Source organism: Schistocerca serialis, chromosome 2 (genome assembly GCF_023864345.2).
Source record: "Schistocerca serialis cubense isolate TAMUIC-IGC-003099 chromosome 2, iqSchSeri2.2, whole genome shotgun sequence".
Taxonomy (NCBI): Eukaryota; Metazoa; Arthropoda; class Insecta; order Orthoptera; family Acrididae; genus Schistocerca; species Schistocerca serialis.
Genome location: NC_064639.1, coordinates 997,503,144 through 998,079,859, shown reverse-complemented (window position 1 = coordinate 998,079,859; position 576,716 = coordinate 997,503,144). Strand labels below are relative to the sequence as shown.

Sequence of the window (576,716 nt, the reverse complement as noted above, 5' to 3'; positions counted from 1 at the left end):
CATCTTCGGAAATGCCATTTTCTGCTATGTTATGATGATCTGAAAATGGGTCTCGGTCCGAAACTAGTCGTCGAATGAATAAAAAGTAAAAATTTGCAACTTGGACTGGTTTTTCGTTCTACTACATTTAATCAGTTGAGTGGGCGATGAATCTGATGATGCCTTGGTATTTAATTTTTTATTTATGCCATAACTATACATTACACTTAACAAAACAATGTCAGGTTACCTTCCACTCAGAAAACTGTTGCGACTGTTATATTGACTTGTAAATTATAGATTGCAGTGGTCAGTCGTCCTTTTTAAATTTTATTGTTCAGATCTAGATTTCGGCTAGAAGCTAGCCGTTCTCAATGCACTATTATTTTCGCTCAATGCATGTACTGCCTATTGGTCGGGCTTCACCCACAATTCAATGAATTTTCAAGACTTAACAATTAATTTACAAGACTTAACAATTAATTTACAAGACTTAACAATTAATTTACAAGACTTAACAATTAATTTACAAGACTTAACAATTAACTTACAAGACTTAACAATTAATTTACAAGACTTAACAATGTGCTAAAGTTGGCCAAAAATAAAAATAAAAGTTTTAGTAACTTGACTCAGCCTCAGGAGAACAACGGCGTCGAACCTCTTTGAGTTTTAGGTTCCTATTTCTCTTCAAATTCAAAAAATGGCTCTGAGCACTATGAGACTTAACTGCTGAGCTCATCAGTTCCCTAGAACTTAAAACTACTTAAACCAAACTAACCTAAGGACTTCACACTCGTCCATGCCCGAGGCAGGATTCAAACCTGCGACCGTAGCGGTAGCGCGGTTCCAGACTGTAGCGCCTAGAACCGCTCGGCCACCCCGGCCGGCTCTCTTCGAATTCTTTAGTTTTAACATCACATCAGTAAGCGTGAGTCCTGGGACCAAATTGCTGGCTGCTTCCTAATACAGATTTCTAACGGCCACTAGAGTGATAGTTGTAAATCAAGAGCCACAATAATGAGTCTTGTAAAGGTAAAGCATTTACGAGATACGACTAACATTGAAACAGAGCTGCGAAACACAGAGGATACAGATAAGCACTGGAAACTATACTCTCAAACAGAAGTAGCAGAAGAGAATCACTCTGCGGCAGCTCTCGGTGTACGTGTGTAGATGCAGTTGCAGACTATTTGAAACTTAAGACCCATGAAGATGCTGAAACTGAGAGGTTCCGCGAACCCTGCGGCTCCCATGTTCACCACTATTGCGTTTATGCCTGTTGCTTTCCCCTTGCCCTACACTTATCCTTTCATCTCCCATCCCTCCCATGCGACAAGCTGGAGGGGGGGGGGGGGGAGGGGGGGTGCTCCATTCCCAGTGAGACCAACGCCATCGACGCAATTCTCCTGCAGCAAACAGTGACAGATATAATTTAGTCTCAACGGCCGCCTGGGAAATTAGGAGCCGAGCGGTGTTCATTGGTACGAGTCCACGCACCCAATCTGCTCTGTACTCGTTCCTGATCGTATTTGTATTTACTCTTCCACACCATTCCAATACATCACTCCGATGCCGTTGCTTGGATACAGGTGTTTGCTGGAGCAGGAATGATCTGTTCTGCAGTATCTCAATAACAAGCACACCTGGTCGATCTTCTCACATAGCCAGATTTCCAGAATATAATGGAAGAAAAAGGAATAAGACTTACTAATTAATCCGAATACTCGGTAAAGAAACGAGAAAATAGGCTAACAAGTGTCATCTTACACTTAAATAATCTTTCTGTTTAGAGTTTAACGAAAAACAGTGCACATTCTGTGACTGAATGACTGTTCATGAAAAAACTTGGGGGAACGTTCTTCAGTTCCACAACAAGATAAAATGTCAGCTTTGCAACGTGCCACATTTAGGTAAACTTGTTTGCAGAACGTCGCAACATACATGATTTAAGTAGTGATGTGATGAACCTGAAAAACGATGAACACAGTATACATACTCTTTCACAGTAACAAAACATACATCTCATTACAAAACGATCATATTGAGCAGGTAATTCGAAATCGTCAGTACATGTATAGCCTTACTCTCCTTGAACAGCTGACATAGCAGAAGATAAGGTAGTAGATAATGAAGTGAAATTAGAAATAATTCAGTATCCAGCCCCCGAGGACTTACTAATTCGCAAATTCGCCAGACCAATTCCCCTGCGCGCAAGCACGCGGTAGGATACCAGTGCGCTGAGCAACACGAATTAACAAACACAGAAATCTCACCCTGTAAACTGCACTTCAGTACAAAATTTAAAGTGGACTGATCTTACCTCACATCTCTCACACTATTCAGTAACATGGCTCTACACCAAACAGAAGTAACTTCGCCAGAACAGCATGCACCCTCAGAAACAACCGAACCAAAGGCGTCTTAATTCTGCAATGTACTGTACAGCAGAAACACAACGAGAATAATGGCTGACTTCTTTCGAACAAGGCACTCACACTGCTTGCTAGCCACCAAAGAATAATCAAATGTTATGGGCTGATGGCCAACCTACACTCCAAAGACCTACTACCGATGCAGTGGTTTAGCAAACTATTAGCATCGAAACATTGAAAATGGATATTGCAAGATCTCAAAGATATTAGTAAAATAAATATTAAAAATCATGAAAACCAAGTTGAGAGGAAATGAAAGGGCTATCAAGCAGGCACCTTTTAGAATAACACATTGTTTCCAGTACGCCTCTGAGTCACTTCTTTGGGGTACTTGCGAAATTTCTTGTACATCTTTTAAGAATAACGATTTATGTTCGATTCATAGGAAGTTCAGAATATAATGATAGTGTTTTAAGAAGTACATGTTATGTTGTGCATGAACTAGATCTGGTACTGTTGTTACTTGGTGGAATGTTCTCTCCATTTGGTGCATTCTGTTTATGTTCTCACTGCTAGTCCAAGTTCTCGTTGAACCGACTGTTTCATCGATTCTGCCATGTAACCTGCGGTAAGAAAAGACACACTTGTGAACTGGTGCTTTCAGCACCCTGTACCGAAGAACTGGTTTTGAATGCTCACCAGTTGTTACTGCCCAGCACTGAATAGTAAGTGACTTTTTGTGGACAATTATAACACTCGAAGGCCAACTGAGAACCATACTACCAACACCTTTTCTTCCATGAGCGTGCACTTGGTCAGTGGTGCTTTTCCTCAGACTAATGTAACGATGGGACCTTTACACACAGTAGCATGTGAAACGTCTGTACGGCATCAGAAGTAACAAATGGGCACTAGCTAACAGATAATGATCAGTTGCATTGATATCGTGAGAAATTATTGCAGGACCTGTTGAATGGATAGAATAGTCTATTGAGCACTGAATATGGACTGATTGAAGGGAAAAAGGACTAAAGTTCTGAGAAATAACCGACATGAGACTGATAAACTTAACAACCAAACTGAGAACCACACAGCAGAAGAAATAAGAGACCACTGCTACCTTGGAGAAAATAATGCATGACGAACAAGAACGTAAGAAGCAAACTGTAACGGTAGGCAGCTACTTTCACATGCTGCTATGTGATACTTTTTTCATTTTTCTGCCACGGTTTCGTTTTTATTTTATTGATAGTACTAGGCATGTTTACTTGGGGGATGGTTTGCGTTTTCCTTATTGGTAACGTGCGATTTCAGTGTGACCTCTTGTTTCCGTTTGACAACAGAAGGCAATGAATGAGTCACATTAGGAGGTGTAAACATCCCAGGAGAGCTGGGCAGTTTCTCGGAAGTGGGGATGTGGCCTGATTTATGCTTTTGTTTGCTGGAGCAGGCGTCTCAATGAGTGCAAAAACTGCTATACCACCACTGCTGTCCCCAGAGAATAACTGAGGATGACATTTTTGCGATTGCTGTGTGGACGTGAAAGGACAGGTTGCCGCTGCCTGAGCAGCGTGAGAAATCCAGTTGCTTCTGCTACAGTTTTTTGGTGTATACTGTCGAAAGAGTCACCTCTGCCACTGAGCTTGGCACAGTGAGATTGAGCAGTCGCTGGGATACTGCTCCAGGCCAGTACCAACCTCTTGCTTCTTAATGTGCATTTTGTATGTCAAGAGTGAGAAGTTTCTTCTGTGTTCCACGCTTTGTTTTTTCCGTGAAGTAACCAATATTCTTAGTCATCACATTGACAACTGCACTGGATCCGACCCTCCATGTGGCTATTTTTTAGTTAGGAGGTAGGTGTCCCCCATCTGATGCTATATGGCGCACATGAACAGAATTTGAGAAAACGTGAGCTATCCAAGTGTGATAGCGCGATGTATATTCTCAACACTTCACAACTTACTTGTTCTGTCATGCATCTTGTGTGGCCTATTTGATTACAATTGTAGTTTCCGTAAATTTTATGTGGACTGTGTACATCACAAAAAGGGAACAACAATCTATTAGTTCTCACTTAGATTTCAAGATCCCTTAAGTGTTCTACAACGTTTCCATAATCAGGCGACCCACAATTAACTTGGATCATCTGCTTATACCGAAGCTGTTGTTCTCACTGTAACAGTGCTTCCACTGTGTACGGAAGCCAAACACAGCCAACAGCTCTTCAGAGATAAAGAAAGGATCATCAAGTCTGAACTCGAGAAGAGGCCGTGCTTAGCTAAAACAAGTCTGCTAGTATTAAATACAGGCCTTAATTCGAGGAAGTAGTTTCTGAGAGTGTGCGTCTCAAGAACACATCACTACGTGGAAGCGAATCAAGTGCTGTGTGAAAACGGAAGGATAACAGAATCAGGGAGCTTTTAGATGTGGTGCTACAGAAGAATGTCGAAAATTAAGTGAGATGGTAAGAAATGAGGATGTCCTCTTCAGAATCGAGAACAGTAATTTGAGAGAAAGACTAGAAGTTGTAGGATGATACGGCACTTGTTAAGACTACGATAATGTTGGGCAACGATCTGTCATATCCATTAAATACTCAAAAGGACGCTGAGTGTTAGTACTCTGCGATGAAGACGTTGGCACAGGAAAGTAAGTCGTAGTGGGCCAAGTCAAAGCCATCAGAAGGAAGTGGAGAGAGACGAATAAATAAAAGTAAATAGAACAGAGGTTTATAGTAAAATACATTTCTGAAGGTCATTACAGAGTACATTGTAAAACCACAGGCACAAGTATTTCATGCCAAGACAAGCCCGCGACAGTAATCGTAAGTCTCTCCCTGTAGGCGAATCATAGCAATTCTGCCATTACAGGACGTAGACACATTGGGATGTATGGAAGTTTCGGTCCTGAAGGAGTATTCAGATGATCAAGGTGGTTAAGACGGCCGCTCACTTCAAGTGGGAAATTCTGCTTCGAGTATCGTCCGGCACAAATTACGTCACCATTGTAGCTGGCGTCCGATCATATTCACAACTGGGAATAAATTCGTGGTATTTCTTACAGTAGTTGCTTGGAGCAATAGCCTGTTCCTTCAGACGTGCATGCATGCCTGAAGGAATTGCAGAGTACATCATAAAACACTGGAATTGGAATATCTACATCTACATCTACATCTACAATTATACTCCGCAAGCCACCCAACGGTGTGTGGCGGAGGGCACTTTCCGTGCCACTGTCATTACCTCCCTTTCCTGTTCCAGTCGCGTATGGTTCGCGGGAAGAACGACTGTCTGAAAGCCTCTGTGCGCGCTCTAATCTCTCTAATTTTACATTCGTGATCTCCTCGGGAGGTATAAGTAGGGGGAAGCAATATATTCGATACCTCGTCCAGAAACGCACCCTCTCGAAACCTGGCGAGCAAGCTACACCGCGATGCAGAGCGCCTCTCTTGCAGAGTCTGCCACTTGAGTTTGTTCAAACATCTCGGTAACGCTATCACGGTTACCAAATAACCCTGCGACGAAACGCACCGCTCTTCTTTGGATCTTCTCTATCTCCTCCGTCAACCTGATCTGGTACGGATCCCACACTGATGAGCAATACTCAAGTATAGGTCGAAGGAGTGTTTTGTAAGCCACCTCTTTTGTTGATGGACTACATTTTCTAAGGACTCTCCCAATGAATCTCAACCTGGTACCCGCCTTACCAACAATTAATTTTATATGATCATTCCACTTCAAATCGTTCCGCACGCATACTCCCAGATATTTTACAGAAGTAACTGCTACCAGTGTTTGTTCCGCTATCATATAATCATACAATAAAGGATCCTTCTTTCTATGTATTCGCAATACATTACGTTTGTCTATGTTAAGGGTCAGTTGCCACTCCCTGCACCAAGTGCCTATCCGCTGCAGATCTTCCTGCATTTCGCTACAAATTTCTAATGCTGCAACTTCTCTGTATACTACAGCATCATCCGCGAAAAGCCGCATGGGACTTTCGACACTATCTACTAGGTCATTTATATATACCGTGAAAAGCAGTGGTCCCATAACACTCCCCTGTGGCACGCCAGAGGTTACTTTAACGTCTGTAGACGTTTCTCCAATGATAACAACATGCTGTGTTCTGTTTGCTAAAAACTCTTCAATCCAGCCACACAGCTGGTCTGATATTCCGTAGGCTCTTACTTTGTTTATCAGGCGACAGTGCGGAACTGTATCGAACGCCGTCCGGAAGTCAAGAAAAATAGCATCTACCTGGGAGCCTGTATCTAATATTTTCTGCGTCTCATGAACAAATAAAGCGAGTTGGGTCTCACACGGTAGCTGTTTCCGGAATCCATGTTGATTCCCCCATAGTAGATTCTGGGTTTCCAAAAACGACATGATACTCGAGCAAAAAACATGTTCTAAAATTCTACAACAGATCGACGTCAGAGATATAGGTCTATAGTTTTGCGCATCTGCTCGACGACCCTTCTTGAAGACTGGGACTACCTGTGCTCTTTTCCAATCATTTGGAACCTTCCGTTCCTCTAGAGACTTGCGGTACACGGCTGTTAGAAGGGGGGCAAGTTCTTTCGCGTACTCTGTGTAGAATCGAATTGGTATTCCGTCAGGTCCAGTGGACTTTCCTCTGTTGAGTGATTCCAGTTGCTTTTCTATTCCTTGGACACTTATTTCGATGTCAGCCATTTTTTCGTTTGTGCGAGGATTTAGAGAAGGAACTGCAGTGCGGTCTTCCTCTGTGAAACAGCTTTGGAAAAAGGTGTTTAGTATTTCAGCTTTACGCGTGTCATCCTCTGTTTCAATGCCATCATCATCCCGGAGTGTCTGGATGTGCTGTTTCGAGACACTTACTGATTTAACGTAAGACCAGAACTTCCGAGGATTATCTGTCAAGTCGGTACATAGAATTTTACTTTCGAATTCACTGAACGCTTCACGCATAGCCCTCCTTACGCTAACTTCGACATCGTTTAGCTTCAGTTTGTCTCAGAGGTTTTGGTTGCGTTTAAACTTAGAGTGAAGCTCTCTTTGCTTTCGCAGTAGTTTCCTAACTTTGTTGTTGTACCACGGTGGGTTTTTCCCGTCCCTCGCAGTTTTACTCGGCACGTACCTGTCTAAAACGCATTTTACGATTGCCTTGAACTTTTTCCATAAACACTCAACATTGTCAGTGTCGGAATAGAAATTTTCGTTTTGATCTGTTAGGTAGTCTCAAATCTGCCTTCTATTACTCTTGCTAAACAGATAAACCTTCCTCCCCTTTTTTATATTCCTATTAACTTCCATATTCAGGGATGCTGCAACGGCCTTATGATCACTGATTCCCTGTTCTGTACATACAGAGTGGAGAAGTTCGGGTCTGTTTGTTATCAGTAGGTCCAAGATGTTATCTCCACGAGTCGGTTCTCTGTTTAATTGCTCGAGGTAATTTTCGGATACTGCACTCAGTATAATGTCACTCGATGCTCTGTCCCTACAACCCGTCCTAAACATCTGAGTGTCCCAGTCTATATCTGGTAGATTGAAATCTCCACCTAACACTATAACATGCTGAGAAAATTTATGTGAAATGTATTCCAAATTTTCTCTCAGTTGTTCTGCCACTAATGCTGCTGAGTCTGGAGGTCGGTAAAATGCGCCAATTATTAACCTAGCTCGGTTGTTGAGTGTAACCTCTACCCATAATAATTCACAGGAACTATCCATTTCTATTTCACTACAGGATAAACTACTACTAACAGCGACGAACACTCCACCACCGGTTGCATGCAATCTATCCTTTCTAAACACCGTCTGTACCTTTGTAAAAATTTCGGCAGAATTTATCTCTGGCTTCAACCAGCTTTCTGTACCTATAACGATTTCGGCTTCGGTGCTTTCTATCAGCGCTTGAAGTTCCAGTACTTTACCAACGCAGCTTTTGTCAGTTTACAATTACAATACCGATTGCTGCTTGTTCCCCGCATGTTCTGACTTTGCTCTGCCCCCGTTGAGGCTGTTACCCTTACAGTACTTGCTCAAGGCCGTCTAACCTAAAAAACCGCCCACCCCACGCCACACAACCCCTGCTACCCATGTAGCCGCTTTTTGCGTGTAGTGGACTCCTGACCTATCCAGCGGAACCCGAAACCACACCACCCTATGGCGCAAGTCGAGGAATCTGCAGCCCACACGGTCGCAGAACCGTCTCAGCCTCTGATTCAGACCCTCCACTCGGCTCTGTACCAAAGGTCCGCAGTCAGTCCTGTCGACGATCCTGCAGATGGTGAGCTCTGCTTTCATCCCGCTAGTGAGACTGGCAGTCTTCACCTAATCAGATAGCCGCCGGAAGCCAGAGAGGATTTCCTGGGATCCATAGCGACACACATCATTGGTGCCGACATGAGCGACCACCTTCAGATGGGTGCACACTGTACCCTTCATGGCATCCGGAAGGACCCTTTCCACATCTGGAATGACTCCCCCCGGTATGCACACGGAGTGCACATTGGTTTTCTTCCCCTCTTTTGCTGCCATATCCCTAAGGGGCCCCATTACGCGCCTGACGTTGGAGCTCCCAACTACCAGTAAGCCCACGCTCTGCGACCGCCCGGATCTTGCAGACTGAGGGGCAACCTCTGGAACAGGACAAGCAGCCATGTCAGGCCGAAGATCAGTATCAGCCTGAGACAGAGCCTGAAACCGGTTCGTCAGACAAACTGGAGAGGCCTTCCGTTCAGCCCTCCGGAATGTCTTTCGCCCCCTGCCACACCTTGAGACGACCTCCCACTCTACCACAGGTGAGGGATCAGCCTCAATGCGGGCAGTATCCCGGGCAACCACAGTCTAGTCCGATCGGGGGATGCGTGGGACGAGCTGGCCGTCCCCGACAAACCCCCATCCGGAACCCCACAGTGATGCCCATTTGCTACAGCCTCAAGCTGTGTGACCGAAGCCAACACTGCCTGAAGCTGGGAGCGAAGGGATGCCAACTCAGCCTGCATCCGAACACAGCAGTTGCAGTCCCTATCCATGCTAAAAACTGTTGTGCAAAGAACGTCTGAACTAATCTACAGAGAGCGCAAACAAATCAACACAAAATTTAAACGGTTATTAAAATACAAGATTGCCTAGTAAACGCAGTAATGCTGCTACTTGCGCGCTGCTGACACACTGCTCGGCTGCGGAAGGAGACTATGCGATTTTACACAATTCAGGTACTAAAACGCGATGCTACAGCTCTCAAATACTATAATACGCCAGAAATTTATGAATTAGACAGTGCAAGTACCAAAAACACGCAAAGAAATTAAGAATTAAACTATGTAGCAAATGAGTGAGCTAGGAGTATACGACTTGCTGCTGCAGCTGCTTATCCAACGACGGCAGGGAGCACACTCAAAGACTGAATAGTCCAGAACATAAGTTCGAACACTTCACTAAAAAACAGAAGGAGAACCTTGCTATTCAGTACAGCAGTCAAGTAAAACGTGTAACGATAGAAAAATTATAACCTCGGATAAGGAAACTGATCGTATGCGGCTCTGCCGATCTTTCGCGCCTGTTGTCACTGAAGCTAAAATCTCATTACTTTTGACATAAAATCCTACACATGTTCTGTTCAAATAATTTAGTCTTGCTTTAGTCACTAAAATTATTATACTTTTACCTCTGACGTGTTTCGCTATAAATTACTCTCAGATATGTGGTACAAGAAATAAGATAAGAATGGGGTGGAAAACAGACTTTATACATTAACAAGATGTGGCGTAAGACTTGGTGATGCGTTGAGTTAATGAAACTGGTGTACAGGATCTAGTCATAACTGAACATCTTTACTTAAGATCAGAGGTCAAACTGTCTCACGAAGTGAGGCGTATTAGAAAGTATACACACTAACTCACCAAGTGGCGTTAGAGCCAATCGAAATACATCAAATTATGATCTCTGTGGCACGTACATTTTTAATTATGAACGAGTTATATAATTTTCTTAAATATTTCAATAACTTACCAAACTTTATCTAGCATGGCTTGTTCATAATTTCCACAAGTTGTCATAGTACGTTAGCACTGCACAAGGTCAAGGATGCTAGCATAGTTTTCAGCCAACAACTACAGGCTAGAGCCATATTGCAATTACTGATTATTGCCATCATCTTCTTCACGTTAAGTTAGTTACTGTCAAAAAAAAATGGCTCTGAGCACTATGGGACTCAACTGCTGAGGTCATTAGTCCCCTAGAACTTAGAACTAGTTAAACCGAACTAACCTAAGGACATCACAAACATCCATGCCCGAGGCAGGATTCGAACCTGCGACCGTAGCGTTAGTTACTGTAATCATCTTGCGTTCACCTAAATAAAAATTATAATGTGATTCGCATTTTTGTGTAATATATTTAAGGAAGGTTTATACATTGTAATATATTTAAGGTACGTTTATAAATTGTTCATACTTAAAAAATCTGCATGTAATAATTAGTTGTATGACGGTTGCCTCTAACTCGATCTGGTGGCTTAATATATTTACTTATTACCACGATGCGCGTTGTGAACCAGTTCGGCCTCTGACGTTAAGTACACACATGTCCGGGAGAACAGACAGCACACATTCATATAATCCGATAGGCCTAGCTGGGCAATGAATCCACCTTCTTCAGTCCGCATGCACAAATACGTCCGACCTGCTGTGGGAATCTCAGAAGAGCGAATATGGGGGAAATGGTCAGCGGTTGCGGATAGGTGGCGCTCGATGGGAGTGTGGGCCGACCGTGAGGCGAACCGAGATAGTCCGTGCAGTTGCGATTAACACTGTGTCCCGGGTGGTGCAGTGGTTACTGCACCTGCCTGGTAAAAAGGAGATCTGGGTTCCAATCCTGGTCCGATAAACATTTTCGCTCGTCGCCGACGACTCCGAATAATGTCCCACTGCAGCTGACAGCTGTGATCCCTCTCCTTTCCAGGCTCCCCCTCTCTACCTTAAATTTACGTATGAAATCTTATAGGTTCTTAGGCCATGTCATGTTCATCTTCAGATTTCTTCTTAGCCAGACGACGTTTCGACTTCCGTGCTGGTATTTTCTTCAAACTCCGGTTGTTCCCGGTAATTGAACACTATGTTCAGCTTCTGAAGTTACCGTAAGATACAGAAGGAAGTCCTCAAAATGTGTGTGTGAATTCCTAAGGGACCAAACTGTTGAAGTCATCGATCCCTAGACTTAGACACTACTTAAACTAACTTATGGTAAGAACAACACACACATCCATGCCCGAGGGAGGACTCGAACTTCCGGCTGGAGAGGCGGCGCAATCCGTGACAAGGCGCCCTAAACGGCGAGCCCACACCGCGCGGCAAAGAAGTCTTCATCGAAGTGGTCTGAACGTTGTAACACCTCCCTTTTTATCCTAACCTGATCTGATCGAATAGCGGTCCAATATTTATTATTAACATGACCGTGAACCTAATGGGGCTAGTGATCGGAATTGACTGCTACGGAAGTTTTTACTTTCCAGTTCGTCCTGTTCAATACCATAATACTGAATGTATGGTAATAAGGAACACCAACACAGTTTTACTAATTACGAACTTATATTCTTCTCAAAACACAAAAAGGAGACAGCCACTGCCATCGTCATACATATCTAATTACGGATAATCTCAGCACAGGCTTTTTTCATTTGCCATTATCGTCACACGCTAATCCATCACTGCATCCAACACTGCAATCCAAGGTTAGGTCAGCGCGGTAGACGCGAAACTAAATATCTACATCTACATCCATACTCCGCAAGCCACCTGACGGTGTGTAGCGGAGGGTAACTTGAGTACCTCTATCGGTTCTCCCTTCTATTCCAGTCTCGTATTGTTCGTGGAAAGAAGGATTGTCGGTATGCTTCTGTGTGGGCTCTAATCTCACTGATTTTATCCTCATGGTCTCTTCGCGAGATATACACAGGAGGGAGCAATATACTGCTTGACTCTACGGTGAAGATATGATCTCGAAACTTTAACAAAAGCCCGTACCGAGCTACTGAGCGTCTCTCCTGCAGAGTCTTCCACTGAAGTTTATCTATCATCTCCGTAACGCTTTCGCGATTACTAAATGATCCTGTAACGAAGCGCGCTGCTCTCCGTTGAATCTTCTCTATCTATTCTGTCAACCCTATCTGGTACGGATCCCACACTGCTGAGCAGTATTCAAGCAGTGGGCGAACAAGCGTACTGTAACCTGCTTCCTTTGTTTTCGGATTGCATTTCCTTAGGATTCTTCCAATGAATCTCAGTCTGGCATCTGCTTTACCGACGATCAACTTTATATGATCACTCCATTTTAAATCACTCCTAATGCCTACTCCCAGATAATTTATGGGATTAACTGCTTCCACTTGCTGACCTGCTATTTTGTAGCTAAATGATAAGGGATCTATCTTTCTATGTATTCGCAGCACATTACACTTGTCTACATTGAGATTCAATTGCCATTCCCTGCACCATGCGTCAATTCACTGCAGATCCTCCTGCATTTCAGTACAATTTTCCATTGTTACATCCTCTCAATACACCACAGCATCATCTGCAAAAAGCCTCAGTGAACTTCCGATGTCATCCACAAGGTCACTTACTTATATTGTGAATAGCAACGGTCCTCTGACACTCCCCTGCGGCACCCCTGAAATCACTCTTACTTCGGACGAGTTCTCTCCATTGAGAATGACATGCTGCGTTCGGTTATTTAGGAACTCTTCAATCCAATAACACAATTGGTATGATAGACCATATGCTCTTACTTTGTTCATTAAACGACTGTGGGTAACTGTATCAAACGCCTTGCGGAAGTCAAGAAACACGACATGTACTTGGGAACCTGTGTCTATGGCCCTTTCAGCCTCGTGGACGAATAGCGCGAGCTGGGTTTCACACGACTGTCTTTTTCGAAACCCATGCTGATTCCTACAGAGTAGATTTCTAGTCTCCAGAAAAATCATTATACTCGAACACGTGTTCCAAAATTCTACAACTGATCGACGTTAGAGATATAGGTCTATAGTTCTGCACATCTGTTCGACGTCCCTTCTTGAAAACGGGGATGACCTGTGCCCTTTTCCAATCCTTTGGAACGCTACCCTCTTCTAGAGACCTACAGTACACCGCTGCGAGAAGGGGTGTAAAGCCGGAAATGCATATCCTCCTATTTCCATCTATTGTACTATAATTTTTTTTCCTTATTTTGTTACCTGGAAATATGACATTTCTGTGTCTTTATATATTGTAATTGTTCTACTATTTGTATATATATTTATGCATTTATGTAGATGTATAATTGGTTTGTTTTGTAAATATTATTTGTATTTTTACGCTGGGTCTGGCCTAGCTATCGAACGATTACATCGATAGGTCGTGTGGAGAACCAAAGTGTTTAGGATCTTTGGTAGTGTTAACTCTGCCGCATGGAGTGCGGGCAGAGAGGGTCTGGCTGGAGTAGGGCGGTGGAGCAGGTGTGTTGTGTGACGCTCCCGCGATTTGCCGCGCTTTCGGGGTTTGGCAGCATGTAATTGCGCTTGACTTGCTATGATAGTTTCTGATACGGTTTCGCGGGCGGGAAGCATTAGCTGGCGCACGTCAAGAGCCCGTTTCGCCTGGTGACCGTATCGAGAAGAAGGCGTCTCAGCATCCAGCTTCTGCAACAGCGACGACCGACAATGAGTGACCGTCGCCACCTCCTCGATCGACGACTTCAAACCTTCAATCAACCAACAAGGAAGACTGGAAGCACGTAAAGTTTTAGAACTGTATGGCAGACCTCAGCCTTTCAAACTGTTCAATTTACTTCAAAAATTACAGTAACGTAGCATGAACATTTGTTGCTCATTGTCCCAATTGCATTACCAAGCAGGGTCCCTTCCTTTTCCGGAATGAACCCGAGTGTCGTTGAAATTCAAACGCCAGCAGTAAAGTAATATCATTCCATTTCACTGCTTTAATTTCAAAGTTCAGTTAAAGTATTCATAGCTGGCTACAATATTTAGATTACACAAGCACAAATTAAGAGTGCGAGTTTTGTTACCATATTTTAGCTTACCTGTGACTGCAGCTCAGCTTGGTATGTACTAAATTTTACTATTGTTAATTGTTCAGAATCATTTAATTCAAGTTCAAAGTTAAATCTCTTATTTCTAAATTGCGTAGATTCAGGTAGCTTTTGAAATAATTGTTGAGGTAGCCCAAGCCTAACCTTATTTTACTGAATTTCGTAGTGCTTCAGAAACAAAGTTCACTATTAATTTCAGTCACTAAATTAACTTTCAATATTCCGGTTTTATTAATTCTTTTGCTAAATTAAGTCAGAGTGTAGCGAAATTTATTACTTCTGACAAACATTCAGTTTCCACACAACAGGTGTCAACCTTCAGTTGCCACGCTTTTAGTGCATATTATATCTGCAATAACCTTTCTTTTTCAGTTATTATAGTAGTTGTCCATAGGACTGGCGACCGTAATTTTCCCCAAAACTCAAATATCTAATTAACGCCAGTTAACTGTTAACGTAACGACCGCACATTTACTTTATTTATTAACTGTACCCCTTTTCAAAATTAATTTCCACCAGTTTCATTTGCATTTTTCCTTTCGTTTAGATGTAACCCTTTCCTCCCTCTTTACCGACAGATTAATTCGGTGACGATTGCTTTTCCCAAATTTCCATTAGGTACACGCGCTTTAATTTTTCACTGTCATTAACGTCGATAAGAGGGGGGGGGGGGGGAGGGAGGTTACAGGGGGGCAAGTTCCTTCGCGTACTCTGTGTAAAATCGAACTGGTATCCTATCAGGTCCAGCGGCCTTTCCTCTTTTGAGCGATTTGAATTGTTTCTCTATCCCTCTGTCGTCTATTTCGATATCTACCATTTTGTCATCTGTGCGAAAATCTAGAGAAGGAACTACAGTGCAGTTTTCCTCGGTGAAACAGCTTTGGAAAAAGACATTTAGTATTTTGGCCTTTAGTCTGTCATCCTCTGTTTCAGTACCATTTTGGCCACAGAATGTCTGGACATTTTATTTTGATCCACCTACCGCTTTAACATAAGACTAAAATTTCTTAGGATTTTCTGCCAAGTCAGTACATAGGACTTTACTTTCGAATTCATTGATCGCCTCTCGCATAGCCCTCCTCACACTACATTTCGCTTGGCGTAATTTTTGTTTGTCTGCAAGGCTTTGGCTATGTTTATGTTTGCTGTGAAGTTCCCTTTGCTTCCGCAGCGGTTTTCTAACTCAGTTGTTGTAGCACGGTGGCTCTTTCCATCTCTTACGATCTTGCTTGGCACATACTCATCTAACGCATATTGTACGATGGTTTTGAACATTGTCCACTGATCCTCAACACTATCTGTACTTGAGACAAAACTTTTGTGTTGAGCCGTCAGGTACTCCGAAATCTGCTTTTTCTCACTTTTGCTAAACAGAAAAATCTTCCTACCTTTCTTGATATTTCTATTTACGGCTGAAATCAGTAACCGCTTTATGATCGCTGATTCCCTGTTCTGCGTTAACTGTTTCAAATAGTTCAGGTCTGTTTGTCACCGGAAGGTCTAATATGTTATCGCCACGAGTCGGTTCTCTATTTAACTGCTCAAGGTAGTTTTCAGATAAAGCACTTAAAAAATTTTCACTGGATTCTTTGTCCCTGCCATCCGTTATGAACGTTTACGTCTCCCAGTCTATATCCGGCAAATTAAAATCTCCACTCAGAACTATAACATGGAAGGAAAATCTACTCGAAATATTTTACAAATTATCCTTCAGGTGCTCAGCCACAACAGCTGCTGAGCCAGGGGGCCTATTGAGACATCCAATTACCATGTCTGAGACTGCTTTAACCGTGACCTTCACCCAAATCATTTCACATTTCGGATCTCCGTCAATTTCCTTCGATACTATTGCACTTCTTATCGCTGTAAACACGCCTCCACCTTCACTGTCCAGCCTGTCTCTGCGGTATACATTCCAATCTGAGTTTAGGATTTCATTACTGTTTACGTCTGGTTTCAGCCAACTTTCTGTCCCGTGGCCAGACCCTCGCAGTTTCCTTATAGCACTATTTGAGCGTGTCACAACACCCATTTAGTGTACTATTTGAGGCATATTTAATCTTGTTGGAATTTATGTCGCTTCCTCTTTATTTCCTTATACATGTGTTGTGTGTATTAATGAGAGCAGTTCTGGGACCTTCCTATAGACGCTCCTGCAGTTTACTATTAGCACATTAATATTGTTATTCCCTGTTGCATTTTGCCTACTCCTACCTTGCCGCGTCTCAGGAGGCGTCTTGTCGGGCCTAGGGAGGGAATTCTCTAACCTAAAAAACCCACATGTGCACTCCACACGTACTCTGCTACCCTTGTAGCCGCTTCCTGCGTGTAGTGCACGCCCGACCTATTCAGGGGGACCCTACATTTCTCCACCCGATAGCGGAGGTCGAGAAATTTGCACCCCAGATCTCCGCAGAATCGTCTGAGCCTCTGGCTTAAGCCTTCTACTCGGTTCCAAACCTGAGGACCGCGATCGGTTCTGGGAACGATGCTACAAATAGTTGGCTCAGATTTCATCCTGCGAGCGAGGCTTTCCGCCTTCACCAATTCCGCCAACCGCCTGTACGAACTGAGGATGACCTCTGAACCCAGACGGCAGGAGTCGTTGGTGCCGACATGAGCAACAATTTGCATCGGGTGCACCCAGTGCTCTCTATCGCCGCAAGCAGTGCCTCCTCCACATCTCGGATGAGACCCCCCGGCAAGCAGACAGAGTGAACACTGGCCTTCTTCCCCGACCTTTCCTTATTTCCCTAAGGAGCTCCATCACCCGCCTAACGTTGGAACTCCCAATAACTAATACACCCCTCGCCCCCTGTGCCTGCTCGGACCTTGCTGAAGGAGCGGCCACATGTCCACTCACAGGCAGAGCGGGCGATGCCACACGGCCAGCCTCCACATTGACCCTCCGTCTCGTGCGCCGCGAACGCCGCTGAACCCGCCACTCCCCATGGGGAAGTATCTTTTATAAAGATATTTCATCACTTTCCCGGTATTTATTTATTATTTAGGGGTCTAACCACGGCGATGGTGACACCCTTCTCGGTTAAAAACCTTGTATTCCAATAATGGCCTCCAAACACACACCAGTCCCGCCAACCACTCTGGCGCATCTCGACACTCGCTCTCGCAACACGTCACAATCGATTGTTCGCCCTATCGACCTGTGCCGAGTGCAAAGTTATAGTAAGAGCCTACGGACCCCTTACAACGTCGATAGTGTAAGAAGAAATGTGAAGAGGAACATGTCGCTTCCTGACAACTTGGAACGCTTTAATGTAATTTCTATAACTGGAGCGAATATCAGAACAAATTTTTCACAAATAATCTACATCGTACGCAGTTATCTGTCTCAGATTATGATGTCGCCTGCACGGTAAACAGTAACATATAATTAAGATACAGCATTTCCTGAAGAAAGATGAAAATACTGGCCTTTTTTTATGTGTGTGCGACGGTGTCCTAAATTTCCCACAGGCAACATAACTGACGCTGCACTGCCACTGAAATGCGTTAAAACTATTATTTCGTTTGAAATCTGTTCCTTCCTTCTCCTCAGTTTAGATTCAGTGATAAATCATAATATGTGGCTTGTAATGTAATCATTCGACATCATTAGCAGTAACAGTATATAACTTCCTTGTGCGAGACCGGATCCTCACTCACAGACGAAAATCAGTTCAAATCTTTTGTGTGATTTTTCAACATCATTGCTACAGTTGTCAACAAAACTTGTTTCCATTTCAGTTACAATTATTTACCATTAAGAATCATTTGAGAACACAACACATGTATAAGGGAATAAAGAGGAAGCGACATAAATTCCAACAAGATAAAATATGCCTCAAATAGTACACTAAATAGGTGTTGTGACACGCGCAAATAGTGCTATAAGGAAACTGCGAGGGTCTAATCTCAAACATTGGCAGCATAAATTAAGGTACAACAGTAAACACAAATGTAGGTGAAACTCCAAACCACAAATGAGAACGTGTGCTACCAGGAACGCGAGACGTAATTTATACCAGTAATGTACACCAGTTTGGTATTGTTTACAAAATAAAATACTAAAATCGCAGGAACTGCGGAAGTTCTAAATATATAACGGTATAATCTAGTGCTGCGATCACAATCTATAATAAAACCAATATCTCACTGGAAAGCCATGTGTGTAACTTAAACGCATGATTCTCGAGGCCAAACGCGCCATGTGATGTAATACTGTCTATCTAATACTGTCTATCCTAGCAGGCCCAGGATGAAACCATGAAGTAAATTTCAAATATGTTGCATCAGAAAAATACAGCTTGAAAATAGGCATATTCAACTTATCGTGCAAGATGTATGTGAACATAAAGACACGAACAGCGCTACATGAGGAATGTGACCTGTTTGAATAGGTGTAATTGAGAACCGTTTTTAAGGTGTTATGGTACTTTAATTTGAGCTTCACACAATGGCTAACAGAAAGTACGGCCAAATGGGGTTTCCACCGTTGTAAAGTTAGCTTTAATATACCAAATTTTCACAAAACTTGACATTATATTTTTCAAGATTACACGAAACTCCACTAATCCTTCTTTTACATTACATGGTAGAAAATTTAGAAAATTAAATTTAAAATTTAAATCTAACAGCCTTTACACTCGCATGTGTTTATTGTGGGGCAGTCGCACAACATCCTGCAATGTTTGTTAAGCATTCTTTTAACAACAATGCATACTATCCCGCTTAATTCACTTTTATATTCAGTCACTATTTTAGTACAACATTAGTAGCCCTTGTAGTGCGTTCTTGTTGGAACATCATTATTACTATAAGAGGAAATTCAAAATGTTATGAAGTAATTCAGGAGGTGAAAAATGCAGGAAAAAGAAGTAGTGGTCAACGTCGGAAGAGTGAGAACTCTACGATTACACCCTCGAATGAACATATGAATACACACTGTAACCAACTGAAACAACAACGAAAAGAGATTGCAAAGCAGGAATTTTTTTCTTCCATATCTTCATTTTAAAGAGCCTATATATTAATAAAACAAAGCTGAACAGAGGAATTTCTTGCAACGATTAGTGTATGTAAATGAACATTCGCTGGCCGGCAAATATGCACAAGCTGGAAATAATTTTAATCGACGCTGAGTATCCCGAATACAGATTAAACGAGTTCGCCTTCGCCATGGTTTTTGGGCTTGCTAAGCTTTTGGTGGCCGAAAAACTACGATTTTTTTTAATTCTTCAGTTTTTCGCTTATAACACTAGAACAATACAGCGAACAGAAACTTCTGGTAACACTACAACGAAAGGCCATATAGTTTCACGTAGAACGACCCACTTAAGGGCAAAAATCGGGTCAGCAGTCTGGCCGTAATCGATCATCAAGAGTCGGCAATTTTTACCAGATTGTCGGAAAAATGGGTTATACTCACTTTCCAACGCCTGTAACTCAAACACGGCGACCCCATATGAAAAGTGCCTTGAATGAAAGTTGTAGAGCATCAATTTCTGTGTAAAACGAGCTTTTAAATTTTGGAATTCACTCTCTGATTTGCAAAGATACAAATAAAATTGTAAAAGCATTCGTAGAGCTAAAGAAGAAACACGCATGAAAACGTGCATACTTCGAGTTTTGTAAAAATTTTGTAATTTCTAACATTTTTTTCTCAATAAAGGAGGTCAGTGATGAAATTCAAATTTTTCGTTCGTCGTTCCCTATCTACATTGATGACCAGTGTTACATATTTGTAATTTTTTTACTCAACCATATTGAGAACAAGTAAAAGTACTTATCCTACAAAATTCTACTAACGGTATTTGTTGAGTTTTGTTAAGAGGATCCCTAGTTAGTCCCTAGCTAAAAGTATTGCTTAAGAGCTTCAAATATCTCTTTATTCTCTTTTCTTGTTTTATCCCCTGTTTCCACGGGGTCGGCATGTTAATCAGGATTTGGCAGTATTGGTAATAGAGGGTAGCCGGATGTAATTCCTGACGCCACCCATACTCCACAACTGGGACGGAGTTTGTGTACCTCATCTGTCTGCGTCTTGTGTTATCTCACTCATCTCAAGGTTCTTGACCGTTTTGTAATTTTTTGCGAATCGTGTGACTGAGGCAAGACATGGGCATCAGCCGGTATTAAACAGGCCAGATGCGCGAAACCGCCTAAAACCACATCCATGCTGGCCCGTAGAACGGTTATCGTCGTCAATCCACCCGTCGGATTCGACCACGGGCCTGCGTGCCTCCCCGGATCCCGGAAGCAACATGCTAACGCACTTGGCTATCCCGGTTGACTGATCATTTAGAATCACTAAACGAATGTAAAAAGGAACAGATATAATTTCCCTTATCACTGAGGGCAAAGTAATTTAAAAAACGGTCGAGAAACGTCTCGTGCTGCCCACATAATAACTACAGAGGAGAGTGATCTACCTATGAACTAGTGTACCTTGGCTCACATGATATTTTCCTTGGTACTTTAGTACAGTTGACTGACTTTACAGTCACATAAAGGAATGCGCACTAGAAATCGCCATAGGCAGTTTCCGTCATTTTCTACGGTTTTTGTTGTTGTTAGCAATTGTAAACATTTCACATACGACACGTTTAAGTGCTGTACAATCTATTAAAGATATTTTAACATAGCGTTAATTTTTCGGATTCAGAATTTTATGGTGAACAAAATACTATATTAGGTATACAAGTTTCCTTTCACCGTTTTGCAGCAGATGGCAGTAGCGGCAAGTAGGGATGCAGGTGATAGGCTCTAAGTGTCGTTCTATAAGTTTAGCCATTTGTGAACATAACGCCATCAAAATATTACTCGATTTGTGACTGCATCATAAAGCTGTTCTTGATTTATTATGCTGACTTACGAGCCGAATTCTCGTCTTCAGCGGATAGCTTTCATTTTCTGTCTTAACATGAAGAAACCTGCGGCTGCGGCTCAAAAATGTTGAATAACACCTATGGTGAGGCACATATTACAGAAAGAACGTGTAGATAATGGTTCCAATGTTTCCGGAACAGTGATATTAAAATCGAAAGCCGGTATGGCGGTGGAAGACAGGTTTGAGAATCTACCGAAACCGACGGAAGCAGTCACAGGAGCCCATATACGGGATTGGTATGCTGCCCAAGAGATAGAAGAAAGTAGTGGCCAATGATGGCCCACACTTTAAACCGTAAACTTTATGTAAGTTTTTCATAATAAAGCCTCGAGCTTCCAGATAAAACGGAGGAAGTGAAGTTGTATACTTTATACATTTTTAGAAATATTTGTGGAATATGTGCAAAATTAAGCCCTACTTCGAGGGTCGTGCCCCATTTTGTACCTTGAAAGCGAAGAAGTAATTTCACCATAGAACATGTGATATTTGAACCTAAACTGAGTTTTCTTGAAAATGGACATTTGCGTTAATTTCCAATAGCTCATACTTCAAAATGTATTTAATCTATAACTGGTTGTTGATAATATCTCTGCTTAATTTAATTTCACTTACTCATTATTGCTGGTAGCCTAGCAATAATGTTACAGTACTGACAAGATTTTTTATCTATTGCTACGCTTTTAACTTTCAATAGAATATTTTCTCCTGGTTACATGACCATGTTGTACCTTGGAACATATTTTCACATTAGGTGGAGTCTTAATTTTCCTCAATATTTATTTTGAAATGTCGGAAAAATCGCAGCACATAAATAGTGGACGTCATAATTTAAACATGGAATTAGAAAACACATATATTAAGCCTCTATTACATGGCTGGCAGGAGAAGAAATTCTCAGAAGTGAACCAAGGTACAACATTCTTCCCTACTATAAATTATTCTTGATGAAAACTAGGAAGCTATTATATGTTGTATCAGTAAGCTCATTGAAAATATGTTACAGTTTATCTCTAAATGCTCCGTACATTTCGATCTCCCTAGGGTACTCTGCAGGTTTTCAACGAGGAATTTGTAGCGGACTCCACCTTCGATTTGTGACTGCTCGTGCGAAAATGGTTGCTAAAAAAGGATGTATAATTTTCTCTAGTGTTAATATGCTCTTTTTGTAAGAGATGTGCTTTCACCACACCGCATCAGGCACATGAATCGAACAGAAAGGAAACTAAAATGAAGTAGCGATTTCTTCTATAAACACACCCATGCTAGCCCGTAGAATGGTTATCGTCGTCAACCCACCCGTCGGATTCCACGACGGCCCTGCGTGCTCCCCGGATCCCGGAAGCAGCATGCTGACGCAATTGGCTGTTCTGGTTGGCTGATAATTTAGAATCACTAAACGGATGCAATAAGTAACAAATATAATTTCTGTTACCACTTAGGGCAAAGTAATTTAAAAAAACGGTCGAGAAACGTCTCGTGCTGCCCACATAATAACTACATAGGTGAGTGATCTACCTATGAACTAGTGTACCTGGGCAGCATTGAATTCTGACTGCCATAGCTACCGCTCGTCCCAAAGTGCATAGTTAATACACAGCTAGGAGCGACTACACAGATGAATAATTTTCTCTAGTGTTAATATGCTCTTTTTGTAAGAGGTGATACATGCAACGTGTAGGTTACTCCAGGAATTAGGTTAAACGGAGAGTCACGTAATTTTCCACAAGGCGGAACTATTTTCTTTTTTCCAAATGACGCATCCAATTTTGTTAGTTTCATCACTCGATGTCAGTGCTGGCTAAAGGGAGAGAACCTGCGGCTATTGGGATGAAAGGCGCTTGTAGTTCGATTTATGCTCCCAAAGGACCTAGTGACATTTTCAATATGCCGGCAATTTATCATTCGCGGGTTTTTTTTAAACTTGCTACGGCGCGGCGCGCTCATCAATCACTGGTGCCAGTGCCTGCTTGTTCGTCAAAGCCCGCCGACAATGGCCGAAGGATCGTCACAGCGTGAGGCAAGATTGCCAAGAACGCATGAGGCGTTACAGTAGCACAGTAGTCCGGCGTAAACGAAAGGGGGTCTGCGTCTACTGTGCAGCGCGTAGTTATCTATAGCAGAAGCTGAGGCGACAGCGGCGGTGTTGGCGCTTTCCAAGCCGTCCCACTGTTTGTTCGAATGCGTCATTCAGAGCGACGCTTTCTTCGCATCGACCTCTTAGCTGGCGCTAATTCTGACGAACGCCCCGGCAAACAGGCTTTAGGCGCACCCCAGGGATCACAGAACGGGAAGGTCTTTTATCAACGGCGGAGACATTCAGAAGTTCGGCAAGCAAGGCAAAGTTTGGGATGGCTCGTTCACAACTCAAACAGCGGTGGGAGTGTTGAAATACATTTGCGTAGCTGCCGAGACGTCACAAAAGAAGTCAGCGTACGCGTACCGACACACAAAATTTCTCCTTCACCATCTCTAGGCCTACATACGATGTCGTCTTGATGCTCACAGTTATTGAATGCGTATTCCGACTTACATTTAGGACAGCGCACAGGATGAACCAACTAAAGCCATCCTATATGCATCGACAATGACATAAATTTATCTTCTTCTAAATCTACGTCTACATCTGCATGATTACTCTGCAACTCACAATTTTTGTTTCTCAGGGTGATCATCGAATCACCTTCAAGCCATTTCTCTATCCTTCAATTCTCGAACAGCACGCGGGAAAATCGCGCACTTAAATCTTTCTGCTCAGATTTGTCTTATTTTCTTACAAGGATCATTTCTCGCTATGGAATTTCGCGTCTACAGAATATTTTCGCAGTAGGAGGAGAAAGTTGGAAGCTAGAACTTTACGAGAAATCTTGCCGAAACGAGAAAAGTCTTTGTTCTAATGTTCATTTCTCCAATTCACGTATCATGTCCAACGCATTGTCTACTTTATTTCGCGATAATACAAAACGAGCTGAGCTTCTTTGAACTTTTTCAATGTCCTCCGTCAGTCTCATCTGCTGCGAATCCCACACCGCAGAGCAGTATTTCAGAAGAAGGAGGATAGCTGTAGTGCAAGCAGTTTCTTTAGTAGAGCTGTTGCACTTTCTAAACTCTGCCAATATACTGTAGTCTTATCTTTACCCACAACATTATCTATTTGACAGTTCCAATTTAAATTGGAATGGTTTTCGCTAAGTTATAGCGGACAGCGCGGCAAAATTTACACCGTAGTCCAAAGAAACTGGTAGAGGCATGCGTATTCAAATACAGAGATGTGTAAACAGGCAGAATATGACGCTGCGGTCGGAAACGCCTATATAAGACAACAAGTGTCTGGCTCAGTTGTTAGATCGGCTACTGCTGCTAAAATGGCAGGTTATCAAGATTTAAGTGAGTTTGAACGTGATGTTACAGTCGGTGCACGAGCGGTGGGACACAGCATCTGCGAGGTAGCGATGAAGTGGGGATTTTTCAGTATGACCATTTCACGAGTGTACAATGCATATCAGGAATCCGGTAAAACATCAAATCTCAGACATCGCTGCAGCCGGAAAAAGATCCTGCAAGAACAGAACGAACGACGACTGAAGAGAATCGTTCAGTGTGACACAAGTGCAATCCCTCCGCAAACCGCTGCCGATTTCAGTTCTGAGCTATCGACAAGTGTTAGCGTTCGAACCATTCAACGAAACATCGTTGATATGGGATTTCAGAGCCGAAGGCCTACTCGTGTATCCTTGATGACTGCACGACACAAAGCTTTACGCCTTGCCTGGGTGCGTCAACACCGGCATTTGACTGTTGATGACTGGAAACATGTTGTCTGGTCGGACGAGTCTCGCGTCAAATTGTGTCGAGCGGATGGTCGTGTACGGGTAAGGAGCCAACCTCATGAATAAAAAAAAAAAATGGTTCAAATGGCTCTGAGCACTATGGGACCCAACTGCTGTGGTCATAAGTCCCCTAGAACTTAGAACTACTTAAACCTAACTAACCTAAGGACAGCACACAACACCCAGCCATCACGAGGCAGAGAAAATCCCTGACCCCGCCGGGAATCGAACCCGGGAATCCGGGCGTGGGAAGCGAGAACGCTACCGCACGACCACGAGATGCGGGCAACCTCATGAATCCATGGACCCTGGCCGCCCGGTGTGGCCGAGTGGTTCTAGGCGCTTCAGTCTGGAACCGCGCGACGGCTACGGTCGCAGGTTCGAATCCTGCCTCGGGCATGGATGTGTGTGATGTCGTTAGGTTAGTTAGGTTTAAGTCGTTCTAAGTGCTAGGGGACTGATTACCTCAAATGTTAAGTCTCATAGTGCTCAGAGCCATTTGAACCATGGACCATGAATGTCACTAGGCGACTGTTCAAGCTGGTAGAGACTCTGTTATGGTGTGGGGTGTGTGCATTTGGTGTGTTGATGAGGGACCCCTGATACATCTTGATACGACTCTGATAGGTTTCACGTTCGTACGTATTGTGTATGATCACCTGCATCCGTTCATGTCATTGTGCATACCGACGGACTTGGGTAATTCCAGAAGGGCAATGCGACACCCCAAACATCCAGAATTGCTGCAGAGTGGCTCCATGAACACTCTTGTGACTTAAAACACTTCCGCTGACCGTCAAACTCCCCATACATGATCATTATTGAGCATATCTGCGATGCCTTGCGACGTGCTGTTCAGAAGAGATCTCCACCCTCTCGTAGTCACGGATTTATGGACTGCCCTGCTGGATTCATGTTGCAGATTCCCTCCAGCACTTCTTCAGACATAAGGCGAGTCCATTCCATGTCTTGTTGTGGCACTTCTGCGTGCTCGTGGGGCCCTGCACGATATTAGGCAGGTGTACCAGTTTCTTTGGCTCTTCAGTGTATGACGTACACATGTAGCTTTTAGTGTATGTATTTGTCGAATTATGCCACTGACTTCTTTTTAATGAGATTATATTTTGAAAGTAGCCCGTTAAAATTGCCAACTTTCAGTTTACCATACTTTAAGCGTCTGAAATCTTGCGACTAGTCTTTGCTAAAGATATCTGTGCCCTCTAGTCGATATCTGTGTAGTCGCTCCTAGCTCTGTATGAACTATACACTTTGGGGCGTGCGGTAGCTCAGGCAGTGAGAATTCGATGCTGACAGAGGAGAAGACATACATAGCCTCTGTCTTTGAAGAAGAAATCGTTACTCCGTTGTAGTTTCCTTTCTGCTCGATTCACGTGCATGCTGCGGTGTGGTAAAAGCGTGGATGTTCTGACATGTGTTGAGAAGGAAGGAGAACGATGTGTGACTGCAGTTTATATAACGAAAATTGTAAACAACGTTTCTCTTTGGTCAAGCAACAGCAACAAGGTAATATTTGCTTGGCGAGAGCAATTTAAAAAAGGTGTAAGAGTCTGTACTGATCCACTATGAATAGCAAAACAGGACTTTCGGTTAGTGTGGGTTGAGACTGTTCATCCCATTCAGCAGATCATGTAATCTTCTTCACTTTCACTCATGACAGCAATGTCATCAGTGAATCGTATAATTGATATCCTTTCACCTAGAATTTTAATTCCACTTCTGAACATTTATTTTATTTACTGTCGAACGCTTTTGACAGGTCAACAAACCGCATGAACGTGATTGATTTTTATTTTTTTCGTCTCACTTCCATTATCAACCGCAACGTCAGAATTGCCTTTCTGGTGCCATTGCCTTTCCTAAAGCCAAATTGATCGTCATCTAACGCATCCTCAGTTTCCTTTTCCATTCTTCTGTATATTATTCTTGTCAGCAGCTTGAAAGCATGAGCTGTTAAGGTGATTGTGCGATAATTCTCATACTTGTCAGCCCATGCTATTTTGTCCGCAGCTCGTGATCTAGTGGTTAGGGTTGCAGCCTCTGTATCACAGGGGTTCCGTGTTCTATTCCCGGCCGGGTTGGGGATTTTCTCTGCCCTGGGGCATGGTGTTTGTGTTGTCCTCATCATTTCATCATCATCCTCATTATTTTTTGTGTCAGTGGCTAGAGAGGGCTGTGAAAAAACTGGACTGTGAAACAGTTGGAAATTTGTAGGGGCGCTGATGACTGCACAGTTCAGCGCCCCATAAACCAATCATCATCATTATCTTGCAGTCTTCGGAATTGTGTGGATGGTATTTTTCCGAAAGTCAGACGGTATATTGCCAGACTCATTCATTCTACAGACCAACTTGAATAGTAGTTTTCTTATGACTTCCCCTCAATGATTTCAGAGATTCTGATGAATGTTACCTATCCCTTCTGCCTTATTTGATCCTAAGTCCTCCAAAGCTCTCTTAAGCTTTGATTCTAATTTCTTCTATCACATCAGACATATTTTCTCCTTCGTAGAGGTCTGCAGTATACTCTTTCCACCTATCCGCTCTTTCCTCTGCATTTAACAGTGGAATTCCCGTTACACTCTTAATGCTACCAACCTTGCTTTTAATTTCATCAGAGTTTGTTTTGACTTTCTAACATGCGCAGTCTGTCCTTTCAACAATCTCTTTTTTTCGATTTCTTCGCATTTTCCTTGCAGCCATTCTGTCTTAGCTTCCCTGCACTTCCTAGTTATTTCATACCTAAGTGACTTCCATTTCTGTATTCCCTTGTATTTCCCTGAACATTTCTGTACTTACTTTTTTCATTGATAAATTGAAGTATTTCTTCTGTTACCCACGGTTTCTTCGCAGTTACATTCTTTGTACCTATGTTTTCCTTTCGAGCTTCTGTGATGGCCCTTTCTAGAGATGTCCATTCCTCTTCAACTCTACTACCTGCTGAGCTATTCCTCACTGCTGTATCTGCTCTTAGAGAATGTCAACCGTTTTTCGTCATTCCCTAGTACTTCCATATCCCACTTCTTTGCGTATTGATTCTTCCTAACTAATCTCTTAAACTTCAGCCTACTCTTCATGGTCTGAGTCTATATCTGCTCCTGGGTACGCATTACAATCGAGTACTTCCATGATGCAATCTAACTGAAATCGTCCCGTATCACACGGCGTTTTCCAAGTATAGCTCCTCCTCTTGTGATTCTTGAACAGAGTATTCACTATTACTAGCTGTAATTTATTACAGATCTCAAATAGTCTTTCTGCTCCCTCTTTCCTTGTCCCAAGCCCATATTCCACTGTAACTTTTTCTTCTACTCCTTCCTTCCCTTACAACTGCATTCTAGTACCACATGACTATTAGATTTTCAACTCCCTTTACTTCCTGTATTACCCTTTCAGTGACGTCGGCATGTAAACCTGAACTGTCGTTGTCGGTGTTGGTTTGCTGTCGATTCTGATAAGAACAACCCTGTCACTGATCTGTTCGCAGTAACACACACTCTCTCGTACCTTCCCCTTCATAACGAATCCTACACTCGTTATACCTTTTTCTGCTACTGTTTACATTTTCCTATACCCATCTGACCAGAAATCCTTGCCTTCTTGCCATTTCACTACACTGACCCCTACTATATCTAGATTGAGGCTTTGTATTTCCCTTTTCAGATTTTCTTGTTTCACTATCACGTTTGAGCTTCTGACATTCCGCGATCCAATTCGTAGAGCTTTATTCTTTCGCTGATCAGTCAATCTTGGCAGTCTCGTCCCAGAGATCCGAATGAGGACTATTCCGGAATCTTTTGTCAATGGCGAGATCATCATGACACTTTTTCAATTACAGGCCACACGTCCTGTAGACACACGATATGTATCTTCAGTGCTTTGGTTTCCTTTGCCTTCTGCGTCCTCATGGCGTTGATCATTGCTGATTCTTCCGTCTTAAGGGGCAATTTCCCAACCCTAGGACAAGAGAGTGCCCTGCAGTCTGCATGATATCTAGCGCATATGGAACGGAGTCCATGATGTTATGGTGTGCGACGTTCTGCTCACCACGGTCATCTGGAATGGAGACTCGCATTATGCAACTGTCTCGTAACACACTGGCGCAACACATAGCGTCCTTTAGCCTGTTCCAACGCCGAATTCAATACTGAAGCTCACAGCCACTATAATTTTAACTCAAACGTGGTCTAACGAGGGCGGCCTTGCAGTGTAAGTCCTTAACACTCACTGTCAGTAGGAACAGCTTCTACACTCACACCGCACCACTTTGACTCGGGTGTAAACGTCGACTAACTTCCAAGTTGCCACGACTACTGCACGTAACGTCATGGCGCGGACCCGGTTATCGATCACCATTTCTTTTATGGCAGGATGCATGTTCACTCTACTGTCCCACAGACGACACTAATGCGTCCGTACTATTACTTTACTTTCAATTGAAATGCTGCAATCCATCTGAGTGTGGCGTTCTACCCATAGGTATCTCTAATGGTGTGTGTAACGCTCAGATCGAAACAGGACTCATCACCGACAACAATTCTACTCCAGAGCTGAGATTTTCACTCTGCAGCGCAGAGTGCGCTGATGTGAAACTTCCTGTCAGATTAACTGTGTGCCGGACCGATACTCGAACTCGGGAGCTTTGCCTTTCACGGGCAAGTGGTCTGCCATGTGAGCTACTGAAGCACGACTCACGACCCGTCGCAGAAGAGCTTCTGTGAGGTTTGGAAGCTAGGAGACGAGGTACTGGCAGAATTGAAGTTGTGAAGACGGGTCGTGAATCGTGCTTGAGTAGCTGAGGTAGTAGAGCACTTGCCCGCGAAAGGCAAAGGTCCGGCACACAGTTTTAATCTGCCAGGAAGTTTCACATCAGCGCACACTCCGCTGCAGAGTGAAAAATCTTATTCTGGGAACATCCCCCAGGCTGTGGCCAAGCCATGTCTGCGCAATATCCTTTGTTCCAGGAGTGATAGTTCTGCAAGGTTCGCAGAAGGGCTTCTGTGAGGTTTGGAAGGTAGGAGACGAGGTACTGGCAGAATTGAAGCTGTGAAGTCAGGTTGTGAGTCGTGCTTGGGTAGCTCAGATGGCAGAGCAGTTGTTCGCGAGAGGCAAAGGTCCCGAGTTCCAGGCCGGCCGCGGTGGTCTAGCGGTTCTAGGCGCTCAGTCCGGAACCGCACGAGTGCTACGGTCGCAGGTTCGAATTCTGTCTCGGGCATGGATGTGTGTGATGTCCTTAGGTTAGCTAGGTTTAAGTAGTTCTAAGTTCTAGGGGACTGATGACCACAGATGTTAAGTCCCATAGTGCTCAGAGCCATTTGAACCATTTTTGAACCGAGTTCCAGTCTCGGTCTGGTACACAGTTTTAATCTGCCAGGAAGTTCCAGTTCTACTCCAGTCAATGAGATTGCACACCTAAGAAGATGGTACGCAGAAGACTTGTTTGGATACGCCAGGGACAGCGGTGGGGTACCAACCCGCCACACGACCCGACAGCGGGGGCTGACGGTCTGCAGTACCATTTCTTTTCATAGCAGGACCCCCTTGGTTATCATCCGCGGCACCTTTACAGCACAGTGGTACGTCGAAGATTTTATACGACCCGTTTTGCTGCCCTTCACGACAGTCCATCCTGGGATTACATGTAACCAAGGTAACGCCCGCACACGGCGAGATATTTTACTGCTTGTCTTCGTGATTGCCAAAACCTACCTTGCCCAGCAAGATCGCCAGATCATTCCCTCAACTTATAATATTTGGAGTTTTATGGGTAGGGACCTCTTACCAGTTCGGGTTAAACGATCCAAGCACCAATTGGGCTGACTTTGGCATTTGATGAAATGTAGCACTATGTCCCTCAGGACGACATACAACAACGCTACCGGTCACGAATAATTGCTTGTATAAGGGCCAAAGGTGGACCAGTGCGTTATAGACTTGTGAGACCTTAACTTTTCCCGGAGAATTGAATGTTCAAATAGCTTACGGGTTTGCTGCCGGGTGACGTCGTCGACCACCGCCGATATTTCGACAGGAGCACACCCTGCACAGCTGCAAGGAGGAAGCAATGTGCAAGGAAATTTAATACCTCGGTTCAAAGAGTAGAAACAAGGAAGATACTACACACAGAACAAGTAACCGCAGAGTCAACACAAAAACAAAGATAACCAACATCATAAATATCGATACTGACTTAATCAACAGGTGTGGTAGCACTAATCCTGACCCTCTGTTTTTTGATGAGAGACAGAGCTGGATTCCGAGCAGCATTTAAACAAAATCCACCATCTCTGTTTATGAGGTTGCTTGATAGTTTGATTTCAACAGCTTTCTTAATAACACTATCCCAATCGCTGGACGTGCAAGCCAGAATCTCCGTGTTATTGTATTCCATAGGATGACCGGTGTCAAGGCAATGTTCTGCAGAACATTTAATGCAAGATGTCATGCCATATGCAAGTGAAAATCATTTTGGCACGATTTTAATTTTATTGTACTGCAGCACAGCCGTGACAAATGGACTTCCTATCATTGTAGGAGTAATAACAGTAAGACTCCGTGATAGTGGATCCCAGTAGAAGACGAAATTCTCATTTGTACATACACACGCATTTACGAGTTACCAGATGTAGAAATGCAATTTGTCTCCTTAGTTGAGCGAGCGAGCGAGCGAGCTCGGCCTGCCTTCTTTACGTACGCACCGCGTCCTGTCTTTCCTGTAGGCCTCGGGAGACATCAGTGTCACCGACTTTAATTCTCTATTCTGCTCAGCAGTAAGAGTGATGTTGTTTTTAGCTCTGGTTCGTTTTACAACTACTACTGTGCTCATCAGTGAATTTAAAACAACTGCATAGCAACTTGAGACTGCTCAAATTTAGCGATTAAATAAGTTATCAGATCAACATAAAAACCATTTTCACCATATAATTATTTCACGCCAGATATTCTGCACAAAGAAACGTGGGTCTAAACTAGGGGTAGTCAACCTTTCGTACCTCCCAGCTACTTTCGTATTTCTTTTAGTAGCAAAATTTTCTAACTGTTTACCGGCTCCACAGTACTAATGATCTATGAAGTAATGAAGTAATGTTTCTCCATAAAAATTTGAAACAAAGTACAGTAATTAAAGTACGTATATTTACCAAATATTCTATGTCAAATTTGTATAAAAACCTATTGAAAATGATTTGAAAACACCTACCGCCAGCCATGAAAGCTGGAACGCCCAATAGTGGACGGTAGGGACCAGTTGGACAATGATTAGGAGAGACGCAGTCAAGACCTGATTTCTACTTGTTACATTCCGCTTAACAGCTGACAAGAATAGTATACGGAAGAATGGAAAATAAAATTGAGGATGTGTTAGATGACGATCAGCTTGGCTTTAGGAAAGGAAAAGCCAGCAGAGAGGTGCGGTTGGTAATGGAAGCAAGACTAAAGAAAAAACAAGACACGTTCATACGATTTGTTGGCCTGGAAAAAGCTTTCCCCAGTGTAAAATGGTGCAAAATGTTCGAGATTCTGAAAAAATAGGGGCAAGCTACAGGGAGAGTATGGTAATATACAAAATATACAAGAGCCAAGAGGGAATAATAAGCGTGGACGAACAAGATCGAAGAGCAAGGATTAAAAAGGGTGTAAGACAGAGATATAGTCTGTTGCCCCTACTGTTAAATCTGTACATCGAAGAAGCAGTGATGGAAATAACAGACGGGTTCAGGAGTGGAATTAAAATTAAGGGTAAAAGGATATCAATGATACGATTCGCTGGTGACATTGCTATTCTGAGCGGTAGTGAAGTATAATTACACGATCTGCTGAATGGAATGAACAATCTGATGAATATAGAATATGCATTGAGAGTAAACCGAATAAAGACCGCAGATATGAGAACAGCGATAAACGTAACATGGTTAATGGTCACGAAGTAGACGAAGGTAAGGAATTCTGCTACCTACGCAGTAAAATAACCAGCGACGGAGGGAGCAAGGAAGACATAAAAGGCGGAATAGCTTTCACAAAAAAAAGGCATTTCTGGCCAAGGGAATTCCACTAGAGTTGAGGAAGAAATTTCTGAGAATGTACGTATGGAGCACAGCATTGTAGGGTAATGAAACACGGATTTTGGGAAAACGGGAACAGAAGAGAATCGAAGCATTTGAGATGTGGTGCTACAGACGGAAGTTGAAAATTAGGTGGACTGATACGGTAAGGAATGAGGAGGTTCTGCACAGAATCGGAGAGGAAAGGAATGTGTGGAGAACACTGACAAGGAGATGGGACAGGATAATAGGATGTCTTTTAAGGCATTAGGGAATGACATGATGCTAGAGGGAGCTGTAGAGGGCAAAACCTGTAGAGAAAGACGGTGATTGAAACAATGCAGCAAATAATTGAGGAGGTAGGTTGCAAGTGCTACTCTTAGATGTATTCGTGGCGGGCCGCATCAAACCAGTCAGAAGACTGATGACTCAAAAAAAAAAAAAAAAATTCAACTCTCAACGAAGGACGAAGCAACCTCAGTATATTCAGGCAGGTAAGAATCTTGAACAGAACTCGAGTAGACCTGTTTAAAATTTTCGATATCTATTCTTATTTTCGAAAAGAATACTACTGATAGGTGAATAAGTTGCATCTACAGGCGTAATATTTCAGGAAAGATGATCCTCAGCTTACCTGTAACAGAAAAGTAAGCAGCATGTTACGGTATCGACGTAAGAATGACTAGCGAGCTCTTAGGAAGGAGGGTGTAAGACAGGAAATTAGTTTTCACCTGTAATATTTACGTGGAAGAGGCAATGACGGAAATATAAGGAAGATTCAAGCATGGGATTCAAGTTTGCGGTGAAAGGATATGAATGATAAGATACGTTGACGATATTGTTACTTTCAGTGAAAATAAAGAAAAACTCGAGGGCTTGTTGAGCGTAATGGAGTACAGAGTATAAAAATAATTATGAGTAGCAGTATTGATATTAGCTATAAAATTGGCAACACTGGGAACCACGAAGTAGATGATGAAATTCGGCTGCCTTGGATGCAATATAACACATGACGGTCGGAGTGAAGTTGACATAAAAAGCAGATTAGAGCAGGTAAATAAGACTTTCCTGGCCAAAAGAAGTCTACCAGTATCGAACTTCGGCCTTGATCTGAGGAAAAAAATTATTTGAATGTACGTTTGGAGCATATCATTGTGTGGTAATGAATTATTGACTGTGAGAAAACCGGAAAAGAAGAGAATCAAAGCGTTTGACATATAGTTCTACAGAAGGATGTTGCAGATTAGGTGGACTGATAAGATAAGGGATTCGGAGGTTCTCAGGTGACTCGGCAAATAACGGAATAGATGGAAGACTATGACAAGAAGATGGAACAGGATGATGGAATAAGTGTTAAAATATCAGGGAATTACTTCAATCGTATTAGAGGGAACTGTTGAGGATAAAAACTGTGGGGGAAACAGAGACTGTACAAACCCCAACAAATGAATGAGGATGTAGGATGCGACTGCTACTATGAGGGTCTATTGTAACCAGTGAGAACCCTGATGACCCAATAAAGGAATAATAATAAAAAGAGCTGGAAGGAGCTGGAATAGGCATTGTAGTTTTTGTTTGCGATTTTGTTATTGTGGTCTTCAGTCCAAACACTGGTTTGATGCACCTCTCCAAGCTATTCACCCAGGTGCAAGCGTCTTAATGACCATGCCCTTTTGCTAATTGATTGGTTTCCTGTTTTTACAATCTGATGAAGCCTAAAAATGGGAAAAGACGTCATTGACCTTAAATAATTTCGCAACGAAAACTGTTTTTTATTCTGAAATGAAAGCCTGTATTTTGTTAACTACCTCCCACCAGCCCCACCCCCACTCCCAATTCGTGTCTAATATCTGTGGCACACACTTCTCTATTCCGCGATAATACAAAACGAGCTGCCATCTTTGGACTTTTCCGATGGTCTCCTTCAGTCCCATCTGACAACGCACAGCAATACTTCAGAAGAGGGCGAACAAGCGTGCTGCAAGCTATCTCTTTAGTAGACCTGTTACTTTTTCTATGTGTTCTGCCAATAAATCGCAGTCTTTGGTTTGCCTTCACCACAACATTATCTATATGATCATTCCAGTTTAAGTTATTGTTAATTGTAACCACTAACCCCGTTGTTGAATTCACAGCCTTTAGATTCGTGTGATTTAGTAGAAGGCGCCTGGTAGAATTTTGCACAGAGCATAACTTAAACATAGCTAACACTTGGATCAAAAATCATAAAAGAAGGTTGTATACATGGAAGAGGCCTGGAGACACTGGAAGGTTTCAGATAGATTATATAATGGTAAGACAGAGATTCAGGAACCAGGTTTTAAATTGTAAGACATTTCCAGGGGCAGATGTGGACTCTGACCACAATCTATTGGTTATGACTGTAGATTAAAACTGAAGAAATTGCAAAAAGGTGGGAAATTGAGGAGATGGGACCTGGATAAACTGAAAGAACCAGAGGTTGTAGAGAGCTTCAGGGAGAGCATTAGGGAACGATTGACAAGAACTGGGGAAAGAAATACAGTAGAAGAAGAATGGATAGCTTTAAGAGATGAAATAGTGAAGGTAGCAGAGGATCAGGTACGTAAAAAGACGAGGGCTAGTAGAAATCCTTGGGTAACAGAAGAGATATTGAATGTAATTGATGAAAGGGGAAAATTCAAAAATGCAGTAAATGAAGCAGGCAATAAGGAATACAAACGTCTCAAAAATGAGATCGACAGGAAGTGCAAAATGGCTAAGCAGCGATGGCTAGAGGACAAATGTAAGGATGTAGAGGCACATATCACTAAAGGTAAGATAGATACTGCCTACAGAAAAATTGAAGAGAGGTTTGGAGAAAAGAGGACGACTTGCATGAATATCAAGAGCACAGAGGGAAACCCAGTATTAAGCAGAGAATGGAAAGCAGAAAGGTGGAAGGAATATATAGAGGGTCTATACAAGTGCGATGTTCTTGAGGACAATATTATAGAAATGGAAGAGAATGTAGATGGGTTCCCGGGTTCGATTCCCGGCGGGGTCAGGGATTTTCTCTGCCTCGTGATGACTGCGTGCTGTGTGCTGTCCTTAGGTTAGTTAGGTTTAAGTAGTTCTAAGTTCTAGGGGACTGATGACCATAGATAGAAAGAGTAATAGAAGGCAGATTTCAGACTACCTAACAGATCAAAACGAAAATTTCTGTTCCGACACTGACAATGTTGAGTGTTTATGAAAAAAGTTCAAGGCAATCGTAAAATGCGTTTTAGACAGGTACGTGCCAAGTAAAACTGTGAGGGACGGGAAAAACCCACCGTGGTACAACTAGTTAGGAAACTACTGCGAAAGCAAAGAGAGCTTCACTCCCAGTTTCAACGCAGCCAAAACCTCTCAGACAAACAGAAGCTAAACGATGTCAAAGTCAGCGTAAGGAGGGCATTGCGTGCAGTGTTCACTGAATTCGAAAGTAAAATTCTACGTACCGACTTGACAGAAAATCCTAGGATGTTCTGGTCTTACGTTAAATCAGTAAGTGGCTCGAAACAGCAATTCCAGACACTCCGGGATGATGATTGCATTGAAACAGAGGATGACACGCGTAAAGCTGAAATACTAAACACCTTTTTCCAAAGGTGTTTCACAGAGGAAGACCGCACTGCAGTTCCTTCTCTAAATCCTCGCACAAACGAAAAAATGGTTGACATCGAAATAAGTGTCCAAGGAATAGAAAAGCAACTGGAATCACTCAACAGAGGAAAGTCCGCTGGACCTGATGGGATACCAATTCGATTCTACACAGAGTACGCGAAAGAACTTGCCCCCCTTCTAACAGCCGTGTACCGCAAGTCTCTAGTGGAACGGAAGGTTCCAAATGATTGGAAAAGAGCACAGGTAGTCCCAGTCTTCAAGAAGGGTCGTCGAGCAGATGCGCAAAACTATAGACCTATATCTCTGACGTCGATCTGTTGTAGAATTTTAGAACATATTTTTTGCTCGAGTATCATGTCGTTTTTGGAAACCCAGAATCTACTATGTAGGAATCAACATGGATTCCGGAAACAGCGATCGTGTGAGACCCAACTCGCTTTATTTGTTCATGAGACCCAGAAAATATTAGATACAGGCTCCCAGGTAGATGCTATTTTTCTTGACTTCCGGAAGACGTTCGATACAGTTCCGCACTGTCGCCTGATAAACAAAGTAAGAGCCTACGGAATATCAGACCAGCTGTGTGGCTGGATTGAAGAGTTTTTAGCAAACAGAACACAGCATGTTGTTATCAATGGAGAGACGTCTGCAGACGTTAAAGTAACCTCTGGCGTGCCACAGGGGAGTGTTATGGGACCATTGCTTTTCACAATATATATAAATGACCTACTAGATAGTGTCGGAAGTTCCATGCGGCTTTCCGCGGATGATGCTGTAGTATACAGAGAAGTTGCAGCATTAGAAAATTGTAGCGAAATGCAGGAAGATCTGCAGCGGATAGGCACTTGGTTCAGGGAGTGGCAACTGACCCTTAACATAGACAAATGTAATGTATTGCGAATACATAGAAAGAAGGATCCTTAATTATATGATTATATGATAGCGGAACAAACACTGGTAGCAGTTACTTCTGTAAAATATCTGGGAGTATGTGTGCGGTACGATTTGAAGTAGAACGAGCATATAAAATTAAGTGTTGGTAAGGCGGGTACCAGGTTGAAATTCATTGGGAAAGTCCTTAGAAAATGTAGTCCATCAACAAAGGAGGTGGCTTACAAAACACTCGTTCGACCTATACTTGAGTATTGCTCATCAGTGAGGGATCCGTACCAGATCAGGTTGACTAGGAAGATAGAGAAGATCCAAAGAAGAGCGGCGCGTTTCGTCACAGGGTTATTTGGTAACCGTGATAGCGTTAAGGAGATGTTTAACAAACTCAAGTGACAGACTCTGCAAGAGAGGCGCTCTGCATCGCGGTGTAGCTTGCTCGCCAGGTTTCGAGAGGGTGCGTTTCTGGATGAGGTATCGAATATGTTGCTTCCCCCTACTTATACCTCCCGAGGAGATCACGAATGTAAGATTAGAGAGATTAGAGCGCGCACGGAGGCTTTCAGACAGTCGTTCTTCCCGCGAACCATACGCGACTGGAACAGGAAAGGGAGGTAATGACAGTAGCACGTAAAGTGCCCTCCGCCACACGCCGTTGGGTGGCTTGCGGAGTATAAATATAGATGTAGATGTTAAGTCCCATAGTGCTCAGAGCCATTTGAACGTAGATGAACATGAAATGGGAGATTTGAAACTGCGTGAAGAGTTTGACAGAGCACTGAAAGATGTAAGTCGAAACAAGGCCCCGGGAGTAGACAACATCCCATTAGAACTAATGACAGCTTTGAGAGAGCCAGGCCTAACAATACTCTACCTTTTGAGTGAGCAAGATGCATGAGACAGGCGAAATACCCTCAGACTTCAAGAAGAATATAATAATTCCAATCCCAAAGGATGCAGGTGTTGACAGATGTGAAAATTACCGAACTATCGGTTTAATAAGCCACGGCTGCAAAATACTAACACGAATTCTTTACAGGCGAATGGAAAACTGGTAGAAGCCGACCTCGGGGAAGATCAGTTTGGATTCTGCAGAAATGTTGGAACACGTCAGGCAATACTGACCCAACGACTTCTCTTAGAAAATAGATTAAGGAAAGGCAAACCTACGTTTCTAGCATTTGTAGACTTAGAGAAAGCTTTTGACAATGTTGACTGGAATACTCTCTTTCAAATTCTGAAGGTGGCAGGGGTAAAATACAGGGTGCGAAAGGCTATCTACAATTCGTACAGAAACCAGATGGCAGTTATTAGAGTCGAGGGGCATGAAAGGGAAGCAGTGGTTGTAAAGGGAGTGATACAGGGTTGTAGCCTCTCCCCGATGTTATTCAATTTGTATATTGAGCAAGCAGTAAAGGAAACAAAAGTAAAATACGGAGTAGGTATTGAAATCCATGGAGAAGAAATAAAAATTTTGAGGTTCGCCGATGGCATTGTAATTCTGTCAGAGACAGCAAAGGACTTGGAAGAGCAGTTTAACGGAATGGACAATGTCTTGAAAGGAGGATATAAGATGAACATCAACAAAAGCAAAGCGAGGATAATGGAATGTAGTCTAATTAAATCGGGTGATGCTGAGGGAATTAGATTAGGAAATGAGACACTTAAAGTAGTAAAGGAGCTTTGCTATTTGGGGAGCAAAATAACTGATGATGGTCGAAGTGGAGAAGATATAAAATGTAGACTGGCAATGGTAAGGAAAGCGTTTCTGAAGAAGAGAAATTTCCTAATATCGAGTATAGATTTAAGTGTCAGGAAGTCTTCTCTGAAAGTATTTGTGCGAAGTGTAACTATGTATGGAAGTGAAACATGGATGATAAATAGTTTATACAGGAAGAGAACAGAAGCTTCCAAAATATTTTGCTACAGAAGAATGCTGAAGATTAGATGGGTAGATCACATAACTCATGAGGAAGTATTGAATAAAATTAGAGAGAAGAGTAATACGTGGCACAACTTGACTAGAAGAAGGGATCGGTTGGGAGGGCATATTCTGAGGCATCAAGGGATCACGAGATTAGTATTGTAGGTCAGCGTGGAGGGTGAAAATCGTAGAGGGAGACCAAGGGATGAGTACACTAAACAGATTCAGAAGGATGTAGGTTGCAGTTGTTACTGGTCGGATAGCTCTGAGCACTATGGGACTTAACATCTGTGGTCATCAGTCCCCTAGAACTCAGAACTACTTAAACCTAACTAACCTAGGGACATCACACAACACCCAGTCATCACGAGGCAGAGGAAATCCCTGACACCGGGAATCGAACCCGAGAACCCAGGCGCGGGAAGCCAGAACGCTACCGCACAACCACGAGCTGCGGACAGGTACTGGGAGACGAAGAAGCTTGCACAGGATAGAGTAGCATGGAGAGCTGCATCAAACCAGTCTCTCGATTGAAGATCACAACAACAACAACAGTACTCACGTGGATGACTTTACACTTTTCATTATTTAGAGTCAACTGCCACTTTTCGCACAATACGAATGTGTTGTCTAAATCATTTTGCAGTTGATTTTGACTATCTGATTACTTTACAAGAAGGCAAACGACAGCGCTATCGGTAAACAGTCTAAGAGTTGCTCAGTTTGTCTCCTATGTCGATTAGTTATATCAGGAGCAGCAGAGGGCCTATAAGATTTCCTTGGGGAGCGCTAGATATAACGTTTTACAATATGACTTCCCGTCAGTTTCTAAGAACTGTGACCTTTCTGAGAGGAACTCACGATTCCAGTCGCACAGCTTACTCGATACTCCACAGGAAAACAATTTGATTTTAAGTCCGTTGTGAAGGGCGGTATCAAAAGCCTTCTAGACATTTAAAAAGTATGTAATCAGTTTGACATCCCATGTCGATCACACTCATTATATCATGTGAATAAAGAGCCAGTTGTGTTTAAAAGCACAATATTTTCTGAATCCGTGTTGTCTATTTGTCAATCAATTGTTTTCTTCTTGGTAATTCATAATGTTCAGGCATAGTATATGTTTGAAAACCCTGCTACAAATCGACGTTCGTAATATGGATGTGTACTTCAGCGGATTATTCCTATTTCCTTTCATGGGTATCTGTGTGTCCTGTGCAACTTTCCAATCCTTACGTACTGAATTGTAACAGTAAATTGTTTATTTTGTAATGCTATCAATCGCATTATTATTGTTTTTAATACGTTGGCACACGTTTAAACTTCTTTCGCTAATCACCAGCACGCAAAATTGAAACAGAAATTACTGTAATTATTTGAAATTAAATATTTGATAACTCACAAACTAGGTGTAATCTTCATGTAGATGTTTCTAGAGGGGAAATGGGGTGGGGAGAGATTTCGTGGAGGGTAGCTGAAATATTCGGAACACCTTACCTTGACCCCAGTGTAATTGCCTGTGTTGGACCCTTGATAAAGTTTTCACGTCAGTTACTTCGTTACACTGTTAATGATTATCACTGCATGTCTGAGGTTTTCCTTTCGATTTTTGCGTTTCAAACATGGAGGAACAATAAGGAGAGAATGCCCAATGGGCTAACGCTGTACGTTGCTTTAAACCGGCGCCTCCATATATAATGCCCCAAAACGTTAACAGACTACGGTTCAAAATCGTTTCTTGTTCTTAATTTCTGTAGGTGTGCATAAGCGGTTGTTTTAAGTAGTAACTGTTGGACTGCTTTCGTGATTAGAATTGTTGCAGGAAGACATTTTTATTAGTTTCTTGGTCTTAATTGCATATCTGATCCAGTAAAACGACGCATTTGGTCTCCTTGATCTAACTTCCTTTTTGTTATACGTTCCAAATAACGAGGAAGAAAAGAATGTGACGGTAGAAGGCTATTTTCGCGACCCAGCATTTTCCTTGACGTGGACTGACAAAACATTTCTGTCTGTGTCCTTTTGCCAAAAATGCTGAGAACGTAATGTTCTATGTTTGAACGGTTTTCAATCTTTCATTCTCCAAGAGTTTTCCCTGAGACGTTTTCGAGTTGGCCTAAGAGTAAATCTTTAATCAAATGACAGAAATAGAATCACCACCGTAAAAGTAAACAGTACAACAACAACTTCCGTATATCCAAGGAAACATCGTTTGAATGAGTCCACTTGCTAAACAAGTACAATTCATTTACAATTTGCGCTGCAGTCAGGACGATTTGTACACCCATAAATGAGGCAAGCGGCCATTTTTGTCTCAAAACTACCAGAAGTTATCATTTGGGGCAACTCACATGCCAGATATCGGCTTCAAATTTGTGACGCCATAACAAATACCCTTATTATACTTCCGAGCTTCCAAATTTCTGCGTGACAAAGTCCGAAGTAAAACCTCTGCCATGCAAAGAGAATACTACATAAGTAGTGCAACATTCATTTCCTAAAGACACAAAATGCATCCCAACACCATACCAACAGTAGTCGATAACACCATTCCGTCCGTATCCTCCAATCCTCAGCCATCAGCATCAAGATTACATTACACAGTTATCAAATAGTTAATTTCGGATTACTTCGGTACATTGAATTTAAAATAAAAAATGTGACCAGTAAGAGCACAAAACAAATAAATTAAAAGCTAAAATTTTCTGCTCCTCAGTACGTCTTTCTTTGGTTGGTTCTCAACCCACTTATCAACCTTTCTTTTAATTTCTTCATTGTCTCTTTGAATACAGAGTGCACAGTAGAGGAGAAACACTGCACCCCTGCCTTAAATTCTTTTTAATTCTAGTTATTTTCTCGTGGCCTTCCATTACTATTGTCTCATCCTGACTGTTGTACGTAGTAGTTTCATATAGTGGAAAAATATTTTAAGTGGCGATATTTTTACTTATTATTCATCGCAAAACTTGGAAATAAATATGAGTTTCGTATGCGTGAACAGCTTGTAACAACAACTGTACATATAATAATTTTTTTTCTGATTTTCGATAAATTAGTGTAAGCAATGTTTTGATTTCATTTCTTTTTCTTTTCGTGTCATTATGTTAAAGAAACTGTAAGCAACTTTCGAGGTGAATATTAATGTTTATTTCAAATTTCAAGCTATGCTATAACAGAATTGAAGTTTAACACATGTTGAATCTATTGTAACATGTTTAAAATTGTAATTCTGCGCCTGGTCCATACGTAGGCAATGTATTAGGATATGTGGAATGTAAAACCTTTTGTGAATACCCTATCTGTAGGGGAGCGGTAAAGGGTGGATGGCAGGCGAGCGCGGGAAAATGCACACGGACGCGGCACGGCATAACGGGCTCAGCAATACAGTCGGAGTTGGGCATCGGTCTGAGGAACACGTTCCGGATCGAGGAGGCTATCCTGGAAAAAGTGGTTTCATTGAGCCTCGGATGTGCCGTTTCCGACGACTATACAGCATGGCTATATTCTATAGGCACTGAATTGAAAAGGATTGCGACGCTAAGAAGAAGCAAAGTGCCGATACAGCAAGAGCCATAGCTGCGATTGTATGTGTGCTGTGCGCCTCGCCATCTCGCTGCCCGCCAACCGCCGCATCGACTCGAACAGGTTGAATCTTTAGAATTCTATTCGTGTGGACCAGTGTTAATTTTGTTCCTGACTATTCAATAATAACTTAACTTTTACCAGAATTACCCTATCAATTAATTATCCTCATCACTAACCGAGACAGGGTCCTTTCCACATGTTGTGCAATCCGAGTGTCCCGAATTGAAGATGTAAAGTTTATGTTAATAAGAATTACCTGCAGACCTATCTATGCTAGAAAGATGTTTAAGGAGCTTTATTGTTAATGAAAATATAAGCAAAGAACAAAGGTCTGACAAAGTTGGAAGATAATTTTGGAATTGGTTTAGTAATGAAGCTTAAATAATTTGAGACAAAAATAATGGTAGTTGAAAGAGGAAGTAATAAGACTAAATGTGTAGTAACTCATATTTTGTAAATCTTGAGTGCTTAATGTTTCCAATAGTTAATTGTTTCAACACAGTGATCATAACAGTTTCAGGGTCCCCCCCCCCCCCCCTTCCACACTTTTCTTTTCTATTCATTTAAATTCTGGAGTGTACTGAACTGATTTGACCTGCAAAGTTAAAGTCAATATAAAACCTAAATTTATCAGTGTTTACTCTTATTAAAATTGACATTGTATGTGTGTTTCAAAAGTGCTATTTCTAGGGTAATCTATGCCCGATTTCAGTCGGATCAATAGACAAAATTCAGTTAGTAGTAATCATTGTAGTGTAATGTTGTGTATTTACAGCTTGTCCAAATTAGTACAGAAAGGGAAAATATTAGTTCAGTAGATTTTTCTGGTTCTAAAATTTACCATATAATGCAGTATTACTACGTGTTGTTATGCTTGTACGTACATCCACTTGTACAAGGAAAAAACTCACTTAATGCCTAATTAGGCTGGCGACCGTATTATTAACAAATGGTAGCATCTGCTGTGTATGTTTCTTGCCTGTCCCAACGTGTAGTTGCACTCTATACTTGCTTGACGTATTATTGTTGTTACTGAGTAGGTGAAAGCCTGATTTTGCCTCCATTCAGATACACGCGGTCAACATATTTACTAAAATCCTTTATTATAAGGTGAATCCCGTCAACTTATCATAGTACAGGCTTTAAAGAGTTAACGTACGCCAGAGCGGAGACGTTACAAGCTGTCGTAGCTAAAGTATAGTGTGTTCAGTCATGCGCCGAATACATCTCACTTAAAATGGTAAGTATCAGCTAAAACAGTGTTGATTTTTTCCATTAGTATTACAGCCTCATGTGAAATGATAACTGAGTTTAGCGTTGTAATTTAATACAGAGCTAGATTAATAGTACAATGCAAAGAACGCACATCGTGTTACAAACGATAACATCTCGTAAGCGCGAAATACTACCTTTAAATCAGTATGATTGTTACTCTGTATAACTTTGTTTATCTTTCTGTGACGGACAAATTTCGTTAAACTGTTATCATGAAGTAGACGTTAAAATTATGAAAAAGCACAGTGTTTCTGAAAGAGAACACGAATAGTTAAAGAAATTCCAAAATGCGACTCACTTCGCGTTATTAGGAAAATCTGGATAATTGTGGTAATATCCGCAATAGACGCTTATATTTAAGTAATTTTTGTCTGTTATACAACAAATAACGTGGTGTATTGCTCAGGTAAATTTTGAAAATACAGAATGCTAAACATTTGTATAATTCAGTTACAGGAGTATGCAGGTAAGCAATTTGTCATTATAGAATTTTTCCAGATTGTTCACTTTTAAATACGAGGATGTCAGGAATTTTTCATTTCCTCGTTTTGAGCGATTGCCGCATTCCTGCCCCAATATATCCTTTTTTTATTTTTTTAAGCAGATCTTTATTCGGTTCGGCGAGAAGCAGCAGCTAGTTCAACGCGCTGCCGCAACGAGCGCTACATGTCAGTATCTGTTGCAGGATCCATCTACCGGAGGGAAGGCGAACTTTTTATTATGTGCCGCACTTTGCAAATAAAGCTGCGTCCATGCTATAATTTCTCTTTTTTCGGAATAATAACACTGCTATATAAATAAACTTCTCACAATGGTTAATATACACAATACTCTGGCCCAGAGAGAACGTACATCTCTCCTGCGGTGACTGAACATGATGGCCGGAATCGAAAATCATTTATTTCATGCGTCATCGCTTGCTGACCATTTGTTACTGTCAAGGTAATTTATAACGAACGTGGGCACAACTCATTTTACCGATAATTTATAGTACCGCATTTTCCTGGTGACTTTTATTGCCCTATTTTGCCGGTAGAAGGTCAGCGAAACCACAGAAACGAAACAGATTTTGATATGTACAACGCGCTTGCAAAATAAAGCGTAATGGAGCTGTTGGCCACTGGTAGCCTTGCAATCCCGGTCTTGTATCAGTACTTTTTTCGCGAAACGTTATACGTTTATGAACAAAATACACGAAGACGGTAACAGATATGCTAAGATAGTGCATAATTAATTCCTTATGGCAACGTAACATCAGACGCTCCCGAGGAATGCATGATACGACTGCTAACCTCCTCAAGGCGATTAGTACAATGATAAATGCGAAAAACTATTTTTTTAATCTTTGTCTTAAAAATTCTTCGTAGTTTTCTGAGCAATAAAAAAGTTTACTTCGAGGAAATCGTACCCGAAATTAGAGGAATTTAAAAGTGTCTGCACATATGACGACGCCCCCATGTCACGCAGACACTTCAGTTAAAAACGAAATTTTGTTCTCATTTGTTTGTTTTCTATGACATTTTAGGCTCGAATGCCATAGTGACAAGAGTATTAGGGATTTAATCATCGGGTGTACTCAAAACCCAAATGAGAGTGTTAACAATTGTACGTGGGAACGCATACTAAAATCTGTTCCGGTAGGACTAAATGATTTGAAAATAGATGTGCTCTGCTATGTTTCAGTGATGGTGCAGAGTCAAGATTTAAGGTTACGGAATTGGTGGGAGTCCCTGGTGGACTAAATGAATAAAGATCTTTAAATGACATTGGCTGCAGTAGACTCTTCGAAGCGGAGAAAGAAGTGTTGGAACTCACCACAGAAGCAAGAATAAGATTAAGACTGAAAAAGAAAAGGGAGGGAGAACAACACTAGATACAGGATTATCATGGATCTTGGATGCATTAGTGTTATGTAGGGTAGCTTTAATTTGAGTTTCTCGGAAGTTCCCTTTTATGATGTTCTGGTATACAACGGTAAAAACTATTAAACTTAGCTAAAACGAAGACTACTCTTCTGAGTCAAACATGAAAATTAAAGCCATTTTTAAAGAAAAATCATGAGTCAGGACTGAAATTTTTGATAACCATTATTAACAATTTTCTGAGCCTCATTTATGGAAGCAACATTTTCTTAAAAGTTGTTTTAAACATAACAGTGTATAGAACTTCCAGTATAAAAATCAAGCTTTCTAGATATGTGTACCTATGTTGCAAGTAATTAAAATGCTTTATTTCGCTTGCAGTACGAAATACAGGGCGTTACAAAAAGGTATGGCCAAACTTTCAGGAAACATTCCTCACACACAAAGAAAGAAAATATGTTATGTGGACATGTGTCCGGAAACGCTTACTTTCCATGTTAGAGCTCATTTTATTACTTCTCTTCAAATCACGTTAATCATGGAATGGAAACACACAGCAACAGAACGTACCAGCGTGACTTCAAACACTTTCTTACAGGAAATGTTCAAAATGTCCTCCGTCAGCGAGGATACATACATCCACCCTCCGTCGCATGGGATCCCTGATGCGCTGATGCAGCCCTGGAGAATGGCGTATTGTATCACAGCTGTCCACAATACGAGCACGAAGAGTCTCAACAGTACATTTGGTACCGGGGATGCGTAGACAAGAGCTTTCAAATGCCCCCATAAATGAAAGTCAAGACGGTTGAAGTCTGGAGAGCGTGAAGGTCATGGAATTGGTCCGCCTCTACCAATCCATCGGTCACCGAATCTGTTGTTGAGAAGCGTACGAACACTTCGACTGAAATGTGCAGGAGCTCCATCGTGCATGAACCACGTGGTGTGTCGTACTTGTAAAGGCACATGTTCTAGCAGCACAGGTAGAGTATCCCGTATGAAATCATGATAACGTGCTCCATACTGACAAAACTAAAATGAGCTCTAACATGGAAATTAAGCGTTTCCGGACACATGCCCACATAACATCTTTTCTCTATGTGTGTGTGAGGAATGTTTCCTGAAAGTTTGGCCGTACCGTTTTGTAACACCCTGTATAATCCATATAAAAGTGTGAGATCAAAAGCTGTGGTTCATACATCAAATACTTCCCAAAAGATCCGTTGAAAAACAGTAAGCATTACGTGGGCTTGCAACTCTTATTCTTTGAGCAGCACTATTTAGAAAAAGCAAAATTTTAAATGCCCTCTGTTCACAAACCAGTACCCTTAAGGTGTTTGGGGACATTATCTTATTCACTAACTGTGTGCTATGCATGACTGCAAGAAAGGAGGTAGCGTTGCAGTCAGTCGGGGAACACCACAAAACTTGGTTAACCCACAGTAGCAATCATATAACATCAGAAAATCTACCACTTCAACCGAATTTCGGGTAATTAGATTTACAAATTGAAACACAGGTTCCAAAACACTGTCAGATCCTAAAGTTACTCTCTTATCGATAATATGTTTAAGTCAGAAAATTAAGACGAGTATGGCAAGCTGTTCATTTAGCGACAATAGCAGGCACATGAGGCCAACTGAATATGAAGATGAAATACTGTGAGTAGCCAATATCGTATGAATTCGTCTTTTATTTTAGAGAAACGCTTTTGACAGGTGTAATTGTTTTTCTCTGGTCTCCAGAACTAATGAACGTGTTCATCGTGAGTTGGAGCCTAATGCCACGTTGTCATTATGGTGGATAAAATGTATAGCACCTCACACAAATGTTTGTCAGAAACGCAACATTTGCAGTTAAAAAGCAGCTTGTGCTCAAGGCCGTGTCCGTACACTTACTGCTCACTGACGATGATTAATTCTGAAACATCACAAAACACAGTGACGTGCCACCTTTTATCCACCGTAATGACAGAGTGTCGTGAAGCTCCAACTCACAATCAACACCTTTACGCTGTCTTGTTTACTGAATGTTTTTTAACAAGTACAACAGACCGCTCCTTCTGTAACACTTTTGCCACCAAATGATACTGGGTTTTCTCTTTTCATGCTAGTCAATTGTGAGGATGAGCAATACTGCAAAGGGCGTTTGATTCTAAAGCATTATGTCAGGGTGAAAATACTAAATAAATTAATTTTTCTCTCTTAACAACATGTGGGCAGGGTGGGTTCTTTCTTGGCTCTGGTATGAGGTAGAATCAAACAGCATTTTTACATAAGATAACTTTTATTGAAAGTTTTGTAGAACTGTTTTCTTACTGGATGTTCTGGCTCGGAGAGCGGCAGCTGTGTCGTTTGTGAAGCCTTCTGCTGCGGCAGCGGCGGCGTCTGATTACGCGTGGCGGTGTGTATCTCGTGTCGCCGTCTCGCCCAGTTGACTGGAGACGAGCATCGTGCTGTGGCCCGTTTAATTATTGAGAGTGAAGTCGTGCATCGGATGGTGATACCTTGGATGTGGCGTCCCAGTGTTTCTCTTCTCTAATCGGGCCCCCACAATCTGTCGTCTGTGTCAGTGTTGGGCGTCGGCCAGCGGAGCGGCTCGGCGGGGGATGGCCAGTGTCGCGAAATCGAACAACAGACTCCCGCTTGCCAGTCTTCGGCTGTCAGATCTTCATCCCAGCTCACAGGTGACTGCTGTTGTGAGGCCGTCTCCTTGCTGTCCTCACGAGTCACCGGGGTACGTAAAAATCAGTCTGCAAGTACCTTTTACTTCTGTTTTCTAGTGGCGAGGCCGAGACTTGCTATTCCATCACAGCGGCGGACTTGGTGCGTCTGTGTATGATGTAGTCTCTTCTTGCATGACGGTCTTCAGCACCGAAACTGACTGAAAACTACTGCTACTCTTGTCGGGCCCGTTGCGTCTCGCGAATTTATTCACTTCAGTTCAATGGAGGTGAAGGACTTCACGGTCATTGCCTCTTCTGTCACGTTGAAAAGCTTCTCGAAGAATCTTCTTAACTTAGGTCATTGGCTCTTGGAATGTAGGCGAGGGCCTTTGATCACATGTGAGAATTGAGAAACACGTGAGCCGGTCATTGCCTCTTCTGTCACGTTGAAAAGCTTCTCGAAGAATCTTCTTGACGTGAGCCAGTCGGGCGATGCCCTGACGGCTGAATCGACAGCTTCCACTTATGTGGGGAGGGCGATGGCTTCTCCGGAACGTGCTGACTTCACGGTCATTGGCTCTTCTGTCACTGCTGCTCTGCCCGCTGTTTGCCAGTGTGTAATTCTTCTAAACTAAACTAAGTTTTTCATTTATTTTCTAATTTCTACTTCGCTTCACATTGATTTCACTAATTTATCTAACTATCTTAAGTACCACTCAACACTTCTAATTTCGCAGCCGTCCGGTGTGGCCGAGCGGTTCTAGGCGCTTCATTCTGCAACTGCGCCACTGCTACAGTCACAGGTTCGAATCCTGCCTGGGGCATGGATGTGTGGGATGTCCTTAGGTTAGTTAGGTTTAAGTAGTTCTAAGTTTTAGGGGACTGATGATCTCAGCTGTTAAGTCCCATAGTACTCAGAGCCATTTGAATTTCTAATTTCGCAATATGAGAAATTTCAATCTAACGTGAAGTGATTGAATGGTTACAAGACAGGCGCACGCAGAAAATTCGATTGTCCAGCCCCATGCTTTAAGAAAATGCTCGTGAAATCGCCAATTAAAAGGGAATTTATGGGGTGTGTGTGTTCTGATGGCTGACAATGACGTTCTCAGAAGAGAAATAGAATCAATAGTTTCGGTATCTGCGGGGAAACACATAGAGCAAACGAGGAAGATGGCAATGGGTGGGAGCGGGAACTTCAGTCGAAGCTCTCTGATTTGTGTCATCCAAGATATGCGCTTAATATGGATAATCCAGCGTTTTCTACAACTTGATGCTTGAAAAACACTACATATCCAAGGCGGTAAATGCAATAGAGGAAGACGAAGCAAGGAGAGATTGACCGTGGTCACGATGATCTTGTCTTGAAGTTCAGATGGTTCAGAGAAGCTAAAACAATTCGTGATTGGAAAATACATAAATCGACGTTGTTTTAGAAATGTCAGTCTGTTCAATCTGCCGCGCTACTACGGGAATAACAATAAACCTTGGATGATCAAATCTCTGTTACGCAGCTGGCTCTTGAAGGTTCTACTACAAATGGCTGCAAGGAAGAGAAATGTTTTGCTAACTCTGAAACACTGCTCGACAGGTCAGTTCGATGATTTGAGACTTGCGAACACAGTCGTTTGAAACCATGAGCAGTTTTCAGCCAATGGATCAAGGAATAATAGCTTCCATGAAGCGTAAATACAGACGCCGACTGGTTAAGGCAGCCATTAGACAAATCAAAGTAAAAGAGACAATTCTACATTGCAACGTACGGTAGGCTACCTGCATTACATCTCTTGTTTGGGACAAAGTTATATTAGAGACTATACATAACTGTTTTAGGAAGGCCTGGAGAACAACTGATAACGCCGCAGAAAATGAAGAGGAATCCAATGACACAACATCTGAACTTACAAATGTGGATACAGCTGTGCATTGCGATACTGCTCCTTCTACAAGCTTACACCAGTTCGGTGCGCTCTTGTAGCGCCAGAATGGAACGGTGTACGCAGACAGACAGCAACATCTGTGTTGCTATACAACAAGTCATCAGTTCTGCTGATAATGCGGAACAGAATGACAATGCTTTACTGTCATATTCTGAGGAGGAACATGAAGATTGCCACCCCGCGCTGAGTTGCAGCTGCAATTGCCGTTCCTGCGAGGTCTGCTGCCTCTTCTGATGTCTCCATGCCATTTCAGGCTTTTCTGGGTATGGTATCTACAAACAGTGCCATAATATTACTAACAAAAGTCCTAAATACAACAATTAATGACTTTTTCAAATGATAGTATGGAATTAAAATGTGGAAAGGATTAGAATTGCTGTTGACTATGAAGTGTATTCTCATTAAAACTTAGTACTCTTAAGAAGGGTACATCAAAGTGTTCCGTTAGATTATCGTTTGTTGTATTACCTGACGCACTAAGTAAATGGGTACAGTACTGCTCCACAATATGTATGTAACAGTAATCTTTGCCGGCCGCGGTGGCCGAGCGGCTCTAGGCGCTTCAGTCCGGAACCGCGCTGCTGCTACGGTCGCAGGTTCGAATCCTGCCTCGCACATGGATGTGTGTGATGTCCTTAGGTTAGTTAGGTTTAAGTAGTTCTAAGTCTAGGGGATTGATGACCTCAGATGTTAAGTCCCATAGTGCTTTGAGTCATTTGAACCATTTTTGAACAGTACTCTTTGAAAACAAATTATCACAAGCATTTGAACAACATGTACATATCCTATCTCTATTAAACAAATATCAGAAATGCGTTATACATATACAGTGAAGTTATTTTTATTTTTTCTTAGAGGTGATGAAAACAGATCGTCCTCACTGGCTAGTACCCTCAAGAAGAGTAAAAGTGAACTCAGCAGCCTAAATTTTTACCACGAAACCCGTTAATTCAGGCACTTTACAAATTGCTCCATTCCACATAGACCTCCTAAAGGGAAAAATTAACTCTGTTGGAGAACTTTGAAGTAACGAAACACTTTAGATCATCGGGTCACTTAAACCTTAATGACCAATTGGTCAGTAAATATCAAATTCCCTATCATACCATGATCTCCTCATTGCCAAAGTTTGCTTCATTTACTTTCGGATTTATCCCATGCTTGGTTTTGTGCCTCTCATGTACTTGGCTCCCACCACTGTGTTTTGGTGTTCACCTACGTTTGTCCCCTGAATCTAACCAGTTGCTTCCCCGTCCCCCTTTCCACCTACAGAGGATAGGCAAAATAATGTGAATAATGGTAGTAATGGGGTAGTTATGTTTGACAATCAACAACGCAGGTAAGGCACGTGTCGCGCCGGACTGCGAGTGTTCAATACGAACTAGGCAACAGTGCAGGTTGTTTACGAGTAGTGCGCACTTTGTATTTGCATTCAGAGGCCGAGGTCGACGTGCAATGAAAGACCTAACAGAGTTCCAAAGACGACAGATTGTGGGGGCCCGATTAGCTGGAGCATCAGTAACCAAGTCAGCCAAGTTATTGCATGTTCCAAGAGCAACTGTTTTAACAGTCATGACAGCCTACACAAAACATGGAAATACATCATCGTGTAAACGTAACAGTGGGCGTAAATGAAAACTAAATGACAGAGATCGTCGTGCGATAACACGAATTGTGTCAAAACTACACTCAACTTACAGCAGCTAAAGTGACTGCAGAGCTCAATACCCATCTTAGAGACCCCGTATCTATCGACAATGTCCGCCGAGAACTCCATAAAGCGAATGTTCATGTTGTATTATGGACAAATGGAGGTCCATCTCCTTATTAATAAACCACTACCAAGTAAGTGCAGGTGTTCACATCATTTTGCCTATCCCCTGTACCTATGTCATATACCAAATCGTCTTTCCCCTCCCGTCTATACCCTCCTACCTTTCCTATCCTCATCAAACCAGCTTTCGCCTCCCTTCATCCCCTTCTGCTACCACCTTTCCCCTCTCTTCCCACCCTCCCTCCTCCCCTCTCCCCTTCTTTTCTCCATCATTCTTTTTTCACAATTTTCGTTTTCCTGGGTATTTTCCATTCCATTTTATTCCTTTACTCGAAGATTTACGCATTCGATTACTATTTTGTTATTGACCATTGTAATTGTCGTTTTATTCTTGTTTACATCATAGCCATGATTGTTCTCACTCTGACTCACATGTTATAACTCACATTGTTTTTCATTTTTTGCTTATTTATAAGAACTATTGTTATAGGCTAACTACCTAACTTCTCGATTTTATATCACTTACTGATATGCATTTTAGTATTTTAATATCATCAGCCTACATAAGTCATTTAATTCATTTTACGCTCACTACTAGCGCCGCCACTCGGCGCTTCCCATCAACTTCCGCTCTCACCTCGCTTTACCCCGCATCCTCCATGCCTTATTACTCTTTTCATATTCTATAGTACTCGTAGTGAAACATGTGCTTATGTGCCTGTGAACGCGGGCCTAGCAACATCGTTTGCTACAGGTGCTTGCTAAGTGCATTTATTTCCATTATGTTGAATACTCGGCTTCGCGTGTATTTTGTGGTTTGTCGTTCCTGCATGGTCTTCTTTTTTTGTCGTTTCAGAATTTTTATCTTCAGTCTGATGATTTCGTTTTCGCTTCAACTACTTTTTCCACGGTTTCAATAATGACTAAAGTAACTACCACCTTGTTTTTTAATTCTGACTACTGCGGTCTCCGCTGCCTTTTTAAGGTATGTTTTCATCCTCGCACGATTAGATTATTCTGCCATTTAACAGATTAGATAGGTTCGCGTATCAAAACTTTTACGTAATAATGTAATAACTACGTTGTCAGGTTTCTGTTAATCTTATGATGCGCTGTTAATCATAAATTTTGTAACAGAGTCTGTCTTTTATTTGCAACATCGTTAATTGAGACTTCGTTAAGCTGAAATACATTTCTTTCGGTCCCTCGAAATTCGGTCAAACGAGGATCTACTGTGCAATGAACAAAAGAAAGAAATCAGTCCTCTGAGATTGTAAGGTTAATATTAAGCTCGTAAAGCTTGTCACGTTGTTTAGATTTTTGGGAGAAGCTTTTCGAAAACAGCATCAACTGGAACGCATACATTTGGAAAGCGATAGTTGAGTAAAACTGTGTGACAGTTCCGTCATATACCTCGTGTAGCTATGAAATGAATAGGAAATATTGGGAAAAGTACTTACGCGTACCGACAGTAATTTTACAGTAATTTTCCTGCAGTCCCAAATGCGAAGTGAACATGATATGGAGTGGCTAATACACATTGGCGTGTACTGCATGTACATTTATATGTAAATACAGATTTATAACGGGTGATTCAAAATAGCGATTACAAACGGATATGCCACATCGGACATACAGCAAGATAAGCAATCACACAGGGACTGGCGATCGCGTGGGCAATCCTTGGCTACGTGCAATTATTTAATCACGTGCTACAAATGGACGCGCACTACAAGAGAAGCTCAAAGTTTTGTCCGAATGCATAGAGATACGCCTGTCATCATGCAGCATTGAACGACCCACACTTTCAAAGATACGTGATGTATCTCAAAAATATCTTGCTGCCGCAACATCCGTGACCATAAGGTCGTCCTGCGATGTAATAGGTTTTCACAGACAAGGCTTTTTAGATACTGCCACAGGAAGGAACCTATTGGGGACAGGTCGGGTGATGGTGGTGACCATGGGACCTGCCCACTGCAACCAATCCAGTGGCCGGAAAAGCTTACCTGCAGATGTGCCCTCACTTGTCTGGTGAAATGTGCGGGGGCTCCGACGTGCTGAAATCGAATTCGGCCACGAATAAGCATTGGAACATCGTTCAGCATGTCCGGCAGAATTCGACCTTCAGGTCAGTCCTGGAGACTGTCTGGCCCAATTAAACAATCTCCTACAATGCCAGCCTACAAGTGAAGGATACGTTTGTGTTGTGAGGTATACACAGCACGAGGGTTCATATCCGCCCTCGTGTGCAGGTTGCGAACGTTCATCACATCCTCGAGAGAGAACGCAGCCCCGCAGTTGAAGAGGGCACTCGCTGTAAAGCTTCGATCTGCAGCGGATTCCTGGAGAAACCTAGTTGTAATTCCCGGACGCCTTGGAAATGAAACGGCTGCAGTGTTTCGTCACGTAGAGCACGGAGGTCTAGCGAACATTAGTGGCACGGGACAAACCTCGTGACTTGTTGACTGCGTACACGGCATGCTTTCGACAAAGCTTTCTTCCGCCGCAACCGTCCGTGTTGTTCGTTGGCGACCTTCAGCCAGTTTATGCACGTGGAAAGAGGCGGTTTCGTGCAATCGGCGATGCAGGTTGGCGAATAATGTTTGGCACAATACGTTTCTATCGGGATGCTTCGCACGATACAGTCGCACTGGTGCTCGTCCACTGCGGTTTGCCGCGCTATCAGTCAATTGCATCTCAGCCTTTTCGCGGTACTTGTAGATAGCTGTGGTACTCCCGAAACCTCCACGGCGTGAATGGCGACGGTCTCAGCGCGCTCCGCCCGTGCTCGTATAGCAACGCCCTCTCGTGAGGGCGGTTCCTCTGTAATTACTGATCCTTGTTGTATGCCTGATGTGCCATGTCAGTTTGTAAAGATTTTTTGAATCACCCTGTATCTAGACACACAAACGGCATTTCAGGCACTGAAATCATTGGGTCCAAATTCAATAGCCAGAGTAGCTGAGATAGTAAACAGAATTTATGACACACAAATTTGCCCCAAAGGGTTACCGTCTTTACTTAAGAAGTGAAACTCAAAAGAATGCAAAGACTATAATTAGATTTATGAGTGATTTTCTAAAGGCAGGTACGAGAGGCATACTTACGAGAGCTGAAGAGAAAATTGGGAGACAGGTTTGGGAAGACCAGTTCGTGTTCAGAAAGTCTAATGGGACAAGAGATGCTTTAAGTTGTCTCAGGATGACTGTATAAATAATGATAAACATTAGTAAGTAAGTAGGTATATATTAATTTTATCGAATAGGAGAAGGCATTCCAAAGAATCAATTGGAGTACACTGCTGACAGTTTTAAAATATTTTGGTGTAAAATGGCAAGAAGGTTAATAAAGGACGTCTACACTAAGCAGAAAATGACAGAGCAGGGAAGGAGGAGACAGAAGAGATGACCAGTGGAACGGATGTAAGGCAATCTTGCTCACTGACGCCGAAGTTGTTCAACATACACCTGAAGAACTGGTATGTAGGGTAATAAAGGACGCAAGCAGTACTGTGATTTGAGGAGAAATGATAAAGACTGTAAGATTTCTGCAGTAAATAGAAATATTAAAAAAGATAGGAAGATTTTTCTGTTTAGCAAAAGTGGCAAAAAGCAGATTTCAGAGTACCTGAAGGCTCAACACAAAAGTTTTGTCTCAAGTACAGATAGTATTGAGGATCAGTGGACAAAGTTCAAAACCATCGTACAATATGCGTTAGATGCGTATGTACCAAGCAAGATCGTAAGAGATGGAAAAGGGCCCCCGTGGTACAACAACCGAGTTAGAAAACTGCTGCGGAAGCATAGGGAACTTCACAGCAAACGTAAGCATAGCCAAAGCCTTGCAGACAAACAAAAATTACGCGGAGCGAAATGTAGTGTAAGGAGGACTATGCGAGAGGCGTTCAATGAATTCGAAAGTAAAGTTCTATGTACTGATTTGGCAGAAAATGCTAAGAAATTTTGAACTTATGTCAAAGCGGTAGGTGAATCAAAACAAAACGTCCAGACACTATGTGACGAAAATGGTACTGAAACAGAGGATGACAGACTGAAGGCCGAAATACTAAATGTCTTTTTCCAAAGCTGTTTCACAGAGGGAGACTGCACTGTAGTTCCTTCTCTAGATTGTCGCACAGATGACAAAATGCTAGATATCGAAATAGACGACAGAGGGATAAAGAAACAATTAAAATCGCTCAAAAGTGGAAAGGCCGCTGGTCCTGATCGAATACCAGTTTGATTTTACACAGAGTAAGCAAAGGAACTTGCCCCCCTTCTTCCAGCGGTGTACCGTAGGTCTCCAGAAGAGCGTAGCGTTCCAAAGAATTGAAAGGTCATCCACGTTTTCAAGAAGGGACGTCGAACAGATGTGCAGAACTATAGACCTATAACTCTAACGTCGATCAGTTGTAGAATATTGGAACACATATTATGTTGGAGTATAATGACTTTACTGGAGACTAGAAATCTACTCTGTAGGAATCAGCAAGGGTTTCGAAAAAGACGATCGTGTGAAACCCAATCTCGCGCTATTCGTGCACGAGACACAGAGGGCCATAGACACGAGTTCCCAGGTAGATGCCGTGTTTCTTGACTTCCGCAAGGCGTTAGATACAGTTCCCCACAGTCGTTTAATGAACAAAGTAAGAGCATATGAACTATCAGACCAATTGTGGGATTGATTTGAAGAGTTCCGAGATAATAGAACGCAGCATGTCATTCTCAATGGAGAGAAGTCTTCAGAAGTAAGAGTGATTTCAGGTGTGCCGCTGGGGAGTGTCGTAGGACCGTTGCTATTCACAATATACATAAATGACCTTGTGGATGACATCGGAAGTTCACAGAGGCTTTTTGCGGATGATGCTGTGGTATATCGAGAGGTTGTAACAATGGAAAATTGTACTGAAATGCAGGAGGATCTGCAGCGAATTGACGCATGGTGCAGGGAATGGCAATTGAATCTCAATGTACACAAGTGTAATGTGCTGCGAATACATAGAAAGAAAGATCCCTTATCATTTAGCTACAATGTAGCAGGTCAGAAAGTGGAAGCAGTTAATTCCATAAACTATCTGGGAGTACCAATTAGGAGTGATATAATATGGAATAATCATATAAAGTTGATCGTCGGTAAAGCAGATGCCAGACTGAAATTCATTGGAAGAATCCTAAGAAAATGCAATCCGAAAACTAAGGTACGAGTTCAAATGGCTCTGAGCACTATGGGACTTAACTTCTGAGGTCCTCAGTCCTCTAGAACTTAGAACTACTTAAACCTAACTAACCCAAGGACATCACACATATCCATGCCCGAGGCAGGAATCGAACCTGCGACCGTAGCTGTCTCGTGGCTCCAGACTGTAGCGCCTAGAACCGCTCGGCCACTCTGGCCGGCTAGTAGGTTACAGTACGCTTGTTCGCCCACTGCGTGAACACTGCTCAGCAGTGTGGGATCCGTACCAGATAGGATTGATAGAAGAGATAGAGAAGATCCAAAGGAGAGCAGCGCGCTTCGTTACAGGATCATTTAGTAATCCCGAAAGCGTTACGAAGATGATAGAAAACTCCAGTGGAAGACTCTGCAGGAGAGACGCTCAGTGGCTCGGTACGGGCTTTTGTTAAAGTTTCGCTAGCATACCTTCACCGAGGAGTCAAGCAGTATATTGCTCCCTCAAACGTATATCTCGCGAAGAGACCATGAGGATAAAATCAGAGAGATTAGAGCCCACACAGAGGCATACCGACAATCCTTCTTTCCACGAACAATACGAGACTGGAACAGAAGGGAGAACCGATAGAGGTATTCAAGGTACCCTCCGCCACACACCGTCAGGTGTCTCGCGGAGTATGGAGGTAGATGTAGATACACGAATGACCAAGCAGTCGTTCGAATAAGATAGAAGGAAGCAGGAAAAGATTAGTGTTTAACGTCCCGTCAACAACGAGGTCATTAGAGACGTAACACAAGTTCTGATTAGGGAAGGATTGAGAAGCAAAGCGGCCCTGTCCTTTCTAAGGATCCATCGTGGCTTTTGTAGTAAGTGATTTACGGAAATCACAGAAAACCTAAATCTGGATGGCCGAACGCAGATTCGAACCGTTGCCCTCCCAATGCGAGTCTAGTGTGTAAAACACTGCGCTACCCCGCTCGGTAGTAGAAAAAAGCGCCAGTTAATGTAGTCATAGATGGTAAAAAGGTAGAACAAGTGAAATACTTTTTGTACATAGGATGTTTAATGATGTGAAACGGATGCTTCCAGAAGAAATAAGGATGATGACATCTATGGGAAGGAGAACAATTGATAAGGTGAGGCAGCTACTAACATCTAGAAGAATACCAATGGAACTGAGGAAAATATTTGCTTAAGGTTATGTGTAGAGTGTAGTGCTATACGCAGTCGATTTTGGACAGTTAGAAAAGAAGGAAGAAATTTTGAAAATTTTGAAATTTGGGTGTTGAGAAATACGGTTAGGGAGAAGTGGGCCAATAGATGGTAGATGAGTACAATAGGAGAAGATAGAAAATTATTGGAAGTAATTATAAAGAGGGAAAAAATCGTGGCTGGGACGTATACTGCCTAGGCATTGTCTGTAATAAATAATAATAGGGGGAAAATGGAAGTAATGGCAGGAAAAAGTGGGAAGAAAATTACAATCATGGACGGCAATGGAAACCGATGAAAATAAAAACAGCTGAAGGAAGATTCTAGGAACAGGACACATTGGGGGGGGGGGGGGGGCTCCAGTTGAATTCTCTCATTAGATAGTACACTAAGAAAGAAAGAAGAAGACGCAAATGTAGCTGATTTTTTTAATACTCCCACAGCGGTATGAAGAAACCTAACTACGTCTCACATACTGCTAAAGTAACTATCTGGGCTATTTAGCACGACAAACAAAAAGTAGTCTAGGGAATATTATAGCTCATTAGTACAAAATGGTAGTCTATCAAATTTTAGTTACAACCTGAACAAAAATAAAGTTACCTAATTACCTGTTAGTTAGTTTGTTTGTTTGCAGGCACAAAACACGGTAAATGTGTCAGAGTAACGGAGCACGCCGTAGGAGCTAAAGCAGAGTCACACAGCCCACTGGTAAAATGGGAACGAACTGGGTCCTTCTGCTTGGGGCATTCCAACGGCGTGTCTCGGTATTGTGGCGCATTGGTATCAATGCGTACCAGCAGTGCGAGCATGTTCCTGCAATTTAAAAATTATGATTACGTAACTATTTCTTTCATGATGAGCATTAAAACTGTATCTGCCACTCATGTCAGTTGTCCTGCGGATAAAATTCAAATGTATGGAATGGCAGCTATCAGTGCAGCATATCGAAACATGTACCGAGCAGTCACTTTACTGCACAGCGTCTGTCTGACATAAATTATGAGCCCCACTGACAAAAACGAAACCAGAGAGTTATTTACGAGTTGGTAAGAAGGAAGCGACGCGATAAATGTTATTTTATTATTTATTTTCTTCTGGGTGGACCTCAACAGCATCAACACGTTTCCACCAGGCACTGTTTCAAATTAATTTATTTGCACGACTAGCTTTCATGTGCATCTATAGCAGCCGATTTGGACACATCGTCGTTAATTTGATGAAGATTGAAAAAGGACAACGTCTATAACAAGCAGTGCAAATAAATTTGTTTGAAACGCAGACGGTGGAATCATGCAATTTTTCAAATTTAAGAAGAGTGTCGCAAGGAGTCATACAGGGTGACAATTATTGAACTATATGAAAACAATGTAAATTAATTACAAACTACTGCCTTTACACACTTTTTTTAACATGTAAACTTCACTACAGATATTCGGATTTAGGTAATGGACATGTTAGATATGCCTGGCATCATTGACGATGATGTGGCGCAGACGAATAGCGAAATTCTGCATGACTTGCTGAAGTGTTGGAATATCGATGCTGTCGATGAATTCCTCAATTACAGTTTTCAGCTCAGAAATGGATTTGGGATTATTGCTGTACACCTTGTTTTTAATATAGCCCAAAAACAGTAGTCTCATGTGCTCAGATCTGGAGAAAATAGCGTCCAATCGAGGCCCAGGCCAGTGGTCTCTAGTTACCCGAGAGGAAGAACGCGGTCCCCAAAGTGCTCCTCCACGACATCCAACACTCTCCTGCTTCGACGGGGTCGAGCTCCGTCTTGCATGAACCACATCGTTTGGAAATCAGGGTCACTTTGTATAATGGGAATGATATCATCTTCCAATACCTTCACGTGCCGTCACCGTGCCATCAAGGAATATCACACCAATTATTCCGTTACTGGGAATTGCACACCACACAGTCACCTGTTGAGGGTGAAGAGACTTCTCGATCACGAAATGCGGGTTTTCAGTTCCCCAAATGCTCCAATTTTGCTTATTGACGAACCCATCGAAACGAAAGTGGGCTTCGTCGCTAAATCAGACCAAACGCGCATACTAAATCCCATCTGGCCCCGCGGCCAACCGTGAAGTAGGAACGTCCTAACGCAAAACGTTCAAATATTGAGACGGTTTTATTTCATATAGTTTAATAATAGCACCCTGTATGTCTAAAGTCAATATACAGTATAATTTTACAGTTAGAGCGTATACCAAACTGTCTCTAAAATATTCTATGTATTACACAGAATATTCTGCGCTCCGTAAAGTTCGGTACTTTCTCAGACTATATGCGATAAACGATATTCACTCTTAAAGACAGCTGATTCAGGAGAAACGTTCATAAAATAATTACATGCAGATATTGCAGTTAAGAGACATCCAACCTAAAGGTGAAAGCCCCATCTCTTTGTAAGGACCAGTTATAGAGTGAGAGGGAATCCACTAAAAAAGCTCATATTTTCTGGCTGAGACCGAGAGCTTAGTGGTCAGCTCGGCCGTCTGTCATACCAAGAGGCCCGGGTTCGACTTCCGGCTGAGTCGGAGATTTTCTCTGCCCAGGGACTGGGTGTTGTGTTGTCCTCATTATCATTTCATCATCATTAGTGGAAGGCTACGGGAAATCACCACCGGAATCACTTCCCTACACCCTCATGCGGTGGACTTCTCTGACTAGGCTTCCCCCTGAAAAGACCTGTCGTAAGGCAGAACACAAAGAAAGTCTGGCTGAGAATTTACCACTGCCGCATTTGGCCTTTTATATTCAATTGATTTTAATTTTGGTCGTCACTTTTATTTTCAACGTCCACTCTCTTTTATAGTATGTTAATGCCATTGTATAAGGTGCAGAGCCAGTTTAAGACCCAAGCGACACAAGCCCTTTGTGGCCCAATCGCAAAATTTGTGTACAGAGGGCAACTTAATTAGTAGCGAATACTAACACGGCTGGAAGAATATCTTCAGTGAAGGAGAAATAATGATTAAAATGAGATCGCAAACGAGCCGTTTACGACGCAGCTGGGAATGTACTGGTGTGACCCGCCACCTACGTCAACATCAAATGTAGTCCAAGTTAGTATAAAAGACTTTTGATTAAGTTCCCATCTAATTAGGCTCCATTTCACCCAGTGCCTGCGTTAATAAGAGATATAATAACACTTCAACCCACTGCGTGTTGCGGTTTTGGTTTCATTTGTCACCCTCGCAGTACTTTATTAATACACTGGCGTACTAAGCTTCAAGACGAAAGTAACTTTGTTTGACGTTTCACTGCCAAGTAATACAGCTCGATAGAACTTGGACCACACATAGATAACTGAAAAAAGTACGAAATGAGATTTGGCAAATGCTGGGATGGTTCCTTCCAAAGGGCATGGCCGATTTGTTTCACATCCTTGATACAATCCGAGCTTGTGCTCTGTCTCCAATGACCTCGATCTCGATGGGACGTTAAACCCAATCTCTCTTCCATCTTCCTTCTTCCTTTATTGAGAATTAGACTACCAGAAATGACATAAATAACACTGAAGTGTACGCGATCTATGGTGATTCCGTAGAGTACGAAAGGCGGAACATGGTTCTTAATACGTTGTGTAACCATCACGGACAGTAGTGTATGGTCTGCGACGTGCTCCCGTGCGGGCCACAAGATTAGTAAGCCATAGTTCTTGTGCTGTCACGCTGCGTTGCTTCACCAGTGTGGCTGTCAACTGCTGTATGACCGCCATTGCATGTGGAGGTGCTGCAATACGCCTGTCTAACGCATTCCAGAAATGCTCGATGGGATTTAAGTCGGGGAAAAAAGCGGTCAATTCGCCGAATATACTCCTGTTCCAGAACCTCCACCTTAGTTGTTCTACGGTCGCTTATTGTCTTCCATAAAAATGAAGTCAGAGCCAAATGCACCTCTAAAATGACGCACATGGGGAAAGAGTACGTACCATGTTCAAAGACATGGAGATTCGTTACACTCACCATAAAACCAGGGCCACCAATACTTCCATGTTCGACAATTTTCCTGTGTGCATTACTGCATTACATATTCCCACCTCTCACTGTAAAGAGGTACGTCCAGAATCACCAATCACTTAATCTGCTCTCATCCGAACAGAGAACGTTACACCAATCCTCGTTGATCCGGCGCTATACTCTCGGCACCATCGGAAATGTTGACGCCGATGAACGGATGTCACAGGAACACGACGTCACCTTGTTACTGTGGAGCTTGAGATTATGTGCCCCGCAGTCCTATAGAATGTGATTGCAATTGCACCTTCCCTTTGACGTGGGTCCCTTTTCATTTCTACATCTACATCTATGTCCATACTCCGCAAGCCACCTGACGGTGTGTGGCGGAGGGTACCCTGAGTACCTCTATCGCTTCTCCCTTCTATTCCAGTCTCGTTTTGTTCGTGGAAAGAAGGATTGTCGGTATGCTTCTGTGTGGGCTCTAATCCCTCTGATTTTTTCCTCATGGTCTCTTCGTAGAGAGGGAGTAATATACCGCTTGAGTCTTCGGTGAAGGTATGTTCTCGAAACTTTAACAAAAGCCCGTACCGAGCTACTATCATCTCCGTAACGCTTTCGCGATTACGGAATGATCCTGTAACGAAGCGCGCTGCTCTCCTTTGAATCTTCTCTATCTCTCCTATCAACACTATCTGGTACGAATCCCACACTGCTGAGCAGTATTCAAGCAGTGGGCGAATAAGCGTACTGTAACCTACTTCCTTTGTTTTCGGATTGCATTTCCTTAGGATTCTTCCAATGAATCTCAGTCTGGCATCTGCTTTACCGACGATCAACTATATATGATCATTCCATTTTAAATCACTCCTAATGCGTACTCCCAGATAATTTATGGAATTAACTGCTTCCAGTTGCTAACCTGCTATTTTGTAGCTAAATGATAAGGGATCTTTCTTTCTATGTATTCGCAGCACATTATACTTTTCTACATTGAGATTGAATTGCCATTCCCTGCACCATGCGTCAATTAGCTGCAGATCCTCCTGCATTTCAGTACAATATTCCATTGTTACAACCTCTCGATACACCACAGCATCATCTGCAAAAAGCCTCAGTGAACTTCCGATGTTATCCACAAGGTCATTTATGTATATTGTGAATAACAACGGTCCTACGACACTCCCCTGCGGCACACCTGAAATCACTCTTACTTCGGAAGACTTCTCTCCATTGAGAATGACATGCTGCGTTCTGTTATCTAGGAACTCTTCAATTTAATCACACAATTGGTCTGATAGTCCATATGCTCTTACTTTTTTCAGTAAACGACTGTGGGAACTGTATCGAACGCCTTGCGGAAGTCAAGAAACACGGCATCTACCTGGGAACTCGTGTCTATGGCCCTCTGTGTCTCGTGCACGAATAGCGCGAGATTGGGTTTCACACGATCGTCTTTTTCGAAACCCTTGCTGATTCCTACAGAGTAGATTTCTAGTCTCCAGTAAAGTCATTATACTCCAACATAATATGTGTTCCAATATTCTACAACTGATCGACGTTAGAGTTATAGGTCTATAGTTCTGCACATCTGTTCGACGTCCCTTCTTGAAAACGTGGATGACCTTTCAATTATTTGGAACGCTACGCTCTTCTGGAGACCTACGGTACACCGCTGGAAGAAGGGGGGCAAGTTCCTTTGTTTACTCTGTGTAAAATCAAACTGGTATTCGATCAGGACCAGCGGCCTTTCCTCTTTTGAGCGATTTTAATTGTTTCTCTATCCCACTGTCGTCTATTTCGATCTCTGCCATTTTGTCATCTGTGCAACAATCTAGAGAACGAACTACAGTGCAGTCTTCCTCTGTGAAACAGCTTTGGAAAAAGACATATGCTGCTACAGTTTACCAAAGTCGACCACACACCCACCTTCAGGCAGCAATGCCTGTGGTTCGAAACACTACCTATCCACGTGAAACAATGCACTCAGCATTACCAGATTCATGGGCCAGAGTGCGCACACTATAACATGGCCGGTAGATGCGTAACCGGCAGGCCACAACATGGGAAGAGACAAAGTGTGCGAGTTACAGGCAGGCGCTGTAGGGTGAATGCCGAGAGCTGGAGGGGAATTCCGTTCTAAACTGAAGCGTATCCAACACATTTTTGCAAATATTAAGCGGAACCCACCCTCGCCCACACTTCTGCGGCCACCATTCAAACGTCACCTCTGCTTTGGTTAGTATATAAAAAGGATTCCGCTGAAAATGCAACAAAAGCAGCGACACATTTTCGCCTGACTTGTCACCCATTTGTAACATTCAGAGAAATGTCATGAGTGGAGAATTTTGAGTAAAACATACATTTTTCTCGTTGCCATGTGAAAATTGCCTTCTGTTGCCAAAACGCAGCGGAGTTTACACAGTATCACTTCACTGACGTGTTGTGCAGACGCAACTGTGAGAGACTTCTGAAAGAGTTGTTTATCAAGTTTATTACGTGAGGAACTGAGGAAAGTAAGGTCAAAATGGTTCAAATGGCTCTAAGCACTGTGGGACTCAACGTCTGAGGTCTTCAGTCCCCTACACCGTAGAACTACTTAAACCTAACTAACTTAAGGACATCACACACATCCATGCCCGAGGCAGGATTCGAACCTGCGACCGTAGCGGTCGCGCGGTTCCAGTCTGTAACGCCTAGAACTGCTCGGCCGCTCCGGCCGGCAAAAGTAAGGTCAATAGTTCATGAAAAAGCACATCCTCAGTACAAAAATAAGTGTTTAACGTTTTCACTCGTGTTGTTCCAAAACCCATAGCATATCTAATTTAGGCAGCTATCGATTGCCCTTAAAAAATCTATGAAGTCCGTATGTAGTGGAATAATGTGGTAGATAATGAAGTTTTGTGTAACAACCGTGGCGCAAAATTTGTGTGGCATCATTTGCCAAAATGTCATTTCAATATTTCAAACAGTTTTTGAAACATGAGGAATGTTGTGGGTATTTCACTCTGGCTTTATCGCTGGCGCATACGATCACAAATGAGTGTGCTACAACAGATCAATTTTCTCAGACTGGTGACAAATACAGACCTTCACCCTAGCCTAAAGAAAAATTCAATATGTTAACTGTATTTCATTCGCATGTAATAAGCACCAAACGAAAAATCATGGTGACATCTGTTCTTCATTGCAAACTTTTTGAGGTTTCACTCAGTGACTTACTTCAACGTAAATATCACAATAACTATGAGCATTAATGAAATGAGGGGCACATTATCGTGAAACTGACAATTAAAACTATAAGCAAAGTAAAAATGAATTTTATCTACAGAGTAGTTTCTGTAAAATCGTTTCAGAAAGACTGGAGGGTGCACGTCAGGATAGCGTCACGCTCACGTCACGCTAAGTGACGTCCAGCTTTCTGTGCATGATTGCGAGACTTCTGGCAACATGCTACCACTCTTTCATTCATTTCCACCGAGTTGTTAATGTGATACCTTACTTTATCTCGTTCTTAAATTCTGCAGGGCACTGTAGAATACTTACCGTTCATACCAACCATAACTTTTTTCTTTTTCGGTTCTTCTGAAATTTAATAAGTTACTGGTCGTTGCCTTCACATGTAGCATAAAACTTATTCTGTTAAGCAGTGACGTACAGCTAACATGTCAATATAAACTTATGCGATATGTTATGCATTTCTCTCCCGGTTTTTCCAATGGAAAGTGAAAAAACTTGTAAAGTATTGCTAAACTTTTATATTTTCCTCTTAGTTGGATAATGGCCCATTTTTATTGAAGCTAGAATAATACAGTAGATGTAGTTCCTGTTAGATTTGTGGAGAGCACACACTACTCGAAAGACTTCTACGGATGCAGTTATTATAGGGGGCGTGGATTAGGGGGCCTGGATTATGTTAACATAGTACTGGAGTATTTCAGACGTTCCCCAGCGTTGAAACTAGTAGCCTAAAAACTTTATTTAGGCTACTAGTTTCAACTACTGATAGTATATGTTTCTGCAAGAGTAGGACCGGCCGCTGTTCCTCACTTCATATACTTTTATGATAGATTTACCATTAACTAAATCAGGCGCCTTTGCAGATGTTAAGTGATATGATTAGTGAACTCATCACCACCGGCTACAAATGGTTTACATTGTTTGCATACTTTAACGAATTTTAGTAAAGAATGTGACAACTCCTACACAGAACATTCTGAGCGGTTCCTTTTTTACTTGCAAGTTCATGAACGTGTTCTACATGCCTAATAGACACTTGTTCAACAGCAGTTTCCACAGCACTCTATTTTAGGTCTGTTCGATACAAGTCCCCAAACAATACATATAAAATTTCTAATACACTCATTACTCTCATCTTATTTTCAGAGCCTAAGATTTGCGAAACTGAAACATGGTAACACACACTACACATTCATCTGAGGCGAATTACTTTACTCCCAAGAAAATCTACCTAAAATGCACCAAAAAAACTAACATTTGCAGCCTACACACGTTTAAGTAAATTCTGCCTGCTGCTCTTTGGGTCAGTTTTCTGATACGAGTACAGACGTCTAGAAACCAACTCAACTCTAACAAAGCTCAAACGCAACACATTATCCTCATAGAAAAGTTAAACGCATACTGAAAGCATCGAGCCCACAAACACAGCCTATGCTGTTAGGACTTGCCTCCATCCTAGGAGATTTAACTCTCACAGGCTCGGCACCTATTTTGTGACGTCACATACGCTTCGTGGCAGCTGTCGGAGACAACGTGTTGTCTCATTGAATACCCGCTCCCCGTCGTATTTTTGAAGTTAGGTAACGCCTAATGTGCCCGAAATTTCAATAGGTAAACCGCTGGGTACGTCAGGCGCTGTTGGCAGTTTCCCTTTGACGTTCCAGCAAAGGGGAGTTCCTGATTATCAGATTTCACGCCAGTGTCATAGATTAAACACCAAACCTCTCCGCCTTGTTTCGTGAAGTACGTATGCGATACTGTCGACGGGCACCTTCCATCGGAGGGGATATTAAGGTCGGTGGCATCCTTGGTGCTCTTCGAGAGAAGCAGGCTATGTGCCAGCACCAGGTTTCACCCTCTCCCTTTTCTCATCATCATACAACTCAAACAAGACGAAACACTACACATCCGTCCATTACAGTAGTCTACACGTATCAGATACACTTAAAAGACACTCCTTGCACTTAACGAAGTAAAGGTGCCAGTGTGCACCAGGAACAGGAAAAACTGTTCCAATTAAGCAGCTTAACCTGCCCTTCGAGGTCTCCCAGCCTACCGTGACGTAAAATCTTTAAAACTCTTCCCTCCTACTTTCTACAAATGTTCATTACAAGAGGGTTGGAACTTTAATAGTAGCAACTATTTGTTTACAGCTCGTACAAAATAGATAATTGTTTTAAAGTTTTACTGGCCTGCAAGGTAGTTACCATCATTGTGTATAACCCGCTGCCAGCGATGTGGAAGTCGTAGGATACTCTTAGCAGTGCCAGTTGTGTTGACAGTTCGAGCGGTGCGGTGTTATTGTCAGACGAATTGGTATCAGTTCTGAAGCGTGTCAAGTGAAGTGTTTCCTTCAGTTTAGAAATCGAGTTAAACTTACGAAAGCTTAAGTCAGGGGAGTGCAGTAAATGGTACAGCACTTAGGAGCCCCATCAGTCAAACAAATCAGTAACAGCTTTCACTGTACGTGCCTGAGCATTGTCCTGCAAAATGCAAGAAAAGGCACGAACGGGTGAGACATTGTTGAAATGAAAGAGAACATTTTTAACCACTTCAAGAAGAGAGTGCCAACGGAGGCTACAACAGAGGGTACTCTTCGGAAACTGGGAAGAAAGGCCTTTTCAACTAGGTCTCTGCCAGATGTAACAAGCAGTGGAAGACCCGAGACATATGACAATGACACTGAAGTCACTGAAAGCTTAAACGCATCATTGCTTCGTTCGCCAGCTGACGCTGCGATTTAACTGAGGAGATAGACTAAAAAACAGAATTTACAGATTTAGTACATGCCTTAGCCTGTCTTGACTGTGACACACTCTTTGGAATTACGAACTTAGCAGGAGTAAACCACAAGGAATAAAAAGTTATGTGCAGGATGTATAGAAACCATACTGCACTCATAAGTATCGAAGGACATTAAAGGGAATCAGTGGTGGAGAAGAGACTCAGACGTAGCCTGTCCCTATCATTCTGCAAGCTGTAAAGGAGACCAGGAGAAAATTGGCCACGTGATTTAAGTACAGACAGAAGAAGTAACAACTTCAAGGTTTACGGATAACTCGTAATTTTGTCAGAGACGAGAAAGGGCCTGGGAGACGGAATGGATCGTGACTTGAGTAGAAGTTATCTGGTGAACATCAAGAAAACTAACTCAAGAGTAATGGAGAGCAGTAAAATTGTGTTAGGTGATTAAGAGGGAATCACATTAGGAAATGGCGCACTGAAAGTGGTGCACGTGTATTGCCCTTTGAGTAGCAAAATAGACGATGTTCATAGTAAAGAGGATATAAATGACAAGCTGGCAATAAAAAGACACACATTTCTGAGAGACAGAAATATTGTAACATCTGATATAAACGTTAGGAAGTCTTTTCTGAAATTATAGTTATTTATCTTGAGTGTTTTATGGATTGGAACGATAGGTAGAATAAAAGGTTTCGAAATGTGGGGCTACAAAAGATTGCTGAAAATAAGATGAGGCAATTCTGAAGAGGCTGAATTACAGAATTGGGTAAAATCGTTTGACCGAAACGTCCTGAGGCACCAAAGTGCAGTAAATTTGTTTATCGAGGCGAGTGTGGATGATAAAAACAGTGGAAAGACACCACATAGTGACTACAGCAAATAGGTACGAGTTGATTTGGAGATGAAGAGGCTTCTACAGGAAAATTAGCACTGACAACTGCATCGAATAAGTCATCGAGCTGAAGGCCACAACAACAATCGAAGCGATTACACGGGAATTCTCAAAAGGTGGCATTACGTACAGATAAATACATTACATAAAAACCTCTTCTGTTTTCTGGTAATGGGCTCAAGTGTTTACGCAGATCTACTAAAAAAAGACGATCGGAATACTTTGTTTCACGAGCAGCTGCGCGTTCGTAATCCTGATTCAAACTGTGACGTCGCACTGCTGTGGGAGGCACACCGGAACCGTAATTATGCAGCTATGGCGGGGAATAACCTCGAGACTCGTAAACACATGCACACCCACGCACTCAAAAACACGCACACATATAGAGCAGTGTTTGGAGCTTACCGCCCCGCGAGTGCTGCTCAACTTAGAAAAGAGGCTTACCACAGCTTAGGTTGGCAAGTGGGTAACTACTTCTGCAGCGCCCCAGACGCCAACTAGTCCAGACCGTGTAGCACCCCCGCTACCCACCCGCCTCCCGCCCCCTCTGACCAGATTTACCTCCTGCGCGGTGCATTTAACTTGCAGGAGAACAGGTGGGCGTAGCGAGCGCTTTAGCTGCGCTGCAGCAGCAACGCCACCTGGAAAACTCGTAGCGACATGGCCATTCTTTTCTTTTTTTTTTTTTTTTACTTGACTTTGCAAGCAACGAGGTCAGGTGTTTTATTTTCTTGCAAATAAAAATTACATTTTCGCTACGGATGGGAAAGTAAATCAGTTGTGTGTCGCATCTGGGCACACATTTAACAAGAAATATTTGTGTATGTGGTGAATATCTTCCACGGTTTCGCGACCTAAACGTCTGCTTGTGGTATCGAAGCATTCAGCTTAGAAAGTAAGTCATGTATCAACTACTGTCGATGGAGGTTCAACCTCTGACGTATCTCTGTGAACTACCAACGAGTACTGTGGTGTCCCACTAAAGCGCCCCGTCTCCCGCCTTTTAGAATGCTGTCCGCACTGTCTTACTCTCACAAACAGAGGTCCTTAGCAGTGGGATCGACTTTTTGAAATCAGCTATGCGGTGACGTACACTCAAGTGCATAAGATACTGGTACAGGCATGCGTATTCAAATACAGAGATATGTAAACAGGCAGATTGCGGCATTACGGTCAGCATTGCGCATACAAGACAGCAAGTGTCTGGCGCAGTAGTTAAATCGATTACTGCTGCTGAAATGGCAGGTTATAGAGATTTAAGTGAGTTTGAACTTAGTGTTATACGTGGCGCACGAGCAATGGGACACAGCATCTCCGCGGTAGCGATGAAGTGGGGATATTCCCGTGCGACCTTTTCACGAGTATACCGTAAATGTCAGGAATCCTGTAAAACATCAAATCTCCGACATCACTGCGACCGGATAAAGATCCTGCAAGAATGGGACCAACGACGACTGAAGAGAATCGTTAAACGTAAAAGAACTGCATCCCTTCCACAAATTGCTGCAGATCCAATGTTGGGCAACAAGTCTCAGCATGCAGACCATTCAAAGAAACATCATCGATGTGGGCTTTCGGAGCCGAAGGCCCACTCGTGTACCCTCGATGACTGCACGACACAAAGCTTCACTCTTCGCCTGGGCCCATCAACATCGGCACTGGACTGTTGATGCCTTGAAATATGTTGCCTGGTTGGACGAGTCTCGTTTCAAATTGTATCGAGTGGATGGACGTGTACGGCAATGGAATCCATGGACCCTGTATGTCAGCAGAGGAATGTACAGGCAGTTGTAGGCTCTGTAATGGTGTGGGGCGTATGCAGTTGGAGATATATGGGATACCTATTACGTCTAGATACGACATGTACGTAAGCATCCTGTGTGATCACCTGCATCCATTCATGTCCATTGTGCATTAGGACGGACATGGGTGATTCCAGTAGGACAATGCGACATCCCTCACGTCTAGAATTGCTACAGAGGGGCTCCAGGAACACTGTTCTGAGTTGAAACACTTCCGCTGGCCACCAGACTACCCAGACATGAACAATAATGAGCAATCTGAGATATCTTGCGACGTCCTGTTCAGAAGAGACCTCCACTCTCCTGCATTCTTACGGATTTATGGACACGCTGCAGGATCTCATTTCCCTCCAGCACCACTTCAGACATTAGTCTAGACCGTTCCACGTCGTGCTGCGACATTTCTGCGTGCTCGCGGGGGCCCCATATGATTTTAGGCATGTGTACCTCTTTCTTACGCTCTTCAGCATAGATTAAAGTACCAAGTTTCACACCCTCCAGTCATTCGGGCTGCTGGGCTCTCGTTTGCGAGTAATCAAAGAAAAAAATTCTGTAATTTGGGGTTATTCTCTTCAGCTTAGAAAAATGTGCGTTAGATAGTTTACTTGAGCAGCGTAACGGTTCAGGTACAGGCCTCATGTGCCAGAGGTTGAGGTACCCGATCTCATCAAAAGCTCTGGAATTTTTTATTTTTAAATCTTTATCATCATGTAAATTTGCTTATCATTTCTATTCAGTTAATTGAATTAAATGTAATTTTATATGTGATTTGTTTTGCCGGATCGTTTTAAACAGAGTGCTGTCATTTTTCTTCCTATAATTCTACTTCCACTTGGAATATTTGTGTATGTGATTTTAATTATTTTTATGTATAACTTCGATTTAATTTCTTCCGTTTTATCACCCTACATTTTTGCCTACGTTATTCCATCCACTATCACGTCCTTCATTTTGGCTGAATTTCGTTTTATGTATAGCCCCTTCTTTCGTTTAAACCTTTATCTGCGTAACTTTGTCAGTAGTGGAATAAGAATTAATATTTTAAATATTTTTTTGACGTTAAACACCCAAAAAACTATATCTTGTAACGGGAAATGCACAGTTGCACAGGCTTTTGATTTTTAACCTATTAATCGGTAGTTTCAAATGTTTGAATATCATGGTAGATAAATGGAAATAGCTACATGCACATGCACAAGGATCCCAAGTGCAAACTAATGTCTGGAAAAAAAATTAGAGCAGTTGTAAACGTCAATACATCGATGAAAATGATGTGTCAATGCAAAAAAAATTTAAAAAAATACATTTTGCCAATTAATTGAATGGAAATAATGGTCAAAGTCATTTCAGTACAGATTAAAAAATAAAACACTACAAAGCATTTGATGAGATGTTAACCGACAACTTCTTGTACTTGTGGGTTGTGCCTTCACCATCAACACTACGCAACCAGTCTGCTTAACAGTCCTTCTTTTAAAGCTGCAGTGCATCATGCGAAATTCCAAAATTTTTTTCGTCTATTGCTGGTAAACGAGGGCCCATCAGGGAGAATGGCTGCATTGCACGAAACTTGGGAACTTAACTTACATCACCCTATACATGATTTAGAAACCTCGATACCATCGATGGGTACCTCACCTTGTGAGTCGGTGTTCGTCGCCAAGTACATTTGAGTGTCCCTGTAGCTATCCAGTGGCCACTCCGAGCCCCTGTTGTGTGTCGCGCTGTTCACTCTAGCCGTTAGAAGAGGCGCACCCGCTGCACTGCATTTTGAGGAAACTTCCTGTAATCAAAAGGGTCGGGCTGGTGACGGACCGAGGCGAGCTGCGTCTAAGGAACTAGATGTTTGCGACTTAGTCCAATGCACAGCCAGCGGACCGCCGAAGACAATTGACTTGGTGAGAAGCCTAGCTTAAAACATTGTCGTTCGGCCATTCTGTGTCCCACAGCCACTTACTGGTGCATTGGCAGAAGACAAATCTTGTGTAAATTTATTTAAGTTGTAAGGTTGCAGATCACTGCCATTAGGTTTGATATTCGTACATCCATCGTATGTCTTATGTTTTATTTATGCTCTGGATTCCACACTGTTTGTTGCCCGTTCTACGTTTTTCAGAAAGTTAATAGCTTTTATTGAGTAATTACAGACTTTCGTAAATATTTACTTAGAGCACCGAAACTTTTGTCGGCTCGTATGTTCTGTACGTAATCTGAAGTCTGTTCCCACATCGTTATTATTTGTTATTTTTCATCCATCCGGATTGTTTTATGAGAACTGCGTTATAAATTATATAGCTGCCGTGTACGGCAAGTTGCTGCGTGGAATTCTCGCCTGCATTAGGTGGGGTGCACGTCCAGTCCCGGTGACAGTGAATGGCTAATGATTTCACTAAAAACACTGCATAAATTAAAGTAGCGTTTTCGAGTCTATCAGCAACTGAACTGTGCAGTTTTATTTGTTTGTGCAGTACTGGCTTCAAGAAATAAATTTTTTTAATAAATATTTTCCTGATACTGTTAAACCTTTCGGAGTGTAAGGTCGTGGTCCACGAGATTCTTCTGATCCTAACGTTTCGTCCGGAACCGCGCTAAACTTCTTCAGAGGCGTTGCTTCTCCGTTGAGTCGGCAAGACTCAGCGGTGGAGCGACGCCTCTGAAGATGTCCAGCTCAATTCTGGACGAAACATTAGGATCAGAAGAGTCCGCAGACCACGACCCTATAACCCAAATGGCTTACCAGTAGCAACGTCATCCGGTGGCGAAATCCTTCAATCAAAATATCTTCTTGGCCTGGCAACTTCAAAAATGGTTCAAATGGCTCTGAGCACTATGGGACTTAACTGTTGAGGTCATCAGTCCCCTATAACTTAGAACTACTTAAACCTAACTAACCTAAGGACATCACACACATCCATGCCCGAGGCAGGGTTCGAACCTGCGACCGTAGCGGTCGCGCGGTTCCGGACTGTAGCGCCTAGAACCGCTCGGCCAACCCGGCCGGCTGGCAACTTCCATTCTAGCTTCTCGCTCTCAACCTTGCAGAAAGTCTTTTCTTTTTTGTATCCGACTGTGATTCGAATTCCTCACCCAACCCGAGGATCGATACAAAAGACAGGTCAGAGATATTCAGCCAATACCGCAGAAACAAAATAAAGCAGTGAGTGAACTGAAGTCTATTGAATGGAAAAAGGCAGAGGCAAACATTTTATTTTTTTCCTGCCACTATGGATTATAAAGGTATTCAGCTCTTCATCCTGTGCCCTCTCTCCATTTTGCACTTCATTTAGACACTGTTATCTGCAAGGTATTGCATTCCAAGACACTGAAACTCAGAATTTCGCAAGTAGAGGCACGGTCTCTAGTCTTCGCTGTCGCCTCGCGTAATGCGGCTGTCAGACATTTTTAATTAAAGATGCTGCAGTCTTCCACATGAAACCTGGAATTTACCTACATCAATACTGTAAAAGGTATTCTCTGTTACCTCTGAAGCCTAAGAATATCAGAATTGTTCTATACTGGTTTTGCAGAGGAAAATTATGTATGTAAAAATTGGCACTTAATCCTAAACTCAACCAGTTAAAACGACGACCTCCAGTGTACGATAAACGCATCATTGCCCACTTACATGCTTCTCTTCTTACTCAGTTATTCATTACTATTCATTAATTACAGAAGTCACAATAGATAAAAGTACAGTTGAAGATACAGAAAACGCTAAGAGCAAATGTCAGGCTACCAGAAAAGAACTGTTGCGCGTCCACATCTCTATAGCGGATACTTTCCAGTCAGGACGAAGGATAGGAGCTCGGGAGCAGAGTCGATGTTCCCCATTTGTATTTCTGATATACGGTAATCCATCTGCTTCCTGATATGGGCGTTTACACACATTGCAGTTATAGATGAGCGACGTAAACAGATGACGAGTAGCTTAAGAGCTCTGGTTCAAAGCGATAGGATTCTCATCAGGACTGAGAACAAACCAATATACGGAAGCCAGAATCCATAGTTCACACATACATGATGATGTCACACGTAGGAGAGTTAGAGCAAAGGAGTTGAACGACTAATAATTAAGAGGGAACTGGAATTCGTTAGTACGCTGTTTTTCTTTCAAAGCATCAGAATTTCTTTCTTTCGTCTACTACGTGGTCTCCAATTGCTGATTTTCCTCATTTCTGTAGTCTTTCATCAGCTTCTTCTCAGTCCATTTTCTGTGCTCATCAGATCGTTGACTGCATTCAACAGGTCCTGAAATTATTCCTCATTTTCACTGGTAGCATTGTTATCAGTGAATCATGTAGTCCCGGCGGATGTTCGATTCCTCCCTCGGGCATGGGTGTGTGTGTGTTTGTCCTTAGGATAATTTAGGTTAAGTAGTGTGTAAGCTTAAGGACTGATGACCTTAGCAGTTAAGTCCCATAAGACTTCATACATTTGAACATTAGAATCTTATAACTGAGATCCTCTCACATAGACCTTTAATCCCACTCGTAAACCTTTCATTTATGACTATCATTACTTCTTCGATCTGTAGACTGGACGGCGGAGAAAAAGAGACTGGAGTGGTGCCGTAATACCCTTTCAAAATAAAAAATTGTCTGTTTGTTTTTCATTCTTATAATTCTGTGTTCGGTCTTATGCAAAAAATGAACTCTATGTGTCACATTTTTGGCCGGGAGTCCCCTTCCACGGAGACTGGCCACGTGATCAAAGTTTGTTTGCGAGGGGTGTTCAATAACTAAGGCAATACTTTTTTATCGGCATATTTCGGTCGAAAAAATGCGGGATCTGCTGTGGAAAGTCGTGGAATATTCCTGCTCCAGCCCCTATAGCTTCAAAAGTTCCGGTAGGTGGCGGCCCTGTAGGTACCTTTCAAAATGGCTTCTGCAACGGAGGTGCGTGGCAAACAGACATCAGTCCTTGAATTCCAGAGCATGACAGATATTCATAGGCGTTTTCACAGTGTCTGCGGAGACCTAGCAGTGAACAAATGCACGGTGAGTCGTTGGGCGCGGCGCCTTTCATCACCGAAACGAGGTTACACCGACGTGTCAGATCTCACACGTAGGTGGTCAGCCGTAGACAGCTGTGACTCCTGCAGTGTTGGGACTTGCGGACGCTATCATTCAAGTTGCTCGACAGATCGCAATCAAACACCCCAATGCACAACTGTACGTCTCTGTTGGCTTGCGCACCCCAGCGTGGTTCACAAAACTTCGTCGGTCTGTTTTTCTTCATTCACCCTTCGCCTTGGTCTCGCATTGTCGGACTTCCATCTGTTTGGCCCAATGAGTGATGCACTCCACGTGGACGATGGAGAGGTTACTGATGCGGCAAGACGTTGGCTCCGACATCGACCATCAGAGTGGTACCATGCGGGCGTACGGGCCCTCCCAGTAACATGGTGTAAAGCCGTCGCGTGGAAGAGGTTATGTTGAGAAACAGAGTTTTGTAGCCAAAAGAGTGGGGAACAATATGGTAAATCGGAATACTGAATAAAACCAATCAGCTTTCAGAAGGCTTACTGAAGGCCGCTCTTATTTGACGCTGATACGTGATTCCTTAATCGTACCACACTTACACACCATATCTTAAATGCCATAAAAGAGGAAGCGGGATGGAATCGTGGTTGGCAGTCACAATTTATAATTAAGACAATTTATTGACATTACCCTTTTAAAAAATTTGACAATTACAAATTGCGGACGAGCCACTGGATAAAACTTTGCAAATACAGTTAGAAACCCAACGTACTCAGTACTCTAACATACAATTCCAAATTAAGATAACAGGGTTACTGACAAACTCCCAAATATAACTTCCCTCAAAATAGATATAATGAAACAATTAGAAGTAAATGGCGACTTAATAACACTAGAACACTAGTGCCAAGCTAAGATGTCATTACATAACATGATAGAACCACTTAAATCAAGAAACTACAACAGAAACATTGATCTTAGAAACATAAATATTCACGTACTCAGACGTGTTAAAAAATTTATTAGAAAAAGCTGCACAAGGAACTCAGCAGATGTTATGCAGTTTATTGTTTACCCAGTTGCCAGTCCCTAATATTTAAGAAAACAAGTTCATACACAAACAGGTTGCATACAATATATATCTATACGTATACCAGCTGGGGATTTTCTCTGCCTCGGTATGGCTAGGTGTTGTGTGATGTCCTTAGGTTAGTTAGGTTTAAGTAGCTCTAAGTTCTAGCTGTTAAGTCCCATAGTGCTCAGAGCCTTTGGAACCATATATACCAGCTTAACCCGCCTTGACGGAAGGAAGATAAATACTAAACTTAGAAGGGCGATATGTGAACAACTCCGGTAGTGGCCAGGTTCTTAAACACTGCCAGGCCTAGACCTCGGATGACATTTCACTCCCCGCCAAGGCGCTGGCACAATCAAAAGTTTCTGTCCGAATCACAAAGACATTCCAATGACTCTGAAGCATAGTAAAATTCGGGAGAACCTTTGACTCACTTACACAAGGACAACTGTATTAGTAGAATGCAGGCCTTAAAAACGGAAACATAAAATAATTTGATTGCAAGAGATACAAAGCACTAGTAAAACTTCTGAGAAGATTTCAAATAACGTCCACCATTTAACTAGACCAACTGAACTCTTCCACACCGTCTTAAGGTTCAACTAAGAAAGTCTCACCATAATAATAAGTTTAAAATCTCTGAATGCGTCGGTGAACAAACAATTAAGATGACTTACTCCATATCAGGTACACAATACGAGGGAGCGGGTTCCACAGCTTCACCGTTTCCCTTCAAATTTTGTTCCCAGCGAAGTCACAGAACTTTTACCTCCAAGCTGCTCAACGCCCAACCAGTTTCACACCACAACGTGTAACGGCCATCACGCTCGTTCGGCAGCCGTTGACTCTCGTCTCCCCGCAATTGTCACGAGATCTCGAGGGTTACCCGTCGAAGGCTAACAACCAACTCGCTTCGCCTGCCAAGCCACAAGATAAGACACGCGAAAAGCAAAGATAACTTACCTCAACCAAAATCGATCTCAACGACACGTGAACAAAATAAGACTGGAGCCACCTCGCCACGGCTCAGACGTGACTTCGGAGAATTGCGTCCACAATGATGAAAGGACACACACAAACATACACACACACACACACACACACACACACACACACACACACACACGCACGCACACACACACACGAGTCGAGCTTGCGCGCACACATTCCAGAGTGGAGGTAAGTCCTGACTGGGCTGGGAATCGAACCCGGGGTACGGCAAGAAAAAATGAATAAAAGTGAGATAGTGTTAATACTTTCATCCTTCTTTACCTCCTCTGCATTACTGCAGATGACGTGTCACTGAGCACACTTGTACTGTACATGCAGTACACGTGAGGTGCCTAGTTGTTTCCGCTGCCATGTGTGGAATACATAAGTTCTTGTACACTTCACCAACCTGCTGTCTTCATGATGATGATGTCCCCACTGCAGAAAACAGCATGCAGGTCGTGGATTCTTTTTCTTGAAGCTGAAATTGACTTCGCAAGGAACTGCTGCTACGAATAAACTATAACTCATTCGGGATGCCACTCGCGTTTTTATTGATATAGACACGAGAAACTATCCTTGATCACAACATATTGAACATATCTTTCCACAGTCATTATATCTGGCTAAAATAACATGAAATACATCCCGCCACAGACAACATGTCTGTCTACTGGAACCGTCAGAACTGGTGAATAAAATTACATGAATCAAATACTTCTATTACAGACAACATGTCTGTAACTAGCGACGGTCAGAACTGTAGTAAATAAAACTGCATGAAACAAATACTGCTATAATAGACAACATGTCTGTCTACTGGAACGGTCAGAACTGGAGAGCCGGACTGCTCGAGACACATCGCGCGCCAAGCCAGCAAGGCGTGACCCGATCGCCACAGAAGTGCATCGGCAGTAGTATCGTCAGTCTTTTGTTTTAGTAATACTTTGATTTTAATAATTTTGAAATGACTGATTGATAGCTGGCTGTTGAGAGATGTTTATTTTAAAAAATGAAGTAATTTGGATGACAGGTTTAATTAATAATAGCAACTAAAGTTGAACGTTTTGGCGCCCTACCGCCGAACACAGCAGCCAAGCACAGAGCAGCAGTATCATGCAGGCGGTCTTTCTCACGGGAATGGTACCGAATCTAACATCTATCACCGGTACCTCATCCCACATTGCCTCATCTCTATGCTTCTTGCATCTCCACTGCCCTGGGAATAGCTTCCTGGAGCCGAATATGATAGGTCAATAAGCCAGAAATATTACAGGGGTCCTCTGGTGCAGAGTCATCAACGCTAACCCCAAGACCAATAAATGCTGACTGTATTTGTACAAACAATATATCACCCGTATTTCCTTATAATGTACATCTATTTTTCCAAGAATTTCAACACCCCGCGCTATTTTACGTCGTCGAAGTCATTTTCTTGGACGTCACATCCTGTGTGAGTGTCCCGTTTTTCTTCAGACCTGTCCAGTATTATGAAACGTAACGTCATGAGAGCCTCTTTGGTGACTTCACCTTTCTTGAAGCCAGACCGACCGCCATCCAACATATCATGAATTCCCTTTTCCGTTCTTCTGTATACGATTCATGTCAGCAACTTGTTTCGAGCGATCTGAAACAGGGATATAAATATAGTTCCCAAGTGCTACGAAGTAGCTTACCGCCTCTTGCGTATCTCAGAGCCAGAGTGCGCTGTGACCTCCGCACTGCCAGAGCGCAGCAGCTCCTGGGAGGCCTGTTAAGTGCAGAGCGGGCCCGCGCAGCGGCTAACAGCCGCCCCCCCCCCCCCCCCTTACCGCCGCCATGCTCCAACCCCGCTCCAGTTGCTGCGCAGACCGCCACCATCCCTCTCTGGCCAGAGGGCGCAAAGTATGGCAACTAATTGGCGGCGGTGCCGTGTTAGGCTTATCGCACTGCTACTTGTACATTGACTGATACATTGTACGAGACCTTTGTTAGTCCCTGACGCGAACAAAAAATGGTTCAAATGGCTCTGAGCACTATGCGACTTAACTTCTGAGGTCTTCAGTCCCCTAGAACTTAGAACTAATTAAACCTAACTAACCTAAGGACATCACACACATCCATGCCCGAGTGACGCGAACAGAGGGGTGTTACAAGCTTAACGTCTGTATCAGTCTGTCTTTGTGTGGTATCATAGTTCACAGAAGAAAAGTCAGATTTTAATTCTATTTTTTAATATGACAGGTGTTTTAATCGGGATGTCACTTAGCTATGTCCCAAGAAAGTCTGTTCAGCTGTTTAAATTTCATCAGCTAAATTAAGTAACAATGCTTTCCCTTCAGCACGCTGTTTTCTTACGCGCAACGTAATACATAAGAGCTACATCAGGTTACGTAGTAACATACTGTAGAACTCAAAAACGTCCAAATAAAAGCCCAGGACAACATATGTTTATCTTTTACGGCTCGCCAAGAATGATTATTTTTTGCTTTAAAAGTCGCCATTTTATCACCTAAAAAGCAGACGTTTGGATCAAAATACTGTAACCTTCATGTATAAATAAAAATGAAAATAATTAAATTAGGATAATTATATTTTGACCTATTGGAACTGATAAATCTTACATCATGAAAAACTGGAAAATTTTGACGTAAGCAGCGCTACGCCATGGCCCTGTGAAATCAATCGGACTCTGTCCGCCGGCCAGAGTGGCCGTGCGGCTCTAGGCTCTTCAGTTTGGAACCGCGTGACCGCTACGGTCGCAGGCTCGAGTCCTGCCTCGGGCATGGATGTGTGTGATGTCCTTAGGTTGGTTAGGTTTAAGTAGTTCTAAGTTCTAGGGAACTGATGACCTCAGATGTTAAGTACCATAGTGCTCAGAGCCATTTTTTTTTTTTTTTTACTCTGTCCGTGAGAAATAAAATGAAAAATTCTTACCTCGTGATGGTGTCTCCGGATGACGCTGTCTGTACATCTGCTCGTAAATGGCACTGCTTAGTGCAATGCTGGCCGATCTACTAACAGTGGATAACATTTGTCTGACATCTGAATTACAAGAAAAACTGACCCTACTTAGTGACACAGCTGGTCGTCTGATTACCTAAGAGCACATGACTATGGTCTGACAAAATTTCTGGAATATTTTAATTTGGATAAACGACTGGATCGGGACTGGCAATGACTTAGGAGAAATTATACTATTATAGTTGACTGGTAGAAACAATTACATTCTGCAAATTTTTTACTTTATTGATAAAGATCTACAATTCATTACACGGGAAAATTGAATATTTTTACAAATCTGGGTCAATGGTGCTGACGAATGACAAAAGAAAAGATTGAACCAAACTCATATTAACATCTCAAACAAGTGACTTAACTACGCGCATACCAACAAAAATAATAAAATTTACATTACAATAGATTGTTGACTTAATTACACTGTTGATTTTTCATTATATTAACAATTGGTTCACATGGCTCTGAGCACTATGTGACTTAACTTCTGAGGTCATCAGTCGTCTAGAACTTAGAACTAATTAAACCTAACTAACCTAAGGATATCACATACATCCATGCCCGAGACAGGATTCGAACCTGCGACCGTAGCGGTCGCTAAGCTGCAGACTGTAGCGCCTAGAACCGCACGGCCACTCCGGCCGGCTATTAACAATTATCCATTTGTTCATCCTTATCTCATTCCATGGTATCATTTAGCTCTGCGGCTGATCAAAGTTATTATTCAGTTCCATATAATAAAATTTTACAATTTGTTCTTCACTGTGACTTTAACAACTACTAACTGTAAACTGCGCTGTACCAGCTACAGACAACGACTACACTGTAACAGCGAGTGACTACAACTGCCGCATAGACTGCTCTGACCTGCGACTCAATTGCAGCTCACTTTTAACAGGGCAAAGATATTTTGTGTCTGAGGCAGCGCCTGTGAATTGTCGTTCTAGCAAGTGAGCAATACATCGAGATTACATTTGCTCCAGCAGGGTGGTGAACCCTTACAATACTACGACTTATATTAAAGTAAAATGGGCATTACATATTATTTTTTACTTCTTAGAGGGTTTTTGTGTCAGAGCTTTTTTTTAATTTTTAATTTAAGTTTTCTGATTAGAGACGCGAGCTTAGGTGCCTCATGTGGTGCTAACTGAACTATGACTCGATTTCAGCCGATCAAGAACTGCAGATGGCGACAAGCGTTGGGTAAGAAAGTCGTGCGACGTTAATGCTCTGCATTTAATGTGACAAAGGGGCAAACATACGGCTCTGAAGAAAGCTAGGACCGTAAAAATCCTAGGGACGAGCCGTACGACGTTTGTTTACGCCCTGTACCAGTGTTAGTAAAATAATTTACTAAAAGATGATCATGCGGTCGAACAGCTAATAGTAGTTATGCGGATTACAAATTAATGGACACAAACAGAGAAATATTTGAAATAAACGTATAGCAACACTGCAGACTGAAATTTCAAAAACAGATAGCCTACTCAGTACGAAGTAAACTCTTTCTGTTTACGCCCTGTTCCTGTGTTAGTAAAATGATTAACTAAAAGGTGATCATGTGATCGAACAGTTAATGGTAGACAAGTTATGCGAATTATAAATTAATGAACATAAACAGAGAAACATTTCTAATAAACGTAGGCAACACTGCAGACTGAAATTTCAAGAACAGATGACCTATTCAATACGGTGCTAACTCCTGCTGAATGGCGGTCCTACGAGCAGCTGCCGGCCGGAGTGGCCGAGCGGTTCTAGGCGCTACAGTCTGGAACCGCGCGACCGCTACGGTCGCAGGTTCGAATCCTGCCTCGGGCATGGATGTGTGTGATGTCCTTAGGTTAGTTAGGTTTAAGTAGTTCTAAGTTCTAGGGGACTGAAGACCTCCGAAGTTAAGTGCCATAGTGCTCAGAGCCACTTTACGAGCAGCTCTTTTATATGTAAATAAAGCTAATTACTGAAATATATCAACAGTACTGAAATCAAAGTGTGATATTTGATCGATACACAAGTTCCTTCACCCGCATTCTTAGATGCCCGTAACCAAGAACCGATAAGTGATCCGGACTGTCTCTACCTGAATAAAATCCACACCACTCTGCCGTATTCTCCGATGGCAGAAAGCTATTGCCTCTCATTTTCCCTCAGTGTCCTGAACTGCTCTCTTTCCTCTTCCTCCCTCCTGCTGCCAGGAGCACCTTTTTCCCCATCAACATCCACCAACGTCATCACACCTCTGCAGCTCCGTACCAGGTTACACACTTCGTACAACGCTTTGACATACATACAAACTGCACTAATGGTCAGGTTATGTCATGATGTGTCTGCTGACAGCAGTTTTTACCGTTTTTACTTGCAGATTTGTGCTTCTGCCGCACCCTCATTTATACTGTTATGTGCCTGCTAATTATCATTTGTTATCATTTTTAATTGCATATCCCATTAACAATGACATACTTGCACTTTGACCGCACACCTACTTTTATTATGATCAACATTGACTACAGATTAAAAAATCGATTCACTAATAACTGAATACTGCTTCATTTTTTCAGTGTAAGTGTAGAGAACGGTCTGCTTCGATACCCTTATATACAGGGTGTAAATTCTAAGTTGACAAACCAGAATAACTTGAAGAATAAGCTTCTCACGAAAAAATGTGTAGAATCCAAAGTTGATTATTTTTGAGGGGGGACATCTGCTGGTGCTAAAATTAGCCCGCCACCCCAGACCCCTGGGAGTGGGGCGGGAGGCAACTTAAAAATTTCAAATGGGACTCCCATTTTTTATTGCAGAATCAGATTCTACATAATAAACTACGTACATTTTGTCTTAAACATTTGTTTTGATTCTTGGTAGTTGGCTCTGTAATTCAAGAAAATCCATGTTCTCATTGTTGGGTGGAAAATGATTGCGGATAAATAAAAAGTACTTATTTACTTCCTAAATTTTGAATCGCTAAAACTAAAACTCTCCCTCTCTCCCCATAGGGTGAGGTTTGAGAGTGAGGAATTAGGGAGTTACAAACGTTGAAACCAGGGGGCTGGGGTGGCAGTCTAATTTTAGTACCAGCAGACCTCCCCGTCGAAAATAATCAACTTTGGATTCTACACATTTTTTCGTGTGAAGCTTATTCTTCGAGTCATTCTGGTTTGTCAACTTAAAATTTACATCCCGTATGTAAACTCACTATTATATAATTTTTTATATTCGTTGTTTGTACATGGTGATGGCTTCTTTGTATTACAGTTACCGGACATAAGGTTTATTGTGTATCATAAAATCATTTATCACCTAGTGTTTGTAAAGATTTGCGGTGGAATGAATGGTTTGATTGTAAATATTTTCATGACTGCCCTTGGCAATTTTACATACGATGTATTCCATTCGTTTGACTGACTCATTGCTCTATCATTTGCTGTACCGGCCTTCCTGGCTCATTTCAGTTTGTTAAAGTGTCTGCTATGTCTGTCATTAGCCAGCTAATGCTCTCTTGTCCGTGGGCCCTCTCATCACCTGCTCAGCGGAAACCATTTCCAACCTTCTTCTACTCACGCGGACTTAAAATCCACTTAAGTATGTGTTATGTTCCTCTGCAATTCAGGGATTCTCCTAACTCCCATTAAGTTAAGGTCTTCTATTGTAAGCGCTGCCCGGTCGCACTTGCTGGGCGGACAGTATATCTTCACCTCTCAACAGAGATTAACTACTTGTTATGGTCAGTTACATCCTAGGGCTTCTTCCTAGAGTAGGTACTTGATAGTGGGTCGCACTTACTGGGCGGACACTGTATCTTGACCTCTCAACAGAGATTAACTACTTGTCATGGTCAGTTACATTATAGGGCTTCTTCCTAGAGTAGGTACTTGATATTAGCCATACTTCCAGCCAACACACGATCTGCAGAAAGTGAGCTCGCGTGTGGGACAACTCGAAGCTTTCCCCCCATTGTGGTGACATTCGCTGATGCCACTGCTTCGACCTTCACGTAGAAGCGCCGTCTTTAAAGATTTTATGCACATGATGAAAGAAATTTTCTTAGTGCAGATTGTTCTATTGTTTCCGAAAATACACACAACTCAAAATTATGTTGGGTGCATTTCAACAAGTTCTCGAAATAAATGTGTACATTTTTATAGTTGTATTTCAAGAACATGGTCTTGGAAGCATGCAACAGCTCCTCGAAGTGATGAAAACTGCAGCAGATGAATTTTAGTTTTTTGTTTGCAAGAGAAGGGATAGGGGCCGTTAGGTGATTTACTGGATAGATACGGACAATGAGACATTAATCTGACACACGTACATAGAACTTCTCATGCTACAGTAATAAATTATTTAGACCATATGTGTTTAACTTTTTTTCAAAGCATCTTCTGTAATTACAGTAGCAATGTCGTTGTTCTTAAGAATCTTTTTGTCAAGATCGAAAAAAGTTATCGTATTCTAATTTACTATTGTTTATTGGTAAACAATAGTAAATTAGAATACTGTCCTGGTCATTAGTCTTCAGACTGGTTTGATGCGCCCGCCACGAATTCCCCTCCTGTTCCAACCTCTTCATCTCAGAGTAGCATTTGCAACCTACGTCCTCAATTATTTGCTGGATGTATTCCAATCTCTGTTGTATTATATTTAAAAAATTACTTGAAATTTTTTGTTTCCTACGCCATCACTAATGTTCTGCTGCATATATGTGTTCGATTTTAGTACACGGCACTTCCACTGACACTGAATATACTTCCGTTTTCATGTTGTGTAGATTCACTTGCGACTCGTTGTTACATTTTTGATATTGTTGCAACCGAGTCTTTTCTTGTGATTTTGTAGTTGTGGAAGCGTCTGCTACTCCTCTGAGTGTTTGTTTATATTTTTCTATTGGTATGTGTGTGTGTGTGTGTGTGTGTTTTCGTGATACACCAGCCTGGCACCGGATCCGTTTTTCTAAGAAAAGCATTTCCCGCGAAAAACGGCGTTTCATCCAGGTTTTTGTTTGAGCAGAGAGACCGCTCTGTAAAAAAAAAATACTTATTCTGCGCTGGCCAGATGCCTGGCACCGTTAACTGTACTGACTCTTTTCAGACTCTGGGGCCTGACACAGCGTGGTCACGGCTAGTGGGATCTCGACCGCTTGCCGGACAACACAGGGTCATGCAAAGGTCTAACTGCCACTGTCCTGGTCACTCCACCTGCTCCGAGAGGAAGGACTCTTGCCCACTCTCCTTGCCATATGGTTTTCGTGCCTACTCTTCCTGTTACATTGCTGTCGTAGGTACTTTTCGTCGCCGCTCGTCCTGTAGTCATCGCATTGCCGCTTTGCGATCGGTCCTTACGATGTTGCCGTCATCCCAGGCATTCCATTTTTCTCAATGTTCGAAATTTGCAATAAGCTGAACTTGTAACACTTCTGGAGAAGATGTTCTGAGATCCCCATCTGGAAAGTTGCAGTAACTTTACAAAAACCCAACAGCGATCATATTCTCACCCAGTCTTCATACGGAGGAATTGCTTTTTTCTCTTCTGAAATTCAGAATACAAAAGGCTCAAAGTTTTTCCATTACATCCCACTCGAGCATATCTTGGGTAACCTTGGGTCAATTTCAGCCAGTGAAGTATAAAATCTTAACAAGAAATTTTTGTTAAGAAACTGTTTAAGATTTCTGTGTTTTAGTTGAAACTTTTGACAGACAAGACTTTCCATGTCTTAAGGACAATAATGTTGAGTGGTGCTGCGTCTTATATGCGCACTACACATGAATCCTAACTTTTATACCAGTGCAATGCATCTCTACATAATTAGCCGTCATTTATCGGAGACTAGTACTTTGAGACAATACATATGATAGGTAGCTTTTCGTGTTTCTCTCTATTCCTTAACAAGCCATCCACATACATTATAAAAATGGAAGCACATGTATGTATGTATGTTCCACATCTCCTCTTAAACTACTTGTCAGATTTCAAGCTAGCTTGGTATGCATATTACTTACTGTGTGGAAAGAAACGTTGTGGTGGTAAGACCACGTACCTATCAAAGGAGCGCAAGTTGGTGTGGAAGGGCAGTATAGCTCATGACACTCGGATTCGTAGACCTCCTTCATCCAATATTTGAGAATGAGAGAGCTTGGCGACTTGCAACGAACGTTACACATAATATCAGACCATAACAAAACTTTTCCTCGCTGAGAACCGCTACATAATGATGACAAGAAAGAAGGTAATCACTCACTGCGCTTTGCTCGTTCAAGCAGTAAAACTGCAATATTTTTGCTACTAACTGATTGACGACGCATTTTGCAGGCAATATTCACATGTACCCTTAAATGGACCTGCAAAATTTTATCACTGTACGACAAACAGTTCAGGACAAAAACGTTATAAACACTGAGGTGCATGAAAAAAGTTACCGCATTGGGTTTAAATTAATTACTGCATTGATATTAACTCTTCTCACAACAAATTCCTTAAAATGTATCCAAGTATTCCGCTAAATGCTCTACGAAGTTATATCATTGTACGATACATAGTTCAGGAGATATGGGGTCGTAATTAAAGAGACGCGTGAAAAACTGCCACTTCATTCATGATTTTTAAATTTATTACATCTTTACAACTTACTCTGTTCGCATCACATTTCGCAGATAGTATCCAAATATACCACTGAAGGTACCTGCGTAGTTATGTAGTTGTATCACACCGTTTTCCAGAGATATGACGTCTTCAAGATTGAGCTGCGTGCAAACGAAACCGCAGCTCGAAATTAGCTACAGATACCGGTGAAATACGTGCACAAATACGCGTTAAATAAGTTGAACACATGTGACAAATGCGCACCCTGGCAAAGCCGCAGGTAAATAGCTCCTCCTAAACATCTGGGCCTATTTCTTACCAAATTTGGTACACATATTATTTACTATCTGGAATGAAATAATGTGGGTGAAGGAACCAACAGCCTCCTATTATTGTGAGGGTGAGAAGGTGGATAGAGAAGGGGGGAAGAAATAGATGCATACTCAGAGAGAGGGAAGTAAGACATGACACGGATATGAGAGTGGTGGAGATGTTCTGACTGAGAGGGATGGGGGGGAAAGTACAGAATAAAAGGAGGTAGACAGAATAAGAGAAGGAGATGGTCAGAGAGGGGGGAGGTGGGTATGGAAAGGGGAAGGAAAGAGGAGAAGATGGACAGAAGTAGGAGAAAATAGAGAATGTGGAGCAGTGATGGACATAGATAAGGGGAGGAGGACATAAACAGAGAAAGGAAGGAGGAATGGGAGAGGGGGAGGGGACACAAAAAGGAGAGGAGGAAATGGACAGGGGGAGGAGATAAAGGGAGTGAGAAGAAGGTAGAGGGGCAGGAAATGGACATTGAGGACTCAGAGAAGGGTAAGAGGAGATGGGCAGAGATTGCAGGAGTAATTGGACAGGGGAGGAGTAAGTGGACAGAGTGGTGAGTAGCAGATGGACAGAGTAGCAGGAGGAGATTAGGCTGTGTCGGAGATGAACAGAGAAAGAAGAGAAAAGGAAACGGGCAGAGAGGGGGAGTCAGAAAATTAAGATGTGACGGAGATGAACAGAGTGAGGAGGAAAAGAAGATGGACATAGAGGGTGGCAGTGGAGATGGAGATAGAGAGAGGAAGGGGGAGATGGGCCTATAGAACTGGAGTAAAGACTCGCTCGAAAACGTCGGCTACTCTGGTAGTTTATCCAGTAATACAGACGATCCCTAACTGCAATACTTTTTTGTGACTTCTAGTTCTGTTGTCGTTGAAAATGTTATTGGTGCCTATTTTACCCGTTCCTTGAATTTCCTCTAGAATTTTTATCCACACTTCCCTCTATTACTCTCTTCCCTCTGTTACCAAGTTCACGATTCATTCATTAGGATGTGTCATTTTTCTAATCAAGCTTTGCCATAAATTTTTTCTATAGACAATTCGATTCAGTATCTCATTAGTTATTCGATCTACCCATCTAATCTTCGACATTCTACTGTAGAAGCACGTTGAAAAATCTTCTATTCTCTTTATGTCTGAAGAGCATATCGTCCACTTCCATTTCTGTACAACGCCACATCCCTGACAACTCAGAAAACTCACTTGTGCTGTATGTTTCTCACTTCACAACCGCACAAACAACACTTCCTACAGTATTTTCAAAACTTCTGTTAATCGCAACCGATGCAATCCTGGGGAGACCACATCTGTATAACTTAATGTTACGTTAGATCGGAAGAAATACTCATAGTATCCAAAGGTACTCTATGGTTTACTTTTGAAGAACTATGGGAACAAATATTTGTTTCAGTCATGGACAGATACTTCTACAAATAACTTTTTCCTGTAAATATTTTCAATTTTATTTATTTTATGGAAATTAACAACATTTCTACTAGATGCTAGAATTTATTTCATCGACCAGTTTTTAATCACGCCAACTGAATGTTTTAAGGATTATTCTATCTGGCTGACAATAATGCCAAAATTCATTACTCGTACAGAGCGAAATGGCGCAGTGATTGCCACATAGGACTCGAATTCGGGAGGGCGGAGGTTCAATTCACGATCTCTACATCCAGACTTCGGTTTACCACAACTTTTCTAAGTCGTGATCCAAATATCGGGATAGTTTCTTCGGAAAGAGTACGGCCGATTTGCTTCTCTGTTCCTTCGTAACCCGGACTTGTGCTTCGTCCCTAATGACAACACTGTCGATGGGACGTTAAATTCTAATCTTCCTTCATTCCTTTTTATTATGTGTACATAATTCCTATCCTTAAAATAATGAGAAACCACATAACGAATGTTTGTAAAGACAATTTTCTGCAATGAACATTTTAAATAGAATAGCTAGTAAACAGTTTGTAGCCGGGCACATACTTGTATACTTAAGCAAAAATTACGAAATGTATTTGTAGTTACAGAAATAATGGACAATTTTAAGGTAGAGTGTTTTAGTAACGGAATAAAAATTTATAAAACTCTTTGAATGTGAACTTAACGGTCTTATACGTCCATTTATCTCTATTCCGTTTGATCTCTAACAATGGAGGCCTTTAGTTTCTCCGCTCCTGTGACTTTGCATCAGCATCGCCTTCTCGCTCGAATATTTCACATGCAGAAATTTGTCTTTCATATGACGTGCGAAAATTGGAAGTTCAATGAAAACTGGGAACAACGCTATTAAGGAAGAACTGAGCGCAAAGTAAACTGTAGGTGACAGAGGCGGAAATATATGGCCAAGGTATTCAAATTTATTCGAGAGGGGGGGGGGGGGGGGGAAACGATTTGCTGGAAATACTTCTTAGACTTTGCCATTTAAATTGGGAAAACATTATAGCCTTCTCCACTTCCGTGGTAGCTTCCTTCTGCATATTCTCGCTTTAACTTCATAGAAAGGATTTCATTTTGAAGAATTTGCTGCTCTCAAGCAAATATTTGCGGTCGCCCTGTTCCTTCTGCTTTATACGAATACTTATTGCAGTCGTCTGTTGGCATTATACCATCTGTTCCGCGGAACTGATCTTTCTTATCAGGAAGTACTTGAATAAAAGAAAAAAATGGGCAAGAGCGAGTATTACTTAGAATTATTTTTTACACCTGCCAAGGGACCAAAGACCGTAGCTGTGACATAAATTAATAAATTCTACCCGATCCTGAGAAAAAAGGGTCTTTACAGACTGGCAGACAAACAGACCGCCGGATAACCTTTTACATATAAATATATCGTGTGATATAATTATAAATTAACAATTTTCTGATTTATTCCTTTGGTTGTACTTTGGAATCTTGTTTTGTGCCGAATTTCATGATTCTAGATCAACGAGAAGTGCCCGGAGGTTCTGGCGAGTGAGTTTGTCAGAATGAAAATATGTGACGTAAATAGCCGTACCTCAGAAACTTACATTTATTATGCCGTCAAGGGACATAAATTTCAACTTGGTACTTTTACCCGTTCTGTCAGACAGACAAACAGACCAACAGCCAGAAAGACGGACAAGAAGGTGATCGTATAATGGTTCTGTTTTACCGATTCAGGTACAGAACTCTAAGAATGAACTGGTCGTACGGTGTTATTGGCCGGGAAACACCTTCGGAGGTAGTTCGGCTACCTAGTGCATGTCATTTTTTCTGACGATAATTAGCCCCATCCCTTTCAAAAAGTATTCTTGTTTGTTGCCCTCGGCAATCTGAATCCTTCTGCGGCCTACGACATCCTCTGGCCCATAAGTTCTGCCCAGGCTTTATTTCCACTTTTAGTATGTGTTCATTTGCAATATGCTACACGCAATCTTCACTACACAATGGTTTCTAGAAGACGGTTCGTGCCTGCACTCGCGCCATTTTATTTGGGGATGTTTCATTTTGAAACCTATTTTGATCTACTTTCTGATCCTAACTGAAACGCACACTTCACAGGTCATAACAATAAAGTTTTCTTTTACCTTGAAAATCGGCAGCCTGTATTCATTTCACAGTTTCGTGCCGTGGTATATCGTTGTGGACATAGGAAAATTAGTGTCAATCGCCTTATAAATTTATATTTTTGCTGTAATTACTTGCAGTTCATACATTCCAAAGAACTGCGAGACAGTAGGCTGTCCGCATATTGGGAGAGCCGTCGGATGTCATCGCTATAATTCACTAACATCAGAAATGTGACTCTCTGGAACCGTTATAAAATGAACCTGGGTTTCTGATCTACACTATTCTGCGAAACTTATGGGCGAAAGTCAACTTCGCATGTTGTGTCACTGCCAAGTAACGTTGTTTGATGAAATATATCCCATAAATAGATAGAACTACTACAGAGTTGTACAAAAAGTAACTGAAAGAAATACGCGGTGACACGAACAGAAATGACACTTTTATTCAAAGACAATAATTACCATTAAGAAACTTTTCTGGCAGATTAAAACTATGTGCCGGACCGAGATTCGAACTCGGGACCTTTGCCTTTCGCGGGCAAGTGCTCTTCCAACTGAGCTACACAAGCAGGACTCATACCCCGCCCTAACAGCTTTACTTCTGCCAGTATCTTGTCTCCTACCTTCCAAACTACACAGAAGCTCTCCTGCGAACCTTGCAGAACTAGCACTCCTGAAAGAAAGGATATTGCGGAAACATGGCTAAGCCACAGCCTGGGGGATGTTTCCAGGGTGAGATTTTCACTCTGCAGCGGAGTGTGCGCTGATATCAAAGTTTTCTGCCAGATTAAAATTGTATGCCGGACCGGGAATCGAACTCGGGACCTTTGCCTTTCGCGGAAACATCCCGAGTTCGAGTCTCGGTCCGGCACACAGTTTTAATCTGCCAGAAAAGTGTCATATCAGCGCACCATCCGCTGCAGAGTGAAAAACCTCATTCTGGAATTACCATTAAGTCACCGCGATTTTTCATAATCTCTTGGATATTAAAAACGGCGGGACTTGGCTCTTAATAGGTTGTGTGATCACCACACACGGCAGTGCATCCTCTGCAACGTGCTCGTATGCTGTCCACAAAGTTGACACGGAGTTCTTGTGGTAGGGCGTTCCATTACTCCATCGGCGTGGGTGAAAACTGCTATATGGTTGTAGATGCATGGGGACGTTCTGCAATACGTCTCTCCAATGGCTCCCAACTGTGTTCGATGGGATTTAAGACGAGAGGGAGGGTCAGGCTAGTCAAATCGCCGAGTATCTTCTCATTACAATAGCTGCTCCATATGCACAGTTCGATGCGGTGACGAATTGTTATCCACCTGGACCACCAGAGGGATCATGTTCGATAATGTTGGAGGTATCTTGAAATGGCGAGAAGTGCGACCACGTAATGCAACCAGGAGCGTTGTCAAACATATTTGTTCTAATGGTCCTTGTGTTTCGGCGTGAGAACGAATAAGGTTGTATGACCGTACTGACCTCCAAATCTGTGAACACAGTACATCAACCGGTCAACCTTATTGCGACACTGCACGCCTGCTCTATGTATGTCTTTCCAGGGGCGCATCCGCTCCTGACTTGATATTAATGGGTGACAGATAATTCGCGACTACTCTGAACAGCGCAGATGTAGGACCTCTTGAAACGAAAGCATATCCAACGACGGACAAGCCTGCACATTCCTCCATCGTAAATCCCTTCCAGCACAAGTGCGATGCGTTGCGGATACGTGTAGCAGCACATTCACATGCACCAACGACCGCGCTGGCGGAGGAATGGAAAGCACAACTTCAGTGCGGTAGAATGAGTATGATACATAGGCTATAGGTGAAACGAAATCACAAAACACACACACACACAAAACACAACTCACAACGAATCAGCAGACAGTAAGAAACTAATGGTGTATTAATGAGTTACAACAAAGTTACACAAAAGGTGGGAAATTAAGTTAAGAGACACGGGCTCAATGTAGCACACAGAACCAACAACACAATACGGTAGAGACTTGGAAGAAACACAGGCAACGCTAACAAATACAGCCAGTCTGGGATATATCAACTAGCTTGCAACTGCTGTCAATCCGTATACGTAAGTCAAACACGCAGGCATGTTAGAACGAGGTATGCAGAACACCCCAGAGCACTGAAAAGCAATAGCTCAAACTCAACGTTTGCAGATCACCTAATGGCACCGAATCACCACCCAACTAACATTGAAACCGACTTAAAAATCCTTAAACCTAGTATTAAACTTCTTAAAATAGAAGAAAACTATAATGTCCAAAAATCAATAATTCAGAGTAAGGAAATACTAAACACATATACAACACTGTGAAATAAAAACCTCTATAAGAGCTGTATAAGTAACACCCACCTCAAAACTGCACATCATCAACCTCTAAAATTAAATTCCCTCTGCCCCACACTGCACACCATTCACACCACATGCCTATCCACACTTACCTTCTTATATCTGTCTCTCTCTCTCTCTCTCTCTCTCTCTCTCTCTCACTCTCCCTCTGGCTTGGAAACACGCGCGCGCATATATATATATATATATATATATATATATATATATATATATATATATATATATATATATAAAGTTGAAATATGTCTGGGTGAGAACAAAGCTATACAGATGTCTTGCATAAGGCCGAATTCTTCTACAATTGTAACGTATGTATTGTGACGGTGAAGTTAAAATTCCTAGCTTCTTGGTGAAATAATTGCATAACGACTGCAGGTGAACACTACATGTAATTCTTGCTGATCGCTTTTGTGCAATTAATACCTTCTTTATGAGCGGTGAGTTAACCCGAAAAATTGTTCTGTAAGACATTACTGAATGGAAATGTGCAAAATATGTCAGGAGGTTATTTGTATATTTTAAATACTAGCAGTTATAATACAAACCAAAAGTCACAGAACTTAATTGTTTGAGAACCTCAGTAGTACGCTTCTTCCTGTTCAAATTTTCATCAATATATTCACCCAGACATTTACCCTATTTACTGATTTCTGTTCATGTGCGACATCGATTGTTGGTATGACTAAAATTGTGGTTCAGAACTGAATGCAGTAAGATTTATTAAAATGTAGGAATACACCATCTTCAGAGAATCGCTTAGGATTTTTCATTTAGAAAATATCATCAATAATCTCTTCTTTGGCTTTCCCTCTTATGGAATTTGTTATAACACTAGTATAATCTGCAAAAGTATCGACAGTTGAATGTTATTTGGAAGATCATTCACATACACAAGTGGATCGAAAATTGAACCCTATGGGAGTTCCTTTGCGATTTCTCTCTAGTCTAAAATTTTCTACTATTCCCTGTTTGAATTGTTCAGCTTAACGTTTTACGTTCTGTTTGTAAAGTATGGTTCAAGCTAGTTGGGTGCAAAGCTACCAAAACCATTAAACTTAAGTTTTTCTGAGAGCGTATCGTGATTTGCACCAGTGGTCACGAAACTTATAAAGCTTCCGAGCTGTCGTTCCGTTTTTGAATCCTACTCTGAGCCGCCAATAGAAACGACAGAAATAATAACTTAAAAAAATATGTTACAGTGGTTTATTGCCTGTACACTTAGATTTCCAGTACGGTAAACAATGAATAAAATTTAATGAAATCAGATATGAGAAAAATAAATTGAAATCGAATTGTAACTAACAAGAAAACTGAAGTATACTTAGTAATAAATTACAAATGTAAGAATCGATTTTTACAAGATATTAACTTTGATGAGAGGGATGGCAGAAGTCATCAAAACGTTTTCTAACGTTGGGAGACCAGCTAGTGACTGTGCGGATGAAATAAGCAGTTATTGGCGCGGTACGAGTTCAATGGAGCAATCCAGGTTATCTAACGTGACCGTTCATGCGATCTACCGAAAACGACTGAACTGTGCCGTCCATCGCCTTCACAAGATCACAATAAATTCTAGCTGGCGTATTTTATTACTAGCTGTTACTCGCAGCTTTACTCACATGTCAGTAAAATTAAATGCAGTGTGCTTACGACTTTATTGCCCAGGAGACCCCATTTGGGACTTGCTACCGCTTGCTGCAAGTAAGTCCTTTTATTTGACGCCCGTTCGGCGACGCTGTGAAAAATACGAACTACCAGTTTAATAAGTCACGGCTGCAAACTACTTATACGAATTCTTTAGAGACGACTGCAAAAACTGGTAGAAGCCGACCTCGGGGAAGATCAGTTTGGATTCCATAGAAATGTTGGAACACACAATACAGACCCTACGAATTATCTTAGAAGATAGATTAAGGAAAGGCAAACCTACGTTTCTAGTATTTGTAAACTTACAGAAATCTTTTGAGACTGTTGACTGGAATACTCTTTTTCAAATTCTAAAGGCGAAAGGGGTAAAATACAGGGAACGAAAGGCTATTTACAATTTGTACAGAAACCAGATGGCAGTTATAAGATTCGAGGGGCATGAAAGGGACGCAGTAGTTGGGAAGGGAGTGAGACCAGGTTGTAGTCTATCCTCGATGTTATTCAATCTGTACATTGAGCAAGCAGTAAAGGAAACAAAAGAAAAATTTGGAGTAGGAATTAAAATCCATGGAGAAGAAATAAAAACTTTGAAGACTGCTGATGACATTGTAATTATGTCGGAGACAAGAAAGGACGTGGAAGAGCAGTTCTACGGAATGGAAAGTGTCTTGAAAGGAGGATATAATATGAACATCAACGAAAATAAAACAAGGATAATGGAATGTGGTCAAATTGAATCAGTTTTGCTGAGGGAATTAGATTTCGAAATGAGACTTCTCAAGCAATAAATGACTATTGCTATTTGGGAAACTAAATAACTGATGATGGTCGAAGTAGAGAAGATGTAAAATGTAGACTGGCAATGGCAAGGAAAGCGTTTCTGCATAAGAGAAATTTTTTAATATCGAATATAGATTTAAGTGTCAGGAAGTCTTCTCTGAGAGTATTTGTATGGAGTGCAGCCTTGTATGGAAGTGAAACATGGACGATAAATAGTTTAGACAAGACGAGAATAGAAGCTTTCGAAACGAAGTGCTACAGAAGAATGCTGAAGATTAGGTTCGTAGATAACATAATTAATGAGAAGGTACTGAACAGAATTGGAGAGAAGAGGAATTAGCAGCACAACTTGACTAGAAGAAGGGATCGGTAGGTAGGACATGTTCTGAGCGATCAAGGGATCACCGATTTAGTACTGCAGGGCAGCGTGGAGGGTAAAAATCGTAGAGGGAGACGAAAGGATGAATACACTAAGCAGATTCAGAAGGTTGTGGGTTACAGTAGTTTCTGAGAGATGAAGAACCTTCCACAGGATAGAGTAGCATGAAGAGCTACATCAAACCAGTCTATGGATCGAAGACGAGAACAACAACTACCTGAAGCCACGAATTGTTGACTCTTAGCAGTAGTTTTGTTACGATGAGTGATGGTGATGGTACTAAAATAAAATGTGGACTTCCTAAAATTAATAAATAGCTTAAAATGACGAAGAAAGGAAATAAAAAAATTGTAGTTCAATGCAGCGCAAATTTGCTAACATTTGTATGTGCAGTAAGATCACATGCCCTCACGTATCTGCATATCACTCAAGGCTACATATTATCACTTGCATATTGTCTTCAAATGCAGCCTCACTAAAAGCCTCCCTTGATCTACATGTAGAGGTACGACTTCTCTCTGTATCTCGTGCGGCATTTAAAGGACTTAGTTGTTGTTAGTCTTCAAGTGTCTCCGAAGCTATAAGAGACACGTGAAGTTCAGCGGCTAAAATGCGACGTGCTTGTGTCTGAAATTAGAACAGAAGTATGGATTAAACACGTTGAGGCTTGTACAATCGTTGTATTCGTTACGTTGAATCGTTTTCTAAGTAGCGTACAAAACAATAAAATTCGTAAACGTGACGAAGTTCAAAAGTCAAAGTGTAAATAGCTTTTTTCGAAGAGTAATTATTGTTCCATATTTCACGTTATACCCTTCAGATGTATAAATACCTTGTACTACCAACTTTCTAAAGTAGCCTGTGCCCTTCCACAGGGTTGAAGCTATTTGCATTTTGCACACCAAATTTCATCAAAATCGGTTCTGCGGTTTAGCCGTGAAAGCGTAACAGACAGAGTTAATTTCGTATATATGATATCAGTATGGATTCAAGGTTGTAATATTTGGTGAATAAATGTATAATTAGTATTCTCAATCGAGATAACCTCAGGAAATCAAACTGAGACATGCTAAGAAATTCTCCCTACTTAAATGTGTGTGCATTACTTTTTCGAATATTTTCGAAAAAAATGTTAGTATGGAAATAAAACGATGATTAGGTAAGTCCTTTTGATATATATATATATATATATATATATATATATATATATATATATATATATATGTATATGTATATGTATAGAGAGAGAGAGAGAGAGAGAGAGAGAGAAAGTACTATTCACTTCAGTGACGGATCTTAGTGCTCCTTCTAGTTGCATAAAGTTTTGTGGAATGACGTTTTTAATATATTCTCTTCAACTGAACGATATAATCGTATTTCTGCTGCTGTATTTAGAAAGTGATGGTTAAAAGTTCTCGCAGGTTGCGAGCTATCAGTCACAACATTGTCATATTATTTAATTATTATGTTATTTTGTACACTGACTAGTTGTCCTGTCTCAGAATATCCCGTACAATATTAATGTTACTCTGTGCGTCATTAATTTGTATTAGGACGTACATTTTCATCACAATATTTACACTTTCCAACCCTTTATTCGTAGTAATTTTGCTTTAGCGTTTTAAATCAGCTGTTCATTATAGTCGCTTACTTCATTTCATGTTTTTCGTAGTATTTTCATCTCTTTCTGTGTTACACTAACCCTCGTTTCAGTTGCCTCTTTTTACCTCTTTAATATTAACCTGTGTTAAGTTTGGTTAGGGGTGCCCAAAGATTTATTTGTTTACTTGAATTTTAAAAATGAACGGTATCTATTAGATGAATTACTCAAATTTATCTTGTGTTGTGCTGTGGATAAAGAGCCGTTAAGCCCTGAAAATTCATTCCCATGGCGGCAGGGGGGAGGGGGGGTCGCGAAGTTATCTTTGGGATAGCAGAGTTGTTTCTGGCACCCTGTGTTGTGCCGTAAGCCCTCCATTGCGTGCAGTCCAGTGGCTGCTTACGGAAGCGAATGGAGGTGTGGACGAGTGCCGTTAGTTGGTGGAGAACCAAGAACAGAACGCCTTCTCCGAGCTGGGACACCAAGGAGCTGTCTACTGGACCTCTTTAATAGTCAGCGAGGGGCATGGCCGCAGTGTGGACACAAACGACCCAGTGGGGTGGCTGATGTCTTTTCCCGGGCAGAGGACGGCGATTCCAATGGAAACAGAGACAAGGGCTTCCAGATTGCAAGAGTAGTGCTAACTGGGTAGTTCAGTGACCTATAGCAATATTTTAGTCGGCTTAGTGTTGTAACCTAAAGTACTGTGAATACAGGTTGTGCATTAAGGGTATTGGGTGATCGGTATTATTGCACTTGGGAAGTCCGACGGCGCAGTGCGGTGCGTTATGATTGTTGTGGGGTGGCACGCTGTGCGTGCGGATGTTTTCTCTAACAGCAAGAGCCGCATTGATTTTCTTATTTATACACAATGACCATGATTGACATCGTACCTGTCATTGTGCAGAAGGTGATCACATTATTATTATGCTGTCAACGAGACTGATTTTGTTTATGCCATTTTACAGAAAATTATCTTGTTATTTTACCCTGTGAGAGCGATCTGTTCTGTATGTCATATTGTACATGAAACAGCATTGAGAAATTTGCCTAGACAGTCCGATAGAAGCTTGAATGTAGCTTCGCTTCAGTTACTTCTTAGTGACAGGAATGGGCGTAGATCTTTATTTAGCTGAGTTCTAATGTAATTATCCTTAGTAGAGACAGAGAGTTGTCTACTTGTTTCTTGTCTTGCGGTTAATTCCCGAGGCCACGGACCAGAGATATTGTGAAGTATTGTCGGCTCACTGTTAAAAGCTGGGGAAAAGTCGATTTGAATTTGTTTTTATTATGTTAAAGGTTTTTTATGAAGAGTTTTTCTTGTTGAGTCCTGCCCTCAAGAATCTATTGAACTGTGAGTTAAGTTCTGTTTTGTTATCATTTCTTTTTTTGTCGAGAAGAATATTTTCTGTTCAAGAAGTTCTTTGTAAAATTGAGCCCAAGCCTGCACAACCCCCAGCCCAAACCCTGTTCCACCCACATCCTATGTTATTTCGGTGTAGGATAAAGAACTAACAGCTGCTTCGCGTAATCTTCTGCAGCACTTTTACGAATATTAACCCAAACTAACGCTAATTGTAGCATACAAAGTCGATCTGTGGTTAATTTTCTTTTCGGTCTGTTCGGCACCTAAGCAATTACAGTATGTGTTTTACGATGATGCCGTGTACTGTTATAAGTCGTGCCTCCGCTGGGACTTTCACGATGAAATTTAAAAGCCCTCCCTGCTGCTCGGAGACTTTGCAAATCACGGAGGGGTAATTCATGTTCGAGGTGAAAGGGGTGGGGGCTGTGGAGGGGGGGAGGTAGGGAGGAGGCGGGAGGAGGGTGGCAGGAAGAAGACTTTTTCGAAAGTAAACAGCCGTTTTGATATTTATAAAGGGCTGCCCCCGATGCGACGGAGCTGATAAATGGGCGATTTCTCGCTCAGCAAGTTTTTAAATTTCAGCTTCTTAATCGAGTTTCAACCGCAGTTCCGTGTTCCTTGACGGCTTTAATTTCCTGGTGACGCATTACTTAATCTTTGAAACATATTTCTCGATTAAAAAGTTCCTCAAATGGGATGAAATACTGCCAAAAGTCTTATTTAGAGTTACTTGATAATCAGGTACTTAGTGACCTGCAGAGCTGAGCTTTCAGAGATTGTGCTAAATGTGAAGCCTTACTAGACAACATTATTCCGCTTTCGTCTTTAGAAACTACTGACTATTTGTTTTTGTTAAAAATCCTTGCTGATACTCGTAATTTGGTCTCTAGTAGAAGTTGCAGCTACTCGTGCAAACTTACCACATTTCGAACACGCTTATTAACTAAAAACCGGTTCCAGATAAAAAGGATAAAACACGCCTGGTAATTTTTAAAGACAAGTATCTTTGTGTAGAGCCTATCATAAACGCAGAGGATCAGGCTGTAAAAACTGTATAACGTAAGCTGAAATACTATAAACCTTATCCTCGTGTGATGCGTAGTCAAGATTTAAGCATAATACATCATCAAGCAAAACTGTTTCCATTATTTTGCAAGGTATCATACGAAATCTCTTTATCTTGTAACTAGTAGGTCCCGTACACACTGAAACTGAGATGTAAATTCAGGACTAATCTGAAATTTAAGAAATGATATATAGTAATGTGAGTTGAACCTGTCTAAAATCTGATTTTCATATACTGCAACAAGCTGTTTGTCTCGTTTCGTATAAATATCATTTATTTGCTTTGTCATCAGCCTGCTACTTTTTAGTACACTTTTATCATGTGCTTAGGGAAAGGAAGGCCTCGTCGCCTGAACGCGATGCTCTGTCGCGTTGGTGGATGACTCTTTTGTACTTGCGTTTCCATTTGCAGTCTATTTTTCTACCGTATATTGGCGATTTTAGAAGGTCCAAGGAGAAAATTAAACTGCAAATAGAAACCCTTGTATGAAACCGTCATCCATCGAGGCAACAGAGCAACGCATTCGTTGGAGACAAGGCCTTTCTATGCACCAGCCAGCTCCTCCTTCTTCACTGGCAATTGTGATAATCAGAACACAATAACTGAATAACATGCAACATGGCGAGACATTGCACCTACTATCAGTCAGCGTACAAAGTCACGTTTGCTGCCGAAGGGGTCACGTAGTGGCAGACGCCGGCACCTACACTCCTGGAAATTGAAATAAGAACACCGTGAATTCATTTTCCCAGGAAGGGGAAACTTTATTGACACATTCCTGGGGTCAGATACATCACATGATCACACTGACAGAACCACAGGCACATAGACACGGGCAACAGAGCATGCACAATGTCGGCACTAGTACAGTGTATATCCACCTTTCGCAGCAATGCAGGGTGCTATTCTCCCATGGAGACGATCGTAGAGATGCTGGATGTAGTCCTGTGGAACGGCTTGCCATGCCATTTCCACCTGGCGCCTCAGTTGGACCAGCGTTCGTGCTGGACGTGCAGACCGCGTGAGACGACGCTTCATCCAGTCCCAAACATGCTCAATGGGGGACAGATCCGGAGATCTTGCTGGCCAGGGTAGTTGACTTACACCTTCTAGAGCACGTTGGGTGGCACGGGATACATGCGGACGTGCGTTGTCCTGTTGGAACAGCAAGTTCCCTTGCCGGTCTAGGAATGGTAGAACGATGGGTTCGATGACGGTTTGGATGTACCGTGCACTATTCAGTGTCCCCTCGACGATCACTAGTGGTGTACGGCCAGTGTAGGAGATCGCTCCCCACACCATGATGCCGGGTGTTGGCCCTATGTGCCTCGGTCGTATGCAGTCCTGATTGTGGCGCTCACCTGCACGGCGCCAAACACGCATACGACCATCATTGGCACCAAGGCAGAAGCGACTCTCATCGCTGAAGACGACACGTCTCCATTCGTCCCTCCATTCACGCCTGTCGCGACACCACTGGAGGCGGGCTGCACGATGTTGGGGCGTGAGCGGAAGACGGCCTAACGGTGTGCGGGACCGTAGCCCAGCTTCATGGAGACGGTTGCGAATGGTCCTCGCCGATACCCCAGGAGCAACAGTGTCCCTAATTTGCTGGGAAGTGGCGGTGCGGTCCCCTACGGCACTGCGTAGGATCCTACGGTCTTGGCGTGCATCCGTGCGTCGCTGCGGTCCGGTCCCAGGTCGACGGGCACGTGCACCTTCCGCCGACCACTGGCGACAACATCGATGTACTGTGGAGACCTCACGCCCCACGTGTTGAGCAATTCGGCGGTACGTCCACCCGGCCTCCCGCATGCCCACTATACGCCCTCGCTCAAAGTCCGTCAACTGCACATACGGTTCACGTCCACGCTGTCGCGGCATGCTACCAGTGTTAAAGACTGCGATGGAGCTCCGTGACGGCGGCGGTGCACAAATGCTGCGCAGCTAGCGCCATTCGACGGCCAACTCCGCGGTTCCTGGTGTGACCGCTGTGCCGTGCGTGTGATCATTGCTTGTACAGCCCTCTCGCAGTGTCCGGAGCAAGTATGGTGGGTCTGACACACCGGTGTCAATGTGTTCTTTTTTCCATTTCCAGGAGTGTACAACTCTGTATTGTCGTTGGATGACGTTTCCGGACACGGGTTCTTACCCTTGATATCTGCCTCAAGACATCCTCTACAATCCTTCGGACAAGGGCTCCATTTATGGATTTGTTCCTCAAGACATCCTCTACATTCCCACGTAGTCTGTCACAACATTTCTGGGACATCCTGTATATGGACAAAGCTGCTTGACCCTTTTTTTCTGCCGGCTACAAATTTTACACTCTACAGGCCTGTCACTTGATGTAGTCGTGTACAGCATATACTACTGATGATAAGCAATGTGGCGCTATACCAGCTTGGAAAACAAATTCTTTAAAGTGCAACTGATGATGTACCACAAGATGTGCTTTATAAAATTCAATTTTTTGTATTTTCTATGTGTCTTGTATATTTAAGACCGCTTACGAGTACGAGCTTTTTATTTTATTATTTAGAGATCTGAAATAAAACTTCTATTTATTTGTGTGAGATCTAGGTACTAACAAAAACATATGTTCAGTATTATCTTGAAAATTTCCGATACCAAAGCCTTTGACACATGTGTTCCATATTTGACTACTGTAGACAATTCTTTGTTGTTACGTAGAAATATTGGTCAGATTCCACATATTTCAGACATTGAAAGATGGTCCACACCTCTACCGACCCTCGGAAGGAATGAACGTCGTCTCAAATTGTGTTTCCGAGTTCCGTTTGCCTTTTTCCGGTGGGTATGAAGTGTTAAGAATTTCAATGTACAGTGAAGTGCTTTTCCAGTTATTTTATCATCGGCTATCCAGTTTTCTCGATTTCAGGCCATTCACGTCATACCAAAAAAACAAACATAAAGAGTGTAGGTTGACTACATCTATGGTCTCATAAAAGATTATTCGTACATACATTATACACGTATTATGTACATACACTGTGTCCCGTAATTATATAAAAAATACGCTTTCAAAAACTGTTTTACTGCCTATTCTACAGTTGAAACGCTTAGACATTCTAAAAGGTTCTGCTGCCGCATAGTATGCTTTATATATAATATGATGTGTCCTAGCTTTAATTCGTCTTCCTGTTACTATTCCCTTATTCTAGTTCAATGGAGAAAAAGCAGCTTATTTGGTCGGTTGAGCGTTAGTTGCGTATCTAATTAAAGCTGCTGCAACCTCTACTCTACAAATGCTTCAGCGTGAAATGTAGCCCAAATTCACCTCCCAATCTATAAAAAATCTACCTACTACCAAAACTATGTATCCACAAACTGTTATTCAGCTTAAACTCGTATACTAACCTTTGACTACACAGAACGTAATCTGCATTGAACTTTAACTGGTCTGAATACCATTTGTCTTTATATTAAATGCGCAAATGAAGTAAAACAACTATCTGGCTCTAATCAAAATTTCCACTTACCTCGCGTCTTGACAATATTGTTGCAGATTGATCGAAAGCACAACAGAGAACAGCAAGCAGACAGCGCCTAAGTTAGATTTCTATTTTTAAGTAAAATTTCAAGTCAATATTCAAACTGTTGCATGCCGTATGGTGCAATGAGGTAATGCTTAAAGATAAACCAGCTATCAACAGTGAGATGGGGACAGCAAGTATTCCTATGAAAGGATACTCCAAGAAAATTAATTTAGAATGAAGAATGTATTCAAGAAGACAGAGTTAAATTTCGCGTGATCTTCACGCATCACGAAGGTCTGAACGATAATATGCTTGACAAAGTGAACAATGATTTGAAAATGATGCAATGTTAACAGAGAATTTCTTTAAAAACCAAACAGCTTAATGAGTTGGTATCTCAACGCATGATTCAGTGAAGTGGGGTGACCTTTTCTTAGTTCTGAGCAAGTTACCCAGCCGCCAATAACCATTCGACAAAGTAGCTGCCCAATGCTGCAGTATTACCTCAAACTTCAACTCTTCAAAAAATAATAACATTATTTAAAATTTGTATTCTTGTCGCCTGCCTGTTTATAAATCATATTCATCCTTTCTATCCTTCACAATAAAATGTTCTTCATCTAACAGATATAATCACAAGCCAACACAGCACTACTGAAGACGTCCATAACCTACCACTTTTCAACTAAGACTGCACAGAGAATGTGTCTCAACAACACCAAATATTGTTTAACAGTAACAGAACTTGCTCTCTCTCTCTCTCTCTCTCTCTCTCTCTCTCTCTCTCTCTCTCTAACGTGCACATCGGTAACTTACAAAAGTCAAAATGACATGCCCATCTTACACTGTTTCTGGTGACGTGAAGCACTGCGCGTAATGTAACAAGTTTCCAGGATGAGATTTTCACTCTGCAGCGGAGTGTGCGCTGATATGAAACTTCCTGGTAGATTAAAACTGTGTGCCGGACCGGGACTCGAAGTCGGGACCTTTGCCTTACGTTGTCAAGTGCTCTACCATATAAGCTACCCACCCACTACTCACTCCCTGTCCTCAGAGCTTTACTTCTGCCAGTACCTCGTCTCCTACCTTCCAAACTTTACAGAAGTTCTCCTGTGAACCTTCGCAGAGTGAAAATCTCATTCAGGAAACATCCCCCAGGCTGTGGCTAAGCCATGTCTCCACAATATTCCTTCTTTCAGGAGTACTAGTTCTACAGAAGATTGAAACTCTCGTTCAGGAAACATCTACCAGGCTGTGGCTAAGACATGTCTCCACAATATCCTTTCTTTCACGAGTGCTAGTTCTGCAAGGTTCACAGGAGAGCTTCTATGAAGTTTGGAAGGTAAGAGACGAGATACTGGCAGATGTAAAGCTGTCAGGACGGGGCGTGGGTCGTGCTTGGGTAGCTCAGATGGTAGAGCACTTGCCCGCGAAAGGCAAAGGTCCCGAGCTCCGGTGCGGCACACATTTTTAATCTGCCAGGAAGTTTCATGTAACAAGTTGTTGTCCTTCTACAATGTACAATCACATAATGAAAAAGAAATAGGACATTTAGATTTGTCAAGTGCTTATTTTAAGCAAATCATTTCACAACAATATCTAGCAGACGCGGGCAATAACGTCTTAAGGCTTAGGAGATTTTGGAGGTGGATAATAATCGTGTCACTTTGAGAACAGCGTACACAGCATGTAAGACTGTACCGAGTGGTTAGCCGTACGCGTGCCTTTCTCTGTGCAGTGTCGCCGCGAGTGCGGGAGAAGTTCCCCGTACTGGTGTTCATCCACGGCGAGTCGTACGAATGGAACTCGGGCAACCCGTACGACGGCACCACGCTCGCCAGCTTCGGCCGCATCATCGTCATCACTCTCAACTTCCGGCTCGGCATCCTCGGTAAGTACTGTGCAAGTACGCGTGAGTGACTTCCCATACCGCTGCCGCCAAAGAGTGTGTTCATCCTGAACCAGCCCTCACTTCCTTCCCTTCCTGCAAATATTCCTTTACTTAGACGTGCAAAATTACCTCTTCCGCAAAATCATCGATATTGCGCAACTCATAAACAACAGTTTCTCGTGGAATATTACAGTACGTACAAGACAAACGCGGCCCAGTGCAGTAAGCAACCCACTGCGGTTTTACAAACAGTCCTGTTGGAGGAACATCCGCAACTGAGCATTATACCAGAGGTTGAAAATACAGCTACAGTTGTAAAGTTCATTTATTACACACACGGCCGGTTTCGTGTTCTTATACGCCCATCTTCAGGTATCTCATGCTCTGCGCTCGCTGGTAGAGCACCGCATCTTTTAGGCGTCCACCGCGGCGCTCGGGGTCACAGCATCAAGTCACGACACCTGAAGATGGACGTATAAGAACCCGAAACCATTCGTGTGTGTTTCATGAAACAACCTTACAACTGTAGCGGTATTTTCAACCTCTGACACTGTGGTTTTACTTTTTCACACTCACCCGAACTTCCAATTACGTGGCCGGCATGCCATTTGTCGCAGCAACTGTTGTTATTTATTCCTTGACAGCGTTGTGACAGTCTTTACAATAATTTAACTGTCCGGCACAATCACATTTACAACATCTGATCAAAGTATCCATACAATTCTGCGTAATGCGGAATTGACTACTACAGTGGTGTCCTAAATCAAAGCAACAAACAGAAATTTATCAAGTTTGCAATTATTTTGCCACGAAAAGGTATAAACAGGCGACAGTAAAATAGAAACAATGTTAAGAACACATAACGTTCTGGCTGTAGAGAAGCACTATCACACGCGCTTGTTCAGAGAAGCTGTAGAAATACAAAAACACGCGAACAGTTTCAACAAGAAAGAGGAAAGCCTTAAGGTAAACGGGTCCTGGCTTCCCGTACTGCAGCGAACGACCGTCGCAGGTAGCAAGAGGAGAACCGCACCGGAAATGACCGCGGAGAAGCCCTCGGACGTATCCGCGCCAGGTACATATAGTCTGCGGCCGCGAGCTCGGTTCCAGTTCACCACCGGCAATGGAGGGTGAAGCTTTGACAATGCCAGCCACTCGTGCTGGCGAAACGTCAGAAAAATCATTAGATGAACGTCGGCCGAAGAACCCGAGACAGAAGCCAATAGGCAGTTTGTCAACAAGTGGCTACGAAAGCCTTAACAATTTTGTATAACGTAAATAATTGCAACATGCATAACAGTAGACAAAAATGTTTTCCGTTTTTTTTTTTTTTCAACTTAACGGATTTGCACACGCATTCCAACAATTGTTTAATGTGCTCAGTACGTGGTATGGCCACATATGGGAGCAATGCAGGTCTGAGAACAACGGGACATGCTGTGAATAATGTCATCAATCTCAATTTGAGGAAATAACGCCCATTCTCAGTGGAGAGCTATACACCGTCTTGGGGTGTGGTTGGTGGCTCAAACCCGTGTCCCTAGTGCATCTAGGAGGTGCTCTACGGGATTAAAATCGGAAGAGCGTGCAGACCACGACATCAGTTCAGTATCTTCCGTTTCAAACAAAACATGGGTCATCTTTTCTCTATTAGATCCAGCATTATTCTCCATCAGTAGGAAGTCTAGGGCACATGAGCTTCCAAGATCTCGTCACGATACTTGACGGCAGTTAAACCTTGCCGATTCACCGTTACAGTTTCATGAAGAGGTGTTCGTGTGGTCAACATAATCCGTGCGCACACCATTAGGGATCTCCTCGATATTGTTTGCTTTCCACAATGTTTGGATCTAGAAAGGTCCACGTTCCCTCCACATGAGAATCCATCGAGAATAATTCTCCGGACGAAACTGGGACTCATCTGCGAAAAGTACATTGGTTCACTATTCGACCGTCCAAGTAGGATGTTGATGACTCAGTTATAAAGTTTTCTTTTGCGAAGACACATCAGAGGTACACATGCAGCAGGTCTCCAATAATAAAGGCCACTCTGCCGAAGACTACTGTACATCGTTTGCCACGATACAACGCATCCAGTGAATGCTGCGAGGTAAGATGGCAGTAGCCGTGAAGTACTAAGGGCGTACCGTCTTGCCTTTACAGCTATCGTCAAACGTGGTCGGCCCTGCCCTAGTCTTCGCGATACAGTCTCGGTCTCTCTAAACTGTCGCCACACCCGGGAAACAACAGAACGATTCAGATTAAGCCAGAGGTCCACAAAGGGTTTGGGACTGTCCTGCTTCCATTCTTCCTAGATCTTTCACCTCAGAGAATCAGGTATACGTCTTCTCTGTGCCATGCTGCATCGTCTGTGACTGTGTACACAGCGATTGTGGATGTGGGACTACCCGGCAATCACTATCCAGTTTGATAAGCGCCCTAATGTCATCGTGGGCGTGTTTGTCCGTTGCCCGGTTCAAAATGGCTCTAAGCACTATGGGACTTAACTGCTGTGGTCATCAGTCCCCTAGAACTTAGAGCTACTTAAACCCAACTAACCTAAAGACATCACACACATCCATGCCCGAGGCAGGATTTGAACCTGCTACCGTAGCGGTCGCGCGGCTCCAGACTGTAGCGCCTAGAACCGCTCGGCCACTCAGGCTGACAGACAATCATCGTCTCCTAACTGTTCCTCTCCTATACTCAGTATACTATGCCGCAAAATATATTCATATTCTTCCACATTTGACATTTTCTTAAAGGCAATAATGAAGCCATCTTAACCTCTAAAAAACACCCCCCCCCCCCCCCCAATACCGTAACAACATCTATTCTGCACGTAAAGTTCGTCAGGAACTCGTCATACTCGAACCCTTCGATCGGATTGCTACAGGATGCAGCGTGATTCATCACGCCAAACCACTAGTTACCAGACATCTGCCGCGCGGGGTAGCCGCGCAGTCTTAGTCGTCCTGTCACTGTTCGTGCTGCAGCCCCTGTCGGAGGTTCGAGTCCTCCATCGAGCATGGGTGTGTGTGTTGTCCTTAGCGTAAGTTAGTCTAAGTTAGACCAAGTAGCGTGTAAGATTAGGGTCCTACCACAAATTTACAAATTTTTCGGTCATCTACTGTGCAGTGACGTCGTTGTTGAAACCATCTCAAGTATAGCATAGCATTGGCTACAGAAATGTGTGGCTCATGAGGATCTACTCGACCACTGCACCATTCTTTTTAACTCGCTACGCACAGTCATAGTGCCAGCTGGACTGATACAGTACCTTGAAACTCAGGAATGATTTCACGCCATTTTTTACAACCAACCTCCGCACTGTTCGACGGTCCTTGACCATCCGTTCAGTGAGGTCTTCCTGGGCTTGGTTTAACTGTGTATGTTTCTTCTCGTCTAAGTTTTACAAGCACGTCACCAACAGTCATTCTGGGCAGTTTTAGAAGGGTTGAAATGTCTCTGATGGATTGTTTACTCAGGTGATATCCAGTGGCTTGTACACGTTCGAAGTAAGGGAGCTCTCCTGACCAACGCTCTCCGCTCTTACTGCTTCCCTTCTGGCAACACAATACGGCACGCCTGATTTTATAAGGAAGAAAAATTAAGGAATTCAATTAATGAGCGACACAGCACAAATCTGAACTGTTGGCGCAACGACGGTAACAGGAATTGCGGATCTGTCTGAAGGCTGTTGCATATTTTGTGTTTTGTGTTGTACGTTTCGGCGATTACGTATTACAAAGTGTCTTCTGTTGAGAATGTATTTTTGTGCAAACATAGGTAACTGATGTAACAAATCGAGTAAATCATGATTAACATTATTGTTCTCTAACGTTCGTCTGGAGACCAAGGGTTCCTTTTACCACAATACTCAGAAGTATCTCTTAACCTGCTCCGGACATTTGTCTATCGATTTCGGGTTCATTTTACACAACTTACCTAATGGCTTGCATCTATGATTCTCAGCATATCATGTGTAATAACGGCCTAGTTTGTTCCATGGGAGCAGTGCTTTTTGAATCAAAACTGAATGAGAGACAGCAATTATTATCCAGTTAGTGGAAAATAAAACACTGACAACTCTTTTAAAGAGACGATTAATATCGACCGGTAAAAAGTATAAATTAGTTTCAGGACCTGAAGCCTACGAAACGTTCATAAGTATCAACGCTGGTGGAAGAGTCCTCTGGGGCCGCATCGCTTAAGTACTACGTTTACCCTGGGGAGTTTGTTTATTACCTGTCTTTTTCTCTACATTTTTCTCCGAGCTCTCTACACATCCGGTGACCACGGACATACGTAACAGCGTTAAGCCTATCTCACTGACACGCTTTCAGGTGCTCTCCGGTGACGGCTTTGAACGCATGCAGTATTCATCGCGGTGTCAGCGAGTGCAGGAACTGACGGCATGTTCGGCCGCCACGGAATTGGTGGCGCCGCGGCGCGGCGGTCGTGAAAGCGGCGGTGCGCCTTGAAACTCAATCCGCAGCGGTCGGCCGGTCCATTAGTTCCCTACCCCCTCCCCCATCCCCCAAGCCCGGGCCACCCAGGCGTCGATAAACGTGGTTCCCGGGGGTCCAGCGGTCAGCGCCGGCGATCAGAATGACTGCCTGCCTCGTCAGCCACTTGACCGCATCACTCTGCTATTGGATGGGAGTGGGGGTGCGGGTCGGCGAGCTAACGCGATTGGCTTGGCTGGAGCACAATCAGACACCCCACTAATAGATCTGAACCTCCCTCCTCCTCCTCCTTTCCCCAGCCTTTCCACACAACTTGTATAAGTCCCCCGTCTAGGTTTAGAATTTTTTACAATTTGCTCTACAATCAGTTTACCTTTAGTTTAGTCACTATGTTTTATTTCCCACAGCAGATTATCTTTCATTACGTCCACGGAAGACATCGAATGCTGCTGCAGTTTTTATGCGAGGGTGAGTCAAATGAAAACCTTAAATTTGTAAAAACAAATCGAAATTTCGGGCCGTTATCCTATATGTTGGTAAGCGTGCTACAAACAGCTTGCAAAATGGCCTGTAGGTGGCAGCATAGTGCAGATGCACACATGCCATCGCAGTGTCAGTATGAAGATGGCTGCCCCACTTGCGACTTGCACCAGGGAAGAACAGCGTTCTGTTATTCGGTTTTTGCGTAGTGATGCTGTGAAACCTATTGAAATTCATCGACGAATAAAGGTTCAGTACGGTGATGCATGTTTGTCACAGCAGCAAGTCTACGAATGGAGTAGGAAGTTCGCAAATGGTGTGACTTCAGTGGAAGATGCTCCTCGTCCAGGTCAGGCACAATGAGTTGTGACTCCACAGAACATTGCAGCAGTTGAAGCCATAGTGAAGGAAAACCGCCGAGTGACACTGTATGACATTGCAGCATGTTTACAGATTAGTCATGGGTCAGCACACCACACTGTGCATGATGTGCTCCAGTTTCACAAAATGTCTGCAAGATGGGTGCCACGGCAGCTGACTCCTGAAATGAGAGAACGACGTGTTGATGCTTGTGAAGAACTTCTTCGGCACTTTGAACGAGAGGGTGATGGCTTCCTTGCAAGAATCGTTACTGGGGACGAAACCTGTGTTCACTTCCACCAACCGGAAACGAAGAGAGCGAGCAAGGAATGGCGCCAATCCTCATCACCAAAACCAAAGAAGTTTCGAACAGAACCATCAGCAGGGAAGGTTATGATGACTCTTTTTTGGGACGAAGAAGTGGTCATTTTGGAGCATTAAATGCCTAGAGGGACCACTGTCACTAGTGCATCATACACATATCTCCTAAAAAATCATCTGCGGCCTGCAATCAAATCAAAGCGACGTGGTTTGCTGTCAGCAGGTGTCCTTTTGCAACATGACAATGCAAGGCCCCACACTGCCCGTACAACAGTTGCAACAATCACAGACCTGCATTTTGAGTGTCTTCCTCATTCACCATACGCACCAGACCTTGCCCCAAGTGATTTCCATATGTTTGGACCACTCAAAGACGCAATGGGAGGAAACAGGTTCCGTTCTGATGAAGAGGTACGCCACGCGGTGTATAAGTGGTTGCGCAGACTAGGAAAAGAATTTTTTTCTAAAGGAATTTATGCACTTTGTAAGTGCTGGAGGACTTAATGAAATTACAATTCTCCAAATAATCCCTCGACTCCGATAGTGGGCTGCCGCCACAATAATATTCTACAAAAGGTTATTACATCTCACAAACATGGCATTGTCCAAATTACAATTTTTTATCAAGCAGCAATAATCCTCTACAGTCCATATTGAATGAAACACACAACATACAATCAAAAATTATTCCTTGAACACATGACATATGAATTATTATACTACAAATTAGTTGTTACAGGTTTTTACACCCATTCTCAGGTAATCGTTGATGTGAAATATGAAGTTCTAGTTATAATACATCAGAAAACACAATGCAAATAAACATTTCCCTTTTTCAAATGTCTGTTTAACAACTAAATGTTCTAAATATATCTTAGTAGGTTTGTTCAGGTCCTTGTAGCTCTCACTCTTGACCAGACCTCACCTGGAGTGTCATTCAGTTTTCCGGTCCCTCCACCTCTTCCTCTATAATCAGATGAATGATTAAAATGATTCCTTGGGTCATTATTTCCCTCTCGGTTTTGATCATTAGTTTGATTGTGTTCCTGTGATCGAACATATTCCACCTGTTCCAGTATCTCCATCAAGGCCTCCCTATCTTTAATTAGGCTCCCAGATACAGTTTCTTGCATTCTCCGGCTCAAGCTTCTTTTTATCGCAGATATCATTACGTCATCACTCAGGGGTTGTTCTAAGGTCTCGTTCAATTCCTACAAATGTTCGGCAAACTCTCTCAACGTTCCTCTTCATGTACTAAGTGACTTACGGTGTAGTAGGTCCTCAAGTGCTGCACACTGATGACTTTTGGACCAGTATTTCTTCAAGAATTCTCCTAAATTGATCATAACTAGTAGTCCCTTCCTTCTTCTTGACTCCCCAAGTGAAGGCCTCACCTTCCATTGCAACCCTCTGGTTATCCTCTTCTCGTTGCACGGCTATAGCATTTCTCAGATCGACAGCCAATTGGTTTTGCCTATCTCCTATTCCCTTTACCGCATCATTACATTGTTTCTGCATCTGCGTCACCTCGGCGATTCCATGATCGCAATTTGTTTCCACTTCGGTGACCCTTTCTCCCAATTCGGCTTTAGTTTCTCCAACATCGTCTTCTATCTTCCCCACGTCTCCCTGGACTTGGTCTATATTCTTCTGTAGCTTACTCTCTCTCTCGTCGATGTTCATCTTCAGTCGTTCTGGTAACTCCTGCATTTCCTTCTTCAGATTACATTCCATCTCCATGTATGATGTTTTGATCTCTTGTGCTATAGTTTCTTGTAAATCTTCCTTTAGTGATTTGTAGAATATTTCTCTCCTTTCTCTTGTTTCTCGAAAATATTCCTTTAATGATTCTCTAGTTTCTTGAAAACCCTTCTCTAACGATTTGCAGAATTTTTCTTCCCTCTCTCTAGTTTCTTTTAGCAAGGCTGCCAACATCGACCGCATATCTGCATCCTCTGAAACTGGCTTATTTCTCGTCGTTTGTCCCGGTGTCTCGGGATAACTAGTTGAATGTGCTAATGGGCTATCTAATGACAATCCATAACCACTGATTCCTGAATCATCCCTGTCTTCCTCTCCTATCCCTTTCCTTTCAACTACTGCCTCACAAACCTGCTTATCTTCAGTAGACATGTTTGGTTTATTTTTAATGCACAGGCAAGTAACATAAAATAACTTCTAGTAACCCAAAACACTCCTCATTACTACAAAACTAATCAAACAGTACCTGCAGTATTTTCAGTTAATCCCAAACTGATACACTACGTATGAATACCGAACATAACAACTCTCAAAACCTAATAACTTCAAATATCAATTCTCACATACACAGCTTATGTAAAATGTTCTAAACAAGATAAATCACACCACTCATAAAATCTATAAATGTAAAATCCCCAAAAACAATAAGCATATCTGTATAACTACCATTTAGACAACGCAGTATGCATAAATAAGTATGCCATATTTCAGAGTATGTTTCGCAAACTATTCGGAAATTACTGTAATTGGGCACTTTTCCTAATGTGAAATTCCGTTTACAATTGTTTATTTATGGCGAAGACTGCACACTGCAATTTAATGTTATGCCAACCAGTCATCTTCACTCACCAACTGACGTTACCACGAGTCGCGATATTTTGACATTTGAAGTGGGCGTGGCGCCGTACTGCCACTGGAGCTGTGTGAAGTCGCGCTGAAGATCTGTGGCGAGTCGTCGTAGTTCTCCGTCGGCCACTCCGTGGCGCTGCAGATGGGCGTAGTTGTAGTTCGGCCGCTAGATGCCGGGTCGGCGCTCGGTGTCTGGAAGTCGCGCTGCTCGCTGTGGCGGGATGTCGTAGTTCTCAGCTGGCCGCTCCGTGGCGCTGCAGGCGGGCGTAGTTTGTAGTTCGGCCGCTAGATGCCGGGTCGGTGCTCGGTGTCTCGAAGTCACGCTGAAGACCGTCGGTGTAGTGCGTCTGTGCTTGACCTACTCCTTGCACAGGTAGTTGGGATGACGTGTGAAATCACCTCGCGGATCGAAGCTCTTTGGCGCAACTGCTACACAGGTCTGCGTGACGTCACTCAACAATTGCGTCGCCACATAAATTGTCGTCCGCATAACAGTTTATGGGTCCACATGAAGCTGTCCGATTTTCACTATCCAAAAAGCAATTTCAGTCAAAATATTACGACTAAACACTTCTTTAAAAGCTTTCGTGACGAATTCTTAGTTCGTTTTGCTGTTGTAATGTTCACACATGTCTTTCTTTGGTGTTCACTTTTCACAGTTTTTCGCGCGGATTTACGCATTTGCACATTATAACACATTTTATTGACACTATTATTCTTATCTAATATGGCAAGAAAAAACAGTTTAGTCACAATCGTAACATGCTGTTACTTCGAATTGTTCAAAATGCACTGTTTCTTGTCGCGATTTGAAAGTTTATGCTCTGTCTCGATCCAACATTGAAAAATATTTTCTCGCGTTAGGCTAGGTAAAATTCCCTATTATTCTTTACGATTCGTCCGAAAATTGCACTTGTCCTGTCACGGTCGCCAAGGGTGTAACACCTCCGATATTTTATCTATCTCGACCCGATCCGGATCTGAATAGCAGCCCAAATAAATAATTAATTAATGTGACCGTGTACCTAATGGGGCTGGCAATCGGAATGGACTGCTGCGGAGTTGTTACATTCCATTTTGTCCTTCTCAAATATTGTAATAATGATATGTCTGGTGACAAGAAGAACACAAGAAAAAGGAAAGAGACAGCCACTGCCTTCGTCATACATATTTAATTACGGCTAATCTCAGCACAGGCTTCCTCGCTATTCATTATTGTCACACGCAAATTCAATCACTGCAATCCAACACTGCAATCCAACACTGCAATCCGACACTGCAATCCAAATGATGCCGGCGCGATAGACGCGAACCACAAAATATCGGCACAGAAATATCACTGATCACTATCGTAATTATACTTCTTCACATTTCCGTATTATTCTAACACAAAGGGGTTAAACCGCGGCGATAGCCACTCCCTTTGTCGGTAAGCCTTGCCTACATCAACCGGCCTCCACACGGCTCGCTCGCAACCTGGGGACTAACTGACTCAACTCTCACTCGTTCTCGCAACCCAACACTATCGATTGTTTGCCCTTTTGACCTGTGCCGAGTACAAACTTATAGTAGGGGCCTACGGACCCCTTACAACAACCAGTTCTGCTTTTCTACTGACAAGATAATACTCTCTGCCTCCTTTCATATTGGCTTGCTTGAATCTCGTGACATCTAGTTGTCAGTTCCGTCTTACAGGGAGGTGTCCGGAAACTTTTGATCAGACAGTTTAGTTATGACGAACGGTTGTGGGATGAATGTAGAGAACTTGTGTTCGAAGTAGACTGTACGACCAGTACCCGGCAGCAGCTAACATTATGATCATGAGAATATGGTAAAGTAGATTAGGACATACGAAAAGAAACTTTCCCCTTTCCCTTTAATCAAATGGTGTAGTTACACTACTGGCCATTAAAATTGCTACACCACGAAGATGATGTATTACAGATGGGAAATTTAACCGACAGGAAGAAGATGCTGTGGTATGCAAATGATTAGCCTTTCAGAGCATTCACACAAGGTTGGCGCCGGTGGCGACACCTACAACGTGCTGACATGAGGAAAGTTTCCAACCGATTTCTCATACACAAAGAGCAGTTGACCGGCGTTGCCTGGTGAAACGTTGTTCTGATGAATCGTGTAAGGAGGAGAAATGCGTGCCATCATGTTTCCAATTTTGATAAAGGTCTGATTGTAGCCTATCGCGATTGCGGTTTATCGTATCGCGACATTGCTGCTCGCGTTGGTCGAGATCCAATGACTGTTAGCAGAATATGGAATCGGTGAGTTCAGGGGGGTAATACGGAACGCCGTGCTGGATCTCAACGGCCTCGTATCACTAGCAGTCGAGATGATAGGCATCTTATCCGCATGGCTGTAACGGATCGTGCAGCCACGTCTCGGTCCCTGGGTCAACAGATGGGGACGTCTGCAAGACAACAACCATCTGCACGAACAGTTCGACGACGTTTGCAACAGCATGGACTATCAGTTCGGAGACTATGGCTGCGGTTACCCTTGACGCTGCATCACAGACAGGAGCGCCTGCGATGTGTACTCAACGACGAACCTGGGCGCACGAATGGCAAAACGTCATTTTTCGGATGAATCCAGGATCTGTTTACAGCATCATGATGATCGCATCCGTGTTTGGCGACATCATGGTGAACGCACATTGGAAGCGTGTATTCGTCATCGCCATACTGGCATATCACCCGGCGTGATGGTATGGGGTGCCATTGGTTACACGTGTCGGTCACCTCTTGTTCGCATTGACTGCACTTTGAACAGTGGACGTTACATTTCAGGTGTGTTACGACCCATGGCTCTACCCTTCATTCGATCCCTGCGAAACCTTACCTTTTAGCAGGATAATGCACGACCGCATGTTGCAGGTCCTGTACGGGCCTATCTGGATACCGTGCCCAGCACGTTCTCCAGATCTGTCACCAATCGAAAACGTCTGGTCAATGGTGGCCGAGCTACTGGCTCGTCACAATACGCCCGTCACTACTCTTGATGAACTGTGGTATCATGTTGAAGCCGCATGGGCAGCTGTACCTGTACACGCCGGCCAAGCTCTGACTCAATGCCCAGACGTATCAAGGCCTTTATTTCAGCCAGAGACGGTTGTTCTGGGTACTGAATTCTCAGGCTCTATGCACCCAAATTGCGTGAAAATGTAATCACATGTCAGTCCTAGTGTAATATAGTTGTCCAATGAATACCCGTTTATCATCTGCATTTCTTCTTGGTGTAGCAATTTTAATGGCCAGTAGTGTACTTACTCTTACTCTCCTGGCCCTAATAACCGCAGTCGGATTTTGGCTTCGTCAAGTAGCCTCTTCTACGGTATTATGTCTTCGGCATCTTCTTTCCTTGCTCTCAGGACTTCGAGATCCTTGGCAACCGGGTCTCCTAGAGGTCTTCGTCCTTCCGGTTTATTTTCTGAGACTTCTCTCAGTAATGATCCCTGCTCTCTTCTATAGACGTGGCCGGCCCTTCTTAGTCTTCTTGGAAAGCGGAAATGAATACGAAAGAAAAATAATATTGACGCGAATCACCTTCGGTCATGTTCTGTACAGTGTCTTGCGGAGTGCTTGCGCTCATTGTCGAGACTTTTACTAGATTCTTGTTTTCTTCTTATACATTTGCCGTGGCGCCCTAGGCGGGAGGCGCCGACGACACAGGCGCAACACATACAGGTTGGTCAGAAAATGTATGAAACACTTGTATGAATGTTGCAGGGCAGTTTGTACTGAAACGTAACTGCTGAGAAAAAAATGCGATACGTTGAGCATCTTCAGAGTTATTAGCATTGAAATTAGCCAACCGAGACGTCGCGCGCTGACATTCATGCAGCCTGCCAGGGGCGGTGTTGCCCAACGAATGCGTTGTTTGACCAGCTGAAACCTGAATTTGCGCGCGACGGCCTCTCTGTCTAATTTTTCTTGACATTTATGACTCAGTACAACCTACATCCCTACAAACTTTTCCTTTCTGACGACCCTCTACATAGTGCGGGGTAGTAAGCTGAGCCCCTGCAGTTCAAACGATGTGGGACTTTGCAGCCTCAGAACTCAGCGTATAGGCCAGCATACGGAATCAACAGCAGTCCGGTCAGGCCACCATGCGGCGCACACGGTGATGACAGAGGTCGTCGCCAGACACACATGTCTTCATGAATTCGTCGTGTCACGTGCTGAAAATAGACACGCAAGTATCCCTCCACGAGGGCCTTGAGCTCCGGACAGAAGTTCCGTTGCAGCCAGCAGCTGGAAGACATTCACCTTCGCCGTTCCAAGGACTCAGCCGCCGCAATAGAAAACACGCCTCTTCCACGACCATGGGACTCTTACGTGATCGGCAGCGAGCCATCTGGGACTTGGAATCATTTATGCTGTTCTTCTACTGACGAACAAAATAGTTGCAGACTTCAAATTCTCTATCCCCGTTGGACTTAAAAAGTTTTCGTGACTGTTTTAGCCGGCCAGTGTAGCCGAGCGGTTCTAGGCTCTTTAGTCTGGAACCGCGCGACCGTTACGGTCTCAGGTTCGAATCCTGCCTCGGGCATGGATTTGTGTGATGTCCTTAGGTTAATTTGAACATCCTAAAAGATTTTACCTTTAGAACTGCGGTATCTCAAACGGTTCCTTAAATATATGAAGAGAACAGTTTAACTGAATCGCCTTGTATGAGGAATACATTGTCTGATAGACAGGGCAGGACGACAGTACAGGTGTTACGACGTCGGAGAACATCTTCCACGACCGCAGAAGACAGAAACTTTAGTGGAAGACAGATATAGGAATTTATACAACAAATTATTTGGGACTTCTGGTATTAGTGCCAGTCTGAGATCATCTTGGCACAAGAAAGGCATTTGTGGCGGGCTAGATCAAACAAGTTGCATGGGGGCTTATTTATTAAATTTGAAAATCATTTTTATTTTTCGTAGCTGTAAGTCCGATTACGCTGTTTCGTAAAAGGTTGGCCCTGACTAGTATTTGTACGTAATGTGACTGCATAGAATAACAACAAAGCATGAAAGAAAATTTCCGTTAACACAATTAATTAATTAATTCCCCAGCAACTATAAAACCTACGAAACCCAAGCACAAATATAACTGTTCTGTGTGTGGAAGTATGACTCAGTGTACACATCTGGCACGGTTCTTCTTCAATAAGACAAGAAATTTCAAATACCATTTATACTGAAGTGATAAAAAAAAATTAGAAATACTATAATTGCGCAAGAAAACCAGAATTACACTCTAATACAAGAACACAAGCCAGATGCTTTGTTGACTGAACCTGTAATGACGCATTATTCAGGACATTGAAATATTGAGAAAAAAAAGAAAAGGAGTTTGTTACCTTCATTTATATTGATGAAAAGCACTCTAATCACTACAATATCTCCACACCGACTCGCTACTACCACATCTCAACAAGAACTCCCTACTACGACCTCTCGACAAGAACTCTTCACTACGACATCTCAGCAAGCACTCACTACTACGAGTTCTCAACAAGCACTGCCCTCCGCTACTTCTCAATAATAACTGCCAGTGGAGGCGGCGAAACAAAACTCTCTAGCGCTGTGGCTCAGTGTAGCCACCTTTCACATGCCCTTCCTCCACGGGCTAGAATTTGATGGTATTTTTGCCAGCATTGGTGGTGAAAATACCACCAAATTCGTCAAAAAAAAAATACAGACAAAAATAAAAGATATTATTAATACGTAAATATCACATAATTAGACAAAATTTTGGCTTTGCACTGACCTTTCAATAACCTAATATATAAAATTCAGTAGGCAATACAAATTCTTTCATACATGTGGCTTTACATAATAGTTTACACAATACACAAAAAATCAGTTTATACAAATGTTCACATAAAATACTTTTAATTATTCAAAAAAAAAAATAGTTGATAGTTCCAGCAGCAGTACCCAGCAATGGTCAACAGGTGCAAACACCAACAAGTGACATCATTTTAGTAAAAGCAGTTCCATCTGTGGCACCCAGTAATGTTGAACAGGTGCAGACAGCAAGAAGCAACATCATTTCAGTAGAAGCAGTCCATCAGTGGCTCCCAGCAAAGTTGAGCAGGTGCAGAAACCCACAAGTGACATTATTTCAGTACAAGCAGTCCATCAGTGGCACCTAGCAATGTTGAACAGGTGCAGACAGCAACAAGTGACATCACTCAGCAGAAACAGTTCCATTAGTGGCACCCAGCATTGTTGAACAGTTGCAGACACCAACAAGTGACATCATTTCAGTAGAAGCAGTCCATCAGTGGCATCCAGCAAAGTTGAGCAGGTGCAGAAACCAACAAGTGACATTATTTCAGTACAAGCAGTCCATCAGTGGCACCCAGCAATGTTGAGCAGGTGCAGACAGCAACAAGTGACATTATTTCAGTAGAAGCAGTTCCATTAGTGGCACCCAGCAATGTTGAACAAGTGCAGACACCAACAAGTGACATCATTTCAGTAGAAGCAGTCCATCAGTGGCACCCAGCAATGTTGAACAGGTGCAGAAGCCAACAAGTGACATTATTTCAGTAGAAGCAGTTCCATCTGTGGCACCCAGCAATGTTGAACAGGTACACACAGCAGCAAGTCACATTTCTCAGCAGAAGCAGTTCCATTAGTGGCACGCAGCGATGTTGAACAGGTGCAGACCCCAACAAGTGACATTATTTCAGTACAAGCAGTCCATCAGTTGCACCTAGCAATGATGAGCAGGTCCAGAGAGCAGTCCATAATATTCACTATCACTGATCACACTGTTCATCAGAGTTTATAAGCAGAAATTAAACATGTCCTAGTGGCACCAATCATGTAGAAAAAGTTCAAGTAACAGTCCATAATATTCACTATCCTAATCACACAGTTCATCAGCATAAATTAATCATTTCTAAGTGGCACCCATTATGCTAAAAAAGTGCAGGTAACAGTCCATAATATTAACTATCACTAATCACACAGTTCATCAGCAGAAATTAAACATTTCTAAGTGTCACACATCAATGTTGAACAAGTGCAGGTAACAGTCCATAATATTCACCATCACTAATCAGACAGTTCAGGCATGAACAATAGTTTGAATGCACATACAAATGCTTTTACAAAATTATTCTCAATGCTCTTACACTAAACATACAAATTCTAATAAACACACAAATGATATCAGATAAGTGTCATATCAACTATTACAAACACTCAAATATCAGTAAACCTATAATATTTATGGATGTCAGTGCAAGCCACTACAAACAAATAAAATAATATTTAGGAGATAGGTGGGTAGGATTAGGAAAGGAAAACACACAAAACACACTCACTCATCTTTCATCCACATTAAGTACTACTGTGTAATTGAATAGTGTTAACTGTGTAAATGCAATTCTGTCAAAATTTGATGTTCATCATGTGTATCAAGTAGTAGTGGCAGCAATGTATAACAGTCAATAATAGTTAAGTCAACGTCATAGTCATCATGTCAAGACCAATGTTTGCCAAGCCAGATCAAAATGTACGGTTGCTGAACAACTGTCAGTGAGGCAAGATATGCAATTACTTCCTCTCTCCAAAAAAGAATATGTACTGCTTATTGATTTAACAAAGTGTGTGTAGACAATCTTCCTTCTACTTGAGTGTTCTAGTCTGCTATCTTCCTCCTCCTTGTTCCATATAGACCAACAAAAAAAAATATGCACCCCATTTACTTACCTCTTATCCACCAAAACTCCAATAATCATCAGCATCACATAATCTCAATACTTCAATAATACCTCTTACGTCAATACATATAAATCTTATCATCAATATCATTTACCTTACCTCTTGTCCACAAAAACTCCAATAATCATCAACTTCATATAATCTCATTACCTCAATAATACCTCTTCAATACGTCGACACTTATAAACCTTATCGCCAATATCATTTCACTTCCATAAAAACTCTTTCCTCTAGTCAGTCTCCTCGAACAAGTACAGATAAAATCCTAATGCAAACCTCATCATTCCATACAATCCGAAGACACACTGTCAACACACAACCTCTGTGTAATCCATCTGACCCAAATCTTCTACTCATTATAAATTATAAGATGGATTTTGGTTACCTTGTCCATCATTAAATAAAAGAAATGCATACATGACCTCTCACAGACTTAGTTCGAATAACTCTCAGTAATTAAGTACGATTACGGAGTGTGAATGATCATAATATTTCACAGTGTGTACACCACTTCAAGAATTATGGCAAACAGAAGCAAACATGTGGAGTATTTCTTGTGTCAAGTGTCACTTCCTATTTCAATTGCTCACGAAAATTGCAGTGTAATAACTGTCAATAGTCGAAACCTAGTTTTGGTATGTCATGTCGTTAGCTTCCTTCCTATTAGCATAAATTTATACAGCTTCCATAAAACCTGCAGCTCATGTGACTTCCATGAAGTTTCTTGTACTAATGTCGTTCGTCGAATTATAACAGTTCATTTTCTTATCTTAAAAATATCAGGCACTGAGCGTAAGCAAAACATGCAATAGCGAGTAAATATACCAGTAAAGAACAGAATGTCAACAAGTGGATGCAGCACAATTCTTACAACGAGGCTCTGCCAAGGGAACAATCTATAATTAATACCATAATGTGACCTAAACTCTATGTTTGTACACAGTATATCAGCATTTCTATATACCAAATTAAAGAGTAGTTATGACAACTAACAGAAATGTATAAATATGCAATCCATACGCATAGCAGCAAACATATATCTTACGTAATAAACAGGTCATTAGCATCATATCAGCATAAGCAAATAAATGTTCATATGTCATCTTAATAAGTAAACATGAAGGCGCGAGCAGATATATCACAAAGTATAACTTACATACATAACCACAGTCAGCACAATTAATCAGGTGACAATTATAATTTAAATAAATAAGCACAGCATGCACATAATAGAAAAATATGACATCAGTGAAAAAGCATAGCAGCCAAGCGATGCATAATATATACAAATAACAACCATGTTCATTAATAAAACATTGACAAAAATCAGCAAATGTACGCAAGCACGTCGCTTCACAAGTAAATTCATAGAACATGAAATTAGCACAAAGTATGAATCACGTAATTGCGAGCAGCAAATTACGTCTAAAGTACGTACCTAAGTGGAAATATGTTACCTGAAAAAATAAACTCAATTAATAGTTACCTTTTTAGTTTATTAGTTTCTTCTAGGAAATTACATTCTTTCTGAAATTTTCTCGATAGCAAGTCCTCTTAACGTCGGAGACACACAGAATTTACCTGAAGTTCTTAAATATTTTATACAACCGTATCCTGAAAAATACTGAACGTTAATAACATAATTCATCAAGTCACTATAGCTTTATACTGAATTTAGTCAGAGAAATTAGAGTGTGTATTTGTTTACGGCTGTCAGTGCATTCGCACTGAGCGCTCGATCAGCTGTAGGCGCGTGACGTAGGAAGCAATTGTTTGCGGTCAACGACTGCCTTGTGCGGCGCGCAGACTTGACTGTTGCTTTGAGTATGTGCCGCCGCCAAAACACAGCGCGGTATCCTTGTATTCTCTGCATGTTTACATGTAGCTGTTAGTTTCTCTAAAGTATGTCATTCCACAAAAATTTTAACGTTAGATATGTGATGTATTCCCTTAGAGCGTCGTGATTTAAGAGTTTCTACTTCAACAGTGTTATCACAAATAATTTTGCGAATTCTATATGGACCGTTACAAAGCAGATAAAATTTGCGACACAAGCCTTTTCCATTGTGAGACAAACGATGAGACTTAATTAACGCCTTTTGACCAACTGACAAAATTTTTAAACGACCAGGACGCTTAGCTGATATCTCTCTTCTAGCAACCGCAGAGGCAATATTTTGTAGAGCCAGGTTGACAACTTCAGAATGCCGCAGTTTCCGTGAAGGCGGAAAAGGAACGATTTCAGATATGCGATTTGTGGGTGCTTTGTTTTTTAATATCAGTATAGGCTGTAAAGAAGTTGAGTCATTAGGAAGTTCATTCAGAATGTTTTGAAAAATATGAAGATACTGATCCCACGTTCTGTGATTCTGATGACAATAAAGACGACACAATTTATTGATTTCCTTCATCCATCTCTCTGAAGCGTTAGATTGAGGGTGAAAAAGTGAAATGAAAATTGGTTTAATCTTACGACGCCGTAGAGTACGAAGCCAAATTTTAGAACGAAACTGTGATCCATTATCTGATATAACCTTATGAACATGACCCACTTCCTTAAGAAAATGTTTGATGAAAGCGTTAGATACTGAACGAGCTGTTGCTTTGCGTAAAGGTGTAAAACACACATATTTTGATGTCAACTCCACTGCTACGAAAATGTACGCAAAACCATTAGTAGAACGAACCACTGGACCGAACAAATCGACTGCAGCCATGTCCTTTAATTTCGCTGGAATGATAGGAAACAACGGTGCTCTGTGAGAAATTGTTGGCGGCTTAGCCTTTTGACATAATTTGCATTTCGCCAGAACAGATCGAATACGTTTTTCCATATTACTGAAGTACCAATTTTCCCGTAATTTATGAAAGCATTTTCTGGGACCAAAGTGTGCATAACTGAAATGCGTATACCAAATCAGCTTATTAACCCATTCATCCGGAATACAAACTAACCAAACAGAGTTGTCGACCGATTTTCGTTTAAAAAGAATGTCATTGCGAACTAAATAATGCTGTCTAATCGCTACGCTTTCCTTTCTCCTCCACTTCTCCTTAATGTCCTTCCAGATTGGATCCTTATTTTGCTCCTTAGCGATGTCCTGGAGCGAAGACGAAATAAAGTTCTCAAACGCAACACCGTGAATATACATCAAACAATAATTGTTTTCCTTGCAGTCCTCTTCAGCACTTTGTTTCAAACCCATAGGTGCACGTGATAAAGCATCAGCAACAATATTTGAAGAACTCTGTATGTAAACAATACTAAAATCAAATTCCTGTAGGTACAACGCCCATCGTGACAATCTGCCATGAGTTAATTTTGTCGACATAAGAAATTCCAGAGCTCGATGATCGGTGTAAACCTTACTATGTCTGCCATACAAAAATATGCGAAATTATGTGAAAGCCCATACAACAGCCAAAGCTTCAAGTTCCATAATCGAATAATTCTTTTCTGATTTAGAGAGAACACGACTTCCAAATGCAATAGTTTTCTGTACTACAACGCCGTTTTCTTCTATCTCTTGAAATAAATGTGCACCTAGGCCTTTGTATGATGAGTCCGTCGCCAAACAAAAATCTTTAGGTAAATCCGGATGTGAAAGAAGTGGAGCAGCAACTAAAGCATCACGAAGTTGTTCAAATTCTGATTGAGCTTCCTCATCCCAACACCAATTAGAATTCTTTCCGGATAGTTCACATAAACGAGGTGTGGCCAAATCGTCCAATTTAACAAAGCGTCTAAGAAAATTACAGACACCAAGGAAACTACGAACCTCACATTTTGTAGTAGGAACAGCATAATTACGAATAGCATCTAGGTTTTCTGGATCAGGAAGAATACCTTCTGTAGAAATAATGTGACCAAGAAATTTCACCTGTGAACGTCCAAATTCAGATTTTTCCAAGTTCACTGTAACGCCAACTCTTGCAAAAATACGTAATAATGAATCCAAAATTTTGTTGTGCTCACTCCAAGAACGTTTAGCAATAAGAATATCGTCAACATATGAAGTAATATTGTCACGAAGATAAACAGGTAAAATTTCGTTTAAGCTACGAATGAATGCTGCTTAAGATACAGTAAGTCCAAACGGTAATTTCCGAAATCACTTTTAGGTAAAATAGTCATATCCGGTTATTATTTACTTACTCTCTAGATAGATTGATAGTTGAAGAGTTGTATTGACAGATGCAAAGAATAGTAAAAGAGTAGGCAGTGGTGCAGAAAACTAAAAGGGAAATAGCACCACTACAGCTCGGGGCCCTATGCACGCTACGGCACATATTCACTTAGTGTAGTGAATCCCCTGAGGACATTAATAGCCGCACATAATTTCCAGTTTGTGACTTAATGGCCAATCTGGTGGAAGTGCGTACGTAAATTGATCTAACCATGAACATGGATGTATGTCATTCTTAGAATTGCGGAAGATCTTAAATTTCCGAACAGTCAAAAAGTGTTTATAGTCAAAGTTTTCGCCTCGTGGCGACAAAGACCCACCGCGTCTGTCCCAGTCCCAATGTCGATTATTGTCAAGTTCGCGCGCCTGGCGCTCTCTTGTTGCATCCCGTAAATGAAACAAATTATTTTCTTCAAACCCCTCTGCTATCTGTGATTCCAAATTTCTTTTGCTGTCTTTTCCTACAATTTCGCCTTCGATTTGTTTGACTTGCTTTCGTAATGCCTCTACTTCCCTTTTAACGCGTTCATTAAATTTTCCCTGATTTTCAACATGCTTATTTATGTTCTGGTACTCTTCGGTTTCTGCAAATGGCAATGGTGCTGTATCATCTGAATCTCTGTCCCCATTTAAACTAAGACTTGTCAATTTATCTGAAATCTCCTCATCTCTTTCCGATAAGTCACCTATTTTTTCTTTCTGTTTATTTACGTCTTCTGTAAGTGTCGCGACTCGGGTTTCAGTATTGGCACATTTGGTAGTTAACTGTTCATATTGTTGTGTTAGATTATTTATTCTGTCATTTGGTACGGATTCCTCGATTCTCTCAAATATTTCTTCCTTATCGTGTGCACGTTGTAAATTTAACTTAATTTAAATTTTTGTACTATCACGCGATCTCTTTCTTCCTGTTCTCTATCCTGTTCCTTTTGTCTAATCTCTACTGCAATTAATCTATTATTGTGAGCATTCAAAATCGGTTGTACTTCTTCTCTGATTTCTTTCTTTAATTCATCTTTCATATTTTTGAAACATGTCCCTATTCGTGAGTCTAACCGTGTTTCCATTGTTTCCATCTGTGTTTGTAATTCAGATGGTAAAGTTCCCATCTGTGATCCCAAATGTAATATAGCACCCATCAACTGCTCCATATTAGCCGGTTCGAAATTCTTTTCGCCTCTAACATTTCCCGCAAAACTAGCTTCCTTCTGCATAGCCATAAAACTATCTGTGTTCGATACTATTTCAGGATCTTCTATCGTTACTCTTGTATTCTGTGAATTTTCTGATTGAGAAAAATTTTGAAATGGTTCCGGACTATTTTCCCGACTTATTAAATTGTTTTCCACTTCATTATTCATCATACTGTTCCCCTGTGTTGGCGAGTTCGCCATATCAACAATTTCGTCATTCTGACTATCCAACATTTTTGCCTTTTTCATCGATCGCGTAATCATTTACAAAACATACAAAACTCGTCACTGTACGAAAATTGCACACAATGCCTCCTTATCTCCAACAATACCATTCACACGAAATGTTTCCCTCAAACACGATTAACGAACAATTGAAATAATTGCACTAAAGTGTCAAACCCGTAGACAAGACAACAAATTTAAATTTTGAAAAATACCATTAGAAGAATGTCAATTACCAAATCTACACATGCAATACAAACTACAAATTACTACAACAATACTACTGTCTACTATTTTTACAATCAGAAGATTTCCAAGGGACGATCCGAAGCAGCGGTCGCCACGTGCATGGGGGCTTATTTATTACATTTGAAAATCTTTTTTATTTTTTTAGTAGCTGTAAGTCCGATTACGCTGTTTCGTAAACGGTTGACCCTGACTAGTATTTGTACGCAATCTGACTGCATAGAATAACAACAAAGAATGAAAGAAAATTTCCGTTAACACAATTAATTAATTAAGTCCCCAGCAACTATAAAACCTACGAAACCAAAGCACAAATATAACTGTTCTGTGTGTGGAAGTATGACTCAACGTACACATCTGGCACGGTTCTTCTTCAATAAGACAAGAAATTTCAAATACCATTTATACTGAAGTGATAAAAAAAAATTAGAAATACTATAATTGCGCAAGAAAACCAGAATTACACTCTAATACAAGAACACAAGCCAGATGCTTTGTTGACTGAACCTGTAATGACGCATTATTCAGGACATTGAAATAATGAGGAAAAAAAGAAAAGGAATTTGTTACCTTCATTTATATTGATGAAAAGCACTCTAATCACTACAATATCTCCACACCGACTCGCTACTACCACATCTCAACAAGAACTCCCTACTAGACCTCTCGACAAGAACTCTTCACTACGACATCTCAGCAAGCACTCACTACTACGAGTTCTCAACAAGCATTGCCCTCCGCTACTTCTCAATAATAACTGCCAGTGGAGGCGGCGAAACAAAACTCTCTGGCGCTGTGGCTCAGTGTAGCCACCTTTCAAAGTAAGGAAACTGATGAACAGAACAAAATCAATAGCGAGTAAAGTGTCCTAATGTGTACTTTATGGGATTGGATGACACATCAGTTTCATTAGGAAAAATATGCGAAAACTGGGTGTGTGATGAGTGCGTTGAGAACAGAGCAGAGTGGGGGGTTTGTAAGGCTTAGGACGCACGGCCGGAAATGGCGTGTCAGATCACAGAGCGCTGCTCATGCGAACGCCCGGTCGTCATTAATCCCGCAGCTGTCGGCATGCAAATAGTCTGCGGCTACGCGGCACTTACCCCGGCGCGGGTATTCGGAACTAGTGTTGCATAATTTCGCGCACTGCCCGCTGTTTCTGCCTGCGTCTAGCATGCGCAAGTCGCCCTAGCAAGCTGTTGACGAGGCAGCTTAAGTGCTGTGTCGCAGCACGTCATCTAGCTGGCGCACTAAACATTAAGTACTGAACGTACAGCACGAGCCGCTGTTTGCTTCTCATATCAAGTCACCACTCAGTCTATACTTCCTAATGCACCACATAAACCTCTGCTTGCAGACTCATTCCTGAATGTTGCCTCACTCTTACTGCGATCCATTACTACTGAATGTAAATCTCTTCCTCTTTATATTAGGCCTGTTACCCTATTGTCTCGTGTTTCTCGCTTTCTGATGGGGTGTTACTCACATAATTTTAATTGTCTCATACAATAACTTTCGCATGCTTTTCCATTGCATCACTGTTTTACCAATACAGAACAGATATTATTTCTTAGTTTGTCTAACATCTTCCTTATCGCAGACATTAGGTGACCGTAACTGTGACCATCACTTTTGATGCTATAGCTCCAGCTCCACAAAGAATTATATATTTACAAGACCGGTTTCGACCCCAAGGCTTTTATCAAATGCTCACTTACAAGAGGAGTAGCTTTGTGAATTGACGACAAACTACACATGGTTCTGTGTCTTACATTGGCACGAAGGATTCCATCGTATAATAAATGATTTTCTAGTTTGTACTAATCTTTCCATCTTGCACATAAAAGAGATCAAATTAATACTCCAAAACGCTTTACTAAAATTTATTCTACAAATTTTGTGAAATTCTTGGATAACAACTATCTAAATATTATTATTTTTACGGACTCCTTCTGACTAAAAGCAACAATAGCTGTAAAAACGTTTAATCAACGCAGTTCCAAAACAGGAGTTGGTTACCATGACCACATCTTCATATTTTATTGCTTGAGTGATTTTGTTTACTTATTTTATTTCTTAAAAGTGACTGGTTCCTGAATTGTACTTGAGATATCAAGTGCATTTCTGACACAGCTCCCAGTCTTGAACCTTCAGGGCCCCAATACGTTCGATTGGGTTTAAGCTTTGAGATTTTGTGGGCCATTCAAAGACCAGTACCTCCTGGTATTTGTTCAGCCAATTTTATATTTTCGATGTGGGCATGATGATGTTGTCGTAAACTAAAACAGGCATCTCTTCCGTTGGATAAAGAGTTTCAGTAGTTATGGTTCAAATGGCTCTGAGCACTATGGGACTCAACTGCTGAGGTCATTAGTCCCCTAGAACTTAGAACTAATTAAACCTAACTAACCTAAGGACATCACAAACATCCATGCCCGAGGCAGGATTCGAACCTGCGACCGTAGCGGTCTTGCGGTTCCAGACTGCAGCGCCTTTAACCGCACGGCCACTTCGGCCGGCCTCAGTAGTTATCAGCATACATTCCTCCAAAACGCGCGGGCTACGTGTGTGCGATGCATTTAGTGTTTGCAAGTTACGTGCTCATCGTGCCGTCTCCCGCTGCGTGACGCGGATAATGACAATCTTTACATCTTCGTAACTGTGTGAAAAGGTATAAAAAACTATGGATACCCATCCGCGAAAGAATATTTTCATATTTTCGAGATTGGCCAAATGCTCTAGAAAAACAGTACTGTATAAGTAACTTCCTACATCAAAGTAAGAAGAGAGCAAGTAGAAAATCTACAATTTAATCATAAGGAGCGAACCTACTTTCAAACTTTGCTGTTACTCACTTGTTAGTGTGCCAGCAAGTAATCTGTGAGTGTGCTGGTAGCTTTGAGTTAACATTAGTGACAGGTTCTATCTCAAAGTTTATCGTTAGTCCAGTGGAAGGAAACTTGACGAATATGAGTGTTTTTAACATTCCCATGAAAGTTCGCAAAGAAGCAATAAAATATTGAACCTAAAATATCTATCAACCCGTAATTACAATAGTATTAGGGGCTATCAGGTATAAATTACATACTATCAGTACGCTATACATGTAATAAAACACTACTCGTCAAACAGGACTGTCCTAGACGAGAATTTCGTCTTGAACTCTAATTAATTGTAAATATTTGTTTTCTGACCGTAAGAAATAAGTAGAGAACCGGTAGGAAATGTTGCCACATCAGTTGAAAGTAATTCAGTTGTTATTAACAACCCCAAAACTAAATAATAATCTTGAACACAGTGGAGGCGTCCAAAATGCTTTAAAACAATGTGCATTTCCACCTTTGGGAGTACGTAGAGAGAGCAGTGAAATAATGGTTCATTACCTAACAGTCAAGGCTGGCTAGTAGTACAACTGTAGTAATACCGGGGCAAAAAATTGTAGAAGTCCCAACCATTAAAGGGTCATTACAGTCACTGTCGGACTGTTTACAACAAACAACTCAGAAACATCCGCGATAGAGGTCGTTCAGGGTAACGCGATTGCGGTGCTACGGTGATAAGTCTTGAAATGCGATCGATGGAAGATCCGGTGGAAATTTCTGGAAATTGGCTATCTGGAAGAACAGAACATCTGCTGACGGACACAACGGAGTCTGCTGGCACAGAAAAGCCGAGTCAAGTTCTGACTGAAGTCTAAAAGGAATATGCCTGCAAGTAGTAACGGGGAGTGACAAAGCAACGTAAACAAAGAGCCAACAACTTCTAACAGCGCGACTGAAGATATAACAGTATGTGACTCGGAAGCGAACGCCCATGCCGATCACCATTGGTTCGAGGGCAGTAGTAAAGGAGTAAAGCAAAGGACAGAAGCTGGGGATTGCAGAGTCAATTAGAACCAAGTGGAAATACAGGAAAAGAGAGGCGAAGCTTCCAATCATTCCAGAAACCAGACTTATTAAAATATCAGGAACAACAAGTACAGACTACGGAACTGAAAAGAAGTAATTTACACTCACAAAGGATCGCATTGATTGATCAAAGTTATAAAATTTGCGCTTCAAGTGACAACAAAATATCAGTTAAGCTAAAATCGTCGTGTCTAAAAAGACTCTTGTAGTGGCGTGTAAAGCCCTCACACTTTCTTTTATATTAATTTTGGCGGCTATTGGACAAGAGTAGGTGAAGCTAATGCCCACCCGGTTAGCCGTCAGTCTAAGGCACTGCTTCACGGGCGGGAAGACGTCACAGTCCCCGGCACTAATCCACCGGGCGGATTAGCGTTGAGGTACGGTGTGCCGGCCATTCTGTGGATGGTTTTTAAGGCGGTTTCCCATCTGCCTCGGCGAATGAAGGCTTGTTCCCCTTATTCCGCCTCAGTTACACTATGTTGGTGATTGCTGCACAAACACTTTCTCCACGTACGCGTACACCGTAATTACTCTACCACGCAAACATTGGGGTTAGACTCGTCTGGTGTGTGACGTTCCCGGGGGGGGGGGGGGGGGGGAGGGGTCTACCGGGAGCCTGTGGGTTCGGTGTGGGACGGCGGTGGGGTGAGTGATCTGCTGCAGCCTGTTGTGGGGCTGTGAACCACTGAGGACTACGGAGGTGACGAAGCCTCTCCGTCATTTGTAGGTACCCAGTTCAGTACAATACAATGGGAAGCGATATGGAGGAACATTCTTTGTTGCTGAATGAACCTGATAGTGTTGCCTAATATGAACTTGTGGTCTCTTTTACATTGAAAATATTAATGATCCTCAGTAAAAACGGAAAAATTTGACTATGAAACAATAACAGTGCTAATCATATTATTTTCTTCTATTGACCTTTTGGCACGTAAAACACTTCCAAACAATGGCTAGGTCAACCACGCTTGTATTACCTGTAAAGCATGTTCCACTTTTAAGCTGAAGTTGCAGTTGCTGTAATGGGTTTCCGAAATAATCTATCACTTTATCACTTTTAACAGCTGCCTTTTTATGATATTTGATAATGTTTCCCATCAGCCTAAGATACAGAGCAACTACGACCAAACGATTTCATCAACAGATTTCATAAATACTTGCTTAAAGCTTTCACGAATAAACTGAATAACTAATTAACGTTTCCTTACCAACCGAAGTAATACTTTCAGTTTCGTAGTTGCTCACTGTAGCAAATTATTCATAGAAGTTTTTGCTCCTTACGAGCCGTGAACGATGACTCTGGTCACATAACTGCGTGTGACCAGTAGTGCTTGGGCACTGTTGGCGTGAAGAGCAAGACAATGTCCCCCACCAGGGAAAAGGCATGCTCAGGTCCAAAAGTTCCAGAAACCGGTGACGTGTGAGGGAACTATTCACTTCTTTAGCTCACCAAAGATACATCATGCTTTACATCCACCACAATATATTTTTTTTTTTCAAAAGAGCCAGAAAATTTTGACCCAACAAGAAGATTCCCAGAAAAAGAAATAACTGCACACTCACGAAAAGTCCAGTGCAGTATCGTCACAGTCTGGTACACTGCTTTACGAAACTTAAGGACGACATGGATAAAAGAACGTAACACAGTACTTGCTTGGTGACAATGAATGGAACTGCTGTAGCATGTTGCCAAAGGTCATCAAACTCGCACGTCACACGACGTGAGTTGAACTCGACTAAGGAGCCAAATGCCCCCCCCCCCCCCCCCACTCCTCCGCCCACCAGATACGAGGCAGTTGAAGGGACGGGAAAAGACAGCGCGTGCCAGACAGCGAGTAGGTATGGTGCAAATGTGGCTGTGTTCTTCATTATGACATGCCCAGTGACAACACCTCGATGACAACATTTAAATGACGCCACACGTCGAAGAATAATCGAGAAACTAGAAGAAGGACGAAGTGTCGTAAGTGCAACCCGGGGCTTTGGTATTGCTCATAACACTGTTTTACGTTCATGGGGAGAGTTCCAAACCGCAAACAAAGCTTATCGAAAAGAATGGAGATGGTTGAACACGGTCAGCTACAGCCTTATATGACCGCAACACAGCGTAACAGACGAGACGGGACCCACATAAAACAGCGGGTGCAATGGAAACCGCATTTATCAGGACAGCAAGGTACACAATCTCACGATGCACAATGATATGGCCACTGCATGGGGGTGGTCTCTGTGCGCGGTGGCCAACATGTTGTGTTGATTTACGTAGACAGTCGCTTATCGATGGCCTCGTTTGCGATGGAGCCAAGAGCATAGAAACTGGTCCAATCAGGAGCGGAGTCACGAGCTCTTCTCGGGTGAGAGGAGATTTATTCTGTATAGCGAATCTGGACTACCATTTCTTTACATGCACTAGTTACAATCTTTGACCCTACAAATGTTTCAAGGCGCGCGTATTTAGGAACTTTGCACCTGACGATGGCGGGACAGTGGAAAATCGGTGTGTAAAACGGAATAATAAATATTGTAGAACTTTATAGAAATGTCGAGTCTGTTTTCATTCATAAAAGTAAATAGCTCATGAAAGAAATATGTGCCGATTTTCTAATAATAATCAGCCGAAAAAGTACCCTCTGGCCTATATTTGGCGCACATAACGAAACTTGAGGACTCTTTTCCTCCTCCTCGAATGCCCATCATCAAAGCGAGAGACGGCGTTACGTGATGGTAACGTGATGTTTCCTGGGAGACAGTGTGCTTATACACCTTGATACAGTTCATGCCTAGCACATGAGGCAGTTTCTCATTCCAGTGCCAGAAGTAATGGGCGAACGAGGAACACTTTTCTTGATAAATAATAGAAGAAAAAAGCTCTGTTTACCGGTACTATCCCAGCCAGTCCTAGGCGGAAGAAAGTTTTCGATATGACTGTACGAGTATCGTCCACATATTATTTATGTAGCAGTGCGACCCACTCGTGTATGGTATAGGTAACAGAGATGTGAGCCGGACCTGGATCGATACTACGCCACAAAGTAACGACCGTTATCCTGTGACAACGGCCTCCCTGGTTACGAGATTTACTTGGCTTTTCTCGCCCACTCACCCTAACACGGTGGCTGTTGTTCTTCACGACCGACGCGGGTTGCGTTCACAACCAGTTCAAACATCGAAATGCACTTTGCAATTGCTAAATAAAGCTACAGAAGTCAGGGATATCCAACTTTAAGCCAATTTTAAGGCCATTTTGTGGTTCCGAAAAGGTCGTTCACCTACGGATATAGATTTCAAACTCAAAAATAAATGGCTTTTCTTCATTTGGTAACTGAGCATGGGATATTGGATACGTAATGAGATCATCGAATTTAAACACCAGAGCAGGCACGCACATGCAACTCCATCATTATCAAAAAGAAAAAAACAACGGTGGGGGGGGGGATCGATTATGAAAACAACCCTAGCTATTAGATCATAGTCCATCTGGTTTTCGTGACAGACTAAATGTTTTGCCTCCATCGGTGGAGGATATCTGCAAACAGTTCGTGGCTTTTATTTTCTCGGATCACAGTAGTTAGTTGCCAACTGAAGTGTTTCATGTTAGCCGTGATCGTTGTGCCTGCTCTTCACATGTCGGAAGCCGGATATCACTAAACGTAACGCCACCCTTATTCCAATAGACTCTGCAATCGCGTTTAGCAAACTCAGTTGCCTCTCTGTAGTTCGTGGATTTTCAACTAACATTTATTAAACAGAGTTCTGACTTTGGTAAACTCTACTCTCTCAAATGTGCCGAAGCACTTTGGCTCAAGCAGAAAAATATTCACATTGACAACGGAGTAATTTTTGGAACTAGTTCTCTGTGGCTAGAAAAAAGATCGCTAAATATCTATGAAAAATTCGTGTTTTGTGTAATTGATTAAATATTGCTGTATAAATCATTGATTATTGACAGACTTGTTGTCTGTGTGGATGCTGACTTTGCAGCCACCCTTACTTGTAATCTTTTCCTTAAAATGTGAATAACTGATATACGAATATGTATAAGACTGCTCGTCTTAGCTTGTGATTCACCCTCTGTCATTTTATCTGGTTATGTGTTCCATTGATCATGTTTTCTGCCATGCTGCAGGATGGCTAGACGACAAATGTGAGGATGCAGAAGCATATATCACGAAGAGTTAGATAGATACGGCCTACAGGAAAATTAAAGAGACATTTGGAGAAAAGAGAACCATCTTTACTTATATCAAGAGCTCAGATGGAAAACCAGTTCTAAGCAAAAAAGGAAAACAGAAAGGTGGAAGGAGTATAAAGAGGGCGATGTACTTGAGGGCAGTGTTATTGAAATGGAAGAGGATGTAGATGGAGATGAAATGGGATATATGATATTGCGTGAAGAATTTGACAGAGCACTGAAAGTCATAATTCGAAACAAGGCCCCGGGAATAGACAACATTACATTAGAACCATTCATGGCTTTGGGGGAGCCAGCCATGACAAAACACTTCCGTATGGTGAGCATGATGTATGAGACAGGCAAAATACCCTCAGAAATTCAAGAAGAACATAATTATTCCAATCCCAAAGAAAGCAGGTGTTGACAGGTGTGAAAATTACCGAAGTGTCGTTGCAAATACTAACACCAGTTCTTCAAACGAATGTAAAAACGGGCTAGCTCTTCTGGTGATCTGGTTGGCGGCTGCGGTTCTGATATGATGTGTGACCTTCGCAAAAGATGGTATGATTCGGTCCTCTCGGCATCTCATTAGAAAGACAAGGGTGGCCAAAATGCGCATCTTCCTGTTCCGAAGCTTGTCCAGCTTCTTGATTTTTGGTGTGCATCTGCTCCTCGTAGAGGTGCTTGTGTGTGATCTGAGGTTTTCCCAGCGTACAGAAATCTTGAAAATTTCTGGGATATTCAGCCAGGTAGCGTCGTCCAATTGGCGCGATATTTCGGCAAGCTGACTTCTTGCAATGTCAGGCATTCTTAGAGTCTGATTGATCTCTGACGGATGCTGAATTTATATAACCTCGAACCCCTCGGACTGTGAAGCCTAGCAGCTGAATTGTAACACTTGCAGGCCGTGTTCGGCACGAACGGTTATAACAACCGGCAGATAAAACGCGCCTTAAGACCGAAGAAGCCGAGACCGCAGCCTTCCGAGGACGAAGACAAACCGGTTGCGACGGCGATAATACCATATGTTGGGAACACATCGGCAAAGATGGGCAGAATACTAAGAAAATATAATGTGAAGTGGGTGTTTCGCCCTCCATCCAAAACGAAAACATTATTAGGATCAGTTAAGGACGACTTAGGACTCCGAAAACCGGGAGTTTACAGCATCCATTGCCAGTGCGGGTAAACGTATATAGGCCAGACCATCCGGACGGTACAGGAGAGATGTAGTGAACATAAACGCTACACAGACAACGCACAGCCGATCAAGTCTGCCGTGTCAGAGGACTGCATCTCACACGGACATGACATGAACTACGATGGCACAAAGGTTTTACAGCAATCGAACACCTTCTGGGATTGTATCCTTAAAGAGGCAGTGGAGATCTGGTTGCATGAGGAACTAATAAATAAAGACAGCGGTTTCCAGTTAAGCAAATCCCGGGATTCAGCTTTGAGTAAGGTTGAAACACGACAGACTACACGGAAATCCGCTCGTGCCAGGACATCTGAAGAAGAAGCATTGTCACACGACGGCAGATTTCTGCAAGCGGCCGTAGCTGCGGAAGGACTGCGGCCCATGATCTGTCGCTTATTCGCCGCGCTTCCCCCACCACCGAGCGTAGTCCTTCCCCCACCACCGGCCGCGGACCGCTCGGAAGCGCCCAGAAGGAAGCTGCGAGATAGGGGTCGAGATTGTATAAAGTCGGCATCTATCAGAGATCAATCAGACTCCAATAACGCCTGAATATGGCAAGAAGTCGGCTTGCAGAAATATCGCGCCTTTTGGACGATGCTACCCAGCTGAATACCCGAGAAATTTTCAAGATTTCTGTACGCTGGGAAAACCTCAGATCACAATTCTACTATTGTCAAACATAGACCTTAATTTGAAGAAGAAATGTGTGAGAATGTACGTTTCGTCACAGCATTGTATGGTAGTGAAACATCGACGGTGGGGCAAGCGGAACAGAAGAGAATCGAAGTATTTGTGATGTGGCGCTAAAGACGGTTGTTGAAAAGTAAGTGGACTGTTAAGGGTAGGAGTGAGGAGAGGAATACGTGGAATACACTGGCAATGAGAATGGACAGGATGACAGGACATCAGTTGGGACATCAGGGAATGACTTACATGGTAATAGGAGGAGCTGTAGAGGGCAAAAACTGTAGAGGTAGACAGAGATTGCAATACACCCAGCAAACAACTGAGTACGTAGGTCGCAAGTGCCACTCTGAGATGAAGAAGTTGACACAGTAGAGGAATTCGTGGCAGGCCGCATTGAACAAGTCAGAAGACTGATGACTCAGAAAAAAAAAATGAAAAAACAAGAGAAGAAACGACCGGCAAGCTGAAACAGGCATGGGACTCCGCCCCACAATCTGTCATCGGCTACCTGTACAACACAATGCATGCACGTTTGCGTACTTTCATTCAGTATTCTGTCGGTTACATCGATTATTAATGTGTCAGCATTTCACATTTGCAATGACCTGTCTTGCGCTTAAATTAAGATGCGACCTTACAACTTTAATCCTCTAAATATGTCCCGAAAATTCACAGCTCTACGTTAATTATTTTTCTGGTGTTGCGATTTTTTTCGTCAGTGTAGTTCTATTATACACTGTACCCGACTGTCAAATTACCGTATCATTGTAGACGTCTAGGCTTTCAAGCGTGCATGGCCCGCTGTTGTTCTAGGAGAATCACGACGCTCAGTCGATGTTACGTCAATGCAACGGATGAACCTGCAAGATGAAGCAAAAGCGGAGAGTGCAGATTTCAATTTCTATTTACAAGAAAGTTAACCTTCGATAGCTTAGGACGTTTGTTTCGCGAGCGGAAAAATGAAGGGAAAAGTGTTACATAGACCTGCCACGGGTAAATGTTACAAAACGTGAGTAACCACAGGAAAACACCTACACAGTTAATCATTTTATCTGTAGCGTGGACATGAAAATATGAGTGTTCAGAAACAAACAGACAAAACGTTTAGCAAATAGGCGAAAGGATTTTATACCATAATTTCTTTCTTTTCCTCCTCCCAGAGCTGTGTTTTCCATGAATACGTTTAATTAAGCTGTCTGTTCCCCTCGTCACACCTTACCTACAATGTTTCACTCTTTTTTTCTTTCTAGTACTGCTTCGCTTCATTCTTCAAAGGCCAAACACTTTTTTATGCAACAGAAACTATTCTCCTCTAGTTTCACCTAAGCCACGAGTACGCAGTGCTATTCTCGCTTGATGCAATCTCAGCCAGGGAAATGATAGTAACAGTATTGAAATCCTCAATGCTGACGTCAGATGTCAATGGTACTGCATCCCATTGCTTATTAGATTAATCTCATGAACCATCAACACTGGCCATCACTTCTAAAAGAATAAAATATGGACTTTACTTGCGACTGTCACTTTAACTACCAAATAACCTTTTCTCTCAATCACTCGGCGTGTGAAATATTTAAGACACTATACTATTTTCATATGTTATATAACACGTATAATTACTGTTATAAATGTGTGGAATAGAAGAAAACATCATCAAGGCAGAGTCTGATCTTGGACAGCAGAGGAATATACTGTAAAACTTGAGGAAAGGCAAGATGAAATACATAGACGACGTACGCTCTTATGCTGATAAGTTCCCAGGGGAGCAGCATCCGATACTGTTTGAAAGGTAAGAGAGTTAGGTGATCGTAAACCTATATAAATATAATGTAAAGAGTGTAAATATCGTTTGCCGGTCAGTCAGTGGAATCACCCACAACCTATAAGTATCTAGGAGTTTCTGTTCGAAGTAATGTAAGGTATAAAGACGCCTGGGAGTGTGTAAGGTCGGTAACAGACAGATCCATTGGAAGATAAGGAACCGTCGCTCAACTGGCTACTGAGTATTGTTTATCGATCGAGTACACTTTCCATACATGGTTAAAATATTCAATGAGTATTCGCATGATTCGACAGGGGTTTATTTAGCTGACGTGGGAGTCACTGAAATGTTTAACGAGCTGCAGTGGAAGACATTCGAAGGACAAATATTTTTCCATTAGTCTTCTGACTAGATTAGTGCAGCTCGCTACAACTTCCTCTGCTGTGCCAATCTTTTCATCTCGCAAGGGACATCTCTCGGTACGAACAGGAATTTGTATTTAAACATTCGTATGCAGGCGCATCTCACACTCCTAACCAAGCCTGCGATGGAGTGTAATTGTGTTTCGCTCTTGGGCTGTACACATCAGCGCTAGCAGTCTTTGATAAGGAGCGGGGAGGTGAGGGGGGGGGGTGGATTAACGCTTACAGGCTATCAGCTACCGCAGGAAATAGTTGTAGTGTTTAGTATACTTGTGTCAGTACTGTCGTATACATGTACAGCAAAATGGAAAGAAATCGTGAATGTCTGGAACGTTTTAAATATTTTGGTATCGAAGTTAAGAAGGCGGTATCCAACGGAAGAACAGGAGGATTACACTTTCGCAAATCTTTTGGTGGATCGAATTATTCAAAAAAATGAATATTCATTTCACCGTTCAGCTGAAGTTACGTTGGATAGGAAAGCGGATGAAGAAAACGACTTTATAGACGATAACGTGAATAACAGTTGTAATGGAATTGGAAATGCCGTGTGGCTAGGGCCTCCCGTCGGGTAGACCGTTCGCCTGGTGCAAGTCTTCCGAGTGGACGCCGCTTCGGCGACTTGCGTGTCGATGGGGACACCCAGTCCCTGAGCGGAGAAAACCTCCGACCCAGCCGGGAATCGAACCCGTGCCGTTAGGTATGACATTCCGTCGTTCTGACAACTCAGCTACCAGGGGCGGACAAGATTGTAATGCTAGTGGCAGTGGCGGAAAAAATACTCGTCTTAGAGAAGCTAACAGTTCTGGTGAGTATGAACCTTCATAAGAACATACTGTTAACACTTAAACAAAATTTTCAGAGGAACGTGTTGAATGTATTTATGGTGTTTTGTGATGAATAACATACGCCTCCATGTACAGTTGCGACCTAACGCTCGTCTCTGAAGATACATCCTTCTATTAAAATCACATCGGAAAACTAATATTTGATTATGGAGGAAAGAGACGTAATGATTATCCATTTCAAAGAAATAAGGTGATCAAAGAACTAGAGGTAAAACAACACATTATATCCCAGTTTGACAAGAAATGAGGCAAACGCGTCAATTAAAGGTACCTGAAATTTTGGACAATGCAAAAAGCAATACAAATTGGGCACATAAAGTTTCAATGTTCTTCAGCTTTCATAGTACCTCTCAAGAAAGAACACAGAATGTGTTGTAGATACATCACTGTTTTCATAACAGCCAGAGACGTGTTGGAAGACCAAGATATTCGACAGACTGGGGCTCGCTTCGTCGAAGAAGTAAACCAGAAATCTACAAGTCTCTAGATATAGTCACAATGCATTTGGACCAGTGATCAAAGTGGATTTAAATATGAACTAGCTTTTGAAGCGACACTATCTAGAAAGGGAAAAAATCAACAGTTACCTCGGTCCAATCTGCACACAATAAAACTCATAGCTATATTGTAGATGTTAATTACATAATAAATGTTGTGCTTCCAGTGAGTGGGCGCCTAACAAAAATGTATATTTGTCTTCAGGAAAAAAAATTCGGCCCGAAATTTGAAAAGGCTACTGAAGACAAGTCTTCAACCAAACATACATTTGGGGGCTAACGAAAGTGGGAAACTGTCGAAAGATACTTAAATGATATTTCGTGAATGCTGCTAATGACAATGTCGCAAATAACCAGAAGTGTATACTGTTTTGTGATTTTTGGAATACTCACAAGGACACATTAATAGTAAATGATTCATTTGCGGGTAAAGGCATTGAATGCATGCTCATTCCGCCAAAAACAACAAATTACGTACAGTCTACGGAGGTGTATTTCTTTCGCCAACGCAAAATATATGGAAAATGTATAACAGACTCCGTAAGGACTCTCTGCAGTGATTTCCGCACTAAATCAGGAAGCAGAATTTTGACAACGAACGTGCATTGTATTATTACTAACGAGCTGTCTGCTCTAGTGTATCAGCCTACGATTCAATATTTTTAGCAAGCGGTTGGGTACACTATTCCCGCAAATACTGCTGAATTCAGGAATGTGATTCAAGTGACGTTTGACTTTGCATATCAAGAATGTTATTCTGACGACTGTTCAGGTACTGCTTTCGCCAAATATATTGTTCCATGCATTTTGTTGACGAACCTCACGTACATATTTAAAGTCCAACAACGAGCAAACTAAGAATGACAAAGGCAATGCTTTCACTTTTCTCATTACAGTGACACATAAACCTTCTAAAGACAACTGGAACACCGAATTCGTGTTCGAGCCTAAAGACTTCCCTTGTCGGAGCAGCATTTGCACGCAACGTCCTACATTATTTATCGGATGTATTCTTCTACGATTTTCCCCTGTCCTTCTAGCATCATAGAAATTATTCCTTTATATCTTAACACGTGGCCTACCATGCTGTTCCTTCTACTTGTCAGTATTTTCCATATGGTCCCTTCTTAGTGAACTGTGGAGGACCTCCTCATTGTCCAACTTAGCAGTCCGCCTAATTTTCAACATCCTTCCGTAGCACAACATATCAGACACATCAGTTCCCTTCCTTTCCGGTTTTCGAACTGCCCCTGATTCACTACCATACATTGCTGTGCTCCTGATGTACATTCTCAGAAATTTCTTCCGCAAATTATAAACCTGTAACTTTTCCTAAATATTTTACATACACGTGGAGAAGCCATAGTGAACGTTTCGTTGCGTCCTTACAAAGAAAGATGACGCAATTATTAAATTAATATAATATCTACTAACAGATTCGTACAGCATGGGAAATAACGAGTCCAATGAGCGCAATCATGAGTCGACTGCGTGCACATTAAATGAGTTGTAAAACTAAATATGCAAAGTTCTTGAAGAAAATCAATTTTGTTTGGGTTTCTGGACCCGCCGATGTTTTGCTGCTGTGTAGGACTATCGAATTATAAGATCAGAATAATTTTGATACCCACCAAGCATGTTGAAAAAAAGGCTCAAGATGGCGTGGACCATTGAAGGAAAAAGAGCTTTTTAGTTAAAACTGGCTTTGCGACCACCCTAGCCGGAGGAAGACCTTTTTTCTAAGTGTGCCCGAGTGGCGCCATCTCAAAACGGACAACTTAACAGCCTGGAAGTCGTTCTTGACTCGCCGCACAGAAAGCCGTAGGAGTGACCAACGCAGCCTCCCCCGTAAGGTTGGCTGCGGGAACTACGTTTTACTGGGAAATGCACAACGTCAACGCAGTAAAAATAACGAAAATTGTTCTTCCACGCAATTTGATAGTATGTTGTCGATGCATTTCGTTTTTGAATCGTTCGTGGAAACTGGCACTGAAGTCTGTCGGCATTTTAGCTAGCAACATGTTCTGGATTCCATAACCTTGGAGTCAGTTGTCCATAGAGTAAACACCGTAGGATCCAGTCTCGCTGTGAGGGGAGGTACCCGGGTACGACTATCACCAAAGCTACGCACGCAAGCAGTCCACTCTGAGAGCCCACTGCACACCATACTCCGACGCTACTTTAGTAAAAGATGCTGTAGATGCCGTCCTTTGCATACGAATATTATTAATCCACATGGTCAAACAAGGTCTCTCCACTTTACCTCACAGCTTCTTCTCTGGTTTTTGCTAACTTTGGCTCCCCGGGGGCTGGACGAGCTTCTTATCCATCTTCTGGATTTTTATTTTATAAATATATGGCACATGGGACACAGGAGATTAGTGCAGAAAATCCGGCATTGTGGACTAATGTGGTCCCATCTTGCAAAGACTACTTCGATTTTCTTCTTTTATATGCAAAAATTAATTGACACTCAGACTCTTTATTACTTGTTCGTGGTCTTTCCCTGTTCCCGCTTCTGCAGCTCTTTTTGGTCGAAATATCTGCTGTAGCTTTCGTTCTACGATGTTACCACTGTCAAGCAGACAGGAAGATCTTTCAGCTAAGCTATCACGTATCTGGAGATAGTGGGAGGAAGTTACAACTGGGGCAGCAGGTATGATAGTTACGACCAACAGCATTCGACCATTTCATTTGCTACCATTTGACGTGATTATTGAGACTAATTTCATTTAATAGTCACCTCTAGAGTTGCTGACGCAATGGAGAGAAATTAATAAATTGTCCATTGTTGTATATAAAATGTCCTCCGAAAGGTCAGCGCTGCTGACTGCCATGTGAAGGAGCCGGGTTCGATTACTGCTAGACATTTTTTCCTTTGTGAGAGGACTGGTTCAGGATGTACTCAGCCTCGTGTGGCCACCTGAGGAGCTACCGGACCGAGTAGTAGCGATTCAAACGCCAAGAAACCCGACAACGACCGACGGTGCGGTGTCCTGACCAGACGTCCCTTCCCATACCCCCCTCCCCCCCCCTTCCAAATACCGCATCCAGGGACGCCAGTGGCAGAAGATGATACGGCAGTCGGTCGGGTCCAGTTGGGCTGTCTAGAACCACAGCCATGATAATAATACCTGTGGCTGATACTAGAAGACTTGTTTCAGCGAGTTATGTCCTCTTTGTGAATCTTAGTCTACCTCTTGTACCATATTTTCTTCGTCCTTCAATCCTTACTTGTTTCCAATGTAACAGAATTCCTTCATTACATCATCAACGTTATCCCCCAAATGTGATGTTAGGTTTATAATTTGCCTCATAATTAGTCTCTAATAATTCGCATTGCTCTCCTCTTTCTTAAGGGGTTCATCTCAATCCATTTTACCTGTTCATTCCATTCAACCAGTCTTGTAATTCTTCCCCAGGTATCCGCGGATGTGCTCTCGTGCCACCGTGAATTTCAATGCCTCTCCCAAACTTTCCATTTACTTTCGTCATTGCTTGTTCGATGTGAGGCGTTAAACAGTAGCAGAGAAATATACCTCTACTGTTTGTTCCACATAATACGTCCTCTTAGAAAAAATTGTGGATTACTGTACTGGTAAACTTCCTGCGTTATTTGATTTTCAAATAGCTGAGCAAAACTGAACGTACTCAGACATTTCTCTCTTTACTTATTCTGATCGTCACTAATATTTTTAGCGCAACGCAATATGACTTTCAATAATCCCTACAAAAGAATGGCCCTGGCTAACAATAACCTATACCTTTCATGAATCACTTACCTCCCAAAAATCTTCCTTACTCGAACTACTGCAACACAGCGAGGCCAGTACTGCCAGCTAAATAAAAGATTCTAACTACTGAAGGCACTAACTACTGATAGCCATAGTTAGCAAATGAAAGATTTTGATAGAGAACAAACAATGTACTTATATATCAGTTCATGACCTCCATCTTTACAAATTTCCGTTTTCTGGCTGACACACGTCCAGATCGACCGCTTATAGTAACCTCTCAAAACTCTGCCATCTCTCTCTCCACATCCACCGCTGCGCAACGCTACGCGCTGTTCACATCCAACTGCCCAACTCTACATAAGCGAATATTCAAACAATGAGTCCAACCAGCCACAGACTGCACACAGCACAGTCAGTGATTTTCAGAGCACTACGTCGCGTTACCAACATAAAAACGTAAACAGCCTACTTACACACAGAGAAAACGGTACAGTTCAAACAGACTTGTACCGGCAATCTCCGTTCCCTTGTACCTTTCTCGAATTGAACGGATAATGAGGCGTGAAACGGGTAAGGGGCAGGCAGGGACAGGGGCAATGATACTAGAACGCTGAGTATGTCCAGCATACATCACGTACATCATGCAGACGAAGCCTCGTGGATTACATGTCCAGATTTGATTACGTAAGATAGGTTGCCTATCCTAAGGTGCTTGGAATACTTCCCGAGTTAGTTTCCTTACGCCCAGTCTGTACTAAATTACCGATAGCTTTTCCTAGGAAAAAGAAAAAACTTAATGAAAATGAGACGAAGTGTGCAATGTTCGTTAATGGACGACTTGGCGAGCATTATAAAAATGAATTAATAACTCGTAAATATGTGAATTCGGTACAATAGAATCGAAGGAATATGTGTAGTGTGTGAGGTACCCTTATGATTACATCGAGGCCAAGCACTCATTTTAAGCCCACACTTACAATAAGATAAACGGTAAATCATACACTCAGTGAAACTCGTCTATAAATTAGAACATCTGGAGGACTTTTAGTGTTACATAATGGTCGGTTCTCATTCAACTACGTTCATATTGGCGGAGAACGGTAAATTAATATGGATAACGTACAGATATACTGTCTGATACAAAAGTAAAGCACCCAAGGGTGAAAGGGAAACAAAATGTAACTTCACGTGTTGAGAGTGTATGTAATGTTGTTGCAGTGTTCAAAATGTTCAAATGTGTGTGAAATCTTATGGGAATTAACTGCTAAGGTCATCAGTCCCTAAGCTTCCACACTAATTAACCTAAATTATCCTAAGGACAAACACACACCCATGCCCGAGGGAGGACTCGAACCTCCGCCGGGATCAGCCGCACAGTCCATCACTGCAGCGCCTTAAACCGCTCGACTAATCCCGCGCGGCGTTGTTGCAGTGTTTACAACATCAAGTCGATTTGACAAGTAACCTGACTGGGTGGTCTATCTATCAGTATGACGTTGTAAGCTCCTCCGTCCTGGATGGTGTACTCTGATATTCCAGGGAAGTATGTCATAATGCCTTTGACCTACAACTGCTGTAATTGGCCCTTCATACCCTGCGACAGAACTGGTCCCACACATATTCATTCACTGACAGATCTGGAGATCTCGCCGGCCTCGGGAGTGTCTCAGCTTAAGCACACAGTTCACACTGACATGTGTCATCCATGGACGGGTATAATCCTGTGCCGGCCGAAGTGGCCGAGCGGTTCTAGGCGCTACAGTCTGGAACCGCACGACCGCTACAGTCGCGGGTTCGAATCCTGCCTCGGGCATGGATGTGTGTGATGTCCTTAGGTTAGTTAGGTTTAAGTAGTTTTAAGTTCTAGGGGACTGATGACCTCAGAAGTTAAGTCCCATGGTGCTTAGAGCCATTTGAACCATTTATTATGCTGTTGAAAAATGCCAAACTATTGCATGAGACGCAACACTACCAGCCGTAAGCTGAAGACATACTCGATGGGTCCCGACAGGATGACGCCAGGATTAACACCGTTCTTCCTCGCCAAAGCACTGGAAAAATGGCATCTTCCCCATGTCGTCGCCATTCTTGACGACGAGGGTCATCCAGGATAGTAATGAACCGTGCTTCGCCACTGCATCAGGAATCCATAATTCCCACTCACGGCACCTCACCAAATGCAGCCGTTTGCGTTTTAGTGTTAACGGTAGTTTGCGCATTGGACAGAAATTCTAACCCGGCTGCTGACAGTCTCCAATAATGGCGTGGGATGATACAGTTCGTTGCAGGGAGACCAGTACTTGTTTTCGGAAGGCAGGCGCTGATGTGGAGGGTATAATGTTATTGGAGCATAATACACTGATACTCGTCTGTGATTGTCAGACGTGGTGGACTGTGGTGCCTCAAAAGTGAGGATATTGCACGAATCGACCAACCGGCCACATGGTGCTCCTTTCAAACTGTATCAGTTACAAACAACGCTTTCTTACTAGAGTGTGCAGCATCTCCTTATCACCGCAATGATAAAAAAAAAATGGTTCAAATGGCTCTGAGCACTATGGGACTCAAGATCTGATGTCATCAGTCCCTTAGAACTTAGAACTACATAAACCTAACTAACCTAAAGACATCACACACATCCATGCCCGAGGCAGGATTCGAACCTGCGACTGTAGCGGTCGCGTGGTTCCAGACTGAAGCGCCTAGAACCACTCGGCCACAGCGGCCGGCCCACAATGATCACACGACAAGTGACGTATGCCCTGTCAGACCTGGTAACAACTCCAATGCTCTCTGTTTGTCGTTCTATCTGTCACTGAGAAATGCTGCTCTAATCATTTAGATACCCGCCGACTGTTTGTTCGTCTACGAACTTATATTGACGTGGACCGTATCTTCTGGTCACGTCACATTTTCTAACAGGCAATGTATAATTATTATTCACTCTTATTAACTTTTCTAGTAGTGAAAAGGAACCAAGTGCTATTCTACGGTGTTGTGTGAATATAGATATCTATAATTTAGCGTCACATTTTTCTTGTTTTTAGCCCAATGATACAATCTTTAGCATTTCTTAATTTAAGTGGAAATAAACATAAAGAACATGTAGCACTCTCAATTAAAACACGCACATTATCATTATACTCTGAAAGCAGTTAGTGGCGAACTGTCGTAATTCCTCAGATTTAATATTTATTTCATCGAAATCTTAGAGTATGACATTTATATTAGAGTAACTGTTCACCTGTACCAGTTCTTTTATTTTTTTAAATTAATATTTTCCACAAGTTTTTAAGTAACTTCTTTTTAACAGTCTAATTTATAAGATGTTAGAAGGTAAACGTTCAAATTGATATCCACGAAGGAAATATTAATATTGAGAGAGGGTTCTACATGTTTTTGGAAATATTAACCGGCGTGAAAGCAGCGGAAAAGTTATTACGTGGTTGGGAGCTTGAGTACAAGCGTTTAGTGGGAACTGAAAAGCATTGAAAACCGCCTGTTATTTAAAGATAACATATAAACCGCAACAATAACGCGTCCTGCATGGGACCGCTCGCAGATACACGTGTATCGGCACGTACGTAAAAGAGAAAAAGATCACACGTCAAATGCTGAAATAATGATTGTTTTCTGTGAAAGTATATTACTTTCGCTGCTCCGCGAAAGGTCGAAACAATGGCACGAAATCGGATTTCGCGGGCAAGTTCAGAGAGTTTGAACCGTCAGTGAGTGCTTTCACAATGTCATTTCCAAGCCGAATATTGTTCGTGCGCCATTTACGCAGCCGTACCTCTTTTATTTCTTTTTTCCTTTTATTTTCGTCGAAAACGGGGAGTTTCAAAAACTCTGCACGCTCGATAATGAACAATGCAGTCGGCGTAGTGTGGTGGTGAGGGCAGTGCGGCGATCAGACCAGGGGGCTGCGGGGGAGGGGGGGAGGGGGGGGGGGAGTGGTGGCTGAGTCCGAGAACAAGTGAAAAGCTGCAAAATGTTGGCCACGGTGCTTTCGAGGGGTGGTGCGGTAACGGGGCGAGTTTATGGCGAGCGTATATAACAACGCTTCCCGATCGCTGGGTTTCATCAGGGCCCATACGTGTGTCTAACGCAGCAGGTGGGGCAATTTTAGAGGCTTTCTGAATCGCTCTGACGTCTGGCGGAGCGTGCGAACAGAAGTCACAGGACGTATGTTCGTAGCCGCCATGTCGTGACGTTTCCGACGCGCCACAACAATACACAGTGGCGTGTAGTGCGTGTCGAGTGCAGCGTAAATCACGAGATGGAAATAGGCGGTCTGTGTCCTGAATCCAGAGTTCGCCCGAGTGCAAAGGGCGCGGAAGGCTCGCACAGTCGCGAGCGTGAACGACAGGGCGGTGTGGTCAGCGCAGTTCGTCGCGAACGCTACGGTGCGTGTAAGCCCGGCAAAGAGCGTTCTGTCACGCAGGAGCGTTTCCGAATGTCGTCGCTGTATTCACTGGCGTGTAACCGCAGGGCTGCCGCGTGTCAGTGACCTCTGAATTAATGGCCGAGTTTTCCTAGAACGTATGTCGTTGAGCAGACCCACCACTCTGGCAGAATGAGCACCAGGCAACAGTGGATCTCCATGACCGCACCATGGTTTGGCGGAACTCGCTCGTCTGCAGTGCAGGCATCCCGCTAGTAATTTCAGTATTTTGACTGTAACACTTATAGAGAATAGTGAGGTATTGGGACAGTTTTTGCAATAGTGAGGTATTGGGACAGTTTTTGCAAGACTAATCAACTGGTGTGCAGAAAAACTAACGATAGCAGAACACAAAACAGTTTATATGTTAGTAAAAGGAACATTATCAAGAACGAGGAATCCCACAATCAGAATAAATGACTACCCTGTGAAAAGAAAAGATGTAGATATCTTGGAATTAACATCGACGGAGAGCAAAATTCTCGTACAGATGTAGAAAGAGCCTGCCAGAGACGAAAGCGTTACGGAGATGATAGATAAACTCTAGTGGAAGACTCTGCAGAAGAGTAAAAGTTTCGAGAACATACCTTGTAACCTCCCCGCAGTTATAAAGTTTAATAAGAATGCAAAATGGAGCCAAGCGTAAACTCCCCACAAAATTGATAGAAATGGTAATTGACCATGAACCCACAATAATATTAATTATATAATGAACCATGAACGAAATGTAACCTCCCAACAGAAGTAATAATATCTGGTAAATTTTATAAGGACAGCAGCGCTGACCTTCGGCTCTGTATTCTGAATAAAACAAAAGCAAGATTCTTACCTCAATAAAAACTGCAACAATATCTGCTCTTAATTATACATTCTTCGACACAGCTTCGTGCAATGCTGGCCTATATATGTTTTTTGGATTCTTCGAAGCAATGATAATGCATTGGAAAAATTCTTAAAATTAAAATGAATACTTTTCTTTAAAAGAGCTGGCCTATATATATATATATATATATATATATATATATATATATATATATATATATATATATATTGGATTCTTGAAAGGAGTGACGATCAATTGGAAATGTTCTTTAAATTGAAATGAATGTTTTTCTTTAAAAGAGTTACTTTATTAAAAAATTATTATTGGGGCAATTTTTTTTGAACAAATTAATTAGAATTAACATACATTATTAAATATGCACAATGCTGCTTCTTTACCTTCTACAACAATACTCATCCTCCAGAGTCCTGACCAGAGTCGCGAGCAGAGCACACAGCCGACGCATGCCGACTCCCGCAGACTACAACCGTCCACTCGCTACTACTGTATCCGACCGACTACTACTGTATCCGACTGACTACTACTGTCGACTCGCGCAGACTAGCACAGACTCGCGACAAGCAACAACTAACAATAAACTACTCTCTGGTCAGAGATTCTGTCATGCCTCGCCCATCGCCGGCGAAGCATACACATTACATAACCCTCCACTGGGGGGGCAAAAATTTGGCAGTGATGGTGAGTCAATTGGACTTGCCATGAGCAACAAATTTTTCATAATTAACTAAGTTTACAATCACAGAATATTTACAGATATATAAGTGCAGAACATGAAATAAAATATAGTGCACACGCGCTGAGTACAGAACATATCAGGCAATGACAAAATGTATACACAATGAGTACAAAATATATTAACAAATGGCAAAAATGCACATGCACTGTAAAACTCTTTTGCATTTTTACAACAAATAAACGTAATGAGTACAAATCATATTGACAAATGACAAAAGTGCACACGCACTGCAGTTCAGAACATATCAGCAAATCACAAAAATGTATATGCAATGAATACAAATCATGTTAAAAAAATGACGAAAGTGCACACGCACTGTAGTACAGAACATATCAGGGAATCACAAATGTATACGTAATGAGTAAAAATCATATTAACAAATGGCATAGAGTGCACACGCACTGTAAAAAACTCTCTAGCACTTTTTTACAACAAATAAACATATCAAGGAGTGAGATGAAGTGCACATGCACTATAGAAGTCTTTAGTATTTTTAGGACAACTGATCTTGTTAACAAATGAAAGGAAGTGCACACGAACTGTATATGTCTTTATCAGTTTACAAGAATTAGGAAAGGAATGGGATGGATTGCGTCATGGTTGTAGCACTTTCGGTTGCACGCAGCTGCACTGAAAGTCCATATCTTTCTACAGAAGCACAACACCAAGTGAGACAATTGGAAGCTCTTTTCCTTGAAGTATTAATCAGTGTAGCCAAGACACTGAAATGTCGTAATAATATTCCATGCTATCATTTTGGTAGTACACTAGGTACATCAAACAGTGGGACCATAATAACATCTCCATAGCTCAAGGTGGTGGACAGCATGTCGTGTCAACACCATGTTCTTGTAAAGTAGACCAACGAAGAATTAGTGCACAAACCAAATATAGTGCTCCATGATCATGAGGATAGACAGGACGAATGGATATTGCAGTAATTTCTGGTAATTAGGTCAGAAGGTGAAGGACATTAAGTCACATAGCAGTCTTCATTGAGAATTACACTAGTCTAACAACTGATTTGAGTAACTGGTGGCACTCATCGCCCAGTTACTGAACATTTCTGTACCATGTATGTGGTATTACAGAATAATGTTCAGAAATCATCTGTTTACAGACAACATTGGCACTCATTGCCCAGTTACAAACCATCAGAAGTCATCATTGAAAACAGGAGCTAATGAATGGCATAGTATTAACATAATTCACTTAATTATAGTAATCATTGGCATCATAGGTCATCTTATTACAGTAATCAGTGGCATTCATTGGCCAGTTACAATTATACATAATTAATCTAATTATTGTAATCAGTGGCATCATAGATCATCTTATTACAATAATCAATGGCATTCATTGGCCAGTTACAAAGCATTTTTTTTGTATTCTTTAGAAGTCATTATTCAAGATGAGTTAATTATTGACATAGCATTTATACATAATTAATCTAATTATAGTAATCATTGGCATCATGGGTCATCTTATTACAATAATCAGTGGCGTTCATTGGCCAGTTACAAAGCATTTTTTTTTTGTATTCTTCAGAAGCCATTATTGAAGTGACATACTATTCAGAGCTGATCAGTATTACTCAGAACTCTCTTAAACTAGTACCATTATTTGGGACTGGTAATTCCTTTGTTTGTTTTTGAGTTATTGCTGCAAATGAAGATGTGTAACGTCATTCGTCATGAGTCAGCTGTAGCAAGGTCATGAAACAAGTAGAGTATATGTGATCACATAGGTTTAATAAACAACTATTTATACCACATTAATTGCATGAATAATTTCTCCTGCAAAATATACAAAATGGATTATGAAACTGAAAGAAGAAACGCATATTATGCTGAAAAGTAGTGAACTTCGAATTAACAGGTAGTGAAATGTGTATAAAAATATATATGTTCTCTAGCTGTCCTTTCCAAAACCTTCAGTCATCATACCATGCGATATAAGACATACATCTACATCTACATCTACATCTATACTCCGCGAGCCACCTTACGGTGTGTGGCGGAGGGTACTTATTGTACCACTATCTGATCCCCCCTTCCCTGTTCCATTCACGAATTGTGCGTGGGAAGAACGACTGCTTGTAAGTCTCCGTATTTCCTCTAATTTCTCGGATCTTTTCGTTGTGATCATTACGCGAGATATATGTGGGCGGTAGTAATATGTTGCCCATCTCTTCCCGGAATGTGCTCTCTCGTAATTTCGATAATAAACCTCTCCGTATTGCGTAACGCCTTTCTTGAAGTGTCCGCCACTGGAGCTTGTTCAGCATCTCCGTAACGCTCTCGCGCTGACTAAATGTCCCCATGACGAATCGCGCTGCTTTTCGCTGGATCATGTCTATCTCTTCTATTAATCCAACCTGGTAAGGGTCCCATACTGATGAGCAATACTCAAGAATCGGACGAACAAGCGTTTTGTAAGCTACTTCCTTCGTCGATGAGTCACATTTTCTTAGAATTCTTCCTATGAATCTCAACCTGGCGCCTGCTTTTCCCACTATTTGTTTTATGTGAACATTCCACTTCAGATCGCTCCGGATAGTAACTCCTAAGTATTTTACGGTCGTTACCGCTTCCAATGATTTACCACCTATGGCATAATCGTACTGGAATGGATTTCTGCCCCTATGTATGCGCATTACATTACATTTATCTACGTTTAGGGAAAGCTGCCAGCTGTCGCACCATGCATTAATCCTCTGCAGGTCCTCCTGGAGTACGTACGAGTCTTCTGATGTTGCTACTTTCTTGTAGACAACCGTGGTTCAAATGGCCCTGAGCACTATGGGACTCAACTGCTGAGGTCATTAGTCCCCTAGAACTTAGAACTAGTTAAACTTAACTAACCTAAGGACATCACAAACAGCCATGCCCGAGGCAGGATTCGAACCTGCGACCGTAGCGGCCTTGCGGCTCCAGACTGCAGCGCCTTTAACCGCACGGCCACTTCGGCAGGCGTAGACAACCGTGTCATCTGCAAATAGCCTCGCGGAGCTACCGATGTTGTCAACTAAGTCATTTATGTATATTGTAAACAATAAAGGTCCTATCACGCTTCCCTGCGGTACTCCCGAAATTACCTCTACATCTGCAGATTTTGAACCGTTAAGAATGACATGTTGTGTTCTTTCTTCTAGGAAATCCTGAATCCAATCACAAACCTGGTCCGATATTCCGTAAGCTCGTATTTTTTTCACTAAACGTAAGTGCGGAACCGTATCAAATGCCTTCCTGAAGTCCAGGACTACGGCATCAATCTGCTCGCCAGTGTCTACGGCACTGTGAATTTCTTGGGCAAATAGGGCGAGCTGAGTTTCACATGATCTCTGTTTGCGGAATCCATGTTGGTTATGATGAAGGAGATTTGTATTATCTAAGAACGTCATAATACGAGAACACAAAACATGTTCCATTATTCTACAACAGATTGACGTAAGCGAAATAGGCCTATAATTATTCGCATCTGATTTATGACCCTTCTTGAAAATGGGAACGACCTGCGCTTTCTTCCAGTCGCTAGGTACTTTACGTTCTTCCAGCGATCTACGATAAATTGCTGATAGAAAGGGGGCAAGTTCTTTAGCATAATCACTGTAGAATCTTAAGGGTATCTCGTCTGGTCCGGATGCTTTTCCGCTACTAAGTGATAGCAGTTGTTTTTCAATTCCGATATCGTTTATTTCAATATTTTCCATTTTGGCGTCCGTGCGACGGCTGAAGTCAGGGACCGTGTTACGATTTTCCGCAGTGAAACAGTTTCGGAACACTGAATTCAGTATTTCTGCCTTTCTTCGGTCGTCCTCTGTTTCGGTGCCATCGTGGTCAACGAGTGACTGAATAGGGGATTTAGATCCGCTTACCGATTTTACATATGACCAAAACTTTTTAGGGTTCTTGTTTAGATTGTTTGCCAATGTTTTATGTTCGAATTCGTTGAATGCTTCTCTCATTGCTCTCTTTACGCTCTTTTTCGCTTCGTTCAGCTTTTCCTTATCAGCTATGATTCGACTACTCTTAAACCTATGATGAAGCTTTCTTTGTTTCCGTAGTACCTTTCGTACATGATTGTTATACCACGGTGGATCTTTCCCCTCGCTTTGGACCTTAGTCGGTACGAACTTATCTAAGGCGTACTGGACGATGTTTCTGAATTTTTTCCATTTTTGTTCCACATCCTCTTCCTCAGAAATGAACGTTTGATGGTGGTCACTCAGATATTCTGCGATTTGTGCCCTATCACTCTTGTTAAGCAAATATATTTTCCTTCCTTTCTTGGCATTTCTTATTACACTTGTAGTCATTGATGCAACCACTGACTTATGATCACTGATACCCTCTTCTACATTCACGGAGTCGAAAAGTTCCGGTCTATTTGTTGCTATGAGGTCTAAAACGTTAGCTTCACGAGTTGGTTCTCTGACTATCTGCTCGAAGTAATTCTCGGACAAGGCAGTCAGGATAATGTCACAAGAGTCTCTGTCCCTGGCTCCAGTTCTGATTGTGTGACTATCCCATTCTATACCTGGTAGATTGAAGTCTCCCCCTATTACAATAGTATGATCACGAAACTTCTTCACGACGTTCTGCAGGTTCTCTCTGAGGCGCTCAACTACTACGGTTGCTGATGCAGGTGGTCTATAGAAGCATCCGACTATCATATCTGACCCACCTTTGATACTTAACTTAACCCAGATTATATCACATTCGCATTCGCTAATAACTTCACTGGATATTATTGAATTCTTTACTGCTATAAATACTCCTCCACCATTGGCGTTTATCCTATCCTTGCGGTATATATTCCATTCTGTGTCTAGGATTTCGTTACTGTTCACTTCCGGTTTTAACCAACTTTCCGTTCCTAATACTATATGCGCACTATTTCCTTCAATAAGAGATACTAATTCAGGAACCTTGCCCTGGATACTCCTGCAGTTTACCAATATTAAGTTAACTTTTCCTGTTTTTGGTCTCTGAGGACGGACGTTCTTTATCAACGATGATAATGTCCTCTCTGGTAAGCCGTCAGGTATTTTATCGTTTCTAACCTAAAAAACCCCCGTGTGCACGCCACACGTACTCTGCTACCCTAGTAGCTGCTTCCGGTGTGTAGTGCACGCCTGACCTGTCTAGGGGGGCCCTACAGTTCTCCACCCAATAACGGAGGTCGATGAATTTGCAACCATTAATGTCGCAGAGTCGTCTGAGCCTCTGGTTTAGACCCTCCACACGGCTCCAAACCAGAGGACCGCGATCGACTCTGGGCACTATGCTGCAGATATTAAGCTCAGCTTGCACTCCGCGTGCGATGCTGGTTGTCTTCACCAAATCAGCCAGCCGCCGGAAGGAACCAAGGATGGCCTCAGAACCCAAGCGGCAGGCGTCATTCGTTCCGACATGTGCTACTATCTGCAGCCTGTCACACCCAGTGCGTTCAATAGCTGCCGGAAGGGCCTCCTCCACATTACGGACGAGACCCCCCGGCAAGCACACCGAGTGCACACTGGCATTCTTCCCCGACCTACCCGCTATTTTCCTGAGTGGCTCCATAACCCGCCTAACGTTGAAGCTCCCTATAACTAATAGGCCCGCCCTCTGTGACTGTCGGGACCTTGCCGGAGAATCGGCCACTGGCCCGACAGGCGAGGCATCCTGTGGTGGCTCGGAAACGATGTCATCACCACTAGGAAGCACCCCGTACCTGTTGGAAAGGGGTAAGGCAGCTGCCACGCGGCCAGATCCCACCTTCGCCTTTCGGCCAGGCACGCGCGAGCCCACCACTGTCCGCCATTCACCCTGGAGTGATGGCTGACCGGTAAGATGCTCACTGCCGGAAGACGCAGCGACATCAGGGGTTCCATGTGATTCCAAGGCCACCGAAGTAGGCATAGGTCTCACCACAGTTGCCCCAACGCCACTACGAGCCGACGCCTGCGCCTCGAGCTCGATGAGCCTAACAGACAAAGCCTCCACCTGCCCCCGAAGAGTGGCCAATTCTCCTTGCGTCCGCTCACAACAACCACAGTCCCTACACATGACTATGTTTACCCTACTCTATACGGTGACAAATTCCCAAGATAATCTTCTGATGAGCTACTCTGATAATCAAGAAACACTCACTGAAATCGAGACGCGAAAACTACGCTAGGTTTTCCCAGAAAAACTATTTAAAAGCTAAGCGCAGCAAATAAGTACAAAAACGCTTTATACAAACAGTACTCGCTGCTGCTGGTGCTCTCGCTCTGGCTGTCACGAGACAACTGCTGATTCAAGTGACTAGTGGCTAACGGCCGCGAAACAAACAAAAGACGGTTTTAGGGCGCTTTCTGTTCTAAACGATCAAGGAAACACTAAGAAATCTAACACGAAAACTACGTAAAGTTTTATCAAGAACCGTTAGTTACTATGCAGAGCAGATAAACACAAATAGAATCCCTTCCTTAGTGGAAGGTCGTAAACAAAATGCAAAATAAACGCTTTATACAAACAGTACTCGCTGCTGCTGGTGCTCTCGCTCTGGCTGTCACAAGACATACTGTCAAAACGAACTGCAACAAATACTTAAACAACTACATAGCATCTCTTGACTAACAGCAAATATATAAACTTCATCATTATTTTCATCTGCAAAGAAAAACTTCATTATCCATATCAGCATAACTCCATTATTATCATCACCTGTAAAGGAAAACTTCATTATCCATAGTAGCATATTCTTCATCATTATTCATCACCATTTATTATCATCTGCAAAAAAGTCACTTCATTATTCATTATACAACTATTCCTTATTTCTAGCATATTTCATCACTAAAACTAAGATGTGTAGTTCTGTCTGACAGCCTGCATCAATCGCCTCGTATTCTGAAAGAAAAAATTAGTTAAGACTGCTATCATACGATGTGTATAGTATATTCTTGTTAATGCTTGTTAATTCTGATCCATTTACTCTTCATCACGAGGTATTGCATCCTCTTTCGTTCATTCCGAAGGTGAAATTCCCATTTCTGTTTAATTTATTTCGTTTACACGTTATTTCTTTCTGAAAATTATGAACAAAGATTAATGTCTTGCATTTAATTCATATACCCATTAGATAAAAACTGGTTTATAGTAACATAATTGAGCATACAGCATAGCATGACAGAAAACGTAATATGTCAAAAACATCGACAGTGTTCAGAAGCAAAAATGTACACAGTGTATCACAATGTAGCAGCAAAAAAAAAAAAAAAAAAGAAAAAGTTGTCACGATGTTGAGATATCATAAGGCAAAATGTTAAAGTCAACTGGTGTTTGTTATATCTTAAATATTTCATAGTGCATACAAACAAAAGAGGAAAACAATCATACATACATAAAAAATGGAAAATATGCACGGTCTGATGTGTAACGACAACAAAAGCAAACTGCCAACCTTACCTTGCTGGGCACTTGCCAAGAAAAAATACGAGAATCATCAGTAAGTAGTCACATAAATACAGTTGCATAAGTGGTCATAAAATGTATAAGTTCATCTGGAAAAATATACACGGTCTGATGTGTAACGGCAAGAAGACCGACCTGCTAACCTTACCTTGCCGGGCACTTGCCTAGAAAAAATTACGATAATCATCAGTAGGTGTTCATGTGAATATAATTGGATAAACGGTCATAAAAAATTAGGAAATGGCATTACAGTGTGATAAATCATAAAGTATCTTCATTCAATAAAAGGTTTGACGTTCGACACGTGGTGGTTCCCTTTGGTTTTTCTGGTTCTCAAAGTTTCGACGTGTACTACATTGGGGTGAGGAATGCTGCGAATCCGATATGGACCTTGTGATGTTACAAAATAAAAGTGATGTTGTTATTCAATGGAAAGTTGGAAATTGAGATTTAGCCTACTGTTTTATCAATCACAATTGGCGTAAGAATCATGGATTGACCATAGTCATAAAATATTGCATTATGAGATGTGAATAGTTTTTACTTGCAGTTTCACGTGGCTTGAGGCAGTCACAACTAGCGTGCTATTGATTAAGAAATTGCGTTATCGTCTTTCTAATTACTTCATGATCGTAGATACGATCATACCCGGTTGTGAAGTTATTGTTATGACAAAAGAAATTCCTAAGGGACCAGAAAGTTCTTAAGGGCGCAAAAACAACTTTAAAATCACACAAAAGGGAAATTCAATATTAAAGCTGTTGCAAGAAGACGATAAAACAGTTTTCATTTTATCAATGTAACACGCACATTGGACTGCTGATCTTGGTGTCTGTAATATTACCAAAATGCATAATTAAAATGAAAGTAATACTGAGGAGATAATAGGAATGAGCACTGCTAAATGATTCAGTATTCCCAGAACAAATATTTACTATAACTAAAACATATATCGTACCTTAAGCTTAGTACTACAATGACGGTAGATTTTTATGTCCGTATCATGTCCATTGAGCGCTCTTTTATATAGCCATTGTCTTCTTTGAGTCGCTCGTGCGTCGTCACGGTAAGTTATAACAGTTCTTTACACTTCACTCAAACTTAGACATAACACGTTTTTATACATTTAGTAAAAATTAGATCAGACTGCCACAAATCTGCGTCCGTCTTACTTGAGAAAAACAGTACAAGTCTTTAGTGCTCAAGGCTTCATTTGTTCTCCAGCGACCAAAATAGTGAAGGATCGTATATCTATCCGTATTTTTCTGTTTTTATTGCCGACCAAAGACGACGAATTACATCATTAGAAAATTCCACCGTCGCTATGCGACGCCTTATTATACATTAATCATTATTTATAAACAAGTATTTGCCTGAATGAGATTTTCACTCTGCAGCGGAGTGTGCGCTGATATGAAACTTCCTGGCAGATTAAAACTGTGTGCCCGACCGAAACTCGGACTGGGACCTTTGCCTTTCGCGGGCAAGTGCTCTACCATCTGAGCTACCGAAGCACGACTCACGCCCGGTCCTCACAGCTTCACTTCTGCCAGTATCTCGTCTCCTACCTTCCAAACTTTACAGAAGTTCTCCTTCGAACCTTGCAGAACTAGCACTCCTGAAAGAAAGGAAGTTTGGAAGGGAGGAGACGAGATACTGGCAGAAGTGAAGCTGTGAGGACCGGGCCTGTGTCGTGTTTCGGTAGCTCAGATGGTAGAGCACTTGCCCGCGAAAGGCAAAGGTCCCGAGTTCGAGTCTCGGTCGGGCACACAGTTTTAATCTGCCAGGAAGTTTCAAGTATTTGCCTTCTGGCTGAAAGTATTAACTACTCGTATTTGCTGTTTTAATGAAGTGAAAAATAGCGAATATCACAACCTGCGTATAGAAGCTCAAATTTACTGCATCTACTCTTTCCTTTGTTGGATAAATAGTGTGTACGTACTAATATCTTCTGTCCAATGTGAAAGTCACAGCGTGTACAAACCTGTTTTTGCTGTCTTCTCCGGCGCTCTGCGGCACGTTTGATGTTGTTCAGCGCAATGTCAATTATTTCATGGTGTCGTAGTCGACGAGATGTAGGAAATGTTACTAATTCTTTAATTTTGTTAGGTGGTTCAACATTTTTCAGTATAACGGACGGAGATAGCATAGTAGATTCATTTGGTATGGAATTAATTACATCTTGGAATGAGAGTATGTGTGTGTCCCAATCAATATGTTTTTTATGGCAGTAAATTCTACACAGTTTACCAATTTCTTTCATTAATCGTTCACAAGGGTTCGAAGAAGCATGGTACCTGGATATATAGATCGGAGTACTGTTTCTAGCTCGTAACATACGTGTCCATATAGCAGATCGAAACTGTGGTCCATTGTCGGAAATTACTTTCAACACATGCCCTACAGGAAATAGAAAATGTTTTACCAATGCTTTCGAAACAGTTTTAGCAATAGCTTTGCGTAACGGAGTGAAGGTAACAAATTTTGAAGTGAGTTCAACAGCGACAAAGATGTAGCAAAAACCTCTATTAGTTCTGGGAATTGGATCAAAAATGTCTACAGCGGCCATATGTCTCAATTTAACAGGTACAATGGGATGTAATGGAGGAATATGTGAAGTCGTGTCTGATTTAGCTTTCTGGCAGATTTTACGTGACTCTAAAACTCGTCGAATACGTTTCTCCATGTTGGTAAAATAACAGTTCTGTCTCAGTATAAGAAAACATTTTCTAGCTCCGTAATGTGCGTAACTTAAATGAGTATACCAGATTAATTTGTTAACAAGTTCGTCAGGAATGCATAATAACCAATTATTGCTGTCAGGATGAGAGCGGCGAAACAGAATGTCATTGCGTGCAGTGTAATGGTTTCTAATGGTAACATTATTCCTATCTTCCCAAAGGTGTTTAATCTCTTTCCATACGTTGTCTTTGTTCTGCTCTTGTGCTATGTCTTGTAATGACGACGAAATGAAATTTTCAAATGCAACTTGTTGAATGTACATGACGCTGAAATTTGTTGTGCAGAAGTTGGTTGCGATGTCTTGCTGATTGTTGTTAAGAGAACGGGATAGTGCGTCTGCTACGATATTTTGTGTGCCGGGAATGTGAACAATTGTAAAATTAAATTCCTGCAAATAAAGTTTCCATCTACTTAATCTGTCGTGTGTAAATTTAGCCGAAAGTAAAAATTGTATCGTTCTATGATCTGTGTAAACGGTAGTGTGTCTTCCATAAAGAAAATGCCTAAATCTGGTAAAGCCCATACAACACATTATGTTTCAAGTTCTGTAACAGAATAATTTCGTTCAGCAGGTGACAGAATGCGACTTGCAAAAGCGATGTTTTTAATTACTGTACAACCATCTTCTTCAATTTCCTGAAAAATATGTACGCCTAAAGCGGTGTTAGAACTGTCGTTGGCAATAGAAAAATTTCTGGTAAGATCTGGGTGCGATAAAAGTGGTTCATTCAACAAAGCATGTTTCAAATAACATTCTCGTGAACAAGATTCTGCGTGTCAAAAACATTGCTTGCGTTACTGGAATATGCAACCTGTACTGTATCTAGTCAAATTCCATCTGACGTGTCATTATTTGCGGGAGGATGCTATGGCATTTCCACTATTTGTACTGTTCTATTATTTCTTCCTGACGTCTTACGTTCTGGATGATACCTACTGTCTGGTACATTCATGATAGTATGATGTTGCTGATGTTCTCGCTGCTGATGAGATCGACTGTTATTAAACGTACGCTGCAAAATTGTGCTCATTAATTTTACTTCTGTCATGATAGTCATTTCTATATGGCGCATTGCGACAGGAATTGAAGTAGTGTGTTTTCTGTATGTACTGATTTCCTTGTTGCTGTGCGTTACTATTTGTTGGAGCTGAGACTATACGTGCACGCGGCGAAACATTAAAGCCTGGTTGACCTTGTACATTACATTGTTGGTTTGGTATGCTAACCTGCTGGTTTTGTTGCTATTGCGGAGAAAAACGTCTATTATTACTAAAATGTGGTTCCTGTTGCTGATAATTTTTTTTAAACAGACTGATAATTAAAAATTTTATCTGTTATTAAAATTACGCTGGTAGTTGTCATTTCGGGAGTGTCTAATGAAAAATTGTCACTTTCGGTAAAACTTGTCATATCGGGTTTTCTTTACTCATTTCTTAATCCTACATAGAGCGATAGTTGAAGAGCTGTTTTGATAGATATAAAGGATAGTAGAAGAGAAGGCAGCAGTGCAGAAACCTATAGATGAAACAGCACTACTACGGCTCGGGGCCCTGTGCACGCTACGGCACATATTCATTAAAGCGTAATGAATCCCCTGAGGTCTATTACGCGCTGCAAGTAAATTTCAGTTTCTGCGTTACAGGCAATGCCGTTGAAAATTCAAAAGCAAATTGCTGTACCCATGCTAATTGTAGTTTCTGCATTACAGGCAATGCTATTGAAAATACAAAAACAAATTGTATACGGTTCAAAGCGTATGCCTGTGCTCTGTCATTATTAAATTCCTTAGATTTTCTTACGGATAAAAATTACTCGTAATCGTTATCGTCTCTGAATGTGTGAACAGGTTCACGATTGCATAAGAATCTGTTTGTCTGTATCTTTTCGGATTTAAACTCGCGTAGTCTCTGTAAATTACTTAAGTTATACTTGCTGTACGAGTGTGAGAAATTTTCGGAATGTGGCGTCTGTTGTGATGTGTTAAACGCTGAAACATTTTTTATCTCTGTTACCTCTTGCTGTAAAGTTGACAATTTTCTATGTAATGTATTATTAGACGAATCTCTCTCACTGATTGTCTGCTGTAAATTTTGGAATTCAGGCGTTTGATTAAACGAAATCGGTGAAGTATCGTCTGATTTGCTGTCATTATTACTTTCAATAACGTCAATACGACTGGCCAATTCATCATATTTTTCAGTCAGAATTTTTACCTGATCATCGTTTTTAGTGTCCGAAGCATTAATTTGTTTTTGTATTTTACGTGTGGTTTCGTTGAATTTTTTAACGTCAGCTTTGATGACATCGGAATCCTGTGTTAGTTCTAATTGTTCGAGTCTGTCGGTCACTGTCTGAAAGTCTACTGTGTGTGTATCTGTTTTTGATTTTAAATCGGAAATTTCATCGCGCAATTCGGTGTTCAACTGTTTGATAGTATTAATTTCATCTGATACTACAGCAATGTTATTGTCTACGTATGTTTTTGCTTTCGTAAACAAATTACGTTTATCTTCCTGTCTCTGTGCGGTAATTGTTTCCATGACTTGTCGTTTTACTTTATTTGGTTCCTGTAGGAATCTACGGTAACGCGTTTCATTGTTTTGTAGGTGGTAATTAAAGCGTTCGTAAATTTGACTGTTCTGTTGGTCGAATTTCGCATCTACTTTAGCATCCAGTGTGCGTGAAAGTTCTGCTGATATTAATTTAAACTCCTCGCGTAACTGTGTTGTATTTTCAGAGCATTGTTTACCGACTGCACTAATTTCGTCTCCAAGTGATTCTGTTGCAGCTGCTTGCGTATTCCTTAATTCTTGAGCAACAGATCCAATTTCTTCACTACTTTTCCTAGCACAAGCCTCAATTTCCTCACGTAATTGTTCTTTAGTATCCTGACATTGCGTGGCAACGGCTGTAATCTGTTCACTAAGCTGTCTGGAATTGTTGTCTAATTTTTCATTCAACTGTTTGGAATTGTTGTCTCATTTTTCATTAAGGTTGTCATATTTTTCATTAAGTTGTTTGAAATTTTCATTATTTTGTTTGTTCTGTTCACTAAGTTGTTTGGAATTGTTGTCTAGTTTTTCATTAAGGTTGTCTTGTTTTTCATTAAATTGTTTATTGATTTGCAGCAACAATGTCATAATTTGATCCAAGCTAAAATCAGCAACTCTATTCTCTGTGCTGTGTGATGGTGTATCTGCATTTCTCACGTTTTCTGTAACCATTTGGTCATTCTGTAATTTTTGAAAAGGTTTGCCAATCGGATGTGCACTGTTGGTCACTAAATCGGAATTAAATAAATCTGATGTACTTTGAATACACAGTTCTTCTTCTTCTTCTTTCGATTTCGGCCATCTTTGGACCACGTTCAACAATTCACTTGCCCGGCTTTTTGATCTTTTTTTCTCTCTTCCCAATATTTCCTCATCATTTTCGAGTGGTTCCTCCTCCGCTCTTCCGACCATTTCCTGTTATTATTCTTTAGTTTCGTTTCTTCTGGAAAACACTTAATTTCGTTCACTATTTGTCTAAACTTTTCCCTGTCCCTGATTGACTCACGGGTGACATTAAAATAGGCCAAATCCTTTTTCACCATCTGTATCCATTTATTGTTGGTTTTTTCGTTCCTGTTACTATGTTCAAACACTTTTCTTGTTAGTCTGTTTCCATCCATCCTCGACAGGTGACCATAAAACGTTAGTCTGCGTTTACGCATTGCCTCACTCACTTTCTCAATAGTTTTGTATATTTCCTTATTACTCTTTAGCTTGTAGTCTTCTCCAATCTTTCACGGTCCTAATATTTTTCTCAAAATTTTCCTTTCTTTCTTTTCCATGTTTTCTATTTCCCCCTTTTTGTTAAGAGTTAGGCACTCCGATGCATACAGGCATTCTGGTCTAATGACAGTTTTATAATGTCTTAATTTAGCTTGAATCGAAATGTTTTTTTTGTTATATATGTCTTTGGTTTTTTGAAAAGCAAATTCCATTTTCCTTGCTCTCGCCTGGTTTGCACTCTTGTCTAAACCATTCACTTGAATTATTTCACCTAAATACTTAAATTTTTCTACTCTCTTAATATTGCCGTATTTAGTAATAAGATTTTTCTTGTTATTTCTATGATTAGACATATACACGGTTTTTTCAAATGAAATCTGCAGTCCAGTTCTGGCCGAAACTTCTTGTAGTTTCTCCAGGTAGTTCTGAGCTATTTCTTCGTTTTCTGTAATTATTGCCAGATCGTCTGCAAAAGCTAAACAGTCCACTTCTATTTTTTCTTTTTTTGTTCCAATTCTGATGTCATTCTTGGTGCCTTTGAGTTCTTCTTTCCATATTCTCAATATCTTTTCCAGTACGCAGTTGAAGAGGATTGGGGATAAACCATACACAGTTCATTTTCATTAGAAAAATTTGTCGGTTCATTACGTAAATTTAGCAAACCGGGTGTGTTAAACTGGGCAGCGTTCATAGTAACAGAACGTGCCGCATCATCCATTATCGTTAAATTAACAGACGACACAATTGAATTTATTTGCTCATCATTAGGATAAAAATCATTACAAGAGGTCGGTACGCACTGATTGTCTGTAAATGGAGGATTGTCATCATTACACTGAGTGTCGCTAATACTATCGGTCAAATTATTTGAGTCGGCTATTTCACTCATTACACATCGCGATGTACTATTAACAGTTTTTCGCGGCATTTTTACACAAATCAAAATTATTCACAAATGAAACAAAGACAATGCAAAATGCAACAAACACAAATACAACAAAGAGCAACAAATTGCCGATGACCTGTGAAACAAAGAGTGACAAATTAGTAAATGCGTTGCTCCGGATGTAAACTACGTTTAAGTAATTAAGAGCAGATATATGACTACTTATCAGAAGATTCCCAAAGAAATACGATCCTGGCCGGATGTCGCCAAGTGTAACCTCCCCGCAGTTATAAAGTTTAATAAGAATGCAAAATGGAGCCAAGCGTAAACTCCCCACATGGTAATTGACCATGAACCCACAATAATATTAATTAAATAATGAACCATGAACGAAATGTAACCTCCCAACAGAAATAATAATATCTGGTAAATTTTATAAGGACAGCAGCGCTGACCTTCGGCTCTGTATTCTGAATAAAACGAAAGCAAGATTCTTACCTCAATAAAAACTGCATCAATATCTGCTCTTAATTATACATTCTTCGACACAGCTTCGTGCAATGCTGGCCTATATATGTTTTTTGGATTCTTCGAAGCAATGATAATGCATTGGAAAAATTCTTTAAATTAAAATGAATACTTTTCTTTAAAAGAGCTGGCCTATATATATATATATATATATATATATATATATATATATATATATATATATATATATATATATATATATATATATGTGTGTGTGTGTGTGTGTGTGTGTGTATTGGATTCTTGAAAGGAGTGACGATCAATTGGAAATGTTCTTTAAACTGAAATGAATGTTTTTCTTTAAAAGAGTTACTTTATTAAAAAATTATTATTGGGGCAATTTTTTTTGAACAAATTAATTACAATTAACATACATTATTAAATATGCACAATGCTGCTTCTTTACCTTCTACAACAATACTCATCCTCCAGAGTCCTGACCAGAGTCGCGAGCAGAGCACACAGCCGACGCATGCCGACTCCCGCAGACTACAACCGTCGACTCGCTACTACTGTATCCGACCGACTACTACTGTATCCGAGTGACTACTACTGTCGACTCGCGCAGACTAGCACAGACTCGCGACAAGCAACAACTAACAATAAACTACTCGCTGGTCAGAGATTCTGTCATGCCTCGCCCATCGCCGGCGAAGCATACACCTTACAACCTTCACCGAAGAGTCAAGCAGTATATTGCTCCCTCCTACGTATATCTCGCGAAGAGACCATGAGGATAAAATCAGAGAGATTAGAGCCCACACAGAAGCATACCTACAATCCATCTTTCCACGAACAATACGAGACTAGAATAGAAGGGAGAGCCGATAGAGGTACTCAAGGCACCCTCCGCCATACACCGTCAGGTGGTTTGCGGAGTATGGATGTAGATGTAGATGTAGACGTAGAATTAAAACCCTGAAAAAAGAAACAGGAGCACTTGGCCAAAGAGGGTTTCCGCTGCCACTAAGCGCAATTAGAAAGTACCACAACGCTTACTTATTCGATATTGTGGGCTGTTGGTCACACGTTTGGACTCATAGTCACGAAGGTAAGGATAGTACAGGCTCTACGGCGAGCACAGAGACGTGTACTCCTGCGCCTTACAGACGCATACGGAACAACGCCGACCGAGGCGCTGTTCGGAATATTAGGACCATAGACATAGCCGTAATAGAGACGTGCACAATATTGGCTCAAAAGAAGCGAATCTGATAAGCTACCGGAGACATAGAGCCCTGGGACAGGGCAGACCAGGGAGTACAGCCTGTAATTTCCTTCCTAACATAAAAGAAAGAACCAGAACGTGTGACGCTGTTCTCTCTAGGCTCGATGGTGATGGGTGTGCCAGTCGATATGACGTGGAACGGCGTCCGTCGATCTAAACGCCAATCCGTAACTATTAAAAAAAAACTCTTCGCGTGGTTTGGTTACTTTCAGAAAATGTACCTCGAAAATGATATCACTGTCTCGATGGAGCAGCGCGCCGAAGTGTGTGCACCGCCCTTGCTTGTAACGAAAGCAGTTGCGTTCGTTGTCTGTCGATCTTCGTCACTTATAAATCTAGCGTCTACACCACTCAATAACGCGATGCCTCCATTGATCTGAAATAACCAAAAGCCCCTTGCGTGTTCGTGACAGACCCTTCAGTTTACGCGAACTTGCTGACTATAGTTCTTATGCCCGGTTTGAGAATGGTTATTCAAACGTTGGAAAATAGTGTCTTGAATCAGCATTCCATGACCCGAGCCGAGGCCACATTATGAATTTTGCGAGGATATTAGGTGGGTTAATTATTATTCCGTCGTCAAGGCATCGCTACGTCGCGTTTTCAACAACAGCACGACGTAACTCCAGAGATAACATACCCTTGAGCAATGTTCAGAATGCGTCGCAATTTTGGTGTACAGCTATTGTTGTTCACATTTAAATTATCACTAATTCACTTGACACTTTATGTTATCAGAATAATCCGTTAATTTCACGAATACATTTTAAATGTCCATGAATTGAAGTTGGCGACACGGAGAATTAAAGTTGAATTTAGGTTTATTGTTCTTGGTAATTACTGTCTGTCCCTACGCTGAGCACACACACCGATATGTCATTTAGGGAATTATGTCCCTTAACATCAGTAATCCTTAATTTGACGATAACTTCTGACAATACGACGAAATTGTAATCTCTTCGTGATTGTGTTTAGTTTTGGCCTACTCAAGTCTAATAATCGAGTTTAAGTCAGCGATCAGTCTCTTTCGATGTCCTTTGATGTTCTTGACTATTAAGTATCACGAAGGCTAAGTCCCATCAGAAATCGATAATCACACGATTTACTTTTCTGTCACATACATCAAAATCCCGTTATTTGTCTAACGGTAAAGATGATCCTATTCTAGTCCGTCTTCTGACTAATATTTACAGGCTAAATCGTATAACTTTAAACTTCAAGTCAGTTTTAAAACAATCTAGCAACCCTTAAAATGCGTGCTACTGTTGTAGAATACAAGAGAGAAGTGAAGTTAACATATTCATTGTCGAGTTACATTGTAGTCTTCTAGGATAAATGTTATCTTTGGCCGATTTATGGTCTGGATATAAATCTTCGTCAATAATAATTTTTGAATTGTTTCTTTAAAATTTCTGTTTTGTATCACATGGTATTCTTTCAGTCAGTCCTTTCTTCATGATAATCAGTAGTATTTATACCACTTCCCTATTACTCAAACTGACAAGAGTGTAGCTTTTGTTGTCAGAAGCTGCTGTCACTGTGAGGATGACTAATTTTGCTGTTTCTTTTGCAACAAAAGGGTGGTTATTATGGGTTCTGTATTTGGTGTGTTACATACTTCCTTCTGGGTTAAGGGAGCTATACACTATTTTTCAGGACATGTTCCGTATCACAGCTAACAATACGACATCACCCTACACACTCTGTAAGGCTCCGCATTTTATGGACGTCTTACATGAAGTAATTAAAACAGCACTTGTATTTAAATTTTGGTTAAAGATCGAGTACAAGTTATTTAGAACATGGACATGTGTGGGCAATGAGGATGATGTTATTAATCCTCCATATTGCATGCTGAAGGGATAATTGCAAGCCAGAAGACGGCACAATATTTCTGCTGTGAAACCTCAGGAAACAAAAACGGGTATTGTGAACTTGTAGGCTGCTCTGCGCTGTGTGGCAGGGACGGTCGCATCTCTGTATGGGCTGCCTCATGACAGTTTCGCTGCGGACGGCCACGTTCCGTAGTCAGTGACACTGCAGCCTGCCGGCTGAAAGCCATCTCTTAGCAGTACACGTTGGTATGGGCTCGGGCCGTGAGAGTTTGCGGAAGGTGGAGTGGGAAGCGAAGGCTGTTGCGGCGAAACGGCTCCAGCCACCTGCAATCCATTGGCCACAACTTAAATTAAAAAAAAAATACAACAGCCATCGTCTCTTCTACAAACTAGGCCGGAGTGGGAGTTTTGCTGGAAATTTCCACTGAACTGCTACGTGGACTAGCACGGATTGGCGGAAGCTGTATGTCTCAAAGTAGGAAGGGGGAAATGGCTTACAGACGAGCCCTATGATTGGACAGGCAAGTTCTGTCCTTCTGCTGTTCATTTTCAATGTGTTCTGTGTCAAAGGGAGTCGGGTCTGAGCGTTCTCGGTTAGCGGAAAGGACGTGTCTGTGTGTGCGCCATTTCGTGCACAGTAGAGGCACCTAGCGTCCGATTGATTATCGAGTGGATGTACCAGCGCGTCTCTGTGAGCTGTATATTCGACTCTCTGTAAGCAGATTGGGGGAATTAAGGAACTCTGAGAGCAGTTGGACGTTTGAAGTACCATTTATCCTCGCGTGCCTGTAGTGAGACTCTATCTAGTCAGTATGTAAGCAGCTGATCTCACTTGTAAATGGCACGATACCAGAGCTTTCAAAGGGAGGAGTATTATCGGTAATATTAGATCAAGTGAGTGGGCACCTTTCAGAGCTGCAGTGAGTGTCAGCCGATGGTGCGCGAGTCGCTTTCACTGTTGTTCGTTCAAAAAATGGTTGAAATGGCTCTGAGCAATATGGGACTTAACATCTGAGGTCATCAGTCCCCTAGAACTTAGAACTACTTAAACCTTACTAACCTAAGGACATCACACACATCCATGCCCGAGGCAGGATTCGAACCTGCGACCGTAGCGGTAGCGCGTTTCCTGACTGTAGCGCCTAGAACCGCTCGGCCACACCGGCCGGCCACTGTTGTTCGTTTTGGATATCGTGATACCGCAGCTCGGTAGAATATAGGGCATTAATTTAATAAATGTGTTGAGTTCCATGCCATTGTGCCGTATTCCAAAGCTGTCAGATACATTTAGGCGTTTGTTACTTTTCTTGCTATAACTCGGAGACATCCTTTTTTGTCAATATTTAGTCAGATCCCGCAATTTATTTAAGAAGGCCAATGAGTTCAATACGTATTAATTCCAGGGCAAACTCAGAGTGATATTTAAGGATAGGAGATATTCTTGTCAGTCGAAACTTTCAAGTGAATACAAAAAATGATTTTGACAATACTTCTTTTGCATATTTATAATGGGTGGTTATAATTAAACTTGTCTGTAACACGTTATAACATGGAAACTAATCACGTACACGTACCAAACTAGGTAGCATTAATGTGCAGAGTATGGGAAGCATGATTTCCGTGCGTCACAGCGCCACCGTCCAATTCCAACTATGGCCACCAAGTGCCTTCATCAGTCATCGTGATTCATAGTCTCACATACCTGACCAGTCCAGGTGCAGTTGCTGACGTGTCAACATGACATTGGACACAAGGAGCAGGGCATTATTGGTGAAGCTCTGTTATCAGAACAACAGTAATATTGCGGCTGCACTTCGAGAATATCACTGGCTGAAGGGTTACGTAAGGGTCCTCTTTCTGCACCTGCTGTGTGGAGCATGACGAAGACGTTCGAATCAACTGGAGAACTTGGATGAAATAACTGCTGCTACGGCAGACAATGCTGCACGCAGTTCCTGATCATCAGGCAGTACGTGTGCTGTGTCGTGGCAGTTGAACATCCCATGGTCCACTGTACGGAAAGTGCTTCGAACCATTCTCAAATGATATCCAAACAAGATCCGTATCATGCAGCAGTTTCGACCACATAACGACATGTTGACTTCGCTCTCCACTTTCTCGCAACGATAAAAGTTGACGAGGGCTGGCCATGGACCATCCTATGGACAGACGAAGGTCATTTTTCTTTGATGAGGTGAACACACAGAATTGGTGAGTGTGGGGATCTTCACCTCAGTCACTAAACATGAAGTTCCTCTGCGTGGTGGACATGTCACCATATGGTTGAGCTTCACAGTTACGTTCATCATTGGCCCATTCTTTTTTCAGTAGTCTATCACTTGTGAGACAGGTTCAGATCTGTCTTCCTAACGCAGTTGTGCAAGGGCACTCTGTGAGTGTTTTAGGAATTTGGTGTTGACCCTAGGGCATGCAAGGTAGGAAGGTACTATCTCTTGCATGTAGAGTTCAGAAGAGAGCAGCAGTACAGACAGTCTTGTAATCGGACAATGATCTCAATGTTGGTTCCGCTACACTTCCTGTAAAGAAAATGTTATCAGTAACAGGAATTAATATATGCATTCAGGTGTAACTATATGTTAGCAAAAAATGAAAACCTTAGATATTCGTTATTAAGGTTTATTTTTACTGTTAAGAAAGACTTTATGACGTAGCAATGTTGGCAAAATTACGTACAGGATGGTAAAATATTGATACAGGGAGTTCACAACTGTGAAGCCAAATTCCTAACTGTTATAATGTTCTTTATTGGTAAGATGGTTAATGACCATGTCTAGGTGTCGATAAAAATACAAGCAAATTAAATAAATTGTGGCCAGAGAATCAATTACGCTAAAATGAACAATGAAAATACCCAAAATTGTATGGGGGTCGGTAAAGAGCATTCAAAAAGAAGTACACAATTAAAATCATTCCGTAATCTAAGAGTATAAAGCACTCTACAGTGGCTGATCAATGCTTTTCATTAGATCAGATATCTCGTGTTTCTGCTTCAGTTAAGCCCGACAATCATGAATATGTTTAACTACAGTTCATGCGAGAGCTGTTAATCTAAGAATGTATTCTAAATCTCTCTCAACTGTTAAACACCAGTCTGATACATTTCCTACAGCTTCTGTGAAGCCGAGTATCCTGTTTACACCCTAGGCAAAATAACTGGCATAGTACACGCTATTTGGTTGAATAGTGCATACATCATTGCCCTCAAATCGCTCGCAAGCGTTAACTGTCAGTGCTGCGATTCTCCATGCTAGGAAGCTTTGCAGTTAAACTCCTTACAAGACGAGCCTGTGAACAAGTGTTCACGTAAGTACTCTCGCAATCGGCTCAGGGCAGTGCGAGTAGCCTTGCTGAAACACTCGACTATTTTCTGCAAGAGAAGAAGCAAATTACTCTGTCTACAATTTGCCTGTATCAAAGCTGGTAGCCAGGTGTTTTCTTTCTGGCCAATCAGGGCGCTTGTACTTGTCATATCTCTACCCACTAGAGTTTTTGTAGCCAATCACAGATGTCGTTTCTTTCGTAGGGCACAGTTTAACATCTGCTACGTAATACTGAGATAATCAGCTATTTCTTTCGTGAGAGTTTTAACGTACGTGGCTACAGTTAGTCACCAATGTTTTGAGTTGGGTTTCTCCGGATGTTTATCTGTGATCTCTGGCCATGTACCTGTAGAAAGGCTTTCCAAATGGTCGTCATTAAAAGCAGGGACTTGGGCTGCTTTGCCAGTGACCTTCGCAGTGGCTGCGGTGCCTCATTGTGTCCACTAAGTGTCCCGTGGCGAACCATCGAAATACCATCGAAAAATACCATCGAAAAATTCTCCTTCCGCCTCAGAACTGCATCTCGTAGATCAGGTCAGGGAAATTACTTGCGTGCAATTACCAGTATGAGTGTTAGTGGTTTATACTCGCGAAATGACAGTTTGTTAATTTGCTTTGCTTTGCCTATCAATAAAATTCGTACATTTTCACGTAAGTATCTCGTGTGACATATTGAGTTAGCTGGAACTGTTTCAGGAATTCAGTGTAAGGTATAATATTTATTTGACACCTTAGAATAGCTTCGCGCTCAAGGGCCAAAGACGTCCTATGTGACTGGCCAGCGTTACTGCTATATGCATCTTCAGCACATCATTCCCGCCCTACAGGAGAGAGATGCATTAAACTCAACAGTTTTCATGCAAGATGTGGCCCCACTGCACATCACCAATGAAGTTCACCTGCTTCTACCAAACACATTTGGAAACGATCGAATTAGCAGCCGATCGTTTCCAAATGCTTGCCCAGCATGATCATCTGATCTCACGCCCTGTGATTTCTGATTGTGGGGCTACCTGAAGGACAGGGTTTACCAAGGGAACATTCACACATATGCTCATCTGAAGCGCAGTGTATCAAGAGAGGTAGCCAGCATACCTATGGACATGCTTTGTTCTGCTGCGCAGATAGACGCTATACTGAGCCGCTTTTGTAACAGTAACGGGACTGGTATGTAATGGTGTGATGTACCATAGCAACACATTAAAAGTTTTTCAGTTGAATTGGTTCTGCATTATTTCCCTGTCCCATGTCCTTGACATTAATGCACTAAGCTTGGTACTTGTAATTAGTTTAAATGTTATAACTTGTTAAATAGGGAAAGTTTAATAATAACCACCCAGTATATAAATTCTTTTCTCTCCTGATCATTTCCCACCATCCCCTTCCAATTTGTGAATGTGAAGCAGTCGGCACTGAGGATCACATCGTCTGGGAAAAGTATTATTAGACAACGTGTTAGAGACCAGGACAGGAAAGCATTTGGTAATACGACAGTCCGTAACAAAATAAGGAATGAGCAGCCATGGCATAAGTTGAACTCGCTGACAGCTAAAATACCGGCTTATGAACTGCAGGCCTACATGACTGAGAGACCACCAAGAAGAGGCCAGGGCAGAACATCAATCTACAACAATCTTCTGGAAGCAGTGAGAAAATAAACCTCGAGGAGGACCAGGGGAGATGTCCTGAGACCCTGACAGCAGCGCAATCCATGTGAATCCTTAGTTGCACCTCAGCGCGCTGGGGGCTAACCATCCCGACAAATGAGAAATACAGCTTGGTTCTGTTGCCAATTACAGCAGTGTAATGCAGCGTTGTGTAGTGTAGGGCTTTGTATGTAGTGTTGTGTAGTACTATAGTCCAGAATTATAAACTACAAAATTTGTGATCTGCCAGTGCTGCAGCAGCGTGTGCTTTCTGGATTCTGGATGAACAAACGAGGCGTATTCGGAAAATAAGGCCCAATTAAGCGCGAAATGGAAACCACTGATGAAAATCCGATGAAACTTCGCACAGATGTGTTGCGCAATGTCTTTAGTGCGCCTGTCGATCGCTTCACGTAGAAGTGTTTCCCGCCAAGGATGGGGATATGGTAAAAGATTTTGCCTGGAGCTATGCAGCCCACATAACATAAATGTCATGCGTTTCTTTCTTCAAGACAATTTTCAGCTGCATTTTGCCAGTGCAATGAAGATGCTCCTGCATCGTTTTCGTTGGAAAGTGTATGATCACCCACAATGAAGCTCTTAATTTGGTCCCTCCGTTGTTCATCTCTGCTGACATGAACTGCTGGCTACGAAGACAACACTTTAATACAAACAACGGAAGGCAGATCAGGGTCGAGAAATGATGGAAAGCACAGGCGGCTGCTTTTTGTGGCGAGGGTACTACAAAGTTTGTACAACGCCACGACATATGTCTAAGTCGGAGCGGCGAACATTAAGAGAGATAGCTGGAAGGTGTGGATAACAGTTGCAAATAATTTTTTTTATTTTCTCTGTGGTTTTCATTTCGCGACCAGTCGGATGTCGTATATCTATGCGATAGATGGCCAAATGGTAGTAAGTAGACTCGTTTCTTAGTTGTTATTATTTCTCTTTTTGTGTAGATATTCTACACATATTTTTTTCCATTAAACACCATAATGCGTGGTTATTGGCTGGTTTGGTTCAAATGGGTCTGAGCACTATGTGACTTAACTTCTGAGGTCATCAGTCGCGTAGAACTTAGAACTAATTAAACCTAACTTACCTAAGGACATCACACACATCCATTCCAGAGGCAGGATTCGAACCTGCGACCGTAGCGGTCGCCCGGCTACAGACTGTAGCGCCTAGAATCGCACGGCCACTCCGGCCGGCTTTGTTATTACTAACTCATTTCTAATTAATTATGTCAAATTATTATGTACTATATTCATGCCAATTCATGTGCAACGTTCGGTCTGTTCTTTTATGTAGATGACAGACTAAAATTCGGAGTGAGTGGAGGGAGGTGTTACTGCAAACAACAGCAGAAGGCACCAAGCCTACTTACGGCGCATCATCATTATCGGGCCGTCAGTGAAGCATTTATAACGTGGTCGCGTTTGTGTTGACCGCTATGCTGATAATAGTGACGCAGCGGAGCCTCTTCTGCCACCAGAATGTCCTGTGCGGCAAGCTGTGTGGATGGGATCTTCCAGTATCACGGTGTGTGTGGATTTAAGAATGCTGGCTGAATAAAAGTTTTCGACACTCCTCACACAATAGGCAGGTTGAGACCCACGTGATGATCGTGGCACAGTCAGTCAACGTAACAGCGGCTGACAACGATGGTAGGACCTGTTGACGGATGGCGGTTGTCCCATTCGCAGCACTGCGAGCTTACGACCGCACTTTCCTATTAGGACCGCGGCCAAAGGAGTGTGTGCAGACGCCCAGAGTCGAACCTAGATCGTCTGAACAGTCAGGCTCTGGCACCCAGTGAGAGATCTCGCAGAGCCATAATAACTAGCTTACAGCTTGTTGACCGACGTCGTCATTCAGATAAGGGTAGGCCACGGCATGCGAAAACACAAGCGAGGATGTTGAGTTGCACGAGTGGAAGCCAAAGCACGGACTGTCTCAACTTTTCTCGGTCCTTCTCGGAAGTACACGGTACAGCATGTCATTTCATTTAGCACTGGGAAGAGGAATTTTTCGGTCGGCACGACTTTCTTCACTTCGTCAGAATTGCGGTGTCTGCTCTGTTTATCCTTCGCTATTCCTTCGTGGTATAATGGGACAGACCCACTGGCTGTCTGCACCAAAGGTGACACTATAATCAACTGTTATCCCAAGCTTTTAAAAATGACCAGTAATGACAGAAGAATTATTCAGTTGCATAATAAAAGGGTACCGCAGATTAGCTATGAAGCAGCATTGCAGCACCCCCCCAGAACATATTTAAAGGTTTAGTTGACAGAGGAACAGTAAAATGTCACAGGTATTGAAAGAACGGGTTCATTGTTATGATTATCAAGAAAGAATTAGTGCTAAATTTGCGGGCATGAAGTACATGATGAGACTGATGGTACAAAAGGTAAATTTGCAGAAGTTGGTTGGTTTGTTGGTTGGTTTGGGGAAGGAGACCAGACAGCGTGGTCATCGGTCTCATCGGATTAGGGAAGGATGGGGAAGGAAGTCGGCCGTGCCCTTTCAGAGGAACCATCCCGGCATTTGCCTGGAGTGATTTAGGGAAATCACGGAAAACCTAAGTCAGGATTTTCAGAAGTCAAATGGTTCAAATGGCTCTAAGCACTATGGGACTCAAAATCTGAGGTCATCAGCCCCCTAGACTCAGAACTATTTAAACCTAACTAACGTAAAGACATCACACAATCCATACCCGAGGCAGGATTCGAACCTGCGACCATAGCAGCCGCGTGGTTCCGGACTGAAGCGCCTAGAACCGCTTGGCTACAACGACAGGCCTTCAGAAGTCACAAGTACTATAACAACTGCTACAGTTTTCGATGGCACTGAATGAGGAATATGGAGACTTTATGTAGTAATGAAAGGTACATTGGTTAAATCAAGGAGCATGCCTAGAGCTACTTCGCGACCTACAACCCGCTATTGCTTAATTTATAAGAGAAAAATGAAAGCAGGAACGACCATTACAACGTCTAGAATGGATTGCAGACCTCTCGTTTTAAGTAGACTTCGCTGCCCTTTCCCTGCAGTAAGACGCCTCAAAGTCCGACGTTAGATGCAATAGGGCAACGAAATAACGGGATGGTGAAAATCTGTGCCGGACTGGGACTCGAATCCAGTTCTCCCGCTTCATGCGAGTGGTTTTCCTTAACCACCTCGGCCATCCGGACACACTTTCTGTCTGACAAAAATTCTCAACTTGATACGCACTAGTAGAGTCCCCTGTCTGTTCAGGTACTTGCTCGTAGCGAGTGCCATACTCCTGGGCATGACTGCCTTGGTAACTTCAGTGCGGATGCACAACACGGTCCGAAATGCTTGTGCGAACTAAGTGAATGGCAAGTAAGTGTGACACGTTAAGTATTTGGGACAGGTGGGAAGTGTGTCCAACCGAGGTGCTAAAGGCAGCTGCTGGCATTAAACGGGAGATCCGTGTTCGAGTCCTCGTCCACCGAAAACTTTTATCTTTTCTCCAACGAACTACTTCGATGTCCGATTGGGACAGGCGTCAGTCCCTCCTTCAACTTTTAATGTATACGGCCGCTGTATAAAAAAACAGTGCGATATCTGTTCCGTCGGGCAAGTCTGAAAGAAAAGACACCATATTTATTTTTGTATTTGATAGGAATGCATTTAAAAAGTAACCGCACTGAGGAAGGAATAAATTCTGACTGTCATTCATATGTACATTTTAGAGCATTTTTCGCGACCATTTGCCACTGTGTATGTGCAAATGTAAGAAAATGGATCGTCAGTGTAATTCTGGCTAAATAAAACAAATCCTTTAACACTGTTCAGTATGCTTACGTTGTTTTCCTCAGGAAGAGATTCCGCATCTCCATAAAGAAGGTGCAGACGTTGTAAGATATTTCGATGAACATGTTGTTGTTGTTGTGGTCTTCAGTCCAGAGACTGGTTTGATGCAGCTCTCCATGCTGCTCTATCCTGTGCAAGCTTTTTCATCTCCCAGTACCTACTGCAGCCTACATCCTTCTGAATCTGCTTAGTGTATTCATCTCTTGGTCTCCCTCTACGATTTTTACCCTCCACGCTGCCCTCCAGTACCAAATTGGTAATCCCTTGATTCCTCACCGAGCGAGATGGCACAGTGGTTAGCACACTGGACTTGCATTCGGAAGGACGACGATTCAATCCCGTCTCCAGCCATCCTGATTTAGGTTTTCCGTGATTTCCCTAAATCGTTTCAGACAAATGCCGGTATGGTTCCTTTGAAAGGGCACGGCCGATTTCCTTCCCAATCCTTCCCTAACCCGAGCTAGCGCTCCGTCTCTAATGACCTCGTTGTCGACGGGACGTTAAACACTAACCACCACCACCACCTTGATGCCTCAGAACATGTCCTACCAACCGATCCCTTCATCTAGTCAAGTTGTGCCACAAACTCCTCCCCAATTCTATCTAATACCTCCTCATTAGTTATGTGATCTACCCGTCCAATCTTCAACATTCTTCTGCAGCACCACATTTCGAAAGCTTCTATTCTCTTCTTGTCTAAACTATTTATCGCCCATGTTTCACTTCCATACATGGCAACACTCCATACAAATACTTTCAGAAACTACTTCCTGAAACTTAAATCAATACTCGATGTTAACAAATTTCTCTTCTTCAGAAACGCTTTCCTTGCCATTGCCAGTCTACATTTGATATCCTCTCTACTTCGACCATCATCAGGTATTTTGCTCCCCAAATAGCAAAACTTCTTTACTACTTTAAGTGTCTCATTTCCTAATCAAATTCCCGCAGCATCAACCTACTTAATTCGAGTACATTCCATTATCCTCGCTTTGCTTTTGTTGATGTTCATCTTATACCCTCCTTTCAAGACACTATCCATTCCGTTCAACTGCTCTTCCAAGTCCTTTGCTGTCTCTGACAGAATTACAATGTCTTCGGCGAACCTCAAAGTTTTTATTTCTTCTCCAAGGATTTTAATACCTACTCCGAACTTTTCTTTCGTTTCCTTTACTGCTTGCTCAATATACAGATTGAATAGCATCGGGGAGAGGCTACAGCCCTGTCTCACTCCCTCCCAACCACTGCTTCCCTTTCATGTTCCTCGACTCTTATAACTGCCATCTGCTTTCTGTACAAATTGTAAACAGCCTTTCGCTCCCTGTATTTTACCCCTGCCACCTTCAGAATTGGAAAGAGAGTATTCCAGTCAACATTGTTAAAACTTTCTCTAAGGCTACAATGCTAGAAACGTAGGTTTGCCTTTCCTTAATCTTTCTTCTAAGATAAGTCGTAGGGTCAGTATTGCTTCACGTTTTCCAACATTTCTACGGAATCCAAACTGATCATCCCCGAGGTCGGCTTCTACCAGTTTTTCCATCCGTCTGTAAAGTATTTTGCAGCTGTGGCTTATTAAACTGATAGTTCGGTAATTTTCACATCTGTCAACACCTGCATTCTTTGGGATTGAAATTATTATATTCTTCTTGAAGTCTGAGGGAATTTCGCCTGTCTCATACAACTTGCTCACCAGATGGTAGAGTTCTGTCAGGACTGGGTCTCTCAAGGCTGTCAGTAGTTCTAATGGAATGTTGTCTACTCCTGGGGCCTTGTTTCGACTTACGTCTTTCAGTGCTCTGTCAAATTCTTCACGCACTATCATATTTCCCATTTCATCTTCATCTACATTCTCTTCCATTTCCATAATATTGTCTTCAAGAACATCGCCCCTGTATAGACCCTCTATATACTCCTTCCACCTTTTTGCTTTCCCTTCTTTGCTTAGAACTGGGTTTCCATTTGAGCTCTTGATATTCATGCAAGTAGTTCTCTTTTCTCCAAAGGTCTCTTTAATTTTCCTGTAGGCAGTATCTGTCTTACCCCTCATGAGATAAGCCTCTACATCCTTACATTTGTCCTCTAGCCTTTCCTGCTTAGCCATTTTCCACTTCCAGTCGATCTCATTTCTGAGACGTTTGTATTCCTTTTTGCCTACTTCACTTGCTGCAGTTTTGTATTTTCTCCTTTCATCAATTAAATTCAGTATCTCTTCTGTTACCTCGTGTTTTTACCTACTTAATCCTCTGCTGCCTTCACTATTTCATCCCTCAACGCTACCCATTCTTCTTCTACTCTATTTCTTTCCCCCATTCCTGTCAATTGTTCCCTTATGCTCTCCCTGAAACTCTGTACAACCTCTGGTTTAGTCAGTTTATCCAGGTCCCATCTCCTTAAATTCCCACGTTTTTGCAGTTTCTTCAGTTTTAATCTACAGTTCATAACCAATAGATTGTAGGCCTTATCTGCCACTGGAAATGTCTTACAATTTCAAATCTGGTTCCTAAATCTCTGTCTTACCATTATGTAATCTATCTGAAACCTTTTAGTATCTCCTGGGTTCTTCCATGTATACAACCTTCTTTCATGATTCTTGAACCAAGTGATAGCTATGATTAAGTTATGCTCTGTGCAAAATTCTACCAGGCGGCTTCCTCTTTCATTTCTTAGCCCCAATCCATACTCACCTACTACGTTTCCTTCTCTTCCTTTTTTCTAATGTCGAATTCCAGACACCCATGATTATTAAATATTCATCTCCCTTCACTACCTGAATAATTTCTTTTATCTCATCATACATTTCATCAACTTCTTCATCATCTGCAGAGCTAGTTGGCATATAAACTTGCACTACTGTAGTAGGCGTGGGCTTCGTATCTATCGTGGCCACAATAATGCGTTCACTGTGCTGTTTGTAGTAGCTTACACGCATTCCTATTTTTTTATTCATTACTAAACCTACTCCTGCATTACCCCTATTTGATTTTGTATTTATAACCACTCTCCGATCCGTAGAATGCCAGTTTTCTTTCTCCTGATAACGATGTTCTCTTGAGTAGTCCCTGCCCGGAGATCTGAATGGGGGACTATTTTACCTCCGGAATATTTTACCCAAGAGGACGCCATCATCATTTAATCATACAGTAAAGCTGCATGCCCTCGGGAAAAATTACGGCCGTAGGTACCCCTTGCTTTCAGCCATTCGCAGTACCAAAACAGCAAGGCCGGTTTGGTTAGTGTTACAGGGCCAGATCAGTCAATCATCCAGACTGTTGCTCCTGCAACTGCTGAAAAGGCTGCTGCCCCTCTTCAGGAACCATACGTTTGTCTGGCCTCTCAACAGATACCCCTCCGTTGTAGTTGCACCTACGTACGGCTATCTGTATCGCTGAGGCACGCAAGCCTCCCCACCAACGGCAAGGTCCATGGTTCATGGGGGTGGGGTGGTGGGGGGGGGGGGGGGAAGGGTGTCGATGAACATATATGATTGAAAGCCATTTTTAGATTTTGGAACTACGTAAGTCACTATTAAATGGCAACCTGAAAGAGAATGTCAGCATCTGTCCATATGCCCACAATTTGTACCTGATAAAAATTATATTACGTCTTTAGTGCGCCAAGAGTAATTAATTAATACTGAAAATGTGATCAGATTGTGATCTACGTTGTTGAGATATTTGAAATATATAAGGAAGTCGTAGGCAGTGTGAGAGTGTTACCATGTAAATGCGGCACGTTTGCACGATCCCCGTATTCCCTCTCCTCATTCTTAGACAGCCTGGCATGTCAATGTGGAAATGTGTAGCCAGGCAAGAGAGCCACGCACGCATGCAAGTGCACACATTGCTCGCATGCTGCATTCTGGATCGTCCCTGTCCTGGACGTAATACTTATTGATGAAGCTACTTGGCTGCCTATCCGACTGATATGACTGGTTCTCAAACTGCACCATGCAAGAAAACAGTGCCAATGGAATTAAACTACTGGCTGAACTAGGAGATGTATATACTTACCATGCGCAGGTGTGTTATGAGAGGGGCTCGGTTCCTATCACGTGACTGCGTATGAAACATTGCTTTACGGTACAGCATGTAACATTCCAGCTCACCGCTACTGTAGACTTCAACTTTGACGAGCGCTATTCCAACATGTGATTACATTTTCTCGCAATTGGGGTTGCATAGAGACTGAGAAATCAGTACCCAGAACAACCACCTCTGGCCGTAACAACGGCCTTGATATGCCTGGGCATTGAGCCGAACAGAGCTTGCGTGGCATGTACAGGTACAGCTGCCCATGCAGCTACAACACGATACCATAGTTCATCAAGAGTAGTGACTGGCGTATTGTGACGAGCCAGTTGCTCGGCCACCATTGACCAGAAGTTTTCAATTGGTGAGAGATCTGGAAATGTGCTGGCCAGGGCAGCAGTCGAACATTTTCCGTATCCAGGAAGGCCCGTACAGGACATGCAACATGCAGTCGTGCATTATACTGCTGAAATGTAGGGTTTCGCAGGAATCGAATGAAGGGTAGAGCCACGGGTCGTAATACATCTGAAATGTAACGTCCACTGTTCAAAGTGCCGTCAATGCGAACAAGAGGTGACCGAGACGTGTAACCAATGGCACCCCGTACCATCACGCCGGGTGATACGCCAGTATGGCGATGACAAATACACGCTTCCAATGTGCGTTCACGGATGCGATCATCATGATGCTGTAAACAGAACCTGGATTCATCAGAAAAAATGACGATTTGCCATTCGTGCACCCAGGTTCGTCGTTGAGTACACCATCTCATGCGCTCCTGTCTGTGACGCAGCGTCAGGGTTAACCGCAGCCAAGGTCTCCGAGCCGATAGTCCATCCTGCTGCAAACATCGTCGAACTGTTCGTGCAGATGGTTGTTGTCTTGCAAACGTCCCCATCTGTTGACTCAGGGATCGAGACGTGGCTGCACGATCTATTACAGCCATGCGGATAAGACGCCTGTCATCTCGACTGCTAGTGATACGAGGCCGTTGGGACCCAGCACGACGTTCCGTATTACCCTCCTGAACCCACCGATTCCATATTCTGCTAACAGTCATTGGATCTCGTCCACCGCGAGCAGCAATGTCGCGATACGGTAAAGCGCAATCGCGATAGGCTACAACCCGACCTTTATCAAAGTCGGAAACATGATGGTACGCATTTCTCCTCCTCACACGAGGCATCACAACAACGTTTCACCAGGCAACGCCGGTCAACTGCTGTTTGTGTATGAGAAATAGGTTGGAAACTTTCCTCATGTCAGCACGTTGTAGGTGTCGCCACCGGCGCCAACCTTGTGTGAATGCTCTGAAAAGCTAATCATTTGCATATCACAGCATCTTCCTCCTGTCGGTTAAATTTTGCATCTGTAGTACGTCATCTTCCTGGTGTAGCAATTTTAATGACCAGTAGTGTATTAAGTAACTTACGTCAATGAATGTTTCATAAATAGTATTATGGTGTAAGCAGTTCGATTCCAAGAAAAAATTCATCACTGTCGTCATTGAAGATGGAACTAGTGCGGCAGCCGACAGAAGTTACCATTCTTTCAGAGGTCCAACAATTCGTGGTTTCTTAGGACGTTTATATGAAAGTGTTGTTCATCTGTAAAGCTGAGAGTGTATAGAAATTGTGTGACCCATTCTTGAGTACTGCTCGAGTTTTTTCGATCCCTACGGCACATATTAAAGGCAGGCATCGGAGTAATTCAGAGGTGTGGTACTACATTTGTTACCAGGAGATTCGATCAACACGCGAGTATTATGGAAATACTCCGTCAACTCATGTGGGAATTCCTGGAGGGAAGTAGTTTTTTCCATGAATCATTACAAGTTTAGAGAACCGAAATTTGTGACTGACTGTAGAACAAATCAACTGGCACCATCGTACATATCTGGTATGGATCGTGAAGACGAAAATAAAATGAGTAGTAGTAGTACCTCATACACTGTGTGGTAGCTTGCGTATTATACAGGCTGTAAACGGTACGAGCTACCAAAATTATAAAGACGGTACATCTCGACGTAATTGAAAGAAAAGTCTAATGAAATATCGTTGTAGCATGTTCCTTATTTTCGTATTTCTTAAAGAGATATATTTGTAGGGTAGATAGTAGACGCATTTCTGTTTACATTTACAACCGTCGGTACACGACGTGGTTTGTGGATTATCGACATCGACACGGCGGTCAGAGGAAGGTAATGGACGAACCAGATTAATGTAAAAGTTGGACGTGCACAAATGATTAAAATGGAACTCAGCAGTGTGGTACCTAACATCTGAGGTCATCAGTCCCCTACAACTTAGAACTACTTAAACTCAACTAACTTAAGGATATCACACACATCCATACCCGAGGCAGCATTCGAACCTGCGACGGTAGCAGTCGCGTGGTTCCGGACTGAAGCGCCTAGAACCGCTCGGTCACTGCGGCCTGCTGGACGTGCACAACGACTCGGCGTGGCGGTCAGCTGCTGCCGAAACAAGCAACGTAAACAGTCAGTGGGTTGTCAAAAGCGTGTATTTCGGTTTACATGAACAACGAGTTAAGTACAACCAGACGTTTTCTCTTTTACAACATCACCATAACGAAGGGCGTCGTAGTAAAGAAAATCTGACATTAAATAATATGTGTACAAAATCAACCAGTACCACGTCATTCTTTGTTCAGTAATTACAATGACTTGTTTCCTCTTTTACAAAAATACTATAAAGTTAATTAAATTCAGATTGTGTTCCTTTTTTACAACAGTACCGTAACTAAGATGAGACCCACATTCTTTTGCACCCTCTTTCACCCGTACTACAATAAGTGTTCAAAATGCGCAATATACTATTGACAAAGGCTTCATTACGGCGAACCCAGCTGCGACGCACTCCTTCAAAAATGGTTCAAATGGCTCTGAGCACTATGGGGCTTAACCTCTGAGGTCATCAGTCCCCTAGAACTTAGAACTACTTAAACCTAAGTAACCTAAGGGCATCACACACATCCATGCTCGAGGCAGGATTCGAACCTGATACCGTAGCGGTCGCACGGTTCCAGACTGTAGCGCCTAGAACCGCTCGGCTACTCCGGCCGGCCGCACTCGTTCAAACACATGCAACATCGAAAATCCTCTGTGTAAGTTTGTCCACATTATTTATTTGTCGAGTGTAAGTTTGTTTCTTCATATGGCCTTAAAGGTAAAAATTCCGTGGATTTCAATCAGAACTGCCTGCTGGCCATCGATATGGATCAAAACGTCCTATCCATCGTCCTGAAAATCGTCTACTCGAAAATCTTCGTACACTGTGATCAATATGGGTTGAAACACCATCGTGAAGGACCCACATGTTATGACGCATGGCTGACGGAGTGTCTTCTAATAATGTTGGTAGCAATGTTTCCTCTACAAAGGTTCGGTAATTTGTACCAGTCAGTCGTGCAGGTAATACCAAGGCGAAATAACGTAATCATCGATGACAGCCACCCCTGCATATCCGGAAAAGAGATGCTGAAAATGTGTTGTTGCTACTTGTCGCGGACTGTGTACACTCCACGTGTGCACGTTATGGAAATTAATTATTCTGTCGCGATTGAAACATACTTCATCTGTTACGAGCATTTTATTTACAAAATCATGCTGCGCACTTTGTAACAAAAAACCACTCTGAGAACTGTTGTTGCGGAGGGAAATCATTCTCTTCCAACGCGTGTGCACGTAGATGAAAATCTTTTGGGTTTCCAGTTGTGTGGCAGTACTATAAAACCATGACGTTTCTATGAGTGACATACTCATCATCTTCTGACGAACTATCGACATTTTGCTGATGCAATCTACGTGTTAAATGTGGTAAGGCCGCAGACGTTCCTCTGTGAAAGTGCGGTGAAAGATTGCGAGCGACGCTTCCAGTACTCTGGCTGTGATCTTTGTTCCTCAGCTTCCAATGTACGGTCTTCGCGTTATTGGCCTCTGCCTTCTGCGCAGGGCAGTAAAGAGCCAGTATCTCTCAGACTTCAAATTAAATACGTACTCTTAAGTTGTATTCCCTCTCGTTATATTTAACAATAAAATGAAAGCGTATCAGAACAGACAATACATTTCACATACATTAAATGTAAAACGGTTAAGATAACTATTGTACTTCGTTACGAATGAATTAGAAAGTAATGGAGTAAAAGTAGAGAATTATGGTGACACAAAATTTTGCTGGAAAACCAAGAAATGTCGATCGTGCAGGAATTTTTCGTTGTGGGAAGCCTTCTTGATAAATTCGTACGGCTGGCTTCACAATACTTTTTACCTTGCCATAAATCAAATGAATGATGCTCAAACAGCGATGTTAAACCTCCATTCCGTCCCAATGTTTAACGGAATTGCAATAACGTCTGCAAAGGTAACTCGACCACTGTCGACGATCGGCTTACTACAATGACTCAATACGCAGGCTGTAGTTGCCTCAGTGTTTGCGAGGCACGCTGACGATATTAATACGCGCAGCAGTAACTAAGACGAACCAACTGCTCAGATAATTGGACCTGTGTTGGAAAAGAGCGGAACAGGTGCCCTGTTGTGTTTTAATCCTATTTGATGAATTCTCCCAGTCCACTGTGCATAATGTTTACACAAGTCACGTCAAACCCGGGTGCACAGTCCATTGTCTACTTGTGCGAAACCGTTGTCCCGCAAGGAAGTATTTTTTCCTGAGACAAACGTAGGAAATGCCATGCTGCTGTGTCTGTGTTTTTCTGAATTACGATGCAAAGTTCCTTTTGTAGACGCATGGTTGACGACACATAGAAGTTTGGATTTGACCGTGAGTCGTGCACGGATAGCCGAATGGTAAGGCGACCGCTCGCGATGAGCGAGAAATCTGGGTTCGGGTCCCGGTCTGGCACAAATTTTCACTGTCGTCATTCCGATCTGCAGCCGATGGTTGTCCATATTCACAGTTTCAAATACATTTAACGTACGAAACAAACAAACATGCTATTAGACGTTTTAAAGTAATTACTTCTGTTCTATTAATAGAATTTTTGGGCCCCGTATACCGTTTAAATCCTGTACACTCGTATTTGGACTCAGATGTAGATGTGCTGCGCACAACTCGCAGGCTGTTCTTCCATCAGCACTTACACGTCACTGAGGTTATCTTTTTCTTGCCACGTAAACTTTCACCTGTGCTCGTATGAGTTCAATAGAACTAAAAAGAGCATGATGTGGTGGACGACTGATAATACGCTCTGTCCTTTCGCCACGGCCAGTTCTCCGACATACTAGCGTGGGGATTTTGGCTTGTACAGTTTTACAGGATCCATTAATTTCAACTTATTCAACGCGGGTTCGGTTTTGGGGATTCTGGTTTGTACAACTTTTCACGTTCTATTAACATTTTGCAGTCCGCACGTCTCGTACAAATTTATTCGCTTGGCGCTGGCAGCCCTAATTCGGATTACTTAGTTTGTAGACGGCTGCTTGTCACCTTTCCGTTGATGACAAGTTTCAAACACATTGACTGCTGCGCGCTTTAATTTTTCCGGAAATCCTCTATTTTTGTCGTTTCGTTCCACAAACTCAAATTTTCATTTCAAGTAACTTCTCTGCAAGTTCTACTATGTTATAATAATTGTCAATGTATAGGTGATGCCACTTTCCATAAGAAGGTGTCAATAGTTCCCTCACTGTTTTAGCTAAAGGTCGTCCAGCGCTGGAATATATCTTGAATGAGGAAATGTATCCCGTACTTGAATCACACAGCATCCGAATGAGTATGCCGTATTTCGTTATTTTCAACGGATTGTAGACTCTAAAATTTAACTGTCCACGCCACTGTATCATTCTTTCATCAATTGAGATTTTTTGACTTTGATTAAACTTTTCTTTAACCTTTTTCGAAAAGTGGTCAATTATGAATTGCACAGTCTGTCTTCTTCGTCTGATTCATCCGAATCAGTTGGGAACCGTAGCGTTCGCCGAATTCTTCTTGGACGTATTTCACTATCTTCCGACGACTCTGCTTCATTTTCATTTTTGATATCCAGTGTCTTCTTCCCAATCGTCCAAGTTGTCCGGAACGTCAGACAAGCCGTCCGCGCATTAATCGTAAATAATCGTATCGTCTCATTCGTCTGAAATGTGCACAAGCATTCACAAAAAAAGTCTTGCGGACGTGTCTAACTTATTTTTACCACAACAAAACACGAACAGAATGAAAACGATACTAAGTGCTGTCCCCGGCCACTGCGCGGTACCATGCACACGACACCATTGCGGTGTCGCCGGACGGCAAAGTGTTAATTTCACCTTGTTGACTGCAGGTTCAGTTTTGGGGGATTTTGGCTTACACAGATTTATAGTTTCTATTAATTTCATCTTGTTCACCGCGGGTTCGGTTTTGAGGATTTCGGCTTGTACAGCTTTACAGATTCCATTAATTTCTCCTTGTTCATGTTGGTTCAATTTTCTCCGGTGGAGTACTTCTATGCGCCCAGAGCAAAATAGCCCCTTTCCTCAACTGCATTGTCGGAACCACGACTCGTACAAGGAAGAGGTATGGTTCATTGTCCGTTACTGTCATTTGAAAGGTTACTGCTTTTTACTTAATTAATTTTGATTGGCGTGCTCCGTGTAATTCTGTTCGTTACGTTTCATCGTAAAGCTCAGCTTTAATGTATTTTTATGGAAATGCTTATTAACAATCTTATACGTTGCTCAACAAGAAAACAATGTAAACTGATATTGAAATTCATTAAGATCAAAAACGCGTAACGCAAGAATGAAACACCACGTACTGTTGACGGAACAAGTACGTCTCTCTTTTATCATCATTTATTTGCTGTTTGCTTTGCTACGTTCTTAGGCTCTCTCGACGAAAAAGTAAATATTCCTGGGTACAGTATTATCTTTATGGGTCAATAATGAATGGGGATAATTGCAGTGAAAGAGGAGATATTTCACAAAAATGCATATTTATTCCTTATACTGACTGTCAGAAAGCATTTTAACTGACAATAATATTCATGTCCACTGAAGGTGGAAATGGTAATGCCTTTCACTAATCTTTATATTGGTCTCCTAATGCCGGCCGAAATGGCCATGCGGTTAAAGGCGCTGCAGTCTGGAACCGCAAGACCGCTACTGTCGCAGGTTCGAATCCTGCCTCGGGCATGGATGTTTGTGATGTCCTTAGGTTAGTTAGGTTTAACTAGTTCTAGGTTCTAGGGGACTAATGACCTCAGCAGTTGAGTCCCATAGTGCTCAGAGCCATTTGAACCATTTTTGGTCTCCTAACACATAAGGGAAATCGTCACACAAAATTTGAAAGTGAAGTTAGGACGGGATCTGTTTACTACATTCATCATTATAGAAGACGTGGCGTCTCACAAACATTCACATGCGATTAGTGCGACACTGGGTGTGTATCCAGAGCTACGTGATATCGCAACAACGTACGCAAAGTTAGAAGCTGTCAAAGCAAACGGATACACACTGCCCCTTCACCGCAGCCTCTGATGTTCCACATGCAGTTGACAACATGTAATTGAATGAATTTAGTTTGGCGCTTCACGTTAACCCATTCATTTATCAGCATACAGAAAAAGATGATGCGTAAATCTTGGACATAAGGTCACATGTCTGACACTACCATACCGGGGAGGGGGGTGGAGATGTGGTACATTGAACGCTATCGAAAGTGCAAGGAATTATTTTGAAGAACTATTTTCGCTAAAGTTTTAACTTTGTAACAAGAAATACTTCGTACAAGAATATTTATAGTACTGACACGATTAGCACGAAGCACATACCTGCACAGCAATGGTGGAAACATGGTCACACACCAGTTACCATGAATCTCATTAAAACTGCTAAAATCTTTCTTGAAATGGGGCCAGATTCATATTCCCTGAATCTAACTCTTGATGGAATTAAGCTCACTCAGATAGTTCATTAGGACCCAATTAATTCACAGCACAGAAAAATGACGGTTGCAGAGGAAGGGGGGAAGGATTATCCGAAATATCATTAATATTAACAGACAAACTCATTACAGCCTCATTGATTTCAAATTAACAAGCCTCTAACGTATGAAGGACCACACGAAAGCGTATTCTTGACACTAGGCAATCTAGAACACAGGTGATGGCGGAAACATGTGGTTTAATGCCACTCACCAAGAAATTTCCCTTAAATTACAGTGTGTTACTGTGAACAGTTCAGTGATAGGATTGTTCTTATCAGACCGACAGCGATAATTGAGGTATACATGCCGACGTCCCAAGCTGAAGATGAAGAGGTACAGAAACTATACGAGGATATTGAAAGGGTAATACAGTAGGTAAAAGCGCACGAAAATATAATAGTCATGCAGGACTGGAATGCAGTTATAGCTGAAGGAATAGACGGAAAGGTTACAGGAGAACATGGGCGTGGGACAAGGAACGAGAGACGAAAAAGACTAATTGAGTTCTGTAATAAATTTCAGCTGTTAGTAACGAATTCTCTGTTGAAGAATCACAAGGGAAGGAGGTGTCCTTGGAAAAGTCCGGCTGACACGGAAATATTTCAGTTAGATTACATTATGGTTTGAAGAGATTCCGAAATGAGATACTGGATTTTAGGGCCTACCCAGGAGCACATCAGACTCAGATCACAATGTAATAATGATGAAGAGTAGGCTGAAGTTGAAGAGATTAGTCAGCAAGAATCAATACGCAAAGAAGAGGGATACGAAAGTACTAAGGAATGTCGAGATACGCATGAAGTTCTCTAAAGAATAACCCAGTAGACAGTACAGTTGAGGGCGAATGGACATGTAAGAAGGGCAATCATAGAATTAGTTACAAAGAAGGTAGCTGCGAGGAAGCCAAGGGTTACAGAAGAAATACTTTAGTTGATCGATGAAAGAGAAAAGTACAAAGGGAAATTCAGGAATACAGAAACAATTAGGCAGTGCATGGAAACTAAGAGGAAATGCCTGCATGAAAAATGTGAAGAAATCGGAAAGGAAATGATAGTCGGAAGGACTGACCCAGCATATAGGAAAGTCAAAACAAGCTTCGCTGACATTAATAGCAAGCGTGGTAGCATAAAGCGTGCAACGGAAATTCCACTGTTAAATGCAGACGAGAGAACGGATAGTTGGCAAGAGTACGTTGAAGGCCACCATGAGGGGGAAGATTTGTCTGATGTGATAGAAGAAGAAACAGGAGTCAATGTAGAAGAAATAGGGGATCGAGTATTAGAATCAGAATTCCAGAAAGCTTTGAAGGACTTACGATTACAACAGGCAGAACGGATAGATAACTTTCACTAAGAATTTCTAAAATCATTGGGGCAAGAGGAAGCTTAACCACTATCCACGTTGGTGTGTAGAATGTTAGACTCTGGGAAAATACCATATGACTTTCGAAAAAATATCATCCACACAATTATGAAGACTACAAGAGCTCAGAAGTGAAAGTATTATCGTACTATCAGCTTAACAGCTCATGTATCAAAGTTATTTACAAGAATAATATACAGAAAAATGGAAAAGAAAATTGAGGATGTGTTAGATGACGGTGAGTTTGGTTATAGGAAAGGTAAAGGCAACCTGGAAAGAGCGTTCGATAATGGAAAATGGTGGAAGATATTCGGAAGTTTGAGAGAAATAGGGGCAAGCTATAGGGAGAGACGGGTTATGCGCAGTATGTAGAAGGACCAAGACGAAATAACAAGAGTGGACGACCAAGAACGAGGTGCCCTGATTAAGAGAGGTGTACCCAGGGAAGTAGTCTTTCGTCGCTACTTTTCAATCTCTACAACGAAGAAGCAATGATGGAAATAAAAGAAAGGTTCACGAGTGGAATTAAAATTCAAGGTGGAAGGATATCAATGATACGGTTCGCTGATGACATTGCTATCCTGAGTGAAAGTGAAAGAGAATTAAATGATCTGGTGAATGGAATGAACAGTATAATGAGTACAGAATATATATTGAGAGTAAATCGAAGAAGGACAAAGTAATGGGAAGTACCAGAAATGAGAACAATGTTAAAATTTAACATCAGGATTGATGGTCACAAAGTAGATGAAGTTAATGAATTCTACTACCTTGGCAGCAAAATAACTAATGACGTAAGGAACAAGGAGGGCACCGAAAGCAGACCAGCACTGGCAGAAAGGGCATTCCTGGCCAAGAGAAATCTACTATTACCACACATAGTCCTTAATTTGAGGAATAAATTTCCGAGAATTTACGTTTGGAGCACAGTATTGTATGGTAGTGAAACATGGGTTGTAGGAAAACCGGAACACACGAAAATCTATACATTTGAGATGAGGTGCTATAGACGAATGTGGAAAATTAGGTGGACTGATAAGGTAAGGAATGAGGAGGTTCTGCATAGAATCGGAGAAGAAAAGAATACGTGGAAAACAATGGATGAGAGGACATCTGTTAAGACATCAGGGAATGACTTCCATGGTACCAGAGAGGGCTGTAGAAGGCAAAAACTGTAGAGGAAGGTAAAGATTGTAATACATTCAGCGAATAATTGATGACGTAGGTTACAAGTGCTACTCTGATGTGAAGAGGTTGGCACGGGCGAGGATCTCGTTCCATGCCGCATCAAACAAACTCAGAAGAAAACAACAATTAAACCTTCCCTGTATTTTATCTGCTTAAACTGATGCTGAAAATTAGTCATTATCGTTTTCTGTCACTAACCAGCGCTTTTTAATGCCTTTCCTTTTACCTTTACCCAGGAACCTTACGGCACGCCCGCCCACTACACCCCCCAGTAAAGTAACTTCAGTATGGTCGAATCGCAGAGACAACGTTTCCCTATTCAAACTCCTTGGAGGGGTAGGTTCTTATGGGCTCACTTATCTTTCGTGTAAAGCCTACTTAGGCTAGGTTGGTACTATTTCATTCTATTCCCACTATCTACGGTTAGCTCTAAGCTTTCCTGACTTTACCTCATTGTAGCCCAAATACTTGCACACACAAACACACTGGAGTGGAAATGGATAAAAGGAAATGGAGTGAGGCGTTATAGAAATGGCTTCAAATTTCTGTCAACTGAGCATAGTACATAGGGTGTTACAAAAAGGTACGGCCAAACTTCCAGGAAACATTCCTCTCACACAAATAAAGAAAATATGATACGTGGACATGTGTCCGCAAACGCTTACTTTCCATGTTACAGCTCATTTTAGTTTCGTCGTCCACCTACGCTCAATGGAGCACGTTATCATGATTTCATACGGGATACTCTACCTGTGCTGCTAGCACATGTGCCTTTACAAGTACGACACATGTGGTTAATGCACGATGGAGCTCCTGCACATTTCAGTCGAAGTGTTCGTACGCTTCTCAACAACAGATTCGGTGACCGATGGATTGGTAGAGGCGGACCAATTCCATGGCCTCCACGCTCTCCTGACCTCAACGCTCTTGACTTTCATTTATGGGAGCATTTGAAAGCTCTTGTCTACGCAACCCCGGTACCAAATGTACTGTTGAGACTCTTCGTGCTCGTATTGTGGACGGCTGTGATACAATACGCCATTCTCCAGGGCTGCATCTGCGCATCAGGTAGTCCATGCGACGGAGGGTGGATGCATGTATCCTCGCTAACGGAGGACATTTTGAACATTTCCTGTAACAATGTGTTTGAAGTCACGCTGGTACGTTCTGGTGCTATGTGTTTCCATTCCATGATTAATGTGATTGGAAGAGAAGTAATAAAATGAGCTCTAACGTGGAAAGTAAGCGTTTTCGGACACATGTCCACGTAACATATTTTCTTTCTTTGTGTGTGAGGAATGTTTCATGAAAGTTTGGCCGTACCTTTTTGTAACACCCTGTATAAAGGTAATTAGAGTTTATCATTCAGATACCATTTAGCCATATTAATTTAGGATCATTTGAAACTAACCAGCCCGCTCTGCGTTGTATTCAGCGAAATATTTAGGAGCAGTGATTTGGAAATCGGTTCCGTGAAACCTGCAGAGTTCATTTCGTCATCATTGTCGTTTAGCTTCCTGGAACGAAAGAGCAATAAGCTTTTCAGGAAGCAGCAGCTCACCGAGCCAGCATGGAGGACGACTGAACTGCCAGATTTTCTTTCCAATGCATATTGATTTTGCTGTTTGTTAAACTGTGCGCTCCGTTCAGCCTTCTGTCAGAGTATTAAGTCCGTGAGAGAATGCAATGCTTCTCACATTACACAGATAAAGGCATTTCCTCTCTATCAAACTTCTAATAGATAAATTTTTATTACTGGAAAGCAAGGTCATCGAGACAGTTTCGCACATGCTACTTACTCCCATTAAATAACTTCGTTTCCTTGAGACTGAAAAGAAATTTGTTTAACATATGGTGCTCCTTGCGCTAATAATAAACATATACATGCATTGAGATGAAATGTGTCCACATTGGTTATCTAGTCTGTCGTGTTTCTTCTTGCCCGATGTTCCTCACGTTCCATCTTTTATTTCTGCCGTACAATTAACAGCACCGTAGGCCTGTAAAAGTATAGTGCGGAAGCTGTTCAGTGCATCACTTTTAAAAAAATCTAAAATCGGATTCCCAATATTGCACTCCAGTTCAAAGTACTCAACTAGAGAGCATACAAATTTCCTTTCCAACTTTCGATACCTGTGGAGCTGGCGAACGGAATCTCCGCTGTTTATTTATTTATTTACTGCAGTCATAAAATCTGCTCTCCTTTGTATCTGACCAGGTCGCACAGTATATCAGCACACTGTAAAGATAGACGCCTGTTTTTACGATTTTCAATTTCAATTATGACAAAACGTATTGGCACCATGGCATGATAGCATGTAAAACGTAAGTTGTGACATTTTTTAATAACTTTTGGCTTTTTTTTAAATCTATCAGTACCCATTTAGGCACTTAGATAGTCGGTCATTCTGTAGTGTTTTGAACATGGCCATTCACTTTGCATTTGTGATAACAAGTGGAAATACTTTTATTGCACATTGTAATAATGTCTGCCGTATTTACACTGTCTTTTTATAAAATGTTAATAAGGTAACCCTAGGTAATAAGACCTGTCAAGAAGGAACACTTATATGGATTGAAACCTAGGTCAAAAGCTTTTGTCTACTATCTTCCGCAACTGGTGGCTGTTTTTACTAAATATATTACATTTGCACAGTTGCTACTGCAGCCATGCTTAAGATTCTGGACATGGATTCGATGATTTCCATTAATCTGACCTGGTGGGAATCCCAAACACTCCAGCAGTACTCAAGAATTGGTCGCAAATTATCTCTCAATAAACCGGCGTTCACAAATCGGCTTCCCTACACCCGATTTTTCGCGTTCATGATATTTCGTTGCACTTTGCAACAATGCGCTTAGATATTTGATCGATCTAATTGTCTACAGCTGCCCTCAACTAACAGTGTATCTGAGTATTAAAGGATTGTTTTCCCCTACTCAACTACATTAACCCACAATTTTACGCATTTACAGCAGGCTGCAATCCATCACACTAAATCGAAATTCTGTCCAACTCATCTTGTATCGTAGAGTAACTTAATGTGACCCTTTCCTATAAACTAGAGCGTTATTAGCAAACTGTCAGAGACTGCTGCCCAATGTAACCGACAGATCATTTGTGCATATAGAGAACAAGAGATGCCCTACCATACTTCCCTGAGGCACTAAAGACGATACTCCTATCCAGGACAAAGTACGGAGCTCTATTTTCAAAAAAAAGTCTTCAAAACACTCACCTATGTGAGAACCTTTTCTGTATTCTCGGGTCCTCTTTAACATTCTGTAGTGAGGCAACTTGTCGAACGCTTTCGGGAAATCTAGGTCAATGGAAGCTGCTTGCTTGCCTTCATCCAAGATTCGCAGGATATCGTGCGAGAAAGGGATCAGTCGAGTTTCGCACCAGCAGTGCTTTATAATGCCTGCTGATAAGTGGAGAGAAGATTTTCTCTCTCAAAAAAATTTATTGTATTCGAAGTTGGAATACAGCGATGAATTCTCATGGAACGTGTCAGTACATGAAATTACAACATAAAAGTAATAACAGATAAAAGTAAAATGTTTATAAACCCGAAAAAGCCAAGCTATAAGAGTAAGTGAACATAATCAACAATACAAGAAGAATCACTTTAATTTTTCTAGGAACTCGTAGACAGAGTAAAAGGAGTGACCCATGAGGAAACTCTTCAGTTTCGGTTTGAAAGCGCGTGGATTAAAGAGGGACAAGATTGCGCACTTAAGGTTTAAATAGCAATATACTGAAGGAAACGTCACAAATTACAGTTATATTTTTACTGTCATTTCATCTGAATTTTGCCTGATATATGAGAGAGTCTGAAAGTCATAGAAACAATTTAAATCGTAATTCGCACTTAGTAAAAAAAGTGAAGTAAATGCGCAATCTTACCCGACCGTGGGGTAAGAGTGCGTTTCTAGGGGGGTAAATCTGCGCATTATTATCAGATGAGAAAAACATATGTATCATTTAGTTCTTCGTCTTTTATTTAATTTATAGCGTACATAAACGTAATATACCTTGTTTCTCAGCATATAACAGTTACTGTTGATAGAATATTTGACCTAATGAACAAATCTAGGCCTGTCAACAAAAAAATGCAGAAATATTCCTGTCGGACGAAAATATTTTTAACAGAGATCACAAATGAAGTGTACAGAACCTTAATAACAAGAGCCGGATTCATGCCACCACTCCTCACACTTGAGACATTGAATCCAGTCTTCTGTTCGTGGATTATTGTATTTTTCATTACAGCCTGAACAGTGAAACGTTTGTGAGTTTTGTGAGTTTCTGTGTTGGTTTCCGATATATCTTCATGCCAGTAGCTGCCAACACCCTTCACAGACCATAGGTGTCGTTAAGACCTTAGTGCATCGGGCGCACTGTATATCCGATAAAGGCAATTTGCAAGAAGAGCTCACAAACCTCAAGAACATTTTTAAATCGAATGGCTTTTCTCCGTAACTAATTCGTAGAGCTTTCGATGCAAAACCTAAAATGCAGGTATGTGATGGCGAAGAAGATAGTACTTCCTTCAGATCTATTGCGTTTTTGCCCTATGTGGGTGCTCTTTCCTTGAAGATAGGCCGTATTCTTGAGAAACACTGTGTTAAGGTGATCTTCCGGACCCCACGAAGATTGCAGCTTTACTCGGCTCTGTGAAGGACGATTTACAGCTTCGTAAAGCGGATTGTATCAGGTTCCTTGCGGAAATTGTGAGAAGTCGTACATAGTTCAAACAACACGCACCGTTCATGAGAGGTGTGAGGAGCATCGAAGATGCACATGCTTATTACAGCCAGACAAATCAGCTGTGGCCGAACATTGTATTGATACAGGGCATTCCATGAATTACAGTGACGTGAAGATTTTAACATCCTCCTCTTATTTTTGGGAAACTGTCCAAGGAAGCTATAGAGATTAGATTAGCTAATAATTTAACAAATAGAGATAAGGGTGTAATTTGGACAAAGCATGGAATCCGGCTCTTGGGGTAATTAAACTGCAGAGGAGCCGTCATGGTGTCACCACCGCCGATCATACATCCATAAGCGAATCGAATGTCTGTACGCATTCGTCACAGGCGGCGCATGTGTAAGCGTATTTCTCTGCCACCGACCAGCATCTGTGACCCGCATGCGCAGTACCGCAGCGATGGGGCATATAAGGCCGCGCTTGGCATCTTGTCGTCGGTCTTGTGACTCACTCTGAAGATGGCCGGACGATACGCGGCCGAAATATCAGTGGAGGAAATTATATTTGCGCGGCTGCGTGACCGAAATTTAATGGACCCTTCATTACGCCACGACAAGTTGAAAATAAACAACAGTTAGAAGTTTAGTTTCACCAAATTCAACTGCGCCTGCACAACATTCAAATATCTGTTCAGTGCAGTGTCGTGATACGTCTATGGACTCATATGGAATACTGTTTTTTACTCCCCCACCCCGCAAGGAACTTCTTGAAAAACAGCCGGCTGAACTGTATCCTAGTAAAGGAAGCCTCTGATCTGTCGAATTATTTAAGTGATGCTCCTACATACCAATAATTTCACAGTAAACATCTATAATCATTTCACTAACTTTAATATCTCCTATATTTTGATGAAATGTGCTAATTCCTTCTCTACTTGGAAAGATGACATCCTCTGAAGGTGAGCCCTTAGTTCGAGGGACGTCCTTTAAGCAGGTATACCTATCAGGTGACATCAATCTAAAAAACTGCAGCTCCAACACCAACTACTACAAGAATTTTTGTTATCTGAATAAACATAACTGTTGTTTTTCTGCTCAGTACTAATGTGATTATTTTGCAGATATAATTGTTTAATAAAATATTTGGTTTGGATCCGTTTTATTTGAGCAAAACAACCAGAGAACGATGCTCGACAGAAGGTTGAGCACTTACGAATGATAACAGGTGCACCAGTAGAGATGGACGATCGATGCACCAGCTGGTAGGCACCGAGTGAAACCGACGGCCGTAGGGGACGAGGCATCTCATCCATCCTCAGAAGAGAAATGTAAATTGGCCGCCTGAAGCCACGCAACTTCGCGTAAGTTTCCCTGCATCCAGCGCGAATACTCTGGACACGGTCGGTTGTACCGATTTTGCCGCCCCTACAGAATTTTCAAGCGCCGCCTTCCACCCCTCCCCCACCATACCCCCTCCCGTTCTAACTCCTACTTGTATTTTCGGATATAATGAACTTTTTTCACAATGTCATTCATCCATGACCTCTTATTGCCACGTATCACACTTACTCATTCGTCTATTTGACGTTTACACGCCCATAAGACCAGAGCCAGGTATGGGGAATCACTCAGTGAAGCAGAAGTGAAAATTTGCAGTGTCTTGCATCTTCAGTTATAACTGCAAAATTAATCATGGAACGAAAATAGTGTCCCTCTCAGAACACATAACTAAAATCCGTTCACTTTTTCTCGATCCCTGAGCAGATGGTAGCGTGGGATGTGAGACCTGTTACAACCAGCACAGCCGAGTACCGTATCTTCGATAGTATCGTCTTCTGCCGTTCAAAGTTGAACATCACAACATAGCGCGTTCCTTACATATAAACGCTCAGTTTGTTGAAAAAAGTATATAAATCACCAGTGACTGTTTACTGTGTCCGTAGTACATAAAGGGAAAACGGCTAAATTCGAATATCGAGATGGAGCACTTTTCGTCATACTACGACCATGATTCACTGCACAAAACAAGCAGTTTTGAAAGCACTTTACTGTATCGACAATTAATAATTATGTAACCAGTTCGTGCAGGTAATTTTAGTTGCCTTAGCTCCAAAATAAGCTCTGACATTTTTCCGTATTATTTTAAACACTTAGGAAGAAAAGGAATCCGGGAAAAGTTAAAAGAAGATACAGACTAAACAGAAAAAACTAATTAGGGAACTTGATGATGATGATGATCATGATGGTGTTTGGTCATGCGACGCTCAACTGCGCTGTTATCAGCGCCCGCACTATATCCAAATCTTTTATCAGTCCAATCTCGCCACTTTCATGGATGATGGTGATGATGAAATGATGAGGACAACACAAACATCCAGTTCCCGGGCTTAGATCGGGGGCAGTGGCAAGAACAAGAGCAATGTAAATGGTATTAATGGCAGATCGAAAGGAGAGGGAATGCTGGGGAGAGAATGGCACACATCTTTCCACGTGTAAAAGCCCCTTAATCACAATGTCTGGATTCAGAAGGCTGTGGCTTGTGACGGGAAGTGCATATTTTACTTACTCTTTCTCAATTTATTACAAATTTTTTTTTTTTGACGACAGCGCTGTAGGTATTTACGAAATAGTTATGCCATCTTATACTGACATTTACCTTTATTTCTTTATTATGAAGTTTTTCGCATTCGCAGGGGGTTTTCAAGCTGACGTGTTGTGTAGGCGTACGGCAGCAACATAATTGCCAACACTGCGAGTTGCAATCTTTACTGTCTGAAAGACGCAGCCAAGCAGACCAACTCTAGCTCATCCTTTGTCAACTGTTTCCCAATACCATAGACAATTTCCAATAGGGCACTCTATTTTAAGACTGATTTGTATTTACAACTTATTCTCAAACTTCTTCATTTATACAAAACTTCCGATGTTTAATACATTCTTTTGTAACCATATTAAAATTTAAGATTTCGGCTCCCCCCAAAACCTGCTGCCTTGGAAGGTGGCACGATTAGAGCCTCCTACCATTATCCCTCGAGCCGGCCCTTCTTCTGTAAGAAAGGAGAGGGAGGAAATTATGGGAAAGTTATTGGTGGAAGTAAAGCTGTGAAGACGGTACGTGAACCGGCATGGATAGCTCAAAAGCTAGAGAAATTGCCCTCGAAAGCCGAAGGTATCGAATTCCAGCCTCGGTCCGGCACACAGTTTTAATGTCTCAGGAGATTATATAAAGTCATCCGGGGAAAGCTTCTCTTTTTGTGTGTGTTCTTTATCATCTATCACTTCCATGTAACGCTACACGACAGTGTTAGTTCTAGCTGCAAATACCCCTATAACTGATGTAAGTACTGTCACACTTTTCAGTACGACCCTGATGTTCATGTATCGTGATTCTGTTGCCCACTGCGTGAGATAATTATCCTAATCACCTTCTTACTTGAGCAGATGGCTTTAATTATTGCGATTCGCCCATGTGGCTTAACTGTAAAGTAGACTCATGTGTCTGAAATCAGACATTCGGCCAAAGGTATGATTATTCACTCCATTCAAACGATGCTGTTATTGTTCCTCACATTCAGAAACACCGCACACGATTAATGAATGAGGGGAAAACTGTGAACGTCTTAAAAAGATACTCTTTTTACAACTAACGTAGGTTGTAGACAACCTTTCAACTGTAATAAAAGTCGTATTTAGACCAAGCGTGTTTCGCTCTCTTTCAAAGTGTCTTCAGGGGGCACTCACTATAAGAGTGCGGTTTCTCTTATAAATCCGTTTGCAAAGATCGTAAACAGTTCTTATGCCTTAAATTACACCTATTAAACAGTATTAAAATGATATTACAATTTATGGTTTTTCTGTAACTTTCTTCAACACGTTTTAGGTTTTACTGCACTGCGTTTCGTTGATTTGGAATATATATTCATTTGCATGTTCTGCAGTTGTATACACATCATACGTACTTTTTTCTGCTGTTGAGGATGTGGAACCCTCTGCTACTCCTCTGTGTTCATGCGTTTACATTTTTCTTTCCCTCTGTGTGTGTGTGTGTGTGAGAGAGAGAGAGAGAGAGAGAGAGTGTTCGCCTGTGGGCTCGATTATGTACTTCACAGGTGCTTTCACAACCACAAAAACAAAAGACGACCACATTCCGCAACATCAAAACAAAGCACACTAGCTGACATTCTCTTTATCTCATGTACGATTGTACAACTTTGGTCTTCGGCCGTTTTCAAGTATTTTATGGATTCCTTAATTGCATATTGCTCCTATCACTCCACGTAAATGTCATAAAAGAGTTGGAAATAACTTTTCGCTATTTTAGGAACACGTTATCTTCGTCCGTAAAATTTTTGAATATGGCCTGAGGCCGAAAATGTACAATCGTACGACAAATAAAGAGAATGTCAGCTGAAGGCATCATAAAATAGTTCTAGAAATTTATCGCAGCTGGAGGTACTGCCACAGTGAAGATTATAAAACACACTAGGTTTAAGCTGTCTCCATACCAAATTTCATGGAAATCGGTTCATTGTGTTAGTTGTGAACACATAACAGACAGAGTTACCTTCGCATTTATAAAATTAGTATGGGCTGTGCTATACATCTTGTTCAAAGCGAAACCTACATAGTAAAAAATTACTGGTGCAAGTAAGCTAGACAAACTAGATGTCGCTTAAGTGACTCCCAACTACAGATACGATACGTTAGTTACTAACTGCTCACTGGCGGTCGGAAATTTTGGTAAATAACCGGTGTGAAAGTGAAACTAATAATGGACAACCTCTGTGGCCTGCTCTCGTGGTCTGTTCAGCAAACACTTCGACGAATTCATGTACGATGTATCAACTGTGTATAGCTGTGTGTTGAAGTTGGTTCGACTCTGTAATTGAGTTTCCTAGTATGTAGTATTCCCCATTTTCCCTTTCTTTTTAGACGACTCATTTGATGGTTACTTCCTATGAAATCGACTACGGTAGTGATATCAGATGAACAAAATGATTTTTGTGCATTACGACTACGATTTTAAGAAAATTTTACTACGAACTTCATTTTAAGTGTACAGCGGTTTATTCTAAAGGCTGGTCGAAAATTCATGAACTCTGACGGCACAGATGAGAGCCCTCTGACCGAACAGGCTGAGCTACCAGGCCGCGCCATTTGGCTCTCCGTCCTCGGCTCACGACCAAACCCCAACATCCATATGTTGTCAGCCATACTTGTATAGCCTGTACTCGTATATCCATTATGTGTTTTCCAGTACAGGCGAGACATTTTACTTGAAAGTCACTTGCCCGATTTCGACGGACAAATACGATATGGCATGCATGTCCAAAGGAACTTGACGTCGTAATTCAGAATAATACAGGCACTGCAATATCGTATAATAAAAACGGGGTGAAAGAAGCATTGATAGGAATAGAAGGAGAGGGATGGAGTCTGTCTGTTTCTTTTTCTTTTACTTTGGGGGAAGGGCTGTAACGAAACTCAAGTGAAACAATGTACAGGAAAATAGAAGCAAATATACACGTAGATCCATGAACTCAAATATTCCAATACCAAAACCTCTAGTCAGTGCACTTAACTCGACAGAGCAGCTAGACAGTACTCACAGTCAAGCAAGTGCCTGCGGTGTTGCCAATTTTTTTTTTTTTTTTTTTTTTTTTTTTTTTTTTTTTTTTTTTTTTTGACGTCCACTTTCTACCGAAAATATTCACGGGAGAGTTGTACTGTTAGTGCACGAATTCTAGATCAGTCTATGTACACTGATTTAAATAAATATCCCAACGACAAGAAGGAATTGTGCGTAGTAAAGGAAACCCGGTAGGTGCGTTCCTACGTCATAAAATTGACGTCTAATCAGATTTTGGGGTAATCCCATAAGAGTGGCGCAAGTAGCACCACTATGAGGATGCAAATCAGATTGGCTTTAAATAAACGCCGTAACGGTCGATGAACCATAGTTAGCCGGCCGGGGTGGCCGAGCGGTTCTAGACACTGCAGTCTGGAACCGCGCGACCGTTACGGTCGCAGGTTCGAATCCTGCCTCGGGCATGAATGTGTGTGATGTCCTTAGGTTAGTTAGGTTTAAGTAGTTCTAAGTTCTAGGGGACTGATGACCTCAGAAGTTAAGTCCTATAATGCTCAGAGCCATTTGAACCATAGTTACCTTTGAGATTGGACATGGTGAGTTGATGTTAATCAGGAATGTCTTTAAAACAACAAACTCACCATTATCAACAGATCACTCAGTTTGAACGACCTCGCGTAACAGGGCTACGAGATCCTGGATGTCTCTTCCGCGATACTGCAGAAAGACTTGACAGAAATGTATCGGCTGTGCATGACTGCTGACAGCGGTAGTCACGGGAAGGTACGGTCGCAAGAAGACCGGGCTCCGGTCGGCCACGTGACACTACCGAGAGGAAAGCCCGTCGGTTTCGACGCATGAGTGTGGGCGCATCGTACTGCGTCTTCAGCAGCAATTCGAGACGCAGTTTACGCCACATTGACACAACGAACTTTTGTTACTTGGTTACTTCAAGGAAGCTGACCTCAAACAGCCGCCGTTTGCACTTCTGTGGTGACAAGCGAGAGGTTACTGGAGGACAGAGTGGAGATTAGTTATGTTTTCGAATGAAAGCTGATTCCGACGCGGTGCCAGTGATGGCAATATATTGGTCAGAAGGAGAATGGGTGAAGGCCTGCGGCCAACCTGTCTGCGTACTAAACACGCTCGACTACATCTAAAGCTGTGGTCTGGGGTACGATTTCGTATGACAGCAGGAGCACTCTAGTCGTTATCCCACGCATATTGACAGCAAATCTGTATTTCCGTCTGGTGGGTCGATCTGTTGTGCTGCCGTTCATGAGCAGCATTCAAGGTGATGTTGTCCAACAGGATAACGCTTGCCGACATACAGCTGTTGCAACCCAACACCCTCTACAGAGTGTCGACGTGTTTCCTTGCCCTACTCCATCAGCAGATCTGTCTCGAATCGGGCTCGTATGGGACATCATCGGACGATTGCTTCACCGTTAATCACAACTGGAATTAACCGCCCTTGTATTGACCGACCAAGTGCAACAGGCATAGAACTCCAATCCACTAACTGACGTCCGGCACTCTAAAACACAGTGCATGGAAATTTGAATGCTTGCATTCAACATTCTGGCGGTTACTCCGGCTCTTAATACACTGCTGGCCATTACAATTGCTGCAGCACGAAGATGACGTGCTACAGACAAGAAATTTAACCGACAGGAAGAAGATGCTGTGATATGCAAATAATTAGTTTTTCAGAGCATTCACACAAGGTGGGCGCCGGTGGCGACACCTACAACGTGCTGACATGAGGAAAGTTTCCAACCGATTTCTCATACACAAACAGCAGTTGACCGGCGTTGACTGATGAAACGTTGTTGTGATGCCTCGTATAAGGAAGAAAAATGCGCACCTTTGATAAAGGTCGGATTGTAGCCTATCGCGACATTGCTGCTCGCATTGGTCGAGATCCAATGACTGTTAGCAGAATATGGAATCGGTGGGTTCAGGAGGTAATACGGAACGCCGTGCTGGATCCCAACGGCCTCGTATCACTAGCAGTCGAGATGACGGGCATCTTATCGCCATGGCTGTAACGGATCGTGCAGCCACGTCTCTATCCCTGAGTCAACAGCTGGGGACGTTTGCAAGACAACAACCAGCTGCACTAACAGTTCGACGATGTTTGCAGCAGGATGGACTATCAGCTCGGAGGCCATGGCTGTGGTTACCCATGACGCTGCATCACAGACAGGAGCGCCTGCGATGGTGTACTCAACCAAGAACCTGGGTGCACGAACGTAATTTTTTCGGATGAATCCAGGTTCTGTTTACAGCATCATGATGATCGCATCCGTGTTTGGCAACATCATGGTGAACGCACATTGGAAGCGTGTATTCGTCATCGCCATACTGGCGTGTCACCCGGCGTGGTGGTATGGGGTGCCATTGGTTACACGTCTCGGTCACCTCTTGTTCGCATTCACGGCACTTTGAACAGTGGACGTTACATTTCAGATGTGTTACGACCCGTGGTTCTACCCTTCATTCGATCCCTGCCAAACGCAACATTTCAGCAGGATAATGCACTACCGCATGTTGCAGGTCCGGTACGGGCCTTTTTGGATACAGAAAATGTTCCTCTGCTGCCCTGGCCAGCACATTCTCCAGATCGCTCACCAAATGAAAACGTCTGGTCAATGGTGGCCGAGCAACTGGTTCGTCCCAATACGCCAGTCACTACTCTTGATGAACTGTGGTATCGTGTTGAAGCTGCAATGGCAGCTGTACCTGTACACGCCATCCTAGCTCTGTTTGACTCAATGCCCAGGTGTATCAAGGCCGTTATTACTGCCAGATTTCTCAGCATCTATGCAACCAAATTGCGTGAAAATGTATTCACATGTCAGTTCTAGTATAATATATTTGTCCTATGAATATCGGTTTATCATCTGCATTTCTTCTTGGTGTAGCAATTTTAATGGCCAGTTGTGTATACTAGCATTTACATTTACAATAGCTTTTTTCGTGTACCCCTTAGCTAGTGAACTTACGATGTTAATATATTTCCAAGAAAAATGTTTTGCCGAAATTTCGTTGCTCTACATTAAATATCGCTTGATGATGGGATTTTTTCCTTCTGTTTATATCCATGTCAGATCTGAAATTATTTTCTGTTGAAGGAAATTTATTCTCTATGCTGTAATGCTCTTAGGTGACTTTTTAATGATTTTAGACGCAAGATTGGTACAAAACCTTATACCCGTTGCCAAAATTATAATATGGATCAAAGCAACTAACTCTAAAATATATACTGTTGTAACAAAAATGGTTCAAATGGCTCTGAGCACTATTGGACTTAACATCTGATGTCATTAGTCCCCTAGAACTTAGAACTACTTAAACCTAACTAACCTAAGGACATCTCACACATCCATGCCCGAGGCGGTTCCAGATTGTAGCGCCTACAACCGCTTGGCCATCACTGTTGTAACAAATTAACTGATCATTCACTAACTGCCAAGCAAAATGGCAACAATAATATTCAGTTGTACTGTGGACTATAACTAATCAACTACTTACATGTATTCTGACTGGCACAAGCTGCTGCAAACTGCTACATTGACTTGATATATCTTTATAGTGATGTCCAACGGTTGCTAGCGCTTGTATATAGTATGAAATAACTGAACATTCACAACTGTGTATATGAGGTTTCCATAGTGGAATCATATTTCTGTTGCAGCTAAGACACACTAAAAGATGATGTACACAATTGTAGCCACAAGATCTTGAAGGGTTAAGGAATTTGTATAGGTGTGTAACGTGGAGTATCGCGCTGTTGCAGGTTTCCTGCGCCCGGAGTTCGGTCCGGACTCAGCGAGCAACCTGGGGCTGCTGGACCAGATAGCGGCGCTGCAGTGGATCAAGGACAACATCGCCGCCTTCGACGGCGACCCCACCAACGTGACGCTCATGGGTCACGACACGGGCGCCGCCTGCGTCAACCTGCTGCTCGTCTCGCCCATCACGGAGCAAGGTAAGCGCCCAGGCGGTCAAGTCCGAGGGAGCAGTGCCGAGGAGTTGGGAGCAGCCGGCGCAAGGTCGGACAGTAAGCCCCAAGGAGTCAGCGCGTTCATTAGTTTGGACTACACTAGGAGCTACAGTGTCTCGTTCTTTGATAGTGCGAGGGTTGTTCAGTATGTAACCTAACAAGATGTTAAATCTTCCAGCTTGTTAGACCGCATCCTGTTGGTCTTCAGTTTCCTCTTACACAGTCCACGTTTGAACCCTGTGCTGGAATACGAAAGAAGAGGAACCGCCTTCTCACTCTGTTATATTACCGTTAATTTCTGGATTTGCTGACCGCAGAATTCATTGGAAAAATTGGTATGAACGCACATTTTTCAGTCATAAAAAAAAACAAAGAAACCTTTTACTCGATCACCTCCACACTACGGATGTCTGTAAAGTGATGTGTGGCTGTTACTAAGTGCACATTATATGATCAAAAGTGTGGGGACCCCCTTATAATGTGGAACTGATCGTTACATATCGCGAGCGGTAGATCCACCAGTATAAAAGGATGCGAGGGTTATTGTGTTTTCAGTAGGGATGTGGTAACAGCAGAAAGGTTCGATCAGCAGAGCTCAGTGACTCTGAACGTGGAGTAGTCATTGGATATCATCCGAACAACAAATCCATCGGCAACATTTCAGTCGTTCCAAAGCTGCCCAAATTGACTGTTGGTAATGTGACTGTGAAGGAATGACCACAACTAAACCAAGACGAGGTAGACCACATGGAAGAGATAGCGGGGCAAAAATAGTCATTGCGGCAAAGTAGTCATAGGGGTTCTAACAACCCTACCACAACAAAGGTCAAAAATTAATTAAGATTGTAGTGTTGCTCACGCTGCTAAATATTGCATTTTCGGGCAACAACAAAGTTATATTATGTGGCAGGTGTCATTAGAGCACAGTTAATAAAGTCATTTTATGAAATGATGGATACACTAGGCACTCATCTTTACGTGTTTCCCACGCTGGTCTCGTTGTGAACTCATGGCTCAATCGTCGAAAATCTAGGTGGTAATGATTCCAAACTCGGGTGCAAAGAGGCCTAGGTGTTATTCTGCGATATTCAAAAGTTTTATAGATGTGTTTCATAAACCATTCTTGAAGATTAAACTTTTGCAAGTTAGCACAATGGTGATGTAAAAAAGTAATCAGCACTCCGAATTTAAGTTACACTTCTTCTTTATTATTTTTGTTGCAATATCAAGTAACTCACAAAACATCAGTTCAAAATATAAAACGTACTTGAAAATATCTCACTCACTGTTAAAGTTCACATTTTATAAACTGACTACAATTTGTGTCTTTTCAACATGACGACCAAGACTTGACTCTCTAATAACCGCTTACGCGCCCAAAAATCAGAGTTACTAGTACGATAAAGATCATAGTGACAAACGAAAGAATACACACAAGAATAATATCATTGCAGCATAAACATATCGATGTATCAAAGTACCTCTACATTAATGAAATCAAATCTGAATGTTGTCTCAGAAATATGTTAACTACTTTACAGAAACACAGTAGAATATTGCTGGTATCGAGAGGTTGAGGTGAGGTGCCGCAATGGTTACGTAATTCAAGTACCATTACAGGGTGGTGGTGAGACCAAACTGCTGAGGTCGTCAGTCCCTAGGTTTACACACTACTTTATCTAAGTTAGACTTACGCTAAAGACAACACACACACCCATGCCCGAGGAAGGACTCGAACTTCTGACGGGGGTAGCCGCGTGAACCATGGCAAGCCGCCCTACGCAGCACGGCTACCCCGCGCTGTTGGTCGTGGGAGTCCTGGGGGCTAGATGGTGCTCACAGGGTGCGGGAATTCCTATAACTTATTCTACCTGGAGGATCCAATCACCCTATGAAGCCTAAATCTTCTGTTGTGTTACTCCTTTGAGTTGTGGATTTCAGTTACCCTTATGTAAGGTAATTGGTTAATTTGAGTATTGCTGTGGAGAGGAAACGTGCATGTCTTTTTTAACGAAATTCCTGACTCCATAACCGTACTTTAATTACTGAAAGTTCGGTCATGGTATTAGAGGGTATAAAGCTTTTATGTAAAGGCTTCATTGATGGGAAAGTGGCCATCTCGACGACGGCTTCTGGCTAATTTTGTATAACGGGAAATGTAAAAGCAGGAGCCGTAAGAAGGGCTCCGCAACCATATTTACAGCAGGTTCTTGTAACCGTGAACTAGAAAAGAGACGAAAAGGAAAACAAAAGGAAGTTTTCGTGGGAGTACTGGGAGCTAAACGGTGAGGGAATTCCTGTAACATATTCTACCTGGAGGATCCAATCACCCTATGAAGCCTAAATCTTCTGCTGTGTCACTCCCCCGAGTTGTGGATTTCAGTTACCCTAATGTACGGTAGTTGGTTAATTGGCATATTGCTGTGGAGAGGAGATGTGCATGTTTTTCTAATGAAATTGTTGATTCCCTAACAGTACCTTAATTACGGCCATGGTATTAGAGAGTATAAAGCTTTTATGTAAAGGCTTCATTGCTGGAAAAGTGGCCTCTCGACGACGGCTTCTGGCTACTTTGTATAACGGGAAAAGTAAAAGCAGGGGCCGAAAAGAGGGCCCCGCAGCCATACTTACAGCAGGTCCTTATAAAAGTGTATTAGAAAAGAGAAGGAAAGTAAACCAAAAGGAAGAAAAAGCGGAAAACAGTTGCAGAGAAGAAAGATAGTAAAAGGAAGACTGTGAAGAGCAGGAAAACCAACCCCAGAAGAGCTATTTTTCACGACAACGATCAAGACAGAGAGTGCATATACTGCGGAAAAATGTTTTCAAATTCAAGGCCAAAAGAGCAGTGGATTTAACGCCGATTGTACTCCCTCTGATCCCCCAAACTTTCTTCAGGAGTTCAGGGACGCAGTTTGACTTTCATGTTATGTGTAATTAGAATCAAATTTCACATTGAAATATACACTGAAGCGCCAAAGAAACTGGAACAGGCACACGTATTCAAATACAGAGATTTGTAAACAGGCAGAATGCGTCCCTGCGGTCACCATCGCCTATATAAACCAACAAGTGTCTGACGCAGTTGTTAGATCGGTCACTGCTGCTACAACGGCAGGTCATCATGACTTAAGCGAATCTGAACTTGGTGTTAATAGTCGGCGCACGAGCGATAGAGCACAACATCTCCGAGGCAGCCATGTAGTGTGGATTTTTCCGTACGATCATTTCACGAGAATATCGTGAATATCAGGAAGCCGGTAAAATATTAAATCTCCGACATCGCTACGGTCGGAAAAAGATCCTTCAAGAAGGGGACCAATGACAACTGAAGAGTATCGTTCAATGTGACAAATTGCTGCAGATTTCAATGCTGGCCGTCAACATCGACGCGCAAGTCGCCGAAGTGGCGTCAAATCGAAAGACTTGCACCAGGCGGGCGGTCTACCCGACTGGAGGCCCTCGTCACACGCCATTATTATTATAACAAGTGTCAGAGAGCGAACCATTCAAAGGCCAACTCGTGTACCCTTGACGATTGGACGACATAAAGCTTTGCTACTCGCCTGGGCCCGTCAACACCGACATTGGACTATTGATGACTGGAAACATGTTGACTGTTCGGACGAGTCTTGCTTCAAATTCTATTGAGGACGTCTACGGGTATGGAGATAACCTCATGAATCGATAAACCCTGCATGTCAGCAGGGGACTGCTCAAGCTCGTGGAGGCTCTGTGATGGTGTGGGACGTGTGCAGTTCGAATGATTGGGACTTCTGATATGTCTAGATACGTAATTAAGCATCCTGTCTCATGATCTGCCTCCATTCACGTCCATTGTGCATTCCGATAGGCCTGGGCAATTCCAGCAGGACAATGCGACACCACACACGTCTAGAATTCCTACAGAGTGGCTCCAGCAACACCCTTCTGAGTTGAAACACTTCAGCTGGCTACCAAACTCCCGAGACATGAACTTTATTGAGTTTATCTTCGATGCCTTGCAACGTGCTGTTCAGAAGACATCTCCCACCACCTCGTACTCCGACGGATTTAAGGACAGCCCTGCAGGATTCATGGTGTCAATTCCCTCCAGCACTACTTCAGACATTAGTCGAGTCTACGCCACGTCCTGCTGCGGCACTTCTACGTGCTACGCAATATTAGGCAGGTGTACCACTTTCTTTGGCTCTTCAGTGTATCTAGTTCTTCTTAAAGCAGTTTTTATATATATTTTTTTTTTTTAATTTAAGGCTTAGTAGTAGCTTTGCCCGCTTATTTCTGGCAATGTGTCCATTTTGCCACATTGTGAAAAATGAATTGTTTACGTACTTAATTTGATCCTAAGCTAGTTAAACTAGTCGATAATACGCTTCAGTGGTGGCAGATTACAATCGTCCTTTTCTGTGCATTGCCGTCTATTGCTGCTTTGCTTAAAATACAGGAATATCTTAGCCTTGCCACTCTGGCTCGCTCTCCCTACTGACAGACAGTGATCGTCAAAAAATGCGGATGATGACGATGACGTTTGGTTTGTGGAGCGCTGAACTGCGCGGTCATCAGCGCCTGTACAAATTCCCAATTTTTACACATTCCAATTTTTTTGCAGTCCAGTCTACCCACTCACGAACGATGATGATCATCATGATGATGATGATGGAATGATGAGGACAACACAAACACACAGTCCCCGGGAAGAGAAAATCCCCAAACTTGCCGGGAATCTAACTCGGGACCCCGTGATCCAGACCACGAGCTACGAACAAGAGAATTATGGAGGATGTTCGTAAATAGCCGTATGAAGTGAGGGGAAGGAATCAATCCTTAGTCCCAAAGTTCTACCAGCAGTCCCTCTAGCATAATGAGTGTGCAGAGGGAATTAAAAATTATGGGCTACAGTGGTCGAGCAGATCTTTATGAGACACAAATTTCGGTAGTCAGCGCTAAGTGACACTTGAGGTGGTGTTGACAGCAACGCCACTGGAGCCAATTACTGGAAACCAGTGATTTGAAGTGACGAATCACTCTATATTTTGCAAAATCCGTTGGAAGGGGTTTGATTTAGCGAGTGCCAGGAGAACAGTAGGTGTCTCGTGTGTAGTGCAAACAGTGAAGTACGGAGGAAGTGGTTTTAAAGAATGGAATTGTTTTTCTTGGTTAACACGTGATCGCATTGATGCGCTTGAGAAATCGCTAGGTATGGAAGGACTTGACTAATGCGTGCTGCATACGGTAGAGGAACAGTTCGAAGACGGCGACTGTATCAGCGTGATAGCACACTCTGCCACTAAGCAGTTTCTGTGAGGCTACGGTTTGTGGACAATATTATTCCTAAAATGGCACTGGTCTGCTCAGTGCTCAGAGTCACGACATGAAACCAATGTAGTACCTTTGTGATGAGTTAGAACGTCGACTTCGCTCTAGATCCCAGCATTACTATCTTCTCTCGTTTCCGTTCTTGAAGAAGACTGGCAAAAACCTATTTAAAGAATGCGAGAAGTGAGAATACCTAAAATAATATAAAAAAACGCACATCAAGGAAAAAGGAACGTCGGGATTCCTAAGAAGAGCTGAAAACGTAGCTGCAGTTGAAATTGGAACCGGGAAGGACGCCGAAAAGAAACTGGATATGATAATGATGCGGAAATAGAAAGGGCGATCTCAGTCTTAAAAAGCTGTAGGCACACGAAGGCAGCTGTCCCGTTCATGAAACGCCATTAACGGGTAAGCTTGCGCTGCCGTGCGCCTCAGTACCTAGAACACTATACAGGGTTATTACAAATGATTGAAGCGATTTCACAGCTCTACAATATCTTTATTATTTGAGATATTTTCACAATGCTTTGCACACACATACAAAAACTCAAAAAGTTTTTTAGGCATTCACAAATGTTCGATATGTGCCCCTTTAGTGATTCGGCAGACATCAAGCCGATAATCAAGTTCCTCCCACACTCGGCGCAGCATGTCCCCATCAATGAGTTCGAAAGCATCGTTGATGCGAGCTCGCAGTTCTGGCACGTTTCTTGGTACAGGAGGTTTAAACACTGAATCTTTCACATAACCCCACAGAAAGAAATCGCATGGGGTTAAGTCGGGAGAGCGTGGAGGCCATGACATGAATTGCTGATCATGATCTCCACCACGACCGATCCATCGGTTTTCCAATCTCCTGTTTAAGAAATGCCGAACATCATGATGGAAGTGCGGTGGAGCACCATCCTGTTGAAAGATGAAGTCGGCGCTGTCGGTCTCCAGTTGTGGCATGAGCCAATTTTCCAGCATGTCCAGATACATGTGTCCTGTAACGTTTTTCTCGCAGAAGAAAAAGGGGCCGTAAACTTTAAACCGTGAGATTGCACAAAACGCATTAACTTTTGGTGGAATGCGAATTTGCTGCACGAATGCTTGAGGATTCTCTACCGCCCAGATTCACACATTGTGTCTGTTCACTTCACCATTAAGAAAAAATGTTGCTTCATCACTGAAATTAAGTTTCGCACTGAACGCATCCTCTTCCATGAGCTGTTGCAAGCGCGCCGAAAATTCAAAGCGTTTGACTTTGTCATCGGGTGTCAGGGCTTGTAGCAATTGTAAACGGTAAGGCTTCTGCTTTAGCCTTTTCCGTAAGATTTTCCAAACCGTCGACTGTGGTACGTTTAGCTCCCTGCTTGCTTTATTCGTCGACTTCCGCGGGCTACGCGTGAAACTTGCCCGCACGCGTTCAACCGTTTCTTCGCTCACTGCAGGCCGACCCGTTGATTTCCCCTTACAGAGGCATCCAGAAGCCTTAAACTGCGCATACCATCGCCGAATGGAGTTAGCAGTTGGTGGATCTTTGTTGAACTTCGTCCTGAAGTGTCGTTGCACTGTTATGACTGACTGATGTGAGTGCATTTCAAGCACGACATACGCTTTCTCGGCTCCTGTCGCCATTTTGTCTCACTGCGCTCTCGAGAGCTCTGGCGACAGAGACCTGAAAGCGGCTTCAGCCGAACAAAACATTATGATTTTTTCTACGTATCTGTAGTGTGTCGTGACCATATGTCAATGAATGGAGCTACAGTGAATTTATGAAATCGCTCCAATCATTTGTAATAGCCCTGTATAACAGAGCGAAACCAGACGTCTTAGACTTGTAACGTGGAAGGTAGAAGTTCTCAGAACCGGCCATGGTGGGGGTTAACATTAAAGTGCAGCTGCCTTCGCTGAATTCTAAGTAGCGGGACCCATGTGGGAGGAAGCATCGAGGTCCGGGCGGAGGACAACTGAGATACCTGCAGAACTGACAGAGTAAATCTGGCACTAAAGTCACCACCATTCCGTGCTCAGTTACACAGGGTGAGTCTTACCGGCTAAATAGAAAAGTTGCCTTCATTTATTGTAAGATTTCCTCTCTTTTCGCAGTCGCATTTATACAAGTAATGTACAGGTGTAGCAAAAGATGTGGAAACACGAAACACACACATTACTGTGTCTAATACAACGTAGAAAAATCGTTGACATTGAAAACGGCTTCCAGACATCACGGAACGGATAAATGCAAGTCCTGTATGATATTGAGCATACTAAATAATGGCAATTCCAGGTAACGACGATGGAGGTGGGTATCGGTATGCACCCTTCTCTCCAAATTACACCACAAACGCTCAATGTTACTGATATCTGAACACTGTTGTGGTCAGGGGTGACGTGACGATTCATCCCAAAAGCAGTGCTGGAAGAGGCTTGCTGTGTGGACAAGGACCGTGTCATCTTGGAACACAGCATCAGCAATGGGGAACAAATATTGTTCTGTGGGAAGCACCTGATCTGCCAAATGTTTGACAGTAATGCGACTCTGCAAGTAACCATGGAGCATACGGATTACCGATATGGTTGCCCAAATTATCACCGAACCCTCACTATGTTTTGGGACGTAAACACTGCCACAATTTGGAAATAATGTGAAACAAGGCTCATCCGAACTGTCACTTTCTTCCATTTCTCCAAGGTCCAGTCCAGTTTATATGACTACGGCACCATATTTGCCAGATATCCTATACCACTGATGAGTTTAGTACGCCTTTTGACTTAGCGGATAATGTTTTTCCGGGTTGCCCGTGTGCGATATAAATCTTCGATACAGTGCCTTTTGAAAGTCCAGACACTTCAGCTCCAGTGGGTGCGGAAGCACTCATCATACGAACGCTAACAATTTGCCCACGTCCCCATTAACTTAGCTTCGACATACGCACCCACTGCACGGAACTCTTTTCTGACGACGACTGACACTTGAAGCGTATTGAGGACATTTTTCTGGCCTTCGCAGTCAAATATAACAGCACAACCCTCAGGCTTGGGTCGTATCTGCATTTATGTTCAAGCATGCATTTCTCGCGGTTTTTCCTTGTCAAAATCCTGTAGATTAAAACAGTCTTTTGGAACCGTAGTAAGAGTCATGTTTAGACCACGGCCTAAATAAGACTTTAACTACAATCGCAAAAGATTGCTATAATCTATATTTCTTGCATCCGAATACGTCTAGAAAGGGTAATTATATATCCGGCGGGTTTCACTAAGTTATATCGGACGATGAGTAAGTTTGTGTAATTTATGATGTTTATAATTCCCCAATTATGACACCGGCAATGGTTTTTTCCTTCTTTTTCTGTGGAAATACTCGATTTTATTCTGACACTAAAAAGAGCTTTAAGATTTAAAAATACAGAAAGCGTAGAACTCAATGAAATAGGAGCAACGAACGCCGCAAACCTGTCTTGCCGTCAGGAGGAGCGGTCCGTACCTCATGTGAGCAAACCCGTGCCTCAGGCACGGTTTCGTGTTTGTATCATTGTGACTGTAATATCACGTGTTCACAATACTGACGTAAGAGTTTACAGCCTTCACGCTACAAAGCGATTCTGGGCCGACGTTACTGCACGCGGAATTTCATCCGGATTTATCGGAGCGCAGACAGGTGCTGCACGGCAAGTGATGTCTTCTGGATTCGTGTTTCCTTTTGACATCTTCATTTAAATTTCTCCACACAGAAAATGCCAGAAGTGCACGCACAGAGCACGCATGCCATTTTGTGTTTCGCGAAGACAGATCCATTTCCCTCAAAATCTTCTGTTGAGATGGATTTTAATTACCTACGTGAAGTGGACCAGACATCCGTCTTGGGTGGTACCACACGGATGTCTTACGTCCCGTAGAGTACCTTGTTGGTGAATGCAGTTACTTGTGCCTTCTAGATGGGATCAGTGATACGAGTGCTCAAAATCCCATACCATGCGTTAACCACTACTGTAATTTATCGGCTTCTCTCAGCCAACGTGAATTTACTACTGACCAGTAGTGCATATTGCGAATGTTGATTTGTCCATGTAAACACTGCTGCACTCGTAGACATAATCTCGCATAGAGTCACAGAATGACTTTGCAGTTTTGTATTCGCTATCCGTATGATTTTAACCAGTATGAATATCGTTGCCTTGAAGGTTTTGCTGGAGTGAAATGCTTTGCAATGTACTAGTACTCGCTGAGCACCCCTTCGGCTTATCCATTCAGCACAACAAAGCTATCTCATAGTGACATGTGCCATATATATTACCACTGATAAGTATAAGGGTCCTTTTATAAACTTAAATAATTGTCTCCTTATGTCAGAAAAATCGGCACATTTGCCGCTACACGTTAGCGAAAACAACACCCCTATATATCTTGGTCTGCATATGTTTAAGGTACTCTGCCTTAGCTGTGGTACTGACAACGACGTCACTGTGAAAGCCTCCTACTTATTTTGTGAGCTAAAACGAGTACATAAAAGACGCAACTTCAACAAAATACCCTGAAAGTATTCCCCTTATTTAAGATTTGACCCAAGAATAATCATTAACACTATATAACCTCACTTTAACTGAAATATTCAGCAGTAAAGAATGCTTTCGTTGCACACCGGAGAGTAAAAGTAGAGCGTGCACGAACATTTAAATGAACGTAGTACGTAAAAATACACCCTCTAACTTCCTGGCACTGCCTACAAGTTCCATTATGAGTCGCCCTGTAGGCAGATCACGTGAAGTGAGGATGTTGGACTACAGTTTGTAAGCCTAACGCCTGTCCATCACAAACGACATGAAATATAATAGCCTAGTCAAACACAGTCTGGATCAGTTTCAACTCTCAAAGTCTTTCCAATACTGATTTACCTCTCTGGCTGTAATATACATACAAGGAATTCAAAATATTTCTGTTGATGGCCACTCGCTCTTGAATTATGATTCCGCGGAAGGCAGAATATTCGTGGTAGGTTGTTCTCAGGTCAAATAGCGCGTCACGTAAAAATATACGAGCACATAGAAACAGTTTTATCAGTTATTGTGGGGTGAAAATAAATCGGAAGCACTAATATAATTGCTTGTTGTTAATCATTAATAAGCAGTGAAAACAACAAAACTACATTTGACCGATGGTGGACCTAATCTAGAATAATCGGAACAGTATTAAAATAGTGGAATGCTATGAATTCGTTAGGCTACTGTCATGGGTGGACAATTGAAACATAGATGTTGTTCCGTGAACGTTGAACCTAAACTCTCTCTCCTTGAAGAGAGAATATGTCTCGACACGACGTAACTTACATCTGTAACCTTGAAACCATTGCTCACCAAATGTTAGGCCAACGTTCAATAGCAAAGCCACGATCTCACCATAGTTCTTGCAGGTTACAGCGTGGAAGTGAGCATCGAAAAGTAACATCGACTTAATACAGGCAGCGTCATCACGGCGCACGTGGCCTCAACGACTCTACCAAAGAAAGCCAGCTCCGAATAATGCGCAGACCTAACACCACCAAAGAGTAGAAACTGTCTCTGTCTGGCGATCACAGGAGCATGCAGCCACCGAACTTTACCACAAGAATATATGGCTAGTCAATCAACTATCCTTCCAAAGCTATCGACTAGAGGTACACCTTCACTTAAGTAGCAAAAAACTGTAGTATGTGTAGCAGTCGAGGACCAGAGTACTGAATGTACTTGCATTAGTTTCGCCACTTATAACCCAGGTAACAATAAATTATCTGAAAACAGACTTTTAATGAACGGCCTTCAGCAGGTCCTCAGTACAATGGGATACAAGACAATGTTTTCGTCCCACACCTACCAAACCAGCTTCGATCTCGCGATGGCCTGTTTCTATGCTGAGTTTGCAGTCGCAGTCTTTACTGAGGGTGTTACCAGATATTTCGACCATCTATAGTTTCTCATATTCGGCTAAAAACAGAAATCAGAAGTCTCAGAAAAAAGCCGGAATTAATACATTGCAAAATACTTGCCAGCTCTAAAGATCGGCAGGTCTCGTTACTACCAGATGCATCCGTATTCAAGAAAGAGGTTGAATTAATAGTAGAAAGACGGCGCAGAGATTACATCGCTATGGTGCGTCCTTCGTTTGCTAATGGTTCCAGTGTGATCACAGCCGATAGTGACGTATCCTGATGTAGCTCACTGAGAGAGAAATTCACAATATTAAAATTTATATGCAAATGATCAACGGAGATCAAAAGATGTGGAAGCGTAACAGATTCCTTAATATGATGACTAGGAAAACAAGTCTCGAACAAAGAAGAAACACGAATATATGTTCGATGAGCTACTATCATAACATACCAAAACTCAATGAGAAATACTTCGCATGTACATTACATTTTTACACATGATGAAATGCAGACTGAACAGCGTGAGAACAACTTCAATCATGATCTAAAGAATTATCGGCAAAAACAACTTAGTTGGTAAGGAAAATTATAATTGATGTTTCCGTTGGAGATCTCAAGAACAATTTCAAAATATATAAAAGCACTCCAGCAGCTGTATACAATTTTCATGACGAAACCACTGCCTATTTTTAAGTATTGTAATACTGAACATATTGCGTCAAAATGCTCAAAAACTACATGACGCTAGGTGTATTAGTATTATATGCATAACAAAAAAAATGACACGTTATTGAGAGTGTTGTGCTTTCATTTGGTACATGAAGTAATAGTAAAATTCATTCCTTTAATCGTCTGAAAGTTATATTATTTGTTAGCTTACCGTCTCTCATGGAAATGTCACACGTTTTTATACTATAATACTAAAATACAGCTAGACTATAACTCTCGCTGCTGACACGGGTAACAGCATCATGGTGTAAGGTGAGAGCCCAGCCGACGTCGCATATAGTGGCACGTGGGTACGTCACTGATGATATGTCCATGAAATAATGCTCTGAAATATCCTGCCTTCCACATTCAGTCTTCGTCTATCATTTACAATGCCTGATGACTTCTCCAGTACGATTCAATTCAACTACCTCTCATGACGGGCTGGGAGGAAGTGCCTAGTCTTTAACGAGATGAGTAACTCTAATTGAATGTTTTACATATGGAACTGTATTAATAATTAACATCTCTCACAGCTCCATACGATTCATACGAACTCACCTGTCCCGTGAGTCAGCTCCCCTTGTACTCTGGTGATACTAGTAGATATGTGCCTGGGTTTGTATTACGTGTATACGATCTGTGTACAACAGCAGCTGATGTTACAGTAGAGAAAGTTTATCTGCAGCCGAGGTCGCCAAATTAGATTATTTTAGGCTTTATTGTGTTCCAAATCAGAGTGTAGTGTCTGCCGACAAACTGAATGTTGGAAAAATTTGCGTAAGTTCCTAACACAGGTGTAGTTACCAAAGATATTGGTACAGCATTCTCATGTACTGGGGTATGTTAGGTGTAGAAATTGTGAGTTACTAGTACTCATGCTTTGTACGAAATAAAGTTTAAGCACTAGTGACAATGGGTGATGCATGACTCAGTTTATAACTGTGGCTTGATAAAGTCATAGGGTCGAGCAACACATCACTGCTTTCATGCCCAGCAGCTAAACTCGCAGCAGGAAATATTTGTAAACTGTGTTCTTAGTGTAATTCTCCAAGCATTCTCATGCAATTCGAATTTTTAAATAAAAACGAGTTGCAATAAAATCGAATAGTAATAATAACAACAATAACGGAATTGTATCCTGCTGAATAAATCATTAGTCCACACAAAAGTATTTAAAGTTGAATGAACTGATCATTTATTCAGTCACAAAAAGCAATGAAATCGTTAAAATGGTGCTCCTTCAGTAAGTCACTAACATGAAAATATAAAAAAATATTTTCAAATGCAATAAAGTTTCCATGTGTGTGTAATTAGAATGGTAGCAGATTCATCAAATATTGTTTAAGTATCCCTGGTACGCAAAAGACAGTCCCATTCAGTTAAATACAAAATATTGCTGATAAATACATAAGTCTACTATTTGCCATCAGCATATCAAGACTTGCGAAATCATTAACAGATTTCGCATTCTGTCCAGTATCAGTTCCAAAATCCAACCTGGATAATTGATTCCTCATGAAATGTTAAAAGTCCTAGCCATCTCCCAATGTTTGAGGCCCACCTGGCTGGGGATTTTTCAAAATATGAACCAACAACTAGAAATTTAAGACTAATCAATTAAAACATGAATGTAGTTAATGCAAGCTTATGAAAGAAAAATTTGTTAAAATATGTAGAACAGTAAAGTTGGCCAGTTCAATAGATAGATCTCTTGATGCTTTATTCAGTGATGGTATCAAATATTATACACAAATTACCACTTTCAAATTACGAATGTCCTTCAGGCCAAATTAAAATTTCATTAAATAAACTAGAAATCAAGTAACACTCTAGATGTATGTAGGGATAGGTATAAGGATTGCCATGCTGTATTCATTCTTATGTAACTCCGGAGAATATGATGATCTGATGCACTCACATAATTAAAAAGATATAAAATATATATTAACTCAATATATAAAATAAGTGTAATAGTGTTTCTTTCAGGCATGATAGCCATTGTCCTAAGACATCATCCACTACCTTATTTGTCAGTTATTAATTTTTAACAGTTTTTGGAAGATTATTCGTTTATTGTAGTTTTCGTGATATTTAAAAATTAACATTTCAATGCATGCACCTCAGTGCGGTGTACATGCTGCTGTGATCGGTTTTGTCTTGCAATGAAACTGTGGATTACTACTGAATTTCGAAATATTTAAAAGCAGTCATATTCTGCCATGTTGTGAACACCGCCATCTTTGGAGCCACATACACTTGGACCACGCTGTCCAGATGGCTAAACATGGTCCTCCGGAGGTCATAGGGGTTGAGGCCCCTATGACCTCCGGAAGACCGCCGATTACCTGCCGCTGGGTGTCCCTTTGCCGGCAAATCCGTGGTTTAGCATGACAATCCAATGGCTCCCCTCACCTTTGTCTCACCAGCCGAACAAATACTTACAATACCATGACTTGATAACTTTTATTTGATTTAATTCTCGCTTATTATGCAGTATCACTCGCATTTTTTGAAAATTTTATGACATGTTTCGATCACTGTGGATCGTCTTCAGATCTAAATAGTCGAACTGACAAGACATGTTGCAGACACATCTACCGAGATCTGAAGATGATCCAGAGATCTCGCAACATGTATACAGTTAAACTTTTGAAACTGAAACTGAACAGTAATTGCAAATAACGAGTATTTTAAATATCTGTACAGTTGCTGTTTCGCTCGAGACGAATTGTTCGGCTACATTGAGACGTTTTATTTGGTTGATAGCTCGCCAGCATATGGATTATGATCCACGTCTATTACGAAGGTATGGAAGGATTTAGCATTCCATTGATGAAGAGATATTTAATGACGAATAATTGTATCTGACTGTCGCCATTCTTTCACAAGTAATCTGGACTACTGGTTTCTAATCAGCTAATCACTGTGTGAGATCTTTGGTTGTCGATCTTGTACCCTGTGAATTCGAAGTAGCAGACTGAGAATAAAATCTTCTCGGTTTTCAAGCGGCCTGAATTCGAATAAAATTCTGGAGCTTTCGATGGCCATCTCCGCTATCGAAAGCTCAAGAATATTATTCGAACTGATGCGTCTTGAAAATTGAGAAGATTTTATTCAGACACGCCGCCGTGAAAGACTCCAAGGACAAGACACTGAGATTCCCAGAACTGAATTATACAGAGGATATATCGCACTCGTGTAGTAGTTCTTCTCAAATTATTTAGAAGGAGCATTACACGTAGAGATGAGTAATGGCAGAGATAGAGGATCGGATTAGAGGCTGACCATCAAACATAGGTTGTCTTATAACTGATAAATAACCATTTTGGTTTTTTTATACTGTAGCCTCGTACTTATATATTACGATACATCATACTTTTCTTTATTCTATTGGTATTACTGATGCACGTCAAAGTGTGGCGTTACGGTTGTGCCAATTGAAGACTTTTCGTGCAGTATTACGAACTGTTACAATTGTGAACTATTCTTTTGCTTTTCACAAGCTGCACATTTAAAAATGAAAATGTAAAGACCGCGGATCCCGAAATCTCCACAACATATTTTTCTTCTTGCTGAATTATTGTGCTTTTACTCTTTCCGAGTATTTTACTTTTTCCCTCCCGACGTCCATTTCCAGAGAAACACAAAATTTGCTCTTAATCCGGGCTCCTGAAACGCACAAAACTGCGGCCACGGGGTGGAGCTTTATCAGATGATTTTTATCCTCTCGGCACTGAGAGCTCTCCACAGTGGCTTAGCTCGAGCCGTTCTTTTTTCCATGAGATAATGTCCATTAAAACGTACATCACAATGTGAAAAAAATATTTTTAATGGCCGTGCATTCTTGTACAAAAATCCCTCATTTGCATAGGCGTAAACTCCGCTCATAAAAAACCGCTCAGGCGTTGCTCGTTAAATACAGGCATCTTTTACCGGATTCACAGATCTGAGGAAGGAATCTGGATCGCTGTTTCCTGTGAAGTCTTCTGAAATTAATAGGAAGCAGGTATATTTTACTACGTCACTTCATTTAGCCTATATTCCGGTGTAATCGCCGTATGCTGTATTAATGATTCTCACCGTTCTTCCTTCCCCTTTCCAACACCATCTCGCAACTTTTTTCTCATTTTTCTCCACCCTTTCCATCCACATTCGTATTCTGCAACCCACTGTTAAGTGCATGGCAGAGGGTACTTCCAACTGTACTAGCAATAGGACTTTTTCTGTTCCTTACGAAGCGTAGGAAAAAATGTTGAAATGTTTATATGCGCGCCTTAATTGGCCTAACCTTGGCCTCGCCTCTGCTGCAGGACCGATACGTAGGGGGTTATAGTAAGAGGATGGTTTTATAAGTCTGATAAAAAAGAAAGAAAATATGTTTAAATGATAATTAATTGAAACCCTCAGCTGCCGACAAGTGTTGTTAATATACCTCGATGGGGACAGTTGAAAATGTGTGCCCCGACCAGGACTCGAACCCGTGATCTCCTGCTTACATGGCAGACGCTCTATCCGGCATTTTTTTTCACAGCTTTTTTTTTTACCCCTAGACCCCCTTTTTTTTATAAGACTCCAATTCTACTTGTTTCTCCGTCCAGTAAACAAAAATGAGTCTCCTTCGTCTTGTTGGCGAAGAAGCAATCTTTTGGAACAAATTTTTTTTTCCAAAGCCAAACTCAAATTTCTTTATTCCTTTAAGAACAAATTGTGAGGAATAAATAAGGAAAAGTTTTTTTTTCCCAAAAGAAAACAAAGACTCCAATTCTACTGGTTTCTCCGTCCAGTAAACAAAAATGAGTCCTTCGTCTTGTTGGCGAAGAAGCAATCTTTTGGAACAAAAAAAAGTTTCTCAAAGCCAAAATCAAATTTCTTTTTCCTTTAAGAACAAATTATGAGGAATAAATAAGGAAAAGCTTTTTAAGTCGTCGTGCGACTTGTAGTTAAAGTCCAGTTCTTATAGGAGCTCCTGAAGTGTATCCGCCTACAGCATGCCAGCTCGTCCAAACGTGTATTCTCATAGCGTAGGCGTGGGTTCTGGGTAGCAGATCTATTCAGTTCGGTTCAGTTTATACAGTTTTCAGCTTCTCAGGGCTTGGACGTTCCAGCTACTAGGTGGGTCATCGAAAGTGCTCCGTAAGAAATTGGAAAAATATTGTTTATAGCGTGGGTTGCGTATCAGGACGCAATGTCGTTCGTTGAGATAAGTCCAATATCCTAGCGTAGACTTGTCGCCAGAAGTAAAAAGATAGCGGATCGTGTGACCACAGATCCAATTCACAGAGTTAGTTTTGGTGGAGGGCTAGAAAGTCTTATCTGGGTACAAAAGCATGTGGACGTCGATCTGAGCCGGTGTCTGGCGAGTAAGAAACGCCAAAATTCGCCGCGCAAGTGTCCAGACGTCTAGCGCTGTGCCACAGTGGAACCGGTGGACATCCGTGTCATCCACTCCACAGTGGGTGCAGAGGGATGAATCGGCGAGATGGATGCGGTGCAGACGATTTCGGTTAACTTGTTTGCCATTCACGGTGATGTACCATGCTGATTGAACGTCTGATTCGAGAAAACGCTCATGGATCGCCTTCCATATGTGGCGCCACACGTACTGTGGATACTTAAGTTCCATGGGGTTGGACGGGCGGCACTGTTGTAACAATTCGGAGACTGTTTTCGTGAGGTACAAACGTGTAAGTGGTAAGGACCGGTAGATATAACTGAACTCCAGGAAAAATCGTTGGATGTAATAAAAGGGGGTTGGAATGGTCGATACCAGTACTGGGGCGGACAAGGAGGTCGGTGCAAAGTTGTGAAGCAGGAGGCTAGTAAGGCTCTGGGGGCAACTATGCCAAAGTTTTAGTTGGGAGCTGACGTATAGTGCCTTGACACGAGTCGGCACGTGGATGAGTCCCACCCCGCCACGATCTCGTGACAGTGCAAGGGATTCATACTGCACCTTGAATAACATCCCCGAGCTGACGAAGGAGCCGAAAGCCATCAACAGTCGTCGCGCCAGGAGATTTGGGACTGGTAATACTTGAGTCACGTGTGGTATACGGGAAGCATGATACATGTTCACGTATTGCGCGTGTTGGATAACGTCGAGAGCTCGTAGCCGGTGATCTGCGAGATTTGCTCTGATTGTCTGTAGCAAGCGTCTACCATTGATAGTCGCTGAGCGGCGCAGGTCTGCTGTGAAATCAAGTCCAAGACACCGTATGGTGGCGGCGACACTAAGGGGGGCAGCGCATCTCACCGGCAAGCCCTCACCAATGAGCAGGACTTTGGATTTGGACACGTTGAGGCAGCTCCCCGACGCTTCTCCGTAAGTCGCCACCCATGTCAGTGCTGCTCGTACTTCATCTTCACTGCGCAGATATAGTACTATGTCGTCTGCGTAGGCTGTACAACAAAAACGGTGGCCTTGCACAGCCATGCCTTCCAAACGATGGCGCATGCCCTGGAGCAGGGGTTCCAAGGCGAAAGCATACAAAATTGTGGAAAGAGGGCATCCTTGTCGTATAGATCGTGCGATGACCAGGGACGGTGTAAGACGACCATTGTACATGATTTTAGAGGTTGCACTACTCAACAGGCGCATAACCACTGTGACAATACCGCCAGGAAAACCCATATGCTGAAGAACTGTCCGTAAATAGAAGTGGTCAACACGGTCGAAATCCTGGCTAAAGTCCAGTGAAGCCAAGGCGCCAGGGAGACGCTGATGATGGGCTAATGCTATCATGTCTCTATAACGTCAAAGGGCCGTACGGATGTTGTTGTCGACTCCTAGGGAAGTCTGGTCGCAGGATGTGACGTAACGTGCGACCTTCTTGAGTCGCGATGCCAGTAGCCGTGTGAATATTTTCATGTCGCTGTTGAGCAGAGTAATAGGTCGATAGTCCTGGACCCTCGATAACCCGCGCGGTTTATGTACGGGGATTATAATTCCTTCTAGAAAGGCGCTCGGGACCACTGTCATCGGTGACATCAGCTCTTGTGCGATTGCCGTCCAAGTGGAAGCCAACAAATAGTGAAAACTTTTATAAAATTCGATGGGTATACCGTCAGGTCCAGGAGATCTGTTATCGGAACCCGCCTTGATAGCGTCTACCACTTCATCTGTGGTTACGTCGTCTTGGAGGTCATGCACTGCATCCTCCGGAAGAGTGTTCGTAGTAAGCTGAGCGACTTCTGTGACCAGTGCTGCAGAATGCGGTACGGCTGCGTAGAGCCCGGCAAAATGAGCATGGAGAGCACGACCGATGCTTTGTTGGGTGTCGTGCCGGCGCCCTTCCACGTCAGTGAGGACTTGGATCAGAGTTCGTCGTCGTCGTTGTCTTTCCTGAAGGAGGTGGTACATCGACGGACGTTCTTGAGGGATTCGATTAGAAGCTCGGGAACGGACTACAGTGCCTTCTAAGTTACGCCGCATGATCAAGGAGATCTGCGCCTTCGTGCGATGGACCATCGACTGCCGGGCTGGCGAGAAAGGCATCGTCGTACAGTCACGTAGAATGGTGTAGTAGAAGTGCAGGGTATTAGTTTGCCACGCCTTTAATTCCTTCCCATAACTCATCAGAGTCTTCCTGAGGGTCGGCTTTGCACAGGAGAGCCACCATGATAAGGTGGAGCCATAGGCTTCTCGACGATGGTGGCAGCGTGCCCACGCTTCTTCGACCATACGGCGACAGTCTGAGGAGGTCAGGTGAGCGACATTGAGTTTCCACAGACCACGACTATGCCACACTTGCTGTCGGGCGAGAGTGACGACACAGAGGTACGCATCATGGTCTGAAAAGGCCAACGGCCAGACTTCCGCATGACGTGTGCCATCAGCAAGGGAGAGGGTAACGTAGATGCGATCTATGCGGCTTGACGAATGAGAGGTGTAGAATGTATAGCCCGGTTGAATTCCGTGGAGCTTCTTCCATGTGTCAACAAGTCGGAGACGGTCGATGACCACTGAGAGAGATGCACAAGGGGAATGTCGCGGGAGTTGGTCCGCGGGCACTTGTGTCGAGTTAAAATCCCCACCGAGTACCAAATCGTCCTGCGGACCGGTGAAGAGGGGTGTGACGCTTTCGGCAAAAAAAAGTTTGTCGGTCATGACGGCGGCCAGTGCCGGACGGAGCGTAGATATTAATAATACGCACGCCGAACAGTGTGAGGGCCATACCTCGCGCAGTGGGGAGGTAGATGACGTCCTCTGCAGGGAGTCCGTCGCATAGCAGGATGGCGACGCCGCTACCGGTATCGGATGAGGGGGAAACATGGGCGTTGTATCCGGTGGGAACTAGGAAGTCAGCCACAAACACCTCTTGTAAGAGTGCTATATCCACATCCGCAGAGTAAATAGTGTCTCTGAACATGGCCAGTTTATGGGGGGCACGAATGATGGCAAGATTCATCGTGGCGATACGATATTGCTGTGTGCGGCTACCCTCAGTATTTGCAGAACGTGTAGTCGATGTAGCCGGCAGGTGGAGACCCGCCGGTGGTCCCGCCGTGGTGATAATTACTGGCGGGGCGCCAGCCCCAGTGTCGCCGAGGTGGACTCCTGTGCAGACACGCTGGCAGTCTGTTCCACTTCTTCTTCAACGTCATCGGCCCAGGAAGCTGACGACGTGGACATGTGACGGTCACGTACTTCCGGAACGGGTGTTGTGGATTCCGCAACATGAGTGGCAGGGGAACCGCCGTCATCATTCGTTGACAACGGCGAGGACACGTCCCTGGCTGGGAGAGTAGGCGTCACGGGAGGGGTACCTGTTGCTGCCACATCGCGTGACTGGACGCAATGTGGGAGATCACCGTCAGACATCAGGTCGACATCTCGTGGGGCCAACTGAGAAAGGGCGTCATCGGAAGGCGTTCGTCGTCGTTTTCTGTGTTTGCGAGGCGACCGCTGTTTTCTGATGTGGCCTTCTGAATCAGAATGTGGTCGCCCGTCGTCTGATGCCGAACCCGTCTGGACAAAGGCAGACGTCGGCACGACACCGAGGTCGACGTCAATGGTTCCAACAGGAACATCGGTTTCGGTCTGCAAACCGGACGGTCTTGAAGCGAGCACGGGAGGCGACGCCGTGCTTGTGTCCTCGGCGCGTTGTGCTGCGGCGGGTGGCGTTGACGATACTGCTGGCGCAATCGAGATTGGTACGACGGGGTCCTGTGCAACCTTGGCGTAGGTGATGGGTAAGGACGTGACCGTCGAAGCCTGGGTCTCTTTACGTAACGGCGTCTATATTAAACGGCGGTGTAAGCATTCAAAACGTACATGTCCCTCCTGGCCACATCCTGCGCACGTTCGTGGCTGTCCATCATACATGACGATGGCCCTCACACCGCCAATCAGCAGGTACGATGGGACATGATTCGTCAGCTCAATTTTTATTTGCCGGACGCCATTTAATACGGGGTAGGTCGTAAATGTTTGCCACTTCTCCGCGACGTGACCCAAGACGGTGCCATATGGTTGGAAAGCGGCCATGACCACATCCTGAGGCACCTCGAACGGGAGCTCAAACACCCGCAATGTCCGGAGACCAAATCCAGCATGGGCGACCGTCACAGCTCCCATATGTCCATCAGAGTGTTTAAATTTCAGTCCGGTGGCATGACGGTGAATTACGTCATTGCAAATTTCCTCCGTCGACATCTTGATGTAGACAACACTTACAGTGATGGAAAAATGTATGCCGATTACGTCTTGGGGGTTCAAACGTAGATCCTCACGTAGGAACTGTTCGACTTCGAAAGCTCTGGGTCGTGGATGTTCGGCCTGAAACGTTACTTTGATCGTTTCACGGCGGTACGAGTGCGCCATGGTGTACTTTAGTACTGGACTCGATAGACACAAACACCGCGACGCGAAAGTAAACACCGCCGAGAGCGGAGCGTCGGACGGCGCGCGGAGCAGCTCCGCACGCTAGCACGGCTGAGAGCCGACTGACGATCCAGCTGAGCCACCGAGGACACTGATAAATAGCACGACTGCAGGGACTTATCCCTTGCACGCTTCCCGTGAGACCCACATTCCCAACTGTCCACAATCTACGTACGTAATTTACCTAATAGGTATTTGCCCATCCACTCGTTACTCGCGTACACTAAGGTAACGATTCCCGAAAGAGTTGGGGCAACCTGTGCGCGTTCACCCAGACGAAGGTCAATGACTGGGTAGCCTTTAACTATGTATATGAAGATAGTAACTGTTCTCGAAAGAACAGATACCATTGATGACCTTGCAGCTTCTCTAGAATAAATGAGAGTTTCAGTTAATTACCATTTATTCTAGAGAAGCTGCACGGTTATCAATGGTATCTGTTCTTTCGAGAACAGTTACTATGTTCGAAAACATGTTTGTTTCTTAAACAACTCACCTTACTTTCGACATAGTCTCCTTTGACGGACGTACACTTGGTCCAGCGAGCCTATATACACTCCTGGAAATGGAAAAAAGAACACATTGACACCGGTGTGTCAGACCCACCATACTTGCTCCGGACACTGCGAGAGGGCTGTACAAGCAATGATCACACGCACGGCACAGCGGACACACCAGGAACCGCGGTGTTGGCCGTCGAATGGCGCTAGCTGCGCAGCATTTGTGCACCGCCGCCGTCAGTGTCAGCCAGTTTGCCGTGGCATACGGAGCTCCATCGCAGTCTTTAACACTGGTAGCATGCCGCGACAACGTGGACGTGAACCGTATGTGCAGTTGACGGACTTTGAGAGAGGGCGTATAGTGGGCATGCGGGAGGCCGGGTGGACGTACCGCCGAATTGCTCAACACGTGGGGCATGATATCTCCACAGTACATCGATGTTGTCGCCAGTGGTCGGCGGAAGGTGCACGTGCCCGTCGACCTGGGACCGGACCGCAGCGACGCACGGATGCACGCCAAGACCGTAGGATCCTACGCAGTGCCGTAGGGGGCCGCACCGCCACTTCCCAGCAAATTAGGGACACTGTTGCTCCTGGGGTATCGGCGAGGACCATTCGCAACCGTCTCCATGAAGCTGGGCTACGGTCCTGCACACCGTTAGGCCATCTTCCGCTCATGCCCCAACATCGTGCAGCCCGCCTCCAGTGGTGTCGCGACAGGCGTGAATGGAGGGACGAATGGAGACGTGTCGTCTTCAGCGATGAGAGTCGCTTCTGCCTTGGTGCCAATGATGGTCGTATGCGTGTTTGGCGCCGTGCAGGTGAGCGCCACAATCAGGACTGCATACGACCGAGGCACACAGGGCCAACACCCGGCATCATGGTGTGGGGAGCGATCTCCTACACTGGCCGTACACCACTGGTGATCGTCGAGGGGACACTGAATAGTGCACCGTACATCCAAACCGTCATCGAACCCATCGTTCTACCATTCCTAGACCGGCAAGGGAACTTGCTGTTCCAACAGGACAATGCACGTCCGCATGTATCCCGTGCCACCCAACGTGCTCTAGAAGGTGTAAGTCAACTACCCTGGCCAGCAAGATCTCCGGATCTGTCCCCCATTGAGCATGTTTGTGACTGGATGAAGCGTCGTGTCACGCGGTCTGCACATCCAGCACGAACGCTGGTCCAACTGAGGCGCCAGGTGGAAATGGCATGGCAAGCCGTTCCACAGGACTACATCCAGCATCTCTACGATCGTCTCCATGGGAGAATAGCAGCCTGCATTGCTGCGAAAGGTGGATATACACTGTACTAGTGCCGACATTGTGCATGCTCTGTTGCCTGTGTCTATGTGCCTATGGTTCTGTCAGTGTGATCATGTGATGTATCTGACCCCAGGAATGTGTCAATAAAGTTTCCCCTTCCTGGGACAATGAATTCACGGTGTTCTTATTTCAATTTCCAGGAGTGTAGTTTTTTCGGTCCATCTGAAAAACTGGTTCCGTCAAACTCTGCAAAGTACTCGTTGACTCCAACTTTCACTTCCTCATTTGCTGAAAATTTCTTCCCAGCAAGTCAAGGTTCCAATTTAGGCAACAGAAAGAAGTCACTTGGGGCTTCGTCGAGTGAATGGGGTGAATGGGAAACTTATTTAAAGCCCATTTCATGAACTTTCGCCATTGTTATCGCGCCTGTGTGGGTTTTTGCATTGTTCTGGTGAAAGAGCTCTTTTTTGCGTGCCACCCTCGATCTTTTTTCAGCTAACTCTAGTTTCAAACGAACCAACAGTGAACCTTACTAGGATCCAGTTATGGTTCTGCCTTTTTCCAAGTAATCTGTGTTGATTATTCACTGGAATTCCAAAAAGCGGTGGCCTTCGCCTTACTCGTTGACAAAATAGGCTTTTTTCTTCTTCGGTGCACTTTCACCTGCCTCAGTCCATTGTTTTGACTGGCATTTTTGGCATGTATTGACAGAACTAGGATTCATCAACATCGTCCAAGAAATTCTTGCCGATTATGATTTAATATCGCAAACCACTGTGTTGAAATTTTGTGCCGGATAGGCTTTTGGTCGACTGTGAGCAGTCACGGCAGCGACTTTGCACCCAATTTCTTCATTGCCAGTTTTCGGTGAAGGGTATAATGCACTCACTCAGTTGGGATGCCAACGGTCTAATTAATCTCTCGAATCTTTATTCGGCAGTCTTGTATTGTCATATCATGGATTTGGTTAATGGTTTCCTTTGCAATGACCTCAAGTGGACAGCTGGAAAGCGCTTCGTCTTTGGTGCTTGCCCGACCACGTTTAAATTCAATAATCGACAAGTAAATGGCCTTCATTAAAGGTGCATGGCCCAAGTGAACTTCACACAATTCTGTTTTGATTTGTGCGGCAGTCCAACCCTTCAAATGAAAATGTCTAACGAAAGCACGGAACGTATTTTCCTCCATTTTCAATGTCAGTTGACACACTGGCCAGTTCAGACGGCTGTCAACAATAAATTTCATGACGTGCATTGTTGAAACTCTTTTATACGATACTTGGAATAATCAAGCTTACGGACCATGAAGCTGCAACAAAAATGTTCCAGTTTTTAATGGAAATTTACCAGACTTATGAAGCCACCTTCGTATATTTCTCGATTCATCACAGCTGGTTCTTGAAATTTTGTAAGTAGGCTTTCTCGCGATAACATCTACCTCCATGCGTCTGCCAGTTTATTGAATAAAGCATCTATCTGACACTCTACTAATTGTTCAACAAACCTTTAAACGTTCGTGCTGCCCTTCTTTCTACACGTTTACAACACACTACTAGTACAATTTGATTCGGGTTCCACACACTTCGGAAACAGTGTAAGATGTATCGCATGAGTATTTTATTAGAAAGTCCCTGCATGTAACGAAGTCTGCCACCTGCTTTATTTACGACTTCGCCCATACCACCATTCCGTTTCAAATCCCTACAAATTGCTACGTCCAGGTCTGAGTTGATCGATTCCAGTTGTGACTCATCCATACTGTACTCGCAAGATACTTAGTCTTTTCTGTGTTAACTATTCTATTTTACATTCCTGAACATTTAAAGTAAGTTGTAAATACTTCAGCCACTTTGAAATCTTATCAGTATCCGACTGAGTATTTGTACTGTGTTTTTTTTCAGACAGGAAAATAATTGCATCTTCTGCGGAAAGTCTGAGACTGCTGTTAATTACAAACATTAACTGATCAGGAAGAAAGGAGAAGGTGTGGACTTTCACGAAGCTGGAACTTCGACATCATCAACTGTGCAGTGTAATAGTTTCGGCAGTCTGTGGTGCTAGCGGTACATTCCTTTTTTTTTTTTTTTTTTTTTTTTTTTTGTGGACACAATGTGTTTACAATAAACAGAAAACGAGAACGAAACCTTCCGAGGCCTTCTGCCGCATCAGGTAGTTATATATCTACGAGCCTTCGGCCGAGTGCTTCTCAGGTGCCTAATTGCTTTGTTCTCTATCTCTCTCTCTCTCTCTCTCGCTCTCTGTCTGTCTCTCTCTCTCTCTCTCTCTCTCTCTCTCTCTCTCTCTCTTACTAATTATGGGGTCGGACGGCCCAACCATGCTACGGATAAAACAAGTGCGGCAGACACGGAATGGGCCTATTGCCTTATTCGGCGATGGACTAAGCAAGTGGCGTCACATCCGGTATCCTAGTTGTATAAGGACGAGGTGAGTAAACGTACGGGATTATTTTTAACCTATTTTCCTTACGGACTGACGAAAAAAACGGCTCTGTAAGTTGTCAGTATTACTATCACACCCGCTTCCACAGTTCATCCAATTCAGTTCTAAACAGCATTGAGCTGTAACAGTCGATTTTTTCTCAAAGAAAGCGTAGTTCAGTAATTGCTGCACACCTTCACTCTTTTGGCGGTTTCTTCGTGTCTTTAGAAATGCAGTACTGGATTTGTAGGTCCATCTTGATGCGAACACTTTTTTGTGATCCCCGAAAACTGCGCTTTATCAGAGTTGTACACATTCGTCACTGTTAAGCTATCATATAATTATAGTGGGGAGAGTTAAGTGCGTAAGATATAAACTTTCACGGCAGATGCCACAATAAAATATTCCGGGCTGTCATGCAGTCTTCGAACAGATTTCACATTGTAACCAACCGTTCCGTCCCCATTTGAGGGGACATTTTCAAGGGAAATCGTAACTTCTTTAAGTGTCCGTTCCACACCCTGGACCGCTACTAACTGCAGAAAAATTCCGTTTGCGAGTGCTGCTGCGCAGTGGTGTGACGTCAGATGCTTTGCTACCCGAGCTCAATTGAGCGTTGTTTGTTGTCACCCTCCGCTGTTGCTATCACCCTGGTACACATCTTCTTCAGCACCAGGATCCAGATGTCAAGAGGAGGGCGTAAATCGCACACTTAAAGTAGCTACGACCACTTGGAAATGTCATGAGCAGATGGAGATGAATTGATTGGTTTTAATGTGAAATAAATTCGACCAGAGCATAACAGCCCGGAATATTTTATTAATTGTGATTTAAATGTGTTTTCCAGAACTAAGGAGGTAAGATTAGGATATACGGTCCCATCGACGACTTAACTAGAGACGCATTAGGGGAGGACGGGGAGGAAATCGACCTTGCCCATCCAAAGGAACCATCCCAACATTTGCCTTCAGCCATTTGGGAAAGGCATGGAAACATAAATCTGTATGACCGAACTGTGGGTCTGCATCGTCATCTCCTTGAGTACGAGTGCAGTGACCTTTCACTGCGCCAAATCGCTCTGTCTTTTTTATGTAACGTTGAGGACTCAAAGTATTCATTAAGGTACTCGAGGACAACTCTTGAAGTACTGTATGACGAATCACAACACGCTAAAGACGTTGTAATGTGTGAGTAAACCAAGTTCCGAACTCGATGAGTTCGTCCGGTTATGGAGTATATTCTCTTTCAGCGCGACCTTCCCAGACCGTACAAGCGCACTGCGACATCTGCAACAGTCCATCGCCTTGGGTTAACTGCCATCGACCCGGTCTGGCCCCATCCGACTTTTATCTGTTTCCAAAACCTAAAGAACACCATAGAGGACTTCACTTTCATAGTGATGAGGCAATGCAAGCAGAGATGAGGCTGTAACTCAAACTGGTCTCTCGTTGAGAGAAATGTGTTCGTTATCAAGGAGGTTATGTTGAGAAATGGAACGTACCGGGTGTTTTCTTAAGAGCGTGCAAAAATTTAACAGGACATAGTGGAAGCTCCTCTCAACATCTTGATGTAGGAAACCTTGGGTCAGAGAAGCCAGCTTAAGGAGGTAATGGGAATAAAATCACATTAGCGTACCTTTACATTAATTACAGTTAACTGTATATACAATCATTGACACAACGAACATACCGTTTGCACTGTATCTTACAAAATATGCTGAAACTGACGGCCGTCAATCTCAATGCTAGCATGACATTGGCGAACAAGATTCTGACGCACCCTAACAAATGCCCATGGTGTGTTTCGAATCACATCACAGGCAGTTAAAATTCTGGCAACTAATTTCATCTTCGGATCCACTAGGTCCCGTACACAAGTGCCTTTGATTTCCCCATAGGAAATAATCAAGGAGACTGAGGTTAGGTGACGTGGTAGGCCATGAAATAGGACCGCCCCTTCCTATCCAGCGACTGGGAAATACAGCGTTGTGATGGTTGCGGATATCCACACTGAAGTGAACACGTTCACTGTCTTGTGGTACCCACACGAACAGCCAAGGATAAGTTGTCCAACAAGTCAGGTAGAACTCTTTGTACCTACCTCAAGTCCGCAGCTCGTGGTCGTGCGGTAGCGTTCTCGCTTCCCACGCCCGGGTTCCCGGGTTCGATTCCCGGCGGGGTCAGGGATTTTCTCTGCCTCGTGATGACTGGGTGTTGTGTGCTGTCCTTAGGTTAGTTAGGTTTAAGTAGTTCTAAGTTCTAGGGGACTGATGACCATAGATGTTTCGTCCCATAGTGTTCGGAGCCACCTACCTCAAGTACTGGGCCAATGAGATTCTCGCCCACAATGCTGACCCAGATATTCATAGCAAAACGTACTTGATGATTCTGTCATGGGACAATGTAAATACGATACAACAGCGCCACCTTGTGGACAAGCAAAGTAAACAAAACCTGCATCATGGCTTTTTAGTAGTCAGGCTCGTCCTCCTTGTTTCCTTGTGGGGCATAAATAGTGTACATGTAAACTTGTACGCTTGTTAGTTGTACATAAGCTGGAGAACAGTATTCCTCGACAAATCGGTATACAAGTGTACGTCCATAGCTCCCTAAGCTGTCTTCCCCCTGCATCCCCCCCCCCCCCTCCCAGGTTCCCCATTTTCAAACTGTTCAGGGGAGCATTTTGAATGTCCTGTTACATTTTTTGCACTATCTTACGGAAACACCATGCATAGACCTGAAGAATAAACATCTAGTATGCTTCCAGAATGAGATTTTCACTCTGCAGCGGAGTGTGTGCTGATATAAAACTTCCTAACAGATTAAAAATGTGTGCCAGACCGAGACTCGAACTCGGGACCTTTGACTTTCGCGGGCAAGTGCTTTAGCATCTGAGCTACCCAATCACGACTCAGAAAAGCTTCTGTGACGCATACGCAGACGGAGAAAAGCTTCTGTGTAGTTTGGAAGGTAGGAGACGAGGTATTGGCAGAACTGAAGCTGTGAGGACGGTTCGTGAGTCGTGCTTGTGTAGCTCAGAGACAGTCTGGCTTTAGCTGTCGCATCTGTCGCACGCTCCTCAAGTTTGCTCCGTGAACGTTCAGTTTTTACGTCAGTGTTTTCATGTTTCGTGATCGTTTATTGACGTTTTGCACGTGAATTAAGCGCTATCAATTGAGCATTTGGTCTTCGTTCGTGTCGTCTTTCTACGTTGTGCCGTTGGGATTTCGGCGTTGTCCGAGATTTCTTCGCTGCAGAACACCATGACAAACTCCGTGACAAAAAACACCGTGATTTTCATCTTCGACAAGTACACCCGTCGAGTACAGCCCTCTGCACTTGAAATACACGACTGGATTACCGAGGTAATTGGCCTTCATTCTGAATCTGTTCATACCATGCTGCTAGACTCTGATGAATACTGCATTTTTGTAAAGTTTAACGATTCCGTGAGTGTAGACCGCTTTCTGGCAAAACTTGGTTATGAAACGGAATTTATACACCGTGATGGTACTAAAAGGACTGTAAAACTCTGGAATCCCGAGTCTGTAATTAGGAATGTTAGGGTTTTGAATATTCCCATAGAAGTAGACAACTCGAAAATTAAAGATGTCATTTCAAAGTATGGGGTTGTCAGGCAAATAGTCAACGAAAGGTGGGCTTCGCATTTCAAGCTGCAGTGCTTTAACGGCATTCGCTCCGTGGAGATGGAAGTGAAGGCAAACATTCCCTCCCACAACTTTGTTGACGGGCACAAGGCGCATGTTATGTACTCAGGGCAAACCCCTACATGTCATGTATGTAACGAGTCTGGTCACCTCCGTCAGGACTGCCCTTGCCGTGTTTTTGTGCTTACAAATAACCTTACGCAACGCCGGAAATTAACACTCAATGATTTGTTGCCAGCCAGTAATACAACAGAGCCGGCGGCTGTCGCGGATCCTGTTACTACCTCTGAAAATGTTGCTCTTAATATTAATGATTTTCGGTCTTTAAAACCTGCATTAACTGCTGAAATTCCGTCCCATGACAGCGAGATTCCCACTAAAAAGTGTCCTCTAGAGGGCACTGAAAAAAATGTTGATGAGGATTCTTCCTGTGAAACACCTGTTGCCAGGAAGCCGAAGCCCATTCCTGCAGATCTGTTGGAAGTGGAAAAAGGAGATGAAATACAGGTCGATATGGCTCCCACTTCCGCACAAGGACTTATACCGCCACGAACGGATAGTGACACAGCTGGTAGTGACCTTTCACGGAAATGTGACCCTGAGCCTGAGGTCACAGCTGCAATAACCGCATCAACTGCACAGCCCATACAGTGCGAACAGTACGAGGAAGTACCAAGTAAACAACCTGCTGACTCCGAAGCGCAACGCTGCGCCGAAGGAGGAAATAAACAAGCATTACCGCCTCGTCAGCAAGACAACACAACAGACACCACGCCGGAACCTAACACTGACGACTCACAAGCCAGCGCTGTTGCGCCAGACGGCCACCGCCGGCGGCTGCGACCGAAACCGGGACTTGCTGTCACGCGTCATCAAGCGAAAGCCACACCAGAGAAGAAAGACATCAAGAAAAAATATATTAAGTCATCAGGGCCAACACTGAAGAGGAGATGGAGAAGGGCCACAGTGGCTTATAGCAATGCATTGTCAGGATTTCAGGATACTTTTCATCTCAAGCTCTTTGTTTGAAAGCAGTGCAAATTTTTCTAGGAAGTTAGTACATGTAATGGCCACACAGCTTGTAAAGATCGTGACTTGTAGAGAAGCACGTTGCTGCTATAATCATACCGATCCTCATCCCAAATAGCTTCTTCTGGTATGTCTGTGATGCAAGCTTATAGCATTACTATTATTAATATTAATAAAATACAGTCACCCTTGAAATTGGCAGCACTAAAAGATTTCTTGGACCAGTCTGGGACAGATATCGCGTTGCTACAAGAAGTTGCGATAACGGAATTTCGGATCCGAGGCTTTTTTGAAATTGTTAAAGTTTCTACGGAAGCCAATATCGGTACACCCAATCTTATAAGATAAGGCATTCCGGTGACTGAAATCGAACGACTAGAATCAGGAAGAGCCATAGGCATAAAAATTTTCGAAGTGACAGTGCTTAAACTTTACGCCCCATTAGGAAATTCCCACAAATGGGATCGTGCGAAGTTTCTTCAAGATGAACTGATTTATTTATTGAGGAAAAATCCGTGTTCTCTTACACAAGGTGGTGATTTTAACTGTGTTTTAAACCAGAAAGGTCAACAACCCAATTTCAACTACTCGCCACAGTTAAAAAAGTTAGTAAGTGATCTACACCTTAAGGATGTGTGGGAACAGCACCCGACGTCAGTCGGGTTCACGCATACAACCAGCCACTACCGCAGCAGACTAGATAGAATTTACGTGTCACCAAATTTGCACAATTTTTTATTAAACGTTGAAACTATTCCCGTGTATTTTAGCGATCACAGTACACTTGCTTTAATTTAAGTGTACAGCCAACCCGTCGATTCAGAGGCCAATGGAATTTAAATATCTCTGTTTTAACTGACGAAGAACTGGAACAGGAAATAAGAGTAGCGTGGACTATGTGCCTCCGCACAGTAGACAAGCACCCAACAGTCATTGACTGGTGGACTAGGAGGGCTAAACCAAGGCTGCGGAAAGTGGTCATGCAGTTTAGTGCAGCAAGGCATAGGTAGTTTCGGAATACAATGGAGTTTTATTATAAAGTTTTAAGAGATATCAACAGGCCCATGATGACGTAATTCGTCTGAATGATATCAAAAGAAATAAAAGCCACTTTATTAAGCATTAAACGGCAACAGATGGAGGGACTAAAAATTAAATCGGAAGCCACATCAGTCGTAGCAGATGAAACAGCTTCTCTGTATCACTTGGTGCGGCATGCTAAAAACAGACGTCAAACTTTTATTCATGAAGTCCAGACGCATACTGGTACGAGGCTCACATGCCAGAAAGAAATATTGGACGAAGTCCACAGGTACTATGAAACCTAATATGCCCCGGCCACAGTGGAAGATGCAGCTCTCGAGGACTTTCTCACTATTTTAGGTCCACAATTGTCGGGAACAGACAACTCTGACATCCTGTCACCTATTAGTAAAGATGAAGTGCATGAGGCAGTGCGTAACTCACCTCTCAAAAAATCTCCGGGACTTGATGGCCTCCCTGTGGAGTTTTATGCCCGCTACTGGTCTATAATTGGGGACAAGATCACTTCCATGGCAAATGAGGTCCTCAACGGAAAAACGGTTCTTGCGGAGTTTAAGGAAAGTAAAATAGTACTGATTCCTAAGAGTAAAGGCAAAACCAACTTAAACAATTTTCGGCCTCTTTCGCTACTAAATTCTGATTACAAAATAATTTCGCGTATTATCAACAAAAGACTCTCTGCCTTTTCCAACAAAATATTGAGTCATCATCAATCTTGTTGTCCGACCAGAACGATATTCGAAAGTCTATCTGCATACAGAGAGGTCATTGCAATTACCTCAGTGACAAGTATAAAATGTGCTTTAATCTTTATAGATTTCAACAAAGCTTTTGACCGCGTTAGTCATAGATACCTCTTTGCGACGCTGTCAAGAATGGCTTTCCACCCCCAGATCGTCAACATTCTAAGAAATATTGCAACAGGTGTAAATACGAAAATAGCAATCAATGGCCAAACATCTAAACCCATACAGATAAGGCGAGGGGTTCCACAGGGCAATCCCTTATCTAGGTTTTGATTTTCTGTTTCTTTAGAGCCCTTCCTCCGCACTGTCCAAGCAAGATTAATAGGCAAAACTTTGAGTGGTGAGAAAACTGTCATTCGAGCTTATGCTGATGACGTGGGCGTTGTAATAAGGAATAAGGAGGAGACAGTTACACTGGAAAGACAAATCCAAACGTTTTGTCTAGCGTCGGGAGCGACAACAAATGAAAACAAAAGTAAAATATTGAATCTACGGGGCCTAGATCACCTCCGACTGGCATGGGCAAAACAAGACAACAACCATAAAACTTTGGGAATAACCTTAATGGCATGTCCGATGAGGATGACTGCTTTTAACTGGACGGAAACTAGGGGTAAACTTCATGGTGCTGTAATGGAGAACATCCATCGAACTATGGACCTTTTGCAAAAAGTCAGATTCATCAACTCCTGCGTTTTGTCTAAAGCGTATTTCACTGCACAGGTATTTCCAATCCCTAAACTAGTATCGAAAGGGATCATGTCCACTGTTACCAATTATTTATGGCGAGGAGACATATTCAAGGTTGGTGCGACTACCGTTATACTGGGTGTCAGAAACGGGGGCCTTGGTTTGGTGGATATTCGCAATAAACCGTCTGCTCTGTTCCTCAAACGGACTTTCCATATACTCAGAGAATTTCCACACTGTATAACCGCAAAGCTCTTTGAGGCTGTGACACCCCATAGCCTGCAAGCACCGATTGATGAGCGGAAGGATTAATGCCCGTCTGCAGTATGTGAGGAAATTTTTCCTCGAAGTTATCTTAGTGACGAAATCAGAGGCAACACATGTATCACAGCGCGATACATCATACTTGAAAGGAAGTTAAATGAGGGCAGAAACAAAACTGAAACGAATTTCCCAAATTGTAACTGGAAAGCTGTATGGCGGAACATCAACTATGCCGGGCTATCTACAGACGCTATTTCCGCATGGTACAAAACAGTTAACAATGTCATCAGCACCAACGAGAGACTATATGGGATCGGTTTAAACCAGACACGCCTTTGTGGAAAATGCAATCTGGTGGACACACTCATCCACAGATTCACCTGTGGTGGCAAAGTGCATACCTGGAATTGGATCAGGCAACCAATCGCCTTTCTCACCAGATCCTCTACGGAATATATAACGCTATCGCTCCTCCTGAGACCAGACATGACATACTTTCCGAAATTAAAAACCAACGCCATTAGCTGGTTACTGGGAAAATATGTTAGTTATGTCATCCACAAACTTGGGTCGGACAACGAGATAGAATTCCGCGTTTACATGAAGTGTGAATATGCAAAAATCAGCACGTATCGCAACCACAAGAAGCACTAAGGCAAAATGCTGAAGCTCATTTTTGAAAGAATGGGTGTTGGTTAAATATGTGGAACCACTACAACACCTTGAACGAGAACGAATAGAAGAAAATTAAAAGTCACTTGGGTTCTTATTATTATTTACTATTGCCTTGCTTCAAGAACTTCAAAACATTTTGTTCAGAATTACTCGTGTTCGACTTCCAAAGTATTTGTGTGATTCAAGAAGAATTGTTAAGTTTTTGTCAGTGTTCGTTTTCTACTCAGAGAAGAGGTTTCTTTGTCTTTCTTACATCGCAGAATGGGAATTTTGTGTTAAGATTTCTGCACACTTAGTGCTATGACCCAACAGGGAACATGAAAAAAGGGGTGGGAGGGGTTTGGGCCTCGAAGCACTGGCAGTGCCGTGAAGAGATCCCACTGATAGTGCGGCGTGTACCACGCCCTGATCATCCTAAAAAAATTTAAAAAAATTAAAGTGGTTAAAACAAATTGGATTGCTGGAAAAAAAGGATGGATAGAGAGTCTGCAAAAAAAAAAAAAAAAAAAAGAAGTGGTAAAGCACCTGCCCGCGAAAGGCAAAGGTTCAGAGTTCGAGTCTCGGTCCGGCACAGTTTTAATCTGCCAGGAAGTTTCATCTAGAATGTTAATAATGTTTGTTTTATGTAAAGACACTAGGAGTTTTCGCCCTTGTAGAAGAAAACTTTACTGTTGAGTTCAATGATACACTTTTGCCGCTTGCACTGCCGTCTAGCGTAGACATTGCGAATGGTCAGGTCAGTTTCTCCAGTATAGACTGTTCCCTGTCGACAACTGTGTAACTACATTTCGGTGTGCCTATCTGGACCATCAGTCTCCTTTGTTCAGGGCCTGCCGGTAGTTGCGAGACACCGCAGAGAGCAGACAATTGATTCAGCCGGGCTAGCTCCGTGGTGAACGGAGTGCATATTATTGTTTCTTGACATTTCTTACATTAAAAGTGTTGTACGTCTAAAAAACATTGTGTTCTGTTTAAAAATGTGAGTGGAAATAAGTGAAGACTGCAGACCAGTGAGTACTGTTGCACCATACACTACTAAATTAGTTGTAAGAACGCAGGAAAAAAATGTTCAAATGTATGTGAAATCTTATGGGACGTAACTGCTAAGGTCACCAGTCCTTTAGCTTACACACCACTTAACCTAAATTATCCTAAGGACAAACACACACACCCATGCCCGAGGGAGGACTCGAACCTCCGCCAGGACCAGCTGCACAGTCCATGACTACAGCGCCATAGACCGCTCGGCTAGTCCCGCGCGGCACGAACGCAGGAGCCACAGACCTGCGGCAGAAGAGTTGCGTGCACTTACTAAATGTTGAGAAACAGTCACCAATACTAGTTCGGGTGTGAGAAAGAAAGCACGTACATCAAGGCAGACCGCAAAGGCCGCGTTCTGTTTTAGTAAGGCATTAGAGCGTATGAGGTGGAGAAACATGCGGGTTAAGAAGAAAAAACATGGATCATAGGAAGGCAAAACTTCATTCAAACGTGTGCAGTGTTTCGTATGATTCCTGCGCGCAACTACTTTAAAGTGTGAGTAAAATGTAAGTGACGGTGAATCTTGGTTAAATTTCGACTTCCCTTAACAACTCATGTCATAAATGTCTCTGCGTACTTCATTGCACTAAGCAGTATGTTGTGATAAGCAGTACTCTTCAGTTACCAGTAATTGCTGTTTATTGCACGATCGGTTTCGATGGCTAAGCTTGATCTTCAGGTGCCACCCGATAATTATATAGTCATAAATGTATAGTGGTCGAGACAGTCAATCACCAACGTCAAAGTAAAGCATGATAAGGCATGACCAGCAACCGAGGCGCCTGTCTCGACAGGACTAGACGACACGACACGAAATGAGGAAATTAAAAGCGCTAGCAAGGCGTATTGGCGGGTGCCTGCAAACGCACAATTCTGCACTTCTGCCTCGTCTCTCCCTCCCTCTCTCTCTCTATCTCTCTCTCTCACACACACACACACACACACACACACACACACACACACACACGCCCGCGCGCGCGAGCGCGCGCACTTTCGAAAGTGGCAACACTGAGCGACCATAGCTGCCTACTTCGAACGCTATCAGAGCGTCAGTAGCGAGATAGTGTGTAGATATTCGCGTAACTCTTTACAATACCTTACTGAGTTTCTAGTTTCCGCAGTTTGAGTAAGAATATTTTGCGATGTTATTTGCGCAATTTATTTAGTGAGTGGAAGCGGTCGAGAACTTGAAAATGGAAAAGCAGGATGAGAGAGAGACTTCCTCTGTGCCAAGTGGCCGGCCGGAGTGGCCGAGTGGTTCTAGGCGCTACAGTCTGGAACCGCGCGACCACTACGGTCGCAGGTTCGAATCCTGCCTCGGGCATGGATGTGTGTGATGTCCTTAGGTTAGTTAGGTTTAAGTAGTTCTAAGCTCTAGGGGACTGATGACCTCAGAAGTTAAGTCCTATAGTGCTCAGAACCATTTTTTTGTGCCAAGTGGGTCGAGTTTCAAAACAACTACAGCAAGATGAACTTCGACGGGAAGAAGACGGCCACTGAAAAAGGCAACTGATTTTAGGCGGCAAAGCAAATCCGTAATGCACAGTGTCTATGAATAATTAAAACTAATTGTAGACAACGGTGGTGAAATGTTGGCATCTGTATGCAATCTCATTGCGGAAGGCAGACGTAACGAATAATAACGATATCAAGAAATACAATGATATGTTACCGAAAAAAACAATTACTATAAGAAAAAAAGCATTGCTGCCGACCAGGCTGTTTGTGACGTTGGCTTAAGAACCATGCAGCGTGCATGACGTGAGGGACAATCCCCGACGTTCAGTTCTGGAAGGAAAAATATTTAACAACACAGCACTTAACCAAACCAAGCGATTTTGATAAACACATTGTCAGTCGGACAGTCTATGAGTTTTACGACAGTGGCGAATACTCGATATCAGAAATATTTCGAGAAAATTGAATTGAAAAATAAATTTTACCGGCTCTCCTGGCTCTATGAGAAACATATTAAACGATGCAGGTTTTAAATACAAGCATCCGAATGACGATAGACGGTTTCTACTTGAACGCAACGACATAGTGGCTTCCAGAACTAAATTTTTGCGGAAGATGGATTCGCTGGGTACTTCAGGTGACATGCGACCTATATTCTATTTGGATGGTTACTCACAAACATTCACTAAAGTTCTTATGGCAGAATCCAAGCCAAAGTGGCGGTGTGTAGGCACGTGTTGAGAAAGCGCCCACACAGATTTTCTTAATGAAAGTAAACTAGTTTACAGATGTTGCAAAAGGAACATGTTAGGAAATTACCATCCTGGAATGAACATAACTAAGTTTGACCAATTGTGCATTCTCGTTAGCATGTTACTTCGGTCGATATTTGGGTTGTTATATTTTTCACTCTAATATGCGTTTTTGTCAATGGTTCACATCCTTTTACACTTCACATGAACATATAATACCTAATGTCGTCTGTAATAATCGTGTTGTGAATTTTCCATTACTTCTTATTTCCATGCTCGCTCTCCAGCTGTCTATAGTGATTTTATGCGTTGTAGACTGCAAATATGAATCGAATAACCAGGCTTTTAAAATGTTCAAATAACGTCCATGTACTTTGCTTCCATAACGATATGATTGACACAGCGTAAATCAATATTTTACCGCAAAAACGTAGTTATATTGATTTTGACCAAAGCAGGAACTATTGTAATGAGTAACAGAGGGGCATGTGACTGTCAGATGCTCGTGACACACGGCCTGGCAACATGGTACTAACAGCCATTTGCCAATATGTAGCCAGAGCTATAGTCACTTCTGCGTCGTGCTGTCAAGTCCGGTATCGCGACTCGTAGTCCTATGCTCCATGCTGTTGTTTGATGCGAATGAGTAACTGGCCCGACCGCCACACATTTATATTTCCACAGTTACGAGTACTTGGTGGCACCTGAAGATGAAGCTTTAGGTCTCTAAATCGGTCAAGCATAAATAGAAATTACTGGCAATATATGTTCCTCAGTTGTGGATATTCCTCAGATCAAATATTTTCTGCTTCACAAGAGTATTATAGTATACGTTACATGAATGACATAACTTACAAATAAGACTATGAAGTATTTTACTTTTAAATTAATCATCTGTCTGCATCTACGTGTGTATGCATACTCTGCAATTCACAATTAAGTACCTGCCAGAGAGTTCATCGAACCACTTTCACACTATCGTTCAACTCTCGAACAGCGCTTTCATGCTGAAAGAATATACCCATCCTTGCAGCCTAAAGATCCTCTTCTACAATAATAATGCTAGAAGCCCGTTCTCCAGGAAGTGTAGATAAGGGTTCGCTATAAGACGTTGCGTTAGCACAACAATTCCAATGGACTGTCGATATGTAATAACACACCAGACCTTTACACAGAAGCGTTCTTGAAAGTGTGTATCGACAAAAACGCGTGGGTTTTCGTTGGACCACCGATGAGATTTACTAGATATACTGATAAGGTCATGAGAGAAAGTACTTCATCAGTATTAATGGAATAACATGGCGATTCGCAATTAACCAACAGCGTAATTCCAATGGGGACAGTACATTACAAATGCTGAATAGGTCGCTTAGTAAAACGGCTGTGCTGGTGAATGAATGACTAATATTACGCGTGTCAGGATGTCGCATCATCAAATATTAGTCAGATATGGTCATTAATGCGTCAGTTTCCAGAATGAGATTTTCACTCTGCAGCGGAGTGTGCGCTGATATGAAACTTCCTGGCAGATTAAAACTGTGTGCCCGACCGAGACTCGAACTCGGGACCTTTGCCTTTCGCGGGCAAGTGCTCTACCAACTGAGCTACCGAAGCACGACTCACGCCCGGTACTCACAGCTTTACTTCTGCCAGTACCTCGTCTCCTACCTTCCAAACTTTACAGAAGCTCTCCTGCGCAGGAGAACTTCTGTAAAGTTTGGAGGGTAGGAGACGAGGTACTGGCAGAAGTAAAGCTGTGAGTACCGGACGTGAGTCGTGCTTCGGTAGCTCAGTTGGTAGAGCACTTGCCCGCGAAAGGCAAAGGTCCCGAGTTCGAGTCTCGGTCGGGCAAACAGTTTTAATCTGCCAGGAAGTTTCAATGCGTCAGTTGTTGACGTTTTACTAAGTGACCTATTCAGCGTATGTGCAGCACTGTATCAGGTATACATATCTCGTGGTCGTATGCTTTCTGCACGGCTTCTTGTCGCATCTCCAAATAATTCCTACCGTCTACATTCATTTCGTTCTGGAAATGTTTAAGTCGATGTAAATAAGCATAGGTAATGCTTACGTAACGGCCATCATATGCACGTAAGTGGAATATCCATAGGTTTATAATTTCTGCGTCTGCTTGTTGAAGGACTACGCTCCATCATCTGAATAATGGTTCCTTCTTCATTCACACTCCGTCCGTCTGCATGTTCAGATTATATACGACTCCTCCACACAGCACTAGTTTCACTCAGTTTAGCGATAACACGAATACACACTCTAAATCTGGACTGTTAATTTCTCTGTATACTATTGGACAAATATTATTAGTAATTCCAGAATCAGAAGTTGTAATAGTTCAAATTTAAGTTTTCTCTACTCTAAGAACACTTTATTCTAGAGAAGTATACTAAGCAACAAACAACTCAATCAAATCACCCATTTCACTTGGTAGATTATAGACACCGATCTACCTCAGTGGTTTTCAAGCGGCTGATTTGAAGTGAACATAAACACACGCCTACTGAAAGGATTTTTGATCAAGCTGTGTTCATCAACTTGGTCTGGAAAGTACTTCTGATAGTAATCACTGAGCTCAATTAAATGATCCTAAATATGAACTTCAATTCTTCACTCAACTGAAAGAAACTGTCTTGTAAAAAAGCGTGAGGATCGGGGAAATCGCATGTATATACGAGTACTTATCAAAAATGGTTCAAATGGCTCTGAGCACTATAGGACTCAACTGCTGAGGTCATTAGTCCCCTAGAACTTAGAACTAGTTAAACCTAACTAACCTAAGGACATCACAAACATCCATGCCCGAGGCAGGATTCGAACCTGCGACCGTAGCGGTCTTGCGGTTCCAGACTGCAGCGCCTTTAACCGCACGGCCACTTCGGCCGGCCTAGTACTTATCGTATAACATTTTCTTCCACAATATCAGTTTCCTTCTCGAGGGTGAAATTCTTCTGCCAATTGTAGAATGGTGGCCTCATTACCTTGAAAACATATATTCGAATAATAGAGCTCTTCAAAGACTTCACAAAGATACTTCAGCTTCAAAACAAAATCACTGTCTATGAACTTCTGGGAATTCAATGTTTCTCCTACACTAGGAAAGAGTCAAATACATTCCTGAGTACATACACCAATTTCTAGCCATTTGCACGTGGAAGTGAGTGAGAGTTACTGGAATAAATTGAGGGTCAACTCACATTTTCTGAAAATACACTGCGACAGAAAAGTAAACTCTTTATGAGGTTTCCCATTCACTCAAGATTCATTTTTACAAAAAATGGTTCAAATGGCTCTAAGCACTATGGGACTTGGCATCTGACATCATAAATTCCATAGACTTAGAACTACTTAAACCTAACTAACCTTAGGACAGCACACACAGCCATGCCCGAGGCAGAATTCGAACCTGCGACCGTAGCAGCAGCGCGGTTCCGTACTGAAGCGCCTAGAACCGCTCGGCCACAGCGGCCGGCTATTTATTTTTGCAGCAGTATATATGGAGTATGTGAAATTAGTACATTTACAGATCAATAGCCTAGGCAGTTCTGAGGTACCGGTATCGACCCATGCTGAAACACCCATACCGTAAGATGGTATAGCCTCCACGGACTGCAGTGCAGGTGCTGAGTCTGGCAACCAGTTGATCGTAAAGATGGCGAATACTGTCCTTGGGTACGTTATGCCACTCTAGCTCGATCTGTTCACGTAGCTGTGGGAGATTTGAAGGCTGACGAGTCGCACGAGTCACTTCTCGTGCCATCATATCCCACATGTGCTCAACAGGAGGTAAGTCCAGAGATCGTGCTGGTCAGAGAAGTTGCTATACATCCTTCGGAGCGCGTGGAGTTTCATGGGCAATGTATAGGCGAGCAGTATCCTGTTGAAACAACACATTACCTTCCTGTTACAAGAACGGTGAAAGGACGGGCATAACAACTTTCTATACGCACCGAGCGCTGTTTAGCGTCCCCCCAGAAACCTCAAAAGTGATCGAGAGTTGTAGCTTATAGCACCCCAGACCATAAGGCCTGGGTAGGGGCCAGTGTGGCTTGGACGATTGCACTCTAAGAGACAGTGGCAATCAGATCTGCATCGTACGCCCAGATGACCATCTAACTAAACTAAACTCCTCCCGCACAGGCCATGAAGGCCCAAAGGTACCGACTGGCCGCCGTGTCATCCTCAGCCCACAGGCGTCACTGGATGCGGATATGGAGGGGCATGTGGTCAGCACACCGCTCTCCCGGCCGTATGTCAGTTTCCGAGACCGGAGACGCTACTTCTCAATCAAGTAGCTCCTCAGTTTGCCTCAAAAGAGCTGAGTGCACCCCGCTTGCCAACAGCGCTCGGCAGACCGGATGGTCACCCATCCAAGTGCTAGCCCAGCCCGACAGCGCATAACTTCGGTGATCTGACGGGAACCGGTGTTACCACTGCGGCAAGGCCGTTGGCAGACGACGATAACTTGCATGCAAACAGAATCTGCTTTCATCGCTGTGGATCACGGAGTGGTCGAGCCGCGCGTCGATGCTGCTGCGTGACTGGAAGACGGAGGTGTGCGTGTCTCTAGTCCCACTGCTAATAACCGATTCGTGCCGACACGTCTGAGCCCACAACACCTCTTATCCGTGCTGTGGTAGCCATTGCTGTACGATCTGCCACTGCTGCCCTTACAGTACGACGATCATAGCGGGTCTCTGTGCTCCATGGACGTCGAGAACCTCATCTACAGATGTGAGAATGTTCACGTGACTACAGACACAGCGTGTGTAGCTTATGTGGCAATTCTCCGAAAGGACCATATCACAATTTGACCCGTTTCTAACACTCCCAGCCATCTGTAGGAATCACGAATTCGAATCCTTGGAATGATTGCTTCACACGTTTGCACAACACTGAGCCGTAAGGCTGTGAACATTCCCTATTAAAGGATGGATGCACATGACGCTCTGTTAGCTATCCCACTACGACGTCAGTTGGCGAACGACGATGAAACCGTTATCAGTACATATACTGTACCCCAGATGACATCTGCCGCATTCGGATCAAAACCGACGTCTCCTTTCCACGTGTATTACTTTTTTCCGGCAATGTATCTCGATTGAAGTGGCCCATTTTTAATAAATTTAACCACCTCGATCGCAGATTGAAGGACCTCATGATGGGCAGAACCCACGCTTTTTGCTCTCATTGATCCTCGGTGAATAAAATAATGCGTAAAAATAGCGTCAGGAATGACTTCACAAATCAGAGCTTACAATTTAATGTAACAGCCACCCATAGTAACCTCCATCTGCACACACACCATCACGAGTTTCCCAGTTAGTATTGTTACCTTGCATAAAAGAGTGTACTATTTCAAAGATATCTGTTGCTTTAGCTCCAAGTGTTATTTTTCGTAGAAAAGAAGAAGTTCATGAGATTTGTTGTCATATATAAACCACTCGTAAGTAATTAGATGCGCTCGTCATGGTTGTCTGTAGCTTCATCAAAGTGACAGCGAAGCCACCAGTACCATTGAATTTTTCAAGCAACTGGTCTTTACTGTTGTTAGCCATATCAAATATTCGACTAATTATGTCTGATAAATGCCCACTCGTCCGTAACTTGTCAGTTGACTCAAAGACCATGTCCAGGGGAGCTTGTAAAATAGGGAGGCTTCTTGCTGTTTTCTATACGGTAGGAAACTTTGTAAGTTGGAAGAAATACCTTTGTAGGAACCGTAGCTTGTTTAGTGAAAGTTTTTTCTTTCTTTCATTACTTTTAACTTATGAGAGAAGTATTCTTGTGGTTTGCTTACCAGACTACTGAGATTTGCCTCCAAAGCTAGTTTCATTTCCTTAGGAAGCATGCTCTTAGTAACTAGTACTTTGATGGGAACGACACACTGTGGTCTTTCTTCATTTCGAACAGTAGTATACACATAATCGATCTACTATCGTACTACCTGCCGTTTCGTCCATTCGTGTCTCTAAAACAGCTTGACACTATTGAAATATCACTTTTCTTAATCGCATTAAAAAATATTATCCCTGTTGGCAAAGATACACAAATCACAGATGACAAAGAACAATTATAAACGATTTGCGGTAGACAAAACTCATCTTAACATTGATTGTTAATAAAAACAAACAAGTCACATAGTAAGTTTCTACTACGCAGTAACAACATTTACTTGCCAGCCTGTTAGACGTCACTATTAGCGCGTATACTTAGTTCCTTTGTTTCAGAAAGGAAAATAAACGAAATTACCATTTTTCTGAAACTACCGTGACGACCTACATCTACATTTATACTCCGAAAGCCACCCAACGGTGTGTGGCGGAGAGCACTTTACGTGCCACTGTCATTATCTCCCTTTCCTGTTCCACTCGCGTATGGTTCGCGGGAAGAACGACTGCCGGAAAGCCTCCGTGCGCGCTCGAATCTCTCTAATTTTACATTCGTGATCTCCTCGGGAGGAATAAGTAGGGGGAAGCAATATATTCGATACCTCATCCAGAAACGCACCTTCTCGAAACCTGGACAGCAAGCTACACCGCGATGCAGAGTACCTCTCTTGCAGAGTCTGTCACTTGAGTTTGCTGAATATCTCCGTAACGCTATCACGCTTACCAAATAACCTTGTCACGAAACGCGCCGCTCTTCTTTGGATCTTCCCTATCTCCTCTGTCAACCCGACCTGGTGCGGATCCCACACTGATGAGCAATACTCAAGTATAGGCCGAATGAGTGTTTTGTAAGCCACCTCCTTTGTTGATGGACTGCATTTTCTGAGGACTCTCCCAATGAATCTCAACCTGGCACCCGCCTTACCAACAATTAATGTTATATGATCATTCCACTTCAAATCGTTCCGTACGCATACTCCCAGACATTTTACAGAAGTAACTGCTACCAGTGTTTGTTCCGCTATCATATAATCATACAATAAAGGATCCTTCTTTCTATGTATTCGTAATACATTACATTTGTCTATGTTAAGGGTCAGTTGCCACTTCCTGCACCAAGTGCCTATCCGGTGCAGATATTCCTGCATTTCGCTACAATTTTCTAATGCTGCAACTTCTCTGTATTCTACAGCATCATCCGCAAAAAGCCGCATGGAACTTCTGACACTATCCACTAGGCCTTTTATATATATATATTGTGAAAAGCAATGGTCCCATAACACTCCCCTGTGGCATGCCAGAGGTTACTTTAACGTCTGTAGACGTCTCTCCATTGAGAAGAACATGCTGTGTTCTGTTTGCTAAAAACTCTTCAATCCAGCCACACAGCTTGTCTGATGTTCCGTAGGCTCTTACTTTGTTTATCAGGCGACAGTGCGGAACTGTATCGAACGCCTTCCGGAAGTCAAGGAAAATGGCATCTACCTGGGAGCCTGTATCTAGTATTTTCTGGGTCTCATGAACAAATAAAGCGGTTTGGGTCTCACACGATCGCTGTTTCCGGAATCCATGTTGATTCCTACAGAGTAGATTCTGTATTTCCAGAAATGACATGAAACGCGAGCAAAAAACGTGTTCTAAAATTCTACAACAGATCGATGTCAGAGATATAGGCCTATAGCTTTTGCGCATCTGCTCGACGACCCTTCTTGACAACTGGGACTACCGAAGCTCTTTTCCAATCATTTGGAACCTTCCGTTCCTCTAGAGACTTGCGGTACACGGCTGTTAGAAGGGGTGCAAGTTCTTTCGCGTACTCTGTGTAGAATCGGATTGGTATCCCGTCAGGTCCAGTGGACTTTCCTCTGTTGACTGATTTCAGTTGCTTTTCTATTCCTTGGACACTTATTTAAATGACAGCCATTTTTTCGTTCGTGCTAGAAGGAACTGCAGTGCCGTCTTCCTCCGTGAAACAGCTTTGGAAAAAGGTGTTTAGTATTTCAGCTTTACGCGTGTCATCCTCTGTTTCAATGCCATCATCATCCCAGAGTGTCTGGATATGCTGTTTCGATCCACTTACTGATTTAACGTAAGACCAGAACTTCCTAGGATTTTCTGTCAAGTCGGTACATAGAAGAGCACATGACATAGGGTCTGAAAACTCATGATTTACCATTAATTCTCTACAGCTTCGTTTCCGTTACAAAACCCGAACAGAAATTCCTTATCTTCATAGCATGTGCAAATAAATAGAGCATACTTGAGCGATACTATAGATTTAACCAGGAAACCCCGATCAAAGTCAAAAATTCTAATTGTGTAATCTCAAGCACGACTTCACAGTTTGAGTAAACCCATAGCAACTTGGGTACCAACATGAGAAATGAAAACTTATCACTGTTATCAGCTGTAACTCAGAAAACAATAAAAATTGAATAAACTATGTGGCAGGTTTGATTCAGATTTCTTGATCCTACCTTCGTCTAAAATATCTATTATTCCTCCTGCAAAGTATGTACTTCGTTTCGACAGCGTAATTACACCCCTAACACACATCATCTTCACATACACGTGAATAACATTGCGAAGCGCAGCTTGGCAGTGGAACGAGGATTCACACAAAACTCTGAATTCTTTCCCTGTTCAGAAGCTACGCTTCGCAGTAATACTCATGTGTATCTGAAGATTACCTGTGTCGTGGGCAAAGGCGAATTTAGGCCTAGGCAGACTAGGCAGCTGTCTAGGGGTAGTGATGGTGCTATTGACTGTTCTTAACAATCGATTGTCAGTCGATTATTTTTTCATTCAGTCGGTTTTTGCAGTCGAATTTCACAAGCGTATGAAACTAATCACAGCTGCCATGTCAGCTACATAAATGTTTTCACTCACTCACCGTGTTTGAGTGGTTTCATTCCCTGCGAGACAACCGACTAAACAAGTCTCCGTCGGTTACGGCCGTTATATGAATGTTTTCACCCACTTACGGGGTTTGAATGATTTTATTTACATACTTTTCAGCCTTTTCAGTTATGCCTGAAACGTGGCTAGCGGTGTTCAAATGTGTGTGTAATCTTATGGGACTTAACTGCTATGGTCATCAGTCCCTAAGCTTACACACTACTTAACCTAACTTATCCTAAGGACAAACACACACACACCCATGCCCGAGGGAGGACTCGAACCTCCGCCGGGACCAGCCGCACAGTCCATGGCAGCAGCGCCTTAGACTGCCGGCTAATCCCGCGCGGCTGACTAGTGTTGATAGCTTTTTTAGAGACAAATAAATTATCTTATTTCAAGGAGATATAACAAAAGTAAATCCAGAATGTATGTATTTACTTACTTACTGAAATACGAATTTTTCGTAATTGTCGCATTAAATATCAAATTTTGGTTGGTTTTAAAGGTTTAATATCTGGTGCTGCTTTGTAAATTTGTGTATATATAAATTAACAATCACTTTTTAACACGCTTTTATTAGGTCGGTTTCCTTTCTTTCTTTCGGTAGACATTTTCAATTAATTTTGAACTAGTTTCCTGATAAACTAGCGACTTCCAACTTCCAAAATAGCTCTGAACTGGATGTTACTGTAATAATAAGTGCCGGAGGGTACTCTGTTTTTCGGACTGTCTCTCTCTCTGTCTGCCGGCCGAGGTGGCCGAGCCGTTCCAGGCGCTACAGTCTGGAACCGTTCGACCGCTACGGTCGCAGGTTCGAATCCTGTCTCGGGCATGGATGTGTGTGATGTCCTTACGTTAGTTAGGTTTAAGTAGTTCTAAGTTCTAGGGGACTGATGATCTCAGAAGATAAGTCCCATATTGCTCAGAGTCACTTGAACCATTTTTTTGTCTCTGTCTGTTGGCACAAATTTTGCAGTTGATTTTAAACTAACTTCCTGATAAGCTATAGACTTGAAACTCTCAACTGAGAACTGAATGACAGTGAAATCTCTCTCTTTTCTGGTGTGTAGCGGAGAGCTGGTACTTCTTGTGAGAGCTAGATTTCACTGCAATATTAATTCTCTTTCGAGTCTGGTGTGTAGCAGAAGGTACTTGGTTTTTCTGTCGGTCTATCTGCTCCATACAGATTTTGCAACTGATTTTAAACTAACTTCCCCATAAGCTATTGACTTGAAACCTTCAGCTTAGCTTAGAACTGGATGACATTGCAACATTAACTCGTTTTTTTGTTCTGGTGCATGATGGAGAGTACATGATTGCTGCTTGCCTGTTTTCTTGTTCCAATGGGGAATGCTTTGCACTTAAGAACCATTACTCCTAAGCTTCCCTGTCAGGTCGATTCTCTCTAGTTTTTACATTCACGATCTTTTCGTGCTATATGCCTATGAGAAAGTAATATATTGACTGACTCATTTGAACAGAAACTGAAATAATCCTGAAGTTTACCATATGTCTTGCTGTTATCTCATTAAAGGTTTGAAACCAACTGAAAAATTTCACACGAACAAGACTAAACAGCAGACAATAGTTTTTCAAACAGAAAAACTCTTTAATATAACATGGTTTTAAAATGGACAAATAAAATTAAATAATCTCTCCTAACCCGATACCGATTCCTAATGTCGAACAGATAATACAGAAAATCTGTGCTTTAAATTTTTAATAGCTGTGACATTACCTGTAAAACTGAGAACGTATGGCGTAAATATGTAGCTATTGACGTAGATTTCTGTAAAAATTATTTACCTTAAACACATATAAGTGGCTGATTATTCAAATGATATTGCGTTGGTGGACATCATCATATGGTGCCTATAAAATGGAAAGCAAACTGTCACTAAAGCGAGGCAACATTCCTTTCTTCTTCATATATCCTTAAGGGATCCATTGTGCTCACCTTTGCACCCTCAACTAGGCTGCAATACGTCCAGATTTCCCCGGTTTGGTCCTAGTTTTGAGGTCGTGCAGAGACGTGCTGGATGGATTTTTATACAACTTTTCCGAGTAACCAGGACCTTTTCTCGTGCCTGTGGAAATTCGATTGATTGGAAATGAATTGCAATAAACCTTGAATAAAATTCACTAAAGGAAGACCTAGCTATAGATAGTTTCTTCGTTTTAGTCTACTAAAAACGCAGTGGCAAGCACGCTTAGCGACTCTCCTATGTGCATACCACTTTGATCACGTATATTTTAGAAATGTGAATAGGTAAAAAGGTCCGGTTTGCGGCGTAATGTTCACGCACACCTAGAGCTGTTTTTTTTTACTTATTTTCCCTAGTTAGCTATTCACTGACCACCCTCCAGCAGATGTTACACTGCTTGAAATGGTTTGTACAGTCCAGGTCTGACACCCAGGTCCTGAGGAATCCCATTACATTTTTTTTTCTTCGGCCGGGGCTTGTACGAACTGTGAGCTCGCATCAGAGCAGCAACAGCATACTTTAATGAGGACATACTAGGCCAGACATGGAATATCGCTTAGATAACCTGTGTGCTACAGATGGCGCACGCATTTAAGGTGAACATCCGGCAAAGTTTAACCCTCAACAGTATATGAATCAGTTTTTAATCATGAAAAGAAAAATTACTCCACTCAGTTCATAATTAAATGAACATGTATACTGCTTATGTTAACTTTGGCATATCTTCACTTAGGACCACCCTCTGTCAGTATAATGTAGCATTTTTTTTTAGTTCTGCTTATTAAAGTATTGCAGGCTGGTTTCACTCTGAAAAATGAATGGACAGCTCTGTCAGTTAGAAAACTAAAGAGCAGTTTCAGTTAAAAGAATGAGTACGTGATTCAACCATCAGAAAAATTACTCTCTGTTTTCACTTCAAAAGAAAGAATGAATTATACAGTCATTATGCAAAGCTACAACGGTGTCGAATCTTTTCATTCGATTGCTCCCGGTGACTGCTTACTCTCTAAAAAACTAAATAAATAATAATCCAACCGACAGGTTAAACAACAATCAACTGATAGATTGTTTTTATTCGGTTGCTCGAGCAAACTGGTCTCACTCGAAACAACGAATGAGTAGTCCAGCCGACTAAATCCATTGTTTTAATTTGGTTGCTCCCACAGATAAGTTTCACTCAAAAGAATGAATGAATAATTCAACCGATATAGAGGGTGGTCCATTGATAGTGACCGGGCCAAATATCTCACGAAATAAGCATCAAACGAAAAAACTACAAAGAACGAAACTCGTCTAGCTTGAAGGGGGAAACCAGATGGCGCTATGGTTGGCCCGCTAGATGGCGCTGCCATAGGTCAAACGGATACCAATGCGTTTTTTTTAACAGGAACCCATATATTTATTACATATTCGTGTAGTACGTAAAGAAATATGAATGTTTTAGTTGGACCACTTTTTTCGCTTTGTCACAGATGGCGCTGTAGTAGTCACAAACGTGTAAGTACGTGATATCACGTAACATTCCGCCAGTGCGGATGGTATTTGCTTCGTAATACATTACCCGTGTTAAAATGGACAGTTCACCAATTGCAGAAAAGGTCGATATTGTGTTGATGTATGACTATTGTGATCAAAATGCCCAACGGGCGTGTGCTATGTATGCTGCTCGGTATCATGGACGACATCATCCAAGTGTCCGGACTGTTCGTAGGATAGTTCCGTTATTGACGGAAACAGGAAGAGTTCAGCCACATGTCAAACGTCAACCACGACCTGCAACAAATGATGTCGCCCAAGTAGGTGTTTTAGCTGCTGTCGCGGATAAGCCGCCCATCAGTAGCACACAAATTACGCGAAAATCTGGAATCTCAAAAACGTCGGTGTTGAGAGTGCTACATCAACATCGACTGCACCTGTACCATATTTATGTGCAACAGGAATTGCATGTGACGACTTTGAACGTCATGTACAGTTCTGCCACTGGGCACAAGAGAAATTACGGTACCATGACAGATTTTTTGCACGCGTTCTATTTAGCGACGAAGCGTCATTCACCAACAGCGGTAACGTAAACCGTCATAATATGTACTATTGGGCAATAGAAAATCCACGATGGCTGCAACAAGTGGAACATTCGCGACCTTGGCGGGTTAATGTATGGTGCGGCATTATGGGAGGAAGGATAATTGGCCTCCATTTTATCTATGGCAATCTAAATTGTGCAATGTATGCTGATTTACTACGTAATGTTCTACCGATGTTGCTACAAGGCGGTTCACTGCATGACAGAATGGCGATGTACTTCCAATATGATGGATGTCTGGCACATACCTCGCGTGGCCGGCCGGTGTGGGCGAGCGGTTCTAGTCGCTTCAGTCTGGAACCGCACGACCGCTACGGTCACAGGTTCGAATCCTGCCTCGGGCATGGATGTGTGTGATGTCCTTAGTTTAGTTAGGTTTAAGTAGTTCTACGTTCTAGGGGACTGATGACCTTAGGTGTTAAGTCCTATAGTGCTCAGAGCCATTTGAACCAGCCATACCTCGCGTGCGGTTGAAGCGCACCCTACAACGGAATGAGTCGACTCTTTTCAAATAAACAAATTAATCGATTGTCATCATTCGGTTGTTCCCATCACTAACTATGGGGCGGATCTTAACCCTACAAGTGTGACCTGGGTCAGTCTGGCCCTGCAGATTTTTGTTTGCTACTTTGCACACGCTACAACAAATGTAAATTCAGTCCTGAATGATACCTAGCAGAGGGTGGATGTTCGGAGATGTGAGACATTGATGTCTAATTAATATGACAGAATATCGGTAGGTGCTATAAGGGAAGCATTGTCAGCAGAATCCAATCGTGAAAGCGACATTAATGACTTCCCTAGTGAAAGTAATCCTGAAGTTGATGCTCTTGCAGCATTTATGGACAATGCTGAAACTGATCAGTCTGCCAAATCTGCTGACAGCGATAAAGAAAATACGATGGTCCACGATGAGAATGGACTTTGTTAAAACACAACAGTCCCTAACAGAAGAGGCCGGCCAGCTGTTAATAACTTTGTATCCCATTGTCCAAGAATGTGGAAATAATGAATGAATGGATTTGTGAATAACTGAGAACATCTCAAAGTGTGTAAGCATTTCATTAAAGGAACAGCATCTTCGTCGCTTCCAAGACAGTTTTATCTTTGCCTCGAATTCTGGATGCGTTAATACTAATGTTGATTGAAAAACTACATAATAGAGGTGAAACAAAATGAGTTTGATATATGACAGTCTAGTTTCATTAGAAAATATTGTACATTCAGGCAGTTTCTCCAGGAAATAATCGAGGGTCACTGTGACCCTGGTGTACTGTTCATGTGCCATTTTCAAACATGTATACTTGTAGGGTTAATGGGCGGCAGATTTTAAGGGGGGGGGGGGGGGGGGGGGCGGCGGCTCATAAGCTATTACTCTTTTTTTTAAACGTTTCATTTACATCTTTTAAAATGAGAAAGCGAACTTTACTCACAATGAAATAGATATGAATAGCACTGGTGACAGTCAGCTTCAATTTCATGACCGATCTGGTAAGGCGACGGGAAAAGCACAGGTTTTGTTATAGTAATGACGTTAAATCGTGTTAATGTGACCAGTATTCGCGTTATTCAATGCCGTGCCTTCTCGTCTGGTATACGGTAGGAAGGCAAATCTCGTTGCTTGCAGCTGAGGTTTGTGATGAGAGACGCCGTTAAAAATATCGTAGGAGCAGCCAGTGTCGACACTCAACAATGACCACTCGAACTTCAAATTCAAAGAAAATGCCACCAGTCAATCTAACAACAGGGTACTGTAGTGTCAGTTTAGTTTAATTTGTGAAGACTGATGTAAATGTCGTGTGACTACGGCCTCCCGTCGGGTAGGCCGTTCGACGGGTGCAGGTCTTTCGATTTGACGTCACTTCGGCGACTTGCACGTCGATGGGGATGAGATGATGATGATTAGGACAACACAACACCCAGTCCCGGAGCGGAGAAAATATCCGACGCAGCCGGGAATCGAACCGGGGCCCTTAGGATTGACATTCTGTTGCACTGACCACTCAGCTACCGGAGGCGCACAACAGTGGCGTAATATTCTACAATATTTACTATATATATATCACAAACCGATTTTCGGCTATTACGTCATCATCAGGTACAAAGATAAGTATCGACATATTTTAGTAGTGCTTAAAATAACGACAGTCGGAGAACACTAAGATGTTCTCTGAACCGGAAACTCGCGAAATAGGAGGCAATAAAGAAAGCGGAAATTGTGAGAAAGAATGCAAAACCTTCCGTACAATCTAAAAATCAAACACAGCACCTTGTTACAGCTCGAACTCGAGTCTATAAACGTCAGGGTGTAGTATTGTGGAGTCTGATAATGTGGTGAACGATTTCTAAAATAGTACAGCTTGTGGTTTATCCGAGTCAGGCATTTCTGATGTTAAAAACAATAATAATGACGAAAAAAATAATTTCAGTTAACCGAAATGACGTGTATAATGCGAATGATGATAGTAATTCAACGTAATGGATAATAAATGAATTCCTTCGAGATCATATCAGTAAACATGGTGATATGGCACAGAATACGAATTGTGATTACAGTGATTCATGATGCAGGCAATATAAATACTGACTTTACGAGGTAAATAAAGGCTGGTTTAACAGAACCACAAGGAATGGCGAAAAACAACTAGGTCCGTTTTTGTTTACTCTCAAAGCATGTTTATTGTTTACTTCAACATCACAGTTTGCGAAACTAAACTTCGGAATTAATGTCTGGAAAAACGATCCGTTCCGATTGACTGCCCATGAAAATTCAGTTGAACGTAGGTAAAGTGCATCAACTTTAAAAACAGAGGACAAATTACGAGAAGAATAGATAAGATATTAACATTTCAGCTTGAGACAGAAGTAAAATATTGGATGGACCTGTTGAAACGATTTGTTATTGTGGTCAAAAACTTTTTCATACAAGGACTAGGGATCAAAACCTTTGATCTGCGTCAACAAATTTCGTAAATTCGAAGTGGCACTACAGCTAATGGCAGAATTCGGTGTTTTTCTGGGGAAACAAATACAAGGGCAGCACATCGTATCTTTCCTTTCAAACGTGTTAGGTATTTGTGTCAATTCTGGTAGGAAGGGTACTGAAATACATTTTAGAAAATGTGAAGGAAACTAATCATTTTTCCACTCCACCTACGGGATTACACATGTTGATCAGCTGTCTTTTAGTATTCCTGCGAGATTACGGTCCACAACCAGGCTTGCTGGAGGCCACGTTTTTAAACTACGTATTCTACATCTACATCTACATACATACTCCGCAATCCACCATACGGTGCTTGGCGGAGCGTACCTTGTCCCACAATTAGCATCTTCTCTCCCTGTTCCACTCCCAAACAGAACGAGGGAAAAATTACTTCCTATATGCCTCTGTACGAGCCCTAATCTCTCTTATCTTTGTGGTCTTTCCGCGAAATGTAAGTTGGGGGCAGTAAAATTGTATTGCAGTCAGCCGCAAATGCTGGTTCTCAAAAATTTCCTCAGTAGCGATTCACGAAAAGAACGCCTCCTTTCCTCTAGAGACTCCCACCCGAGTTCCTGAAGCATTTCCGTAACACTCGCGTGATGATCAAACCTACCAGTAACAAATCTAGCAGGCCGCTTCTAAATTGCTTCTTTGTCCTCCCTCAATCCGGCCTGACAGGGATCCCAAACGCTCGAGCAGTACGCAAGATTAGGTCCTATTACTGTTTTATAAGCGGTCTCCTTTACAGATGAACCACATCTTCCCAAAATTCTACCAATGAACCGAAGATGACTATCCGCCTTCCCCACAACTGCCATTACATGCCTGTCCCACTTCATATCGTTCTGCAATGTTACGCCCAAATATTTAATCGACGTGACTGTGTCAAGCGCTACACTACTAATGGAGTATTCAAACATTACGAGATTCTTTTTCCTATTCATCTGCATTAATTTACATTTATCTATATTTAGAGTTAGCTGCCATTCTTTACACCAATCACAAATCCTGTCCAAGTCATCTTGTATCCTCCCACAGTCAATCAACGACAACACCCTCCCGTACACAACAGCATCATCACCAAACAGCCGCACATTGCTATCCACCCTATCAAAAAGATCATTTGTGCAGATAGAAAACAACAGTGGACCTACCACACTTCCCTGGGGCACTCCAGATGGTACCCTCACCTCCGATTGTTATTGTTTTGGTATGTACGAATGCATATAATTGCTTTCCAATGCTAATTCTCTGTTTTTCACAACTACTTGAAGATGAATGCAGAAAGCAACTGAAACTAGTTACCATACTTTGTGATAAGAAAATTGGGGTTTAGGCATTAAAAGTTTCTTTCCTTTTTTTTTTTAGCATTAATAAATCCATAGCAAGCTGCAACAGCTCGCGGAATACAAATTCTCCTGTTAAGAAAAACATACTATTGTACACATACGCCTGTAGTGAGAGTTCATCATGCCGTACAAGTTCAGAAGCAGCTGTGATTCCAGCGCATGCGCTGTGGAAGGCAGGCACTGCGGCGGCTCGGCGCCTGCCAGTACCGGCGACGGCGCTGTTTCCGCACGCTGCCGCTAGAGTGTGCCACCAGCAGTTGCCGGCGCCTCCTCCACGTCGCCGCCACCCCCGACGCCGCCGACACCGACGCCGCCACGCAGCCGAGTTAATGTCAATAATGGCCCGCAGATTGGTTTCATGCCCGCGGCTGTACTTCAGCGACAAAAAGCTGACTCCGCCTCTCGCAAATACACGCGAAATGAAAAAAATCTGCTCCGCGGAGGACCAGTTCCATTAGACACTGCGGTGGGAGCGGGCTACGGCCCGGTGACGTCGGCTTGCGGGCAGGGGGTGGGGAAGGGGGAGGGGTAGGAAGTGAGTGGTATGTGGCGGGGGAGGCAGAGGCGGGCCTCGCATGTCCAGCCGGCGTTCTTCTGCCGCTGGCGACTTGCGACCCTCGTCCGCATACCAGCCAGATAGCCACCACTGGCTATAGATATCAACTTTATCCATTAGCTCTCAGAGTCATTATTGAAATGAGAATCGGCCGTTGGTTTGGAGTGAGAATAAATATCGCAAGAGTACCTGCCGTCGGGGTGGTGCGAGAGAGACCTCTGGAGGCAAGGAAAGAGGGAATGTGTGTGTTTGTGTGTCTGTGTGTGTGTGTGTGTGTGTGTGTGTGTGTGAGAGAGAGAGAGAGAGAGATTGGGGGGGGGGGGGCAGGGAGAGAGAGATAGAATGAGAGGAGTTTGAAAGGAAGGGAGAGGGACTGTTCAGTGATGAAGAAGTGGTGTAGGTGATGTGAGTTGCCTCTGACGATAAAACTGCCGGAGCAATGTTTGGTTTCGCCTCTTCTGTTTTTATGTTCCAAGGCAATTTGTGAGTGAAATTTATGTAACTGATTTTTTTCTTTTCGTCTGTCCCCTAAATGGTTTCATACTGCCGGCGAACACTTCCTCTCCTGTGCTAATCATTCCATATCGGAGTAGGATTATTTGTTGGCTATATTTCCCACCGTGTTTGGCCTTTGGTTTAACCCATTCAAATGGTTCAAATGACTCTGAGCACTATGGGATTTAACTTCTGAGGTCATCAGTCCCCTAGAACTTAGAACTACTTAAACCTAACTAACCTAAGGACATCACACACATCCATGCCCGAGGCAGGATTCGAAACTGCGACCGTACCGATCGCGCGGTTCCAGACTGTAGCGCCTAGAACCGCTCGGCCACTCCGGCCGGCTGTTTAACCCGTATCCAAACATCTTATACCATCTTTTATTAACTTATTTATTTATTTAACCTGATCTGATTAGCGCCATCTAGCAATCGCTTACAACGGACCAAGGTTTCACACATACAGTATCTATTACATCACAGTTACCTCAGAAAATAACAATTTTAGTACAACTAGTATTAAAATGATTTCAGTATCTGAAGTGGCGGTGTGAGTAAATTACACCGATTATGAACTAACAAAGTTAATGTTGATATTTCTTGCGCTACTGCAGCTGCAGAAACTAATAGCGATAATAGGAATAATAACAATAACAATAATAGTAATAACTGTGACATTAACAACAACAATGACATTGGCTCACTTAAGATGAATTTATAGGTCTGCAATATAGAGGTTTTCTGATATAGCAAGATCTGGGGAAAGGAAATTTAAGGGGAATAGCAAGTTCTGGAAAAAGGAAATCTAAGGAGACTACTTCGGCTAAGAACACTGGGAAACGAGGAAGATTAGGCTGGAAAGGGGGATGTACAGGGGTAAATAGTGCGTATGACAATGGTAGTCTTAGTGTTGTGGACTGGCAAGACAGCCAATCCACAGTGACGGGTAACCGAAAGGCACGCGCTTAAACTCACGCTGGCTGGCGTGAGGTATGCTTCATTAAATACATAGCAAAGGATAAATGGCGCCTTGCTAGGTCGTAGCAATTGACTTAGCTGAAGGCTATGCTAACTATCGTCTCGGCAAATGAGAGCGTATTTGTCAGTGAACCGTTCCTTGCAAAGACGGCTGTACAACTGGGGCGAGTGCTAGTCCGTCTCTCGAGACCTGCCGTGTGGTGGCACTCGGTCTGCGATCACTGACAGTGGCGACACGTGGGTCCGACATGTACTAATGGACCGCGGCCGATTTAAAGCTACCATCTAGCAAGTGTGGTGTCTGGCGGTGACACCACATTCCTCCCCCGCAAATCGGCGTACGGTTGTGTTATAAGGCTTCCGCCCGCCGTGGGGAGGACCCCATGTTGACGTATGCGATGAGGTGGGGAGTCTAACAACAGGCGAGGCTGTGCCACCCGCACCCTGCCATTCGGTCCTAGGGGAGCTAGGAAACGCCTGAAAACCTAGTCCAGGGTGCACGCCAACATGCGTTGTATGCACCCTTAAAGAGACAGGAGGGGCCGAAGGGTCGACTTCCATCGCGTCGGGGTACCCGACGCGCGAAGACGCCATGTGGTCCGGATCGGGCAAGAGGTCCATGGCGAGGACTGCTGGTCACGGGAAGCGATCGGCGGCGCGTGACCCAGGGAGGCGCCCGTCGGCTGCAGCGACGCGTCCACTGCGGGCGGCGGCGGCGGATGCAGGCGGCGGCGGCGGCGGCGGCGGCGGCGCGTCGCCATGGAGCAAAATGGAAGGCAGCGTCGGTAACACCTGGGGATGAGGCGAGCCAGTGGATGGGTCCCCAGGGCGCTGACCGGACGGCACCGTCGCTGAAAGCAGACGGGGAGCGGCAGTACCCGTGCGACGACAGAGGCGCAGCTGATTGAGATGTCGACGCACCTCCCCAGAGGCCCCCAAAACCAGATACATAGCGCGGCCGAGGCAGCGAAGAATGCTCCCTGCGACCCAACGCTGTGAACTGCGATAGTTTCGATAGTATACAATGTCGCCTGGAGCAAAAGCAGGCATCCGCCGCTGCACAGGAACCTGATGTGGCGGATGCAACAAAGACATCAAGGTTCGATGAGGACGACCGTGGAGCAACTCAGCCGGCGAACGACCATCTCGGGGCTGAGAGCGATACGAAGACAAAAAGAGCAACAACGCGTCCTCCCGAGAATGCGACTCTTTCAACTTCAACATCTGTTACTTGAAAGTCCGGACCAATCGTTCAGCGGCGCCGTTTGACTGAGGCGAAAACGGCACGGATGTCAGATGTTGAATACCATTGGCCTTGCAGAATGACTGAAATTCTGCGGACATGAATTGTGGGCCATTGTCGGAAACTATAGTCTGTGGAAGACCTTCAATGCAAAAGATAGCGGATAACGCTTGGATGGTGGCAGATGACGTCGTGGAAGACATCTTGACAACAAAGGGAAAATTACTGAATGAATCCACCACAACCAACCATCGAGCATTCCAGAATGGACCAGCAAAATCGATGTGTAAACGTTGCCAAGGGGAAGTGGCTTTTGACCATGCAAAGAATTTCCGCGGTGGTGCGGATTGTTGTTCGGCACACGCCATGCAAGAAGAGCGCATATTCGTAATTGCAGCATCGATTCCTTACCAAGTACAGTGCTGACGAGCAAGTTGTTTCGTGCGCACTATACCCCAATGTCCTTGGTGGAGAAGCCGTAAGACAGAGGACTGTAACGAACGTGGGACCACGACCCTGGACTGATCATTATCAGAACGCAACAGCAAAACACCACGTCGAACAAAAAGTCTCTCCTTGTGAGCAAAAAATCGGCGAACCAACGGATCCTCGATCCGCGATTTCGACAAGGGCCAATGCGTAGCAACAAAACGCAAAACGATAGCAAGGACAGGGTCAGCAGCTGTGGCTGTAGCTACACGACGAAAATCGATCGGAAACGATTCGACCACGTCATCGGTTTCCGAATCAATGAACATGCAAGCAAGTTCGGAATAATCGAATGCTCTATCCCCAGCAACAGGCAAAAGGGACAACGCATCGGCGTTTCCGTGCTTAGCAGTGGACCGATACAAGATATCGTAGCGGTACTGCGAGAGGAAAATAGACCAGCGAATGAATTTCTGCGCTGTACGTGGAGGTACAGGCTTGTTCGGATGAAAAAGCGATGTCAAAGGTTTGTGGTCTGTGATGATGGTAAAGTGACGACCATACAAGAAATCGTGAAACTTTGTAACACCAAAGACGAGAGCCAAAGCTTCTTTCTCGATCTGTGAATAATTTCTTTGCGCAAAGGCAATAGGCCGATCAAGCGAACCATCTTTGTGCGCAAGCACAGCACCGATCCCGAAATCCGATGCATCTACCATCAACAAAAGGGGTTTCTGGGGATCGAATGGCGTAAGGCAAGTATGAGAAGCAACGCCGGTTTCAACTGGCGAAAGGCGCGTTCGCATTCCGTCGTCCAGATGAACGGAACACCTTTACGGCGTAAGCGATGAAGCGGAGCTGAAATGGAAGAGGCTTGCGGCACATAGTTAGTATAATAATGAAGTTTTCCCAGCACACTCTGTAGCTGCTTCAAATTCTGCGGCGAAGGCAAGTCTTGTATGGCACGGAGGTGCTCTAGGCTGGGATGTATGCCTTGGACATTGAGTACATGGCCCAGACATGGTAAGTCACGAGCAAAAAACACACATTTGTCCTTCCGCAAGCGAAGATCATTTTGTCGCAAGACCTGAAATAATGTTCGGAGGTTGGCTAAATGTTCTTCTTCTGTCTTTCTGGAGATCACAATATCGTCCAGATAGTTTGGTGCAGTAGGGACCGACGCACAAACAGTTTGTAAATATTGCTGGAACAATGCAGGGGCAGAGGCACATCCGAATGGCAGTCTTTTGAATCGATACAAACCAAGATGCGTGTTAACCACAAAGACGCGCCGGGATGCGTCGTCCACTGATATCTGCAAGTATGCATCTGCTAGGTCCAACTTTGAAAAATATTTACCCGGGCACAGTTTCTCAAAAAGATCTTCGGCGCGGGGTAAAGGAAAAGTTGCAATCACTAGTTGTGGATTCACTGTTGCCTTGAAGTCCACACAAAGTCTCAATTTTCTGGAAGGTTTTGGCAAAATCACTAAGGGTGAGGCCCAGAGAGAAGCCTGCACACGTTCAATTACACTTGTGATTCTAAATCGTGTAATGTTCTTGCGACCTCATCATGCAATGCGTGGGGAACATTGCGCGCTCTGAAAAATTTCGGTTGCGCGTTCACTTTCAGTTCCAAATGTGCTTCATAGTTCTTAGCGCAACCAAGGCCTGGTGCAAAAATGTCTGCAAACTCTTCACAGAGACGAGAAACACTGGCTGAAGGCACAGTCTGGTTCACTGATTGGACCTGATTGACTATAGACAAATTAAACAACTGAAATAAATCGAAACCAAACAAGTTCACTGCAGAAGAAGAACAAAGAACGTAAAATGACACAAGTTTTGTTTGTCCCTTGTATGTTTCAAGCAGGCTGCACTGTCCCAACACAGGGATATGCCGTCCGGAATAACTATGTAACTTAACACTTGCGGCACGCAACGGAGGTGTGCCCAGTTTTTTGTACGTGTCTTTATTGATCAATGAAACTGCAGCTCCGGTATCGAGCTGGAATGGGATCACGTTGCCATTAATCTCCAAGTCGACAAAAAGTTTATTGTCCTGCTGACGACAAGAGCGACTGTCTTGTGCAACGTGAACAGACACTGGTACAGAATCACTTGCTAATAGACGTGATTTCCGTCGATGTCGACGCACACTTTTTGTGGGACGAACACAGTCACTTTTAGAGAGAGTGGCACTGGGCGGAGTGGAATTAACTACATGAATGTCCATGGACAAAGGTTCACGAGCCCGAGTATTCTTGGTTCGATTCCGGCGCGAAGCAAAGGGCTTGGAATGGTTTTTAGTGTCCGTTCTGAGCTTTTTCTGGCAAACACTCTGAACATGTCCTTTTTTATTACAGAAAAAGCAAATAGCTTGGCGGGATGGGCAATTCTCTCGCGAATGTCTAGTAGCACACCACGGGCATGATTTCACTGCATTTGCATGCTTGCGCGGGACACGTGGCTGCGTGGACGTGCGCGAGGGCAGTTTACAGTTCCGTGCAGCTCGCCCGGCTGGCCGGTTAATGTGACACACAGCTGGCGAAGTTGCAAATGATTCCTGAGCGAAGTCAAGTGTGTCTTGCCTATCCAAGATGTCCATCACTTGTTGAAGGGAGGGATTGACGAGTTTCAAAATTTGCTCCCGCATACGAACATCAGAAACGTTCTGTGCAATTGCATCACGTACCATAGTATCTGAATAAGGGAGTCCACATTCACACTCAAAAGCACAATCCCTTGTAAGGCCTTGCAAAGTTGCAACCCACTCCCTATTAGTTTGACCAGCCGTACGTTTTGTACGAAAGAACGTATACCGTTTTGCAACTACATTAACTGATTCCTTGAAATAGGCATCTAAAGCAGACAAAATTTCGTCGTAGGACAGAGTTGCTACGTCGCGTCAGGGAAATAATTTCATTATCACACGGTACGTCTGCACCCCTACACACGCCAATAAATGAGGCTGCCGCTCGTTGCCTTGAATTCTGTAGGCGGCGAGATGAAATCCAAATTGGCGTGACCACTCCGTCCAGGTTTCCATCGCCGCATCGAAGTGTCGAAACGGTGGTGCAACTGCATGTTGGGGGTGCGGTAGCTGTGAAGCGGCGGCTGCCGCATCGATTTGCATTGCACGTTGACCCTGGACGAGCTGTCCAAGGGCATCCAATAACGCCTGCGTCTGCTGATTCTGCAAGCGATAAAATTCGGACAGTACATCTGGAGATTGTGGCGAAGCCATGACAAGTAAAGTAGAGCAATACGACCGTTAAATCGTCGTCGCCAAAAATGTTGTGGACTGGCAAGACAGCCAATCCACAGTGACGGGTAACCGAAAGGCACGCGCTTAAACTCACGCAGGCTGGCATGAGGTATGCTTCATTAGATACATAGCAAAATATAAATGGCGCCTTGCTAGGTCGTAGCAATTGACTTAGCTGAAGGCTATGCTAACTATCGTCTCGGCAAATGAGAGCGTATTTGTCAGTGAACCGTTCCTTGCAAAGACGGCTGTACAACTGGGACGAGTGCTAGTCCGTCTCTCGAGACCTGCCGTGTGGTGGCACTCGGTCTGCGATCACTGACAGTGGCGACACGAGGGTCCGACATGTACTAATGGACCGCGGCCGATTTAAAGCTACCACCTAGCAAGTGTGGTGTCTGGCGGTGACACCACACTTAGTGTTGCTTCAGTAGATAAGACATTGCCTGTCTTCTGAAGCAGGAGAAGTCATTTTGTTCTCTAATGTGATGCGGGAGGTTGTTAGAGAGTCACGTTCCTGGTACTGAGAAAGACTTCGAGAAACTGGCTGAATTATGTAGTGGGTCAGAAAGAATTTTGCTCTGATGAGAACGGATGTTTCTGTTGTGTGGAACATAAAAGAGCGTTTATGTCAAGGAGAGATAAAAAGGACAGTGTTCACTGATAAGACAGTAGAGAAGACAGAGGATATGCAAATCTCTGCGCCTGTCTGCACGCACTCAGGATATCTGTGAATATAAAGGTTAAATATGAGCAAAGAGTCGAACATGACAGATATAACGAACACATGCATTCATAACCACATTCATAAGAGTTATCGACCTAGACTATAACAAAAACAATTACATATGAACAGAGTTACGATCCTGTGAAAGCAGTTTTAATTAAATGTTTGTTTTACAGGGTATTCACGTAACCCTTGAAACGTCCCCTTTCAACAATGCTTACAAGACTGTCCTTAAACTGACATACAATATTTTTAGCGCAACGCAATCTGACTTTCAAAATTCCCTACAAAAGAATGGCCCTGACTGACATTAAACTATACCTTTCACAAATCACTTACCTCACAAAAATCTTCGCTGCTCAAGCTACTGCAATACAGCAAGCGCCACTACTGCCAGCTAAATAAAAGATTCAAACTACTAAAGGCACTAACTACTGATAGGGATAGTTAGCAAATGAAAGATATTAATAGAGAACAAACAATGTATTTACCTTAATATCATCACAAGTCATAATATATATATCAGTTCATGACAAATTGCAAACCTCCGCCATCTCTCTCCCCCCATCCACCACTGCTGGCGGCTCACCTCCAACTGCGCAACGCTACGCGCTGTTCACAGCCAGCTGCCTAACACTACAATGGCGAGTATTACAACAATGCAAAGCAGCCACAGACTGCACACAGCACAGCCAGTGATTGTCATACAGAGGTGGCGTTACCAATAAAAAACCTAAACAGCCTACTTACATAGAGAAAACAGAAACAGCCTACTTACATAGAGAAAACATAAACAGCCTACTTACATAGCCCCCATGCTCCCCACAAAAATTTACTGATAGGGATAGTTAGCAAATGAAAGATATTAATAGAGAACAAACAATGTATTTACCTTAATATCATCACAAGTCATAATATATATATCAGTTCATGACAAATTGCAAACCTCCGCCATCTCTCTCCCCCCATCCACCACTGCTGGCGGCTCACCTCCAACTGCGCAACGCTACGCGCTGTTCACAGCCAGCTGCCTAACACTACAATGGCGAGTATTACAACAATGCAAAGCAGCCACAGACTGCACACAGCACAGCCAGTGATTGTCATACAGAGGTGGCGTTACCAATAAAAAACCTAAACAGCCTACTTACATAGAGAAAACAGAAACAGCCTACTTACATAGAGAAAACTTAAACAGCCTACTTACATGACATACAATATTTTTAGCGCAACGCAATCTGACTTTCAAAATTCCCTACAAAAGAATGGCCCTGACTGACATTAAACTATACCTTTCACAAATCACTTACCTCACAAAAATCTTCGCTGCTCAAGCTACTGCAATACAGCAAGCGCCACTACTGCCAGCTAAATAAAAGATTCAAACTACTAAAGGCACTAACTACTGATAGGGATAGTTAGCAAATGAAAGATATTAATAGAGAACAAACAATGTATTTACCTTAATATCATCACAAGTCATAATATATATATCAGTTCATGACAAATTGCAAACCTCCGCCATCTCTCTCCCCCCATCCACCACTGCTGGCGGCTCACCTCCAACTGCGCAACGCTACGCGCTGTTCACAGCCAGCTGCCTAACACTACAATGGCGAGTATTACAACAATGCAAAGCAGCCACAGACTGCACACAGCACAGCCAGTGATTGTCATACAGAGGTGGCGTTACCAATAAAAAACCTAAACAGCCTACTTACATAGAGAAAACAGAAACAGCCTACTTACATAGAGAAAACATAAACAGCCTACTTACATAGCCCCCACGCTCCCCACAAAAATTTTTACAAATGGTGTTGGGCACTGGCCAATACAGATTTGACAAAAATTTTTCACAATTACAGTTACAAAGATATAAAATGCACACACTTATTAATATTATGTTGGTCAAAAGATCAAAATTTCTCACAGTCCATAAAGACAGTCCACATTGTTCATCACAGTAAAAATGCAGAGTTTTTCTCAAAGTCCAAGCAGTAAAAGAAAATGCACATAGAAGTAGTGGATTTCCATGCAGTCTTGAAGAAGTAGTGTTGACCTTCCAACGGAAAGACAGTGCTGACTCTCGACATGCAGACAGTTAATGGGCCACAACAGAGCAAACCCACAGCAGAGTCATTCGAAGTTTGGAAGAATATTGGTAGGTAGGTCACCACAGAGCAGACCCACTGGAGTCCTGGTAGAGATTGTGGTATTGGTGGGCCACCAGAGGTGCAAACCCACTGCAGTCCTTGTAGAAATAATGGCGTTGGTGGGTCATCATAGATGCAGACCCACTGTAGTCCTTGCAGAGATAATGGTATTGGTGGGCCACCAGAGATGCAGACCCACTGTAGTCCTTGTAGAGATGGCCAGCAGCCATCTGTTGCGATTGTGCAGGTGCACATTCACCATCAAAGAGTCTTGCAGAGAATATAGCAAGTCCATAAACCACCACTTGTGCACTCACAACGTTTTTGGAATTGTCCTTAGAACCAGCAATGCTGTTATCCAGTCCCTTGCAGAATTATTAACACACGTGCAAACACTAACAGTCCCTACTTCTCACATATTGTCCATATACTATGACCAACAGAAACGTGTGCAGTGAAAGGAATGCTTACAAGTTAATAATGTCATGAACTGGTGACAATTACAATTTTATAACAGAAGAATACAATTACAAAGGTACAAAATACATCATTAAAAACATAATAATACAGATAACATTTGTAGTACAGGCTTTACAAAAGAATAGAAATAAACATATACATCAGTGTTACAAAAATAGTGACATAAGTACATACATAAAATAATGAGAATAGTTTTCGAAACATTAATTTCACACATGAACATTGAAACAGAACAGAATTGTAAACAACTTTACAAAGAAAATAACATATTATTAATGCAACTTATATTTGAGGATAACAGTATTCCTCCTCATAGTGAATATAGCTTAGTATTAGAAGAGAGAAAAAATTCTATGAAACAGTACACAGAGAGAGGAAGAAAACAAATACTCAAGGGTACACAAACACATAGTGGGATAACACCAATAGGAAAGGACAGGGTTCGTTTTCAGTGTAACATTTGGTACTGCAGTCCAACCCAAAACTTCATATATCTTTCCTCTTATTTCATCCTTTGTTTCCACCAAAAAAAATTCTATCTAAGCATGCTTTCTGTATTTATATGTTCACACATTTCTTACCTCAACATTTATTTCCAAGAAAATCCTACCTAAACCTGTTTTCTCAATGCATTTCTTCCAATTCATCGCAACTCATTCTCTTAGAGGCTACCCCCTCTTAAGCTAACTTAAATCTACTGAGCTCAGATGCTAAACTAAGGAACGAGGCAATGCAGCAGCACAAAACAATTAACACAAGCAGCAATGACAAAAAATACAGATTGGCAAAGCTAGCAGCAGCAAATGTAATAACTTATATCAAAACATGACATAGCTCAAGCAGAAAAAATAGTACACTAAAGATAACAATGCAGATAAGGGAAATGTATAATCACATCTTAATGTCTATGTAATTAAAGTGGTGCACCACAAGAAGTTATTCTACCAAAAAGTTACCAATTACTTGAAAAGAAAATTATGAATGCAGTTACTAGTTCCTTCTTATTGTTCTTTCCTTTCCAAGTGCTCCTTTTTTTAAAGAATGTGGATCATAAAATAATTATTTAATAGATCTGTTGACAGAAAGTGTTCACATTAGCAAATGCATTTTATTGTATAAAAGCAATGCTGCAACACAGCTGGAAAACAGATGTCAAATGAAATAAGCAACTATGAAAAGCAAAGCATAAAAATATCATTCAATAGTCATGTGGCATTTCGTAAGTTAGTAGAAATTCTCTCAACTCTCATAGAAAGACACTTGTCATAATCAGGTGTGCAGATGTAAAAATATTTCTTGTCATTTTATTAGGCATTTCAGTAAATATCGTAAATTAAGAGCTAGTGTAATCATATGTTTTCAAGTTCGACCGTGTCGTTTTTGCGATGCTTTCTCTAAAGGAATGACAATGGCCAGGATAATGGCCTTCCCTTTCTTTTTTTTTTCTTCCTGTGCTCTGAAAGGCACGCGCTAATGACTTTTTCTCCAGGCGTCTGACACAGCTGGGTGCCCGCGACGCATTACGTGCAGGTGGTCACTTAACTTTCGTACGGAAATATTTACGACAGCAATTTTCGCTAAAGTGCCAGTCTCACATAAAAATACTTCACAGGTCAAGAATTAGCGTTGCAAATCTGTAGAAACAAAATCCTATGAATATAACAGTGTCCAAAAAATGTTCAGTGGCATTGTGATACATTCACACATGATTCACACATGTCATAACTCTTAAAGTACGATTCTTGGTTTCCAACATCCTTTTTCAAAAGTCAAGAGTCCCTACCCACTATTCATTACTCCTTACCTTATTACACATATACGTATCCATCGACACTCGTCAATATTTCGTCATTATAAATATGAAGCATAATCAAATAACTCATATAGTAGCCTCAGCCTATTAATCGTAAACATACCTCAGCAGCATAATACACATCATCGTCGTCGTAAAAATAACATCATAACACCTCAGTCAAATCTCAAAATCGTCGTAGCTTCCTCCAATAATTAAAAAAAATTCTCTGCTCATGTCAAAAGTGTCATCTGCCTCAAACGTACTTTAAAATCATGCTCCCTTACCAAATATATCATTCAAAGCTCTCATAGTATCACAATGGTTCCGAAAAAATGTGAAGAGTTCACACAGTACAGACAAAATACAATTTCGTAAGTGTGAAGTAATCCAACTCTGTAATTGCGTAAACATATGTCACTGATGTAATAAAATAAATGTTTGTCTCTCTCAGTTAAATGATCAGATAGCTGTGTAATTTGTGTGTTAGAGAAATATGGTACCGATGTGTAAAGTTGTATAAGCAAAATACCATATTAGCTAGGGTTCCTTGTGGTTGCCACACACATGGTACACAAAGTAAGCGTGTACCCCCCTGAGGATAAATGTAATTATACCCTCAGGTGTTACAAATTACAGCAATGGAATGAAATGTATCACGGAAAACTTTCTTTGTAATTAAAAAATCTTTGAAAATAAGTGTTTTAAGTATAAGATTAATCACTCAAATGCGTGTCCTGTAGCGCTAAATGCGCGTCTTGCTGTAAGATAATTCTGTGGAACTGTCGTAGTTATCGTCCTCTGTAAGCAAAGTTCTGCTAAAGTCAATGTACTTACCTCATGATACACAAAAGTGAAATGCTTTGCGTATAGATATCTTAGTTATTACGCTTATTGCCGTGATGAGGAAAGTACTGTACAGTAACGTATTGTTATGCCACGAAAAAGGCTGTCTCATTGTTGCTATACCACAAAAGTTACTACTAAAACATGTTTTTCTTCCTACAAGAATTCAGAAAACTGTGCAGATATAAAACAGATACACTGCAAAAGCAACATTGTAAATTGTCACTCATTAGTAGCGTCGTGATAAAAATCGTGTAGGTGTCATCTGGTATCTCTCAGAAAGTACTTTAAATCCGGAATGTATTTTCAAGTAAACCAAAATGTTGCATTAAAATCTCATTAGCAGTACTGGTAAATGTTCTAATCGTACAACTAACAAGCAAGAATGTACACACACAATTACACTGTGTCGTCTGTTCGCAATAACAATGCATTCATAATTTCTGTTTAAATAATTTCTCTTGGTTCTTGGCTGGATATTTTACTTCAAACATTGTTGCATGGTAACAGTTTCTAAAGCATACTAGTAACGTGAAGTGAAACGTTTTATGGCAAAGACAAAGTTAAAAGGCAGATTATCTGTCAATAAATGGTTTTACATGAGAAATGTGGTGTAAACCTTTACTCTTCCTAGTACGCAGAGTTTCAACTTCAACGCAATTATCATGTGGTATACGTCGGATTCTGTAAGGTCCATTGTAAACTAGAAAGAATTTGTGACTCAAGTGTTTCTTCTTATGTGACAATGAATGAGCTTTAATGAGAACTTTCTGACCAATATACAATTTCTTTGCATTTGCTTTACCGTGTAGTTTTCTCCTTTTGTCTGCTGCAGATTTTATATTTTTTAGAGCCAAATCAATTATGTCTTTGTGTCGAAGTTTACGTGTATTCGGGAAAGGTACAAGCTCTCTGATTCTGTTCGGTGGTTCTTCATTCTTCAGTACAAGAGTAGGTGGTAAAGCAGTGGAGTCGTGAGGCATTTCATTCAGCACGTTTTGAAATAAGTGTAAATATCTGTCCCAATGCTGATGCTTTCTGTGACAATAAAGTCTGCAAAGCTTATTGATTTCTTTCATAATCCGTTCAGACGGGTTGCAATGTGGTGAGTACAATGAAATAAAAACAGGTTTGATTTTATGGTTGCGAAGCATGCGTGACCAAACAGCAGATCTGAATTGCGGTCCGTTATCTGAAATGACTTTAGCAACGTGGCCAACTTCACGTAAGAAATTTTTAACAAAGGCGTTGGATACAGACCGTCCAGTGGCTTTACGCAACGGAGTGAAAGAAACAAATTTTGAAGTAAGTTCAACAGCGACTAGAACGTACGAAAATCCATTGGATGTTCTGACAAGCGGTCCCAAGAGATCAACAGCAGCAAATTCTTTTAATTTAGAAGGAATAATAGGAAACAACGGAGCACGATGTGAGACAGTAGATGGTTTCGCCTTTTGACAAAGTTTACAAATAGACAAGACTCTTCGAATTCTCTTTTCCATATTGTTAAAATAACAAGTCGTTCGAAGAATATGATAACATTTTCGTGGGCCAAAATGTGCGTAGCTGAAATGAATGTACCAAATGAGCTTATTAACAAAATCGTCTGGAATGCAAAGTACCCATAGCTTGTCATCAACAGTGCAGCGTTTGAAGAGTATGTTGTTTCTAACCAGGTAATAATGCCGAATCTGTGTGTGTGTCTTTTCATGCCATTTGCTCTTGATGTCTTTCCAAATCGGATCTTTATCTTGTTCATGAGCAATGTCCTTTAAAGATGTGGTGATGAAGTTTTCAAAGGCGACTTTCTGAATGTAAAGAATACTGAAATTTTTCTGGAGGTTGCCTTCTGTGGTACTTTTCTCAAGCCCAGCCGGTGAGCGTGACAGTGCGTCCGCAACAATGTTCTCCTTGCCGGGAATGTAGACTATTGTGAAGCGGAATTCTTGCAGAAACAATGCCCAACGTTTTAACCTGTCATGATTTAATTTTGAAGACATAAGAAATTGTAATGCACGATGATCACTGTATACTTTTACGTGCTTACCAGAAAGAAAGAAACGGAATTTGTTAAATGCCCAAACGATAGCTAAAGCTTCTAATTCAGTAACGGAATAATTTTTTTCAGATTTTGTTAGCACTCGGCTAGCAAAAGCAATGGTTTTCTGAACGGTAGTGTCATTTTCTATGGCTTCTTGAAATAAATGGGCACCAAGACCGACTTTAGAAGAATCCGTACTAAGGCAGAAATCTTGTGACAGATCAGGATGAGCTAGTATTGGCGCGTGAAGTAACGCTTCTTTCAAAGAATTGAATTCCAACTGTGCTTGTTCGTCCCAGTTCCAAATGGTATTTTTTCCAGTGAGAGAACAAAGTTTTGGTGTAACTAGAATTTGCATATTCAGAAAACGACGGTAAAAATTTACGAGACCTAGAAAACTGCGGACTTGTCTTTTTGTGGATGGCACTGGAATGGCTCTGATTGCTTCTAACTTTTCAGGATCCGGCTGAATGCCTTCAGAAGAAATAATATGTCCCAAAAACCTCACCTTTGACCTACCGAATTCAGACTTTTCCAAGTTAACTGTAATTCCAGATTCTACAAAAATACGTAACAAACTGTTGAGGATGCGATTATGTAGTTCCCATGAAGCTTCTGCTATTAGAATATCGTCCACATATAAGGTGATGTGACGTTTTAAGAACTCAGGTAATATCGAATTTAGCCCGCGAATGAATGCTGCCGAAGAAATGTTCAAACCAAAGGGAAGTTTCCGAAACTGATAACAAACGCCGAAATAAAGGAAAGCTGTGTATTTTCTACATTCTGGATGAAGTTCGATCTGATAAAAGCTGGATCTGAGATCAATGGAAGACAACACTTTTACACCATTAAAATTTTGAAGAAGTTCTTCCAACGTTTGCGGCCTGTCTGTTTCAGGAATAATGATAGTATTGATTTGTCTCGAATCTAAGACAAGTCTGATCGATCCATTTTTCTTTTCAACAACATGTAATGGATTGTTGTATGAGCTTACTGCAGGCTCAATAATGCCCTCGTCAAGCATAGATTGTATTTCTGTTCTAACACGGTCCCTATAATGTGCTGGAATTACATATGGTCTAACACAAAATTTAGTATGCTCACGAACACGAAATTGGTATTGAAATCCCTTGATTGTTCCTGTTTTATGAGTAAAAACTGTGGAATGTGCTTGTAAAATCTCAAAAAGGTCCTGCCTATCAGTGTCATTACAATTCTCAATTGTTTGAATTTTATTCTGAATTAACTTATTAATGTCAAATGCGCCGTCGATATCATCCCTGTCAGTACTTGCAGAGTGATTGTTAGTGTCTAGTTCCGTAGAAAAGTCCGAACTGTTGTCTAACAGAAGGTAAAGCCGATTAATTTCCTCGTCATGGTTTGAGAGCCAATCTTCAAATTTCAACGCTATTGACTTACCTTCTTTCTCTAAACTTATTTCAGCATTGTGAAAGTTTAAGATTGCTTTGTATTCATTCAAAAAGTCTACTCCCAATATAATTTCCGTCGACAATAATGGAACAATGAGAAAGTTCATAGAGAAGCTGTGGCTTTGACAAAAGAATTCTAAATTGGTTTGTTGGCGTACATCTACACTTTTTCCAAAGATTGCGCCTTGTAATTTAATCTTACGTAACGGAAGTGTGGGGCAATCGTTCGATTTGTTGCATTTGCTAAAGGCTGTTTCACTGATTACTGAAATGGGACTGCCAGAGTCAAGTACTGCCGTAAATTTTACGTCATTTACTGTAATGTGAATCACAGGATATGCAATGTTGTTATGTTTTACGTCGTGTTCTTGGAGTAAAATGTCCCTAATGTCTTCCATTTTTACGTAATTACTAGCTACGGCAGCTGCGTCGTTAGTTTCATACGTGCGTTTTGTGGCTGCCTGCGGTATGAGTCATTGCCTATTGTCTCTTTGTTGGCGCGCGTCGTTATTGGGATTTGGAGACCTAACTTCTACAAATTCACCGTGACGAGAGGGCCCTGCCCTGTTTGAATCCCGCCAGTTCTGATGCAATTCAGGTCTGTCGTTACGATCATATCGTCTGTCGTCATGTCGGTAGATTCCATAGTTTCTTTCTTGTCGGTCACATGGTGGAGAATTTCTCCCTGAATCGTAACTGCGCGCTGGTCCGTTGCGTCTAAAGTTATTCTGTCTCCCTTGATAGTATTTATTTTGGTTCCCGTATTGTCTGTTTATCTTATTGTCTCTGTGATAGTCATTACCACGGAGAGGTGATCTTTCCCTGTAGTTATTACTACTCTGCCAACGGTTGTCATACGGGTGGTGTCTGTTTTGGTCACGATTTGTGTTGTGAGAAAAGCCTTGTCGTGTAAAGTTATTACTTCTTTCATCGCGGAATTGCGACGGGTGTGACCTGTAATTGCTGTGTTCCTGGTTTCGCGTTCCGCGATTGTCAGTGTCAATTTCTAATTCTTGTAAGAGTCCCTGAAATGCTTCAATGTCGTCTTTGCAACGTCCTGCCAAAATAATATGTCGTAAATGTTCAGGCAGTTTGATTAAGCAAATGCGGATGAGTTCTGAGGGGCTGTATGGGTTTGAAAGATACTGATTCTTATGCAACATGTCTTCAAAATATTTCATAAGACTGGAAAATTCAGATTGTTCGAAACGTTTCATCATTATGATGCTATGTTTTACACGGTCTTGTGTGGCTTGAGACCAATATGCTGAGAGGAAGGCATGGTAAAACTCTCCTTCACTGTGGCAATCGTGAATTACCGATCGCATTCTTACAGCTGGTTCATTCTCTAAGTAGCCACACATAAATTCTAATCTGTGCTCCAATGACCAGTTGGGAGGAAAACAATGAGAGAATTGATGGAGCCATGCTTGTGGATGAATGTCGTTGCCAGAATTCTTAAATGTTTTGAATTTACGTGTAGTAATGAACAGCTTATAGTCAAAATCATCGTGTCGGCGAGTAGCATCTCGGTCATAGTTACGTCGTTTCGGCGGTTCCATCTCAAAATTCGGCGTACCTTGCCAACTTCTTTCACAATTTCCGAAGTGCCCTGTGTTGTTATTTTGTGTCTGTTCCGTATTTGTATGTCCCTCTTCCCGTATTGGGGCGCGAGTGTCCTCTGAAATACGTAATTCTTGTACTACTTGTGCCAACTGATCTTGCACTTCCCGGATTTCTCTTTTGTACTGTGTATTGATTTGATTTTGATTTTGTTTGAATTTTCTAATTTGTTCATACTCTTCTGTGTCAGTGAAGGCTACAGGTGTTGTGTCATTCAGATCATCATCTACCTTTGTAGATAAGTTAGTGAACTGATCTGAAAGTTCGGCTACTTTATCCGATAGTGAAATCATTTCCTCTGTATGTTTTTCTGAACCAAGTTTCAGAGTGTCCATTTGTGTTGCAATCGTGTCTACTGTGATCTTTAAGTTTTCCTGAGTTTTTGCAAGTTGCGTAACCGAATCGGTAGATGCAACTGAGTCAATTTTAGCTTGCAAGGTGTTGTGATTTTCATGAAAAATAGTTTGCAGTTCTTTTATGGCTGCTTCATGATTCTGTAATGCATTTTCATGCCGCGAAAAAATAGGTTGGAAATGCTCACAAATTTGTGATTTTACGTCATTACAGACTTTTTGACATTTCGATTCAATGTTATGTAACTCACTAGTTAAATCTTCACGTGTTTGTTCAAGTGTGGTGTCTAACTTTTGAAGATTTTGTTCCATTGTGTCTAACTTTTTGAGATTTTGTTCCACTGTGTCTAAATTTTTGAGATTTTGTTCCACTGTGTCTAACTTTTTGAGATTTTGTTCCACTGTGTCTAACTGTTGCTGTGTTTGTCTCTGGTGTTGTTCCATTTGTTGCATTAATTGCAATAATAATGTATTAGTGTCTGGAATCTGTTTCTCTACGCTTTTCGGCAGTGCATTTGCACCGACAACATTCACATTTTGACAAGCAGAAAATGTGTCTTGACTTATTTGAGAAAACGGTGATGACCCAAAACCTGAATCTACAGTATTTGCGAAATTGTGTCCTGTCATTTCGGATTCCTGAGGCGAGCTGTTGCCGACCGATCGATCGATAATGCTTCCCTCTTCACTAATTGTTTCACTGTCCACGCCATTGTTTGCCGCCCGCTCCATTTCCCTATGCACAATTACCAAATTACTACTTTGAACATCAGTTAATTCATTACTCGGTGGCGCTAACACACTGCTCTCATTTTCACTGTCATTTCTCAGTTTACTTTGGAGCCTAGTATTACGTTTTTCACACGCCATTATTGTCACAGTATTTCACACGACAACACAGAAAAACACAATTTGAAGAGCAAAAATAAGAGAACACATTAACATAACACTGAAAATAATATCTAGTTAATTACAGCTGCGAAATACTTGGTGTAAATCTATATGCATGCCACAACTGTTTTACTGTACAACAATGAAAGGCTACAACTACAAAAGAGATTCTCTCTACAATTACGCGCTAGCAATAAACAAAAGCTACACTAAATACACAAACTACAAGAAAAATCAGAAGATTCCAGTGAGGTATCCTAGGCTAAGGGTCGACATATGAAACGTCCCCTTTCAACAATGCTTACAAGACTGTCCTTAAACTGACATACAATATTTTTAGCGCAACGCAATCTGACTTTCAAAATTCCCTACAAAAGAATGGCCCTGACTGACATTAAACTATACCTTTCACAAATCACTTACCTCACAAAAATCTTCGCTGCTCAAGCTACTGCAATACAGCAAGCGCCACTACTGCCAGCTAAATAAAAGATTCAAACTACTAAAGGCACTAACTACTGATAGGGATAGTTAGCAAATGAAAGATATTAATAGAGAACAAACAATGTATTTACCTTAATATCATCACAAGTCATAATATATATATCAGTTCATGACAAATTGCAAACCTCCGCCATCTCTCTCCCCCCATCCACCACTGCTGGCGGCTCACCTCCAACTGCGCAACGCTACGCGCTGTTCACAGCCAGCTGCCTAACACTACAATGGCGAGTATTACAACAATGCAAAGCAGCCACAGACTGCACACAGCACAGCCAGTGATTGTCATACAGAGGTGGCGTTACCAATAAAAAACCTAAACAGCCTACTTACATAGAGAAAACAGAAACAGCCTACTTACATAGAGAAAACATAAACAGCCTACTTACACCCTTTTATTTCGTGAACGCTTACTCATTTTCGGCAAATGTTACAGCGTCGAGAGGCACGTATTTCTCTGTTTGGTTAATGATTTTAGCGCCGGTATCAACGGAGGTTCTGAAACAAGTACGTTTGATTGGAACCGTATACTTTTTATTTATAACTGCATGATATAGTTCTTGAGAAGTTACAGTGATGTAACGTTTGTTAATGTTGATGTTGAAACCCGTAGTAAAAAATTCAAGAAATATCCTAGAATGTGAGAGCGTGGCAGCCGGAAGTGGCATTTGCGGTACAAACACTGCCAAGCAGTCGTCTCGGACCAGGGTGTTTAGCTATATACCTTAAGGTAGGACTGCGCTACGAGAATGAAGCTGTTTTCCCTTAAACCACCTTTCTACCAAGATGCAAGTTCACCTTCGAAAGCAGTGTACGAAAATAAGACATAGCCTGGAATCTTGCGTATCACAAAGGGCTTAGGAAAACTATTTCACATTTGTGCATCCCCCAGATTTACATGAGCTGAAACAGAGAAATCAAGTATATTCGATAGACAGTGTAAGATATTCGAAATTCTCATGAAAATCATTATAAGCTATTAAAGAAACACGCATAACACAAGGTATATATGCACACGAACGACGATGGATGAATAAGAATGGAATACCAAGTGCTTGGATTAAATAGGACGCAAGACAAGGAAGCAGTCTTACTCTCTTAGTGTTCAAATCCCTTTAGGCAAATGCCGGGATAGTTCCTTTGAAAGGGCGCGGCCAAATTCCTTCCATATCCTTCCCGATGACCTCGCTGTTGGTCCCATCCCCTGAAATCAGCCAACCAACCAACCAGGCCTATTGTTCAACCTGCTCAACGAATAAATAATCACCGAATGGAAAGGAAGGTTTGGGAATATAATTAAAATTCAGGCTGAAAAGATATGATAGTACTGCTATCCTCAGCAGGGCCTGTTGTACTTTATTACCAGTGAAACTTCAATTGGTTGGTGACATGCTATTGAAATAGTGTACTGGTAAAAAAATGGAAACCTCTTTGGATCAGCGAAAGTAACCTCAAGTCGTTCATATTCTTCGTATTCCTGGTACTGATTCCGTGAACTGAGCTGTTGTTTTTACTTACGACCAATTTCATTAGAGAGGAAGTACGCCGAGAAGCACTGAGCACTGAGCTACTGGGGCAGGTATGTTGACTTTTTTTTATGGGGTCGTCCGTCTTCTGAACAGTTTGATCAGACAGTCATTATGACCAGTACCCACGGGACTAATTTCTGCGTGGTGGCGTTGCGGGCGGTGGGCGCGAGAGAAATACGGGCCCTAAAACAAACTTGTGACGTCACACTAGTCGGCTTGTCCGTCAGACTTGGCGAAAGCTCGACTCTGTGCATGGCCCACGGGAAATCGACATGTTCTTAAAAGGTACTCGCTAAAGGCGTTACCTTTTTCGTGTGCTATCGAGAGCTTGCATTCACTGAAAAGCGCAGTCGAAAATCATTAAACTCGTCTGAAATAGTTTCTCGCTCCCCGTCAGAGACGGCTGCTCGGAGTCTTTACGCACCACATCCTTTCTTTCTCGTAGGCCTCTTCGGGCACCGGGTATGGTAAGGAAAGTGGAACAGAGACAAACAGCGAATTATTCTAGTGACAGTACACTCCACGAATGGGGAAATCCTCTGATATAAGCGACTTTGACAATAAGTAGGTGTTTAATGGACTGGTGCCTAGGAATAAGTTGGTAGGCTGTTCGTGTGCTAATGTCTTGAGCATCTACACTGAAGCGACAAAGAAACTGGTATAGGCAAGCGCATTGAAATACAGAGATATGTAAACAGGCAGAGCACGGCGCTGCGGCCGGCAACGCCTGTATAAGACAAAAAGTCTCTGGCGCAGTTGTTAGATCGGTTATTGCTGCTACAATGTCAAGGTATCAGAACTTAAGTCGGCGCACTAGCGAGGGGACACGGCATCTCCAAGGTAGCGATGATGTGGCTATTTTCTCTACGACCATTTCAGGAGTGTATCGTGAATATCATGTATCCAGTAAAACTTCAAATCTCCGACATCGCTTCGTCCGGAAAAAGATCCATCAAGAACGGGACCAACAGCGAGTTAAGAGAATTGTTCAACGTGACAGAACCGCAATCCTTCCGTAAATTGCTGCAGATTTCAGTGCTGGACCATCAACTAATGGCAACGTGCACACCATTCAGCGAAACATCATCGATATGGGCTTTCGGAGCCAAAGGCCCACTCGTGTACCCTTAATGACTGCGTGACACAATGCTATATACCTGGCCCTGGCCCATCAACACCGACAGTGGACTGCTGATGACCGAAAAAATGATGCCGGGTCGGACGTGTCTCGTTTCAGTTTGTACCGAGCGGATGACCGTGTACGGGTATGGAGACAATCTCATGAATCCATGGACCCTGCATGTCAGCAGGGGACTGTTAAAGCTGGTGGAGGATCTGTAATGGTGTGGGGCGTGTGCAGTTGGAGTGATACGGGCCCTCTGATACGTCTTGACACTTCCGTAAGCATCTTTTCTCATCACCTGCATCCATTCATGTCCATTCTGCATTCCAATGGACTTCGGCTATTCCAGCAGGACAATGCGACACCCCACATGTCCAGAATTTCTACAGAGTGACTCCAGGAACACTCTTCTGAATTTAAACACTTCCGCTGCCCACCAAATTCCCCAGTCATGAAAATTATTGAGCATGTCTGGGAAGCCTTCCAACGTGCTGTTCAGAAGAAATTTCCAGACCCTCGTACTCTTACGGATTTAAGGACAGCGCTACAGGGTTCATGGTGTCAGTTCCCTCCAGCACTACTTCAGACATTAGTCGAGTCCATGCCACGTCGTTTTGCGGAACTTCTTCGTGCTCACGGGGGCCCTACACCAGGTGTACCAGTTTCTTTGGGTCTTCAGTGTATAGTATAATGCGCTAAAGGACGGAGAAACCACGAGTACACGAGTAGGAGACAAGTTGATGGTCATCCTAGCCTCATCACAAAACATGGAGATAGGAAGCTTGCCAGCTCTGTATAGACAGCGATCTGTGGCAGATGCGACGACACCTTGTGCAAACACAAGTGTTTTATACACACCGTAGAGCGCACATTGTTGAAGATAGGGCTCCGCAGCAGAGTACATGTACGTGTTCCCATGTTGACCCCATCACAACCCCAATTACGATTGCAGTGAGCACAGGAGCATCAGTATTGGCACGTGAACTGATGAAAATGTATCGCCTAGTGGAATGAATCACATTTGTTGTCACACCAGGTCGTTGGTCGTATCCGAATACGACGACTGCTCGAAAAGTTCGCCTTAGACTCAGGCCGTTGAGTATATTATGCTATGGGGAACATACATCTGTGGTTCATGGGACTTGTGGTAGTAATCGAAGACGCCATAAGAGCGTAGGATTACGTGAATAACACTCGGTTTGAGAATATAGCCAAACGAAAGAAAAAATCTATTTAAAAATATATTTCTAACTTGTTGCCTTAACTCTCTGGGAGATAACTAAATATACAATGTTCACAACTCTTGAGATAGACTGAGGTTTCTTTCGATTTTATATCAGAATAAATACTCCTTTCAGTCATTATTTTGTAAGACACAGAGAAATACAACTATCCTGAAGCAATCTTTTATTTATGTAGCTAGAAAATACACTATGTGATCAAAAGTATCCGAATACCTGGCTGAAAATGAGTTACAAGTTCGTGGCGACCTCCTTCGGTAATGCTGGAATTCAATATGGTGTTAGCCCACCCTTAGCCTTAATGACGACTTCCACTCTCGCAGGCATGCGTTCAATCAGGTGTTGGAAGGTTTCCTGGGGAATGGCAGCCCATTCTTCACGCAGTGCTGGACTGAGGAGATGTATAGATGTCGGTCGGTGACACCTAGCACGAAGTCACCGTTCCAAAACGTCTCAAAGGTGTTCTATAGGATTCAGGACAGGACTCTGTGCAGGCCAGTCCATTACAGGGATGTTATTGTCGTGGAACCACTCCGCCACAAGCCGTGCATTATGAACAGGTGCTCGATCATGTTGAAAGATGCAATCGCCATCCCCGAATTGCTCTTCAACAGTGGGAAGTAAAAAGGTGCTCAAAACATCAATGTAGGCCTGTGCTGTAATTGTGACACGCGAAACAACAAGGGGTGCAAGCCCAATCCATGAAAAACACCACCACGCCATAACACCACCGCCTCCGAACTTTACTGTTGGCACTACACACGCTGGCAGATGACGTTCACCGGGCATTAGCCATATCCACGCCCTGGCATCGGATCTCCACATTGTGTACCGTGATTCGACACTCCACACAACGTTTTTCCACCGTTCAATCGTTTGCGGTCCTTACCCCAAGCGAGGCGTCGTTTGGCATTTACTGCCGTGATGTGTGGCTTATGAGCAGCCGCTCGACCATGAAATCCAAGTTTTCTCACCTCCCGCCTAACTGTCATAGTACGTGCAGTGGATGCTGATGCAGTCTGGATTTCTTGTGTGATGTTCTGGTTAGATGTCTGTTTATTATGCATTACAACTTTCTTCAGCTGTCGGCGATCTCTGTCAGTCAACAGACGAGGTCGGCCTGTACGCTTTTGTGCTGTACGTGTCCCTTCACGTTTCCACTTCACTATTTCATCGGAAACAGTGGACCTAGGGATGTTAGGAGTGTGGAAATCTCGCGTACCGACGTATGACACAAGTGACACCCAATCACCGGACCACGTTCGAAGCCTGTGAGTTCCGCGGGGCGCCCCATTCTACTCTCTCATATTATTTAAAGACTACTCAAGTCTGTGATATCGAATATGTGGCAGTAAGTTGCAGCACAATGCACCTGGTATGAAAAACGTATGATTTTTTCTGGGTGTCCGGATACTTTTGATCACGTAGTGTATATTACGTGTGCGACCACGAGACGCAACACGCATAAATATAATCAAAGATAACAGTATGTCAAACAAAAATGAAACTGTGGAATTGAACAGTAATGCTCAGCCCCGTTACAGACAACCGTCCATAGTTTCCCAATATAAAAAGAGACCATGTAACACAAAACATTTGAGAAAATGAACACCGGCAATGCGCCGTCCGGTAAGTTTGAAATTTGAGTCGTTCACGGGCCGTGTCCGGATGGCTGAAGCGGTTAACGCAATTGCTCATGAGAAGCTGTATATCCGGCTTTGAGTGCTGGTCTGGCACAAAGTTTCAGCCTTCGCCGTTCCACTACCAAAGTGCCCTGTGCAGATGAAAGTCACGAATTCCCACCAATCCCTCCCTTTCTTTCCCCATTCTTGATTCGTATAAATTACATGTGATCATTGCAGAAACAAATCACAGAAATATAGCAACAAAGACAAGTTACGGGCGAACAGATTTAAACCATGAGCTAGATATCAGGAAAGGGTTTCATATGGTGTCACATTGCATTCTGTTAACGACGGTACGAGCGTATGGAATACGTTCACAGACATCTTAGTGACTCGAAGACTTGTTAAGTTATAGAATCCAGTGTGTCGTCATCGACTGCGAGTGGTCATCAGAGACGAGGGTATAATCAGAAGTGCCCCAAGGAAGTGTGGTAGGACTGCCATTATTCTCTATATGCATAAATGATTTGGAGAACGGTGTGGGAAGCAATCTGCGGTTGTTTGCTGACGATGTTGCGGTGTTCGACAAGGTGTCGATGTTGAGTGACTGAAGGAGGATACAAGATGACTTAGACAAAATTTGTAGTAGGTGTAATGAATGGCAGCTTCTCTAAATGTAGGAAACTGTAAATTAATGCGGATGAGCAGGAAGAAAGAATCTGTAACATTCGGATACAGCATTAGTAGTGTCCTGCTTGACACAGTCACGTCGTTTAAATATCTGGGCGTAACGTTGCGAAGCGATATGGAATGGAACGAGCATGTATGGACTGTGGTAGGAAAGGCGAATGGTTGATTTCGGTTTATCGAGAGAATACAAGAAAGTGTGTTTCAGCTGCGAGGAAGACCGCCTGTAGGACGCAAGTACGACCTATTCTTGAATACTGCCCAAGATACGTACCAGATAGGATTAAGGGAAGACATCGAAGCAATTCAGCGGCGAGCTGCTAGATTTGTTACTGGTAGCTTCGAATAGCCCGCAAGTGCTACGGTGATGCTTCGGGAACTAAAATGGGAATCCCCGGAGGGAATACTACTGCGAAAATTTAGAGAACCGGTATCTGAAGCTGACTGCCTCCAGCATATACTGCTCTTAAGGACCATGAAGATAACATACGAGAAATTAGGGTTAATACGGAGGCATAGAGTCAGTCGTTTTTCCCTCGCTCTGTTTACGAGTGGAAAACGAAAAGAACTGCCTAGCGGTGGTACTGGGTACCCACCGCCAGCTCGATTGCGGAATATCGACGTAGACGTAGATGTATCAGCGATTGACATGAGAGAAGGGATGGAAGTGGAAGACAAAGAGTAACACAATGATTGAAGATGGGCGAGACGGTGGCTTAGTAGTTATGTTATAGTTATGTTACAACCTATGAGTGTAAAGTACTTGAGTTTGATACCAGATCAGTTCTATGATTTCTGTCCGTCACTAGGCACTTCTTTCACAACTGGCACGTCTGCTAATGTGAAAAATGTTAAGCTGCACCGTAGTTCGAGAGCGCGTTATACTATAGAGCTCTCTATAACTGGCTGGGTAGGTCAGTTCAGGCAATGGCATACCACCTTCAACAGGACCATGTCTATTTTTAGGGGCAAAACGAAGTGGCGTAACTAACTAGGAAATGAAAGTGGGAAGAACTGTAACTGGGAGAAGTTGGGAGCATGTGTTTTGCTATTTGACGCAGGGGAAACTGGCTGTACATATTGATTTGTGAGGAAAAGTTATGAGGGTGACAGTAGGAGGTCCTTCTGCTCCTTCTTAAACACGATAGGGCATTGAATTGCGCGCAGGGGTCAGGATAGCTTGTTCCAGAGGCGGACAGCAGTAACAGAGAAAGAATTTGTGAATGTTTTTGTTTTATACATGGACACGGGATACTAGGTGTCTATGAGGCAAATTTTAATATGGTCTGGTGTGTATAGAGAAGCGTTATACTAAAACTGCCCGTCCCTGCGCAGGTATCAGTTCTGGATGGGAAGTAATTTGACAGCGATGTGTTCACTTCGTAATTCCGAAACCCCATAGCTTCGTGGCTAAGTTGGCCGCTAGAGCCGGTCATCGCACCCTTTGCACTCGACCGTAAGATCTAGCGAAAGAAGAAACACAGTAAGTAATTCCTGTAATCGGAGAATTTTGTTCAGGGGTAGGAAGGCATGCCATGGACAACATACTAAATATCGTGACTGGTGCGGGCTGAGCACGGTGGTAAGGGAGCGCTTGAAGAGAATTTTTTTTATATTTTTCTTGAATAACTCCACAGAAGCGTAACCCCAGCGTAAATTTAAGCTACATTTAATGTACCGGGTGATCAAAAAGTCAGTATAAATTTGAAAACTGAACAAATCACGGAATAATGTAGATAGAGAGGTACAAATTGACACGCATGCTTGGAATGATATGGGGTTTTATTAGAACCAAAAAAATACAAACGTTCAAAAAATGTCCGACAGATGGCGCTTCATCTGATCAGAATAGCAATAATTAGCATAACAAAGTAAGACAAAGCAAAGATAATGTTTTTTTTACAGGAAATGCTCAATATGTCCACCATCATTCCTCAACAATAGCTGTAGTCGAGGAATAATGTTGTGAACAGCACTGTAAAGCATGTCCGTAGTTATGGTGAGGCATTCGCGTCGGATGTTGTCTTTCAGCATCCCTAGAGATGTCGGTCGATCACGATACACTTGCGACTTCAGGTAACCCCAAAGCCAATAATCGCACGGACTGAAGTCTGGGGACCTGAGAGGCCAAGCATGACGAAAGTGGCGGCTGAGCACACGATCATCACCAAACGACGCGCGCAAGAGATCTTTCACGCGTCTAGCAATACTTTCTTTTTGTTCTAATAAGACCCCCATTTCATTCCAAGCATGCGTGTCAATTTTTACATCTCTAACTACATTATTCCGTGGTATATTCAGTTTTCAAATTTATACTAATCACCCGGTACATGTGATATGAAGTCATACAGAGGCAGTCCGTCCCCGGTAGCTGAGTGGAGCCGGCACGGTAGCTCAGCGTGTTCGGTCAGAGGGTTACTTACCCTCTGTAATAAAAAAACTGAGTGAACGGATCAACGAAGAGCCTGAACTGGTGTCACCTGACGTCCGCCCCTAACAAATTCAACGAACAATATAGAACAAAATGAGATCAACTAAAAAAATTAAAAAAAGTGGTCAGCGTGACAGACTGTCAATCCTAAGGGCCCGGGTTCGATTCCCGGCTGGGTCGGAGATTTTCTCCGCTCAGGGACTGGGTGTTGTGTTGTCCTAATCATCATGACTTCATCCCCATCGACGCGCAGGTCGCCGAAGTAGCGTCAACTCAAAAAGCCTGCACCAGGCGAACGGTCTACCCGACGGGAGGCCCTACCCACACAACATTTAATTTTTTTTTTTCATACAGAGGCAGGCGACCATTGTATAATAATCAGTGGATCTGCATTCAGTGTGACTGGGTTGCAAAGGTAAAAGTCATCAGGCAAGCAAGGACTTCGCTGCTCATAAGACGCGTTGTGAATTTATCCATCAGCAGATATCTACAAAACATCTAATAGAAAAATATTTCATAAAACACAGTAATGGATATCTACAGTAAACCACATTTATTGAAATTACTTGTCTCAAACTACACTACACCTACCCGCGAGCGATAGGTGCACGTAGATATTGCAAATGGTTCAAATGGCTCTGAGCACTATGGGACTCAACTGCTGAGGTCATTAGTCCCCTAGAACTTAGAACTAGTTAAACCTAACTAACCTAAGGACATCACAAACAGCCATGCCCGAGGCAGGATTCGAACCTGCGACCGTAGCAGTCTTGCGGTTCCAGACTGCAGCGCCTTTAACCGCACGGCCACTTCGGCCGGCTAGATATTGCATTCCAAGTTGTATGGGATATAAGCATTCGCAGACTACAGATACAATTCTGGAGAATATTTTTGCCATCAGGTAGCATTACAAAATATATAGTGGCACAAAGGCGCTTCAACATTTATTACACCATGTGTCAGATGACTGCCAACCAACTTACTACAACAGGCATAAGAGAAGTATTTTCTTTGTACAAATGCTAATGACGAATTTACGGTGCTAAAAGTTAGGTATGTTAGGTGGTGCCACACATCGTCATAACCTACAAACAGAACAATTGTCTGAGAGGACAAGAAACATAAAACCAGAATATAAAACTGGAGTACAAGCATATGTTCCAAAGTTAGATACAGGCGGCAGAAATTGGAAAGGGGAATACAATATTTTCGATGAAACTAGGGCATAACGTCGATATAACACAAGTCTGATAGCAGATAGTACCCAATAAGCGCCACTCCTCTTTCATAAAATCGAAAAACCGTTTTCAGCTAATGATTACAACCAGTTCTTTATAGAACACAGGAAATATTTTGGTATATACAAAAATTAGTCGTGGGAGGTTATATGTAATGATTTTAACGTTTAACTATGCATGGCACCAATTAATAATTCCTAATTTTAAATGAACATGTTGTGTATTCTGCCCCCCCTCCCCTCCCCCCTACCCACAGTTTAAACAAATAGTTTGTGTCACTGTAATCTCGTCGTTACTATCTGTATAAAAAAAATATTTCTTTATGTCTATTCTAATAAGTTGGTTCACAGCCATAAGTTACATTGTATAACATTAGTTGATGCACCTTGGGGCCGCTATACATTTTGTAATGCCACCTATTGGCAAAAATATCTACTTGGCCCTCTGCGGAACTGTGTCTGTAGTCTGTCAATGACTGTTTCCCATAAAACTTGTAACATCATATAAACGTGCGGTAGTCGCTCTTGGGTAGGTGCAGTACAGTTTGTGCCAAATGATTTAAACCAATGTGAAGTTCTTTAGCTATCCATTACTGTGTTTTATAAAACATTTTTTATTTGGTTTTTGCAGATACCTGATGATGGATAAATTCCGAAACGCGACATATGAGCCTGATGTTGGTCTCTTATCTTTGCGACCCAGTCAGCATGTATGCAGAACTACTGATTAAATTACATTTAATTTCCTACAAAAGAGAATCTAGTCATCTTTTCTCTAGAAGTAATAGTTTGTGGGGTGCAGACTACAGAAAAATCGCAAGTTATTGAATATTTTACTTAATGCAACAGAATTTAAGTTTATTGTTAAATGAAGCTGGGATAGAACTAATATTAACTATGTTTCCCACATGTAATTCCAGTAGAGCCATTTTAGGGGCTAAGTTGTTTTTTCTGTGAGTGTGATGAGGTGGTGTAAGGACGGAGATGGGATATTGGTGGCTAGAATCGGAGGGACAGTAGGAAGTCGGAATGTGGTAATGCACTTCCCTGCTTGGCGCGTATGCGTATTTAATAGCTACCAGGCGGGACCGTGATTATTCTATCCCACTACACCACAACAAGCAACATGGTTGTTTCACAAAGTTCACAACGTTATATCGACCCTTCCGCAAGAGCCATGATTTTTAGTATGTTTCTCACTCATAGTACTGTACAAAAAAAAAAAAAAACAATCGACCACTCGATTTATTTCTGCTATTCGAACTTTTTTGGTCTTCGTTGAGTGGGCTATCACTGCAGCGGCTCATGTTCATAGCCACGAGGTGCAGTGGGGCAGCAGGCCCCTCAAGTTTCCACTGTGCTCGTAAAACCTGTCAACACCCGAGTTCCGTTTGTCGCAAAACTATGGAGACGAAGGGGGGCGTTATAAGAAAGCTAACAGACAGGTTGTTCTTTAAATTCAACGTATTCGGAATAAGCCATGGTATCTAGAGCGAGGACTATTCGAAGCTACTAGTTGTATAATTTTATTAGGAATTTGCATCACTTAATGTTAGATGAACATCGTGCCCAAGCTTACGTTTGCAGATTTTTCTGAAGTTCTTCTTGTTCATTCGTACAACCATTTGATATAACAGTACCTAAATTTTCATACAGTTTTTATTTTCTGAGTAGTATTCGGCTATACTTATGAAGTCTGGTGCATTTCTTTCGCTCATTTGCTTCAGTTATCTCGAGTCCACAAAATAGCTACTAATCCTCTAATAAGGATTAATACACTCAGATGTCGCAGTTAAAAATGTTAAAATGGAAGTTAGAACATAAAATAAAATTTTATATAGAATTTAATAAAAAGAGTCTCTTTGATTTCGCCGAAAAGATTTGAAAAACTTTTTTTTTTTTTTTTTTTTTTTTTTTTTTTTTTTGTGAATGAAGTGTCCATCAAGTTTCAGCTCGAAATAGTTATGGAAATGATCAACACAATGTTTTCGTCTGTGTGTTTTTTCTTGCCCTCAGCTAGTCTTATCAACATCTTAAGAGCATTGTTTGTTTTACTGAACACACATGAGACTATAGCAGACAAATATCATGCTTCTATCCACGTGCTCAACGAACATAAAATTCTGATATCACGATCATCCAGACAAAAGGCGAAAAAAAAATAATTATTATGAACTAATACATTTATTAAAGGTGTACTTGTCATGCATGCAGTTGCCACTGCAAGTAAAAGCATTCATTGTCACACTTTACTGATTTGCCTTCCGTCACAACAATGCTCGAGTGCCGCACTCATGAAGCTCAAACATAGTAGCGACGAGTTTTCTCGCAACCTAACTCCCGAGCAACTGCCAAGGTCACTAGAAACAAAAGAACTGGATGCATGGAAACTGTGCCCAGTCAACATTGCGCCCAATTACATTTGCATCCATTCATATATCTGTGAAATTGGCATTTAGTGTTCCTGGAAACTACTTGCTCACTACGTGACGGCCTGCCTGCATCCTTTGAGTCGTCGTCCACCGGGAACACGCTCTAAGCCGCACAGTGAGGTGCTGCACGATCAGCAGCTTATATATCCTTTAGCCAGAAGAAAAGCGTCACGAATGGTCGATGTAATGCTCTACGCTCAGCAATCTTAGATAAGCATATTGAAGAATGTAGATCTTCTATTTGTTTAATCCTAGCAGTACCAAGAAATTTTCCACAATGCGCACTACCAAGGAGGAAGGGGGAGGAGTTACTTTACGTGCGACCGAAAGAAATATTAAAAGAACGTAATTCGTTAACTGCTGTTGAATTATATTGAAAGCATAGTTCTTGAATAGGTACTAATGTGTAATTAGAGTCCAGAACATGAAAATACCTTCTCGCACTCTCTTAGCAATATTAATGCACTTTGAGTAACGTGTACTGCTGCCTTTACGAGCGCCAAAAAAACAATTTAAAAAATGAACTTCGTTCATTGTCGTTGACTTTTATTAAAACATATTCGTAAAGAGATATTAATGTGTAAGTAAGGCTCAGAACCTGAAAATACTGAATACAACATTCACTGGGGAAAATGACAACTGCTACGGAGACATTTTTGGAATACTTTTAACTCAAAATTTTTAAACAGATATGCAAACTGGTATAAGAATTCATTAAATGCAATAGATATGTTTTTAGAAATTTTAAATTTAATGTAACTGACTATATTACAATATTTTCAGAAGATGGGTATAAAGTACCCACCCACCCTTGGTACTGTGAGGGTAACATCCTGCTTTTGTGATGCATACTCTGAAACAACACGAAAAAGCATTGCGTGGTCACCTCACGAACATTGTTATAACGTAAATTATTTTATGATCTATTCTCTAACTTCTCAAAGTTTGTCTTAACACAGAATTTGATAAGGCTCGCATATCTTAGACTTGGCAGTCCTGGCAAGGATACGCTAATTATAATTATCAAGATAATTCCTTCCATGTTTTGAAGTCAAATACAGAGGACGCACCAATGTAACGGGACGAGTAGGAGAAGAAGGCATGTACAGCTTACACTGAGGCGCGAGGGTCATGGAGTAGTGACGTGCACACATACAGATGGCGGTAGTATCACGTACATGAGGTATAAAAGGGCAGTGCGCGTGCGAAGCTGTCATTTGTGCTCAGGTGATTCACGTTAAAAGGTTTCCAATGTGATTATGGCCGCACCGCGGGAGTTAGCAGTCTATGAACGCGGAATGGCACTTTGAGCTGGAGGCGTGGGACATTCCGTTTTGTAAATCGTTAAGGAATGCAGTATCCCGAGATTCACAGTGCCAAGAACGTGCCGAGGATACTAGATTTTAGGCGTTACTTCTCACCGCGGACAACGCAGTGACCATACAGCATTCACTTTACGACCTACAGCAGCGGCGTATGCGTAATGTTGTCAGTGCTAATAGACGAGCAACAATGCGTTAAATAAGCTTATAAATCAATGTGATATGTAGAACGAACGTATCCGTTAGGCGTTAATGGGCCATGGCAGCAGACGACCCATGGGAATGCCTTTGCTAACAGCACAACATTGCCTGCATCATCTCTCTTGGGCTCATTATTGGTTGGCCCTTAGACAACTGCAAGAACTGTGGCCCGGCCACTTGAGTCCCGATTTTATTTATTAAGCGCTGATGGCAGGGTTCGAGTGAGATGCAGACTCCACGAACCCATTGGCTCAAGTTGTCACAAGTCATTGCGCAAGCGTGATGGTGACCCCAAAATGTTAAGAGTTTGATTTACTTGGAATGGACTGGGTCCTCTGCTCAGACTGAACCGGTCGTTGACTGGAAATGGTTATGTTTACCTACTTGGAGTCCATTCGCAGCCATTCATGGACTTCATACGCCCAAACAACGATGGAGTTTTTGTGAATGATGCGACTGGTTTGAAGAATATTGCGATCAGTTTCAGCGAATAATTTGGCCACCCTGATCGCCCGACATGAATTACGGTGCACAAAATCCTACAGCGGGAACACATTCACAGTTATGGACGGCTATAGAGGCAGCGTGGCTAAATATTTCTGTAGCGGACTTCCAGCGGCTTGTTGAATCCCGGCCGCACGTCGAGTTGTCGCACTAAGCCCAGAAAATGGAGGTCCGACACGATCTTAGGAGGTATCCCATGACGTCTGTCACCTCAGTGCGTCTCACCTATGTGTATTAATAATCCTCGGCCTTCAATAAGTATGAGAACTCATGTATGTATAATGCACGTACATTACGCTGCTACACAGCTATAGGCCACTTTTTATTTTACGCTGCCACATAGCTACAAATCATTTTTAATTTTAAAGTATGCTTTGTCAAGTAGAAAAATACGACATTTGAATTCCGTGTTTGTAATTTGGCCATTGTGTCTTTCATAGTAGTTTCAAGATTCCATTGACAAGTAACACTTTCGTGAATGCATTTCATCGAAAATAAATCTGGCTAGAGGACAAATGTAAGGATGTAGAGGCATGTATCACTAGGGGGACGATAGATAGTGCCTACAGGGAAAGTAAAGAGATCTTTGGAGAAGAGAGAACCAATTGTAGGAATGTGAAGGGCTCAAATGGAAAACCAGTTCTAAGCAAAGAAGGGAAAGCAGAGAGGTGGAAGGAGTATATAGAGGGTCTATACAAGGCAATGTTCTTGAGGACAATGTTATAGAAATGGAAAAGAATGTAGATGAAGATGAAGTAGGAGATATGATACTGCGTGAAGAGTTTGACAGAGCACTGAAAGACCTAAGTCGAAACAAGGCCCTGGGAGTAGACAAAATTCGATTAGAACTACTGATAGCCTTTGGAGAGCAAGCCCTGATAAAATTTTACCATCTGGTGAGCAAGATGTACGAGACAGGCGAAATACATTCAGACTTCAAGAAGAGTATAATAGTTTCAATCCCATAGAAAGCCAGTGTTTACAGATGTGAAAATTACTGAACTATGAGTTTAATAAGTCACGGGTGGAAATACCAACGCGAATTCCTTAGAGACGAACGGGAAAACTGGTAGAAGCCGACCTCGCGGAAGATCAGCTTGTATTCCTTAGAAATGTAGGAACACGCGAAGCAATGTTGACCATACGGCTTATCTTACAAGATAGACTAAGGAAAAGCAAACCTACGTTTGCAGCATTTGTACACTTAGAGAAAGCTTTAGACAATGTGGACTGGAATACTCTCTTTCAAATTCTGAAGGTGTCAGGGGTCAAATACAGGGAGCGAAAGGCTATTTACAATTTGTACAGAAACCAGATGGCAGCTATAAGAGTCGAGGGGCATGAAAGGGAAGCAGTGGTTGGGAAGGGAGTGAGACAGGGTTGTAGCCTCTCCCCGATGTGGCTCAATCTGTATATTGAGCAAGCAGTAAAGCAAACAAAAGAATAATTCGGAGTAGGAATTAAAAGCCATGGGGAAAAAATTTTCCAGTCACATTGTAATTCTGTCAAATAAAGCAAAGGACCTAGAAGAGCACATGAACGGAATGGACAGTGTCTTCAAAGGAGGAGATAAGATGAAAATCAACAAAAGCAAAACGATGATAATAGAATTTAGTCTAATTAAATCGGGTGATGCTGAGGGAATTAGATTAGGAAATGAGACACGTAAAGTGGTAGATGCGTTTTGCTATTTGGGGAGCAAAATAACTGATGATGGTCGAAGTAGAGAGGATATAAAGCGCAGACAGGCAATGGCAAGGAAAGCGATTATGAAGAAGAGAAATTTTTTAACATCGAGTGTAGATCTAAGTGTCAGGAAGAGTTTTCTGAAATTATTTGTGTGGATTGTAAGCATGTATGGAAGTGAAACATGGACGATAAAGCGTTTCCACAAGATGAGAATAGAGGCTTTCGAAATGTGGTGCTACAGAAGAATGCTGAAGTTTATATGAGTAGGTCACATAATTAATGAGGAGACAATGAATAGAATTGGGAGAAGAGGAATTTGTGGCACAACTTGACTAGAAGGGACCGGTTGTTAGAACATATTCAGAGGCATCAAGGGATCAGGAATTTAGTATTGGAAGGCAGTACGGAGGGTAAAAATCGTAGAGGGAGACCAAGAGATGAATACACTAAGCAGATTCGGGATAATGTAGGTTGCAGTAGTTACTTGGATATGAAGCTTGCACAGGATATAGTAGCATGGAGAGCTGCATCAAACCAGTCTCTGGACTGAAGACCACAACAACAACAACTACAATATATTAAAAAAATTTACCATTACGGTTCGAGCACTCCATTCCTCTTCGTCAACAGTTACTTCTAAAAAAATGGTTCAAATGGCTCTGAGCACTATGGGACTTAACATCTATGGTCATCAGTCCCCTAGAACTTCTTAAACCTAACTAACCTAAGGACAGCACACAACGCCCAGTCATCACGAGGCAGAGAAAATCCCTGACCCCGCCGGGAATTGAACCCGGGAAGTTACTTCTACCAGCGGGGTAAGTTGCGGAATTCCGATAAGGGGATTAGCCGACCTTCCCTCGACTTTTTGTGGGCGCTGATTTCACTGACAGAAGTTCACTGGATGTCGAGTGAGCTTGATGTGCGCGCTGCTCGCTCCCGCTGGCCTTTTCTGATAAAATGTAATGTACTTTGTACGCTATCTGGTATTGTTTGTAGCGGTACACTTGCATACAACTAGCTTAGCGTTTGTGCAGAACGTAACGGCCCGCCGCTCCCCGCCAGGGCTGTTCCAGCGCGCCATCCTGATGAGCGGGTCGGCGCTGTCCGACTGGGCGCTGACGGCGAACCCGCGGCCGGTGACGATCCAGGTGGCGGACGCGCTCAACTGCCCCACGCAGAACGAGCTCCTGGCCTGCCTGCGCCGCCAGAGCCTCGAGGACCTGATGGCCGTCCAGGTGAAGGCGGCGCCCTTCGTCTCGCCCTTCGCGCCCGTCGTCGACGGCACCTCCGTCCCGAACGACCCCGAGCAGATCATGGGCGTCTACCATAGCCTCTTCAGCAGGTACCGCCGTCCCACACTATTTACTTTACTACCGCCACACCTGGCTGTTTCATAAGTTTCTTCAGAATGGAATTTTCTCTCTGCAGTGGAGTGTGCGCTGAGACGGAACTTCCTGGCACATTAAAACCGTGTGCATGGGCGAGACTCGAACCCAGGACCTGATATTGGCAGGACCATAGCTGTGAGGACGGGTCGCGGGTCGTTATTGGGTAGCTCAGTCGGTAGAACACTTGCCTGCGAAAGGTTCTGAGCTTGAGTCTTCTTCCGGCTCATACACTATGTGATCGAAAGTATCCGAACATCCCCCCAAAAAAAGTTTTTCATATTAGGTGCATTGTGCTGCCATCTACTGCCAGGGATTCTATATCAGAAACCTCAGTAGTCATTAAACATTATGAGAGAGTAGAATGGGGCGCTCCGAGGAACTCACGGACTTCGAACGTGGTCAGGTGATTGGGTGTCACTTGTGTCATACGTCTGTACGCGAGAATTCCACACTCCTAAACATCCCGAGATCCACTGTTTCCGATGTGACAGTGAAGTGGAAACGTAAAAGGACACTCACAGCACAAAAGCGTACAGGTCGACCTCGTCTGTTGACTGGCAGAGGGCGCCGACAGTTGAAGAGGGTCGTAATATTAATAGGTAGACATCTAGATTTCATGGTCGAGCGGCTGCTCCTAAGCCACACATCACACCTGTTAATGGAAAACGGCGCCTCGCTTGGTGTAAGGAGCTCAAAGATTGGACGATTGAATAGTGGTAAAATATTGTGTGGAGTTACGAATCACGGTACGCAGTGTGGCGATACGATGGCAGGGTGTAGGTATGACGAGTGCCCGGTGAATGAATGCCAGCGTGATAGGTGCCAACAGTAAAATTCGGAGGCGATGGCGTTACGATGTCGTCGTGTTTTACATGGAGGGGTTTACACCCCTTGTTGTTTTGAGCGGCACTATCACAGAACCGGCCTAAATTGATGTTTTAAGCACCTTCTTGCTTACCACTGTTGATGAGCAATTCGGGGATTGCATCTTTCAACACGATCGAGCATCTGGTCATAACGCACGGCCTGTGGCGGAGTTGCTATACGACGGTAACATCCCGGTAATGGACTTGACTGCACAGAGTCCAGACCTGAATCCAGAACCTTTGTGATGTTTCGGAATGCCAACTTCGTGCCAGACCTCACCGACCGACATCGATACCTCTCCTCAGTGCACCACTCCGTGAAGAATGGGCTGCCATTCCCCAAGAAACCTTCCAGTACCTGACTGAACGTATGCTTGCGAGAGTGGAAGCTGTCATCAAAGCTAAGAGTGGGCCAACACCGTACTGAATTGCGGCATTGCCGATGGAGGGCGCCACGAACTTGTAAGTCATTTTCAGCCAGGTGTCCGGATACTTTTGATCACATAGTGTATCAGGTCACCCTCCGCTGCAGAGTGAAAATTTCATTCTGGAAGCATAACAGGTGCTACTAATTCAAGTCTCCTCATTAGTCATGCAAGTTTCGCAGAACGGCTTCTGTGGAGTTCAGAAACTAGAAGATGAGGGACTGGTGGAAGTAAAGCTGTGAGGACGGGTCGTGAGTCGTGCTTTGGTAGCTCAGTCGGTAAAGCAGTTTCCCGCGAAGGACCACGAGTTCACGCATCGGTCCACCACACAGTTATTATCTGCCAGTAAGTTTCAAGTCTCTTTCTTACTTATAAGGAACTGTCAAGTGAAAACCGAATACCCTCACAACGAGATCATGGATTGAATGCATTCAAAAGTATTCACGAAACATGTTCAAAAAATGTGTGTGAAATCTTACGGGACTCAACTGCTAAGGTCATCAGTCCCTAAGCTTACACACTACTTAGCCTAAATTATCCTAAGGACAAACACACACACCCATGCCTGAGAGAGGATGCTATTGCTATTGCTATTGCTATTACTTGGACAATAGAATATTTAATTGATGATTCATTTATTATTATATTTTTATTTCTTGTTAGGAGCGGAATAAATGAAAGTAAGTTGATCTCAAGTCCTATCAGTCCATGACTGCAGTGCCTAAGACCGCTCGGCTAATTCCGCGCTGCGACAGGTGTTCTAAGACATTTGTCCCACAGGGAAACAACAGGACCAAATCCTGTTTCGTACAACGCGGTCAATCGCTGATGGACCCACAACTGCATCGGCTTTTGCACTACCTCGTCCGAGTGAAAGCGCGTTCCACGTGTGTCGCCAAGGATGTGAAAATCACACGGTGAAAGATCCGAACTGCACGGAGAATGTCCTAGCGTTTCCCAACCAAATCGATGAAGCATAGCCTCAGCCATCATGTCATGAATATCTGGTAAAAAGTTGGTCTCCTTCAAATGTATAACATTGGATTAAATGGTACCTCACTTTGAGGAAGCATTTTGGAAAAAAAATTGCATCAATTTCTTTGTATTTTTTTTATTACACTAAGCAGTTCAAAAATATTCAAAATACAATTTGTTTAGAAAGTGTGCTGCATTATCTGATATCAACAAAAATCCTGTAAAACATATACATTATAAACACTGCTTGAAAGTAATAGGTGTTGATTTTTACATAATATTGAGTCGGAAAAGTACCCTGTATCCTTAAATTCAGATAATCCAGTCGGCTCCTCCATCCTGAGCAATGTAACCTTCGAGTTACGATGGCAGTCACGAGCTACTTCCATTTCTGTAACACCTTCCAAAACATAACCAAATGTTTCATCACTCACACACCTTGTTGACACCGTAGATCATTGTCCAGACTCTGTGCTGCATGAGGACGATGACGCAAATTCTGTCGCCGAACTACAGCGCTTCCGTAGCAGGGTGGAGGAGCTGTCAGCCAGGATAGTACGAGCTGGTGTTGGAGGCGACGTGGCAGCCCGGGAGCTCCCAGAGAAAAATAGCTGTAAACGAAAACAGCTCTTGTACTGATGCGTCTGCACTGCTTCAGACTTCGGCCACTGAATTCTGCTGCGCTGGCTGCATGCACGCCCTGTGATGCTGACGCCAATACACTACTGCAGGCGGGCTCACTGCATAAGCTGGCGGTGCGGTTGCCGCGCCGGCGGCGTGTGCTCAACGATGGCGATGGCGTATCTACCTGCTAAGGCCCGGCTGACACTTGGCTCGGTCATGATAGGGGGATGCATACCACCTTCCGAGACCTGTCTGGCGATGGTGCCGTGCTCGGGGTGCTGCCCGCTGCCCCTGGACAGGAGTCGTCCGAGCTGCTGGAGGAACCTGGGACAGCCAGCTGTGCCATGGTACTAAGTCTGAAGAGGAAAGTAGTGCAGAGAGCTGTTGCCCTGCCATGGCCTCAAACTAATGACTTCTAATGACAGATCCATGTAGCGTCCTCGTACGACAGAGTCCCGTGGTCCTGCTAGGGCTGCGGGACTAAGAATAACTCCATTGCAAAAATGTACAGTATAGTACTTTTCGGCAGAATATTAGGTTAATTGATATGACAACTGACTAGAATGTGCTCTGCACCCACCATGCTGGAATAAAATAACGGGCCTCGTAGCCAAAGGAACATCTACCCTCAATGCTCGAAATTCTTTTTCACGAAAGTTCGGACAACAGTGCGCTGGCAGAGGATGTTACACCACAGGCCAAATCAATTGATTGCCTGTCTCCGCAAAGGCATGTCGGTTATCATTGCACCACCAATGTGAATATGTGTTACTAATGGAAGTAGGATAGCTTGGCGATTTGCAATTAGCAATGGACAAAATTTTAATTGTGTACTCTTATCTCCATCTCCAACGTACTGATAAGGGCAGAGGCCGTCCATACGTAATACCAGCGATATCCTTGTCATATAGAAAGAAACGTGGTGAAATTGTGTGTGTGCTTGTTGGAGAACTATCTTCTACAAACTCAGTAATTTGCTTCACTTCATCCACCCTACGTTCATTTACACGTTGAAAGAGATATGACTTCTGCGTGAAGCATCATTTCGCCCAGTTTAGTAAACAGTTTTGAATCTGGCGTCCTACGGTTAGCAAATCATTTTTCGTATTCTCTACAAGCAGCAGACGTTTTCATTGCAAAAGCCATGCACCAATGACATATCGACACACTCAGTTTTTTAAAGACGTGTGTCTCTGTTTAAACAGTAGAAATAGCCAAGAAATTACATACACAATTGAAAAATTCGATTATATGAACTCAATCACAACTTCACTACTTGAACTTAAAACGAAAATGCCGATCGATAAATCATCCCATGGTAACATGTGTGGCAACACACTGAACTAAACTCTGTAAGCTCCGGTATCTCTTTATTAAATAAGGCTGGACTCATGTTGTATAGAATGTTTGATATGCATTTTTCTATACATTCACCTCCTAATATATTTATCATTCCTTGTGTAGCAGCCGGTAAATAAGCAGTACAAAGTCTTCTGGGAATGCTGGTATTGAGTACAGTGATTGTAACATGTTGAAGTTACAATGAATTTTCGTTAAGACACAAATACGCTATTTACAGTCAAAGTTCCAAAATATAGCAAATGAAATTAGTTTTTCTGTTAAGCTAAGGGAGGACGCACCAGCTCTAAAAATAACACACAATGTTTTTGTTAGCTATCAACACATTTCGGGTAAATTTTATTGCTTATACGTAGTTACTGATTATAGAATTACTTACTTCTGAGAATATTTCACAACATAAATGAATACACTAAGTGAAATTACTAACCAAGACAGTGTATTTTACATTTGTGGAGTGCAAGTTCGGGGGAACTACATCCTTGGGGGAAACGAAATAAATAAGTTAACATACTTTAGATAGTATCACTCACACTTTTCTATACGTCGTTTTAGGATAACCGTTCATTTAGATGAGAAATGTTTATTGAAGGAAAGAAAAATACATGTTATTATATGTAGGATTAACATAAATATTCTACTTTGAGAGTAACAGTGATACACAAATGCAGCACTAGAAGCAAAAATTATCTGTACTTCCCATTAGTCATTTGAGTACCCATCAGAAAAGACTGAAATGCACAGGATTAAAATGCGTTGACATTCTGTCTATAAGAAATAAATCGTAATAGAGCTGTGGTGATTTAAACGCATATTAGTATCTCCACTACAGCTTATTCGGCGCTAGGGATGAGCTACACTAATAGTTACAAGTAATAGGTTAGAATATTCCAGTTTCAGTCAGGAAATTCGAGAGTCCTAAAGCTACAGTTTATTTAACAGGACCGCATGTTGGGCATGACGTACGCTGAAACCATCGAAATACTTCACATTGGTGTAGCATTGTGTCGCAAGTGTTTGATAACTTTGTGGTTAAGGAAATAATTTTGAATTTTGGTTGATGCAAGATTTATTTGAGAGTGTGAGAGATGTGTTCACGTTTCATGAAATATGCAAGACCTCACAGTTGCAGACAAGATTATTTCCACACGGAGAATTGGCAGTAAAACTACGACAATTTCCAGAGCGTATCAGATCTGCATTACAAGCTAGCGCAGGACCGCCCTCAAGAGCGCACGCAATAATTTTCTCCCGACTTCCTCAAAAGAACGACGGCGTGGTAATGAAGTCAGCACCAGCTGCGCCGAACTATTAGTGAGGAAATGAATACATTTTCACTGCGAGTAACATCCCGTCAGCGCCGAACATCTTGCGTAATATTCTACGGGGTGGAACTTAAGAGATTACCTTTTACAGTAACGGGGAACGAATTTGACTGCTTTGTACAATATTACTGAAAATCTTGTGACAGAAAGAAAATCAGTCTAACAGACACTGACGGCTTCTCATAGTTATCCAAACCATGGCGAATGGCGAAGTCGCACCTTAGTACTGGTGAATCCTAACCCATTGTTTCTATTGCCAAGCGTAGAACGAATTACTCGCTCAGTTGGTACGATTCAATAACAATATTATTTTAGTAGGAACGTTAAATATCACATATCTCTAGTCTGTACGGTATAACTACACTCCTGGAAATTGAAATAAGAACACCGTGAATTCATTGTCCCAGGAAGGGGAAACTTTATTGACACATTCCTGGGGTCAGATACATCACATGATCACACTGACAGAACCACATGCACATAGACACAGGCAACAGAGCATGCACAATGTCGGCTCTAGTACAGTGTATATCCACCTTTCGCAGCAATGCAGGCTGCTATTCTCCCATGGAGACGATCGTAGAGATGCTGGATGTAGTCCTGTGGAACGGCTTGCCATGCCATTTCCACCTGGCGCCTCAGTTGGACCAGCGTTCGTGCTGGACGTGCAGACCGCGTGAGACGACGCTTCATCCAGTCCCAAACATGCTCAATGGGGGACAGATCCGGAGATCTTGCTGGCCAGGGTAGTTGACTTACACCTTCTAGAGCACGTTGGGTGGCACGGGATACATGCGGACGTGCATTGTCCTGTTGGAACAGCAAGTTCCCTTGCCGGTCTAGGAATCGTAGAACGATGGGTTCGATGACGGTTTGGATGTACCGTGCACTATTCAGTGTCCCCTCGACGATCACCAGTGGTGTACGGCCAGTGTAGGAGATCGCTCCCCACACCATGACGCCGGGTGTTGGCCCTGTGTGCCTCGGTCGTATGCAGTCCTGATTGTGGCGCTCACCTGCACGGCGCCAAACACGCATGCGACCATCATTGGCACCAAGGCAGAAGCGACTCTCATCGCTGAAGACGACACGTCTCCATTCGTCCCTCCATTCACGCCTGTCGCGACACCACTGGAGGCGGGCTGCACGATGTTGGGGCGTGAGCGGAAGACGGCCTAACGGTGTGTGGGACCGTAGCCCAGCTTCATGGAGACGGTTGCGAATGGTCCTCGCCGATACCCCAGGAGCAACAGTGTCCCTAATTTGCTGGGAAGTGGCGGTGCGGTCCCCTACGGCACTGCGTAGGATCCTACGGTCTTGGCGTGCATCCGTGCGTCGCTGCGGTCCGGTCCCAGGTCGACGGGCACGTGCACCTTCCGCCGACCACTGGCGACAACATCGATGTACTGTGGAGACCTCACGCCCCACGTGTTGAGCAATTCGGCGGTACGTCCACCCGGCCTCCCGCATGCCCACTATACGCCCTCGCTCAAAGTCCGTCAACTGCACATACGGTTCACGTCCACGCTGTCGCGGCATGCTACCAGTGTTAAAGACTGCGATGGAGCTCCGTATGCCACGGCATACTGGCTGACACTGACGGCGGCGGTGCACAAATGCTGCGCAGCTAGCGCCATTCGACGGCCAACACCGCGGTTCCTGGTGTGTCCGCTGTGCCGTGCGTGTGATCATTGCTTGTACAGCCCTCTCGCAGTGTCCGGAGCAAGTATGGTGGGTCTGACACACCGATGTCAATGTGTTCTTTTTTCCATTTCCAGGAGTGTATTTTCATCAGGCGCGAAAGATCTGTCGTTTGATTTTACATGATCAGGAAGTAAATACATAGACATGAGCTCACGGGAGAAAAAAATTAGTCACCTCTAAAGAAATCTTTATAAGCATCATTTTATATCGTATAATTTCGCCTCTGGACTTAATTACCGCCGGCCGCTGTGGCTGAGCGGTTCTAGGCGCTTCAGTCCATAACCGCGCAGCTGCTCCTGATTCTGACGTCAGCGTTTTACCAGCTGTTCCAACATGTACAATAGATTTTTATCGGGTTCGAGTCAGGTACCTCTGCAAGCCAATCCGCAATGTAATAGGTGGCGGAAGTGTTCAGAAAACCAGTCATCTATTCTTCCAGCGCGATGGGATCCGCTGTTGTCATCTTTATGTGCTTGTGTGATCAATGTCCTCATACGAGGTGCCTGACTCCAAATGTTCATCGCAAGCAGTTTCTGTCGCAATGTTATCTCATTAACAGGTTGAGATGCACCTACGTTCACTGTCTGCAGCAATTCCTGTCAGGTTTGGAAGCGATTTTGATCCACAAGGCGTGAAAGGCGTCTCAGGTCCGTCTGAGTCAGGACATTTTTCCGACCACAATTCCGAGGTCTTGTTTCGTGACCAAGTGCGTTATACCACTGCCTTTAGACACGTCGAACAGTTCACCGTGGAACACCAACAAATCCAAGAACATCACACACCGTATAGCGATAGGCACGCCAAAGGCGGTTGCACCTTTTCGCCGCTCTGTCACGTCTTCGAATTTACCCATGTTTACGTACAAGTCCGCTTGAAACATGAATGTCTGACTGATCGTTTTTGCCTTATAGTCACGTAGAGGCAGAACACCTGAGTTTGAGCGCTTGACTCCTTCGCTGCGCCATCTGCAAATGCTTAACGATTCAACTGCGCTTGCGTACTCCGGTGTCTGAGTTTTTGTGCTGTGAGCTTATTTTTTTGTATAGATGGTAAACTATGAAGGGAATAATGAAGTTTCAATTAACACCTCAAAAAAATCAAATTGCATTCATGAAAATTGGTGTAAGCTCTTCTCCAGATACTCACCTCCAATGCGACTTTTTCCAACGATGACTGACGTGGTACATCACTTGGTCTTCGAAGTCTGCATTTTGTCTGTCCAGGTAACGTTCAACCTCGTTAGTCCTATCATCGTCATTCAGGAAATACCTGCAACAATATCATTTCTTCATCCAAAAACAGAATAAGAATCCATAGTTCTTAATTTTCGTGGTAGAAGTCTCCTAGAATGTTGTAGAGTTCACTTGTTGCTGCTGATACTCGTTCATTGTGGAATCACGGTTCCGCGATAATGTATCGCATCTTCAGATTAAATCTACACCAACATACATACGAAGTCGAGGCCACCATCTGGAGAAACTAATAGACCCTAAAATAAAGGAAACAGAAAAGTACTAACTTGGCTGGTCTGCATTAAGCTATTAAATCATTACTATCTCCCAACTTTCAGTAAGGCACATACCTTGTTATCATCACCTGCAGTGGATATTGAAACATCCATCGATAATCTTAGTTAATTATGCGCAATCACTGAAGGGTTTTCTAATCTGGATCTGGAAAATAGGTGGGATAAGCTGAAGAAACCGAAACCACGATATCAGAATACCGTAAATGTAGTACGGTAGCAACTTGCCAGTGTTGAACTCCGTATAGTGCTTAGCTATCTCGACTGCAGTGAAGAAATGACAAGAAAGTATGCAGACGCAGCTGCTGGCAGTGGGCCATACCTACCACACTAGTGCTAGCAGAAGCCGATGGCGGGCATGAGTGGTGTACAGGGCCATAGTACCTTATTTTTCGAAGGTCGAGAGTCGGTTTACAAATGAAATTGAAAACTGAGAATAAATTATACAACAACAATGGCTTTTGCTTATGGTTGGTTATATGTATTAGTAATACATTCAACAAGGAAATATTCTATGTAGTGTGTTTTCTTTAGCTGTAGTACAGATCCCACTAATTAAAAACTCAAACTGGTGAAAAAAGAGTTATTAAAATTAGCTTTCGGTGCCACGAACAACGTCGTCAAATGAAATTAGTGATTACGATTCCAAGGTACATTAGGAAAACAGTTAAATTTGAAAAACGAATCGCGCTTCAGAACGATGTATGGTAAACAAGATAATGATTACAAAACATCAAAATGCAGTGAATGTGATATACTACAATTGTTGCTGTAAAGGAGCTACTCCTGAAGTAGGGCATAAACAATCGAAATTTGAGAGAGTAACTCTGTGTCTCAGGAATTAGCGTTCTGTTTGGGTGAACTCTTTGGGAGTGCCCGATACGGATTTTTTCGAGAACATAGAGAATGTTGCCCTTGCTTCAGTTACATACTGTCTTTAAGTTGATTGCTTTATCCGTAAGCAGTTCAAATGGTCCAAATGGCTCTGAGCACTATGGGACTTAACGTCTATGGTCATCAGTCCCCTAGAACTTAGAACTACTTAAACCTAACTAACCTAAAGACATCACACAACACCGAGTCATCACGAGGCGGAGAAAATCCCTAACTCCGCCAGGAATCGAACCCGGGAACCCGGGTGTGGGAAGCGAGAACGCTACCGCACAACCACGAGCTGTGGACTATCCGTAAGCGCATGCCCAGTATCACGCAGTAAGAAGTCACCGCGACGGGATCAAATTTGATACCCCAAACGAGCAGTATATGGGACTGTATCCTGCGCAGCAAAGGCTGTGACATTTTTGTGTGGCAAAGACACTCTCTTGCACAGCTTTTCGTCAAGTTTCGTCTTGACAGCTTCCCGTGATCTCGTCAGGAATTTTCAGCAGTATTCTCACGTGACGGTTTGCTCCTTACAAGCATAATCCACACCTCAATCCACCAAAAACCAGCCCAGTGTGCCCCACGATGATTAGGTCTTCATGTTTTTCGCGTTGATCAGTCAATGTATGTCCCAGTTTTTGCTTTTCCCCCCTGTTTCGCAGTCACAAGTGACACACTTGCCCATGGTGTGACCAGGCAAATAAACAAGTCGTCTGGATGATCGTGACACAGATGTAACATTTCCACTGCAAATCATCTTTTCTTCGTATAGAACCATAGCCATATAGAATTTTTTAAAAGAAATTTCCGCCATTTAAGTGTTAATTGGTCATTTATTTTACAAAATCATTATTTCGGTTTTACGCTCATTCTTAAGTTCATGTTGAAATGTTACAATACGCCTGTTATATCAGAGATATGTCATCGTCGAAAACAATAAATTTCTGGTCTTATCGACCAGTTGTCGTACTGCACGATGTGAGTAGACATCATAGATGCATAATATGCTTGACATTGTGCACACTGAGAAACCATTAACACCCATAATGGCGTTTTCAACAGCCGATATATTCCTGTGATACGCATTCGTCAGTTCTGTTCATCAAATGACCTAAAGTGATGAACTGGAGAGATGATATGCAAGTCACAAGGACATATCGGCTGTTAAATAAGGCGTACTGGGTGTTTAATGGTTTCTCAGTGTGCACAATGTCACAGTATCTTAGATATGTGCTCACATTTTGTAATATGACAACTAGTCTATAAGACCAGAAATATGTTCTATTTGAACATTTAAACATGCACTTGAGAATGGCTCTAAATCATGAGTGTGTAAATTAATTAACAATTAACAATGAAATAGAAAAATTTCTATCGTAAAAAAAAAGATGTCCACTGCCGCCGCGATGGCGCTGGCTTGTCGAATGGGTGTAGGTCCTCACGGAAGCCAGCGGTCGATGACGTACGCCGTCTTCAAAATGTTGCGCAAGATGCTGAAAACTGAATCGGGACTGATTTTCACTTTTTCTACAATCGCCTATATTGTTATGCACCAGTCAACATCAGGACCTCCCCTTGCATTTCCTGGCTCCTCACAGAAGGATATACTGCCATTGTTCTTCGTCGTTCAGGCGTGTTTTATAACAATGGAAACGTCTCCGCCACATGAGGAGTGTGTCATCTAAGGAAACTCTGTTGTAGTACGCACCCATCGACTCAGCACAGATTGTTGCTACGTTGTTTCCTTTCCAATATAGAAAACGAATTACAATTTATCAATGGTCTGCGCCATTTCGTTTCCACTGTTGTAGCGGCGCGCTACGCCAATGTGGCACTAGTTTCAATGTGTTACAAGACTCCAGTTATGTAGTTGAGACCAGGATAATATCTGTAGGAAAGTAAACACTGTGGTCTGGAATACTTGTGCATAGTGTACATACAGTAGTATGGGATACAGTATGCCGACAATTGCAGTCAAATAGTATCGCTTTTGACGTCAGTAATACAGTATACAACGAGACATTAACGATTCAGGTGGTAGAGGATGGTGTAAAGACAGTCGGCTCTATGCGACGTTAGTGCGCGCTTGTGCGCCCTTACTGCAGATAGGAAACACACACTTTTAGTGACATTGCGCATTGTGTACAAAAACCACGTTTGTGAGAATACCCTGCGGGAAACAGTTACTGTGTGATGAAAAAGCAAAAATCGGTGTGTATAAAGAAATGGGATTCTAAAATCGTCAAATCGCCAAGAAGTTGAACCGCTCAAGTACAGTGACTGATAATTTTATTTAATTGGGTACGCGATATAGACAGAACGGAAAATATGAGCAAGTAAAAATGACGCTATACAACAACAACAAAAACCTTTTTCACGTACAGAGATAAAACATGGTGGACCTAACTAATTTGGAATCTGAGAATACAGCTAGATTTTCGCTATCATCCTCCATTTTTTTGTTACGGATATTTTTGAATGCCTATATCTAAAAACAGAGACTAGGTTGGTCTACACCAAATTTAGACTATATGTAACATATTTAATACCATAAAACCATCTTACTCTAGTGTCCTGGGCCTAATGTACACTTTTAGTGTCCTGGGCGTAATGTACATTTTTAATGTACATTTTTACAGAAAAATTGCCACATTCAGTTGCTCGATTATGATGCTGATGGCGGAGGTTTGAGTCTTTTTGTTGACAACTTCCTTCTGTGGGACATATATCCTTCACGCTTCGAAATGGTTCAATTGGCTCTGAGCACTATGGGGCTTAACATATGAGGTCATCAGTCCCCTAGAACTTAGAACTACTTAAACCTAACTAACCTAATGACATCACACACATCCATGCCCGAGGCATGATTCGAACCTGTGACCGCAGCAGTCGCAAGGTTCCGGACTGGAGCACCTAGAACGCCTCGGCCACAGTGGCCGGCTTCACGCTTCAAAAACCAACAGTAGTCACTTAACGTTGAAGGGTTGCATCTACCTTTATAGCGGCTTCCCATTCGCAAAATGTCCTGATGGAACCTTTCTCCGCGTTTGTCAATAACCTCTCCCAAATTGGTAGGGAAGAAATCTAAATGAGAATGAAGGAAGTGCATTTTTAGTGACATTCTGCATAAGATTTTTATAGTTCTCTAAAAGAGTTCCCACTAATATGTCACTGTTTTCTGCTCTTGTATTCCCTAGGAAACCTTCAACGACATCCTTAAAAGAACGCCAGGCTGCAAGTTCTAACTGACATAATTTTTCTTCGAAGTTCTTATCATTGATTAACTTCCTAATTTGTGGCACCATAAAAATTCTCTCTTTCAATTCGGCGTCACTTAAATCAGATACATAAAACCATTAGCATTTTTCTCCATTCCCTTGACAAAATTCTTCATAAGACCGTGCTTAATATGTAGTGGGGGAAGGAAAACATTTTGGGAATCAACCAAAGGTACATATTTCATGTTTGCTCTCCCTGGAACCGATTTCTTTCATGGTGGCCATTGTTTAACAGTATAATGTTTATCTGTTGCACGGCTGTCCCAAAGACAAAGGAAATAGCAATTCTTTCTGAAACCACTTTCGCGATCCGTTAGTAAAACAGTCACCTTAAGATCGCCACACATTTTCCAGTTTTTTTCTTGTATCTTCAACTATCTCGGACAAATTTACGTAGTTCTCTTTCATAGTCACAGAGTACCCTACTGGTAGAGATGGAAACGTATTACCATTATGCAGTAGTACAGCCTTCAGACTTGTCTTGGAAGCGTCAATAAACAAGTGCCACTCAGCAGCATTGTATGAAATGTTTAACTGTGTCATTAAGCCCTACTACATCACTACAAGCACAAACGTTGCCCACCATACGGTAATATGTCATCCTATCTTTATTACGTTGATTAAAGTGAGTAAATCTTGTTTTTTCATGAAGCAAGTTCCATTCCTTAAGACGTGAAGATAAAATTTTGCATGTTCCTAGTATAAGTATAAATCATGAACTACTGTAGGTCATTCTAATCGGCTTGTGTAATGAAATGTGGTATTTGTTCTGGAAAGTGCTCCTCTTCACTTGATTGGAATTGTGCTTCCTCAGCGTTTGTAGATTCATGATCAGAATTAGGAACTTCTTCCCACACTAGTGGAGGAGTGGGAACAGGCAGGTCTTCACCGGGGGGAACAGGTCTAATCGCTGTGAGCGGTTTACGGTACATACTATTCTTCTTATTCTTTGATGAACAGCCAGTTACATAAGTCAAACCGAGGTAGCAATCATCAACATGATTTTGAGTCAATCGCTAGATTATTGGTATGCCAAATGGTAGGTACATGTTCATTTTTTTCTTTTCAGCCATTGTGTTAGTTTAGAATTAAGCACCTAGTGCAAGTTATGTCAGGTGTCCAATCTTCATCCTGGTCCCCCAATTGGCATTTGGAGTAAAAATGATACGACATCTTCAGTAAGTTAGAAATTGGTCGTCTTTTTTTCCTTGTCGTGAATTAACCACATATGTAACAGAATGAATCGGGATGGTTTGTACATCCACGTTTTGATTGCTTCATGTTGTATATTCAACGCCTACAAAACACTTTTCTGTCTAATGAACTCAGCCAGATCAGTTTCTGAAAAAAGAAAAGAAAACTTCAAAGACTTGAGATAATATAGAAGGGAGAGTAAGCAAATGTATGTGACTGCAGGGTTTAAGTACGCAATGTAAAAAACAGTAATGTTACATATTAAATTTAAAAAGTAGTTCACATTAAAGTTAAGAACAAAAAAGGTCACTGCATTAACTTTTATCACATTCCTTTCAAACACAAAGAACTTAAAAATTATACTGTTAATTCAACTACACTCCTGGAAATTGAAATAAGAACACCGTGAATTCATTGTCCCAGGAAGGGTAAACTTTATTGACACATTCCTGGGGTCAGATACATCACATGATCACACTGACAGAACCACAGGCACATAGACACAGGCAACAGAGCATGCACAATGTCGGCACTAGTACAGTGTATATCCACCTTTCGCAGCAATGCAGGCTGCTATTCTCCCATGGAGACGATCGTAGAGATGCTGGATGTAGTCCTGTGGAATGGCTTGCCATGCCATTTACCTGGCGCCTCAGTTGGACCAGCGTTCGTGCTGGACGTGCAGACCGCGTGAGACGACGCTTCATCAACATGCTCAATGGGGGACAGATCCGGAGATCTTGCTGACCAGGGTAGTTGACTTACACCTTCTAGAGCACGTTGGTTGGCACGGGATACATGCGGACGTGCATTGTCCTGTTGGAACAGCAAGTTCCCTTGCCGGTCTAGGAATGGTAGAACGATGGGTTCGATGACGGTTTGGATGTACCGTGCACTATTCAGTGTCCCCTCGACGATCACCAGTGGTGTACGGCCAGTGTAGGAGATCGCTCCCCACACCATGATGCCGGGTGTTGGCCCTGTGTGCCTCGGTCGTATGCAGTCCTGATTGTGGCGCTCACCTGCACGGCGCCAAACACGCATACGACCATCATTGGCACCAAGGCAGAAGCGACTCTCATCGCTGAAGACGACACGTCTCCATTCGTCCCTCCATTCACGCCTGTCGCGACACCACTGGAGGCGGGCTGCACGATGTTGGGGCGTGAGCGGAAGACGGCTTAACGGTGTGCGGGACCGTAGCCCATCTTCATGGAGACGGTTGCGAATGGTCCTCGCCGATACCCCAGGAGCAACAGTGTCCCTAATTTGCTGGGAAGTGGCGGTGCGGTCCCCTACGGCACTGCGTAGGATCCTACGGTATTGGTGTGCATCCGTGCGTCGCTGCGGTCCGGTCCCAGGTCGACGGGCACCTGCACCTTCCGCCGACCACTGGCAACAACATCGATGTACTGTGGAGACCTCACGCCCCACGTGTTGAGCAATTCGGCGGTACGTCCACCCGGCCTCCCGCATGCCCACTATACGCCCTCGCTCAAAGTCCGTCAACTGCACATACGGTTCACGCTGTCGCGGAATGCTACCAGTGTTAAAGACTGCGATGGAGCTCCGTATGCCACGGCAAACTGGCTGACACTGACGGCGGCGGTGCACAAATGCTGCGCAGCTAGCGCCATTCGACGGCCAACACCGCGGTTCCTGGTGTGTCCGCTGTGCCGTGCGTGTGATCATTGCTTGTACAGCCCTCTCGCAGTGTCCGGAGCAAGTATGGTGGGTCTGACACACCGGTGTCAATGTGTTCTTTTTTCCATTTCCAGGAGTGTATGTTATATAAATTACAGGTCATAGCCTTTAATCCTGACGCGATGGACACTTTCTGATTTCACATTTTATGTCTCATTACAATACAGAATTGAGTTTTATATGTTCTTTGTCTGTACCAAAACCACTTTTGACTGGTGAATTATCTGAGGCAGCGAAATGGTTACTTTTGTGCAAATCTGGGACCACAGACCGTTATTCTACTCAACCTTTTGTCGGTTTACAGCTTCCAATGGGTGCTACACATGTAAGGCGTATTTTGTCACGCGGCAAACAACGCAGATTCTAGAAACGACTGCAGAAACCTGCTCTAAGACCCAGGCATAAACAGGCAAGATAGGAGTTTGCTGAAAAACATATGTCTTTGACTTCAGAATGAGAAAAGTAATCTTCAGTGACGAGAAGAAGTTTAATTTAAATGGTCCAGATGAATTTCAATACTATTCGCATAATCTGACACAAGAGCAGCAGTTAAGAACGAGCAGAAATTTTGGTGGAGGAAGTGTTGTGATTTGGGCAGCCTTCTGCGCTGTAGGGAAATCACGCATTGCTTGGCTGAACACTAGAATGAACTCTAACATGTACAGTGAGATGCTAGAGACAGGACTGATTAGAATGTATGAAGAGGTAGGGGACAAAAGTCTAATGTTTCAAAGAGATAATGCATCTGTACACGTTTCTGTTATAACCAAACAGTGGTTGAAGATAAAGATATCGATGTCTAGCCTGGGTCTGCATCCAACCCGGGTTTGAACACCATGGAAAAACTTTGGGAAATACTTTAAAGACTTGTTTGTAGCATGGAAAGCAATTTGAGGCCATATGCGAGCTGAAAAGTGTGATACGAGAATCGTTGGCAACAGTTCCACTGCAAGAACTACAAAGCCTTAAAAAATCAATGCAAAAGGGAATTTGGTAGGTAATTAGGAAGAACGGAGGACAAAGTACTAACAGTGTAATAACAAAACAGGACAGTTAGTGCCTTTGTACCAATTTTATCCAGGAAATCAAAAGCCTTATTTTGTTATTCATGTTGTGAAAGAAACTACGTAATTCCGTCTGCTATCTACTAACTTCTTTCACAATAAATTCAAAATAAGTGGCTCTATGCTTCAGACATTGTACTAATAGTTTCGTAGGAGCACCGCCTTCATAGTGATTTCCACTACTATACCTCCTTGAAACTAAAATTAAAAATATAACTTTGATTTTTCGTGGGGACTGCTAGAATTCTGCGATTACGCTTCGTATAGGTTGAAGACCGCCCCTACGTTAAAAGTTTTATCATGCGTATGATATCTGAAACTTGCTACTAGCCACTTTCTTCTAGCGCCAAGCATATGCCAAACACTCTTCTCCCGGCACTGGCCACCCTTTTGTTGTTCTGTGCGTTGTAAGGAACTAGATAATAAGCTGCTGGGTTATCGACTGGATCGCTGCTCTAAATTCCCGAGCCGCCCGTATGAACGTGTGTGACGCAAATTGCTCGCGAGCGCTGGGTCGCTATAGCGAGGCAATAGAATGCTCGTTAATAATGCGTCCATCGCCGTTGTAACAATTCAGTGATGTTTTGCAAAGCCTGTGTCACGGCGGCAGATTGATTTACGACCGTTCGAAATAATTGGACCGGAGGTTGATTACTCTCTAGCGCGTAAATTATGGCAAAATGGTGCATTTTGTATGAACGGGAGATTAACGGAGAAAGAAAGGAACGACTGCTCGTCATAAATTTATCCACAAGTTGTGCAATGGTTCCCAGAATTCGGAATGCGCTTCTGAGTGAAATTCTGCGTTATTTCAGAACCAAACATAGATAGCCTTTTAGTTGCACTTATTGTTTCTCGTGTTCGGTTTGAACTGACGCTTGCAGCACAAATAGGAAAAAGTATTCGGAGGGTGGTGTCAGCGTCAAATAATAACCGTACATGATGGACGACGTTCACGATTTTCTTCTTATGTATGCATGTATTTCGTGGTATTGGTTTATTTGTTTTTGATTTCGACGCTATAATGCACAACCTTCAGGACCCTCTATGATAAACTTGATGATTACTGCTAGCAGGAGGTCTTATGGATATATTGGCAGTGTCGGTACCGTTACCTGGAAGGAGGAAATTCATCCTCTCGCACATCTGTCTGTCTGTATTCTATGTCAAGGTGTGTTACGGTGGCTACCCGATTATTCACATATTACCAGGTTTATCGTAGAGGGGCGTGGAGATGGTGGCACATGGTAGCGTCGAAGAGGTATGCAAATAAGGTGAGACCTTTCCGAAAGAGCTCAGGGGTTCATTCACTTAAAAAAAAGAAAAAGAAGAAAGAATCATAGTACCTTCAGGCATCCTCCGGTCTGTCTGAAGATGGATATGCGCAGAGTATGATTCTGGTATTTAAATACCATTCATAGCGGAATTTAAGACTCGATACAGCATGGCGACTTTTAAATTCGACTAAGTGAGATGATGATCATCAATTCATAGAAAACTTTTCGTACTCCCCAGTATCGTTCTCTGTAGACTCGCCCCTTTCTTTATGGAGGCTTTTATGCATGGGTAAATATTGTGTAAGGGGACCAAATGGTGTTTCCCGACAGCAAAACGGACGAATAAGTTCGTATCTCTGTATGTCCGGAAAAGCACAGTGAATCTAAATGAAGCAAGTAGTAAGTCCTGCTGGTACATTAGATAGCACTTTACGCGTTTCAAAAGATATTCGAAGGGGTGCCATACTCGCGTTCATACGCGCATCAAGGATTGCTTCACTCTTTCAAATGTTCTAGGCTACAACCGAATAGCGTCAGAGGCTACCCGAACAATTATTTTAATAATCCGCTCGTCAGCAAGTGGTTGAACATACACAACACTTTCCTGGTGCTCCCACAAGCCAAAAATCAAAGGGTTTGGTCTCAGAGTCGTGCAGAATCTGTTGTTCTACAAATGGTGTACGAACATCTTGCAGTCACCCAGGCCGTTCATCTGCCTGAAAGCACCCATTTCACAGAAACATCGATAAATGGTTGCGAGATTTTGTGAGTTGGCCAAGCTACGTGACTTCTAATTAGCCGAAATCACCGAACCTAAAACACAGAGAAAAACTGCTTCATGAATGCCATCTACACTGGCAAATATGTATTAATTAAATGATCAATTAATGCATTCCATAGTGTAATGTAATGTACAGTAATAACTGCTTTGTCGCAGACTTAGTGCTCGTTTCCAGACCTATTGTGAGACAACATTTTTCCCTTTCCTGTCTAGAATAACCTCCTACAGTCTTTTCCCTTGCTTAATATTGCTCTATATAAAACATCAAATCAAAAAGACTTCGTTTAACGTGACATATGTCGTTGTTCATGGTACATCGTATGAAAAAGCAGAATGTTACATTGACGCAAAAAGAACTCGAGAATTTTCAGATTGGTAAGGAATTCTTTATCATGATGTGTAGTGCGCATCTTCTTACCATTCGTGAATTGTACCCAAGTGCATTCATGTATCACAGTAAAGATGACTGACGCTGCCAATTTACGTACTTCCTCAATATACTTCACTGATGGTAGGGGACATTCGAGTCCTCCCACTTCTCAAAACAGGCAAACCAGGCAAAATATTTTTCATACTAGGGAGGCATCAGGCTAATATATTGTAACCACCTCACTATCTCTGCCAATGAGCTCAATGAAGTTAGAAAGAGTATCCAACACGTCATTAGAGGGCCTCAAGATGGCGTAATATATCGCCGAAAGTAGTAGCCCATTTAATAACAGTTTGGAAATTGGACAGCTGAAACGCTTCTAATTTGACATTCTGACTATCCGTAAGTTTATCATGTCCAAATGGAGCTACTGCTTGCTCATTAGATCAAAAAGTGCTACCAGATTGAGAGAATGTTGCCAGATTTCCGCTTTTATTTATGACATAACACACCTATGTACAAAACGGAGGGAAATTCATAAAATACTGGGAACATAATGTCGGTAAATTCAAAATTGTTCTATAGGGTTTTCCCCTTCACTCCTACGACCTCACTTTGGGAGTAGAGCCGTTGTCCTAAGCATAAACTGACCAAAAATTTAAAAAAAATTTCATGCTGGCATACAAGATGGTTAACCAGCCTGCTGTCCGATTTTATAAGTTTTCCCCTGATTGCACTCACCTGAAACAAATTACGTTTTTTCCCTTTCTAGTCCAATCCTGCCTGCTAGACAAAAATTGTTTTTCTCATGCCAGCCTGTGCCTGGAACGTGGGGACAATCACTGTTGTCTCCCGCTGTACCACATCTAGAACAAAGGGCATTAACTCACTCAAGACAAAGAAATCCAATATCCACTGACATAATGGCAAGCAAGATGGCTACTGTTTTTTTTTCTTTTTTTTTGCCGCCCTCCGACAAAGAATATTCGTTTCCCTGGTGCAGGTGCCAATCAAAAGGTGTTTATTTTCCCTGTAGGTTAAAGCCTCTCCATTAAACAAAGAATGCCAGTCTGAGCCTATGGATATGTAAAAATATTTTCTTTGTATACGCTGACAGTAACTGGTCTGCAAACCTACTTTCAGTGACATCAGAAACCACTTACTTTCCCAAAATTATTATACACTCAATCCGACAGGGCTGTTTATGTAACAGCCACGTCACCTGTATATTTCAAGATCACATTGACATATTGCTTTTCCTAAGTTAAACTCCAATTCTCCAATGTGGACATATCCACTTGTGGTGTACTGGGAAAGGTTGAGTCTCTACACCACACCAAGCCCCCCCCCCCACCCCACCCCACTTCTCTTGCCACCCCAAACAGGGCTGGGAAGCTGGACCAGGCTGTATGTTACCGATGGTGGCCAGAGATCTCTGTAGGGTCAGTCTCAGCTCTGGTACCAAGCGCCGCGGGTTTCGAATCCTCGCCAGACAGCATGGACCTCGATTACCACTAGAGGTCTCTGTAGCCGTCGCGTCGTAAGCCGTGGCTGCGCGCGCTACTGGCCCGCGTGTAATATGAGGGCTCCACGGTGGAGCACGTGGTCCCAGCTATCCTATCATGTATTTAAGCGCCTGCCTTTCACTCAGCGAGGCTGGCATCCCGGTCTCCTGTTTAAACTCCAAACCTACGCCCATCCTGTCAGCTACATCTGTCTTATGGCCTCCCTCCCGCCGCCCCTCCTATGTTACTATCCATGATGCCAATTCCCACACCTTCTACCACTCTGCAGGTGTGCCCCAGGGCTCTGTCCTCTCTCCTCTCCTCTACCTCCTGTACACAGCAGATATGCCCCAACCCCCCCCCCCCCACCAGTACACCTCTTGCAATATGCCGATGACACCGTATTCCTCGCCCTCGCTCCTACCCTCCAACGGTCCCAACACCTTCTCCAGAATCATCTTGACCTTTTTGCCGCATGGTGTAACCAGTGGCTCCTGACAATCAATCCTTCCATGACCCAAGCAATCATCATAGGTCATACCACTCGCTCCTTCCGGCTCCTGAATTTCTCCCTTACCATCTGCGCCCATCCTGTCGGCCTCCCCCCCCCCCACCCCCACCCCACTCTCACCTACCTTAGCCTCACCATTGATTGTCACCTCACATGGATCCCTCAACTCCGCTCCATCCAATCCAAAGCCCACAACTGCCTCCAACTCCTCAAACTCCTCTCTGGCCGGACATGGGGGTTGCACCCCTCTACCATCCTCCACACCTACAAATCCTTAATCCATCCCATCCTCTGTTATGCCAGTCCCGCCTGGATATCTCCCCCCCCCCCCAAATTCTATAAGTCCCTCCAGATGCTTGAGTGTCATGCACTCTGCCTTGCCTTCCATATATGCCTCCCCTGCATGGATCCTCTATGACCTCCTTCCTTTCCCCCATCTGCTCCTATTTCTCAAACATATCCACATACTCTACACCTCCTGCCGCCTTGATCCCCCACACCCCCTGGTTGCTCCTCTCCTCTCCCATCCCCATCCCCTGCCACGCCTTCACTGTTGTGTTCCCCCTACCCTCCATCTCTACACCCTTCATCTCCTTTCCAAAGGTGGCTTCCATCAACTCCCCCTCCCGGATGATGCCCTCTCTCCCTCCATCTATCCCTCCCATCAACTCTGATCCTCATTTCGTCCATCCTTTCCCTGGGCTCCCTCTTCCCCTCCTTTCGCCCTGTTTTTCTCCCTGCCAAACTTCTCCCCCCCCCCCCCCCCCCCCAAGTCCACTTGTATTCCCCTCCTTTGCCTTCCCCACTCTCTGTCGCGTCTGCCCAGCACCCCCACCCCTCTTATGGGTCCTCATCCTCCATTGGCTCCTTTCCCTGCTCCCCCCTTCACTTTTCCTCTCCTTCCCCACTTTTTTACTTTTCCATCATCTGTCCAGTTTCCCCCCACCTGCTCTCGGCTGTGGTATGTCACATTTGCCAACTTTTTAGTGCAATGTTCCAGTGAATGTTCAGAGTTGTTCGTCTTTCTAGTGTTGCAAACTTTTTAGTGCAGTGTTCCAGTGAATGTTCAGTGTTGTTCGTCTTTCTAGTGTTGCGAACAGTAACCATGCTGTCGCTGGGTGTGAATTTTATGTCTTTTGCGAACAGAAACCAGACTGTCGCCGTGGTTTTTTAATTGTCTGTCCATTATTTTACCTGTCTATTTCGTATGTATTTTATTAGCATCATCACCACTTTGTTATAGGTTTTAAGTTCCACAATTTTTTATCCATGTTACTATTTAAGTCTTCGATTTCATCACCTGTTTTTATTATTTATTCTTTTCATGTTATTAAAAAAAAGTCTGTAGGCTGAAGAGCGGCATACTAAGCTGCTGCCATCCCGCCCACTTCGGGGGGGAATCGAAATTCAATAAAGGAGGAAAAAAAAAAAAAGCTCAGCGAGGCAGGGTGACATCCGCGTGAGTCTATCGACATCTCGCCTAAAGACAGCGTGTTAACATTACTTTGTTTCAGTGTACGAGTGGACGTTGTTGATTCGTGAGGTTTCCCCTTGTGATTCCGTTGCTTTTTGCGTGTGGTTGTTCGTAAGGTCTTGCTCGAACGTCCGTCATTGTTCGTTTTCGTCCTTTCCCGTTCGTTTTGTTTGTTCGCGTGCCGCTTCCGTTTGGTCCCGCCGCGCTTTCGTTCTCGGTAACCCTGCGACCGTTCCGGTCATGGTTACATCAGCCATGCCAGCCGGACCCCGACAGCGGTAGTACCCATACCAACTGATGCGTACGCTACTCTCGTACCGCTGGTATCGTCCCACAGCACGCAAGCCCACCATGCACAAGCATATAGACTTGAAAGTTAACCAGGTCAATTTGTTGTAACTGTTCCTTGGCTTAGTTGCCCGAGTATGTGGTAAATTTTAACTTCTAATGCAAGTACTGTTCGTGAATGTAGAACATCTGAAGCTCTAGTCAGTACCTGTACTTCTATATTTATTTGTAGAACTGATTGGACATCTTCACCTAGTAATCAAGGTACAGGCATGGCGTGCGACATCACACCAATGGCAGACCGGCCAGCAGCTCCCACTTTCCCCATCGCTCAACCAAATACGGAACTCTCTGCACTGAATTCACCTGCAGTGTGACCGTGCGAGAGAGATACGATCGCCAATGTGACTGGTTCTACCATATTCTATTCAAAGCTGAATGGGTTGTCGTTGATTGCCAGTAAAAAAGATCTTTCTTTTCCGATATGGGTAGCAATCTCCCTGCTAGCCAAAGGTGTGCGAGCGTGATTTTGTGATTTTTCCCCAACCTGTACAACATTCCAGCACGGAAACGAATGGCTGCGATTTGTAGTCAACATTATGGATGTTTGCCTAAATCGAATGGGCATTTCCACGTATGGTCACTCTGCTGTCTGCTATACGGGGTGTTATAAAATGATGCTGACTAAATTCTAGGGATTGTAGAGAGTGTCTTGAGGAATAAATTGAGGATAGGCGTCAGTGTCCAGACAAATCATCTAGTGACGCTACAGAGCGTCGAAGTTATATGTGCTGGCCCGTGCCGCTACGCCATCCCTTACGCAGCAAACCAGACTGTGTATGTGGACGGACTGTAGGCAGAAAGGCTCGCAATGTTGTCTGTTATTCAGTGTTCGCGATTGAATGCCACAGTCGATAGTGGAGAAGATGGAGCTAGCCACTGCTTGGACGGGACTTGTCTTCTATGAATTCGATTATCTGTTGCCTCAGTGGATGGCGGTTTTGAACACAAGTTTCCCTTTGCTGTTTATTTTTCTTCTGAAACCCTTTCAAATATTTTTCGGCGTACAGGAGAAAAATAAACTGAGCTTGAAAACTTGATTCAGAAACCATCATTCATGAAGGCAACAGAGCATCACGTTCATAGGAGACAAGGCCTGCCTCTGCAGTGCTTATCTCCATCTTCGCGACTGGCGATGGTAACAATTACTTGCAGTCACTGAATAAGTACAAAACTGCAAGACTTCCACCTATGGTTCGTCACATCACGAAGTCACGTTTGCTACTGAAGGGCTGGACTAGCAGCAGATGCCGGCACTTGTAACATCAATGCTGTGTATATGGGTAACGTAATATTCAACAAGGAGTGCTAGTTCTACAAGTTTCGCAGGAGAGCTTCTGTGAAGTTTGGAAGGTAGGAGACGAGTTACTGGCGGAATTAAAGCTGTGAGGACGGGGCGTGAGTCGTACTTGGGTAGCTCAGTTAGTACAGCACTTGCGCGCGAGAGGCAAAGGTCCCGAGTTCGAGTCTCGGTCCGGCACACAGTTTTAATCTGCCAGGAAGTTTCATATCAGCGCACACTCCGCTGTAGAGTGAAAAATTCATTCTAATATTCAACAAATGGGGAAAAACTAACGTAGGTACGATCGAGGCTTTCTGTGCCTTAAAATACACACTTTCATCTACTTTCCTCTGTCACACAACTACCCAATTTCAACTACTTCGCAAAGTAAACATAGAAGTTAGATGTAGATTATCGTAAATATGAGACTTCAAATGAAACCATTACTGCTATGTGTGTGCGTGTGTGTGTGTGTGTGTGTGTGTGTGTGTGTGTGTGTGTGTGTGTGTGTGTGTGGGAGAGAGAGAGAGAGAGAGAGAGAGAGAGATAGAGAGAGAGAGAGAGAGAGAGAGTGAATGTATTTGCATGTGTGTATTTTGTAGGGTAGATGCTCAAACTTAAAGGTTGGTTGGTTGGTTTGGGGAAGGAGACCAGACAGCGTGGTCATCGGTCTCATCGGATTAGGGAATGATGGGGAAGGACGTCGGCCGTGCCCTTTCAGAGGAACCATCCCGGCATTTGCCTGGAGTGATTTAGGGAAATCACGGAAAACCTAAATCAGGATGGCCGGACGCGGGATTGAACCGTCGTCCTCCCGAATGCGAGTCCAGTGTCTAACCACTGCGCCACCTCGCTCGGTCCAAAATTAAAGCAACAAAGAGAAATTTTACAAGGTTACACATCTTCTTCCACAAAACAGTATAAACAAGTGATAGTAAAGAAGAAACCATGCCAATAATATAGAAACTGATCAGCTGCATGACCATAGACAAAAGTGTTCTTTATTTTCTCCAACTTAACGGATTTGTACACACATTCTGCAAACTGCTTAATGTACTCAATGTACTGAGTATGGGGCGTGACCACCCCTGGCACCAAAACAGGCCTGACAACGACGGGGCATGCTGTGAATGATGTCATCAACCTCATGTTGAGGCAATAACGCCCAATCATCCTGCAGAGCTGTTCACAAGTCTTTGACAGCGGCTGGTGGATGTTGACGTGGTTCAACCCGTCTCCCTAGTGCATCCCAGTATGATCTACGGGATTCAAATCGGGAGAGCGAGCAGGCCACACCATGTGTCTTCCGTGTCCGCAAAAAAAAAAAAAAAATAAATAAATAAATAAATAAATAAAATCAGCCACCTGTTCAATGTGATGTCCAGCATTATCGTCCATTAATACGAATTCTGGGTCCACAGCATCTCGCAACAATCGCCCATGAGATCCCGAGATCTCCTCATGGTACCCGACAGCAGTAAATCTTGCTGATTCACCTGTGCAGTTTCGTGGAGAATTGTTCGTGTGGCCAACATAATCCCTGCCCACTCCGTGAGGAATCCTCCTCGGTTTCGGTCCCTTTCCACAATTTTTAGGTCCAGAAATCGTGTTCCACGTGCCCTCCTGATGCACGTCCGTGGAGAATCACTCTCTATGCCAAATCAGAACTTATCTGTGAAAAGAAAATTGGCCCACTGTTCGACAGTTCAGGTGGCATGTTGACTGCTTCACTCTAGACGTTTCCTTCTGTGAAGACACCTCAGCGGTAGGCAGACAGCGGGTCCCCAACAATGAAGGCCAGTCTGCCGAAGCTTTCTATACAACGTTTGTCTCGATACAACACGTCCAGGAGATGCTGCGAGGTCAGATACCAGTTGCAGTGCAGTAGTAAGGCGGCACCGTCGTACTGTGAAAGCTCTTTTTCGCATGTGTGTAGTAGGGTAGGGACGCATTTTAGTTTATTTAAACAACAGAAAAGCACATCAACAGACCACAGTAGCCACTGATGCACAGATGCGAGGATACCATGACTGTCTGCAGATGTGACCATGCCTCAACGCAACTTGAGATGATTACTGTTGCATACTGAAAGTCTATAGGATACGCCCTCTCCATAATCACACGAAATGGTAAACATTACGTGGTGCAACACATACTTCTGCACTAGCAACGTGTCTTATTAACATTCCAATGCCATCATTATCGTTACTTCAAAGCTGTAGGCGTACCACAGCCATCCCACGAAAGATCTGCGTCGCTGATATTCCAGTCGCATAGAGATGGGGCTATTAATAACTCCCAGCTACAGCAGCACACACCGTGCCATCAGGCAACAGTTGCGCTACAAAGTGCCACAGTGTGGATCGAAAAGTTTTGGCGTTTCATATCTTGTCAGTCAGTGTAGAATTTTTATCTGTTACTTACGAGTTCTTTCGACTGTGTTATTTTCTATTCATATAGAGTGAAACACTATGGTTGTAGATAATAGCCTAATACCATCTCGTCTTAGGGCAATTTATAATTTGATAAGATGGCAATAGAATTATTGAAAGTGGTGGACCACATATAATCGATCTTCATGTAGTCAGCAACCTGTATAGCAAATATAGTAAACGAACTGTAGTTTTAAAAACTTGTCAAACTGATTTCCATCTTCCATGTGCGCAGGGTGATCTTCTTAAAACCCAGTGGACAGATCGCACAATACTCTTTTCTAGTGTGATAAATACCTAGTAGCACCGAATAATTAGAAACATCAGGTTAATACTATGTTCCTTAGCCAGAAATGTATATCTTCCTTGGCCAGAGAACATAGTATTACCAGACTGGAAGCTGCGATTTGTAACTATAGAATCGATGATGTCTTTAACCATAAGAAATACTGCCTCATGTATCAAAACCACCAAACATTATTGACGAAGTGCTTCACTGTATTCTGTGATAATCTCTTCTATGTACTGCAATCAAGTCGACAGCCTACAGAAGAGTTGTTGCCTTGTGTTTAGCAGTGTTCTGCAATTTGTCTATTGGGATAATAACAATACTCGAAACATAACTGGAGTACAAGTAAACTTTTCAGAAAGTCAAAGCTGAGAAAATAACTACATTGTTTGTGTCTGTAGCTTTAATCATTTGCCTGCAGAGTATGTGAAGGTTGTTAGCACAGTCGTGAACCAAGACGTAGCAGCATCATACGAAGTGTTGTAACTAATCTGGAGTTACATATTTTTCTCAAATGCACTCTTCTCTAGAATAGCGTTTAATTTAGATATTGCAGAATTAGGATTGGTTCCCACACACAAAGTAATTCAACAAATATTAAGGAAAATAACTAATGTATGAAACAGTCTTAAGCCACTCCCTATTAAAGAAATTACTTCTTTAAGTGCATTGAATGTGTTGCACGCAAACACTAAAACTTTGAAAGGAAAAGATCGAAGTCAACAAAAGATAAATAAAGTATTTGATGAGAATAACTGCCTTGAAGGAAGACAATAATCTGCTACTGGAAAAAGAAAAATCCATTGCCAGTGTGTAAGCAAGTCCTACAAGTTATTTTATACACAGTATGTGGGAAAAAACTGGAGATTAATAGGGAATGCTAAATTACAGTGTTTACTGTAAATTACAATGGAAAGTGGCCATATGTTGGTGTAGTTTGCTAAAAACGATGGATTTATGGGCTTTTACAACATTAGAGGGTACACAAAATCTGTTTATAAATCTCCATTTGCATTTGAATTTGCTTCAGTAGGATTGTTATATTGCATCAACATGTGATGGACTGGACATCGTGCATCTAGCAACCGAAGAGACTTTAGCAGAGTTTAAAACTGTGGAATAGCTGTAGTTAATGATCATTAATTTCTTTAAAGTGACCAACGTAAAGTTTTGTATGCCACAAGACCTCCACAAGAACGTGTAGAAGAAGAGTTGTCAATGTACATCAAAGAAGATGGTAAAATGGAAAAACTACAAGGCAAAATTAAAATTCACAGATGCTGTAACTTAGAAGAATTGCAAGAAAGAATGGAGCTAATTTTTAGAACCATATGAGAGGTGGTTTGTAGGAATACAATTAGATATGTATTAGAATTTTAAAACTTAATTTCTTTTTTTCTATCGAATTACAGGCTGTGAAGGAATTAAATGATTCATATGTAAATTTAAACTATAACTTAAATATTAGGTCAGATGCTGTTAAGGACACACCATCCCTGAATATGGAAGTTAATAGGAATATAAAAAAAGGGAGGAAGGTTTATCTGTTTAGCAAGAGTAATAGAAGGCAGATTTCAGACTACCTAACAGATCAAAACGAAAATTTCTGTTCCGACACTGACAATGTTGAGTGTTTATGGAAAAAGTTCAAGGCAATCGTAAAATGCGTTTTAGACAGGTACGTGCCGAGTAAAACTGTGAGGGACGGGAAAAACCCACCGTGGTACAACAACAAAGTTAGGAAACTACTGCGAAAGCAAAGAGAGCTCCACTCCAAGTTTAAACGCAGCCAAAACCTTTCAGACAAACAGAAGCTAAACGATGTCAAAGTTAGCGTAAGGAGGGCTATGCGTGAAACGTTCATTGAATTCGAAAGTAAAATTCTATGTACCGACTTGACAGAAAATCCTAGGAAGTTCTGGTCTTACGTTAAATCAGTAAGTGGCTCGAAACAGCATATCCAGACACTACGGGATGATGATGGCATTGAAACAGAGGATGACACGCGTAAAGCTGAAATACTAAACACCTCTTTCCAAAGCTGTTTCACAGAGGAAGACCGCACTGCAGTTCCTTCTCTAAATCCTCGCACAAACGAAAAAATGGCTGACATCGAAATAAGTGTCCAAGGAATAGAAAAGCAACTGGAATCACTCAATAGAGGAAAGTCCACTGGACCTGACGGGATACCAATTCGATTCTACACAGAGTACGCGAAAGAACTTGCCCCCCTTCTAACAGCCGTGTACCGCAAGTCTCTAGAGGAACGGAGGGTTCCAAATGATTGGAAAAGAGCACAGATAGTCCCAGTTTTCAAGAAGGGTCGTCGAGCAGATGCGCAAAACTATAGACCTATATCTCTTACGTCGATCTCTTGTAGAATTTTAGAACATGTTTTTTGCTCGCGTATCATGTCATTTCTGGAAACCCAGAATCTACTATGTAGGAATCAACATGGATTCCGGAAACAGCGATCGTGTGAGACCCAACTCGCCTTATTTGTTCATGAGACCCAGAAAATATTAGATACAGGCTCCCAGGTAGATGCTATTTTTCTTGACTTCCGGAAGGCGTTCGATACAGTTCCGCACGGTCGCCTGATAAACAAAGTAAGAGCCTACGGAATATCAGACCAGCTGTGTGGCTGGATTGAAGAGTTTTTAGCAAACAGAACACAGCATGTTGTTATCAATGGAGAGACGTCTACAGACGTTAAAGTAACCTCTGGCGTGCCACAGGGGAGTGTTATGGGACCATTGCTTTTCACAATATATATAAATGACTTAGTAGATAGTGTCGGAAGTTCCATGCGGCTTTTCGCGGATGATGCTGTATTATACAGAGAAGTTGCTGCATTAGAAAATTGTAGCGAAATACAGGAAGATCTGCAGCGGATAGGCACTTGGTGCAGGGAGTGGCAACTGACCCTTAACATAGACAAATGTAATGTATTGCGAATACATAGAAAGAAGGATCCTTTATTGTATGATTATATGATAGCGGAACAAACACTGGTAGCAGTTACTTCTGTAAAATATCTGGGAGTATGCGTACGGAACGATTTGAAGTGGAATGATCATATAAAATTAATTGTTGGTAAGGCGGGTACCAGGTTGAGATTCATTGGGAGAGTGCTTAGAAAATGTAGTCCATCAACAAAGGAGGTGGCTTACAAAACACTCGTTCGACCTATACTTGAGTATTGCTCATCAGTGTGGGATCTGTACCAGGTCGGGTTGACGGAGGAGATAGAGAAGATCCAAAGAAGAGCGGCGCGTTTCGTCACCGGGTTATTTGGTAACCGTGATAGCGTTACGGAGATGTTTAATAAACTCAAGTGGCAGACTCTGCAAGAGAGGCGCTCTGCATCGCGGTGTAGCTTGCTCGCCAGGTTTCGAGAGGGTGCGTTTCTGGATGAGGTATCGAATATATTGCTTCCCCCTACTTATACCTCCCGAGGAGATCACGAATGTAAAATTAGAGAGATTAGAGCGCGCACGGAGGCTTTCAGACAGTCGTTCTTCCCGCGAACCATACGCGACTGGAACAGGAAAGGGAGGTAATGACAGTGGCACGTAAAGTGCCCTCCGCCACACACCGTTGGGTGGCTTGCGGAGTATCAATGTAGATGTAGATGTAGATGTAGATCAAAAATGGGGAGAGAGAGAGAGAGAGAGAGTCTTGGTGTGTATGGTATGTTCGAAAATTAGTGAAGATTTTGTGTAGGAATATCTTTTTTCTTGTTCATCAGCCTGTCAAAAGGCGGAAAAAAGTATCATTTTACAAATTGTTATCCACCTTCCAGTCTAATAAAGTCCTGTGATATTCCTTATTTTCTTGACTAAAGAAAATGGTATTACCAAACTGAGAGCTACGATTTATAGTTTCAATGATTGACCCCACACATGGAACCAGTGTTTACAATGCACTGCATGTTTCCATGTGGTATAAACTATTGAACAATGTTCTGGAATGCATCCACTGGGCCATCGCTTTAGAAATACGTCTGTGTTCTAACTGCAAATGGTATCTTAAATGTAAACTTAGCGCATCAGGAACTGTACAGCTTTTGAATAGTTGCTTGTAACTATCTGTTGTACCAAAGTGCATTGACCAGAGGGACTGTTATCCTCTCCTAACTTCAGCCTCGGTAGATGTAGTATTAAAGCTGACAGTTGTAACTTCTCATACTGCTAGGTATTTATCACAGCAAAAACGTAGATTGTGTAAGAGTGTTCTACGATATATCCACTATACGAACACCTAATTGTGCATCTAGGAGGTGGAAAGTACTTTGCAGAGTTTTTAGACCTGAAGAATAGGTACATTTAGCGACGAGTCGTTTTCTATAGTGATGAATTGACATTTAGACTGCGTGGCAATCAGTAACAAAGAATTTAATATCATCATTCATTCTATCGCCATCTTATCGAATTTGAAAGTACAATGACTACAGAGAAGGATGGTATTAGGCTAATACATTGTTTGCTGCAGATATTAAGAGAGTCTAAAGAAATGGCAAATAACAGATGCAAATCCTATGACTGACTGATAGTGTACTGAATATCGAGACTTTTCAATCCATTTGCAATTTCTAGCACAGTAATATAATAATATACACCAACAGCGGTTATATTGCTATTATTTTATTAGGCAACCAGTTTCGACGCTCCAGTCACGTCATTTTCAGGCCCATCGCATAAACAACACCAAGTACCACTCATGTATGAATAAGACAAGGCACCACTATTCATATCTGTTTCGGTAGATGTCGGAACTTCATGAAAATGTGTGAAGAGCACAGATCACAGATGGTAACACCTGCACGCGGTAATAGTGTAACTTTTTAACAGAAAACTTTGTATCACCTGCAAGTGCTAATTACCATCCCTCTACTGACCAATGATGGTCATGAAACAAGCGAAGACAATTGTCTAAAGCATACTTCCACATATGGTAATGTTTGTGATATGCCTGCAGACCCTAATAGCTTATCTTCTTAACAGGGTACTTGGTATCAATTACAAAGAGCTACTGACCAAAGACGTCAGTTTAGATATTCTACTTAGCTCTTTGCAGTTGAAAGAGAAATCTATATTAGAAAGTTACTCTTTTACAGCCAGCAGATGTATCACAGGCATTATCATATGTGAGGTTGTGGTACAGACAATTGTCTTTGGTAGTTCCAGGTATATATTTTTCATGACGTTTGTCCCTTCCACATTAATTATTGTGAAGCATGTTTTCGCTTTATAAATACATGTGTGTATGTCATTCCCGAATCCTTGTTTTATATTATTATTTTTGTGTATATTTGAGAGTGTTAACAGATGTCCCATGATTATGGTCTATGACTGAAACGAGAAGACATGTAGATTTTTGAAATAAACAGCTGATGGTTAAAAATGCATTTTGTCATACAAAGGTTGTTAGGTTTCCACAGTACAATTGTCTCATTGGTTCATTAGTCTCTGCATTAATGAAGCACCCACAAAAACTGAAAATCGATCATCTTTCGTAATTTTAAAAGTATAAGTGTCCAAACAAATTCTTGTTATTTTAAACTTTAGTTCTATGTTGAGGTTGGTCATCATTGGGGGAGTGGTGGTGGGGGGTCGGAGAGGAGAGAGGCGGTGGGTGTGAGGGGACAGGTAACAGCTAATATCTGACTGCACTCAGGGATAATGGTCTAAGAAAGGTTGGCAACCACCACCCTATAAAGTTACTGCACGGGAATTTTATCCTCTTAAGGTTTGTGACACTAGTGTGTAGAATGCTGCAGAGGCAAACCTTGATTGGAGAATTTATACATTGGAATGCTATTAGCGTTCAGATGACTAAGAAGCCAGAAACCGCACATATCTAAAAATTACACTAAGTTTAAGGGCAAAATCATGTAGTTTTAGAAATACATCTGAAAGCACACCAGCCATTGTGGGGACGGTACACCGTTCATAGCTAACACTCAGCATATGCCTACATTCCTGCCCAATGACATGGCATTGGTATGTCCACATACATGTAGTGCAGGTAGAAATTGGGCCACTTGACTGTGTGGTTTGGTTGGAGAGTACTACATGGTCGTGCCCAAACTGTCTCCGCAGCACATGAGCTCTTGATGTCGCGAGTCAGCGTGCAGTGCACAGCTGTGATTTGCCTATCATCAAGTGGATCCAGCCTCTGTAGGCGTTTGGCGCATGCACGCTCCTCATGGGGGGCTGCAGCGTTGGCAAGGGCAGCATCGAAGAGATCTCCCTGTGTGGTATCTGTTTCAACAAGCAAATGTTCTTGCCCTGTTCTATCCTGTAATAAAACACAAACACACACACACTTTCAGCACTAATCGCTAAAACATTAAAAATCTCGTATTTATGTTATTTTACATATGTCTTTGGATGGTTATCTAGAAAAGTGGTTTATACTGTGTAATTAGGCAACACTGAAAAACAGTCACAAAAGGGTGGTTGAATACACTGCATGGCTTGTTTCTTCCCTATATGACCGAATAATAGCTTGGGGAATACATGCTAATTGATTTTTCATGTCACTGAAAGACTGAGACTGGGGAAATCATCCTTTGTCCAGGTAAGGGATATCCTTTATCCGATAACTGCTACAAGGAGGGAGAGAGTGAACTTTAGAGATTACATTCTTTTTCACAGAACCATAGGCACAGATTGGCATGAGAAAAACATCTTTTGTTAAAAGGCACTCTTGAATATGCAGGGAAACAAAGGTCACAGGAGAATTATGTCATGAGAAAACTATAAAATCTGGCAACAATACATAGCATGTCAATATCCCGAGTCAGTTATTTTCAATTCCAGCAGGACGATGCCCCATCTTGAATTTTTGAATTTCCCTTCAATTTATACTTAGAACAACTCTACTTCCAATGTGTCAATATAGGAGTAGGAGCAAATCGTATTATTACAATTGGTCAGTTTTTGAATTCCCCATGAAATTATGAATTTCCTGCCGTTTTATATATAGGTTAATTTTCCTATTATGAAAAATGCACCAAAAATGCATGAAGTCATCGACGACTTCATTATGGGAAAGTGAGAGGGCTGGGGGAGGGAAGGTTGGAGAGGTGGTAACAATACAAAGCGTGCCAGAACCATCACTGCCTATCTACTGCGCTACATGCTAGAAATATTCAACAGACTAGACCACACGAAATATATCTTTATTTAAGGTAACTGTTTTCAACAGACTTTGCTGTCGTCTTGTGGTCGTTTTGTGGTCTTAAAAATCTTTTTTTTATGTACATATGTAAGCTTGTTTATTTCACGTTGGACCTCACAACTGTATGACAACTTCGAGTGAGGTCCAATGTAAAATTAACACGTTTCACAAAGAAGAGAGATTTAAGAATTGAAGATGACAGCAAAGTCTGTCGAAACCGGTTGTCTTAAATAAAGAAATAACTTATGCCACCTAGGCTGCTGAATGTTTTTAGCAAGTAAAACAGATTGCTCCTTCAGTATTCACAAGATGAGAAAATTCTTCTACTAAGCTACATTCGGCTACTGCAAAACTTTCCAAATACCTGCTTCAACTTCGATGCTGATCCTCAACACAGCTTACGGCAACAGTCCGTGTAAATAGCCTATGTAACATCTGCCACTCTTTCAAGGAATATTATAGGGACCTGATACTCTCAAGTCGATATCAATTTTAAGGAGTAGCAACATTTCTTTAAATATCCTTGCTTGTTTAGATCTTACTAGCTGCTGTACCCATGCGGCTGTGGCAGTTTCTAATCACATCCCACACACAACATTAAATATAGTCTAATCAGAACTGTTAAAGAAGGAGTCTTATATTCTCTTTCAGTTTTACTGACAAGAGAATATAGGGTGCATTAAAAAGACTTTACAAGAGAAAATGCATATCGATGTATTCATTACACATACAGACATTGTTTTGGTGTCATTTCATAGAAAAATACGTCAATTGCTTCAGCATATACCTAAAAACAGTTAAAAGTGAAATCCATTGGTTATGTGGCACACATCCCATCTGAAGTCGATTTCATGACAAATTAGCTGCAGCATGTCACGCGTGACGTGTTCGCTAGGGAGGTAGATTCTGGCTCTGAGCTCTGACAGAGAACCTGGTAAGGAAGGAACACACACGGTGCCCTTAATCATTCCCCGAAATAAAAAGTCGAGAAGTGTCAGATCTAGTGAATGTGAGGAACATGGAACTGACACATCTTTGCTCATTCGCGTGTGTGGAAAGAAGACATTTATGAAAACTCAGACGTCTTACCAAACAGTAATAACTGGGTCTGTTTTCCTTTAAGATGACACCAAGACTAGTCTGTAAGTCGTATGATTAAATTTGTGCAAATTTTCGAAGCTGTAAAGTCATTTTTGATATATCCTATATATGTGATAAGTTGGCCAAGACGAGGCTTTAAGCAATTCTGAAAATGTTTCAAAAACAGAACTTAACATTTATGACCTGTCAAACGTTTCAAAGACTTGTTAGAGTGCTATAAATATTACTGTCTTCTTTTACACTAAGGTAAGCTTGTTAAATTTGCTTAAGTTTCACACACGACAGCAGTGCCAGGACCCATGAAGAATCGTGCAACAATTTTACCAAACGTTCTGAGCATCGACCAGTTACGTGCTAATACGAGTCATGTTCATTGAGCTCAATACATCAGGTTAATGTGCCAGTAACGACTCAACAGGTTTCATTAAACATTATACAATTAATTTCAAAACAAATTGGGTATGAAACACAGGGAGTTATAACAACTTTCATGGTATACGCCAAATAATTTAAAAGAAAAATCGATTCAACTATAACACTGACAGGCTAATCAGAATACAAAGAAGCTAATCGCTCTTCCAGAGCTGCAACCGTGTGCCACCGAAACTCAGATTGTTTGCAATCATTCTACCAGTAATGATAACAATAAACCATAGAATATCGCCAGTACAGAACGTGGGCAAAAAGAGACAAAACGGGCATACAGCAGTCACGGGCAACGTCCAAAGTTAAAGCCTAAAGCAGGATGGCGAAGTTCAACCAAGAAATCTGTCACCTTTACATTCTGTTATTCTGCATCCTTATGGAGCTCTGCCCTGCACCATATTACGTAATAGAGACTACAGGGCAGGTCGGGGGGCTGACAACACACCTTACCCCTTCCGTCACGGCCGCAGGCCCACTGCCAATTTGGTCCGGAGTGGCCGAGCGGTTCTAGGCGCTTTAGTTTTGAACCGCGCGACCGCTACGGTCGCTGGTTCAAATTCTGCTTCGGGCATGGAGGTGTGTGATGTCCTTAGGTTAGTTAGGTTTAAGTAGTTCTAAGTTCTAGGGGACTGATGACCTCAGAAGTTAAGTCCCATAGTGCTCAGAGCCATTTGAACCCACTGTCAATATCAATAAGCCACGGACAGCCAGGGTCCACACATCGCACTCGTGCTTCCTCGTCCAGGCTACTCTCCACTGTACTGTCTATAACATTCCTTAAAAACCCGTTCCTTAAAGGCCGCCAGTACCTAGAAACCCAGAAGGTTGTTTCGACAGAAGCGATCAAAGAGAACAAGCTAAGAAGGATTGATACTAGAGGACAAGTCGAAATGATTACTGGCGCAAGGCACCAGCCCATGACGATGATGCGGGAAGTAATCACCGAAAGCTTGGCATTTTACTTGAAATTGACTCGGCAAATAAACGAAGAAGCTTCTGTCCAAAGTTCAGACTGCTTGAAATCTATAAGTAGCCCACTACGTGAAGACTTCAGTGGAAAAAGCAATGTAAGGGTAATGTGCCTCCACATAAACGTTTATGTTCAATTTGTGTATTACCTCGATAAGTACATGTTTCTCAAGTTAGTTGCGAAACATGTAACAGATAATTTCACTTGATCTAGAGAATGACATCTTGTCAGAACCTAGGATAAGTGCATGAAGAACGATATTTCTGGTACCTTTGAACAGGCCTTCCACAGGAAGATAGTTAATGGATACACTACATGAAGCTTTAAAATGAATCTTTCACTCTGCAGCGGAGTGAACGCTGCTTAGAATCAACGTGACGGACTAAAACTGTATAATGGACTGACATTCGAATCTGCGATTTTTGCCTTTCATAGCTAATACTATACCGACTGATATACCGACTGTTGTCTTCCAACTGCATTCCTCCCCCACTTTCTAAACTTGACAATAGTACTACACCATAAGCTAGACTAGCACTCTTGGAAGAATGAGTATCACGGATAAATGCAGTGACATCCTATAAAGGAAGGTCTTGAGTCAGATTTGTATAGCTCAGCCAGTAGATCATTCCTCGCTAAAGGTTTGGTTCTGGGTTCGAGTTCCAGTCCAGAACACAGTTTTAATCTGCCAGGAAGGTTAAATGTGTCTTGCCATTCGCAGGCAGAAACGCATTACTTAGTATGACCAAGAGTTCCTCTGTTCTCGATGCTTTCAACTTCGATTCTTTCTACGCTGCCTGACAAGTAAAGTGAAGACACGATCGGAAAACAATATACATCCTACACGTAAACGCCATCGGCGGGTACGTAAATGATTAGAGTTGTAGTTTTCTGTGACAGGCAGAACTGCCAGTAGGATGTATTACTGCTTTTCGTGTTTAGTGCTGTTATCAGACCTATTAGGATATATAAGGGCCCGAACAGCAGCAGATGAAAGACACCTAGATACTGCGTACTCGTTTGAGAAGCGTTATCAGCACCTGACGGAGTTTCAAAGGGGCCTCATAGTGGCTCCTGACTTGACCATCTGCTCAAATCGTGCAATATACAGATTTGTGGGGCATTTACATATGCCACTGATGCAATTTTGTAATGCATGAGAACACGAGGGCAGGCGTATTTTTCGTCAAGATTCCAGTCGACCACGTCTGACCACCAAGGAAGGTTCGCCGTACTGCACACAGAACACATCGTAGCTCCACCACGTCTGTGCCAGCCATCCGAAAACTAGAAATGAGCTCTCTGCAACATAGTGTCATCTGCCATCCTGATGATAATGATGTTTTTTTTTGTGGGGCGCTCAACTGCGCGGTCATCAACGCTCGTACAAAGTCCCAATTTTACCCAGTCCAGTTCTGACACAATCCAATCTACCACTGTTATGATTGATCATGATGATGAAATGGTGAGGACAACACAAACACACAGTACCCAGGCCGAGAAAATCCCCAACCCGACCGGGAATCGAACCCGGGACCTCGTGATCCAGACGCCACAATGCTAGCCACTAGACAACGAGCTGCATGTAGTCTGTCACCCTGTACCATCAATCGGAGACAAGCAGTAGCCATACTGTGGGATTATTGTCCCACGCATAGGCTGCCGTTAATACCACAGCACAAATGTCTACGGTTGGAGTGGCTATGTGGTGTTGGATGAGCAATTTGCCATACCCCTGTGGTGCTACAGAATCTGTTCCCAGTGTCCTGCTTTGATAGATTGCGCCCATTAGATGTTGCACATTAAAAGGAAACAAGGTGATGTGATAAATAACGGCTTACATGATTAAATATCCAGGGGTGGTCCAATTAAATGAAACATGAAACCTCACTCAGAGATTTTGATCCTGGGATCAATCAATGTACGAAGATACGAGAACAGCCTTTTTTATTACTAAAAAAATAAAAATTGTTTTATGCACCTAATCAAGGATACAGTCCTCAACAATTCAATGAGTCCGCAGTTCGTGGTTTAGTGGCTAGCGTTGCTGCCTCTGGATCAAGGAGTCCTGGGTTCGATTCACGTTCAGGTTGGGATTTTCTCTGCCCGGGGACTGGGTGTTTGTGTTGTCCTCATCACCATCATCATCATCATCATCATCATCATCATCATCATCATATGTGACAGTGGCTAGATTGGACTGTGTAAATGAAATTGGACTGTGTAAACATTGGGACTTTGTATAGGCGCTGATGACTGTGCAGTTGAGCGCCCCACAAATCAAACATCATCATCATCATTATCAATTGAATGAGGGACTGCAAACACTTACGAAAGCCTTGGCTCAGGTGGGTGGATGCACAATAGAAATGATATAAAACTGTGCTCTCAAATACGACCAGTGACTGTGGAAAAAGTTAAGGAGTTAAAGGAAAGTCCCAGAAAAGCATGAACGAACAGCAGTAATCTCTTTCAAGTGCAGAGTCGGTGCAGCTTGCTGGTTGTTATAATTAGATCAGCAAAACGAAATCCTGATGCAAGATAATTCGCTTCGCACTCGCCTCATCTCTGTGGACTAATACGGCCCATTGTTACCACTCTAATGATGTCCAAGACCAGAAGATGGAGGCAGTAATGGCCACGAATTTTAAGTTCATCCCCAGCATCTGAGTACTACTCTAAGTTGATTTCGCTCTGCAGCTCCATGATGTCCCCAGAAGAAGGGTTCTCTCCAGTGTACCCACAGCAAGTGCTTTCTTACTCTCCTCTGCCAAACTTAGCTGGTTCTCCCAGGATCAGCATCTCAACAACCTACTGCAACAGACCTCTTGAGTTCCAACCAATGGTAGTTTAATAAACATGTTAACAAATACCCTACTGTTATGGATTAACCGATGAGGAATGAGAGCACGCGGGGGAGTAAGGCCTCCGATTTTTTTACGCGAAAACTCTCAAGCTTTTTAAGCGAAACAACTGTTGTCAATGTTTATTCTTCACGTCTATATATTTACAGCCCTCTGCCGATGGAGGCCTCTTAATTGTGGCCTATATTTACACGTGAGCATGCTGCAATCGAGTTTCGGTTCGAAGAATTCATCTACACATGGAGCACCCTCTCGTTCTGCATGACAGTGACGTGTCGCACATAAACGCTGCGACATCTGCGGCAATTCGATGCCTTGGATTCACTGTCGTCGATGATCCACCGTACAGTCCCGACTTGGCTCCAACCGATTTTCATCTGTTTCCAAAACTTAAACCTTCGAGGACTTCAATTAGATAACGATGAAGTGTTGCAACCAGAGGTGAAGTTCCGACTACACCAACAATCATTCTACGGGTCAAAAAACTGATCTCTCGTTGGGAGAATTATGTTCGTCGCCAGGGTGACTGTGTTGAGAAATAATTATGTAAACATGAAGAATAAAGGTGTAGACTGTTAATAACGTTTGTTTTTGTGGTGTCACCGCCAGACACCACACTTGCTAAGTGGTAGCTTTAAATCGGCCGCGGTCCATTAGTACATGTCGGACCCGCGTGTCGCCACTGTTAGTGATCGCAGACCGAGCGCCACCACACGGCAGGTCTCGAGAGACGGACTAGCACTCGCCCCAGCTGTACAGACGACGTAGCTAGCGATGCACACTGACGAAGCCTCGCTCATTTGCAGAGCAGATAGTTAGAATAGCCTTCAGCTAAGTCAATGGCTACGACCTAGCAAGGCGCCATCAGTAGTTTATTGCCTGAATCTACAGTCTCACTTGTATCGTCAATAGCGATGTACAACAAGGATGGATTAAAGTTAAGTATTCCAGCAGCTACGTACTTTTCTTTATAGCATTCATTACGTATCCTGTATCAGACCTATCTCTAGCCTGCGTGAGTTAACGCGTGCCTTTCGGCTACTTCCGTGTGTCGTGGCTGTTAACCTACGCCACAACAGTTTTATTTAAAGAAAAGCTTTCAGAGTTTTCACATAACATTTCGGAGGCATTACTTTTCAGCACATCGTCGTATATTCCGCTCTTGGAGCAGGGTAGAAGGGAAAAAATCTAGCCCACTGTATAACAGACTTCTAGTTACAGCCAGTGAGAAGATGTTCGCATGCGTGCATGCGGAAACTCTCCCCCATCGCTAAAATAATTACTGTGAGCGATTCTGAGATCATGTTACTAAATTTTCAACAAACTCTCCAGCTAGCCTCCTAAGGGCATAACAGCTGTTTCCTTGCTAACAGCATTGTATTTTCTTTTGTCCTTCAGATTCTTATCTTTCCTAAAAGCAATTCTTTTCACTTCATGCACAATGAAGATTTACAACAGGCTCTTCCCACTCGCTAATAAGCCTGAAACATTCGGTAATCAGACTTTGTTTTTCAGCAGGAACGTCCTTACAACCCACGTTGGTCCCAGGTTGCTGCACTTTCCAAGATTCTTACAGCATACCGAAAACAAAAGAGATTTTGAGTTAACTAGAACTGCAATTTTTGACATTTGGTATTACTGCTTGCAGTTTTCAGGCAGCATTAGTGTCTTGATTTAGTAGTCGAATATTCATTTTGGACCTTTAATAATGTTATGGGACAGTGCCCTACTGGGAAGCATGGGCTGTTGATGAATGACTTCACATTGTATTCACTGATGACTTCACTACCCGAGATGACTATTGTAGGTCAGTATGGGGCGACCTGGACAGTTGTCCAACCTTCCAATGTTTTGGAGGGACACAACGGTGTTACTCCTGTCAAGTAGTGTGCAGAGTCTTCGAATATGACTTCGGGTCACAGCTGGTAGCGACTGACGGATTTCTGATGGCGCAGCTGTAAGTGACAAACATCCTATCTACTTATTTGTTACCTGACATGTGACAGTATAATGGTACCATTTGTTAACCGGACAATGCTTGCCCACACATTGCATGCAGTTGCATGAACTGTCTGCATGACGTTGACATACTACCTTGCCTAGCAAGATCCCGAGATTTTTACCCGATGGAACCTGTGTGCGACCATGTCGGATGTCAGCGCCATACCAGTGTCAGTATTCAGGAAATCAAGGACTAGTTACAAAAGCAGCGGATCCGCTAGAGTCAGGAGAGGAGATTACGTCTTTATGACTCTCTCCTCAGGCAAGTCAGTGCATGCATCTGGACCACACTGCAAGTTCGTTGTAAATTTCAGTCGACTCTGTAATCACTGAAATAACATCTCTCACTTTCTTAATAGGTGAAATTTAATTTCGATTCCTCCTCCGGTTCTGGGTGCTTCACTTTTTTTTTGGTCACGCAGTGTGTGTTTACGATGTCTTTGCTGGTGTTATGAACAGATTTGGGGGCCAACTCGAGCACTGCACTTTAGTTAGGCGATGTGATTGCTACACGGTGAGAACGCGTGCCGACATATAGGGGACTCAGGCAGTTACCAGGGATATTTACGAGCTTCTCACAGGAGAGCGACGAAAGCCGCGACACAGTTTCCGATGAAGCGCTCCAGCGCCGGGTGTGTCGCCATCTGCGGCCACCCGACGGACGGCGACCGCCACGTAACACGTATCTAATATAGCGTCGCACGAGCCCGGCGAATTTATGTGTGCGCGGCTGCGGGCGGCGGTGGCGGCGTCGCGGCGGCCAGCTGCCGCGGCATATTGCGCCGGCGCCGGGCCAGGGGGTCAGCCGGCGGAGCGGCTCATCTACATATCTGGGGCCGCTCCTGCCTGTCTGTCTGCCTCTGCACGCCGTGCTTCCGACTAGCTAGGGGAAACACCAAGCAGGCAGCTCTGGGCGCTCTCTGATCAACTTGGCAGCACGCGACTGTGCTTTCTGACTAGAGCCCAGACAAAACGTAAACACACACACACATATATTTTGGTGTGCGTACTGTAAGACCTTCGGTACACACACCATCAGATTATTTGACTTGTCGCTCTAGCGAAGTAGGCGAGTGTCAGCAATACGTCTCGTGGTCTTATCGTGACGTGTTTATCTTCTGTCGTTAGGTCAGAAGATAGAAATGCTACTTGCACTATTAGAGTAGCAGATTGACGGTGACCAACTTAAAACAGATTAATTTTCACCTTACTTAACTTGATTCTCGATGCTATTTACAATTAACAATCTGAAGTTCCTTTGGTCTTGGTACGTTAATCTTATTCTCACTTATCTCTGATACTTGATAAAGTGTCTATACATTTCTCTTCTTGGCTATGTACAGGAATATGGTAATCTTATTAGGCGCAGAATGAAACTTGACTATAGACTGGTACAGACTAATGCAGACTGACTAATCGGAGGTCTGTACACTCGTTATAATACCTCGAGCGTTCAGGTATCGTTGCGCGAGTGTGATCCATGAGGAGAAAAAGTTCTACATTAGCAGCAATCTCATTGGCTGCGTTACGTATTAATACGCGAATCGGCAGAAGCAGAATTTGGTCCGTCTCTAAGACAGCGCCATCTCGTAGTGCGGAGACGGACGAGCCTGTGCTGTTGTGCTTAGTGGGGCGCGCTCCATTGGGAAAGTTGTGTACGCGCAGACTACGTGGAACTATGTACACAACACACACACACACACACACACACACATATATATATATATATATATATATATATATATATATATATATATATATATATATATATATATATAGGGTGGTCCATTGATCGTGACCGAGCCAAATATCTCACGAAATAAGCATCAAACGAAAAAACTACAAAGAATGAAACTCATCTAGCTTGAAGGGGGAAACCAGATGGCGCTATGGTTGGCCCGCTAGATCGCGCTGCCATTGGTCAAACGGATATCAACTGCGTTCTTTTAAATAGGAACCCCCATTGTTTTATTACATATTCGTGTAGTACGCATCAGCAACCGTAGTAGTTGAGCGCCTCAGAGAGAACCTGCAGAACGTCGTGAAGAAGTTTCGTGATCATACTATTGTAATAGGGGGAGACTTCAATCTACCAGGTATAGAATGGGATAGTCACACAATCAGAACTGGAGCCAGGGACAGAGACTCTTGTGACATTATCCTGACTGCCTTGTCCGAGAATTACTTCGAGCAGATAGTTAGAGAACCAACTCGTGAAGCTAACGTTTTAGACCTCATAGCAACAAATAGACCGGAACTTTTCGACTCCGTGAATGTAGAAGAGGGTATCAGTGATCATAAGTCAGTGGTTGCATCAATGACTACAAGTGTAATAAGAAATGCCAAGAAAGGAAGGAAAATATATTTGCTTAACAAGAGTGATAGGGCACAAATCGCAGAATATCTGAGTGACCACCATCAAACGTTCATTTCTGAGGAAGAGGATGTGGAACAAAAATGGAAAAAATTCAGAAACATCGTCCAGTACGCCTTAGATAAGTTCGTACCGACTAAGGTCCAAAGCGAGGGGAAAGATCCACCGTGGTATAACAATCATGTACGAAAGGTACTACGGAAACAAAGAAAGCTTCATCATAGGTTTAAGAGTAGTCGAATCATAGCTGATAAGGAAAAGCTGAACGAAGCGAAAAAGAGCGTAAAGAAAGCAATGAGAGAAGCATTCAACGAATTCGAACATAAAACATTGGCAAACAATCTAAACAAGAACCCTAAAAAGTTTTGGTCATACGTAAAATCGGTAAGCGGATCTAAATCCCCTATTCAGTCACTCGTTGACCACGATGGAACCGAAACAGAGGACGACCGAAGGAAGGCAGAAATACTGAATTCAGTGTTCCGAAACTGTTTCACTGCGGAAAATCGTAACACGGTCCCTGACTTCAGCCGTCGCACGGACGCCAAAATGGAAAATATTGAAATAAACGATATCGGAATTGAAAAACAACTGCTATCACTTAGTAGCGGAAAAGCATCCGGACCAGACGAGATACCCTTAAGATTCTACAGTGATTATGCTAAAGAACTTGCCCCCTTTCTATCAGCAATTTATCGTAGATCGCTGGAAGAACGTAAAGTACCTAGCGACTGGAAGAAAGCGCAGGTCGTTCCCATTTTCAAGAAGGGTCATAAATCAGATGCGAATAATTATAGGCCTATTTCGCTTACGTCAATCTGTTGTAGAATAATGGAACATGTTTTGTGTTCTCGTATTATGACGTTCTTAGATAATACAAATCTCCTTCATCATAACCAACATGGATTCCGCAAACAGAGATCATGTGAAACTCAGCTCGCCCTATTTGCCCAAGAAATTCACAGTGCCGTAGACACTGGCGAGCAGATTGATGCCGTATTCCTGGACTTCAGGAAGGCATTTGATACGGTTCCGCACTTACGTTTAGTGAAAAATATACGAGCTTACGGAATATCGGACCAGGTTTGTGATTGGATTCAGGATTTCCTAGAAGAAAGAACACAACATGTCATTCTTAACGGTTCAAAATCTGCAGATGTAGAGGTAATTTCGGGAGTACCGCAGGGAAGCGTGATAGGACCTTTATTGTTTACAATATACATAAATGACTTAGTTGACAACATCGGTAGCTCCGTGAGGCTATTTGCAGATGACACGGTTGTCTACAAGAAAGTAGCAACATCAGAAGACTCGTACGTACTCCAGGAGGACCTGCAGAGGATTAATGCATGGTGCGACAGCTGGCAGCTTTCCCTAAAGGTAGATAAATGTAATATAATGCGCATACATAGGGGCAGAAATCCATTCCAGTACGATTATGCCATAGGTGGTAAATCATTGGAAGCGGTAACGACCGTAAAATACTTAGGAGTTACTATCCGGAGCGATCTGAAGTGGAATGATCACATAAAACAAATAGTGGGAAAAGCAGGCGCCAGGTTGAGATTCATAGGAAGAATTCTAAGAAAATGTGACTCATCGACGAAAGAAGTAGCTTACAAAACGCTTGTTCGTCCGATTCTTGAGTATTGCTCATCAGTATGGGACCCTTACCAGGTTGGATTAATAGAAGAGATAGACATGATCCAGCGAAAAGCAGCGCGATTCGTCATGGGGACATTTAGTCAGCGCGAGAGCGTTACGGAGATGCTGAACAAGCTCCAGTGGCGGACACTTCAAGAAAGGCGTTACGCAATACGGAGAGGTTTATTATCGAAATTACGAGAGAGCACATTCCGGGAAGAGATGGGCAACATATTACTACCGCCCACATATATCTCGCGTAATGATCACAACGAAAAGATCCGAGAAATTAGAGCAAATACGGAGACTTACAAGCAGTCGTTCTTTCCACCCACAATTCGTGAATGGAACAGGGAAGGGGGGATCAGATAGTGGTACAATAAGTACCCTCCGCCACACACCGTAAGGTGGCTCGCGGAGTATAGATGTAGATGTAGATGTAATGAAATATGAATGTTTTAGTTGGACCGCTTTTTTCGCTTTGTGATAGATGGCGCTGTAATAGTCACAAACATATAGTTCACAATTTTAAACGAACAGTAGGTAACAGGTACGTTTTTCAAATTACAATACAGAACGTAGGTACGTTTGAACATTTTATTTCGGTTGTTCCAATGTGATACACGTACCTTTGTAAACATATCATTTCTGAGAACGCATGCTGTTACAGCGTGATTACCTGTAAATACCACATTAATGCATTAAATACTCAACTTCAATGCATTTGGCAACATGTGTAACGACATTCCTCTCAACAGCGAGTAGTTCGCCTTCCGTAATGTTCGCACATGCATTGACAATGCGCTGACGCACGTTGTCAGGCGTTGTCGGTGGATCACGATACCAAATATCCTTCAACTTTCCCCACAGAATGAAATCCGGGTATGTCAGATCCGGTGAATGTGCGGGCCATGGTATGGTGCTTCGCCGACCAATCCACCTGTCATGAAATATGCTATTCAATACCGCTTCAACCGCATGTGAGCTATGTGCCGGACATCCATCATGTTGGATGTACATAGCCATTCTGTCATGCAGCGAAATATCTTGTAGTAACATCGGTAGAACATTACGTAGGTGATCAGCATACATTGCACCATTTAGATTGCCATCGTTAAAATGGGGGCCAATTATCCTTCCTCCCATAATGCCGCACCATACATTAATCCGCCAAGGTCGCTGATGTTCCACTTGTCGTAGCCATCGTGGATTTTCCGTTACCCAATAGAGCATATTATGCCGGTTTACGTTACCGCTGTTGGTGATTTCGCTTCGTCGCTAAATAGAACGCGTGCAAAAAATCTGTCATTGTCCCGTAATTTCTCTTGTGTCCAGTGGCAGAACTGTACACGACGTTCAAAGTCGTCGCCATGCAATTCCTGGTGCATAGAAATAAGGTACGGGTGCAATCGATGTTGATGTAGCATCTTCAACACCGACGTTTTTGAGATTCCCGATTCTCGCGCAATTTGTCTGCTTCTGATGTACGGATTAGCCACGAAAGCAGCTAAAATACCTACTTGGCCATCATCATTTGTTGCAGGTCGTGGTTGACGTTTCACATGTGGCTGTACACTTACTGTTTCCTTAAATAACTAACTATACGGCGAACGGTCCGGACACTTGGATGATGTCGTCCAGGATACCGAGCAGCAAAATGCCCAACGCCCGTTGGGCATTTAGATCACAGTAGCCATACATCAACACGATATCGACCTCTTCCGCAATTGGTAAACGGTCCATTTTAACACGGGTAATGTATCACGAAGCAATTACCTTCCGCAGTGGCGGAATGTTACGTGATACCACGTAGTTATACGTTTGTTACTATTACAGCGCCATCCATCACAAAGCGAAAAAAGTTGTCCAAATAAAACATTCATATTTCTTTACGTACTACACCAATATGTAATAAAAGATGGGGGACCCTATCTAAAAAATCACCGTTTATATCCGTTTGACCTATGGCAACGCCATCTAGCGGACCAACCGTAGTGCCATCTGGTTTCCCCCTACAAGTTAGACGAGTTTCGTTCTTTGTAGTTTTTTCGTTTGATGCTTATTTCGTGAGATATTTGGCTCGGTCACTATCAATGGACAACCCTATATATATGTTAACGTCTGAGCGGTGTAACAACGGATGGAATCCTTGCGTACGAGGGATGCGGACTGAATTTCTGGTTTACGTCAGATCGAAAATGGCTGAAGTCGGGTGTTCCTTATTCGCGGCACTCCATTGTCTGATACACCAGGAGGCACTTTGTGCGAAGATTGTCAGCATAAAAACAATAAACCCTACAAAAGAATGACCCTGACTAACATTAACCTATACCTTTCACAAATCACTTACCTCACAAAAATCTTCGTTACTCGACCTGCTGCAATACAGCAAGCGCCACTACAGCCAGCTAAATAAAAGATTCGAACTACGGAAGGCACTAACTACTGATAGTAATAGTTAGCTAATGAAAGATTTTAATGGAGAAAAAACAATGTATTTACCTTAATAGTGATAATATATATAGCAGTTCATGACATCCAGTCTTACAAATTTCAAAACTCCGCCATCTCTCTCCCCACATCCACCACTGCTGGCGCCTCACCTCCAACTGTGCAACGCTATGCGCTGTTCACATCCAGCTGCCGCTGCCCAACACCACAATGGCAGACAACAATGCAAACTAGCCACAGACTGCGCACAGCACCGCCAGTGATTTTCAGACAGAGCGCTACATAACGTTGCCAGTAAGAAAACATAAACAGCCTACTTACATAACCCCCATGCTCCCCACAAAAAATTTTACAAATTGTTGTGGACTGTGGCCAATAATGATTTGATAAAATTTTTCATAATTACAATAACAAAGACATCAGATGCACACACTTATTGATACAATGTTGGTCAAAAGCTAAAATTTTCTCACAGTCCATAAAAACAGTCCTGATCATTCATCACAGTAAAATTGCAGTGTTTTTCTCAAAGTCTGAGCAGTAAAAGAAAATGCACACGTAAGTAGTGGATTTCCATGCAGTCTTGAAGAAGTAGTGTTGTCCTTCCAAGGGAAAGACAGTGCTGACCCTTCACATGCAGACAGGTAATGGGCCACAACAGAGCAAACTCACCACAGAGTCAGTCGAAGTTTTGAAGCAGACCAACTGTATTCCTCGTAGAGATTATGGTATTGGTGGGCCACCAGAGGTGCAGACCCACTGAAGTCCTTGTAGAAATAATGCTATTGGTGAGTCATTGTAGAGATGGCTAGCAGCCATCTGCTGTGACTGTGCAGGTGCACAATCACCATTGAAGAGTCTTGCGGAGAATATAAGAACTCCATGAACCACCACTTGTGCACTCACAAAAAATTTTTTTGAAATGTCCTTAGAACCAGCAATGCTGCTATCCAGTCCCTTGCTGAATTATTAACACACGTGCAAACACTAACAGTCCTCTTTTTTTCACATATTGTGTATATACTATGACCAAAAGAAATGTGTGCAGTGAAATGAATGCTTACAAGTTACTTAACTTGATAAACTGGTGTCAATTACAATTTTATAACCTGAGAATACAATTACGGAGATACAGAAAACATCATTAAAACATAATAATACAGATAACATTTGTAGTAATACAGGCTTTACAAAAGCATAGAAATAAACGTCTACATCAGTGTTACAAGAATTATGACATAGGTACATCCATAAAAGATCAGAATAACTTTTCAAACATCAACTTCACACATGAGCATTAAAACAAAACAGAATAAATAATGTCTAAACATCTTTACAAAGTAAATAACATATTATCAGAAAAATTCTACAACGTAAATATTATTAGCTAAACAGATAAAGACAGGAAAAACACAAATACACAATAGTACACAAACACATAGCAGAATAACACAGGAGGAATGGACAGGGTTTGTTTTCAATGTAACATTTGGTACTGCAGTCCAACCAAAAACTTCATTCCATAGATCTTTCGTCTTATTTCAACATTTGTTTCCACCAAAAAATCCTATCCAAGCATGCTTTCTGTATTTATATGTTCACATGTTTCTTACCTCATTATTTATTTTTCATTATCTTACCTCATCATTTATTTCCAAGAAAATCCTACCTAAACCTGTTGTCCCTAAACCCTACTTTTTTTGTTCATATCTTCTTTCAAAATACTTTTTTGGCCAAACCATTTTCTTATAGCTTCTCAATGCATTTCTTCCAATTCATCACAACTCGTTCTCTTATATAGCCCACCCCATCTTAAGCTAACTTAAATCTACTGAGCTCAGATGCTAAAGTAAGGGACGACGCAATGCAGCAGCACATAACAATTATCACAAACAGCAATGACAAAAAAATGCAAATTGGCATAGCAAGCAGCAAAAAATATAAATTAGCAAGGCAATTGCAGTATTACAACTAATATAAGGCAATATGCAGCAAACAAGAAAAATAAATCAGTAGTAAAACTGGCTTAATAGAGTAATACAAAGCGAAATTCTGTAGCACTATGCCTGACACACAGCAGCAGCAAATGCAATATCTTATATCTAAACATGACGAAGCTCAAGCAGAAAAAATATTACAGTAAAGATGGCCATGTCTAATAGTTATGTCACAACTTAACACTAGCGTGATGCATCACGAGAACTTACTCTAGCAGACAAGCTACCAAATCGTTAAAAAAATTATTTATGCAGTTCCTGTGAAGGGAAACGTCTATTTGTGCTCTCTTTCCTAAGAAAGTACATTATATTCTTTACTGGGTCTGTAGACAGAAAATAGTGATATTAGTACATCTATTAAATTTCATTTTAACCAATGCTGCAGTGTAGCTAGGAACCAGATATTAAACAAATTGAGCAATCTCTCAACTAGAAAGACAATAGATGTAAAAATGTTTCTCATCATTTCATTAGGCATTTTAGTGAATATCATAAATTAAGAGCTTCACAGTGTAATAATATGTTTTCAAGTTTGAGCGTGTCATATTTGCGATGCTTTCTACAAAGGAATGCCAATAGCTAGGATAATGGACCCTTTTTTTTCTCCACCTGTGCCTCTGAAAGGCACACACTAATGGCTTTTTTCCAGGCGACTGTTGTGCAGCTGGGTGCCCATGACTCATAACGTGAAAGTGGTCACTTAACTTTCTTACTGAAATATTTACGACACCAGTTTGCATTACAGTGACAGTCTCATATAAAAAATTTCACAGGTCGAGATTTTGCATTGCAAATGTGTAGAAACAAAATCCTATGAATATAACAGTGTTCAAAAAGTTTTCGTCGGCATTGTGATACATTCACGCATTTACACACATTTCATAACTCTTAAATACGATTCTTGGTTTCCAACATCCTTTTCCACAAGTTAGAGACCCTAACCACTACTCATTATTCATATACATATTCGTCAACACTTCTTTAATATTTCATCATAATAAATAAGTAGCATAATCAAATTCCTCATATACAGTAGCATCATCTTATTGATCATAAACATACCTCAACAGCATAATACATATCGTCGTCGTAATAATATCATAACATCTCAGTCAATTCTCAAAACCGTCATAGCTTCTTCCAATAATTTCAAAACCTAAAATAAATTATCTGCTCATTTCAATAGTGTCATCTACGTCAAACGTACTTTAAAATCGTGATCCCATACCAAATACATCATTCTAAGCTCTCATACTATCACAATGGCTCCGAAAAAATATGAACAGTTCACAAAGTACAGACAAAATACAATTTCATAAGTGTGAAATTATCCAACTGTGTAATTGCGTAAACATGTGTCACCGACATAAAAAAAATTTTAGTTTCTCTGTTAAATAATCAGATAGATGAGTAATTCTGTGTTGGAGAAATATGGTACCGATGTGTAAAGTTGTATAAGCAAATACCATATTAGCTAGGGCTCCTTGTGCTTGCCACACACATGGTACACGAAGTAAGCATGTACTCCCCCGAGGATTAATGTAATTATACCCTCAGGTGTTACAGATTATTGCAATGGAATGAAATGTATCACAGAAAAACTTTGTATCATTGTACTTCAGATATCTTTAAAAATAAATGTTTTAAGTAGAAAATTAACCACTCAAATATGTGTACTGTAGCGCTAAACTGTGCGTCTTGTTGTAAGATAATCTCTGAGGAAGTGTCATAGTTATCGTCCTCCAAAAGCTAAGTTCTGCAGAAGTCAATGTACTTACCTCATAATAAACAATAGTGAAATGCTTTGCGTATAGATATCTTAGTTATTACACTTATTGCTGTGATGAAGAAAGTACTGTGCTGTAACGTATTGTTGTGCTACGGAAAAGGCTGTCTCCTTGTAGCTATACCAAAAAAGTTACTACTAAAACATGTTTTACTTTCCAGAAGAATTCAGAAAAACTGTGCAGATATAAAACAGATACATCGCAAAAGCAACATTGTAAATTGTCATTCATTAGTAGCGTCGTGATAAAATCGTGTAGCTGTCACATAAACTAACCACTGTGTCATCTGGTATCTCACAGAAAGTACTTTAAATCCAGAATGTATTTTCAAGTAAACCAAAATGTTGCATTAAAATCTCATTAGGATTACTGGTAAATGTTCTAAGTATGTGAGCCTTATAGTCATTATGTAACCATGCAACTAACAAGCAAGAATGCACACACACCATAACACTGTGTCGTCTGTTCACAATAATAATGCATTCGTAATTTGTGTTTAAATAAGTTCTCTTGGTGCTTGACTGGATATTTAACTTCAAACATTGTTGCATATTAACAAATTCTAAGTCTGACAAAGCATACTAGCAACGTAAAGTGAAAAGTTATATGGCAAAGACAAAGTTAAAAAGCAGATTATCTTTCAATAAACGGTTTTACATGTGAAATGTGGTGTAAACCTTTACTCTTCCTAGTACGCAGAGTTTCAACTTCAACGCAATTATCATGTGGTAACACCGGATTCTGTAAGGTCCATTGTAAACTAGAAAGAATTTGTGACTCAACCGTTTCTTCTTATGTGACAATGAATGAGCTTTAATGAGAACTTTCTGACCAACATATAATTTCTTTGCATTTGCTTTACCGTGTAGTTTTCTCCTTTTGTCTGCTGTAGATTTTATATTTATAATAGCCAAATCAATTATGTCTTTGTGTCGAAGTTTACGTGTATTCAGGAAAGGTACAAGCTCTCTGATTCTGTTCGGTGGTTCTTCATTCTTCAGTACAAGAGTAGGTGGTAAAGCAGTGGAGACATGAGGCATTTCATTCAGCACGTTTCGAAATAAGTGTAAATATCTGTCCCAATGCTGATGCTTTCTGTAACAATAAAGTCTGCAAAGCTTATTGATTTCTTTCATAATCCGTTCGGAGGGGTTACAATGTGGTGAGTACAATGAAATAAAAACAGGATTGATTTTATGATTCCGAAGCATGCGTGACCAAACAGCAGATCTGAATTGCGGTCCGTTATCTGAAATGACTTTACTAACGTGTCCAACTTCACGTAAAAAACTTTTAACAAAGGCGTTGGATACAGACTGTCCAGTGGCTTGACGTAACGGTGTGAAAGAAACAAACTTTGAAGTAAGTTCAACAGCGACTAGAACGTACGAAAATCCATTAGATGTTCTGACAAGCGGTCCCAAGAGATCAACAGCAGAAAATTCTTTTAATGTAGAAGGAATGATAGGAAACAGCGGAGCACGATGGGAGATAGTAGATGGTTTCGCCTTTTGACAAATTTTACAAATAGACAAGACTCTCCGAATTCTATTTTCCATATTGTTAAAATAACAAGTCGTTCGAAGAATATAATAAAATTTTCGTGGGCCTAAATGTGCATACCTGAAATGAATGTACCAAATGAGCTTATTAACAAAATCGTCAGGAATGCAAAGTATCCATAGCTTGTCATCAATAGTGCAGCGTTTGAACAGTATGTTGTTTCTAACCAGATAATAATGCCGATCTGTGTGTGTGTCTTTTCATGTCATTTGCTTTTGATGTCTTTCCAAATCGGATCTTTATCTTGTTCATGAGCAATGTCCTTTAAAGATGTGGTGATGAAGTTTTCAGAGGCGATTTTCTGAATGTAAAGAATACTGAAATTTTTTTCGAGGTTGCCTTCTGTCTTACTTTTCTCAAGTCCAGCCGGTGCGCGTGACAGTGCGTCCGCAACAATGTTCTCCTTGCCGGGAATGTAGACTATTGTGAAGTGGAATTCTTGCAGAAACAATGCCCAACGTTTTAACCTGTCATGATTTAATTTTGAAGACATAAGAAATTGTAATGCACGATGATCACTGTATACTTTCACGTGCTTACCAGAAAGAAAGAAACGGAATTTGTTAAATGCCCAAACGATAGCTAAAGCTTCTAATTCAGTAACGGAATAATTTTTTTCAGATTTTGTTAGCACTCGGCTAGCTAAGGCAATGGTTTTCTAAACGGTAGTGTCATTTTCTATGGCTTCTTGAAATGAATGGGCACCAAGACTGACTTTAGAAGAATCCGTGCTAAGGCAGAAATCTTGTGACAGATCTGGATGTGCTAGTATTGGCGCGTTAAGTAGCGATTCTTTCAAAGAACTGAATTCCAACTGTGCTTGTTCGTCCCAGTTCCAAATAGTATTTTTTCCAGTGAGAGAACAAAGTTTTGGTGTAACAAGAATTTGCATATTCAGAAAACGACGGTAAAAATTTATGAGACCTAGAAAACTGCAGACTTGTTTTTTTGTGAATGGAACTGGAATGGCTCTGATTGCTTCTAACTTTTCGGGATCCGGCTGAATGCCTTCAGAAGAAATAATATGTCCCAAAAACCCTACCTTTGACCTACCGATTTCAGACTTTTCCAAGTTAACTGTAATTCCAGATTCTGCAAAAATACGTAACAAACTGTTGCGGATGCGATAATGTTGTTCCCATGAAGCTTCTGCTATTAGAATATTGTCCACATATAAGGTGATGTGACGTTTTAAGAACTCAGGTAATATGAATATTAGCCCGCGAATGAATGCTGCTGAAGAAATGTTCAAACCAAAAGGAAGTTTCCGAAACTGATAACAAACGCCGAAACAAAGGAAAGCTGTGTATTTTCTACATTCTGGATGAAGTTCGATCTGATAAAAGCTGGATCTGAGATCAATGGAAGACAACACTTTTACACCATTAAAATTTTGAAGAAGTTCTTCCAACGTTTGCGGCCTGTCTGTTTCAGGAATAATGATAGTATTGATTTGTCTCGAATCTAAGACAAGCCTGATCGATCCATTTTTCTTCTCAACCACATGTAATGGATTGTTGTATGAGCTTACTGCAGGCTCAATAATGCCCTCGTCAAGCATAGATTGTATTTCTCTTCGAACACGGTCCCTATAATGTGCTGGAATTACGTATGGTCTAACACAAAATTTAGTATGCTCACGAACATGAAATTGGTATTGAAATCTCTTGATTGTTCCTGTTTTGTGAGTAAAAACTGGGGAATGTGCTTTTAAAATCTCAAAAAGGTCCTGCCTATCACTGTCATTACAATTATCAATTGTTTGAATTTTATTCTGAATTAACTCATTAGTTTCAAATATGCCGTCGATATCATCCCTATTAGTACTTGCAGAGTGATTTTTAGTGTCTAGTTCCGTAGAAAATTCCGAACTTTTGTCTAACAGAAGGTAAAGCCGATTAATTTCCTCGTCATGGTTTGAGAGCCAATCTTCAGATTTCAAAGCTATTGACTTACCTTCTTTCTCTAAACTTATTTCAGCATCGTGAAAGTTTAAGATTGCTTTGTATTCATTCAAAAAGTCTACTCCCAGTATAATTTCCGTCGACAATAATGGAACAATAAGATAGTTCATAGAGAAGCTGTGGCTTTGACAAAAGAACTCTAAGTTGGTTTGTTGGCGTACATCTACACTTTTTCCAAAGATTGCACCTTGTAATTTAATCTTACGTAACGGAAGTGTGGGGCAATCGTTCGATTTGTTGCATTTGCTAAAGCCTGTTTTACTAATTATTCAAATGGGACTGCCTGAGTCAAGTACTGCCGTAAATTTTACGTCATTTACTGTAATGTGAATCACAGGATATGCAATGTTGTTATGTTTTACGTAGTGTTCCTGGAGTAAGATGTCCCTAATGGCTTCCTTTTTTATGTAATTACTAGCTACGGCAGCTGCGTCGACAGTTTCATAAATAAGTTTTGTGGCTGCCAGCTGTATGAGTCATTGCCTATTGTGTCTTTGTTGGCGCGCGTCGTTATTGGGATTTGGAGACCTAACTTCTACAAATTCACCTTGTCCAGAGGGCCCTGCTCTGTTTGAATCCCGCCAGTTCTGATGCAATTCAGGTCTGTCATTACGATCATATCGTCTGTCGTCATGTCGGTAGATTCCATAGTCTCTTTCTTGTCGGTCACGTGGTGGAGAATTTCTCCCTGAATCGTAACTGCGCGCTCGACCGTTGCATCTAAAGTTATTCTGTCTCCCTTGATAATAATCATTTTGGTTCCCATATTGTCTGTTTCTCTGATTGTCTTTGTGATAGTCATTACTGCGGAGAGGTGATCTTTCTCTGTAATTATTACTACTGTGCCAACGGTCGTCATACGGGTGGTGTCTGTTTTGGTCACGATTTACGTTGTAAGAATAGCCTTGTCGTGTATTATTTCTGTCATCGCGGAATTGTGACAGATGTGACCTGTAATTGTTGTTCTCCTGTTTCCGCATTCCGCGATTATCAGTGTCAATTTCCAGTTCTTGTAACAGTCCCTGAAAAGCCTCAATGTCTTCTTTGCAACGTCCTGCTAAAATAATATGTCGTAAATGTTCAGGCAATTTGATTAAGCAAATACGGATGAGTTCTGAGGAGCTGTATGGGTTTGAAAGATACTGATTCTTATGCAACATGTCTTCAAAATATTTCATAAGACTGGAAAATTCAGATTGTTCGAAATGTTTCATCATTATGATGCTATGTTTTACTTGGTCTTGTGTAGCTTGAGACCATTACGCTGAGAGGAAGGTATGATAAAATTCTCCTTCACTGTGACAATCGTGAATGACCGATCGCATTCTTACAGCTGGTTCATTCTCCAAGTAGCTACACATAAATTCTAACCTGTGCTCCAATGACCAGCTGGGAGGAAAACAATGAGAGAATTGATGAAGCCATGCTTGTGGATGAATGTCGTTGTCAGAATTCTTAAATGTTTTGAATTTACGTGTAGTAAAGAACAGCTTATAGTCAAAATCATCGTTTCGGCGAGTCGCACATCGCTCATTCTTACTTAGTTTCGGCGGTTCCATCTCAAAATCCAATGCGCCTTGCCAATTTCTTTCAGAATTTCCTAAGTGCCCTGTGTTATTATTTTGTGGTTGTTCCGTATTTCTATGTCCCTCTTCCCGTACTGGAGTGCGAGTGTCCTCTGAAATATGTAATTCTTGTATTACTTGTGCCAACTGATCTTGTACTTCCCGGATTTCTCTTTTGTACTGTGTATTGATTTGATTTTGATTTTGTTATGTTCTAATTTGTTCATACTCTTCAGTGTCCGTGAAGGCTACAGGTCTTGTGTCATTCAGATCATCATCTATCTTTGTAGATAAGTTAGTGAACTGATCTGAAGGTTCGGCTACTTTGTCCATTAGTGAAATTATTTCCTCTGTGTGTTTTTCTGAACCAAGTTTCAGAGTGTCCATTTGTGTTGAAATCGTATCTACTGTGTCCTTTAAGTTTTCCAGAGTTTTTGCAAGTTGCGTAACCGAATCGGTAGATGCAACTGAGTCAATTTCCGCTTGCAAGGTGTCGTGATTTTCATGAACAATAGTTTGCAGTTCTTTTATGGCTGCTTCGTGATTCTGTAATGCATTTTCATGATGCGAAAAAATAGGTTGGAAATGCTCACAAATTTGTGTTCTTACGTCATTACAGACTTTTTGACATTTCGATTCAATGTTATGTAACTCAGTAGTTAAATCCTCACGTGTTTGTACAAGTGTGGTGTCTAACTTCCGAAGATTTTGTTCCATTGTGTCTAACTGTTGCTGTGTTTGTCTCTGGTGTTGTTCCATTGTGTCTAACTTTTGAAGATTTTGTTCCATTTTGTCTAACTGTTGCTGTGTTTGTCTCTGGTGTTGTTCCATTGTGTCTAACTTTTGAAGATTTTGTCCCATTTGTTTCTGATTTTGTTCAAGCGTTGTGTCTAACTTTTGTAGGCTTTTTCCCATTTGTTGCATTAACTGTAATAACAGTGCACTGGTGTCTGAAACATGTTCCTCAGTGCTATCCGGCAGTGCATTTCAACCGGCAATATTCGCATTTTGAAAAGCAGAAAATGTGTCTTGATTTATTTGAGAAAACGGTGAGGACGCAAAACCGGAATCTACAGTATTTGCAAGATTGTGTCCCGTCATTTCGGAATCCTGAGGCGAGCTTTTGCCGACCGATCGATCGATAATGCTTCCCTGTTCACTAATTGTTTCACTGCCTACACCATTATTTGCAGCTCGCTCCATTTCCCTACGCACAATTACCAAATTACTACTTTGAACATTAGTTAATTCATTACATGGTGGCCCTAATACACTGCTTTCGTCTTCACTGTCATTTCTCAGTTTACTTTGGAGCCTAGTATTACGTTTTTCACACGCCATTATTGTCACAATATTTCATACGACAACACATAAAAACACAATTTGAAGAGCAAAAATAAGAGAATACATTAACATAGCACTGAAAATAATATCTAGTTAATTGCCAGCACAGCTGCGAAATACTTGGTGCAAATTTACATGCGTGCCACACCTGTTTTGATGTACAACAATGAAAGACTGCAACTACAAAGGAGATTCACTCTACAATTACGTGCTAGCAATAAACAAAATCTACTCTAATTACACAAACTACAAGAAAAAAATCAGAAGATTCCAGTGAGGTATCCTCAGCTAAGGGTCGACATATGAAACGTCCCCTTTGAACAATTATACATGATTGTGCTTAAACTGACACACAATATTTTTTAGCGCAACGCAATCTGACTTTCAATAATCCCTACAAAAGAATGGCCCTGACTAACATTAACCTATACCTTTCACAAATCACTTACCTGACAAAAATCTTCGTTAATCGAACTACTGCAATACATCGAGCGCCACTACTGCCAGCTAAATAAATAAAAGATTCAAACTACGGAAGGCACTAACTACTGATACGCATAGTTAGCAAATGAAAGATTTTAATAGAGAACCAACAATGTATTTACCTTAATAGTCATAATATATATAGCAGTTCATGACATCCAGTCTTACAAATTTCAAAACTTCGCCAGCTCTCTCCCCACATCCACCACTGCTGGCGGCTCACATCCAACTGCGCAACGCTATGCGCTGTTCACATCCAGCTGCCGCTGCCCAACACTACAATGGCAGACAACAATGCAAACTAGCCACAGACTGCACACAGCACAGACAATGATTTTCATACAGTGCGCTACGTAACGTTGCCAATAAGCAAACATAAACAGCCTACTTACAACGGGTTTGGATATTTTTCTAGTCGTGGAAATCGTGTTCAAGTCATTCGGTTTAAAATGTTAACGCCTGAGCAGTATAACAACGGATGGAACCCTTGCGTACGAGGGATGCGGACTGAACTCCTGGTTTACGTCAGATCGAAAATGGCTGAAGTGGGGTGTTCCTTATTCGCGGCGGTCCATTGTCTGATACACCAGGAGGCACTTTGTGCGAAAATTGTCAACATAAAAAATGTTATGGACACAGCTATTCGAACGGTTAATTATCTTCGGTCGCATGGACTCACACATTCCCAGTTCTAAGAATTTCTGGCTGATATCGAAGCGGAATACCCGGACGTCCCTTACCACACCAAAGTAAGATGGCTGAGCAGAGGGAAGGTGCATCATCGGTTTTTCTCCTTGAGGGACGAAATCAGTACTTTTTTTGGCAATGAAAGGACGTCCAGAAGAATTATTTCGTGATCGTAATTGAGTGGCGAATTTGGCTTTCCTGAGTAACCCAACTAGTGAACTTTGAACATTTCACTCCAGAGCCAAAATCACTCTGCTGTTGATCTAATGAAGACGATTCAAGCACTTAAAAAAAACTTGTTTTGTGGGAAATACAGTTGCGTGAGGAGAATTGTGGACACTTCCCTGTATTAGGCAGCGTTAAGGAAGATGTGGATTTTTCAGATTATGTTCAAATCATTTGAAATCATTTGAGATTTACAAGAAGAGTTGGAAAACAGATTTTTGGAGATAAGTGAGCTTCAACCGACCTTAGATATATCTCTTCGCCCGTTTTCCCTTCGGGCAGAGGATGTCTCACAAGTGTTTCAACTAGAGCTGATGGATCTGAAGTGCGATATCCGCCTTAAGGATCGCTTTTTTATATGTAAAAGTTTGGATGACCTGTACAGCTGTTTTCCACGAGAGAAGTATCCTCTTTTTCACGGGAGTGCGGCCAAAGTTCTCTCAATGTTTGGTTCCAGGTATATTAGTGAGCGCTTTTTCTCCCTTTTAAAGCTTTCTAAATCTAAGAACCGTTCACTATTTAGCGACGAAAATTCGACTAATTCTTTAAGGCTATCAGTCTCCCGGAATATTGTGCAAAACCTAGACCAAATCATTTCCTGGAAAAAGAAAAACACGTAAAATATTAATAGTCTTCTTTAACAATGTTGACTGTAACGGCTAAAGGTCTTTATAATATTAATTCTATTGTTTGTAATATGGTTTCAAACTTGGTCAATTAAAATTATTGCGTAGAAAACGGTAAACTAAGAATTCGATGTCTAAACTCTGGAAAGGAGTACCAAAAGCTGTAGCTCGAAGTATAACAAAAAGCATTTACTTGTAACTACTAACAGTAAGAGTGAGACTCGATATCCCTTACGTAAAATTATTTCTAAAATTGAATATTTATGACACTAGTTCATTTAAGAAACTGATGTACTTTTCAGAAGACGCCTACTGTCCATATGACGAGTGTGCAAATGCAGTACTAATAGAAACAAACTGCGGGTCAGAGAACTACTAATTTGTTCTTCGATTTTTGATTTGGATGTTGTTTTCTAAAGCTCTGCGTAGTGATTATTCAACACGAAGAGTAATTGTTACCTAAACAGTAGATGGTTTGCTTGTTTTACGCTTCCTCGACCTCTTTTACAGAGCTGCGCTTCCTCTGTTATTTTGTTTACGTTGGATCTGACCGCGGGGCAGTCCAGCGCAGAGCAGTGCTGTGCGGTCTCTCTCTCTCTCTCTCTCTCTCTCTCTCTCTCTCTCTCTCTCTTTATCTCTCTCTCTCGCTCCTATGCCGACACTAGCGACACACGGTCGCGTACGGGGCGCTGAACTACACTGCCTTGCGCGCTCGGAGCGTGGCCACGCCCGCCGAGCGCAATTCTTGGATAAGCTTGATACAGATTCAAGATAAAGCACCGTAGAGCACTATCCCCCCTTATGAGAGCGTACACAGGCGTCTGCCGCTTCTAACAATACCATCACTTGCAAAGTAGGTTAGAAATCAGATTAATAATGTTGCTCACGCAGCATATGTTCGCTTTATCGGGCAACAACAAAGTTATTGACTGTGGATGGTATCGTCAGAATGGAAATAATGAAGTCACTGTAAAAAAGTCATTAATTTTGGCATTTATCTTGAATACAGCCTGGAACCGCGCGACCGCTATGGTCGCAGGTTCGAATCCTGCATCTGGCATGGATGTGTGTGATGTCCTGAGGTTAGTTAAGTTGAAGTAGTTCTAAGTTCTAGGAGACTGATGACCTTAGATGTTGAGTCCCATAGTGCTCAGAGCCATTTGAACCATTTTTGAATGGATTCCCACGTAGATTTCGTCGAAGTTGTTATGGCTCACCTTGTTGATTCTAGGGTGATTCCACTTTGACTGCTAGAAGGCCAGATCTGTATTTTAGCAATATTTGAAAACCTAACAAATGCGTTTTTCAGGAAATTCTTAATGATCAAACAATCCCAGATCAGAACAATGGTATCGTAGAAATAATTTTTGGCTTGGTGTTCAAGATCCACATTTTTATTAAACTTCTTGTAAATTCACATATACTTCTTCTTAATTGTCACATCATCAAGAAAACAGTTTTGTATCAACCTTCATATATTAATTTAGTAAAAAGAAGAGTGCGAATATCATAAAACCCAACCGTAGAAAAACTCATTTTGGTGATAACAATGAAGACACACAGTGTATGTACTAAACAGAAACATTTTCAAATTTAGAGCCAGAAGAACAGTGGATTAAGTACCAGTTGCGCTCTCTCTGGTCTCACGAATGTTGTACGGGAGCTGAGGAATACAGTTTGACTTTTATTTGTGAAAAAGTATAATTAGATTCTTGTTGTACGGTAACATATGTTTAGTTCTTTGTCACAACACTTTTATATCTCTTATCTTTGACTTTAAAGCTAAGTTGCCACTTTGCCCGCTTATATCGGGCAACGTGGCCGTTTGCCCCTTTGTGTAAACTGAATTGTTTAAAGTACTTAATCTGATTCTAAAGTGATTAAACTATTCTGTATTTTACTTCAATAGCAGTAGATTATAATCACTGATTTCTAATGCATTTCCGTCCATTGCTACTCAGTTTAGGCAATAGGGATACCTTAGCCTGGGCCCTTAGCCCAGCTCTCCCCTATCTAAACTGGCAGACGCTTGAAGGCAGACGCCAACATTGCCGTGAAAATGCACTTACATGTATTAGAAAAGAGTAAGTACTCCGCTCTTGGAGATGATAGTCAAGGACTGAAATCTGTTGTATAAAACTGTGGTCGATAACTGTAAGAGAGAGATAATCTACTAAAACAGTCTCAGGAACCAGAATGAAGTGAGGAATGAAGGATCGCATTACAAACGCCTACTTATCTCTCCAGCAGTAGTTACAGCGCGCTCAGAGACATTTAAGCAGTCGCTCTTTCCACGCTACAATTATGAATGTAATGGGAGGTTGACCTACTAACTGCCGGCCGCTGTGGCCAAGCGGTTCGAGGCGCTTCACTCCGGAACCGCGCTACTGCTGCGGTCGCAGGTTCGAATCCTGCCTCGGGCATGGGTGTGTGTGATGTCCTTAGGTTAGTTAGATTTAAGTAGTTCTAAGCCTAGGGGACTGCCATTTGAACCTACTAACTGATTCTATGTCAAGTAACCTCTGTCATGCACTTTAATGTGGTTTGTAGAGTACTGATGCAAATGCAGAGGATCTTCTAAACTAAATGGAATTCATTGCGAAAGTCGGTACCCCATCCTTAAACATATAATGCCAATTCCTTCGACGCAGCAAACAGTGGTGAGACGGCGTTTTCCTCTTTCGTAGTCTGCTGGCTCCCTAATTACAGGAGACGACACGGCGCCCCTGTTCCCAGGCAACATTTTTCGTTGCCGATGAGGTGTGCAGCCACTGGTTGGCCCGCGTCACCAAGGGACTGGCTCCCTAGTTCCGTAGGTGGCGAAATGTGAGCCTACAGCTACGCTTCCGCTTGATGTTGCAGCTATGTTCGCCGCTGGAGGGCTGTTGGATGTTCATCCGCAACAGTTGTTCACCTCAGGTGCCCTCGCTGCAACTCCAACTGACGTGTGTTGAAGCGGGGTTGATTGATAATGTGGCGAACGGCTGAAGCCGTTCTAGGAATGGCGTCGGCGATATTGGTTCAAAATGGTTCAAATGGCTCTGAGCACTATGCGACTTAACTTCGGAGGTCATCAGTCGCCTAGAACTTAGAACTGATTAAACCTAACAAACCTAAGGACATCACACACATCCATGCCCGAGGCAGGATTCAGTAAAGAATTTTTTAGTAGATTATCTCTCTCTTCCAGTTATCGACCACAGTTTTATATAACAGATTTCAGTCCATGACTGTCATCTTCAAGAGCGGAGAACTTATTCTTTTCTAACACATGCAAGTGCCTTTTCACGGTAAAGATGGCGTCTGTCTTCAAGCGTCTGCCAGTTTAGATAGGGGAGAGCTGGGCTAAATGGCCAGACTAAGGTATCCATATTTCCTAATGGACGGAAATGAATAGAAATCAGTACTTTAAACAATTCAGTTTACACAAAGGGGCAAAACGGCCACGTTGCCCGATATAATCGGGCAAAGTGGCTACTTAGCTTTAAAGTCAAAGATAAGAGATGTAAAAGTGTTGTGACAAAGAACTAAACATATGTTACCGTACAACATGAATCAGACTTTTTCACAAAAAAATCAAACTGTATTCCTCAGTTCCCGTACAACTTTCGTGAGTCCAGACAGAGTACAACTGGTACTTAATCCACTGTTCTTCTGGCTCTAAATTTGAAAATGTTTCTGTTTAGTACATACACTCTGTGTCTTCATCGTTATCACGAAAATTAGTTTTTCTAGGGTTGGGTTTTATGATATTCTCACGCTTCTTTTTACTGCCTTTCTTCTCTTCGGCTGCTTTCCGCTTTTCCCCTGTTTTACTTTCCTTTTCTTCTTTTTATTTCTTTGAAGCATCTAGATGATTCAGACAATTACCAAATATAGATCACATCCGATTTTATGAAGAACAGTTAGTAGAGGATTTGAACACTCTTCTTTTATGAATAGTAAGAGGATCAACAGCTTGACTATAATTTACAAATTTCGTGTGTTAATCCCGCTAAGCTCCACAGCCTACAACCCTGCCGCTGCAGTCGCTGCATCCAGGTATAGCTCCAAGGAACAAGAGAACTACACAACTTTTGCTAGGTATGACAGACGACGCGGCAAGGCGCTCCTATGTATATATATATATATATATATATATATATAGGGCTCCAGATCAGGGGAAACACTCTAAGATTGACAGAGATAATTAGAATGGTCTTTGTCGTACACAATAAATTCACACGCCTCTGTCTAGGTAAGATGATAAGCGAGTACATGTAACTGACAAGGTGCAGGTACACACAGAGCAATTGCAGTTAAATCCCCTGAGGTGCGAGTAAGTATTGCTAAAACGCCTTAAGAAACACCAGTTAATGTGAGCTTAAGCAAAGCAGAATATTTCACTCAGTAATAGCCCTTCGTAATTGAGTTATGACTAAAACACATTAGTGAAGGTTAGAAAAAATACATTTTACTTAATTACAATTACATTTCAAATTCATACCCAGTACCTGATACAGTACGATGACATTGCCACCGGGTACAGTGCCACTCACCGTTGTTGCCACTTCAATTCATAACATTGCACCACAAGGGGGTGCACATTAGCGGTTTACCAATTAACAGAATCACGTGGCTTTAAGGAAGACGAACTATAAACTATTGGCCACTCTCAAGCCAAGGCACACTCCAGAACCAACAAATACATGTTATTCGCTGAAGAAGAGACAATAATATTGCACCAATTTTCCCCTGTGGTTTTCTTGTTTACGGTGCACTCTCCCCAACGTCAATTATTCCTTCAACTGCTTTTCAAATAACAGATGGAGGCCCCCGTCACCAGATTTCCAGAGCACGATCCCCGTCACCTTCCTTAGGGGCTACCCAACATTCGACAAGTCACTCGGCTATCCGGCTGGGCACATGCGTTGGCAAACCAAATCGACCCAACCAAACCCCGCCGCCAGGCACTGCTGCTCCAGCCCTCCTTCTTCCGTCACGTGCCGTTCACAACTCACTCCGCCGTGCCAGGCCTCCAAACCTCAACCAGGAAAACCGAAGATAAGTCACGAGGGAGGTGACTATAGATACCGATGCCAGAGGTAGTTAGGCCTGCAAACCGAGCCACCACGGCTCACCCATTACCGTCAAAAAGTAGGAGTTCCCTATAGCTACAGTTCATATGGGAATTAAGAATAGGATTTAACGTCCAGACCCTCTCGCGATCATTTTGAGCGGTTAGCAGTTCAGGATAGTCCAGGATGTTTGGCTCTCTCCCAACCTCACCGTAGGAGCAGTACTGTGTAAGGATATGACAAGATTCTGCTTCGGAGATTGCGGATGACAGTAATAGGGAGGGAGATGGCGCCTAGAACTACACTCCTGGACATGGAAAAAAGAACACATTGACACCGGTGTGTCAGACCCACCATACTTGCTCCGGACACTGCGAGAGGGCTGTACAAGCAATGATCACACGCACGGCACAGCGGACACACCAGGAACCGCGGTGTTGGCCGTCGAATGGCGCTAGCTGCGCAGCATTTGTGCACCGCCGCCGTCAGTGTCAGCCAGTTTGCCGTGGCATACGGAGCTCCATCGCAGTCTTTAACACTGGTAGCATGCCGCGACAGCGTGGACGTGAACCGTATGTGCAGTTGACGGACTTTGAGCGAGGGCGTATAGTGGGAATGCGGGAGGCCGGGTGGACGTACCGCCGAATTGCTCAACATGTGGGGCGTGAGGTCTCCACAGTACATCGATGTTGTTGCCAGTGGTCGGCGGAAGGTGCACGTGCCCGTCGACCTGGGACCGGACCGCAGCGACGCACGGATGCACGCCAAGACCGTAGGATCCTACGCAGTGCCGTAGGGGACCGCACCGCCACTTCCCAGCAAATTAGGGACACTGTTGCTCCTGGGGTATCGGCGAGGACCATTCGCAACCGTCTCCATGAAGCTGGGCTACGGTCCCGCACACCGTTAGGCCGTCTTCCGCTCACGCCCCAATATCGTGCAGCCCGCCTCCAGTGAATGGAGGGACGTCTTCAGCGATGAGAGTCGCTTCTGCCTTGGTGCCAATGATGGTCGTATGCGTGTTTGGCGCCGTGCAGGTGAGTGCCACGATCAGGACTGCATACGACCGAGGCACACAGGGCCAACACCCGGCATCATGGTGTGGGGAGCGATGTCCTACACTGGCCGTACACCACTGGTGATCGTCGAGGGGACACTGAATAGTGCACGGTACATCCAAACCGTCATCGAACCCATCGTTCTACCATTCCTAGACCGGCAAGGGAACTTGCTGTTCCAACAGGACAATGCACGTCCGCATGTATCCCGTGCCACCCAACGCGCTCTAGAAGGTGTAAGTCAACTACCCTGGCCAGCAAGATCTCCGGATCTGTCCCCCATTGAGCATGTTTGAGACTGGATGAAGCGTCGTTTCACGCGGTCTGCACGTCCAGCACGAACGCTGGTCCAACTGAGGCGCTAGGTGGAAATGGCATGGCAAGCCGTTCCACAGGACTACATCCAGCATCTCTACGATCGTCTCCATGGGAGAATAGCAGCCTGCATTGCTGCGAAAGGTGGATATACACTGTACTAGTGCCGACATTGTGCATGCTCTGGTGCCTGTGTCTAAGTGCCGGTGGTTCTGTCAGTGTGATCATGTGATGTATCTGACCCCAGGAATGTGTCAATAAAGTTTCCCCTTCCTGGGACAATGAATTCACGGTGTTCTTATTTCAATTTCCAGGAGTGTATTTCCTGCGGTTCCAACCAAGTGTTCCCCGCCCCCTCCCCCCCCCCCCCCGACGACTGTGACCAAAATGAGCAATGCTGTATACATAAGCACTACACCCGAAACAGTTATGACATTTTGTTATTAACCAGCTACCTCTGTCTCTCATTCAGTCCTGCAGTTGTACCGTACTGGTATTTTCAGAAGATAGTACCCCACAGCCAAGAGCTGCTGGTTCAGTTTCGGTCTTCGGACTATCATCAGATTCGTAAAAGCATTTACATAATGACACGGTAAACGATATAAAATCATTGTCGGCAGATAATAAAATCGAAGAATTCTTCACTGTTGTCACATAGTAACATAAACAACATCGTCAGTCATAATCTGTGCCAGACAGTGCAGTCTTTCATGTTATATCGACAGTCTGCATTAACGTTGAGAACGGTAACATTCTACGTACATAGAATATGCCTTTGTTCCTAACATTAATACTGATATTGCATGAATGAGTGCACTGCTGGCACGTTTTATGATTGACGACGTGCTTAATTATACTATGCGACAATAGTGACGAATTCATGGATTTTATACCTGATACCATTGATTTTATGTCGACTTGTGGGATGTTATAGGATGATGGTCCGCCGGCCGGTGTGGCCGTGTGGTTCTAGGCGCCTCAGTCTGGAACAGCATGACCGCTACGGTCGCAGGTTCAAGTCCTGCCTCGGGCATGGATGTGTGTGACGTCCTTAGCTTAGTTAGGTTTAAGTCGTTCTAAGTTCTAGGGGACTGATGACCACAGATGTTAAGTCCCGTAGTGCTCAGGGCCATTTGAATTTGATGATGGTCCGTGGATTTGTTCAACAAATAAATTTTATCAGCAGCTCTTGGCAGCAAATCGTGACGTTCCTCAAAGTATTGCAGTTTCTTTGTAAATCACTTCATATTCATTTGTAACGATTCTTTTTTATTTACTTTCGCAATCTCGGATTTGTACCTTTTTAAAGCATCTATGAAATACCATACAACGTACTGATAAAAAAGGTGGGTTTGACGGTATCTTCAACCACATTTTGTAGTTTGTTGAGATTTATACACTTACAAGATTTGATACTATAGCATTTCATAGAAATGGGACTATGTTACTCTTAACGATAGTATAGTCATTGATAATTACTAATAACATAGCTAGGTTTGTTACTGACATGGTGGTTGTAGTTGCGAGAGGTAATAACGTTAGACGTTGAATATCAAAGAGCAGCTACTAATAGTAAATTACCGATCAAGGTTCTCCATTTTATTTATTGTAATCTTGAGTTGGCTTTGTAGCTATATCACCTTGTGGTTTACGTATCTAAAATAGTATGCTTATATTACATTACAGTAAATGCCTAGAAAATTTTTCATTCTGAGGTCCAATCGTTCATCCTGTATGTATTTCTTTGTTTTTTGAGGGCACTATAAATCTCAGTTTCTTCTACAGAATCCATTAATCTGACATACTCAACCCTATGCTCTGCAATACTTTCAACGATTCCTCTCGGCATAAGAGGACTCTTAACGCACTCAGGGACGTTGTAGAACATGATCGTTTTGCTGGTCCAGGTGTTGCGGTGTGGGGTGGCATAATGTTGCATAGGAGCTGTACGGCTACTATCTTCTTTTCGCGTTCAATGAAAGTGATGCGAGCCCGCATCTCGTGGTCGTGCGGTAGCGTTCTCGCTTCCCACGCCCGGGTTCCCGGGTTCGATTCCCGGCGGGGTCAGGGATTTTCTCTGCCTCGTGATGGCTGGGTGTTGTGTGCTGTCCTTAGGTTAGTTAGGTTTAAGTAGTTCTAAGTTCTAGGGGACTTATGACCACAGCAGTTGAGTCCCATAGTGCTCAGAGCCATTTGAAAGTGATGCGAGCTGCCTTTTTATTGGATCTGAGCAGTATGGGACTTAACATCTGAGGTCATCAGTCCCCTAGAACTTAGAACTAGTTAAACCTAACTAACCTAAAGAAATCACACGCATCCATGCCCGAGGCAGGATTCGAACCTGCGACCATATCGGTCGCGCGGTTCCAGACTGAAGCGCTTATAACCGCTCGGCCACTCCGGCCGGCCGCTCCATTTTTACATTATATTTCATATTTGTACACTGGATATTTTTCAAACAGAAGTCTTCAATAGTCAATATCTGACGCCACGGAGCTTCTGAGAACAAGGAAAGTGATCCTTGGTTGTCAGCGACATTCAGTGAGAAGTAATTAAGGGAGTTGGGTGATCGTAACGCTGCAGTGCGCTTTGGAAGTAATCAGCTTAGCACAGATATGTAAATGCTATTTAGATGGCAAAATATAATTTGGTACAGATTGGTTTGAGTACTGTGAAGATACTTATGTAAAGTTGTCGCTGTATTGCTTGCTCGTGCGTAATTTATGATGAGTTTGGGGTGATTTTCTATTTGTTGGTTCAAGTCACTTAGGTTATTATTCAGACGTGATCAGATAAAAGTACGTGTTCACATGGTTAGCGCTCAGCGTAGTAGACGCACCAGTGCTTTACCATTCTGTTAACTAATTTCAGGGAAAAGTAATATTTTTAATAAGAAGTATTTTTTGTGAAGATGATTCTAATTGTTAAGGAATGAAATTAGCAGTGTAGTTTTTGAGTGCTAATCTCTTCTGCATCATTCAGTCACTCAGTATATGCAGTTTCTACCACTATCCCCTGACGCAAGTTTTATCCTCTAACTGTGTTTTGGCGCATTGCACGCAGTAGAATACAGTCATTAAAAGATATGTGTAGTGTGCTTAACATAGCTGTACATTCTTGCATTGAACTTGTGCAGGACTTTCTTATGTTTAGCTGGTTTGCTGCAGGGCTCCATTTTAATGTTAACTACTTTATAGCAGAACCTAATTTCTGTTGACCCAGGTAAGTCACAAAATTTGTTTGGGACTGTTTAACACCAGTCTGGACAGAGTAAGCTCATTCACAGTTAATCTTTGCATTTCAAAATTATTAAGTTCAGTTTAATATACATCTCAGACATTAGCAGTGAAGTGCTACATTCCCTGGTGTGTCGCCTAATGTCTGCAATTTTATTTAGTCAGTTTTGGTACGTAGATGAAAAGGCCACTTTTATAGCAGAATTTTGTACAGTTATTATTTCAGAATTCCGTTTGCAATTTCATGTTGAATTTTTACTCTGTTTGTTTTGTGTGTTGGAGCCGCAAGTCATGTACTGTGACGTCACATATTGCAGCACTGTTCACTGCACTGTGCAATACACAATTCCACGGGACACCTTAGTTAATATGCAGTTTTACTTTTTGTAAAAGATAATTGCAATACAGTTATACAGTTTCAGACATTTGGCGACTTTTATCAAACAGCGCTTACGTAACCAAACCAGTTGCATTGTTCAGTGAAACAATACAGACATGCACGGAAATTTTGAAGAATAGGAAACCAGTCCAGTATAGTTCACAACAACAAAACAACATAAAACATGAACACTTACCGAGTACTGACCTCCAAATCGTCGAACTGGGCACACTCACCGGTCGACGTTATTGTGGTACTGTATTCGTTCCCTGTGTGCGTCTTTTTATGGGTGCATTCGGCCCTCTCTTCATTTTTATGAATGGCAGTTTGTGACGGCATCGAAATGTACAGGTGAAGGAGCCCTTGGGACGAGATGACATTCGACTGCTGGACTAGCTTGTTCCTTACCTCGACTTAAATCCCATCGAGCACGTGTGGGATGCGTTATGGGGATGTACTACTGCACGGTTACACGCAACAATGACCATACAGCTGCTGTCAGCCATGCTGGTGGAGGAATAGAACGTCGTTCCGCAAGAACTCATAACGAACTTTGGAGCCATCATGAGAGCACGTTACAGAGCATGCAGATGGAGACCATACACCCTATTAAGAAACACTTCCCGTCATCTGCAGTGTTCAGGGAACCATCATTTTTGGCAGTAGCTTTAGTGTAATTATTGTCTTTGAATAAAAGTGCCATTTCTGATGGTATCATTTCTCATTTCTTTCACTTAATATACTGTAGCAGTTATTTCTATAAACGGTCCAAATTTCATCCATCTACGTTATTCGGCAGTGACACTACTTGCGGAAGTTGTCACGCCATCGCCAAGGTAGCCCCTGCGGGCCGGCAACACATCTAACACCACACGGAACCGAGGTTGTCTATGCCCAAGGCGTAAGCAGTGGTAAACATCGGCTGTTTTGGAAACAGACATTCTGTGTACTACTTCCTGCAGCGGGAGGTCGAGATGGCCTGCAGGAAGTATTACTACACCAACATCTGATTGACTGGCCAATACTATTTAGAGGCTAGAACCAGCACCGAACGTCTACACCTCCTGCCACCTTGATCCCCCTCACCCCCTGGTTGCTCCTCTCCACTCCCATCCCCGCACCCTGCCACGTCTTCAGTGTTGTGTACCCCCTACCCTCCATCTCTACACCCTTCATCTCCTTTCCCAAGGTGGCTTCCATCAACTCCCCCTCCCGGATGATGCCCTCTCTCCCTCCATTTATCCCTCCTATCAACTCTGATCCTCACTCCCCCTCCTTTCTTCCTCTGTCCTTTTCCCGGGCTCCCTCTCCCCCCCCTCCCATCCTCTTTTTTCCCACCTTCCCTCTCTCTGCCCCCCTTCTCTCCCCCAAGTCCTTTTGCATTTCCCTCCTCTGCCTCCTCTCATTCCCTCGCGCATCTGCCCTGCCCCTCTCCCCTTTATTAGTCCTCTCCCTCCTTGGTCCCCCCCCCCTTTTTCGTTTTTTTCCTTCTTCCCTCCTTGTTCTTCCCCCTCCGCCAGGTGCCCCCCCCCTCTACCTTCAGCTCGGGAGTGTCATCTTTGTGCCGCCATTTTCGTGCAGTGTTTACCAGTGAGTGTTTTACAGTGAGTGTTCCATGTTGTGTTTTTTTGGAAGTGTTGCGAACGGCCATCATACTGTCACTGGGTGTGCTTTTTATCTCTTGCGAACAGAAACCAAACTGTCGCCGTGTTTTTTAATTGTGTGTGTGTACTACGTTATTTGTCTGATTCCTGTGTCTTTTATTAACATTGCCAACCCCTTTTCCTTTCTGTTTTAACTTTTCGCATTGTTCCGCCATTTTGCACTTTACGTCACCGTTTTATCGCCTGTTTATCTTGTTTCTTTTCTTCTTCCATTTTTAAAATAAAAGTCTGTAGGCTGTAGAGCAGCGTACTAAGCTGCTGCCAGCCCGCCTCCCTTCGGGGGGGGGGGGGAATTGAAAATCAATAAAGGAAAAAAAAAACACCGAACATCAGTTCACGCCGAATACCGACCTCAAGGACTTCTCCGCGGAAGACTACCTCTTCGCCATCGGAATAGGACTTGTAATTAAGTGTATATGTGTCACCAGGGACTCTTGTGGAGGAGTTGCCTCTAGTAGGAACTTCTTACTGGCTTTGTGATTGACTTTTCATTGTTATTCAGTCATTTCCATGTAGACTTACATAAATAAAAGTTGTGTTATAAAACTTTCAAATTGTAAGTTACAACAGAACTTATTTTCGTCTTTATGTTTTGTTTCACTTATCGATCTGGTTCGACTAATATAAAATACGTAGTCGGCTGTGGCCTTACGGAAGGAAACATCGCTGCATCTTCCTCAATAAATTTAGTACAATCGTGAAATTCTAATTCATTGTGGTCGTGTTGGGATTAGAGCGTCCATCCTCTCGAATACTAAGCGAGTCTGATAACAATAGGACAACTTCGTTCGGTTCATCCCTAATGTACAATACTGTCTCGTTTATACAGAGATGCAAAGAAAATTTCGTATTGTAAAAAGACCATGTTACACCATTCCTTTGTTTCACAAGATCGTTCACTGCACATACACGACACACATCATTCACACACTGTCAGATGACACTAACTGCCTGTCCGCCCCCGGTAGCTAAGTGGTCAGCGAGACAGAATGTCAATCCTAAGGGTCCGGGTTGGAGGGTTCGATTCCCGGCTGGGTCGGAGATTTTCTCCGGTCAGGGACTGGATGTTGTGTTATCATTATTATCTATCCCCATCGACGCGCAAGTCGCTGAAGTTGCATCAAATCGAAAGACTTGCACCCGGCGAACGGTCTGCCCGACTGATTATTGCATAAAGATGATGTTTGGTTTCCTTTTTGCATATCGCTAAGTCCTATGAGAACGCCTTTAGGGCTATCATTTTATAATTTCAGAAAATAGTACCTAAAGTTTCTAGGTAAACAACATCTTCAGCAGTCGGCAGTTTAAAGTACAGCAAGGTGAAATGAAGAGCAGATGTCATTTACTCAATGATGGCTTGCTTCAAGGCTCCTTTCTTGCTCCAGTGCTATCCAGTCTACACACAGCAGGTCTGCCGAACCTCATCTGCAGCAAATTCCAATTTGCAGATGGACCTTGCAAATTCAAATCAGAGAGAAGTTCTTTCTGATTACGAAGAATCCCTAACATAATGCCTCACTATACTTTATGCGGTTTTTCAAGACCGGACGACTTAGATTTAATGCTTGTACAACAGAAGTATGTCTTTTCCGCCTCTCGTACCCTCTATCATCAGCAAAGATCAGCCCACGGATCGGTCCTCTTATCATAAATATAACGAGAAGCTAAGGTACGATGATTTAATATTAGCCAGAAAGATGAAAACGCGTAAACAGCTCTTCAACACAGCGAAGAAGGCACCTAGTGGATGATAGTACGCAAGGAACAAATTCATCAGTTCTCTGCGGAGCATCCGTTGTGTTGGTATTCTCTGCAGCAATACACTGTGCACTCCGCAGCGCCCATGTGAAGAAAGTTGACTTTCATTTGAATGCAGCGATGTGAACCTTTAGTGGTACATCAGACTTACAACTAAATGCTGACTAACAATACCGTCGAACATATATCCAGCTCATCTTCGTCGAAAAGTGGCACTCCAGAACCTCTGTCAAGAAACTACTAAAAATGTATCAATCCCTCTTCACAAATATTTATTTACACTGTCTGGAAAATGTCTCAAATCCAGAGGACTGTCGTATGAATTAGTAGTCCAAATGCTTTCCACTGGGTTCAACAGGGACGCTGAATGGATACGTGAGTGCCAAGCTACGGGAACTCGGAACCACGAACATCTTGACAAATCAGCTGCTTAAGTTCCAGGCTTTCATCAGCGTGTGGAGGTGTGGGTACAGCTTAATAGACTCCGTACTGGAGAAGGTATGCGCAAAAACAGCATGCACTAGTTGGGCTTTTGCATTGACATTGCAAGTGACTGTGGTGACATTCAGACAATGAAACACATTGTAAATGGGTGCCCTAACAGACGTTTCTCTGATGTTCTCAAGAGTTCACGTGGAGCATTCGACGAACCTCTCCACAGGATGCTCTATTTCAATATTAGTATGTTGTTTGAGCCGTTGAATGTTTATACACTACAAACAATTGTACATATGTACTTTATGTTGTAGGACCGTTCAGTTGTTATAAAATGCATACAATACTACTACTAATGATAATAATAAATATGGGTGCCTCTAACACCGAATCATTATTCCTCCAATGAGTGAGATGTTCAAGTACAGAGGTGTGATGTAAAGGATTCCAGGGAAAAAAATATAGTGTACAACGTGTTCTAATTTTATTTATTTGTGTTACATTATTTTAATGAACATTTAACCTGTGCCATCTATATAATCATTCACCGTATACAATATATTGCTCGAAATTTAATTTTTAAGTATTTAAGTAAGTTTATCTTAGTAATCTTTTTAGTCTCCTTAAGAGACTAATTCTACAACTTTATACCATGGTATGAAATGCTATTTTTATCAGTAACTATCAAGGCTTTTTGGTGCTTGCATGTGCTACGCAGAAGTAATCCATTTCAAATGCTCAGTGTTTTAAAAAGATCTTTACGATGAGTACGATTACTGCTTTTGGGACTTATTCTTAATGTCTTTTCGTGGTGGGCGTTTGTTTCTTCGAAAACAATAATCGAAGAATTGACGGTATGTACGACTAACATCAAGGTGCGCTAGATACATACACTAATAACACGTTCAAATTGTTCAAATGGCTCTGAGCACTATGGGACTTAACTTCGTAGGTCATTAGTCCCCTAGAACTTAGAACTACTTAAACCTATCTAACCCAAGGACATCACACACATCCTTGCCCGAGGCAGGATTCGAACCTGCGATCGTAGTGGTCACGCGGTTCCAGACTGCAGCGTCTAGAACCGCTCGGCCACCACGGCCGGCTATTACACGCATCTTAGAGCATAATATACTGATGAATTTGCAACTATGTATATGTATTCGTTTCGCCTACATTCATATGTAAAAGTTAAGTGTTTAATAAGCAGTCTATAGAGATTATAATTAAGTCTCATTTTTTCCTGATTAAAGCTGAAGATCATGTCATTTGTTCTGTGGCACACAAAGAGCATTCGGAAAATAAGGGCAAATGAGGCTGGAATTGGTAATCACAGTGAAAATCCGATGGAGATTTGAACAGATGTTTTGGGCAGTGTGTCTGGTATGCCCGTTGAGCACTTCTTACTTCTTACTTCTGAGCGCATAGTGATGACATAAAGATGCCCGCATAGTACCACTCTGATGGCCTACATCTGATCCAGCGTCTTACTGAGTCAATTACTTCCACATCATTCGCGTCCTGCTTCTCCGCGGAGTGCATCTTTCATTGGGCGAAACAGATAGAAGTTGGAAGGTTCGATATCCGGACTGTAGGGTTAATGCGGAAGTACAGTTCCATGAACTCGTCCAGGTTGCACAAACTTGCGGGTTCATGGAGAAGGAGAAGTACAGCGTTTCCGATGGGAAGTGTTTCATAAACCTCAATACAGATCGTATCTGGCTCATCCTCAATTCCGTTTCTTTTCACATGAAATGTTGGTTATCAGGTGAACATTTTGGCACATATGAGCTGTAGACGAGCGTAGAGAATTGGAGAAAGCAATGGCGGCTGCGTTGTATGACGAAAGTATTGGAAAGTTGTTCAACGCTACGACAAATATCTAAGTCAGAGCGGTGACTACGTAAAGAACCAGCTGTAGGTGTAGGTAACTATACGAAATAAAACATTTTTGATTTTGACAGTGTCTTCCATTTCGCAAGCGATCAACGTTACTTTCCAAATAGCTCTCATATTCAATGTGAAGATTCAGTTATTCTTTGCTTGAATATCACAGAATGTATATCATTAGTTGACGTGTAGTAGGATGAAATTATTTGCAATCACTTTCATGAAAGAGAACGATGTGTCAAGTTCCGTGTGAGATGAAACCTAGTCGACAAGAGATGGATCAGATATATTCCATAGTGGAAGGAAACACCTACCAACGGCAGTAACTGAAAAAGTAGAATTTTGGACAGAATTATTCTTAAGTAGAATATTACTTATTACATTCGCTTTTTCCGAACGTTTATTTGCAATAACTTCCTGTAAACGTACTCTCTGCATTCTTTTGGCACTTGTTGCCATTTGAAGATGTCAAACAATGCCTATTGGCCTTAATATTACGACTATATCCTTTTCGTACTCTCTGGTCTAGTAAGGAGAAATGCTTCACAGACGACGGGTGTTTGCCATGGTGAAATCTGCAGCGACCTGGAATATACCAAAAGACCGTAAGAGGAAGAGAAGTGAGTGGCGAGCGCGCAAATTCTAGCACTAACGTAGAGGGCCATTAATTCTCGTTTGCGTCTCGGTACCTAAGAGCGTTCTGGCAGGTATTTGGAAAGGATTAACTGGCTGTCAGTGTAAATACTCATCTGCTGCTGCCATAGGTGACAGATTTATGCACAGTAGCCTCGCGTCGCCGAGCTAGTAGTGCATAAATAAATTTAGATCGTAGGTTCGAGAATAATTGATACCAACGTCGAATCTGCGTTCTGATTTTATTACTGTTTCCACTCGTAGCGTTTGTTGATTTTCTGCTTTAGATGTTTGACGACTCATACATGCTTCTGCAGGATGACGTATCTGACTTGTTTGATTTCAGCGTAGGATTTCTGTAATGAATGGAGCTAATAGCAGATATAGCAAACCTGCGTATGATAAGGCTGTCCTATGAAGGGAAAAATGAACGAATATCGCGATGTTTTTCATGTTGAATGTAATAATAATCTTTACGAAGCCTACAATGTCTTGTTATTAATCAGTATGCGTAAAGAAACACTTGAGATCCTTGAAATTTGAAAAAATTGTTTTTAGCTAAACGTGATGGCAAAGAATTTTATTGATACCACAAAATAAAAAACACAGTTTGGTCAAAAACCATATGTACACGCTTAAAAGCAATATACAAATTCATATTTACTTTTATGTAAATACAGCCGTTTCCACTTGTAATTACATATTTCTTAATTTTATTCTGGAGTCGAATAGTCCAGGACTCTGAGCTGAGTCAAAAGCAGATGCATAAACGCATGTGTAATTAACAACGAATATAAAAAGTGAGGTTGATGGTGTGTGACACGGAGTACAAATAGATGGAGGTCGTAAAGTGCATGACTCAAACAAAAAAAGCATGCGAATAGCTACTGTACATAAGTAACGTGCTGCCTTTCGGCGTTCGTCGTGGGATATTCAGCAGATGGTCGTGTATTGGTTTTCTGGCGTTTCCTCAGCACGAATGGCTGGCAGTGTTTAAGGGCTGCTGGCGGGCAACTGGGATCGAGCTCGCAGCCGCAGGTTACTATGCACAACGGGCGTTCAATAAGTAATGCTACACATTGTTTTACTAAGACAGTTCCGTTTGAACAACGCAGAATTTATTATGAGAAATTGTGCAATATTCCCGCTTCAGCCCGTATTTTCATGAAGTTCCGATAGGTGTGGGCGCTATACGTATTGCCGGCCGCTGTGGGCGAGCGGTCCTAGGCGCTTCAGTCCGAAACCAAGCAGCTACTACGGTCGCAGGTTCGAATCCTGCCTCAGGCATCGATGTGTGTGATGTCCTTAGGTTAGTTAGGATTACGCAGTTTTATGTGTAGGGGACTGATGACCTCAGGTGTTAAGTCCCATAGTGCTTAGAGCCATTTGAACCATTTTTTAAGCTATACGTAGCCTTCAAAACGGCGTCTGTACAGGAGGAGCTTCCAAGCAGACAGCTGTCACTGGATTTCTTTCGGCGGAAAACCAGATCATCGCATTCACAGGCGCTTGCAGAATGTCAACGGGGACCTAAAAGTGAACAGAAGCACGGTGAGCTGTTCAGCGAGGCGTCTGTCGTCATCACAACAAGGTCGCGCCCATCCTGTCCGGTCTCCCGCGTGCCGATTGGCCGCACAGCTGTGACTCTTGCAATGTTGGAACGTGCGGACACTCTCATTCGAAGTGATTAAAGGATAACAATCAAACACCTCGCTGCGAACCTGGATGTCTCTGTTGGCATTGCTGATCACACTCGTTCACCTTTCGGGGTACTCAAAGATGAGGGCCTGTTGGGCTCCTCGGCGACTAATAGAAGGCCACAAAGAGCAACGAAGGACCATCTCTGCGCAACTCTTCGCGCGTTACGAGGCTGATCGTGACAATATTTTGTCAAAAATCGTCACAGGCGGTGAAACATGGGTTCATCAAATGGAACCGAAACAAACCGGCAATTCAATTCCTCCGAAGAAGAAGTTCAAAGCCGCACCCTCAGCCGGTAAAATCATGGCGAAGGTCTTCCGAGTCTCTGAAGGGGTTATGCCGTTTGACTTCCTCCCTCGTGGTGCAATGAAAAATTAAAGTAACCACTTAAGAGTCCTCGTCACCACAACAATGCAAACGAAGTTTTCCTTTTCCATGACAACGCAAGACCAACCCACGCACCCGAGATGAGTTCACTAAACTTCATTGGACTATTCTTACTCATCCATCATACAGCCTTGATCTCGTACCAAAACAATGGTTCAAATTGCACTGAGCACTATGGGACTCAACTTCTGATGTCATTAGTCCCCTAGAACTTAGAACTAGTTATGCCTAACTAACCTAAGGATTCGAACCTTCGATCGTAACGGTCTCGCGGTTCCAGACTGCAGCGCCTAGAACCGCTCGGCTACTTCGGCCGGAAAATGGATCTCGTACCTTCCGACGTCCAGCGTTGCGCACCGCGGGAAGCAGTAGGTGGATGATAGGGAGGTTATTAGTGCAGCAAAACCAGTAGTTTGGTGCCACGGTGGTATACAGGCCCTCTCAGTAACATGTCGTATGTCAGTCGCATTTTTTGAAAACAAGATGTTGTAGCCAAAAGAGAGGTGAATAATACGTTGCATTGGAATGCTGAATAAATCCAACCTGTTATCAGTAAAACATACATTTTGCATTATTTATTGAACACCCCACGTGCTTGCCGCGCTAACATCTGTGGACCCTTATCAAGTCATTAATATTGTCGTTCACTTCTAATTACCAGCAATGGTCGTTCATTGGAGAGAGGCAGTGCAGGCACCGTTTATCTTGAGAGTTTTCTGTTTCTAGTTGAAACTGTACTCCTGCTTGTGAATTCCGACAGCTGTCCAAAGCAAATGGAGTGTCAGACCTCCTCTGCAGCGAGAACCAGCGTATAGGCGTCTCTTATTACATGGTTGTTGTTGTTGTTGTTGTGGTTTTCAGTCCAGAGACTGGTTTGATGCAGCACTCCATGCTACTCTATCCTGTCCAAGCTTCTTCATCTCCCAGTACCTTCTGCAACCTACATCCTTCTGAATCCGTTTAGTGTATTCATCTCTTGGTCTCCCTCTACAATTTTTACCCTCCACGCTGCCCTCCAATACCAAATTGGTGATCCCTTGATGCCTCAGAATATGCCCTACCAACCGATCCCTTCTTCTAGTCAACTTGTGCCACAAATTTCTCTTCTCTCCAATTCTATTCAATAACTCCTCGTTCGTTATGTGATCTACCCATCTAATCTTCAGCATTCTTCTGTAGCACCACATTTCGAAAGCTTCTATTCTCTTCTTCTCCAAACTATTTATCGTCCACGTTTCACTTCCATACATGGCTACACTCCATACACATACTTTCAGAAACGGCTACCTGACAAATGTATACTCGATGTTAACAAATTTTTCTTCTTCAGAAATGCTTTCCTCTCTACTTCGACCATCATCAGTTATTTTGCTCCCCAAATAGCAAAACTCCTTTACTACTTTATGTGTCTCATTTCCTACTCTAATACCCTCAGCATCACCCGACTTAATTCGACTATATTCCATTATCCTCGTTTTGCTTTTGTTGATGTTCATCTTATATCCTCCTTTCAAGATACTCTTCATTCCTTTCAGCTATTCTTCCAAGTCCTTTGTTGTCTCTGACAGCATTACAATGTCATCGGCGAACCTCAAAGTTTTCATTTCTTCTCCATGGATTTTAATTCCTACACCGAATTTTCATTTTGTTTCCTTTACTGCTTGCTCAATATACAGATTGAATAACATCGGGGACAGGCTACAACCATGTCTCACTCCCATGACTGCTGCCCTTTCATGTCCCTCGACTCTTATAACTGCCATCTTTACCCCTGCCACCTTCAAAATTTGACAGAGAGTATTCCTGTCAACATTGTCAAAAGCTTTCTCTATGTCTCTTACGTGGTATGACTCAAATACTACGTGCTCAGCAAAGGCCGATTTCTCCATATACTGGAATCAGCAACGCCGTTTATATTCGATGATCCAGGTACTGAGGGATCGTCCGCCCGTTCCAGAACAGCCTTTTCCACACGTACTTGATTTCAGGTAAACTCCCGTCATTGTTAGTGGGGCTCGTTTGTACTTCGATGGTAACAAGAGTGCCTGACGTTGCGAAGGACCAAAGATGAAGCAAGGAACTCGCCATAAATTTATACACAAGTATCCAACCATTTTATTTCAAGTGACAAAAGCGGTTATTAAGATAGTTTACGAGGAACTTAGGAGTTAATTGCATTTTTTTTTGTTAATGCTAATACTGTAGGATTTAGATGCATTTACGAGAAGCTCAGTTAGAGCATCCTGTTTGCCACAGTCGCCACAGCTACTGAGGAATTGTTCTGAAGATAAGTGCACAAAAAGGAGAAAAAAATTGAAATGCTCAAGAAATTTACTAGCTACGTGTCCGACTAGAACGTACCTTTAGCTGTAACCGCCACAGATATTCCTACGTTTTGCATACCACGGTTTGTTCTGTTTTTAATGTCGTAGAAGTGCTTTCCTGTTTTCTCACATACTTAATCAGTGCTTTTGAACCTCATCGAATTCTGTCGTACTTAACACCAAGATTTATCTCCAACTCAACCAAACAGTGAACGTACTTTGGTAAAAAATCTCGACAACAGGATGGATGGTGAAAAATACTTGGTCGAAAGGTGCTATATACAATGCACTGGCAGATTTATCCTAGTTACTGATTTCGAATAACTGCTGAAGCCATATGAACTATTCGTAGTACACTTATTTTTGGCACGCTATTTTCTAAGTAACTAATTACATGTTTACAAGGTACATCTGAACACAATCAACACATATTTGTAGATCGTTCACGGACATTGATGTAAGAGACCAGTAGTGTCCGATTGCTCGCTTCAGAGTAATAAAGTAATTACAAAAACATAATAATTCCAATCCCAAAGAAAGCAGGTGTTGACAGATGTGAAAATTACCGAACTATCAGTTTAATAAGTGACAGCTGCAAAATACTAACGCGAATTCTTTACAGACGAATGGAAAAACTAGTAGAAGCGGACCTCGGGGAAGATCAGTTTGGATTCCGTAGAAATGTTGGAACACGTGAGGCAATACTAACCTTACGACTTATCTTAGAAGAAAAGGCAAACCTACGTTTCTAGCATTTGTAGACTTAGAGAAAGCTTTTGACAACGTTAACTGGAATACTCTCATTCAAATTCTGAAGGTGGCAGGGGTCAAATACAGGGAGCGAAAGGCTATTTACAATTTGTACAGAAACCAGATGGCAGTTACAGGAGTCGGGGGGCATGAAAGGGAAGCAGTGGTTGGGAAAGGAGTGAGACAGGGTTGTAGCCTCTCCCCGATGTTATTCAATCTGTATATTGAGGAAGCAGTAAAGGAAACAAGAGAAAAATTCGGAGTAGGTATTAAAATTCATGGAGAAGAAGTAAAAACTTTGAGATTCGCTGATGACATTGTAATTCTGTCAGAGACAGCAAAGGACTTGGAAGAGCAGTTGAACGGAATGGACAGTGTCTTGAAAGGAGGATATAAGATGAACATCAACAAAAGCAAAACGAGGATAATGGAATGTAGTCAAATTAAATCGGGTGATGCTGAGGGTATTAGATTAGGAAATGAGACACTTAAAGTAGTAAAGGAGTTTTGCTATTTAGGGAGTAAAATAACTGATGGTGGTCGAAGTAGAGAGGATATAAAATGTAGACTGGCAATGGCAAGGAAATCGTTTCTGAAGAAGAGAAATTTGTTAACATCGAGTATAGATTTAAGTGTCAGGAAGTCGTTTCTGAAAGTATTTGTATGGAGTGTAGCCATGTATGGAAGTGAAACATGGACGATAACCAGTTTGGACAAGAAGAGAATAGAAGCTTTTGAAATGTGGTGCTACAGAAGAATGCTGAAGATAAGGTGGGTAGATCACGTAACTAATGAGGAGGTATTGAATAGGATTGGGGAGAAGAGAAGTTTGTGGCACAACTTGACGAGAAGAAGGGATCGGTTGGTAGGACATGTTTTGAGGCATCAAGGGATCACAAATTTAGCATTGGAGGTCAGCGTGGAGGGTAAAAATCGTAGAGGGAGACCAAGAGATGAATACACTAAGCAGATTCAGGAGGATGTAGGTTGCAGTAGGTACTGGGAGATGAAGAAGCTTGCACAGGATAGAGTAGCATGGAGAGCTGCATCAAACCAGTCTCAGGACTGAAGACCACAACAACAACAACAAAGAAAGTAATTACACCGACTGAAAAAAGATTGTAGCGGCTGCAAGGGGAGGATTAATCATAATGAAACTTCACAGTTTTAGAAGGTCTGTCACGTTATTTCAGTGATCACAAAATCGAGTCATCAGGAGGAAACTACATGTAACATCTTGAGTCGAGGGATTATGTGAAGTTGGTGCAGTGAGTAAGTAATCGAGAGAATATTACAGAAAAAGTTGCCAATATTATCCAATTATGTAGTATGACGTTGCAGCCCCTCCACCTTGGATGCATGTGCTCGTTTGGTGTGGCGTAATGGACCCGTTTTACCCGAGCTTGAGGATAGCTGGCGCACAACTGGTGTAACTGATCCTTGATGTCTTGGATTCGACACTGGGACTAAGGGGACATCGGAGCTGTTACCGACACGTTCTGTCGTGGACAGAAATGAGGCTCTAGCAGTCACAGGAATACCTCACTATCACGCAGGCAATTCGTGGAGACAAGTACCATGCGTGGACGAGCATCGTGCTGTTGGGAAATGGCACCACGATACTGTTGCATGACAGGTGACACATGAGGACACAGAAAGTTCGTGACGTGTCGTTGTGCCTTCAGAACCCCGACAATCGCTACCAGCCGTGACCTGAAATCATAACCGACGGCTTCCTATACACCATGGCACCACGTACCTCTCCAAACCATTGGATGTACCTCGAGCACAATATGGTACTTGTCCCTTTTTGGTGCTCATACGTGGCGAAGGATAGTCTTAATGGCTAGCACACCACCCCCAGTTTCCCATGCAGTCCAAAATCGGGCCATTGTCAAATCCGAATGCTCCAGAAATCTGGATAATGCACTATTCCACCTTTTGACCTGGGGAAGACCCACAATGAGGCATCTCCCAAAATCTGTCAGATGCTGATACAACTCTCTCTCCAGTACGCGGTACCTCAGTGACTTTTACACTGATCACCTGTCATGTAACGCTGTTCAAACCCCTGATACTCTGGGGTGACAAAAGTCATGGGATAGCGATATGCAGATATAAAGACGACGGTAGTGTCGCATTCCCATGGCGTAAAATGGCAGTGTATTGGCGGTGCTGTCATTTTTATTCACGTGATGCACGTGAAAAGATTTCCGACGGAAATTAACACACTTTGAAAGTAGATTGGTAGTTGGAGTTGGACGTATGAGACATTCCATTTCGGAAACTCCAATATTACAAGATCCACAGTGTCAAGAGTGTGCCGATAATACCAATACCAAATTAGTTATATGTGGTGACTTCTATGTTAATTTCGTATATGACTGTGCTAGGAAAAGTATGTTGGTAGATCTCCTAAATTCATATGATCTGACGCAGACTGTATTTTTTCCAGCTAGGGTGCAGGGGAACAGGCATTACTCTCATCTCAGACAACCCAGTGGTCGACGGCCTTCACTTAACGACCGAGAGCAGAGGCATTTGCGTAGAGTTGCCAGTGCTAACAAATTGGTATATCGGAGCGCCACTTAAATAATTTGACAATTCAGAGGCTTCCTTTACCAGGATATAGATTATCTGGCTGTTTATCAAGGAGTTCCTTGCCGGGTGTGGGAGTGGCCATGTACGTAAAAACAGTATTCCATTTGAGTCCATAGATGTATCACGGCACTGCACTGAACAGATATTTGAATGTTGTGCAGGGCAGTCGAATGTAGTGAAACTAAACTTCTAATTGTTGTTGTTTATAGGTCCACTAACTCTGACTCCAGAGCATTTCTGCTCAACCTAGAGAGGGTTCTTGATTCACTTTGTAGGAAGTACCAGAAATTAGTTATATGTGGTGACTTCTATGTTAATTTCGTATATGACTGTGCTAGGAAAAGTATGTTGGTAGATCTCCTAAATTCATATGATCTGACGCAGACTGTGTTTTTTCCAGCTAGGGTGCAGGGGAACAGTAGCACAGCCACAAACAATATTTTTATTCATTCTTCATTCCTAGATGGGTATTCTGTTAGTAAAAGGGTGAATGGCCTTTCAGACCATAATGCAAAAATTGTAACACTAGAAGGCTTTTGTACACAAATAAATGTCACATATATATACACAAACTATGTAGGGAAGTTAATCTAACAGCAACAGAGAATTTTGTAAACCTCGCCAAAGAACGAGAGTGCAGGATGTTTAGGTGGCGATAACACAGATGACAAATACAGTGCTTTCCTTAACAAATTTCTTATGCTCCTTGAGAGTTGCTTTCCATTAGAACGTTCTAAACGGAGTACTAGTAGTAAAAGGAAGCCTGGGTGGCTGACTAGTGGTATATGGACATAATATAGAACAAAATTGGAATTATATCAAAATGCTACTAGAAGTAGTCACAATCAAGCAACAGTGACCCATTACGAACAGTACTGTAAGGTGCTTAAAAATGTTATTAGGAAGGCAAAGCGTATGTGGTACGCAAATAGAATAGCTAATTCACAGGATAAAATTAAGACCATATCGTCAGTTATGAAGGAAGTGTCTGGTCAGCAGCACAACGTCGACGATATAAAGTCAGTTACTGATAAATCAGATATATGTACAGTATTTAACAATCATTTTCTGAGCACTGCTGCTGAATGAAATAAAAATTTAATTTCTACAGGGAATCATATAACTCTCTTGGCAAATGCCTTTCCGTGTTTGATGTCTGAAATACTCCTCTATAGGTACAGACAAGGGTGAGATTCAGTCAATAATTAAATCACTGAAGACTAAGGACTCTCATGGACGTGACGGAGTGCCTAGCAGAATATTAAAATACTGTGCTGCACACGTCAGCCTTGTATTTAGCCATATCTGTAAGTTTTCCTTTAGAAATGGTCAGTTTCCTGAACTATGAAAGTACTCAGCAGTAAAGCCGCTTTATAAAAAGGGGTAATGGGATAATGTAGACAATTTTAGACCTATTTCTGTGCCATTAGTGTCTGCTAAAGTTATAGAAAAGGCTGTGTACTTAAAAATAATTGATCATTTTATACAACACGATTTGCTATCAAATGTATAGTTCGGCTTTAGAAGTTGTTTACCTACTGAAAATTCTATATTCTCTTTTCTCTGTGAGGTACTGGATAGGTTAAACAAAAGGTTTCGAACCCTAGGTATATTATTCGATTTCACTAATGCATTTGATTGTGTTGACAACGAAACATTGCTCCAGAAGTAAGACCATTACGGAATATGGGGAGTAGCCCACCTCTTAACTTCAGCAACAGATAGCAAAAATGTCATTAATCACAGTGTTCAGAGTGGGTGTGGTGTGGGGTCTGAGTGGGGTGCATTCAAATGGGGGGTGCCCCAGGGATCAGTGTTGGAGCCATTCCTGTTCCTTATTTATATAAATGATATGCCCTTTAGTATTACAGGTGACTCTAAAAGATTTCTGTTCGCTTATGATATTAGCATAGTAGTAAAGGATGTTGCGTGCAACATTGACTCGGTTTCAAATAGTGCAGTTCATAACCTGTAGAAAATAAAGTAACGATAAATCATAGTAAGACACAATTTTTACAATTTCTAAGACACAATTCAACAAAGCTTGACGTTTTAATTTCACAGAATGAGCATATGATTAATGAAATTGAACAGTTCAAATTTCTAGGTGTTCAGATAGGTAGCAAACTGTCTTTTTCAAAGACTTAATGCTGCCATTTTTACTGTTTGAACAGTATCTGAGATGGGTGATCGTTTGACACGAAAATTAGCCTACTTTGCCTATTTTCATTCCCTTATGTCGTTTGGCATTATATTTTGTTGTAAATCCTCCCATTCTAAAGAAATAATTTTGGTTCAGGAAAGGGCGGTTCGGGCAATAAGTGGTGTAAATTCACGAGCCTTTTGTCGACCCCTGTTCGCTAGTCTGGGTATTTTGACATTGGCTTCTCAATATATATATTCCTTAGTGTCATTTCTTGTTAACAATATTAGCTCATTCCCAAGAACAAGCAGCTTTCACTCAGTTAATACCTGGCAAAAATCATACTTGCATTTAGATCGGACTTCCTTAACTCTCGTGGAGAGAGGTGTGCAGTATACTGCTGCTTCCATTTTCAGTAAGCTAACACAAGAATTCAAAAATCTTAGCAGTAATCCACGCGCTTTCAAATCGAAACTGAAGAGGTTCCTCATGGGTCAGTCGTCCTATTTTGTCGAGAGGTTCCTTGAAAATTTAATCTGATTCTTGTTGTATTGTTGATTGGGTTTACTTAAACTTTACTTGCCTTTTTTGGGTTCTTAAACATTTCATTATTATCTGTAATTACTTTTATGTTGTAATTTCATGTACTGAGACGTTCCACGACCTTGCAGATTTGCTCCTGAATTTGGTCCCTACGGAACCTGACTTGTAAATAAATAAAATAAATAAGACATCCAACACTGCGTGAAATAATCTCAGAAATCAATGCGGGACGTATGACGAACGTACCCGTTACGACAGTGCAGCGAAATTTGGCGTTATTGGGCTATGGAAGCAGACGACCGACGCGAATGCCTTAGCGTACAGCACGATAGCGCCTGCAGCGACTCTCCCAGTCTCGTGACCATATTTGCTGCACCCTAGACTACTGGAAAACAGTGGCCTGGTCACTCCCTATTTCAGTTGGCTAGAGCTGATGGTAGGATTAGCGTGTGCTGAAGAGAACGCGAAATCGTGGACCCATCAACAGGCTCTATGTAAGCTGGTGGTGGCGCCATAATGGTCTGGGCTCTGTTTACGTGGAATGGACTGGGTCTTTTGGTCTTATTCTACCGGTCATTGACTGCAAATGGTTATGTTCGGCTACTGGGAGACCATTTGCAGCTATTCATGGATTTCATGTTCCCAAACAACAATGGAATTTTTATGGAGGACGTATCACGGAGCCCCATTTGTTTCGGACTGGTTGGAAGAAAATTGTAGACAATTCGAGCGATCGACATGAATTCCATCGGACATTTATGGGACATATTCGATGGTTTGTTATCGTTCACAAAATCCTGCCCCGGCAGCACTTTCAAGTTGTGGATAGCAACTGAGGCAGCATGGCTAAATATTCCTGCAGGGGACTTGTTGAGACCATGCCACGTTGAATTTCTGCTCTGCTCCATGGGAAAGGAGTTCGACACAATTTCAAGAGGCCTCCCATGACTTCTGTCATCTCGATGTTTGCCCTACCAGGCCCGGTAACAACAGTAAACACGAACAACACTAACTTACTTCTTTCTGTCACAGAGAATTTCAATTCTAATCATTTACATGCCATCTGATGCTGTGCCCCCGTAGAAATTTTCTCTGACTTACGACTATCTATTCCGGGTGCTTCAGCTATCAGTCAGGCATTGTATGATATATTCGATTTGAGATCTCAGTTACTTTTGTTTCTTTGAAAATACCTTCATAACAGTGAAAAGTCCTAGAACATGCAATCACCAAAAAGTGTAATACAAAACATAGAATAATGTAACAACGCAAATGTGCTAAAGTACTGTGATGTTTTTGTTGTCCCTACGAAAACAGTTCAGCATAGCGTCGATGTGCTGCGCGTTCACTGCATTCAGTGAATCAGCACCGAATGTGTATCGTGGTCTATCTACTCTTCATCACCAGTAAACCCATGCATACTGTTGTACATCACTGTTGACGCCAAAGTAACGCAGACCAACAAACACACTGGAGACAGAACCGATCAATAGTGAAGCAAGAAATCGAGCGAAACCCAATTACTATTTCCCGATCCATCGAAGGCCACGAGTATCTTCCACCAAATACTAAAAAATGTCCATGAACAACAATCAAAATTTTGGCCCACTACTAGTAGTGTACTCTGCAGATTATTATGGCTCAGGAATCGGATCCCCTGTAGCAATATATTTACATGTTGATGTTATGTGACAATTCGAACCACTTGCCCTTAGATCACTTCCCAGGGACCGAAAGCAAACAAAAGTTTGAAATTATTTTTATGAAGCTTGGTCATCGAGATTTCAGGGCTGCAGCCGACATCTAGCCACGATACTTCGCACCTGATGGTGGCGAAATGGTTGTCAATCGAAATATTGCGGCAAGATGTCGAAGTCATCAGAGTGTTTTACATTCACATGAAGATGGCTGAACGCTTGTCAGTCGAAATATCTTGGCAAGATGTCAACGTCACTGGGCTACAATGCCGGCCGGTGTGGCCGTGCGGTTAAAGGCGCTTCAGTCTGGAACCGCGTGACCGCTACGGTCGCAGGTTCGAATCCTGCCTCGGGCATGGATGTGTGTGATGTCCTTAGGTTAGTTAGGTTTAATTAGTTCTAAGTTCTAGGCGACTGATGACCTCAGAAGTTAAGACGCATAGTGCTCAGAGCCATTTGAACCATTTTTGGGCTACAATTTCAAAGCCTTATGGACTAGTCATTACTTCGAGAAAACTTATAGCATCACCTCACATAGCGATATCAGTACTGAATACAAGCCTGAGTGAAATGGGCATTGTTATTAGCAACGGCTACGAACGCGAGTGGAACAACTTTGTATCAGAACAAGACACACAGCTCACAGCAGCGACATTTGCGCTTTTAAGCAGATATTTTCAGTGCAGTATACTTACCAGGACAAAGCACAGCTCACACCAGTGACGTTTGCTATTTTAATCAGATATTTTCAGTGCATTATACTTACCAAGACAAATGGGAGCAGTAAATATGAAATAAACGCAATTACCCTGTGGCGAGCAACAGAATACCACCAGTCTCTTGTATCAAATGCCGAAAACAGACGCCTGAAAAATATCCAAAATTTTCTCGCTGGAGTTCGGGTTTACCTTATACACATACCGTCACCACTAATGTACCTCCGGATTACTCTGGCTGAGGACTAGTAAGGGAATCCCATGAAACTATGCAGCTACCTGGCTGTGTTATGTTGCAATGGAAATCACTATTCTGAACTGTCCAGAAAAGTGACCTTGGGCATCTTCTTCCGGCTGGGAGAAACCAAACGGAAGTCCGAAAATTGTTTTTACAAAAAGTTAGTCCGCGAGGTTTCGGGACTGCTACCGGATGAAGTGACACATTGCCACAGTATTTCTGTAGATAAACATTCAGCCGTCGCACCATAAGATGGATGAATGGTTGTCCGCTGAATTATCGTGGGAAGATACAGAAGTCATCCGAGTGTGTTACACTCACCTGAAAATCGCTGGATGGTAGTCAGGCGAAATATCGTAGCAAGATTTACAACGTCATCGAGTGTTTAGCACTCAATTGAAGACGGATGAATGGCTATCGGCCGAAATATCGCAGCAAGATTTCGATCTTATTCCTGTGTTTTATTCTCACCTAATGACGGCTAAATGTCTGTCAACCGAAATATTGTGGCAAGATGTCGACGTCATCCGAGTGTTAGACACTCACGTGTTGAGGGCCGAATCCTTGTCATCCCAAATATCGTGGCAAGATTTCGTCGTCACCGGGCTACAATCCCGAAACCATTGCTCATGAAACCGGGAAACTCCAAACATCACGTCGTATAGCGAGATTTTAGCAATCTCCGCAGAGCTCGTGCTTGCGGATGGTCGTCGACGTGCAGTCCATGGTGTATTAAAGCCGACATTGCGGGCAGCGTGGAAAAATCTTGAAGATGTGCGTTACCTTTAAACAACAAAAGCCGACCCATCGACTAAGACATACTCCCCTCACGGATCTGTCCTCGTTTGTTTCAGGTACGACCTGATGTACGGCGTGACGCAGATCGAGAGCTACCAGCTGTTCGGCAAAGAGGCGCTGGTGTACGGCATCCTGGAAAAGGTGTGCCTTGAAACGCTGAAAGATTACATGCAGGCGAGGTTTCAGGTCAGTGGTCCCATCCCACGTGGCTCACACCTGCTGCTTGTCACTGCTTCGGCCTTTCCTATTCCTCGCCTGAAAGCCGCTTCTCTTCTCAGTTTGAAAATTGTTTCTTAGACAATGGTGTAGGCCAAGTAATGAGATGTGGCCTTTGTAATGACATGTGGTCTATGATTTTCTTACAAGGCATTTCAAATTAACACTAGCACTTAGTTTGTGGGCACTTAATTTGTGGCACACAAAACGTCTATGCTGGATCGAAACTCGAACCGGGATACCTACCATGTACGAACAATGCGCTACTAATCGCACTATCTGTACAGAACTCACGGTCCACCTCGATATTTCAATAACTCACTTGTTTCCAGCCTCACTTTCCAATCTCAGCAGATGCCTTACTCCCGTTCTTGTCGACTAACATGTGTCAGAGAAAGGCTAGCACGGAGAATTCGACCTAGTGCATTGATCCAGATACACTGCATGTCGGGCTGCATTTGTGCAGACGTTCCGGCCAAAGAGCCTTGTAGATCGTTCCTCACCCAACCGCAGTAGGGCGACCACGAAGTGTCTGTTAAGTAAAATAAAACACTTTTCGATTATGATCCCACATGAGTCTATAGCATCGGATGTTCCATATTACTTGTGATGAATGGTATGGTTTTTTCCACTACTGCTAATAAATGGTGACAGTTCTCACGTATCGCCTCAAGATTGTAGTACGATCTGGACAATGAAGTCTTGGTGCTGCTTAATGTTACTAGCGCTTCACTCGTACGTTCGACTGTCCAGCAAAATAACGCCATGTAAGCAGTAGAGACTGAAAAACTAGGTACTATTAAAAAGGTGCCACATATTCCTAAATGAGATAGTATTGGCCAGAATTAGATGAAATGATGAGTCCAGAACCCAATATCTGATGAGACACTGGCCAATCTTCACTCTTTTTCCCATGTGTCACACAGAAATAGACCTTATAGGCAGCAATGCAAAAAAATGTTCAAATGTGTGGGAAATCTTATGGGACTTAACTGCTAAGGTCATCAGTCCCTAAGCTTACACACTACTTAACCTAAATCATCCTAAGGAGAGACACACACACCCGTGCCCGAGGGAGGACTCGAACCTTCGCCGGGACCAGCCGCCCAGTCCATGACTGCAGCGCCTAAGACCGCTCGGCTAATCCCGCTCGGCGAGCGATGCATGTGGTTACCAAGCGTCCTGACACATCTCTGAGATCTGCTTCGCTACATCACAGTGAACGACGCTAGTTTCCCAACGCTGTTGGATTCTTTCCGACTGTGTCATATGCATGGTCGCACGTTCTTGTAATGCCTGCACATTCTCTATGGGTTGTGAGTGCGCCAATGACATTAAATGTTGCAAGCTTGCTACTCTCTTTTAGGATCTGGACTTTAATAAAAATGGCAAGGTAATGTTAATCAGAACACTGGGAGAAGTTGTGATCTAAATGACAATAGATTTATTCAACCTTAACATCACAAGACAAAATAAATGAATAAGGAAACGTCACACAAACATTTTTATTTGACAGACTCTTTAACTAACATGGGGTCTATGGTGGACAAAGTGATCAGTCTGGGGTCGACACAGGACACTACCCGGAACACTATTTGCTATATCTCACTTCATATACATGAATCCGGCTTGTGGCAACTAAACTGCGCCACAATCAAACATCTATACTCTTCTTCTTCTTCTTTCGATTTCGGCCATCTTTGGACCACGTTCAACAATTCACTTGCCCGGCTTTTTGATCTTTTTTTCTCTCTTCCCAATATTTCCTCATCATTTTCGAGTGGTTCCTCCTCCGCTCTTCCGACCATTTCCTGTTATTATTCTTTAGTTTCGTTTCTTCTGGAAAACACTTAATTTCGTTCACTATTTGTCTAAACTTTTCCCTGTCCCTGATTGACTCACGGGTGACATTAAAATAGGCCAAATCCTTTTTCACCATCTGTATCCATTTATTGTTGGTTTTTTCGTTCCTGTTACTATGTTCAAACACTTTTCTTGTTAGTCTGTTTCCATCCATCCTCGACAGGTGACCATAAAACGTTAGTCTGCGTTTACGCATTGCCTCACTCACTTTCTCAATAGTTTTGTATATTTCCTTATTACTCTTTAGCTTGTACTCTTCTCCAATCTTTCTCGGTCCTAATATTTTTCTCAAAATTTTCCTTTCTTTCTTTTCCATGTTTTCTATTTCCCCCTTTTTGTTAAGAGTTAGGCACTCCGATGCATACAGGCATTCTGGTCTAATGACAGTTTTATAATGTCTTAATTTAGCTTGAATCGAAATGTTTTTTTTGTTATATATGTCTTTGGTTTTTTGAAAAGCAAATTCCATTTTCCTTGCTCTCGCCTGGTTTGCACTCTTGTCTAAACCATTCACTTGAATTATTTCACCTAAATACTTAAATTTTTCTACTCTCTTAATATTGCCGTATTTAGTAATAAGATTTTTCTTGTTATTTCTATGATTAGACGTATACACGGTTTTTTCAAATGAAATCTGCAGTCCAACTCTGGCCGAAACTTCTTGTAGTTTCTCCAGGTAGTTCTGAGCTATTTCTTCGTTTTCTGTAATTATTGCCAGATCGTCTGCAAAAGCTAAACAGTCCACTTCTATTTTTTCTTTTTTTGTTCCAATTCTGATGTCATTCTTGGTGCCTTTGAGTTCTTCTTTCCATATTCTCAATATCTTTTCCAGTACGCAGTTGAAGAGGATTGGGGATAAACCATCACCTTGTCTAACACCTGTTTTAATTTCGAACTTCCTTGAAATTTCACCCATAAATTTAACTTTGGCCTTACTGTTTGTTAGCGTCTGTTTGATAAATAGAATTGTTTTCGTATCGACCCCAAATTCTTCCAATACTTTCAGTAATGTTTCTCTATCTACCGAGTCGTATGCTTTTTTGAAATCTACAAATACTATTGCAAATCTCTGGCCTCTTGAGATTCTGTAACGAATTAGTGTTTTCAGGTTAAATATTTGTTCAACACAGGATCTACCTTGTCTAAAACCTGCTTGATATTCACCTATTTTTTTATCCAGAACTGGCTCCACGATTTGAAGTAATTTCCTTGACAAAATTTTGTATCCTCCTGGTAGTAGCGAGATCCCTCTATAATTATTAACATTCATCTTATCCCCCTTTTTGTGTAGTGGGTGTATCAGGGCACACTGCCAGTCTTCAGGAATTCTTTCTTCGTCCCAGATCTTCTTAAACATATGTTCCAAAACTTGTGGGAGGTTGGTATCCATTATTTTTAGGATTTCTGGTACTATGGAGTCTTCACCTGGGGCTTTATTGTTTTTTAGACTGTGTATTATGTGTTTTATTTCTTCAGCGTCTGGAGGTTTTGACTCGGTATTAGTATTTCGGTGGTTTTCAAAACTCATTTTGTCTTTGGGTGGTTCACAATTTAGTAGATTCTCGAAATATTTTGCTAATATTTCACAATTAGTCTTGTTTGTCAAACCTAGCTTGTTCTCTTCATCTTTAAAACATAAATTTGGGGATTGGTATTTGGTTAGCTGTTTTCTAAAAGTTTTGTAGAAATCTCTAGAATTATTTCTTTTAAAGTCTTCCTCAATCTGTTCTAGGTTATCCTGAAATTGTCTTCTTTTTTTATTACGGAAAAGCTTAGCTGTTTCTCTTCTCTGGATTTTAAAATTGTCAAGATCTTGAGGATCTTTTGTGGAGTTCCATTTCTGCCACAATTTCTGTCTCTTCTCCAGGTTCTCATCACATTCATTGTCCCACCATGGATGTCTTCTTACTCTTTTCACGAGACAATTTTCTTTTGCTATTTCAACTATTTCGTTTTTGATCTCGTCCCATCCCGCTTCCTTATTTATTGTGGATATGCCATCGCTATCTTTGTGCAATGCTCTTTGAAACCGTTGTTTAATTTCTTCATTTTTTAACGTTTCTGTGTTATATTTTGGAATTTTGTAAAAGGTTTTCTTCTCTTTTCGAAATGGGAGTGGTCTGAATTTAATCGTAGTCAAATAGTGGTCTGAATCAACATCAAGGCTTTTCAGCACTTTAGTGTTTTGAATTTCTTCTTGACAATGAAGTGAGATAGCCACATGGTCAATTTGGAATTCTCCGAGAAGTGGATTTGGTGATCTCCATGTTTTAGTTTTTCGGCTCAGCTTTTTGAAATGTGTTGTCATTATTTTCAAGTTGAAATGCCTACATACCTCTATAAGCCTTTCTCCATTTTTTGAAGTTCTTTTGTGACCTGGGAAGAGGCCTACTGTTCCATGGTATTTTTTCTCTATACTCTACTATTCCTAAAAAAGAAAAATATAGTTCGAAAGAACAGGGTGCCGAGAAACATATATTGGAGCCCTACGCAGTAACAGCGAATACTTTACCCTCCTGCTGGTCAGGGCAGCACACCACGATGCATTCGGCGACTGAAGTCATGGACGGCAGCAGTCTGTTATTAATGGCGCACGCCCGAAAAATGCAAGTACGCGGTCTCGTGTTCGGTTAATTTGGAACGCAGGTACTTTACCATGAGCTTCTGAAACCCCGGTGGATTCCAGTGTGCAGGTGTACCCGACTGCTGGTCTGACAAGCCAATCTGACTTCGTGCCACGACTATGCGTGATGGAATATGTCAAATGTTTAGACGGCCGACTCAAGGCAAATAAGTACACCCATGCATAACTCAATATGTGCATGATGCTAGAAGCAATACCTCTGATGGTTCAGAAGGTGACTGGCACAGGCTCTAAGTGGCATACTAGCAAAGGACACCAGTCTCACCGTTCAGGTAGAGACCTGTAGCTCTTTACTAGCGAAGCTCTGGTACAAGAGTGATCTTCTCTTTCTGTCCGCTTTCTTCCTCAGCTCGGTAGCAAAAGCTCATTTACATCTTAGACTTCCTCCACTTTAGCACAAGCCAATCACGAGCTGGAGCATGGCATTCGAAGCTCAGAGAGCGCCCCTTGCTCTGCATACACGGATTTGACCAATTGGGAGAAAAGGAAAAAAGATTCAGTTTCGCAGCCTTTTTCTCACGCGTTTGCGCCATGTCTTTTGCTAACAACATGACCAGGATGGAACCACAGCCCTCCATAAAAAGCCTTTTATCTCTTCTGTTGCGTCCACTTCGAAGTTTCCAAAGAACGGCCATAAACTCGCTAAAAGCCTCGCGTTTTCACAAATATGTTTTGTAACAGAGTCTGGACGTCTGGGTGCCAGTGACCTGTCCCACCGAAATTCGCAGAACGCACACAGATGTCCCGTCGGCTTCCTGCCTAATAAGGCCCCATCCTCTGCTTTATTGCCGGTCTACAACGCGCTGGCCATTGCAGCGGCGACTTCTCGCCGCTAGGCAGTCTACCTGGACACAAATGCTGACTGACTGGCGCCAACCAACGTGTTCTCACAATGAGGCCGCAGAACTCAGCCGTCCGGAAATGCTTCCACGCAGGTTCCGCAGAAAAAACGAGCTTCCCTGGCCCACCGTCACCATGCTTTTACAGCAGTCATTTAAGTCGGCACCCTATTCCTTTGAACGCAGGTAAAGCTTACCGTTATTCTTTCCCTAGAGCATGCAAGCGAGAGCATTAACCACTGCCCACCATTCAATTGACGTGTGAAGTCAAATTGCAAATCATATTCCCTAAGAAAAAGAAGCGGCATAACACTAAATCAAAAGTGAGAGTGCCCTGCCATCTCTCAATGTTCCCTGAAGCCAGGAATCCGACGGAGTCAGGACGGCCAGGAGTTGGCCACGCTAAGAGACCTCCAAGCTAGTCTATCGCCCATGAAATGTGCAGTGATGTACTGTCGTACAATAAGTAGAAACCGAGAAGTAGGGGGTGAGGTCGGGGGTGGGAAGTGCCTCGTATTTGAAAAACCATAATCGTCCTTCCACAATGGTAACATTCTCCAAAAGCGCTGGTAACACAGTGCGCAAGAACATTAAGACAGCCTAATTACTCAATACTACAAATTGCTGGTCAGAAATAAAACAGTCTATATCTCAACAGGTATTAATTCCCGGACATGCAACTATAGGAACTTTTCTTCTAGTTTTCGCCAATACTACCTCCTATGGGAACATGTGACGTTTTTTTAATAATCCTACATTATTACCGTTTTTAATACAAAGTGTCACAAAATAGCGCAGACGCTCCTTGAACAAAGTAGATATAGTTTCACTTAACATGCCACTACTGATAATAAAAAATTAAAAATGAATTGAATAAATGTTCATTTAGTGTACTGTGATATTAAAATATGCAGGTGCTTTTCAGTTTGAACCAAAATCATTATTGCATATTTAATAATGCCTATCACAATTTATGTTGCCACTCACTGTAATTCAGACACGTAATACACATGCGACAATGCGTATCACTCGACAGCACAGTAAATATAGAATTTTGTGCATTCCTATACAAAACATGCGTTCTATTTTCACAACAGAGATGTGTGTATCAAGTGACAGTTAGTAGATTTCGGCAAAAGTGTTGCAAAACTTAAAGGATAAACACGCAGACAATACAGAACACAGTAAATATTTCCGGTGCACCAAATGTTTCGTTATCATTTGCAGAATCAATACCACTAGATATCTTATGACATGCTTAGCTTATGTGAAGGAAGATAACGTTCTGGTGTGTGGGCTGCCTTATAATAACCTAATGGAATGTTGTCGAATTAAGTCGGGTGATGCTGAGAGAATTAGATTAGGAAATGAGACACTTAAAGTAGTAAAGGAGTTTTGCTATTTAGGGAGCAAAATAACTGATAATGGTCGAAGTAGAGACGATATAAAATGTAGACTGGCAATGGGAAGGAAAGCGTTTCTGAAGAAGAGAAATTTGTTAACATCGAGTATAGATTTAAGTGTCAGGAAGTCGTTTCTGAAAGTATTTGTATGGAGTGTATCCATGTATGGAAGTGAAACATGGACGATAAATAGTTTGGACAAGAAGAGAATAGAAGCTTTCGAAATATGGTGCTACAGAAGAATGCTGAAGATCAGATGGGTAGATCACATAACTAATGAGGAGGTATTGAATAGAATTGGGGAGAAGAGGAGTTTGTGGCACAACTTGACTAGAAGAAGGGATCGGTTGGTAGGACATGTTCTGAGGCATCAAGGGATCACCAATTTAGTACTGGACGGCAGTGTGGAGAGTAAAAATCGTAGAGGGAGACCAAGAGATCAATACGCTAAGCAGATGAATACAGAAAGCAGATTCAGAAGGATGTAGGTTGCAGTAGGTACTGGCTGTTGAAGAAGCCTGCACAGGATAGAGTAGCATGGAGAGCTGCATCAAACCAGTCTCAGGACTGAAGACCATAACAACAACAACAACATTGTAATAATGTGCTCATCTGATGGTTTGCTGCTTCAAAGAGTGTGGCAGTCAATGATACTACACGACATCAAAAGGTACGTTAAACATATAGACCCACACTGCGACTACTAGGCTTCAAGGGCGACACTTAGTAACACTACTGTGCATCAACGGTGGCGTGTCCAATCTTACTAGGAGACATCAAAAAGTAAGTTATGCATATCGCTCCACACTAGGACCACTGTGCATGAAAGGTGGCGTATTACCAGAAAAAGTGACCTGTTATGGATTTCCATTGTGCAGTGTTCTGGTGCGATGTGGGATAACAGGTGCATCACAGCGTAGGAGTGAAATGGCGTGGAAGACTACGCTTCTTGGTGCAAAACGTTTAAACTGCACACGGATTCACATCGAAATTCTGGCGGTTTATGGACCCAATCCATTATCGTGTCCCTCGTGATGGCTGGGTGTTGTGTGCTGTCCTTAGGTTAGTTAGGTTTAAGTAGTTCTAAGTTCTAGGGGACTGATGACCATAGATGTTAAGTCCCATAGTGCTCAGAGCCATTTGAACCATTATCGTGTCCGTTACGTAGTGAAATGGGGGCAACCCCGAATCCACCCGAAACCATGTAGGTAAGCGGGTAACGGGACCGAATCCTCCAAAACTGACACATTGTATGTTGTATTATAGCCAATAATATAATTATCTCTGCCGTGTTCCATATCTCCTGCCCCTACACCTCCCATGTTTTAAACATTCACTTATACACGCTTTGCGCGTGACCTTGAGCGGGACTTAGTCCCTGGCGCTATGCTGGTTGGACTTTATCTCGATAAGATAAAAGATAAAACTTTTAAACATACAATACACGCGAAAAATTTTTACATCTTCTACTGTAACTTCATATGCTTTCCTTTGCCTACTTGGAGTATTCATAACATTTAGAACTGCTACCTACTTCAAACGGGAGGATTCAGTCCCATCGTTTTTCAGACCCTTGCGGGCTCGGGTGGATTCTGTACAATTTTTCTGATCGCGGGAGGATTCGGGGCAGCGCCCAGTGAAATGGCGCCAACAGACTTGGGTGAGTGGAATCGGAAAGGAAGGACACCGACCACAGAGAACCTCGTGTAGGCAATCGATGAACTTCTTAGCACCAGTCGCAGAGTGGCAACAGTGGACATTGTTCAGTAGATCCGCATCCCAACAGGCAGTGCACATTACACAGTCTGAGATCGTCTGCAGTATCCGAAACTGTGCTCACACTGGATTCCACGATCACTATCACTTGCACACAAACGTGCGTAGTGTAGGGCGTCTCTAAATTTCCTTGGGCGTTACTATATGAATGATAATGCTCTCTAAGCCGCATCGCTACGAGCGCTGAGAGGTGAGTCCATCATTTCACACCTTCAATAAAGAGAGCATCCTTGGAATGGACCTACTCGCCTCGCCTATGCGGAAAAAAATGCGAACTTGCTTCACCTGCAGGTAATCTGAGGGAAAGCGCATGACCCACCGTTTTCTTCAACCGTGAAAGAATTGCGTACACGAGTTTATGGCAAAAGGCAGAAACATTAGTGCCGATTTGTACTGTGCAACAATGATATCACTGTGCAGGGCCATAAAGAAGAAGAGGCGTGGAAAATTAAGCAAAGACATCGTTCTCGTTCGCGACAGTGAGACATCACACTGAGCTCACAAGTTTTGCTACAGCAGTCCATGTTTTGCACTAACCTATTTTCAACATTTAGGCAAGCTGAAACAGCGTATGGGAGGAAAGTGATTTTCCATCAACGCTGATGTTAACAATGCAGTTGGAGCGGCTACGAGGAGGTATTAAATGAAGAGGTGACATGTTGAAATTTCTAAGCTGACCGTTCACTATAGGTATACACTCCGCTGAGCAGAATATCACAGTCGTATTAAGTTTACGTCACTGTTAATTTCGAAAAATCGCTAAACCTAACAAGGGTTGGGTAGCACCATTGTCTGCCAGTTTCGATGCGCTTTAAAGTAATGACCGGGAACCAAGTGGAAAGATCGAGGTAATTAAGCCTTCGTTTTCGGAAAGATAATTTCTCTTTTTCGTCGGTGAAGTATAGCTTTCAATTGTTCGTTCTTTCAAGCAAAGCGATGGCGTTGCACTTACCACGATAAGCTACAGACGGATTCGAGTCAATCGGAAGATGAAGGGCAGAACGAAACGAAACTGACCTGGACACAGCACACGGGAAAGGCCAGGGTAGTTTTCGGCAACTGGTTCATAAATAACTGAAACCGTGGCCTATACGGAAGAGCGCTTATTCCCGGAAGTATCACAAAACAGTTCTTAACAAGCGCATAGAAGACTGAGGGGATAATCTCATGCAACACTGACGTTATTACTATTACAGTGATGAAGGGTTGACTTAATTCATAATCGTTCGATTGTACATGTTAGTTAAGATGTTACTGCACGTACACTGCGCAACACAAGTGGTCACTAACATTTCGCATGCTAGCAGGCGCAATTTCATCGATGTAGCGCTATCCAGCTGTGGAGTGACGAAATGTTTGCACGCCACACGGCAATCAGTAAATATCCATCTCTATACAGGAACATTTTTAAAGTTCCCAACTGAGGCGCGGCGGTGACACTGTGTAGTCATTGAAAGACCCTAACTTGTTTTGTTCACACCTGTGTCAAGGTCGCATTGCCCCCCCCCCCCCCCCCCTCCTGTGATCACGCCTCAGGAGGGCTGATGAGAAAACATAAACAACCTTTGCTGCTTCAGATCCCATTAAACATTCGGTGAACGATTTCGAAAGGTTCCTATTGGTACCACTGTGAACACCAGAGCAAAAATTTGTGATCAAGCTACACTCCAGAGAGGTCAGATAACATTCAGTGGAGTTGCAGGCCTACAATGTCCTTGGGTGTTGAATGGTCAATGCGGGGAGGAGAGGGGAGGGGGTTGCCAGAAGTGTCAAAGTTGTTAAGAATGTCGTTCTGTTGCACATTGCCCTGCAGACTGCTGTTTTCGACTGCAAAACGTGTGAATGCTTTATTGGCCGGTCGGGGTGGCCGAGCGGTTCTAGGCGCTACAATCCGGAACCGCGCTGCTGCTACGGTCGCTGGTTCGAATCCTGCCTCGGGCATGGATGTGTGTTATGTCCTTAGGTTACTTAGGCTTAACTAGTTCTGAGTTCTAGGGGACTGATGACCTCAGCAGTTAAGTCCCATAGTGCTCGGAACCATCTATACCTTATTGCGCAAGTGTTGACACTTTGGTGTTTGAAGCGTTTCCGTGCCTGAGGCTGAAGTCAAAGGGCGCTTCGCTTTTTCACAGAGGGAGATTGTGGGCACCTCCGAGTTCAATTTCCAACTTCTGCAACGCAATGACAGATAATTATGGGGCCAGGACAAGTGACCCTTTTTGTTTTGCGCTGTGTTGTTTAGAACACACTCTGTTTGATATTATTTGACTACGCTATAGATTTAAGCCATCGAAACAAGATTTAATGAAAAGAATGATGATCGTAGAGGAGTACTCTTATTGTATTTGCATTTAATTACCACATAATAGAACATGGAAGAATGGGGGAAGGGGGAAAAAGTGAGTGGGGAGCTGTAGTGCCGTGGTTTACGCACTTGTTTCGTCTCTGGACTGTACTGAATCAAAGTTTTGTTTGTAGGCACTTCTCTGGTCTTCTACATACTGAAATTCCCTTTCAAAATTACCATAAGATTCAGCTAGATGAGTCAAAACAAAATTACACAGCTCATTGGTAATGTGAATATTCGGTAATTCGTTTCCAGCAACAGCAGAAGTGTATCTCTGTGTCAGGGCAATCCTGGCGATTTCTTTAGCCATCTGGAATGGCAAGACACAGCTGTAAGTTTAGTGACGCTGCCTAAAGCGCGGTAACTGGAACGAAGAAATAAGTAATTAAGTAACTTGTATGACTAGTGTAACGCAAGATTTTCATTTATGATACGTCGTCTGGTTTTGAACAATATTAGTGTTGTAGAGCCTAAGTTGCTGTTGTAATGCAGTTTTGCAAACGTTATTGCTATACAGGATGAACCACCAAAAACTTGCGCCCCTGATATTGCAGAAATGAAAAGTACTATTGATGGGCGGTTTTCACAGAATGGATTGGTAGTTAGGGGCTCGTATTGTTAGCCGATAAACAGATTATAGTAATACTTGTGTATTTTTTGTGCAATTACACACTTGTTTGGACGGAACATTGCCTATTGGCATCAACAGACGAAAAGCAGGGTAAATTAGAATGTCAGTGATGTTTTTGCAGGATTCTAGTGCGAGCAGTTTACGAGGTATCGTGTTTTGAGAAGTTTCCAAACCGTCACTTGTTTCTGACACACAACCTGCGTAGTTGCTAGGTACGATGTCCTTATTTTTTTGCTTACAAGGTGCTTGTGTATTCCTTGAGTGCGTTGCAGCTTGCTAATCAGTTAGTGTGTGACAGTCCATGCACTAGGTCGTGAGTGTACGGTGGGATCTACCAATGCAGAAAAAGCCGCCGACGTGCTCATGGTGTATGGAGAGCGTAGGAAGAATGCAGTTCGTTCTTGTACGGAATATGCGGCAAGATATCCCAATAGACGTCAACCATCTCGGCAATTACTTATCAACTTCTTCACCCAGTTACGTGAAAGTGGAAGTGTAGACCTAGACAAAGAAAAAGTAGGAAACAAGTGAGGACGGAAGAGGGGGAAATTTATGTTCTTGCTTTTTTTGGAGTTGATTTGCACCACACGAAGAAGTAGTATGAGTCAGCAGAGTATCCTGCGCATTCTCTATCGACATAGGTTCCATCCCTGTGGCACCTCTCTCCATCAAGAGCTGCATGCAAACTATTGTGAGAATGGTATTAACATGGGCATTAAGACACAATATTCTAGACGTATCATGTATCTATTTACCTGTGAAGTCACATTTACGAATCACGGCCAGGTAAACCGCCGAAACATGCGCTACTGATCTGTGGACAATCCTAGTAGGCCTCGTCTGGGGGAACGTCAGCGTCCATGGAGTATAAACATATGGTGTGGGGTACGTATAGACACTTGTTTCATAGACGGAACACTGAACGCGCACAAGAACCGCAACCTAGTAACACACCATCTTCCATGGATGCTAGAAGACGCTCCTCCGCAGATTAGGAGGAACCTCTGATTACATCATAATCGCTGTGTGATCTTAGGCTTTTCCGGCGAATTAACTGTTTGTATTGTTCTCGGGTGTCCAGCCGGGTGCAGTCGTTTTCGAACCACGATATTTCGACAGCGTTCCCTGCCGTCATCTTCAGGTGATAACCGCAGACTAAGCGTCTCCGATGAATTTCCTCCCCTTTATACTGTGATCGCTCCCCACCCCTTCCCCCGCGTCATGCCGCACGCAGCACTGCGTGGAGTGGTCGTGGGGAGGGGCGGACTGCTGGCTGCTGGATGCGAACTGTGGACCATCAGATGTCCTGTGGCCTTCGTCGGGCGCGGAAGTCGCTTTGGGTCGGCGCTGTGCTTTTAGTTGGCTGAGTTCTGGGTCCCCAGGCTTTGCTGAGATTTAACCCGGCGTCTCTGTGGATCAGCCCGCCCCTCCCCACCACCACTCCACGAAGCGCCGCGTGCGGCATGACGCAGGGAACGGGGTGGGTAGCGGTCAGAGTACAAAGGGGATGAAATTCAGCGGAGATACTCAGTCTGCGCCGGCCGAAGTGGCCGTGCGGTGAAAGGCGCTGCAGTCTGGAACCGCAACACCGCTACGGTCGCAGGTTCGAATCCTGCCTCGGGCATGGATGTTTGTGATGTCCTTACGTTAGTTAGGTTTAACTAGTTCTAAGTTCTAGGGGACTAATGACCTCAGCAGTTGAGTCCCATAGTGCTCAGAGCCATTTGAACCATACTCAGTCTGCAGGTATCACCTGAAGATGATGGCAAGGAACACTGTCGAAATATCGTGGTTTGAAAACGACTGCACCCGGCTGAAGACCTGAGAACAGTACAAACACCGTAATGGCTGTCCAGCCCTTCATACACGAAGTACTACAGCGTGTCTTCATTAATTGTTTCCAAATCGTTGGTTTGGAAGCAGATGACCTGTACTTTGGCCAGTCCATTCCCTGGATTTGACGCCTGTAGACTTTTTTCTGTGTGGAAAGGTGAAAGACTCTGTCTAAAAGGACATACCAACTATATTCGATGATATACAACGACGTGTTCTGCAGCCCACTCGGACACGTCCTCTGAAGTACTAGCGTGTGTGCAGCAGTTGTTCCATACCAGACTGGAAGCGTGTACTGCCGCTGAGGGTGGTCATTTTCGAACACAACCTGTGATGGTCAGTTTGTCTCGCTACTGGTCAGAATGTATATAACTAGTGTATGCACTTGTGTTACTCTTCAGGGTGTGCTACTACAGGCATTGCACAAGTGTCGGTGTGGGAACTTTTCAAAGTACGATGTCTCTTAAACGACTTGCACTATAACCCTGCAACAAACACCATTAACATTCTTATTTACCCTACTTCTACTTTGTTAATGTAAATTGGCATTGTTCCATTTAAAGAAGTGTACATTTGCACTACCTATTGACTGGCCAAAAAGATGAGCCTCTGAATACCAATCCAATGTATGAGAATCGCACATCAAAAGCACTTTCTATTTCCGCTACATCTGCGGTGGAAGTCTATATACGGTAACATCACCTGTATTTTATCCTTCAGGCTGATTAGATAGTATACAAACAGTCAGAAACCGGTCATCAATAAATAAATTGCCTTCCGGTGCGACTTAAGACAGTTTTCCTGACAGTTATTAAAATCAAAAAAGAACTGCGGATACATTCCAAAGCCAGCATACAAAGTAACTCAACTTTTTCGCGGTGCTGATTGAAACATAATATCCTCCTCACGTCACTGCTGTAAGGTGTTCTCCAGATTCCTCCGATATATACTACCTGATCAAAATTGTATAGGCTCACATTAGTAGGTGTGCCCACCCTTAACCCATATGACGAATGAGGTCACTTTCAGTGATGCTTCTGAATGTCTATAGAGAAATGGTAATCTGTTCTTCCTCATTAGCCGAATCCAAAATATATAATAATGTTGGGTGATGGGGTTTGGAACAAAGTCGACACTCTTTATGCAAGGATTTCACGAAGGAGGATGCCGTGGTTATAGTGGGTGGTCCGGGAAATAGCATTGACAGAGACTCTGAATATTCCATAGAGAGTGACCTGGTGAAGATAGCATAAGCAACGAAGCGTACGAGTGTGGGATTTGTGTCTGTGTTGAGACGCCATGATCGGCCTCATCTGAAATCTTCTGTAGGGAGGGTGAACTTGTAGTTGGAGTGGCTGCTTAGGACGGATATAGGGTCCCATATTGGTTTGATTCCTGTGGATGCTATTGATAGGTGGGACTACACTATGCATGGCCTTCACCTCAATAGGAAAGGGAAGCGAAAACTGTCTGGGTTGATTGCAGAAAACTTAAGGGGGGACACTGTCACAAGTGGCAAAGTACCAGTGGTCACAGGTGTCGGAGGGATGCCTTTTTTAGGATAGGGAAGGGGGATGGAAAACGAGTGTTAAGAGAGATTGGCAGACACACTCAGTTTGAGAAAACAGATGAACAGGAGTCAGATTTTAGCATACAGCCTCCATTTAAGCAATGTTTTACAGAAAGTAATCAGAAACTGCCAGTTTATCTTCACCAAAGCAGTTATAATCCCATTAGTATGCAGTATCAGTTATCTTTATTACACCAGAACATTCCGGGACTCAGAAATGAAGTTGATGAACTACTCATTTGTATCGATGAAATGAATTCATTTTACCAAATTGACATAATCTGCCTCTCCAAACATCAAGTGACCACTGGTATAGATATGTTAGAGATTTCAGGATTTAAGCTAGCTTCCTACTTCTGCAGAGTAGATATGGATGGAGGAGGAGTTGCCACATTTATTAAAAACTGCCATAAATTCAAGAACATTGACATTAATAAATTCTGTTTAGAGCAGCATCTAGAAGCATGTGCAACAGAAGTAGAGTTCCATAACAGATCCTATATAGTATTAACTACTTACAGAGCACCTGCAGGAAATTATAATCTATTCATAAATCATCTAGAAGCTCTTTTGGGTTATTTAACAGGAAGAAACAAAGAAATTTTGATTGCTGGTGACTTTAATACAGATTTTCTAATGCAATCTTCCAGTAAACATTTACTGCAGTTAGTAATGTTGTCTTTCAATCTAACTCACACTGTAAACTTTCCAGCTAGGATCACTAAATCCTCAAGGACAGCCATTGATAACATTTTTATACACAAATCAACGGAACAAAATCATATCATAAAACCTGTAATAAATGGACTATCAGATCATGACATGCAGCTCCTTGTTTTAGATGTAAATTATTAGCAGATTATCAAGACTGCTAAATCTGAGTGCAGGAAAGAATTCAATCAACGAGAAATTGAGTGTTTTAGAGAACTTCTCAAAGATATGAACTGGAAAGATGTTTATAGTGCTCATGACATGAATGAAAAATATAACACATTCATGAACAATGTCAGTACCATGTTTGAAAACTGTTTTCCTCTAAAAGTTACTCAAATTAAACAGAAGTCTATAATAAAACCATTGATCACACAAGGAATAAAGATTTCCTGTAAGACAAAAAGGAAAATGTATCTGTCGACCAAGAATAGCTCCAATGCTGATGATTTAGCTAAATACAAGGAATACTGTAAAATATTTAAAAAAGTAATTCAGACATCTAAACAAATGCACTACGAGAAGAAGATAGGAATGTCAGTGAACAAAATAAAAACAATATGGGATATAGTGAAAGAGGAGACTGGTAGAACCAGAAAGGAACAGGAGCAAATAGCACTAAGGGTAGATGACACATTAGTAACCGATGGGCATAGTGTGGCAAATCTATTTAGCAAATACTTTATATTTGTTACTGATAGAATGGGATTGTCAGGAACAGTAAATAATGCCCTTGAATATCTGAAACTGTCCTTTACAAATAGCTTCAGTTACATGAATATGTCACTCACTTCACCAAAAGAAATAACTTCCATAATAAAATCTTTAAAAACAAAGCATTCTAGTGGTTATGATGAAATATCAACAAAGTTAATTAAGACATGTTCTTGTGAGTTTAGTACAATTCTAAGTTATTTGTGTAACCAGTCAATTATAACTGGGACATTTCCTGACTGGCTGAAATATGCAGATGTTAAGCTTCTATTCAAGAAAGGGGATAAAGAGATGCCATCAAACTACAGACCGATTTCTCTTTTGCCAGCATTCTCAAAAATTTTAGAAAAAGTAATGTACAGGCAGCTTCTCAACCATCTGACCACAAATAACATATTATCAAGAACACATTTTGGATTTCTGAAGGGTTCTGATATCGAAAAGGCTATTTACACCTACAGTGAAAATGTACTTAATTCATTAAATAACAAGTTACAAGCAACAAGTGTGTGATTTGTCAAAGGCATTCGATTGTGTAAACCACAACATCCTTTTAAATAAATTAGAAATTCTTTGGTGTCACGGGTAGTGCTGCAAAATGGTTCAAGTCATACCTCGCTAACAGGAAACAGAGGGTGTCAGTGCAAGGGAATAGTGAATTAAGTCATCAGTCATCATTAGAATGGGAAGAAATTACATGTGGTGACCCACAAGGATCCATCTTAGGGCCATTGCTTTTTCTTGTGTACATTAATGATCTCTCATCAGTTACACTGCCAGAAGCAGAGTTCGTTTTGTTTGCAGATGACACAAGTATTGCAATAAATAGTATGTCGAGTGTAGTTCTAGAAAGATCTGCTAATGATATTTTGATGGATATTAATAAATGGTTTACAGCCAACTCACTGACATTAATCTTCGAAAAGACTGACTATATGCAATTCAGAACCTGTAAGAGGTTTCCACCCAGCATATGCATAAAGTACGAAGAAGAGCAGACAGAAGAGGTTCACAGTCTTAAATTTCTGGGATTACAACTTGATAATAAATTCATTTTGGAGGAGCACACCACAGAACTGCAGATACACCTTAACAAGTCTGTATTTGCAATTCGAGTGTTAGGCGACATAAAAGTGAAAAAGCTTGCATACTTTGCCTACTTTCATTCCATGTCATATGGTATAATATTTTGGGGTAACTCTTCAAGTCAAAAAAAAGTTTTCAGAGTCCAAAAGCGTGTAATACGTATTATTTGTGGAGTAAATTCACGGACGTCTTGTAGAAACCTCTTCAAAGAACTGGGTATAATAACTACTGCCTCAGTATATTTACTCCTTAATGAAATTTGTCCTAAATAATATATCTCTTTTTCCAACAAACAACTCAGTTCATACATACAATACCAGGAACAAAAACGATCTGCACAGGGACTTAAAACCACTTCCTTTAGTTCAAAAAGGGGTCCAATACTCAGGAACACTCATCTTCAATAATTTTCCAGCAAACATAAAAAATTTAGCTACAAATAAAGATCAGTTTAAAAGGAGCCTGAAAGACTTACTAGTGGCCAACTCCTTCTACTCCATTGACGAATTTTTAATAGAAACAAACTATGTATTGTATATATTCATACTATTAGTACTGATATTTCAGCTTTTTTTAAAAAAAATAGTGACATGTTCCACATCCACGAGGATCTCCATAACATGGATCTATGGAACGAAAAACTAATCTAATCTAATCTAATCAAATCTTACTCACCCCAATGGTGTTCCGTTGGTTTCAGTTCGAGAATAAGGACGGCCAGTCAGTTTTGGGAGTGTTACTGTCCACACACCGTTGCCTCACAGGTTCTACATTATGACAGGGTGCATTGTCATGCTTGTAAAGTTATCATCTCCAAACTGTTCCTCAACTGTACGCAATACACACCGCTGTAAAATGCCGTTTTATCCTTCCACATTTAGCATTTTCCCAAGCTCTGTAAGGAGACCGCATCCAGACCACGGAAACGCTTCCTTAACCTCACACCATCTCCCCCACACTTCACTATAGACACTACTCATGACTGTACGTAACGTTTTCCAGATGATCGCCAAATACAAGCCGTTTCATCAGATTGCCAAAATGTACTGAAGCTCACTCGTTTCTAGTCATACACAGTCGCTCTCCACTCCACCTCGAGCGTCTCTTAGCACTGAGTACAGAAATGAATGGAATATGAAGATCTGCTCGACCACTGTATCCTATTCGTTTTAACTCGCTATGCACACTCATAGTACTAGCTGGACTGCTGGGGGTACTCTGGAACTCAGGAGTGATTCCTTCCGCTGATTTCATGCAATTTTATATAATGACCCGCCGATCCGTGTCCGTCAATGCGTGAAGTCAGCGTGGTCTCGGTTTATCCGTGGTTTTCACTTCACAGACACATCACTGCCTCGGGGTGGACAGTTTCGAAGGGTTGAAATGTTCCTGACGGGTTTGTTACTCAGGTGACAACTGGTGACTAGTCGAAGTCACTGAAATCTTCTGGCCAACCCATTCTGCTGTTAGCAATAATAGCCTCAGGTGACATCCATTGCATTTCCGGATGACATAATGTGTCCGGATAGTAGCGAGTAGATAGTTTAGGGTTCATTATTGATGTCGCTGCTTCACATGGCATTTAACGCCTAGACACGTAACAGAATCCTCCGTAAATATTCAACTGAAAAAAATTATTAATAATCATCACATACGAAAAAAGACGGACCTCATGAGAAGTAGCAGAAATGAGAAGAGCGAGAAATGTAAATTTAGGATTGATGGTCACGAAGTGGATGAAGTTAAAGAATTCTGCTACCTAGGCAGGAAAATAATCAGTGAAAGACGGAGCAAGGAGGACATCAAAAGCAGACTAGCAGTAGCAAAAAGGGCATTCCTGGACAAGAGAAGTCTGCTAGTATCAATCATAGGCATTAATTTGTGGAAGAAATTTCTGAGGATGTATGTCTCGAGCACAGCGTTGTATGGTAGTGAAACATAGACTGTTAGAAAACCGAAAGAGAAGAGACACGAAGAATTTGAGACGTGTTACTACAGACGACTGTTGAAAATTATGTGGACTGATAGGGTAATGGAAGAGGAAGTTTTACGCAGAATCGGTGAGAAAAAGAATTTGTGGAAAACACTGACAAGGAGAAGGAACAGGATGACAAGACATCAGTGAATGACTTCCATGGTACTAGACGGTGATGGAGAGGGCAGAAACTGTAGAGGAAGACGTAGCTTGCAAGTGCTATTCAGAGATGAATGGGGTTGGCACAGGAGAAGAATTCGTGACGGGCCACTTCAAACCAGTCAGATGACTGATGGCTCAAAAAATAAATAAAAAACGAAGTAAAATTGAGGTCAGCAGCGTTATGCCTCAGAAACTTAAGGTCAACACAAATTGCAGGCGACTCGTGAAAATACCATACCACAGGGATTTACAGATAATACAAAATAAGAGAAGCTATTACACACAGAGAACATAAGAAATTGTAGTTTAATTTGTCTTTGGAGAGTATGTATTTTTAAGTAAATATTACTCTCACACTAATGACAGCTTTCCAGACATAGGTTGTATCGTCTTTGTCAGAATGTTAACTTTACAGCTGAAACCTTCTTTTTTATTATGAAATGTGGCCTTTGTCTCCCAGGTTGCTTCTAGAGCTAACTTAAGCTCACGAATTAAATAGATAACGCTGCATATATCCTAGGAGTTTCATAGCTACTGGTTTTTCTTCTAATAGTATTTAAGGCATTTTCTCCTAACAGCTATCTATACTCAAACACCTATCTTCATGAGGTAGTTTCAGTGTTTTTTCGTATTAACGTTGTAATGGGAGTCCTCGTTCAGTGGCAATAATTGGTTTCTGTCTTATTGCTTGCTGATTTCGCCTTGTGATCTGACAATTCACCTATGACACTTCTTTCGCTCGATAGTTCATAGCGCCATTGGCATTGAGATCGTATCACTTTATCCATCAGCCAAAATAGCATAGCTCATTTACTGGGCTGAAACGAAATTTTTGCCTTTCCCTCTCTTGAGAAAGTACCTGTACCTCCGAGGCAGAAGGAACGGATGGCAGATACCGTTGTATTGTATCGGTCTGTTGTTATTTCTCATGTTCGTCTTTTACCCTCAGTATGCAGTGGTAACACAATAGTTCCCTGATAGTGGGACATTTGCGCTGTTAGAGTAAATGACTGTCATGGACTTCCACTGGGACCCATCAAAAATAATTTATTTACTGTCGCCTTTAGACATTTTGTCTATATTTATGTAACAGGTCATAGCTAGAACGTGTGAAAACATGTCGTATGTTCTGAGAACAAATAAAAGAAGAAGAAAAGTTATGTAATGCTAAAAGTAGTATATATTTGCACCAACATTAATTGAGTGAATGTATACATACTGGCTAAAATGAGGAACATGAAAATTTATGAAGCAGCTTTATACTAGACATAGAGAATTTAACAGTAAGACGCATTTAAATAAGATACTGAATAAGAAGCCTAAGAGAGAAGATGAACAATAAATCTGAGATGCACCACAGTATAAATTTATGGGTGCATATTTCCTCGGAAGTGGTGCCTGAGCACGTTGCTGATCTCTCTTTGCTGTATCCGTTACCTCTTCTTTGGCTTTGTGTGTAAGAAGACTGGCAAAAGTATGGGTACTGTTTACAGAACTGTATTACACTTCATACGTTATACACCTTGCTCTGAAGTTCTGTTTCTTTTCTCCCTCTCTAGAATTCAACCGGATGTCTTAACGAACCTCAGTGCTCGAGAAGTAAGCAGGTAATGCTGATTATTTATTAATTCTCCATCCTTTTTATCGCCCCTGGCCTCTGTTTGCTGACGTAGTCATGCACTCTCTTCGGTCGCACTGAAAGGGTACAGTACCGCCCGACATTGAAAATAGGTACAACATTCTTCGTTATTTTTGTCAGAACAACATACTTTTTGTAATAATAACTCAATTTCACTTAATACACCGCAGCCGGATCCCAGTGTAGGAAAGAAGGACAATTTATTTATTTAATTGATCACATCTGCACTCCCACAAAATAAATCCCTACGCCAATTTGGTGAGATCTGTGAAATGAATGAATGTACGGTCGTCTGCTAACCGCAGATAGTGAATGTACATTATATGATCATCTTTGAGACCGTCCTTTGGTCACCTTTGGTGGAACCAAAGAGATGAAATTTACTTGAGCTTTGAGCGCCTGTAATGTGCCTGACCAATACGGTCGCGTGGTGCTCCCCCACCTCGGTGGAGGTGCGAGATGACCTGAAGAACGGCCATGTTTCAGCACTCTGGCGCTGGATCTTGTGTTGGTAAGACCTGTCTTAGGTGTGCTCCGTAAAGACAAAAGAGTGGAGACAATGGTATGCATGTGAAATACTTAAGAGTAGTAATTATTTCTCTATTTCAGGAACTTTTGGGGGGAGAGCTAAATGTCAGGCAGGTAAAATTAAGGGGATCGTAGTAATCTTAGGAAGTGACCAACGGTCACAATGAAACCACGTGTAGCAATAAGTTGAAATACTTGCGAGTGCTAGTACTAAGCTGAAATACTTCCGAGTGCTAAAGTTAAGCTGAATTACTGGCGTCTGTACCATAAGTTAGAAATATTTAAGAAATGGCGTGTGTAGGACTTGAAATTAGAGACGAGCACTTCCACGTGGTGAGTACTGTGTGAGTCTCAATCTGTGTATGAGACAAAGGATAAAGAGAAATACTTGTCCAAGGTATCAGTTGAGGACTCGAGTGTGTGATGAATATGATCTTAATATTACTTTGCGTGTTAAGTTTCCGTGTGACGCTAGATTCAAACTCTAATACTGTGAGAGAGAAGTGATATGAGTCAGCCGTCTATCCAGCAACGTCACTTGGCTTGCATTGCACAGGAAGACGTGCATATATTCTCCAGAGTTCGTGGTAGGAAAGATGAATATGATCTTAATATTACCTTTGCATGTTATGTTTCCGTTTGACGCTAGATTCAAACTCTAATACTCTGAGAGAGAAGTAAGGCGAGTCAGCCGACTATCCAGCAACGCCACTTGGCTTGCATTGCACAGGAAGACGTGCATATATCCTCTAGAGTTCGTAGTAGAAAAGAAAAGTTACGTAGTGGGCCAGTGTCGTGTGAAACTGGGATGAATACTAACTGAAGTGGGAAAGCTGAAACTGAAGTGATTCTAACGTTGTGACTATTCTTTGTGATGCAATGTATGTTGCCAGTGTGATGTAGTTCATGTAATTTAAGTATGTGTGGTTTGCATGGGAGAGTAGCAAGATAGGTTCAGAGGCAGTAGGTTATGCATGTTCCTTTTTGTACCGCTTGGTCTGGAGTAAATTTTCGTTATGGTGGGTCTGAGAGTCGAAGTGTAAGATATAGCAAAAGATCCACCATCCTGTCGAGAAAGAAATAGCAAACAAAAAATTTTACTTCTTAGGACTATCACAATAAACGTAAAAAAATCTTCACAAATTCCATCAAAAAAAAATCTTTTGCTATATCGACGGGCTGCCCTTCTTTGCACTTTTTCCATGTCAATCCTCCCTGATAAGGATCTCACACAGCGCCGTAATATTCCAGCAAAGGAAGGACAAGTATAATGTCTATTTAGTGGGTTTGTCGCATCTTCTAAGTGTTCTGCCAACGAAGTGCAGTCTTTGTTTCGCCTTCCCCACAATATTATCTATGTGGTCTTTCCAATTTAAGTTGCTCGTAATTGTAATTCCTAGGTATTCATTCGAATTGACAGCCCTTAGATTTGCGCGATATATCGTTTACCCAAAATATATCGGATTTCTTTTAGTACCCATGTGGATGACCTCGCACTTCTTTGTTTAGTGCCAATTGCCACTTTTCGCACCGTAAAGAAATTCTCTGTAGATCATTTTGCAACTGGAATTGATCGTCTGATGATTTTACTAGTCAGTAAATTACAGCATCATCTGCAAACAATCTAAGGGGGCTGCTCAGATTATCACCTAGATCATTTACGTAAATCAGCAACAGCAGAGGGCCTATGACACTACCTTGCGGAACGCCAGGTATCACTTCCGTTCTACTCGATAATTTACCGTCTGTCAGTACGAACTGTGGCCTCTCTGAGAGGAAATCACGAATCCAGTCATAGAACTGAGACGATACTCCATATGCCATCTATTGATCAATTTTCACACTATTTTTTTATTCTTCTGGCATAGGTTTCCCTTCTGACAATATTCCGTTGCAAAATGGTTCAAATTGCTTTGAGCACAATACGACTTAACATCTGAGGTCATCAGTCCCCTAGAACTTAGAACTACTTAAACCTAACTAATCTAAGGACATCACACACATCCAAGGCCGAGGCAGGATTCGAACCTGCGACCGTAGTAGCAGCGCGGTTCCAGACTGAGGCGCCAAAACCGCTCGGCCACACCGGCCGACTATTCCGTGGCAATTTTACATCATTCTGACCAGTGGTGTTATTTCTACGGCGTTTTGAAAGTTTAATTATACTTACCCTGTACATAAATGACATGACGAACGGGGTAAGCAACAGTAGGTAGTTGTTTGTTGATGACGTCGTAGTTTACAAAACTAGTCAGTGGAGAGTGACTGTAGGAGGGTACAAAATGACTTAGGCAAAATTTCTAATGATATGCGGAATCGCACCTTGCTCTAGACGTAGAAAAATGCAAGTAATTGTACATGAGTAAGAAAAACCGTCCTTTAATGTTCGAATACAGCATAATTATTGTGCTTTTATAACGGGTGATTATAATTAAAATGCAGCTATTCACGGAAGTCCAGCGTTGTAATAAACGTATGGCAGCAACACTTGGCAGGTATGTTACCGCGTTAATGCGAAACCTATTTACGCTGAAAAAATATTATTTCCAATTCTGACGACCACATGAATATCTAGCGCTGTGTAACATCTCGTCGACGTCTCCGGCGCTCGTATTCAGCTGATAGTGTAAGTGGCAGATACACATATCAAAAAAGTTTTGCATCGACCCTGTTCCCAGAACTCCTGAGAATAGACGTTGAGTGTGGATATTATATCAGAGACACAGTCCCTCTGACTGTTCAGAGATGTCACTAAAGATGCAAACAACCATGCATGAGCAGTGCCTGTTAGACGGAGGAGGTCCGACAGCCGATCACTTCGAGTCATTCCACGAGGAAGTACACAGCTCGTGTTGTCTGTAATTCAACCATGCCGAGACGGTCAATACCGCGGTTCGATGGCGTCCGCATTGTTACTTTGTGCCAGGAAGGGCTCTCAACAAGGGAAGTGTCCAGGCGCTCGGAGTGAACCAAAGCGATGTTGTTCGGACATGGACGAGATACAGACAGACAGGAACTGCCGATGACATGCATCGCTCAGGATGCCCAACGACTAATACTGCAGTGGATGAAAGCTACCTACGGATTATGGCTCGGAAGAACCCTGACAGCAACGCACCCACAATAAATCGTGCTTTTGTGCAGCCACAGGACGTCATGTTACGACTCAAACTGTGCGCAATAGGCAGCATGATACGCAACTTCACTCCCGACGTCCATGGCGAGGTCCATCTTTGCAACCACGACACCATGCATCGCGGTACAGATGGGCCCAACAACATGCCGAATGGACTGCTCAGGATTGTCATGACGTTCTCTTCACCGATGAGTGTCGTATATGCCTTCAACCAGACAATCGTCGGAGACGCGTTTGGAGGCAATCCACTCAGGTTGAACGCCTTAGACACACTGTCAAGCGAGTGCAGCAAGGTGGAGGTTCCCTGCTGTTCTGAGGTGGCATCATGTGCGGCCGATGTACGCCACTGGTGGTCATGGAAGGCGCCATAACGGCTATACGATACATGATTGCCGCCTTCCGACCGGTAGTGCAACCATATCGGCAGCATACTGGCGAAGCATTCGTCTTCATGGAAGACAATTCGTGCCCCCATAGTGCACATCTTGTGAATGACTCCTTCAGGATAACAACGTCGCTCGACAGGACCAGTATTTCCTCTAGACAGACATGATCCCTATCGAACATGCCTGGGATATAATGAAACGGGCTGTTTATCGACGACGTGACCCCCCAACCACTCAGAGGGATCAACACCGAATCGCTGTTGAGGTGTGGGACAATCTGAGCGAACAGTGCCTTGATGAACTTGTGGATAGTATGCCATGACGAATACAGGCATGCTTCAATGCAAGAGGACGTGCTACTGGGTATTAGAGGTACCGGTGTGTACAGCAATCTGGACTACCACCTTTGAAGGTCTCGCTGTATGGTGGTACAACATGCAATGTGTGCTTTTTATGAGCAAGGAAAGGGCGCTAATGATTTTTATGTTGATTTGTATTCCAATTTTCTGTATAGGTTCTGAAACTCTCGGAACCGAGGCGATGCAAAACTTTTCTCGATGTTTGTATTTACGACTGGAATAGGAAATCAAATGACTAACAGTGGTAGCGTACTCTCTGCCATGCTCCACACGGTGATTTTCAGAGTAAGAATGTAAATGTACTTATAGAATATGGGGTTGAAATATACTACTTCGAAAGAAATCTAGATATTTTGAATGTAGTCAGCTATTTCAGCCATGCTCCTTACGAAGATGGAACCATGTCATCACGGCGCTACCTTGCTACATGCGAGCATCGAACGTCCTACCCGACACAGAGTGGTGTAATGAAACTGCTCCTGAAAACAAATATGTTCATGTTCTTTAATATAGGCAACATAGCTTACATCATCTGCATCCTGTACAAACCGAGTTCGTACACTATGTGATCAAAAGTAACCGGACACCTGGCTGAAAATTACTTACAAGTTCGTGGCGGCCACTATCGGTAATGCTGGAATTCAATGCGGTGTTGGCCCGCCTTTTGATGACAGCTTCCACTCTCGCAGGCATACATTCAATCAGGAGCTGGAAGATTTCTTGGGGAACGGCAGCCCATTCCTCACGAAGTGCTGTACTGAGGAGAGGTATCGGTGCCGGTCGGTGAGGCCTGGCACAAAGTCGCCGTTTCAGAACATCCCAAAGGTGTTGTATAGGATTCAGGTCAGGACTCTGTGCAGGTCAGTCCGTTACAGGAATTTTATTGTCGTGTAACCACTCCGCCACAGGCCGCGCATTATGAACAGGTGCTCGATCGTGTTGAAAGATGCAGTCGCCATCTCCGAATTGCTCTTCAACAGTGGGAAGCAAGAAGGTGCTTAAAACATCAACGTAGGCCTGTTCTGTGATAGTTCCACGCAAACCAACAATGGGTGCAAGCCCCCTCCATGAATAACACGACCACGCCATAACACCACCGCCTCCGAATTTTACTGTTGGCACTACACACGCTGGCAGATGACGTTCACCGGGTTCAAAAAATGGCTCTGAGCACTATGGGACTTAACTGCTGTGGTCATCAGTCCCCTAGAACTTAGAACTACTTAAACCTAACTAACCTAAAGACATCACACACATCCATGCCCGAGGCAGGATTCGAACCTGTGACCATAGCGGTCGCTCAGTTCCAGACTGTAGCGCCTAGAGTCGCTCGGCCACCCTGGCCGGCAGTTCACCGGGCATTCGCCATACCCACACTCTGCCATCGGGTCGGCACATTGTGTACCGTGATTTGTCACTTCACACAACGCTTTTCCACTGTTCAATCGTCCAATGTTTGAGCTCCTTACACCAGGCGAGGCGTCGTTTGGCATTCACCGGCGTGATGTGTGTCTTATGAGCAGCCGCTCGACCATGAAATGCAAGTTTTCTCACCTCCCACCTAACTTTCATGGTATCTGCAGTGGATCCTGATGCAGTTTGGAATTCCTTTGTAATGGTCTGGATAGATGTCTACCAATTGCACATTTCGGCCCTCTTCAATAGTCGGCAGTCTCTGACAGTCAACAGACGAGGTCGAAATGTACGCTTTTGTGCTGTACGTGTCCCTTCACGTTTGCACTTCACTGTCACATCATAAACAGTGGACCTATGGATGTTTAGGAGTGTGGAAATCTCGCGTACAGACGTCTAACACTAGTGACACCCAATCACCTGACCACGTTCGAAGTCCGTGAATTCCGTGGAGCGCCCCATTCTGCTCTCTCACGATGTCTAATGACTACTGAGGTCGCTGATATGGAGTACCTGGGTGTACGAATGTAAAATTAGAGAGATTCGAGTGCGCACGGAGGCTTTCCGGCAGTCGTTCTTCCCGCGAACCATACGCGACTGGAACAGGAAAGGGAGGTAATGACAGTGGCACGTAAAGTGCCCTCCGCCACAAACCGTTGGTTGGCTTGCGGAGTATAAATTTAGGTGTAGATGTAGGTGGCAGCACAATGCACCTAATATGAAAAACGTATGTTTTTGGGTGTGTACGGATACTTTTGATCACATAGCGTAGCTCAGGCGTCTAACGTCGTTATATTCACACGTAATTTGGCCATTCTGTGTGTGTTTGTGTGTGTGTGTTTGTGTGTGTGTGTGTGTGTGTGTGTGTGTGTGTGTGCTGTCGAGGAGCAGCGAGAGACGGCCAGTCGCAGGAGTGGTGAGGTGAGTGTGTGTGTGTGCGCCTGCCTGCAGATCCGGACGGAGCTGGCGGTGGGGGAGGCACAGGCGCTGTACAGCCGCGGCGACTGGGACGCGCCGCTGGACGCCGAGGACCACCGCGACGCGCTGCTGCACATGCTGACCGACGCCCGCGTCGTGGCGCCCGTCGTGCGCACCGGCGACTACCACTCCAGGGTCAACGACCGCTCCTACTTCTACGTCTTCACCCACCGCACTGTCTACGGCGACTACTCCAATGTGAGTGCCATCGTCTGCTGCCTGCTTACGCTACTCAGACACGTCTACTGCACAGCTCATCCTTTATTTAAACACTAAGAGCCGACTATTGTCTTCTAAGTTCACTAAACTCCGTCCGAATAAGCCTTGGGAACCTCAACGGTGGCGACCGGCCGCCGTGTCATCCGCCGTCCACAGGCATCACCTGATGCGGATAGGGTGGGGCATGTGGTCAGCACACCGCTCTCCCGGCCTTAGGTCGGTTTACGAGCTCGGAGCCCTAGTTCTCAATCACGTAGCTCCTCAGTTCGCCTCACAAGGGTTAAGTGCACCCCGCTTGCCAACAGCGCTCGGCAGACTGATAGTCACTTACCCAGCCCGCCCGGTTGACCGTGCGGTCTAACGCACAGCTTTCCCGGCGGGAAGGACCGCCTGGTCCCCGGCACGAATCCGCCCGGCGGGTTTGTGTCGAGGTCGGTGAACCGGCCAGTCTGTGGATGCTTTTTAGGCTGTTTTCCATCTGCCTCGGTGAATGCGGGCTGGTTCCCATTTTTCCGCCTCAGTTACACTATCTCGGCGATTGCAGAGCAAACACGTTCTCCACGTACGCGAACACCACCATTAATTACTCTACGCCGCAAACATAGGGGTTACACTCGTCTAGTAAGAGACGTTCCCTGTGGGGTCCACCGGGGGCCGAACCGCAAAAAAAACCCTGGGTTGGGTGTGGGGCGGCGCAGGGGTGAAGTGGACTGCGGTAGTCGTCATGGGGTTGTAGACCACAGCGGCTGCGGCGGAGACGGAGCCTCTCCGTCGTTTCTAGGTCTCCGGTTAACATACAATACAATACAATACACCTATCCAAGTGTCAGCCCAACCCGACTGCGTTTAACTTAGGTGATCTGGTGGGAACCGGAGTTACCACTGCGGGAAGGCCGTTGCTTTCTAAATTACCTACGCAAACAAATTATGAACGTTATTCGGAAAATAAGGTCCGATCGGCCGCTAAATGGAAACCACACAAAAGAAAAGTAACAGTTAGCTACATTTCTCGTTGCATTGTACCAACTTACCAGTACCCTCGGCATAGAAGGCACTCGGCTGTGTTTTTTGCCAATGCTCCACACTTCACTGCAACTTGTTGCCTGTGCTGCCTCCATAGACAGCGGTTCACATGAGCAGAGAAGAAAATTGGACGGATCCAAGTTCGGGCTAAACGGTGGGTGATCAAACTCTTCTCATCCAAAACGCTGCAGAAGCGTCCTCATTGCCCTTGCAGTGCCCGACCGACAACTATAACGAAGAAGGAAATGCATGACAGTTACGTTGATTGGGCTGCATGAAATCAGGCGAAATCTCTCACGGGCCTTATTCTTGCCGAAAGACACTAGTTTCGAGGTACCTTTATTTTCTCGCTGTGCACTCAGAAAAGAAAAGAGTGACTGGACACGATCGACGGGCATAATACAGACTTGGTCCAGCACATCTCTACAAAGCTTCATTGAGTTTTCACTGTGGTTCCCAATTTGCAATCGAACTGACCTTACTTTCCGAATAAAACTAAACTCTGCCCAACTGTACAGACCAGTCACCCTGTCATCTTCAGCCTACAGGCATCATTCGATGCGGATGTGGAGGGTCATGTGATCAGCACACCGCTCTCCAGGTTTTATGTCAGTTTACGAAACCCAACCCGCTGCTTCCCAATCAAGTAGCTCCTCAGTGTGCCTCACAAGGGCTGAGTGCACCCCGCGTGCCAGCATCCCTCGGCAGACCGGATGGTCACCCATCCAAGCGCTAGCCCAGCCAATCAGCGTTTAACTTCGGTGATCTGATGGAAACCGGTGTTACCACTGTGACATCGCCGTTGGCTGCTTCGCAAGTAGGTCTCTTAAATTATATGTAACTGATCTCAGCCATTTCCCGACAAGCCTCGGTGAAAACGCCTCTGGCATTATTTTTGCTGACGGCAGTAAACCTCCACACACGCAATGAAAAACAGATTCACTTGCCATAGAAAGAAATTATTAGTTAACACTCCAAGGCGAATATGTGAAATTAAGAGGTTTCTAAGTTTATGATGTAATAATGTAATAGAGATCGCCTTTTAGATGGTCTTCCGTGCAGTGCACACATTTATGCATTTTATGTAATCTGAAACTACTCTGAACCTTACTTAAATGAAATCTCTAAAGCTTCTGAACACAAAAAAATCTTTTCTCTTAGAACTGGTGGACGTTGAATGCAGCGTGTGTTGACTGCGCTGCTGTATTTGCTTTCAGCCTGCTGTACAGTTACTCACCCTGAAATGCAGGAAAATTACGTAATAAATAATAATACTCATGGTGTTGCGAAATGTACCTGATATTTATGAGAGCTTGTGCAGTTAAACAGGGAATGATATTATTCCGTGTCCTGTTGCAGACCATAAGCTTACATAGCAATGTGGTTGCAAAAGTAAAATTTAAAAAATAAACAAACAAAAAACGAACACATCCACACCACTTGCTGTATCAGAAAATCGTTCCTCTGACTAAGTACACACACGTACATGAACCTCCTTATTCTACATCGAAATTCGAACTGAGCGCAAAAGATACAAATCATTCTACAATATACACAAAAATTAAAGAAAAAAACTGACGTAACTTGTTATTGATTTATTTGGGGTTTTAATATCTACACGATTATGACTGACAATAAAATGTACTGATACAGCGGTCACAAGACAAAATGAAATCTACAACATGCATCTGCTCCAACCGGATATGACGTAAGAAGCACCTCATTTTATCCATGCACAATGCCTGCTCTCACCTCCTCTTCACACTGGACTCGCATTCGGGAGGACGACGGTTCAATCCCGTCTCCGGCCATCCTGATTTAGGTTTTCCGTGATTTCCCTAAATCGTTTCAGGCAAATGCCGGGATGGTTCCTTTGTGAGGGCACGGCCGATTTCCTTCCCCATCCTTCCCTCACCCGAGCTTGCGCTCCGTCTCTAATGACCTCGTTGTCGACGGGACGTTAAACACTAATCTCCTCCTCCTCACCTCCTCTTCTGAAACTGCTAAATATTTGCGGTAACGGAGTGTTGGCATATATTTGCTGCTTGTTTGACACACAGCAATTTAAGCTGTCCTCTTAGGTTCTTGCCTAACCACAAATTAGGAAATTGCCACGTACTCGTAAATAAACAGTGACACATTTGTGACAATGAATAATATGAGATTCATTGCTGCCCATTACACATGAAGCGGTTTAAGCTGCCTCTTAGATTCCTGTCTAACCACACACTCTGAAATCGCCACATATTCGATAATAAACAGCCTAATACTTATTACATTCTTCGTTTTCTAATCAGGCAGAAGTATAAATATCGAATATTGCAGAACATTCTTGTACGACATTCATAAGGAAGTATCAGAATGAGTAAACAACAATAATATGAAGGGAAGAAAGTACTTGCACATAGTTCTTCCTTCGCCTATATAGTCCACAATATTACCCATTACACTGTATTGTAGTCGTATGATATCGGTCTTTTGTCATGGTTATCACATTACCTCTTCAAGGCTTATATCATTGATGCATTATTAACTGACGTTTAATGATATAGATAAGACGTTAGTGATGATCTTCAATGCGGTGAAACGGCATACTTCGAGTTATAATACAAAACAGCTAAACATGCCTCTATAATTATGGTGCCTGCGCATCGAGTCACTTCCATTTGGAAAAGATGCGTATTGCAGGTTTAACGTCTTCAGTTGCTGCCGACATGGACACGTGACTCAATCCAGACCACAAAAAAACTAAGTCCGTTTTCAGTTGGAATGGCAACTAATGTGAACAGGTGTACTGTGTGTGACTGCGACATTGGAAAACAAACTAATCCCACATGAATATAGCAGATTACATTTGCAGTGCATTGCTTAACCCAACAGCATATTTCGATCTCACCAACGGATTTGGTGCAGCGTGATGTAGAAGAGCAATTTTCATTGCACCGCCGAACAGAACCAAGGCAGCAAGAAATGTGTAAGCTTCTCAAGCAACCCAGTAACTGGCAAGCTGTCTGATTGGCTGCCACACACCAAAGAGCCTCCCACAAGACATTTCTCGCATCTGGCCAGTCCAGAGAGCTACACTAGGCGATACACCATCGATCCCAGAGTGTCGACAAACGTGCCCTTTCTACAACACAAGATAGCGTCACGTTAGCTTACCAATGAAACGAGTCAACGTGAAATTAGACGTGTTTCGAAATATAAAGAGACTCTAATGAATTTCACCTGCAGTAGTAGTCTAGGCGCAGTTATATAATGGCTCCTTTTTAGATTTCCAAGTGGCTTTATACACCTTACCTCACAAGGGGTATCTAATCAAATTGTGTACCTATGGAGTGTCGTCTCATTGTGGGACTGGATTCATGATTTCATGTTAGAAAAGTCACATTTCGTACTTGTTGACGGAAAGTCATCTAGTGGAGCGGAAGTGACATCTGAGGTTTCCAAAGAAGTGCTATAGGCCTTCTACTCTTCTTAACCTATATAAACAAACAAATGTATAAGTACAACTGATTCTTATGTGTACAACGAGATTTTGTAAATGTCTCTATGGCAACACTTCTTCGTAGCTCTGTAGATGGCTGTTTTTTCACCCACAACCATTTGCGCTTCGCAGTGGATAGCTGTCAAAAGCACTGGCAGGTACCAGACATTTCATTAAGTTCACTCAACTGCAGGAGTGTCCACGCATCTCATTGTTAATGACGTCATACCTCTTCGACTGTGTGTCCTACAATGATACACAGGGTGTTCAGAAATTTAAGTTACAAACTTTTAGGATTTGTAAAGGGCTGTCAGTACACAATCTTCTGAATGGAAACCTGTGTCCGGCGCTACAGAACTTCGAAGTTATAGGGGCCGGCGCCAGTAAATTATGTATATACAGGGTGATTCCGTAATGACGTTACAAACTTTCTAGGATAATGGAAGATGATAAAAGCATCAATCTGATGTAACGGTCCCTCTACTGGAAACGAAAGTGTCGAAACTTATATGCAAAAACCGATCTAATACCTCTGACCGTGTAATACATGTGCCGGTACCGTTGTTGCTAAGAGTGTAGGGTAGGCAACTTTCAGTGGTGGTAGTACGGACAAAAACAAGAAAAAAAGTTCTAAAATGCATATCGTAAGAGCTATGAGCACTTCTTCATCTTCGATAATGTGAAGAAAATCTCTTCTACTGCAAGCTCTTCGGTTTTCATGTTATTGGAAGATATAATATGGACATTACCTCACTAGAGGAGATGTGTTTTACACTAGCGAAGACGAACAAGTACCCATAGCTCCTCAGGTATGCATTTTAGAGCTATCGTTTACTCGACATTTTTTCTTGTATGTATTCCACTGTCAGAGGTATCAGAATGATTTTCCCTTATAATTTTCTCCTCGTTCGTCCTCAGCACAGTGCCCTTACTTGAAATTGATACATTTAACCTTCTCTATAGTCCTATAAAGTCTGTGACATCATCACGGAATTACCCTGTATATACATATGTTTATAGGCTCCGGCAAATATAACTTCGACGTTGTGTAGCGTCGTTTCAGGACACGGATTCCTCGTCAAAATCTTATGTACTAACTCCCCTCTAAAAGTACTACAAGTTTGTAATAGAAATTACCGAAAACGCTGTATTTGTTTAGGTCTTTCAGCGGCAATTGTGAATACTGACTGCGAAATAGTTAGCAAGAAAGAAGTAATAAATTTAAACTTCCTATACGATGTGACAATTTTTCACGCGTCTCAGTGTTTATGACGTTATGTCTCCTGAACTGTTTACGGTGCCGTGACATAATTTTACAGATACATTTAGGAGCATTTGTGGATACTTTACGCGAAACTTACTGCTAATAGAGTTAGCAGCACAGTAGTAATAAATGTAAATGTCGTGGACGATGAGACAGTTTTTCACGCATCTCATTGTTTATAAAGTCGTATCTTCCGAACCATGATAGGTAGGTGGTTCGTAACCCCCCAGCGACATTTATGTCAAGCTTTGCTGATACCGATCCAGTGGTTTAGGAGGAGATGTGGAGCTTGTAGACAACAAACATCCATTTTTATAATATGGATAGATTTAGGACACAATTTGAATAGCCCCCTTAGATTGTTTGCTGATGACACTATCGTCTACCTTCTAGTAATAAGAACATCAAAACTAACTACAAAATTATTTAGGTAAAGTGTCTTTAGTGTGAAAAGTGGCACTTTCCACTAATCAACAAAAAATATGGGGTCCTCCACATGTGTACTACGAAAATCTTAAATGTCGGTGACATGATACTTCACAGTATTGCTAAACTTGTCTAATTAAGTGCATAAGGATTAGAGAATTACGAGCAGCTTAAGTTCGAACCGTTACATAGAAAATGTTGTGTGGAATGTGAACCAAAGACCATTTTGTTGGTAAAACACATACAAGCTACAATAAATCTGCTACATAGATTATCTACACTCCGTTTGTATGTCCTCTTTTGGATTATCGTCATGTGGTATGGGATCTATGCCAGCAGGACTGACAGAGGACATGGAAAACGTTCAAAGGAAGTCAGCCCTTTTCCTATTATCGCGGAAAGAGGAGCGTCTGTCACCAGTATAATAAGCGAGTTGTGGTGGCAATCATTAACACAAAGGCGTTTAGTTCATTTTGGCCTGCATAGTACAATCAACCATCCGGCAAAACGAAGACCCACAATGTGATCTCTGTCTACATTTATTTGGATACTCTGCAAATCACACGTAAGTGCCTGCCAGACGGTTACCGAATCGACTTTACTATAATTCTCTATTATTGCCCTGTCGGACAGCGCGCGGAAAAAACGAACACCTATATGTTTCCGTGCGATCTCTGATTTCACTTATTATGATGATCATTTCTCTCTACGTAGGTCGGCGCCAACAAAATATCTTCGCATTCGGAGAAGAAAGTTAATGATCGAAATTTCAAAATGGTTAAAATGGCTCTAAGCCGTATGGGACAACATCTGAGGTCATCAGTCCCCTAGACTTAGAACTATTTAAACCTAACTGACCTAAGGAACTCACACACATCCATGCCCAAGGCAGGATTCGAGCCTGAGACCGTAGCAGCAGCGTGAACTGAAGCGCCTAGAACCACTCGGCCACAGCGGCCGGTGATCGAAACTTCGTTGGAAGATTCCACTGCAACGAAAAACGCCTTCGTTTTAATGATATTCACCCCAAATCCTGTATCAAGTCCGTGACACTCTTTCCCCTATTTCGCGATAATACAAAACGTGCTTCTCTTCTTTTAACTTTATCGATGTACTCCGTTAATCCTATTTAGTAAGGATCCCAGACCACGCAGCAGAATTCCTAAAAGAGGACGGACATGCGTAGTATAGGCCTCTTAAGTAGATCTTTTACATTTTCTAAGTGTTCCGCCAATAAAACGCAGTCTTTGGTTTGCCTTCCGCACAACATTTTCTGCATCTTCTTTCCAGTTTACGTTATTCTCAGTTGTAATTCCTAGGTAATTAGTAGAATTTACGGCCTTTAGATTTGACTGATTCATCGTGTAACCGAAGTTTAACAATTCCTTTCAGCACTCATGTGGATGACCACACATTTTTAATTATTTAGGCTTAATTGCCAATTTTCGCGCCATACAGATAGGTTTTCTAAATCGTTTTGCAGTTTTGATCTTCTGATGACTTTGCTAGACTACAAACGACAGCATCAAATGCAAACAACCTAAGACGGCTGCTCAGATTGTCTCCTAAATCGTAATGTAGATAAGGAACAGCGGAGGGCCTATAACACTACCTTTGATAACGCCAGAAATCACTTTTTTTTTACTGTATGACTTTTCGTGACCTACCACTCTGACTGGGAATCACGAATCCAGTCACATAACTCAGACGATATTGCATAAGCACGCAATTTCAACAGAAGCCGTTTAATATATTTTGTATGGGATCTAAAATTTAAAAACCTCTCTCACACCGGCCTGATTTAGCTTCACTGATCAGAATAGTAAAAAACATGCGTATATTAAGGGAATTTTCATTGACAAAGCAGGCTTATCACATTCACACAGTTCAATACTGTTCTATCCTGATTAAATTAAGCTTAACTTAAATTCCATAAGGCAGTGAAGCAATTTCGAAGTCTCGGTGCGACGAAAATTGTCAGTCGATCTCCTGGAAACATTTGTAATAATTATTAACTTTCGGTGATCACATGGGGAAGACCGGAGATCTGCTGGTAAGACCGTGTTAGCATATTTATTTGAAGTAACTGGATATCTTGAGCATACAAAACGGCAGGTTCGTCCAATGTAAATCAGACGTTCCCCACTGATCCCGTGCAACACAGCGTAGTAAGCAGACACTGTCAATAATAATAATCCGTTAAATAATACGGGAACACACTTACTTTAGTTTAGTAAATATATTAAATTCCTTCTCATACAGAATCTCATCAAGATGGCGAATAGCTCAACAATACATACATATACATCCTTCTTTCACGACTAATCGGCAAGAAGTACCCTATTCTTTTTCCTAAGAGAAAACATAGACAGCAGAGAAGCTATTCCATGGAGTAAATGGACGCTCCAAGGAATAATTGGGCTTGAAACTACTTTGCATTGATAATCGGTAGGATAAGAAGAGATATTTCGAGATATGTACTGAGTTATATAATTTATAAAATTTCTGAAAATATCGTGGAGAGACCGCTGCAAGAGACATTACATCGCCCCTCGCAGCGAGAAAAGTTGATATGTATCCACTTTGCGAGCTAACTATTGGCTTAGCTAACTCGTTGGAATTTGTGGAACATACGTTCCTATAAATTTTAAGAAGTTAGTAAGAATTTTTTGATTACAAGAATTGAAAGAGATTTGGTATCTTCGTTACCTAGATACCTAGTTGTTGCTTTCACGTGTACTGGAGCATACCCGCATCCCACGTGCACAACCAGGGAAGACGGACTTATATAGTTGTTAATCAGGTCTACCTATTCAGGAACTGGCCTTCACAGGGAAACCCCGGAAAACCTGGAGGCTTAGACCCCAACTAGGTATCACAGATCATAGGAAAGATAGAATAATTTAGAAATTTGAGAGTTATCTAGAATTCATAGGAAAGATAAAAATCTGCCTTATAGCCAAAAAAAAACTTTACACATGCAAATTTTTTTTTACAATCTTCTTAAAAATTTTCTTCATCGATGTCTTGCTGAACTGCGGTGAAACTGATCGAACAGGAACATGGGACACGGCACGGAGGACAGGCGTCGCATTGGCGTACCGCACAGGAGACGTAACGGATTTGAGAGACCAGAAGCAACCTCAGGAACAGGTACTCAGGATTGTGGCATGAAACAATCGAAATTCGTCTAAGGAATGGTCAACTATTAAAGATTCCTGTAAGAGAATGGTTAGTCGAAATTTTCCAGATTCATTTTGAACTCAAATATGGACCTGATCCATCCAATCTTCCATCTGAGGAATGGGAAAATCCATTCGTCTTATACTTTCCACACTTAGGTGTCTAAATGATACTGTAGTTGCACAATATCACAACTCCAGATCGGAAAACAATTTTGAAAACATGGATAATTTCATCCATCTTCTTGAGTAAGCCGAAGGTTCTAATCCTGGTTTTATTTATTTATTTATTTATTTATTTTTCGTTGGCTTTTCCAGGTGGAAGTAGATCTGAATCTTTCCTAATTTGGTTTCAAGTACGAATGTGGATAGCATGTCAGAATGTTAAAAACTTTATTATTGGAGACAATTTCCAAAAAAAATTATGTCTTACTCATACATGATTAAAATGAAATTTTGCTGAAAGAGAACTTTTGATTAAGTCTTGCTGCATGACCTCTCCAGCTGAAATTAATTTTTCTCTTTTATACTCCAAATGCCGCATTTTCTCATGAACATATATGAATGCAATATAACAATAAACAAATCCAACTGGAAAATGACACATTATTATAAATTCAATGAAGAACTTTCTTATTAACTCTAATTTTATAAACACACACTAAGCTGGTTAATTAAATTCTCTTGAATAGAATTTAGCTCGCGCCAAAAAAAAAAACCAGCTAGTCTTTATATCTGTGGACAGTAGCAATCGATTCTACTTTCCTAACGCGGTTCATTTGTTCTCCTGTGAACTGTCAGTTTACAAACACTAACTTCACACGCAAGCGCCGTATTCGACCATATAGTTTCAGTAAACTTATTCTCACTGGAGATTAACACCCCCTGAATGTATATTATTTCACACGCACAAGCTTCTTTGGTGATAATCGTGTAGACAGATAAACCGTAAGTCTTCACAGCAGCAATAGCTACAGTTCCACTTACTTTTCTAAATATTCCTATACTATCACAGAAGCAATCGCTTACTGTTCATTGAACTATCACAGATGCTTGGCATGCTGTCATTTAACCTATCACAGTAGCTGAGGCATACTGTCCTTCGCACTTCATTTTTAACACCCAAATACTTCATACAGACTTTTCATTTAATTTGAAACAGTTTTCTTAAAAGTACCTCTTTAGGTCTACATGGGGAAATAATCCTTTTATTCTTCCAGAATACGGATATGCTAATAAATACGCACCAGGATTCGGTATATCAACTATTATACATGGACCTGTATAAATTAGATTCCATTTTCTGATGGTCTTCTTCAACCTTGATGACTTGATGTGTCTTCTTAAAAGAATTTTTTGTCCGATATTGAAAGTCTGAATCCGTTTGATGTTTATGTCATGGATTTCCTTTCGCTGTCTTGCTTTCTCCGTAATATTAATGAGAGCATTGCGAATTTTTTCTTCCCATGACATTTTGGTGTCCTCGAGTTTAGGCAAGTTATCTACCCAAAAGTTTCTTTCGTTATCTCTGAACATCAGTTCATTCGGGGTAAAGTTTGTAGAACTATGAGGTAAATTATTATAAATGTGCTCAAACTCGGTCAAATAGTTTATCCAGGTAGTTTGTTTATCGTGACAGTACGTTCTCATGAATCTGTTTAGTTCTCGAAAAACCCGTTCAATTAAATTCCCTTGCGGATGATAGCAAGATGTAAATATCTGTTTTATTCCTAGTTGTGATACTAATTTTCTCCATAAATATCCAGTAAATATCTTCGCATTGTCGGAGGTTATAGATTTTGGAATCCCTGCATGAGGAATATAGTCATTTACAAACTTTACTGCGGCAGCTCTTGCAGTTGCTGATTTTATAGGATATAGTTTAACATATTTTGTAAACACATCACAGAATCCAATAATGTACTTAACACCACCTCTGGCTCTAGGAAGTGGTCCACAAATATCACATGATATAAGTGATCTTGGTGCGTCAGGTATTATTGAGTGAAGTGCAATTTTATTTCCCTTGTTGTCCGGCTTAGCCTTTTGACAGAGAATACATTTCTGGATGACTTTGTGCACTTTTCGCCTTATATTTGGGAAGTAACAATAATATCTAATCTTATTAGCACACTTTACAACACCCCAGGTCAAATGTGTAAACCAAATTAATCGTTCTTCATATTCTTCGGGTATGCAGACACACCACTTTGGATTCTCAGCCTTCCCAAATTAAAAAAATAAAATATTATTCACAAGCCGGTAGTATTCCAAATTGACCATAGGATTTTGTTGATTGAATTGTCGTATTATAGCATTCCATTGTCGATCCTTCTTCTGAAGCTGAGCCATTGTCTTACATAAATGAATATAATATAACTTGTAATTATTTTCTTGAAGAAGAAGCACTGGAAATTGGGCCTTATTATTTACATCCAGTTCAGGTGTTATTCCTTCTGGAGATCTTGACAACGCGTCAGCTATAATATTTTCTCTTCCGGCTACATGAATAATTTGAAACTGATATTCTTACAGCGCCAGCGTCCACCTTGACAAGCGAGGATGCAGCAACTTACAAGTTTGTAAAAAGGTTAGTGATTGGTGGTCACAATAAACGGCTATCCTTGAGCCATATACATAATAATTAAACCTTTTCGAAGACCAAATAACTGCTAAAGCTTCCAATTTCGTAGTGGTATATGCTCTTTCACAGGTGGATAAAACTCTGCTAGCAAATGCAATTGGACAAAAGGCTTTTACACCATCGATGTACCTAATTTGAAATAAACAAGATCCTAATCCCACATCTGATGAATCAGTGGCTAAACAGAATCCGACATTCATATCAGGGTGGTATAACAACGGAGCATTTATCATTTGATCCTTAATTTCACAAAAAGTATTTTCACAATCATTAGACCATTGCCATGGTACATCTTTCCTCAGGAGCCGGTTTAGTGCTTCAGAGTTCATTGCTTGAGTTTTAATAAATCGACGAAAAAATGAAGCCAAGCCTATAAAGCCTTTCAGTTGTCTTCTGTTTCCTGGAGTTGGAAAATTTTTTATCGCACTAATCTTCGCTTCTGTTGGAAGAATGCATTTTGCATTAATCATATGTCCTAAGAATTTGATTCTCTGTAGAGAAAATTGGGATTTTTTTAGATTTGCAGTTATACCAGTTTGTTTGAACACAGCAAAAATCCTCCTAATAAGTTGTACATGTTCCTCCCAAGTTTTAGACGCAATTAATAGACCGTCCACAAAAATTGTTATTCGACTACGTAGTTCTGGTCCTAGGGCATAGTCCAACGCAGAAATAAAAACTCCAGAGCTGATATTGAGACCAAACGGAACGACCTTGAACTGATAGCTTCTCCCTCCATATATAAAAGCAGTATGTTTTCTTGAGTCCTTGTCTAACTGAACTTGCCAGAACGAACTTCTCAAATCAATACTGGTTCAATAGGATACATCTTGAAATTTCTGTATTAACTCATCGATGTTCTCCGGATGTGTGCGCACAGGTACTATAATTTTGTTAATTTCCCTTGCATCTAATACCAATCGAACTTTTCCTCCTGGCTTTGGTACAACAAGCAACGGAGAACAATATGGGCTGTTCTACGGTTCAATAAGATTCCAGTTTAACATTTTTTGTATCTCTTCCTGAACTGGTTGTTTTAATCGCCAGGGAATGGGATAGTGTGTGCGGCAAAATGTCTTATGGGGCTTAATCTGTAATGTACAAACATATCCTCTAATAATTCCGGGCTTTTCATCGAAAACTGACTCATATTCTGTTAATATATTGAATAATTGTTCCCTCTGACTATCCGTTAGGCAATCTGACTCAGCAATCTTCTGTACGACTGTTTGTCTGAAATCCTCTTCTTGAATTGACTTGATCGGTAGTCGGCACATATTATTATTTTCAGCACAAATCAACTTCACAGCAGCACCACGGAAATATCGCTCATACACTGCCTCCTTTCTCAGTAAGATCAGTGTAACAAATTGATCTTCGATTTTAAAATGCACCTTTCCTTCTACCAAGTCCAACTTGCAATTGCAGGCTTGCAAAGTTCCAATGCCAAGAATACAATCTACTAACAACTTTTCCACTACAAGGAATGTGCATTGTTTAGCTACATTTCCCAATTTTATCTCTATAAGCGTTTGTATCTTGACGTTCCTGGATTTTTCTCCCACTGCACCTATAACTCGGCAATTTTGTACTGGTAGGACAGGGATTTTCTTAATTTTACTAATTCTGCGAAACAAAGTTCCGGATACTACGTCTGTAGATGAAGCTGTGTCCAATACAACATTGGTTAAAATTCCTCCCACTTCTGTGATGATCTCAGACACAGGAACCCTTTTATCTTCGACTACACAGGCCTCTAAGTCTCTTGTCAATTCATCTGTCATTAATTCGCCTTCATTATATCTCAACATTGCCACGGAATTAATTTCGTTTAAAACAGGTTGGCCCCTTTTGTATTCCCCGGCCGACTTTACGGAGCATAAAGCGGCCCTCTTCAGTTTAAATGTCGATTATTGTTTCCTCTTGAATCATCTACTACTTCTGTTATGACTGGTTGTTGTTGATGACTGGTTGTGTTATTTGCTTCAAATCAGAATTTCTGTACGCATTATTATTATTTGAAAACTGCTGGTTCTGATAATCTCTTGCATTTCCAAACATTGGGTTGTATCTGCGACCTGTTAGATTGTCTCTGAATCTGCTCCTCGCAGCACTGTTACTGAAATTTCCATTTCCGTTGCAATTGTTTCCGTTGAATCTCTGACTATTCCTAGTATAATAATTATTAACTCCGTTTCCGTTCCGGTTTGCGTTTGGCGCCTCAATCGCTCTCCTCTGCATAACCGGTTGTCTTGGCCGATGTTCATCTTCCTCGATCATATCTATAGTGTTAAGCGTAGTCATGAAATAGTCAAGGTCATGCTCATTAATATACAGCATTCTATTTCTGATGCTGGCCGGAAGTCGAGATTTTAATATACCAATCACGTCTTGTAGAGGCATAGGCTTATCCCAATACCGCGATTTGTTTGTATATTTCTCAAAGTATTTCTTTAAAGACCCATGTGAAAAGGAAAAAGGTTCCGGGTATAATACCTCCTGCCTTAAACGTTCTTGTACTCCTTCGGACCAGTATTTGGATAAAAATGCTCGTTCAAAATCTTCATATGTGTCCCAAGTTGATATCATATCAGATGCCCATATAGCTCCTGACCCCTGAATATAACCGGTCACGAAACTAACCTTTTGCCACTCACTCCAATTTTTTGGCAATACTCCCCTAAAACTTCTTATTAACACTACGGGATGAACATTTTTCTTGTCTGGGTTGTAGATCTGGAATTGACGTTGTTCCAGCATTTTCTCCTCAGTATTGCTTTTACAATTACAGGCATTATGACTACCCTCATGGTGTTGTGATTGATGTTGATTGCAAAAACGAGCGTGTGCACTAATGTCCCTGTCTGTGCTTGATCGGGTAAATAATGTAGCTGCATTGATGGATCTTGTCATTGGTTCATTTCCTTGCGTGGAACACAAATTTTCTCGAGATAGATTTAAGGACCTCTCAATGTTATCTTTCTATTGTTTACGTTCTTCGCCTAGTTGTTCTTTGGCTTCTCGAAAACTTTGATTAAATAAATTTTCTTCAGAACTCTCGGTCATAGGAGAATGAATAGGTGCTCTGACCGTATGTTCAATATTGTCTGAAGAAATGCTTTTCCTTTCTAAACTTAACTGCGAGAATTTTCCCGCCAGAATGTTTACTTTATGATCAACCTCGTCTTGTGTCTCCTTTATGTTATTTATGGATTTATCCAAATTTTGGATGTCCTTCGGGATCTTGTCTTGTGATTGTCTCAAATCCTGCATATCTGCTGACATCTCGTTTACTTGTTGCTTTAACTCTTCTTGAACTTCAACTAATACCGGAATTACTGCGATAGAACATTGCATCTGTTCTTGTGCTTGAACTATCTGTGGGATTGACTCGACGTGCTCTTTAATAGTATCAAGCTTAGTAGCAACATACTCAGTTAGCTCTAGGCGTAACTTCTTCGCATTTTCATTACACTGCTGAGTGACTTGCTCAATTTGAGCAGCTAATTTTAATTCTGTCTTTTCATTCTGAATTTTCAATTCTTCCACAGTTTTATTTAATTTATCATCAAGTTTCTGGAAACTCTCTACTAATTTATTATTTAATTCCACTTTATTGGCTGCTAATTGTTCATTTATTTGCGCTATAGTTAAGTCTGTTACATTTTTGGCTAACAGTGTTAACTGCTGCATGATTACAGTCAATGGGTTTATTTCGTCCTGCTCAGATGACATCGAAACACTTAAGCTTTGTTGTGGGGCCTGACTAATGCTGCCGCGAGGCACTACTTCAGTTAAGCTAGCGTCTAATGTTTCACTAACCTCAAAAACAGCTGAGGGCTGTTTCATTGCCATTTTATAAGCCGCCCTAGTAACAACCATTAATACACCGAACAACAAATATATAAAGTCACTCGCATCTGAGTTAATAATGTCACTGACCTAAATTTTGCGAAATACTTACTTGTAATAAACACTTCCTGTCTAAAGTTCAACTCAACATTCACTTAATGAATCTGATTCAAACCGATAGACATTTAAATAGTTATTCTAAATTTCTATCTACAAAAATTTAATTGTATATTGTCTGGCCTGAACGACGTTCTCGTAGGTTGTGGCGAAATTGTGACTTCTGGAACAGGCCTCGTCTTCTTTTCTCTCGTGCACAAGCAACATAAAATTCACACAATGTTGAAGTAATGCTCAAAAACAACGTCCTGTCACAGTGAAGCCAAATTTAATATTTCTAAAATTTAAAGGGCACTTATGCAGTTTAGCAGGTACGGAAAAAATTTATCAATTTTTTTAAAAATTTGATCGATTATAGTCAAATTTGATACGCTGATTACGAATACGATATTTATTTTCGCCCCAGTCAATTATTTACATCAAAAAAATTGTTTTAAATTTTTTAAAAAATTTTTTATTTTTCAATATTTTGTCGATATAGTGAATTCTGATGCGCTGATTTCGAATATAACATCCATTTTCATTTTCCCTTGACCGTCGGCGATATCTTCTGCCCGATAAGCGCGGCGCGGCTGATGACGCAACATTGCGTAATACACTAACTAATCAGTATTTTCAAATCATAGGCGGCCGCTGCCGCGGCCGCATTCCAAAAAAAAAACTCCCAACCTAACCTCAAGTGGGCTACGCTACAGATCACTTTATTTATGAAAATACAAAGTACAATCACCAACAAACTTTACATATTCACCCACAAAGCTCTCCAAGCCAGATACATTTGGAATGAAAAATTTTTTCCGTACCTGCTAAACTGCATAAATTGATCTGTAGCGTAGCCCACTTGAGGATAAGTTGGGAGTTTTTTTTTTGGAATCCGGCCGCGGCAGCGGCCGCCTATGATTTGAAAATACTGATTAGTTAGTGTATTACGCAATGTTGCGTCATCGGCAGCGCCGCGCTTATCGGGCAGAAGATATCGCCAACGGTCAAGGGAAAATGAAAATGGATGTTATATTCGAAATCAGCGCATCATAATTCACTATATCGACAAAATATTGAAAAATAAAGAAATTTTAAGAAAAATTTAAAACAATTTTTTTGATGTAAATAATTGACTGGGGCGAAAATAAATATCGTATTCGTAATCAGCGTATCAAATTTGACTATAATCGATCAAATTTTGAAAAAAATAGAAAAATTTTTTTAAAATTAATTTATTTTTCAATATTTTGTCGATATAGTGAATTATGATGCGCTGATTTCGAATATAACATCCATTTTCATTTAATGAGTTGATGATGAGAATATGCTGCTCATAATTTTAAACGAAAATAAGTAGAAATAAAAACAAAACGGATTAGTTTACAGCTTCGGGATACGCTAGGCAAAGGTTTAAACTAAAAAAAGGTTTAAACTGAAACAAATACACTGGTAGTCTGTCGTGTCGAATTCGTTGCTTTGAACACGATTTGCTAGTCGACAATATTCTGAAAGGTTCATTTGAATATGGCAAATAGATTCCAAATCTTACGGAATTTCGCCTCAAAAATTTATTCGAAATATCGGCCACTAATGGGAAGGCGATTAACTGGGCTCAACAACACGGGTTGTTGAAAAGTGTGATGATTTGTGATGGCAACTGCGTGGGATACAACGAAATGCTATTAGAAAACAATAATTCTATGGATGGTGTCATCTGGCGTTGTTCAGCAGGTCGAGTTTGTAGGAAACAAGCATCAATTCGAAAATTTTCATTCTTTTCGGGAAGCCATATTGAAGTTTCCAAGATCTTGCAACTGATGTATCTGTGGGCTTATGATGTACATAAGCAGGACTTTTTACAGAGGGAGTTGGAAATCGGAAGTGCCCGTACGATTGTTGATTGGAAACAATTTTGTAGAGACATTTGTCACGAATATTTTTTGCTCAATCCGATCGTTCTGGGAGGCAGAGGTCATATTGTGGAGATCGACGAAAGTTGTTTTGTTCGTCGAAAGTACGAACGTGGTCATCGCGTTAGAGAACAATGGGTTTTTGGTGGTTTCGATGTGGAAACAAAGGAAAGTTTCATGGTGACTGTAGACAGACGCGATGCTGGCACTTTGTTGCCTATTTTGCAACAGTTCGTGCTCCCTGGTACTACTGTTGTCTCGGATTTGTGGGCAGCATACAAGACAGTGGGTAATCTGGGATATCAGCATTTGACTGTAAACCATTCGATTCATTTCGTTGACCCCCTTACTCACGCTACAACCAATCACGTAGAATCTGTTTGGCAGAAAGCCAAGGAAGAAAACAAACGCAGGTTCGGTACCCATCGTACTATGCTAGATAACTATTTGGCAGAATTTTTGTGGCGTCAGCGTTTTCAAAAGGATGCATTTCATAACTTGGTTGAGCACGTTCGTTTAGTGTATCCCGAAGCAGCACAGTGATTACGTTTTATTTTTATTTTGCTAAATTTAGTTAAAAGTTTGTTAATTTTGCACTGGAGTTTGATGAACAAGAGTATTGATTGTGGTTAATTAGTAAAAATACGTACCTACCGTTCCGTTAAAATGAACGTATACTGTAATCGACAAAATGTTGAAAAATAAAAAAATAAAAAAAATTTAAAAAAATTTAAAACAATTTTTTTGATGTAAATAATTGACTGGGACGAAAATAAATATCGTATTCGTAATCAGCGTATCAAATCTGACTATAATCGATCAAATTTTGAAAAAAAATGAAAAATTTTTTCCGTACCTGCTAAACTGCATAAGTGCCATTTAAAGAATCTCTCTCACACCGGCCTGATTAAGCTTCACTGATCAGGATAGTAAAAAACATGTATATATTAAGGGAATTTTCATTGACAAAGCAGGTTTATCACATTCACACAGTTCAATACTGTTCTATCCTGATTAAATTAAGCATAACTTAAATTCCATAAGGCAGTGAAGCAATTTCGAAGTCTCGGTGCGACGAAAATTGTCAGTCGATCTCCTGGAAACATTTGTAATAATTATTAACTTTCGGTGATCACATGGGGAAGACCGGAGATCTGCTGGTAAGACCGTGTTAGCCTATTTATTTGAAGTAACTGGATATCTTGAGCATACAAAACGGCAGGTTCGTCCAGTGTAAATCAGACGTTCCCCACTGATCCCGTGCAACACAGCGTAGTAAGCAGACACTGTCAATAATAATAATCCGTTAAATAATACGGGAACACACTTACTTTAGTTTAGTAAATATATTAAATTCCTTCTCATACAGAATCTCATCAAGATGGCGAATAGCTCAACAATACATACATATACATCCTTCTTTCACGACTAATCGGCAAGAAGTACCCTATTCTTTTTCCTAAGAGAAAACATAGATAGCAGAGAAGCTATTCCATGGAGTAAATGGACGCTCCAAGGAATAATTGGGCTTGAAACTACTTTGCATTGATAATCGGTAAGATAAGAAGAGATATTTCGAGATATGTACTGAGTTATATAATTTATAAAATTTCTGAAAATATCGTGGCGAGACCGTTGCAAGAGACATTACAGCCGCTTGTGTGGTACAGTGTCAAAAGCCCACTGGAAATCCAGAAATAACAGAATCAATTTGAAATCCTTGTCAATAGCACTGAACACTTTATGCGAGGAAAGAGCTAATTGTGTTTCACAAGAACGATATTTTCTAAATCCGTGTTGACTGTGTGTCAATAGACCGTTTTCTTCAGCCGGCCGGGGTGGCCGAGCGGTTCTAGGCGCTTCAGTCTGGAACTGCGTGACCGCTACGGTCGTAGGTTCGAATCCTGCCTCGGGTGTGGATGTGTGTGTCCTTAGGTTAGTTAGGTTTAAGTAGTTCTAAGTTCTAGGGGAATGATGACCTCAGAAGTTAAGTCCCATAGTGCTCAGAGCCACTTTTGAACCGTTTTCTTCGAGGTAATTCATAATGTTCGAACACAATATATGTTTCAAAATCCTTCTGCATATCAACGTTAATGGTATTATCCTGTGATTTAGTAGATTACTTCTACTGCCTTTCCTGAATATTGGTGTGACCTGTGCAACTTTCCAGTCACCGGGTACGGATCTTTCGTGGGGCGAGCGGTTGTATATTATTGTTAAGTATGGGGCTATTACATGAGCATACTTTGAAAGGAACCTAATTGGTATACAGTCGGCACCGGAAGACTTGGTTTTATTAAGTGATTTAAGTTGCTTCACTACTTCGAGGATATCCACATCTAAATTACTCGTCATGGCAGCTGTTCTTGATTCTATTGTCAGGTGACGATAACGTAGTCTCAAACTAGTACGAGGTATCTCAGCATTTTTCATAACCATTGCTCAATATCTGTGACCGTTAACCCCCCTCAAATGCCCTACGAGACCTAGTAACAACACTAAACAGGAACAACTCTAATGTATCTTTGTGCCCATTCTGTGTGTCACAGAGAGTTGCAACTCTCAATCACTTATAAATCCGCCGATGGTGTTTATGTGTGCGAAGTTCCTTTGACTTCCGACCATGCCTTCTGGGTACTTCACTTCCTTGTCAGTCAGCGCAATACAGCCAAGTTGAAAGTTGGTCTTAAAATGAACAGCGACAGGAGCAAAACATCGATAAGAAAATGCTACGTATTAAGAAGGAAGTCATGGAATCAGACGATAAGTTTTTTAGTTCAATTCAATGTGATGTTGATACTGTTAGTAAAGAATATAAACACAAGAATACAAGCGACCTGCAGTTCCTTTGGTAAACTAGATAAGGCTTTCAAAGCTTAACTCAAGGATTGCGTTACAAAAAAATTTACATAGAGCATATTTTAATTATTGAAGTGGGACTTTGATTTTTTTTAATGTGAAAAGTCATTCAAATACGAGTAATAATGATTCATTGAAAGCTGCTGGTAAGGGTGTTCTGGATACGAACTATGTCTGTAATTGCGTGTGTAGATGCACGGCCTGTAGATAGCTATTACTGTTGGAAAATTCCGAGTCTACCTTCTACAACATTAACGAAGTTCCAGTACATTAACTGCAGCCATTTAATGCAAGTGGCAAAGCAGCAAGCTTATTCGTGGTACCAGCGTTCGTACTATATCCGCCATTTCCACTTATAGCCAGAGATAGCAATTAATGTAGTTAATTGTTAATTCATCCCACTGATTTTCTCTCTGGTACCTACTAATTTTCTCTTAACGTACACGTTTCTTACTCGTAGAACTTGTCCTACGTGATGTGGTCTACAGAAAACGACATAAGAGTGAACCACTGAATGTATAAGACATCTATGAAAAAACAAAATTCTGATCATTATGTTAACATTGCTTGGTTCTCAATTATATATTCAGTTATTTCAGCTGCGTAGAACAGAAATTTAAAATAGGCGCCTACTCTGCATGTTGTAAATGTGATGCGATTCATATGCCTCATGGGAGTTAAGCTCCCGACTTTTATATTCGTATCTCCTCTTTCGTTCTTTTCATGGAGTATATATTCTCCAGAGATAACATCAAGCACGCTGCATATTATCCATCCATCATTATTTCCGAGAAAGATACGCGTTTCAAAGACACAAATTTTCGTGCTACTTGCTGTAGTTTATCGTGTACTCCGACGAAGTAACTGATGTAAATACGTTCTTTCCAATGAGCCTATAAAAATAATTGAACAATTTTAGCTTTAGAATGCGCAGACTTTCGCTTTACTATCACCCATTATTCTGCATTGTGTCACTACAGCCGTAGATAATTAAAAACAAGGGGACGTTCTGTTCTTCGTCTCCGCTACACTTTTCGATCACTCCAAACAACCAGTCTCCAACACTGCGTTTTCACTCAAACGTTGTTACCATCAGGAAGAATAAGAAGCCGGGAAGTAATTTATTTCACTTGTTGCAGCTTTTCTAAAGCTCTTCATTACCTACTCGCCAAATATGGGACCCGTTCACGGTGACCCAATAAAACGTCGTACTCTTTGATCGCTGTAGCCCTTCCAATAAAAGGGCGACGGGATGTAGGGGTCGGCGCTTCCTCTCAACACTCGCTCAGCGTTTTCAGTCGCTCGGTCCACAGAGGGTAGCAGGCCTATGCCGTTGAAGTGTTTTTCAATGACAACAGCTTTGTTATTGCAGTGCAGAGAGCTTTTCCCTTTCAATTTAACGTCCCGCTTTGGGAAAAAACGCACGTAGTCGACCATAAAAGTCTCGTACTATTGAGAATATCGAGTCTGTGAAGTAGTCTGTTCTGCAGCCCGTAAAACGTTTTGCAAGAAAACTTCCTTCCTTGGGAAGTGTACGAAGAATTTAACAGAAAGCTCTGCTTCTTCACTAACGTAAAATGATGACTGTCCGGCCGTATTACCGTCTGGAATTCGGCTGTTCTGAGGACAATGTGAGGATGTGGTGGGGAATGGGGGGGGCGAGGGGGCTATTTTCTCACACGGTGATGTTTCTACATCTGAATAATGAGTAAAGATTGGATCTGAAAAGATTCACCTGTGAAAAATTTGGAACTGACATGAATTATTTACTTGTTAAAGAAGGCTTTCAATTTTATGATCTGCGGAATTAAAAACCAAACAAAAATTGTAACACTGCAAGCTGTATTTGATTCAGTCATTTTCTTCAGTAAAGACAAGTGATAAATTTTAGTGATATTTGTTTTAGGTACACTTCTGTTTCTATAGCAGAAGTAAAATTTGTGGGATGACACTATTTTATTACTAAGTACACTTTTAAAATATATAATTCTTTATACTATATAATACTTTATGGCAGCTTACAAGTTTAATAGCGCAAGCATTAAAAAATTTAAATCGCAGCTTAAAGAAACTATTTCACACTTGACTGTAAGTAAAAGCTATCTCTGAGGTTTTTCCCTTACCAAATTTAGGATGTAACTATTTGATCTGGTGTGGCACCTCACGAGACACACACATACACAAACACACACACACACACACGTATTTGACAAATGGTGACATTTAGAAGAGAAAGGGAAAGAAGATAAGACTCAGCACTGTTTCAGTTTAAGTAAAGAAACTGAAAGGGACTGATTTTGAAAACACGTGTTCAAGTTCTTAGTAGGAAAAATATGTTATACCCTGCAAAAGTATACTGATTTTTGGAACTTCGTTTTAAATAACGGCGAACAATTCTCTTGAGGAAATCTACTGCGGAAACATTTCTGAATAAAAGAGAAAAATACGCTCACCAGCTAGCGGAATTTTAGAACAGTTAATCATTTGCCATGAGGTGCTTTCTTCCGTGCACCGTCGCTCTTGTCATGAAGTGAACGAAGAAATAACGAAATGGCACTCGTTTTGATTCTGTGTGCATCTCGAGGCGAAAGAAGAACTACCGACCTTGAATTTGCACAGCGCCATAACACACGAGTGGCATCTTCTCAGAAGCAACCTTCCATACGGCCTACCAGAGCACACTTCACGTTCAAAGTCTCCTGCCACTCATCCCAGAGTGCCGACCAAAGATATCTCTCCTAACGGCTACTCCACAAGCTGCGTGGAGGGAGACAGATATAGACATAACGCTACAACCGGTGGAAAGCTGGTATTTCGTGAAGCGTATTGGTTAGTTACATGTACCATAAATCATCTGAACGATTCTTTTATCAAAATACTGTGGAGTGAGTCAGCTTAAAGGATATGTACTCAAGCTTAATGTCAATATTAACGAACCAATTACTTTTTTTATCCTACCAATCCAACTACACTTAAAAGTGAGTTTTTTAACAAACCACCAATTTTTAATTAGAAATCCTTCAATGGAACAGAAAAAGTTGTCCAGAAGTAAAGATTTTAGGTTAGATTTAAATTTGCTTCGCTCTGTCCGTCATTTTATGTTATTTGGCAAATGATGAAAGCTTTCTTTTCTGCATTCTGAGCTCCTTTCTGAGCCACTAACAGCTTTAATAAGTCTCTAGTGTTGTAGATATTTTGTTCTCAAATTGTGATGTATTATTTGTGAGGAATTTCATCAGCGAATATATGTAATGTGTCGGAGCAGTTAAAATGCCTAACTGCTTGAAGAGATACCTAAACGACGACCACGTGTGGATGCTATATATTAATCTTACCGCTTGCTTTTGTCCAATCAGTATTTTCTTTTTAATTGATGAGTTAACCCAGAAAATTATCCCATAAGACTTTACTGTGTGGAAATACGCAAAATATGTCAGGAGTCTGATCCGTTTGTTCCCAAGACTAACAATTGTGCAAGGAGCAAAAGTAGCTGAACTGGTTGAAGAGTTCAGTAATACGCTTCTTCCAGTTCAAGTTTTCGTCACTATGTACACCTAAATATTTGGAACGTTTCATGTTATTTATTGACTCCTGTTCACGTGCTAAATCAGTGTGATGACTCTAGATATTGCACATCACTGCTTACAGTGTTCCTTTTTCCAAAATTTATAGAGATTCTATTTTCAGAGAACCACTTAATAACTCATTGAAAAACATCGTCAACTTTCCCTTCTGCTGCTTTCACTCTAATGGGATTTATTGTAACACTAGTATCGTCTACAAGAAAAATCAGTTCTTCTTGTTGAACTTTAAGTGGTATGTCATTCACAGATCTATGACTATGCCACCTCATACATTTCTGAAAAGAAAGAAAAGGTGAAAAATGCAATTCGTTGTGGATACATCTACAGGTATATCACGGACTTACACAAATGGGAAGGGGCGGACAATCGATAAATGTGCACAAATATAACATTCAGCGCGAAGTTATGCTTCTTTAAACGGCGCAAGTTTTTTTTTTCCTGCATAAATGATAACTGGAGGTACAGTTAGTGTTAGCAGAGTTGGTTTCACCGCACTAAACCTTATAGCTTCTGGGCACTTAGGGCGCCACCGTAACGCCGTAATAGGGTTACCTGCACTGTACCGATCCTGCTGTAGACTATTATTGCTCTGCGATTTGCGGCAGAAACAGTACGTCCACGAATATTTTGTCTTGTTTCGTTCTCAAGAATCACCGTGCAGTTTGATATAAATGTTTAGAAACACTATAATAATAACGTAGTGTGACGACACTACAGTAGAAGAGATGAAAAGCAAATCACCAATCAGCGATGTTAAATGTGATATATTTCTTTGACACGAATGTTCACAGCGTAGTAATATGGCAGGTTATTATGACACATCTATTTTCAGATGCTAAACTGTGATATGGTCATTGAGAAGCGTCCAGTGAACTAAATCTACACATGCACTGCGTAAACCACAGTGAAGTGCAAGGCGGAAGGTGCTTTCCACGTATTGGAGTTTCATCTTGTTCCTTTGGCCGGCCAGTGTGGCCGAGCGGTTCTAGGCGCTTCAGTCAGGAACCTCGCGACCGCTACGGTCACAGGTTCGAATTCTGCCTCGGGCATGGGTGTGTGTGAAGTCCTTAGGTTAGTTAGGTTTAAGTAGTTCTAAGTTCTAGGCGACTGATGACCTCAGATGTTAAGTCCCATAGTGCTCAGAGCCATTTGAACCATTTGAACCATCTCGTTCCATTCACGTAAGAAGCTCGCGAAGAGTAATCACTTCGAAGCCGCCATTAGCGCTATAATTAATCCAGCTGCGTCTTCACGGCACCTACAGAAGCGGTAAATTGTGGAATATGGCGTGCCCCCATTTAATATTTTTTCTCGAAATTTTGTAACTAGGCCTTCGCGAGTTAGCTGATGTCTGTCTTCAAGTCTCTCCCAATCCAGTTTTCTGAGAATTTCAGTGACGCTCAGTAGTGGTTCAAACCATTCGTGCTGCCCTTCTTTATACGTTCAGTATACTCTCTTAGTCCTTTTTGGCATAGTTCCCACACACTTAAGTAATGGTTTAGGGCGGATCGTACCACTGATTGTTAGCAATCGACTTCGTAGATATATTGCGTAATCCCAGCATCAAACCAATGAACCTACGTCTACCATCTTCCGTCTCTTCAGTTTGTTCAAAATGGTTCAAATGGCTCTGAGCAGTATGGGACTTAACTTTGAGGTCATCAGTCCCCTAGAACTTAGAACTACTTAAACCTAACTATCCTAAGGACGTCACACACATCCATGCCCGAGGCAGGATTCGAACCTGCGACCGTAGCGGTCGCGCGGCTCCAGACTGTAGCGCCTAGAACCGCTAGGCCACTCTGGCCGGCCTTCTGTTTGTTACATCCAGTTGTTTGTATGAGTTGCCTCATTCTCACTGATACTTATTGATGCTTTAGTCTGTGATATCACGTAACTTGAGTTTTGTGAAGTGCAAAATCTTATATTTATGAGCATTTAAAGAAGGTTGTCAAGCATTACGCCATTATGAAGTCTTATCATGATCTGACAGAAAAAAGGTGTAGTTATTTTCGTTTTTTTATTTTTTTATTTTTCTAGGCAGTACTTCTTAACAAATAACACTGAGGTTAACATTATTACTGTTATTATTATTATTATACTTTTCAACACGAATAGCTGGGTCCCAGAGACTACGCTGACGAAATATGGAAGTTAGTTGTAGACCTGTTGATGACTTTCCATCCAAGATTATGAGCTGCAATTTTCTTGCTAAGAAATGATTAGTCCACTCAGAAAATAATCTTCACTTTGTTGACCACTACACACGAATTGACACTGATTTTAATTATTAATGAAAACTGCCTTAGCTGTATTACTAAACATTTATTGTGCAACAAGATATCTTTTAACAAACTGCATCTACATGACTGTGTGGAATCTGCATCATTCTTCGGACGCAAGAGTACTTTATGTTTCATTTGATTACTAATGTCGATTAACTATGATCATCTTACAGCGGCCAGTGTTAATAAAATCGTGTGAAAAACCGAAATTTTGTAGCCAAGAATGATGTCATTAGTAAATATGCAACATGACAGCACGGAGAAACTACTTCTCTCATTTTCAGCTAAAGCGACTTCGGAGTTCCACGCCCGTGTTTCTGTGTTTCAGTCCAAGCCGCAAGGCAGCATAAGCGGCGAGGAGCTGGCGTACGTGTTCGGTGCGCCCGTGGAGGGGAGCCGCCACCAGCACCCGCACATCTTCACGCCTTCCGAGAGGATCCTCTCCGAGAACGTCATGACGCTGTGGACCAACTTCGCCAAGACTGGGTACGTCACCACCCACCACACCTTGTCTGCTTGTTGTTGTACTCGCCATCAGATGCGCATGATGCGCAATGCAAACTGTTTGTCCACTTACGTTAATTCGTCGTTCGACTCAACTGAAAAGATACTTCTCTGTAGCAGAGCCGTCCGCCCCCAGTAGCTGGGTGGTCAGCTCGACTGAATATCAATCCTAAGGGCCCGGGTTCGATTCCCGGCTGGATCGGAGATTTTCTCTGCTGAGGGACTGGGTATTGTGTTGTCCTAGTCAAAATGGTTCAAATGGCTCTGATCACTATGGGACTTAATAGGTGAGGTCATCAGTCCCCTATAACTTACAACTACTTAAACCTAAGGACATCATACACATCCATGTCCGAGGCAGGATTCGAACCTGCGACCGTAGCGGTCGCGCGGCTCCAGACTGAAGCACCTAGAACCGCTCGGCCACTTCGGCCGGCTGTCCTAATCGTCATTTCATCCCCATCGACGCTCAAGTCACCGAAGTGGCGTCAAATCGAAGTACTTTCAACCGGCAAACGGTCTACCCGACGGGAGGCCCTAGTCACACGACATTTTTACTTTTGTAATTGAGGCCCCGCAGACGAAAGATTCCACTCGTGAAGCGTAAGTCCTTGTCTACGAATAGTTATAATAATCGTTATACAGGGTGTATCATAAATAATAGCGCAATCGCATACAGATGAATGTATGCGATACTTGAGCTGCGACTGTTTAGGTTATCAGCCTCTACTGACATGATGCTGGTCGGTGGTGTGGCCTTTTTTTTACACATTCTAGACGTGGAGTTGCAAACAAAATGGATAAAATAGCACAGTACACAAAGTGCCAGACATGTAAGTTGTCTGCGAAACGTCAGTCTTGCTGCACACATGGCACATTACAGTAACGAGGAGTATGCGGATCTCCATCTACATCTACATCCATACTCCGCAAGCCTCCTCATGGTGTGTGGTGGAAGGTTCCTTGAGTACCTCTATCGATTCTCCCTTCTATTCCAGTCTCGTATTGTTCGTGGAAAGAAAGATTGTCGGTATGCTTCTGTGTGGGCTCTAATCTCTCTGATTTTATCCTCGTAGTCTCTTCGCGAGATATACGTAGGAGGGAGCAATATACTGCTTGACTCCTCGGTGAAGGTATGTTCTCGAAACTTCAACAAAAGCCCGTGCCGGGCCAATGAGAGTCTCTCTTGCAGAGTCTTCCACTGGAGTTTATCTATCATCTCCTTAACGCTTTCGCGATTACTAAATGATCCTGCAACGAAGCGCGCTGCTCTCCATTGGATCTTCTCTATCTCCTCTATCAACCCATCTGGTAAGGATCCCACACCGGTGAGCATTATTCAAGCAGTGGGCGAATAAGTGTACTGTAACCTACTTCCTTTGTTTTCGGACTACATTTCCTTAGGAGTCTTCCAATGAATCTCAGTCTGGCATCTGCTTTACCGACGATTAATTTTATGTGGTCATTCCAATTTAAATCACTACTAAAGCCTACTCCCAGATAATTTATGGAATTAACTGTTTCCAGTTGCTGACCTGCTATATTGTAGCTCAATTATAAGGGATCTTTCTTTCTATGTATTCGCAGCACATTACACTTGTCTACATTGAGATTCAATTGCCATTCCCTGCACCATGGGTCAGTTCGTTGTAGATCCTCCTGCATTTCAGTACAATTTTCCATTGTTACAACCTCTCGATATACTACAGCGTCATCCGCAAAAAGCCACAGTGTACTTCCGATGTTATCCACAAGGTCATTTATATATATTGAGAATAGCAACGGTCCTACGACACTCCCCTTCGGCACACCGAAAATCACTCTTACTTCGGAAGACTTCTCTCCATTGAGAATGACATGCTGCGTTCTGATATCTAGGAACTCTTCAATCCAATCATACAATTGGTCTGATGGTCCATATGCTCTTACTTTGTTCATTAAACTACTGTGGGGAACTGTATCAAACGCCTTGCGGAAGTCAAGAAACACGGCATCTGCCTGGGAACCCGTGTATATGGCCCTCTGAGTCTAGTGAACGAATAGCGTGAGCCGGGTTTCACACGATCGTCTTTTTCGAAACCCATGCTGATTCCTACAGAGAAGATTTCTAGTCTCCAGAAGAGTCATTATTCTCAAACATAATACGTGTTTCAAAATTCTACAACTGATAGACGTTAGAGATATAGGTCTATAGCTCTGCACATCTGTTCGACGTCCCTTCGTGTAAACGGGGATGACCTGTGCCCTTTTGCAATCCTTTGGAACGCTACTCTCTTCTAGAGACCTACGGTACAACGCTGCAAGAAGGGGGGGCAAGTTCCTTCGCGTACTCTGTGTAAAATCGAACTGGTATCCCATCCCTTGTCACGTAAGGTAGTGCAACGATTAGGCTGCACGCTTATACCAAGAAGCATACCCCTGCCAGAAGGAATCCCGAGAGCCGAATGTTTACAGAGGTGCATCAACGCGTCCGAAATTTAGGAAATTTATGCTAAGTTCCTATGGGACCAATCCGTCGAGGTTATCTGACTCCCTAGGCTTACACACTACTTAATGTAATATAAACTAACCTACGCTAAGCACAACACACACACACACCCATGCCCGAGGGAGGACTCGAACCTGACAGAGGGAAGCCACGCGAAACATGACAAGGCGCTAGAGACCACGCGGCTACCACGCGCGGCAGCGCCTCTGAGAAACTGTGAGCTTCGCACATGCTGCAGGAGAAGTTAGGCCTACGCGACTGACACCCACGCTTGAACATGTGGTATTGGAAACAGTCGAACACTCTCCACGATTCCCGACAAGGAGATTTGTCACTCAAATTCCCTGGAAAGAGCCATGGTAGTATTTAATGAATAGACATAATTAATTTCTCGTTCTATGTTTTACCTCAAGTATCCACATTCAGTTCGTGGATACGTGTGCTCTATGTTTATTTCCATGTATGGAGTGCGAACATCTTTTGTTTGGTTTTTGTGGCAGTGACAGCATGCCTACTGACAGGTCTTGCTGTTCAGCTTTGTGTTTCTACATATGCTACATCTCTTTCCCTCCATCCCTCTCTCTCTAATATGTGTGTGCACGTATGTATGTATGTGTGTGTGTAATATCTTTTTAAGCCGTCTGGGACAGTACGAAAGGAAGGAAAAAGGGAATGGAAAGTGGAAGGGAGAGTGTATGACCTAACTTGTGTGTTTTTGTGTTGTATGTTGTGTGAGAGTCCGTGAGAGGTCCAATTATTACTTTACTACAGCTGTGTATTATGGTACTGGGAAGGGTGCTCGTGCATGGTTTAGATGAGAAAGTTTTTATGGTGGATAGAGGAGGATTAACGGCATAGTCCTCATATTAATTGTAAAATTGTGACTGCGGAAGAGAGAGCTCAAACTCAAAAGACAACATCTACATTCAGTTACGTTTGTTCTGCAAATCACTGAGTGAGGAGGCGCACTGCTCTCGCATTCTGGAGGACGACGGTTCAAATCCCCGTCCGGACATCAAGATTTAGTTTTTTCCATGATTTCTGAAAATCATTCCAAGAAAATGGACCCATTGGAATGGCAATGCCTATTTCCTTCCCCATTGTTGATGCAATCCGAGTTTATGCTCCGTCTCTAATGACCTCGATCTCACCGGAACGTTAAACCGTACTCTCCTTCCTTCCTTCCGACTAATCATATGAAGTTTATTTATTTCAATTTAATTTATTCACTTACTTGTTTAAACTTGTATGATTAGGGCCATTAGGCCCTCTCTCACAGCGGACCAGGGTTTCACACATATGGTATCTATTACGTCATAGTTACCTTAGAAATAACACAGGTATAATCATAGAAACGTAAACAGACATGTATGTGCCATGCTTGTGCACTATTAAGTTTATTTTGCATCACTAAATGGAAATAAAAGTGAAAGTATGCCAAAGAGCTGAGCTCCAAATGCAATATGACTAGAAAAACGTGCTTCGGGATATAAGCAGAAAACAGACGAAAATGCTACCACTTGCGGTATTTTGATCCAACAATACAAAAGGCGTATGTTAGAACAAATAGGACCTCTTAGTGGTTGCATAGACGGGTTTAAAATACTTTAAGTAATTATGTAGTAACAACAGAGAGAAAGACCTCGCAAACAAAGGTAGTTACCGTATTAGCAGTCTGTCTTTGAATGTCTAGCAGTTGAAGCATGTAAGCGTATCGGGTCTACTGCTTCACGATACAACCACAGCTGCCAACGTTCTCTCTGCCTTTATTTGTATGTCTTTGATGGCACCTCTTTGTGTGGCACTTGAGCCGGACCCCAGTACGAATCGTACAAGTGCTTTTTTGTTTTGTCACTTTCTAAAGTAAATATCAGTTTTGCAAATTCTACTAATACATCCAATCTTGCAATTTGTTTGATCTACGAATGAGTCTGTGTGATGGTTCTGCTGCAAACATTCACCCCCGTTACTTCCAGCTGTTGACGGGATACGACGGAATCCACTTGTGACTCATTAATCTTACAGAGATAAGCATTTTTTTTAAACAGAGGTACATAGCCAGAAAGCAAAATACTAACAATTCGGTCAGAGATAAACGAAAGATGAAATTCGCCTATATCACATTTTCGGAAGACTGAATCATCGATCTTTGGGCATTTGAGAATCTATAGTTCCGTGACAAAGGATTGGTTACCGTCCTTCACTTATATGGTCTGTTGCAGCAGGACATTATAAAACCATACTCGTATACCCAGCGTGTGGTGCAACACGCTCCAATAATAGCTCCATCTGCCCTTAGAAAACAATTTCATAGTTGTGATCCTTCATGAACACAGGGAACACATCAATTCTATCCATCCCAGTACAGAATTCATAGTGGAAATATGAAGAGACCGACAGCTACCTTTTCTCGGATCCGTGGCACATAGTGGCCGCTGGATGTGCACCCACCCGGAACTCTTTCGGCATACCGTGAGCCAATGTTAATAATGTTGGTGTGACGTCACGTGTGCTGGACTGCTGTTGAAATTGTTTATACTTTAAAAAGTTTTAGTCTTCAGATACTTATTTTAAAGTTTGTTTCTGTTAATATTTGCTGTAAAAGTACCTTATTAGTGTATTTTCATTAATCTCGGTCTTCCTTCCTGTGTTATTGACTCGAGTGGTCTGTTATTCGTGAGAATGCTTACGTCGTACGTCCAAGCCTCACGCCTCAGTATTGTGTTTACGTTTTGCGGCGTGCAGCTGCAGCTGAAGCGGTTATAAAGCTAAGTACTGACGAAGTTATTTGTGCATTGTTATACAGTTATTAAATTTGATAGTTTTCAGCGGTGTTTCGTGCTGTTTGTTGCGAAATAACGCTGTAGTTAACTGTTCGAAACATTCACTCGCTGCGTTTTTTAGGGTTTTTTGTACGTTGAAGTTGTTTAGTAAATTTTGTGCTTTAGTTTTCAGCTGAAGTTTCTTATTGTTTATAGTGAAATATTTGAGTAAAGTTTTCATTCACTGTTTTAACTTCGCTGAGTCTTCCAGTGGTCGCTTGAACATTTGTTTTTAGCTAGTAATTTTGTGAAGTTTTGTTGGTATTGGTAGTAATTACGGTTTAGTAGTATTACTACAAGTAGTTGCTTTCTTAGTAGACAGAGAATTTCGAGATCGCTATTGTTAGTTCTATAAATAGTTCTACTGGTGTAACTGTACTTAAGTAACGTAGTTGTGTAGTTTTTTTCAGTAACTGTAAATTTTTACCATGAGTGAGAAGTGTGGGCTCTGTCGTAGGTTTGTAAGTACTGAATTACAGTGTGGGATTTGTTCAAAGTATTTTCATTGGGGGGAATGCACTGGGGAAGCCAGTGGGCATTCTAGCGAGATCCTCTCCTGGGAATGCAGAATCTGTAGTAGAAATGATAGAGGAGAAGGGGCTTAAGATCTGTGCCCTTCAGGTGCAGTTACAATACGCAAAGGAGGAACTAGAGAGGTTGAGGAGGGTGAGGAGTGCTGGGGAATGGGAACTGGCAGTTGGCAAGAAGGCAGCTAGGAGGAGGAGATATTTAGATGGTTATACTTTGCATGTATGCAATAGATTTGACCAACTGTCAGAGTTGAGTGGAGAGGAGCCTCGTGTAGCTGTAGATGCAGGGAACATGCAGCAGTCCTCAGCAGTTAGGGGCCCTAGGTCAATTGCAAAGCCTAGCAGGAAGAAAGAGGTTCTGCTGCTAGGTAGTTAGCACGGTAGAGGTGGGCCAGCAGTTGCAGGAAGTGTTGGGGAGTGATTAACAGGTCACCAGCTGGATCAGGTGACTGACAGCATATGGGACTTACATAACAATTTTACGAAGGAGAATCAGGTAGTGCTAGTAAATGGAGCAGGGAACAGTCTTGATAGGGACGGGGAATTTGATGCAGGTGGTGACATGGTAAAGATAGTTACTCAAACTGATGGCACCAACGTGCATTTCGTGCAACTGTTTCAGCGTCTTGATCGGCCTCATCTTAATGCGGCTGTTAAGAGTGTTAACATGGGACTTGAGAGGGCACTGGTGCCAGAGGGCATGGGTCACGTTTCAGTGGTGCCAGTTGAGTCTATCAGTAGACCGGATTTCACTAGGCATGGCCTGCACCTCCATAGTTATGGGAAGGGGAGGTTGACAAAGCTTACAGGTGACAGCGTAATGGGTAGTGGTGGGCTCACTCATGGAAAAATTCCTGTAGTAGTTGGTGTTAGAGCTGCTCCTTTTTTTAGACTGAAGTCAGCTGATAGTTGTATCTGCTTACAGGAAGTCTCTCTAACTAAGGGCTCACCTTCAGAGGGCGACATGTTTCCAAGAAGGGAAGGAATCAGCATATTTCATCAAAATTAAGCGGTATTAGAGATAAAGGTAGTGAACTACTTACAGATGTTTACTCTGAAATTATTGGTATATCGGAGACCCACTTAAATAATTTGACAGTTCAGAGGCTTCCTTTACCAGGATACATATTAGCTTCCTGTTTTTCAAGGAGTTCCTTGCGGGGTGGGGGAGTGGCCATGTACGTAAAAAACAGTATTACTTTTCAGTCCATTGACGTGTCCCGGCATTGCACTGAATAGATATTTGAATGTTGTGCTGGGGCAGTTGAATTAATGGAAACTAAACTTCTTATTGTTGTTGTTCATAGGTCCCCTAACTCTGACTTCAGAGCATTTCTCCTCAAGCTAGAGAGGGTTCTTCATTCACTTTATAGGAAGTAGCAGAAATTAGTTATATGTGGTGATGTCAATATTAATTTTGTGTATGACAGTACAACGAAAAGGATGTTGGTACATCCCCTAAATTCATATGATCTGACGCAGACTGTGTTTTTTTCCAACTAGGGTGCAGGGGAACAGTAACACAGCCATAGACAATATTTTTATTCATACTTCATTACTAAATGGGAATTCTGTTAGTAAAAGGGTGAAAGGCCTTTCATACCATTATGCACAAATTTTAACATTAAGAGGCTTTTGTACTCAAATAAAAGTCACATACATATACAAACTATGTAGGAAAGTTAATCCAGCAGCAACAGAGAGTTTTTTAAACCTCGCAAAGAAGAAGAGTGGCAGGATGTTTATAGTACCGATAACATAGATGACAAATATAATGCTTTCCTCAACACATTTCTCATGCTCTTTAAGAGTTGCTTTCGATTAGAACGTTCTAAATGGGGTACTTGCAGTAAAAGGCAGCCTGGGTGGCTGACTATTGGGATAAGGACATCATGTAGTAATAAGAGGGATTTGTATCAAAATGTTAGAAGCAGTCCCAGTCAAGCTACAGTAACCCATTACAAATGTAAGATGCTTAAAAATATTAATAGGAAGGCAAATAGTTTGTGGTGTGCAAATAGAATAGCTAATTCACGGGATAAAATTAAAACCACATGGTCAGTTATGAAGTAAGTGTCTGGTCAGCAGCGCCAGGTCGACAATGTAAAGTCAGTTCGTAGCAAAAATGTTTCTATTACTGATAAATCAGAATTTACCAATCATTTTCTGGACATTGCTGGTGAATTAAACAAAAATTTAGTTTCTACAGGGAATCATATAACTCTCTTAGCAAATATCTTTCCGAGATTGATGTCTGAAATAGTCATCTGTGATACAGACAAGGGGGAGACTGAGTCAATAATTAAGGACTCTCATGGACATGATGAAGTGCTTAGCAGAATATTAAAGTACTGTGCTGCAAATGTTAGGCGTGTATTTAGCCACATTTGCAATTTTTCCTTTAGGAAAGCCGCTCTATAAAAAGGGAGAAAGTGATAATGTAAACGATTTTAAAACTTTTTCTATGTCACCAGTGTTTGCTAAAGTTAGTAAAAAGGCTTTGTATGTAAGGATAATTGATCATTCTATATCACACGATTTGCTATCAGATGTACAGTTCGGCTTTAAAAGTCGGTTAGCAACTGAAAGTGCTATATTGTCTTTTCTCTGTGAGGTACTGGATGGGTTAAACAAAAGGTTTCGTACGCTGTGCATGATTGATTTACCTAAGGCTTTTGATTGTGTTGATGACAAAATATTGATCCAGAAGTTAGACCTTATGGAAACGGAGAGTAGCATCTTACTTTAGCAACAGAACAGACAGCAAGAGGTCGTTATTCACAGTGTTGAGAAGAACGGGTGATATGTGGGTCTCAGTAGTGGGGGGAGTGGGGTGGGGTGAGGGGGAGGGGGTCCCCCAGAAAAGATTTCTGTTTGCTGATGACACTAGCTTGGTAGTAAAGGATGTTGTGTGCAACATTGGCTCGGTTTCAAATAGTGCAGTTCATGACATAAGCTGATGGCTTGTAGAAAATAAACTAACGCTAAATCGCAGTAAGACTCAGTTTTAACAGTTTCTAACACAATTCAAAAAAATTGACGTTTTAATATCACAGAATGGGTATATGATTAGTGAAACTGAACAGTTCTGATTTATAGGTGTTCAGAAAGATAGTAAACTGTCGTGGAAAGCCCACGTTCAGGATCTTGTTCAACGACTTAATGCTGCCATTTTTACTTTTCGAACGGTATCTTAAGTGAGTGATCGTTCAGTACAAAAATTAGTCTACCTTTGCTTATTTTCATTCGCTTGCATCGCATGGTATTATATTTTGGGGTAACTCTTCCATTCTAAAAGGATATTTTTGGTTCACAAACTGGCGTTTCGGGCAGTAAGTGGTGTAAGTTCACGAACCTCTTGCCGACCGCTGTTCACGAGTGTGGGTATTTTGACATTGGCCTCTCTATATATTCCTTACTGTCATATCTTGTTAACAGTATTAAGCAGCTTTAACTTACTTAATACTCGGCAGAAATCATACCTGCATTTGGATTGGACATCCTTAACTGCTGTATACTGCTGCATCCATTTTCCACAAGCTACCACTAGAATTCAGAAATCCTAGTAGTAATCCACGCGTTTTCCAATAGAAACTGAAGAGTCTCCTCATGGGCCACTCCTTCTATTCTATCGAGGAGTTCCTTGAAAATTTAGATGATTCTTGTTGTATTGTTGATTGCGTTTACTTAAACTTCTGGCTTCACTTTTTTCGGGTACATAAACATTTTATTGTTATCTGTTATTACTTCTATGCTGTAATTTCTTGTGATTAGACCTTCCATGACCTTGGAGATTTGCTCCTCATTTTGGTCCTATGGAATTTGACGTGTAAATAAAATAAATAATAAAACCACGAGCCTCAGACACGATTTGTGTGATTAGAACAGTAGTTCACAGAGTATGCACGCTGTCAGACGAACAAAGCTCTGCTAAATAAATATGGAAATGCCGTATGGCTAGGGCCTCCCGTGGGGTAGACCGTTCTCCTGGTGCAAGTCTTTCGAGTTCACGCCACTGCAGCGACTTGCGTGTCGATGGGGATGAAATGATGATGATAAGGATAACTCAACACCCATTCCCTGAGCGGAAAAAATCGCCGACCTACCGGGAATCGAACCTGGGCCGTTAGGTATAACATTCCGACGCGCTGACCACTCAGCTACCAGGGGCGGACTCGTTAAAGAAATGAGACATTTGAGGAGAGTCTTCCGGAAGAACGATCACTTAGAAAAACAGTTATAGGACGCCCAGCAACGCACGGCAAAGACAACCTACACAAATAAAGGATAAGCCAAAGTCGCACACCTTCTGTACGCTGGCGCAAATATCGGCTACATATTAACACGATATCTGATGTACAGGGGGTGTGTAAAAAACATGGAACACCAAAAACACAGCTCATTACCGGGACTAATACCGTGTAGGAAACCTTTTGGCATTCAAACCAGCTTCCATGAATTTGTAAATGTAAGTGGTGTATGGTTTGCAAGGGAATCTGATACCATTCTTCCTGCAAGAAAGTAGTAAAGGCAAAGACGATGGAATTGGCTAGCGATCACGCACCTTTCTCTAAACTGCAAATCATAAAGGCTCAAAACATTCAGACCTGATGACTCTCGGGGTCAGGGGAGAGGCAAGAAGCGACCATTCATTGTCGTGCTGACAAAATCATTGCTGGACGATGCGAGCTGTGTGGGAAGGGGCCCTCTTGTCTTAGAACACAGCATCGAACAATACGAGACTGGAATAGAAGGGAGAACCGATAGCGGTACTCAAAGTACCCTCCGCCACACACCGCCAGGTGGCTAGCGGAGTATGGACGTAGATGTAGATGTAGATCGACATTGTGAAACAAACGTTGTACATTGGGATGAATCTGATCAGCCAAAATGGTCACATAAATCTTGGCCTATGGAAGACTACGATATGCCTGGCAAAATCATCGCCGCACCGCCGTCACGTTTCACTTTTGAGAGTTAAACAAGGTCAGAAGCTGAAAACAGTGTAAAACAGGACTCGTCCGACTACGCGACTTCGTTACATTGCTCCCTATTCCAGGATTTTTAGCTTCGGCTCCAAGTTTCCCAATTATGAGAATTCCCATCACTGATGAGTGCTGAGGGTGATGTGGAAGGAGAAGAATTCCTGAGGATTGGAAGAAAGGAATTATAGTCCCGATCTTCAAGAAAGGGGATAAAAGGAGATGTGAGAACTACAGAGGAATCACCCTGCTATGCCACTTCGGAAAAATCTATGAAAAATCCTGGAGAAGAGAATAAAAAGCAGTATTGAAAGTAGACTGCAAGAGGAGCAATATGGTTTCAGACCGGGAAGATCAACAACGGACCTCATATTTGCGGTAAGGCAACTGCAGGAAAGGCACTATGAGTACGGGAAGGACTTAATCATGGCCTTTTTAGATATTGAGAAGGCGTATGACAGTATCTATAGGCACAAGCTCTGGGATGTGCTGAACGCAAAAGGGATAGATGAAGAGATAACACGAAAAGTCAGAAAAATGTATGAGGGAAGTGAGAGTTGTGTGAAAGTGGGGAGGGAACGTACTGCATGGTTCAAGCTGGAAAATGGGCTGCGACAGGGAAGTGCACTTTCGCCTTTATTGTTTATTATTGTTATGGATGAAATCCTACAGCAAGTATCAGATGCAATTGGAGATCATAAAATGAAAGCAGTGCTTTTTGCCGATGACCTGATGTTATGGGGAAATTGCGAGAAGGAGGTGCAAGAGCAGTTAGATGTATGGGAGGCAACGGCAGCACAATATGGAATGCATTTCTCTGCAAAGAAAAGTGAAATAATTGTCACAACAAGGAAGAAGAATAGGCCAAATGCGGATATAACTTGTGGAGGGGAAAAACTACAAGTGGTAGAGAACTTCAAGTACCTGGGAAGCATGATTGAAAGTAAGGGAGGAAACGCGATGGAAATAAATGAAAGATGCAGAAAAGCAGGGCAGTTCTACAAATGCATTAGGGGGCTTATTTGGAGCAAGGAGGTGCCACTGAAATCCAAGGGAATTATATACCGAACCTACTTTGTCCCCATATTGGCATACGGAAGTGAGACATGGGTAATGCACAAAAGCGACAAAAGTAGAATACAGGCTAGTGAAATGAAGTTCCAGAGGAGCAGGTTGAGTGTAACAAGACGAGACAGATTGCGAAATGTGTATGTGAGGGAAAGACTAAAGGAGGAACCAGTACAGGACAGGATAGAAAAATCAAGACTGCAGTGGTATGGACACATGAAGAGAATGGATGAGGGAAGAATTCCAAAGAGGATGTTTGATCTGCAACTGGAGGGGAAGAGGCCCAGAGGAAGACCAAGAGATAGATGGGTGAAGGGAGTGAAGGAATGTGTGATGAGAAGAGGAGAGAACTGGACGAAGGTGGAAGAGGGGGAATGGTGGAAAGACAGAACACGATGGAGAGGCTTGTGTTCCCGACAGACCCAGCCAGTGGCTGGAAACTGTCCAAGATGATGATGATGATGATGAGTGGTTTTGGAATTCCAGCTCGCCTTGCAGTGGTCTGATTATGGCGTTCCCTTCGTGTTGTTTTGGGCTGACAGAGTTCGTGACTGCGACATTCGGCTCTGCAGCTGTCATCCTCTTATTTTTCGTCACGGTCCTCTCCAGTGATAGTCTTGTCACGCTCTCTCAAAACACAGTTTCGTCAGCGTTGTAATTTAGCAGATGACGTTTTTACGCTTTCCCTGTATGCGGTGTAAATCTTCGATACGGTGCCTCTTGAAGCACCGAACACTTCGGCTACCTTGGTTACGTAAGCATCCACCATACGACCACCAGTAATTATCTCACGTTCTAATTCTCTTGGATCCAACATTGTTTATTCATAACTACAAAGAACGCTGTTCTCACTACGACAGAGCCTTGTAACGTATTGAGGCCACTGCAGAGGCGCCGTTTGTGACCAAATACAACAGCTCCGTCCACAGGCTTGGCTAGCGTCTACATTTATATCCAAGCATACATTTGTCTGTGTGTTTCTGTATTTTTGTCCCATATCTGTATATCGATCCATCGATGCTAGAAAAGGTCTACTTACTTGTATAAAATACGACACAGGGCTGCGGAAACCAAGTGTATACCACAGTTGTTTAGTCTGTGACATTGTGTATTGGACACAGTATAAGAGCTGTTGAATTAAGACGTGAAGAACATGTTATAGCTTCCTTGCACGCTATGTGGTTCTATAGTGAATACAGGAACGAGGAAGAGATGCTGTTCATGTACAGAGAATGCTGATATTAATTTATTCTACATCTAGTGTCAAATAGTAGAAATAATGCATAACTTTGTTGCTGTAGTTGCAGCGTCAGTTGCTAACAGTAGCTTTGAATGTTGAAACATACACAGATAACGGAGATTTAGAAATCAGTCAGTCTTCAATACACTAACTACTCAGTAAATCACGAACCCTGGCCACAATGAAAGTCTGTAAATGTTATTCAACTGGCAAACGCACAAAAAGGCCTCAATGCGTGAAGGCTCAAACTGAAGTACACCTACCTCTGGAGTCCCGAAGATGGGATGCTTGAATCTAATTGGCACCGGCGTAATCGTTCGCGGTAGCGCCCTCGTGCCGTAGTGGCGGCTTTAGGAATCGCCACGGCGTATAACTGGCGGCGAGCGTATTTGAAAGTGCGGCCAACCGGATGACCTCTGGGACAGTGTAATAAACGAGGCAATCGAGTTTAGTGTGGCGGATAATTTATTTACGCGAAGAGTAGCTTTAACTTAGGTAAAACGTGGGATCCGCCGAAGAGTAAATGTGCTGCTGCCTGCTGAGGGAGGGAGGTGAATATTTATGATAACTACCGACAACTGCTCCTGGAAACACTTGTCACTAGTCAGTATCCATTATGCGGTTCTATTTTCTTCAAAACAATACTGAACCACCAACCTCAGCCCCACTGTCAACAGCTGGTTACGCAATTTAGTTTGCTTAATTACGTCCGAAATCAATCTCAGTGCTCTATCTTTATTCATAGGAACGTGCCTATAAAAAACGCAAAGGCTGTAAATCATTCTTCTTATGTGTAGTTTCTTGGTGTTAACGCATGCCCTTCCCGTTTTTGAATTTCTGTTGACTGTTTTATCGTTCAAACGGGGCCGAGGAGCACTGATAGGCCAGCACACAGCGTGTGCGTTCACTCTCTAGTTGGGGTCCAAATAGCGCTCACTCCGTCTTCAGGCCACGACTCGTCTACCGGGACCATCCGACCGCCGTGTCATCCTCAGTGGAGGATGCGGATCGGAGGGGCGTGGGGTCAGCACACCGCTCTCCCGGTCGTTATGATGGTATTCTTGACCGAAGCCGCTACTATCCGGTCGAGTAGCTCCTCAATTGGCATCACGAGGCTGAGTGCACCCCGAAATATGGCAACACTGCATGACGGCCTGGATGGTCACCCATCCAAGTGCCGACCACGCCCGACAGCGCTTAACTTCTGTGATCTCACGGGAACCGGTGTATCCACTGCGGCAAGGCCGTTGCCATTGGATCTAAAGAGCACGAAAAAAAAATCTATTTTCGGAGCCTGAAGAGGGCTGTTGGGGAAGCTGCTGAAATACTTCCCCTTTCCATCTTCAGACTTCTGACTGGTCTGATGCTTCATGTGGATCGTCACGACTTCCTTTGCTGTGCCGACCTCTTCATCTCAGACTAGCGCTTGCGCCCAGTGACCACAATTTTTCGTTGGAAATAATCCAGTATCACTCTTCCCTATTGCTTCTACCCTCTTCAGCAACATGTAGTATCGTAGAAGTCATTCTCTGAATCTTTACAAATATCTTATCGTCTGGTCTCTGCTTGTTGTCAGTCTTCTTCCTATGTTGTTTCCGGCGCTGTTTCTGCAGAGAACCTCTTCATTTCTTATCTTATTAGTCCGACTAATTTTCGACGCCCTTCTGTAGCGCTGCTGGTCAAACGCTTTGGTTTTCTCATACTGAATTCCACATGCGCTGAGGTGCTAAATGTCTTGGGACAACGATATGCAAGTATACTGATAGCTGTAGCGTCGCGTACATAACACATAAAAGATCAGTGCATTGGCGGAGCTGTCGTTTGTACTTACATGATTCGTGCGAAAAGGATTCCGATGTGGTTATGGCCGCGCGATGGGCATTAAGATACTTTGAACGCAGAATGATAGACCTAGACACGTGGGACACTTCACTTCGAGAATTGTTAGGGAATACAATTTTCCAAGGTCCACAGTGTCAGAAGTGTGCCGAGAATACCAAATTTCAGAGTCTGCCTTTCATCACGGACAACAAAGTGACCGACGGCCTTCACTTAACGATCAAGAGCTGCGGTGTTTGCGTAGAGTTATCAGTGCTAACAGACAAGGAATACTGTGCGCAATGACTGCAGATCTCAGTGTAGGACGTATGACGAACGTATCCGATACGACAGTGCGGTGATATCTATGGATATCGGGATATGGCAGCAGACGACCGACGCGAGTGCCTTTGCTAACAGCACAACATTCCCTGCAGCGCCTCTCCTGGTCTCGTGACCATATAGGTCACAGATGGTTGGAAAACCGTTGCCTCCTCAGATGAGTCCCAATTTCATTTGGTAACAGCTGATGGTACGGTTCGAGTGGCGCAGGCGCCACGAAGCCATGGACCCAAGTTATTTACAAGGCGCTGCGCAGGCTGGTGGTGGCTCCATAATGGCGTAGAATGTGTTTACATGGAATGGACCGGGTGCTCTGGTACAACTGAACCGATCATTGACTGGAAATAGTTATGTTCGGTTACTTGGAGACCATTTGTACACTACTGGTCATCAAAATTGCTACACCACGAAGATGACGTGCTACAGACGCGAAATTTAACCGACAGGAAGAAATGCTGTGATATGCAAATGATTAGCTTTTCAGAGCAGTCACAAAAGGTTGACACCTACAACGTGCTGACATGAGGAAGTTTCCAACCGATTTCTCATACACAAACAGCAGTTGACCGGCGTTGCCTGGTGAAACGTTGTTGTGATGACTCGTGTAACGAGGAGAAATGCGTACCATCACGTTTCCGACATTGATAAAGGTCGGATTGTAGCCTATTGCGATTGCGGTTTATCGTATCGCGACATTGGTGCTCGCGCTGGTCGAGATCCAATGACTGTTAGCAGAATATGGAATCGGTGGATCAGGAGGGTAATACGGAACGCCCTGCTGGATCCCAACGACCACGTATCACTGTCGAGATGACAGGCATCTTATCCGCATGGCTGTAACGGATCGTGCAGCCACCTCTCGATCCCTGAGTCAACAGATGGGGATTTTTACAAGACAACAACAATCTGCACGAACACTTCGACGACGTTTGCAGCAGCATGTGCTATCAGCTCGGAGACCATGACTGCAGTTACCCTTGGCGGTGCATCACAGACAGGAGCGCCTGCGATGGTGTACTGAACGACGAACCTGGGTGCACCAATGGCAAAACGTCATTTTTTCGGATGAATCCAGGTTCTGTTTACAGCATCATGATGGTCGCATCCGTGTTTGGCGACATCACGGTGAACGCTCATTGAAAGCGTGTATTCGTCATCGCCATACTGGCGTATCACCTGGCGTGATGCTATAGGGTGCTATTGGTTACACGTCTCGGTCACCTCTTGTTTGCATTCACGGCACTTTGAACAGCGGACGTTGCATTTCAGATGTGTTACGACCCGTGGCTGCACCTTTCATTCGATCCCAGCGAAACCCTACATTTTAGCAGGGTAATACACGACCGCGTGTTGCAGGTCCTGTACGGGCCTTTCTGAATACAGAAAATGTTCGAATGCTGCCCTGGCCAGCACATTCTCCAGATCTCTCGCCAACTGAAAACGTCTGGTCAATGGTGGCAGAGCAACTGGCTCGTCACAATACGCCAGTCACTACTCTTGATGAACTGTGGTATCGTGTTGAAGTTGCATGGGCAGCTGTGCCTGTACACGCCATCCAAGCTCGATTTGACTCAATGCCCAGGCGTATCAAGGCTGTTATTACGGCCAGAGGTGGTTGTTCTGGGTACTGATTTCTCAGAATCTATGCACCCAAATTGCGTGAAAATGTAACAACATATCAGTTCTAGTATTATACTTTTGCGCAATGAATAACCGTTTATCATCTGCAATTCTTCTTGGTGTAGCAATTTTAATGGCCAGTAGTGTATTTATGAAATTCATGTTCCCAAACAACGATATCATGTCACTGGGCGCGATTGATCTGAAGAACATTATGGACAACTCGACCGAATGATTTGGCCATCCAGATAGCCAGACATGGATCCCATCTAACATTCGTGGGACATAATCGAGAGGACAGTTCGTGCACAAATTCCTTCACCAGCAACATTTTCGCCGTTGTGGAGGTCTAATGAGGCAGCAAGGCTCACTATTTTGACAGGGGACTTCCGACGACTTGTTGAGTGTGGGCCACATTGAGCTTTTGTTCTACGCCGGGAAAATGGTGGTCCGGCACAACATTAGGAAGTATGTTCTGTCACGTCAGTGTAATGCTGTGATACATATGAAACTCTCAGAAATTTGCTCGTCAAATAAAGGACGAATTTGGATACTAGTTGGGTTCTTTTGCTCAGTAATCCCGTATTATTATATTGTGCGCAGCCAGAAACCTGTAGACTATCATTCAGATGGTTGATAGAGATATTACAGGATATTACTGCGTTGTACGATAACCCTCCCACAACGAAGTAGCCTGGATAAAAGTTTCTAGACGAGAGCTCCTCCGCCATAAAGGTATAATGCCTTCAGGCCGGTTCGTGATAACCCAGAGACCAACAGGTAGCGGATCTGTGGGACGCCACCGCACAGTGCGGCGCGCCCTGGTTTTGGGGTGGCAGTGGCAATTAGGCGTGGCGCGCTCAGCCATCAGTCAGCCGTGGCCATTGTCGCAGCGCGCGATGGAGCGGCCGATAGCTGCGCCCCAGCCCCGTCCAGGTCATTACGCGGCCCGCTCCCTCCCCCCTGCCAGTAATTGAGGCGCGGTCGGATTTCCGGCAGCCGGCCAGGACGGCAGCTGCGGGGCGAGGACCCCCCTATCGTCGCGTCCCGGAAGCCCCCGCTACCGTGCTTGGTGCCGCTCAGTGACTGCTGGTCTGAAGCGCCACCTCAGGTGGAGAAGGCAGTACCTTGACGTTTTCCCCTAAGATTGCCACAGAACGAAAACAGCCGTGCCGAGGATTACAGTTCATGGAGAAGAATTAGCAATTGCAAAGATTACTGATGACGCTCCAATTCTGTCAGACAGTAAAAGGACTTGGGAAAACATAAATTATTGGCGATGCACAGCAACCAGCCACAAATTTGTATCGAGTTCCCAGAATGAGATTTTCACTTTGCAGCGGAGTGTGCGCTGATATGCAACTTCCTGTCAGATTAAAACTGTGTGCCGGACCGAGACTCGCAGGAGAGCTTCTGTAACGTTTGGAAGGTAGAAGACGATGAACTGGCAGATATCAAGCTGTGAGGACAGGGCGTGAGTCGTGCTCGGGTAGCTCAGTTTCTAGAACACTTGCCTAAGGCAAAGGTCTCGAGCTCGAGTCTCGTTCCGGCACACAGTTTTAATCTGCCATGAAGTTTCACATCAGCGCACACTCCACTGCAGAGTGAAAATCTCATTCTGGAAACATCCCTCAGGCTGTGGCTGTGTCTCCGCTATATCCTTTCTTTCAGGAGTCTTAGTTCTGCAAGTTTCGCAGGAGAGCTTCTGTAAAGTGTGGAAGGTAGGAGACGATTTACTGCAGAAGTAAAGCTGCGAAGACGAGGCGTGAGTCGTGTTTGGGTAGCTCAGTTGGTAGATCACTTGCCGACGAATGGCAAAGGTCCCAAGTTTGAGTCTCGGTGCGGCACACAGCTTTAATCTGCCAGGAAGTTTCATATCAGCGCACACTCCGCTGCAGAGTGAAAATCTCATTCTGGAAACATCCCCCAGGCTGTGACTAGGCCATGTGTCCGCTATATCCTTTCTTTCAGGAGTGCTAGTTGTGCAACGTTCGCAGGAGAGCTTCTGCAAAGTCTGGAAGCTAGGATACGATGTACTGGCGGAAGTAAAGCTGTGAGGATGGGGCGTGAGTCGTGCTTAGGTAGCTCAGTTGGTAGAGCACCTGCCCCCGAAAGGCAATGGTATCAAGTTAATTTACTCAAAAACTACCGTTACGGTTTCGAATTTTTACAATTCATCATCACACGGTTTTTTCCTTCTTTCTACAGTACATACACTAATGCGTCAAAGAAACTGGTATAGGCATGCGTTTTCAAATAGAGAGGTATGTAAACAGACAGAATACAGCGCTGCGGCTGGCAACTCCTATATAAGTTAACAAGTCTCTGGCGCGGTTGTTAGATCGGTTACTGCTATTACAATGGCAGGTTATCAAGATTTAACGAACGTGGTGTAATAGTAGGCGGACGAGCAATGGGACACGCGTCTCCGAGGCAGCGATGTAGTGCGGATTTTCAGGTACGAACATTTCACGAGTGTATCAGAAATCGGCCAATCATCAAATCTCCGACATCGCTGCTGCCTGACAAAGATCCTGCAAGACCGGGACCAACGACGACTAACGAGAATCGTTCAACATGACAGAAGTGAAACTCTTCCGCAAATTGCTGCAGATTTCAATGCTGGCCCATCAGCAAGTGTCGCCGTGCGAACTATTCAAGGAAATATCATCGATATGGGCTTTCGGAGGCGTGTACCCTTGATGACTGCACGACACAAAGTTCTACGCCTCACCTGGGCCCATCACCACCGACACTGGATTGTTGATGACGGTAAACATGTTGCCTGGTCTACGAACCTCGTTTCAAATTATATCGAGCGGACGGACGTGTTCGGGTATGGAGACAATCTCATGAATCCATGGACCCTGCATCTCAGCAGGGGACTGTTTAAGCTGATGAAGGCTCTGTAATGGCATGGGGTGTGTGCAGTTGTAGTGATATGACAGGCACGTAAGCACCCTATCTGATCACCTTCATGTCCATTGTGCATTCCGACAGACATGTGCAATTCCAGATGGACAATGTGACACTCCAGTAGTTCAGAAATGCCACATAGTGGTCCAGGAAAACTCTTCTGATTTTAAACACTTCCGCTGGCCCCCAAACTCCCCAGACATGAACATTATTGAGCATAATTGGGATGCGTTGCAACGTGCTGTTCAGAAGAGGTCTCCAGACTTATGGATAGCACTGCAGCATTCATGGCGTCATTTACCTCCAGCACTGCTTCAGACATTAGTCAAGTCCATGCCAAGTCGTGGTGCGCAACTTCTGTGTACTCGCGAGGGTTCTGCACGGCATTAGGCAGGTGTATCAATATCTTTGGCTCCTCAGTCTATTATACATTGGGTTCCTGGAAGATGCCTTAGGATAAACAATAATTTACAAATTACAAACGTGTAACAAAAATGGCTGCGCCACGTAATTAAATTGTAATGCATGTTACCTGAAATGTCCACCTGGCGCATTTTTATTAGATGTTTTCTTGCAATTAAATATATTCTCAATAATGTTCGTATTTTCACAGTCATAAATGTTGCACTGCACTGTTAACCACTTTTGTACGGTCACAAAACGAGATTTCAGTGTGACCGAACGAAAGTGGTTTACAATGCCATGCAACGTTTTGACTGCGAAAATGCAAACATCCTTGGGAATGTGTATCACTGCAGAAAAACTACTAATACAGGTGAACGAGATGGACATTTCACTTAAGCTGCAATACAACACACATTTGTAAGTTATTGTTTATTCTTGGGCAATTCACAGGAGACCAATGTATAGTATGTATTGATGAAAGTATGAAAAACCCTCTGATGGTGAATTGTAAAAATTCGAAACCGCTAACGTTACTTTTTGAATAAAGTAACCTGAAACCAATTTGTGGCTGGTTGCTGTATACCATTAACAACTCATTTTATGTAACAGCCAAGGTCTCCAACCATTTCTATATATGATAAAATTGCACTTGAAAAAGAGTTTATAAGACAAATTTAATGAAAATACAATACAATAAAAATAATGGGGTTTAATACAGATATCTCAGGTGACAGTGAGGGAATTAGATTACGAAATAAAACACTGAAAGTAAGCAGATGAGATTTGCTGTTTGGGTAGCTAAATAACTGAAGTAGCAAAAGTAGGAAGTATATTAAATCCAGACTTCCTGTAACAACAAAATATCTTCCAGAAAAGGGAAATATGTAAACTTCTAATACAGTTGTGAGTGTTAAGATCTCTTTTTTGAAAGTATTTATCTGGATTTTAGTGAAATACAGACTATTTTAGTGAAATACAGACTATGATCAGTGAAGACAAGAACAAAAGCTTTTAAAATGTACTACTACAGAAGATGCCTGAAGATTAGAAAGCCGTCCGGAGTGGCCGTGCGGTTCTAGGCGCTACAGTCTGGAACCGAGCGACCGCTACGGTCGCAGATTCTAATCCTGCCTCGGGCATGGATGTGTGTGATGTCCTTAGGTTAGTTAGGTTGAATTAGTTCTAAGTTCTAGGCGCCTGATGACCTCAGAAATTAAGTCGCATAGTGCTCGGAGCTATTTTTGAAGATTAGACAGGTACATCAGATTGTAAGGCAGCAACTTTTTTCCACCATATATTTAATATTCTGTGAGTCATTTTCTATTTATAGTCATATTAGATCACTGTTTACAATGCACAATCAGATTTTTAATCATTTCTTTAACTGATACCAGCTAGTAACACGTACTAACAATATCTTTTTTACCCCATCTCTGGGAGTTAATCGGAGCTGAGCACTGACAGAAAGGGCGACGTTCCTCAGAAGCTGCTTTCCGGCTAACGAGGGGCTGGGAAGAGAGTTGTCATGTTCTGCAGGGGTGAACGTTTACTGCCCTCAGACAGACCGTAGCGAGGAGATGGGGATTTACAAAACTGGTGGCCGCAGAACCCCCGCAGAACAGGTAGTGTATGCAGGAGGTTACACCTTGATGGGCACAAGATGATTCCAGAATAGTGTACCCGGCCAAAGATCATCAGGAGTGGAACAAGGATAAAGTACTTGGAACAAGGAGAAAATACACCCTTTTAGCATGAAGGAATGCATGGGGTCACAAACGATAGTCGCGAGCTGACCGCCAAGGGATCTTATCATGAGAAGTGCCGGGGCATGTTTCCCACTGAAAAGCAGAGATGTGTATTTGACTGGTGGAGCGTCAAGAATGTAGGAAAAAAAAAGTTCGAGGAAGTCTTCTGGAAGGACTGTGAGCTTCAGGCGATTGGCTAGCATGTTCATGGCCCACTGTACAGTCAGAGAATTGCAAATTTACACTGATAATCTGCTCGTTGGCACAATGGCTACGATACAGATATGTGCATAATCTGCACCGTGGTCAATGGGCCAATGAACAGATCATCAGTGTAACTGCTGTCCATACTTCACTAGGTGAAATTACCAAATATGCTGCAACCAGTCGCCAAATCATGTTTCATTTATTCACTTTTGCAAATCGATTTCAACTGATCAACAGCCCTCATCGGTGCTACAAATACAAGAATAAAAATAATTAATAGCAGTGACCAAATGAATAAATGCACATAAAACAACGTAAACCAATTAAATGTATATAGACGCATTAAACAATTTAAAATGAACATACAAATTTACCTTGTAGCCAATATGTGTCCTGAGTAGTAATACTGTCTTACGCAGATGTCAAACATAAAGTGATTCATCGAGAATTGACTATGACAACGAGAAACCATAAGGGGGCGCTGCAAAGAAAACCCGACCTCTACGCGAAAAGATACAACTAATATAAAAATGAGAAGAAGAAGAAAGAGACATGACATACAAAGTGAGGTAAAATATAATTATATAATACTAAAATATTTATATAAAATGGATATATTGACAAAGATTTTGTCAACCACATAGTACAGTTATATATGCCAAAAAGTGATTGTACAAATGAGTAAAAATTTTTTTATCCAACAGCAAAAGTTAATCATAATGCCAAAACGTAGAACGGTGTTGGCATCCATCTAGCGTACAGTTAATGACAATCAGGAAGATGGGACCCTTTTAGGCAGATGGCGCCACATTGCTGAATGCACATGTAATGTAAAGTAAGTTGAGATAATAAAATTACGGACTCGAACGAAACAAACGTATTAACGCAAACAAGGCAAAATGCAATTGGGCAACCTAATACGACCAGTCCAGTAAGTAAATCGGACGGTAATTTTTATCCAAGAGTGGTAAACTTAACTGAAATAGGTTTTAGCACAGATGAACAACAGTTGCTTAACATGGGTTTGATGTATAACGTGCATAGCAGGTTCAATAAAGATGCAGTAAAAGATACATTAGTCCATGCACGGTTTGCGTTAAATAGTTTAAAGGTTAATAAAGTTGAAGAAAGCTATGTTGCTGTTGCACTTGAAAAAGTTATTTCTAAGGAAGTAAATTCAATGTGGTCTACGGAAAACAGAACGATTAAGAGTATAAATAGTAAATTGCATAAAAATAAAGCGATCGTTACTAAAGCCGATAAAGGGAACACTGTAATTGTAATTAGCAAAGATGAGTACATTAAGAAAACTAAAGAATTCTTTGCTAATAATAACATTGTGAGATTTGAGAAAGATCTTACTGGTGACGCACAGCAAAAACTTTATGATAAAGACATTGTTACACCGTTTGAGAAGCTGACTTTGCGAAACATGAACCCACAGACACCTACTTTAAGGGCCCAACTCAAGGCCCATAAAGAGGGTTGCACTGTGAGACCAATCGTGAACAATATAGGGGGTCCCTTCAGTAAAATTTCGCGAAAATGTTTCAACATATTAAAAAACACTTTCGATTTCGTAAACAATTTTCTGTGAAGAATAGTAAACAATTAATAGAGCAGGTTAGAGACATCCCCACTACAGCTAGTATGAAGCTGTTGTCTCTGGATATTGTGAATTTATACACTAATATCCTGATAGATGAGACTATTGACATTGTGAAAAATAATTTAATGCTGAGTAATTTGACAGACAATGAAACTGAGGAGTTTATAGACCTTTTGTCTCTTATGCTTTTTCCGGTTCAAAGACGAAATTTATGTGCAAAAAGACGGTCTCAATATCGGAAATGCGATTACTGGTTTTTTAGCTGACGTGTTCATCAATCACCTTGAAACCAGATGGTTTCATGAGAATGTTGAGTTGGCAAAGAAAATTGTCTTTTACGTTAGGTACGTTGATGATACATTATTGCTTGTGAATGGCGATGAAATTGACATTAGCGAAATTGTGTCTTCATTTAACGCCTTACATGCTAAAATAAAGTTCACATCTGAACTTGAAACGAGTGGGATTATTAGTTTTTTGAATCTGTACATAAGGAATAGTGACGGAAGGCTTCATTTTGGCATATTCCGAAAAAAGACTTATACTGACTGGCTCATAAACTATCATTCAGCCCATCCTAATCAGCATAAAATGGTGTGTACATTTAATCGTGTTTTCTGTACCCCACTTTCTGAAGACGATCGTAAAACTGAGTTAGACATTATTTTTTCCATAGCTTAATATAATGATTATCCGCTACCCTTTGTTGAAAAATTTTATTAAAAGTTTGCCAATAAATATAAAGACATGGGAGCAAATGAAGTAATGTAGGGAAAAATGAAACAATGAAATGTATTTCTTTACTATAATATCGGGTAGTTAGTCTTAAAGTTGCCGCTGTTTTTAGGAAACTCAAGGTTAAGGTTGCCTTTTCAACTAAGAATAATTTGGGACAAATTTTAGATCATGGCGTAGACAAAGTAGAAGTTTTGCACCAGTCGAGGGTTTACAAAATACTTTGTCCGAGCTGTAAAGCATCTTACGTGGGTCAGACTGGACGAAAAATTGAAAATAGATTTGCTGAAGAGGAAGCCGTTGACAGAAAGGACGCATCTGATAGGTCGAATTTTGCAGCCAACGTTATAAATAGTGGACATGAACTTCCTCGAATTGAGACGCATGTGAGGTTATTGCATAGAGCAGAAAAGGGAAATTATCTTGATTTGCCAGAGGATGTGGAGATCTTTTGTCATCATATATCATCTAGCATGTGCCTTCTCAATGAGCAGGTAGCGGTGAGGGAAGTTCATTTTTGGGAGCTCTTCGCCGAGCATTTGCTTGATGGGAATGGAAATAAGAGTACAATGAAAGACGAGAGGGGGGTGGGAAGAGTGAAAGGGGGGGGGGGGGGGAGAGATAAATAGATTGGTGATATGAATGGTGTTATTGTAACTTAGTTTGCGTTGACGCCCTTTAATTGGGCTTTTGCTGTCTTGTCGGCTGCACCAACAGACACATGGTGTAGTTTTATATCTCATGATATATGGGAACACCGTAAGAGCCCTTACGAGTTCTCAATCCACCCTATCGAGCCAGTGTCAATTTTACCATGTATGAAGTGTGCTAGCACTTTATTCTTGCATTTGGCCTTGTTTTCCTTAATACGTTAGTTTCATTCGTGTCCGTAATTTTCTTATCTCAACTTAGTTTACATTACATGTGCATTCAGCAATGTGACGCCATCTGCCGAAAAACAAGTCCGATCGTCCTGAAGGTCATTAACTGTACGCTAGATGGATGCCAACACCGTTTTACGTTTTGGCATTATGAATAACTTTTGCTCTTGGATGAAAATACGATAAATAATTTTTAAAAAATTTTAAAATTTTAAAAAAAATGTTTCAATGGTGTGCTTCTCAACTATGTTTGTTCCTTTTTACTAATTTGTACAATCGCTTTTTGGCGTATATAACTGTACTATGTGGTTGACAAAATCTTTGTCAATATATCCATTTCATGTAAATATTTTAATATTTTATCATTATATTTTACCTCACTTTGTATGTCATACCACTTTCTTCTTCTTCTCATTTTTATTTTAGCTGTATCTTTTCGCATAGAGGGCGGGTTTGCTTTGCAGCACCCCCTTATGGTTTCTCGTTGTCATAGTCAATTCTCGATGTATCACTGTATGTTTGACCTCTGCTTAAGACAGTATTACTACTCAGGACACATATTGGTTGAAAGGTAAATTTGTATGTTCATTTTAAATTGTTTAATGCGTCTATATACATTTAATTGGTGTACGTTGCTCTCTGTACATTTATTCATTTGTTCACTGTTATTAATTATTTTTATTCTTGTATTTGTAGCACCGATGATGGCTGTTAATCAGTTGAAATCGATTTGCAAAATTGAATAAATAAAACATGATTTGGCGATTGGTTGCTGCATATTTAGTAATTTGATGGCTTACGGTCGCTGCACGACTTGGGAACCACATGGAGACCACCACTCACTCACAGTAAATGTGTTGAGTTCCATTCGCTTTTCTGCTGACATTTTTCTGGAAGTTCCAGTCAGGGTGAACAGGTATTTTGTTTCTTGCCGCTGATAAGTATCAGCACAGTTTGTATCCGTCTAATAAAGGTGGGCGCAGTCTAAAGAGAGTCAAACATATGTTCTGCGAGTCTGAAATTACATTTTGGGTGGAATCTGACATAGTATATTTCACCTTTATACCATTTTTGGAGTCTGTAAGTTTTTTGAGAATTAATTCTTTATGGTATGCAAGTTGTGATTCGTTCTAGTAACAACCCGATAAGATCAATTGGTTTTATTTGCTAATCCGAAGTGAAATAAAACCACAACATGAAACTTCTTTTTATGGAAATCCCTAGGTGTAGTTCAGCAATGGAAGAGTCGTTTTAATCCTTTGTAGGCACAAGAATTCCATTTCGGAAACTATATTTCCAATCAGTCATACACACGCTATGTGTAACGAACACCGCGGTGCTTACATGACGAGGTAGTGAAGGAAGAGGTCCCGAATCTAGCAGGAAGCAGAGAAATTTATAGCATAACGCGAGATACGATCGGTTGATGGAACACATTCCGAGGCATGAAGGAGTAGTTAATATGAAAATCGAGGGATGTATGGGGATATTAAAGGTTACATCAGGGTGTGACTACACTAAGTAAGATCAAACGGACATAGTGTGCAGCAGGCACGCGGATATGAGTAGAGCTGCACAAGGCAGACTAACGTGGTGAGCTGTATCAAACCGGTCTTTGGACTGAAGATAATAAAACTTGCCTGTTAATTTTTAATTACATTCAACCTTAATTCTGAACTTAAGCGCTATTCTAAAAACGTAATACACCTATTGCCACGTCTAATGGACTTGGTGCAGTTATCGTGATTTCTATCACGAGCAGGCAGTTTCTGTCTATACGTAAATTGCACAAAGTGCAATGCCGCCTGTATGTGGTACGAGAGTATATTACGATTCCATGTGGAGGTTGATTTCTTAACAAATTCTACTGACGTCAGGACGGGTATCATCAAAAAGATGGGACACAGTATATGTTGTGGATCAGAAATCGAACACTGGCTATAGCACTGGAACGAGGACAACTGAAGATAAATTAACCAATAATACCCAAGAATTGCGAGTGGCTTATGACTACTCATACTGCTCAAGAAAATATGAGGAGTAAAAGTGAGGGATCCTAATGAGGGTGGATAATGAAATCCAATTAATGTTTCCAACCTTGCAAAGATGAAATATGAAGAATGTGGTGTCCAGTCAAAATCATGTACTTCTTCTGAAGACCTAAATTCGTGTTATTTATTAGTTAATTTCTTCATTCGAATAAAGCCAACACGTCCTTAGAAATTGTGGAAAAATTAGGAGAAACTAGAAATAAATCGCACTGCTCCGTGTATTGTGGTTCGATGACTGTTGAGTTAATTATTGTCCAGAACAAAAACTCCAAAAACTGAAAAGATGACGGTCCAACCCAACATGTCGAAACCCTGAAAGACTTTAATATAGGAAAACTACACCAAAAGAAATACAGTGTCAGAATGTAAGGTGTCAAGACACTCTCAGAGCATTTTTTTTAAATGCTGAGCATGCACAGTATGGTGTGCTCATGTCCTTAGTTGAGGATCATCGGTAAACAGACAACACGGCACAACTCTATCGTAAATTTTGAAGGGAATTTCAGTTTCTGTTGACTGTTTCTCTGACACAACTGTACACAGCTACTATTCGCCCGAATATGCAACTCATTTAATATCCACAATAATTAGCAGTGGTTGGTAACAGCATCAGTCACTTTCTATGTATCAGAATTTTACAGTAGTGTGGAATCCAATTATGTACAGTTTTAAACCTTGCAAACATGGAATATTAGGAACGTGGTGTCCAATCAAAATCGCTTACTTCTATTGAAGACCTACATACATTGAATCAAAGTAAGCGCTGTATCATGTGTGAGATACAGAGTCGAGCGAGTGTGCCGGGGCTTACCCCAGTTCACTTCTTCAGTCTGCATATATACATCATAGATGACTGAAACTTAAAAAGGTCTCTGAAACCAAACAGTTCCCTTTGATTGAAGAGGCTGCCAAATTTTTGGATAAATGAAAGGGGAGAAATATCTTAAATTGAAGCCGCGTGCAAATCCAATTTCCTTTAGTAAATTGAACATGAATGGTATAAATGGGAGAAAGAGTTATATGAAAAACGAAATATGCGCCAATTTAAAATTCGCAAAAGCGTGAAAGAAAAAGTATTCGAAAGATTCAGAGTTTCTCTTGAGAGTCAGTGAATGGTTACCGAGGGAGTGCTACGAGATTTAATGCTCTGAATTAAGAGTGAGATGAACATTACTGATTTCCAGGCTTCTTCGGGCTGGTTAATTAGATTCAGGAACTTACAAGGAAAAGCAAGAAGCAAAATCACGAAGTTTACCTCAAGTAAAGGTGCAGAGCAGATCTTACTGATAGAGAAATAGGCAGCTGATGTGAATACCAAGTTTGTTGTTTTCCACTAAAATCAGTCGGATTTCGTGCAAAAACTGCTTGTAAACCGCACTTCATTATTTCGATCGAAATAAGAGAGAGTCGCTTGTGCAACCAATGAAACCTATGACACATTCGCATACAACAGTGCCAGTGATAATCATTATTGGATTACTAATTCTGTCTTTAGGAACAGCAAGGCAAATCAGGACAGAAATTAAGACAACTGTTACTTACAAAAGTCTAGCAATCTTTGTGGCAAAATCTGGAGTAGTGGGAGAGGGTACCACTAACTCCAGAAAATAATTCATTGCTTTTGGTGGGCACTTGGGCTGGGCATAATGACAGTTCAATCTCTAGGAGCGTCGCGGAAACACTGTTAATGTAATCTGGGTTCCACCATGAAGAAGTAATGTGATTCAACCTCTCGATAAAAAAATTTTCATCCGTGTAAAGCATTTTTCAGAAAATGGTCAAACAATATAATTGCCCGCGAAAGGCAAAGGTCCCGAGTTCGAGTCTCGGTCGGGCACACAGTTTCAATCTGCCAGGAAGTTTCATATCAGCGCACACTCCGCTGCAGAGTGAAAATCTCATTCTGGAAACATCCCCCAGGCTGTGGCTAAGCCATGTCTCCGCAATATCCTTTCTTTCAGGAGTGCTAGTTCTGCAAGGTTCGCAGGAGAGCTTCTGTAAAGTTTGGAAGGTAGGAGACGAGGTACTGGCAGAAGTAAAGCTGTGAGTATCGGGCGTGAGTCGTGCTTCGGTAGCTCAGTTGGAGAGCACTTGCCCGCGAAAGGCAAAGGTCCCGAGTTCGAGTCTCGGTCGGGCACACAGTTTTAATCTGCCAGGAAGTTTCAATATAATTTCTGATAGCTCTATGTGATTTCAGGTGTATCAGGGTAACAATACTGTTAAACAAAATTGTTGAGGCTTTCGTGGCCACTTGTTGACAAACTGCCTATTGGCCTCTGTCTCGGGTTCTTCGGCCGACGTTCATCTAATGAGTTTTCCGAAGTTTCGCCAGCACGAGTGGCTTGCATTGTCAAAGCTTCACCCTCCATTGCTGGTGATGAACTGGAGCCAAGCTCTGCTCTCATCTTTTACTTTCCCCTCTTTGAGGATGTGTGAGGGAGAGTTTGCAGCCTTTCGGCTTTTGCTCCCCTGTGTACTTGTGTGTGTGATTATGTCTGTACTTTTTGGTGTCTGTGAAATGTGATGATTGTTCTGTGTGTGTGTCTGGTACTTGCCTGAGGTTTGGCGAGATAATTGTAGTTATTTGGGTAGGAGCACGATTTGGGAATGGATACTGGGATTTTCTCTTCGACTTAGTCGTCGAAGATCGTCATGGGGCGACTGTGCTTATCGCGGGACATGTCATACCGACCTAGGGAGTGGATGAGGGCGCTTCCCGACCTGGAAGAACCTTCATAGAAGGCCCTTGCCAGGTCTTGAAAACGCTCTCTCAGGAGTGGGATTTCAGCAGCGGCGTGCAAATCGTCAATGGGGAATCCAAGAGGTAAACGCAGTGCCCTCCTGAGGGCGCGGTTCTGCAGCCTCTGGAGTTTGTCCAGGTGCTGCTTCGCCGCGTATCCCCAGACAGGACACGCGTATTCCACGACTGGCCGGATCAGGGCCTGGTATACGTTCACTCCTACTGAGCAGGGAAGGGAGCTGGATGAGTTGAGGATTGGGTACAGGATGGACATTCTGGCGCAGACCTTCCTGTGGACCTCGTCTATGTGGGGTTTCCGCGTAAGACGAGAGTCCAAGGTTACGCCAACATACTTGGCGGTTCTGCGCCAGGGGAGTTGGGTTCCGTTTAGGTGAAGATGGAGGGGGAGGCGTTGAGGAGGTTCGCGCCTTCCGAGCCTGCGGGTAATCAGTATAGCCTGCGTCTTTTCGGAGTTGATGATGATGGAGCCGAGCTCGCGGCCGTAGACTATATGTACCTGGCGCGCCAACGTCCGAGGGCTTCTCCGCGGTCATTTCCGGTGCGGTTCTCCTCTTGCTACCTGCGTCGGTCGTTCGCTGCAGTACGGGAAGCCAGAATCCGTTTACTTCAAGGCTTTCCTCTTTCTTGTTGAAACTGTTCGCGTGTTTTTGTATTTCCACAGCTTCTCTGAACATGCGCGTGTGATAGTGCTTCCCTACAGCCAGAACTTCCGTGTCGGCGAATTTTATTACGTGGTCGGTCTCATTCAGTGCGTGCTCTGCCGCGGCCGATTTCTCCACCAGCCCCAACCTGTAATGTCGCTTATGCTCTTTGATCCTGGTGTTAATTGATCGTCCATTCATTCCGACATAAACTTTTCCGCATGTGCATGGTGTACGGTATGTTCCCGACATTGCAAGTGGGTCTCTTTTCTCCTTCGCCGAGCTAAGACACTCTTTGATCTTCCTGGTCGGTTTGAAAATCGTTTTTACGCCATGTTTGCGCAATATACGGCCGATTCTGTCCGTCACTCTGGGAATGTATGGCAGAAAGGCCGTGCCCGACATTTCTTTCTCTGGCTCCTTACTTCGCCGAGTGTTTGGCTCTCTTACACTTCTAATATAATTTGTGGAGTACCCATTGCTCCTCAGAACAGTTTCCAGGTGTTGCATTTCTCGTTTGAGGTGTTGCGGCTCACATATTCGTCCTGCTCTAATCATGCCTCTTTTCTGGCTCGGGTGGTGGTTTGACAGTTTGTGCAGGTGTCGGTCAGTGTGTGCCGGTTTTCGATACACGCTGTGTGCCAGGTTTTCGCCGTTCCTTGTGACCAGCACATCTAGAAATGGCAGTTTCTTGTCCTTTTCAACTTCCATGGTAAATGTTATGTTGGCATGGAGGCTGTTCAAGTGTCTTAGGAAGTCACCGAGCTGTTCTTCACCATGGCTCCACATCACGAAAGTATCATCGACGTACCTGTACCACACCTTAGGTTTGCAAGTCGCCAAGTCCAGTGCCCGTGCTTCGAATTTTTCCATGAAGAAGTTGGCCACCACTGGACTAAAAGGGCTACCCATGGCGACGCCTTCCAGCTGTTCGTAGGAATCGCCATTCCACGTGAAATAGCTCGTGGTGAGACATGCATGGAAGAGCTTTTTGATGTTTTGCGGGAAAATGGAACCGATGTGCTCCCGAGCGTCACTGAGTGGCACTTTCGTAAACAACGAAACATTATCAGAGCTGACCAGGATGTCGTTTGGTGCAAGTTTCAGTTTCTTCAACTTCTCAATGTCAATACTGTTAAAGTTAAGTGAAATCTGCATTGTCAATTTGTATCACCACATTTTACAAATGGAATCAAGTATGCTTCGTACGCGGCACAGTATGCAGAACAACAGCCACGACCATTCCTTATTCCATTCCAGTTTTGTGTAGATAATACTTGTAAGTACTGCGAAGTGGCTGAACGCATTGATCTTTCGTCAGGTGTGCCTGGTATTACGAAAGTGTTTTGTTTTTGTTATTCAATTGCCGTTTTGCACTTTTGTGACGCTTACAGGGAGTAAACGTCGAACTGTTTCATTGTTAGCAAAATATACGTTATTCAAACATTATCGTAAGAGCTGTCCGACAGGAACTGTCATAAAATACTTAATGCCAACGAATTAAAGTCCAGATCGATGGAAGTCGTTTGTAACGTACACTGTCTTGATTTTCTTTCCTTTTCTAGTCACTTTCGTAACAATTACATCTGCAACAGTTAGGTGTGGATGTGAACAGCAAGTTATCCAAAAAATTTATTATTTGAGACATTTGTGGCATGGTTTAAGTACTAAAATGGTTCAAATTTCTCTGAGCACTATGAGACTTAACATCTGAGGTCATCAGTCCCCTAGAACTTAGAACTGCTTAAACCTAACTAACCTTAGGACATCACACGCATCTATGCCCGAGGCAGGATTCGAACCTGCGACCGTAGCGGTCGCGCGGTTCCAGACTGAAGCGCCTAGAACCGCTCGGCCACACCGGCCGGCTAAGTGCTTAAAAATAGCGTGTGTGCACTTTAGACTCCGTGATGCGTGGCACAATGTACTGTTGCCACAGCGGCGTATACTTATTCGCCGAATGCATGCTAGCAGGAACGGCTGTGCAAACCGCCATAATAAGCGGTACATCGTGAGGCAAAAATGAGGAGCTTTAACATTTTCCAGAAAAGTACTTGCAGTTCATCTTAGCGGCTGAAATGTTTACAGTTCATTTCTTTCGGTGTATTCCTCCTGTGCGAAAAACGTCAAAGTAGGTTCTGCCATATCGGGTTCCATCATTCACTTGTAGGTTGAAAAGTGATAAAATTTACACTTGCGAAATTTGGCTGCATAGCTCCCTTAATAACTGAATTTAATTACTGCACGGATTTCCTACATAAAAAGGACGACTAACTGGATTCCGAACCAAAATGTTTAATCGTAGGGGCACTCGAGAGCAGCACATTCACCAAACAGTCAGATCGCGAATTACTGGTACTAAAAAACTTTCTGAAGCATCCCAGACTCTGTATTGTGGTGCAGCCTCCATGAGTGGGGGTGGCCACCAGCCACGTATCGCGAAAAACGAACCCACACCACCAGATGCTTCACCCGATCAGGTGGATGCTGAAAATTCCAGCCCCCGTTACTCTACCTCCTACCAGTTTTCGGAACAAAAATTCGAACAAGAGATTAGTGGAAAATTCCGCAGCTCCTGCGTAGGCCTGACTGACTAATGGCAAGATGAACTTTCAAAAACCAATGTGTAAGCTGTGGTCTCCTGTCTGGTCACGCCACCAGTCAGCTTTGAAAGTTAAAAATTCAGTAGACGTTCAGTGCTTCTACAACGAGAACCAAGAAAGCTTTGATGAATCTACAATTGCGCATACACTCCCAATTTACCATACATTCGCAGAGTTAAACGAGATTAGGCTACAGGTGTTGGTGATACAGGATGTTGATAGCAGATAAAAGGAAATAAATCAATAAAATTAGTTCCCCACAAAGTCCTTCTCCCAGGCATGGATGTATGGTAAGCAAACAGCCGGAAAGCAAACTTCTGGACTAGGTGGGGTCAATTTAATGATCACAAATAATACCTTCATGAAAGGTGGCTCAGACAGACGGCTTCCAATAACCACAATGTGGTATAGACTAGAAACAGAGTGGGAGGTATTTTAATTTTTCGCATCAATGAAGAGTAGGGAGTAGGCACACTGACAGCGAACAATAACTACTTTACATCACAATATCAAGAAATATCCTTCCTGAAGAGAAATTGGAAGCAATGGCAATAACTTACAAAAAATACGTAACAGGTCGCAGTTAAATGTAGGGACCCCTAGCTGATAATGAAGCTGATAATGTTAATTGTCCTTAGAGCGAGTTCATCAACTCATACACGCCCCCTTTCACCTTCACATGGATGTAGTACGTCCCCTAGACGACGCCAGAGATAACTGTTTGCTCACAGCTCTCGCTGTTGTTGCAGGTTTCGAAGTGAAGGTTTGTGAACCCTGAACTCTCGGTAACTTCCATGAAATGTTTGGGAGAGTTGATACACAGTTAATTATGGTGCTGGAATTCGCCATCGGTGTGTCTAGAGAGCAATATGACCGACTTCGACCATCCAGATTTAGTATATCAATAGCGCGGAGGGAAAAGTAATGAGATAAAGACACGGATATAAAGCTTTTATCAGCGCCTCGAAAAAATCGAGTTGCGGCAATGAAAACTGATGATGTTGTTAATCCTTCCTACGTATACTCTTCAACACATTTTTTTCAACTACAAGGCGTTCAGAATTATTCATCTCTCGCCATGCATCCGACGAAAGAAAAGGAAGTCACTTTTTGCCTTGTTACTAATGGTGAGGAAAAATGTATACCCAAAATAAGCAGCATACATGATTGTGTCATGTGCAGAATGAGCAGGCCCACCTCAATGGACAGTTTCCCACGGCACTTCATCTTGACAGCCTCGCACACATTCGTCAGGAGATTTCGGGGTAGTATGCTTCTGAGACGGTTTGTCCCCTACAAGCATCAGCTACATTCTAAGGGAAAAAAATAACTGGTGACGCACCAAGAAAGAATTATCCGAATGATACGGAAATCGATATATGTGACGCACTTCAGCAGACAAACAAATTACTACAATTTCAGATAAGCTGGATGATTTATGCAGCAGACAGATCTTCATAAACTGAGCAAATCAATAACGCGTTGCCCCCCCCCCCCCCCCTATAGCCCATATTCGGCTTCGCACTGATTAACAGAGTTGAGGGATATCGCACCAGATTGTGTCCAACGGGTGTGTTAAATCGTCAGAATCCTGTCTATTATGCTCCAAACGTTCTCAATTTGTCGACCTTGTTGGCCAAGGGAGGGTTTGGCAGGCACGAAGACAAGCAATAGCAACTCTCGTCGTCTACAGGCGTGCATTATCTTGTTGAAATGCAAGGCTAGAATGGTTTCAACGCCCCGCTACGCTGTACGAGTAACGCGGATAACAACCAAATGGGTCCTGCTACGAAATTAAATGGCATCTTAGACCATCACTTCTGATTATCGGCACCTGTGGCTGGCCGCGGTCAGGTTAGCATCCTAAGGCTGTCTGGGGAGTCTCCAGACACGTCTTCGGCCTGGAATTTTAATGACGGCAATAAAATTGTCTTCAGATATGAGTTCCGATTCGAATTGAGCCCCGAGGACTAGCGAAGTCGTGTCTGAAGATACCACGGACAGTGGTGGGATGCCAAGCTGACTGTTACCCGCCATACTACCTGATAACCAGGAATGGTTGTCTGGCGTGCCATTTCGTTTCATAGCAAGACCCTTTCGATTGTCATCCGTGGCACCATTACAGCGCAGCGGTAAGTCGTCATATATTCTAGGCCCCGTGTTGGTGCCCTTAATGGCAAGCTCAAAACGAGTGGCTCCAAGCACTATGTGACTTAACATCTGAGGTCCAAAAATGGTTCAAATGACTCTGAGTACCATGGGACTTAACTTCTGAGGTCATCAGTCCCCTAGAACTACTTAAACATAACTAACCTAAGTACACCACACACACATCCAAGCCCGAGGCACGATTCGAACCTGCGACATTAGCGGTCGCGCGGATCCAGACTGAAGCGCCTAGAACCGCTCGGCCACACCGGTCGGCTAATGCCAAGCCATTCTGGGGTTACAGTTTAGGAAGATAAAGCCCATCCGTACACGTCGAGAGTTTTTACTGCTTGTCTTCGTGTTTGCCAAACCCTACCTTGGTCAGCTAACTCGGCGGATCCCTCTTCCCTTCGGAACGTTTGGAGCATTATGGGCAAGGCCCTCCAGCCAGTTCAGGATTTTGACGATCTAAAGCGCCAGTTGGAGAGAATTTGGTACGATATCCCACAGGAGGAATCCAACAGCTCCATCAGTCAATGCCAAGCCGAATAAGCGCTTTCATGAGGGCCAAAACTGACTTGCTCAACTTGTGAAGCTCTTTCTCTTAAATAAATCATCCAATTTTTTTCTAGAGACTTTAATCATTTCTTTGTCAGTTCATGCACATCACATCCAACGATATCCGTCCCATTTGTATAATTCCTTCGTGTTTGCGTATTTCTTTTGTCATACAGTGTATTAACACAACACTACGGTAGACTCAAAAAACACTCAGCACCACGTAATGATGCCAAAACGAAACCAGCACTGTATTAACCGCACACCACGGTAGTCTCAAAAACACTCAGCACCACGTAATGATGCCAAGACGAAACCAGCTCTGTATTGACACCACACCACGGTAGTCTCAAAAAACACTCAGCACCACGTAATGACGCCAAAAGGAAACCATATCTCCTATTGTCGTCATTGAAGTAAAGTATTGTTGTCTTGTTGAAGTAAAGCTAAAAGTGTTATACAAGCGGGTAATTCATCTCAATGAACGCTAGTTAGTGGTGCTGACGTGTTTTCTTTTTATTCTGAATGTGGCTGTTGGTCTACAGGAGTGAAGTAGAATTAATTGATTGAGGCCGTTAATAGCAAATGGTTGTAAATGACAAAACTAAATAATTTAAAATACGTGCAGTATATTGTGGTGGAAGACGCAATCTATTTGGTTTGCTTCCTATCGATTACCCGAAGAACTGCGCAACAAAAAGTTTTTCCCCTTTGGACGCAAAGAGATGCAAATGCATATACATGCCATTGTCAAAGACAGCCTAACCATATGGCAGATCACTGGCAATAAGGGGCCAAGCACACATTCTGCTGATGATGTAATGCCTTCTGATGATGCTATGCTGGAGTCGAACTAGACATTTCCAGTAATAAAAACGAAAGGGAGTATCTGTGTATTTATGTGCCAAGAACTTGCTTGGAAATTCCTATCTCCGTGTGTCACAGTGTTTATTCATTTTTCTTATCTGCTCCATTACATTTTTAATTAATGAAAGTTACGTTTATGGATTAATTCCATACGTGAAAATGAGACAAAATATTGTATTACATTGTTGTGGGTCGTTTCAGACATAATATTAACTGGAGCTAAAGGGACTGACATCTTTGGAGGCAAAGGACTGTGTGTGTTGACTAGATTATTGGTAGAAACATTCTAAATTTAATTCACCGATATTGTATAGATATATGTATAATTTCATTAATGACCACTACATTTGATACTTTCTGTGGGCAATATGACAAATGAACAAAGAATTTTAAATTTCATACAAACTTTATATCTCATTTTCTGAGATTCGTGTTTTTGTCACAGCCCCATTGCTTTTAACTGCCTCATTTGTGATTCCGGCTGAAGTTTTAAATGAGCCAGACCAGCAACACGCATTGTGTCACTGTTCATTAGATGACAGTGCTTGTTACAAAGTACATGAAGGTATGTAAAACTGAAGTAGGAACAACAGAAAATGTCAGACTCGAGCACAATATCAGCTGTACTTCCATTGGGACTCAGACACAAAAATATTAGTATGTGATACTAAGAAAATAAACAAACCCACTGAGAACTTTTTTGGGTGTTAAAGACAAAGAATTTCTGTTTTCTTAAGGTAAAACTATATTTGCATAATTATGTACATTTTCTTATTATTCACATTTTCTGTGCTTCACTGGTTCCTGCCTAAGCAGTATGTAAATTACTTAGCATTTTTTTAACATTTAGGTGATAACTTTTAGGTAGTTTATCTGTTATTAAAATGCTGCCATCTCTTAGACTATACTGGTATTCAGTCTTGTCAGTTTCCACACTTAATTCCCATTCTTCCGACGATATCGCCAATAGAGTTGTTTTCTTCAGAATATGCTCGGTCGGAAGCAAATTGCGTAGCGTTAATAGATAACAACTGTTGACCTATGACACTCTGGTCTCTCCACAACCCTTAAATATCACAAAAGTAAATAAAAATTTCCTTACAATAAAATCGTTCTTTTTTCATTTGCGTGAGTAGTCTTAGGCATGTTAGCAGCGATGCCTTTTCAGTTACATTCAGGGCATTGTGAGGAATTATGACAGGAAAATACTTGTCCCTCACATTCTAGCTTCGTGGAAGAACGTTGCAGAAAGAAATCAGTCGACATCATTTCACACACAACGTTCCTGGTTTTGAACGTAGAGACTACCACTAAACAGAGAACCTGAATCTCACTGTGGACTGCCTTTTTTCCATTTTCTTAGTTCTACAGCTGGTTCAATAAATTAGTCCTACATCCGATGAATGATAGGACAAATGGCGAGTTAAAAGTTCACAGAATTTTTTATCTTACTTTTTTTTTAGTTTTAATTCGAGTACATCTTTCTGGGTCTTCAGTTTTCACTGTTCCTTCTTAATTTTTTTTCATACTGTATACTATCGGTGTTTAGAGCTTTCCGTAAGTGACTATTTACAGCTGTTAGATAATATGAAAAAAGTATATTTGCACCATCAGATGTAGAATTTTATGTTTATTGTCTTCCCGTTTCGCAAGAGAAAATAGAGAAAGGTCATTATTTAAAACCTTAGCTCTTACTGAGTGTGCGTTAATGGATCAAGCATACATTTTCATCATATATGAGCCAACTAAAAGTAGAACACATACACTCCTGGAAATGGAAAAAAGAACCCATTGACACCGGTGTGTCAGACCCACCATACTTGCTCCGGACACTGCGAGAGGGCTGTACAAGCAATGATCACACGCACGGCACAGCGGACACACCAGGAACCGCGGTGTTGGCCGTCGAATGGCGCTAGCTGCGCAGCATTTGTGCACCGCCGCCGTCAGTGTCAGCCAGTTTGCCGTAGCATACGGAGCTCCATCGCAGTCTTTAACACTGGTAGCATGCCGCGACAGCGTGGACGTGAATCGTATGTGCAGTTGACGGACTTTGAGCGAGGGCGTATAGTGGGCGTGCGGGAAGCCTGGTGGACGTGCCGCCGAATTGCTCAAACGTGGGGCGTGAGGTCTCCACAGTACATCGATGTTGTCGCCAGTGGTCGGCGGAAGGTGCACGTGCCCGTCGACCTGGGACCGGACCGCAGCGACGCACAGATGCACGCCAAGACCATAGGATCCTACGCAGTGCCGTAGGGGACCGCACCGCCACTTCCCAGCAAATTAGGGACACTGTTGCTCCTGGGGTATCGGCGAGGACCATTCGCAACCGTCTCCATGAAGCTGGGCTACGGTCCCGCACACCGTTAGGCCGTCTTCCGCTCACGCCCCAACATCGTGCAGCCCGCCTCCAGTGGTGTCGCGACAGGCGTGAATGGAGGGACGAATGGAGACGTGTCGTCTTCAGCGATGAAAGTCGCTTCTGCCTTGGTGCCAATGATGGTCGTATGCGTGTTTGGCGCCGTGCAGGTGAGCGCCACAATCAGGACTGCATACGACCGAGGCACACAGGGCCAACATCCGGCATCATGGTGTGGGGAGCGATCTACTACACTGGCCGTACACCACTGGTGATCGTCGAGGGGACACTGAATAGTACACGGTACATCCAAACCGTCATCGAACCCATCGTTCTACCATTCCTAGACCGGCAAGGGAACTTGCTGTTCCAAAAGGACAATGCACGTCCGCATGTATCCCGTGCCACCCAACGTGCTCTAGAAGGTGTAAGTCAACTACCCTGGCCAGCAAGATCTCCGGATCTGTCCCCCATTGAGCATGTTTGGGACTGGATGAAGCGTCGTCTCACGCGGTCTGCACGTCCAGCACGAACGCTGGTCCAACTGAGGCGCCAGGTGGAAATGGCATGGCAAGCCGTTCCACAGGACTACATCCAGCATCTCTACGATCGTCTCCATGGGAGAATAGCAGCCTGCATTGCTGCGAAAGGTGGATATTCACTGTACTAGTGCCGACATTGTGCATGCTCTGTTGCCTGTGTCTATGTGCCTGTGGTTCTGTCAGTGTGATCATGTGATGTATCTGACCCCAGGAATGTGTCAATGAAGTTTCCCCTTCCTGGGACAATGAATTCACGGTGTTCTTATTTCAATTTCCAGGAGTGTACAATCGTGATAACAGTACGTCTGAAAACAGTCTGTGTACCTGTAAACGCACTGTGTCTTTTTTTACAGTTTTCTCCTGTTCCGACAAAAAACTTGAAATAGGTAGAGAATAAACATAAAGTACAGCTGAAGGCAAAAATATGTAGTTTTTTAAAATTACCGTCTTTTCCTATGGCACATTCCATTTTTCTCAGAATTTCAAACGCCCTGCACCATTCTTGCCAAACTTTTTTATAGGTCGAACAATCCTGTGAATGTGTCTTGATTTTCCTTATGACTTGCTTCCTTTACCATTCGTGGAGTCAGAACTGCCTCTCTAGTTCCCTTACCTTTCCGAATGCAAATTGATCGCCATCCAACGGATCCTAAACCTACCTTTTTTGGCTTTAGTATGTTATTATTGTCAGCAATTTGGATGCATAAGCCGTTAAGTTGATGTGCATTTTTTTTTTTTTTTGCATTGATCTATCCTTGTTGTCTTCAAGATTGTATGAATGATATTGTCAGAATGTCTAATGGTATGTCTCCAGACTAATACGCTCCACAAAGTAACTCTAACACTTGCTTGGCTGCTATTTACCTCCATTATTTGAGAAATTCCGAAGGAATGTTAGGTATTCCTTCTGTCTTATTTAATGTGAAGTCTACCAAAACCTTTATTAAACTATGGCTCCAATACTGGATCCCCTATGTCTTCCACATCCGCAGACACGCCATTAGAGAAGTGCTTCCTTCGTAGAGGCCTTCAACGCAATCTTACTAGCTATCTGCCCTCTTCTCTACGCTTAACAGTGGAATTAACATCGCACTTTGTATGTCGAAGCCTATATTTTTATTTTCAATGATTGGGAGTTTTCTACATTTTAAATCATTTCTACCGACGAAGATTTCGTCTTCGGTTCCTTCATATTTTTCCTGCAGCCATTTCGCCTTGGTTTTCCTTCGCTTCCAACTTACTTATTTCCTACGTGACACATATTTCTGTGTTTCTAAACCTCCATATACATTTTCGCACTTCCTACTTTCTTCAATCAGTTGAGGTATTTCTTCTATTGCCTATGGTTTCTTAGCAGCTACCTTCCTTGTATCTTTATTTGTCTGTCCAAATTCTGTGACTGCTCTTTATAGAGTTCTCCATTCTTCTTCAATTAAACCACATATTGTAACATTTATTATTCTAGTATCTACAATATAAGAAAACTTAAGAAGCTTCTCATCATTCCTCAGTACTTCAGTATCCCACTTCAGTGCACATTGACTCTTCCGGACAAGTCTCTTAGAGTACAACATTTTTACACAGTTACTGAATTGTGATCGCAGTGTATACCTTCTCCTGAGTGTACCTTACAATATCATATTTGGTTTTGGAATCTCTGTCTGGCTATGATGTAATATAACTGAAATCTTCCCGTATTTCCCGGCTTGGAAAACTAGACCTCCTCATATTGTGATTCTTAAACGGAGTATTCGCCGTTACTGTTATTGTAGAACTCAGTTACTTTTTCTCGTCTCTCATATGCTGGCCGCTTTGGCCGAGCGGTTCTAGGCTCTTCAGTCCGGAACCGCGCTGCTGCTATGACCGCAGGTTCGAATCCTGCCTCGGGCATGGATGTGTGTGATGTCCTTAGGTTAGTTAGGTCTAAGTAGTTCTAAGTCTAGGGGACTGATGACCTCAGATGTTAAGTCCCGTAGCGCTTGAGCCATTTGAACCATTTCTCTCATACCTACTACCAGGTCCATATTCTCCCGTAACCCTTTATTCAATTCCTACCCCTAAACCCGCCTTCCAATACGCCATGATTATTACACTTTCGTCTTCATGTAGGGAACTGAGTTGCCTGTTTAGATCCTCACATACTTTTTTGTCTCTCTTTATCTTCTGCTTGTCCGCCTCGACAACTGAGTGATCAGAGCGGAGGTATGCCATGCAAGGGCAAGCATCAACTAAAAAGACATGCACTAGGAGACTGGTCTACCAGACGGGAGGTGCTAGCCACACATTTCGTTTCAACTTCTGCTTGTGAAGTCGGCATGTATACCTGAACTATTGTTGGCGGTGTTGGTCTGCTGTCGATTCTGATGAGAACAACGCTATCACTGAACTATTCACAGTAAGTCACTGTTTGCCCTACCATCCTATTCGTAAGGAATCTTCTCCCGCCATATCTTTTTCTGCTGGTGCTGATATTACCCTTTACTCGTCTGACCGGAAACCTTTGTCTTCTTTCCATTTCACCTGACGGACCCCCACTATATGTAGACTGAGCCTTGGCATCAACCGTTTCAGGTTTTGGTGCTTCATTACCACGATCAGACTTGTCATTCCACACTCGACTTACAGAACGTTACCTTTTCAATGATTATTCAATCATCTTCTCATTTTATCTCCCCGTTAACAGTCCCCCCCCCCAGAATTCTGAAGGGAGGTATAACACTGAATCCCTTTCCAACGAAGAGCTCATAAAACTTTTTTCAGTTACAGGTCACATATCTGTTGGACAAACAGTGTGTGCCTTTAATGCAGTGGTTTCCATTGCCTCCTGTCTCCTCTTGCGGTTGGTCAGTGCTGATTCTTCCGACTTTTAGGGCCAGTTTCTCGTTCCATTCACAATCTTGCTTGACAAGGCCTTTAGCAGAACAAGGGTGACTCTTCATAGCGGTAGTCTTCGGCCGCAATTGCTGATTATTTTTGTTCATAATAAAAGCAGTTTACTATTCAGACCCGGGATTCAGGACGTTTTGATTACAAGTCAAAGACGCTACCCTTAAAGAAATAGCCTGACCATGAATTGAGCCCACCTAATCATCGGAAAGTATCCTTGAAAAAATGACGTCATGTACACGTACATGTGAAGCAGCTATTCAATTTGGTCTTTATCGTGCGATCGATTTCGGTTAAAGTCCATTATAAGGCACCTGTTGTATTCATACGTACTACATACAGGAAAACTTAAGGCGGAAAGTGTGTATCTACATCTACATTATACTCCGCAAGCCATCTAATGGTGTGTGGCGGAGGTTATTTTCGGTACCACTATCTAATCCCTCCAACCCTATTCCTCTCGCGAAGAGTGCGTGGGAAGAATAATTGTCGGTAAGCCTCTGTATTGGCTCTAATTTCTCGAATCTTCACCGAGTGGTCAATACGCGAGATGTATGCTGGGGGAAGTAATATCTTGTCTGACTCCTCCTGAAAAGTGCTGTCCTCAAATTTCAGTAGTTAATATCTCCGTGAGGCATGACGTCTCTCTTGTAACGTCTGCCAGTAGAGTTTGTTTAGCATGTCCGTAACGCCCTCGCCAGCTAAACGATCCCTTGAAGAAAGGCGACATTGGATCTTCTCTATTTCCTCTATCAGTCCTACCTGACAGGGATCCCAGTTAGATGAACAATACTCAAGAATCGGGCGAACAAGTGCCTTATAAGCCACTTCTTTCGTGAATGAGCTACATTTCCTTAGGATTCTTCCGATGAATCTGAGGTTTGTGTCTGCTTTTCGCACTATCTGTTTTATGTAGTCATTCCACTTAAGGTCGCTCTGGATAGTTTCGCCTGGATATTTTACGGCAGACGCTGCCTCCAGCTGTTTATCATCAGAAGTGTAGCTGTACAGTAGTGGATTTCTTTTCCTATGAATGCAAAATATGTTACATTTACTTACGTTCAGGGTCAACTGCCAGAGTCTACACCTTTCATCAATTCTTTGCAGGTCGTTCTGCAAACTATTTCTATCTTCTAGCGTTGCTACTTTGGTATAAACAACTGCATCATCTGCGAATAGCCTTAAAGAGCATCCGACGCATTCTACTAGATCGTTTACATATATTGTGAATAGCAACGGTCCTATCACACTTCCCTGTGATACTCCGGATATTACCTTTACATCTGTCGATTTAGATCCGTTAAGAGCGACGTGTCGAGTTTTGTGTGCAAGGAAGTCTAGAATCCAATCGCGGGGCGGTTTCTAATGCCTTACTGAAATTAAGGAACAACGGCATCAGCCTGTGAGCCTTTGTCCACTACACTGTGGAGCTCGTGGAGGACAAGAGCAAGCTGAGTTTGGCAGGATCTCTGTTTGCGGGATCCTGTTGATTTTTATAGAGGAGCTGTTCATTTTCAAAGAACGTCACAATTTTTGAGCATAAAACATGTTCCATAATTCCACAACAGACTTACGTCAGCGATATAGGTCTATAATTGAGTGGATCTGTCTTACGGTCATTCTTAAAAACAGGAACGACCTGCTCTTTTTTCCAGTCGTTGGGTACCTTTCGTTGCTCAAGCGATCTGCGATAAATTACTGCTGGAAGGGGAGCAATTTATTTCGCATAACCTTTATATAATCTTATACGTATCTCATCTGGTCCTGAAGCCTTCCACTACTAAGCGATTGTAGCTGCCTTTCAATTCCACGATCGGTTATCTCAATATCTGTCATTTTGATGGTATCACGAGGATTGAAAGAAGGGACAGAGTTACGATATTCCTCGGTGAAACAACTTAGGAAGACCGAATTCAGTATATCGGCCTTCTCTCTGTTATCTTCCATTACCCTCACGAGTTGGTTCTCTATCTGCTCAAGGTAGTTTTCGGACAAGACATCCAGAACAGTGCCACACGATTCCCTGTCTCTGGCACCAGTTTTGATGGTACAACACTCCACATCTATACCTGGCAAGTTGAAGTCACCCCGTATTACAACGGCATCTTCAGGAAATTTACTGATGACATTCTGCAAGCTCTGTCTGAAGCACTCTACAACTACAGATCCTGACCCAGGTGGTATATAAAAGCATCCGATCACCAATTTTGACCGTTCTTTGATACTCATTTTCACCCAGATTAATTCACATTCGGAATCTGTGATAACCTTGCTAGATTTTATCGAATTTTTTACTGCAATAAACACGCCGCCACCATTGGCGACTAACCTATCCATATGATACACATTCCAGTCTGAACTTAGGATTTCATTGTCATTGACGTCTGGCTTCAACCAGCTTTCTGTTCCCAATACTATCTGTGCATTATAACCTTCAATAAGCGATACTAATTCTGGGACCTTTCCCTGGATGCTCGTGCAGTTTACTAAAATCATATTAACCTTTTCTATCTCTGATCTGCGAGGTCCAAGAATCTCTGAGATCACTGTGGCTGATTTAACAGGCAAATCGTGTTTGCTCCCAAGGGAGGGGTCCTCCAACTTAAAAAAGCCCCGTGTGCGCGCCACACGTATTCCGTTACCCTAGTAGCCGCTTCCTGCGGGTAGTGCACGCCTGACCTATTAAGTCAAAACCCTACAATTCTGCATCCGATAGCAGAGGTCGAGAAATTCGCACCCGATGCGTCGCAGAGCCGTCTGAGCCTCTGGTTTAGACCTTCCACCCTGCTCGAAACCAGAGCACGGCGATCAACCCTGGGTACGATGCTACAAATAGACAGGCTGCACCCTGCGTGCGTTGCTAGTTGCCTTCACCAAATCAGCCAGCCGCCGAAAGGAGCCGAGGATGGCCTCAGAACCCCAGCGGCAGGCGTCATTCGTGGCGACATGTGCCACTACATGCAGCCGGTTACACCCAGTGCGCTCGATAGCCGCCGGCAGGGCCTCCCCCTCATCAAGGCAAACATACCGAATGCACACTAGAATTCTATCTCGCCTTGCCTGCTGAGGCGCTCCATAACCCGCCTAACATTGGAGATCCCAATGACTAGCATACCCCCCACCCTCTGTACTTGTCCGGACTGGGCAGGAAAATAGACCGCTGGCCCAACAGGAGAGGCATCCCGTGCTGGCTCAAAGTTATCATCAACACTGGGAAGCACCTCGTACCTGTTGCTAAGACGTAGGGAGCCAGCCGTTCTGCGTGCTCCCTGTTTCGCCTTCCGCCCAGTGACACGCGAACCCACTACTGTCTGCCACCCACTCTGGAGTGAGGAGGGACCGATCAACTGTTGCGTATCGGAAGCCGTAGTCACATCCGGGACACCAGGGTATTCCAATGACACCAAAGGTGTCGCAGATCTCGTCACTGGAGCCCCGACGTCACTGCAACTTCGAGCATTAGCTAGAAGCTTGTCGACCGTAGCCAACGCAGCTTCCAGCTGTTTCCGGACAACAGCCACCTCTCTTTGTGTCCGCTCACAACAAGCACAGTCCCTAGCCTTATCGTACCATGTATAAAATAGATATGAGTTCTCAAGTGGTGCTACTGAGTTTGAAAATATACCAAAGAAGAATAAAGTAACACTAAAAATTGATGTGCAGATTTCTCACTGAACTCCGAGACTGCAAGATATTAAACAGAGATAAATTTCTCTGCACGGAAAATTTACACTGCGAAGCTGCCCTACACAACGATATTCACAGGACTTGAGCAAAACCAAAAAAACTACGATTAATTTTCTAAACTCGAATCTACACAGTAAAATACACACGTACAGTTCACTTCTTTGCAGAAGCATGTGAACAAAAAACAAAGACTAAATTAATCTACGTTGAACACACAAGTGCTGCTAATGCTGCTCTGCTGTGCTTTCTATCGGCTCGGTGGTATCGTAGTAACCATACAAGAAGTGCTTCCAGAGTTTTGCTAACAGCAAGTGTTAGAAACATACAAAATACAATGTCAAAAATATAACAATAAAAAATATTTAGTCATGCAGAGGGAGATGTATGGAAATAAATTACATTTGCGTGACTAAACATTATTTACAAATACCATATTTCTCACATTGTGCTTTTTTTAAAAGTATGTATGCACGTCATCATACTGAAGTTCACAAATGGAGGCGGACTCATTAATATAACTACATAACAAAGCTCACAAGCAATGCACAATTAAGCGTAGCAGAGACGTTAATGGACACGATCTCGGAGTAGGTATCCCCAGATCAAGCTTAATAAACAACTCATCTATATTACCAAACGACTAATTCGGTCGCAGTGACAGACTACCTAACTAATGGCTTTCAGGAGCAACAAAAATTTTATTTCCAATATTTCATGTAATTAGTGAACGAATTTAAAAATTTAAAATACCGTCATAAACTACTCATATAGTAATCTTCTGTTAAAAGTTTAACACTGTAAGATAAATATTATATTTACAAATCTTGTACATGTCTTGGGGCAGTGCAGCTCACCATACGGAAATATCCAGACTATATTCATCCAGTATTTGCGAAAGAGATCACTTAGCAACTTCTAACAAACTTTAATCATAATTTCTAACCTTTATGACAATTTTTACCGCTGGCACTGCTCGCAAAATAATGACAGGAGAAATATTTACCGCTTATTACATTTCTTCTATTCATGCAGTATACAACTTCAGTGTTAGGCATTCATTACTTCTTTATTATTAACTATATTGGCAAGACATTTTGCATATAGTACCCACATATAGCATATACGTGCGAAATTATACCACTGTACTTATAATTCAGGAGGTTTAACGTCTTAATTAATGAAATGCGTTAAAAACTAGCTGTTGCTTAAATCGGAATTCACATCACCCAGACGATACTCGTCCAGTGTTTCATAAGCTACAGCCACATCAGTACTCTGTAAGCCATGTGACGGTGTATAGCGGAGGATACTTCGGACATCACTGACTGATCCACCCTTCACTTTTGCAACTGGCAAGTGGGAAGAATGATTCTTGCTAAGCCCCTCTAGTAGATCAAATTTCTCGAATTTTCTCCTTGTGGTCATTTCGCAAGGTGTATGTGGGAGAAAGCAATATGTTGTCCGACTCTTCCTGGAAAGTGCTCTCTCGATATTTCAACAGAAAACTTCTCAGTGATGCACAATGCCTCTCTTGTAGTGTCTGCCACTAGAGGTGGTTTTTTTCTGTTTTTGGCATTCCTGAAACGCACTCGGGAAACCCAAACGGTCCTGTGACGAAATGCGCCCTTCTTCGTTGGATATTCTTTATTTCTTCCACTAGTCCTACCCGGTAACGGTCCCAGATTAATGATGAATACTCAAGATTCGGTTGAACAATGGATGAGATAGATTTCCTTAACATTCTTGCTATGAGTCTCAGTCATGCATTTGCTTTTCATACCATTTTTTTTTTTTTTTTTGTAGTCATTCCACTTAAGGTCACTCTGGATAAATACTCCAAGATATTTTACGGTACATACTGTTTACAGCAATTTGTCATCAGTTATGTAGTTGTACAATAGTGGATTACTTTTACTGTGTGTGCACAATAAGTTACATGTATTCACGTTCAGGGTCAACTGCCAGAGTCTCCAAAGTTCATCACTCCTCTTTAGGACATTCTACAAATCAGTAATGTCTTCTGGCATTGCTACTTTCCTGTAGGGAACCGTGCCATCTGAGAACAGTCTTAAACAGCTCCCGACTCTTTCTACTAGATTATTTATATTCACCGTAAATAGTAACGACACTATCACATTCCCTTAGGGTACTCCGGAAATTACCTTTACATCTGTCGATTCTGTTCCGTTAAGCGCGACGTCTTGAGTTCTGTCTGCAAGGAAGTCTTGATTCCAGTCGCACATCTAGTCCGCACGATATCGGCGAACAAGGTTCTGACCCTGACAAATATCCCAGGTGAGCTCCGAATCACATCACAGGCATCTATGATTCTGGCAACCGATTCCATCTCCGTATCCACTGTGGTCTCACACACAAGTGACTTTAGACATCCCCACAGAAAGTAATCAAGGGGATTCAGGTCAGGTGACCTCGCAGGTCATGGAATAGGATTCCACTTCCAATCTAGCTATCAGGAAATACTGCACCAGTACTGCTCCATCGTATTGCACTGTACGCCTCTGAATAGCACTGATTAATGTATTGGTCTGTCGTTGATTCCTAGCACGTTCTGTCATGGGACAATGTAAATACGATACAACAAAGCCAACTTATCGACAAGAAAATTAAGCAAAAACTACCTCACGGCTTCCCTGCACTCAGGCTCCCCCGCCTTGTTTCCTTTCAGGAAAAAAAAGGAGTTTACTTGTAAATAAACAGAACAGTACGTGTAAACTTGTAAGCATGTTAGTTGCAAATAAGCTGAAAAACAGTAACGCCAGACAAAGCGGTAGATAAGTTTACTTGGATATCTCCCTAAGCTGGCTTCTCTGACCTCAGGTTCCCTGTCTCAAATTGTTCAGTGGAGCATTCAGTACGTCCCCTTACATTTTTGCATGTTCTTACGGAAACATACTGTATATAGCTGCAATCACTGGACCGGTTTTTATTTTACCTCTGGTGTAAGTCTGTTTTCGGAAGCAACCAACAGTACTCTCTGTATGAAACTGTGTTATCACGCTTTGCAAAGACGCAGTGAAGACTTGGCAGTACTAGAGGATGGGCTTTACTTTAATACAGCTCCTGAATGTAGTATGAACTTCATCTTGTTCGGTAACTGGCCACTTTTTGCTGTCTGAAAAGCGTCCTTTGGAAACGGAGTGTTTGTGTGAGTGATGTGTGTGTGTGTGTATGTGTGTGTGTGTGTGTGTGTGTGTGTGTCTGTGTGTGGTGGAGGGTGGCACATGTGTGGTTGGTCCATCATCAAACAGACCACTTTTCAGACAAGAGGAATGTTTAAAGAATTAATAATCTGTATGAAATATTTGCGAATCCGGAAAATCAAACCTGAGTTCCTCACATCGTATCGACACTCCACCTGGGGAAAATAGAAAAAAAAACAATTGCCCATTGGCTCATTCCGCTTTTAGAAAGGGTGTGGGGAGATTGAGGTTTGAAACAACGGATTGCAGCTAAATATTTAGCCTCCGGATGAATACTTTATTTGCGGCATTTTTTAAAATGCAAGCACGCAACATGTTTCTGACTTCTGGCTATTTCTGCTGAAAAAGACATCGGAAATAAAGCAGATGTGCCATACGAATGTTGCTCTACTATATTCCCTATATACCATCGACGATTATCTTTGTCGCATCAGTCTCATATGGTCACATTTTCTTCCGGTTCCGATGATAGTTTGTTTTCTCTTAATGAATATATTTAGTTAGCAAATGGAATTCTGTGCTTTTTAATTTACGCAGAATGTGGTTTGCCCAACATTATACTACAAATAGTTTGATATAAGCATACATAACTGCATACAATTCCAAAATTACAGGAATCAGCTGAAGTCTATAAAAATTATTAACATATACAAATAAATTATACTTGTTATTATATGTTAATTTTGGTGCTTTTACTTGTGGCAACTTATCTTTCATATTTCAGTAATTAATAATACATATTTTTTACTTTAAAATTGTTATTTCCATTCCTGTGCTCTCATACGATGTACAATGCATTCGGACAAATTATTTTAGTTCCGGAGTCAGTTGTATCATAATTTTTGAAGATCCTCCACAATATGTTACTATATTTCCAAAACTTTTGTCTTTTGCAGGAATCCAAACGAGCCACACCCTGTGACGAGCAACGAACCTGTAGTGTGGCCCAAGTACGACCGTGAAGGTCAAAGGTTTCTTCAGATAGGTAACCTCTGCACTTCCTTATTTCGTGAGAACTTTCCTAGCAGCCAAATAATAACGAATTTATACCAATATAGTTATGTAGGAACAACGGATATTACTCTACAGCTCCTGCGAATCTCTCCTGCAGTTTATCAGAATAGTCTGGCAAACATTAATTGCAGATCTGTCAATGGAGTAATGTGGGTATTAGTAGATTTGCGATAAAGTTCAGGTACCCAGTCGACTGCCTACTTAATGGCTAACTATGCTAATGGAAGGGTCTCGTATCGCCCGAAAATCTGCAGTTTTATTGCCGTATGAGGAACATTTACCCACAGTTTTAATTTGCCAAGACGACCTTTCACATAATAGATACCTGGTAATAGCTAGAAACGTTTAGTCCATTAAATGCAACTGTTCTCTTAAGACAATCTTTTTTCTGTTACTCACGACTCGGAATCAAAGAAGAAGATTGCAAATTTTATAGATAAAATATTTTGATGAAATCTGTTCTCACAACAGCAATGCAGTAAAGGTATTTGGATCTCGCAGCCTGTTGGCTGAATGTGATATTGCGATATACCATTCATATTTAAAATGTACAGGGATGAACGTAAACAAACACAGCAAGCACGACGTGGGCTGTACTTAGTCATTCCGTTTGTAATTCTGATGCCTGCTCGTTACTAAGACGAACACGATGGAACTTCATTCTCTTTCCACTGTTGTGATTACAGATTTATTTCCTTTTTCATATTCTTTACAGTAGAATCATTAGACATATTCGCAGATTAGCTTCCCACGACATTGTTACAGTAAGGATACATATACATACCGCAACCAGTTATGTTGTTTAAGAACTATTACTCTATTACATTAATTTATTAGTGAGATTTACAATCTACTTGTGCTCATTACCGCATATTAAGGCACACAAATCACTTACATATCAGCTAAGTAGATTCTGTTTAATTTTACACTCCAAGTAGGTTTTTCAGTAATCACGGAAATAACTGAATACTAGACTTGTTGGTTCAGAACAAACATTAGTTATATTTATGATCACTTTTCAGTAACTATGTTACATCAAGGGATACTTTTTTTAAAATTTCAAGCTTTGTTGACTGTTAATAAATACTACTGAAACTAATAAGGAACACTGTGACTGATTTTGGGCTATATATATACCTCTTTCAGAAAGCATTATATATATATATATATATATATATATATATATATATATATATATAAAAAGATTTTGAAGTCTGAGAATGCAGCGTTTGAACATAGGTACGCAATTTCCAATTCAGGTAACATAGGTAGCAATCTTGTACTAAATACTTTCTAAGAGAAAAAAACACTTCAGCAGAATGTAAAAAGCTGCGTAGTCTTATGGGAAATCAATAAGATTATTTTTCTAAAAAATTGTATTCTTATTCCTCTAATGTCTCTACCTACTCCACTTTATTACAATTTTGTATCACTAGCCAGTCCATCTGATTTCATGAGTGTCGAATTTCTATTCAGTCATTTGTTATAATATTATTACAATGACCCCTCACCAGTCAAAATTAACAAAAAACTGAATTACAATGCTCATTTTATTTGTTCAAAATAAATTAGATTATTTCAGATATTGATACTTTCATGCAAATTTTTTCTGGAACTCATAGACTTCCAGTTATTTATTTTTACAATAACAATTATTGATATTTTGTTGACAACTTTTCAGTTAGTGTTTTGCAGGAATGGAAATGATTGCTGTAAAGGAACACATCTGTAATATTTCAAGAGAGCGGAAGACTTTTGTTGAAAGAGTTAGTTGGTAATACAATCACTGAAAAGTTCATTCTCTACAACTCAATAGAAGCACAATGTTACACAAATAACGCCTATGACTGTAAACACATTTCAGATGTTTTCATGCAGTTAATGAGTAAATGAGATGTTAAGCAATGACTGTAATTATTTTCCAGAATTGACTGTTGTTTGTATCTTATGGAATTTGCAGAAAATTTTCGAATTGGTTCTTTGTCATCTGGCATGCATACTGTAGGCATGGAGCTGTAAATAGGTAAGCAGAGCGTTGTCTGGTGCAATTATTTATGACTCTGATCCAAACAAACCACAACTGTAATCGTTATCTGTCCTCCTTCCTCCCTCCCCCACCCTTGCCTCCTCTCCCAGTAGACCATTTCGCCACATTGTTTATTTAGGACGCTGTGATTCTATCCTACTAGTTATGGACAAATATTGGGGTTTATTAAGGACATAATTTATTATCCAGTTAATTATCCTTACCACTATAGTTTATGATCTGAGATGGCTGCCTCTATATTTATGTTACCCATATCTTTCTCACTATAGTTTTTGACCCACTATGGCTGCCAGATTATTTCCATGATAGTCTTACCTAAATAAGTATAATTTCTGACCCAATATGGCTGCCACATGTTTCCAAGATAGCCTTATGTTAATGGTATCGTGATGGTCCAATCAGGTGCGGCTGCTCAAGAAAAGTGAGCCCGTAAGTCATTCCAACGGTCATAACCCTGTGCAATAACAACAGGTAATTCAAAGAATGGAAGACAGTTTTGACGTGAAAAACAACTAAAGTATTATTATAACTTTTTAGTGTAACAAGAATTTTTTGAAGATGTAGCCACTGTAAGGACTTCCATACGAGATCTTCATCCAAAGACAAATGTAGATGGTCGCTAATCTGAGGCTTTCAATGTATAAATAATTACCACTGTGTGTTTACTGTAGGAGAGAAAGAGACAGGTATGCTTGCCTATTGAAACCAATACTGCTTGGGCCTCAAAGCACTAACACACTTCCTCAGCCTCCAGCTGGCTAAAGCACTCACCGGCCGCCGCCGCTGCCGCCACCGCTTTTGGTGAAATCGGAGGTCCAGATTGGAATGACTTCCAACAGCACTGCGTGAACCTGGGGGAACTACCGGCTGTGCACCTGCATAAACACATTAAATGTATATATGTTGCAACAATCCTAGAACTTATCATCTTTCCTCTGTTTAAGTACACATGCGTGGTGTCATCTCCTTCTTACGTCTAGCGTTTGAGTTATAACCCAACAGCTTCTGTTGCATATTCTGGTAACTTATGTGCATACTGTTTTTTCTAGGTCTACCTATTAATCAGTGTAATATTACTAAAGTGGTAATTATAAAGGTTTCTGACAGATCCTTGCAATATATATATATATATATATATATATATATATATATATATATATATATATGTGTGTGTGTGTGTGTGTGTGTGTGTGTGTGTGTGTGTGTGTGTGTGTGTGAGAACAGAAAAAAGAAAGTTCACGCACAATATAACTGATGAAATCTAAAAGGGAAATAGAATATTAGACGGCAGGATAATGTTTCAGATGTTGAAACATGTGAGGAGTGGTCACAGAAACGACGCTTTAGTTATTAATGATCAGGATGGAAATACGCTACCAAACAAGAAAAAAATCCTGAACAGGTAGAGAGAATATGTTGAAAAGCTATTAAATGCTGAAGACCCAGAGAGTGGCTTTCCACTTGAGAATAATGCAGAGGGTGAAGGAGAAGCCGCAAACATTCAGGTGACTCAGCAAGATGTAGAAAGAGCAATGAGGAAATTAAACAATAATAAAGCAGCAGGAGAGGACAGAAAAATGGCAGAGATGCTGAAGGCAGGAGGAGAAACACTTCAGGAAGAGCTATACAATCTCATAAAAGAAATATGGGAAAAATAGGAAATCCCAGAAGAGTGGAAATCAGCCGTCATTATCCCCCTGCATGAAAGGAAACTACTACAGAGGCATTTCTCTCCTAAGTGTACCTCATAAAGTTCTGTCTTTAATAATACTTGAAAAACTTAAGCCATTTGCAAAAGTATTGTAGGAGAGCACCAGGCAGGCTTCCAGGAAGAACGATCGACCATCGATCAAATTTTCACCGTTAAGAAAATCTGGGAAAAGTGCTAGGAATTCAGCCGTCGGTTTTTGGTGACGTTGTTAGAGGACTTCTCTAAGGCTTATGACAGTATCTACAGATTAAGTATGTACAAATCCTGAGATAGCTTGGTATACCAATGAAGTTAATAAATATGGTCAAGGTGTGCACAGCGAAGACAATAGCCAAAGTCAAATACCAAGGGGAGCTGTCCGAGGAACTCTATATCAGAACGGGTGTGAGACAAGGTGATGTTATTTCACCACTGTTACTTAATCTGGTCCTAGAGAAAGCAATCTGGGAAATGAAAAGAGAAAACAAAGGGGTGACGCTAAATGGTTGGACAGATTTATTGGGCTATGCAGACGACTTCGCAGTTCTAGCAGAATCAGAGGAAGAGATGGCAGAAACCTAGCGCAAAATACAAGTAAGATCGGGTTACGGATTAAGGCGGGAAATACCGAGGTAATGGAGGTATCAAGAGAAGCCCCTAATGATATCCCATTATAGGTAGGAATATGGAAATTTGCTGAAGTGGAAAATCTGAAGTACCTTGTTACATGGTTCAACAGGCAAAATAATTTAAAACAAGAAATAAACAAACCTATTGTGAAGTGCTCTAAAACTTATTTCAGTCTAAGGCAGATAATTTCATTCAAGAATATGTCAATTAAGACGAAACTTAATGCTTACAATGCCGTGATAGTGCCAGTATTGTTGTATGGAACAGAAACCCTAAGCATAACAAAGAAGGATTAATAAAACTTGTTGGTCTTCGAAAGAAAAATTATGAGAAGGATCTTTGGACCTGTCCAGGAAGAGAGCTCGTGGACATGCAGAAAAAACCGAGAACTGTATGAGCTGATGAGGAAACATAGTTAAAAAAATGAAAACGCGGATAATAAGCTTGGCAGGCCACATTGCTAGGAGACCAGACACCTCTCGGGCAAAAGCCGTACGTATGGGAAGACCTGTTGATACCCGTCCAATGGGAAGACCCAGAACGCGATAGGAGGATGAGCTACAGAAACACCTTTTCTAGCTAGGAGTCCGTGACAACTGGAACCAAAGTGGACAAGATCACCATCTATGGAGGAGCGTTGTGAGGTCGGCACATGATCTACAGGGTCCTCGATCGCCGATTTGATGATGATGTTGATTAGAAACAAAGTTAGTTTATAAACAAATTCATTACTTACATTTATCAACCTCTGCTACATCTATCATTTAACCCCTATCACTGTCCCATTTGTGAACAGCACGTGATAGGAATGATTATTGATAAAGCTCTGCGTTGGATCCTATTTCTCGAATTTTCGCATTGGAATAATTTCACAGGATGTATGTGGAAGGAAATAATAAGTTGCCCAGTTCTTCCTGGACTGTGCTCTGTAAGATTTTTTTCAACAATAAACCTCTCCAACATGCACAGTGCCTCTCTTGTAGTGTCTACTACTACAGCTTGTTTAATGTCCTTAACAATCGCGTGCCTGCCAGTACAAATTGTATCTCGTCTACCTGTTTCATTAAGGCGACCTGGCAAGGAACTCAGAGTCTGAGACTGACAAATCATACTCAGCATTCGGTCGAACAAGCGTTTTGTAAGCCCCTTCTTTAGTGGATGCATAACATTTGCTTAATATTCATCCAATGAATCTGAGCCTGGCATTTGCTTGCCTATTACTGTTTTCAGTGACCTTTTCTCAGTGGTGTAATAGCAAAGGAGTGGGTCTCTTCGCCTACTTATGAGCAGCACGTTACATTTACTTGTATCCTGGTCCAACTCCCAGTTCCTGCAGCAATCAGTGAACTGAAAGTATTCCTGCAATTCTGTACAGTTTTCCAATGTTACTATCTTCTAATAGACAACCACATCACCTGCTACCACTTGCATGGAGCTTCCATCATTATTCACCAGCTCATTTATATTGGTGTGGCTGTTTTGCGCGTCAGCCATAACCAATGAGTAGTGATTTTGCCAGTAATAGTGTCAACATATCTCCATATCCAAATCCAGTGACACCTGTGGGCTGAGGATGACACGGCGGCTGGACGGTACCGTTGGTCCTTCATAACCTGTTCGGGTGGAGCTTAGTTTTTAGTGTCAATATGTGATCGGAGTATATTTTTATTTACTCCTATAGAACAAATAAGTTACAGCAATAGCACGAACTGTGTTTCATACTCGAAATATGTATTTTTTATAAATTATAGCAATACAGAAATTTTATTTTGACGTAAGATAGATTTTTTAGTTCTTGATCAGAGATCTGCAATCATACATGCAATCCATGTTTTTGTGTACACGTGCTATTACTCTCCACCCCATAATACCTTCTTAGGGAAGAAATTTAGCAGTATATATGTATTAATGTGACATCACTTCACACAGTATTGTAGCTTCACAGCCATATTGCATCACTCTATGGTAAAGCGATACATATTGCAAAGCTCCAGTCTATTTGCAACGTTTTTAATGATTGTGATCACATACAGGAATCATTGACTGACTAGCGAAGTATCTGTGGATGATAAACTTATTACAAAAACGTGCTATATGTAGTACTGCGTCACAGATCCACCTGCTGTATGTAACAATTTAAGAAAAGCTTGTGCAGCAGAAGACCTTTTCCATACAAGAGTCGAAGGAAGCCATTCCACACTTTATTATTTACGGAGCATAGCCCCTCTGCCACTGATTCCTTTGCTTATAAAAGCAGTAATGACACCATTTTTATGGAATGAGGATGATCATGACCTTTTTAAAAATCTTGGAATTCGCCATTGCTGTGTAGTTTCCTTACAACATACAGTGACGCAGTTGTAATTTCAAATGGATATAGCATTCTGCTATATATCCCTAAGGTGTTGGAAGCATGATTATTCTGCCTACGCGTTAGTTTGTTACAATTTTTGCATAACATTGCGAAATATGGAGAAAATTGCCACAGTCCTTTTGCTTGCCTTAAGCAAGACTACTCCCGGGAATCCTAAAAGAATGTATTACATGAACCAATTTAACATAAAATTCGTTGCTTTCGCTACTAAGTCAAAATGCAAAATACACTCCTGGAAATTGAAAGAAGAACACCGTGAATTCATTGTCCCAGGAAGGGGAAACTTTATTGACACATTCCTGGGGTCAGATACATCACATGATTACACTGACAGAACCACAGGCACATAGACACAGGCAACAGAGCATGCACAATGTCGGCACAAGTACAGTGTATTCCACCTTTCGCAGCAATGCAGGCTGCTATTCTCCCATGGAGACGATCGTAGAGATGCTGGATGTAGTCCTGTGGAACGGCTTGCCATGCCATTTCCACCTGGCGCCTCAGTTGGACCAGCGTTCGTGCTGGACGTGCAGACCGCGTGAGACGACGCTTCATCCAGTCCCAAACATGCTCAATGGGGGACAGATCCGGAGATCTTGCTGACCAGGGTAGTTGACTTACACCGTCTAGAGCACGTTGGGTGGCACGGGATACATGCGGACGTGCATTGTCCTGTTGGAACAGCAAGTTCCCTTGCCGGTCTAGGAATGGTAGAACGATGGGTTCGATGACGGTTTGGATGTACCGTGCACTATTCAGTGTCCCCTCGACGATCACCAGTGGTGTACGGCCAGTGTAGGAGATCGCTCCACACACCATGATGCCGGGTGTTGGCCCTGTGTGCCTCGGTCGTATGCAGTCCTGATTGTGGCGTCACCTGCACGGCGCCAAACACGCATACGACCATCATTGGCACCAAGGCAGAAGCGACTTTCATCGCTGAAGACGACACGTCTCCATTCGTCCCTCCATTCACGCCTGTCGCGACACCACTGGAGGCGGGCTGCACGATGTTGGGGCGTGAGCGGAAGACGGCCTAACGGTGTGCAGGACCGTAGCCCAGCTTCATGGAGACGGTTGCGAATGGTCCTCGCCGATACCCCAGGAGCAACAGTGTCCCTAATTTGCTGGGAAGTGGCGGTGCGGTCCCCTACGGCACTGCGTAGGATCCTACGGTCTTGGCGTGCATCTGTGCGTCGCTGCGGTCCGGTCCCAGGTCGACGGGCACGTGCACCTTCCGCCGACCACTGGCGACAACATCGATGTACTGTGGAGACCTCACGCCCCACGTGTTGAGCAATTCGGCGGTACGTCCACCCGGCCTCCCGCATGTCCACTATACGCCCTCGCTCAAAGTCCGTCAACTGCACATACGGTTCACGTCCACGCTGTCGCGGCATGCTACCAGTGTTAAAGACTGCGATGGAGCTCCGTATGCCACGGCAAACTGGCTGACACTGACGGCGGCGGTGCACAAATGCTGCGCAGCTAGCGCCATTCGACGGCCAACACCGCGGTTCCTGGTGTGTCCGCTGTGCCGTGCGTGTGATCATTGCTTGTACAGTCCTCTCGCAGTGTCCGGAGCAAGTATGGTGGGTCTGACACACCGGTGTCAATGTGTTCTTTTTTCCATTTCCAGGAGTGTATTTTAATGCATAATTCTGATATCTTAATAGTTCGCTGTTAAGTTCTTTACTTTTACAAAATATGGAGGAAATTTGTAGCATTGCATATGTGTTAAAGTGTAGATACACAGTGACATTTCTGCCTTACATCTAGTATTTAAATTAAAGTTTCCCAGCTTGTGCTACAAATTCCATTTACTTTCTTTGAGTATTGTTTCTTCCTAGTATACCTACAAATCAGTGTAAGCTTACCAAAGCATGAGTTTTAAGTAATACTGAATTATGGGTATGAACAACGAAATATAGCTGTTATGTTAAGGAGGGTTTGTGTGGTAACAAAAGGGAATATTTTCCATGCCCCGCATCGTACTGCAGTCTCACGTCATCAGGCCTCACTGGAAATTTGTTGGTGACATACGGTATAGAACTGTGTAGTACATGTCTAAATGTCTTAACAATTTTACTCTGGAGCACTGTCTTCATCGACATACAGTGGTATTGTGCAGACTCTTGTCTGACAGTTTTACGTTTTGGCACTGAAATCTATGTTATTTGGTATTGGCCAGCTTTTCTCGAAGGAGGTGTTAAGATCGCGAAGTAATCATATCTATCATATTGCGAACTGACCTGTCTAGATATTATCTGTATCAACGTAGAATGTTGATAAACTGGGTCTAATGCAACTGGGTATAATGCAACGTAAACCTTGTTGCATATCCAGAATGCTGTTTACCCTCTATTTTTCTCATGTCCACTGTACTATATAAACTGATGTGTACTGCCATATTCCACCATAGTACCGCACATTATCACTGGAACCCTTATAAGATGGAACGGAACTACTAAAGAGAATGCATGTGCTACACCTGCCTGTAACCGACAGTTTTTGAAGATTTTAATTTTGCACTTTATTTCCTGCATTTTTTAAGTAGATCCAACTGGGCATGGAGCTTTAAAAATAGATCTTCATTTGAATATCGTCTAATGTAATGCAGGAAAAGCCTCAAACCCATCATTTCTGGCATTACACCAACTTGTGATCATTCTTCATTAGTATTTACACTTGTATTTTAGAGTATATTTGTATTCAGAGTTTTTCAATACACTATGTTTAAAGTAATTTGTATTCTTTGTTTGCAAACTGACAATGCTGCTCTTTATCAAGTTGCTGTTTATAGTTATCCTCTTTGGAACCTGTTTCCGCCAAATACACCAGTTTTCGTTTTTTGACCTCAGTCTGTCCCATTTCCGGTTTTCCACATTAATTAGGCCTAAAGGAGTAATTTCTTTAAGAGGGATCAGCTTAACTCTATTCTGTACACTGCTATTTTTTCTTAAGTTATGTTGAGTAACATTTGTGGTAACAGGAAAAGTTGAAGGTATTTTTTTCTGATGACCCATGGAATAAGAAGATGCACAACGTCCAGTCCACTACTGTCGATACAATACAACCATCTTTTTTTTCTTTTTAACAGATCCAAACAGGAATAGAGGTTTATAAGCATCATTTGTATATCCCCTTGCGTAGTAAACACCTTCAGCTGCATCATTTTCTGGAATTGCTACACTCTGTGACCAAATTCCATTAGAATTTACAGTAATTGCAGACATTCCATACTGTCAGTTTGCACCCTTTTGCTATATCTGTGTGTAAATGCATGTGCAATAATTAATAAAGATCTTTGTACAAGAATATTTGTATTATTTTTTACCCGACCAGGTGTAGCTTGATTTCTTTAGTGTCCAACAGCGATTCATATTCCCTCATCCAGCCAGAGTATCTACAAAGTGTTTACAGCTGGACTTCCTCTTCTTCTTGCGAATGTGTACTCAGAAAAACTTCTATAACTAGAATTTCAGGTGTCAAAAGCCAACCCCTTAAAGCACGTGGACTGTGGTGGAGGTTTAATGCATTACAGTGTTTCCAGAATGAGATTTTCACTCTGCAGCGGAGTGTGCGCTGATATGAAACTTCCTGGCAGATTAAAACTGTGTGCCCGACCGAGACTCGAACTCGGGACCTTTGCCTTTCGCGGGCCAGTGCTCTACCATCTGAGCTACCGAATCACGACTCACGCCCGGTCCTCACAGCTGTACTTCTATTAGTATCTCGTCTCCTACCTTCCAAACTTTACAGAAGCTCTCCTGCGAACCTTGCAGAACTAGCACTCCTGAAAGAAAGGATACTGCGGTGACATGGCTTAGCCAAAGCCCTAACCCAGGACCGGGCGTGAGTCGTGCTTCGGTAGCTCAGGTGGTAGAGCACTTGCTCGCGAAAGGCAAAGGTCCCGAGATCGAGTCTCGGTCGGGCACACAGTTTTAATCTGCCAAGAAGTTTCATATCAGCGCACACTCCGCTGCAGAGTGAAAATCGCATTCTGGAAACATATCCCAGGCTGTGGCTAAGCCGTGTCGCCGCAGTATCCTTTCTTTCCGGAGTGCTACTTCTGCAAGGTTGGCAGGAGAGCTTCTGTAAAGTTCGGAAGGTAGGAGACGAGGTACTGGCAAAGTAAAGCTGTGGGGACCGGGCGTGAGTCGTGCGTCGGTAGCTCAGATGGTAGAGCACTTGCCCGCGAAAGGCAAAGGTCCCGAGTTCGAGTCTCGGTCGGGCACACAGTTTTAATCTGCCAGGAAGTTTCATTACAGTGTTAGTTAGAGGTTTGCGCTTACTAATTACCACAAAATGTTATTCCATGGAAGCCTAACAAAGGTACCACTCATTTTTCACTATCTCTTATGTTTGTAACACAGAATACTCATACTACAACTATCAAAGCTTCTTATATCCAAGATCTGTGTAACCAAAGGATACTTATTTTCAAGGAACGGACTGTATCCAGTTGTAAAGTCCTAACACAATTGCTCTATATCATGTGTGTGTGTGTGTGTGTGTGTGTGTGTGTGTGTTGATTTGAGATAGTATCTGTGGACGGATCCACTAGCAGTAGTCCTGGAGTAGGGTCTGGTGTTATCCACAACACACACACACACACACACACACACACACATTGGCAGACACAAACACAAACAGAAAAGTGCTATTTGGTTAGGAGTTTCAGTTGGATAAAGTCAGTTCCTCGAATATTATTTCTGTCAAATGGCGGGAATTATAAGCTACACCTACCCTAAAATGTACATAAAAGAGTATAAAATGACTACTGATAAAGAAATGTCTCAGTGTCTGTATATAAAAACAAATGAGGCGCGATCTATGGTATGTGAATGCTCGTCGTAACATCTAATACTTAGCAGCAACTACTGCCCACCCTACTGTGTTTAAGCAAAGTGAAGACATAGCACCCATCCTATTTATGGGCGCACCGACTATAACAAAACAGGTTGACTTTCAGAACAGTAGTTGGGCTGGACATTTCGTAAGGCTGGCTGAGTGACAGCTCGAAGACAATTCTTATCTGTTCCTGATGCGGTGTACTGTACAGGGTAAGCGCTTAATGTGTTTATCTAGATGCACTGCCAACAGCTCCCTCAGCCTTGTGCAGTGCTGTGGGCAGCGATCTTAAGGTCATTCCAGAATGAACCTCTGACTTAGTCAAATACGGCAGCTGCCAGTGCCTGCTTTTGCTGGCCAGAGGACGAGCGGCACAGCACATTGGAAGTGCTGTATCTATCCCTTTTGTAGGTAATGTTAGTTACAAATTAGGGCGTTTGCTTAGAGCCTATAACTGTAGAGTAGCCTTTTCCACCAACAATAATCTGCACAAGAATTTAATCCACTCGTTGCAGATCACAGATGATAAACTGTATCAGTCTGGAGTGTATAAAATTTCGTGCGGTGACTGTCCGAAATTTTACATAGGTCAGACAGGCCGAGCTCTCATGACTAGATATAAAGAGCACATCCCCACTAGAAGCGGTGATGGCACTAGGGTTTTCACTTATGCAGAACACCTTATACAAATGGCTCGTGTGCCGAGTCCTCCGTCTAATATCGAGTTGCTTCATGCTGAAGTTAAGGGTTCAAAATTGGACATCTTAGAGGAAACGCTGATTTTTAAACACCTGCAGTATGCCAAAGACGATGTCCTTAACGATCAGCTCCAATTAAAAAACAGAAATTTTGTTTGAAGGTTTCGGTCCCTTACTTAATTCTTCACATTAAGTTATATGACGTCGAAGTTGGTTGATGCACGCGCACGATGTTGATTGTTCACGGATGGTAACGACGCCCCCCTCTCCCTCCCCCCCCCCTTTTTGGTACGTTTTCCCTCCTACTGAGTTGAGAGTTTGGTTAGCCAAGAAGAACACCATTTGTATTTTCTTGTTGCTGCGCGGTTTTAGGAGGTATTTTATGTATCTACGTTGGCTTCTATGTAATTATAAGATCATGGAGCCAAGGTAAGTTATAAATCTTTAACGTCTTCTGATTACGGCCTGGTCGGCCGCTTAGTATTATGGTGATGTACCGACTAAGGTTGTTTCTGGTGCAGATATTATTAGAGCGATTTTATTCCGTTAACAATAACGTCCTTAGCATAGCTATCTTTTTAGTTTAGTTGTAATTTCTACCTAATTCTAGGGCTGTGGCTGATGTACCATCCGTACACAAAGTTTGTCGTGCGTTGCTATTAAATACGGCTTAATTCCCGCATTATCACTTTTATCATTTGCTCAAGTTATTATTTGTGCGACGACTTTCGGCAATCAGTCAGGTCCCGATCCATGTTAACTTTGTAATCCCGCTCCCATGCATAAGAAGAACGTTTCCTGGCCGCGTGAATGCGCAGTGATTTCGATAGCGTGGAGAGCCTGTGACCATCGTCCGTTGGCTGGGGCGAGGCAGCACACACATGGTTGAGATAAGTAATATTATTGACTTGGTACACGTGTACCGTGTATTTGTAAAACGTTTTTATGGGGTCTTGCCGCTGTAGGTGGTGATATTAGCCTTTGACTATGCCTATTTAGGCAAGCTGTTTTATATTTGTTCTGAAGAAGGTGTGGTTACCCACGCTGAAACGTAGGTAAACACAAGGTAGTTTGTGCAGTCGAGGCGGATTTTTCATAATTATTTCATTGGAAGTGTCGTCTGATTTAGCTTGTACTGGTAGCACTCGACCATATTCTTAGGCATCTGTCGGTGCGTGGCCAGCAGAACAGTAGTGGCCCCAAGCGGAATTTGTTTCGATAAATAAACATTCTTGTTCCATTCTATCCTACAACATCCTTGCAGTGGTAGCCGCTTTAACATTAAACTTCTATCTGGATATGAAAGGTAGTCCTGGTAATATTATCAAATGCTAACTCCAACTCCTTACTGTGGCTACATTTTATTTATAACAATGCAAAAAGTTATAATAAGCCTTTAATTTTTAAATAAGAGAACGAGCTCGCATTTTTTGTATTTCCTGCCATTTTTACACTACGTTATGTCCACTAGAATTTCATAGTGATGAAAGTATTTTGCGAAGCCATTTTTGATTGTGGCATCATACTGTGTGATAAGTTATACTGATTAAGATGAGGCTGTCTTGCAAAAATATCCAGCAGCCATATAGAGTCACAGCTATAACAATTAAGATAAGACTATATAAAACATCTGGCAACCATCTTGCGTCATAAATTATAGCATTAAGAATAGCTGACTGTGTAATAAATTAATCCTAAGTAAACACCAAAGTCTGCGCTACAACCAGCGCTGTAACACCACAGGGTCATATGTACGGAATAACAGCCTCATAGCGTGACGAGTGAGGTAGAAGAGGGAAAAGAGGAGGGGATGCAGGGATACCAGGTGCCTGTGTTTAGGAAAGTGTCACAAATTATTGAGCCAGAAACCGCTCTTCCCACCTACTGTTGTCTGTCTTCCATAAGAGCTTAAAAAAAATTCAAATGGCTCTGAGCACTATGGGACTTAACATTTATGGTAATCAGTCCCTTAGAACTAAGAACTACTTAAACCTAACTAACCTAACAACATCACACAACACCCAGTCATCACGAGACAGAAAAAATCCCTGACCCCGCCGGAAATCGAACCCGGGAACCCGGGCGCGGGAAGCGAGAACGCTACCGCACGACCACGAGCTGCGGACTAAGAGCTTAAAATTTCAGGGACTGCTCAAGTACTGCACAACATCTATTGATCGATTTCTCCGCACTCACTGATACATCCTTTCTCATGGTGGTGACGTTTGGACTTCGAGGCTAGGATGAACATAGATGGAAGTGTTCAAATAATTTACGGGTTTGCTACCGGGTGACGTCGTCGACCACCGCCGATATTTCGACAGGAGCACACCTAGCCATTCTCAGTAGCAGTTGTGCCTTGAGAATGGCAGGATGTGCTCCTGTCGAAATGTCGGGGTGGTCGATGACGTCACCCGGCACCAAACCCAAAAGTTATTTGAACATTCAGTTCGCCGGGAAAAGTTAAGGTCTCATAGATGGAAGTTTTAAACTCTACAATCATGTCTATGTTCTGAAATTTCTCTGCTAGTCTCTGTGGTTTAGATTCATTTGTAGTAAAATGTCGACAAATTCTCCACATAACATTCTCCGCAACTGTAATATACAGATTGAACTCCACTGACATAGTTTCAGAGGTTGTTCAGGATTACGTTCCTTGTATTTTGGTATAAGGCACACATTGTCTCCAGCGGCTCTCTGTAGAGTTATTGCATTTCGTTTCATGCCTTGCACCAGTTAGCTTTGTACCGGTACTGCACTACAAACAGCACACGGCAGTGCAGATGACGGTATGCGCTGCCTGTCATGTTGCCTTTTAATCAAGTTACCTGCCGTTGACAATAGTAATGTCCTCTACAGCCCGTTTCCCTCAGCTTTGCATTTATTGCTGCCTGGTTCTGTCTACGGTTTTGTTTCCGGCACTGTTAGTTGCGCATTAGGTCTGATACAAAGTAGTGCTGTGAACAGGTTTACGGATGAAGAGTTGGCTAGTATCTATTTCGAACATGCGTTCACTGAATGCAGTGAAAGAGCGGCAGAACGACATAAACTTCATCTGTACCAGAGGTGACGCAAACCGTGTCAGCTGTACATAGTCGCCTATGAGAAACCAAATCTTGTGTTTTGTGTCTTGTTTTTTGGCAGTTTAATATTACAGGGTTTTTTATTGTTGTGGAAGTATTTTCCGAGAAACAAAAGTAACTAGCGTAACAACGTAAATAAATCATAATTACCTAGTTATCTAATTACGAGCATCCATAAACGGAGCATTCCTTATACCAAAATACTCAGAAGTTATCCCTGAAGAAGCTTTGAAAGTTTAAATTCTTTATTAGTGTGGCCATAGTGTCCGTAGTTACTTTATAATTCTTGAGGGTATTTTTGGTCTGATGTTGCAACCGCAAAAATGCATCATTTTTCACCAGAGATAAAGCATCATCAGTGGCCTGTAATTAAGTTATTTACATTTTGATTTGCTTCTTAGGTAGAAAAACAGTTATTTAATGATAGGTTTATTTCTACTTACGGTGAAAGCAGTCGAAAAGTCACCGAGTCTCGGTCCGGCCAACGGTTTTAATCCCACAGCAAGTTTCATATCAGCGCAATCTCATTCTGGAAACATCCCAAAGGTTTTCAATAGGATTCAGGTCAGGACTCTGTTCAGGCCAGTCCATTAAAGGCATGTTATTGTAGTGAAACTACTCCGGCTTGCTGTGCATTATGAACAGGTGCTCGATCGCGTTGAACGATGCAATCGCCATTCCCGAACTGCTTTTCAACAATGGGATGCAAGAAGATGCTTAAAACATCAATGTAGGCCTATGCTGTGATACCCCACGCGAAACAACATGGGCTGCAAGACCCCTCTGTGAAAAACACGGCCACACCATAACACGACCGCCTCCGAATTTTACTGTTGGCACTACACACGCTGGCAGACGACGTTCACCGGGCATTCGCCATACCACACCCTGCCGTCGGGTCGCCACATTGTGTACCGAGATTCGTCACTTCACACAACGCTTTTCCACTGTTCAATCGTCAAATTTTTAAGCTCCTTACACCAAGCGAGGCGTCGTTTGGCATTTACCAGCGTGATATGTGGCTTATGAGCAGCCGCTCGACCATGAAATCCAAGTTTTCTCACCTCCCGCCTAACTGTAGTACTTGCAGTGCATCCTGATGCACTTTGGAATTCCTGTGTGAGGGTCTGGATACATGTCTGCTTATTACAAATTACGACCCTCTTCAACTGTCGGCCGTCTCTTTCAGTCAACAGACGAGGTCGGCCTGTACGCTTTTTTGCTGTACGTGTCCCTTCACGTTTCCACTTCACTATCACATCGGAAACAGTGGACCTATGGATGTTTAGGAGTGTGGAAATCTCGCTTACAGACGTGTGACACAAGTGACACCCAATCACCAAACCACGTTCGAAGTCCGTGAGTTCCGCGAAGTGCCCCATTCTGCTCTCTCACGATGTCTAATGACCACTGAGGTCACTGACACGGAGTACCAGGCAGTAGGTGGCAGCACAATGCATGTAATATGGAAAATGTATGTTTTTGAGGGTGTCTGGGTACTTTTGTTCACATTGTGTACCTCTGGCGTGACACGATGAAACACTTACATGTCAAGTTACCCACACGACATTACTGCTGAGTAGCAGACAGTGAGACTGGTTAGACTCTGCAGAGTTATTATTTACACTCAGTGGTTCTGTTCGTGCAATGCCCCTTGTCGCAATAAGCAGTGCGCCGTCCCCGGTCCATAGATCGTTCACAGCCATTGGCAGTGATGTATCAAACTATTTAAGGTGATAAGACTTTTTTTGGTTGAATTGGGCTGGATAAATGGTTAAAACCATTCACGATCACATGGCTAATTCTTTCGCACGAGTTTGGCACGTCCATATAAAAAGTTATACAGTGCTCTTCCTCACAAAATTTATCTATGTACGTTAATCTGTTTCGTTTGCAGATCCGTGTGCGATTCTTAGACGCCCACAACCGATGGCCACAAAACTTCGGCTCCCCTCCGTGTTTCCTCAGCCTAGTAATTGTACTAAACCTCCAGAAATGGCTCAGTTTAGCCAGTGAGTCCATAGGGGATGGCATAAGAGGCGTACAGTATGACTGGCGGTGCTTTCCCATTACAGTTTTGCGGATATTAAAACAATCCGTCCTCGGACTATCTTAGTAAATCTTCGTGTAGGATTCTTTATACCTGTTTTTCCGAGAAGCTCTCGAAGTTCATGTTCCTCGCAGAAGCAGTGTCAGCGCCGTCGGGTTCTCTGTAAAGTGCGACTCTACGTCCTGTGATTCTAACTGATGAAGCGGGGGGCTATATTATTTCGAATAATGTTCAAAAGCGATGTCAGTATGATTTATTTATTTACTAAATACATTAAACTGATAACAGCGAGACAATTATTACAGGTTAACTGCAAACGAGTGATTTCCTGAGAGCATGGTCTTACGACAGAACTAGATCGAAAGACATCCTGTCGGCGACTGACGGCTGTGGCACGCAACCTGTAACTCGCACTTACTCTCGTAATATTTCGTAGCCGTTCATACACTTTCGTTAGCTAAACATATTTATTGAGATGGTCGATCTATGTGATTGTAAATTTGCTGTAAGATAGTACTTACGATCTGTAGGCTTCTCCTAATATTCGTGATGGAAAAAGCGATTCATATTAGCAAATACTTATTAAGCAATGTCGCTTGCTTCGCGCCAGGATAACTATGCTTTCCCTGCGTACATCGCAGCTGACGTAATGGGCGCGTCACACCACCGTCCACTGGAACAGAAGAGATACTTTACAATCAGAAACCTCCGTTCTTCCTTACCCATCGAATTAGAATCGAGGAACCACCATAATTGGGTTTATTAATTTAAAACTTTTTTAAATTTTTTGTCGTCAGCCTTCTGATTATTTCGAGGTGGGCTGCTAGAAATTCCTGTCCTGTGCCACACTCTTTATTTCAGAGTAGAACTTGCACCAAAAGCCTCAACTATTTGTGGACGTTGAACCCTTATCTTCCTTGCTCCTTTCAATTTTTATTTCATATATTCCAACCTCTGTCTTCACCTACAGATTTTACCCACTACAACTCCCTCTCGAAACATGAAAGTTATTCCCCTACTCTTAAAAGACGTTCTACCATCCTGTCCCTTCTTCTTGTCAGTGTTTCCCAGATGTTCCTTTCTTCGCCGATTCTGCCGAGAACCTCTTCATTACCTTCACCTAATTTTTAACATCCTTCTACAGCACTACGTCTCCCCGTCTTCGATTCTCTTCTCTGATTCCTTATAAGGTGACAGTGAACTGTCTATCGTGGTCTCGAGTTCATTAATGGGAGATATGCATATGGATCATTGCCTTCTAAGTTAATAGGTACCTGTTATCTTGAGGTGGTCTATGTTTAGGGGTAACGTCTTTGATTAGGAATCATAACTTTCTGGGTCCCCGGTTCGAATCTCATCAGTGTTTAACTTCTAAGTAAAACACATCAGCAACGGCAGAAGAAGACTTTTGGCACCAATGGCCACTTGAAAGAGGGCGGAAGAGTGGACAGAGGTTCAGGCCCTCACCTGCCCTTGGCGTGGAAAACAGCAATGAAATGGAGGAAGAATCAGTAATGATCAACGACATGAGGTTGCCAAAGGAAATTGAAACGACTGAATTAAAGACACATAATATGAATCAAAAGGACCTGTGTCAGGATGATCTCCCCATCGGCAAAATATTCCGGACTTTTTCCCCATTCGGATCTCCGGAAGGGGACCACCATGGGCAAGGTGACCTTGAGAAAAATACCGAATAACCAACGAAAGGGTAACCTTCTACGAGTCGGTTATGGAATGTCAGAAGTTTGGACGTGGTACAGAAGCTAGAAAAACTGTTAACGGAAATGCTAAGACTCTATCTAGATATATTGCCAACGGCCTTGCCGCAGTGGCAACACCGGTTCCCGTCAGATCACCGAAGTTAAGAGCTGTCGAGCTGGGCTAGCACTTGGATAGGTGACCATCCGGTCTGCCGAGCCGAGCGCTGTTGGCAAGCGGGGTGCACTCAGCCCTCGTGAGGCAAACTGAGAAGCTACTTGATTGAGAAGTAGCGGCTCCGGTCTCGGAAACTGACATACGGCCGGGAGAGCGGTGTGCTGACCACATGCCCCTCCACATCCGCATCCAGTGACGCCTATGAGCTGAGGATGACACGGCGACCAGTCAGTACCGTTCGGCCTTCATGGCCTGTTCAGGAGGAGTTATCTAGATAGATTGAAGGTAGTGAAGTGAAATCAAAAGAAGGCAAGGATTTCTGGTCAGAGGAGTATAGGGTAATATCAAAAGCGGTAGATAATAGTCTTATAGGAGTAGTATTCGTTATGAATAAGAAGGTAAGTTACAGAGTGAATTAATGTGTACGGTTCAGTAATAGAGTTGTTCTCATCAGAATCGACCGCAGACCTACACCGACAATAGTTCAGGTCGATGTTGCAAACAGAAGTTGAAGAGATAGAGAATGCAAATGACTGTACTAAACGGGTAATTCAGTATGTAAAGAGAAGTGAAAATGTAGTAGAGACGCAAATGCGGTTGTAGAGGAAGGAGTAAGAGGTTATGGGAGAATAGGACTTAGTAGTAGGAATGAGAGAGGAGAAAGACTGGATTCTGTAGTAAATTTCAACTACTAGCAGTGAATATGCTGCTCAAGAAACGCAAGAGGATTACATAAACTCGGTAAAAGCCGAGGAATATGGGAAGAATTCCAGTTTGATTACTTTAGCATCGGGTAGAGACTTGTAAATCAGATATTGCACTGTAAGCCGTACCTAGGAACAGATACAGACTCATATCACAATTTAGTAGTGATGAAGAGCAAGCTGAAGTTTAAGAGACTAGCGAGAAAATTCAGTGTGCAAATAAGTGTGGCACGAAGTACTAAGGGATGAAGGGACACACTTGAAGTTCGTTGATACTATAGATACTGACACAATGAATAGCGCAGTAGCAGTTTAGTTAAAGAGAAATGGACATGTCTGAAAAGTGCAGTCACAGAAGTTGGTAAGAAAAATATAGGTACAAGAAAGGTAATTGCGTAGATTCCATGGGAAACGGAAGGAAGAGTTGATATGTTCGGTGAAAGAAGGAAGTAGAAAATATTCAGGAAAATTCAGGAATACATAAATAAAAATCACTGGGGAATGAAACAATAAGAAGCGCAAGGAAGGTATGCCGAAATGGGTGAATGAAAAACGTGAAGAAATCGATAAAGATATGATTGTCGGAAGGACTGACTCAGCATATATAAAAGTCCAAACAACCATCGGCAAACTAAAAGCAATGGTTGTTACATTTATTAAGAGTGCTACGTGATATCCACTGTTAAATGCAGAGGAGAGGGCAGATAGGGGTAAAGAGTAGACTGAGGGCCTCTATGAGGGGGGAGGAGATATCTGATGACGTGATACAAGAAGAACCAGGTGAAGAGATAGTGGATCTACTATTAGAGTCAGAATATGAAATAGCTTTGAACGGCGTAAGAACAAATAAGGCAGAAAGGATAGATAACATTTCTTCGGAATTTCTAAACTCGTTGAGGGGGGGCGGGGGTGGGGGGGAGGGTAGGGGCCACAAAAGGACTATTCACGTTGGTGAATAGAATGTACGAGACTGGCGAAATACCTTCTGACTTTAGGAAAAACATTATCCACATAATTCCGAAGATAGCAAGAATCAGCAAGTGCGACAAATATCGCACAGTAAGCTTAACAGCTTTTGTTGCTGATAAGAATAATATAGGAAAGCAAATCAAGGCTCAGTTAAGTGACGATCACTTTGGCTTTAGGAAAGGTAAAGTCACCAGGGTGGTAATGCTGACGTTGCGGTTGACAGTGGAAACAAGACTGAAGAAAAATCATTACGCGTTCATAGGATATGTTGACCCCTAAAAAAGCGTTCGACAATGTAAAATGGTGCAAGATATTCGAAATTCTGAGAAAAATAAGGATAATCTATAGACAAAGACGGATAATATACGATCTGTAGAGGGAACAATAAGACTGGAAGACCAAGAACGAAGTATTCTGACTGAAATTCGGTGTAAGACGGAAAAAAAAATTTTGGAAATCTGTGGTAAGGTATGAGGTCATCGGTCCCTAAGTTTACGCACTACCTAACCGAACTTAAACTAACTTACGCTAAGGACAACACACAGGGACGATTCGAACCTCCGACGGAGGGAGCAGCGCAGGCTGTGCAAAGACGCCTTAGACCGCGCGGTTACAACGCAGACGTGTAGTCTTTAGCCCCCGTTGTTCAAGCTATACATCGAAGAAGCAATCAGCGAAATACAAGAAAAGTTCAAAAGTGGGATTAAATTTCAGGGTGAAAGGATGTCAGTGATAAGATTATCTGATGACATTGCTATCCTCATTGGTAGCGAAGAAGAATTACAAGATCTGCTGAATGGAATGAACTGTCTGATGGGTACAGAATGGATTGACAGTAAATTGAAGACAAACAAATATAATGAGAAGTGGCAGGAATGGGACCAGAGAGAAACTTAACATCAGAATTGGGGGAATTTTGCTATCTAGGCGGAAAACAACCCCTGATGGACGGGGCAAGGAGATCATAAAAATCAGCCTACCATTGGCAAAAAGGGCATTTCTGGCAAAGAGAAATCTGCTAGTATCAAACGTAGCCCTTAATTAGACGAAGAAGTTTGTGACAATGCGCGTTTGGAGCGCATCATTGTATGGTAGTGAAAAATGGACTGAGGAAAACCAGAATAGAAGAAAATCGAAGCATTTGAGACGTGATACCACAGAAGAATGTTGAAAAATAAGGCGGACGGAAATACATGGGAAACATTGACAGGAGAAAGGACAGGATGAAAGGACTTCTGATAAGGCATCACGGAATATCTTCCGTGGTACAAGAGGGAAGTACAGAGGAGAAAAGACATAGAGGAACACAGACATTTAAAAAGAAAGGTTTTACGTGCTAATCTGAGATGAAAAGGTTTGCACAGGAGAGAAATTCGTGGTGGGCGGCATGAAAGTAGTCAGAAGGTTGATAAGTCAAAAACGAAAATGGAAATATAACGTGTTTCATCTCGATGCAAGCCCGTGTCTCTGAGTACAAGCCGCTTTCCACGGTACATCATCTGAAAGAAGCTTATCCCTGAGACAGCTTCTATGCTTTAGTTGATATGCGAGAGTAATTGGCTATCTCTTTAAAAGCTCCCTCGAACCCAGAAGCAACGGAACCAAATTCAAACAAATATGGCGGATCTCCTGTCCTTCCACACAAATTGTTACAGACGTTCTGAACAGAACATTTGAGAATCGTTGGATCTGTCAGTCGACATACACAATAGGGCATCAAAAACTTCACAACTATAGTCTTTATGAGTAACATTAAAATAAAAAGTCTAAAAAGCAGCAACGACGAATTCTGAAGACTTGTTGCGATCTAATTCAGCTGAAATTCATTGTTTAATATAGCCCAGACGGAATCGCTTTATAGCGTGTATCAGCGCACAAGGTTATATGACACACATAATAATAAACACTCGAACGGTATTTCCCGAGTTAAGTTTTCGTTTGTATTATAATGCAGACGTTACGGTATTTTGCTTCCTGACGTCTGGACTGTGGTTTGCGGCGCGTTTATGTTGGCACTGTTTCATCAGGTTCCACAATTGTTACGTCACTGAACTCCTCTTGGAACGCTCTTTCAACTGGCGCACGAAACAGTGCGTATTTTCGGAAAAAAAATCGGCATCAAACACATCATAAAGGCGAGGCTACCACTATTTGAATTGGTAAATAATAGACCCGCAAACACCAGAACGGGAAAGAGAACTTACCTAGGAAGACATAACGTCAGTTTCAGTTTTCATGTATCTGCCGCGCGTAACTAATACTTAGTTATCATAAATAGGAACGTCAAGAAAGCCTTGAAATAAAGTAAATGACTCGTTGGCGTATTTTATTCTCTTGTTTACTATTTGCTGAAACAGTAAATGTCTTCCGTATACTTGCAAGAGAAGTCCTCTGTCTACATGCCTCTAGACACATGAAAAAAGTGGTTCAAATGGGTCTGAGCACTATGGGACTTAACATCTGAGGTCATCAGTCCCCTAGAACTTAGAACTACTTAAATCTAACTAACCTAAGGACATCACACACATCCATCACCGAGGCAGGATTCGAACCTGCGACCGTAGCGGTGCCGCGGTTCCAGACTCTAGCACCTATAACCGCTCGGTCACCCCGGCCGGCCTCTAGACACAATACTCTATGGTACTCCCGTCTAATAGCTAAAAGGACCATTCTTCCTCCTCAGCGGCTCAGACGTCACAATCTATTCAACGGAGCTTTCGGCAATCTGATTGGGCAGGTTTTGTCACGTGAGACCTATATTTTCGTACTTTGTCAGCCACTGGAAACTCTTTTCGTTGAAAATAGTGATCTCTGTCTAAATTGGACGTAAAATTCCAACCGGCTTGCGTGTTAGCCCCCAAGTGTCACTGGAATAAACACGTCAATAATTACCGACTCTGCTCTAACTTTTAATATCGTATTTTAAGAACTACTGGAGAAGGACAACATAAACTCATTCGGGGATAGAGCAAAAACCGGTGGTACTTCCGCTGTATTACTGTAAAAATATCGTCTGATACGAATATTGACAGGCTGATCAGAAAATAAATGCTGCATTCAAATGAAACTGCATTATTTGACTTACGCTTTAGTCATAAATTCCGTTGCCGTGCGAAAGAGCGACAAGAGATGCAGCAGAAACTAAAATTAGGTATTGTATTAGCTAAACTTTTAAATATGTGTAATTCGTAAAATCAAGAGTTGAAAAGAATGTGGATGCGTCTTGAATAAAGTTCACATCTTTTGTTCACATATGTCACTACTGATAAACGTTAAACATGAATAAAGCAAGTACTTAGTAAGTGTAACTGATGTTCAAGGGAATCTCTCAAACGACGTACATTTTTATATAGGACTACTTGTTTTCTGAAGTGTTGGATTGCTTACTGGCGCTTAAGTTACGACCCTATGACACAGAGACATAGAGCAAATGACACATAACACTTCCTTGGACAGGACACTTAAAATTCAGTTTTCAGGAAAATTATGTGCACTTATCTGTGGTATATACGCTCCATTTTGAAATAATGTGTACAACGTGACAGATGATGAATTTCGGGAGCAGTGTCGCAAATTCGTGTCAATTTCCTACAGGATGTACACAGTAAAGATACAAAGCCCACAAAATATTTCGAGCACTAAATTTCCTCTTGCCATTTTGTAAAAAGAAACCACAAATATACTGTAAAACTCGTAGCTTACGTCGAGGAAGCAACTGTTCTGTTAGCTTGACGTCTGCTAATGAAGAATTGACATTTCGCGATGATCTGATAATGCGCTACTGCAGTTATTGCTATAGTCTATGACATAATGTTCATAATATGAAATGGATGTGTAATCTTCATCCAAGTATAGATCGATCTAAGTGTTTTGCCTAACTACAAAATGGCTGACGGTGCAGTCTACAGAGATTTTCGTACACGCTGCATTTCTATACCCGAACCAGTATCACTGGCCCAGACCTGAAGAGACTGAAAAGCCGTGAACCATAAACATGCAGGAAAACCATAAAACATAAGTACAAAATAAAAGCTAAAAGAGTCTACGATATAGAAAGAAGAAGTAATTTCTTTTCTTTTCCAACAACGTCCTCTCATCTGCCGTCCTCTGCCTTTCAGAGCATCCGTCATCCTCAGTTATTTATTGGACATATTTTCTGACATCCTCTGGAATTAAAAGCCCTTACAGCTCCCACTAGTACCGCTCAAGTTATTCCTTATGTCTTAACGCATGTCCCATCATCTTGTTACTTTTTTGGTCAGAGTTCTCCATATGCTCCTCTCCTTATCGATTTTGCGGAGAATCTCCTCAGGCCTTATCCGCCCACCTGATTTTCAGAATCTTTCTATAGCACCACATCCCCCAATTTCCGTTTCTCTTCATTTGGGTTCCCCACAGCCCGTGATCCAATCTCATACAATGTTGTATTCGAAATGTACTTTCTCAAAAATTTCATCCTCAGAGTCTAGTATTATTTTCGTCAGCAGTTTCCTCTTTGACTGAATTAGTTCTGTTTTTGTACTCCTCGCTGAGACCATCACGTATTATTTTGCTACCAAGGTAGAAGAATTCCTTAACTTTGTGTACCTCGTGATCTCCAATTCTGATATTAAGTAAATGTATAATCTCTTTTCCTGTTTATCTCAGTACATTCATCTTCCTTCAGTTTACCCCGATCCATATTCTATACTTGTTGCAACGTTCATTCCATACAACTGTTCCTTTACTTTCACTGAGACTAGGAATGTGATTTTGGGCTATCGGTTGTGGTAGGAACATACCCCTAAGATGTACAATACTAGATTATGGTGCGTAACGGAATGAGGAACCACGCCAAATAATCAAGAAAATTAACTGAAAACAAGGGTACTGTTGCACAATAGGAAACATTGTCTTTGAATTGGAATTAATAGATATGGCACAATTAAACATGAAACAAATGGGTGCAGCACCACTCACATAGTGGTGAGGGGATCTTCTAGCTGTAAGTGAAAACAAATTGAGACTATAACAAATGGATTTATTGATTTTGGACATGAGAGTTACCAACTGAAATCTTAAAAAGAACCATCAACAATCAGAGAGCTGAGTACAATTAGAAGTATAACCTTGGCACAGATGGTTAGGGAGGATGGACACAGTTACGTTAATAACTCGTGGACATGGCCAGTGACTGTGTAATTGTGTGTATAAAGTAGATGGAAAGATATCTGATAACACCATAACCAGCCAAAATGTGCACTGAGACTAAAAAGTTGGATACATGACGTTAACGACGGGTACTTGGCTCCTGAAGGGAGTGGATTAATTTCGCGCCAGAACGATGTCGGCGGGTGTGATCCAATCTCAACCGTACCAAAGGGAGCAGAGCTTGTATATGACAGTCGGCAGCAGTAGCAGCTGGAGGATATGACTGTCACCCTCTCTTTGTACTTATTGCTTAAGTGATTAGTGACTATCTTGAAAAAAGGTGAGGACAAGGATCCCCTAGCTACAAAGTGATACAGACCTATCTGCCTTTTCGGTACCATAGGGAAGATTCTGGAGAAGCTGCTATACGATGTACTAAAAATACTTATTCTGGAATAAATTCGCAACAGTATGGATTCAGAAGCGGTAAGGGCACTTTTTGACCACCTGAGGGACTTGGATTGCCGACGATCATTACACAACTGTTTTAAGAATTACTGTGAAAACAAAGAAGCAACACTGTCGTGACCAGAAGAAATTTCAGAAGGCTACCAAAAGGGGTCCATAAGCGGCCCTGTTTTGGGCACACAGTACTCTACTCAGTATTAGGAAAGCTAGAGGATAATGAATATGTATGAGTAGTGGCATATGCCGAAGACCTGATGATCCTTTTGAAGGGAAGCTCCAGAAGAAACCTGGAAGAATGGTATTACATAGTCCTGTAACAGTTAACTCGGTGACTCCAACTGTTAGTAAAGCCTGAAAAAGAGCACATACACACCGTTAAAAGGTAATCTCCCAAGAGATCCGATCATAAAACCAATCGACAGCTTCATAAAGAGGAAGACCGTCACCAGATATTTGGGCGTCTTCTTGGACGAACGACAAAATTATGGTGCACATATTGAAGAGTTGAGCAGGAGAGCCAGGAAGAAGGTGAACAAAATATTAGTCTCGCCAGTTACGATTGTAAGTTTCCAATGCAGACAAGAAGAACGTATCACGACGTTATCTTAACTGTGATCGTGGAATACTGTGCGAGTGCTTGGGCCCAAAGACTTCTGCTCGTAAGACCAGTTCCTATAGTTAACCGTGTGCTGGGTGAAATACTTCTATGGTTGACGGGAGCTTCTGGCACTGTGACAGTTGAGGCGTTGCAAGTAAAACCTGGAATGTGACCACTCCATCTCCAGATACGGAAAAAAGCGGCGGTGTATTCGCTGAAGAAAATGCAATACCATGAGCTGACAAATTTAATGGGAATACGATCCACAAGCAAGCAGATCCTCTAACTATGTGAGAAACGATGAGATGAAGCCTTAACAGCGAGGTGCACCTATGGTTTTTTGTCAAATATAAAAGAGGGTCTGGAAATGAAGCAACTGAATTTCTCAAGAGACCTGATGCATGTCTTAAATAGTCATGGGATTTCCCCCGCATATGGCATCGCACTGGTGCAAGACAGAACTCCGAGTATGCGTTTGGTGGAGATGGTATGCCAGAAGGTACTATCTGGGGATGTCAGCTGTATGCCGGTGTAGCTGCTTCTGATCGGCAACAAGTGAATCGCAGTGGCAGACTCGATGTCAAGGGATACTTCGTGGTGAAATATCGCAGACGCTATTTCAAGAAAGCCATGAGTAGCCCCTTACCTTATCAACCAATCCCCGTCCACCGCACTACGAGAGGTTGCGACAGAATATCGAGAAGCAACGCAGCTAAGGCAGCTGGGGTCAACAGTTCCGGTACATGACTCCCAACACCGTAAGCGCAGCCATTGTACAGGTAACACCACCAGAGAGAAACACAACCATGGGCCGAGTCTCGTCATCCAAAGAACCAGTACCGGAGCGCCGTGGACCGGCGTGTGGCTGTGCTCGTCATCGGCAGCAACGACGCCCCCTCGGAACAGGGGAAGTCTTCCCTGCAACCAGGGAGCCAAAGAACAGTGGAAGAGGCAGATACGACCACAACTACCTCCAAGCACTAAGGGAACCGTCTAGGCATGCCTACGATCTGGGCAGCGATGGAGTGCATTGTGAAGTGCGACAGACAAAAAGTTACCATAACAGCAGTAAACAGATTTGGTCCTAGGTGTAGCTTTTAACCTTAGAATTAGATAGTATTTTAATTATTTTTATTATTATCGTTATTATTGCTATTATTATTAATGGAAATAATTGCGGTGATCGGAGGTATATTTTATAGGACAGAATTAAGTATTAATGTCTGTTACTAACTTGTGTGAGAATCAATACAATATGTATTTAAGTTAAAGACTATAGGCTGAAATGGAGTGGAATGAATAAATAAATAAATAGTCCTTGAGTACAGGCATCCTCCCAACTGCAGCAATGCACGTCTCATTAGTGATAAACTGAAGCCTTTACTCTACAAAAGCCGAAAACATAATGTTTACTGCACAACAGGCGGAAAAAAGTGTGTTCTCCTACAGCATTCCCAAACTCGGCTGACTTGATACTAGAACTGGATATTGCCAGCAATGAGCGTGGAAATTCTGAATTCCAAAGTATGAAAAATACATAGCAGCAGTGCACAATCTCCCATCTCTTGTCTGTCATTACAGTTCAGCCTGTCGCTCAGAGGCAGGCAGTCGGGTCAGGAAAAATCTCCCTCTGCATGGCATGATTTTGAGATTAACTAATGAGAAATCCTGCATGTAGACACAGCAAAAAAAGAGCGGGTTCTCCCTAAAATTTCTGCGTGACCCAATCAGAAGGGTGTACCCTAAAAGTTTAAACTGAACGTTACTCCGAAGCAGCGAGGCGACGTTCCACGGCCTGAGTGAAGCCATACGCGCCTAGAGATCTTACATCTGGCTAAAAGGCTTCCGTAGAATTCCATGTTTCCTTCGATACATGAATGCTCATTCCATAACCCTCATGGACAGCGAGCTGGGGAAAGAGCAGGGCAGCCCCGCAACCTGCGGTCATGCACCTGCCCAGATTACAACAGTTTTATAGTGGCAAATTCCTCTTAAAAGGACCCGTATTTCGGTGATCAACACGTAAGCTTCCAGGTCTTTGAAAACTCCACCAACTGCATTGGAAGAATGAAACGAAAAACAGCCACTGGCAGTGCTAACCCAGATCTGCAGTTACAGAGCAGTGAAACTAGATGCCTACTTGATCAAGGAAATTTACATATCATCCTCTGAAATGCGTTACTGTAAAGTTTCAGAGAAAAATAGCCCACTACTTCGACAGCTTATCTTATAACATATCCTTCCACGCTGCATTGTAACCAGTCTCCTGAACCTTATTTTTATTTCCGACATTGCTTTTTCGATGTATAGTAGTAGCGAAAGACTGAGTTTTTGTCCGTCTGAGTGAAATCCGACCACCGTTCTTGGGCTCTCATTGCCATCGTTCAATCTTGATCCTTTACATACTGTACGTTCTTTCCCTTTAGCTTATACTCATTTTTGTGAGAATTTCAAACAGATTCCCCGTTTTATAGTGCTGAAGATTTATTCTGTGTCGACTAATCCTATGGCCGAGCTGTTCTAGGCGCTTCAGTCTGGAACCACGCGACCGCTACGGTCGCAGGTTCGAATCCTGCCTCGGGCATGGATGTGTGTGATGTCCTTAGGTTAGTTAGGTTTAAGTAGTTCTAAGTTCAAGGGGACTGATGACCTCAGATGTTAAGTCCCGTAGTGTTCAGAGCCATTTGAACCATTTGACTAATCCTAGTCAAAGTGACTTCCTTTTTCTTAAGGCTTGTGTCCATTGTCAAGCTCAAAGTGAGAACTTCCTCTTTGGTGTCTTTATCTTCGCTAAAGCCAAACTGAATTTCATCTAACAGATACTCAAATTTATTTTCCATTCTTTCAGTAAATACAAAAGTCGTAGACATTGTGAGCTGATAATTTATAGACTGCCGCAAAAAATATTAGTTCACCTGGAAAGAAGACGTCGATATTGATCCGATGATGACATGTACCACCAGGGGGGTTGTCGATATACTGATACTGGTTTCAGCAGCGTACGCCAACAGGTAGCGTAATGGTATAACTACCAGAGCGCCCTCTGTGTCTCCCATTTAATAGGGAATGCTCACAGCCAGGACGCTTAGTGTGATGCAAACGTGTGAAGCAAACAGGCAGTCGTGCCACAGGGACCCACTCGCTCTGTCTACAGCCAACTGAGCCTGTTTCAAAGGGCTCAGACTATGGTCTTCCGATTGGCGGGATCGGCCTTTCGAAGAACTGCCACACATGATGGATGAGCTGCCTCAGTTGTGCAACAATGTTGGTGTCAGTGGTCAGGCGAATATTCTCACCCACAGATGGCGTTCTGGACACCCACAAAGAAGCACAGGCGTCCTACAAGACCGTCATATTGTAAGGGCAGCAGTGGCGGATCTTACAGCTACTACAGCACAGATAAGAGGGCTTGAGAGCCCAAACGCGTCAACTGAACTGTTTGCGAACCAGTTATTAGTAGTGGAACAGCATACACCCTCACCTTTAGCCCATCTTCCACTCACGCCACAGCATCGACGTGCACAGCTCCACTGTTGCCGTCAGAGGATCACCTGGAAGATGGGACGACGCGCCGTAGTCTTCAGTGATGAGTGCTTGCACTCAAGTGATTGTCGTTTGCGCCTACGACGTAGATGTGGTGAACGCTATCTCATACAGTGCATTCGACTCTGTTCCCAACCCAGGCCTTATTTTGTGGGGTGCGATAAGCTAAAACTGTCGTTTAGATTTGGTTTTTCTAGCGTGGACGCTAACCAGCGCTCGGTACGTGCAGAATGTTGCTAGGCCCGTTCTTTTGCCGTTCTTGCAACAGGAAGGTTGTGTGTTGTTCCAACAGAATGATGCTCATCCACGCGCTTCCTTTGACACTCCAAGTGCCCTGCAAGGCGTGCAGCAACATTTATGGCCAGCACAGTTTCCGGACTTGTCTCAAATGGAGCGCGTGTGAGGTACGATGGGACGAGAAATGACTCGTGAGGGCCGGCCGCGGTGGTCTCGGGTTCTAGGCGCGCAGTCCGGAACCGTGCGACTGCTACGGTCGCAGGTTCGAAGTCTGCCTCGGGCATGGATGTGTGTGATGTCCTTAGGTTAGTTAGGTTTAAGTAGTTCTAAGTTCTAGGAGACTGATGCCCACAGCGGTTAAGTCCCATAGTGCTCAGAGCCTTTTTTTTTTTACTCGTGAGGCTATCACTGCCCAACCACTTCTACAGGACTACGTGAATAGGTCGAACAGGCATAGTAAAATGCATCCCATGACAGCCCTGGCCGAAATGGCCGAGCAGCTCTAGGCGTTACAGTCTGGAACCGCGTGACCGCTACGGTCGCAGGTTCGAATCCTACCTCGGGCATGGATGTGTGCGAAGTCCTTAGGTTCGTTAGGTTTAAGTAGTTCTACGTTATAGGGGACTGATGACCCTAGAAGTTAAGTCCCTTAGTGCTCAGAGCCATTTGAACCATTTGAAGGCATGACAGCATTAGCCGTCTGTACGATCGACTGGATGCAAGAGTCATCCGCTGCCCCGTCGCCTGTGAAGGCTACACCGTGTATTAAAATGGGTGTTTCAGCATGAGTCGATACCCGGCACCTCAGAACCGCTTGTGCTGATCAAATGGTTTAAATGGCTGTGAGCAGTATGGGACTTAACTGCTGAGGTCATCAGTCCCGTAAGAACTACTTAAACCTAACTAAGCTAAGGACATCAGACACATCCATGCCCGAGGTAGAATTCGAACCTGCGACAGTAGTGGTATCGCAGTTCCAGACTGAAGAGCCTAGAACCGCTCGGCCACTCCGGCAGTACTGTTGATCTGTACATGTGATCATTTCATGTATTCCACATCTGGTGTTCCAATGACAAATCTTGAGTGAATTGGAAAATTCTAAATGTACTGTTTTTTCCGGCAGTGTATATCTGCAGTATAAGGTACTTGCGGCAAGTCGAATGATAAAAAAATTGTTGTTGTTGTTGTTGTGGTGTTCAGTCGTGAGACTGGTTTGATGCAGCTCTCCATGCTACTCTATCCTGTACAAGCTTCTACACCACCCAGTACCTACTGCAACCTACATCCTTCTGAATCTGTTGAGTGTATTCATTTCTTGGTCTCCCTCTACGATTTTTACCCTCCACGCTGCCCTCCAATACTAAATTTGTGAGCCCTTGATGCCTCAGAACACGTCCTACCAAACGATCCCTTCCACTAGTCAAGTTGTGCCACAAACTTCTCTTATTTGCAATCCTATTCAATACCTCTTCGTTAGTTATGTGATCTACCCATCTAATCAAATTCTTGTGTAGCACCACATTTCGAAAGGTTCTATTCTCTTCTTGTCCAAACTATTTATCGTCCATGTTTCACTTCCATACATGGCTACAGTCCATAACAGAACGCAGCATGTCATTCTTAATGGAGAGAAGTCTTCTGAAGTAAGAGTGCTTTCAGGTATGCGGGAGGGGAGTGTCGTAGGACCGTTGCTATTCACGATATACATAAATGACCTTGTGGATGACATCGGAAGTTCACTGAGGCTTTTTGTGGATGAAGCTGTGGTATAGCGAGAGGTTGAAACAATGGAAAATTGTACTGAAATGCAGGAGGATCTGCAGCGAATTGACGCATGGTGCAGGGAATGGCAATTCAATCTCAATGTAGACAAGTGTAATGTGTTGCGAATACATAGAAAGATAGATCCCTTATCATTTAGCTACTAAATAGCAGGTCAGCAACTGGAAGCAGTTAATTCCATAAATTATCTGGGAGTACGCATTAGGAGTGATTTAAAATGTAATGATCATATAAAGTTGATCGTCGGTAAAGCAGACGCCAGACTGAGATTCATTGGAAGAATCCTAAGGAAATGCAATCCGAAAACAAAGAAAGTACGTTACAGTACGCTTGTTCGCTCACTGCTTGAATACTGCTCAGCAGTGTGGGATCCGTACCAGATAGGGTTGATAGAAGAGATAGAGAAGATCCAACGGAGAGCAGCGCTCTTCGTTACAGGATCATTTAGTAATCGCGAAAGCGTTGCGGAGATGATAGATAAACTCCAGTGAAAGACTCAGCAGGAGAGACGCCCAGTAGCTCGGTACGGGCTTTTGTTGAAGTTTCGAAAACATACCTTTACCGAGGAGTCAAGCAGTGTATTGCTCCCTCCTACGTATATCTCGCGAAGAGACCAAGAGGATAAAACCAGAGAGATTAGAGCCCACACAGAAGCATACCGACAATCCTTCTTTCCACGAACAATACGAGACTGGAATAGAAGGGAGAAGCGATAGAGGTACTCAAGGTACCCTCCGCCACACACCGTCAGGTGGATTGCGGAGTATGGATGTAGATGTAGATAAACGACTTCTTGACACTTAAATCTATATTCGATGTTAACAAACTTCTCTTCTTCAGAAACGCTTTCCGTGCCATTGGCAGTCTACATTTTATATCCACAAAAGCCAATCTCTTGTAACAGTAATTGTACTACAGAACTAACTGCTCGGTTTGCAGACGATCGGCTGTCGGTGGGCAAGCAGTACCGGCGGCGCTACACGGACTTCTGGAATCGCGTGCTGCCCGAGAGGCTGAACAAGTCGTCGCGCGAGAGCTTCCCCAACACGATGTCGCCGCACGGGCCGGCGCGCGCGCCGCACCCCGACGTGCAGGTGTCCCCGGCGTGGAGCCCGCCGCCCGCCTACCCGCCGCTGCGCCACCGCCCGCTGCCACCCCCGCCGCCTCCACTGCCCGCGCCGCCGCAGCGCACGCGGCCCTTCGACCCGCACTACAACTTCGAAAAGCCCTTCGGCGCCTCCTCCGGCAACAGATGGGCGACGCCGCAGCCGCCTGGGGGCGGCGTGCCGTACGGCGAGCGTTCCATCAACGACCGGCCGGACCACAGGGGCGCCAACGTCAGCGCCGCCGACAAGCCGCACGCCGCAGGTACGCTCCTGCGTATGGCACCTGAAACCCGGAATGGCCGACTCAATATCTGGATACTGTGGTTCCGGCGACGTGTTGTAATGGCTCTGAGCACTATGGGACTCAGCTGCTGAGGTCATTAGTCCCCTAGAACTTAGAACTTGTTAAACCTAACTAACCTAAGGACATTACAAACATCCATGCCCGAGGCAGGAATCGAACCTGCGACCGTAGCGGTCTTGCGGTTCCAGACTGCAGCGCCTTTAACCGCACGGACGTGTTGTAATGTTCACGTCTCTTGTCGTACTTGTTGTACCGTGTGTGAGCCGACCTGGGTTCAGAAGTCGTTTGCGCAAGTTGTCTGGCACACTCGCAAACTCAGCACACAAATGGCCAAACAAGCGACTCTGCAGTGTCTAACAATACCACCACTTGCAAAGTAGGTTAGAAATCAGATTCATAATGTTGCTCACGCAGCATATGTTTGCTTTATCGGGCAATAACAAAGTTATTGACTGTGGATGATATCGTCAGAATGGAAATAATGAAGTCACTGCAAAAAATTCATTAATTCTGGCACTTAACTTGAATGGATTCCCATGTAGATTTCGTCGAAGTTGTTATGGCTCATCTTGCTGATTCCAGGATGAATCCACTTTGACTGCTAGAAGGTCCAGATCTGTATTTTGGCAATATCTGAAGACGCAACAAATGCGTTATTCAGGATATTCTTAATGATCAAACAATCCCAGATCAGAACAGTGGTATGGTAGAAATAATTTTTGACTTGGTATTCACGATCCACATTTTTATTAAACTTCTTGTGAATTTACATATACTTCCTCTTAATTGTCACATCAGCAAGCAAACAGTTTTGTATCAATCTTCATATATTTAATTTCCACTTTAACCAAACACAAGACTTGGCTGTTCTTTTACAAAGCGAAATAACAACTTAACTTCTGCAAAGTGAAACAAAGACTGCTCTGTGCGCATTCGCGCCAAAATGGTTACAAGTAAGTCAAAGATAATAACAGTCTCACAGAAATGAATACACAGAAGAACCATATCACTGTAACATATCGATACATCGGAGTACCTATACATTAATAAAACCAAATGTGAATATTGTCACAAAAATATGTCTCTTACTTCTCAGAAAAGTAGTACGATATTACTGGTATCGAGAACTGGGGTTGGAGTGCCGTAATGGTCACGTAAATAAAGAACCATTACAAGTGACGTCACAAAATCGTGGGATAGCGATATGCACATATACAGACGGCGGTTGAATCGCATACCCAAGGTATGAAAGGTTAGTGCATTGGATGAGTAGTCACGTGAAAAAGATTTCCGACGTAATTATGGTCGCACGACGGGAATTAACAGAGTCTGAGGGCGTAACAGCAGTTAGAGCTAGATGCAAGGGACATTTAATTTCGTAAATCTTAAGGGAATTCAATATACCGATATCGAAAGGGTCATGAGTGTGCGGAGAATAACACATTTCAGGCATTACCTCTCACTACCGACAACGCAGTAGCCGGTAGCCTTCACTTAACGACCGGAAGCAGCGGCGTTTGCGTACAACTGTCAGTGCTCAGAGACAAGCAAGACTACGTAAAATAAGCACAGAAATCAATGTGGGACGCACGACGAACGTATCGGTTAGGGTAATTAGACGAAATCTGGCGTTAATGGGCCATGACAGCTGACGCCCCACTTAAGTGCCTTTGCTAACTGCACGACATCGCCTGGGCTCATGACCATATCAGTTGTACCCTACTGGAAAATCGTGGCTTACACTGGGCTCGCATTCGGGAGGACGACGGTTCAATCCCGCGTCCGGCCATCCTGATTTACGTTTTCCGTGATTTCCCTAAATCGCTTCAGGCAAATGCCGGATGGTTCCTTTGAAAGGGCATGGTCGACTTCCTTTCCCATCCTTCCCTAATACAGTGAGACCGATGACCTCGCTGTTTGGTCTCTTCCACCAAATCAACCCAACCAAATCCTGGCTTCGTCAGATGAGTCCCGATTTCAGTAGGTACGAGCTGATTTTAGGATTCGAGTGTGGTTCGATTCGAGTGTGGTTCGCCCGACGTGAATCCCATCGAACATTTATGGGACTTAGTCGAGAGGCCAGTTCATGCACAAAATCCTTCACGATTATGGGCAGCATGACTCAGTAGCTTTGGTGGGGACTTCTAACGACTTGTTGAGTTCTTGCCACGTCGAGTTGCGAACTACTCCAGGCAAACGGAGGCTCCATTCAACCTTAGGAGGTATCTTATGACTTTAGTCATCTCAGTGTGTGTAAGATAAAATGCAACACAATCGTAAAAATGTTAAATCGATAATTATTCACGCTCCTAAACACTAATGCAGGTGAAGTTTCACTATCCACAAGACAACGTTTAATTCAATTCATGTAATTAAAAAGGACTCAGCTAATTTTCCGGATTAAAAGAACAGAAGATGTCTCTACTAATGGCATCTGCATTACATTAGAGGCACCGTCAAAGTGAGACTTCGGTTCAATGAGCAATAATCCTCTGATGATATTTATTTTTATTGAAAAGGGTCGCCTTATCAAAACGTTAAGGGAGGAAACGATGACATGAGAAAAAATTATCTTAAAAAGATTAATTTATTTGGTCTCAGTCTATACTGCACAAGCTGGACTGATTCACAACTGCTTTCATCAAATAATGTAAACAGTAATATGCATAACTGTTCAGATTCATCTGAATCACCAGAGTGCTAATATACAGATTCATAAACACTGTATCTGTGCAGAAGACATCCTAATGCTCTCCGGAAGGGATGCAAATCACTTTCCAAGGTCTGGGCACCACACGAAAAGCACTAGATAGCATCGACAGATGAGTCCCGATATTGCGACTTTTGATCCGAGTATGATAGCTAACGACAAAGACCAGTCACATGTTGCGAAACTGACTCGCAGATTTTGAGCTACGCGTTGCAAAGAATGTAAATGCTAAACGCGACACTTACTCTAAAACATCTAAAGGGGCGGCAAGCTGAACAGGGCACGAAACAGAGACACTCTCCAACGACAAGACGCAAACCGCGCTGTGTGCTTGCCCCAAAATGGAAAACTGACTTCTGCCTCTCACACACTTCTTACTCATACCATAGACGGCGAGGAAATCGCAAGGTTTGCCACAGTGGCAACCGAAACGCTCCCTCTCTCTTCCAGCGTGCAGGCAAAGCTTGCAGAATTTTCTCCTCCAGCGCTTTTCGTATTCTCTGTGAACAAAGTAAAAGTTAACAGCGTGTTGGCCCTCGCCTTATTACTGGCGGAACGATATCTGGGCGTGTAAATACAGCTCGCTTACTTGCACGACCACTGTCTTTGGGTATTCCTGGTAGGAAACCTCCCGGATTTCCGCTTTTGCTACCCACTGCCTACAATGTAAAGGTGGCATATATCACCACGTTTCATCAACTGGAAGAAACATGAATTTAAGTAAAGAATTCGCAGGTCTCACTCTTCCGCTCAGAAAGTTTATGAGAATGCAACATAAAATGATCGTATCTGTACACTGTCACGCCGGCCAGGGTGGCCGAGCGGTTCTAGGCGCTACAGTCTAGAACCGCGGGACCGCTACGGTCGCATGTTCGAATCCTGCCTGGGGCATGGATGTGTGTGTCTGATGTCCTTAGGTTAGTTAGGTTTAAGTAGTTCTAAGTTCTAGGGAACTGATGACCTCAGAAGTTAAGTCCCATAGTGCTCAGAGCCGTTTGAACCATACATTGTCACTTAACGACATGTGACAAACCAGTATCATCACAGCGTGAGTGGGAATTAGTTACAACTTCCGCGCGTTTCACTATTCTTACTACTGGAGGTGCTGTCACATGTAAGTGCATGATTCAGCATGAACCACAGAGTTCCGCGAGCAAGTATCCTCACGAGCGCAACCTCACGAAGTGTGGAGGTGTTCAGTTAAGCGACCGGTCAGATGCACGTCGTACTTGCACTCCAGCGCATTAAGTGCCCGTTTACACATTCCATAAAATGTACAGCAAAGCGAGCACTAATGCAAATGAGAAAAGTCGCATGCGGTGAGACGCAGCTCGAAATGCACAGCAGTAGCCAGTGAAAGCAGAGAGTGTCTTTGAGTCACGAAAGGAAATTAGCGGGATTTGCTTTCTCTGTGATCGCTTCAATACGAGGAGCTTTCAATCAGTAACACAGCCTTCCTTTTCTTGCCCAATTTCGGTTGAAAATATGCGGAATCTGTTGTGGGACATCGTGAAACATTCCTGCTCCAGTCCCTATAGTTTCACGTAGTTCTGCTAGGTGACGTCTGTAGCGTAAGTGTATTGCAAGTAGAGAGCTGTCATTGAGTTTCGTTTGGCAGATATTGTTAAGCACTTGTAGAATGTATACGGTGACCTGGTAAGGAACAAAAGCACGGTGGGTCGTTGGGAGAGGCGTCTGTCATCATCCTTACAATGCTGCGCAAATCTCTCCTATCTTCTGCGTGCCGGCCGGCCGCTCTTACTTGTAACTCTTGCAGAGTTGCAACGTACAGACACTCTCATTCGAAGTGATCGACGGGTCAGAAACACCTCGATACACAACTGAATGTCTCTGTTGGTAGCGCTTACACACTCGTCAATCAGTCGAGGTACTCGACGGTGTTTGCCGCTGGATTCCCCAACGCTTAACAGAACACCACAAAGAGCAACGAAGGACCGTCTGTGCCCAATTTGTAGCGTTTTACGTGGGAGATGATTGATGTAGCAAGACGTCGGCTCCGACGTCTCCAAGTGAAAGGGTTCCATGCGGGCAAACCTGCCCTCCCTCTAAGATGGCGTAAGGGGCGTCGCAATAAACGGAGATTATCCTGACAGCAGGTGTTCGTAACCAAAAGCGTGGAGAATAATATGGTGTGTTAGTATGCTGAATAAAACCTACCTGCTTTCATAAAAAAAATGTGTTGCATTACATACTGAATGTCCCAAGCTGCCTCATGAACAACACTTAGGTCTTCCATATGAGTACCAAAAGGAATACCCTTAATTTTCGGTTACACTATAAATCACTCAAAGTTAATTCATTTGAATCCTTAAAGATAACAATTACGAAAAACTGAAACTGGAACCATCATACAGAAAATGTTGTGGAGAAGGCGATGTAAAGAGTGCGTTTTATTTGTAGAACGCTTACAAGATGCAGGAGATCTACTAAAGAGACTGCTTATACTAAGCTTCTTTTTCATGCGTGCTGTTCGGGAATGCAAAGGCAGAGGAAGAGTCTGAAGGTGGTTCGATGAACACTCCCCCAGGCACGTATGTGTGAATTGCTGTTTGATCAAGTAGATGCCGACGTAGAAAAGAATAAAATTGTCATTTTGAGTCAAAGAATTGCACGAAAAGATGAGAGGAGAAGCTTAAATTTTTTCTCGAAAATAGCCGCCTTTAGAGTACTCGTTTCAAAAATGGCTCTGAGCACTATGGGACTCAACAGCTATGGTCATCAGTCCCCGTACTCGTTTCGAAATTAGTTAATGAAGAGTTAGCATAAGTATCGATAGCCACTGGACCTCGTGAAATACAAATTAACGAAGCTTCTTCTGAGAAGTTATCAGCTAGTTTACGATTCCAAGCCACTGGTGAATCAAAAGCTGTTGAAAAACTATACTTTTGGTAACTAAACATCCACAACACTTCCTCTATCTGAATTCTATATGACATTTCTTTCTCATCAATACTGTAAACGCAGAGTTTTCGTTTTCTTTTTTATTTCTTCCAGTTGTCTGCGGCCTACTATCTTTTAATGTACAGCATATTTCATTTAATGCTGTGTACAGTTTGTTCCTTTTGTGATAATCTCAACTTCTGATAGCAAAATGACATTGCTCCACTTGATATTGTTCAATGAAAACGCTCACACGCTCTTTCCACCAAGTCATAATCCACATTCTTGTCGAAGTGACTTCGTCAGTGGGCCGCGGTAGCTGTCAAGTGAACAACAGCAGACTTAAAAACCGCTTGAAGACACACTTCTTTGAGTGAACACTTCGGCTTCTACCGGAAACAATCGTGTAACATCTTATGCGATTTCAAGCGTGAAAGAAGTGTTATCTTCGGCTCAGTGCAACACTCGGCACCAGGGTGTGGATAGCGAGATTTGGCAGGCCGCGCAACTCCATAGACTTCAAAATGGTTCAGCTGGCTCTAAGCACTATGGGACTTAACATCTGAGGTTATCAGTCTCCTAGACCTAGAACTACCTAAACCTAACTAACCTAAGGACATCACACATATCCATGTCCGAGGCAGGATTCGAACCTGCGAACGCAACAGCAGCGTGGTTCCGAACTGAAGCGCCCAGCGGCCGGAACTCAGTGGACTTCAGTACACAATAGTGCTTGTGTGAAGTGAGAACTAAAGACTATATGAATAAGAATTTAAAACGTAGGCTTATGATATGATGGTTGCGTTTTGCAAAACCAGATTTCGGCAGAGGGGATCTTGAAATTGTTGGGAAAATGAAAGCAGCTTGCGGGACTAATCTATAAAGGGCCTGAAGAAAGTTTGGGACAGCAACCATAGTGGCAGGTCTTCCTGCTCAATAGTGTGAAAAAAATTCGCATGGCGTGTCAGTATCAAGTAACATGCCCCGATGAAACTTGGACCATACATGGAAAGAACTGCTACAGTGTTGCACGGAAGGTAACTGTAAGAAATACGCGTTGAGACAAATAGAATAACTAAAACAACTAAACTCCTTCCGAATAAGCCTTGAAGGCTCAACGGAACCGACCGACCGTCATGTCATGCGCAGCCCACAGGTGTCACTGGATATGAAGGGGCGTGTGGTGAGCACACCGCTCTCCTGGCCGTATGTCAATTTCCGAGTCCGGAGCCGCTACTTCTCAATCAAGTACCTCGTCCGTGTACCTCACAATGTCTGAGTGCACCCCGTTTGCCAACAGCGCTCGGCAGACCGGGAGGTTACCCATCCAAGTGCTAGCCCAGCCCGACAGCGCTTAACTTCGGTGATCTGACGGTAACCGGTGTTACCATTGCGGCAAGGCTGTTGCCCAAATACAATAACTATTTTATTTAAAGACAGTAATTGCACTGAGGTCACCGAGATTTATGATGGTCCCCTGAATATTACACAAGGCGGGACATGGTTTTTAATAGGATGTGTTACCACCACGGACAGCTCACATGCTGGCCACAAGGTTGGTAAGGAATTTTTGTAGGGCGTTCCATTACCCCACCAGCGTGGTACAAAACTGTGGGATGGTCGCTGGGGAATGTGGACGTGCCCACAGTATGTCTCCACAACGCATCCCATATGTGCTCGACCAGTCGGGGGGAACTGGCAGACCAGTCTGTTCGACGAATATCCTCTCGTTCCAAGAGCTCCTCAACCTGGGCTGTACGCTGCTGTCGCACATATTCATCCATAAAAATGAAGTCAGAGCCGAATGCACCCCTGAAGCAGTACGCCCATGCAGCGTTATGCCAGCCCACGTTACAATACGTGGACAAAAGAAAACGATCATGTTCGACTACTCTCATATGGCGAGAGGTGGGAACACGTAACGCACCCAGGAACATTACCGAATGCGATTGTTATGGTGGTCCAGGTGATAAGGTGTTGGGAAGCATAATGTAGCATGGGCGTACTGACCTCCTGGTCGTTGAACATGGATACTCAGCGGTCAACGTCTCCGTCACCGCGTGCGTCATTTCAGGAGTGCATTCGACCCTGACTTCATTTTTATGGAGGACAAAGCGCGATCACAGCGAACAGAGCAGGTAGAGGAGCTCATCGAACGAGAGGATATTCGGCACGTGGGCTGAGCTGCCCGTACCCCCAGACCTAAATTGCATTGCATACCTGTGAGATGTGTTGGAGAGATGTATTGCAGCATGTCCGTATGCACCGACGATCATCCAGCCTTTGTCAGCTGCGCTGGTGGAGGGATGCAACGCACTACCAGAAGAACTCCTTTCGTATCTTGTGGCCAACATAGGAGCACTTTGCAGATCATGCACTGCCGTCCGTGGTGATCGCATACCTTATTAAGAAGCGTGTCCCGGCTTTCGTAAAGTCAAGGGCAGCAAGATGAGTCGCGGTCACTTCAATGTAATTATTGTACTTGAATAAAAATGTCATTTCTATTCGTCTCATTGCGTATTTCTTTCGGTTACATTCTATAATATACTGTAACAGTTCTTTACATAGACGGTTCACATTTAATCGTGCTGTGTTATTTAGTAGTGGTACTTCGTGCGAAAGTTACTTTCGTCCACAAGTCTGTCACGTCAGTGTAACGCTTAAATCTTCAAAGAGATACCTACAAGACGACTGCGAGTGAACACCACTTACTTTTCTTACTTCTCGCTTTTGTGCAATCAGTACTTCCTTTCTAAGTCATGAGTCACGCCAGAAAATTGTTTGTAAGACATTATTGAGTTGAAATGTGTAAAATGTGTTACGAGGCTGATTCGTATGTATCCAAGACTACAGACTACGCTAAGTGCAAAAGTAGCGGAACTTAATTGTTTGAGCAACTCAGTAGTATTCTTGTCACAGGTCAGCTGTCGTTGGAAATGGACATTCCAAAAAGCTGGAACATTCAATACTGTTTGCAGTCTCTTGTTCATACGCTACATCAATTATGATATGACTTTATTAGTTGTACAGAAGTAACTACAATGAGCTTTGTCAAAATTTAGGGAGCGTCCACTTTCAGAGAAGACTTCTTCTTCTTGTTTCAGAAACATCATTAATAATTGCTTATGCCGCTTTCTCTCTAATGGTATTTATTTTAATAATAGTATCATCTGAAAAATGTGCCAATTCTGCTTGTTAAATGTTAAGTAGAAGGTCATTCACACATGCTTAAGGAGTAAGAGCAGTCCCTACATTCAACCATGTGGAATCCTCTTTATGATTTCTCCCCAGCCATTAATATTTTCTACCGTTCGAACATTGTTTAAATTATTGAGCTCAATCTTTTGCGTTCTGTTTGTTAAGTATGATGCAAACCAATTATGTGTAAAGCTATCAGTTCCAGAAAACTTACATTTTTCTAAGATAGTAATGTGATCTACAATTCAGGCGCCTATTAAAAATCACAAAAAATACGAACTGGCGATATTTTCTTCTAAGGCTTGTAACATGTATTGAATTAATGTGTAAGTAGCCCTCTCAGTTGAGCTGTCCTTCTAGAAACTAAACACTCACAGGATAAGTGAATTGTTTCTACTTAAATGGATTAATTGGAAAGTTGTAAGTGTGCATTTAGTGCGTATCGTAGACCCGAAACAGACACGAAAAGAATAGAAAAATGAAAATATGTGATAAAATTCACTGCCGTATATTTGTGAATAGTTAAATAATTGAAATTTGATGCCAAGAAGCATTATAAATCTCCTAGCAATATATGTACAGTTAATAATTTATGTTATAGGCGACTGATAATGGCTAGCATGAAGAAGGTTAACATGTTTCGTTAGAAAAAGATATTCAGCTGCAAAAGACGGAATTTTACGTAAATGATCTAAGCTATATGATAAAATACAATGAAGAGTCAAAAAAACTGGTACATCTGTCTAATATCATGTAGAGCCCCTGCGAGCACGCAGAAGTTCCACAACGTGAAGTGGCATGAACTCCACTAATGTCTGAGGTAGTGCTGGAGGAAATTTACACCATGAATCCTGCAGGCCTTTCCATAAATCCTTTGAAGTATAAGCGGGTGGAGATCTCTTCTGAACAGCATGTTTCAAGGCAGCCCAGATATGCTCAATAATATCATGTCTGGAGCCTGATGGGCTGCGGAAGTGACTAAACTCAGAAGAGTGTTCCTGGAGCCACTCTGTAGCAATTCTGGACATGTGGGTTAACGCATTGTCCTGCTGGAATAACCCAATTTCGTCGGAATGCACAATGGACATGAATGAATGCAGATGATGAGACTGGATCCCATGTCACTTCAATTGCACACGGCCCACACCATTACAGACCCTCCACCAGCTTGAACAGTCCCCTACTGACATACAGGCTCCATGGATTGATGAGGTTGTCTCCATACCCGTACACGTCCATCCGCTAAATAAAATTTGAAACGAGACTCGTCCGACCAGGTAATATGTTTCCAGTCGTCAACAGACCACCTTCAGTGTTGATGGGCCCAGGCGGGGCGAAAAGCTTTGTCTCGTGCAGTCATTAAGGGTTCACGAGTGGGCCTTCGGCTCCGAAATCCCATATCAATGACGTTTCGTTGAATGCTTCGCACTCTGACACTTGTTGGTGGCCCAACACTGAAATCTGCAGAAATTTGCGGAAGGGTTGCACTTCTGTAACGTTGAACGATTCGTTTCAGTCGTCGTAAATCCTATTCTTGCAAAATGTTTTTCCGGCCACAGCGGTGTCGGAGATTTGATGTTTTACCGGATTCCTGATATTCACAGTACAATCGTGAAATGGTCGTACGGGAAAATCCCCGCTTCATCGCTACCTCGGAGATGCTGTGTCCCATCACTCTTGCGCCAAGTATAGCAACACGTTCGAACTCACTTAAATCTAGATAACCTGCCATTATAGCAGCAGTACCGGATCGAGCAACTGCGCCACATACTTAATGTCTTATATAGGCTTTGCCGACCGCAGTGCCGTATTCTGCCTGTTTACACATCTCTATATTTGAATACTCATGCCTGTACCAGTTTCCCAGGCGCTTAAGTGTGTAATCACTGGACTAGAGGATTGCATCGTTACAAGGTCTACTGGTAACACGCGACACGCTAAGGCCAGAAAACACCACTTCACGAAGCTGTCTCTTCCGCAGGCGACGGAGGCGGCAGCGGCAGCGGCGACGAGTTGGGCGGCGAGGTGGAGGGGACGGCGTCGCCGGGCGCGCTCGCCGGCTCCTCGTCCGTGGCGCTCACGGTCGTCATCCTGATCGGCGTCTGCTTCCTGCTGGTCAACATGTGCGCGTTCGCGGCGCTCTACTACCAGCGCGACAAACTGCGCGTCCAGCAGCAGCTGATGCGCCAGCGCTACGAGGACGTCACGGCGCTCGCCACCTCCGACGAGGACGACGCCGGCGAGCGCTACGTCCACAAGAAGGCCGACGCAGCCAGGCCCGCCACCTCCGCCGCAGCTGCCGCCGTCGCCGTGCGCGTCGCCACCGTCGACCGTCGACTCCGCAGGAAGAAGGAGCTCGTGAGTCCCCTCTACATACGTAAACATACGTTGTGGTGACAAAAGTCGTGAGATAGCTGTATGCACATGTACAGATGCCTACAATATCGCAAAAATTTGGAAATTTATGGTAAATTCCACTGCGACGAAACTGAAGAGGTCATCGATCCCTACGCTTACACACTAGGTAATCATGATTAAGTCCCCTACTCCTTGACAGAGCTTAGGGGATGATGCGGCAGACCGCGCCGCCTTACTAGGCAAGGTCCTAGCGGAAGTAGTTTGTCATTGCTTTCCTCCGACCGCAATGGGAATGAATTATGATCCAGTCATCTCGAGGCAGGTGAAAATCCCTGGCGCTGCCAGGAATTGAACCCAGGACCCTGTGTTCGGGAAGCGAGAACGTTACCGCGAGACCACGAGCAGCAGACACACACTATTTAGTCCAACTTAAACTAACTTACGCCGCGCGGTTTAGCCGAGCGGTTTAGGGTGCTGCAGTCATGGACTGTGCGGCTGGTCCCGGCGGAAGTTCGAGTCCTCCCTCGGGCATGGGTGTGTGTGTGTTTGTCCTTACGCTAATTTAGATTAATTAGTGAGTAAGCTTAGGGACTGATGACCTTAGCAGCTAAGTCCCATAAGATTTTACACACATATTTCTTTAAACTAACTTACGCTAAGGACAACACATGCACCCATGCCCGTGGGAGGACTCAAAATTCCGAGAAGGGGAGCCACGCGAACCGTGGCAAGGCGCCTAGACCGGATTGGCTACCCCACACGGCGCTATAGCATCGCGTACACAAGTTATAAAAGGGCAGTGCATTCACGGAGGTGCTATTTGTGCTCACGTGATTCCAGTGAAAAGGTTTCCGACGTCATTATAAAAAATATTCAAATGTGTGTGAAATCTTTTGGGACTTAACTGCTAAGATCGTCAGTCCCTAAGCTTACCCACTACTTAATCTAAATTATCCTAAGGACAAACACACACACACCCATGCCCGAGGGAGGACTCGAACCTCCGCCGGGACCAGCCGCACGACGTCATTATAGCCGTACGAGGGGAATTAACAGAGTTTGAAGGCGGAACAGCAGTTGGAGCTCGACGCATGGCACATTTCATTTCGTAAATAGTTAGGGAATTTAATATTCCGAGATCCACAGTGCGAAGAGTGTGCCGAGAACACCAAATTGCAGGCATTACCTCTCACTACGGACAGCGCAATGGCCAACAGCCTTCACATAACGACCGATAGCAGTGGAGTTTGCATAGAGTTGTCGTGCTAACAGACAGGCATCACTGCGAGGAATAATCGCACGAATCAAATGGTTCAATTGGCTCTAAGCACTATGGGACTTAACATCTGAGGTCATCAGTCTCCTAGTCTTAGAACTACTTAAACCAAACAAGCCTAAGGACATCACACACATCCACGCCCGAGGCAGCACTGGAACCGGCGACCGTAGCAGCAGCGCGGTTCTAACATTCTGCGTGGTGTCTGTTGTTCTATGTCGTGTCTCCCTACCACTTTCGCGCAACGACGCTCTGAGCGTGTTTTTTAAGGAATTGACTAGTTTGAACCTGGAACCTGTTGCTGATAAGGAGACGCCAGACCACACATGACAGCCGGCCGCGGTGGTCTCGCGGTTCTAGGCGCGCAGTCCGTAACCGTGCGACTGCTACGGTCGCAGGTTCGAATCCTGCCTCGGGCATGGATGTGTGTGATGTCCTTAGGTTAGTTAGGTTTAAGTAGTTCTAAGTTCTAGGGGACTGATGACCACCGCAGTTGAGTCCCATAGTGCTCAGAGCCATTTGAACCACACATGACATGTAGAGTTCAGAAGAGTTCATTGAGACTAGCGATGATATAACCAAATACTTAACGATTTCAGCGTCAGCTCTACTGCACTCCCTGTGAAAGAATCTTAATACTAACTAAATTTAGTGGAAGGGGTTCAAGGCTTTCCTATTTTTAGTTAGCTGGTAAAATAACGTCGAAAAAGCAGTTAAGTTTACCATTGGAAATTTTATTCTACTCACAAAACATTGTTTATAAATTGCACTATTGGTAAAAGGAAATGTTTTAATACAGGATGATAAAAAGCAACTGCGTTCAACAAAAATGTGAACGAATATTCCCTGAATGGGTTTCCAAGTTCTACAATGGATCGAAGGATGACCTATGCCATATCACATCTATAATCTGGATTTTAATTAAGCTTCACAAAAGAGAAAACTATCAAAATGGTCTACAGTTACCCTCAATTATCTTTAATTACTTATCTAACTTGTCGTAAATTGCAGTGGCTGATGTGGCTTCTCAATAACTATATAACAGAAAAATCATCGCGTTTCAGATTTTTACTTCAAATGGCAAATGTGAACACCATGAGCTTTAATTGACGATCGACACTAGTATTACGCAAAAAGGGGGTGTAACAGATGAGACTTCTGCTGTTCTGAGTGAAGCTTTATGTGCTGTTATGCGGCATCGCATGCGTTCATTACCTTGTAGGTGTTCGTTAGGGGACGGCGGCCGGCGCAGCTCCGCTCACCTCGCCGTCTCGGAAGCCACTATCTCCTATCTTCTCCTTACTACAATTTATCGAAGTTGGTTTAAAAAAACTATCTGGCTGTGTTTTCATCTTACCAATCAGGGTCTCAGTGTTAACCTTAAGCTCCGCCTACAAAAATTCTGTCTATCCAGTGAGAAACGTTATACTTTTCGTGGTGGGGCAATGTTTTTAAAGTTTGCAACCTAACAGAGACGCGAAAAAGTCTCGCGCTGAAACTTGCAGCTGGTGTGGCCCTCTTTGTGTTATCGTAAGATCTATACTGTTCTTCTGGAGGGCTCTAGCTTTTAACATGGGCTGGGGGGGGGGGGGTCCTGGTGGTTAGCTGGCAACGTGGGTGCCCGTCTCTTATCATAGGGCCTTCTAGCTTAACACGGTTCTGCTCTCGGCTTCTGTTCTCGTTTCTCCCCTCGGAACTGCGTCTGTCTCACGGTGGGAAGGTATGACATGCATTTAGGCATTCTTGTGTTAGTCTGTGGTGTTCCATTTGCTGACTCGTTACTCGTATTACTTTGGTTAATTTAATGTCACGATTTATTCGGAGCTATGTGACATACTACTGGATTTGCTTATCATGTCAGGGTTTTCATGGAAGGTGTTGGATTTGCCAGTCACCTTACATATCACCACCCTCCGAACTAAATTTTTGCACTGAAGTTAGACAATGATTGAATCGTTGTCTAAGTCAGTCAAAAATTATTCCTTTATCTAAATTTATTGCCTACTGTTCAGCCACGTTATTCTGGTTCTATGCTAGTTTGTATTACTAATTTATATTTTTATATTCTTCCACATTATTCTCAAAAATATGTTTATATTGACAAGAGAAGAATATTTTTATGCTATTATTATTTTTATTAATTTTTAATTTTTTTTTTTCTTTATATAAGTGTGAAGTTTGTTTTTTAAGAAGTTTGTTATCGAAATATTTTTTTATAAATGTAATAATTAAGTAAAATCTATTCCTAACACATATTCTAAATATCATGTACAAGTAAAATGTTTTTGTTTCTAGACACTCATTTCAACATTGTTTCACTAACAAATAAGAATTATTTCCAAGAATTGCTTTGACAAAGAAATATACATACACAAGTATTGAGATATTATCCTAACAAATGGTACAAATGTTTTAAAAAAAGGGAAAATATCTAACAAGATAATTTTTTTTATTATCTGTTTTTATAAGGAGAAAATAAGTAAAATGCTGCGGTCGCAGGTTCGAATCCTGCCTCGGGCATGGATGTGTGTGATGTCCTTAGGTTAGTTAGGTTTAAGTAGTTCTAAGTTCTAGGGGACTGATGACCACAGATGTTAAGTCCCATAGTGCTCAGAGCCATTTGAACCATTTGCACGAAGGTGATGGACTTGAGCGAGATGGATGTGGGCAAGTATTTGATGTACAGCTTCGTTCGTCGTTCCTTGTTGGCTTTGCAAGTGTGTGTTGCTGTTGTGGAGGTCCCATAATGGAAGCCGGCCGATGTGGCCGAGCGGTTCTAGGCGCTTCAGTCTGGAACCGCGCGACCGCTGCGGTCTCAGGTTCGAATCCTGCATCGGGCATGGATGTTTGTGATGTCCTTAGGTTAGTTAGGTTTAAGCAGTTCTAAGTTCTAGGGGACTGATGACCACAGATGTTAAGTCCCATAGTGCTCAGAGCCATTTGAACCATAATGGAATGGAGCTTTGAGTGCAGAATCTCGTGGTTTACTGGCTTTGTATGCGTGAAAGTCATCGTTATGTGTCGCTGAAAGTGGTTGGTTTTCGTTGTAATACTTCGCAGACGACTACTTTACAATAGGATAGGGATTTGGGAAGGTATGTCGTCTATTCTTCACCCATCTTCTTTCTTGGTCTCAATCTTGCGAACCTTCAGCTTCTGTTCTCCCAGCTTTTTCTCTGCTTCTTACTTGTTACTTGGTTCTTCTCTGGGCAGGATATGGAAATATTTATTGATAATTATTCGCTTTGAAGTTCTCCTCTTAGTAACAGTTTGATAAATTGTTTGGGCGTGTCATTTTTACTTCGTGGAACTTTTCTTCAGTTTCGTGCATCAGCGTCCGTTTTAATAGCAGTATTGTGACTTTTACACCTTTTTTTTCTTTTTTTTTTGCCAGTGTTGGCATGCCCAAGCGGTCTTCTCGTCGGGCCGTTTTTTTGCTCAATATTTCTGCAAGGGACCTCCAGGGACTAATTGAATCCATCCCGTCTCAAGCTGCAGCCCCAAGCCGGGCAAAAAGAGGTCGGTCAGGTTAACAGGGGGTATTCGGGGTTATCCATCACTTCTGTCACCTTAGTGTCCTTTTTCATGCATTTAGGGCAAGCTGCCATTCATCACACCAGATACATTGTCTAAGTCTATCCTACTGTCACTCGACGACGACACGTTTCCTGAGCCGACCGGTGTGGCCGTGCGGTTCTAGGCGCTTCAGTCTGGAACCGCGTAACCGCTACGGTCGCAGGTTAGAATCCTGCCTCAGGCGTAGATGTGTGTGATGTCCTTAGGTTAGTTAGGTTTAAGTAGTTCTAAGTTCTATGGGACTGGTGACCGCAAATGTTAAGTCCCATAGTGCTAAGAGCCATTTGAACCACGTTTTCTGATACTATAGCGCCATCAGCAAACAGACGTAAATTCCTGGTCGCTCTCTCTGTTCAGATCGTTGATGTATATCGAGGTCAAGAGCGGTCCTATCACACTTCCTCTGGGTGCTTCTCACCATATTCTAGGATTCAATGAATACTCGCCGTTTAGAACAACTTACTGGGTACCATGACTTCAGAAGTCTTCGAGTCACTCTCATATCTGAGAAACACTTGACTCCTTCTAAATAGGGATTATGTCAGCTGTAACTACGAGGGACGACTGTGTGTGCACCAGCCTGACGGTATACAATACTAGAGCTTAACAGAGCTCTCGCAGACTTGCGATTAAGTAAGCCGGAAGCCGTAGATAAAACTCTTTCGGAATTTCTAAACTCATTGGAGAAAGTGGCCACCAAACGACTACTCAAATTAGTTCGTACGATCTACGTATCGGGAGACATACCATCAGACTTTTTCGGAAAAATATCATCGGCAGTATTCCGAAGATACCAAACGCATATAAAGGTAAGAATCATCACAACTGATTGTGCATCCACGTTTCTATCAAGAATAATATACTTCAGAATTCCAAAGAAAAGTGAGGGTCGATTAGATGAAAACTCACTCGTGTCACGAGATGACTATGTAGGAGTGTGTTACGAAGACGTTTGACGAAGTGGAAATAGAAGGATTACTTCTCAATAGTGATAGTGAGGATGAATTTAATTCTGTATCGCCCTCCGATGACGATGCAGTGGCTGTTGTTGATTCTGCTCCGGCCTTCTCAAGCCGATAAAGTTGTTCTGCACGACTCTCGCGCTCACTTCTCAAGAGTGAAACTGAAGCAGATGATAGCGGCAGAGAGAGTTCCCCTCCGGTCTGTGGACAACTTTTAGTGCCAGGTATGGACATCATGCCTTTCTCGAATAACTGCTTCAACAGCATATATTCTTAAAAGGCCACCACATTATTAAGGTTACACGAAATATAGGATATGCATTCACAGTTGCGAATATGAACGATCATCGGCTTTATATTGGAATGACGACAGTGAAAATTTGTGCCAGACGGGAACTGGAACGCGGATTTTCCGCTTTACACGAGCAGTAGCCTTAACCGCTTCGGTTATCCGTGCACGAATCACAGCCAGATCTAAACCTCCAAATGTCGTCGTCTGTGTGTCACAACCTGCACTCGTGTGTTAAAAAGACGACATTTGGACGTCTGGGTCTGGCCGTGATTTGTGGACGGATAGCCGAAGCAGTCAAGGCCACGCTCACTTAAAGCGAGAAATCCGCATTCGAGCCCTGGGCCGGCACAAATTTTCATTGTCGTTATTCCTATATACAGCCGATGGTCATTCACATTCGCAATTTCTCAACATACAGCCGGTGGCTGTTCATATTCGCAATTGCGAATACGTTTCCTATACCGGTAGCGTAGGCTGTGTGGCATGGACTGGGCGGTTTTTTAGGTTAGAAGGCCTCGGGAAAGTATGGGGTGGGCTGCAATCTCTAAGGGTGCATGGCAAATACAGGACGTGCTTGGATCAAGGAACAGTCGGAATTGTAGTTGTAAATTGTTGTAGTTGTGCTGGGAAAGTCCCTGAGCTTCAAGCGCTAATAGAAAGTACAGAAGCGGAAATCGTTATAGGTACAGAAATCTGGCTGAAGCCTGAAATAAGTTCTGCAGAAACTTTTACGGAGTCTCAGACGGTGTTCGGGAAAGATAGATTAGGCAGAATTGGTGGTGGAGTGTTTGTGTCTGTCAGTAGTGGTTTATCTTGTAGTGAAGTCGAGGTAGATACTCCGTGCGAATTGGTGTGGGTGGAGGTTATACTTAACAGCCGACCTAAGTTAATAATTGGCTCCTTCTACCGACCCCCCGACTCCGATGATATAGTTGCTGAACAGTTCAGAGAAAATTTGAGTCTCGTAACAAATAAACACCCCACTCATACGGTTATAGTTGGTGGTGACTTCAACCTTCCCTCGATATGTTGTCAAAAATACTTGTTCAAATCCGGTGGTAGGCAGAAAACATCTTCCGAGAGTGTCCTAAATGCTTTCTCCGAAAATTATTTCGAGCAGTTAGTCCACGAATCCACGCGAATTGTACATGGTTGCGAAAACACATTTGACCTCTTAGCCGCAAACAATCCAGAGCTAATAGAGAGCATCATGACTGATACAGGGATTAGTGATCACAAGGTCGTTGTTGCTAGGCTCAATACCGTTTCTTCCAAATCCACCAGTAACAAACGCAAAATAATTGTATTTAAAAAAGCGGATAAAGTGTCACTAGAAGCCTTCCTAAGAGACAATCTGCATTCCTTCCGAACTGACTATGCAAATGTAGACGAGACGTAGCACAAATTTAAAGATATAGTAGCAATAGCAATTGAGAGATTCATACTTCATAAATTGGTAAGAGATGGAACTGATCCCCCATGGTACACCAAACAGGTCCGAACTCTGTTGCAGAGGCAACGGAAAAAGCATGCAAAGTTCAGAAGAACGCGAAATCCCGAAGATTGGTTAAAATTTACAGTCGCGAGAAATTTGGCACGGAGTTCAATGCGAGATGCCTTTAATAGGTTCCACAACGAAACATTGTCTCGAAATTTGGTAGAAAATCCGAAGAAATTCTGGTCGTATGTAAAGTACACAAGCGGCAAGACGCAGTCAATACCTTCGCTGCGCAGTGCCGATGGTACTGTTACCGACGACTGTGCCGCTAATGCGGAGATATTGAACGCAGTTTTCCGAAATTCCTTCACCAGGGAAGACGAATGGAATATTCCAGAATTTGAAACACGAAAAGCTGCTAGCATGAGTTTCTTAGAAGTAGATACCTTAGGGTTTGCGAAGCAAATCAAATCGCTTGATACGGGCACGTCTTCAGGTCCAGATTGTATACCGATTAGGTTCCTTTCAGATTACGCTGATACAATAGCTCCCTACTTAGCAATCATATACAACCGCTCGCTCACCGATAGATCTGTACCTACAGATTGGAAAATTGCGCAGGTCGCACCAGTGTTTAAGAAGGGTAGTAGGAGTAATCCATCGAACTACAGACCTATATCATTGACGTCGGTTTGCAGTAGGGTTTTGTAGCATATACTGTATTCAAACATTATGAATCACCTCGAAGGGAACGATCTATTGATACGTAATCAGCATGGTTTCAGAAAACATCGTCCTTGTGCAACTCAGCTAGCTCTTTATTCTCACGAAGTAATGGCCGCTATTGACAAGGGATCTCAAGTTGATTCCGTATTTCTAAATTTCCGGAAAGTTTTTGACACCGTTCCTCACAAGCGGCTTCTAATCAAGCTGCGGGCATATGGGGTATCGTCTCAGTTGTGCGACTGGATTCGTGATTTCCTGTCAGGAAGGTCGCAGTTCGTATTAATAGACGGCAAATCATCGAGTAAAACTGAAGTGATATCAGGTGTTCCCCAGGAAACGTCCTGGGACCTCTGCTGTTCCTGATCTATATAAATGACCGTTGGAATTCGATTACTCGATAAATAGTACAACTCTCAAGGCTGTCAATTCAACTAAGTACCTGGGTGTCAAAATCACGAACAACTTCAGTTGGAAAGACCACATAGATAATATTGTGGGGAAGGCGATCCAAAAGTTGCGTTTCATTGGCAGGACACTTAGAAGATGCAACAAGTCCACTAAAGAGACAGCTTGCACTACACTCGGTCGTCCTCTGTTAGAATATTGCTGCGCGGTGTGGGATCCTTACCAGGCGGGATTGACGGAGGACATCGAAAGGGTGCAAAAAAGGGCAGCTCGTTTTGTATTATCACGTAATAGGGTAGAGAGTGTGGCAGATGTGATTATTTTAAATTAATGTTGCTGCAGTTGTTTCCTGAAGAGGCACGCCTGCAGCAGACATGATAGCATATAAATTAATACATTTAATATTAACGCAGGCGGAAAATTTTGTCATTTCTAAGATGATGAAGGCATACAGAGCGTAACTGAAGGCATTCAACGGCTGACTCAGTGTTTAAAGATAAATGGAAATCTATTAATCTCCGGATCAGTTGTACAAGTGAGAGAGGAGAAATACTCCCAGAGCTGTACAGTAAATTTCACCTAATAGTAGCAAATATACAATCCAGAAATCACATACTTTGAGATGGCCTGGAGACACAGAAACAAACCATTAGAATTACTTTATGGTGAGAAAGAGAGTCTTAAATCAGATCCTGGACTGAAAAAAGTCATACTGTGGAACTGTCAGGAGTCACTCATGTAATAACTCTTTATGAACCTGATTCGATCATTCGATCAGCTAGGCACCATAGAATTATTTACAACTATGCGAACAGCAACGTCCTTAAAGTTCCATGGGGGCTGTCTAAAATGTTTTATGATACCTGAAGATCATCATATGATCAAATTAGAAAATAATAAATATTTATTTCATTTGCATCTCTCTGCGTTTCTGCAATATGACCTTTCTTCTTTTTCAAGTATTACAGAATTGTGGGAGCACCGACATCAAAAACGTATAGATTATAAGCTGTACCGAGGAGCAGAGCCAGCCGTTGTGACCGGGCGGTTCTAGGCGCTTCAGTCTGGAACCGCGCCACCGCTGCGGTCGCAGGTTCGAATCCTGCCTCGGGCATGGATGTGTGTGATGTCCTTAAGCTAGTTGGGTTTAAGTAGTTCTAAGTTCTAGGGGACTGATGACCTCAGATGTTAAGTACCACAGTGCTCAGAGCCATTTGAACCATTTTTTTGAGGAGCAGATACCAACTCAGATTATGATTCCATAATGATGGGATGCATGTTATAGTTTATGAAAATTGTCATGGACAATCAATCTGAAAGAAGTGGTATAGTGAAGTGGAATGTGCGTTTGAAATTCTCTGGGGATGCGAACTGAAGATATGAATATCACAGCAGATACTTCACTCCTAGAAGGGAATGTACAGAAGCTGGACAGACAAAAGGTAACTGGGAATAAGCTTTGGTTGGCAGAAGAAATAGGCCTATATCAGTTAGGTCTACAAAAGAAGAAAATAAAAAATGTTGGGATAAAAGGAATGCAGCAATATGGCACCTACGAAAAAATCAAAATTTAATTGCAGGGAAGCTACAGCTAAATTTTTGCCAAAGGAAAGTAGCAAACAGCCACATGTTTTCAGAAGTTATTATATTTAGACGACTATTTTCGGTATCTCATTAATGCCATCTTGAGGCCTCTACACACTCCATATATAGACACTCAGATACATTGTTGTATGCATAAATTCAGCCGTCAGTATCTGAATTTCTTTAAATTTTTGTGAGGCTTGCACCTCGAAGACTTGACACCAACTCAAACTCTACAAAAATCATGGACTGCAGATATAGATTGCTCCAGTTACGCACACTTTTATGTATCTCATGGTCTACACATGGAGTGCATAGGGACCTGAAGATGGCATTAATGAGATGCCGAAACTGATCGTCTAAATAAATTAACTTTTGAAAACATACGGATGCTTGACGATATTTCTTAGGTAAATACCTTACCATCCGTTGTGCCGTATCAAAGATGGACAACAGGTACTAAAGCTAAAAGGCTTTGAAAATGTAAATAAAAATGGTTCAAATAGCTCTGAGCACTATGGGACTCTACTTCTGCGGTCATCAGTCCCCTAGAACTTAGAACTACTTAAACCTAACCAACATAAGGACATCACACACAACCATGCCTGAGGCAGGATTCGAACCTGCGACCGTAGCGGTCGCGCGGTTCCAGACTGTAGCGCCTAGAACCGCTCGGCCACCACGACAGGCAAAAATGTAAATAAATCGCAAAGAAAATCAAATGAAATTATATGATTTCAGAGACCTTCTCAAGTCTCAAAAATATATCATGTATATAACTAAACTGAAGTGGCGAATGAAAATTTGTACCAGGTCTGTGGTTCTAACCGGGCCTCCTACTCACTTGGCCGATGCCCTAACCACTACGCCACAGAGGCTTTGATTAATTACACGGAGTACTCTCTGTCTGATATTCTCTCTAAACTCGATCAGCATTACAGAGGTTCTGCAACTGCATTATAATAGCAACTCAGAATCGCATTTAATCAAACAAAACTATATAGTTACACAGACTTTTCAAGTCTCAAACATCTATGATGTACATATGTGGAAATATATGGAAACAATAACATTCCTGAAATGGACTGGTCTGCCCACAGTCCTAACCTGAAGCCAATGGAACAACTTCGTTCCAGACCAAAGTGTCCAACAACATTTCTTTCTCTGAATTCGGCTCTAGAGGAAAAATAGGCTGCCATTCCTCCGCAAATAAATATCTCATGAGAGTTCAAGTCGTATTAAAGACGTAACATCCCAACGCCCCATAACAGCATCTAGTAGTAGGTGTCCGGATACTTTTGATTGGATAGTGTATATTTTGACTGCTGATATGTACCTACAGGGAATCAAATATCAATTACGTCACCTTATTTCATTGAGATGATAATAATAATTTTATGACTAACCACCTGGTAGTTCAGCCGGCCGGTGTGGCCGAGCGGTTCTAGGCGCTTCAGTCTGGAACCGCGCGACCACTACGGTCACGGGTTCGAATCCTGCCTCGGGCATGGATGTGTGTGATGTCCTTAGGTTAGTTAGGTTTAAGTAGTTCTAAGTTCTAGAGGCCTGATGACCGCAGACGTTAAGTCCCATAGTGCTCAGAACCATTTGAATTTTCGAACCTCGTAGTGCATCAATTGGCAGCATTTCGTATGTGTTCTGAACACGTATGTTTATTTTAAACAGATTGGCGCGGACGACGACTACGAAGCCATCCGCAGCGCCGGCCGCACGGTGGAAGGAGCAGTGGCCGTCGCGTCGCCAGAGGCCGCGCTGCCCGCGGAGGACCTGCCGCTGGCGGGGGCGGCCGGCGCGGGGGCGGTGGCGCGGCGCAGCGCCTGGGGGGCGGCGCGCCAGTACAGCGGCAGCACCATGGACCCGCACACCAAGGTGCGCGAGTGGATCGCGCAGGAGATCGTCCAGCGCTACTCGCCGCGCTTCCTCCGGCGCGCCAAGAAGACCGAATCGCACGCGCCGGTGCTGCAGTCGTCGCAGAGCATCCAGACGTCCTTCGACCAGGTGTCAACGTCCACGGCGACGCCCAGGCAGCTCAAGCGGCAGCATGCCATAGAGACGGCAGAGGTGGCTGTCTCAGCTACAGCCGCCGACGTGTCCGGGCACGGTTCCCACAGGTCCCGGCCGAAGAAAGTTTCCGTCGCCATTGATGCCACTCCGTCTGGAAGAGGCTCGAGCGTAGAGCACTCTATGAGCAAATCGATGGACGAGCTCGGGACCTGCGTCTCTACGTCCATGTTAACCCTAAAGAAACCCGCCCTCAAGCGGTCGCTGACCATGGCGGAGGACCTAGCTGTTGCGTCCACTTCTATTTCGCCGAGAAGCTCGTCTTCTGGCGAGCTGTTGAGCAGGAGCACTGCCAACATCAGCCTGAAGTACACTCTTCCCAATCAGCCGGCCCAAAATCTCGATGTCGTCAGAGTGGCACACGCTCATTCCAGATCAGATCCAGCGGCCAGTTCTAATCCACATGTGCCGTCACAATTGTCGGGCTCTATGAAGAGTGGACACTCTCAGCCAGCAGAACTTCATGCTGTAAATATCTCCTTAGATCCTCACACATCGCCATCGGTGATCTACGTCCCTGGTGGAAAGATGCAGCAATTGCAGACGTTCCCAGCAGGAATTCATCTTAGGTCAAAGGCTCTGCCAAAGAAAGATGTTGCAATTACTGCAACGCCCATTCCTGTGGACGTCAATGTGACGTCCAGAGACAGCAATGGAGAAGAAACAGCCCATGTGGGTGATCCTCTGTCAAATATTCAGAAGAGAAAATTTCCAAAAGTGCTGCCAGACTTCCCACAAGACGCTCCTACCAACGAGGTCGAGACGTTGGCAGCCCAGGCGGATAACTTCAAGAGGAGGTCGCTTCCACCCAATTCCCTCTTCATGGCGTTGCCAGTCTCAGAAGTACCTGGTTCTCAGTCATCTTCTGTTGCCTCATCAGCAGCTTCTTTCAAAGACATTCCAGGAAAGTCGAGTCTCACCAAGGTGCCGCCACCTCCACCGCCTAGGATATCCTCGACTCTGGGCCGAAAGCCCGCCAACACGGCTCCCATCACACCACTTCCCACCATTCCAGCTGGAGCTGTACCGGTTCACACCAGTTCCGAAAAGAAGACTCAGGCAGCTGCGGAGGTGCCTGTAGCAGCTACAGCTTCTGCACCGTCCCATTACCAGAGGATCGAGCCGAGGGTCATCATCAAGCCGACCATCACCAGTCCGCAGACGAAGAAGGCTCAGGCAGCCCGCGGTCTGCAGAGCATACCCCGCGTGACACCTAGCGATCCAGTGACGCATCCGGCACCCGGACCGCCGTCGCCGCGCTCGCCGGTGCAGGTGGATAAACAACCTCAGCTTAGGGCGGCTGATCCGTATGCGCTTCCTGTGGCCAGGCAGCTTCCGACAGTTGCCACTGTCCACCAAGCTCCGAGTAGTCCTCAACAGCCTCTACAGAGCCTTCCAGTTGTTCAAGAGGAGGTTAATCACCCGCAGCAGCAGTCGGCTGTAGCTTTCGTCGCGCCCCAGCAGAAAGCCCAAGCGAAGCAGACAGCGGCGGGAAAACAGGCACCGTCCTCTCCGGGCAAAAAGCGCCTGCAGCCCGTTCTCAAAGTTGTTGCGGAGACGTCGACGGACCCGTTCGAGGACACCGACTCCAGTACCGGCACGGTAAAACGCGTGAAGCGTCCCGCAGCGAAAGCCGCCCAAGGACAGACTCAGACGCAGCGAAAACCAGCGACCGAGGCAGCGCAGCACGCGAGTCCGAAATCGACGAAGAAGGCTGCGCAACAGACGAAGCAGCTGACCGCTGCGCAGCAGACGACGCAGCCGGCGGCACAGCAGGTGTCGCCGCAAACCAGACCGGCGGCGGCTACGGCCAGCGCCACGACGAGCACCTCGGAACTGAGTTCGCCCTTAACCGAGGGCCGTGCTCACCCGCCGAAGAAGTGGTACAAGCAGTACCAGCACTCTTTCGTTTCCAAATCGGAGGACGACCAGAAGACATAATATTCGCGCGAGCAGTATTCGTATTTCCAGAGAGCTTATTATGCTTTTGTACAAAACAAAAACTTTTTTGCTTAATTTTTCTTTTGTAATTTCACTTTTTTTTTCAACGTCTCTGCGCTCCTACTTTGAGAGGCGCTGTTTCAGAGGCGTAACGAGACACTTGGGCACGTCCTGTATTCCGTCTGTTGTACAAAACTCGAAGTATTATTATTACTACCTGTCCGTATTGCTGAGAAGTTTATTACAAGTTCCTTCCGCTGTAGACACTAACGTCGGTGATGCTGCTTTTTTTTGTATATTGTTGTCATTTGCGCATCGGAGCTGAAGCATGCGGCAGACAGAAACTGTCTCCCCACCTTTCCTTTACGCGCTGTTAACAGTAGATTAGTAGTAACGTCTGACCACATTAAGCACGTGTAATCATCTCCTCAATTTTTCCATAAGATGTTGTAACAGCACATTTAACTCTCGCATGTAAGAGAAAGAACGCGAATAAAATAAAACTTTGAATGTTAAGAGTAAATACAGTTTAACACTTTTGTATCGCTCTGTGTTTACCATGAACGCAAAACATTTACTACGCTGTGACCTTAGCAGAACTGAATATTGATGCTTTCACTGAAATAAAATATTTGTCACCCGTAACATACCGCCCAAATTTTGGTATACGTTGAAGTCTACACCAATTATTATGCAACATACAGGTTGTAGCTAAAACCCCTACAGAGTCTGAGGTCAGGTTCCCTACACCAAAAGAAGAAAAGATATCTAGTACCATAATCTAAAATATCTAGTACCATGAGAGCTCTAAGCACTTGTTCGTCTTTGATACTGTGAAACAACTCTCCTGCTGAAAGCTCTTTGCTTTCCATATTATGGGAGGGACCAATATGAGAAAAAAAGTGTACAAATATGGCCTGTAAAATGCGTACCTCAGGAGATACGCGCACTTGACATAAATGTTTTCTTAGTATCGTACCGCGCCATAATGCAAAAAAAAAAGAAAAAGAAAAAAACTATGCTGGAGAAACCAATGTTTCAGTCACTGCTAGATTTACCTTCTTACGAGTCTACTGATGTTTTTTATCTGTGTGGAATCTCTTATATTTAGCCATTGTTGTTGACTGCGCATAACGTTACGTCATAATTTTGAAAGGTCGTTGTTGTGATTGGTCACTTGAGGCAGACGGAGCGGAAACTTTATTTAAATAGGTTGCTACGGTGCTGGAAGTGGGAATCTGCATTTGTCTATCGCTTCTTGCATTGTTTGCTACGATTGGTGCTCATCGGTAAATGAGGTGTGCGCTCCTGTTTTCCACCTGCTGGATGCAGGCCGCGTGGCTGCGGCCACTCGCCTGTAGAGCTCGCGTCACTTGTTGATCGTGCTGTCTGTTCGAATCTGAAGATTGGCAGCCAGGATGGGGCAAGCCTGTATCCAGCCTCTCTGTTCTTCTTCTTATGAGGTTTTATTATTTCTGTGGCTTCTCTGATGTTGCGTTTCGAAAAGATCTACTGCCTAGCCAGTATGCGGGTTTCTTGCCGCAGTTTATGGTTTATGGTATTTGGCCACTGCAGACATGCTGTGCTGTCCCAGACGAATGTAGTGCTCATGTTTCCGTACGCGCGTTGCCATGGCCTGCCAGTGTCACCGATGTGTGCTTCTCCACACTGAACTTCTATACACCGACATTCCACCTAGTACGCACCTGCAGTGTGTAAAGTTTCTGTCTTGTCCTTCGTGGAGCCTAGCATATTCTGGACCTTAGAATTGCTGTTGTAGACAGGCCGGACGCCAACCCCTAGAACAATTTTACCAATACAGTCAGTGACATTTTTTACGTAAGGTAAGCACGCTGCTGGCTGCAGTTTGTCGGTTTCTTACCTATCTCACTTTCTTTTGTTTGTTGCCATGGCTATTTGGATCGATTTATGGTTGTAGCCACTGACCGCGAACGTTGTACACTGATTTTTAAGCTCTTGTGTTAGGTTTCGAGCACCGCTTAGGCGCTGCGCATGGACGGCCAACGGGGGGATACCTGAGTTGTTCTGCATTGGGTGGTGGTTTGATTGGGTGTGCTAATACCTGTCCATAAGTGTAGGCCTCCTGTATACTCTGTGTCCCACTGTGACGCCCGTTGCAGAAAATTTCGTTTCTCTAGAAGAGCTCTTTTACGCTATGACGTGGTACGATACTCGACAAACTTTTTATTTCAACTGATTCTGACCGAGGAATCCTACGCAATTACACCTAAGAGCACTTGTTCAGTTGCAGAGATATGTTTCACTGCAGCAGGAACAGGAAGTGCTCATGATAGCTCTTAAAGTGAACTTTCAGACCCCATGTTTATTAGACTTCTTTTTCTTGGTTTGGTCCATGGTACCATCTTCCCAAAATGTGAGAAGCAAAGAGCTTGCAGTAGAAGAGATGTGTGTCAATGCATAGAAGATGAACAAGTGAACGTAAGTCTAGAGGTATGCATTTTAGAACCCAAGATTACTAGACTCTTTTCCTTCATTTGGTGTAAGAAACCTGTCCTCAAAGTATGTAAAGGGAATTTATTTACACCCTGCATTTTGGAGTGAAATACGTTTTCACAACGCTAAGCAGCAGTTTTGATGCAATATAAATGGGAACTTAATATGTCTCGTAGTATTATCCTGAAGAAGTGTTAAAAACTGATTCATTCATCGGGATAAATGTACATTTGTTTGCTTGCGTTCAGATGTGCAACGGGTTTCGTTCTGAAGGGGCAACAGGCTTCATAAACATACATCATATTCACAATGGTTTCATAATTCCTGTTTCTGGGGTCTTGAAGCTGTAGAGAAGACTTAGTAGATAAAGTTTTGGTAAGGGAACAATAACCGGAATTGTACCTTTTGGATATGAAAGTAGTTTGTAGATAAAATCTCTTTGCAATCTTCTGGTTCCCAGCACGCACACAGTGGAGACAATGATCTCTCAGCCGCATACTCTGCAGGAAACCATGGCGTAGACAGTGTTTCGAGTATCAGTCCCATGGTTCTCGTCTTCATCACGAAGCACGTCCTTTTTGAAGTCGAGAGTGTGGCGTACCAGTTTCTCGCAGGCGTTGTTGTAGTCGGACGAAAGTAGTGTAGTTAACAAGAGGCACTGAAGACGGAATCCTCTTCTCAGATTATGTGCATACCGTGAAACGGGACATTTGAAAGAGTTTCGATTCTCAAACTCGCCTTAGACCTAAACGGTGCATTTCCGAACGTGGCTCCCTTGCCAAAATTCTATCTACTAAGGCCCCTCCACAACACCTAGAAGTCTGAAACAGGAGTTATCAAACAAATGAGGAAGAATCCCCACAAACATTAATCTAATGTAAAAGATCAAGGAGCTGCCATAGGCAATGGTCGAGAGTTACAAAAAAAAAAAAAAAAAAAAAAAAAAAATATATCCACTCCGAATCCACTGAGAGGAGAGGAAAATAACGTCCAGTTTCGTTTACCATTGCCCTTTTCTACACTGTTTTCGCTGCCATTAACTGTTGACAATAAAATTAGATACGCCACAGTCTACGTTCCATTGGTGTCTGCTTGCAATACGACATAGTCACGCTCGGCCTAAACCTGCCTAAAGATAAATTTCTATGTATAATTGCTGCTCATATTTACTGGAGTCGCTGTGCAACGCAAGCTGTATTATCGAAATATCAGTTTCATTTGGAAGTGAAACGTAATTTGTAAAGAAATTAACTCTTAAATAACTACCTCATTTTCCAGAAACTATTTTCTAGTTTTGTAATCATATGAAAGTTAATTATTTGTAGATACGTTTATTCAAATGTGAAAACTGAAATTGTAATCTCTACAGAGCACATATTAAATTTACTATACAAAAATCTGGAAATCCTAGCTGTAAGACTCTTGTACAATAAATACCCTTTTTGTTGTGTAACGTGTAGTCCTAATACGCAAAAATGCGCGGAAAAAAGGATGAATTCCATATAAAACTATCCTGAATCCTTCATGCATAAATCTAGTCTAAATAGAAAAGTATGATCTATGTTTTGCGACTGCATAGCTCAAACCAGTCTGTTAGTTAAAAAGAACGCAAATTGGTGTCTATTTTTCGCACAATTCTTAAATATGTAATTATTATATTGAAGTACCAGTCTGAACTGTTTGTTTTACTCTACCGTACATCTCACCATTCTCGGTATAGATTATGACTGGGGAAAATCTGATCAAGCTTGCGTTTGTTGAAAAAGTTCGAAGACTTCGAGCCCGATGCAGTGGCTCATGTCGTCTAGTTCCTTACTGAAATGAATGAAAAAACCTTTTACCTTATACCTTCCATTACAGATTAGGTATTTGTTAGATTACTACGCTGAGTGCAAGCTACGACGAGACTGCCACATGGTAAGTGAAGTAATCAATAATGAGCAGCGTTTTCTATGACCACTGGTGCAACACTCTGTTTCGTTTAACGTATGGGATAAACAGCTGTAGTGGGTTATAAAAATTAAGTATTTACTATATCGACTTCATATCAAAGGAGAATACGATTTAATGTTACTGCAAGAGTTCTGAAGACTTGCCATGCATATGGAGGCTACAATTGTATGACTGAGGTCATCCAGTTCCATACCGGATGTATGACAAAAACGTTGCACATAATATCTTTCATTCCGTTATTGTCAATTTTTAGCTTAATGTCTTGGTTGTAAGCTACGATGAGATGGCCACATCAGTACCTTATAAAAACGTGGTAAGCAAAGTAAGATGAATGATGAACTGCCCTTTCTATACCCACTGGTGCACTAAAATGTTTCGTTCACCGTATAGGAATATTTACTGTGTCTGCTTCACGTGAGCGGAGTAAACGATTTAATGTTATCCATTCTATAGCACTTTGGACAGCGATTGTTACACAATAAACGTATTAATATTACCATGATAGAACATCTGACAAATTTTTAGTATAATACGAAATTCTAAATTTAGAAGGCAGCAGGAATAAAATACAGGAGCGAAATGTTATCTATAACTTGCACAGAAATCAGACGGTAGGTGTTAAAGGTATGAAAGGGAAGCGACGTGTCAGAAACAGAAATTCCGAAAGGAAATTATGCTTTACCAACAACAATAATTTTTAAACTTCTTAGCAGGTTAAAACTGTATGCCAGACCGTGACTCGAACTCTGAACCTTTGCCCTTCGCGGGCAAGTGCTCTACCGACTGAGCTACCGAACTTCACAAAAGCTCTCCTGCGAAAGGTAGGAGACGAGCTACTGGCAGAATTAAAGCTGTGAGGACGGGTTGTGAGTCGAGCCGGCCCGGTAGCTCAGCGTGTTCGGTCAGAGGGTTAGCTGCCCTATGTAATAAAAAAAATATATTAAAAAATAACTGAGTGAATGGATCAACGGCGAATTGGAACAAGTGTCATGGGACGTCCGCCCCAAACAAATACAACGAACAATATGAGATCAACAAACTTTAAAAAGTCGGTAAAGCACTTACACTCGAAAGGTAAAAGTCCTGAGTTCGAGTCTCGCTCCGGCACACGGCCTTAAGCTGCCAGGCAGTTTCGTATCAGCGCACACTCTGTTGCAGAATGAAAATTTCATTCTGGAACAATAATTTTGCCGGAGGCTGCAAAGGACTTGGAAGATTAGCTGGACGCAATGGATAACATCTTAAAAAAACAACTTAAGTAAAACAAATATATGTTAAGCAGTCGTATTTGGATATGAAAGTAGCAGACGAGTGTAAGTCATGAAGTAGAAAAGCTGTAATGTGTAGACTTGCGGTAGAAATAAAAAAATGGTTCAAATGGCTCTGAGCACTATGGGACTTAACATCTATGGTCATCAGTCCCCTAGAACTTAGAACTACTAAAACCTAACTAACCTAAGGACAGCACAGAACACCCAGTCATCACGAGACAGAGAAAATCCCTGACCCCTCCGGGAATCGAACCAGGGAACCCGGGCGTGGGAAGCAAGAACGCTACCGCACGACCACGAGCTGCGGACGCGGTAGAAACAAAAGCTTTTCTGTTTAACAGAAACATGTTAACGTGTGTTACAAACTTAAGTCTTTGCAAGTCGTTTCCGAAAGTACTTGTCTGAACTGTAAACTTACACGGAAGTGAAAAGTGGACGATAAACAATGTAAAGCAGAAGTGAACACGAGGTTTTGAAATGTGGTGCTACAGACCAGTGATGAAGATATGAGATCATTTGATAGAAAACACCCCGAAGGATCAAGAAAGCGTTTACCTGGTAATAGAGAGAAGTGTGAAGAGCAAATTCATTAATAATGAATTCTGCGAGAGGCACAAAGTGCCATAGATAGTACCCTACAACTATTTCCTTTAATATAAAGTAAAGTCTTCCGCCATAACACTTATATCATTAAAGTTTTAAACATGGCTGCATGGTCAGCGACCGTTTACAAAGCAAAATTAAAGCAATAACAGCCCTCGGTCGCGAAAATTATGTCTTTTGACCTGGTTTCGATACTACTATGAGTGCCTTCATAAGAAGTAAAACATTCAAACTGTCCTATAACATAAGAACAAAAATTATGGGAAATTTTTTGTAAGTACTAGCTAACAGTATAAGAAAGAAACAATATTTACGTGTCGCGTATAAAATAAATATCAAGCGATAAAGCTTTAGTTACAAAATGCTTTTTTTAAAATTTGGTGGCTAAAGCTTTATCGCTTGATATTTAATTTATACGCGACATGTAAGTATTGTTTCTTTCTTATACTGTTAGCCTGTACTTACACTTACATTAAAAAATTTCCCAAAATTTTTGTACTTATATTATAGGCCAGTTTGAATGTTTTACTTCTGATAAAGGCACTCATAGTAGTGCCGAAACCTCGTCAAAAGATTTAATTTTTACAACCGAGGGCTGTTATTGCTTTAATTTTACATTTATTATTTTTTGTTTTAAAAACGTTTGTCTGATGAAATTTTGCACTGAAAACCAGGACACCCATTTATGTACAAAGTCTACAGTAAAACCTTTGGTGCTCTTTATCTGGCAAATAATCTACCATAACCACTAAGTCTTTCTTTCTTTCTTGTATTATCCTATTGCTGACGCCAACACTTCCCCTGATGTCTAGAATGCATGTTTCATATCATTCACTTTTAACCATGGCTCGAGTTCACTGAATATTTTCTTGATACGTGATACTGCAAGGTTTTCAGCCTCTATCCTTATTGCCATAGGTTTAGTTATTTCAATATGCTTCAAGTTCAGCATCTCACCAGCTGCCTCTTGAATGTTATAGAAATTTTGAGTTTCCATTTCAACTACTTGAAAAGGCTTGGAAAGTATTGCATATGTGATCGTATCACAGATGTCATCAGGTATGTACGCATTTATGACTCCTGCGCTTCTTTGCAGTATTAAAGTCACGGTCAGACAAGAGGAAACTGTGTCTTTTGGTAAGAAATTAGTGCTTAGCACATTCAGACATGCCAAGAGACACAGTAAAGACCAGAATAAATACTGGCATTATATTCTCGTTCTAACCTGTGCAGTTATCACTCCACACAGTCAAGTGGTTCTTTATAGTGAGACATGTTCAACACAGTTAGAAGGCAGGAGGCTATTTCACTGCCTCCTCTTCAAGCGACAGACACATCCTACACGAACATTTACGCATGCCTAATATCATTTACATTAACACAGAAGCTGCAGAGAGAAAGCTGTCTTCTATAACGAATTTCAATGTGTGTTAGAGTAGGCACATATAGTACCTGTTCCAGGTCAATAGAGCTACAGCATAGATCCCCACCTGTTTGATGGGAAGCGGCTATATTCTCTCTCATCATTTTTCTTGCTCGTTCACGTTTGCTTAGGAACAGTTCTCGGTTTGGTTTATCTACTGGATTCCTTGTGGTTTGAAGTCTAATTTGGTACTGCCTTATACGTGTCTATTCTATTTTCTTGAAAGATAAATTCGCCAAGTCTTTCTTAAATACAGTGTAGTAATATTTGAAGAACAAACGAGAACTTGGAGGTCTTTTTCGTGAAAGCCGCATGCAAACGACTTATGCTTAAGTCACAGGTAAGGTTTTTTCTTCGTGATTTTGATCTAGTCCTATAGCTGATACCTCTTGAAATAGACTGAATGTGGCATCTGGCAAGTTGACTGCCAGTGAAAGTAAACTTACAACCAACAAATCTCTTTCTCTCATGTATTTAGTGTGTATTTCCCATTTTCTTCTTTCTTTCTATTGCGTACAGAGACCATCAGGAACACCGTTGGTTACTGTTGTTTCTCTGCGACTAGCAGGTGCATTCTTGTGTCATGTCGCTTCCCCTTGACATTAACAGTATGCATGCACCCCATAATGTAATTGTTTTGGTTAGTTATGGTCGGCTGGAAGAACTCATTATGCAGTCTATTCTTCGTTCCTGCTGCTAGTTCCTTATATTGCAAGTGGAATTTCCATATGACCTAACACAAGAATGTGTCGTCGCACATCAATATTCCAGAAGTTGTTAGTGCTAATATCAATTTCTGTTGTTATTATAGCAACCATAATATATCATTGTTTTAGAAACACATACAGCTGCACTTACGTTTCATGAAAAACTAACCTGTGCAGATGGCCTTGACTATCCACAAACTGCTTCTTCCGTGTCGAGTATGGCTTCCCTGCCGTTTCCAATTTCCGTTGGTCAGAATAAATTAACGAGAATTAGGTCTTTTAGAGGATTTCGTAGAGCTTGTAGATTTCGACATAACTGCGTATAACGGTGTCTAGAGAATAGCACAAAATGACGAATTAACACGAATACCAACACACCAAGCAGAACAATCAACACAACGGCACATGCCCCCTCTGAAACTGGGAAGGCTAATGGACTACGCACACTTGCCATCTATCCGTGCTGGTGTGAACTGCTTGCAAGGTTCACGGTACATCGCACGTCTGATTTGTAATGTCCGAAGGTTCTTTTCAACTATCTAATTGAAAAATATATGTTGTCGACCACAATGATACTTAGCGCCTTTCATATTTCAATGATCAAATTATACTCGTACAAAAACTTGCTTGCATGCCTTGATAATAATGACCAAAATAAGAATATCAAAAAATGTTCATTGACAGAATTACCGTTATGAATAGTCCGCTATCAGTAGAACTAAATCATTCTTCAACATATCTTAGAAAATATCACAATTCATAATTTAGTTATGACTCAACTCTACTAGAAACCCTCAGTCAGGGACTAACACTTCATGTTAACTCTGAAATCCTAACCTAAGAGGCACAAGATGATATCACTCTTCAAACTTAAATTACAGAGAATAATAAAGTGTGCAATAGCAAACAAGGCATATCACGATGCGGCCTTGCCACATCACAGCACTCCACGCGCAGTCATCCCGCGAACCAGGAAAACAACGTCGGGCCCACTCTTATGAAGAGTGCCGAAAGCCGTACACTAGGTGTTGGACGTCCACACATTATTACAGTAGGTGGAGGCCACTGGCTTGACAGCTCTGTGAAGCTGGGTAGTCAGCGATCTCTGTCAGGTCTGACGACAGACACAAAGGTTGCTGCTGCGTGGTTCCTTTTGTCCATTAACCTGCATCTACCCGTGAACTCGCTGCAGTAGATCGCCGGTAGGGAAGCCGAGCAGAAACCTGCCGTACTGCAACTCGCACCAGGCTGCATACAGTGTAACTATTGTAAGAATCGGAAAAAGGTCTTAATTTTGAATGAAAGGTGGAAACACTTGCAAAACTTCGGTATATTCTGAAGCTGAGAATTACAGGCTCACTGCCAAGCCCGTGCTAATCTTAACACAGTCATGCACAGATCCTTTCATTCACATTAGCAAGTTCATGGTATATCCCGAAATCTGAACAGCTACTAAGAACGGATTGATCTCAAATGCAAATGCTCGCCATACTATTAAATTTAACGGTGTCTAATGCGCTCAAGTTTTTAGTCACCGCCGGCCGGAGTGGCCGAGCGGTTCTAGGCGCTACAGTTTGGAGCTGCGCGACCGCTACGGTCGCAGGTTCGAATCCTCCCTTGGGCATGGATGTGTGTGATGTCCTTAGATTAGTTAGCATTAAGTAGTTCTAAGTTCTAGGGGACTGATGGCCTCAGACGTTAAGTCCCATAGTGCTCAGAGCCATTTGAACCTTTTTTTTTTTTTTTTTTCTCGCCGATTGCTCAGTATGCCACGTGGAATTACTGTCATTTTCAATGCACAAAATTACTTTAAAAAATCCGTACTTTCTAAAAAAATACACCGGAATAAACATGCCTTCACTTCAAAACACTTTTGAACCCTGTAGCACAAGTAAAACTGGCAAATTAAACTTCATCCGGAGCTCATACTACACACGACCGTATAACAGTAAGGTTGGGCTGCGACTCCTTTAGACTGCTGTAAGCATTCTATAACTCCAAGACAAAACACGCGCAGAGAATACTCTGATTGGTCAGATTTCTTTGAGGCCAATGTTGTTGTTGTTGTTGCTGTGGTCTTCAGTCGTGAGACTGGTTTGATGCAGCTCTCCATGCTAATCTATCCTGTGCAAGCTCCTTCATCTCCCAGGACCTAGTGCAACCTACATCCTTCTGAATCTGCTTAGTGTATTCATCTCTTGGTCTCCCTCTACGATTTTTACCCTCCACGCTGCCCCCCAATGCTAAATTTGTGATCCCTTGATGCCTCAGGACATGTCCTACCAACCGATCCCTTCTTCTAGTCAAGTTGTGCCACAAACTTCTCTTCTCCCCAATCCTATTCAAAACCTCCTCATTAGTTACGTGATCTACCCACATATTCTTCAACATTTTTCTGTAGCACCACATTTCGAAAGCTTCTATTCTTGTCCAAACTATTTATTGTCCATGTTTCACTTCCATACATGGCTACACACCATACAAATACTTTCAGAAACGACTTCCTGACACTTTAATCTATACTCGATGTTAACAAATTTCTCTTATTCAGAAATGCTTTCCTTGCCATTGCCAGTCTACATTTTATATCCTCTCTACTTCGACCATCATCAGTTATTTTGCTCCCCAAATAGCAAAACTCCTTCACTACTTTAAGTTTCTCATTTCCTAGTCTAATTCCCTCAGCATCACCTGACTTAAGTCGACTATATTCCATTATCCTCGATTTGCTTTTGTTGATGTTCATGTTATATCCTCCTTTCAAGACACTGTCCATTCCGTTCAACTGCTCTTCCATGTCCTATGCTGTGTCTGACAGAATTACAATGTCATCGGCGAACCTCAAAGTTTTTATTTCTTCTCCCTGGATTTTAATACCTACTCGAAACTTTTCTTTTGTTTCCTTTACTGCTTGCTCAATATACAGATTGAATAACATCGGGGAAAGATTACAACCCTGTCTCACTCCTTTCCCAACCACTGCTTCCCTTTCATGCCCCTCGACTCTTATAACTGCCATCTCGTTTCTGTACAAATTGTAAATAGCCTTTCGCTCCCTGTATTTTACCCCTGCCACCTTTAGAAATTGAAAGAGAGTATTCCAGTCAACATTGTCAAAAGCTTTCTCTAAGTCTACAAATGTTAGGAACGTAGGTTTGCCATTCCTTAATCTTTCTTCTAAGATAAGTCGTAAGGTCAGTATTGCCTCACGTGTTCCAACATTTATACGGAATCCAAACTGATCTTCCCCGAGGTCGGCTGCTACCAGTTTTTCCATTCGTCTGTAAATAATTTGCGTTAGTATTTTGCAGCTGTGACTTATTAAACTGATAGTTCGGTAATTTTCACACCTGTCAACACCTGCTTTCTTTGAGATTGGAATTATTATATTCTTCTTGAAGTCTGAGGGGATTTCGCCTGTCTCGTACATCTTGCTCACCAGATGGTAGAGTTTTGTCAGGATTGGCTCTCCCAAGGCCGTCAGTAGTTCTAATGGAATGTTGTCTACTTCTGGGGCCTTGTTTCGACTCAGGTCTTTCAGTGCTCTGTCAAGCTCTTCACGCAGTATCGTATCTCCCATTTCATCTTCATCTACATCCTCTTTCATTTCCAGAATATTGTCCTCAAGTACATCGCCCTTGTATAGACCCTCTATATACTCCTTCCACCTTTCTGCTTTCCCCTCTTTGCTTGGAACTGGGTTTCCATCTGAGCCCTTCATATTCATACAAGTGGCTCTCTTTTCTCCAAAGGTATCTTTAATTTTCCTGTAGGCTGTATCTATCTTACCCCTAGTGAGATAAGTCTCTACATCCTTACATTTGTCCTCTAGCCATGCCTGCTTAGCCACTTTGCACTTCTTGTCGATCTTATTTTTGAGTCGTTTGTATTCCTTTTTGCCTGCTTCATTTACTGTATTTTTATATTTTCTCCTTTCATCGATTAAATTCAATATTTCTTCTGTTACCCAAGGATTTCTACTAGCCCCCATTCCTGTCAATTGTTCCATTATGCTCTCCCTGAAACTCTGTACAACTTCTGGTTTTATCAGTTTATCCAGGTCCCATCTCCTTAAATTCTCACCTTTTTGCAATTTCTTCAGTTTTAATCTACAGTTCATAACCAATAGATTGTGGTCAGAGTCCACATCTGCCCCTGGAAATGTCCTACAGTTTAAAACCTGGTTCCTAAATCTCTGTCTTACCATTATATAATCTGTCTGATACCTTTTAGTATTTCCAGGATTCTTCCATGTATACAACCTTCTTTTATGATTGTTGATCAAGTGTTAGCTATGATTAAGTTATGCTCTGTGCAAAATTCTAACAGACGGCTTCCTCTTTCATTTCGTAGCCCCAACCCATAATCACCTACTATGTTTCCTTCTCTCCCTTTTCCTACTGTCGAATTCCAGTCACCCATGGCTATTAAATTTTCGTCTCCCTTCACTACCTGAATAATTTCTTTTATCTCATCATACATTTCTTCAATTTCTTCGTCATCTGCAGAGCTAGTTGGCATATGAACTTGTACTACTGCAGTAGGCATGGGCTTCGTGTCTATCTTGGCCACTATAATACGTTCACTATGCTGTTTGTAGTAGCTTACCCGCAATCCTAATTTTTTTATTCATTATTAAACCTACTCCTGCATTACCCCTATTTGATTTTGTATTTATAACCTTGTATTCACCTGACCAGAAGTCTTGTTCCTCCTGCCACCGAACTTCACTAATTCTCACTATATCTAACTTTAACCTATCCATTTCCCTTTTTAAATTTTCTAACCTACCTGCCCGATTAAGGGATCTGACATTCCACGCTCCGATCCGTAGAATGCCAATTTTGTTTCTTCTGATAACGACGTCCTCTTGAGTGGTCCCCGCCCGGAGATCCGAATGGGGGACTATTTTACCTGCGGAATATTTTACCCAAGAGAATGCCATTATCATTGAACCGTTCAGTAGAGCTGCACGCCGTCGGGAAAAATTTCGGCTGTAGTTTCCCCTTGCTTTCAGCCGTTCGCAGTACCACAACAGCAAGTCCGTTTTGGTTAATGTTACAAGGCCAGTTCAGTCAATCATCCAGACTGTTGCCCCTGCAACTACTGAAAAGGTTGCTGCCCCTCTTCAGGAACCACATGTTTGTCTGGCCTCTCAACAGATATCCCTCCGTTGTGGTTGCACCTACGGTACGGCTATCTGTATCGTTGAGGCACACAAGCCATACCACCAACGGCTAGGTCCATGGTTCATGGGGAAGTTGAGGCCAATAGAAAAACATTATTCTCCCGCCTTAGTCCGCACTTTTCATGTCTAACCAATCAACAAATAATACAGTTTAGAACTGTAGTATTTCTCGAAATAAGTAACATTCTGATATTTTGTTTATACCTTACGTTAGTAACTATTTTCACTTGCACTCGAATCAGCTTTCCTTTTACCATAAACGTACTTAACATATTATGATACAAAATTCCCCGTCGTGTGCATTCACAGCGTCTTAAAACTTCCTCATTCTCGTTCGTACAGTGTTCATCAGTAAAACAATGATCTACATTTTTTACTTTAGACCATATTCACGCATCTTTCACACTACTAAAACATATGTGAAACTGTACAAACACAAATAAACAAAAAATCCTTCAAGAAATAAACAGAACAATTCACAAAAGCGTTCTCTTGACCTGTTTCTTGAATGTCTGTGTGCAGTACTGTCCTCTAGCATATGAAAATTAAACTACGTACTCGACTGAACACCATTCATACCATGTGTCACTGTGCACGCATGAGTCATTCTCCAGATGCAAAGGCTCTAGACAGGAGTGATATAAGGCCCCACGCCTCAGGGTGTTCAATAGGTAATACAATACATTCTTTTTCCGAAAGCAGGTCGGTTGTAATCGGATTCCATACACCACATTATTTCCCACTCTCAACTGGTCGACGTCAGAGTCAACGTTTTAACGCATCAATAACGTTCCATCATCCACGTAGCGCTTCCCGCGGAGTGCGTCCTTCGTTGGGCCCAACAGGTGAAAGTGCGAAGGTGTGAGATACGGGTTGTAGAGTGTATGCGAAACAACAGTCCAATGAAATTTTGGGATCTCCTCTCGGGTTCGGAGACTGGTATGAGGCCTTGCACTGACGTAGAGAATGAGCAGTTTATTTGCATTTTTGTGGTGATGGACATGCTGAAGTCGTTTCTTCAATTTCCTGAGGGCAGCACAATATCGAGATAGTCGTTGCACCATGAAGGAGGTTATCGAACAGAGTAGTCGCTCCAGAGTCCCAGAAGAGCCCCGCCATTGTTTCAACGGTTGAGGGTGCGGATTTGAACTTTTTCTTCGGAGAAGAGATGTGGCACAACTCCCGGGATTACCGTCCCGCTTCAATTCAAAGTGATGATTTTTCATCACCTGTGACGATATTCGACTAAAAACTGCCATGAACAGTCTCGTAAACCGCAGGAAATTTCTCATACATGGTGCTTAGGTAATATTTATGGTCTTTTGTTACGTAGCGAGGAATTCAGCAGGAACACACCTTCGTGTACTCCAAGAGGTGGATGAATGTCTCAGCGCTGCCAACACAGACGTCCGGTTAAGCAGCGAGGTGTTTGATTGTGATCTTTTGATCATCTCGAATGAGAGTGTCCGCACGTTCCAACACTATAGGGGTGACAGCTGTGTGCGGCCGGTCGGCACAGGGGAGAGCCGATAGGATGGTGCGACCTTGTTTTGCTGACGACGGACGTATTGCCCAACGACTCATCGCACTTTTATTCACTATCAGGTCTCCGCAGACTTATGTAGGCGCCTTTGGAAACGATACTGTGGTTTTCCGCCATAAGAAACTAAATCACAGCTCTTTTCTTGGAACGCACCTCCTTTACAGGCGCCATTTTGGACGCTGCGTATAACGCCGCCATCTATTGGAACTTCATGAAACCATAGGGGTTGAAGCGGGAATGTTCCAAGACGTTTCGCAAAGAATTCCGCATTTTTGTAACCGTAAGGCACAAGTGTTTCGGAGAACCTAACCGTTGCACGTTCTTCAACGTCGGACCGCTTCATGTATCCACGTTGACCCCTAGACGTCAGTTATTATTGTTGTGGACACAGTATCATCGAGATCACCGTGGACCAGAGGTAACGTGTCACGTGATTGGACGTATCACGTTTCTTGTTACATCGACTTGATGATCGGTTGTGGAAACGTCTTCATCCTGGTGAACGGTTGCTCGAAACATGCTTCGCGCTGGTAAGAAAATGCCGTGTGGCTAGGGCGTCCCGTCGGGTAGACCGTTCGCCTGGTGCAAGTCCTTCGAGTTGACGCCACTTCGGCGACTTGCGTGCCGATGGGGATGAAATGATGACGATACGGACAACACAACACCCATCCCCTGAGAGAAGAAAATCTCCGACCCAGCCGGCAATCTAACCCGGACCGTTAGGTATGATATTCCGTCGCGTTGACCACTCAGCTACATGGGTCGGACATCGCACTGGTGAGAGCAGCATTATGTTATGGGGGACACTGACCCGGTCATCGATGGGACCTGTGGTAGTAATCGTAAGCACTGTGACTGGTGCGGGGTACGTGAGTATTGTTGCAGACCACATGCAACCAGCTTTACGTCTTCCCCGATGACAATGGTATCTTCGAGCACCATGACTATGCGTATGACAAGGCCAGTATCGTGCTGCAGTGGTTTGAGGAGCATCTTGGTGAACTCAGTTGATAAATCGGTCATTAAAATAGCCGGATCGGAAACCGTTGGAAAACATTTAGGACTATCAAGAGCCAGCTTAGTTCTCACGGGAATCACTTGACTTGTTCGTAACTGGAAACCTACCAAGGACTTCTGGAACCCATGTCAGGAAGAACTGCTGCTGCATTACTTACCAAAAGTTGACGAACACCCTATCAAGCAGGCGGTCGTATGTTTTTCATCTTCAGAGTATCAGTGTGTGTCAATTATATGCGGTAACAACAGATAAAATATTAATACCATTTGTTACTCTGGGGAAAAGATTTGTTTTTAATTATAAAGAAAAGAGATAATATTAGCGTTTATCCTTTAATGGACAATAGGTCGTTAGAGAAGGAACGCAAACTCGAATTGGGGCTGTATCCACATCAACATCTACATGGCTACTCTGCAAATTACAAGTGTCTTGTAGAGGATTCATCGAACCACCTCCAAAATAATTCTCAGTAATTTCACTCTCTAACAGCGCGAAGAAAAGAAACTAACACCTGTATCTTTCCGAGCAAGCTCTGATTTCCCTTATTTTACTACGATGATCATTTCTCCGTAAGTAGGTCGGCGTCAGCAAAATATTTTCTCATTCGGAGGAGAAAGTTGGTGACTGAAATTTCGTGGGAAGAGCCCACCAAAACGAGAAATACCTTTGTTTTAATGATATCCACGCCAAATCCTGTTCCATGTCCGTGACACTCCATCACCTGTTTCTCGATAGTACGAAAAAACGTGCCGCAATTCTCTGAACGTTCTCGATGTACTCCGTTAACTCTACCTCGTAAGGATCCCACAGCGCGTAGCAGTACTCCAAAAGAGGACGGATATATGTAGTGTTGGCAGTCTCTTTAGCAGATCTGTTGCATCCTCTAAGTGTTCCGCCAATAAAACGCAGTCTTTGGTTCGCCTTCCCAACTACATTTTCTATGTGTTCTATCCAGTTTAATTTGTTCGTAATCGTAATTCCTCGGTATTTGGCTGAACTTACGGCTTTTAGATTTGATTGATTTATCGTGTAACCTAAATTTAGCGGAATCCTTTTATCACTCATGTGGATGACCTCACATTTTTCATTATTTGGGGTCAACTGCCAGTTTTTGCATCGTACAGGTATCTTTTCTAAATCTTTTTGCAGTTACTTCTCATCTTCTGATGTCTTTACTAGACAATAAACCACAGCATCTTCTGCTCACTATCTTTGACTGCTACTCAGATTATCTCAAACATCGTTTAAATAGATAAAGAGCAACAAGGGCTTACAACGCTACCTTGGGAAACATCAGAAATCACTTACGTTTTACTCGATGAGTTTCCGTCTGTTACTATGAAAAGTGGGCTCGGGCAGAAAAATCACGAATCCAGTCGCATAACTGAGACAATATTCTATAAGCAAGCAATCTGATTACCAACCACTTCTGAGGTACGTTGTTAAAAGCCTTCTGGAAATCTAGAAAAAACGGACAAATGTAGAAATACGGACAAATTTGAAATCCTTTGTCCCCAGCACTTAATACTTCGCGTGAGTAAAGAGCGATGTTTTCTAAATCAGTGTTGACTGTGCATCAAATGGTTCAAATGGCTCTGAGCACTATGGGACTTAACGTCTGTGGTCATCAGTCCCCTAGAACTTAGAACTACTTAAACCTAACTGACCTAAGGACATCACACACATCCATGCCCGAGGCAGGATTCGAACCTGCGACCGTAGCGGTCACTCGGTTCCAGACTGAAGCGCCTAGAACCGCACGGCCACACCGGCCGGCACGACTGTGCATCAATAGACCGTTATCTTCGAGGTAATACATAATGTTCGAATACAATATATGTTCCACAATCCTGCCGTATATCGACGTTAATGATATGGCGTTTAATTTAGTAGAATACTCCTATTGCCTTTCTTGAATATTGGTGTGACCTGTGCAGCTTCTCAGTCTTTGGGTGTGGAACTTCCGTAGAGCAAGCGTTTGTATATGATTGTTAAGTAAGGAGCTACTGCATCAGCGTTGTCTGAAAGGAAGTTAATTGGTATATAATCTAGATCGCAGGAGTTGTTTTTATTAAGTGATTTGAGTTGCTTCATTACTCAGAGGGTGACTGCTTTTCTTGAAACAACTCACAGCGAAAATTTCCTTCAACATTTGACGGAACCGACTTAAAACCTAAATCTGGATGGTTGAAAGGGGATATAACTCCACTACTCCCCCATACGAATCTAACACCCACTACAGCGCGCGTGGTTATATAAATCGGCTAGTACGAGCTCATTGCCTTAATCACATCGTCACCTCGTTTTTTAGTGTTCATTTCATCCGTGCATATACCATAGTTCAAATTTATCAGTTCCAACGGTGACTTTTTGGTGTTCGTTCCATCCGTGCATATACCATAGGTCAAATTTATCAGTTCCAACGGTGACATCGTAAAGATTTGCTGTTTGAGCCAAGGTGTTATCATTTTGTACAAAACTCAGGACATAAATTCCGTGCTGCAGAAACGAATACGAAAAATATGTCATCCAATATCGCGCGCCTGCTGAACGAAGGACGGATAGTAATGATGGTAAATGTGACAGTTAACACATCTGTGTCGAAAGGAGTCGCGTGGGAACAATGCTAAATGCAAAGCGGAAGGGCAAATGAACTTTATGTGGACATACACTCCGCACTGATGGCATTAAACTTTCACGTTTACTGAACAACAATAGTGAGTAAAAATTCGCGACACGAGAGACATTTCCTTCGTTCGATGCAGGGAATAGTTTTAGAAGACTAACGAGGTGCTTAGAAATTTGATAATTACCATAATTAATAAAACTATTACCTGACATTGTAAAATCGGAAGACATGCGATCTGCTATGTTGATATGTGTAGAAAAAAGTCCCAAGCCAGGATCGCTAAAATTCCTTTATGGAGTACTAGTTTCAGTTCATTGATGAGCCGTCTTCGCACCAAAAAAAATATTACTTAATTCAGCGCGTTATCGACCTTGAGGCACTACACATTGTCGTAATCTATTGAGCTGAACCGCTCTTGTTGTCATGTACGCACTAAAGTAGGACGTCATGGTTTCAGAGTTTACAACGTTAGCCATACATATCCCCAGTTGTGATGAATGCTCTAAATTACGTAACCATGACGACATACTTTAGTGTGTACATGTGAACAAAGCGTTTCAGCTCAACAAATAATGACACACTTGTAGGGAAGCTGCATACTCACGCCTTATAAAATTCACATCAATCTTTCCATTGTGTGCCAGCCTAGCGCGCTGTAACTAGCTCTGACGTCATAAATATTGCGCAACACTTTAAAATGAAGTGAATAACCTGAAATGTTTCTTGCATGTCAGGAGTAATACAAAATCAATACGTGTTGGATATCAGTTCAATAACTTTAACCATTTTCGAAATTCGGATGTTTTTCTGTAAAAATCTTTGGAGCAACAGGAAAGAGCTAGAAACTTAAAAAATTTAGATTTAGATTCCTTTTGCATAATAATTAAGTAGAAACAGTATTCTGGATCTCACAAATTAAAATATTATTTGAAATTCATGATTTTCTGATTTTCGTCTTAGAAATTAAGGAAGCAAGATAGATTAAGTAGGCGAATAAATATAGCTAGGATGTTTAAATTTAAGTAGAAGTGAGATCCGCTATAATCATAAAAATGTGAGAAGTTTCAACAGAATAACTATAAAACTATAGCTATAGCATATCTCCAAAGAGCAAGTTCAGAGCTCGTCTACTGCGTGTAGTGTAATTAAATTAATTCTCTCGACCAAAATATTTGACTTAGCCACGTCAGACTTTTATTATGACTACTTACTTGTGTGTACCTGATTGCACAATTAAATTGAAAGCTTCATCGGCCATCAGCAAAGGAAGCAATGATTTATTCGATAACTTAAAGTGGTGCATTACTAGCCCAGCGGCTAGTCGGGAGAGCAGATTTGGTCAGGTGTTCCCTTAGCCGTCCGCACCGCGGCTTT

At 42.5% G+C, this 576,716-nt stretch overlaps 1 protein-coding gene, 1 non-coding gene and 1 pseudogene across 2 annotated transcripts; 2 read left to right on the top strand and 1 right to left on the bottom strand.

Moving 5' to 3' along the window:
* The first annotated feature begins 105,791 nt into the window (after positions 1-105,791).
* On the top strand, positions 105,792-560,460 carry LOC126456583 (uncharacterized). Its single transcript, XM_050092328.1, has 12 exons — positions 105,792-105,819; positions 106,704-106,856; positions 207,861-208,052; positions 299,540-299,819; positions 390,699-390,828; positions 418,825-419,049; positions 446,014-446,171; positions 496,818-496,906; positions 530,613-531,041; positions 534,937-534,950; positions 542,044-542,250; positions 554,196-560,460. Exons 1-12 carry the CDS (start codon positions 105,792-105,794, stop codon positions 556,530-556,532), a joined length of 4,242 nt encoding a protein of 1,413 aa, XP_049948285.1. The 3' UTR covers positions 556,533-560,460.
* On the top strand, positions 247,211-247,285 carry Trnas-cga (transfer RNA serine (anticodon CGA)). Its single transcript has one exon. It is a non-coding gene; the product is annotated as a tRNA-Ser (tRNA).
* LOC126459505 (5S ribosomal RNA) lies at positions 249,780-249,897 on the bottom strand (annotated as a pseudogene).
* Positions 560,461-576,716: the final 16,256 nt, after the last annotated feature.

Excerpts from the sequence above, each read along its gene's own strand:
- LOC126456583 (XM_050092328.1), top strand. The coding sequence starts at position 105,792 with ATGACATGCCCATCTTACACTGTTTCTG. Across the intron at positions 106,857-207,860 it reads CTTCCGGCTCGGCATCCTCG|GTTTCCTGCGCCCGGAGTTC; the intron begins GTAAGTACTGTG and ends GCGCTGTTGCAG. Across the intron at positions 542,251-554,195 it reads TCCGCAGGAAGAAGGAGCTC|ATTGGCGCGGACGACGACTA; the intron begins GTGAGTCCCCTC and ends TATTTTAAACAG.